The 473,561-nt window shown below is 39.7% G+C and overlaps 5 protein-coding genes and 1 long non-coding RNA gene across 9 annotated transcripts; 3 read left to right on the forward strand and 3 right to left on the reverse strand.

Annotated features, from left to right (window-relative positions):
• The first annotated feature begins 78,355 nt into the window (after positions 1–78,355).
• Positions 78,356–274,303, forward strand: KCNB2 (potassium voltage-gated channel subfamily B member 2). Its single transcript, XM_048077005.2, has 3 exons — positions 78,356–78,817; positions 94,056–94,740; positions 271,278–274,303. Exons 2-3 carry the CDS (start codon positions 94,162–94,164, stop codon positions 273,438–273,440), a joined length of 2,742 nt encoding a protein of 913 aa, XP_047932962.2. The 5' UTR covers positions 78,356–78,817; positions 94,056–94,161; the 3' UTR covers positions 273,441–274,303.
• A 17,337-nt stretch (positions 274,304–291,640) lies between these two features.
• Positions 291,641–318,514, forward strand: TERF1 (telomeric repeat binding factor 1). 3 transcript variants are annotated; one of them, XM_048077009.2, is made up of 11 exons: positions 291,642–291,878; positions 295,015–295,110; positions 296,633–296,763; positions 297,998–298,084; positions 299,748–299,897; positions 302,633–302,739; positions 304,396–304,461; positions 304,553–304,596; positions 305,715–305,779; positions 312,751–312,949; positions 315,546–318,514. In XM_048077009.2, the coding sequence occupies exons 1-10, from the start codon at positions 291,695–291,697 to the stop codon at positions 312,901–312,903; spliced, it is 1,083 nt and encodes a 360-aa protein (XP_047932966.1). In that variant the 5' UTR covers positions 291,642–291,694; the 3' UTR covers positions 312,904–312,949; positions 315,546–318,514. The 3 variants fall into 3 exon arrangements, 2 of the variants coding, with proteins under 2 accessions (XP_047932966.1, XP_047932965.1); XR_007168408.2 differs by lacking the exon at positions 315,546–318,514 and having other exon boundaries at positions 291,641–291,878; positions 304,536–304,596; positions 312,751–312,902; XM_048077008.2 differs by having other exon boundaries at positions 312,751–318,514.
• Positions 303,478–310,671, reverse strand: LOC136790194 (uncharacterized). The gene is made up of 3 exons (XR_010829716.1): positions 310,069–310,671; positions 308,994–309,124; positions 303,478–303,684 (listed from the first exon to the last, which is right to left on the reverse strand). It is a non-coding gene; the product is annotated as an uncharacterized lncRNA (long non-coding RNA).
• SBSPON (somatomedin B and thrombospondin type 1 domain containing) lies at positions 315,306–325,074 on the reverse strand. The gene is made up of 5 exons (XM_048077010.2): positions 324,288–325,074; positions 318,088–318,282; positions 317,461–317,551; positions 316,457–316,633; positions 315,306–315,676 (listed from the first exon to the last, which is right to left on the reverse strand). The coding sequence occupies exons 1-5, from the start codon at positions 325,057–325,059 to the stop codon at positions 315,559–315,561; spliced, it is 1,353 nt and encodes a 450-aa protein (XP_047932967.2). The 5' UTR covers positions 325,060–325,074; the 3' UTR covers positions 315,306–315,558.
• A 74,383-nt stretch (positions 325,075–399,457) lies between these two features.
• Positions 399,458–406,435, reverse strand: RPL7 (ribosomal protein L7). The gene is made up of 7 exons (XM_048077041.2): positions 406,284–406,435; positions 405,567–405,669; positions 404,814–404,980; positions 404,041–404,178; positions 403,586–403,695; positions 402,330–402,540; positions 399,458–399,522 (listed from the first exon to the last, which is right to left on the reverse strand). Exons 1-6 carry the CDS (start codon positions 406,295–406,297, stop codon positions 402,332–402,334), a joined length of 741 nt encoding a protein of 246 aa, XP_047932998.1. The 5' UTR covers positions 406,298–406,435; the 3' UTR covers positions 399,458–399,522; positions 402,330–402,331.
• A 1,326-nt stretch (positions 406,436–407,761) lies between these two features.
• RDH10 (retinol dehydrogenase 10) lies at positions 407,762–433,650 on the forward strand. Of its 2 annotated transcripts, none has more exons than XM_048077024.2 (6): positions 407,762–408,269; positions 408,594–408,823; positions 428,301–428,399; positions 429,697–429,842; positions 430,183–430,314; positions 432,251–433,650. In XM_048077024.2, the coding sequence occupies exons 1-6, from the start codon at positions 407,984–407,986 to the stop codon at positions 432,372–432,374; spliced, it is 1,017 nt and encodes a 338-aa protein (XP_047932981.1). In that variant the 5' UTR covers positions 407,762–407,983; the 3' UTR covers positions 432,375–433,650. The 2 variants fall into 2 exon arrangements, with proteins under 2 accessions (XP_047932981.1, XP_013027917.2); XM_013172463.3 differs by having other exon boundaries at positions 407,763–408,269; positions 408,591–408,823.
• Positions 433,651–473,561: the final 39,911 nt, after the last annotated feature.

A 473,561-nucleotide genomic window follows, 5' to 3' on the forward strand; every position in this document is an offset into this window, starting at 1 on the left:
AAACAGCAGTTTTTCAATTTCTTTGTGAATGCACAATATTACAACAAATTAAAAGGAGATGGTTTCTGAATGTTTTCCCTGTGATCACAGTTTGATTCCTGGAATTGCCAGTTGCTCAAAACTGTCAACCACAGTTTACATGAAACATCCTGTTTCGGTAAGCAGTGGATAATCACCAAAAAGAGTCCTCACTCTCCCTTTAAACAAAAACACTCTAACTTTAATCTGGGGCACACAGGCTTTAGAAAAAAAAATGGAGAGAACTGGTAAAAGAACAAGAAAGAAGTACAATACTGCTTGACAGCTTGGGTAGATCACTGGAGATGTATCATTACTGTAGTGGCTTGTGTAATAATATGTTATTTATTCTCCTCCAACCCTAGTTACCTATAATAAATAAATAAAGACATAATTAAAATTATATATTAATATAGCAATGCATTTGTATCTTTCTTCTCCTTAGCAGTGGAGTCTTACTTAGGAGTGTAGTCTTACTTGAACTATCAGTTACCTTTCCTTCTACCAAAGCAATGGGAACTTTCTTGGATGTGTCCAAGAAACACATCATGCTGAGTCAGCAGTAGGACTTGATGATCCTTGTGGGTCCCTTCCAACTCAAGATATTCTATGGTTCTACGATCCATAGGTTTGTCATACCTGCAAACTCACTGACAAGACCATGTAGTTTGGTACAAGGCATCTCCTGCCTGCCTTCCCATCCAGCTGAGGGAAGAGAAAGGGGAAGCTGTGATGAGTGGAGTTAGAGAATGCTGGCATTTTCTGCAGAAAGGAACCCCCACCCAAATTGTTTTAAAATTGCTAACTTCAACATATATTTAAACTAAAATATAACCTAGAAGCTCCACCTCCTGGTGGAGCTTGTTTTTTTTTTTTTTTTTTTTTTTTTAAGTGTCCTTGTGGTCTCAGGGTGCCATGGGCATCACACATGGTGCAGGGTGGCACTGAAATGGGGCAGCCCATGGGGCAGACTTTGGGGCAGCTCCCGAGTCCCCACCGCCAGTGCAGTAGTCACAGCAAAGCTACCCAGAGCCAGCAGTTAAGCAGCTTCCTAGAAAGCTGTCACAAAGCAGTACATTTTCTTGAAACATTTCCCTGTCAATCAGTTGATGTTTTCTGACTAATCTCATTTCAGTGGAAATTTTAAGCTAATTTTATTTCCAGACTGACAGTATTTGCTTACAGCAAATCTGTGGTGTTTGGATGTTCAGCTTCTTAGCTACCATATCATGGGTAAATGAATGAGCTACTGGGAAAATAAAGCCTTCTGTTTCTTAGGCAGATCTTCTCTTACACATCTGAAAAATCTTTGTTTTTATCATCAGGGTGCCTTGAGGCACATTCATCTTCCTAAGATGCAAAGGCATCTAGGGTTAGTAGTGCTGCATTGATATGGTACCAAGAGATTCAGGATCTGATCCAACAAGCAAACAGTCCTATCTCTAAATCACAAACGCAGGAGCATAGCTTTGACTCTATTTAGTTCTGAGTGTCAGCTATAGATACAGCTCAAATATTTTTGCTTAGATCCCTTAAAATGAGTTTTTGTACTGTGGGTTTCTGTCAAATGTAGAAATGCCATTAAAGAAAAGCAAAACAAAACAAAACAGCAACAACAAAAAACAATGAAAACAAACAAACTAACAGTAAAAGAAGTCAAGGATTGTTTGCCTGTACTCAGAGTCATATTTGCTCCCTATCTGATTCAATTTTAATGGAAAATAAAATGTTGGAAATAAAAGCTGGTTACTTTATTTTAGTATAAAGTATTTTGTATTGTAGAGAAAGCATACTACTGAATGAGCTACATCAAAAGACATTGAAGCCTGAGGTCATCCAATTAAATTTAGGCTTTTAATTGAGATATATTTATTGGAAGTTTAGCAATCCTAAGCACTGCCAGTGGAGGAAGACGAGAAATTCAGCCCACATCAGATTTGAATGATAAAAAAGTTGAGGTTGAATATCATGATAACATAGTCATTTTCTTTCTGAAAAAATAATAAATTGGAATGGCAGACACCTTGAACTGGAGGGAATACCACTGTTTTTTATCAGTGATCCCTTTAAAAAAATGTGCCTTTTAATTGAAACATCAATTCAACTGATTTGGACTCAACAGTCCTTGTGGGTTCCTCCCACCCAGGATATTCTATGATTCCATTACAATTCAGTTGCCTGGCCCCCTTTTGAAGACCATTTCTTTCTCCATAGAGAAACATTTGTGCTCTGAGCTTGCTGCAGGGATGTGGCAGCAGTGCCCTTCCTCCCCACCTGGAGGCAGTGGAGGTGCCCGGGGTGCAGCACACCCCTGCCAGCTGTGCAGTTTGCTTTTGAAGGCAGGTGAAGGCAACCAGTCTTGCTGCGGTGCCTGGCAAAGCCAGGTCTGCCTGGCCTCTCCCTCTTCTTCCTAGTCTGGGTTCCTGAATGCAACAGGCAGCAACAGACAGGCAGGGAAAAAAAGTGGAGGCAGTGCAGATCCTTAAAGTACCCCCGAGCAATGACAAATTCAGTTCTTGAAGCATGAAACAGCAATTTATCATTCAAAGTGAAAATATTTATCGCATCTATCAAAAAAGCAATCCTCCATGGATATATGAGTACAAACCCGTTGTTTACAGTTTTTAAAAGAAAGAAAGGGTTTGTTTGTTCTGTTTCAAACCACTGCCAGACCTTGCCTTCACTGCTTTCAATGTCATGTAGTGGCTACTCCCACACATTTTTTGCAACATCCCTAGCACAGTGTTTCACTTGACCTGACATAGCCTTGTTCTTGAGAAAGACTTCATCGTTTTCAAATTCTTTTGCAAAGCCAAGCCTATGTTTTGCATACTGCTTTCTAAAATTCACTTTTAAAGTTTATCCCCTACTTCTGACTTTTGTCAATAATATATCTATGAAAACCACTACGTGCAGTTTCCAACAGTTGCTTTCTGAGCTTTGCAAACTTTGGTGGTGGTTGATCAGCTGGCTCTGGGACAAGAAAGTTGATATCATTTGCAGTGGTTATCTTATCTGGGCTTACACAAGTTTATATAGGCATTATCTGTATCATCTTTGTCCTAAATGATATGCCATGTTTACCACCTCCATTGCACTATCACCTTTTAGAAAAAATACATTGATTTGTATTTACTACCTTCTAGCTACTGGTTACCTACTAACTGCTCTAGATATGCAGAAGAGTTAGGTATTTCAGACTGCTTAATTTATATACATTTGAAAGATTTGATAAAATAGTGTGCAATAACAAATGATTGTCTTCCTACATACAAAGATCCATGATTTTGATCACTTTCTTAGGTTTCATCCTGCAGAAAACATATACTCTTTAAAATTAAGCTGCTCTAAGAATCCCTGTATGACAGAACAGTTAAGGTTGGCAGGGACATCTGGAGGTCATCTGGTCCAATCCTCCTGCTCAAGCAGAGAGACATCTGGAGCAGGCTGCCCAGGACCACGTCCAGGCAGCTTCAGAGATCTACAGGAAGAGAGACTCCTCAGTCTCTCTGGGCACCAGTGCTCTGTCACCCACACAGTAAAAAGTGCATTCTGGTGTTTAAAGAGAACTTCTTGTGCCCATTGCCTCTTGTGTGGACCCTGGGCACCACTGGACAGAGCCAGGCTCCGTCCTCTTTGCACCCTCTCTTCAGGTATTTATATACATTGATGATACACCCCCACCCCCCATTAGCCTTCTCTTCTCTGGGCTGGGCAGTCCCAGCTCTCTCAGCCTTTCCTCATAGGAGAGATGCTCCAGTCCCTTCACTATTTTAGTGGCCCTTCACTGGACTCTCTCCACTATGTCCACTAGGTTTACCCAGACCTGGACACAGCACTCCAGGTGGGGCCTCCCCAGTGCTGAATAGAGGGCAAGGATCACCTTCCTTGGCCTGCTGGCAAAACTTTGTCTAACACAGCCCAGCATACCATTAGTTTTCATAGCAGCAAGGGCACTTTGCTGACTCGTTCAACTTGGTGTCCACTGGGACTCCCAGGGCCTTTTATGCCAGGCTGCTTTCCAGCTGGGTGGCCCCCAGCCAGTCCTAGTGCCTGGGCTTGTTCCTCCCCAGCTGCAGGACTTTACCCTCTCCCTTCCTGAGCTTCACGAGGTTCCTGTCAGACCATTTCTCCAGCCTGTCCAGGTTCCTCTGGATGGCGCCATGATCCTCTGACATATCAGCGACTTCACCCCTTTGTGTGTCATCTGCAGACTTGCTGACAGTGCCCTCTACGCCACTGTCCAGTTCACTCATTAAGATGTTACACAGGACCGGACCCACTATTGACCCCTGTGCACTGCACTCATTACTGGCCTCTAACTAGCCTTTACACCACTGACCACTACCCTCTGGGCTCAGACGCTCACACAGTTTTTGATCCACCCCACTATCTGGGGCACACTGCCAATGGCCTTCCTGAAGCCATCCACTGCTTTACCCTCATCCATCAGGATGGTCATTTCATTATGGAAGCTAATCAGGTTGGTCAAGCATTCTCCTCAAGAAACTGTCTGCTCTTGGCTTGGACTGGCTTACGCTTTGTTGGGTTAAAAACTGGCTGGGTAGCCGGGCCCAAAGCATCGTGGTGAATGGAGTTAAATCCAGTTGGAGGCCAGTCACTAGTGGAGTCCCCCAGGGCTCAGTACTGGGGCCAGTTCTCTTTAATATCTTTATTGATGATCTGGATGAGGGGATCGAGTGCACCCTCAGTAAGTCTGCAGACGACACCAAGTTAGGTGTGTGTGTCGATCTGCTCGAGGGTAGAAAGGCTCTGCAGGAGGATCTGGATAGGTTGGACCGATGGGCTGAGGCCAATTGTATGAGGTTCAACAAGGCCAAGTGCTGGGTCCTGCACCTGGGGCACAACAACCCCAAGCAGTGCTACAGGCTGGGAGATGAGTGGTTGGAAAGCTGCCTGGCCGAGAAGGACCTGGGAGTATTGGTTGATAGTCGGCTGAATACGAGCCAGCAGTGTGCTCAGGTGGCCAAGAAGGCCAGCAGCATCCTGGCTTGCATAAGAAGCAGTGTGGCCAGCAGGTCTAGGGAAGTGATTGTCCCCCTGTACTTAGCTCTGGTGAGGCCGCACCTCGAGTACTGTGTTCAGTTTTGGGCTCCTAGCTACAAGAAGGACATGGAGGTGCTCAAGCAAGTCCAGAGAAGGGCAACGAAGCTGGTGAGGGGTCTGGAGAACAAGTCTTATGACGAGCGGCTGAGGGAGCTGGGATTGTTCAGCCTGGAGAAGAGGAGGCTCAGGGGCGACCTTATCGCGCTCTACAGGTACCATAAAGGAGGCTGTAGCAAGATGGGGGTTGGTCTATTCTCCCACGTGCCTGGTGACAGGACAAGGGGGAATGGGCTAAAGTTGCACCACGGGAGGTTTAGGTTGGATGTTAGGAAGAACTTCTTTACTGACAGGGTTGTTAGGCATTGGAATGGGCTGCCCAGGGAAGTGGTTGAGTCACCATCCCCGGATGTCTTTAAAAGACGTTTAGATGTAAAGCTTAGTGATGTGGTTTAGTGGAGGACTTGTTAGTGTTAGGTCAGAGGTTGGACTCGGTGATCTTGAAGGTCTCTTCCAACCTAGATGATTCTGTGAATCTGTGATTCTGAAGCATGACTTCCCCATAACTAGTGATGATCTTTTTCTCGTTCATGTGCCTGGAAATGGTTTCCAGGATTAGCTGCTCCATCACCTTCCCAGGAATCAAGGTGAGGCTGACTGGCCTATAGTTCCCTTTTTCTTTCTTGCCTTTTTTGAAGATAAGGGTGACAATTGCTTTGCTCCAGTCTTCAGGTACTTAAGTATTCCCTGACTTGATCCTTTTCCATTAGAGGTACATTTCCCTTGCCCATGGTCTCTGGGACCTAGGATTCCTGCAGGCCAGTCTTGCTGGAAAAGACAGAGGCAAAGAAGGCATTCAATGCCTTGTCCTTTTCACAGGCCTTTGAAACCAGGCCTCCTGTTTCATTCAGCAGAGGGCCCACATTTTCCCTAGTTAAAGATGTACTTGTAGAAGCCATTCTTGTTGTCCATAATATCCCTGGCCAGATTCATTTCCATTTGAGCTTTAGCTTTCCTAACTTCACCCCCAGATGCTCAGACAATATCTCTGTATTTCTTCCAGGTTACCCATCCTTGCTCTGTACACATCCTTTTTGTGTTTTGGTTTGGCCAGTAACTCCTTGTTCATCCACACAAGCCTCCTGGCATTTTTACCCGACTACCTGTTTGTTAGGATGCACGGCCCTTGAGCTTGAAGGAGATGATCCTTGAATATTAACCAGCTTTTTTTGGGCCCCTCATCTGTCCAGGTTCTTATCCCACTGAACTCTATCTGGCAGATCCTTGAAGAGGCTGAAGTCTGCTTTCTTTTTCTTGCTCTCTCCCATTTCCATTCCTATAATGTTTCTCTATGTAGTATACAGTATAAAAGTACACTGTAGAAGTACACTCAAGTACAGGTATAAGAAGTGAAATTTAGTTTACTACCCTGAGTTTCAGAAAGGCCTCAGAAATCTGGTCTTTTGCAGATTGCTGACAGTCTCAAGGTGACATGGTAATCTAGTCACTGTAAGGATTTGCTCTGAAACTACGTAGTTTGTCTCTCCAGTATTCCTGCAACATTTTCACAATCCTTCTTGGAGAAACATGTATTTGATTATTAAGACTGAATATAAAATATGGACTTCCTGGTTTTAACTATCTTTTGAGTATGCTATTTCGATTGACTTCAAAGGTTAAGGAATTAATAAGTCTGTTTATTTTTTAATGCAGTAAGGTTGTGCTTTCCTCTAATGGACAAAAAAATAAAGTAGATTTCCAGTCTCCAAGTCTTTTATGTCCTTGTTAATTTAAAAAGTCAATGAAGGTTCAGTTCATTTAACAAACTTGCTCATACATGCATGCATGAAAGGATCATTCATATTTTAAAACTAAATTAAGCCACTGCTTCTTACTGGATACAGAAATAATAAACAGAAACAATTACACAATACTTAAAAATATTTGGAAAAACATTTTTTTTTTATAAATCTTTGCCACAAAGTTGGTATGAGATCTGAGTCTGTGATAACAGTTAAGTACTAGTAACTTTTAATTCATATATGCCTACAAATTTGGCTGTTCTTGGAAGAATGAAATGGAGGAAGAAAGGGAGAGTGAAAGAAATAGCATGTAAAAGTTTAATCATAAGTGCAAAACATACATGACTCCAAAGAATGTTTTCATTTAGAGGAAAACTATGAACTTGATTGTATTTATTATGAATTTCTGTCAAAAATAGACAAGTGCTGTTGTCTTATAAAAAAATTGCTTTTATAAAAATATATATATAAATTATATATATCTATTAGGACATACAAACACTTTTTCAGTTCCTTGAAATTTCTCTCCCCCTAGACACACATATGCACACACACTCACTCACACACCAACCGTATCAACTGGTATATAAACCTGGCTAAACTGCAGCCTTTGACTATCACAGGTACTACATTTTTCTATTCCTGAAACTATTTGTTTATTCATTGTTGTGATTTGGCACAATTCTAACTTAAGCAGAATTTTGCTCTATTGCTTTCTCAAATATTTTTGCCAAAAAGTAGAATGAAAATCAGGATTATATTTTAAATCATCCAGATGATGGCAGTATTTTCACAATTTAGTTATGCAGTGGGAGAATATTAAAAAAAAAAAAAAGTGCTTCCCACTTAATTACATATTATAAAAGGCTCAGGGGCTTTGTCTTTCTTTTTCTCTAACCTTCAGTTATTCTTATATTATATCTTTCTTTCCCTGTACTACTTTACTTAACAGAAAGAGCTTTACTTAAGTTCCTAGTAATATTCCCCAAGTTATTCTGAAGTGCTTACTGCAGGGTTTTGCAGCTAGTATCATGTCGCTGATGTCACTTTGCAAAACAAATATATAAGAGCAAATAATGCCTGGTCAGGCACTGATGCACGGAAAACAGAAGGTCATAGGGGACTCGTCCTGCCAGCCTCCAGCCTGCACCCTGCTTCTTTACAAGCTCAGCAACTGCAAAGGATGGAGGACATTTGTGGCATGGGCTTCCTGCTCTGCAGCATGGAAAGCAATGAACCAGATCCCAAATAAGAATACCAAGGTACCTGAAATATTCTCTTTTCCTAGTTTTGGCTGCCTGTGCTCAGGGTCAGCCCTGCTACAGCACAGCATCAGGAAGAGGGATCAGCTGTGGGAGAAGGCACTTTGAGAGCCTCTGCTGGGGAGCTGCATTTAGGAGTGGGCTCATGCGTTCCCTCTTGGTCCTCATGCCATGCACCCATGCCGCACGTGGCTGATGCTCCATCATGGTCCCACTCACCCTGCCCCATCACTAGTGACCTGGCTGCCATCCCTGCTCTGGGGCTGATCCCTGACATCTGCTGCTATGAAAAGTCAAGTTGCTAAGAAAAGTTAACGCCCTGTGGGTGAATCCCTCTCTTGGCAGGAGGAAGAAGCTCGGGCTTAGCTGATGTCCAAGTCCAAGTGAGCTCTGGAGAGTGGGTTGGCTCTCCTCCACCCCATCTCCCTGCAGGCTCAAGCCAGGGCTCCTCCCCAGAGATGATGTACCCGTGAGAGAAGCAGGAGGGGGCCGGTCCTCTGCTTTATCAATCACTGGAGGAGGCAGAGCAGCTCTCAGAGGAGGGACAGGGAGCCAGCTCCCTCTCACCATCACTGCTAGACAAGTGCCCTGGTTTCAGAGCTTGGTGAGCTTTGAACTCCTTGCTTGGCTGTGGTTAAGAAGGAGCCAGGAGGATGGACAATGGCTCTCTCTTTCTCTACCTCTTGTCAAATCCACCACCAGAAAATTGGAAATGGCTACTAGCCATGAGTTGAGAAGGGAAATCCTTTAAACACCTTTGCAGGTATTGGGAAAGAGAAGGGAAAGAAGGAAATGGAAGTTTGAAAATCTCATTAGTATCCATACTACATATTCACTTGATATGAAGGCACATTCATTTAAAGCTAATGGAGCCACAAAACTTGTGGCCTACACAACCACTGTGATAACATTACATATGTTCCTCTTTTTGAGATCAGCTCTCTTTACGTGAGCTGACAACACCTGGATATTCCTATGCATGTGAGAGAACAGGTCTCATACATGACATTTAAAACTAAATTCATCTGTATATGGGGCTTATAGTCTACTGTTATGTTACTCCATTAATAAATTATAAATGTTAATTGGAAAAAATTTGAATACTCTGCATCATGAGACAAATATGTATACTAGCACAGTACAGTTTTACTATTGCATGATGACAACTCATCCTTCACTAAAGGAGAGCAGCTTTCTTTGCAGCATAGCGATCACCTGTTACAGGATTCTCTTCCCTGAAGCAAATAGTATTAGCTGTTGCCAGACAGAATATATGACTAATAAATAGTGGCATGGCATTTCCCCTATTCTTACGCCTGAGCTGAGGACCTCCTAGGGGCTAAAGCAGCTCATGTCACTTTTTCCACCCACCTGCCATTGTTACACACATCTCTGCCTTGTTTAATGAGTTTATGGATCCACTCCTATGTGGAGTGGCTCATTCGGCACCAGTATATCAGGGCTAAAACTGCCTTTGTCCCGGTACTGTGACTGCAGGCTTGAAATTAGTACAGTACCCTTAGTCCTTGACTTGACCACACTTTTCATGCGTGTTTCTGAATCTAATCATCATCCATAGGTCCTGGATACATGCAGAAAAACTCTGCATTAGTATCAACCCCATTCCCCGAATAAAAACAATGGGTTACAACTAGTTTAGATTAATTTTAAACAACATTTAATTACAACGAACATCACCAAAGTTACAACTACTGCTATTTAAACAAGGAAAAAAATGTTATTTACTCTAATTAAACAAAAAAACTTCTTTAAATTAACTTGTCACGGAGTGGGTGGCTGAGTTTGGGGGTTTTCTTTTTTGTTTTTGTTGTTGTTTTGTTTTTCCTCAGTGAAAAGCTATCATGAAGGATGTATCTTGCTTTTGCTCATTATTGTGTCCCATTATTGTGGTGTGGTTGCATCTTGTACTCTTCTACACATTTATCCATATGAACAGTAAGAGCTGCTGCCTTCATTTCAGTGTGGTGGAGGTAAGGATTGCTGGCAGCAAGCAGTGTCATGCAAGGTGGAACAGGATCTCTGCCAGGGCCTGCAAAGTCTTTTACAGATACCCTAAACACTCTTCTTCTCTCCAGTGAATTTGAGGCTGTTTTCTTTTAGCACAGACTTTCAATCAAAAAGAAATATCTCTTTGCTCAGCTAGAGCAAACTCCAGTTAGAGCTAACTCCAGTTAGATAATATAATATAATATAATTATATGTATAGATAATATAATATACATATACATATACATATACATACACATACACATACACATACACATACACATATTATATATTATCTATATACATACACATAGACAATATAATATACATATCCAGATAATATACAAAATAAAATGATTTCTCAGGTGAAGATACAATATTTGTAGCAAATTTATCACATAAGCAATGATGTGTTACAAAGTAATGGCACAGCCCGTCACTGAATCACTGCTTGGGTACTTTTGGAGGAATCCCAGCCATGCCATGAGAGGATTGTAGAAACGCATGTCAGATTTCTCAAAGGAAAAAAAAAATAATAGGAAGAAAGAAATAGAGGAGGGGATGGAAGCAAGAGAAAAAGAAGAGATGAACAGAAGCCCTAGCCCCAGGCATTTTTCAGCCCAACTCTTCCTCTTCCCCATTGCTTTCTTACAAGGTCTCCACCTCCAGCAGCATCCCCCTGGTGGAGAGTGGAGCACAGCAGGGCCAGTGAGCAACACTACTGTGTGGTGGTGGTAGTGATGATGACGGTGGTGATGGTGGTGAGAGATATATTCTAGTTGCACACATCGCCCATGAGGTGCCACTGGGACGGTGCTGGGCTCGCTCCTCCCTGCGCTCTGAGGCTGCTCCAAACTGGATCTGTGACTGGGTGTGTGGAAAGATAGAAATCCCAAGCCTGACAAAACAGGCTGGAGTTTTTCTTTTGATGAGGCAGATACTGAAAAAGTAAGAAATCATCTTGTTTGTCAGCATCCACTTCTTTCTCTTCACTTTCCAAGGACAAAATCAAAAGAAAAGAAAACAAAAACTTTAAGATAACCCTTCTACATTCACAGACACTTCATTAGATTGAATATTCTGTTTTAAGAAGATGCTCAAAGGCACACATGCTTCCACAAATATCTGTGACTGAAGTAAAGCCTCTAATGGCAAGAATCACTCTGTTTCATGTTCTAGACAGGACCTTGCTATCTACAAAGGTAACAGTGAACCAGCAGGAGATGAAGATTTGGGGGTCCATAGTTGACCTCTACCAGGAGATAATCAGGAAAAACACTGTGTTTTTTCTAGTTAAAAAGAAGAGGAGACACCCCCAGGAAAGAAGGACAGGCTAAGCAGCTGTGATATATGACATAGACTTAGTTTTAATGAGTGTTTACAGCCGACCTTACACAATGAAGTACATGGAATTTTAATCACTTGCACACCCAAAGAGCCGCTTGTAGGTTTTTCCATATGCGGTATTTACAATGCTCATAACTATGTTGCTGAGTAACGTTAGGTTTCTGTGCCAGAATCAACAGCAGACTTCTTTGTCATCTGCTGCCAACTAAGTGCTTAGCAACTGATAGAACAGTTTATCATCCATAAATAATGATGTGATGTATATAAGAATTTGTTAACTATCAGTCAGTATTTCTTTCATTTATGCACGGCGGGCATGTTCTTTATCTCCTGGGTGATCTTTAGTTAATACTTCTGTTTTTTGTTTCATCTTTTTCAAAAAAAAAAAAAAGGACTACTACAAATAAATTTATGGTATTTCTACAAGGTATATGGCCATGAATATTAGTGTTGCAACATCATCTTCTTGTCTTTTTCCTGAATTCACAGTTCTAAGTTATTTCAAATCATAAAAATGTCATAGTAGTTATATATACTTTTCCAGAAGAATTGAAACTTCTGAGATTTCCCAGTTTATGAATATCCACCAAAACAGATGTGCTTATTACAAATAGCTTTAATAGAAATCATCAGTGAAGAAATGAATGGGAATGGAAACAGAAATACACACATTGTACTTTCCAGTTTTGAAATCTATTGGAGGGTATTGCGGAGAAGTGCACAACAGCATCACTGATCATTTTTTTTTAATTCTGATTCTTATCCCTACCCAAGTTACTTGTATTCCTTAATTACAAGTATATTCTATCATAAATATGTCAGACAAAAAATGAAGTTTGCATACAAAAAGCACATAATGACTGTGAGACTTAGATGGGTATTTTATTTGGAAGGAAAAATAACACATGAGATCTGAACGAATACATTTTCCATTGCTTGGCTTCATGTTTTCACAGCTGTGTGTGCCCCTTTTTCACAATTGAAATAGGAACTAACTCCTTGCTGAGTGTGGAGTTTCTCCATGCTGAGTCTGTAGTTTTTACCAAATATATAATAAACATTGTGAGATTGCAAGCACAAGCATGTGACTTAGTCTTATTTTATTTCCTTGTTCATGTAGCAAAGGAAAAAAGATGAAAGTCCGTTTGAACCCAGGATCTGCAACAACTTCACGGAACAAGCAATGCTGATAGTTGAAATCTTGAATGCTATTTGCTGCTTCTACATGAAGGTGTGCAAACACAAATACTTCATGTCTTTGAGTGCTGCTTTCAGAAGGCATTGAGCCTGAAACATGCTCATGAGGTCCTCATGGATCTCTTGTGGTTATAGGTTGCCTACAATCAGTTGCATAGGGACAGCTAACCCTTGTCATGAAGTTCATCATGCTGGTTTTGTTAGGTATTGTGAGAAAAGTTGCTTTTCCTTAAATACAAAAATATGTTCTTCAACTACAAGGATAAACTGACACAAATGCCTGTCAGATGGTTTCTATGGATGTCTGACTTCTCAGCAGTTCTGAATTCATTCAATATTCTCTCATTTATTATACAATTGTCCAGCTGAGCCAACAAAACAAACCCAGTAATTACTTGCTATGAAATCAAAAGTAGTCAAATACTCCTCTAAAGCAGACAGAGGAAGATAAATTAAGTTGCTCTGAGAGTAGTAAATTATTACATCTTTTACTGACAGTTGCTAACCAAATGGTCCTCTCTCTTTCTTCCTTTCCTAATAGAAACTCATTCCTTTAAAAACAGCAGGAAAAAGGAAGAATGGATCATATTCATATCTGTAATTTAAACTAATTTCTAAATCAAAACAGATGGCAAAAGAGACTGTAGAACAGCTGACTCATCAGCTGAGCTGTATTTAAAAGAGGAAAGCCAGAGCAGGGATCATCAGATTATCTCTCAAGAAAGTCTGCATCTGTCTGGAAGAATATTTGCAATATGATAAAGCCTGCTTTCCAAAAAAAAAAAAAAAAAGACATTTGAAGACATTTGTTTTCCTGATGGAGGAAATCCATCATTGCAATCTGACATTTTATTCTATATACCCTATGTATTAGGTCTTTAATCCAAAAACAGAGATTTCCTGAAATTAAGAAATGTGTGAAATAGAAAATAAGACCTCACATACCTTCAAGAGCTACAGCCTTAGAAACTGCCTTTCTCAAGAGCTCAGTGACAAGAATGCCCCATTGCTTTCACTGAGTTTGTCCAGCCTCAGCACTTCAAAGATGAGCCAAATGTTACTACATTTGGTAATAATATTTATGTTTAATAGCAAATTTTTATGTAGGTATAAATCATTTCTAGGGCATATTTTCTTGTAAAATACATCTAAAATATTTATTTACAATAAAGCAATCTTGACTAGTCCTGTGGACTCATTTTGAATTATTCAGCATTATTTTTTTTTTTATGGAAACTCTTCTCTTTTGAGTAATTCTGTATCTGCTGTTTTTTTTTTTTTTTTTTTTTGTGTGTGTGTGTGTGTTTTGTGTTTTTTTTGTTTTTTTATTTTTTTACTTTTTGGCTATACAGATGGAAATATGCAGAACTATGCAACAGTCCAGCTGTTAGGAGAATTAATGCAGAAATACTACTGAGTGATTGTAACACCAGGCTCTAGGCTTAACTGTTCATTGGCCTCCATGTCCTAGAGCCATTACTGTCATGAAAGATATAAGGTAGCTATTTTGACCTAGTATGAATGAGTACGAACACTCCTGATGAATAAAAAATTAGCCTATGTCTGGGTAATATGCTATTACCTCTTTATCATTTGAATATTTTGTAAATATTATATGACAGTCCCACACTGGCAAGTCTCCAGTGATCTATGAGGTTGCAAGGTAAGATTTTCTTTGATGAAAAGAGAAAATTATGCTTGGCTAATTTGATGGAAGTCATGCTAGACCAAATTGATAAACTTCTCTGATGAAATGACAAGCCTGGTAGATAAGGGGAGAGCAGTGGATATTGTCTACCTGGACTTCAAGAAGGCCTTTGACATTGTCCTATAAGATCCTTATAAAGAAGCTTCTGAAGGATGGGCTGGATGAGCAGACAGAGAGGTGGATCAAAATCTGGCTGAACATCTGAGCCCAGAGGCTAGTGATCAGTGGTGTAAAGTCTAGTTGGAGGCCAGTATTGAGTGCAGTGCACAGGGGTCAATAGTGGGTGCAGTCCTGTGTAACGTCTTCATTAGTGAACTGGACAATAGCATAGAGGGCACTGTCAGCAAGTCTGCAGGTGACACACAACTGGGGGAAGTGGCTGACATGTCAGAGGGTCGTGGTGACAACCAGAGGGACCTGGACAGGCTGGAGAAATGGTCTGACAGGAACCTCGTGAAGCTCAGGAAGGGAAAGGGTAAAGTCCTGCAGCTGGGGAGGAACAAGCCCAGGCACTAGGACTGGCTGGGGGCCGCCCAGCTGGAAAGCAGCCTGGCATAAAAGGCCCTGGGAGTCCCAGTGGACACCAAGTTGAACATGAGTCAGCAAAGTGCCCTTGCTGCTATGAAAACTAATGGTATGCTGGGCTGTGTTAGGCAAAGTTTTGCCAGCAGGCCAAGGAAGGTGATCCTTGCCCTCTATTCAGCACTGGGGAGGCCCCACCTGGAGTGCTGTGTCCAGGTCTGGGTAAACCTAGTGGACATAGTGGAGAGAGTCCAGTGAAGGGCCACTAAAATAGTGAAGGGACTGGAGCATCTCTCTTATGAGGAAAGGCTGAGAGAGCTGGGACTGCTCAGCCTGGAGAAGAGAAGGCTCTTGGAAGGCTCTTGGGTGTGTCATCAATGTGTATAGATACCTGAAGACAGGGTGCAAAGAGGACGGAGCCTGGCTCTGTCCAGTGGTGCCCAGGGTCCAGACAAGAGGCAATGGGCACAAACTAGAACACAGGAGGTTCCATTTTAACACCAGGAAGCATTTCTTCACTGTGCAGGGGACAGAGCACTGGCACAGGTTGTCCAGAGAGGCTGTGGCATCTTCCCCATTGGAGATCTTCAAAAGCTGCCTGGAATCATTCCTGGGCAACTGACTCTGTGTGCCCCTGCTTGAGCAGGAGGATTAGACCAGATGGCCTACAGAAGTCCCTTCCAACCTCAACGATTTTGTAATTTTATGATTTTGTGTTTCTGTTGTTCTGTGATTCAAATCCCCCTTCATTTTTTCAGAGCCTTTTATAGAGAGACATTAGAAATGCTGATGCGGTAAAATGATGTTAAAAAAAACTTTAAAAACTCTAAATAAATTGTTCCATATTGCATTAGTCTTTCTACCTCTATTACCTTCTGTATCAAAGTTTTTTGTTATGCTTATCATAGAAAGCAGTATATTGTATATTTCTAATTATATGTAGTAAAAATGTTTCAGTGTTTAAATATCTACATAAATAAAATCAAGCTGTTTTGTGTAATTTTTATTCTGTTTCTCACATATGCAAAGTCTGTGTACCATATCTGACCATCGGAGGACAGAGAACAATATAGACTGATTGTTATAATAGATCCAGCCATGCTACATTGATTCAGTGTATCCAGCTGTAATTTACAGACCTCACAAAACTATTCTGTCTTGCATAATCCTTTATAAAGCACTGCACTGAGATCCTTGCATGGAAGATTCTGTATTATTTGGACCTTCTCATATGCATTTAATTTCTGAGGGCACATGCAGTGGTGGTTTTATTCGGGTGGACAGCTGAGTTCCACCACAGCCACTCTCTCACTCCCCCTCCTCAAAGGAAAAGGGGGAGAAAATACGATGCAAAGGGCTCAAGGGTTGAGATAAGGACGGGAAGATTGCCCAACAATTACCTTGATGGGCAAAACAGACTCAGAGTAGGGAGATAGCAAAATTTATTGCCTATTACAAGCTACAGAAGTGAGAAACAAAGGAAAGAAACCAAAAACACCTTCTGCCGATCCACCCTCCTCCACATCCTCCCCCCATGCAGCGCAGGAGAACGGAGAATGGGGGCTGCAGTCAGTCCCTGACACTGTCTCCACCACTCCTTCACGGTCCCTCTCTGCCCCTGCTCCCCGTGGGGTCCCTCCCACGGGATGCCGTCCTTCCCGAACTGAGCCTGCGGGGGCTGCCCACAGGCAGCAGCTCCTCAAGAACTGCTCCCACACGGCTCCGTCCCACGGGGTCCATCCCCCAGGAGCAAACTGCTCCAGCACGGGTCCCCCACGGGCGGCAGCTCCCCCCAGACCCCCTGCTCCTGCGTGGGCTCCTCTCCACGGGCTGCAGCTCCGGCCCGGGGCCTGCTCCTGCGGGGGCTCTCCATGGGCCGCAGCCTCCTCCAGGCCACATCCACCTGCTCCACCGGGGGCTCCTCCACGGGCTGCAGCGTGGAGATCTGCTCCGTGTGGGACCCATGGGCTGCAGGGGGACAGCCTGCTCCACCAGGGGCCTCTCCACAGGCCGCAGGGGAACTGCTGCTGCGTGCCTGGAGCACCTCCTGCCCTCTTGCTGCACTGACCTTGGGGTCTGCAGAGCTGCTTCTCACTCCTCACTCTCCCAACTGCTGTTGTTCAGTGATTTATTTATTTTTTTTCCCCTGTCTTGAATATGCTCTCAAAGAGGCACAAACAACATCACCTACTGGCTGAGCTCTGGCCAGCGGCGTGGCCCTTATCTAACATGGGGCAGATTCTGGATTCTTCTCGCAGAAGCCACCCCTATGGCTCCCCCGCTACCAAAACCTTGCCATGTAAACCCACTGCACATGGAAACGCAAGCAAAGTCATATCACATCCTAAAATCTAAGGGACTATTTAATTATAGTAGTAGTAGTATGCATTCCAGTTTTAGCCTTTTGCCCCCCACTGCAGCCCAGTCTGATGATTCAGTATAACTAGATTGTAGCCAAAACATTTTTTTTTCCTCCCAAGCAGTTCATAACTATACTTCTCTTTATCACTGTTCCTAGTGTACCCTGTTCAGCTTCTATTGAACATCCCATGCTGTGACCTCCAGAGAGCCTATGCTGCTTCTCTACAGTCAATCACAACGTGCTACATGGGCCATGGATGTGATCATACCACTCCACAGACCTGCCATGTGTTTGTCAGTGTAGGTAAGAAGCTATGTCCTTACAGACATATGCCTGGTCTTTCTGAAGGTGATGACATTCCTCACAAGTCTGCACTTAGCAGTGTGACAAAGTACACCTCGTTCATTGAAGGTCTTATTATGTGCACTGATGTTCCCTGATGACAGGGAGAAGTAGTCCGTTCTTTCGATGTGGTAGGTATTTTTAACTCAGTGAAAAATTCTTACTAGTCTTTGCAGATTATTATTTTCTTATTAAAATAATCTGCTTATTTATCAGATGAACCGAATAATTTATCTTTTTTATTAATCTCACCTTTCAGTTTCTCCCTTTTGTTTGCCAGTTTCATTGCTTTAGAAATTAAAATGAAAAATAAATGGAAATAGGTATTTACTAATGTAGGGTTCAACACAAGACTGCCTATTGGTCTTCTGAAATACAAATATAAATTGGATTTTAATATATATGTATTTTTAATCCAGATAAATGTCTCTTTCAGCCAAATTCATTACCTCAGTTCTGTCTTGCCGAAAGCTGTTACTTCTTTGGGAATGGAGTTAGGGTCTTTTAAGGTCTTTGACTTTCTATAGTTTTGTATTCTCTGGCAAAGAATCATTTGGGCTTGATTATGCACTTGGTTCACTTGCTTATTTTGATTTTAAACATGCTGTCTTTTGACATGGAAAATCCCTCCATTTTTATTGAGTAGCAGATTAATCAGAAGTAGGTGGTCTGCCCTCACCATTACAATGTCTTTTCAATGTATAAAAATCATCCCCTTGTTTCCTGTGTGTAAGCCTAACCTCTAAGTGTATATTTAATGTCTGTGTTTCCTATTACACTCATTAGCTGCCAAGAACAACAACTGTGTTTTTAAGTCACATTTTATAATACAAGTCAGGAAGGAAAGATTAATGAAACTTTGTAAGACACTATATATAAAGTCAGAATATGTGTAAAGGACTAGGCTAGAAAAAAGCTTTCCCCCTTTTAAAGTCATGTGACAAAATGTCTATTTCTTCATGTGCGGATGCAAGACTCTTACCAACCCAGGTCTGACAATGCTTGCTGGAGCCTATAGCCAACCTATGCAACAGATTCAGAAGGTATTCAGAAGGTACACCTTATTGTATCTCAAAGATGGACATAGCCCTGGTATGAAATGAGTTCTGTGGTAAGGTGACATGAATGGAAATGGCCACAGAGCTCAAAATTGCTTAAATTTAGGTTTGTTTCTTCTCCAGTGCATATGTATTTTTATGCATAACGTGTATATATATTCACACAGATATATGGACTAATAGATGCATAGATACATTATAAGCTGTAATCAGTCCTGATGAATTTGAATTATACTATAAAAATGTCCAAAATGGTTATAACCCTCAAGAAGTGAGGAGCAATTTTAATGCTCTAGGTATTAGAGGTTATATACATGCTTCACTAGCTGGAATAAAATTTCTGTAAAAAAAAAAAAAAAAGAGTTTGCCTCTCCAAGCTTTGGAATTTTAAGCATACACTTCACTCTTCTGTTATTTACTTCACCTCATGCACTGCTGAGAAAATAATGGGCTTTTCTGAATCAGAATAAATAGTATTCTTGTGCATTTTGCTGTTTCTCTTGAATCAATACTCAGAGGGCAGCATTTGTACAATGTCAGGACATGACAGTCCATCTTGTCCACCCAGTCCACTCATGACTGCTTGAGGTAATTCTCATGCTAACAGCAGGCAGAGTAAACCTGAGTTTACGGAAGCAAGATATTTTTTCCTAAAATTTGCTTAGATACAAACTAAATGAGCTTCCTCTCTGTCTGGACCACTTCATTTAATTTGCCAGCAAACAGAGCAGGATGACTTTGGGAGCTGTCTACAGAGAAAAAACAAAACAAACAAACAAACAAACAAAAACCACAACATTTTAGGCAGTTATTAGTACCTATTCTTGGGAAGTCATTAGCCTTGTAAATTGGCTTGCTCATGCTGAAAACCTGATTCTAGGAATCAAACTTATTTGATATGCCAGATATCAGAAACTACAACTACAAACTTGCTTTACTTTTTCAAACTAAAAGATACACTTCAGGTATCAAATACTCACAAATAGACATTTTCAAGCACTCTATAGATCAATGTATTTAACTGCCAGATGATATATTTATACTTTTTTATGGAATCTATTAGTACCGAATTTATGAACACAAAAATGTCTAAGTATTAAATGAAATATTACTGTATGAATTAGTTCTCCAACCTCCAGCCAATGAAAGCGTTCAGCTTCTTGAAATCACCATCTGCTCTTTTATTATATCAGTAGAAAAATCATTCCATTAGAACTAGAGGCACATAATTTAACTCTTGTGTCATTCTTTGTGTCATTCTCTGTCAAGCTACATATAAATAGGAAATTTTAAGTTAGGTCTGTGTGGTACTTACATAAAGTCTAAAGCTGGATTATACTAAGAACTTTATTTTTTTTTCCTTTAAGTCACATCTCTTGTAACTTTGACTGTTCCCAGTTCCGTCTGTAGCCAAATCCTGGCAGTCTTGTGCTGTATTTGGGCAAAAGGTGGAGATAATGAAAGAAATGCTTTACCATTGAACAGTGTTAATGTACTCCAGCAGAAATTTCACTGATGAGCTGGAAAACAAACAACAAAATTGACTAGTAGGCAGTCCTTTCTGTTGCTTTTCAAAGGGGCTTTATATCTGAAAGTATGAATCTCTTCACCTCTGTAGTGAGCAAAGCTCTTCTGTACCTAAAATTATGTAAGGCAATACAAAGAAATGATGAGGATATGGTGCTTTGAGAAGCATGACTTGTAGACATAATGAGAAAGACAGAAGGCTGGAAATAAGGGTAAGATGAATTCTAAGGAATAGGTATCACTAGAAAAGCACATACTCCTTAAAAACATAAATGGCATCAGCATTGCCTTAACATAATTCAGATGCTGTACAAAACACTGTGGTATTTGAGAAAAATCGTTCACTTAGTTACAGTGCTGGATAACAACATTTATCTGTAACATCCACTTGCAAATAAATTGTGCTTGGCCAAGAAAGTGAAAGCTAGAATAAATAAATGACATTTTCTCCAACAGCATCTGTTTCATAGCAGTAATTTGTAATTACTGTGGCTGGAGTACAGAAATTTCACTTTATTCAAACCATTCAGTATAATTCCAAACAAAAGCTACCACACAAGTTTTGTTTGCATTTTAAATCCACCTTTCTTAATTTTGGTTGTTAGAGTAACTTCAGTTGTTTTGGTTTATCAACCTGTGATGCAGTGAAATGCTTCTTTAGACCACTTGATGGCAACAAAGTAATTCAGATACTAAAGGAGTTTTGAATACTTTTATGTATGTCAAGGTCTACCTGTTCAAACAATTTAAAAAAGTCTGAGCTAACATGCAAGTAATTTAAAAAGCCTGAATCACAGCCTTTGTCTTGTAGTTGTGTCATTAAACTACTTAAATTGTTATTTCAACTGGGAAACAAAGACTGGCAAAAAAAGAATATCAGAAAAACTGCTTCAAAGCCACTTACTACAAGGCTCTGAGCTAGACATGCACCGCGATACACCTCTTGAGTAGTGGGGTTTCCATCTGAATGGGAGAAGTGCACTAGAAGGTGAATTCACTCCATTTTCTAGTGATGGCAGCTGTGACAGCAGGAAAATGGGAATGGTTCAGTAGCCAGCAGGTCACCACAAGGAGAATTACAGATGAATGCATCCACCTTTGGTCCACTCTGCACATCACTCTCTGGATACTAAATCATCTGCTGTTTCCTGGATTAGCTAGGACTGTCAAGGGAAGAGGCTGTGGCACGGGTGTCTGATGGTAGCACTTAGCATAGAGAAATGGAGAGGAAACTAGAGGAGAGAGTCCATTCATCTAATTTATGACCGCTCTGGGCATGAGAAACCAAACAGAAAAGTGCAGTGTTCCCTGAAACAAAACTTCCACTTGTCTCCTGTTTCAAATCTATACTCAAACTGCATTACAGCAATCTCCAAATTGGTGAACTGACACATACATCATGAGGGAAGAAAACGCATCTCTTCTTGAGCCTTTTATAGATACGATCCATAACAAATACAGATTTAGCTATGTTTATAGATTAATCTATTATGTGACTAATGACAACCAAGGTCAGCTAAAATAATAAGACTCAAGTGAAAGATAGATGTCTAGCTGAATTTGAAATATGTTTCTTTCTCACCAAAATATAAATTATATATACATATATATGTCTCCTTTTAAACTGCTGTTCTGTTATGTTACTTTGCAGGACTACATGCTTCATACACTCATTTAACCCCCTGCCATGGAGATGTACTTGAACAATCTTCTCCATAGGGCAGCAGTGCTCACTACATTTCAAATGTTTTTAAAATCAATATGGCATATTTTAGCCCATTTTTTACTCTGCTATATGTTTTTATAAACTGTGCTTCAGGGATACAAAAGGACTCAAGAACATCCTAAGGTTAATATGCTGGAAATCTTACTGGGGTAGAACATTCGCTTGGTTGATCAGGTGCATATTAAAAATATTCAGGAGGCCTGGAAGGTATAGGTCCTGTATCCCCCTGTTCTTCTTTCAGTGTGGCTGCTGTACTTTCTCCCCATTGTGCAAATCAACCTTGAAGACAGAGTCTCTTCAATTTTTGTATTTCTATAAAAGCCTCTTTAGCTAACCCTTTAAATTAGCTTTAGTATTACAGTAAATAATCTAAAGTCACTGATCATCACCAACCAAAATGGGGAAAAATAATAGAGATTTAGCAGTGGTTATTGCTGATGTAATGAGATATCTACAAGTTATATGTGCTGAATTAAAAATGCTTATTCTAAGTACTGTATTGTTCTGGAAATACAAGAAGAGTAAACTTTTCAGGTATAAGCACATAAGGCAAAGATAATCTGTTTCAATAACTATGCCATTGAGCCTGTCATTACTTTTAAAGAGGACCCTGGAATCAGCTGACTGCAGAGCTGGAGAGCCAGCATTGGTGCAGCTAATGGGCTGCCTCTGATGTTCCTGGAGGCAGCTGGGACCAGTTCAGCTCCTCGTTGTTCAACGTGCCATTTTCTAGAGAGTAGCCACTCGTAGTACCTGCCTGTCAGGTAAGCATCAGTGCATATCAATAGGCAGAGAGTGTTAACATTTTGAGTGACAGCACTTTTATAGTTGATATTTATCCTGTGACTTTGGTACACACCAAACTATCTAAGAGGGACACGAGCATTTACAAAGGCTCCAGTCTGTGAACCTAGATAAGTGCACATTAAAAGAAAAAGCAATGTAGAATGAAACACGATACAGCAAACAGATCTTCCTTAGGGAGCAGCTGGGAAGAGAGGAACCACATGTGCCTGGCAATGGCTGTACTGAATGATGCACTTCTGCTGCTCAAATGTGGTGCTGATGAGGGCAGCAAAAGGAGTAGAATAGAATAGAATAGAATAGAATAGAATAGAATAGAATAGAATAGAATAGAATAGAATAGAATAGAAAATAGGAGTTTGTTTACCATCACAAACAACGTTTTTTTTCCTCACAAAATTGAGAGCAGAAATAATTAAGGCAGGAGGAATGAAACCCTATTATTCTTCCTTCTCTAAGCTACAAAGTAATTTCCTTCCATCTTGCTTGCATGAATTTCCCATTCCTAGATGCAAGATTAAAAAACAATTTCATAAACATACTGTTTTTGCCTCCACACTAGAGCTAAAAACTGAAGTTTCTCATGTGATGAACTCCCTGATGAGTACTCCAATAGCCAAAAGTCTGACATCATGCAAGAGGCTGCCACCACTGATGTCTGACAGAGCCTAGCACACGTGCTTAAACACCAGAATACCTGATTCCTACATTACCCAGAGCTTTAGCACATGGCACATTTATGGGACTTGAATAAGTTTGACAGGAATTTCCAGGAATGCTCTTGGGAACACAAATTTTGAAAAATTTACTATATATGGTCTTTTAAATGTTCATGTTAGGACTTTTCCATTCAGCACTGAGTATCTCTGTCTCCCACAGATGTTTAAGCCTGAACTTCTGGTCTTAAGTTTACTGGAAGTTACTGCCTTAGATGCAATCAGTTACAAGAGTCTAACTGACACATGATAGTTCTCAAAACTAAATTAAGTTGATCGTGAGTTTGAGCCTGGAAGACTGTCCTACGTAAAGATATTGTTTCTCTGTTGTGAGGTTTATCATTGGGCAATGTGAGGACAAGTAGATGTCAGTAGACTGAAGGCATTGAGATTCTCAATGGTTAGCCCATATAATAGGTAGATAGAAAGATAAGGAAAACGAACAAGGTAGTGAAGAAGGAAGAATATTTCTGTTAAATTAATTAGGCCAGTTTAGGTATACTTGAGTCTATGCTTTTCTTCTCTCCGATTTCATTCTAAGTCACATATTTTCAAACCTCTCTAACAACAGAAGAACATGCATGTTACAAGTATCTCCATGCTTCAAGAAATTTATTAAACAGTCAGGTATTATAGTGAGTTTTTTTTATATTATTTACAAAACCAGCTTGTATAATTTGTCTTATGTTTCTTCACTTAAAAAAAAAAAAAGGAAAAAAAAAGTTCTGCATGTCGCTAGTTCTCAAATTAGCAAGGCACTTCAACCCATTTCAGTAAAGTAGACAGAACATTCTAGGTATATAACATAGTAGTCACGCTGCTGTGGGTATGCACTACACACTAGGTTTTGAATGTCTTTATTTTGGCTGTTACTATCTTTTAACTAAGATGCCACCCACTAAGTCATAGTTTGACTTTCTCAGAGTTGCTGTGTTGATGTCAAATATAGCACTCAGACACAGCGAACAAACCTTATATTCGTTGCTGTTGTTCCTTCATTTAATTTGGATGTATGCATACTAGTGAGGAAGATGGTACCAAAATGAAATACTAGGCATGTAATTGCACTCTATGCTCAAAGAATTCCTAAGGTAAAAATATTAGTAACAGATCAATAATTTCCATTTTCTTTCCTAATGTAATGCCCTACCTAAATTAATGATGCTTCTGTCCCTCATTTTTTTGTGTTGCAAAAATAAGAATGTTTTACTCTTTCTGCAGCTCTGCTCTATATTCGAACTGGATAAATTAAAATTTTAAACCCCTAATTCCCAATCTCCCTCTCTCAGAAATTCATCTCATTCTTCTCACATGCTTGTAAAACAGCAGGCATTAGAACTGAAGCTAACACAAGTATAACAGGGTTGTATAGTGAGGGGCAACTAGAGGCTGCTTTGGTTTCAGAATGTTAACACAGACTAATTATAAAGAAAAGTGCATCATATAGGATATTTATCTAGTTTCAGCTATCCACATTTTCATACTGTAGGTAGAATACGACCACTAAACAAATATCTAAAAAAAAAGAACAACAAAAACAAATGAACAAACAAACAAAAACCCTCAGCAGAACGATAACATAATTTGCTATCATGACACTTGTTTATATTTATAATAAGACCCCTTGCTAGGAATACTGCTAGGCTGAAATTCCTATGGTCCTGTGCTTTTCTTGCACAGTCCTCACTCTGTTTTCACAATTTAGTCATTTGGTTACACTGACCAAAACATATTTCAATGAAATACAAAACAGAGGCAGAGAGGCAAAGTCAAGCTCAATTAGCAGATTTCAAAAAAAAAAACAACACCAAACCACCTGCAATCATGCTGTCACCCTCATTAGCAGCAGAGGTGAAGAGGGTAAAACAAAGTGCAATTTGTTGCCAATTTTCAAGGGAAAGAAATCCTGTCACTGAATAAAGTCTTGTTAGAGTGGTGCCCTGAAGAAAGCAAATGAAATATGTAGTTTGGTATGGATTTGCAACTACAGAAATAATCTTTAAAAGTGAATTGGAAACTGAGGATGGTACAGTCACCAAAACGCTGCAATAGCAACTGGCACAGAAACTGAAATTGATCTTAAGACATCCTGTTCAGAGCTCTGGAAGTCTTTGTGAGAGCCATTAAGAGTTAGGATATCTGTGCATTTTTAAGGCGTGTTTTTAAAATTTTGCCACATATTTATTTCCTAGTTAAAAAAAAAAAAAAGTATTATTTCAATGTCTCTGTTTTTAAGCAGAGATGGAAGGTGAAAGCTACATAATATAACAGCAAACACAGCTAACTGGTTAGAGGTGGCCTGCCACACTGGGCAAGCCATGTATAGTGGCATATGGCAAACTCACAGAAAGTAAGTCTGTACTCCAATAAACCTTTCCTAGTGTAAATCCTTCATTGGGTGGGGATATTTCTTAATCTGATAAAAGCACCCAGACCTCTGAAGGTCAAAAATTGCTAAGAGAAGCTTTAGGGTCACACAGAGAAGGCAGTTGCTGTGATTTGTATAAATCAGTACATTTATAATTTTGCCTTACTTAATTGGAATGAGGCTTTCTGTGTTTATGAACACAAAAATAACTGTGTTTCCATGTTCCTCAGGCTCCTCTCTGTTTTTGTAGTGGTACAGGAAGAGAGAGAGGAGGCACCTTTTCAGTGTTGAATGATACTTAAGGTCGTAGAGGAAGCAGAAGGAAGAAACCTCACATGAAGAACCAGCATTTGTTTTGAGGAACTTCTGAGGTCCCAGTGTATGAAACCCAGTCATACCTGCTTGTGTCCATATCTGAAAAAATAGTTGTGTCCACTCTTGTGGGAGGTCATCTCTGTTGACTTTTCTCATTCTAGTTTTCTTAAAAGAAAAGCAGGTTGCAGTTGTTCTCAGGTTCCCAGCACCATGGTGCTCCTTCATCCTGTGGGACATGGCTGTGCACTTATATCAGACACTACAAAGGCCCTTAGCCACACCATCTTGCACCCCTTTTCTCGTCATTTTCAACTTATTGATGTGCTGAAGAAATCCTCATTTTTATAAGGGTTGAAGGAAAGAACATGTTGGTTCTCCTAACTTGTGCGTTCTGATTTCATAAAGGGTTACTTAAAGTAGCAGATTCAACAATAATTCATGTTCACCAGTTTCATGTGTTTTTATTGAGAGCAGCAACATGAGACTGTAAATACATGGCCCAAGCATGGGGTGGGAATCATTAAGAGAAGAAGTGCAATAGCATCCAAGAGACCCAGTAGATAACTCTACAGAGCTGATTGAAGGACAGGTTGGCTGCATATGTGGAGAAAAATAGGAGGTAAGGAACCACATAGCCTTCCTTTTAATGGGTTCTTCACTGTTCAGAGACTCAAAAAGATTTTACAAATATAAAGTAAAAATAGAGTCTCACAACCTCTTCTGGAAACAGGAACATCGCCTATTTTTTTCCAGAAGGCTTTTTGGTTCTGGCCAAACTAAGATGGCAAACATTGAACCTATCACTTGAGAATACAAAACCTGCAATAAAAACAGGAGCTTGTCCCAGGTTTGTAATAGAGCAGTCCAACTGTCCTGGCTTGGTCCAAAGCGATCTGTTTACGTCTGCTGACCAGTGATTCACTTTTGCTTCCTAACCTCATGCGGTTGCACCTCCCAAAGGCATCTTAGACATCTGACCTCAGGCTTTTGTTTCACTGGCTACATACTTACGGCGTTTCCAGTGCTAAGTAATTTCAGAGTCCTGCCAGGGATCTATCTCGGAACATATTTCTTTTGCAGTTATATGCTTTCATCCGGAAGTATTATGCATGCAGTGGTGTCTGGTATCATCCAGAGATACCTGCTGGTGATTTCAGACCTCATGAGCTGTTATTTGTATGCTTGCATATGCCAGAAACTATTCCCTAATGGCCTTACCCGTGTCTCTCTCTTGCCTTCCTTTCTGGGGTAAAGCTCACTTTGAGTTTGGGCTTTTGTTCCTTCTTCAGCCCGATCAGTTGGTTAACACACCACAGGTGTTGCATTTTCATTCCTTTGTTGGCTGTATGTTTCCTTTTACAGTGAGAAGTTTTCCTGGAAAAAAAAAAAAAAAAAAAAAAGAGCAAGCAAATGTCAACAGTGGTGTTTGTGGACAGTCCAAGTACACTGACCCACTTGAAAATCAACTCAGAAAACAGCAGAAATAGCACGCCTCTGCCTCTGGATCATGCACACTGCTTTGTCTGTGATTTTCTTACATGCCTACTGCACTGGGTGTCCTGTGCTATCACATGTCTATGAAAATGTCTGAGGTGTTAATAGAAGGAAATTCAGTCCTTAACAAATTTTGTTGCTTAGTCATTACCCCCAAAAGCCAGCTGAAGCTGGAGAAATAATATGGGGAGGAGCACGCTGAGTAAGAGTGAATAAAATCCAGGTGAACTCAAGCAAAGCTCTACAAGCCTTGTATTGCGCTCCCTCAGCCCCAGGGGCAGATCCAAGCCCTGCAGGTGCCACCAAGGGAACATTCAGGAAGGCTTGCTGGGCCCTTGCTGGAGCAGAGCTATGCATATCTGAGCTCTCTCAGTATTCCTCATCAGCTAGTGGTGCTGCTAGCAGTACTAGTATATTCTTCATGGGGTTGTTGCAAGTGTCCTTTTAATGTAGCTCTTTCAGATATTTCTCAGATCTTGCAGAAGAGAAGTTTTCTGTTTTTGTCTCTCCTGCTCCATTACTGCAGCTGGTCACGTTACTCACTATGACCAATTAATCGACAGGTTTAAACTTTTTTTCTGTTCACAAATTGTCCCTGATTCTGCTTTATACCAATATATTCATTACACAGACTGCTCAGACCAGTCATAATCATGATTCTTTTTGATCCCTGGATTATTCATAAATTGATCACAGTGACTATTCAAGTACTTAATCAAAGCTGAATTTAATCAAAGCTCTTCTGTTTTGTGGTTAGTCACTGAAAGAGTGACTTGATGTTGCCTTAGCATTGGAGGTATGACTGAAAGTATTTCAGCCTCGAAAGTTGCTTCCCTTTTCTCACTGGATCTCATGCATCAGAACTGAAAGAAAAGATAACACTTCTGACATGGGTAGTGTGCTTCAGCACCTGAAGCTGTAGATACTGTTACAAAAACCTGTTGTTAAAAAACAGCTTACTTCTGCTTCAACAAAAGATGAATGACAGAATAATTCCTTGATGTTAGTAGTCAGGAATAAAAGCCTGAAATCTGCTTTCTTAAAATATTTATATGCACCACATTTTCAGTTGTTGGAGCATATACAAGCAATGAATAATAAGAGGGCAGATACAGGCTAATCAGATTCTTCTTCAGTGACAATCTCCAAAGCTATTTTTTCATTATTTGGTCAGTTCTGCTTAGCATGGTCTGTGCGACTCCTCGTATATTGAAATCCCTGCCAGAGTGAAGACTGAATAAATGAGAGCTAAAAGGAGGTCAGTAGCTGATGTCAAAACATGCGAAGAAATACCACCAGGCTTGAAGACCTGCCAAATCTCACATGTTGATGATTGAGTCACTTTCTTCAGCCTCCTTCGCACAGTGCCAGCCCAAAACACACTGCCTTGCTACCCGCCATCCTACTTCCACCATGGGGGCACAGGGACCTGGCAGAGCTTTGTGCATGGGGACGCAGACTGGGAGGCAGGGGCTGCACCATGGCTGGTGGACGTGGCTGCTGCAATGGCCCTTCCCAGCGTCTGGCACCTGTCCTGCACGTGGCTGCTTCATACAGACACATGTTCTCCTGTGGACATGTGTGTACCCAGAAGAGGCGAGATCTGATTTCCCGAATTCCTGCCAAGGCTTGGATGTCTTCCACAAGAATGCTGTCACTTCATGCTTTACGCTTACCATCACAACGTTAGGTTATGGGATTAGAGGTCCACCTCTGAAGACATAGAGGAGCCTGTGAACACCATGGCAAGTGGGAAAGTCCCAAAAATACATCAGGGAAAGGCCTCCCTGCCTTCCTCCATCAGGGCTGTATGAGGGAGCCTCACCTCCGTGGGCTGGGGGGACACCCAGCACCAGCTGTCAACTGAAGGCTCTGCAGGGCACCTTATGGCTGCAAGGGACTGTGAGATGCTTAGGTGTTGTGGGACACATTATGAGATGCTGGTAAAAGCATTTTGGGATTGCACAAGGTTTATTACGGAATGGTTAGGGAAGGAACCGGAGGTGGGGAAAGGGAAGGACGAAGGTGGTTTAGGGGGCAACAAGCAGAAAAACAGAGTCATAAAAGAATAAATGGGGCCAGTTCTATGTAAACAGGCTGCTAGTGTGGTGGTGCCCTATCTGTCATATCTGCAGTCTTCCCTGGTTTCTCGTTAAAATCCATTTCTAACTATTTTCCTGGGTGAGTGTCTCCCATTCTGTGTTCATGTGTGTGTAGAGGGTACAAGGGCCAGCAACAGGAGTCAGAATGTGGGGCAGGGGATCCATGTGTATGGCTGCCAACAGCTGGACCAGCAGAGAGTTCCCAAGTTGGTATGTGATCACGGGTGAAGATCCAGCCAGACAGACCAGTGCTTGCCTCTGTTGGTGAGACAACAGGAGGAGCTGGCTACAAGAGGGACCAGGAGGTCCAAGCCAACAGCTAGAAAGACCTGGGGGTCTGGGGGCAGCTGAGAGACCTGCTTGTGTGCATGCCTCTCTGCAGGAGGCCACGGGGGAGAGGAAGGCTCCAGGGACTCAGGACCAGCTAGTGGATGGGCTCTGTGTTTAAGGCCAGTTACTGGATGGATCCATTGAGTGTCCAAGCTATCTGCTGGAGGAACCACCTTGTCCTAGTTTCAGTTAGGATAGAGTTAATTTTCCTCCTAGTAGCTGGTAGGATGCTATGTTTTGGATTAGGATGAGAAGAGTGCTGATAACATGCTGAAGTTTCAATTGTTGCAGAGCAGTGTTTACACCAAGCCAAGGACTTTTCGGCTTCTTGCTCTGTCCTGCCAGCGAGCAGGCTGGGGGTGCAGCAGGAGCTGGGAGGGGACAGACCCAGGACAGCTGACCCAAACTGGCCAAAGGGGTATTCCATACCATCTGACGTCATGCTAAACAATATATAGGGGTGGCTGGCCGGGGTGGGGGGCCAGCTGCTCGGGGATAGGCTGGGCATCGGTCAGCGGGTGGTGAGCAATTGCATTGTGCATCACTTGTTTCGTACACATTATTAGTAGTAGTACTATTATTATTATTATTGTTATTGTTATTATTATTTTCCTGTCTTAATAAACTGTTTTTATCTCAAGTCACAGGCTTCACTTTCCTGTTTCTCTCTCCCATCCCAGAGAGGGAGGAGGAAGGGTGAGCGAATGGCTGTGTGGTGTTTAGCTGCCGCCCAGGTTAAACTACAACACACCTTCTAAACATTCATGCGTGTTTCCTACTAAAGGACCTACCTCTGTCCTGCACAACCTGAGAGGAGAACAAGATGAGGCTGTTGGAGCTGTTTGGATTTGGGTGAGTGCTCAGAATATTTGTCTGTGATCTGTGTGTCTGGCCATGTATATATTTATATACGTAATGTTTATGCGTACTCTGTGTGTGTGTGTGCCTACCAGGAATATGTGCTCAGCCCCATTACCAGTTGGACCTGGGGGTATGGGGATGCAGCAGTCTTGGGTCTGCTGGGCTGCTGGATGCGGTGACTCCCTAAAGTGTGCAATGTGAAAAGCACACAGCAAGCTGTGTCATGTGCCAGAGAAACCCCCATTAGTACCTTCCTATTAATCAATTAAGCACAGAACTTTAGGCAAAATACCTATCATATACAGTAACATACTGAAGTATAAAAACAATGTACAGAGAAACTAATGTAGTTTTGGTCTTCTCTTAGAGCTGCAGTAGAATCACTGAGGAAAGCAGATATCTGGCATAACTTCATTTAAATGCGTTACAGTTTGCACCCCATTCTTCTCATTACTCTGCTGAAGTACCTCAGATGATCGTTTCCAGATGTCCTGGTTTCAGCTGGGATAGAGTTAGTCTTCTTCCCGGTAGCTAGTATGGTGCTATGATCTGGATTTAGGAGGAAAATAATGCTCATAACACATTGATGTTTTAGTTATTGCAGAGCAGTGCTTACACAGAGCCAAGGACTTTTCAGCTCCTCATGCTGCCCTGCCAGCGAGGAGGCTGGGGGTGCACCAGGAGCTGGAGGGGACACAGCTAGGACAGGTGATCCAGTGACCAAAGGGATGTCCTGTACTGTGTGGCATTGTTCTCAGCAATAACACTGGGGGGAGTTGGCATCAGTCAGCTGGTGGTGAGCAATAGCATTGTGCATCACTTGCTTGTTTGTTTGTTTGTTTGTTTGTTATCTACTTTGTTTTTCCTCTTTTTTATTAAACTGTCCTTATCTCAACTGATGAGTTCTCACACTTTTAACTCTTTTGATTCTCTCCCCCATCCCAGTGGTGGGTAGAGTGAGGCAACATCTCTGTGGTGCTCAGCTGCCTGCCAGGTTAAACCATAACACCAGTCAAGTCAGAAAAAGGACAGCATGAAAGGACTTTTCAAGGGAAGAGAAAGCTATTTGAAATGCAGGGGTAGAAATTTGAGTCTTTTTCTGCCATCTAGAAATCAACAGTTGAAATTCTCAGGTGTCAGCCACTGAAAATATACTAAAAATTTCAGAAAGCCCAGCAGAATGATTTCACTAACATTCCCACTCACAACAGCGTCTCAGTTTTTATGATCAGGTTGGCCTCCAAATTCTTGAAGTAACACCTCTCGAAAGACCATTTCATATTGGAGGATGACAAGGGACACTATTTAACCCAGATTAAGCCTCCTTGCCTGTTTTCTTGCCTGGTGCGTATTGCTGTGTTGCACTCTGTAGCTATATTTCTACACCTCCAAATCCCCTAGGTCTACACGGGAAGAGGGAGACAGAATCGCAAGAAGGGTTCACATACTTAGGCTGTCATTCGCATAAGTCTCTCAAGTGACAACAGCAACAGAGTTTTGCAGCCGCACAGGTGACAGCCGTCGTTCAGGTTTATTCTGCTAACTTCAGACACTTCTTAGGGGTACCTAAATTACTGGCAGTGAAGAGGCTGGCAGTGGAGAGAGACAAGTTTTTCTGCAGGGCATTCAGATGCGAAGACCAGAGCAGCCTCCTGGAGATGATTGTTCCTCTCCACTGACCATACATGAAGCACAAAGCTATATTGCTGCTGACCTTAATGCTTCAAGGACGTATCTAACTTGAGATAGGATATGTCACATTTTATTTGTGTGGATTATACGTAAGAGTTTGTGTTCACCTAATGCACAGATGTGCAGATACATTTTCTCTGTTACCAGTGTATGAGCTAGTATCACAGATGGACTAACCTAAGAGCAGAGGACAGCTTTTGGCCAAAGTGGATGTTGGTGGGACTTAATGAAAGGAGGTGAGCACAGGTCTGTCTTTCAGACTTGGGGTGTGTGAAGTGTAATATTGCTCTAAGTCATGGTCCCATATAGTCATCCTGGCCTGACACCAAGACTCAAATGAGATCCAGGTATTTTATAATCACAACCACACAAATTTGGAGTAGACCTGGTGCAAGAAAATCTCTCTCCCCTCTCCTCCCCATCTTTTCCTAATTCCTCATAAGCATACGTCCACATTTAACAGCAACACACTAAGCTAAATAGTATCCTGTGCTCTAAGAAGGTCCCTTAAAAAATGGGGCTCTAAAAAATGGGTTTGCACTGGCCAGTGGTTAAGTACCTTGCCCAAATACCCCAGAGACATTTGCAAAGCAGCTAGCTGCAGTACATCTGTGCTTAAATTTAAAATAAAATAATAATAATAATAGTAATACACCTAAGCCACTGAATATATTTCTCAAATATTTTTAGAATTTGCACATCTGAAATGCTAAATGATAGCTTCTTGATCAAGGTGACCTTTCACATTTACTTCATTTCATAAAATGGCCCCAAACCAAGATAGAAACAATTCATGATACCTGCAAGTTAACGCTGGAAGCCAAAAACCCTGAATATCGGAATCCTAACAAAAACAGGGCTTTTTCATGCAGATTATTTCACAAAAAATTTGCTGTCTTCAGAAGGGAAAAAACCCTTAGCATATGTTTTGTCCATGAAACGTGGAATAAGCAGAACTGAGAAGCACCCAAGCAATGAGGGAGGAGTAATATAAAAAAAAAAAAAAAAAAAAAAAGCGCCTTTTATTTATTAATTGTACCAAGAGTTTTCTTTCAAAATTTCACCCAAGTTAAGCAGTTATGAGTCATGTGCAGATGGTTCAGCGGTGACACATTTACAGCTGCATCCATCTCTCACACAAAGGTGTCTCCACTTGTATTTCCTACCTAGCCACTACCAGCAGCCAAGACTGTGTGGGAGGGTATCCCACACAGATGCCTGAGACAGAAATAGAGACAAAAAACAGACTAGTCCAATTTATGACAATTCAGTGCTAGAGCCTGAACAATTACTGCCATATCCCTCCTGCCATGATACTGAATCACTGACTAATTTCTAAGGCACAGGTTTTACAACGCCTTGTGAATACCAGCAGTAAATTTCTTTAACTGGAACCATTTCTGCTTCCCATCTCTTTGGGCAGAAGCTTTACACATGTGCTCAGACCAGCCAGCGTCATGAAGCCCCTGCTGTCATTCGGGTGGTGTTGCTCTGACAGACGGTTCTCAAGTGGAAGTCAAGAAAGTGATAATATTAGAAACATAATTCACACCCCTTTAAGTGTGGTATGGCTGGAGGTGCAGAGCCTGCTCTAGTGGGATCTGCAGGCATCTAATATGCTTTTTTGTCAAAGCAGTTACCTGGCTTGCAGAAGCACAGACTTTCAGATACATAACAGTGGGAGGAAGCTACTTAAACAAAAGGTGCAGAAAATGAAAGCAGTAGGAAAGGCTTCCCCAGAAGAGTGCAGAGATTTTGTATTATTTAAATCGCTTCTGAATAATGGCCACAGGTATATGTCAGATGTAAAAAGAGAAAAGCTAGTGCTGTTTTAAAATTTGTTACGTAACATCTAAACATTTCTGTTAGTACCTGTCTCCTGGTTGGTAAAGTGATTCTGATTATTTGCATGCAAAAATACAAAATGTCATGTGTCTTTTCACTTGCCACCTTCTAGATAAAGCTGCTTGTTCCTCCTGGGTTCACACAGAGACCTTTGGTCACACTGAGAGAATTCCTACTGAACCTCATGGGATGCTCAGAATAAGGAACTACCGACCCAGGATAGAGGGGAGCAAAATCAGAACTATGAAGTGATCATTCAATTTAATTAGAAGCACTAAATTTACTCCTACATTTATTTTTATTTTTATTTTTATTTTTTTGCTACATTCATCTGTACACTTTCACTTTCCCTAAATATAGTTTGGAGACAAGCTGTCCATCACTCTCATTGATTTCCTTCTCCTGAAAGGCTTCCTGTAGTCTCAGCTTCCTCCTTAAGCAGTTTTCCTCAAGATAATAAGTACTAGCTGCTAGGTGGTTATCTTCCTCTTCTTTCTCTTGCTGTTCCCTTTGCAGAAGTCCTTCCCTTTCTCATGTCTTCAGTCACATCATGCAGAGCATCAGGGCTTGCTTCTTGGTGAGGGGCAGTTTCCCAAGGGAAGCATAGCTCTCGTAGTTCACTGGGAACAGAGTACTCACTGGTACAGACAAGTGCTTTTCTCAGAAAATGAGAGCACATAAGAGCTTGAAGAAAGAATTTCAAAAACATAATTCACAGTGTCAAACTGGATACTCATCAATTATTTAAGTCAATTAAAATAATGGGAATCAAACACTAACAACAGAAAAGAAAGGATGTCTTAAAATACTTCCAAACTGATTTCCTTCATCCTATTTTTGTCCCATTGAACTATATTTATCAGTAATACAGGAGGTTCATTCTTTCCTTTGGTTATTTAAGAAGGACAAACAGACTTCTACCTTGATAATGTATCAACTAAAGCAGAGCAATACATCATTGTTCATGGAAGGGCAAATAAAATACTTGAAAATTTACCAAATAAATATTGAAGATCAAAATACTGCTTTCAGGCAATAGAATAGAAAGCCCTTTCACGGTATGAAGAGACATATACTGTATTTTACCCTTAATTTTTGAGGAAACTTCACCGGCTTTGTTGAGAACAGTTCTTGGCCTACAAGTGGAGCATATATAGAGAAAGGTTAAATGGTAGTGTGATAGTGATAAACTGTGTGAGTAAGGCCACTCTCATGTACTAGACTTCTATTGCAAGAATGCATCTAAACTGTCTAACCATCATGCAACATCACGTATGTACTAAATACTATGATTACATCAATTTAAATTTAGTACATTTGGAAATAGATATGTAGTTAGCTAAACCATCAGCCCAGTTGTCATCTTGAATAGGATGTTATGAATCATTTTCCCATTTAGCTTTAAGAAATACAATCCGTTTTGCACAGACACTCTGTGAGAGTCAAGTATATTTCAGAGAACTGTTTGAAAAATAGAGAAGGATGGACCAAATTTCTTTTTGTTTCAGATAGAAAAGAATATTAATTGTCTTTGTACTTTCTTTTTTTTTTCTCTCTTTTTTAAAAAAGCCCAAGTAAAACCCCTAATTTGTTTTCAAAACCCATAAAAAGCTTATGGTTTGGAAGCTGAAATGTGCCTCCAAGCAGTGAGGAAGTACAGAGTGAGCCTTTGTAATATAAATGATCTCTTAAGAATCTGAGTTCTGTGCCAGAGCTCAAAATAGTTATTACCCAAAGCAGGAACATTTTCTTCCCCAAACAGGAGCATTGAAAGAAAGAAAAGGACTCACACCCAACCTATGCATGTTATCATACACCAGTTGAATTGATAAAGTGAAAAGCCTGTTTCTACAATCTTCAATTTTTACTTCTACCAAGTTCACAACTAAAGGAATTAAGAAGACAAACGTAGCAACTGAAGATGGAAAAAAGAGAACTCAGCATACTCAAAAGGACCGCTTCTTATTGAAAAGAAACTGCTCCAATTATTATGTGATGTAGATTTCCCAGAAAACACAAGAGGTGAGAACAAACAGAATGATGAGAATAACACAAGTTGAAATTTCTCTCCTTAATGTGCAATCACATTAACAATTGAAGTTTTCTAGAGAAGAGAAGAAATAAAACCTTGAAATACTGAAAGCCTGAGCGAGTGTTTTTAACTAATGGAATATAATTCATTTTAAACATTGTCACTACTTCAAGAGCTCTGCTGTTTGTTATGTAAGTCTGTGAGATTTGCTATTGAGCAGTACAAAGTACTGTATTAGAAAGGGAGGAATGAGAATCTGGTAGCTATTAGCCATATTCTCTTTGCTGAAATCTTGTATTCAGGCAACTGCTATTTTTTCCACATTTGCCTAAGACATTTATGTGTTCCCTGTATCAAACTCTCAGACTGCAAAGTCATTTTAATAAAGATTCGAGTATTAACCTCATGGAAATCTAGGGCTTCAAAGACTCCAACATTCTACTCAAGGAGAATACTTCCTTGGAGACATACCAGCAAGATTGCTTCAAGAAACAAAGTACTGATTTTGTATGTGTGCAAAACTTTCTGCCATTAAAATTGCATTAAAAGGCTAAGAGATTTTGGGTGGCAACATCTGGAAAATTGAGTTCTTTAAATTATGCTATACTACAATACAACATGCTATCCTATACCATAAAATTTCTCTTTTGCAAAAGATAATTAAAAAGGGGAAAAATTAGTACCTGGAAGGGGAAGAAAAAAATAAAAATAGAAATTAAAATAAAAAAAAAAATCAAAAGCACAGCATACATAGTAAAATGAGATGAGTATATTTAATAACAAAGCTGTACTAGCTCTCTTTAGTTACAGTGAAAATGTTCCAATGGTCAACTCCTATTACTCTCTCCAGCGTTTTTGATCACTAACAGAAAATAGGCCAGGTAGTATCACATGGTGATCCTGCGAGCCAGCTGTCAGTGGAGAATAGCCTGACCCTACAGTGACCCAGGTTTTCTAAAACAGAAGGATTAAAAAGAGAAATAGTAGATTTCTGTGATTGCCCGTCAGTGAGGTAAAAGGAAATAACAACCTTTGGCAGACAAATCCCTGCTCTTCTCCTCCATAAAGGAGACTACATTTTGAGCGGTTCCAGTACTGTGTCTGGGAAAAAGCAAACAAACAAACAACAACAACAACAAAAAAACAATACCCTGTTGGTGATTGTAGTAGTGTAAAATTGTGTGAAAATTGTGTGAAAATTGTAACTCACCAGGAGTATTATTCTCCTTACCCAGGGTCTGCAGCTAACTTTCACAACACTTTAGGGCATGTGGTACCCCAACGCATGCTATGTCTGGACTGGAGATGGCCCAGGGCTGGAGGAGGCCCTGATGATGGATGCTGATGAGGGATTAGCAAGAGCTATAGACTGACTGTCCTTACAGCAGATTAGTGCCTCGTGCTCATTCCAGAAAATACATTAGGATTGTGTGTAAACTGTAGTGCGAAAAAAGGCTGCAGTGGGAGAGCTGCCCTGTACTGACAGCAGTGTCTCCATTACTCATGAGCTGACAGCAGCTGCAGCCCCAAGTAGTAGCCATGATTCTAGATGGATTTTGCAACCCACAAAACCCTCTTGGACCAGTGTTATTATCTTGTTTAGAAGCATCTGGGCTAAGTGATTTACATTTTTAGCCTTGTTCACCATGTGTCTTTCAAGTTTGGTAACAATAAAACAACTGAAAACATTTATACTAGGAAACATCTGGGGCTAGCACAGACGTCAGAGTCAGGATTCTAATCTGGCATTTGACAATTTGTCTGCTAGCAAAATGTCATATCACTCAGAACGGTAGCCCTTGAGCTTTAGGCAAATGTAAGACATTCAAGCCTCAACAGAAACACCCATCAATAGCTACAAGCCTAAAGCTGCTATGCACAGTGAGCGGTCTTGCATGGAGACAGTACTAACTGCCCATGTGAATTGAGGTGGATAAATCTGAAGGAACATTAGCAAGATCAAACAGGTAGATATTTTTCTGCTTCAGTCCCAGTCGATCCATCAGCCCATCATTCTGTTCTGAGAGCAGATGTAAAACTGTGAGGAACTGCAGTTTCCAGTCACAAGCTTTGAACAGCCCTTTTCTAAACATACCTAACATTTATCAAATTGACCAACTGTAACACGTTTATAAACCTTTGCTTTGTCCAATGTCATTTTCATATTATTATCTTGTGTCCCTCCTCAGCACTAGGCTCCCAAGTGCTGGCGATGGAAAGAGCTGACCCAGGCAGCTCTCAAGGAAGCCAGAAAGTTATCCATACTCATCAGGTGCAGGGTTAGGGTCCGGCATGTGTCTGCTCCAGTTTTAGGCAGATGAAGTTCAGAAGCTACAGACAAAAATAAAAAAATTCCACTCCTTATACTTTCTCTTTAGAATCAGACCTCCTTAGATCCCTGTCCCTTTTTCTCTTCTTCAAATCATTTGGTTCATTCCTCTCACTGATAGAGATCACGATGCATATATGTGTGTTTTTGTGCATGCACAGAAGTGGAGCAAGAAGAGAAGGCAGGGGCTTAGCCAGAGACTTCTAGCCTTGTTCTTCAAAATTTTTCTTCACTCACTAATGGCAGCCAAGAGGCTCTCTGATAATCATATCCCAGATAGATAATTAAGCAGATGTGTGAATGACATTTTATTTTAAAGTAACAGCAATTGACATTTTTCCCACTTTGGAATCTGACAGACAAGTATGGACTTCATTAACCTTTTGCAGGTTTTTTTAGTGGTTTTGTGATTAAGGAGAGATGATAAAAAAATGCAAGAACCTCCTTTTTCCTACGTAAGTTCTGTGAGGCAAAATGAGTTGAACAATAAATCCAAATATCTTTGTGTGGTCAGGTATAGGTGAAGAGAGATTCTCATTAAGCTTCATTAAGGTGATCCTGAAACAAGTGGATTTTTAACTGAGTACCAAAATATTTCTGTAAGGTGACCTTTGCCAAATGTGAAGTATGAAGAGTAAAAGTTTTGAGAAAAATTGATTCCCTATGTGAATTAATAATCAAACAAAAAAAAATCTACTTTGATCAAAATAGATTTCTTCTAGAAAAATGATCTCTAAATATATTATTTATGTGAAAATCATTGACTTACTTTCTGGGGGAAGGACCTTGCAAGATGCAGGGCATTTCTGAGGGCAGATCAGGGCTGAGTGCCCACTGGAGTCACAGGACATGTCATTCAAGAGAAGAGCTGGGCAGACCTTCCCTTGGGGTTTGCTCGCATCATTCCACAGTAAGCAGTTGACACAGTAAGCAGTAAGACTGTTGAACATCAACCGCTTTTGTTGGCTCACCAAAGAAGGCTGATAGGCTCTGCAACTTTCCATCACTTTCTAGCGACCATAATTACTTTTTACCTTTGTTTTCATGTTAAGCTATCCCTCCAGCTAAGATGTCTCATAGGGTGAGATGAATGAGAAAACTGCCTTTGGTATCCAGAGGAGATTTTTGAATGCACGTCTCCTGTTTGGGACCCATTGACAATGTTTCATGCATGCACTGAGCTTCCTCCCTCCTTCAGGAGACTCCCGATACCTAAATAATTCTCTTTTGGTACCCACGGTTCAGATAAAGCTAAGATATTGCATAACAATGTCTATTTCACAGAAAAGCTGAAAAAAAATCCCAGTTTGCAGACAGATCTGTAAAAAAGAATGTGTCCACATCTTTTGTGTGTGGATGCTGATGGTGTAATCATCTATAAAGCAACAAGAACTAGTTTAACCAAGTTTAACTCTGCTGCTCTGTTGTTTAACGTACTCCATTTATTGAGGTTGCCAAAGTTCTGAACTGTCTGTCAAACAGATGGAAACATATTGATATATAACATTTCTCTATTGTTTACTTGTCGCCTTTACAGGTTTGGGCAGTTTTTACCATTCTTAGTTTTAGTTACATCATTGACCTTATTTAAGTTATTAAATTTTTCAGGCTGAGAACATAGTACATTCATTTTTAATATCAAACAAGAGAAATGATTGACCAGAGCTCTTTCCCTGTTCTCTCCTAACTCCAAATCAAGCCTTGTGAATTAAGTACATTCTTTCTTGTAAGGTATTTATTACACCCTTTCAGGCCAAACACAAACCAATTAAAAACTGTCAATGGAAGAACTCTACCTGCAGTTTCTATTTGTGTAATACTAGTGCTTTTCCTTCCATCAGCTATGAAAACAAGCTTGAAAGCAGATACTGTAACACTATCAGACCAGGGCTGTGCAACCAGAACCCAGCAGGGGAAAAAAATAATAAAATAAAATAAAATAAAATAAAATAAAATAAAATAAAATAAAATAAAATAAAATAAAATAAAATAAAATTAAAATAAAATAAAATAAAATAAAATAAAATAAAATAAAATAAAATAAAATAAAATAAAATAAAATAAAATTTGAAGGTGTTTTGTTAAATAAAGCTGCATTAGCTGTTAGGATTTGCATTGTCAAAAGGCCCTAAAGGAGTTACTTTCAGTGGGAGTGGGGCACCTGGCTTTGAAATTACCCGTGTAAAGGATGAACACAATCAGCTCCGTGCAAGGAGAAGCTTTGTACAGGTTGGACTGCAGTGTTTTTTACACTGCAGTAGTATTTCTCATTTCCTTCTAAATTCATCAGTGTTGTGTGGGGTAGATCTGGTGGCCTTGTCTGAAATCCGATATGTTGTAATTTATATAAATTCCCTATCTATATGACTGCTACTGGTACCCACTAGTAGCAGGTGCCCATTTTGCTCCAGGTAATTCTTTTCTTCCTGCCTGATTCTGTTCACATAGACCATTCATTACAGGCTAATAAACTTGGTTTGATTTACTTCACAGTTTTAGCTGAACTTTTTCCTACCCTGAAGAGATGACCATCTGAGAGAGAAGTTTACTACCCGGCATTTGGGGGGTTTATTTAAAACCAATGTAGAAATGATCCCTAGGGGCATACCCCAACCCCAGATCAGTTACTGGTGGTGCCTCAGATGCATCTCCTAACAGAGATTCCAGTCCTTTTTCGGAATGAGAGAGAGAGTTCTAGTTCTTAGACACTTCCAGATCATGTGCAAATTATTTCTACTATCACCTAAGTCACAGTTTGTAATGAGAAACCCAAAGTACCTTTTGTTTGGAACAGGTTGCACATAAAAAATCATGTTTCTCTTCCCTATTAGCAAGTTGTTGATGGATGGTTGCTGTCTCCAGTGTACCTATAGCCATAGCTCCTGATAGGAAGTATCCTCATACTTGTCTTTTTCCATGACTTCTTCAGCTCCTTGCTTTATAGTTATTGATTACTTCTAAATGGTTATCTTCTTGTTTGCTTTGTGCTGTCACAGCTGCAGCTTTCCTTGTTTCAGTATAGTTACCGTTTAAGTTAGACCTACTCATGCCATTCCTACTTTGCTTCTTTTCCATCCAGATGATTCTTTAATTCTTTCCTACAATTTTATATTAATTATTTTTACAGACAGATATAGATGAAGAGGGGACATACAAGCTCACAGGATGAAGTACCCAGAGAAAGCTCCAGGATGGTAGAAGTACTCCTTCCCTAAAGTAAAAGGGGAGGAGACTATGGACATTGGCATTGAAAATTGGTTTTCCCTTTTATTTGGAAACAAATGTACAACATTTTCATCACCTGGGCAGAAGCCTATTTTAAAACCTTTATCATGGACTATGTGCTGGGTCAGTGCTTCCAGCAGAATGGGTAGGGTTGTATGCATTATTGTGAAGCACCTATTCTTCCCCATTAGATTGTTATCAGTCTTAGAATGTGGCTATTATACTGTAAAGAATTATACATAAAAATCTGGGACCTGTATGACTTGTTTAGGGCTCTTACACTGACCAGACTTCTAGCACCCTAACAGTAGATGCATTAATTCATCCTGAAAGGTTGATGCATTTCTTTCCTGAATATGTGACTTGCAGCCTGACTAACAAGGAGTTCCTGTATTTTATGCTGTAACTAGAAGATTACGCAGCACCCTTTAAAGAATACAAATGCTTAAAGCGTTTGCCATGCTAAGTGTGAAGAGGGCAAAATATTTTGCACATGTTTGTATTCTAAGAGGAAACAGAAATTTCATGTCCCAGCACACAGAAAAACACATAAAATGTGTTTTTTCCAGAACAACATCCTTGGATATAACATCCATTTTCAGGATGTGCCTCTAGTAAAGACAGGGAAAGTAGCCCAACTCTTTTGTATCTGTACTTACTTCCTCTGGCATATTTCAAGCAATTCCACTTAGTCTTCTGTTCAATCAACATGAAGTATTGAAAGCGTATTATTTTCTACAAATTTCAGCCAACTGAAATTTATTTTCTCAGCTACAGTTACCACAAATTAAATGGTAGAGTGGCTGTGATCTTCTAAGTAGCTTATTAGTGACTTTCTTACAACATGAACAACTTTAGCAACTTGTTCATGAGTGTGATATGTTTCGCTATTTGCAATGACAATATTTTTGATGTGTAAAGGCAATCAGGTAGGTAGCTGTCTGTGTTTCTCTGGCTGTTTTCTTGGGGATTCATTTATAAAACAGTCCATTGGCTTTTGGACCAGGAAGCTTTAATGCCATGCACACTTATTCACTGTTATCACTAGAAATTTCAAACAGCTCTCTCATTTACAGCATCATATTCACAAGATGATATATCTCACCAGTCTGAATCTTTTCTTCTTCCTCACAGCATATTTTTCTTAATTCCACAAACTCTGAGGAGAAATCCCAGATAGAATTTCAGGCAAGATATCCTAAGAGCTAAAGCAGCCTTGTTAGTGTATTTATACAGAAGTGGGTCCAAATCAAAACCCGTGGTCTGTGATTCTTCTTCTGGAATTCCAGGAACATCATACTCATGGTTTCTCATTGTCTACAGTCATCTAAATCTGTGCAAACTGGAAGTGAAACACCACCACCTGGTTTTGATTGCATGCAATGTTATTTCACTTTTATTTTGTTCAATTACATATCAGTCTGCAAAAAAAATCATTGCTCCATCTCAGATTTGTCAGGAAAGTTAATCCTTTTTGCCCAGATGAAGACTTAATCATAGCAATCCATGTGCTTGCCACCTTCAGATAAACAGCTGTGATACATTACACCCAAATTTGCTCATGATGGCTACCCACAGAAGCTGGACAAAGCTGGAGAAGGGGCTGTACTGATAGGAGCCCATTGTGACCTTTCTACAATGTCGTATTGTATATCAATAAGGTCTGGTGCATAGAATGATTGATTCTCCCATCTCCAGAAAGGTGTAATAGCAGCAGCTGCAGATTATGAAGAAAAGCAGAAAGGATTGTCACAGGGAAAGAACATTTCCCATGGAGAAATGACTAAATAAACAAGGTCTTTTCGGTTTCAGTAGGATATGGCAGAGGTCTGTAAAATGGCAGCAAAAAGAAGAGGAATCAGTTCTTCATTGTCTGCTCCAGGACAAAAGCCTGTGGACCTCAAGGGGTACTAAGAGGAGACAGGTCCCTGGCAAACAGTAGGAGATCACTCTTTACACAAGGGAACACAGGTAACCTGTGGATCTCCTGGTTCCAGAAAACTGAAAAGGTTTAGATTTTACATGGATTTATGGGCTACTTTGTGATAGAGGATTCCACTGAGGGCTCAAAATATATTAAAAGAAGGCCTTCTATAGTCTGGGACAGTACTTATACTGTCCTGTTTTCTCCAGGTACCCACTTTAGTCCACTGTTAAAAGTGGTGCTGGTCTTCACAATTCATAGAAACATTTAATATGTTGGGGATTTTTTTCCCCTGCTAATCCCCTTATGATGGTGTATGCCTATAACCACTTCACAGAGAGGTAAAGATGTTCTTGTTTACAAATCACAGATTAAATAAATAGCTAGATAGATAGATAGATAGATAAATAGAAGAGGTTAAGAATGTTTGTTTTCACATCCAACAGTGTCTTTCTTTCTTAGTCCAGCTGAGGAAGTGTCCAACCCCATCTGGATTCACATCTGATTCCTACACATGAAATCCTTTTGACATTATTAGGGAAGGCTCCATATTTTGGTGCTCTTAATAGTCTTTGTGCCTTTGCCATAAAGAAAGAGGGTAAAATATTGCAACCTGGATTGATATGTCCTGTTGCATCACAGAAAGGTACTAACCAAATATATGCAGCTCAGTATTTGAAAATATCACCCTGACCTAGTGGAAGATTTACTTTTCTTGTCTTTTGCTAATGTCTGCCCTTTCAGGATGGAGAAACAAGACCATACCAAGCCAAAGTAATCTGCAAGTGAAAAACTGGTTTGGAAATTCTCCTTGTTCTACCCACAGCTTGGAAATGGTTAAAAACAGAATATTAATTATAACAATAACAACCAAATCTTCAGTGGGTAAATTTATGGATGCACTAATTATATTTCATCGTAGAAAATCTGTGTTACATCCACTATCATTTTGTTTCAAAGAAAAGAATATTTTGATATTTTCTGGCTAGATTTTGTCAGGTTGAAGTAGAGGTTTTGTGATAGCCACATATAGAGCTTCTGAAGGCTTTTATATTTCTTCATTTTAAGTGCTTTCCTGTGTTTTTGAATTATTGGCTGGATAACAAAATAGATAACGGGGAAGAGGGGAGATGTTTAAGGGTCCATTAGGTGTTGATGGCATTAAACCTTAAAAATACATGTAGCTGCAGCTACAGGCTTTTCCTAAAATAGCGTAATTGTTATCTCCCTTCTTCACAAAAGCATTGTGAGAATTCAGATGCTTTTTCTTTGTACAGCACATGAAAGGTAAAGAATGCCAAACAATTATACATACTCATTTTGTAATGTATGGAAGGAGTTTTTATTGGCATATCCCTGTTAAAAATGATAGGTAATATCATTAACTGTCTGGTCCTACACAAATAATCTATTTTATCGATCACCCCATAGAAATAAAATGCTGTAGCAATTATCTAGTTGAATGGACCAGTAAAGGCTAATTTCCTTTGAATGCTTTAGAATTCATTTCAAACCTTGTAACTGGTCATAATGTCATTTCGGCATGGAGACAACTGCCAATGAAGGCATCATATTATGGTGTTCCTGTTTATAAATAGAACTGAATCCTAGTTGATTTTGCCCTTTAGACTCTATTTCTTCCCCAACCCCCACCCCCCAAACCCTGCCCCACCCTTTTGCTTTCAGCCAAGTGCCTGGGATCAGTATAAATCAGATTATGAAAAAACCTTCTTCTGAGAACTGTAAAGCTGTTTTAAAGTTGAAATGCATTGAAACAGGAACAAGTAAAACTGTTGCTATTTCTGATATTGTCAGGGAAATCTCAGCTACAGTCTCTGCTGTAATGAAAAAAAACACTGTCATTAGGAATATGTTTTCAAAATTCAGCTCTACATCAAAAAAAAAAAAAGTACTATATTTAAGGTTAAACTGATCCTTAAGTTAAGCCACTAAACTAAGAGTAATTATAGTAGGGATAAATATGGCCCATTAGGTCAAATTCTGTTTTGGTTTACACTGATGGAAATTGGAACAATCTGAGTGACAAAAAAAAATAAAAAGTTATGAAAAAAGGCAGAGTATGCCTCTCTATAGAAATATGATGTTTTATATACTGTAACAACATGTTGACAACATAATCTTATGGTAGCAAAACATCCAAACCTTATTAAAAAAAAATAGAAAATCTGCAATACTTAGTAGAACCGCATGTTTTCCACATATGGAGAAAGGTTTTTCACAGTTTATCAAGGTGAAATTCATATTGGGAAAACCTCTGAAAACTCAGAAAATCAGTTGAATCAAAGCTAGAAGAAGGAAAACATACGGAATTTTTGTTGTTTTTGCAGAGATGATAATTTGGATATAATTGTTTATTTACTTGTTTACTTGGTTTTGACTCATATTTCAGTGAAAAACATGAATTATCTATTCATATACAATTGTATCAACTGGTAGTGCTTTGACATCAAAAAGAACTATGAAGTTATGGATTTTGTCATGATTCAGAAATCTTAAAAAAGTATTAGAAAGGATAATTTGATAAAACGTCTTACTACTTTTCTCCAGGGTAAGGCTATTATGTCAGTTACGAAGAAAAGAGGCACAATCTGCAGTGCATTGCTCTCCTCACATTATATAGCAATTAAGGGAAATCATATCTCAGAGGTTATTGAATATGTTGTGTACTGTTGCAGGCTAGAGTTCTCTCTTCCATCTCTCTTGTATACCCTGTTTTCACTCCACTATATCACCAAGAACACAAGTAGCTCTTTATAACTCAAGGACAGTAACCCATCCTCCTGGGGGTGCCAGCTATGCTTGCCACTGTCAGATGTTCTGCCCCTCCATCAGACCCAGTGTCTTGTCCACTCCCATGTCAGCAGCAGCCATCTTTTTCTTCAAGTCCCACTGAGTTGTCCCAGGCACTATTATCTGCTTCTGTTTATTATCTCTAGCTAGTCTCAGCCACAAATTCAAAATCAACTGCAATCTCTGTGATAGCAACTCAGAAAATAGTGTTGTTTTTGTTGTTGTTGTTGTTTGTTTGTTTTTGTTTTTGCAACAAGCATTTAGGTTTAAAAAGTATTATCTCTTCAAATAGTTCTGTCAGTCAGTCTGGAATGAAAAAATAAATTGTAATCTAAAAATCCCTGAAAATAGTTGACCAGTGCCAACTCAGTGTTTTCTTTAACCTACCTAGAATACAAGCTGGTATCCTCGGGACTTAAAAATGTAGAACATCCAGTTCTTTAGCTTGGGGTTTTCTGCAGCCTGTTTCATCCCCTCCTATTTGCCTAGAATGATAGGTAGTCTTCAGTGGGGACCGCAAATAATTCAGTAAAATCTGATGTCTCTTACAGCAGTTTACGACAACACCCCTTTGTTGTTTTTTGACTACTCAAAAGCTATAAAAAACTGCAAAGAACATTGGCGTGTACCGGCACAATAACCTTTTACTAAATGCATGTTTTGCTAACTTTCAATTAAAATGTCGTGTGCTTTTGTGCATTTCCTCTTCCATTACTTGTGATGTTCACCTCAAAGATATATTAAGCTTCCTTTTGTTTAATCAGCTCATTCATCTTCATCAGCTATTTTAGGTATTCAAGAACCTAAAATTGTTCAAGATATTGTTATAAAAATATGACACATTAGAAATCTGTAATATTTCCTTGCCAAAATCTGAAAGGATCTTTGTAAACATTAACGAGTTTCAGATCCTACTAACATCCCAATGATCTGGGAGAGCGTACTCCAATTTAATACATGGATTTAAAAGGTTAAAGTCTTGTCCTAAAGTCAAATATTCACTTTCAGTGCCAGCAGTCAACACCAGCCTTCCTGATTTACAGCCATCTGGACTGTTTTAAGAATTTTCCAATGTAATGTTACAACTCATTGTGTATCCAGTTGAGATCAATTATGGGAGAATCTCCACATGTTCAGAAGCTCGAGGCTCCATTAAAAAGATCCATAAGGGGTCTTTTTATATCTACAGAACAATTTATACCAAGTCAGGACCTGACTCCAGTTCCTTACCCAAACTGCTGTGAACGTTCCAAATTTCAGACTGAGTTGGACTCTCTTATCCACTCCTCTCGGAGGAAAGTTGGCAAAAATGTCAGAAAAATAATCAGAAATATGTTTTTGCAGAGTGGCAGAAGCTTTGGACCTTTGGCAATTAAACTGTATGCAGAGTTTATGAAGCAACAGAAATGAACAAGTGATTATAATGTCATATCTAGGGAGCCAACCCTCAAAAGAAAAAAAGGCTGCAATATTTGTACACTGTGCATGACCCTTATTTGCAGGGTCATCTGAAGGCTTCCTGGAACATGAGGGGGAATATTTTCCTAAAAAGTCATCATGAGTTTTTAGCTGATATGGAGACATTGAAGTTGTTTAAAAATGCCATCATGGCCACATCGAAGCCAAAGACAGAGCTGACTTTTCTTGAAGGAGTAACCTCTACATGAAGCTCAGTTATTTATCTATACTGATGCAGACCTACTGGTGTCAAATAGTCCAAAGATGGTATTCTCACACAGAATTGTATGTCTGAATGGGTAGTCCCTTACAGTCTGGATGTATGAGAACTACAGCTTCTCTGGGCATGCAGGACAGAGTTGTTCTGCATGGGCACTGCCGCCTTTGCCTGGGACTTCCAGACGCCCAATGGGGCACTGCCCCATGCAGCATAGAGTGCATGTACCACTGGAAGCAGTGGTTTGGTTCAGTGACTTAATAATCTTTATAGAGATATAACAGTGTGTCAAAAAATGTCTTCTGTTTCATGGTATTCTGTAACTGGAGATTTAACTATCATTAGTCCAAATTCTAGATTTTCACACCTTCCAAAAAAAACAATGACATATTATTTTCTGTCTATCTCTTCCACTCCATCCTGCAACTTAGACTAACCACACAACTATGTGACCATTTAACAACGTTCTTGTCAAAATATTAATTTGCAAACAGAAGCACATGCACACACTTCTGTTTATTCAGAAATGTTTGACAGTGTAATGTGCTGAGTCAAATCAAGTACTCAGCTCTGCCTTCTGTGTTAGATATATAGCAGACAAATCCAGCAATTTGTAGAGGACTTAATTGTATGTAAGAAGTTATTTTTCTTATTGGAAAAGCAATAAGAAATATCAAACAGCAAAATAGGCAGTCAGGGTCTACAGAGTGCCAAAATCCCATCCAGATCTCCAGAATCAAAGTCTTTGAAATTTCTTTTGGAAAATTGTATGGAATTTAATTGATCTGACTTAGAAAGATAAAAGACCTGTGCTCACTTTTCCAGCACTTGATTCTATAGTTTTAGGGAGTTCAAAGCTGTCAACACTCTACCTTACATTCCAGCATTTTACTTTCACATAAAGTTATCTTTCATATAGCAACAAATAGATTTTTACTTCAACACAGCTTGAAAACAAAATATTTCTCCATCCCAAATTATCCCATATAGCCGTTCTGAACTATTAAAATGACCTTTTAAAATGTATTATTTATTCATTCAGTTCCTTGTCTTATTTGTTCACATTTAATTTCAGTATTAATAGTGCAGTCCACTGCACAATTTCATTTTAATGGAGATTTTTTTTTTCATAAGTCATATTTAATACATAGTTTTAGCCTTAGGAGACAGCTCCCATTTTCCTTTATGGCATATGTAAAGGTCTGTTTCTGTTCAATATTGTCTAGACTTGCCTTTTTAATATCATGCTTAAAATAGATATTCATGTAAAATATTCAGTTTCTGGATGTCAGAAAAGGCTGGTTTATTTTCTACAAGCTGAAAGGTAACCCAAGATGGCAACCGAAGGGATCACAGCCTGATTTAAATCCTCTTGTTATGAATTTCAGCGTGCTGCAGATCATAACCTAGAGAATTAGAATATGAATGTCTGATGCTATGTTTACAATTGCTGTTTTTTCTGTAATGGGACTGGAATCTGGTCAGGCTGAATCAAGTGAAATCAGTTCAAAAGGAAGTCAAACTACAAGCTGGTTATAGGATACTTACCAAAAGCAACCCCCATACTTGTGTGTACTGGCTTGTTTAGATTTTCCCATGTCTGACCATGAAGATAACATCAACAAAATAGTATCCTGGATATCAGCATTCCTTAAAGCCCTTCAGTGGCCTGAGATGTCCTGACAGCTTCATGAAGATCCCACCTACCCCCTGGCTGCAATGAGGATCACGGATATACCCAGTTGCCCTGGCACACCAGTAGCTATCCTCAGCAACAAGCTGGTGCTGCTCACCAGCTGGCATGTGTTTGCAGGCTTTGGGTTTTGAACAGTGAAAAACAAATTTTTGAAAACAATGTTTTCATTATACTGTAGGGGAAATTCTGAGCTTATTTAGCACCACATTATGAATGCTAACCCTGCCCAAAAAGCAGCTTTGCAGCAAAAACAGAATAGGCTTAGGTTCAAATGATTAGTTCTAACATTTCAGGGCTACAAATGCAAAAACATTCCTCAGTGAGTGGCTATGAGATCACTCCTACCATTTTAAAGCACTGAATGTATAGTATTTATATCTATCGTCTACAGCACTGAATTTTACAATATTGAATTTGAACATAAGGCGACTGTTCTTGGACAAGGATTTAGTCTGGATTCTGATAATACCAAACTTTCAAGTCATATTTTTCCAGGCTTGCTATCATAGGAAAACAGCCTTTGAATTGCTTTGCAATGTACAACAGCAACAATAACAATAACAAAACTGTTGCCAGAACTAGTGAGTTAACTCTATGGCTTTTGAGCATAACCTGGTTTTGATGATTCTTCATAATTCCTGTCTTTGTACATACATAGCCCAATTAAATTTAAATTAAAAATAAAACATAATATTTTTTTTGAAAACACATATAACTCAGACAAACAAATGACCTTATCATAAAAATAATGATAAATAGTGAGAATTGTGAAGGAATTTCAACCACATATTTCTAACATTTCTAAAATTTCCAGTATCATTTTTCTGAGAATGAAAGAAAAATAATGAATGACTATCTCAGGAACAGAAATCTGTTTGAAAATTATTTCTGCCAGATTACACTGAAATAAACTGACTAGTTCATTAAGAAATCAGATATTCATCATGAAACAATACTGAATATATGACAATGCTGCTTCATAAGTGGTAGAGCTAAAATTCATGAAATTGGATGAATACTATTGTCAGCGTCAATCCATCAGATCAGACAGGGAAAAAAAGAACACACAGTATTGTTTAAAAATAAGTCATTTAGAAAGCTCCTTAAAAAATTATTTAAATACATTTATCACATTGAACAACTCTCATCATAATACACCTAATTGTATAGCAGATATAATTATACAAAATTTAATCTCTCCAATCCCAGCAGTATACCTAACAAAGCAAAAATTAAAGGTAATTGCCTCAGTAGGTGATACTGGATCTAATCTGAAAATTGTAGTGACCAGCAGAAGTATTTAATGTGTCATGGATGGCAGACAGGATGTAATTAACTCTCTCATAGTTTCCTCTGATCATTGTTTCCAGCTGTGACAATCCAGGGGTATAAATACACTTGGGACAGCAAAAAGATTAACTCACAATCAAGAGAAATGCTTTAACAATGTATGTTGAAGCATTTAAGACTCCTTTGAAAGACTTTAGAAGATTTGTTGTTTCTCTTTAATAAATAAATAAATAAATAGATAAATAAATCACATTGCTAAACTAGCCTTTCCATAATTATACACTGATATCAGTATGTGTATTTATCATACTCACATGTCATTCCTGACCCTTATATAAGAAATGCAATCACAGACATGCACTGACATTCAAAGGAGAAGTATTTTCAGAGGATGTGCATATGCAGTAGTTTATTCAGGATGTAAAGCTCTGCTGCCCTGACCCAGCCCCAAAAGCTCTGGGTTTCCATTAATAGGCTGGGTTCACCTGACAGCCTGGGCTTCATGGCCCAAGGGGTACACTGCCACAAACTGAAAACAAGTTAGGAACAGTAGAATTAAATATGTGTATAAGTAAAAAAGGGTATAATTGCTCTAGGCAATCCCAGGTGGAGGTTCAAAACTTAGTATTGCTAAGAACAGAGTGGGAAAACACTCATGCTATGCTGTGCTATTCGACGGCCATTGAAGTGGGTTACCCTGGTGTCAAAGAGAGAGTTACGCAGCACTGGTACCACTGATGTATTTTAAATTATATGTCTCATGTTCTGCCACATTACCAAAGCATTTATGGCTACGTTAACTATGTAGGTGAAGAGTAAATCAGATTTACTTTGGAAAAATACATGTAGCAGTCAGTGCCTGACCTTGCCAGAACTGTATTTGCATGTTTTCACTTAATTATTTTCATGCTTAGAATCAGGGACCCTGAGTCTCCCTCCATAAAAGTCTGCACTTGAAGTCATCTCAGTATCCAAGACTCTAAGAGAAGTAAATATATCATTAAGAGTGAGTGATACAGAGACAGTAGAAAATGCTGAAGTCTGCTCATGGACACCCCACAGTCAAAATTTACTCCAAGACAATCTATCAAATCATTTGATAAATACTATTACAACTTAGCTATAAAAACTAAGGTTTTTATCCACCAAAAAAAAAAAAACACTTTATTTTTCTTAGTATTTGCTTTTATAACTGGCTATTCTTGCTGCCTGTGTAGCTATCTACTAACTTTTAAGCTTGCCAAGTCTTTGGTTTCAGTACTGCTTCAGTTGTTGTTTAAAAATGTGGGCTTTGGAAAAGATAAAATAAACTGATGTATGTGTGCAAGTCTTATGTACCGGGGGCATGAAATGAAGTACTCAACTAACAAATTTCCGTAAACTGATTGTATATGTTAACATTCTCTTGTCTTGCATCTTAAGATGCCCTGCCTTCAAAATCGCTATGCCTGAGAAGCTATAATTACAGAGAGAACCCAAAGAAAATCTTACATTTATTTTTCAGTGCTCTTAACAGCCTTCCAGAAACTATGATTAGCAGGGGACAGAAGCACTGACCTAGGATAATTATTTCTCCTGTATGTCTCATTTATCCAAAAGGCAATACAAAGATGGAAGAAAGTTTTTCTTTTGTCAGACAAATGTCCATGATTTTTTTCTGTTGTACAGTGAGATCACAGCTGAAGTGACAATAGTCAGAGGAGTACTCAGAAATGAACCACAACAGAAACTGCCTGAGAAGTTAGTAAATAATTCCTTTGCTAATACCTTCTGCTGTCTCCTCAACTGCTGCAAGCTCAATGCCATAAACATCCAGCAAGCCTCTCATTAATGCTCACTACTGGCTAGGATTTCTCATGACCTCAGCTGAAATACAGCTCAGAGAGAAATCAGCAAGGCTTCAGCTCTCTCTGCAGCCCATAATGAAATGACTCCTTTAGTTTTTGACTTCAAAAGACTATCAGTAATTTTTGGTAGTAGTAACCTGATACTAAGCAAAAATTAGACAAGTATCTCCTTTGGCCAGATCGTTCAGATTCTTTGATTCCTACTTTTCTTCCTCATATATATGCACATACACACATACCCTTACACATGCATGTAGGCATGCACCCAACTCTGCTAATGCTTAAAATTTGTCAGATTCTTTTCCCTTTATAGTTGGACATTAAAAATTACCTCTTGTAAACTTCTCACAGAAGATACTCAACCCTTCAGAAGACAGGACTGTACATATATGATAATAATGGCAAGCACAGACTTATTTAATTGGTAGGTATTTTAAAAATCACATTTTTATATCTTCATTTCTGCTGTTTATGGGCTCGTTGTTCTTCCTTATTTTTTTCTCTCTCTCTTTTTCCCCCCCCCCCGCCTTGGTCCCTTACTTTCTCTTCACTTTAGATCATTAAAATTAAGAAAATTATTTTAACTCTCTGTAGTCATTTTAGGTTTTCTTCTGGCATCTCCATAATGCTTGGTTGCAATGACTGCAGAAAAGTGTTTTTTCTTCAAAGCCACATTATTCCGTAGGAATGTAGAAATACCTTTTTGTTTCTTTAAGTATATATGTATATACATAAGATACATATGTATACAGAAAATATATATACACATGCATGTTCATATATATAAATACAAAACATTTAAATATACATATATATGAATGCGTGTGTCTGTCTGTACGTGATTGCATGTTTTCATGTACAGAATCTCAGTGCTGAGCCTGTTTTGAATGGAGAGTGTCCACTGGTTAAAGGAATGAGCTATTTTTCCAATGGATAAGCAAACTTAATAGAGTCCTCTGGCTGTAAGTGGTAGATCCATTTCAAGCTTTAGAGTATTCCACTGTGTCTATAACATGAGTTGTAGTGAGAGACAGACTGAGATGAGAAAGTGAGGTAATTCACGTGCCATTTTGCAACATCATACCATATTTTCCTTTTTTGGCTTGTTTTTAAGGACATGCAGGCATTCCCTGTCAATCTCATGCAAATAACTCCAATGCATACATACATGAGCAATAATCTTGCTATTTTTGTCACTCGAGTAATGCCATCAATGTAACTGAGAACTGAAGTGGAGATGACACATTGCTAGAAACAACTCCCTTTGGCCAAATGGTCCAATGGAAGTTCTGTGTTTGGTATCTTCATTAATAAAAATATTAAGCAACTCCATTCATTTCACGTGCAATGACAAAACACCTCCCTGTGTTAAGATCTATATAGGGAATCTATATAGGGATTAAATAAACCATGGTGAAGCAGGAATATAGTTTCCTTAAATAACATTGGGCACATGTTTAGAAACTGCTGTGCTGCATGAGCATAAATCTTCCCTGTACAGTTACCAGGTCAAGATCTCTGCCTAAAGATTCCAGACAAAAGTGATTTCACACATATTTTCTGCTAGTTACTGAAAGCATTTGTAGGACTGCAATCACAATATTAGCTGAACATACCCAGCATAAAAAAAAAAAAAAAAGTGATAATCTTCAAAACGCTGAACTAAAAGCAACACCTATCTTTCCGTTTTGATTGCTTTTTATATATTTTTCCCACAGCAGACTCCCACTTTTGGTAGGTCCATGAGTCACACCTACCTTCTAAAATCCAAGTACAGAGTTTCACTTGTAACTTCCTGGTAATGCCACTCACAAAGCAGAAGCTGTTGTTCGATGTACAAACAGCATTGATTTCAAGTGCTTAAGTATTATCAAGTGCATACTTGGAAAGACATTTAGTCGATTATTTGGAAAGACATTTAGTCGATTATTTAGCTGCCTGAAGTGCCAGCCAGCCCTAAATACAAGAAAAACCTGTTTACATGGTGGTGGAACCACTAACTCATGCAGGGTGGTTTGGACAGAGTTCCTCCTACAGATTCAGAAGGCTGGAAGGGAGGCCCAGAAAAAGAGGCCAGGGGAAGGAAGTAGCAGAAGTATCCAAGGCCCTCCTGACCGGATTTTTTTTTCTGAGCTTTATCCAGCAATCATCTCCAGTGGAATACATGAACAGGCTACAGAAGGAGATAACCATAATCATGAGAGCTAAATCGAGGACACAAGCCCCCACTTCATCCTTAAGGCACATGCTTAACCTCATGCCAGAGACTGTTTCAGGCTTATGTCTTTCTTTGTTTTTAACTTTATGCTGTTGTATGTAGCACAACATCCAATGGCTCCTGAAAATGGAAGCTTTGCCACTTTCCTACACAATCTATATGGAAATCAGCAGTTTAGCAGTATAAAAACCATTGTCGGGGTAGGTCCATAACTGGGTATGTATGGCAGAGCTGGATGGCACATGCCTTGTGTTTTTTTGGAAAGTGCCTGCTGTCTCGCTGGGGAAGGATGTAAGCATGTAGTGAAGTACTTTCCAGAAATTTGTGTATGATTAGATTTCAGATACTGAATAATTTATTCCTCATCTTTGCATGTAAACATTCTTAAAAGCTTTTTGATTAGTTATTTGGGATATATTTAATAAATGGGCTAGACTGACAAATCTGGAAAATAACTGAATAACAGATAGATATAGATATAGATCTTAACAAAGTAGGCTGCTCCAACTGTGGTTTGAACAAGCACAAACTGTGCTCTCATGGTCTTCAGAGACATCCAGAAAGCATCCATTGTGAAGAAGAATCTCCTTGGGGAATGGGGTACTGTTCCTTCTACCAGGCTTTGGCCTTTTTCTAATTATCACTAATTGTGCTGGTGATCTGAGTGCCTTCTCTGCTAGCAGCTGGACTCCATTCTTCCTTCTGAAGCCTGAAGTTTCATAGATGAAATCAAAATATTGCTAAGCTGGCAATATTTGCAGCGCATTCCCCAGTAAGCAAGATAATGTGAAATCTACCACAGAAATTGGAAAGTACTAGACTCCTCAGCTCATATGAAAGCGCGAACTATGACACTTGGTACAGTCTTAAAAACTGAACTATGTGAGTCCAGAACTGCATGTCTCTTTTGTAAAGGTATGGCAGACTGTCTGGCACTCATCAGCTTTCCTTCACCTAGGCCTTTGACACTTCTACTCCCAGCATTAGTCTAAAATGATGCAACATAAGGCAGCAGCCAAGAATAGCTTCAGAAAAACAGCCATTTTTGGAAGTTATTTTAAGATTGCTTTGCAAACCCAAACACTTCAAAGGCAGCATAAACTGTGGTTGTCCTGTATATCACTGGGAAATAAAAAACATACACCGATGTTTCCCTAAATAGAAATATTTTCATGATGCTCCAATATTTTAGTTCCTGTCTTCATCCTTTTGATTTCTACTTATTTTGTAGGTTATTTTGATAATATTTTTAAAACATTTTATAGCAAAAGTTTCTTTTTAAAAGTGCATGATTTTCTTGTTTTCAGGTGAAAAAAATATATATACTTTTGATACTATGATCACTACTTTAAACTTTTATTTTAGCTTTAGAACTTGTGTGACAGAGCTCTCAGGTTGCCTTTCCCAAGCAAAAGAAATGCCTTGTTTCTTTGACATGTTGAATTTCCAGCAAGTCGGGGTTGCCTATTATTTGTTAAGGAAAGGCCAGGGGAAAAACAAAAACAAAAACAAAAACCACTGATTTCTTCAAGAAATAGTTCTCTGTTTTGGCCAATCAAGCAGAATGACCATTGCCAATCGCTCAGGAACCTTGTACTGTGACCAGCTTTTGCTGCAATGCTACAGCTTGCTTTTTCAAGCTTGTTTCATTGCAGAAATGTTGTACACTTTATTTTCTATGTGTGAGAACTTTTCTCCTTTATAGACAGACTACAGTGACAATTCTAGTAACTTCTGATACCAGAGAATATGAATGTTCTCTGCTTTTATAGAAGTGTATAAAAGGAAAATCCTGTTTTCCTCTCCCATGAGATGGTATCAGGTCATTCTGATCTTTTCTTTCAATGTGGCAAAATCCATGGTGACCATCTCTGTATCTGCTAGAAGCTGATCTGGCATATGTTCACTTGCTATTGTCACTTCCCTCTCCAACACACCATCCATTTGGTTACCAGGTAACACATTGCTAGGCATTTGCATTAAGCATCGATGCTTGTCATGTTTTTTAAACTGGGTTTTTAAAAATAACCAAGGTTAAAATAGGATTGTGTTATGGCTGGGAATCTTCAGATTCATTCTGGTAACTTGTCAGGATATCAGCAGTATAAAATCCATCTGTTGACAAAAATACTTCTGTTTAATAAGCATAGGGCCAAATCCCTGTGGATGCAGCTGATTTCAGTGTTGATAGCTAGAAACAATTTGATCTAATGCCATATCACAACATAATGCATTATTTTCCTCTTTACTTGAAAAGAATAATGGGCCAAGTCCAAGTTTCAGCAAGTGAAAATTTGGAGTTATTGGAATGGAGCTTGTCTATTTTATAGATGTGCTATGTTCATTAACTCATGATATTAATTGCCTACCACAGTAGAAGTAGCACACTTTGAGTTCTCTCATAGAACATGGTCCATGATTATGTGAATATTAGAGTTAACCAGAAATTTTCATTTACAGTTTTAGGGAAAATTTTCTTTACTGAACATCATCCTCCACAGTTTCAAGTGGAAAATTATGACTTTGGGACATCACTAAAAAATTTCAGAAATTAACAAAGCAATGAAGAACTGTATTTCTGGGATCACATATGCTTGTTTTGTTGGAAAGTAAGGCAACCGAGTTCCCATGCTGCACTGTGAAAACTAATTCGTTTAAATTCAGTGAAATAGGTTGGAGAGATTTTGTGGTAAGTGGAGTCCATCTAGAGAGGCTTGTCACAATGTCTGAGACTATAGGCATGAGCTGCAACTTCCATATGGTTCTATAGAAAAAATAAAATAAAATCAAAATTAAGCATTTTGTGACCATATCAATGGACTTTGAAATGCCAAAATGTTGACGTTGTCTCAAAAAAAAAAAAAAAGGATATATTTGAGTTCATATTTATTCAACTTGAGTTCATACTTATTCAGTATGCAGAAAATATCTAGTAATTTATGTATCATTTCTGATATTAAAATCTTATTGATTTTGAAGGGAGATAGTGATAAACTGGTTTTTGTCTTAAGTTTAGAAGGGCCACAGATAAGCCTGTTTCCAGTAACACAACAGAACATGTCTGAGTTCTGTTCAATAATCAAGAGACCAAGATTTTTGTTACACAATCAGTGCAGAACTGCACCTCCTAAAACCTCTGGTTTTTTTTAGCCTTAAATTTTGAGAGTTGGCATTAAACAAAACACACTCAGGAGTATAATTCTACATAAAAGAATTCTGTGTCTTACATACATATCATAGGTCATAACTTCAGTTTGCTATTCAAGCATGTTAGTTCCCAATTTCTTTCCATTTTTACTTCTGCAATTTTATTGTATATCACAAAGAATTAGAAGTCTTCCAAACATGTTAATTTATCATTTCTTCTTCCAGTTCCAGCTGGAGGAATTTTTACATAACCAAGATGTGAGTTTTTTCCTTCCAAAGTAATATTTGCATCTCCCAGATGATAATTTGGAGTGTCAGTTTACTCACTCAGTGTTAATAGATATATTTGCAACAACTTCAACACAAGCCAGATAAGGCCTAGAGAAATATAAACTACAGTGAGTGGCTGATGATGTTTTTTTCCACCGCCATGATATCTGGTGATGATGAAATTACTCGGTGAGGGTTCGCTTTTGTATTTGGTCCCTGGCTGTGCCTTCAAAACACTTCAGTACATTAAAGCATCTGTGTGTTAAAATAAGAAAGCTATTTGTGGAAGTGACAATCTTGAAAAGAAGAAGCAGGTGTAAATAAGTTATTACTATATCATGGTCTGCTTGAGTAACAATAGGATGGAGTCATTTGTTACTAACCACAATGTGTGCATGTAGGGTGGTGGTTGGGAGAGTGAAGAAAACATAGTTAAAATGACATAGTTAAAATGCAGAAAGGCATTCATCTTGAGACATACTCTACCATAGCTGTCAGTGTCCTTCCATTGCATTTATATAACCTGCAGGGTCCTGTACTGAGAAATTACTCTGAATGGGTGGTGTAATGACATTTTCATTCTGTGATTTCATTGATGGCCTTTCTTTAGCTGCATGTGGAAAATGGAGTGGTTATTCCAGTTCACAAACAGCTCAAGGGAACAACAGAATTTCCAGGTTCTTAATTACTGTGCTGCTTCCCTACAGATTTCTCTTGTTATTGGTTCATTTAGATTGTAGTATTTCCCTTGGTACTTCTTGTACTTCACTATTACCAAGGACCAAAGAAGTTGTATCAAAGGCATGTGCTAGGAAACTGTATTTGTTTCCAGACAAATATTTCTGTGCAAACATTTGCATTTCCAGCTTGCAAGAGGAAATCCAGTATTTTGAAGAGCTCCAACATCTATCTTCCTTAAGAAGCTGCTCTTCAGACGATACTAATAAATAGCAACACTTACTGTTGGTGAGTTTTTCAAATGAGTTGATGATAAAGTATGACAAGCTTGCAAAAAAAAAAAAAAAAGACAAAACTTGATCAACATCCTAGATATGGAGTATCCCTAGAAATCACTGGTATTGTGAACCTGTTATTTATGATACCATCAGACAAGCTTGGGAAATATCTTGGGGTACCTCTATGAAAGTATAAGGGACAGTTCTGTTTCCATACACCTTTAGCAATATATAAACAAGGGAATCATGTATTTCTCCCCCTGAATTTAAGGCTTATTAAATCTATCACACATTTTAATTATTGAAAGGTTTGGACCCTCTATAACATTTTGGCAGGTAAAAAAAAAAAAAAAAAAAAAAGTTCCTACTTAGAACAACTTTGAATTCAGTGACAATAAGGAAGTAATTTAATGCCTTTCATGTACAAAGACTTATTATTTCCTTTGTTTTGTAATATGCTTTTCCCCAAAGGATTACAAATTCCAGAAAGAAGAAGCAGAGTTACATTTAATGGTAGTGCTTTTCCCTGAGGGAAATAAGCTTCTGAAGGCTATGAATAAAGCTTCAAAATAGTGTTTATTTATGAAATGAAAGAACAGTTATCAAAAGGTATGTATGTACTGGTCATTTTAGGTGTACTAAATTTGCATAAAAGACTTGCAAAAACAGATATAAAAGCATTGTGAACTGAATTCAGCATTCAAATTCAGCATTTCAGCCAGAAATATGTATTAGAAACACATTAAATAATACAGAAAACTTCAGTATGATGACCACAGGAGCCACGGCAAAGTTGTGCCAGCTGTAAAACCTGGCTGGGGAGAGAGGCCTTTGAACTGGTTTGGAAGATTGTGAGAGCATTCTTAGAGGGTGGTTATGAGTGGAATATCTGCTGTGGGTTTGCCAGTTTGCCAAAATGTTCCTAAGATATAAGCACAGCCAGTAGATGGGTGTTGATGGCCAGATGGGGAGAAAGGCAGGGCACCTATGTAAAGTCTTCAAAACCCAAGTGGAATTTAAAGCTAACTTTTATTGACAAAAATGACAAGAGAGTAAAGGTGGTGATAGTACAACCTGTCAGCCATCAGAAAAATCCCCCAAGGAACACAGCAGGGGGACTTGGGCACAGCTGGCACTTGGTTGGTATCTGCATGAGCTGAGTCTGACCCTGAATTTTTGTCTTCTAAATGACCCAGACAAGAAGATTTACTACAAGAAGAAACTTTGTGTAAAGGAGTGCTTAAACAAGGCCTGCAGGATCAGGGCCTGGACCACCATATGAATTTAAAAATGTATTTTCATAAATGTAGGTTCAAAAAAACTCTTACGTTATGAAAGGTACTAAGTAGAAGTGTATTCATTTGGTTTTTTGTTTTGTTTTGTTTTGGTTTTTTTGGTATAATGGTTGAATGACAAAATAGTCTGATGGTTCTTGTGTTTACAGTCATCACTGGCTAGGTCTCTGTGAAGCTTTTACAGGCAATAACAGAGCCCTCAGATCACAGTTTCTCTAGATATAGTAAAGTAAATACCCAGCTAATTTCAAATCTGGTGCATTTTCTTTGATAAGAAATGGAGACAAACCACCAAGAATATTAACCTTCTGTGCCTATGTCTTCCTGGAAGGCTTTGATCACTGAGTGATATCATGAACCACTAATGTCATTATGGCATGATTTAAAGACAGTGTTTACCTTGAGCTCAGTTGCTATTACAAGCAAGTTTCACAATTTCAACAGTGATTCCTAGCACAGTGTCACAAGGGCATCTGATGTCTTGACCTAATGGGTAGCTTCAACCAATATTGTGCCATGTTTGACTAAACAGTAAGCCACTCACGTGATGTACTGAATTTTATTACAGGGACAGTAGTCCAACATTCTCTTAGAATCTGAAACCATGATTTCACTGTACGTTACCTCTTTGTTTTGGAAAGGAACTGTAACTTGGAAAAAGTATAGCTTATGATACATCTGAAGATCACCTTCCTGTTGTCAATGGAAAAAGGGGAAATGTCCCTGTCAAAGATACCTCCTTTTCCACAGCCTCCCTTCTAGCAATTACCTGATTTTCAATGTTGTTGTTGTTGTTGCTGTTTTTATTATTTTTATCCACAGAACCTAATTTCCATCCATGCATCAATTATTGCCCCCCATTTGTGATGTGATGGGAGTAAACATATTTTGCACTTTTATCTCCTTGTGTCTTATACTGAGATATCATCTTGACTGCTAGAAAGTGAACCTAAAAGGGACTTCTCCTAAAGTGATAAGAAAATAAGCCATGAGCACAGATGTACCCAACACTAGTCTTTGCAAATTTAGCTGTCTGCATTTTGACTTGAGGGTTTTAAAATGAGAAAGAGAGAGAGTGAGAGAGTGCAAATATGCATAATTGTTCCCCCAAAAATATGCAGTAAAATGGTTAGCTGAATAAATAAATAAATAGATAAATAAACACTCACAAAACCAGGTAGGAAAGTCTAAGCTTTAGGTCTGCAACAATGGCCAAGACATTAAGACAAGCCACAGAAATAACAAGAACAGCATCAAGAAGGGCACATGTGCAACAGGTTCAGCTTTAGTTAAAGCAGCAATACATTCCCGCCCCTCCAGTCATCGGTCATAGCTAACACAGGTTCATGAGGGGAAAGTCCTGTTTAACCAACTTAATTTCCTTGTATGACAAGATTACCCATCTATTTGACCAAGAGAAGCCAGTAGATGTGATTTGGATTTCAGAAAAGCTTTCAATACTGTTTCTCACACTATCCATCTGGACAAAATATTCACCATAAAGCAAGACAAACACATAATATGATGGATGAACAATTGGCTGACAGGTCAGGCTCAAAGGGTTACAGTAAATGGAGTTACATCAGGTTGTTAGCCAGTCACTAGAGGGGTTCCCCAAGGCTCCATTTTAGGGCTAGGTCTCTTCGGTGTTTTTTACAAATGATCTGGATGCAGGACTTGGATGCATACTAAATGAGTTTGCAGACAACACTAAATTAGGAGGAGCTGTTGACTTGCTCAAAGGTAGATAGGCCTTGCAGAGAGATCATGGAATTACAGAATCATACAATGGCTTGGGTTGGAAGGGACCTTAAAGATCATGTAATTCCAACCACCCTGCTATGGGTAGGGATGCCGCTGACTAGAACAGGTTGCCCAAGTCCTGATCCAACCTGCCCTTGAACACCTCCAGGGATGGAGCATCCACAGCTTCTCTGGGCAAATTGTACCAGGGCTTCACCACCCTCTGAGTGAAGAATTTCCCCCTAACAGCTCATCTAAATCTACCTTCTTTTAGTTTAAAATCATTCCTCTTTTTCCTGACATTATCAGCCCCAGTAAAAAGTTGTTCTCCTTTTTTCTTTTTTTTTTTTTAATAAATCCTCTTTAAGTATTGAAAAGCTGCAATGAAGTCTCCCCAAAGCCTTCTCTTCTGCAGGCTGAACATCCCCAGCTCTCTCAGCCTTTCCCCATAGGAGAGCTGCTCCAGCCCTCTGATCAACTTTGTGGCCCTCCTCTGAACCCACTCCCCACAACCTTCTTGTGTAGGGGGCCCCAGACCTGGATGCAGCACTCCAAGTGGGGTCTCACAAGGGCAGAGCAGAGGGGCAAAATCCCCTCACTTGACCTGCTGGCCAAGCCTCTGTTGATGCAGCCCAGGACGCAGTTGGTGTTCTGGGCTGCAAGCGTGCACTGCTGGTTCATGTTGAGCTTTTCATCCAGCAGAACCCCCAAGTCCTTCTCTGTAGGGCTGCTCTCAGTGAGTTCTTCTCCCAGTCTGTACTCATGTCTGGGATTGCCCTGACCCAGCTGCAGCACCTTGCAGTTAGACTTGTTGAACCTCATTAGGTTCACATGGGCCCACTTATCTAGCTTGTCCAGATCCCTTTGAATAGTATCCCTTCCTTCTGTTGTATCAACTGCACCACTCAACTTAGAGTCATCTGAAAACTGTTGAGGGTGCTCTCAATCCCTTTATCTATGTCATTGATAAAGATATTAAACAGTACTGGTCCCAAGACAAACCCCTGAGAGACAACACTTGTCACCAGCCTCCACCCGGACATAGAGCCGGTGATCACAACTCTCTGGGAGTGGCCTTCAAGCCAATTCCTTATCCACTGAATGGTCCACCCATCAAATCCATCAAATTTGGAGACCAGGATGTCATGTGGGACCATGTCAAAGGCCTTACAGAAGTCCAGGTAAATGACATCCATTGGTCTTCCCTTGTCAACTGACAAATTAGAGGGCTGGGCATTCATGAACTGTATAAAGTTTAATAAGAGCAAGTGTCAGATTCTGCACCTCTGGGACAGGGTAATCCTTAAGAATTGGGGATGAGAGGTTGGAGAACAGCCCTGCGGAAAAGGATCTGGGAGTTATAGTTAACAGCAAGTTGAATTAACAGTGTGCCCTGGAATCCAAAAGGGACAGCTGTATCCTGGGCTGTATCAGGCATGACATTGCTAGTCAGTCAAGGGAAGGGATTGTCCTGCTCTGTTCTGTGCTAGTGCAGCATCACTTCAAGTACTGAGTGCAGTTTGGGGTACCAAAATATACGGACATCAAACTATTGGAGAGTGTCCAAAGGACGGCAACAAAGGTGGCGAAGGGTCTAGAGACGTAAGAGGAGCAGCAGAGGTCCCTTGGTTTGTTCATCCCAGAGCAGAAGAGGCTGAGGGGAGGCCTCATGGCGGCCTGCAGCTTCCTCACGAGGGGAGCAGAGGGGCAGGCGCTGAGCTCTGCTCTCTGGGGACAGCAACAGGACCTGAGGGAATGGCATGGAGCTGGGACAGGGGAGGTTCGGGCTGGGTGTTAGGGAAAAAGTTCTTCACCAAGACAGTGGTTGGGCACTGGAATAGGCTCCCCAGGGCAGTGGTCACAGCAACGAGCCTGTCAGAGTTCAAGAAGTGTTTGGAAAATGCTCTCAGACCTATGGTCTGGTTTTTGGGTGGTCCTGTGAGGAGGTAGGAGCTGGACTTGATGATCCCTGTGGATCCAATCCAACTCAGGATATTCTATGATATTATGATTCTACACCAAATCAGCCAAAATAAGCAACAAAAGAAACTCCCTATCAACACACAAATGCCTGATTCCTCTTAATATATATGTGATTGGGATGAGGAGATACTTCTTCTATGCATAAGTGGGAAAAGGAATCATTTGGTGATGCTGGAGGATTATTTCTGTGACTTTTTTTTTTTTTTAGTGTCATATACAAGCTAATTTCCTGCTAAACTTGAAGAGGTAGATGAGAATGTTGATGGAAATGATTCATTACTAGACTTGAACTCTTAGATTAATTGACTAATGAAGTTGATATTTTTATCAGTACCTTCCAATTTGACAGTCTGAACCTATAGGTGCATTGTACATGTAAGGGCACAGTATTGATAGTGGAATTAGTTAAATTATTCTGCTTTCAGGCTAGAAAGATTAATTCCCCAAATTAAATGCCCTGTAATTAAGCCTTTTTTTCCTTGTCATGATATTCGCCATCCATTCTTCAGCTACTTGAATGAGATACTAGGGACCAAGATTCTGATCCCAAGGAGGTCCAAAAATCAAAAGTGGTGACAATGTATCTCTTTCCTGAACCAAAAATAAAAATAAAAAAATAGGAGAGAGAGAGAGAGAATTCTAAAGCCCCTATAATGCTTTAGGAGATACAAATCACTTAGAATGATCACAGGCCTTATTCATTTCCTAATTGTAATCTCAACATTTCAAATATCATAAACCATTTCATATATCTTACATTCATATTCATATATATCAACCGTTTCACATATCATAAAAAATTTCCAGATAACCAGTGTTCATGTGGGCACTTTCTTCTAAATTATTGTTCAAAAAACAGTTTAATGTTTGTCCAGATGCCCAGCTAAACATGTCAATCTCAATCCTCAGTTATGTCCAAGGAGTATACTATATGACTCTAGTAAAGGCATACGTGAGCATGCCAACATGACTTTAACAGCTGAAGCCTCCATGCTTCCAGTGTCTGCTAAGTTAGAGTTGCTAAGAGATGCATACATTTACGTAGCTCATCAAGAACTTCAAGGCACCTGTGACTCATCATGCTACGCACATGTTCTGTGTCCTTCGATAGTGTCTCTAATGCCTGTCACTGTGTCCTAAGAGCCAGCATGACAGCTTTCCTTTGCTGGAAGCTGTCCCTGTGCTGTGCCTACCTCTTTCATTCACACAGTGGCATGACATGATGCAAATCAAGCTGAGCGCAGCCAACAGCTCAGGCCCCAGCTAACAAATTTTTGCACTGATTTTATGTCACTGAATCAATATACTGGAACAGTTCATTAGACTGATAATGTAATAAGAAAGCTCAAAAGAGTCATAATGTATGTAATTTAGGAGGAGAGCCAGATTATGCAGAATTGCCTATCTAAATATAGTAAGCATAACATGTTTTTGTACGTTAAAGTCTGGCAAGGAGATTGGGCCAGCTCAAGAAGCAAAAAAAATTAAGCATACCAAAAGCATATTTACTACTGTAGTACAAGGTGCTTTTTTTGAGGATGGGAGTGTCTTTTTTTTTTTTTTTCCTGTAAGAAGGCTGATGCATATGTGTAACCATTAATCTGTAAAGAACTCAAAATATAGTAAAGAACTCAAGGAAATACATACACCTGTAATAATGGTACATTTAATGAACATCTGCCAATAAAGCATATTCAAAAAGCATTCATGATTTAATATATGGTCTTTGGGGCACTCTTGAGAGCTTAGAAAACCATTAATCATGATGGTGAACTTTTAAGTACATTTAATCAAGGCGTTCTTTTGTTTCAGTTTATATGCCCTGTCCAGCTCGTATAGTTCTTACTTACAGGCACATTTCTTTCTAAACATAAAACAACTTGGTCAATAAACCATTTGCGAAACAGACATGTTTTCATCATGTTTAAAACATTTAATTTGCAAAACCTGTGGTAAAAAGAAGCAAGGCAAGTAATACTTCTTATTTAGGAGTTCAACCACGGTCTGATAAATGCCTTGATACCTCCAATTTGACAAGCACTGGTGGCAGCCTCAGTTACAGTGTGATAGTATCAACAGTGGAGAAGCAGTAGAGTATTATGCCAAGAACACTCTCGTTCACTGAAAATCAGTTTAAAAATCAAAAGATAAATACACTATCATTTAAACTATATTTTTATCTTTGAGTCCTATACTTATCCTGAAGCAGGGACATACTCTAGAACCAGCCTGGAATATAGATGTATGGTATATAAAACACAAGGATTATGCCCCTACTGAAGGCTGTTCAGCTGTGCTAATGCATCTCAGCACTGTGGCTACAGTGACCCTTGCACTTTTCCTGCACTATGTAGATATACTCTAAGTGGAAATGATCTGTGCAGTAAGAGAAGGAAAAACAATGCAGCCCCATCTCAGGAGAAGGCAGGTGCTGTGAGGTGTTGAGGGTTGTGAGGGTTTCCTCATGCTGGACCCAGTCCTTCCAACAGCCCAGTCCCAGATGTCTTGTAGCTCTCAATGCCAGCTCCCTGCACACCGGCCAAATTAGATATGTAACTGCTCTTCTGCAGACAGCTGGATGCATTTCTGCTTTCTGTCGGAAAGAAAAGCATGAGTGGTGTTCGACACATTTTTACTTAGAGATAATTTAGCAAACAGCAATTCTTCAAACATCAGAACCAATGAAGGCCAATTTCCTGAAGATCTGTGTCTGATAGTTAGTACTGAATCTAAATTGTAATGTTCATGAGAAGTCTTTTCTGTGACTGGGATATTTATAAGGGCTTCTCTGGAGTGAATTCTCTGGTGCCTAATAGCTCACAGTGCAGCTTTTTCCATAGTTACAGATTTTTTTTCCCAGTACCTGATGAAAACCACAAGATTATAAAATTGGAACCAGCTGCTGCCTTAGGGCTTTTCACTCACTACAGGATTATTCTGCTAAAAGGAGCTAAAGAGAATAATGCAGATCGGCATTACTCTGAGTGAACCTTCTTAAAATATTCAGAAGGTGAGAACCATTAGGCATTTTCAATAATAATAACTGAAAGAAATAAGGTATTTTATGGGAAGCATTCTCCTTATAAAGAGTTTCAAATGTTGCTCCTAGTTGTAAGTCGTACTAAATAACCAGGAACTTAGAGGAAAAAGGGACCGTGTATTTATTCAGGAACTGAAACAGAAGTCCAGTTCTGTAGATTTTGACTTTATCTACTCCACCTCTGTTTTCAACAAGTATGGACTTTAAAATTACCTCTAGTTTACAGAATTAGATACAGATCTTATTACTCTGCTTCTTGGTCTGCCTGAATTTATTCTTTAGCTCAGGGAAAGTTAGCCTTGTGTGTGTGAAAAGAAAAAGACTGAAAGAACTTTCTTACCAGAGAACTGGTGAAAATTGTCAATTCATCTTCAGTTTACAGAATGGATAATTATGACTTTAAAAGATGGTGGGAATTCCTTTGAATAATAGTCAGATTCTCTAAATAAATGGTTCTTTGATAGGTAGAAATGGTCATTTGGGAGTTCACATGGAGGGCTCACCCTGGATGCCCTCATTTGATTGCACAATGACCTAATGGTTTCTTGTTTGGAGGGTCACAAGTATTCATCATTCCAAAGATGATGTATATACAGTTTGTCACATCCATAGCAAATCCTTTTTATTGACAGAATTATTGTGTTTGCCTACAAAATAACAGATTCAAGTTGAACAACTTGTTCTGATAGATTAGCTACACTTTAAGTGAGACATCTGACATTAACATCTGTCTTAGAGAGTAAAAGAGAGTGTGTATTCACTGTAACAGCCAGGAAAGCACGATGACAGAAAAGCAGAGAAAGAACTATATTCCTCTATGGCTTATTTCTGCCCTTCTGCAACACATCCTGTGAGCAGCTCAAGATAGAACTGTCTTGCCATACCTCTCCTCCACACCTATGCAAATAGCAAATTAGAATAACGAACATTTCAAGCAAGAACTGCGCACCAGGCAAACAATTCATAAATTGGAATATTTGTCTAAGCCATTTGCAAGTAAATTAAAATAATAATCCCTGAAGTCTGTTTTGAGTGTCACTAGCAAAGTATGAAATCTGATTTCCTGCTACTTGTACGTTGAGCCGTTATCTCAAATCATGTAAAATGAGTATATTTTTCAAATTTGATTTTGTACGATTTCCCACCTTCTTCAAAGTGACTTTGCAGTGATATAAATGAGTATTCAGATAGCAGTGAGCGAGAGGGTCCTCTGAACTCTTCTGCCTGCTCAGCTCTGCATATGACAGCTCAGCCTGGCTACCTAAGGAAAAATCTATGCCTTTGCCTTTCAGGTCCATTTTCCTCCCCACAATCTCTTTCCCATCACTTCAAAATCCATTAGCCTATTTCAAACATCTTATCAAGTTTCTTGAAAAATAGTGACAGGGGAGGAGAGGGACCCACATTAGTGTTTCTGCTGAGGCTGCAATACACCTTTAATGTTATTTGCTTGTGTTAGTGGAAACACTGTCTTTTCAGTACATACAGTCCAGAGTCACCCACCGTGTGTTACCAGCAGCTAGGGAATAGGAAACAATGAATGGAGCATACTGAGTATACTTGTGCAAGAGAAGGAGTGTTTCAGGAGAGTGGAGAATGGGAACTCTGGGACTTTGGGAATACATTTCAAGTACAATTGAAGGTGGTAAGAGATAAAGGACACTAGAGCATAAAGAGCAACCCTGAAAATGACCTGCTTAATTGTAAGAACATGAAGTTCCATGACTCTGCTTCCAGTCCTAATCAGCCTCCACATTTAAGTCACCATATAAGTTCATAGTCCTCAAAAAACTTTGTTTCACTGTGGTACCTATGCAGTATTTTTGCATTCTTCCACTGATTTGCAAATAACTTACATAAGTAATTTACGAATAAATGTTGAGTGGTTTTGTTGTTGGTGGTGTTTTTTTTTTTTTGTTTGTGGTTTTTGTTGGTTTTTTTTGGTGGTGTTTTTTGAGTAAGAAATATGTTCTAGCCAATTTAGGAAAATGTGAATATGTAAATTTACACCTCCAAGGTGGGGTTTCTTAACCATAATGCCATTTAACCTACTCTACAGATTTTTTTTTTTAATAAATAAAATAAAAAAAACAGCCATGAGAAGTACAATAATGTCTAATGAAATATTTGATATACTGCAGAGAAACCTGAGGACTTGGCATGTAATTTTTAAAAAGTTAGACTTCATTGACTTAAATAGCACGCTATGGTATTAATCAAATCCCACAGAGCCACCACCTTCAGGTTCACAGAATGTAAAGCAGATCCACAACACATATTTTCACCATAAGATTCTCTAAAAATTTTCTCTTAGGAAAATATTTCAGCATGTTAGTCCCTTACTGTTTATTATTTCTGAAGATAGTTATATATATATAGGGCTTCTTGAAATGTTCCAGCAAAGCCAGTATGTTAGTATCAAAATGTTCATCTGAAATTATTTTGGTCTGGTGAATTTTTATCATCCCAAAGCCCTGCTTCACACAAACTCCTTTTCCTGGCTGAAAGCCTTGGAACCGGGAGCCATGTTGCTCTTCAAGGACCACTTCATCCAAAAATCATCTAATCTGCTCAAGAGCCTGCCTTGCCTGGCCACAAGCAATCTGCATGGCTTGTTTCTGGAGTCCCTCACACTAGGGCTGACCCCCTTTATCCTGGTCTATGTTCAGATGTCCCTGCGGAATCCCTGGAAAACTGGGAACCATCCACATAATTAGGGCTCTCCTCCAGTTTTGCAGCAGTGAGGTGGAAGCCAGATAAAGTCATCACTCCACAAGCTTTCAAGGTCACACAGCAAGGGCTAGAAGCTTGAAAACGCTCATTTGGGCTCACCATGTCTGTGTCCAGGTAGGGCTCTTCCCACATCACCATTTCTGGGATTCCTCTGCAGCTTCTAAGGAAAGCTGGCGGTTTTGTTAGTTGAGCTTCTGCCACTCCAGTTGGAAAGAGTTCTCATGAACAGCAAACTCTGCTTTTCAGACAGCTTTAAGAAAAAGTATGGCTCTTTCCCCCCAAAAAAAAGACTTTACAAATTGAAAACATTGTCTGGTAGCAATTTCATTATTGTCTGTCTTCAGTGAGGTTCCACTTGGGCTAAGTGTCCCATTTACACATCACTCAGTACTCTGTTACAGGCATCACAAAGGATAAAAAGGCTGTAGGGAACCATTGGGGTGAAGGCCACAGAAAAAAAGCAATTAAGTTATCTTATTACTCTATCTGATTAGTATACAATCCCACTGGGAAAATATATATATATATATATATATATATCTGCACAAACCCTGAAAAATATCTGAAAGTAATGTGGGGAGCTTTTATCTTGTTAGTTGTGTATGGCAGACTGGGAGCAGAACGATGTTCCAGGGAATGTGTCAGTCACAACTAAAGAAACAAGGGCTTAATTCTGGGTCTGCATTTGCCAGAGATATCAAGACATTTCATTAAGAAAGATAATGTCCTCAGGTTTTTGGCATCTCAGACCTGAGATCTGATCCACGGGGAACAAGTTGAAGACAAAAATAATGATGTGAACAAGAGTACAAAGTTCTAACACTTCACTTGCAAATATGGGAAGCTTTAAACAAACTATCCACCTTTAGTTTATCACATTTCTCAGCAGCATAAATTTATCAGATTTGTCAACCGCAGCTTCAGCCTAATCTCGGGGAAGCTCACTCACCTTGCCACTGTTTCTTCAGCTCCCATTACAGTGTCAGAGCAGGGCTGTGCTGTTAGTACATAGCCCAGTGCCCAGAAACCTACAGAACAGCCCAGGGAAAGGGTCAACCTGTGTTTGGGGAAAACTAATCTCCCTATAGTTCCCCCAAAGAGCCTGTTAGAGTGAGAGATATGGAGGGAGTTCTCCTCCCAGATGTGGGGCCCTGTCCCTCAGCTCTGTGTCTCTATCCTCTCCTGCCAGGCTGCAGGGGAGGAGCATGGGGATTGCCCGTATAATTAGAAGCTGCATACCTCTCACAACTAATCACAGTCTGATCCTCCTCTCTCTGCAATTGGCTTCTTCACATTGCAAAATCCTCAGCTCCTGGGTGTTTCATTCTCCCCTGCTAATAAAAAGAGATATTTAGCTAGTAATTCTGTGTGGCTGATGAACATGCCTCAGTCTAGCTCCTGTCCTCAGCTTCTGTTTCCTTCACCTTTGACCTCATCAGAAAGACTTCCGCTTATGCCTAAACTATTGTGACAGATTACTTTTAATTAATCCATCATTAAATCACACTTGAGTTGGAGCAGAAACAATCTGAAGTGAAAAGTCTAAAAATTCCTACGCTCATTTCCTCAGACTGGGGAAAGGCAGACAAAGGGCTGGCTGTCCCGTAAACCCAGGGCAGGAACCACAAGCATCCAAAGGAGCTCAAGAAGGACAGAGAGGAGCTCCTCCATGGTGGGCCACCTGGGAAGGTAGACCCCCGCTCTTGTGGCTCTTCCTCTGATGGGATGGAAGAACTAATCAAGGCTACCTCTGTATAATATAATCAGGAAAGACCAGGTTTTTAGAACGGCAGTATCGGGTTTTATTCAGCTGCTCTTTTGTCATAAACTTGGACCAAGCCACTGCAACTTCCAGAGAGCATAGAGTAAGTTTGAACCTGAGATATACCCTACCTGGGACTCATGATCAAAACTGAACCATTTCCCAGGTTGTGGCCTGGCATGGGGCCAAAGTAAGGGATCTCTGTTTAAAGGTCTATGAATAACACTGGATAACATTTTAATTGACAGAGAGGATTAACATTCAGCTCATGTTAAAAACAAAAAAAAAAAAGAAAAAAAAAAGAAGATTACATTATAAAATATGTGTTGTTTTTTAAATCAAAACCTTAGCTGGAGGAACTCACTACAGAAGGTTAGAAAAGCACTTCTGAGTTTGTGGAAATCATCAACATCTTACGTTACACAAAGGACAGCACTATATCCAAATGTTGCAGGCTGGAGCTCCAGCAGCTATTCAGCAGGCTTTCTGTCTGTTTGACAAAAAACGCCAGCCAGTAAATCCTATCTACTAGACTTCTACATATGAGAAGATGCCCAAATTTGAAGTAAATCAGTTTGTACAACTCTGATTCAGCTATAACCTTATTGATATGCCTTTGTTTAGTTCAAATTTGTTTTCTGTTTCTGTTACGTTGTGTCTAAAATTGATTTTATCCCTGACAGCAATTTCTATTTTCTTGTCCAGAATAAAAAAAAAATAAATTAAATTTCCACCCAGAGAAGAAAGGAACAATGAATCAATTTTTACAAACAGACAAAAGAAAAACAAAACAAAACAACAACAACAAAAATCACCACCACCCTAAAAAACCATTCAAGTTGTGGCTAATTTGACAGTGGCATCTTGCCCGTGATCTGTCTTTCCTGGCTATGCTCTTGCTCAGCTCCACTGCTGTCTTTGTGATACGCAGTCCTGTAAGTTTCCACTTAACGTGCTGGGGAAGAAGAAGCTGCCACTATTGCCCCTGTGTTCAGCAGCATACCATACCTAGATGTGTCTACAAAATAACCTTTCAACACAGTGAAACTGCTGTCCCACTGCATCCTATGGAAGAGCTGAAGCCCCCTCCAGGAGCCCCTCTAGAACCTGAGATTTGGAGAAAGCATGTTGGAGTCTGATCCAAGGGAAGAGGAACAGAGAACATATTCTTCTGAGTTGGAGAAATCTGATAAAATGAAACCAAAACCTGAAAAGAAAAAAACAAAAGAGAGAGAGAGAGAGAGAGAGAGAGAAACAAAACAAAGCAAAGCAAAACAAAACAAAACAACATTCATTAGGAAGCAAGGAAAGCTATCCCATGATTCAGGAAGTCCCTAATCCAGACCAGACATGGTTTGAACTGTGGTGGGCTGTGCTATTGCCAGATGCTATTTCCAATGTGATTTATTTTAAGAGAATATTAGACTTGGCCAAGAATCTTTCTTTGTTTTACTTGTTTTTATCTGGAGGTCTTGGGTGATAGAAAGTACAATGGGACGGAGTTTGCTCTACTCCTAGAACAGAACCTTTTCCTTTTTGACATTTGTTGGACTCGCCACTGTGAAATCAGGAGACATTTCCAGACCACCTGCCATTACATTTTGGCCTTGCAAGAATTATGGTGATTGCATTCAAGAAAATGATCAGCCATTTGTATGGATAGGCCAATCTTCATGCTGATGACAGCAGCCCTTCTATTGTTGGTGCTTTTTGTAATTCCTGCTCCTCCAAGTGGGTAACAGCCATGAAGCCAGGCCATAAGAGGACCATTCCCTTCTCCACGGGGGAGGACGCCTTTGCTAGTTTTCCACAGCAAAGATACAGATTTTGTTTCTGAAAGCTTCTGTGTACAGGAAAGGTCTTTGCAACTGTTCAGAAATTTCTGCTGTTAGGGGAAGGGCAACATCCGGCTGCTCCTGAAGGACAGGTGAGCTGGGAGCTTAAGCACCCAAGCACAGGCAGTGCCCTCACCCATGGAGCCCCATCCCACAGGCCAGCAGAACCGGGTCCATCGACAGGCCAAGACAAGGCAAACAATGAAACAGCTCCAGGGTCCAACCATGGGATCCAGGCAGGAGCAGAAGAAATGGGGCCAGAAATGAATCTGGAGAAAAAGCTGCCACAGGAGTCCAAAGTCATAGAATCACAGAATCATAGAATATCCCAAGTTGGAAGGGACCCATAAGGAACATCGAGTCCAACTCCTGGCACCACACAGGTCTACCCAAAAATTCAGACCATGTGACTAAGTGCAGAGTCCAAATGCTTCTTAAACTCCGACAGGCTTGGTGCAGTGACTACATCCCTGGGGAGCCTGTTCCAGTGCACAACAACCCTCTCAGTGAAGAACCTCTTCCTGATACCCAGCCTGAACTTCCCCTGTTGCAGCTTGACACCGTTCCTGCGGGTCCTATCACTGATCACTAAAGAGAATAGATCGGTGCCTGCCCCTCCACTCTCCTGCATGAGGAAGCTGTAGGCTGCGATGAGGTCTCCCCTCAGCCTCCTCTTTTCCAAGCTGAACAGGCCAAGTGACCTCAGCTGCTACACTCCTCATACATCTTCCTCTCTGGGCCCTTCACCAGGACAGAGACAGAGACAGAACCGGAGACAAGCTATGGCATGCTCACGTGGGGCCTGTCCAGGAAGCTGCCTACAGTGCAGGTTTGAGGCCCAAGCAAGAGGCAGGACTGGAAGGCGGGCTGGAGATTGGTACTCCTGCCTCTGGGGCATGGACTGACAGTGCCAGGCAGAGCTGAAATGGGGACCTGGGTTACGGGCAGGAGCTGGGGGAGACCCCAAGGGAGGCTGGGCAGGGCCAGCAGGCCTGGTAGTGCCTTCAGGGCCCTGGCAATGCCAACTGATTCTTCTTTCTTCAAAATGAAGCACGTGTGGGTCACATGAGTTCACTAGTGTGGTCAGGACGGTCAACAGTGGAGAAGATGACTTTCTTGTAGCAGTTAGATTGTAATTTTGAATGATCCTTCTGCTGCAATTCAACATTTGGCTATATTTTTCCAAGCCCATTTCTCCATTCACACCTTCCTCTTCCTCTACGGAGGCTTGAATGGAGGAAAAGTGCCAGGGAGGCATTTGGGAAGCCCTGCCTCACCGAGAGCTTGTAGGCTCATCTGTGCAAACCAGATGTGAAGTGAGAAGGCAGAGGTCCAGCATGTTTATGAGCCTAGTCTTTGATGAAAGATGCTCTGAAGACCATAGATGTAACGAGGGATAAAAATCCTGCAACAGAAAGCTCAGTAGGAAAGAGATTTCTCTTTCATTCAAGCTGTGTCTTTCTTCCCCTTAACTGACCAATTGAAACAAAACTCCTCTGAAGTAAATCTTTCACTCCTGGAAGTCACTGGTCATCAGCATGGGCATACATTTTGCTCTGTTTCTTTTTTTTTTTTTTTTTCTTTTTTTTACCCTTCTAGTAAATAGGGGCATCTCTAAAGCTTCTCTTCAACTTCCAAACACACTGCTGTAAGAACAGAAGATAAGCCTTTGTGTACTGAAAAGCCCCAACACTAGAAAAGGAACGAGCCAAGACCGTTTAACATATGTTTATGAAGGAAAATAGAATAATGCAGATATGGTGAAATAAACATATATTGTAGTGTGGTAACACATTTCTGTACGCAAAAATCTTTCACCAAGAAAAGATATTTTTACTGTGGACTCACTAGCTCGATAAATATTTTTTTGTTAGAGAATAATTCTTCCATTTTGAAAGCAGATAAGCTGCTTGTCTGGGAGCAGTGTCTACTCAGCATGAGCACCAGCGTAGCTGCAGAGCTGTGGGAACTCTCCTATCAACTGCTCTTTCTGACAGCTTTCCCCACAACCGAGTCCTATTAGTGTCTGGGTATGTGTGTATGAGAGAGAAATAACAGAATCTCCCTTTATAAAACTACCAAAACCTCAACTATTAAAATCTTATGAAAACATTGTCTGCTTCTATAAAACACGCCCGGCCTTCAAAGCCACTCACTGCATCATGAAAAGCAGTAGCGGAGCACTGGAGCTCCTGAGAGGCTGGTATTTCATGAGCATCCAAATGAATGAACTTTTCCTACAGCTCTGTACCGTGTGCTTTACTGATGGCAGTGACTAAGAAGACAGAAGCTCCAGCTGAACCTTTCTCATCGATGTGACATATACATGCAGACTTTCAGGTATGCAACACCACCTGAGCTCCGGATGACACCTTCACCACGCTCTGGGCACAAAAAGATGTGTAAAGAGCCTCTTCCCCTGACTGCCTTCTTTTTCTCGAACTTGTAGGAATTTAATTGTCTTTGAGAGTTTTACCCACCTCTCGTATTCAGCTGAAAATGATCTGTGGGTTCAAATATTAGTAAAGTGATACACAGACGGGGGGGCACAGAGGAGTGGCGGAACATATGGAATACGCAGACACCTACATTTTAATTGGTGATTGACCTCATTGGTAGGCACAGGCAGGAATGGACACTCGCAGAGCTTTGCTTGCCACCTACCAGATCAGGAAGAGAACTTCCCCTACGGTAGACTAGGGTGACCATCATAGGCACAGATGTCTGCCTCACCAATGTCCAGATTTCAGACAAAGTGCATTCTGCTGGAGGTTTCAACACAAATCATTATCTCCATAGAAAATTAAACCTGAAATCAGCACCACTTAGGACTACCGTAAATAGCCTGCCTCAGGCTGCGGTACCCCTTCAGAAAATGTCAGAATCTCAGCTGGCAAAAGGTGGTTGACCTTTTTTAAAAATCACATATCTCTGTTTCTAAGCTGTTGGTCAAGGAAGCCAATAAAATGAGGGGAAATTAAGACAATAAATGAACATTCAAAGTTTAACCCAATTTCTAGTTGGTTTTAATTGAAATTATGGTGGCAATACTGCCCAATCTGTTTCTTGGAGGGTTTTCAAAAGATTTAGGAGGTCTTTGACTTAAAAAAATATATAAATAAATAAAAGAAAACGGAACCTGAGAAGCTCTGTAAAAGCCTTCATCCCAGCAGAGAAATGTGCAACACCGAGGGCAGGACCTCAGAGCTATAGGAAGGGATGAAGCCTGAGCAACACAGTGCAGAGGGCAAAGTGACATAGGAACTGTTATGAAACCCAGGGAAGAGAGGAGAGCTTGAAAAGGAGAGCAGCTTTCTAATCCCATCCTTAAAATATAGAGGGGTAGCAATGAATGAGGGAGACAGACTTCCTCACATTATCGGGAATGATAAAGGACTTCCCATTAAAAAGCAATAAAGAAGAACTATTAAACCCTATGGGAAGGCAGGCGAGGCGGTGGGAGAACAGGAGCCTTGATGGCAGGCAGCTGCCCCATCAAAGACGCGGTGCTGAAAGCGACCCCCGGCTCTGCGAGGGGTCCTGACCGAGGATATGCAGGCTGCACCCGGGGGGCTCAGCCCCTGGCAGGACCCCCTCACCCCAACAGCGAGGCCGGGCGGCTGGTGGCCAGCCGGGGGGGGGGGGGCGTCAGTGCCCCCCGTGGGGCATCCCCCGTGGGTGGGATGGCGGCGTGGGTGTGCGTGCAGGGAGAGGGGGCTCAGTGCTGGGTGGGGGGGTGTTTCTGCTGCGGGGGGAATAGCGTGAACCTGTGTGCGTGTGCATCCCCTGCCGGGGGGTCGTGCAATGTGTGCGCACAACCCGCCTGGGGGTTAAAAGGGGGGAGTTGGGGCGGGGGGGGGGGGGGGGGGGGGGGGGGGGCGTGTGCGCGCTCCCCCTTCCCCACCCTGGGCCGGGCACGGGAGCGCGGCGCGGCGGTGTGCGCATCCTGCGCGGGTGGGGGCAGGCGGGGAGGGGGGGTCCGGGGGTCTCCCCGCCTGCCCCGGCCGGGATCGGCCGTGCCCCCCCGGCCCCCCCAGCCCTCCCCGGCGCCGCCGCCGCGCACAGCCGCAGACCCGGGCGGCCGCGGCGGCAGCTCGCATGCAGCCGGGGATTACAGCGGGGCGAGGGCAGCGCGGGCTCGGCTTTTATCCCCCCCCCCTCCGCCTCCCCTCCGCCCCCCCGGCTCCACCAGCGCTTCCCTGCCGGCCCCCCCATCCCCGCCCGCCAGCCCAGCCGCTCGCCGCGCCGCTCGGTCGGTGGCTTGTCAGCTCCGGAGGAGGGGGGGGGGGGGGGGGGGAAGCAGGGAGATGCCTTTGCCGCGGTTTTTCCACCCCCAGCCCTCTCCGTGCCGGGGGGGGCGGTGATGTGGAGCCGGGAATGTAGAGCAAAGCCCTCCCCGGGAAGCAGCGACCGGCACAAACCTCTCGCCGGGGCTTTGGTGGCCGCGCACTGCCCGGGGAAGCCCGAGCAGCCCCTGCCAGCGCCGGGGAATCCCTCCTCCAGCCCCCGGCGGTGCCCCGGGCGCCAGCGGAGCAAGGTAAGCGGCGGGGCATCTCTCCTTCCTCCCGCCGAGGGATGCGGGTTGGGTTTATTTTGATTTTATTTTTCATCATTATTATCATTATAATTTTTTTATTTTTTTTTTTTGGAGACACCGAGTCATCCACGCCTCCCGCACTGATGCGAGTTGCGAGGGAGGCGAGAGCTGCCGGCTGGCCCCCGGAGGGATGCGGTGCCCGGCCCGCCGGGGAGCCCCGGGGAGCCCCCGGAGCGATGGGGTGGTCCCAGCCCCGGCCCCGACCCCGACCCCGGCCCCGGGGTCTTCAGTGGGCAGCAGGCAGGCTCAGGAACGCGTTTTTCTCCCCGGCTGCTTGGATCAGTGTGAGGGAGAACCGTGTAGCCCTCACGCCGGAGAGCTTCGGAAACCGTGGCTTGTGGTTTTGTTCCCTCGGAGCTGCTAAATGGGGGTGGGGGGGGTGGGGGGGGTGACATTTCGTAGTATTCTACCTTCTGCCGTGGGTGAGCTTTAAAGATAAAGGCTCATCATTTGTTTCCGATGCTCTAATAGCGCTGGGGGAACCTGATGATATAAACCCTGAGCGGCTCGGTAGATAACTGTCATTTGAATTACCCCGTGCACCCAGCGACTGAAAAAATCCCCACTACCAAAGCTGAAAGAACTGTAGCATTGTGCTAGCCTGAAATATACTGGCATAAATTCTCTCTGTAGCTATGTAGCATGCTGTCATTCCCCTGGCTTTAAAAACTCAAGCGTCTGTAGAAATGGGCATGTTCACTGCATGGTTTGTACAAACCATTCAGTACATCCTATCTGTATTTCAGTGCCTGTGTGAAGGTAGACCGTTGTTTATACCCTATGTACGGACCATATTTATAGTCGGTCTTGGACTTCATTCAAGTTACATAATGATTAAGATATAAATAAGTGGTATGTTTTGCAGTTTCTTGGACATTTTAGTTCATCGCAGGGAGGACCATCTCTAGACTCCCTGCCAAAAGTGTCACTTTTCAAATGTTTGTATAAAAAGGGAAGTGTCAGTAGCATCAGGTGGAAGCAACATTCCTTAGCAAATCCATAGGCAGGCAGACCTGGCTACTAAAAGGACACTTAAAAGAAAGACTTCAGCGACTCCATCCTGTAGCCCTGAAGAGCTGCCAGGGCTGGTCTAGAAGAGGAAGAGTAGCAGCGAGGCTGGACAGGCTCAGGAGTAGGAAAAGCCATGTCTGGTGAGGTTTAGCTTTAAAAACAATAAGCCTTCAAGTTTGCTCTGCTAGCAAGTTGTATCCAAGTTAGTGCAGAGCTAGCACTGAGCCTTAGAGGCTGGGCAAAGTCTGAAACCTCAATGTCCTACCAAGCTTGGGGTGTGAACCTCCTGCCAGACAGTTTGACTAGAAGCTTTCAGGGTAGCAGGGTCAGTCAGCACACGCTGCTCATGAGATCTGTTTTGCTCTGTGATCACCTAAGATGTACTGTAAAAGCTCTGGAAATCTTTGCCAGGGGGATGAGTTTCAGTGCACACACACACACAAAAAAAAAGTTTGTTGCAGGTTCTTAATGCCGCTGTCTTTTTCATTCAAACAAGAACTGATAAACAGTCTCCTAGCCCAGCCTTACGGGAACTTGCAGCTGCCTTTTATTTCTTATGATGCTTCCACATGCAGCTCCCGCAACAGTGTTCAAATTGCTGTAGCCTCCTTCTCTCTCAGCTGGATGCTGTCACTGGGGCTCAGCAGGTTGGCCTCATTCAAACATATGCAGAGAGTGAAAATGAAAACATCCTCAGTTGAAGATGAGGGAGAAGTGATATTTGGAGTAGCATGCTTCATTCTTAGCATTTCCACTGGCTTCAGCATTATGAAATGTACTGTTGCCGTAACAATGCCACATCATATGTATTTATTTATTCATGCTCAGCCTTTTTTTCTAAGTGCAAGTTAATTGGCAAATTCTGGCTTGCCATTCAAGGCAAGGCGAGGAGTAGAGATTCGCAATAGCTTTCTTGCCAGCATTTGGGATTTTGCCAATCAGCTTGCTACTGTGACTTTTAGAGGAAAATCTTGATCTTATGTGACTTCCCTGAGCTTCACGTCAGTACATGTGCAGGTACTTTCCAAGGCACCGCTATATTTAAAGCTACCTGCTGGAGGACATTGCAGTCGGTGTTTTACTCCGCGTGTTGTTCTTACATAAACAGCACACTGGGGAGGGGCTGTCTGGTCGCCAGTCTGCATGGTTTAGGGGAAAGGGGTCTTGGTGAACGAGACATGAGGGGTCTGGTAAAGCGGACAGTGGCTGGGACCCCTCTGCAGACCCCTCTGGAGGTGTTTGCTGCTCAGAACGTGGACCTGCTGCTCTTCACAGGCAGAACCCAGGAGGGAAAGCTGGGAGCCAGAAAGGGAAACGCTTAAAGTTGTGAGCCACTCCAATTTGGCTTCAGCTGGGTAGACACACACACATTCTAAAAATGATGTTTTGTTTTAATGCATTTTCTGGGGTCATTTCTATTAACTCATCGTGCTATTGCATAATTCCTTCTGACCCAGCAACAGTATGCTCGCAGCCCTTGGAGTTAAATAATGACCTCCTCTACAAGGACTTTTCCTTTTTCTATATTATTACAAAGGGGGATTTTTTTCATTTTTGGGAATAAGGTTTTTAACCTAATAGCTGTCTGGGTAAGATGAAGTTGGATGCACAATAAAAATAGTCTGTTTTTCACTTTGGGGGGATTGTGCTGTTTCTATTCTTATCGGGATGTGAGCAACTTATGAGAAAATATTTTTGATTTCTCAGAAGTAACTAACATCTTCCTCTTGTGATTATTGTTGAGGTAGTAACACTGAGTATTTAATTTCTTTGATTTTATAATAAATCTTTGGGACATATGGTTTTAACTCAATTTTAGCAGGTAGAAATGAGTGTCTACTTCCTAACCATAATTTTAACTGTTAATGAAAATAAATTTTATAATTTTTAATTACAGAGATCTCTAAGACATACAACAGTGCTCTGTGGGATACTGTGAAAATAAATTCCGTGGGACATTATAGGCTGGATTTTTTCCTATCATAAATGTAGATTTTTGTGCAGCCTCATAGCATTCTATGTTTCTTTACCTATTAATTCTCCATCTACATAGAAGGGATTTGGAAAGAATTTCATTATTTTTAGTTTTCTTCCGGGGAATACATTTTTGGATATTATCAAAAGCTCTAATAAATAGACTGCTTAGTGATGCTCAAATTAAATCTAAGTAAAATGTAAATATATTAAATCATATGATTAAATATAAAAAGGTGAACAGAGAAGCTGAGGAAATTTTTTTTTTATTATTATTAAACAGAGTTTGGAAGTTTCTTATCTTTGGTAGCTGTAGGTATAAAGACCATCCCAGTTAGCTTTACAAGTCAGTAAATTAAAGATTTAACTATAATACGTATCAGTCAAGATATTTAAAATATATTAAGCTTAAAGCTGTCTGTATTCTCCATTAAAGGTGGAAAGACAGCAAAGACTGTTCTGTTTTTAAGCCTTCGTGATGTATGTTACAGTACATACAAAAACTTCAGTGCAACTCACACACCGACATTTTCACGAAGTTAGAGTTCACTTGTTTATTGTACAATACATCATTTCTTCCCAGGCTTGAGGGCTGCAGTAAGCTGAGCAATTGCATTGCTACTTTTTCACTAGCACTGAAATTATGAGGACGTTAGCTGCACGATCAGTAAATAATGAATACTGTTTTGAATGCTCTTGTTCATGAATTATGGTGACCACATGAGCAGTAAGAAAGCAGTAATGGAAAAGTCTTAGGCCACTAAAATCTGTGAGGTTTTTAATTTATTTGTTTTTAATGCAGGAAATCTATATTTAGCTATAATGGCAGATCAGCTCTGACTTAAATATCTAGCTTCTATACGGCCCTATTCCTCCTCCGGATGACTATAAAGAGTAGTTAGTAGCATCACTGCTGGCAGCAGCAAGAGAGTCAGAACCAACAATCTATTAGATAATAAATAATATATGTAATGCTGGCATAATGCATAATGCTCCAAGTATCTAGGAGTAGTCTGTGATAAGCAGCAACTGCCATCTTTACAAGGAACAATGGCAATCTACCAATTTACCTCTCATAGTACCTCAACAGTAGGACCACGGTATATTGAGAAATTTCACAAGGGCAGATGTGGTCTGAGTCCAGACAGAGGGGCCAAACATCCCTGTTGTCACAGCACTGGCGTGTGATGCAGGAGAATCCTCTCCGCCGGCCTGGGAGGTCACGCTTGCTATGGCAGGATATTCTTGCTGCCATCATATTCGGGTTTTACCTAGTTAGGAAATGAACATCAGCTCTTTAGGTATAACAATGTAACGAGGAAGTGAAGGCAAAGCTGTGCTGATAATTAACTGAACAAAGCTCTCAAACATAATCTTCTTTGACACTGGAGATGAGCTTCTCTCCCTGATTGCCTAACAAGTTAAGAAAGAGAAATCAATTATGGCAGTACAGTCCAAATACAGAATACATTTACCTCAGAACATTAATAAGACGTCTTGAGGCAGCTCATAAAACAGTTTTTCACAGTATCTCATCAATTGTTAACTTTTAGAAAAGTAGCTGTATTTTAAGTAAATGAAGATAAAAATAATAACCAAGCTCAACAACTCAAAATGAGGCCACAATGCTGCTTTTCACAGAGGTTTCAGTTGTGTCTTCTGCTCTATTAAAGTGCAATTTTTTGGTTTACCTGCAAGGCTGATGATCTCATTTCAACTGGATGTATTCTCAGGTGACTGAATAATCCTACCAAAATTTACAGCCATACGTTCAGTGTGAATTTGAATATATCAGAAAGATCCTGGGACAGTTTGAGCAGAAAGTGTTGGCAGGCCGCAGCAGCTGGAAAAATCCCACTAATGTATTTAAGCAGACTCAAAACAGTGAACTGGACTAATTAGCCTTGAAATAACGAAGCTATGAATGATACTGTTGTACGTGCTCATCCAGCGGTTACTGAGATTAATAGCATACAAAGTTGATCTGCCTTGACAGTAGTGCCATCTAGAAGGTCTTGCCTTCTAGAATGTTTCCATCTCATGCTTTTTCCACTCTCATTATTGCTGACTAGAGCAAGCACCTTCATTGTGGGTAGGCCTTCTGCTTGAATTTTTATTTAGGACAAGTCTAGCTACATACAGTTAGTCACTTCAGTCCCTATTTTTTCATTTCATTAAAGTAGCTCTAGCAGAACTCAGAATCTTCTGCTCCCCTTGAAGAAAAGAAGGGGTGGGAATGTTTGGCTGCTCTGATCACCTAGCAGAAGCAAAGATGGTCAGTGAGTAGGTTACTCACTCAGAAGTGGGAAGATGAGCTTTTAGGCCTTTCTTAGGTTAACATGATGCAAACAAATGTTTCGCCTCTGATAATCTGAGATTTCCTTGAGCCAGAGAATTGCACATAGCCCACAGCTACAGATTGATGGTTGATCCCCTTCTAACCTGCTCTGCTTCATTCTTACACAGTAGGAACAGGGGAGTGGTCTCCATCCATGCAGCCATTTTGGGTCTTTGTGGTAGCAGCAGTAGGCTATAAAGTATGAACCACAGGGCTGACTCCCCAGGGACTAACATAGTCCCTGAGTAAATATTTAACAATCAGGCAATTACATGAATGGGTTGTTGCCACCATCTCCAGGAGCATTTTATAGACTGGACCTTGTTCTGGTCTTCTGAAGAGCTGGGATTGTAAGAGGAGGCTTCCAGGCACAGAACGTCAAGACGAGTTGTCTCCCTTTTGATCCTGACTGTGCACTGAGGGTGGATGGGCGTTAAGAGTTTTTCCTTCTGTCTGTGTTAATCCTGCGCTAGAGGTTCCCACACTCTTCTTTGAATTTGGGTCCTGCATGTCTAATATTAGAAACCTGAACTAATGGCTCTGGTCAAGCACATTCTTTAGGAGGATGCTGTGGCTTTTTTAAAAAAAATACATTTTGGATTGAGAAAGGTAAATAAAATATTTTTGTGGCAATTTTGTAAAAAAAAAATTCTTCTTGTCTCTTAATTTCATGATTACAGCAATTAGCATTGTTGCATGGGGTCATGAATGATAGTGAGTGCTCACTTTTTTCCATTCTTAGGTCAATTATTGGGTCAAAATATCTATACTTCTGGTATCTGCTGCCCTTAGGCTTGACATTATGCTTTACAAAACTTATGTTGTTTCCACTCACGATAAGACTAAAAATCATTATGAAAATGCAGTGTAATGTCTCTACAGTGTTAAACAGAAGTTCCTAAGAATGGCACTCCCTTACTTGATCTCTAATGCAACTCTACCTTTGTGCAGTAAGTGGAACCAAACCCCCTCAGATAAGGTCAGGAATCAAAGTTTTCTGCTTTCCAGATGAGCACATGGCAAAATAAGGTGACAGGTTGTCACAGGCCTCTTGTGACAACTTTGGTTGACTAGCTTGGGTTTGTTTTGAGACATTCCATAAGTTAAGACATCAAAATGTTGAAGGGTTGGACTCTCCCAAATCAAGCCTATGCTGACATATATCTTAATTTTTAATGATAAAAGCTTTTTGTGAAGACTTGCTGATGCTATGACCTTGGGGACATTTCCAGCTGTGTACAAAGGCACTTGTCAGAATTGAGTCACCCAAAAATCCAAGCCTTGAATCATTTTTTTCCAGCTTCAGTGCTTCTGTGAAGCACCAGAAGTAAGACTGTAGGCTGTACTCCTGTTGGGTCTGGATTGAGACAAGCATCTCTTGAGTAAATATGCCCACCTCTAAGTGAAAATTTGGATGTATCTCTCCCTATCTGTTGTCTAAGTAAGTCTAGGCCTACCATTTTGCTTGATTGAATTAGGGAACTGTCCACTTATAAATGACTCAACGTGAAATTTTTCCAGAGGCAGAAATTGAACCCAAATGTTTTCACTTCCAAAGAAGCCACATATGACCATGCTTTCCTTAATTGTAGATGGGATGGTGGGGTTGCATGTTTATTAGAAAATGTAAACATTGTAGTAGAATTCTGAATAAAATGCCATGGCTATAGTTTTGGAAGCAGTTTCATTCAAAAAGGGTTAAAATCTGATGCTTCTCAGTTTACCACATTTATCTCAAACATCATTCTCCGTATATATAGTGTAATATTGTCTACAGTATAATATTTTCCTGCCTAGAAACCCAGAATCATAGTTCAGTACCGCATTGTGAAAGCTTTTGGTCAGGAGAACAAAAAGACATCTGTGAAGTTCTTCAGTGCTTTCAGCACTATTATTGGTAGGGAGTAATGGAAGACTGAAGGGTGGTATAAGATAACTTGCTTAGAGTAGCCCTAAAACCAGTTGTTTTAGGTCAACTGGTTGCAACAGTGCCTCCCGAAAGAACAATGGACATGTTAAAAATCTCCTCCATCATTGTAGTGCACTGCAATATAATGAAAAAAAAAAATCAACTATTAGATAAGTTGCAATTCAAAGTTCTGGTTTATTAATATTAATGTATTTAATATTGTTACTATATCCTGCATATAGTATTTGTACATCCTTAAAGAACTGTATGGAAGCAGTGATCAAAACTACGGATCCAGAGTGCTAGCCAGGATATAAATATACAGTCTGATTTAGCCCTGAAATGAGGATCTTACATAATCACATTTCTGTAATATCTGGTTGTTTAAAATTAAAGAAAATGATCTGCCATTCGGCCTTGTACTTCGCTGTGACAGCTCATCTGCTCTAAAATTTCCAGGGAAGGCTAAATATGTAGTGAAAGACGGTACCTTTGGCAAAAGCAGCAACTCAGTACTTAGCAACCAGCTGTAAACACCAATAGTGAAGTGCAGGCACCACAGACAACCACATCCTAAACAAGATGCTTCAACCTGGGCTGTGATGAAAATGCAGCCGTTTTTGTAAACTGAGCAGGAACGCACCAGCATTGTTTTCGAGGATCATATAGCCACACTTGTCAGGAGCACAAACGGCAGAGTGTTACTGATACAGAAAGACAAAGAAGCAGAGTTAGCCTGGAATAAAGGCTGGTGATGATCTTAATTCAGCACTTGGACAGACTGAGAAGACGTTATAGAGTATATCAGGTGCCCCAAAACACAAGGAGGGCACTGGAATTCCTGTGCACTACCTTCATGAGCATTTTTAATGCAGTAGAAATATAAGCCCAAAGCCAAAAATCAATGAAAAGATGAGGTCTGTTAGTGCTGAATGCATGTATACGCATTTGGTCCATGTGGTATATTGTAGTTGAGATAACATCCTTTCATCACTGATAGGGTGTCTAAAAGCTCAGGGGATTTGAATAGCAGCCTAAGGGGTTAGGGACATACTGAGATTGCCTGCTTTGCTCATCATAACTTCTTGTCTGTGTTGGCTGTACAGGCATCCGAAGTGGGATGATAGGTTGCCAAGTCATTCACCACCCTCTTGAGAATGGTGCTTCAAATCCAGCTCTCAGCTTCAGCTCTTCTTTGAGGTACTACTCAAAAAGGGACACTCGAGGCCCAAATCCTGTAAGAATCTTGAGGTAAATTTACACTGAGTGCTGTCGAGGGTGTTCAGCCTTTTGGTTTAAACTTGTCCACATCACCCTTAGCGGAGGCTAGGGCCCACCTACAACGCTTTACTGGAGGACAACGCTTTACTGGAGGACAATTACAGTAAGTAATTAATAGTGATATTATGGTATTTAAAAAATCAGAAAAACCAAAACTACCAAGCTTCTGTGACTGCAAGATTTTACAAACATACTCTACCTCCTTTTCTCCTTTTCCTGTCTTCTGTCTCCTTACCTATTTCTGTCTGGCTTTTCTTATACAAGGTTCTTAAGGAATATATAAAGCCCCTGAGCATTATGCTCCTTGGTTAAGTTCAGCTCATCCATCTAAAAGACACTTCTGTGCTCAAGATGGTGAGAACAGGGAGCTAGCAGACAGACTGATTTCATTGGTTTGAAAAGTTCATCTATAAAAGGCCTCATCTTTTTTGAATGTTTCCTGTAGATCTCTCAGACTTCATACAGCCATTATTTAATTTTTTAGATGCCAAAAGTAGATCGTCTGTGAGGTCTGTTATGAAATAGAAATAATCATCATCTTAGTCCAGTTAGCCATAGTAACAACACAGAGCTGGTTTTGCAGGATTTATTCTCAAAGTAAAATCTTACCTTCCACAGTCCGATCTGTCCATAACAAAGCCCATAAGGCTACAGCTCCAATTTTGACTTAGCTCAGGAAACAGCCCTGCTCTTTTACAGCCTCTGCCATGGCCCTGGCCATGGTCATGGTCTGGCATGAGCCAGACATTGCTTGCAGAGAAGCTCAGTCATGAGGGAGATGGGCTGAGGCTGTCTTTCCCCCTTCATTTCCTTGTCTCTGAGGACTTGAATCTAAGTGTAGACACAGCTGTCAGTGGTAGTTTGAACAATCAAAGCTCAACTTCCCTGCTGTGCATGCATGCATCCATTCATGCATGTGGATGTGTGTCTTCAGAGAAATACATACGATGCTTAGGATTACTGTCTCTTTGACATGTTTCATAGAATCACAGAATGGTTTGGGTTGGAAGGGACCTTAAAGATCATTTACTTCCAACCCCCTTGCCATGGGCAGGGACACCTCCCACTAGACCAGGTGGACTTCTATGCTTTCAGCTTACCAATTCTTAACTGTTTGAGATGTGACTCCTATCAGGGTGGGAAATTAAAATAATGAGCACCTCATTTGAGTGTTTTTTTTGTTTGTTTTTTTCTTCAGAGTTTTAGCTATGATCTCACCCATTTTTTTGGAGACTGAAGTTAAGATAAAACTATTAATAAAGATCCTTCAGCTCACCATTGAGAAATTGCAGCTCTTCATATTTTGAAACAAAGAACAGAAATGTGATAGCTGTGATGTGGGAAGCTTATGGCTAAGGAACTGGACACCAGCTTTACCTGACATCTCAATTATACAAAACTTTTCAGAAGTATTAACAATTTTTTAATTTCCTTGTGCTGGGGGCCAGGCTATGTTTCCAGAGACACTGCACTCCGCTGCCTGGATGTGAATCTCTTTGGAGCAAGTTCTTGCTCATGTGGGGTGCAGCTTGGCTAGTTGGTAGATGGGTCCCAGTGCTGCTCAGGCCAGCTGGCATCGTGACCTGTGTCCGTGCGGTTAAACTCATGTAGGCTCCAAAGCAGACGGCTGCATGCAAATCACTTACTGGGAGCAGACCTTGAAGCACGCTGACTCTCCAGCCATCCTTGCAAATTATTTGGGAGAGTCCTGACTGTGTTGTGCCAGGCAGTGTCCTAGCAATGTAACAGCACAGGCAACTGAGTTCCTCTGCTGGAGGGTTTTATCTGCTCATGTGGATGCACCCATCAAATGTGATAAAAATATTAAAGACTCTGAAAAAAAGCAACTGGCACATTTGAGCAGCCAAATTATTGGATACTTCATGCATCCTGCATTTCTCCCTCATAAAGTAAGGGTAATAATAACCTGATAGTGATATTAAGATGGTAAACTCTCAAGTACCCTGGAAGCACTCAGGTAGGACAGTGAGAACTCCCTAGGGGAAATTCATCATTTTGCATATAGTGTTGGGTTTCCATGCTAAATAACATCAAAGGCCAAATTCTGAATGAGAAAGATGAAATGGTAAATAATTACCCATTCATATAATGCAGAACGAATTGGTGGTGGGGAAATCACACCATTAAAATCTGCATGCATATGGTGTGGAGGAAGAAACTTAACCTTCATTCTGGCTTTCTATAGGTTTTTGAGTAGTAGTCCTTGCACTTTTCACTTTTATTTAATGCAAATAATTGACTTTGAATTGGAAGAGTTTTATTCAGTGTTATTGGTATTTTCCTGCAAAGTCATTTCATTTTGGCAAGGAAGGAAACTCCTTTTTATTGTGCTTTGTTCTTAGTATATATTTGTGGTTATAATTCATGTCCTCTACTGATGGCTGTGCAGCACTGGTAAGCAGCAGGCTGGCATCATCTGCGGAGGACTAGTAGTGTTTTTCACTTTCCTAGGGTGGAAAAAGTGTATGGTGGATCTGCACACAACCAGAAGGTTGAGGCAATAAACTTAACCCCAAAATATTTTAAACCTTCTCAGGAGAAAAATTGCAGTGTCTGAAAAGTTAGTAACAGCAGCTAAAAGCCAGAATAGCTATTTAATGAATTGTAAAGATAACCTTGATTGCATAATTTTGTTATAATGAAAGATCTGGTGTTTTTATGTGAAATTCATAAAGTAGATTATAAAGTTAAATGTGTCATGTAGTTGAAGTAGAGGCTTTTGATTATATTTTTGTTAAAGACACAGTTAGAGACACTCTGTAGTCCAGGTTTGGGGAAAAAAGCTGCACAGGAAGACATTTTAAAAAATTATCTGCAGTAAATAAAATATGTGAAGAAAGAGACTTAGGAAGCAGACTAAAAGGATTTTCTTAAAAGTTATGTAGTCCAAGGCTTGTATATATTTCAATGAAAGGAGCTCTGTAGAAAGGCAAAAAGAGCTTTTACTTTTCAAGATTTTTAATTTGAGAATTTATTATTATTATTATTATTATTGATTTTTTTCAAAGTGCTGCATGTTGTGATTGCTGGTATATACCTTGGTACATACATAGCACCTTGGATCCAGTCTTCTAACCAGTAACTGAATGGTGTTTCACAGCTGACTTCGGTATGACCACAGTTAACCAGGAGTGTTAAAGCTTTTTAGAAAAGCCACAGTTCCTCAAGTAGGGAGATGCAGCCAATAATTATACTGTCAAATCAGAAAATGTTTTATCAGCTGTAGACCAGTATCGGTGACACTATAATTTTGCATTGTTTAACAAATCTGTGTGGTAACTACACTGCATAAAAGCTAAAACAATGCTTAGTCTTGCATATCTTTAGTTTTTGCAATCAGAAAAGCAAATGAGGGTATGGTTAACGTAAGACTAATCAGATCAACCACTTGATTTCTACTGTTTTACTCTGTATTGTTAATACTGAAAAACATATATTAATAAGAAAAGAGAATAAATCCCAGAGATTCAATAGTGAATAAATGAGTGATGCTGTGCAGAAATTGCCTGAAGACTTGACTGATTTCATGGAGAGTGACAGAACTTCTCTATGAATTTCTTAAATTCTTTTGTTTTGTTATGTAAGACATCTTTTAAAGGAGAAACATCATCATGCATTAAAGTCTGAAAAGATTTTTCATTAAAAAAATGTAAGTATTTCCTTTGTGGAGAAATATCCTCTTACAATTGCTTAGTAACGTGACGGTCTGTATGTCAGAAGACATATAAACCATCACAGACCACTAGGAGATGCTCAAGTGAAGAGACCTTGCAAAGACCTGAGTCTCCCCATCTACTGGGGTGCAGAAGAGCAGTTGTTGTGTTTTGATTCTGAGTGGGCTTGGGTTATGGTGCTAATTCATGCTGTACTCTTTTGGTACAGTGACAGCAGGCCCCATGGTACTTGGTTCTTGGAGCTACCTTTGCTGCAGCTCAGAAGTACCCTCCACCTCCTGCATCTTCCCCTTTCATCTAAGGCAAAGCAGAGAAGGGTAATAGAGGAAAAATGAGCCTCAGGGGAAGACAATAAAAACAAAACAAAACAGAACAACATACAAAGCACCACACAACAGAAAGGAATATATGTTATGTAAACCTACCGATGTCAGCGCTTTGGTTTTGATATGACATTTATCTTTGCAAGTGAAGTTATCAGATTATCTTTTTAATGAATGAAGGTAAATGTTACAGGCTTAAACCCTTATGTAAATAGGCAGAGAGGTGCATTGGGTGATCTGGAGAGAGATTTACAGTGCATGGATAGAGGCAGAATGTGAAGAGGCAGAATCTTTTGGCCCTTGTCTGAAGTAGGTTCACCTTGACATTGAAACTGAGAACAGGGAGGTGTTTTGGGCTGTCCCCAGTATGGGGGTTAACAAGGCAGTGTGTTATGTACTCAAAAGAAATAGAAAATCTATGAATGTAAATATTACATCTGATGGGTAATTTTATAGGGAACTTTCCTTTTCCCTGATGGTTTTGGACATGGAAGTCTGTTAATACCTATATCATATGGGGCTGAGCCTTACTATTAGTTTATCTGCTGGTGGAGAAAACCTTTTAAAGTTTAGATGTAATAAGGTCTAGTGTTTTTAATTTTATACTAGGAACATAGTCAACCTCATCATAAGTATACAACAAATCTGACAATGTCAGATACGATATTGAAATAATTCTTTGATTTTTGCTCGGTACTTTTGGTAGAGGATTATTCTAGATTCTCATTTCTCTAGTGAGGATCCGATCTTTGTGACCTTCTAATTCCCTTTCAGATTTCCATCTTCCTTTCATGGTAAGTTTTTATCCATTTGTTCTTGTGCCATCATGGTCCTTTAGTAAAAATAGTCTTCTCCCTCTCTGGTGTTTACCCCTGGTATATTTATAGGTAACAATCCCTCTCATCACAACCTTCTTGCTTACTCTGCAAGGAGGATCAAATTCTTGTTCACATCAAATGCTTTTTTAACACTGCAGTTATTTCTCTTCAAAAGAAGGAGCAGACTGTTGAATTGTTGATTTGCTGAGAAGGGGAGGAGGAGACATCAACTCATGGAAATTACTGAGGACTTTCCTACTTTGTAAAAGAAGCCTATCAAAGCATTCTTAATATTCTTTTGGGGGCATGATACTATTGATAGGTTAGTATTTAAGCACTGTGTAAGATAACAAACCATAGTAGAGGTGGTGGGTGGGTTTTCTTCCTGTTTCATACAGATATTCAAAGCTTGGTGGTGAACAGATGCACTTGAGTTCGTTGCAACATTGTGCACAATGAATGGGGATGAACTTAAACTTTACTAAAACTGAGATTGCTGACTGCTGTCATGAAGTCATGTCCCTGCAGTGGCTTAATAGGTGGGACAAAGAGCCTTTCTGATGAGTTGGGGGATGGCATACAGTCATAGAATCATAGAGTCACAGAATGGCTTGGGTTGGAAGGGACCTGAAAGACCATCTACTTCCAACCCCCGTGCCATGGGCAGGGACACCTCCCACTAGAGCAGGTTGCTCAAAGCCCCATCCAGCCTGGCCTTGAACACCTCCAGGGATGGGGCATCCACAGATTCTGTGGGTAACCTGTTCCAGTGCTTGTTTCCCCCTTGTCCTATCACTACAGCACCTGACACAGAGTCCCTCCCCCGCTTTCCTGTAGGCCGCCTTTAGATACTGGAAGGCTGCTGTAAGGTCTCCCCAGAGACTTCTCTTCTCGAGGCTGAACAACACCAACTCCCTCAGCCTGTCTTCCTAGGAGAGGTGCTCCAGCCCTCTGATCATCCTCATGGCCCTTCTCCGGACTTTCTCTAATAGGTGCATGTCCTTCTTGTGGTGGGGGCCCCAGAGCTGAACGCAGCACTCCCGGTGGGGTCTCATGAGAGAAGTGCAAAGGGGGAGAATCACCTCCCTCGGTCTGCTGGCCACAATTTTTGTGATGCAGCCCAGGATACAGTTGAACTTCCTTGCCTATATAACCTCTATTACTGTTCAGTGGGTTCAGAAGAGTTACGATTCTCTTGATTAATTGGTCTAGAAATCAGCAGTGTCTGATAGCAGAAAATTTGACTTGTTAGGATGACAATTGTATGGTTTGGTGTGTAATATTTTGTCATGAAATAATACAGTAAGTTGATATTTGGAATGGTAGGGTGAGGGTTGCAGTTTGGTTTCACAGGAGATTTTTATATGTGCTAATTGTTTCATTCAGTTGCAGAATGTATCTGCCAATTTTGACATTTTCAGTAAAAGGGAAGGTAGCCCCCATTTCACTTTTTCCTTGTACATATTCCTACAATCTTTCTATTAGCTTGCCTCACAAATTAATAGTTAAATAATCAGATTTAGGTGACATGGCTGTATCAGAAACTGATAAAACAAAACAAGTTCTCCTTATAAACTTTCACATTTGATTTTCATGAATGTAGAAATTCTAGTGTTGTTTTTTTTTTTTTGCTTTTGCTTAAACATAGTTCTCTTACCCATACCAGTTGTTCCAGTGGTCCTTATACTACCACAAAAGAGTCTTACTGCAGAAAGAGCAAATTACCATCATTATATTTTCATCTGCATAAGAAAGTGTGGAATAAGAGAGAGTGAGCATTTGGGGATTATATTCTGCATTGCAATATTCTAATTTTTTGTCTTTTTCAGCTTCAGGAATGGGTTGGTCTATCTGAAAAGTACTCTACCCAAATATTTGTAGTCTTCAAGCTCATCCTCCTAAAGACTCTGGCATTACAACTGCACCTTTTTTAAAATGGCTGAGAAGGCTCCACCAGGGATCAACAAAAAGTCTTCAAGGTCTACACTTTCTCTCCCGCCAGAACCAGTGGAGATCATTAGGAGCAAAGCCTGCTCGCGGAGAGTTAAAATAAATGTTGGTGGGCTCAACCATGAAGTGCTGTGGAGGACTTTGGACAGACTTCCAAGGACACGATTAGGAAAGCTCAGAGACTGTAATACTCATGAATCTCTGCTCGAAGTATGTGATGACTATAACTTAAATGAAAATGAATACTTTTTTGATCGACACCCAGGGGCTTTCACTTCCATTTTGAATTTCTACAGGACAGGGAAACTACATATGATGGAAGAAATGTGTGCTCTTTCTTTTGGACAGGAGCTTGATTATTGGGGGATTGATGAGATATATTTAGAATCTTGCTGCCAGGCAAGATACCACCAAAAGAAAGAGCAGATGAATGAAGAGCTGAGGAGAGAGGCAGAGACAATGCGAGAAAGAGAAGGGGAAGAGTTTGATAATACATGCTGCCCAGAGAAGAGGAAGAAACTCTGGGACTTGCTGGAGAAACCCAACTCATCTGTGGCAGCAAAGGTAAGATAAACACTGTGTTTAATTCACAAGCAGGAGAAAATGTCCTGACCCATGTACCTGACATGCATGAATCAATATTTTTCACTAAAATATTTAGAGAAAAGAAGAATCTAAACATCTACATATCATGAAACAAATATACATAATCTGTTCTAAAACCACTGAAATCAGAAGAAAGGAATCCCATTGATTTCAGTAGATTTTAGATAAGTGCTACGCTTTACATTTGTTGTATATAAACAGAAACATATGTGTGATTGTTAATGGACTTCACCTTAAACTCTTTGATAAAAATGCATCTAGAGAACACTACTTACTTTTTTGTTAGAAATGCATTTGGTTATGAGAAACATGTTCTAATAAGCCCTTATTTATTTGTTACAGTGTTGATACCTGTTCTATTACAGGCATTGCACAGATGTGATATCACGGACTCATAAAGAGTGATAAGTGATAGTCAAAGAATAGTGTCAACAGCCGCTGTCTGTCATGGTTTTATATTGGGCAAGGGTTGCAGTATGTTCTCTCTTATACTGTGCTTTGTGGTCAAGAATTAGTGTTCTGTATGAAAGTATTAAAGCATTGAAGCATGTATATACACATATATATGTATGTATGCACATCTATGTGTATATACAAATATATGTATATGCATATCATATGCATATTATATATAATATAGATATTCAGATAGAGGTAAGGAAGCATTCACATGAAAGAAATCCTGTTCTGCTGTCTTTAAACAGGTGAACTGATGAAAGTCTCAGTGATATCGTGGAAAATTTCCCTTTACATGAGTGCACACACTTAGGGTGAGATTTTGGTGCTACAGTTTAAGAGAAAAATTGTCTTGCTTCTTGAGGAACTTCATTGTTATTTTTGTGACATTAGGTACTATTTAATATGAGGAAAACTGTCTCCAGTTTGGATCAGTCAGAGTGAAAATGTTCAGTATGTATATGTCCATGTTAAGCTTAACTGTGGTTTTATTTTCTTCTGTCATTAATTTGTTATTCGATGCAACCCCATTGTACTAAGGTAAATATTAAAATATGATGGTGGAATGGACAAAAACCCACATCCTGTCAAGGACTTTCTCTTGTAATAGCAATTTCTTGCTACTTAAAAAAAAAAAAAGAAAAAAGAAAAAAAAGTGTTAGAATATTTTACGAAATGATAAGAATACATTTTCTGCTTTGGAGATTCATATTCTGGGCCATATGTTCCTCTCCAGGAGAAGGAGCAGAGGGGAAGCAGATGGGCATTAGGTGTGCCAGAAAAGGTTCAGGGAGGCCATGTTGCACTCTGTGATCCCCTGGTACAAGTTAGCCTCCATCAGCCCCCCCTCCCCAGCATTTTTGTGACACAGCTGCTACACGGCTTGCAGGAGTCAGGGACCAGCTTCTCAGTCCCTCACTGTTTAAAACACTCCCAATGTGACCTGTAACAGACCTTATCTCCTCCCGGATGTCTGCAAGCATGAAAAATGAGGCAGCAGCAGCTGGATCTGGCTTCCTGGCACACGATGGTGAGCAGGAGACAGGCTCCTGGTGGAGCTACAAGGGCAGGACACATCGTGCCTGAACTGGGACGTGGCCTGCCGTGGGCACTGCCTCAGCTACGTCTCACACCATGCCTAACAGGCAGGCTCAGGGGAAGGGGAAATGGATTGTGTGCTTGTAGAACCTTTTCTTGTTTTCTTTTTAACGTAGAGAAGAAGGCTATTGCTTACAGGGCTTGAGATGCTTGTTTAGTTAGTGTTTTCCTAAGAATACTTTAAGTTAGGAGTCAGCACAGCAAGACGGAACAGATGAATGGGGCAAAACTAAAATCCTGATTCTACGGTTCTTTGCCTATGGCTGATTAGCATTTAATCACTCTTTGGCTTGGTAGATAAATGAGGAAACATAGGACAGTTAAACTGCTAGATTTCTCTGCAGGTTTTGCAAATGAAGGTTGTTGTTTCTTTCATTTCCCAAGATGTTTAAACGTGTATTGTTTACTTTTTCATTTCCCTTTCCCCTCATCTCCTGGTTTGATTGAATGTTAACATTCTACATTTCCTTGCTACCGGGAGTTTCACATTGTACTTGTGTACATGTAGCAATGGATAGCTGGTTTGCATTATTTCAATCGCCTTCTGTCTTAGTTAATGCCATTTCATGTGATTCCTGTGATTCTAGCAGCTGGAAGTCACCATATTATATGCATTCAGTTTCTCTTTTTAGCGATACTCAGTCTGTAAATATATATATGAGCCAAAATTATAGTCAGTTACACCCATGGCATCCTAAGGAAGGCTGTAGAAACTTGGCTGAATGACACGGTTGCATAGCATAAAGGAGAGGAAAAACTGTCGCAGCACATTCAGACTTCTGGAACATAAGCAAACAAGCAGAGCTGCATGTAAAACAAGATATGCTGGAGTCAGTCAGATGTACTCTCAGTCTGGAGCCATCACAGGCTGTGTGAGGCTCCGTGGCAAGATTCTTATCTGAAGTGTTTGGATAACATCGTTTTCAGATTTCTCATCTTTTGTTTCATTATGTGGTAAATTGCTAATTCGTCCCAAAACAGGAGGCAGAACCATCTTCTTTCCTCTGCGGGAGTAAAGACAACCAGCCACTGTCCTGGGAATTGCGTGTCAGGCTGTGAGCCCAGGACCACAGCCCCAGGCAGGAGGAAGCTGGGCATGTCGCTGAGGTGCCAGCCTTGTTCCCAGGGATGAGGGGCTTATCTCCACCACTCCTGGCAGCTGAGCTGAACAGCTGTGAGATCTGGTTGGCATGGAGCAGCTCATCTGGAGATGATTCCTTGGAAGGGAAGTGGAGGAAAGTTGGGAACCAAACTAGAAAATATTACCATGAAGCCTTGAATTCAAATACTCCATCCTTTTCTAACTTCTGAAGAAACAAATGAAAACATGTTAACGTACATAGCTATCCTACAGATACTGTTCAAGTAGTCATTCAAGTACTGTGTAGCACCTAAGCAGTTGAAAGGAACAGATTGCTTTTTAATCTCTTTCACGTAAAAGATTAGGAAAGTGAGGTAAACACTCAGGTGTGGTTTTGATATGTGGGTGTGCCTTGCGGCTTCTTGATTCTGCTAAGATCCCTTCTAGGTCTGATCCAAAGCTTATTGAATTAAGGGGGAGTCCCACTTTGGATTACGTATCCCAGCACAAATCCTGCTTCTCTGGAGGTCAGTGAAGGCTTGCACTGACTTCACTTAGAGCAAGGTGAGACACAGCAAGGTCAGAGCGCATGAACAGCTGGTATTTTACAGTATCTGTGACAATAAATAGGAAAGGATGATAGGTATGCACGGCAAGGAATGGAAGATATGGTTAGATAGTAAGAAAGTAGTATTATAGATCAAATTCTGTTGTGCGACACATGCTCTTTACTATGTGGGTTTTTTTTTTGGCAAACGTAGCCATGCACCTCATCTTAGTCACCATTTTCTCCTAGGTATGTTAATTCTTGCTTAGCTCTCACTCCTGCAAAGCTCTCCATGATTTCAGTTGAGGTTTTGACTAAGGAATGCAGGATTTGGTTCCATTTGCCTGCATTCTCATTCATAAACTTTTCAAGTAGGGTTAAGACAAAAAATTTCCAGAGGTTTGGCTATTTCAGACATGCAGAGTAATATGAAATGAGAAGCAGTGCTGGGAATTAGGAAGAGCAGGAATTTTGGGTAATCTATATCCCAGGGAATTTCTAACCCTGGCCCTCAAACCAAAGAGTTTTGTGACATTCTGTCATTCTTTAATTCCAGAGTAGCACCTGAGTTTTTAGACCAGCCATTTGATTATGTTTTATGTGTAACCAGTATTTTGTGAAAACTGCTTGAAGAAGTTATTTTACCAATTTATAGTGAAGAAAAACTAAAACAAAAGTGTATTTTGAGTCATTATGGCACATAAATTTGAAGTGGAATCAACCTTCTGCAGAGTAGGGTCACAGTACATCCATTTTTCTCCAGAAATGTCCTGTTCACCTAAGAGATTTTGTTTGGGAAATAAAATATACCATAATTTGGCCTTTTAGTTACAGTTTCTAGACCTAAAACAGCTTCCTTAGAGAAGCAGTATCTCTGAACAAGCTATCAGAAGTCTGAAAGTCCTCAAGAGACACCAGAATGAGTATTGATTTCCGTGGACGTGAATAGACTTCAGGTGGATTGCATAGGGATATTAAGGATGAACCTAGCTGAGTTGAGGCCTTTTTAATGACATATATGTCGTACTGTTCTGTGTAGCACACTTAAAATCAGAGGAGCTTTACTTTGGAACAACTGTGAATCAAGTAAATCCCTATATTTAATGTTTTTTTTCAGAGTATTAGTGCATGAGCTCTTTGTGCCATTCTTGTTTACAGAATTCAAGAGCCTGATTCTTTTCTCACACTTGTTTTACATCAATGAGACTCACTTGAACTAAATCCTAAACAAATATGGAATGTTTTGAGTGCAGATGAGCTACTATAAATATAGTTAATGAGGTCAGAAATTAGTGGAATATCTAGGAGAGATACAGAGGCTATTTCTGCTTAGAGATATCTGAAACTGCCTCAATCATCTTTCACTATCAGTGGTATATACAATATTATGTTAAGTACCTTACAGTAATGTTGTCAATAAATGTCAATATAATTGTCCTTTTTCCATATTTCAGTATCTTGTATCACAGGTTGGCCCTTTGAATGTAACTAGAGAGTAATTGCTTGGGATTGACTCTACACGTCTTTCTTGTACAAGTAATTCTTTCTCACATGAATATTTTCTTAAAGCTCAGTGTGAATATTAACTGATCAAATATAAAAGGTAATATAAATAAGTTAAGCCATTAAAAAAATTACTAGTCACTCACACTCTATCCGTGATTTTCGCATAACCCCTGTTGATGTACATACACAGAAGGGTAAAATATTGGCTTTTGTGTCTCTGCAGCATGTGGTTTACCTTCTTTAAAGTTATGTGAAACCTGATGGGTTTGAAAGTTAATTCTGTTTGTCTCACTGCATGGCTCATTTGTCCTTACCTTATTTTGTTGTTTGTTTTTTTATTTTAATTTTATTTTTATTATTTTTTACTTTACATTACTGGCTGTAACAAGTATTCTTCCTTTGTGAAAAGCTTAATAATTTATCAGCTAACTAGCAGATTGTGGATTGCAGAAAGTATAATTATCCGAAGCCTGACTGGAAATCATGAGGAGTTTGTGTCTTGCATTCAGTAACTAACCCCCTATGAAAAGAAAAAATAATAATAATTTTAATTATTATTAAAAATAAAAGGAAGCATGATGGGGGGATTCAGGCCACTGACACTTATTTAGCTACTGTGTGCATTATGGCTCAGCTTGTCACACTGACATGGTGAGAAAGGGCACTCCTATTACATGTTTGGGACTTGATTCTTATTTTCCATGAATGTGTTTTACTTATAATGCACACTGACTCTTATTCCTGTTCAGACTTTCTAGAGCAGCTTAAGAGTGATCATGGGATAAATGCGAATTAGCAGAGTTATTATGTGCAACTTCAGAAGAGAGCTGAGTGTCATATAAAACATTCCTGCATTCCTTTGCAACTTCTCATAAATTAAATCCTAGATTGTAATGCAGAGTTCATTCAGGAGCAAACCATAACTGACGGTATGCTGGTGGTCCTTTTGGGTTGACAAACACATCATAAATGCCTAGAGAACCTCAGGAAAAATTTCATTTGGTTGGATGCATTGCAAAGACTTACCACAGAAAAGAAAGGAGTCTGTCAAAAGCTGAATGTTTGCACTAAGTATATAAGATAAAGTGTTCAAGTGAAAGAAATAGATTTTCTTCTGTTTGCATCCTTTGTCACGTTATATGAACAAAACACTTTTCCTGCATGTCCTTTTTTTTTTTTTTTTTTTTTGCTTTAGGTTTAAATGTTTTGTGTCATCCTGATTTTGTTACATTTCTCCCAACAAAAGCTTATATTTTGTGTGCTTTCTAATCTAATTGTAGACCGAGTTTGAAGATGACAGAGAATTAAGTTTGTCTCTTTTTTAAAGCATGAGGAATGACTTTTGTATTACTTTAATTCCCACAAGTATTTGTATTCTACTTAGTATACTTCAGGGCATGATGGCTTTTGTTTAAGATGAGTGGTATTTTCTAGCTGATACGTAGATTGAACTTCTATTTGACCTCTGGTTTCAATTTATTTTACGGAGAGCCTGTTATGAGCCTTTATCTGAATGTACTACCAGGAATGTTATAGTTTGCTTTGTCACTCCCAATACTTTAAAGACAAACAGTTGCTGAAACTAAGGTGTGGTAAAGAACAGAGGTTGGTCACTGGTAATAAACACATATCTCCGTCTCACCATCATTTCTGGCCAGGATACTTCTTACCTCTCTTTGCTTTTAAGGTGAAGTAATTTTTTTATGCCAAACCATAAAGTCAGTCAATGTGACTGTGAGGCAAAGATTATATTTGATCCTAGTCATTAATATTTAATAACTAAAGTGTTTTAATATCTTGAAAGATAAGTGAATATATTGTTTTTTCAATAGATATCATATCAAGGAACACAGTAGACTGGCAGTAGTTAATTGATTTTGTTTTAAGACCTTGTGTATGCTCACTGCTGAATTGGTCATTAAAAGATTATTTACTTTCTTTACTTCTTTTGTGCAGTATCATGTAACCCATGATTCAGCATTTTTGGTCAACCTAAGTGTCATGGAAATTGAGCTACCATCTGATCTATCTTGCTGCAGAGGTGTTTAATGCCTCAGTTATATCAGGGTTCCCTCTGGCTGCATGATCTTCTCTCTGCTTTGCTGAAAGGTCTTGCTGCAAAGTAGAACTTATTAAAAACTGCTATTAGAGGAAAATGAGTAAAATGTCTTTTGAACTGACCTGTTTATTATTGACACTTAATTCTCAGTAAATCAGCTGCTTAAATTATGGAAGCAGTGCCTGGGGCAAAGATGCAGTGAGTCATATTCAGACAGTCTACCACTGACTTCAAACACTGGCACCAGGGAGTATCCTTGTTCATTGCATGAGCAGAAGAGCACCTTTCCTACCTGGATCTATGAGAAAGGGCTTCAGTGACTCTGGTTTGATGGTTACATCAAGGAAAATTAAAGAAGGTTCATGATAAGTCTTGTTAAAGGGAGAAAAAGTCAAGAATAGTTATATTAAAACTTTGGAAAATCTATTCTCTATATTAAGATCTAATTAGTAATGTTTTGCAAAATGATGTTTTAAAGTAATGACTAGAACGTGTCTGGATTTGTGTCACCATTCACAGAATTGCACACTGGCTCTTGCACAGAAACATGTGCCAGGATTTCAAATATACAAGGTCGCAGTGAATTACTGGGAGGTAAAGTCTCCATGAGAACAGCCTATTCTATAAAGTATGCCCTTTCCTGTAATGGGTAGAAAGCATTATTCCAATTTACCCCAGCCCTATGTGTGCTTCTCAAGTTAATAAAGCAGTTTAATTCTACAATAATTGTTTATTTTAACCACTCCTCATATACTGTTTCTGTTAGTTGTTACCCTACATTGAGTCTAGTCCAGCATCAGTATCTTTTAGATGTATTGCAATATTTCTGGTTAGGAAGGTCATATTTTGTGCATTATGCCATGCCCCTCTGTAAAGTCAGAAGCATCTCATGAGCTGGCTTTTCAGCTGTGACATGCCACTTAAGCTGTGTCATGCCTGAGTGAACAGACCAGAGTGTTGTGTCTTTCACTTCACTGAGAGGCAGATCATATGTCCTAAAAATGTTGTATTTCCGTTCCATTTTCATAAGCCTCTGGCAGTGCATTGTCTTCTGTCACGTAAGATATTTGGAAACAAACAGACAACAGGGAGATACGTATGCATAAATTAAATGACACAAAGGTGATGTTATTTGGAGGATTATCCAGACCAAATCTGTTGGAAGCAAAGGGCTAAACCTACTGACTGGATGAACAGGAAAGCTGAGAGCATAACCAATATATAAGCTATCCTGCAAACTGCCCTGTCTGTGTGAATCTCTGATTTGTTCCATGAGGTAGAAGAGCAAAAAACAGCTCCCAGGTGACCTGAAAGCCGGAGATTACTGCATGTTACTTATTTCTGAAAAGAAAAAAACACACATGGTGTTTATCATGACATATGGCAGAATCAGAAGTCTTCTGTTTGATGAAGATACGTGAGTCTTTGACGCATAGCGCTGAAGCCCAAGTCCTTTGAGGGAATATTGAAAACAAGCATGTATCACTGGCACAGCTGTTTCAAAGTGACTTTGAGATCAAAAAAGTATCCCAGTAGAGTCTTTTTAGGAAGACATCACAATCTGCTCTTTATATGCATGGGTAACTCTCTCTTTGGGGAGGCATACAATAAGGGCAGGTTTTCAGGTGGAATAAGAAAGTGTATTTCTATTTAAGTTTATTTGATTTGCACTGATTGGAACCCAGACAACAGCCCTACATTTGAAGTTGTTCCGTTAAGTGTACAGTGCCTTCTCCATGTGAATGTTATGACAGTATGAGTGCGTGAATGCATGTACTCCATTCACTGAGACAGGTCTTCTACTGTTTTTGAGCAGCAGTGGAAAAGAAAGTTGTCTTTGAAAAACACATTTAGACACTGAAATGTTAGTCTACATATTAACATACTAGCCCTTATTTCCAAAAAGTGTGTTGGGTGTTGCTGGAGCCTTTAGTCATGCAATTCTTATGTGTAACTGTACAACAACGACATCTATTTTTTGTTACCTCACAATATTGCACAGTGAGAAAATGTGTGAGATGGTGGAGGCAAACAGGGCACTGGTTTTCTACCTACAAACTGTCTGAATCATACTTGCTGAATTTTCAAGTCATCTTGTAGCTACTTGCTATAAAAAGTTATACAAGATTTCTTTTAAAACATAGAGAAAGGCAGGAGCCAGAACATGAGATGCAAACCTGAAGCCTGAGGAAATTTGAAAAGGTGAACTCTTGAAGTTGGACAAGTCTTGCCTGATCTTTGGGGCTCAGATTCATTCCTCACTGAGAATATTTTATGTCTGGTGCTTGTGGGAAATGGTATTGTATTTCACTAAGCTCCTGCCTAAAAACTGGCACTTCACTGGACTAATAAAAAAACCCTTCTAGGATTATCTCAGCTTTTCTGTTCTAGCCTCTAAAAGGCAAGTTAAATAAAAGCCCAACAGGACTGAAGTTCGTCACAAAACAGCTTCTGAAGGAAGATTTTTATTTTTTTTTTTCTTCAAGGAGTAATGAGCTTCACTGCAGAACACTGGAGCACACATGTTACCCAGGAGTCACTGTTTTCACTCATCTTTCACTGGGTCCCTCCTGATGCAACCTTAAGGGCTAGATACTGCTTTAAATAGCTCAGGTATGGCACACACCAGAGCTGTCCCAAGGGCAGCCAAATTGCAGTGACAGTTTCGGGTGTCACCGGCCACTTTCAGAATGCCCCATAGGAAGTGTTAGCTGCTGGCATACTTTGTGACAGTCAGCCCAGCTTGCCTTGAATTATGGTACTGCTAAAAGTATTTCAGTGAACTCCTGAGATGGTCCTACTTTATGTAATTCTTCAGTCAGTCACGTTTCTGTGACAGACAACAATGGCATCAAGTTTTGTTCTCCAGCTCACATTCACGTAGCTTATTTCCCGAGCACTGTAATCTGCTTTTGAATTGCTTACTGAAGGGTCCTCCAGTGAAATGTCTGTTCTGCTTTACTGAAGCATGTGTTTGGCTTTTGGGGAAGTTTTTCTAGAGAGCAGTGGATATTGCTAAATTAAAGTGCTTAAGGTAGTTCTTTTGCAGACTGCAAGAGATCATCTAAAAAGTGTTACAGATTTGTTCTGAGAACTTTGAACTCATTTCCATTTCTATTATTTTCATGAAGCCTTTATATTGTCATATGCTATCTTTTAAAATTTTTTGTATAAATTCTCCTGTGAACTTAATGCCATTTGAAAACACTGTTTCAGAAGTACCTTGGTCTATGTATGTATGCCAATACATTTTGTCACATTATAGCTCATGAAAACTTGTCCAATGCTTCTGAACTCTGTCAGAACACTGGCATTGACTTCAAAGACCTTTAAATCATTCCTACCTGCATTTAGCTGGCAAAATGAAGAGTACCAAGGTATATGGCCAGTCCTGTATGACTGGCCTACAGCCTTTCTTAGAATTCAAGCAGGAGGAACAAATGATTTAGACATAATTTAATACTGAGGCTATTTAGTAGTTTGGGATGTGGGTATGCAGAAATATATTCTGTACTTAGGAGCCTTTGGGCCACCGTGGTCTCTCTACTGGCAACATATAAGGTAACTTCAAGAATGGCAAGTACTTGCAATACTATGGCTAGAATTATAACTATCCACTTCTGGATCTCCAACTAAAAGGTTTTTTTTTCTTTTTTTTTCCTTTTTTTTATGTTATAATTCAAGATTTTCTGTGTCGTTTTACAGCCTGTTATATAACTGCAGTTCTTTGCAATGCAGTTTGCTATGTCTGACTGAGCTGAGGTCAGGAGAGTGACACCAAGTCCAAGAGAGAGATGGTTCTTCTGAAGATAAACTGTAAGGTTGAAGGTCTTGTGGATGAACTCAACAAGTACCTTGGGTGTTGGGAAGAATTCAAATGCTTCTCCAGATAGGATTAGAAATCTAGATTGGCGATATTTTATTTTAATAAATGATACATGAAGGCTTAAAGACAGAAGAAAGGATGATGTATGTTTTTATGCTAGAGCAAAGTTTGGTATGAAACATATTATAATGTGAGAAAAATCCCAGTTGTTTTTGACAAGAAATAGAATGAGAAATCCCTACTTTTCTACTGTTTATTCTTTCAAAGGTCAATAAATGGTATGGGAAACAAATCTGAACAGAGTTGACCAATAATTTTAGAAGGTATGCAAGCTAAATCTGTGAGCTGAATGCTAAGTAATAGATTTTCTTTGGGTCTTTGAGATGTTTTCTTTCTTTCATTTTTTTTTTTTAAGTTGACTTAAAAGAAAAAAAGTGGATTTCTCAAAATAGTAAAACAAAGGAAAAAGATCTAAATTGATTTATAAGGCCACCACAGTGATCTGGTAGAAAATTGCAGAGATCAGTGTAATTGCTTTCAATTTCTCTGTATGTGTTAGTTAATAGGTGTAGTGGTTAGGGGATGGATTAGATGCAGTTATTGGTAAAAAGTCCTCTCTCCTCTTTAACTGAATGTTTGGACATCTTAGTGAGTATTCAGAATTGAAATACTTCCACCAGAAATATTTCCATTCCACCCAATCTGGTAGTGGATGTGTGTCCTACTCCCAAATAGTCTTTTGCACCAAGTTGACTGGTTCTATTCACAATTGTGTTTTCATAAGAGGGAGTGGGTGCACCATGAAAAGTGAACAGAGGAATCTCACCCAGACAGAAAAACGAAGACGTGAAGTTTTGATAAAGCAGTAAATGGGGACTTGTGGGGGGTGTAGAGGGATTAAGATACTTTGCATGGAACATGACTTCTTTAGCTAAAAAAAATAGAATAGCAAATTTCAACCAGACCAAAGTCTGCTCCGGTGTGGTCTTGGTCAAGTCACTTACATTTGTTATGGTTCAGATGGCCATTTTTAAGTGGGAAAATTCAGCTTCATACCACAGACATACAGATAGGATTAATTTCATAATTGCTAGTTGCATGTCATTTCTGATGGTAAATATTATATTTTATCAGTGTTTTAGCCAGCGTTTAACCCTCAGGTCAATACTTACACATGCTTCAGTGAGCCTGATGCCAGTTTATTGTAATCAGAATTTTACGCAGTTATATTCTGCTGCCCAGCGATGAAGTTGGTGTGCATGGATTTCATTCTAAGCTACATATAGGAAATTAACCCGACATTCTGTAGTTGCTACAATGATAGTTGGGGGGTGAATAATTCCTCTTAATTTTTCAGAACCTTTTTCAGTCTTTTGATTCAGGAAGAAACAATGTAGTTTTTTACATACTTGCATGTGTACTTTTGGATGAAATAAGTATGTTAAAAGTTTAAGTAGTGTAGCTAATTGGAGATGAGAAGTCTTGGACGGAGAAGGATTTTCTGTGTGATGACTGTGCTATACAGAAAATAGATGAGGCATAGATGTACTCTTTAGGAAGCCCTCTCAGTATTTGTTAACACCAGCAGGGACAGAATAGTGTGACAACTTTTACTACAATATTATGTCACTGATGTTAGTAACATCTGTGTGGAGGATAAGCTCTCTGAAATGTTTCTCTGTTATTTCTGAAAGCAAATGAGCCTCCTTTGAAGAGAGTTGGCATGTCTGACTCACAGGTCTCCTTTCCTCTTGGACTGATTTCTGTCAGTATTTGAAAATAAAAATTTTAGTTTATGGGGTATGAAATTGAAAACATAAGCCTAATGCTGGAAGTATCCATTATTGCACTGAATCCCTACTAACGCGTCTGATACTTTCCAAAAATATCTCATTCACATTAATTTAACTTCAGCGTTTATAACTCCAGCATCATCTCTTTCCTTCCTGCTTTGTTTTAGAAACAAAAAACTAGCCTTACCTAAGGCTGGCTTCCAGAAGAGGAGGCTGTGTGTGACAGAGGAGCGCTTGGCAGAGCACAGTTGCTCACGGAGTCGTTTTGCTGCCTGTCTTTCATGGAGGTGTTGTCCCTCTGGGCTGCTCCAGAGAGGGACCATGCAGCTGCCCTGGGCACTGTGCGGGCACAGATGCTTTCTGCCTGTGAAGTCAAGCTGAAAGCACATGTGCAAGCTGCAGGAGAGCCCACCTTCCTCAGCGCAAGCAGGAGGCAGAACTGTAATTCTCTTTCATTCCTTCTCCCTTCTCTTTTTAAAGGGGAAGATGGGAAGAAAACCTACAAAATCTCTGAATCTTTGCTCATATTCCAGTTATGCAAAGAGGGACATTGTCTGTCGAGAGATGGGCTGAGCTGAAGAGCATTCTTTTTGGGAGGAGAAACCCTTCAAAGGCTTACAGTAATGGGGGAATCCCTGTGCAGGTCAGTGCATACACGCCATCACACAGGAATCAGTGCTTGGTCTAGCTGAGGCACTGCCGATGAAAGCAGCGGTTGTCTCCTCCACTGCCCTGTCACAGGCAAATAACACTTATGGTCACAGAAATGACACTGAACCTGCATGGAGGTGCCTGAATAAAACTCAAAGGAAGAATGATGATTTTTATCTGAATTTCCCCTTTTTATTCCCCATGCCTGAATAAGTACAATTTTTTCCCTATTATACATGTCAATTAGAAAGGAGTCAAGCAAAACCCTACAGTGCTGTATTTCTGTTTTATTAAGGTCTAAGTAGAAGACTCTCAAAATACTTTTACCATTTGCTAAAATATACATTTTTAATATTACTTTAACTGCTGTTTCAAAACTTACCTAAGGTGAAACCTCCCCTCCAGAGGGATGTTCACCTAAGTCTGCTGAAGTGCTTATACTGGCTCTGGTAAGAACTGCTGTAACAGGATACAGTACTTAAGAAAAAAAGAAAATACATTTTTAAGTGGATGGAGAAGCCTGATAAATTTATACAATGATGTTAAATACTTCATTGTTTGGTGAGTTGTCACTGATAAGGTAGATTTCCTAGGCTTAAGGGTGTTATTTTGAAACACAGTTGTTGTTATAGGAGATTTACAGTACTCTGAAAAAATGGAGTGAGATAATAGATCAAAAAAGAAGTAAAGCACAGAGCCAGGTTGTGTCTGAACAGTAAAGACAGTTTTTTCTTCCCTTTCCACATAAAATCTGTGGTAGCAGTTGTGCCAGTGAATACTGTTTTGTTTGCACAACAGTATATAATCTCCACTCTAGTCCTATGACCATAAAAAAAAATCCCCAGGCTAGTGCCCTGAGTGATGCTGAGAGCCTCAGCTCAGCTGCTGTGCAGGAGAAAGGCACTGCACAAGCTAAGGGCTGAGCATCAGGTCTTCCTTTGGAGGCAGCCTAACTGCAGCCCATTTCAGAGATGAGCTGCCCTGGGGATGGAGCAAGGGATCAGTGCAGTGACCGGATTGTCCTGTGTCAGAGAGGAGACCTGTATCTGCAGCAAGATGCATATTAGTTAGAATAACTCATGTAATTTGGATAGCTATGGTTGCGTCCTTTTTGGTAGCTTTATTTTTGAGCTATAGGGCTGACATTATTTCATATGGTAAGGGTTCAAGAAAAATGCAATAAGTAGTCAAAGTCATTGGATAATTTCCACAAGGCTAGAACAGATCAGCAGAAAAGAAGACCAAGTATAAGGTAGGGAGTAAATGAAAAATAGTGACTAATATCTAAGTATGCTGAAGTACTAATACATACTATTATTTATTTATTTACTTATTTGTTTATTGCCTAAAAACACTGGCGATATTATTTATTACCAAAATCCCTAGCTAGATATCTTACATAACTTTTTGGTTCTGTTGTCAGGCCTTTTGGTCAGAAAACAAAGCTAATGTCCGTATGATTTAACGCAAAGTTTCTTCAGTTTGCCATGTCTTAATTCCTAGCACAAAATTCCAGCACAGAATCACTGAATGGTTTGGGTTGGAAGGTACCTTAAAGATCATCCAGTTCCAACCTCCCTGCCCTGGGCAGGGACACCTCCGACCAGACCAGGCTGCCCAAAGCCCCATCCAACCTGGTCTTGAACACCTCCAGGGATGGGGCACCCACAGCTTCTCTGGGCAGCCTGTGCCAGTGCCTCACCACCCTCACAGTGAAGAATTTCCTTCTTATGTCTAACTTAAACCTACCCTCTTTCAGTTTAAAGGCATTCCCCCTTGTCCTATCTCTACACTCCTTGACAAAGAGTCCCCCTTCAGCTTTCCTGTAGGCCACCTTAAGACCACAGAGCATAGTGACAGCTATCTAGAGTTATTTAGAGTGTAGTTAAACCTATATAATGAGAGATGGTTTGACAACTAACCTGCTTGTGAGTAAGCTTATTCATTCTGTGAAAGCAAAGCAGTTTTCTCCAACTGTGTAGCACAGAATTTTAAACTAAGCAAGGGACAAGTGTTCCCTTATGTTTACTGACAGCTCATGTATTTGTGTTAGGTATGGGCTTATAAAAAATACTGTTCAAAGTCAGGTGCTTTGCAGCTGTGTGAGGTTACCTAAGCATGTCACTGTTCCAGCCCAAAGGTACCCCAGTGAGGCACATACACTGTGCTTGAGAAAAATTTAATATGATCTTGTGAGCTCTTTTGTGGTGTAAATCACTCCTTGTAAAGATTTAGTGTCACAAGCTCACCTCTATGGCAAAAAGGCATCTATTAAAGAAAGCATCAACATTTTAGAGTATTTGGGAGTAAAATTAATGAGCCTTGCTTAAAAATTTAATATGGACATGTGGATGCATGCTCTCATCTGTCCCTGATGTCATTGTTTTAGTACGAAGTGCTTTGTAATATTGAGTGTATCAAGATTTACAGTAGTTTGGCAGAGCAGAGAAGTACAAAATGTACAAATGTGGAAGTGACGTACAGTAGCACTACTTTAAGGTCATACAGCAAGCCCAGGACAAAGCAGGGAGCTGGACTCAAATCTTTAATGTCCTACACAGCCCCCAACACCTGGACAGTCTTTTTTTTTTTTTTTTTCCTGTGGAAATGGAAATCTGGTTGTACATATATTAGCCTTTAGACAGGCAGAGTTCATCCTCCTGTACCATTACTAATTAAATAACATCCTTGTTTGATAATGTTGGCAGAGATTTTCAGGCATACAGGCCTAAGGGACTCAGATGTGTTGTTTCTATTTATTTTAATGGGAAATAAGATAATTTAGCCATTATGTTAGGAGTCTGTCTGTGTAATGACATACATGCTGATTGATCCTAGAGTCTTTTGACATGCTTAGCCCACTGCTATTGTTTAAAAGAAAATTTATATATTACATTATACTTATGGAATTTAACTGCCGCTTATCATAGCATTTGCCTTTGATCAGATTTCTACAGTGTAGCATGAAAAGTGGATTAATATTTAATTTAAAGTCAATATAAAAAGTCAATAAAAAGACTTCGTAGGTGGGAAAAGAAAAAGGAATGTTAAGAGAAAAGATAAAAGGGCAAGAAAGATGCATCCAGATTTTGCTTTAGATCCTTATCAATAACTACCATAATTCTGTTCTGGTCTGTTAAATTGAAAATTCTTTATGTCCAGCAAGCAGAAGTGAAGCACCTTCTTTGAAAGGCTACAACCTGCATACTCTTCCAGTGTACTTTGAATGAGCTGAACTTATAACGAGTGCTGTCAGGTTCTTTTGGATTCAGAAGAGCAGCAAGTCCCATCCTTCAAACAGTCTCAGGCCAGTTATATTATTAAGCTCTTGCAGCTCATCAGATGGGATCAGACGTTTGTTAAACTGAAACTTGAAATTTGCACACCCTTACTTAGTTATCTTTTGCATTAAAGTCAATACTTTGTTTTTAGCTAAAGTACTCTTTCATATATCATAGAATATCCCAAGTTGGAAGAGACCCACAAGGACCATCAAGTCCAACTCCTGGATCCACATAGGACCACCCAAAAACTGGGTGTCTGAGAGCATTGTCCAAATGCTTCATGAACTCCAGCAGGGTCGGTGCCGTGACCACTGCCATGAGGAGCCTGTCCCAGTGCCCGACCACCCTCTGGGTGAAAATCCTTTCCCCAACACCCAGCCTGACCCTCCCCTGTCCCAGCTCCATGCCGTTCCCTCGGGTCCTGTCGCTGTCCCCAGAGAGCAGAGCTCAGCGCCTGCCCCTCCGCTCCCCTCGTGAGCTCCTCCCTCCTTCTTTGCAAAACGACATCAGCCTTTAGGAATGGCTGGTGTTGGTCTGACCTCCATTCATGACAATATGAGCTGCTTCCATGCAGAGACAGTGATTTTAATGGGCCCGGTCTGGGTTGTGAGTGTGTGTGGGGAATTTGGATGCTCCTTTCCTGAAGGGGAGTTAGAGACCATCATAATGTCTCTCCAGCGTGTCATGAACTGTGTATTTTAAGTGTGAAACTGGACAGAGATGTAAGAATATCTAGCAGGATGGTCTCCTATTGCTTTCTAGCCTCTGAACCGTAATGTAACACTAATGGACCCGTAATGTAGCCATAGTATTAAGGTTTGACTGCCAGACACTGCCTGTTTTTTAAGAATAAAGGCATATTTGTGTAGCAAAGCTGAAGCTGTGGAACTCTGTGAGGAGGGAGAGAAAATAGTGAGATTATATCAGACTTTTCTTTCTTCCCTTGCTTACCAGATGTTTCCAGCAATGCTTCCCCTCAATTGTGGTTTCAAGTGGAAAATTAAGGTATAGTTATTGTCACAACGACACATCAGAAAGGCCCAGACCTTCCAGATTTTCCTTTCTCAGAGAGACAGATAGTGATAATAAAACATAAGCCATACAGGATGGTCTCTTGCCTTCTGGTTTTGCAAGTGAAAATATGACCTGCTGTTAAGAGAGGAAGCTTCCGGGGTTTAGACAAGATCCATGATGCATTTGCTGCATTGCTGTGAATGTTTTTAGTAACCGAAAGACAGCTGTGAATTGAGAAAATGTTGAAGCAATTTAACATTCACTGTAGAGGATGATGTAGCTTCACTACACACAGAAAGCGAGTCCTATGTAATGTCAGGTCAAGATGTGGGGCGATAAAATAGCAATAAAAAATTTGTCAAGCAGTGAACTTGTGAGGGGTTTTTGCTGTTTTGTTTTTTTTTTTCAAAACTTGAAATTTTGAAGAGGAATGGGTAAAAATTACTAAGCTAATGGATGACCACCCAGTAGACGGAAAGTAAAAAAAGCTCTCTCCTTAATTCAATATAGGACAAAGGTCAATTAAATTTAAGGAAAAGCAAAAAGACAGAATTGACAAAGTTGTTATTAAGCCAGATATGTAAAAACAGATAAACCAACATACGTTAGGGTAATATGCAAACTTATTATCTATATATATATGAAGTGTGTAAAGTGAAATGCCTAACTGTATTCAAGGATGTTACCCAAATTAGTTTCAGATACTTAGCTAAAGGAAACTCATCAACCTGTAATATCAGGCTACAAAGTATATATGAATGACAGATTAAGTCCCAGCATTGGAGGGAAGCTTGCGTACACTAGGAGTGAAGAGCTCACTATATGAGGACTAACCCAGAATCCCAGATACAAACAGAATGAAAAACTACAGCTGTACAATGCATTGCTTCATCTGGTTGTGAAAACTGAAGGAAACCAAGGAAGCTGCTCCATTGGGTTTATGTGACAAAGTTTTGGTAGCAGAGGGACTATAGGGGTGGCCTCTGAGCAGAACCCAGCAGCTGCTCCATGTCAGATCAGAGCCAGCTCCAGCCGGCTCCAAAAGGGACCTGCTGCCGGCCAGAGCCAAGCGAGGGAGTGAGGCTGGTTGGGCCTCTGGGAGAGCAGATTGAAGGAAGAGGGAAAAACAAAACAAAACAAAAAACAAAACAAACTGCTGCACAACAGCAGCTGGGAGAAAGAGGAGTGAGAAATGTGAGAGAACCAGCTCTGCAGCCCCCAGGTGAGTGCAGCAGGAGGGCAGGAGGTGCTCCAGGCACGCAGCAGCAGTTCCCCTGCGGCCTGTGGAGAGGCCCCTGGTGGAGCAGGCTGTCCCCCTGCAGCCCACGGGTCCCACACGGAGCAGATCTCCACGCTGCAGCCCGTGGAGGAGCCCCCGGTGGAGCAGGTGGATGTGGCCTGGAGGAGGCTGCGGCCCACGGAGAGCCCCCGCAGGAGCAGGCCCCGGGCCGGAGCTGCAGCCCGTGGAGAGGAGCCCACGCAGGAGCAGGGGGTCTGGGAGGAGCTGCCGCCCGTGGGGGACCCGTGCTGGAGCAGTTTGCTCCTGGGGGATGGACCCCGTGGGACGGAGCCGTGTGGGAGCAGTTCTTGAGGAGCTGCTGCCTGTGGGCAGCCCCCGCAGGCTCAGTTCGGGAAGGACGGCATCCCGTGGGAGGGACCCCACGGGGAGCAGGGGCAGAGAGGGACCGTGAAGGGGCTGCGAAGATGAAGCGTCAGGGACTGACCGCAGCCCCCATTCCCCTTTCCCCTGCGCCACTTGGGGGGAGAAGGTGTGTGTGGTGGGGGGGGGGGGGGGGGGGGGATAGTTTGCTTTTAGTTTCTCCCTGCTCTAGTCCACTAGTCAAAGGAAATAAATTATATTAATCTCCCTATGCTGAGTCTGTTTTGTCTGTGAGGATAATTGTTGAGTGATCTCTCCATCCTTATCTCAACCCTTGAGCCATTTCCATTGTATTTCCCCCCTTTCCCTTTTTAATAACACTTATAAAAAATATTATTACAAGCTAGAATGGTAAAACAGCTAATTAAGAGTTCTTTTTTTATTGAAAATAAGTAAGCCTTCAAAAAGTGAAACTCATGTCCAAGCGAAGAAAATAGAGACGAACATAAACAAAAGGATGGATCCCTTTAATGCCGTTATGTGCAGTGAGATGAATTTAACCTCCAGTTCTGTAAGTCCCTAGTCCCGGGTTTCTGGGATTGGGAGTAAGTGCTGGGGGAAATCACAGAATCACAGAACCACAGAATGGCTGAAGTTGGAAGGGACCTCAGAAGGCCATCTGGTCCAACCACCCTGCTCAAGCAAGGCCACCTAGAGCTGCTTGCCAAGGAGAACCATGTCCAGGCAGCTTTCAAAGATCTCCAAGGAGGGAGACTCCACAGCCTCTCTGGGCAACCTGTGTTCTGTCACCTGCATGATGAAGAAGTGCTTTCTGACGTGTGATAAGAAGCTCTGTGAGCGTTTCCTCTACCCCAGCATGGACATTTTCGTGCATGTTATTATGGGAATGCTCATTCACCTTTTTCGTGTCCTGCTGTCTTGGTCTGCTAGGAATTTTTTGACTGAGAGGGCATTGCTGAGCATGTTTGAGACATTTCAAGGTCAAATGGCATCTGAGATGAGTTTTGTGTGTGTTTGCTTGTTTCCTGTTAACAGTGCTATTTCATCTGCTCAAGTTTATTTATTGAATCCGTGTCCTTGTGCTGTTCATACCCAAACAGTTGATCAAAGTGCAACTGTAGGGGCTTTTTTTCAATCCCTGGTCAGAAGGGGAAGCAGTTACTCTCCACAGCTCAGAGATGAAGTTAATTAGCAGAAACGTAGTTATAAAAAGACACCCAAGGGAAATGTCAAGAAAAATGTGCCACCCCCCCAAATCACAGTAGCTGGATTTGTTAGGAGGCCGGTGATAAGGCACAGCTGGGGCCCATTTCTAACAATGCAGAAGACAATGCTGCTTTCCTCCCTGACAGCTGGTTAGCATCTTTGCTACATCATTGGATCTACACAAGATAACATTGTTTTTCTTTGCTAAAGCTAGGTTTTGATCTTATGAGACTGTTGTGGTTTTGATTTTTTTGTGTCTTGAAAGCATTTAGCTACTAGGCTTTCTCAGGGTAATAAAATATTTGCAGAGAAATAGAGGAGAATGTTTTTCTTTTGAATGCTAGTGTGAATCATTGACAAATAGCAAAGAAATGAGCCCTCATTAATCATAACAGTCCTTGTGGAAAGCAAATATTGAGCAGGCGCATGTTAGGGAGTGTCTTACGTCGGATCTGCTTTCAGGAGAAGCTGATGTGGAAGTCTTCCCCCTCATATCATGCAGCAGTGCTCCTTCTGTCCACGAATGCTGATTTCATTAGAAGTTAGCTAAAAACCAAGGTTCATTTGGAAGGCAATTACTCCTTCCCTGCAGTTCCTCAGACAGATGTGTGACTGGATAAAAGTTGACAGCCACAAAGAATAAGTTCAGACTACAGAACATGTTACAGTCCAGTGATTTCCTCCCTCACTCTGTGTTCCAAGAGTCAAAATCCACACTTTTCAAAATTCTCTTATCAATGAAACTTTTATTGTTTGTATTGGATTTAGAATAGATTAAATTCTGTAAGTACAAATATGGCAATGCTTGAAATACCGTGAGTGTAGCTTGTGGTTTCTGTATATTGACTCTTGCATTTAAAATTTTCTTTCTTGCCACCGATTTCATAAAAAATTCCATTCCAGCAGTGAAGAGCTACTGAAATATGACAGGTTTTGTAGGACTTCATTATATACTCAGGTAGTGAAGCACAGGCTGTATGTGATTGGAAAATCTGCTGAAGAAAAATAATCTCTCAATTGTTTGTCCTTCACAATCAAATGTCTTTGGAACAAATTTTAGTCTACATGTAGAGATTTTTCGAAGGGTTAGTAGGGAATATTTATTACCCAGTAGACTTAAGTATTTCAGTGCAATGAAATCCAACAGAAATTGAGGTATCAATCTAAAACAGAAAAGAACAGGCTTTTTTGTATATCTTATGGCATTTAAGAAATGTCACTTGACATAATACGCAGTGGTTTGGTTTCTCTAACAATAGGAAATAAGGTGATCTCTGTGAGGGAAAATGACATGGTGTCTGGCTCTTTAGGCTAACAACTTGTGCAAATAAAAGGGGAATCAAAAGAACATTTCAAGTGTTAGCAGGTCATGTGATAGGAAGTAATCCCATTCACCAGCATTTTATAATGTCACAATGCCTAGAGACATTGTACAAAGCCAGAAGGTCTGATATATAATTTTGGTTGACAAAAGAGCTGTAGAAGGCATGAAAGGTTCCCTACACAGAGCCCAGAAGCAGGGTGGCAGCACAGCCTCCGCTCTGCAGTGGTGCTGCTGGGGCAGGTGACTTGACCAGCAGCCTCAGCAGCATCTCACAGGCAGCCCCCAGGGCCCCAGCCCTGCACCAACACGAGCTGTGTGTTCCCCTCAGGTCTGGCTCTGAACACATCTACCCAGAAAGCACGGGCACAGGAGGCGTCTATGCATCACGCCACCCTACATTCACATCAACTTTTACAGCACTGGACTGCCCTAGAGAGGTCTGAGCACCAAAGACAGCAGGGCCTTTAGATGACCTTTTTTTTTTTTTTTTTCCTGTGAACTTCTAAATGAATCCTGAGCGCTCAGATCACAGAGTTAGGGCTTTTTGCATTTTATAATTGATTCCCATTCTTGACTTTGCCGTGACCTCTCCTTTTTTTTTTTTTTTTAATGTTTTAAGAGCCTTATCCTATATCCCATTGCTAGGAAAATATTCTAGAAAATTGTGTCTTAGTAAGACCTTGTGAGCTTCTTCAATTATAGTTATAGTATCTCTATTCTTTTTGGAAAGATTTGGAATACTGTATTTTTATACATATGTGTATAAAAGTTTGTTCATGTGTTCATAAATATGTATATATTCAGCTACAATCCTTGTCAGCAGTTTCTAGCACTTATGGAGAAGAGAAGAAAACATAAGCAGTTCCTTAAGAAATGTTTTTGACATAAATCCCAGGGTGTCCAGTTTTGTAATATTTTTCCTTAAGTACTCGGTAGCTAGAAGTTATTCTAAACTGAACTACTGTTACTGCAGCTTCTTCTGTTGTTGCTGAAATAACAGCCTGTGGAAGGAGTGTTTCCTCCAAGGTTTGTTTTCAGACTTGTAAAAAATTGTAGAGTGGAAGGGGTAAAGGTGAACCATTTAAACTGGCCCCAAACTGTTTTATGTTAATTGAATTTTACTTAGGTGTCTGAATCTTGTTCTCAGCTTTAATTTTGAGATGTTCCATTTATTTCTGAAAACAGTGGCTCAGCTGGATTATTTTGCAACATTGCTGATGAAAAAATCTGCAGCAGACAGAACTCAGCCCTCCTTTATATCAGCAGGAGTCCTGTTGCTGGGAGCTGAACTGGCTCTCCAGTTCCAGCCCCGCAAAGGGAACTGCAGCAGGAGAGCTAAGGATTCATCTCATCTTCAGCACCCAAGCCAAGATGCCTGACTCAGGAGACAAGTTTTTTCCGAGGCTATTCCACAGCCAGGCAAAAAGGAGCACAGCCTTGGGTAACATGCCCCTCTCCATAGACCACAGAAGGAGCTCAAGGTACGTGTCTTGGTTCAGCAGCATGGACCTCGAGCAGAGCACTTGCCTGGCGCAGGTAAGGATTTAGGGATTTGCTAAGTTCCAGTGCCACATCACCAAATGCAGCTCCCAAAAGCTTAATAGCATCAGGTCTGGCCTTAACAGACATACGAGAAATGGAGGACAAAGCAGGTTTTGGTGTCCTGCTCCACATTCAGCGTTCAGGAGACCACTCAGTTTTCTTGTCCTTAGGCAACAGGGTCAGTCGTCTGCATAGCTTCTCCTATCCTCTTCTGTCTGGATGAAAGCTGCAGCTTTTCTGAAATACTGATAGGAAAGAACTGGATTTGGCACAAAGCTTTGAGGATCCTTTGGAAAGAGCATCTTCGATTTGTGCTGAAATAAATGAGAGTTACATTTGTCTCAGTGAATATCCATCATCTAATGGGCTACGATGTCTTGCTTAAGTGCACAGCAGTAAACAAAGTGCATTCCAAAGAAACTTAGCCAGATATTGGGAGACAGCAAGAGTAATACTTATGCCTTTTTTGTTTTGTTTTGTTTTCTTTTCTTTTTAAACTGTCCTTAGCTTCTGAAGAACATGGTTACAACTAGTCACACAAAGGCATGCTCCTTCCCAAGAGATGCTCCACTGCAGTATATCAACAAAACAGTACATTTGGTGACATGCATACAACATACCACTTCTTAGAAATTGTCATAGCTGGTCTCTGAAACTGTGAGTTAACATAAAAAAAAAGTTAAGATATTGTCTACAGAAGGAAGAGGGAATATCTTTTCGTCATGTTCCTTGTGGATTTTTGTATGTATTTTTGTACATATTATTTGGTGTGAACTTTAGCATGTACCTAACTGCAATTCCTCTATTAAAATTCATCATCTAAGTACAAGTGATTGGTTTAGTGAGACAGAGATGTGCTGAGATAAAAGTGCTGAGATACAGCACATTTTTGGTCTCATGATCCACCTGTGAAATGAGCAAACAGTGCTCATCAAAACCTTTCTATTTTCTAAATCCTTGAAACATCACTCAGGTAAGACTCAGTTCAGTTGACAGTTTCATGGAGAAGTGATTGATTTTGTAATTCATCTGGCATCAAGTTTCAAATTCAGTCAACTAATTTCAAAACATGCTGAATTATTTTAAACTATTCACTGTTAAATGGAATTCCATATAGTCACAGGTACAGAAATGCAAAATACATCAAAAAGTTTTACTACACTTTTGGGAAAATTAGAGTGGATTCAAAGACATTGTGACAATGTGATAATGCAAGGAAAAAACAAAACAAAAGAAAACAAAACAAAACACTGTGATGCATCCTCATTTATATGAATGATCTGGATCCTCTGTATGACTGGTTATATTATCCTCTGGTCATTTTCCAGGTTCTTGATTTCTATCAGGAGTATAATATCCAAGCTTTATGTTGTGGGATATGCCGTTAAGAAATGAATCAGTTGTACCCAGAAGAAACTAGTAGGATATTTATATAGATCAAAGCATGGCCTGGCAATGGAAGTAACAAAATACTATTTTCTTTGCCTCTTTTATTACTCAAAAGTTACTTCTCACATACAGCATGCAAGCATCACACCTGCACAGTGTTATTTTTGATTATGACCGTTCTCAAAGCTACTTGTCACAGTTGATGCAGCACTTTAAATACTCCAAGACTACAGCCAGGTCCTCCATCCCCTCAAATGTTTGGCTTTGATTCAGTGACGCAGAATCTGAAATTAAACTTCTCTTTTTTTTTTTTTCTGGTCAGTTTTGTGTTGCTTGAGTATCTCACTAGCTGTTGCCACAGAGTTGAGAAAGGAGCAGAAGCTTTTGGCATTGATCGTCTGAGAGTTTGCTGACAGGAATAATAAGGTAGCTCAGAGCCTGTTGAAATGCTGGTGGGATAGTCAGCAAATCACTTTGACTGCTTCGAGCTCGAGCCAAGTGTTTCATATTTACATCATATTCATCTGTGGAGAATTAATCTGGTACTCCAGAAGGGTGGAAACTGCTTAAGAATCTGTTACACTGGGTCCCAAACTGCCAATACTGTGGATGTCACGCTTCCAGGAATAAAAGCATATGTGCTCATTTTTAATTCAGAGTCTCTAAATATGTCTTCTGCTGTGAGAATAATTTGCTATTCTGCATAAACTTTTCTATTACTGTTTCTGTTGAGCAACATAGGAACAGACAGTGTTCTATATTTTTCACAAATGAATCACATTGCAGTAACTTTATTTTATTAGCCATGGGATAGTTCAGATCAGATGTATTCTCAGCACTTAAAACATGCCATATATTGAACTAGCAGCATAAGGCGTATGGAAGAAACAGTTCTACTCCAAATAGAAAGCCTTGGTCTGCTTCTCATGTTGAGACCTAACCTGAGAAGAAGTATTATTTTAAAGGAAACAGCAAAACATGAGCAAGATCAAAGGGCATCTGACAAAAGGAAAGAATGGAAAATGGTTTAACATCAGAAAAAGCCCAGAAATTATGTATTTTTCTACTTACTTATTAATAAGTAGAATATATTAATATATTATTTAATTAATATATTTGTTAATCTAGTAATAAAATATATTTTTTTATGTATATTTTTTCTACTTTACTACTGGATAAAACATAGAAATCACTGCATATTACAAGTTCTCTTCTTCACAGCTGTTCTGACAAGATAAAGGCCACTGAACTCAAGTCCTTTGTTCTAATCTTGCACCAAGTCCACAGTCAAAGATGGGTCTGAATAAGAAAAACACTCTTCATTGTGGACTAACATTCCTATTATGGCTGAAAACAATTAAGCTAGATTTTGACTTGTGCAGAAATGGACCACATTCGAGTCCAAGCTGTTAAATGGGAGGAAATTAGAACTTTTTGCCAAGGCTTTGTGCAGTAAAAATTAATTAGGCCTGCAGGGCTTGCCTTGTTAATTTTACTGAAAAGCCATTGTCATGAGCATACACACACATACTCACCCATGCACAAACATGTTCACGCAAGATTGTAGATATGTACAGAGAGATGCACAATTGTTAACTATTTAGTTAATAATTTCATGGAGAAATAGAGGTACATCTGTACCTGTTCTACATATACCTGCTCTTGACTTTAAGATAATGGAGAAATAACATAGACTTAGGAGAAACTAGGGCTTTCCTAATACAAAATTGGTCTCATAATGGAGCCTTGCTGTATTCTGGCTTTTAGATGAATGGTTTCTGTTTATATGCTCTCTGGGTGACAGTTGCTTTTCCTTTTGTAAGATGTGATCCAGTCTGTCAGGAATTTCTGAAAAACTTTCTCACATCCCTTAAATCCATTTCCCCCCTGTACTCTCCTCTGGTGAGGCCGCACCTCGAGTACTGTGTTGAGGTTTGGGCCCCTCACAACAGAAAAAGACTTCGAGGCCCTGAAGCATGTCCAGAGAAGGGCTACGAAGCTGGTGAAGGGCCTGGAACACAAGTCCTGTGAGGAGCGGCTGAGGGAACTGGGGTTGTTTAGTCTGGGGAAGAGGATGCTTGGGGGAGACCTCATTGCTCTCTGCAACTACCTGAAAGGAAGTTGTGGGGAGGTGGGGATCAGCTTCTTCTCGCAGATAACTAGTGATAGGACAAGAGGGAATGTCCTCAAGTTGCACCAAGGGAGGTTCAGGTTGGATATTAGGAAAAAAATTCTTCTCAGAAAGAATGGTTAGATGTTGGAACAGGTTGCCCATGGAAATCACCATCCCTGGAGGTGTTTAAGGAAAGGGTTGATGTGGTACTCAGGGACATGGTTTAGTGGGTGATATTGGTGGTATGTGGGCAGTTGGACTAGATGATCCTGAAGGTCTTTTTCAACCTTAATGATTCTATGATTCTGTTCTATGATAAATACTCTCTTATGAGTTTAGTACAGAATTTGGAGCAAATCAAAAGAGCAGATAACTTTCAGTAGGCTCATAAGAGTCATTATGACTCTTACAGCCATTCAAGGGATATCACCATCATGGATTTGTGTCATCATTAAAACCTGCATGCCTATGATAGACCTGGAACATAGAATATCAAGTTTACAGACAGACAGACATGTCAGGTAGGTGAGGAAGTACCTTAATTTTTCAGGTTGATGGGAAACAGGCATCTGAAGGAAACTGAGATATTTTTCATTACATTTTAATATTGCCTTGCACCCATTTTTATAACATGCGCTCATGGTAAGAGCTCGCTTCTGGAAAGACACAGGGCAGCTGGCTGCAGTGAGGTGAGATCCAAACAAAATGACATTGACACTGGTTTGGATTAGGTACTTACTTCCTGCCTCTCTGAGTTTACTGTCTATCATAGGAAGGAGAGACAGCATGCAATATTCTGCAACATGTAAAGCTACCATGGAAATACTGGTCTGAGGGCTAGGAACTGAAATTGTCACTTACAGGTCCACACAAACCTACTGAGAAGTGGTGTTATTTACTGAGAGCTGCTGTTTCCTCCCCCAATTAAGTTTGCCAGTGGCAAACTACAAAGGCTCTGGGCTCTGAGCTCACTTTAAAGAATATTGAAGGAACACAGCGAAGCATTCAGAAGTTCAGGAAAATCAGAAAATCTATCAAAACACCTAGCAGTGTTTCGTTATCTATTAAATAGCTGGCCATGTGAAAGTATGACTAGCAAGAGCTAAGTCAGCTCTCACTCAGCAGTGGTGTGCGATGAAAACTGGAGTGCTGGGGCTTACCAGCACAGTGTGTCTCTTAGCCCATCAGTGACGTCTGATAACCATGTGCACGCATCTGTTTCAGCTAATAGTATTACAAGACTCCAGAGTGGTTAAACAGCAGGTTGGCAGATACATTAAATACCCATATGGTACATACACTTGGTTACTTTTCCTTCCTCTACCCCCAAGGCTTTTACTTTCCAGCACCTATGTTTTGAGTTCACAAAAAAAATGAGTCAAATGCTAAGACCTGAATTTCTGAGGCTGTCACATTTATTACGAATAGTCTTCATCCTTTCTCTATGTATGCAGAGATTATAGGTTTAAACTCCCACACCCTTCCCAAGATAATGACATAAAGCAGAAATGTGGCCTAATTTTAGTCAGGTGGCAGTAAATTTTCCTGCAAAAATGCAGCATGTCATCTCTCTTTGAGGAGAAAACAAAACAACTAAATATATTACTTACGTTAACCTCCTTGCTAATGCAAAACACTAACTGCCGCTTAAAAAAAAAAAAAAAAGTTTTCTTTCTCTTTAGCTCAGCATTTTTTCACAAGGTTTGATTGGTGGTTACAGACAATACATCCAGAGCAAAGATATGTCGGAGCAAAAGGGTCGAACAAAATTATTTACTGTATTTTTCTGCCTGTGCTGTTCAGCACTAGTCACATATTCTGAAACAATACTTGGGCAATGGTAGAGCATTGACTTTGCTACAACAGTAACGTATGTATTTATTCCTATTATTTTTTCTTCACCTGAGAAGAGGGGCAAAAACAGAGGATGGGGATGCAGCAGCTCTCAGCAAATCTGTAATCACCCTCTCAATGGAGAAGAAAAAAAAAAAAAGTGACTGTCTAAAGCAAGACAAACACAACTGTATTAATCACAGCAAATGTCATGCATATAAACATGCAAAACCATGAAGAATTATGTCTATCAGAGAAATATGAATACCAGTATTGCCTGGGTTTGTTTTCTGTACATTAATAATGTCATATTGCTTTGGAGTAACTTTACAAATGTGTGGCCTTGAAATATATAGCCAAAAGTGCTATTCTGCCACCTGTGTTCATATCTGACTGTATTGACATTGGTGAATGACAGAATAGAATGAAAAAGTAAAATGTGTCCCATTATGTAAAAACAAAAAAAAATGTTTAAAAAAGTTTGTGTAATTATCTTTGAAAGTGGATCCTTTCTTAGACCAACTGAAGGATTATGATGTATTTTAGAGAGATTTTGGGGTACAGTGAATATCTGACAGATAAGGTGATTTCCTTGCTGAATTAAGCAGAGCGGAGGACTCAGAAGACATGCACACTATAAGTGGCTGTAATCTGCTTTGATGGGTTTAGAAAGTCAACAGCCAAAAATAATACAAGAGGTCATTAAACAGCAGTGTGCGAGGTTTGGTGTCATCAAGATGTCTGAAGCCATGTGCTGGATGTCCTGAAGTATTCACTGTACCTAGGTCATGAAACCCAAGGGAGGGTATTGACAACCAAGTAAAGCTTGTAAGATCTAGGTGGAGAGGCTTAGACACACTATGAGATTATGTTTGTCAGTTGAAAGAGCAATGTCAAAGCCCTCAAAAGCATAATTAAACATTTTTGAAGCAATATAGTGATTTCACAGACTTTCAAAAAGTAAGATTGAATACTGGGTTTGCTTCTTATTCTACAGAGTAGTTTTAAAACTGTTCCAGAATACCTTGAAACTGGGTACTTGAAATCAATCTGGCAACTTTCTTGGTGTTCCTGCAGATCTTTATCCTATCTATACTTTCAAATGCAGGACACAAACACAAAGAGTATCACAAAGAACATCAAATTTTGGTGATGATGATTACATTTTCTCCTGTGGATAAATATCTCAAGAGAAACAGTGGCTGATTCCATTCCGAATTTGCCTAAGATTTCTAGGCAGGTGTCTTTGACATGCATTTTGAAGCATGCTGTATGTACGAAAAGCATAGCCTTCCTTCACATTGGATGAGGGATGTTTAGGAAGAGACCTCCCATGAGCCAGCATCTGCCTGTGGCACAGGGCAAATGACCATCCACCTGAGGGGCTTAAGAAAGTTGCCAGCTCAAGAGAAGTTTCACATTAATACTGCAAGGTTTTATATGATATATTTGTAAAATGGGACATGCTTATTTATAAAACTGGACATGCTGAGATCACAAGAAAATGCAGTTCTTAAATTTCTTGTGATACAGAAGAGTGTAAATAATGGAAAGACAAAGGAGTGTTATGACGTGAAGGTCCAGGACTAAAATCAGCCCTGCCATAGATTGTCTCTCCATGTCAAGGTCAGATCCAGATGGATGGTTACAAACTGTCCCATGGACAGCAAAAGGTTTCATTTTTATTTATTTTCACAGCCACTCATCAAGTAGAAATTGAAATATTTTCCTATTCTATAAAAACTTTTCTGTAAAAGCTACTCAGCATTTATAAGGAGCTCAGAGTCGGGTGATAGAAGCCATGTCAGTAGATAATAAGTAGATAAACCAGACCATGTTACAAGGAGAAGAAGACAACTGAATTGTTGTGTTTTACTTCCTTGGCTTTCAATCAGAGTTAACATTGTTTTGTGAACAAGAAGATGTACAAAAGCTGAACGTTTGATGAATTTAGGATCTGTATGTGATCTATTAAATTTGTTCACATATCGAGTACATTTTGATAGGACTGAGGCACTGCTTTTCTCTAGCAGGTGTAAACTGCTCCAGAAAAATATTTGCCTGTATATTTTCATCTCTAAGAAATACGGAAACTGCAAATGAAAAATAGCTCCCTTCTGTGTTCCTAACTGTATGATCCAAATTTGCCATCAGGAAATAGAAGTCTGAGTACCTAAATTTTATTCTTGACATTAATACATTTCAGGTATAAATTCTGCCTGCAAAGAGATATCCGTCTTCTTTAAATTAAGCATTATTTCAGGCTTCTAGAGCACTCGCTCACAAGTACCACAGATTTTATGCGTGTTAGTTTTTGTTTACCCGCTGTAAATGACAGATTAGCATTTAAATGCTTTTGTCGCAGTTATATCTGTTTTGGATGTCAAACCAAACAAGCCATTATGTCTCCCTCAAAATAACACTTGCTGTTGTTCACAATGATTTCCTGCCATTTTCCCCATTCTACAGGAGCGACTGAGCAGGGAACATTTCACAGTACGTACTGAAAACTGAAGTTCTCCAATCTATCATTCATGGCAAATTAAGTCTATCATGCACTGAAAAAGCAGTTGTATTCACTGAGGAGTCATGGAGGTATACTCTGAGTAGCAGGGATTTGTCTTCCCCCTTTCTCTTCTTATTTCCCATCTTAGCCTGCCTCCTGATGCTTCCTTCCTTCTCTTTCTTCAGCTTGTATTGTCCTTCACCAGCCTAGTCTCTTGTCTTTTCTCCAGCATTGCAAATCCTCTTCTATTTTCCTGTCTCCAAGAGTTTCCATGATTTTTTTTTTCCTAACCATTTGCTCAGCTGGGTTTATTCTTTCCATGGTTTCCTTGGTGTTTATATCTTGTACCCTGTCTCTGTCTAATTTCCTTTCCTCCTGTCTGCACATCATCTCTATTGCATCAGTAGATAAAGTCAGACTATCCAGTGTTTCTGTGTTCGGATTGCCCTGGTGAAGGGGAAGTAATTGTGTTGGATGTTTGAGGATGACAGGAGTCCTTAGCAGGATCCCTCTGTGACCTCTTCCCACCATGCAGATACATGAGCAGCCTGACTTTGCTGGCTGTCTTTATATGCAGGGCATGATCTCTCAAATTTCAGGGAGTACTGAAATTATCCAGTGATTCTGGATAATTTTTACTTTTATATGAAGGTAGTTACTGCCTTATCATGCAGCCATTCCTCTGGCAACGTCATACAATTCTGAAACAACTCCATGACATTTTTAATCAGTTGACAGCACTCCAGCAGGAATTTGAAAAATACTTGCCTAGAAAGAGTGCATGGAGGAGAGGTGTATTTAAAATTAGGAACAGCAGCACTGCAGTGAAGCCTGCAGTACCTCCTCACAAGGACCTGTGGAAGATCTGTATGTGGTTCTGATCTTTGAGAGTGTGTCAGCCCTCCAACATCTTCTGGGTTTGAAGGAACCATAAAAATATCAAGGAGATGTCAAAGTTGAAGCCACTTCATTTGACACCAAAAAAGGGAGTGCTGTGCATTTCTCATAGTGTTTAATTGTCTTCAGAAAGAGCTTTCAGAATCAGAAAGAGACAGAAAAAGACTTTATAAATGGGCTTATTATTATTAGATATTATATATTATTAGATATAAATATCAGATTTTCTTTCGACAGATTAAAGATTCAAATACCATCCCAAACCCATTTTTTAAATGCAGTTGTCCTCACTCATTAGTGTGGTTTTTTTTTTTCAGTCTATTTTATTTCAAGTCTTTCCCAAACCTGGCCCAAGTCTGATGTTATAAATGGACTTGTACAGCACGGAAGTGCACAATGGGTGGTCTCTGCATCATGTCTCATCATTGCATCCTCCAAGTGAAGGCTTTGCCCGTGCTATAGGTTCAACCTCAGTGCTCTGACCACCTCCCCCTGATCCCAGTGCTGTTGGTCGCATACGAGTGAGCAGCTTTTGCAGTGCCCCTGTACAGGCACACAGCTGACAAGAATGCGCAGGGAGGAAGGAAGATGCCACATAAAAGAATAATGACAACACCAACCCAGTTGTGGCACAACGCATTAGATCCTCCAACCTGACAGCCTAAAAGTGCTTCTGATGACTGTGCCATCCGTCTGAAAGAACAGCATGCACACGTGTCCCTCTGTCGTGGGATTTCCCCTCTCTGGCTTCCCCTTGTCTCACAGGCTAAAAGTGTATTCTTGTTGAAACCTGTGATTTTTTTTCAGTGAAATGTTTCTAATTGGGCGGGGTGGAGATGGAGGGTCAACACATCCATTTTAAGCATGACTCTGACCCCACCTCTTAGTACCAGGCTACCCAGGAGCTGTGAACATGCAGTAGTCCCACAAACTCCCCAGAAGGAGCCCTGCTTTTGAAAAATGAAGCAACAAGACACTGAGACCTAGTTCTGTTAAACCGTATATGTGTCTGTGGAACCAACAAAAAGTGGTGTGTTTGGGATTCTGGTCATAACCACAAAAGATACTTATCTAAATTCAAGCCTGCAAACTGAAATGCCAACTTCTGCCTCTGTAATACTCACAATCATTATCACACCAATGTACTGTCTGTTACTAGTTCAAGGATTATATACTCACGACACCTCAAACTTTTCCTGACCCTTTCTTTGACTCATTGTTTGGCCTTAGCAAATTGTTCACTCTCCCGTGACTCAGTTTTCTGGTTTGTAAGTGTTTGCTGCAAAACGGCCCATTTCAGTTCCAGATGCTTGGTATCTGCAATTTCCTCCCAGGCTCGCACTCACAATTTAGTAACAGGCTGCTCACAGTAAATGCAGAGAAGAGGTATCAGCTGTGGTTTTATTCCCAGGTGCCAAGTGGTTGATAATAATAGGAGTGCTGTAAGTGCCTGAGTCTGAGAACCTGAGATAAAAGATGCTGAAAAGGTGCAGAATATCATTTTGCTTGTTTCAGGGCCAGACAGCGTAACCTTGTTGCCACACATGAGCCCTTGCTCACACCAGTAATTCTACTGAAGTCACCGCACTATTTATACGGGTAGATGCTTGCCAGCATCAGCTGTGAGCAATCTGACCCTTACTGCTTTCTAATGTTTCCCAGCCACTTCTGGGATGGAGGGGGGAGATTTCCTGCTGATGAACTCTTACCTGACCTGCTCTGCCCTGGGTTTCCAAGCACCTCACATTCCTAAACATGCTTAAGTTGTGTCCATTGGTGAAGGCAGTTGAGTTTCTGCTTTGGTTTCAGCAGTCATAGGGTACTCAGTTGTCTCTGTGCTTTACAAAAGGTTTTTGCCCTGTTTCAAAGCAGTTCAGTCTGTTTAAGTCCCATAGCATGATCAAAATTATGTAAAAGCATGTTCTGAACATGACAGCTTTTGAGCTGTGACCCATGTAAAGAATTCAGGAAGAAATCTATGTTGCTTTTTGGCATTTAAGGAACAGTGATGGGTTCTTGCTCTTAAGCAGATGCATTACTGTCTGTTTTATATGTAAATAAATGCTTGATATGACAGGTCACAATCTGAAGTAATTAGACTTGAAAATATTGTAAATTAGAAGCTTTCAGGAAAAAAAAAATGCTGTGGAGAAATCTTAGTCAAAATAAGAAAAAGAATAGCATCATTCCTTGCATGCAGCCAGCTCTTACCCAACCTCATAATCCTTGCATTTGTGTGATGCCTAAAGCACTTCAGAGTCTTCAAAGGTTGTAGTTCAGTTAGAATACGGCAGTTCTGCCAGGAATTTATTAGAGATTAGAAAAATCCTGGCAAAATATTCAATACCTTTTCTCTTGAGAGGAAATCAGTATGAAAAAAATATCTATATATCCATACAAATGTGTATATATAGATGTATGTATTTAATTTATAAATCCGTATATTAGACATTTAAAAATTTATAAATTTTAAATGTATAAATTTAAATATTTAATATAAAAATATATTTTTGGCTTTACTCAGGAAACTACATATCCGACATGCAGACATACAGAAATGCTCATCATTTCTGCTCTGGGACTCATGAAGCAATCCCTTAGGGCAGACACGGCGCTCTCCTTGCTAGCCTGGCTATTGGTGCATTTGCCCTTGGAGCCAGAGGCAGGTTGCACATGGCTCATGGCATGGGTTTTTCATCTTTCCAGACTGTTTCATGGCTGGGAGGGAGAGGACCTCAGTCCAGGATATCCTTATTTCTTTGCTGTATGTAGGGCATGCTCTTCAGGGAGCAGAGTTGAGGGTTTGCATCTCCTTGAGCTTGGTAGGGAGCTGAAACCCATTTTTGTCAGAAAGATGGATACCAGTACTGCTCCTGGGAGTTTTGCTTAGTTCGGCAGTTCCCTTCATAAGATGACTTACATTGTGCTATAAACCTAACAGAATAATTAATTGCCCACTGCCTGCAGCACCGGTGCAGATAAACATGAATGCTGTTGGCCGTCTGTGGGTGCCTTCTCCTCCACCTGCCTTTTGGGGAGTGCCCATCTCACCAGGACAGGGACCTGAACCTCCGCACTGTCAGTCCCCCTCCTGGGGCAAGAAAACCGGATTTCAGGCACTTCAGTACCCAGCTGGAGGCACTTCAGTGCACACCAAAGCCTTCCAGCTCCAAAGGGCATTAAGAGAGACCTTCCAAATGGGGATGTAGCTCCATCTGCATCACTAGTAAAGCGACTTACAAATTAAGTTTGTAAGTTTTAAATCCAATCGACATGAAAAGATGTTTCAGAATTTACAACCAGCCTAGTAAACAATGCAGTAAAAGTGAAAGATGTGTTTTAGGACAGTAATTACATAATGCCCATATAAAAATGGCAATTTACAGCATTTCTAAGTGCCACATACTTCTCCAGTCATAACTAAAATGTCTCTTCAGTAACTATCAACTAAACTCTCTTGCTAAACTAAAGCTATATCGAATCATTATCAGTCTTCTCTATCTCCCTTAGTCTTCCTCCAACCTGCTTTAAATGTGTGCTCATTTTCTCTTTATATGCAACAGAGTACTGGAATCCAATTTGGAAGGATATTTTCTATTAGGGAAAAATAATCAAATATACATTTTAAAAGGTCTGCAACCTGAGCAGGTTTTTTAAAACCTCATTAAACCGAATATACAAATGCATTTGTAATTTTCCAACTTCCGCTCAAAGTATATGTGACCTCTTTAAAACACCATGTAAAACTGGTTTTGCTGCAGATTCAAAAAAAAAAAATTTAGAAGCCAAGCTAAAACAGAAGATATAAAGAAATGGACTGTACCACACTACTGTTTCAAAATGTATTTGCAATAAAAGTCTGAATTACAACATGCAGCTATTATTTGTCATTTTGTCATTATTCTAGGTTCGTGACATCAGAATCCAGAGGCACTGAGACATTAGGACATCAAATTTAAATTTATTTGGGCTCTATTTAGGCATATTTTAAGGCAGGCATGGAAGCTATTAGAGTTGCAAAAGAAGTGAGCTATCAGGAACCAGTATTTTAACCAGCCAGCAAGCAGGTGGTGGTATTGAGGCTGATAATAGACAGCCTGGATCAGAGGAGCAGAGAGCATTTCTTCCCCCACTGCAGCCCATAATGGGGATATGAGAGACAGTCTTGCCCCAAAGATTCGAGTGATGGTCCAGCACGTGTTTCCCAGTGCCTTGAAGTGGTGTGATATAGCTGACATCAGCCAGAAGGACAGGTGGGCCCCTTCCCAAGTGGGTTTCCCAGCACAAGGAGAAGAGCAGCACTACATGCACCCATGCCACCACATGCTGACCTTGCTGCATTGCCAAAGCAAAGGTTTGTGGCGGTGAGCATTGAACGCCTGCTCCCACTCAGACCAGGACACTAAAGACTGGTGCATGCATGCAGTAATATCTAATCCAAAGCTTCCTCAAGCCCTGATGCAAAGTTTCCTTCAACTTTGGTGGAAGTTGAATCAAATCTATGGCCTCCTATGAGCTTATGCTAACGTTATATTTCAGTCTCTAATAACCTAGCACTAATATGACTCAATCTGCATTGAAGTTCTATTCTTGGTGACTACTGTGTTTCCCCAAATATATGTTAAAGGCATTCCTTCAAGTATACACAAAGAGCTTAATTATCTTCTAAATATACACTTTCAGTTTTTTTTCTTGCAATTCATTGTGGCAGGCAAGAATATTTCAAGTCATTTTGCCTTGTCTTAGTGTAAACAGTAGCACCAGGTGTTGTAAAAGGACTCACACACACAGCCAGAAGCTCCTGCATATGGTATGCTCAAGGAATAACCAAAGCATCTATAGAGTCCTCAAGGCCAGCTCAAGGCAGTCCAGAAGTTGTGCTGCATACAGAGGTGCCACATCTTCACAGTTTGTTGCAGACCCTTTGATACTCAATGTGAAAAGCTCAGAAACAAGTGATTGTTAGAATTTCTGCTGTAATTTTTAAGTTTTTTTCTGCCTGTTTGTGGGAAGAAACTTAAATGCATTGGTTCAAATGCTCAGAAGTCAGAAGGCTAATCCATTTTATTTAAACAATGTTATTTACATTTTAAACCCATCTTACATTTTCTGAGAGGGTTTGAAGCTGACTTCCATGTTGATTTAATTATCTGGCAAAGAGAGTGTCTCTTCTAATCCCAGATCTGAGCAGGAAAATGCGATACCGATGATGCCAGATGTGTTCAAGTCATGGTGTGTGTCCTGCTTCCCTGTATTATGAGCGGAGGATATCTGTCCCTTTAAGTAGGTTTCCTTTTCTACCAAAATAAGCTTGGACCTGAAATTATAACCACGAGTCTGTACAGTTCTTACTGTACAGTGGTTTCCAGGTTTCTTCTGAGCTACACTCAACAAATGGAAAGTCTCAGGGAAAAGAGGTGGAGCTGTTTACAGCTTCCCAAACAGGACCTGAGGGACATCAGTTAAAGTTTCTTGTGGGAATAATGTGAACACAAATAAATAAACCAAATGTGATTTAAAATTCACTTAATTTCTTTGAATCATTCTTCTCCAGTTAGTCATTTTAGAAGAAGCTTGAGGGGTTTGTCTGGCAGTTGGTTTCCTCTCCAATATTAGCCTCACTTTTCACTTTCTACAGGTTGAAGCTGCCTTTGGTGAGCTAAGATAATTTCTTTGCTTCTTGTTTCCTATTTGAGGAGTGATGACAATACTTGGGCTTGAAGGTCCTAGCTCATTTATTTATTGTAAACCTTTCGGCCTATGATCCAGTGGTAGCACATTGGCTTATGTTTAGTGGCATACAGCAAGACTGATACAAGCTTGAGGAAGAGAAAAGTTTCAGAGAAAAGCAGGTGTCCTTCCCTGGTCTTGGCTCTTGCTGCGTTGCCTACCATTCTGGATTGGAGAGCTACTGCCTCCTTCAGCTGTTTGGCTGGGGGACACTCCTTGGTGTAGTTTGAAACTCCTTCTGAGTTTCTCATCTTTTCTTTATGTACTATCTTAGGTTTCAGACACTTGATTTGGGTTACGTATTTTGTGTTCATATAAACCTTTATCTTTTGTGTTCATATAAACCTTTATCAGTGCTAGGCATCAAATGCGAGTCCTGTGAGATATTTTTACCAATTGATACTGTAAACTGACTTTTCTCAAGCAGCATTCCCTCCTCCCACCATCCAAGCCTGACGTATGCTGTGTCTACCAATTTTACCTCCATTTTCTTCTTTGGAACAGAAATTTTCATAAACACCATACTGGGACATCCATTTTCTTCTTTCCTTGTCACTAAGTGGATCTTACCAAGAATTTGCAAACATGAGGAAGAGATTTGCATTTACATTCAGGCTGTTTTACCTGGCATCTGTGTGGAAAGGCTGCCTCACAGTGCCTGGGAATGCAGTTTGTAGTAATGCTAAGGAATTCATAACACTAGCATAGTGGCAAAAAGTGACGAGAATTAGACACATTTTGTGCAGATTGTGATCTTGTTGAACTGAACTTTTTCTAAGCATTGTTTCTCCTTTCAGTGGTTACCAAGCTTGGAAAATCCATTTCTGATATAAACCACTTAAAGCTTATTATTGTTTTGAAAAGTACTTGCAGTCTTTCATGAATACATTTGTATATTTGTTCAGAGTGATTTGCATGGCAAAAAATACTTTTACCTAATAATTTCTTTGTAGAAAATCCACAGTGAAAAAAGCTGATTGGTGCCCTTAAATTAAATAGCAGTAACCTACTCTTCCTTCCCTGTTTCTCTCCAATAATAAGCTCCAGCTTATTGGCATATTTATTAATTAAAATGTAAATATTCTCTCGCTGCTCCTATTAAGGGTATTTTGGATATAAGCTACAGCAAGCATAAAACTGCTAACATAATGGGAAACAAAATCATGGATTCAGTATAATACTAACATTTTAGTTTTTAAAACTATTAGTCTTATGATCAAGGATATACATATAGTTGAAAGAACCACTGCTTCACAGATATGCAATATGAATATATATGATTCTTCTCACATATAATATTATCTAAGACTTTTTGCCTGTGCCTGGCTAATAGCAAAACATCTCCAGCTGAAAGGTAACTTTGGGGGAGACTGTTATCTACAATACTGCACTGAAGTACCATAAATATCAGAAAAAGATTTTTTTTTTGATCTTGCTAGCTGCATAAGGGTAAAAGGTAGATTCCATAAAAGGTAGATTACCTTATGGAGCTTAAACCAGCGTAGTATTAAAATGTGTTAACTGCAAGCCTTGACTAACTTTGAATTAACTAGTTCAGGAACTGGAAGGAGTGAAGATGCAGTAAGTCAGTGGTCATATTCCTAGTACCCAAGTTTTATCCACATTCTTGAATAGGTTTTGCCCATTTTGTGCCCAGTGCCAGGAGAAGAGGCAATGGGCACAACCTGGAACAGAGGAAGCTCCCTCTGAATATCAGGAAACACTTCTTCACTGTGCGGGTGATGGAGCATTGGCACAGGTTGCCCAGAGAGGTCATGGAGTCTCCCTCCTTGGAGATCTTCAAAAGCTGCCTGGACATGGTCCTGGGCAACTGGCTTTAGGTGGTTCTGCCTGATCCAGAGCAGACCAGATGGCCTCCAGAGGTCCCTTCCAGCTTCAGCCACTCTGTGATCCTGTGATTTGAAGGACTAAAGTGGACTACGTGTTTGTTCACTGTCACATAGAAGAAGGAAAGACGTTGGTGGTGTCTTTGGCTTTGGTCCTTCTTTCCTGGTAGTTTATGAAATCAGAAAGGATTTTTCCTGAAAAGAAAAAAAAAAAAAAAAGAAAAAAAAAAAGGATCATCAGGGTCTAGAGACTGTTGAATGTTTTTGAAATGGCTATGGATCCAGCTCATAGAGCAGGAAAGGCAAATGCATCTCTGAGGTTGAGACAGCGTTTTCAACACTCAGGATGGAGAAAGGGGCAGAAGAGATGGAATTATCATCTTCTTTTAGTGTTGTTTTTCCCTTTTAATGAACAATCTCTCTCCATTTCTTTCTTCCTGTATTTCTTTTATATGTATCCTTTTGCAGTTCCCCACCCACCAGCCAACCTGTTAGAGCCTTCCGACCAGGCTTTCCCCCACACAGCCCACATTTCAAAGGACTCTTTCTTTTCTCATTTTTGTCATAGGTTCAGAGAAAAGAAAGATTCTGAGGCTTCTTGCAGTTATCATCATTCACTTTTGCTGAGTGGGTTTTTATTTTATTTTTCTCTCTCAGTAAAGCTGTGAGTAGTCTCACAGTCAGAGACAAGCCGGAATGGTTACCAATAGTGTAAGAGAAACTCCTCCAGAGATAATGAGGCACCAGAAATATGAAAGGCTTGTAGTGAAAGTTCCCAAACACCAGCCAGATGGGAATTCTGAATTATCTGACCTAGGATTTAGTGGAATATAACGATTAATAATACATTATTTTGTTGTTGTTGTTAATGATGAGTTACATATGCTCTGAAGGAAGAAAAGACACTTTGACCCATCTTGCATATTTTGATCCCTGTACAACAGGGAGAATTTGTGGGTCAATTCGGTTTGGCTCCATACCTGTGCCAAATGATTTTTACTCCCCTCATTTTGTCCAGACGGGCAGTTGTTCAGGACATAATCATACATGACAGAAGTAGAGCTTCATGTAGGAACCTGTTGCAGTACAAAGTCTGCTGGTACTACATTTGTTGCTCTAGCCAGCTGTGTTGCTGCCAGTCATTTTGCACCAAAACCTGCTGTGTTCAAAGCCAAGTGGTTTTTCAATGGTTTTCCTTGCATAAAGACTGGCACTATAGTTAGGGATGATCAACTTAGCATTTTTTGATGTTTCTCCATGCTTGAGTATGCAGACAGTTAAAATAAGTAACAGCTCCAGCAACTTGGGAAGATATGTGAATTATATGCTATTATTTCAGGAGTTTGCACTTAAAATCATTCATTTGACTGTTAAACATATTCCCTTTTTGGTTAATTTTGTCAGATTCTGGGTGCTGTACTTGCATTTGTCAGGGACTACTTCTTGGGACCAGCCTCCCTCGATTGCTTTTTGAAACATGTAGCAATCGGTAGCTGGAGCTCAGCAAAAGCAAGTTCCATTCTTGCAGTAAAACTAAAAATAAAACCTTGGAGTTATTTATCATTTTCTTTCAGACATATCTCATGTAATCTGTCTGTTTTGTTTCTTAAAGAGTGAATTCTGTTTTGCCTGAGATTCTTTAAATACAAACTGGCAGAATCTTACATCAAATACTATTTTCTATTATTATTCAAATCAGTGTTCACAAAGTAGAAAACCCCACTTTAAAGTAAATGGCATTTCTGAAGCGTGATAGAGCCTTTATTTCCATTTTCAGTCCAGCTATTTAAATCACTTTTTGTCTGACTGGTGATAAATATGTCTGGCTTGATTCTGTAGAAAGGCAGAGGTGTTCTGCAATGGTGCTGCTTGGGGAGCATAGAAATCAGCCACACTTCACAGGAGTCTCAGTGTAAACCATTTTAACACCCCACCCTTTCAGGGCTTTTTCTACAACACCCACGCATTTTGCACAGATGGAGGGATGTGACAGAGCATGGAATTAAGAAACCCAAAGCTTTTTTGTTAAATTTTTAATCCACTCCTCCCACACTTCCATAGTTCCTTGATTTACAGTTTAATTCAACATGAATGAACTACCAGTCTTTACTAGCAAGCATCTGTGCATAGCATGTGTTAGCTTCCAGCCACATGTTGGACCCTCTAATATTTCTTTTGTTATTCCTAAAACAAACAGGTCTACAGCAAACAGCATTTATCACCAGACCATCACATCTTCTTGGCATTACTGCAGAAACAGGCTTTGGCCAATGATACTCATGTTTCTTTAAATCACTAATAGCACCATTTTTACTTGTAATAATTACTGTTTCCTAATAAACAAGGAATGCTTCCTGTGAGAATGCCTTTGCTCATTTTGTGAAATGCCTGGAATAATAAACACGACAATAATAAATAGGATAAAGCAGATAATAAATAGAAAAATATGCTCAGCCATTTATAAGTGGTAGATAATTATGAACAGTATGGAATTCTCACAGTCTTCATACCTCACATCTCCTCTTTACCTATATCTGCCTTTCCCTACACAGAAAAGATGTAGAAACCTCCCTAGCTACTTATCTCACACTAAAACAAGTTTAATATGATCACTTCTGACAGAAAGTAGCATTCTGACTACACAGAAAATTTCCATCAAATGAAGTAGGGGAACAAGAGGGATTCAGAGGAACAATAAGTAAAAAAGTTCATGTAGTGCTTTTAACAAAAAGAAAATGAAAAAAAAAAAAAACTTGCTTTCCTGCCAGTTTTGTCACCTCTCCTTAAGGTTTTGCAGAATTCTCGTTGGGCTTTTAGTTTTTCCTGCTGTGGAGGAGCTGTGGAGCTGGGGCAGGATAAGCCTAACCATGCTGCTTTGCTGGTCTCTCAAAAGTATCATTAGCTGTGGGGTTTTGTTTTTCTTTTTTCATGGTGGTTTTGTTTTCTTTTGTTTTGTTTTCAGGGAAGAACCTTTATAGTTGATTTCTGGACATTGAATTCTAACCAATGTAACTTGCATATTAATGCATTTTTCTGTATAGATACTTGATTTCTAGAATTTGCCAACTGATCTTTTAAAAGCATACAAGATGCATTCGTTTTGCAAAACAAACCAGAATTATCTTCTTGTTTGGGTTTTCTTTTCTTGTTTATATTTCTCAGTGGTAGGGGTTTGAAACACATACTTGAACTATTGAGATAATACTTCTGTTTTGGGGGTACTATTTTCTGAAATACAAAATGCAGTTTAATGCTTACTGAGTCTCTCTGTCTCATACACCTTTCATTTCCCTTAAAACTGTTTACTACTTGGTTCTGAGCCCAGTTTCAGCTGTGTAGATTCAGAATAACAGCTTTGAAGTAAAAATATTACTACTTCACATTTACATGGGTATATTGTGAGATTATAAACTAGTAAGGAAATATTTCAGTTTTGCAGGGTTTAAACCTAAAGGCAAGATGATTCTTCCTTGTAGAAGTGCCTGTAAAGATATTCTGTGAGAATTTCAAAAGATGCACCTTTCTGATCTCTGCCCCAAAAGTAGGGACTTCAGTCATGCAAGAATACAGATCTACTGAAAGGGTCATATAAAGCTTTAGTTCTCTGCTTTTTCCCTTTTTTTTTTTTTTCTGGGAATTTTCCTGGTGGTTCCCATCGCTTAACTTCTGGTAACACTTCAGCTAGTTCCTTTGGAAGGTTGGTCTAGGCTTTCCCTTTCTTCACAGTGACACAAATCCTGATCTTTCACAGTATTTTCCTCCTTTTTCTTAGGGGGGAAGTGAGCTCAGCCATGATGTGGCACAGGAACTTAACAAACACGAGATGAATGCTGACAGGCAGGGCATGATGTGGCTGTGAGAGCTAGAGAATAAGGATTTGGAGGTGCCAGCCTGGAAGAGCAGTACTAATGTGTGTCTAATCCAAGCAGGCTGCTCCTTTATTGGTAATTCCCTGAATTTCTACAGGACAGCTGGTATCTCCTCATCCAACTCATTGTAGTGAATGTGACGGCACAGCTAAGAGGTATTAGATAAATTATCAGCAAGTAAAGTAGCTTGGTTGCATTTAATCTCTCCAGAAATTAGAAACCTATTTTGAGAACAGTTTCCGTGCTGCGGTGTGGAATATTAGCCAGACAAATTGAGCGAAGTGCCACTTTATCATCCAGGTGGGTGTAATCCCCTAGTTTTGCGTCTGTCATAGCCAAGGGCTGCCCTCCCCAACCCGCGTGTGTCTGTCATATGTTAAGGCTGAGGAGGAGCAGAAGGATTTTGTGCTCACGGTTTATCTCGTGGCAGTGGTAATGCTGTCTCAAGGGTCAGCAGGGCTTTTCAGTTAAGAAATAGCAGCTAGTGCCAAAACTTTGATACTTTTCAATTGAAGCATTATAGAATTGCTCTAGGTATTAAACATTAAATAATGTAAGGCATTCATATGATGCTTGTGTGATGGTGCCTTCTCCCAGGATGGTGGCCTCAGGGCTCCCTGTGCTAGGTGACTGCCAGATAAGTATGGCCCTTCTGGGGAAGCAATTCTTCAGGCTATGTCTGAATTGCCCTCTGAAGCTAAAGGGAAAGGATTAAAACCTTAGCTTTCCTTTTTGCTTTCTGTGGCTACATAACCAATTATGTAAATATTTTCCTCTAATTTGGGCACTTCCTAGTTTTGCCGTTTTTTGATCCCTCTCTTCTGTTGTCTTTTTCTGCTCCATTTTCTGTTGAGAACCGTTTTCTGGCTCACCTTCATGACCTCTTCACAGTAAGAGTAAAATATTATGTGCTTCTGCTTTCCACTTGGTGTGACTCCTGCTGTGAATTCACCTTTCCTTCAAGTCAGGAAAATCAGATTACATGGTCTCCCACATATTAAGTGAGTTTTCATCCCTTCCTCTTCCCTTTGGGGTTGCCAAGGCTAATGTTGTTCCTTGTCAGGAAGTTTTATCTGGCTCTTACTCTAAATGTTTCCTTTCTTAGCTATGTGCTATGATTTCTAGTGTCACTCCAAGAAAATTCATCTCCAGAGTCATGTATTTATAAAGTACTACAGGGTTCCCCACTCAGCCTGCTTTTAGCCAGCTCCATGTTTAACTCTTCAGGCCTCTCCTCGTGAGTCAGCTATTTCTGCTGCTTCTTTTCATGTGTCCCTCTGGTGCACTGAGTGTTTCTGACAGCAAGCAAAGCTCAGTGCCTCCTTCCTGGGACAGCCACATAATGGGGCTGCATAAAAGGACCACTGTGGGGAGCACCAGGCCACCTCCCTTGCACCCATCCTGATTCCCCTGTACCCCCAACACAATTTTGCATTGGAAAATCATGTCTGAGCTACCACCGAGGGAGTCTGCAGACCCCTCAGCATTCCTGGCTTTCTTTCTGGCTGGGTTTTAGGGGCTTTCCAAACAGAGGAGCTCTGCCATGGCAGAGCTGCTATTTCACCTGCTCACCAGCTCCAGCGCACGTGTGTCCAGTTACTCTGGCATAATTTCCCTTGGGAACATGCTTTTTTGGAATAAAAGTGGAACGGCTGCACAAGGGATATACCCTGGTAGTCTTACTAATGTGATTATTCTGTACAGCTGCATGGGCAACTTTTTGCATGTAGACAAGCCTTAAAATACATTCCTTTTCTTGTATTGCTCTGCATTTTATCAGAGCAAATCATTCTTCACCATTACTTTGTTAGTGTTTCTAATTTGAAGACCCCTTTTTTTTACTTTATCATCAACACTTGAATATTCCTCACTATTCTGCATTGTGTACAAATTTCATTTCTATAACTATTTCCTTCCTCTAATGGAGTTACTTGGCAATAACCATGTCTTGCTCTGACTTCTGTGATCCTCAGTAGGCACATTCTCACGGCTTGAAGCGTTGTCATTCATCATCACCTTTTGTTTATGTTTTCAGCCAGTTTTCAATCCTCCTGATAATGTTTATTTCCAGGGTAATTTGTATCAATTAGGAAAGTAAAACTTGTTTTGAGAGACTCCAGAATGCATCACTAAAATTGAAATGGCATCTGCCATGCCTTATTCATTACTTTTATTAATCTATCTGACGAAGTAATAAAGTCTGTAAAAGACTTTTTCTTCATAATCACATACTACATCTTTCTTAAGGTTCCATCAGCCTCTAAATAAAGACTTTTTTTTTCTTCTTCTTCTCCTAATGTACAATCAGTTGATCTAGACTTAAGTAGCATAAGGAGTCATTTCTCAGGTAACGCTTGCTTCAACCAGCGTAATCCAGTATAATCCCAGATGACAGCCAACATGCCTTAAAGGAGTCTGCTGAAGCATAAAGAGTCTAAATTCCATTTCAGTCTCAGATGCAGGTGCTTTTAGTGTTTAAGATTGAAAGGAGTGTCTTAAATCCACACCTCCTCCAAGCAGGGCTGCCTTTACCATCATGTTTCCTATGGACTTTCAGTTGCATGCCCCCATTAAGGGGAATGAATGCTGTGAGTATGAATTGAGTTCCTATCTGTGTGAAGAAAATTAGGAATGCAAGTCATTTAAGAGAGATTGTTAATGGAATTTGTGTATCTAATTAATTCTTCGGGGTGCACGCTATGCAAAATTGACTAAATTGTGTCATGGATTGCCATGTCGGTCAGGTGTTTGACACTGTGGGTAATGCTATTTTTTAACGTATCAGTCTGTCATCAGAGCTGGTGACTGAACAGAAATTTACAGGGGCAAAAATTACCTTTGCAGAGGATCCTACTTGGAAAGAGGCATTTTGCAGCCACAGGCACTATAAAACAGCGCATCCACAATCAAGAAGTCTGGCTCCAGGTGCCTGCTGACTCCATCGTACCCTGCAGGAGTGAGGACGTTTGTCTGGGAGCACAGAAAGAAGCAATTCATTGTATTGTAGTTAATGTTGTATCTCCTCTCATTTTTACGTTGAGTGCTTGATATAAGCTGCTGAACATCACTCTGTTAATGAAAACAGAGCAGCAGAGTATGAATAGGTTATTTTCTTTATTGAACTTGTCTCCCCGCTCTCATTTCACTTTCCAAAATGCCAGTAGTTTACCACAGTATGAAATTATTGATAGATGCATGATAAGCAAAGTCTCATGGCAAATGTCATTAACACTCTCCAGGACAAGAAGTAGCTTCCACACACTCTGGTGTGTGGGATATCTTACTGCCCTCCTGCTAGTGATGACCACTCTCTTAAGTTCAGAAGGCACTAGTCCATGGCCAGTTATGTCATTGGGTGCCTTTTAGTTGTGCTGGGTAGCAGTTGCCAAAGTGTCCCAGAGAGCATCTCCTGACATCCATTTCCAGGCCACAGGTAATGACTACATGCTCCATAATATTATTTTGTTTGTTTGTTTGTTTGCTTGTTTCTGTTTTTTTTTGTGTGTGTGGTTTTTTGTTAGTTTTGTTTTGTTTTGTTTTTCCAAAAGTCCTTACTTTATACTCATACTATTCCCATACTAGTCAGAGTGGGGCCAGCTCTCAGGAGTTCTCGAAGCAGCTCAGGTCTGTTTTGTAGGTGGGTTCCTCATAGCCCTGGCTGCATGAGTACATCTGATCTATGTACGAGCAGATTTGAGAGATGTTCTGTCAGATTTAAACTGATGATTTCATCCTGATATGTGTTTAATATTGATAGTGTATTTCCTTTATTTCAAGTTGGCCACATGATTCCTCCAAGAGTAGTCTTCTTAATACTCTCTAATACAGAGAAAGTTTCTACCTGTCTCTAGTTGCATGAGGGGCAGAGTGGTAACAAAGATCAGCCTTTTATTGCCCCCAAAAGAATAGCAACACATAGATCTTTTTGTCTGGTTTGTGTGTGAAGTTAAAATTTTAGAGTCAAATATTCCACCACCTCTGATTTAGACATGCATCCCCAGCTATCTTACGGTGCCTGGAAATCACAGCAAAGGGGATTCAGTGTAAGTAAGTCCTACCTTGACATCAGCACTGACGAAGAAATAAAGGGTTTTCCCATTTTTGCAATTCCTAGAAATTCACCAAATCTTATACCCACCTCATTGTATACACTGTGGTTTACACAGGTTATTAGCAGAAGGATTCCCCTCACCCTTTCCAGAGGTTACGAGAGGCTTCCCAAAAACTGGTAGCAAACAAGATTTATATTGGAATACATACACACACACACACACATGCACACCAACAAGAAATCCAAACCAAAGCAGCATGAGAGATCCAGGTTTTCTGCATGCTGTTTCACAAGGGTGTTTATTTACCCACCAGATAATCCCATGAGAAAAGATTTTCAGTATGTAACAGTGGATGCACGGGCCAGGGACCGTTACATCCAGCTGTTGTCACTGCTGTTATCACTGCAGATCACAGGCAGTGGTTCTGGTGGGCTCAAGTGTAGTCAGCACGTGCTTCTGGCATCATTGTCAGAAGGATACCCCAGCCTCGGTAGCAATGGGAAGCATAGTTGTTGATGGATTGTGCAGGCTACGGAGGTGGGTACCAGGCAAAAGAATGAACTGAATAGTGAACATAAGCCTGCTCATCTTTGTTGGGAAGACTTTCTGATTGTGCTAATGACTTACTCAGACAAACAAAAGCACTTTTTTTTTTTTGTGAATCTTGTTAACCTCATTACATAATTAAATACATTCAAAAAATGCATTCATTTTCCCTTTCTCTGAAGGAAAAAAAAATGTGTCAGTACTTTCAACTGTGAGAATCTTCGTTAAAGAGTTACTCTGCATGTGCACATCTTAGTTTAATTGCATCCAATAGAATTCTAACTCAGATGCTGAAACAGATAAGTGCTTCACAGAGGGAAGATGAAATGGTACAAGTAACTGAATCATCTGGAGTGCAAGAGATCACATTTCTGAGTATACATAGACAGGTTTTTTGCTGTGGCACTGACAAAAATTGAATTTTGAAAACATTCTAATTCCCATAACATCTTCCTCAAAGATTTATGGGCATTGTACATGCTCTTGTAGGTTATTTTCTGACTGTTTCCATTATATGTGCACAAGAAAGCAGTGAAAAATCAGAGAGATCAAATGCAATGTTTAAAGTTAATTTGATTCTTTAAACAGTTCCGCTGTGGGAAGGAAATGATTTCAAATTAATCAAAGAATACAAAAACTATCGTGAAATCTCCTTGTTTTTCATTTTCTTTCTCTTCTTTGTCCTTGTTGTTTTGTTGTTAGTTTTGTTTTTTTTTGTTTTGGTTGGTTGGGTGTGTTTGTGGTTGGTTTTTTGTTTGTTAACAAACCCCCCATTCCAATCCAACATGAAGTTTTCAATACCTGGATTAGAATGGATGTAGGCTTTTTCCTAGCTGTAAGACAAGAGCCAGTGGCCACCTTGCCCAGTAGGGTGTGCCTGCGTCAGCAAGGGCATCACATGCTGGGGCTGTTTCACAAATGACTTAGGCACAGAAATAGCAGGCAGGTCACCGAAGGACTTCACCAACAGCGGATCACTTAATCAGACTTTATGAGTCGGCTGTCGAACCAATCCCTTCTTCCTCTGCAGTCCCAGCAGTGCCTCTGCAGGCGGCAGCCCTGGGCTCGCTCTTGGGGCTGGCTGATCCAAGGATTGAGCAACTCAGCCAGCACATAACAAAGATTACTGACAGGGAGGAGAACCCATCTAGATTATGAGGCTTTGGGGTTTGCACAGCTGTGATGTGTATGTCTTCCTGTCATTCCTGTCTCCTCTTAGTGTTCTTTTTTTTTTTTTCCTATGCAATCGAGAAATGCTCCAAGATACTCCTCCGAAATGTCTATGCAGAAAGAAATGTGTTTCTTGTTTACTTCATAGGGGAACTTATTACAGCAGGAAAATGGACTGGGTGCTTGAATAATTCCTCAAGGTTAACCATAGTTTGATTGTGACCTTTTGTATTGATCCCACCAGAGCCTTAAGGAGTCTTGTTCTCGTAAAATACAGTTGAGAATCAGACAGACTGAGTCTGTTTACTGAGATTTTACACTTCAAAATGCAACGTGGCAATGTAAAGTTGTAGGAGCTGGTGGTGTGATGTTTTATTCAGTTAGGTGGACACATGGATTTCTGCAGTGGTGTGTTGGAAAGCATTCACATGGATTTGAAGATGCTCTGCATATAATAAAACCAAGAAAATTGGCGGTGCTCTTATCTCAGTCAGGCCAATAAAACGTAGTAAGTACAGGAGAAGGAACAATTGGATTCACATGGATTCACATGTTTATTTGCAGTGAATTATTATTTTATGCAATAATGTTCTATTATCTGCATTACCTTTCACATACATAATTCATATTTTTGCACAGTGAATGCATTTCATTCCTGGATGAGCTCCCACTTTCCTGACGTCTGCTATCCTTGCTAACAGTGGGACTCAAGACTCCAGAGCTATTAGTCTTAGTCTTTACAGCTGCCCACAAAAGAGACAGCCTTTGTGTCTGAGGCTCAATATGTGCATTTCCAGGGCTACAGCAAACTCAAATCCACAGTGTGTCAGAGCACAGAAGGATTGTGTGCTCCTGGTGGTGGCCGGTGATGAATGTGCCACATCTAGAACTCCTGCTGCATCTGGCTGCATGTTCTGCAGCCAGACATTTTTCATCAAGTCTCTTTTAAAAGTCCAAGCTTGGTTCTGCACTTGGTAAATCGGAAATAATTCCACTGCCCATGCAGCCAGATGAGACAATCAAACAAACCAAGTGTAATTTCTCAAGTTGTGAACCAGAATGAAAGGCACAACAAAGATATTTTCTTTCTGAACAAAAATTTAAAACAAGGAAATGTATGAAAACAGCAATATAAAATGACTTTATGATAGTCCCAAAGCAGAATAATACCGATGATTTTTCATTACCAAAATGTATTCAGTACTAAATTTCTATAATTTTATATGTTATAATTTATCCATCATTTATCATTGATACATCGTTTGTTTATATTTTGGTAGAATCAGAAAGTCCTCATAAAATAATTGGAATTTCCTGTATTTGGAATGAAATAGTTTTACCACATCCATATTTTTTGAATCCTCTTAAGGATAAAAAATAGGAATGAGGCACAATGGCCAACATTTTATTTGCAGTGAAGTAAACATGCAAATTCATTAGTAAAGCTGAATTTTATTATAAGAACTGTGTCTATTTGGATATGTCCTTGTATTCCCTATCAGTCAATAAATAATGTTACCATTTATTTTGCAAATTATGATGACTAAGCACGTAGAATACTGGAAAACACACTTTCAAAATTCATTCAGAAAAAATAAAAATAAAAGCAGACAACCACCTTCTGTTTTCTTCAGTAGAATTAACAGTCTCTGTATTTACTTTCTTAATAGAAATGTTTATTTGTCAAAGAATGCTCATGGAATAATAATTAAAAAAAAAATGTATATATCTGTCTCATGACAGATGACTGACTACATCTTAGCCCCTGCCAAGAGTCCCTATGATGTTCAAGGGTGTTTGTCCTTGAACATTGTGGACACACAAGTAAAAAACACCTAGCAGATAATGGACAAACTACTAAAAAAAAAACAGCTAGCAGATAAGGAGCTAAAGTCTCCAAAAACATCCTTCCACCAGTGAAAATTGACTCTATATTATAAATGCAACTAAAGTTATGATACTGAAGCACTTCTGTGGATAGGAGCAGTCATACTGGCTGAACAGCTAACTTCAGCTACAAAATATTTGTACCACATACTTTGCAAGCTATCCCTCATCCAGCTCCATAATATTAATCTGAGCAGTTTGCTGGGGGAATCTCAAGAGTCTTTAGCTTAGCAGCCATTTTCAAATGCCAGCTTCTTCCAAAATACCAAAGGGAGGCATATCACGGTAGGAATGGTACACTAAATTCTCACTAATAAGGGCATCCGTCAGCCATTTGTTGTCCCTCATTAAGCTGTCCTGATTTGAAGCAGCCATAAAAGAAGAAGTCTGAAGGATGCTAAGTCATATAAATATTATGTTAGCTAGCGTGAAAAGCTCCATTACGGTTTCCTTGAGATCCCGGTTTATGAGGCAGGGCGTTGGATCAGTACCCCATGCCGCAGCACTCACTGTTTTTTTCCAACTTTCTCCGCATGCTGTGGATGGCCTAGCTTAGAGGCATGCTCAGGAACTGGCCTTATATCAGGGCAATGATACCCGGCACCCAGGCATGATGAGAATTGAAGGAGCCACAAGTCCTTGTTCTGCAGGGCATGCAGGGAGGGTGGAAGGCATGCACTAGATCTGCTCTCCTTGCTATTGAGCCTAACCATTACCTTGGTCATGAGCTAGCAATGACCCCTCAGCTATCAGAAGCAGTTTTGTGTGAAATGCCACTGAACTGTAAAATACAACGCCTCTTGCCTGCCACTGCAGCTTTGCTTATTTCTTGTCATGAAAATTTTTGGCAAATGGATTTGCTGAAGAACATTCACTGAACTTTAAATTTTAACCCAATCTTGGAGAGCATCATCAGACAATGAATTCTAAATTCAGATCCTGGCTTTTCTCGTTGTGAACCGCAGCCTACATTATGTCCATCTTAAGACCAGCAACTTATCACATGGTCTCTTTATCTAGGTAAAACAGTTCATATGGGGAAGAGATAACCCTGCAACAAACTGCCTCAGGTTAACCTCAGCTAAAATGTTATTTTGAAAAATTTTTTATCAGTTTCTTCCAATAATGAGAGCAGCTGGAAAATAGCAGTCTGTTCAGGAAGAAAAAAAAAGTTGTTTTTCTGAAGTGCATTTTTTGTGGACATAGCACTCTAGTGCTGTCTGTAAACAGAAGGCTACAAATTTTATTCATTACAGTTCATTTATTTTTTTTTCTTTTAATTATTGTGCATCAATTTCTTTATTAAGGGACATGGTCTTGGAATTTTACACTTAGTTAAACACCACTTAACCCCTCTGACACAATTTGCATGTATCCCATTAAGTGAAATTTTAGCTAATACTGTCCTGGTAAAGCAGTTATCATTACCGTGCACTATCATTAAGCTAAACAGGTTCTCGGGGATGTATCCTAATAAGGCACCATCCTGATTACACACATCCTGATTAAGAGAAGCATGTTCTATTACACTTATTTGTCTCTCCTGGGAGGAAAGGACCTTACATTTCAGAGTATGTTTATACTTAATGCTACATTTGAGGCATTCGTAGATCTGGTGAAACTTTGCTGTGTGGCAGCCCTTATTTTGTGTTTCATTATGTGAACTTGTTGCTGGATTTATCTTTCCCTAAAAAATACATAGTTTGCTTCTTTTTGAGTTTGGACCCCAGCTGTACTACTGGAATTATCCTCTTGGTGGAAATCATGCTTTAAAATGTCATCCTTAACCAATTAATTTTGATCTAAATATTGTTACTCTGTTGTAGTTTATTGCAGTGATTAATCCCTTCATTGTTAATGGACAAATCAATAGGAATTACCCTGTTCAATGGATGTTGTATCATGCCTCTGTTAGATCTTTCCAGTCCAAAATATGTGTCCGTATTTATGCCTAATAGTGTTTGCGATATGTAGCAAAGTAGTTACTTCTTGATTGCACCTTCCAAATTAAACTGTGAAATGAAAAGCAGTGGAGTTATCTTTTCAAGTTGGATATCTGTTCTTTTCCTAATATGAGATGATAAAATGGATCCCTTTGTAATCTAAGGATTATATTCAATTAATCTCAGTGCAGATTTTATTTGACAAAATGTCAGTTATGAGCACTCCATCCTGAACACCTCACAGTGCACACAAATGGATGTATCTGGCATCCTGATAAAAAGTGCAAGGGTCCTGAGAAATAATGAAAGTCAATGGCATTTTTTTCACTACCTGAAGGCAGGTAGATGACACAGGTTATTCCTCTAAATGGCAGGTTCTTCCAAAGCTCTGTTTTTTCATCCATCTCTGGCATAAACCTCTGACACAGCTCATACAGTTTCCCTGGCCCCATAAAGCAAATGAATGAATCAGTTGTGCTTCAAGTCATTTTTACAATGCTTTATCACTGTGTGCATGGCTTGGCTGTGAATTGCTTATTTCAAACAAGTCATGAAATAAAAAGTGGCTGTACTGACAGAGCTGAGTGCCAGAGCTTACTTTGCCTCTTTGCCTCAGAGACATATGTGTTTGAGTGAGCAATATACAGCACATTTCCCAAACCTGAACCTCTTTTGGTGCATATGTGCTGGTTGATATTCAAGGATCACCTCCTCCAAGCTCAGGAATGATGTATCCCAGCAAAGAGAAAGTCAGGAAAAATGCCAGGATGACAGCATGGATGAACAAGGAGCTCCTAGCTAAACACAAACAGGAAAAGAAGGTCTGCAGAGGGTGGAAGCAATGACAGGTAGCCTGGGAGCAATAAAGAGAAATTGTCAGAGCAGCCAGAGATCAGGTTAGGAAAGGCAAAGCCCTGATAGAACTGCATTTGGCCAGGGACGTCAAGGGCAACCTTGAAAAAAGAAAAGGTTCTATAAGTACATTAGTGATGAAAGGAAGACCAGAGAAATTGTGGGCCCTCCCTGGAAGGAAACAGGAGACGTGGTTACCCACGTATGAAGAAGGCTGAAGTATTCAGTGACTTTTTTGCCTCAGGCTTCACTCATAAGAGCTCCAGACACATAGCCCGGGCCCCAGAAGGCAAAGGTGGGGACTGGAAGAATGAAGAACTGCACACTGTAGAGAAGGTCAGGTTCAAGACCATCAAAGGAACCTGAAGGTGCATAAGTCCATGGGACCTGATGTAATGCATCCACAGGTCCTGAGGGAATTCATAGATAAAGCTTCTAAGTCACTGTCCCTTATATCTGAGAAGTTGTGGCAGTCCAGTGAAGTTCCCACTGACTGGAACTATTTGTTTGAAACAAGCAATTCACAGCCAAGCCATGCCCCATCCCTGGGAGTTGTTCAAGGCCAGGTTGGATGGGGCTTTGGAAAGCCTGGTCTGGTGGGAGGTGTCCCTGCCCATGGCAGGGGGCTTGGAAATATATGGTCTTTCAGGTCCCTTCCAACCCAAACCAATCTATGATTCTATGTGTAACCACCTGAGACAGCAATGTTTCAAACCCCACCAGAATGGGGCAGTGAAAGCCACCTGCAACTACTGTCTCAAATATTTGTATGCAGTCCCATGTCCTGGAATTACTGGCACTTGAACTAATGCCAGCAATTAGAGGTAGTTAGCAGTCCCCTGTCCAGTGTGAATACTTGAAGCCAGTAATTGCTGCAGGTTTTTAATGCTGCTGCACTGCAGGAACAGAGCTGTTGGCTGCAGAGAAGCTGAGTGTGTAGCTAGATGCCTGTTTGTGCCTGATCTGCTGGCTCACTGCTGCTGAAAGGGGCAATCCCATTTCTCTGACCATCGTCCCCTGCTTTCCCTATCCTTACTCTCAGCCACACTGTCCTGCTCTTTCCATTCTAGCCCTCATCAGTTCTTACAGAGAGCTGTTTCAAATACCCAGCCTGGGGGAAAACTATTCATTTGCTTTTGCCCCGTTACTGTAGTTTCCTCTTAAAATAATGAATGAAATCAGCCTGCAGTGAAGTCCGGTATAAGAACAGTAGTAAGAGCTTGCAATCAGGAGCAGAAGAGGTGGGAAAAGAGTGCACTGGGACTCCACTTTGGTGACAGCAAGCTGTTAGATCAGCTTACCTGGCACATCTCAGCCTGGAGAAAAAATACAAAATTACAAATATATATATATATATATATATACACAGATTGACACTATCTATCTCCTTGTCTTGGTTAGTGGTATACTCAGAAATGAAGCTGGAGAATATTTTGCTATCCCCTGCTGCAAGGATAGGTTGAATATAATGCTTGCAAGAATAATCGGTTGTTTTGGAAAAGAGTGAGTAGAAACAATATTTCACCTTTTTGTCCTTGATGAACTGTTTACTCCTGCTTTGCAGAAACTTGTGAAACTTGCAGAAACAACTGGGTCATCTTTGGTCACTCTCCCCCAAAATGGCATATTGCCTGGTTATAAGCTTGCTTGTGGTGGCTAATTTTCTTCAGCTTCTAATTGGAACAGTCACTTAATTGGTGGGATTTTGTCCTCATCAACACACACTGATTGAAATGGGTCTGTTCCTGTACAGTAGTCAGCTGGATTTGTGTTAATTAAACTCCCGTAATGATATGGTTTACTAAGTATTTCATGAGACTGGTTACTGTGCTTTCTAATTCGTGTACAGTTCAGTGAGAAATATTTAGCTCTGCAACTTACTGTCAGTGGATTTTCTTCTGAAAATTTGGCTTTACCTGCAGGAAGAATCCATATATGCATAGTATGTAAAGAGTGAAAATGGTGAAATGAATATTTCAAGGAGGCTGGATACTCTACATGTGCTTTCAGATACCTATCAGAGGGGGGTAAACCTGCATGAGTTCCCTTGGAAGAGATGAATGAAGAGGAGACATAGAGGTGGAGATGCCCATGCATCTGTAACAGATGCTGTGACTCTATTTTTAGGAGGTAGGACTTCCCGACGTCCCAGTGTCATGCATCAGGGAAGAAGTCAGAGAAGCTGGTGCTGCTGAACATGGAGCCCCTGTACAATGGGCAGGTGTCCTGGTGGTGGTGCAAGCATCTCCTCCCCCAGACCAGTACTTCGGTTGGGCCGGTCAGTTCTGCTTGCCTGAAAATGTCTCCAGGAGAAGGGAGATGTTGATGCTCCGCTGCAAACTTAGGAGTTGCAGATGTTGCAGTGTTGCTTAAGCTGGGGCCAAATGAGTGTTTCTCACTCATGCAACTTTACCAGTGTGTTAAAAGTCCTCCTGTGGGTATTACATACAGCCTCCTTTCCTGGAGTACCAATTTCATTTCATCCTACCCTCAGGCTGCAACAGCATCCCAAATTTTCAAGTGCTCTGCATCCTAATGCTGTGTGGCAAACTGATACATTTCCATTCCTGAACTTAATAAAAACAGCAGTTGTCATGGTTTACTAGAAAAACTTTAGTGCTAACTCAGAATCATGGCAAAGCGCCCAAATAGCCTACGCTCTGCATTCTGTACAGTCTCGGAGTAGTTATCAGTAATTGCATTTCCACCCCCTCCCTATTACATATACTCCATGTACCATCCAATTCTTCACATTTATTATTCAGGACACTTTTTGTTGGAGCTTATTGCAGCTAACTTACCAAGAAAAAGAGACAGTCAATGGTTTTAAAATACAGCATTCTCTCTTGGTTATGTTATCTTTATGCAAGCATACTTTGCATTTCCTGAAATTCATTGCAACTTCCACTTTCTATGGAGGCCTACAAAAGGTGAGCTGGTGTCATATGGTTATATTAATAGTCTGATCCCATTCCCAAATATGTCTTGGACAGAGAACATTCAACTTCGTATGTACCTGAGCTCTTGTTATGTGACAGGAAAACACTGCAAAAAATGCAATTCTGTTTATATAAAAATCAGATTGTTTTGTCTTGCAGTCAGGAACTATATGGGAAACTATACATGACCTCTAATGCTCTCTGTGCAAGCAGGAACATCTGCTTCTGTCAGCTTGGAACATTTATGACATGAAACTAACAGAAGCAGTCGGGGAGCAGGATGTCATGGTTCGCAGTGGTCATTCTGAAGTTCAAAGCAAAAATTATAGACCAGTGTTTACCTCAGAGTCAAGATATTTCTCTCTCTGCTTTAAAATGTTTCTTTTAATTCTCCTATAATTCATGTCTGAAATAGTTTAGGACTAGATCTTTTGTTTAATTCTCATTCAGTCTCTGATTGAGAGGATCGTAACGGTAATAACTAGAAAACATTCCTACTTAGGTGCAACGTAATGAAAGAAGGCGAAAGTATTTTCCTTTTGGGAAGTCCTCCAAAATTTACATTTAACTTCCTGGGAAGTCAAAACACTAAATCTGTAATGTGATGGGGAATTATGGATTGAGGTATTTGCCATCTGATGCTAACATTTCTCATTAATCCCCCACTGTTACAGATTACTTAACATTACAATCCATAGCACCTTTGTGCTGCTGAATTTGATGAAGACAGCACTGAGCCACACAAGCCAGTGGTATAAAAACTGCAGCTGCCTAGTGATTTGGCAGCTGTATTAAAACTGTAACTGTATAGTGATTTGGCAGAAGGCCTTAATCTTATAAACATATAAGTTTGATGGGATACTCTCATCTTCAGCTTGAAATGCCTGTTAAGAGTGCATCCAGTCAACCAAAGTTCTGCATCTCTGCATAACTGATCTGTTGATCTAATCCAATGTACTAAATTAATAAAGTGACCCTATAGAAAGTAATTTTGAGTATCATCTGCTCCTGCTAGACTATCAAGGGCTAGTCACATACATAGACAGGGCATAAACAGAGTGTCTGGGGTAACAAACACAAAAGGTTTGTTAGTGTTTTGACCAGAGGAATTGAACTTAACAAAATCAGGTGTTTATTTTGTTAAATACCATTGAAACACATAAGAACAGACTCTCACTCAGTTCAGAGAGCTGGTAGACTGTAAGTAACCTTGTATCACATTGATGAGGAGTTTGATAGGGAGTTTCTGTACAGTCAGTGGTAATTAAAGTACCACAATTCACTCCTCTGGACAAAAGTCTCACAGTGTGGCACAAAATTGATGAAACAGACAACAAGAAGGAGAAAAATAATTCCGACCTCTTTCCAAAGGTGAGAAAATGAGACACAGAACAATTGCACAATTTCTGACAGTGACCCACAAACTCCAAAGCCTCTTGAATCCTCCAAGGGGATGGCCTCCGTAGCAAATACTGTGACTCCGCATTTTTAGGAGGTCCAATCTTTAGCTTAGTCCAATAAGTAGACTCTAGATCTTTGTTTCATCCCAAAACTCCTAAATTCCAAAAGAATTAGATCCCCGATGTCCATACAAAGCTGGTGGAGGGAGTGAGATATCTGAACCCAAAATTTGGAGCACAGCATTAGGAAATCTTGGACCCTGGCATCATTGTGGTCCTCTCCAGAGCTTCAGTGTCAGAGACAGGGATGCTTCTCTAGGTTCTCCAGGTTCTCTAGGCTGCTCCAAGGTTATCGCCTGAGGAGAGGCATCTGTGACTGCTCTTCAAAAAAAAAATTGTTTCCTTTAAAAAAAATAAAAATAAAAAGCACCTTAAGAGATGGATCTTTGAACTGTAGCCCAGCCTAGTCAACAGTCATGTAGTCAGAGACTTATGTCTCATGTTCTCTTTTGAAAGAGCAAAGAGCAATACATCCTCATCAGCCCTTCAGCAAGATGTCCATCCTGGAGGTGGGTTGCTCTGTGGTGTGGGACACACAGATCTGAGCACTTTTCACATGAGAAAGGTGTCTCAGTTCTTCCCCTTCCTGGGCAAGTGCTCTACCTGTGATTCACCAGTACAGGGGGGAGAGCAACCTACCCTTCTGCCTGTACTTCAGCACAAGCCAGCCACACCTCGGCTAAGAAAAGCCAGGTGCTATCAGTGATGGGTGGTCTGCTTCCTTCAGGGGAGCCTAGGGGTGCTGGTCTGTTGTTTCTGTGTCACCTTGTGTCTGCACCACTGCAGCCGCTGCTCAGAGTGAGGGAGTACTGGGCATGTGCGAGAAGGAAAGGTGCCCAGCAAGTGCCATTACTTGTAACATCCATGAAATGGAAGTTTTTGCATTGCAGTTTTGGATTTTGATAACTGAAACCTGTCCAAATCCTATTTAAGGCACTTGCATTCTTCTCAAGACCTGGCTCCTGAGTTTCTATGGCTATGACAGCTATACAGGATGTAAGTTGGCACTAAATTGAATCCCTCCTCTGACTAACGCCAATATGAACTTCCACAAAAAATGGGCCAATGATCCACCTTTTAAATTTTCCTTTATTTTAATTTTCCATGTAACATTGGAAAAAATAATATGAATATTAATTTTATTCTGTGCTATATTTCTGTGGGAAGAATAAGTGACTGGCAAGATGCAAACAATATGTCTCTGGATTTCCTTTCCTTTCATTGCATTTGCTATTAGCTTTATAACCATGTCTTTACTGTGATGACATTTTATATTAAAGGAAGCTTTTGGATTATAAATTAGATTTAGCTGGTAAAAGCCATGTCATGTCTTTTATTGCATTTTTCTTTTGTTGTTATTATTTTATGAGAACTCAGTCTGTGTACAAGCTTCCAGCAACTGTAGATCTCTCCCTCACACTCACACACCCAGTGTTGTTAGGAGAAAAAGTAAGAATAGAAATGAATTATCATCTGTAGAATCTACAGATGAGTTCATCAGGTCTTAGATCTTATAACTGAATTAAAAATCCTGGACAAAAAATCAGCCTGGGGCTGCTTTTTATGCTAATTCCAAAACAAAATTGCAGTCACGGGAAGTGGGATTATCCCACTTTTTGCAAGTTAGCTCATATACTTTCTGTTAAAAGCAACCACTGAACTGAGTAAACACAGAACAGTTGCAGCCTCTTTTGTGGTGGCTCTTCACCTCTCAGACAGACAGCCCCAAACCTAAACCTCTGTTGGAAGCAATCCCCTAATCTGAGAGGATCCAGAATCTAAGTTCATCATCACTTCTTCCTGCAACCCATCTGTTTCAGATAGGCAGGTACTTAATAACACACAGTGACAGTAGATACTGAAATCATTAATTTGTAATTCTAATTTTCTGGGTGCAGAGTAAACCCTATTAAAAACAAATGCAAAATAGTAGAGAAAAACATTTCTGTAACAGCCCCTCCAAGTGTTAGGGTCCAAAAAGCAGGGCTTTTATCGTAAAGGACTTCATGCCATTGCCAAACTGCCATACCTGTTGCATAAAGGAGCAGACTCTCAGACACTGTCACACTCATACTAAGCTCCTGCATAAACAACTCTGGAAGGGTTTCTAACTGAGAGGGAGAGGGAAAAAAACAAAACAAAACAAAAAAAAAACCTTACAACAGCAAGATGTGTAGAGAACTTCAGCCAAGCAACTACTGAGAAATCCAGAATTAAATGATACATTCAGTGCACAATTGTAGAGCAAAGTTGCACATATGTATTGTGTATGAATTTCTAACATATATTTATTTGTTCCAGTCTGGTACTGATACTTCTTAGGACAAATAGCATGAGTTTATCATATATCTCTATAGCATATAGAGAACCAGGATAAGTGCTCTACTGTGATCTCTAGAATAAATGTGCTCTGTGCAATATAACAGCTTGAAGAAGGTCCGTCTATGGGAGAAAATTGGCAGAATTATTCTTTTGAGTCTTCCTCCACCCAATAAAGCTACACACTGAGAACAGGGAGGTGATGCCAAGGCAGAACTCATGTGGCTGTATACGTTAGCTTTGATCATACCTAAATGGCAGCTGTGAGTGTGAAAGAAGACAAATGAGACTTCTCTAATTTCTACTTGAGTGAGCAAATACGGCAGAGTGACCTATACAGCAGAAATGTCCAAAGCTAGCGTAAGCACAGACATCAATACCTGAGGTATTTTAAAATAGAATTTTCCTTTTATTCTATTTCCTGTAGATGCAATCCAGAGCAGCACTTACTTTTAACGGACGACTCCAAATATCTTTCTCTTTTTAATTTGATTTTCTTGCTTAAATGGCTTGAGGCCAGATTATTTATTTTTGTGAACTATTTCTGATCAACAGCAATTAAATAAAAAACAAGACACTATTGCATGTACTGCCAGAGCTTGATAGATCATGGCTATATTGCCAATATATTAAGACTGTGTCCGCTGCGCCGTTTTGTTGGCCAGAAGTCCATAGGCCTTACACAGTTTAATCTTGAAAGTTTTTTCATGCCTAAAAATGTAGCAAGGGGTAGCAAAAGAGCAAGCACCAAATGTCACTGTCATCACCTTCCTGAGGTCTATCTTTGTCATTTCTAGACTTGGTTCTTTCTGTATATGTTAGAAATAAATAGCTCTGAAGCTCAAAGTGCACAGGGAAAGATAAAAGACACAAGTTTACAGTTGAGATTGTAGTGGAGATTCTTTGTCTCTTTCAGGAAATTATAAATGGCAGATGTCATCTTGGCGTAAAATATAAGGCTTCCAAGCTACCAAGGAGAACCTGATTGTTAATGCTGCAATAATTCAAGCTGACAGTTTTCCTTAATAATGCTCACAGTAACCCTTTGGAGAGTAAGTACATAGCATAGATGTCAACATGTATTTTCCAAAGCAGTGATTTTGCTGGCAGCCTGAGAGTTCCTGTGCTCAAAGGGTTAAATAACCTTTTAATTAGCTTTTATTTTCCTTGTGATAACCATTTCATAAATTAATGATTGTTTTTAAGCTCTTCGGAATCAAAAATTTCAAAGGCCACATCAGTTTCTCTCAGACAGTACAAGTGCACCAGCCTACCACTGTCCATAACAGAACAGTCATAGTATTATTGTTTATGTTCCTGTAAGAAGAAAGCTTTTGCAAGGCTATTTTTAGGACTTAATGAAGTCAACGCTGATGCAGGAATAGGCTTTATGAATAAAGCTTTATGTATGTATGTAGGTGCTATTTACATATATACAGACTATTTCTGTACATGCATTAGAAACTCTCAGTTTAGCCTGCTCGGTCGGTATATTCTGCCTCCGTTGGGATCATAATTTTCTGCAGTCAAAAATAGGAGGTCAAACAAAAGGCATTATGTAGGCTTCAAAACTTCCATATATATTGTTCTGGCATGAACAGAATTTAGCTTTTGTTCTTTCTGTTTTTCCACTTTAGGCAAAAGTATTACCATTTATTATTAAGCAGACGTTAGAAGAAGAGTAACAAAAGCTTATTGCCTAAAAACCGCCTTCTTTTCAAAAAGAGTTTGTTCATGGCAGAATTCTGGTATTTCAATCTCTAAACATAGAGGTTCACATAGCATCAGTCAAATGTCATAGATGCTCATATTTTTTTTCAACATAAATATTTTAAGCAGTTCCTTAGTATTAACCCTCAGTTCTACAATCTAAAATAAATTCTCATTCATTTTCATAAAGTTGTGCTTGTTTGAACTTCATGTAATTTGTAAAAACTGTCATCTGTATTCTTATATTGCTATTAAAATTCCAGTCTTACTTACTGACATAGCACTGAGTTGTTACATTGCTTTTAAAGGCACAAACAGCAGAAGAAAATCTCATGGCTGTTGGTACAATTGATGTGCTATATAATTTAGAATCATGTAAGGGAAATGAGCGCACTGCTCCCCTTAATTTTGGTGAAACTTCATCCCAACTTACATGTTTGTTTGTTCTATTGCACAGCAAATATGATTCACAGTCTGTAGTCATGAGCTCTTAAAATCCTCTTCCACACTGTTGTTCACAAAGCCATCAGTATTTGTTTGCTGTTATCATTTTTCCCCCTAAGGAATACATGTGTGAGGACTCACGACTCACGTACCAGGAAGTAGTCCTACTTATTATATTGTGAATACTTGTTTAAAAATTTGAAGGATCAGATCCTGACATCCAGACTTGCAAGCATATGAGCACATACATCAAAAAATCATGAAAGCAGATCCATTAAATATTTTTCTCCTATGAAAGTGGTTGCAAGTGGAAATAACTGAGTCTGTATAAGGCCAAGTGAGTCCTATTTACTCTTTTAAAATTTCTCTTTATAAACAATACCTACAGTTCTTTGAATTGTTTTGTACTTTAAATTCACAATAATTTTGTGAAGGCCTTCAGAGGGGACTATACTGACAGATGGTTTTGCTTTATAGCTGTGGTTAGATTTATTCTCTAATTTAACAAGAATCAAAGGAGTTGTTCAAGTAATATTTGTGGTAAAGTGGTGCAGAAAATACTTGTTCAGAGGTAGAAACCAGTGTAACAATATGTGAAGAACTCTTTAGATTCGCTAGTTCCCAAATCGATAGAATCCAAATAAAAGATGTCCAAGGACTTCAGGGACTTTTTCGTCAGATCAATACATGTGTTTTAATGTCAGTGCAGTCACTAGATGTGATTTCTCTCTCTTTCTCTCTCTTATATATATATATATATATACACACACATATATATATATACACACACATATATATATGAATATATATATATATATATGAAATGAAGTTGTTTGTGGGCCTTCTGTACCCAGCTGAAATATTTCTTCCTAAATAACAGATGAATAAGACTACCTGGCACCTAAATAGAGACAGTAAAAGTTAACTTCACCCTTGAATATTTTGATTCATTGAGAAATTTGATCCAAATATCCATTTGAAATCTTCTCTTTAACGTAGAAATGTTATGTCTAAACTGTAAAGTATATGGTGATATACTCAAGTCTATGATTAAATAAGAGGAATTTAAGAAGACGACGACTCCTTAGGGTAGTTTGGGGGATGGATTGTAGAGCTCTGCAAGTTAAGCATGCAACAGTAAAAGTGCTTATATAACAACTCAGTCTACCAAGCCCATATTTCAAAATCACGAGAATGCATCTGTTTGTCATGCCACTAGCTCCATTGCTGAAACACTCAGAGATCTCAGGATCAGAATCTCAGCCACCCAGTCTTCTCTGGACTTCCCCTGACAAAATCTAGCTCTCAGGGAGCTGATACATGGCTGTAGCTAGACATAAAATAAGGAAATTAAACAAAAAAAAAATCAAACAAAACAAACAACAAAAAGTCACCAGAAAGCTAAAGAACTATAGGTAGGAAGGCTAAAAATAACAGTTGCAAAAGAGTTGTTATAGACCAGAGATATTCAAAACCCAAGTGGACATGATCCAGGCTACCTGCTGTAGCTGACCCTGCTTTGAGCAGGACAAAAAAATCTCAGGAAGTCCCTTCTAACCTCAGTGGTTTTGTGATTCTGTGAAAAGAAATAAAATACGTGTTCAACCCATCTAAACTTTGGATATATTTCTAAGGCAAACATAAAAGGCTGCAGTCTAATTCTAGAAACCTCTTTGTAGATTGGCAGTGTTTTTGAAACTCATAAGAGTATATTAATTGTAAGAAAAAAGTGAGGGGGCTTAAAATGAGAATCATGGAAGGATTAGTCAAGAAGACCTAGATTTGTTTTCTTCACCTAGTATATTCAATCCTTTCTGCTTAAAAGTATTACTTCTTAGGAGACGCAATGATATATTTGAATTTCCCTAATTTTGTAAGAAAACTAGACCATACTTCATTTCTAGCAAGACTTAGTTAACTCTGGTATCTGGTAGTTTCTGGGCATGTCACTGTAGCCTGATTTATGTTTACCTTTGTGCTGCTCTTGCTAGCATTGGCTGTATAAAATAAACAGTGTGGAATATTGAATGATACAAAATTGAACCTGGAATTCAAATTCCAGTTGAACTTAACTGATTCTGACACTACACAAGCATTTGTTTGGAATAAATAAATAAATAAAACATAGAAAATATAACGGATCTCAATATCTCACACCTACTGTAAGCTGGAAAAAGTAAGCTACAACTTTTCTCAGCCTTCCCTTAAGTTTGGTGTTCAGTTGTTTTTAATTATGAAGCTTTTTTAATGTTGCAGCTGTTGGTTTTGTACATCTTGATTTGCTTATTAGCTCTTTTGTTCCATGTGGTCATGCATCCAAAGTAGCACAACTCATCAACCTTACCATTGCCCTCCACTCTTCATTCCTATTCTGCTTTCTGTTTTTTGATTTTCACCTTCTCAGCACTTGATCTGAAACACCTTTTAACAGTTTTTCTATGGATAACATTAATCCAATCTGTGTATTTTCTAGGCTGGACATAATGACAGCAAGCTCAAAGCCATTATCTTCCAGTTTGTACCCCTGCCTCAGACCTAAATATTCAACATTTTAATGAAGTAGTCCATAGATGAGGTTATTCCATGCAGCTAGGTCTTCTGATGTTGTTGTTTTACAATGACATCTTCATCTTCCACAGGAACTCATGTGGGTCTGCTGATGTGGGGAAGAGTTAACCACAGGGAGCAGATCAGTGCCCTGCAGCCAGCCTGGCTGGGTCCCCTCTGGCCAGCTGGAGCTCAGGCATGGAAGCCAAGTGCGTAATTGTGCCCAGATGTGCTGCATTTCAGGACCAAAATTACCTCTTTATTGTGGCCTTCTTTCAAGTGACCAGCTCCCTTTTTTAATGCCAAAGTAACCCACTGTAACAACATACTTAAACACCAGCTTTTAAGTAAAATGAGTGGTGAAAAAACTTCAGTTAAGCACAAGTATGCAAAATATGTTCATAAGCCATAACAAATGAATTAACATCAAGATAGTATTAACAGTGTTTGCAGAAATTTATTTCATGTAACCCAACTGTATCAGATGCATTAGTGCCAAACCAGCTGTCTTCTTGTTCTGTCTAGTTTTCACAAAGATAAATCTGAACTGCTTATTTTCTCTATTCTGTAAAATTGTCACTTTAACACTTCCAGTTTTCACTCATCCAAGGTGCTGTGTCAGAGATGAAGGACAGACAGAAAAAGAAACCAAGGATATCAGAAGGAAAGCTCTCCCCCATAAATATGTATTGGCTATTATGAAGATGAGATGAACCACTTTTCATCCCAGTTTGCACTGGTGGTTGGCAGACTGAGCCACCCTTCTTTTTCACCCATCTTTTCTTATAATTACAAAAGAGGGCTGGGGCAGAAGAAATAATAATGACACCAGAAGGCTGGCTATTATCTGTAGAAGAAGATTAGATGAGACAGGGAGACGTGGCTCAGCCACAAGAGGAGGAAGAGCAAGACACGCTCCATACCAGGCCTGCGATCAGAGAACTTCTGGTGAGAGGGGCAATGCCAGAGGGTCCTGGCCACCTCCCTGCCACCAGCGAGCATCTCAGTGACTGCAGGAGCCTACTGCATTGCTAAAGGAATGTGGCATCCTCTGGCATGCACACAGAAAAGGCAACTGAGGGATGATTTATTTCCCTGTATCCCACCTGGCAGCCTTCACTGGAGCTTTGTCAAGCAAAAAAAGCCTTGGTTGTTCCCGAAACCCAGCGTAGGAGTCCTGGAGCTTTTAGTGTTTTAAGAAATGTCATTAAAGATCATTACTTGTCAGTGGTTCAGTTTGTTTTGTCTGTATCAATATGAAAAATGGCCTAAAATGCCTGTGTCCAGCATATTCTCAGTGGTAAAACACTTTCAGTGAATTACAATGTTTTTTCCCCTTGACTCCATTTTTGGTGCAGTATTTTGGTCACATGCTTGAAAAATAAAATACATTTTTTTTTAGAAACAGGCAGAAATTCTAGGGAGACATAACATCTTGCATCAGACCAGATGATGGTAGTTGGAAAAACTGGACATGCTTGAGGGTACAGAAGTCCTTCACTGCTCCAGCACTATTACTACTGTGTTTTCAAGGGGAAAAAAAAAATAATATTAATAATTACTCTTTCCTGAACTTCCCCCAAATGGCTCATAGAAAAAAAAATAGCCCAGCAACAGAATTTGAACACAGACCTCATGTTAAGACTGTTTTTTTTTTTCTCTAATGCATCGTTACAAGACTACAAAAAATGTCTTTCCTGCCATGATCCATGCCTGCCTGCAGGACAGCAAGCATTCTGAGAGCATTTGAAGAGTGGTTTGGAACTGATTTGCTGCTTCCACACACACTGTAAATTCTAACTTTGACTGGCTTCAAGGTGAATTACCATCCCATTCATGGATGTCTTTCTTGAATACTCTTTGTACTGTAGGGTGTAGGCCTGGGAATATATGCTTATCAATGTGGTCAGTACAGTCAGTGAACTGATAAGAGAAAGAGGATCCTAATGCTATGGGTTAATATGCCTGAATAGATAAGTGAGCATAACTTATCTGGGATAATTTTATTCAATGGAATAAGCACTAGGACTTTTTTTTTTCCTGGATTATGATGAATGAGGTTTGTATAGAGAGATTTCAAGAAGCACAATGAAGTTACTTAGCAGGTGTTTATCTTTGAGCCATATTGTAATAAAGCAGAAGAGACATGAAGAGAGTGCTTAGCACATCCCCTGGGCACAGAATCAAATACACCTGCTTTGCTTCTGACAAACTTCTGATCTTTTCTTAAACACCTTCAGTGATGGCACCTTCACAGACCTCCCGGACAATCTGTTCTGATTTTCCTCTGAGCTTCTTGCTGAAATTGAAGGCTGCTAAATCTTGTCGTCTCAACAGTAGATGTGGAGAGCTGATGGCAGCAGTCCTTTTTCATTTATCTGACATAAATTGTATCATGTCAGCTTTATCTCAAACCAAGCAACTAATACTTATTTCCTCACAGATCATGTTTTTGGATCATTTGCTTTGCTCCCTTCTGGGTTCTCTCAATTTGTTTGTGGTGGAATCCAGAACTGGATGCCGTAAGAGCACTGACCACGGGTGCAGGAAATAGTAGCCTCTGCAGAACTGAGTGTAATAGAAAGATTTTGAAGAGTTCACAACAAAGATGCAGCATGAAGGTGCCTCTTTGAAAACAGACTAAATGTGTTAGGTGTCATTGGCTCTTCATGCATTAACTTTTGTATCATTATAGAAAAAGATCAGTAGTGGATGGGGAAGGGCCACAAAACTGAGCAGGTTATGTTTCATGCATTGGAGAATGCAGAGTGAGGAAATGGTTGTTAAAATCAGATTAGTCATACTCCAAGTGTTAAGAAAACCATTTTTTTTTCCAGTAGAGTTTGTGATGTCTACCAGAAGAGGAAAGATTTGCAAGGTCAAAAAAGCCAAAAAAATATATATGCACTACAGATAATGTGAGATGATGAAAACCTAAAGGAGAGATTTGTGTGAATGGATGAAGAAGTATCAAATGCAGAGCTAAAGGAAAGAGTAGCCTGGAAAATTTAAGTCATATACTTTTTGTATGTGTTGTCTAAAAAGGGCTCAGGTAGCCTATTTGTCTTTCTCTACACCTTTCTCTCTGTCAGTCCAATTATCCTCCCTCTCACGGTAAAGAAATTCTGAACAAATGTGCCAGGGAAATGGGAGATCATAGAACTTAATGAGTATCAATGTCTAGATAAAGGGGACCAAGATACTGGCACGGGGGGATGTCCCTCAGTATCAGACTGTTGTTTATAGCCGCTGGGTTGCTGTGGAACAGGAAGGTGGTAGAACCGTAACTGCTGCGGGTGGGATTTGCCTTCAGTGTGAGAGTTTGAATAGATCCATCTCTTAGGATGGACTGTCCCATGCTCTGGAAATGCCTGTTTCCCACATTGCTTGCAGAGAATGTGTGAAGGACTTGTTTGGGTCAGACACCTATCTCTCAGCAGAGGCCAGGTGAGGTGAAGCAGCTGAGGCTCCCACAAAGATGAGAGAGCAGAGCAGGAGCAGGGGGAGCAGACGGTGGTAAGGCAGACAGGTAGCCTTGTGGTGGAAAAAGGGATCAAAAAGGCTGGAACTGCAGGAAAGGAGGGAATAAAAGCAGAGAGAGAAAGAGAAGAGAGAATGAAGGACAGCTGGAAGAAAACCTGTTAGTTCTGGCAAACTGGAAATCATCAGAGGGTTGGTGCGAGAGCAAGAGGAGTTGCAGGTTGAAAGGGAAAGCCCATTCGCAGAGTACAAGCCCTCAGAAAGTTGGGATTTTATCTCCCCAGGCCTTCTCACCGGTGACCAATTTCCCAGAGCAATCTCCTCAGGCTTACTGGAGCAGTCAGTCCAGTGGCACACACCCAGTCCAAACTTTCTACCTGTTGAGGCTTGTTTACAAACAACTTGGCACAGTATTTACAGTGCCTCTGAATTACATTTAACTGATATTTCTTCCATACCACTGCATGTTAGTAGCAGTGCTGCCAAGTTCTTTAAAAGACTTGCTAGTTAGCACAATCGAGCTGCCACCCACACTGGAAAGCCTCCAAGCATTTCAGTAAACATGGGAAGGTGTTGGCAGTCCTCTTTTAAAAGAAGTCTCAGAATGATCTCCTGCTTCTCTAAGGAGACCGTGAACCCAGTATGTACACAAGTATATATTTTATATGAAGGAAGTCCAAGCAGGGTGACCATTTCTGACTGTTGGACTTAGAACGGCATTTCTGATTTCAGAAAAAGGATCTTTTCATTCTTTAATTAAACTCTTGGGAGCTCTGAGCAGAAAGGCTTCATACTAGGATTTGGAAGACGAGTGTGGAAGAAGTAAGGGTTAGACTGGATGCAAGCCAATTCTTGAACTCTGCTCTGTATTTATAAGGGCCTGCTTCCCATTTCCTGACTACTTATTAATGTTTTGCCTGTATTGACATCCATCAAATGACAATGTGTTGGACCACTTTTGGAACTAACACAAGCTCCAAGGCATGCAAGCTGGAGTATATCTGAGCTAAAGGATCTAGGGCAAGTCTTTCACACAGACCTCATGGTACAGAACTTTCTAGGGATGAAGGTCTAAGGAAAGTTTGAAGCCCCATTAGACACTGTTAGGGGTCAAAAGGAGAAACAGAAATCCACAGCATCAAAGAATCAGCAGTTGGAGCCTTGTTGTAAATTAGCACTTTGAAAATAACAAATTAATTATTTTATGTTTCAAATGTACAGACCTACAGCTTCAGTAGGCCAAAACCACCTCATAGATATGTTGGAAGGCAAAATATGAGACGGTCCAATGGAGACAGGGAGTGCTGGATGCTGTCACAGATTTTCTGAGCACTGCGGTCCAGGTCCTGATCTAACATCCACTTTGCCATGTTAGGTACTTTCATGTCAATGGAATCCCTCCTAAACAGTAAAAAGATCAGAATCTGGCCCTGCATATTTTGTTCCTGTACTTCTAATCCCCCATCTTCAATAATTTTTAAATAAATTACATTTAAAAAAAAAAAAAGAGAGAGAGAGAGAGAGACTTCAGAGATTTCCTGATTTTATATTTATTTATTTTTTAACTGGGATAAGGACAAGTCAGAACCGCCAGGAAATTATTAAGTAATGTTAAGTCACTATAGAACCCTGGTGGAATAATTGTGGCATTAAGCTCTGAGAGACTTAGAATATATATTCTTTGAAAACAGCAGGGTCTTTGCATTTTAAAAAAGAAAATGTGTGCATTTATAAAATTCAGTTGATGTTTAGAGAAGGAAATTGTTCTCGAAAAGCAGCCACCCTGGAATTGTTAGCATAATGTGTTATTACTTGTAACATCTTTTAATGTTTTTCTAGGAGAGGATGACAAATCTCTCAAAGTACTAGGTTAATAACTCATAAACAGAAGGAATGTTGCAGAATGCAGTATGCACAAATAATCGGTCTATCCCTCAAACATCTAGCTAGCTCCTCATAGAAGAACTTAGTATGTTATTGTGATAATTTATTTGCATAGCCAATAGAAGTTGTTTACCAAAAAAAAAAAAAAAACCTACCTCCAAACTGCAAACCCACCTCAGATTCAGATTCTGCTTATTTAACAAGCTCCCCATCTGGATTTCTCTTGATTTGTGGAAGTTGAGCTTATTTCAGAATTCTCAGCTTCGTGTGGGAGGTTAGCTGAAACCCTCTGTAAAAGCCCTTTAATTTTACTTGAAGTGCATGAGGAACATTCCTGTGCCTGACAGCATCAGTCACACACGAGGCAGTAAAAGGCACGCGGAGGAAGCTGCCCTGCTGCATTGCTCATCAGGGCAAATGAGTACTGTTCAGCTGAGTTGGAAGAGTCGTGGCTATTTCAGCTGCCTAAAGATCATGTGGGCTATCAAAACATTATGATGAAGTGGCTAAAAATAGGTTTGAAAGGCTTTATATCCCTTGGTGGAAATTAATTATCAATGTCTGTTTCAAATTGGATGACTGCAAGGATGCAGATCTGAGTGTCTCTGGTGACAATTCAGAACAGTGTAGGAAGGTTCAACCATGAAGGCTGGTTGAAAGGAAACCTTCCCTTACACATCCCTTAGCATTTTGGTGACAGGTTGTCATGACAGTACCAGAGCCACAGAGTGCGGGAGGGTTTCTTCCGAGGTAGATCATTGGGGACCACTTGGAGATCTAATGCTGGTACTAACCCTGCAAAAAATGTAATAGAAAGCAGACCATCCCAACATACATTTTTATTCCCCCTCACTTTTTTGTCTTTTTCTGTACTGTTATATTGAGAACAGTTTAAAGCATGACCTGCTATTTCCTCTAAGGAAGCATTGAAAAAGCTGTCTGAAGAGAATTGTTGTTTGTCACTGTGAAATAAAGCCCATCTGCACCTTTGGGATACAGGTGGCATATCTGCTTGTATCACCTGTTACAGGACAGCAGCCCAGCAGTGGTCACTTGGGTTTTACTCTGGTCAGACCATGCAGTTGGTTTTTAAAGTATTGACAGTTCACTGAAATTTAACCTTACAAAATGTACAGTTAAGTGATTCCGCACTCTGTTTTTCAGTTGCACATCAACATTTCAGGACTGGTCTGCATCAAACTTTTGTACCTGATTTTGCTAAATCATGTCCTCTGATGTCGACAAAGTTATTACTTATGTTTTGTGTCACTAGCAGTCTGGTCATTCTGTTGGATCTACATCTTAAATTTTGATCTTTATGGACAACATGAAATTACTGCAGTATATGTCATTACCTGAAACCCATGCTTATTTTGTGGGTAATCTCCAAAACTAGTGTACAGTTTTAGAAACTATGCAACTTTATAGGTACTCCTTTACCTCTCCCTTTCCTTCCTACATCGATTTTCTCTACTGCTCTGATGGGATGTACCCATTTTGATTTCTTTAGTATAAACTTACACAAATAATGTAAACATGATGTCTGAAACCTCTGTAAGCTCCCCCTAAGCTCCCCACTGTGTTCCATTTTCTTTCTTTTTGTTGAAAAAGCTCTCTGTATGCAGGGAACAAATTTGTTCTGTGCAAGTACATTGTCTCTACTTGTCAGCAAACAATGGCCCTGCACCAACATATCCCGACTCAGACAATTTGTAATTCAGCTCAAAACTCCCAAAGCTCAGACTTCCCCAATTGTGTTATTTTAAGTCCTTTTTCTTTCTGTTCATTTCTAAGCATTTTACTGTGCACTTGCATGGGAAGGTGCCTGATAGTCTTACACTGTGGAGTCCTGTATGCATGGCATATTTTCATCAGGGCTATCAGCCCTAGTAATAGCCTCAACACCAAGCAGTGTGGTTTGGGGGTAAGAAACAGTGGTCTTCAGAGGTCATTTTGTCTGTGGAAGCTGACCGAATTGGGGTGGATTTGGGGAAGGAAACACCCATCCAGGGAGAAACAGGTTCCTCTTTCTTGATGCTCATCTTATATTGGATGTTCTCCAGGTGAGCCGTGCAGTGCTGAGAGAGGTCTGAGGTGGAAGCCTGACTTTTGTTGGCAGTCCTGCTGACTGTCCCATATGTGCCATTCAGCTATTAATGTTAGTGATAAAGAAGCACCCTGGGTGAAATCTAAGCTCCTCACACAAAGCATGCAGGATAGCTTTTTACAAAACAAAATTGAATGGGAGGGTTTTGTCTCGAAACACTTGGCATTTGCCTTGGCAAACACTCATGCAGCTGCATCTGACTTCTGACCATCACCATCTAAGTCCAAAGCAGCACCTCACATTTGGGGTTTGTATGCAAAACTCAACAGCACCTCAGTGCTTGATGCACAGCAAGTTTTGCCTGTGCCGCCCCTGAACAGCACCACTGCCAGCTGGAGTAGTCATAGACTTGGCAGGGCTTCCCTGTCCTGATACAACAGTAGGTACGCCTCCAAATCCCATGATTAAATATGGTGGTTATTCAGAAATAACTCCAGTTATTGTCCCTAGCTGATAACCTGACACTTGTTTTGCAAAGCAGCAGGCAGTGCTGTATAGAGAAGCAACGTGAACTCCTTAGGCACACTCTAGGGTATAAGAAATGAATTCTTGGCTGTGAAACCTTCTCCTGGCATTGTTAGAAATAAAAGCTTAGATTACTCTTAATGTATCTTTTCTAGAGCTTGGGAAAAAAAGCTGTCTTGCTGGAAAACGTCACATTAATCCTCTTTTCAGCTCCTAGCTTGCGCTGTGGCCAGTAATCTTTTTTGTTATTTACTCACAGCCAGACGGAAGTTGCCCATCCCCTACTTTATTTGTGGCTGAATAACAAGGCCTTTCTTGCAGCTGCCCACATTATTAACTAGTCTCTGACTGCTGTGAATCTGCCTTAGCATGAAAAAGGCTCGCTTTCAAGTCTGTTTAAAAGAACGTCTATTTCTTCTGGAAAGAGAGAAGTGTGTTTAATTCCATATAACTTGTAGTCATGCTTTTCTGCGTGTTGACAAAAGTGAACCTACAGCACAGCTAAACTCACATAAGCCTATGTTTTTTCTGAATCAGGTCACTACATGTACTGCATCACTGGGGAAAATGGGCTTTTCAACATGAAATAGGTGCCTCTCATACTTTTCATTGGGATGCTGGCCCATATCATCCCATCATGATCCCATGTTTTCTCTTCTCACTCAAAAAACAAACTCTGGTCTTGAAGTCAAACCAAGGAGTTCTGACTCAGGCAAAATTTCTTGTTGTTGCTATAATTAATTAATGATAATAAAATAATAATGCATCATTATATATTGGCAGATTTGTATTTAGAGCAAGAAAAGGTGTGGATTCTGCTAAGTTTTGTAATGTGAATTAAATGTGTCTAGTTCCTTCCAAAATAATATAGGATTCAATTTTATCTTAGTAATGAAAGTCCCTAAAGCATGCTAATTTGGAGAAATGTTAAAAAATAATCCAACTAAAAGTTTTTCCTTTATTTCATACATGGTAGACATTAAAAAAAAAAAAAAAAAAAAAAAGGAGACAGAGAGAGGGGAATAAAAGAATAACAACTTGGTTTTGTTATAATATTAATTTGAGGAAAAGGTTGCTTTGTCTTATACCTCTGTCAGTAATTTATGCAAGGTTAGAAGGCAAGAAGGCTAATTAACAGTACCAGGTTTAGGGTCACCTGGATCATCTTACTGACATTTGTCTAGGATTTCTGTGTTTACATTGGGATGTTCCATATCTGCCATCCTCAGAGGATATAGATAATCGTGATAGTGTATAATTTATTTGGTCTCCTCTGTTGAATGTTTTTCATACATTTTTCATTTAGAGAAAGTTGCATTCTTTGATCCACACCTCTCCATATTTTTCCTGTTTACTGCCATCAGTGACAGCCTGGTCTAAACCCTTGGTTTCAAGCGAGCTCCAAAAAGATTGTAGCCCTCTTTCTGAACCTTTGTTTGCAGATAAAAATTGAACTTCAGTCTCTCTCTCGGTTGACACCCCAGTAAAGGGGGCCTTTTAAAATTTCATCTGATTCACTGCTTTTCACAGTGCGTCTTGCAATAGCTATTCATGAGTCTTCAGAAAGAAGACGAAACCTTTAGTTGCTGTATTTCCCTATTTGATTTTTTTCCATCATCATGCACTGTTATTAGCTCAACTTTTATTAGCTCTTTTTTCTGAACCTGCAGAATCTCTTATCTTAATGTTTTTAAGAAAGCATTAACTTTCAGTAAATAGCTTTCTCATATTAAAGCATTTGAGCTATCAGCTGCATGATGTGTTACACAAATCTCATATGAACTTTGCCTAGACCTCACTGACCTGAAAAGTAACTGTCCCAGTGAAGACTGAGACTGAACATGAGTTTCTGTCTCTTCGATATTGTTTATCTTCCATTCTCTGGACAGCTCAGTATTTCTGGTTGCTTCTTTCTAGCAACCATGTACCAGATGTCCTCTTTCTGCCATGACATTAAGCAGATGATGTGATCTTCTTCATACCTGTGCAGTAGATCCCATCAATACCAAGTACACAATGACAGCAAGAGAACAGGTTTCTTAACCTTGATGCTCTACTTTTCTGGATTATTAAAATAAAAGCATGTTTTTGAAAAAATAACATGGTCAAATGTAAAAAACTAGTCTCATTCTGGATATTCACCCAATGGGATTAGTAGAATTATACTAGCCAAAAATTTATTGCAATGAGTCATGTATGTTTTCCTAAAGTCAACATTCAAATCTGCTACCAGCAAGTGACAACCTAGAAAACTATCTTCAGTGCTGGACTTAATGCCAAAGATGCTCTTCTTTGGGAGGAGCCAGGTTATGCTTTTCATGATCTCCTCAGTCAAGAAGGTTAAGGGCAAGGCTGAGTAGAGTCCCTTCGGCAAAATCCTGGGTACCATTGTTCGTTTATCTCATTGAGGAGAGGAACCTCAGAGCTCTGCACTGCCACCCACGTGTGTCATCCCTTTGAGAGGAAAATAATTACGCTGAGAAATTAGACCAAAATAAGATTCCTTTAAGTATAATTTAACCCCAAGTTTTTGCCAGAAATGTGACAAGGAAATGGTACATACTTTTAATTCTGCTTAGGATTTCTTCTAATCTCGTGAAGAAAATGACTATTCACTGTTTGTTCCTGCTTTCTGATGCTCAGGGATTATTCTTTAATCATAGCACCCTTTCATTTGCAGTAGCAGCACTGGCTAATCAAGGTGCAGTTGCCAGGACTGCTACATCTACATGTAGTCTCCCTGTCTCACCTCTCTAGCTCGTGGTGAACTCCAGCTCCCAAAAGCATCAATGCACATGCACAAGCCCAGTCTTTGTTAGCATGTGGCCTTATTGTGGATTTATTATCTTTAAGCATGGGTTTAAACTCCTCTGAAACCAACAAGACACAAACACATGCTGAAATGCTTTGCTAAATCAGAACAGCCTGCTGAACTGGGTCCTGTTTACAGGCTGTTGGAACAGACTGTGCCTGGCTATTGAGCATCACAGAAAAGGATACGCACAGACGTAAATCCATCTGCAAAATTTGGAGGATGATTAAACATTGTCTCCCCATAATGAGCCAGCTTTGTACTTAATGATGATGATAGTGAAAACAAACCTAACGGACCATTTCATCTGTTAATTTCATACGGCTCATTGGAATTGATTTTATGACCCTGTCATGTCTCACAAGAAATGATGTCCAAAATGCAAATTTACAACTAGAAATGTGTGATTATGACTGATGCAAAGCAGTCATGGGTGCAAAAAAGCTTTGAGAGGATATGGGTTCTACAATGGGATTCAAAGAAGAAAGATAACAATGGCACCTGAAATATATTTTATATTACAGGTTGCTCAAAGGCACATATGTTTACTCTTTGTGGAGAGGAAGCTGGCTGGTGTCTCTTCTGAAATTCAAGGCTTTTATTATTATTCTTAATTATGCTATTTTTCTGATGACCTAATCAAAGAGAAAAAGTAAATCATACCTCTGACTTTTAGCAAAGTCATAAAATGCCTTACTGTGTCCTTGAATGTAATTTTTCCTAATTGCTAGTTGTTCCCCCAAATAATTATACTGTAGATTTATTTTTATAGCCTGAAGTTCTGTTCTAGGTCGATTTCACCTCTTTAATTTCTTGTAGGTGCTTTAGGGAAATTTTTAAGAAGGATGGTAACCATTGAATTAGAAAAGATTTCATTGGTTACAGTGGACCATTTCATTCTCTGATGCAGCACCAAGAGGTTAGTGAAATTACAGAACAGACTAATTTTATTTAGAATATTTGAATACTAACATACTGGAATTTCTAGGTTTACTTTATTTCTGTGAATACTGACTAAAAAATAAAAATTGTTAAAAATAACATTAGTAACATGTAATGAATAACTGTACTTCTCCAGGTGTCACTATCTCTAGGCTTTTAAAATAGCCTTTAGTAAAAAAGATTTTGTAAGTCTCTGTTGTTTTCACAGATCACATATGTTAAATGCAACACTGATTTAAAGATTTTATAAATGTACTCATTTATTATTAAACAGTTTGGGTGGGTTTTTAAAGCTCCCAACAGTACTCTTACTTGTTTTGATGAGTTGTTTCCCCATATCCAGTAACTTTTATTGTTGGTGGTGGTTTTTGTTGTTGTTGTTGTTTGCTTTTTTGTTGTTTTTGTTGTTTTTCTTTGTTTGTTCTGTTTTGTTATATGAGACCTGTTGATCTGTCTTCAGATAGTAAAATGTTTTCTCTGCTCAACTCAGAAGAAACAGTTGCCTCCTTTTCCCAGGCCTGATAATAATTAATAACTCATAAAATTATATGACCTAAAAACTTTAATCAAGTATGTAGGTTAGATTTGTGTAGTGAAGCACCACCTCATACAGCAGACCATCACAAGCATTGGCTGGAGAGGACTAATCATGCTGAGTATGAATAGCCTTTTCCTTGAGTTTGCCAGTCCTCTTAATGTGGCCTGTGTAGTTTTGCGTGGGACAGAGTTTTATCCAAAAGATGTGCCAAAAGCAACACAGCAAAAGTTGCATGGTCTCATGTGTCAGCAAGGCACCATCCCAAAAATAACAACAGCACAGCAGAAGGCAGTTAGGGTACTCATGTGGCTATCACCTTCCAAGAGCATATAACACATTTTGGGAAAATTTTCATGAAAAATTAACTTTTTTACTCATTTTAGCAGTAAGTGCACCAAACCCAAAAATCTATGCACTTACTTGTGATGCTTCAAAAAAGTCTCAGCTGGCAATTCTACCTCCAAAAGAGTCTGAGAAAGTGACTGTCCCCCCAGTTTAATCCACCTCCATGCAATGATTAAGCAGACCAGTATATGTTGCTCTCACTCAGAAGAGAGCAAGGTGACATTACCTCAGGGTATCTACTTGTATGGAAGGAAACTGGATTTATTTGTCTGATAGTCCTTTGGGACACACCAGGGCAATTTCTAAGGGAAATTGCTGAGACTAGCTTTGATCGCTGTGGCCCGTAACATTATATAATATTAAAATAAAACAACAACAAAACAAACACAAACAAAAAAGGCAAACAAAAGCCCTCTGCAATTGAGAAAGTGAAATGGTCACTGCTGAATTATTTAAAATGGTGCATTTACTACTACACTACATGAGAAATAAGCAACTGTAGGAGATACCCAGATCTTGACTGGAAAAACTTTAAGCCCAAGATAATACAATATAACAGGGTACTCCTTTAAAGCAATAGCAAGTACCATGTACTGCTGATATATCAAGTCTTCATAATATTTATACCATTAATCTTAAATGACCTCTGCCAATTTGCTTAGGTTTATAGTCATCTAGACTGCAGCTGCTTCATGTTTAATTACATGAAAGAATAATGGTAGCTTTCAGACTGTGGAAAAATATTGAATACACTGCTTAATTTCAGGTATTTCTGTATTCTTACAAAGTCCATCTGCATCTTTCCTTCTATCTACCTAAGCAAGTATTGCTTAGTGATCACGCTGATTTCTTTTTAGCCGATAATGTTGGAAAGAGTTTATGGGTTATCTATAACAAAGACAGTACTAATCTGAGGCACAGAATCTGGAACAAAACTGTATGCCCCTAGCATCACTAGCATACATAGTCGGATCCAGGTCCCTAATTAGTAGTACTCTACAAGCAAATATAAATGTGAACCCAAGAGGTGGGGGGAAAAAAAAAAAAGTGCTATGTGCAGGATTGCTATATATAATTGTTTAATTGTATAATTCAAAAAAGCGCAGACACAAAAGCACATATAATATGAATAAGAGTAAGAATAAAATTGTATAACTCTTATGTTCAGATTTGACTTGGAATTTTTCAGAAGTGCAGTTCAAAGTGCCATGTTTCTTAGTTCTGGCTAATTACTACTCTTGAAGGCTCCTTTTAATTTCAAAGTGGAAAACAAAAGGATTTAGGATTCAAGTTTGAACAAAAGATCTGTGATACATATGTTTCTGCAAAGATCTGGGTAGCTTAGGCTGGGATTGTTCAGGTATATTAAGACTTTAAGACTTCGCCCAAAATTACCTATTATTTCTTGGTTTTCTTCCAGATATTTTTGTTCCCTAATTTCTGTTCCAATGTTTGAGAAAATGCGGACAGTCTTCATCTTGCAGCTGATAACAGTGATACCCTTGATTAGCTCCTGCAACCATAGCTGTTCTGGGAATTCTGACATATCCCTATTCAGAAATAAATGTGAGCAACTGGTAATCTGCTAGAACAGTCTGCGACAGACATTCATTTCATTCTTACACAGAAGTACCTGCTACTCAACCCTGTGTCCAGGTGATCCCAAGCATTTCATTAATTTTTCAGCACATATATCCCTGCACATTAAATTACAGGATGACAAGAACAGCAGCATGCAGCAGGAAGTAATGGCAGTCACTATTAACATAATGTCACAAGTCGAGGAGACACAGTAAAGCCCTGGCATGAGGTCTAGACTCCCACGTGGATTGGATCAGGCTTTTCAGTATGCCATTCTATATCTTTATCATCTCAATATTTTTCAATTAGTGGTACAAAAACAAAGCAGTGCTACTGTTCCTCGTTGTCCTTACGAATAGCTGGTGTATGGATGTAGGCTGACTATGAAGCTAAAAGAAAAACCAGGGATATTACGGGTGTATTCAGCAGTAACTTAGATTGTGAAAGACTTCTATTCAACAGCCCTGTTTTCTGATGATACAGTCATACCTGATGTCTCAAGATGTAATTTGGTATTGCACTTTGCTGCATAGTAAAAGCCTATGGTGAACTGAGACAAAAATGATACACTGGGACTTACCTGATGGTAGAGGTTCATCCCACGACAAAACTGTGGCTGAAATTTGACTCTTATTTCTATCTTAATAATTGCATCTTGGACTGAGACTGAGGTCTCAGTCCATTGAAGTTCTGATTTTGTCATGGCCCACCTGAAGTGACTTTCAGCAAATCTTTTCATTTTCTGGTCCCACATATGCTCCTTGAAACATGAGCCGTGATGCTGACATGCTTTGTAAAACAGTTGAAAATCCACTGGCAAGTGTTCTCTAAATTGTAGAATAGCATTTCTACAATTGAAGCATTTCTACAGTATATAGCTGCTTCTCGAATGCAGAAGACAGGGAGGTTACACCTGTCTTTCCTGTGATTGAAGGTGGGGTCTTTGCTTGCTTCTGCTAAAACCAGATTTTAAAATCAAGTATCTTATTAGGGTCTCTCATCAGTGCATGTTCACATTCATAAAGTATTTTCATTCAAATCCTCATCCTTAATGTTATATAAAAATAAAACATCGTTCCTTCCATGTTAGTTCCAACCATCTATTTTCCGTTCCCTGTCTTCCTGAATTTCAAGATTCAGATTTTGTTTTTCATGGAATTCATTTTAGAGCCCCAGATACTCACTTGGTCCCTTCCAGACACACTAAATACATGAGAGTAGCGTTGGTAACAACTGGGAGAGTTCATTTCCTCAGTGTGGTCTCATCAGAAATCTCTTTCTTAAGTTTATAGCTCAGAGCTCTAAAATGTCAGAATGATGGCAGGAGAAAGGAAAGGCCCGTGAAGTTGGGATCTGAACAGACAAAGGCTCATTTAGGGGTGAATTGGGCTGGAGACTGTTTCCAATAGGATTTCAAAATTTGGGTTCCTCCTTGCTGAAGAATATACAATGTGGGATTCTAAGGTCCCTCCCTCATTTAATTTTAATTGAAACATATCTAGAGGTAGATGCTGAAATAACAGCTTAGCTAAGACACCCAGAAAGCAGTGAAGGGACCTGGTCAGTAAAGCCTGACCAGCTTACTCTCCACCTGATCACGCTCCCAGGATAAACAGAGTTTGCCATAATGTCCTCCTTTATTAGAGGCTAACATGGGCCCAACCACGCGCAGGCAGAGAAGAGTGGGCATAAGAATGCATGACTGTACCAGGACCACTTGAGTCCATCTGATTTTATTATATATGCAGACAGAACATTAAAGTCAAATCTTCCGCATGGAAATAATCCAAGGGTTTGAGTATCGTATTCTTTTAGTCTCTGCAATCTGAAAGAACAAATAAAAAAGCAACTAAAGGGATTACAAATAAATCACACTGGCCTCTTTACTCTAAAGCCGGTTTGGCTGGCTACATATTAGTATTCAAAATTGCAGTAACAATTCCTGTATTTATCTGGCAAACTATTTCACTTGACTAGAACAGTGAATGAAGTTGATTAATTGCCAGAACTGCTAAGTTTAGCACAAGTCACATCTTACTTCCTCTTTTTTTTGAGTATATCTTATGGCTAAAAGCGGATTTTGTAAATCCTACATAGAGATTAATCATGTGCTGTGTTCAAGACAAAACAGAACCCCAAAATTACAGATTTGGGAAAAAAAAATGTATCCTGGTATCTTATGGTACCATGTATGAGAAATAGTCCACAACTAAACAAGGCCTACTTTCATCAAAATAAGGCTTGCTTTTATCACACATATCTGAAAAGTTTACATACAGTATTTATATCTCCAGGAAGATATGCCTGAATCAAAAACAAGATCCATCTAATAAACCATGTTGACTGAGCTTTCAGGAATCCGAACAGAAAAGTGTACCAAGCCTAGGGATGAAATCCCTCGTGAAAACTCAAATAATCTTGGACAAATAGTACACATATGATATTTACACATGGAACTGTTTAGGGGGGCTATTTTGGAGGGACGGCTTTTTTTTTTTTTTTCTGCCAAGGCCTTTTTCATCTTATTTTCTTTTCTCTCTGTTCTCCAGGAGCTATCTCTGATTTCGGTGAGCTCTTCCTCTTACAGAGAAACACAAAAGATCCTAAGAGAGATTTTTTTCTGTTTATGTTATCTTCCCCTCAGTCTTCCGTTTCATATTCTAACTGTTCTATCCATATGGTCCTTCTCTCAGTCCTCCCATGCCTCTACAGCAGTATTAGATACTTTTTCAGATTAAAGTAACTGTAAAGTAAACGCAATTTTTCCACCCAGTGCCATGATCATTCTTCACTGCTCAATATGCTGTTATAAAACACAATGGAAATGATCAGTGAAAGGCAAGATTTGGTGCAAGTACTGGCTTTTTGAAATAGTTCTATCTTTCATTTCCATTTGTGAACACATTATATATTGTATATATACAATATATATATATACATATATATATATTTGTAATATACAAATATAAATATGTTCAATTGTATGCATAGTTGCACATATACCTTTTTATCTCTTTATATAGAATGATTCGAGATCACTTCTATATATAAACCTACATGCATACAGAGAGCTACAAATATATATATGCAAAATCAATTTCAATCTTCATAAGGCTGTAAATAGTACAAGCAGAATGATTTTCCAATACAGTGCCAGATATGTTCAAGCAAACAATATTACCAGTGTTAATGTGTAGTTTTGGAACGCAGTACAACACAGCAACAACAACATTCATGTCATCGAATGCAGTATAAAGCGACTTGGCCTGGTTTCGATGTGTGCCCCTCAGAGGACACAAGGTTAGCACCTTCAGGAATACCCAGCTTTCTGTACCCCAGACTACACTGTAACACAGCTGCCCCTCCTCAGGACATGCCAGCCACACCAGCAGCCCGGAGCAGCTGGTAGACAAGAGTCTAAATCCTCTTCTTCCTTCAGCATGTCCTTAGAGCGATGCTACCCTGGTGTTCTCCCAGACACAGGTTGTCTTGGTTATTGAGAACCTTCTCAGGGGTAAACAAAGGAAGAGGGGATTAGAGCAGGGAGCTGAGGCTCTCCTTGTTATTCTCTCTTACCTCCACCAAGAACATGTTATATGAAAAATCCACCCAATAATTTCTGTCCCATCCTCCCCATTTGATACTAATGTTCTAGTTAGTGATATGTTCTAATTAGTGATATGTTCTAATTAGTGATATGGTTTAGTGAAGGACTTGTTAGTGTTAGGACAGAGGTTGGACTAGATGATCTTGGAGGTCTCTTCCAACCTAGACGATTCTGTGATTCTGTAATTAAACACAACTGTTGGTATAGCAGCTGCAGACAGCCTGTCAGTCTGAAGCTAACACATAGAAGGAGAAACATATTTCTGTCCTAAACATTTGCAAAATCTAAAAAGGTGGTAAATAAGTGGTAAAAATAAAAGGATTAAAAGCAATGAGATTAATGGCATTTGGTGTGCCTATTTCTGGTACCTGTCATTTACTGATGGAGAAAACCATACATGATAAGTTAACTAAGTTAATTGTCTTATTTGTTTATAGTCTTAGAACCACAAAAGGGAGCAAAGCAAAACTAAAATAAAATATTTCTCAAACAAGAAACAAGAACTATTTGCATTTAAAAGCTATTAGCCAAAACAGTCCTGGTAGGAAATTGTTATATCTCAAAACTAGAAATATTCTTGTCTTTTTCTGAGCAGAAATAAAAACAACAAGAATAACTCATTTTGTCTGTAGTAGCTCTCCTTAGTGCATAAATTCCTGAAAAGCTATGTTGCTTTTCCTCGCATCCTTTCTCTAGGTATAATGATCCTTCAAGAGCATGCTGGACTTGTTTATTTTCCCTTTTCCTCCTTTTGCTTCAGCTTTATATTACAGACCTATCTTGGCATGATGGTAAGATTTCAAACATTCAGGTGAAGATCTTTGCAAGTTTTGTTTTCATTTCATATAAGTAATTACATTAAAGGGGGGGGGGGGCAAGAAAAAGGGATAAAACTCAGTCTCCAAGTATATTAATGATTCTGTAGGAGTTATACAAAGCTTGTACTGAAGCCTACATAAGATTTGTCTCAGAAAAGACTTTAAGATTGAATATTTGTTTAATATATGGTAGCTCATGTCTGAAGATGAATAACAGAAAAGATAGCCTTTGTTTCAAATGCTTGAAGGTGCCTGGACACCTTTCCCTAATAGCTCCTGACATCCCTGGGGCCCATGGGGGCCTGTGGAGACCCCAGGTGCCCGCCCCTGGGATGAGCCATGTGTCCCTGGGGACTGGCAGCAGGCAGCCCCATGGGACAACAGAGGAGCCAAGCTGGGACGCTTGCGCCTCTTGTTGTTGGAGCCATGTGGCTTGCTTCATTAGCCTTGCAGTGGTTAGCATCTCCTGCTTGATGACACTGCAGACCTGCTCACGTTTTTAATTGTTCGAGGCAGATTTTCCTTGGGGTGGGGAGGTGTCAGGTGAGAATTCCTGCCTCTTGCCCCACCGTGTGGCACTCCTCAGCATCCCACCCAAAGGTGGGGAGTTCAAGTCACCCAGCAGAGGAACCATCCCGTGGCACAACGCTGCCATTTGAGCCCACCAGAGATGTAAGGCCGTGTGTGGGAAGCCTGCCTGGGCTGGGTGTTATATGCATCCTGCAGCACGCTTTTGTGCTAACTGGCAGCAGCTTTGACAACAGCAAAATGGAAATGCTCTCCACAGAACATATTCAGTATTTGTGCAAAATTGACCCTGGCCTTTTGTTCTGGGTTTCTTTCATGGAATTCAAAACAATAGAATAAAAGCGAAAGAGCAAGTGCTGTACACCAGAAGCCAATGCACATATAAGTGAGTTCAGTATGAAATATGCTGATAGAAATTTGGAGGTGTTATATGTCACAATGACACATCGCTATAAAACCACTCTTTGGTGCAGGGAGATGGTTCATATCATTAACATTTGCAGATTTATTAAGGAAGATCCTTATTCCTGTGCTACTCTGCATCATAGACATTGGTATAGGAGATGTTAGCTTGCTTCATAATTAAAGCAGACAACAAGTTTTGCATTCATAGCCTGTTGCATAATCTTTTTATGTATATGTCTTTGTAAGTGTAGATAGATGTATGCCTACTGATATATAATATCTTATATAACATAGGTAATACTTTGTAAAGTAGATGAAATATTTACATTCTAATACTGTTATATACATTTATAGGCATGTTGTTTATATATTAGCAATTCTTCCCAATTACATCAAAGTAAAACACTGCAATGCTAAAAACATTTATAAAATATAATCAGGTTGGTTGCACAGCCCAGTGACCAGGTGTTATTTGTACAGCAGAGCCATTTCGAGGAACAAGAGTAGCAAATGCAGTTCCGAAAGGTGAACAAGAACTGTCGTTATAAGAGCAACTGGCAGTCAGCGGTGAGAAGAAAGCTTTATACTCGCAGGGCCAGGCACCCTCGTGCTGTCTGAGGCATGAAGCTGACCAAGAGCAGTGGTTTTGCTGGGTCCCTGTGGACACCAGGCTGCAAGCCTACAGCTGGCGCTGGCCACCAGCTGCTAAGCTGAGAGCTGTACTTCGGCTGCAGCAGGAGCTGACCACCACCAGGGTCCTGCATCTCCCATCTTTGATCTAATTTGGAGGCAGATTTATCAGCTGGAGGGAACATTCGCACCCCCTGCATTTAACACTGCAGGGCACTGTGCAGCTACACCCTGCAGCTCTGCTGAGCATCCTCTTCCATGTTCCTCTGTGCTGCAGCTCATCCCAAGGGCTGTGCAGCAAATCGTCTGTGGAGATGGAAAAAACATAAGCCATGGGGCTAGATTCTTTCCCCATGTAGTGACACTTAAACACGAGGAGAGAATTTCTGTATTAAATGTTCATCTTTGACACAGTGCCACGGGAGTCAGGGGGAAGATATCTTTAAACTCATCTATGCCTGCTGGAGCTAGCTGAAATTGCCCCCCTTTTGGAGAGGCCAAGAATTACCATGGAAACTCTTGTAGCAAACTCTTGTGTCAAAGCAAATACCTCCATGTTAGTTAACAGAGATTTAATAAGATGCTGATTGAAAGAGCAGCACACTTTGTTCCCTTTCTGAGGTCACTTAGCTAATCTGCCCACTAAATCTGCATGCTGCACGTGTTGCTCTCTGCTGACCTTAAAAGTTCTTGAAAAAGATGGATTAGAGAGGAATTTAGAAATTACACAAAATAGTCTCAGTCGTGTCCCCTGCCTGCGTGATAGGTATGAAGAACAGGTGACCCCGGCAATGCTTTTGCTCTTGAAGTTAATGAAAATGCACGTCTGAGAGCAGTTCCTGAGCAGGAAGCTCCTGACTATATCGTGCCATCTACAAGAGTCTGTTTGCTCTGTAATAGCAGTGTGAGCACCAGAAAAGGCTCTTCTGAACAGGGTCTGTCTCTGTGCATTCGTCTAGATCATGCCCAGAAGCATTGGGCTCCATTTACAACACAAAAAAAAAAGCCAGGGTACTTCAGACCAAGGTGTTACAACCAACGGATAATTTAGGTTGTGTTGCTTATCACACACAAAACCACGGAAACTTTGTGTTTTGCTGAGGGGTGGGAGGAAGTCACTCCCTACAGAGATTGCTTCGTGGCTGCCTGGCTCACTGCCTACAGTACAGCCCATACCCACAAGCTCCTTCTGAGACAAATCCAGAGAGGAATTAAGCACTGTGGATTGAGTAAGTAGCTGTCATTTGGCTTTAAGACCAGATTCGTGTACCTGCTCCTTTTTTTATTTGGCAGTACAAACAACCAGTATACATAACCCTCATCTTTACCATTTTGCTCGGTCCCTGTTTTTTAACAATATTCGTTTCTTTCTTCCTGTGCGATGTTTTGGTCCTTACCCAGTGGACATCGCCTCCTATTTTGGTGCAATCATCAGCTTTCATTAGCACGCTACTATGTCTTGTGCAGAATTTATTAATGATAATTTTACAAGCTGTCTTTTTTTTTTTTTTTAATTTGGGTATCATCCTTCTCTCATCTCTTGTTATTTTTCTTTCCAGACATATTGCTTATAAACACTTTGGCAGTGTTAGTGCAACATATGTTTTTGCATGAATAATTTAGTAGTTGTACTAAATCACTATCATCCTGTATGTGTCAGCCTGAATACGCTGAATATAGTGGGTACTGATTAGTATGGAGAAACTTGGGTAGAAAACACTGCAAGAATGTTTAACACAGGAAATATTTCACATGCAAAATGTGCTCAGTTTTTGCATTCAAAAGTATGAATAAATATACTGCTTATTTTTGAATGACTCCGTGTTAGTTATTGCACAACAGTAGAGCAGAAGAGGATTTAAATTTACAAGTAGTACAGATAGGAAATTTGCCAAAACATAGTTTCAATGCAGCTCAAAATATACATGGACTTGAATCAAATTTGCCAAGTAGTTTCAGCTGCAAACATGTTTAGGCTGTCGAGGAGCAAACATATCTTGACAGAGGGACAGATAATGTCCCTTCTGCTGTTTAAGAGTCCCGTGATTAATGTAGTCAAGGAAGATGTGGGAAAGCTGCATTCAGATTCTTTTGCTGCCTGTGCTGATTTAAACTATAATTCTCTCACCTCAGCAGACTGCCTTAACCATCAGGGTAAAATAAAAATCCCAGTGTGTGCTTCCCTCAATATTTACAGCTCTGAAACTGGTTTTTATAAATACTGAAACACCAGCTGTCAAGTGAGAGAATGGCATTGTGCAGTGGCTAGCTCATTTTGAAGGAGATGCAAATTCAAAGCCCTTCAGGCAGAGCTGGGACCTGAGCTTGGAGTTTGGCTCCCAGGAGTGTCCTGGTCACTGGCTCTTCTGGAAAAAGGATGCAGAGATAGAGGTGCAGCTATTTCTTCATTCCCTCTTGTTTCTTGTAAGCCTGACACAAAACAAAATGTTTTGTGGCAGATTAAAGAGATGTTCTGACACAAAAATAGTCTGATAAGCAAATCTTTTTGTTTTACTTTGGCAGAACAAAGTGGGGAAAAAAAGAAAAAAAAAAAAGATATCGTTCAGTTTGTTCTAACTGGAAGAAAACAAAAACATACTTTTTCTCAGCACTCACATCATTGCTTTTAATAGGACCACTGAGCCTGCCTCTGTGCTGCTGCTGCTTAGCATGGAGCAGAGAGTATCCCTTCTTTCAGACACTGAATATCCTGAGAAGGAAAACAGTAGAAAGACTGCCACCACCACCAAGCTGGTGCTGTCTCCAGCACAGGAGTCAGAGAAAGGCCAAACCATGCATATAAGAGGTAGAGAGCAGACTGAGCACGCGGAGGAACAGCTCGTGCGAGGACGGGGCTGACTGAAGCCACTTGTTCCCATGCGAAGCGGGGCTGGGACCCTGTGCCCCTGCGTGGGATGCCGTGCCCATGCTGCTCACAGCCACTTTCCCTGGCTCCAGCACTGCACGGTGTGACACGAGTTATGGCTTTTGACTCCGCATGGCTTCCTAAAGGCTGGTTTACCAGAAAGATCAACAGGCAGGACTTGAGCTGTTCACCCGACTGTCACTGTGTGGCATTTATTAAGAGGCCAAGTTGACAAGAGGTTTACTTGTGTGATCAATCTCTTCAGCTCCGGTGGAACTACTTATCCAGCACGTACACTTTCCTAAGAGTACGAGTAGATCGACCTTGCCCCTAGAGACTATGCAAAGAAAAATATGCTAATTAAAGGTATCCAGGAGGCCACATTTTATGTAAATGATGAAGGGAATGTATTTATTATGAGGGTACTGTTTTGATTGCCTTGTTATAAAATGCCAACAGTCTAGCATTGTTTGGCCTAGAAAAATTATCTTTTCTTTTTCTTTGCTGTCTGTCTGGAGTTAAAATTATGCCTACTTCTGTTTAATAATAGTGGTTCACTGCGAAGAAATCGAAAGAGATATTGTGCCTTTCATGAAAACTGAAACAAGTAAAATGAGAAAAACTGCACAGACTCATCAAAAGTGAATTGCTAGAGTGATGGAAGAGGATATTTTTGTCCCACCTGATATTTTTAATTGCAGTTCTTATGAATGGTCTGAATCTCTCATACCTGATTTGCAGCACAGAGCAAGTTATTTTTATCATCTGTAGCCCAAAGCTACTGTTGCTACTCTACAGTGGCATATCCACAGATACAATTTCTGTCCTGTGGTTTCAGGCTCAGTAGGTAAATTAAATGCATTACCTGATACAGCATCTTCAGCAGCAATTAACAAATATTAGACAAATATTAACTGAAAAGAGCCAGAAGGAAGATTAATGTGGCGAAAGAAATTGCAGTCTTTGAACTCCTGTTCAAAGTCTCTGTAGATACATAAAAGCCCAAAAGAAGAGATTCCTTTTAAAGATGGTGTAGAGGAAAGCTCTTAAAGATTTATCTTTCTGCTAAATAAGCACAAAATGAACACCATTATTATTTAATTATTATTAAAGAAAAAGGAGTTTGTGCCATTTGCAAATGAAAATTAAATTTTGTTTAGAGAAAAATATGTTGCCACTTGCTTTGGAGATTTTTATGGTTTTCAGTACAAAACAGTTGGGTGAAAAAAAATAGTCTCTGCTGTAATGAATTAGACAGCTTCTCTGTTACAGAGTGCATTTTCATTAGGGTGAACAATGGAGGCTGCTGGGTGGATTGTGATGAGGAGCTTTGTGTCGAAGGACAAGCTGCATTTATCTGAAGGCAATTCAAGGGTTTATAATGGACAGCAGGGCCTTTGTCTTTGGTGAGAGCCTTCCTGTGAATAGCTCTGTGATTCACAGCCAAATTATAGTTGCTTCTTACTATCATGGCTATTTTAATAGCAATGTTCACGAAAGGCTCTCTTCAAATGTTAAATAGCGTTAGTGGGCTTTCACCCATTTTGCTAGAATCGGATTAAATAAATAAGAAAAGACCACATTTTTGATCCTTGTAAGAATTCCTTGTGAAAGATTAAGTTCAAAGCACAAGGATAATGTCCAGAATCTTTTTTTTTTCATTTAAGACTGATAGATACACTAGAAAATCCATCAAATCAAGGATAAAGATCTTACAGATGTGCAGTTGCAGAAAAGCAGTTAAAAACATTTAAAGTTTTATGATGAATATATTTTAAGTATTTTCAGATCCTTTGATGCAAACTACCATCTACTCTCTACATGATAACATCACAATGGTGCTAATAGTTCATTATCCAAACTCCAGCCTACATAAAAATATCTTGGAGATGAGTCAAAGTAAATAAGTATAAGAAGATATTAATAGTAGTAGTAAATGTTTATCTCTTAGTAGCATGAAAGGCCACAACAGGATTGAGATTCTTTTGTGTTATGTATCCACAGCCATAGAAAAAAAATGTTCTGTGCATGAGGTTCTATAGCTTCTGTTTAATTAATGCACTGTTTTTCGGGTTACTTTGAGTAGTTTCTGGGGTTTCTGGGGGCAGCCTAACACTTGACGAATAACTGGCTCAGTCAGATATTTGTCCAAATTGTGCTTTAATTAAAAGTGCGCTCTATTTGCTTTGGAATATACAGAGGGCACGTATGATGCTAAAGCCTGGTTGCTCAGTAGATTGGCAGAAGCTTTAGTCTTCCAGTTTGCTTAGAGGTAAATGGGATTACTACTATTATATGCCATTAAATATATATATATATTGTAGGACTGTATGAGTTTAAAGTCCAGAGATTTAAGCCTATTCTAACTCAGCTTAAGCTTCAATAAAGTAAGATAAAATTTTTCAAACCTGTTTTTTTTTTTTATTTTTTTTTTTTTTTCCTGTGAGCTATCCTGAAGAACATGGACTCCAAGCTCTTTATTCTTTGCGTGGACATGGACACCACTGGGGTTTTAGAGATGAGAAGAATAGCATTTAATTCTGATTTCAGTCAAATGAATGCTGTGAGAAGTCATTTGCTCCTTTCTAAACTGCTTGGTGATAACCAAGGGCATTCCTATAGTGCAAGGACAAGATGAGAAAACCCAACACCCCTAGAGGGCTGCTGAATTGCTTCTTATGGAGAATTTATTTCAGGCACTGATACAGCCTGGCACTTGAGCACGTAGTTTTGCAGCAGCTTCAGACAGAAGTGTAATCTGATGCTCTGGTCCAAACAGTCTCCTGCAGAATATTCACATGGTAGTTTCCACCTTGCTTTTGTCCCCTGCACTGGGATGGAGCGTCCTTCTGAGCTGCTTCAGTGGGTGACCACAGAGGGACAGAAAAGTCCACAGTGGTCTACAAATCTCACACTGCCTGAAGGAGGCACACCTGTCATGGAAGTCAGTTACTAGTAGAATACCTGCTCTAGAGGGTATGCCAGACAGAAAACATTGAGCTCCTATAGAAGAGGGAGGAAAAAAAGTCTTGGTGTCTTCTGGTAGAGCAATATTAAATTTTCACATTAAATTTTTACATTTTGTGGAAAAAACATGGGGCAGCTTAGGAGGATCTCAAACAAAGTTCAGATATTTTACAAATTATGTTCTGGTCTCTGTTAAACAGCATTTTCCCTCTTCTGACCCTTTCATGGAGACATTTGGGTTTGTTATTGATTCTGTCCATATTCTGAAAACTATTGAAGTGATGGTGACTTCTGCTGTTCAAAGGGTTATAGTTCTGCATGATGATAAACAATGGGTGAATATCACTGGTGATAAACAGCTAAAAGGTAAAGAGAAAAAAAAAAAAAAGAAAGAAAAAGAAAAGGAAAAAAAAGCTCATAATGTGATGAAGTTGGCAAAAATTCAGAATTAATAGGGACATAAGATTACATTTTCTTGGCAAGTAGGCTTTTTAACTAGATTTGTTTACTAAGATGCAGATGTAGAAAAGACAAGTTCTACTTTGTTTAAAGTTTAACTTTTTTTGTTTGCTCTTTGTGACTATCTTGGTAACATTAGACTATAGCCTTGTCATGGAAAGCAAAAATAAATGTTTTTTTCCACAGTGTTGTGCTTGGGAGGAAAATAATTAAGATATTTCTGAAGACTTCCAGCACAAATAGATGAAGAAGATATAGGGTCAGAAAGAAAATGCATGCAGTTTTTCACAAGAATATGTGGTGAATATAGAAAGACTCATAAGCAAGAAACGCTGAATGAGAGATGAGCAAGAAAGCAAACACAGGTGGTGAGGGTAAAGTAGGGTCACAGGTTATTGTGGGAATATCTGTCTGGCAGGTTGTACCTGACAAGTCAAGATTAGAAAGTAGGAGCTCACTTTTACCCTTAGAGCCCCAGACATAGGAGTGTGGGAACACTCACAATGCCAGAAAAAAAAAGGAACCTAACGTAGATAGATTCCCAGCTAGATTTGATACCCAAAGCTCACTGTTCATCAGTGGGAAGAAGTACAGTCCCAGTCTTCGAGGCCCTCTTGACAGTCCTGCCTTTGTCCCTTGTCTATGCAAGATGAATAATCAACACAAGCCGGTCTGAAAGTGGTAAGTGCTATGTGCTGTGTATTTGAACCCACTTTGATACATCCAAGACACTCTAGTCTTATTGCGGTTGATTCATACATCTGCATCAGCAATCTGTCTGCCATGTCCAACAGCCAGTATCACCAAAAGCAGTGACCTCCCCTTTGTAGAGGAAGGATTGGCAGCCATGATGTCGGACCAGATCCAGGTTCCTGTTGCTAGGCATCATGAATATTCCCCAACACACAGTATCAAGGCATCACCATTAAACTGAAGTGGTCTTGATGTTGAAATGACACAAGCGTTCTCTTTGTTCATTGTAGATGAGATAATTGCAAATGGTCCCTTCTTACCTTTAAACACATTCCTCCATCAGAAGTGACAGCATTCACAGGCAAGCTGGGAATTGCTGGGGCTAGATCTGGAGCCAGCATGCATCAGCAGCAATTAATGCCATTTGAAGCTGTTTAGGATTAAGCCCCCTTTCATTACTAAGGCTCATTCTGTGGCATTTGTGGAAGTGCAACTCAAACTGCATATCATCTGCATGCCACCAACTGTATGCTTGGTCTAAAGTATTAAGGCATCTCTTTGAGAAGTAGTGAAAGCTGTCATCCCTGTAAAATGACTCCATGGACAGATTTCATACAGAACTATGCCCTTAATAATGCACACTAGACTACGCTGCAGCCACAGGAGGTTGGACATAATTTCATCTTTCCAGTTATACAGGGTCCTATTCAAAAGCCAGAAATTAGAGGTTACTAGCCATTGACTTTGGTGAGCTTTGGAGACTATCCATCATAAATTCTGTGCTCTGGGGGGAGTCTTGGGATCACAATGACTATGCACGGATTCTAATACCACCTACCGGGAGCCCAGACATCAGAATATGACCTCCTGCTTCAGTCATTTTTATGTAGAGGAAAATCACCCCATCTTTTAAAATGTCCTATCGAAAGGTACTTGTAATGAAATACATGGAAACTGAAATAGGGTTGAAATAAGCAATTTTGTCAACAAAATTTAGAATGTAACTTTTTGCATTCTTAGTACAATTCCCATACCACTCTGGAAATGCCTTGCTTGACTGAAATGATTATTCTTCAGAGATAATGGAATCTTTGGTTTCAGGCACCATATGAATTACACAGCAGGTTATATATATTATTTTAATCTGGTCAAAAAAAAAAAAAAAAGTGACTTTATCTTTTTTTCTTTTTAGCAACAATCTGGTACTATCTTCAAAGCTGTTATTTACATATCAACAGCTTTGTTCAGTTCCTCTGTTCTTCGGCCAACTGTGAGATTACAATGAATACCAGAGACAGGGGTGGCAACTCAATTGAGTCTGACCAAAAGAGGCAGGAAGGGAGTAAACAGGACTATTAGGAGGAATAAACAATGGTGGTATAAAGAACACAGTTATGTATTTTTTATTATTTTGTTTAATTTAACTTCACATTTCTCTGTTAAATGAAAAAGCTTCTCAGAAGTTTGGAAATAATTTTTTCCCTGCTAACCAACTTGGTTCATTTCCATTTGGCAAGTACACCATTGGGTTTATTTTTCCCTCCCATATGTTGACTGGTAATAAAATAAATATATCTGTTAATGCTTTTTGTGTAGGAAAAACTTCTCCCGTATACTATCTTCATAAAAAGCCTTTGTTGCTCCATGATGCTGTCATGGTTAATGATAGCTCGCCTAATAAACTCCTAATGAAACAAAAATTGAGTATGTCATGATTTACTAGCAGCCAGTTACATATTGGAATAGCATTTGGCTCTGTATTGGTATCATTTCAAAGATGTTGTACCACATTCAGATATGAATTAAGATGATAGAAAAAAAAAAAAAAGAAAGAAAGGAAACTGAAAATTGGGAGACACTGATTTAAAGAAGAGGAAGGAAAGAGGCAGGATTGTCTTAGATAGCACTGCATTGGATGCCAGATTTCCATGCTGCTACTTCCATAGGGAAACAAAGAGTCCTTTTCCATGCCTTATAGATAAACATTTTAAGACATGAAATGGATTTAGAAGCAAACCTCCCTTGGTAGTGAAACCTAATTAAGAAATGATAGCACTGAGACAGAAAGCCCTAGCTGAGGAAAGAAAAAGGAGAGGACGACTGGCAAATCAAAGAGGAAGATTAAAAAAAAAAAAAAAAAAGAGAATAGTGATGAATGGTAAGGTCCTTTGTTTACCATACACTTGTCTTGTCCTTTGACTTTCCTTAGGTACATGTACTGCATGTACTCACACATTAGTTAGTACTTGGTCCTGACATAGTTTGCCTAATGCAGGGGTAGGCTGAGTCATAAGGATGCTCCCTAGCACTTACTTGAGGTGGGATACCGGACTTGAAAAAAGACAGAAGGAAATTTGCTTCCTTTGGGAAAAATAATATATTTGAATGTTCTGTGCAGATGTGAGCTATCCTCTACTTTTTAAGGCGAGCTTACAAAGGGATATATTCTGTGTCTGTGAACACAGAAGTTGCCATTATGATCTTGAGCTCTTTTCCTCCCCACTTCTGTTTTCTCACTCCTTACACAGTCCTGGCAGGACTGGCTATCATCCAGGTGACTCACTTCTGTGCCTCTCAAAGCTCTTTGCAAAAGAGGGTAAGCACCTTTACACAAGACATGCAATATCGAAGTCTGTTCTGTGAAACAGGGCAGAGTCTGAAAGAGAATACAAACTATGAGTACAAGGATTGTTTCAGCTATCACTGAAGTGCAGCTGTCTCTGAGGCTGGGCACAGCTTTGAAATAAGCACCACCACTGTACAGTGTGTCAGGATGAAGAGGGAATACATTGCCCCTCTGAAAAGAGAACTTCATATGAGCTAAATGTAATTACTCAAATGGATGTCAGCCAGTACACCTGGGCTTGCTCACTGCTAGCAAAACATAAATCCTAAATAAGAATTCAGGAGAAATGTTCCATGGCACTATATAAATCCTCAGAACTACTTACATAGTTTGTATTTTCATCTTTTAAAATGATATTTGCTCTTATCTCTATTGCTTAATGATCATAGAAAAGTTTCTCTATAACTTTGTCAGAACTCTGCAGCAAATTACTGAAACACCAAGATATTAAACACTGTAATTATTTTACTTCAGACATTCCAACGATGCAAAATACAATGGATTGGCTAGTGTAATTTGTACAAAAAATATCATCTGGCTAATGTTGATTTTTGCCAGCTGGGGATCGAGTTCAGTAATCTGAAACATGTCACATTACTGATAAAATCCTGGTTCCTTCTTCTCACAGCTTGGACAGAGGATCCAGGAGTTGGACTTGATGATCCGTGTAGGTCCCTTCCAACTCAGAATATTCTATGATTCTATGATCTTTGTTCCTGCTGAGACTGAGCTGGCTACTCACATTGGAGCAGATGGACCAAAACATTACAGGTCATCCTTCATGCCATCTAGAAAGAGGTCAGCAGTAGACCTGAAGTCAGTTTAGAACAATGTTGTGCCTGAGAGTACTTTGCTGGGAAGCTAATAAACTTCCCTGGGAAGGGTCTGACTGGCATCTCCCCTGTCAGACATATTCTATGACAAAAATGCTGAGTCTTCACCTTCTGGACAAACAATGGCACCTAATTCTTTACTCTTGGCTACTCGCCTTCAGTGCTAGAAGGACCTTCCAAATGGACAGGGTCTTCTCAGCTGCAAAAAGGAAGAGTGTTCTTGACTGATAGCTGATTCTGGAGGTGTGTGAAAGCACTGTGCCAGCTGAGGAATAAAGTCAGGACGCGGCTGTGAACCAGTCCTTCTGTCACATAAAGTTACACTACACATGTACTGAAAGCCATTCATCTGAGGCCTAATTTTCAGAGCCAGTTATCATCATCCATTACCAATAACTCTAGTTAGATGGCTAAGGCTTTAAAATCCAGGGGTTTAAAATCAAGCAGAAGAAATAGCTTGCTCCAGATATGGCCTTAAATGTGACTGCAGTTCAGGCTGCTACATGCCAAAGGAAGATTGAAAAGTAGACAAATTTGTGAAATTCTACTGTGATAGTCATGAAACTTAAGGCAGCTGCTTATTAGAGGAAGTAGAAGTTCTCATCCAATACAATGATTTGTGAGGTAAAGCACAGGACATCAACTAATGTAAAAAATCTCACAGCCCTGAAAGTCAATTGAATGCCTTTTTGAGGAAGAAGGGGCTGTATTAGCCAGGGCAGCATTATCTCTAATGCACTCATTTCCTCCATAATTGAAGTCATTAAAGTACAGATATTTGGACGTGTACTGGAGCGTCAGATTGGATTTTTAGCCTTTTAAAGTTTTCCCTTTATGTTCTTTTTTAGGATCAATCTGCAGCAATTGGCTTAGAGTAAAATACCCTGCTGTGGCTTGCCCCCTGCACAGCCCCCGTAAGCAGTGTTCCAGCAGTATTTTAGTTCCATTGTATTTGCAATTGCTGGCCTGAGACTGGATATCTAAATGGGAAGAAAATTAAAACAATCTGAGAGGAAGATCTATCCCATTTAGACAGGGCTCCAATAACTTCGTCAAAAAGAACTCAAACTTCTGACTACGTCTAATGAAATTTATCTTTACTCTCCTTAATCAGCAGGTATCTAGGACAACACTTTGTAGTTAAATGATATTAAATTCCTGATATTGATATGTGTAAAAGCAGTTGTATGTATGCTCACTGTATTAAAAGTAGGTGTTTCATTTGTAGTAGGATAACAATATTAGATTACACTAGTCTTTGTATAGCTATGTGATATTTGGATTTAATTTTCTGGCATATTATAATGAAGTGAGACTACAACCTAGCCCAGAAAACTAAGGAAGATCAATGAATCTGATTCAAACTAATTCATTAAATTGGATGAGTTAATGTGTTTCTTGTGGATGATGACAGTAAATCAATTCCCATATAGCTTGTCATGTTTTCAGTTCAGTGGTGTTTTGCACACAGGTGGACTCCCATAGCACCAAACTGAATGTGATGGCCAGAATATGATGTCAGTCACACCAGCCTCAAACTGCCAAATTGCATTCATGATTTCTAGAGTTATTCCACCTTTAAACCTGTGTATATGAAATACAATGGTCTTTGGTCTTCAAATTAGTTCTTCTTTATCCATCTTTGGACCACTTCTGACCTCACAGCAGTTATTCATTATATTTTACACTGCTTATATATAGATTAACTTCATTTGCAGGAAAGGAAAAGGGAAAATATAAGATATATATTTGTGGAAATTGCTTGAGGTCCATAGAGGTCTATATCTGTAATTTTACTGAAGCTGGTCGGTATATTTCCTATTTTTTTTAATTATTTTTTTTTTAGTGAAAAGTATGTACTCTTCTTTTAATACATAAGGTTTTCTATTTGGGAACAATAAAACCTGATCTCAGTATATTTATCTTAACCAGTGTTACAGGACATAACCTTATGTTTTTGTTAAGGTATTAATGAAGATTTAACAATTCAGGTTAGTGATGTAACATTATGGACCCTGCACTGCTTTCCATCTTAAACACAGCATCTCTGAGTGCTATTGATTTTTTGTGTTTTAAAGAAGCTTTCAACTTGCTTGTTTCAAGGGCAGAGCAAAGTTCAAGTGTGAGACTGTTTAAGGAAGTGCAGATGAGAATGTGCTTTCAACAAGTTCTTGTGGAAAATCATATCTAATATTCAAATTAAACATCTTTTTCATGTTCTTATCTAAGCATTTCTTCATTATCTCTGCTGAGATATCCAGCATGATCTAGGCAACCATCTCAACACCTTCAGTCTATTCAAATTCAGAATTGTGCTACAAAGCATCAGATGAAGTATTCATATTCATAATGCCTCATATTTATCATTCATAGTCATGATGAAAATAAGGAAAATCTGTTATTTGCATTGTTCTCATGTCACATTTTGTACATACTAACTATTACAACAGTAAAGTCACTAACATTGTGTTGTTCTCCTGTGTCTTCAGCTGCCTTGAGGACCAATCAGTCATATCAGCGGGGTTTTTTATGTCTCATGGGGACATTTCCTTTAGCTTATCCTGACTGAACTCAGTATCAGTCTAAACACATGTGAGATCTTTTTTCTGTAATGGACTGAACAAAATCAAAGCCATCACACAACTCTGATTTGGGGAAAAACTTAGGCTTCAGATCTGAATTTTAAGCCCTTAGTTCACCTCTGATAATATTCTGTGAAAGAAATATGGGATTCAGCCCACCTCACTTCAGCAAGGTAAAAATAATGTCTAAGCCAGATGTCTACGGTCTCTTGATAGTCAGCAGCAAGAGATGGGAGGCTCCAGAGGGTCACTGACCCCAACCAAACATGTCTAAAAGAGATATCCTTCTCCTCTGACTGTAAGCATAGCCTTGAGGACTAGCTGGTACCATCTGCCTAACTTCAGACAGCTGACATTTGGTGGGATGAATCTCTCCCTTCTTGACTAAGATGTCTCTTACATAGCTTGATAAAAGATGGGCAAATTAGATCTGGTAAAGAGAGCTGCCTGGTGGCAGCTGGTACAATAATTTGTGAGTCCCAGACCTATATGCAGAGGACAAGACTGTGCTCCCTGTCATTGCATTAGGAAGCTTTATTTTTCTAATGGATTTACTTCCTGAAGAAAATCACTATACACTGGAAAGACTCTTTTGCATTTCTTATCTATGAAAATTAAGTTACATGGGACTTTTCAAGACTTGCCATATAGAGTTTATGCCTCTTAATATGCTCATCTCAATAAAATATATGGCAGTCAAAGACAACTCATGTAAGGTACAGGGTAATTAGTCATTTATATAATTCATCATTGTACAAATCAAATCAGCTTCTATATAAATGTCTAGACAGCACATTAGTGCTATGCCCAGCCAGCCCAAGGATGTATAAATGAGAAAGATAAAAGGATTCTGGCTTCCTAAACTCCTTGTTAGCACTTGCCATTCTTCTCACTGTCACTTGTATTTTGGCAGATAAACCTCAACTGTTCAGATCCCAAATATTCCAGCCCATTAGAAGGGGTCATATGAGGTTATATTTCCGTAATTCACATTGAAATCATTATTTGTTTGTGTAGCGCATTGACTTTGGAGAGATTTCAGCTGTCCCTCAGCCTGTGTAAAATTAAAGCCTACTTTATTTTCAGCATCATTATTTCAAATATATTACCAACTAGCTCATGATATACTTCATAGAAGACTGGTCAATGGCTAAGATAATAGACTGAACATAGCATTTTATTATATAAATGGACAGAGTCATATATATTGTGCCAAAAGTCTTTGTTCCAAACAACAAATTCTTGCTTTAAGCAGCCATCTCATGAAAGGCTGGCATGCACAGGCTTGGCACACATTGGGGAGTAACTTCTGAAGTTTCTTATAGAGAAATCAAGGTAGCTAAGAAAGCCCACCTGAAGGGTATGTGCACATGAGTGTCAGAATCCAGCTTGCAGAGCTTGTCTGTGCGGAGACAGCACAAAGAGCTTCACTCAGGGCCTGGGATCAGGCACCTGTACTAACATGGCTCTTTTCCCCTGCCTCTTAACATTATTAATTTGCATGAAAATACTGACTGGTCAGGGTTAGCGTTTGTCAGGTTTCTTACCCTAATTCATCAACACCACCATGGATACTGTTACATTAAATGACCTAAAAATTTCCTGTTAGGTCTAATTCTTTTTCACTATAGCAATGTAACAACAGATTTTTTTTTCTTGTTGTTCAGAGTCCACTTCAAAACCAAATACTAGTCAGATCAATATGGCAGATAGACATTTCAGATTTTCTTACTCAGATGGAATTCTTAATTCCATTCACTCCCAGCTCAAGAAAGTAATTATTTCAACAGAAAACAGAGTATGCGCTTTCTTGTGCTTGTCATAAAAGCCTATGGGAAACAAGCTGGAGTCACAGGAGTCTAGAGACAAAAGTACTGATTTTACCCAAGAGCTCAGTAATTATGTTCCTTGCAAAGGATGTAGGAGACTACAGTTCTGTCCCCTGCTCTGCCTCAAGCCCCAATTTATGTCACTTTTGATTGTCCATCTAATAAGCAGCATTTACCCTAATTTATTCTCCTCAAGAACATGTCTTCAAGATTAATAAACAGTTTCACTGCACACATTTTTTTTTTTTTCTGCAGCAAAACAAAGTGAACAAAACCCAGGAAAGCAATCTGGTAAATGATAAATATTAACATAATGTGATTATAACTCAGAGAAGACTTAGCTGCACATCTGGAATTTTCTTTTACAAACTCCACACAGGCCTGTCCTTTGCAGAATAGGAATCTATCTTCATGTGTCTTGCTGTGAATAATTAAAATTCATATCAAATACTTTTTAAAATGCTTCTAAAACTCAGAGGAAATAGTGGTAGCTTTCTCTTAGTATCTATATGTAATGTGTATGTCTGTCTTTTTGGGGTACACAGGTCAGAAATAAATTTTATATCGGAATACCATCATTTTGCTGGTAGTTTAAAACATGAATATGGATCCAAATTCTGTTCTTCAGTCCTATCTCGATTCCTGCTCTGCAGATAATTGGGGGAAAAAAAAAGTTGGCTATTTATTGCACTCTCGCTACCCACACATCCTATTCCTATTTTGGAAGCCTTTCTAAATTCATTACACAGGCGAAACTCCCACTTAAATTCTTTATTTGCCTGTGCACAGACTAAAAAACACATCGGAGAGCAGAACTGTCCATTGCTGTAAATATGTCAGCTATTGCTTTGCTGAAACTATGTTCTTTTGCTCACTCATTCAGGAGAGTCCGGAGAGACCTGAAAATCTGGGGAGAAGTTACAACTCAAAGCCCTCTTGCATATTTAGTTAGTACAGAAAAATAGCCAGTACTGCCAAGGACTGTTGGTTTTCTACATTTGATGAATCTTCAAGGGAAAAAATAAAGTGTTTATGGTGAAAGGAAAATGGATTAATCAGAACTTTACCCTTCAGCTGTCAGCACCAGAATACAATATCAGCTGAAACATGAGTTACCTTCAACAAGCCTCACCTGACGAGAGGTCCTTTCATCAGCCCTCTCTGGAGTGACTTAAGCACAGATCTTTGCAGCAACAGAGCAGTGCTCACCTGCACAGCACATTAGCTAGGAAAGCTGTTGCACTGATTTCAGAATAAAATGCTCTTTCTCTGCTTTTCCTGTAGCAGAAAAAGAGCGATCATCTAATGTCTTTGCTGTTGACTATACAAGGCTCTGTATTGATTTACTTCCACAGCAATATTGATGTCATAGGGTAATAGAACCTCATTTACCTTATAGGTCTAATAAGCTACCAGTGTATTTAGGAAAACACAATGTTCTCAGAAAGATATCGCAGAAAAGTAGCTAGGCTGCAGTACCGAGACTGGGATTGTGATTCCTGAGTTTATAATTTGATTTATGCTGTTAAGACTAGGGAAGGGTGAGGCTCATGTAATAATTCTATCAATGCTTTCTGAGACTCAGAGAACCAGGTTGGCAGCAGTCCCCAACTGCTCTAAGTTATTTAAAAATGAAAGAAATAACTATTGTTATAATGAGTTTATATTAGAAAGTTAAAAATATTTTCCTTTTGAAATAATGAAATTTCTGGGAGTAAGTGGCAAAATGCAACTGGTTCCTGTCATCATAAATGTGGGGCTGGACATGGCAGTTCAAATTCTCTGAACTAATGAATCCAGCGAATCCACCTGGATGAGGCTTGCTTCTGCATATATTGGAGATCATATTGGGAAGTCACAGATACATGTCAAAATAGATAAATAAACAACACATCCCTTGCTTATTCCTGATGACTGTCATTTTATTCCCCTTCTCTATGGACTGTGAACTAAATAATACAATAAGATCCTGTATTAATTGTATTTATTACAAGAATTAGAATATTTTGTTCAAATTATTTTTATTTTACATTTTTAATGAAAAACATTTCTGTAATTTTTGTCAAGCTATTCCTGATAATTTCATTATCTTTGGAAGGAGATCGTCTTACATTCTCATAGGGGAGTTCTACTTTATGTTGCCAGTTACTCAGTTGGAGTATTAAGTATCATTAAGAAGAGTGCTGTTTTGTCACTGCGAAAGCTGAGGTGTGCAGTGCATGAGACAGGGGACTACCAGAGGAGATTGTATACTTTCATATTTAAGGCTATTCTGGTCTACAGAAATAAGATTTTTTCCTTAGTTCCTGCTGCTTCCTTTGCCTTAGTGGGCAAATCACATAAACCAGACTTTGCACAGTCACTCGGTATATTTCTTGGTATATTAGTGCCTTGTTTCTTGGTATATTTGTGCCTAGCCAGAGAGCAATATGGTTCTAATTTGGTGAGGCATGGGCAATGCCAGCCACAGGTGAACTTGCAAGCTCTTCTCAGATATGTTAACCACTGTACAAGCTGTGCCAAAAAGTCCATCCTAGGGCATCTCGAAATGAGAACTTAAATCTAGTAGGTACTTTTAATTTTAATCTCTGTTTGCCTCAGTTCTATGTCTGTAAACTAGTGCTGAAACCTATCCCCTCACTTTACAGGTCAAGAAAATAAATAAATTTAATTTGCAAAATACATGGTGGTTCTGTGCACACCACAGAACAGCCCAGGAGGATATCTATTATATTCAGGAGATAACTTCTCTACTGAAGTGTACACAATGTGTTGAGCAAGGAGAAAACAGAACATGATGCACTATTTAATGCAGGCACTGAATGAGATAGGAGACATATGGAAAAAATCATATGTGCTCAACACATTAAAAACTATTATAATAGTTGAGGGGGAAGGGTAAATTAAGGACAAATGTTGAGTAGAAACCATTATTTCTCGTATTTCCTAAGCTCCCTGTGTTTGGTATCTTTACATTTATTAAATTCTTTCAATGAAACAGGGTCTTTGAATGTGCGGACATCCCCAGCTTCCACATTTCATATTTTCTATCATGCCCCATATTCCTTTCTGTTGCTTCATACTGAGATCCTACTAGTTCTCTCACTTTAAGGTAGTTGTACTGCAGCTTGGATAGAGGTTACCAGTAATTAACCACAGACAGTATTTCTGCTCATTCACTAGACCATGTTCTCCCCGCCTGCACCTAATTAACCTTCTCCAATGAGTCCAGAAAACACAATGGAAGCTGTATTATAATTCTTGAGTCATTAAAAAATCCCATGACATTTTTTATAAGACTAGGTTTGTTAGTCCCCTTGTCCTGGACAAATCCCAATTTTGGTTAATTGTTTGAATTATATGAGAAATGGGCAAATGTATTCATTGTACATTTTTCTTTAAATGTCACGGAACACATCAAAGAACGTATTCAAAAATGTATTTGTGAGTGATTCAGCTAGGTCTCTAAACTGGGTATATAACAGTATTTTTTTTTCAAAAATATTGTAGAATTTGTCAAAAACATTATCTGATATTAATTAACTGTCTTTCAAGCATTCTATCTGAGAAATTCCCTCTGGAGTTTTATCTGAAAGATAAAATATTTTTCTTTCCTCCTCTCTAAGCAGTTCTGCAATAGTGGTCATTTTGTTCAAACTACGTGTGCTTATCTACATTAGACCTGGAAATATTTCAGTTCCAGGGAAAGTGATGCTCATATGAGAGTCTTATCAAATTATATATGTATATGTATATATATATATATTTATGACTCTTGCCTTCATCCTCCTTTATTCTATAAGCAACCTTAAAAATAATATTTACACATTAATTCTTTCCTATTGGCGAAACTCCCTGCATCTCAATAGCTCAACAAGCTGTAAAGATTTCCTGCCTTTAAGTCATGAATCAATTAGAAATTGAGCTAATAACTTTTTAAGACGCCGTAGAAGGCATTTATTTTCTAAGTGATCGTGGGTGAGTTGGACAAGCCTTTCATTTCTATACAGAGCATGAGATAAGTTACAGACTGAGGACTACAAAGAAGAACCCATTTGCAGTATGCAGTCAAGAGTTTTATTGAGTTTACAAAATCCAAAAAATCCACTTTTATTCTTACTGTTTTCTGTTGTCATTAGTTAACCACCTGGAGATACATATATACTTATAGATTCTTTTTATAATGCAGCATTTGCCAATGTTGGGTAGTCAATGCACAGCGTTGTGCCCTTTTTATGTTTTTACAGATGACAAGCAGACCCATTTTATAAATGAGGAAATTAAAATATATTAAATTAAATTTAAAATAAAATAAAATAATAAAATAAAAAATAAAAAATAAAATAAATAAAATAAAATAAAATAAAATAAAATAAAATAAAATAAAATAAAATAAAATAAAATAAAATAAAATAAAATAAAATAAAATAAAATAAAATAAAATATTGATCCAGGCCATTACTTCTTATACTCTTGTATCTTCTTTCAGCTAGCAATAAAAAAAAAAAATGAGTTCTTCATCTCATTTGCTTATAGTGATGTTAGGCATAAATTACTAGAATTGACCAGTCTAAAATGAGTTTTGTGGAAGTCACTGTTCTGTGTGATTGCAGTGTTCCATGTAATGACGTATTTACTAGTGGTGCTTGACTGAGACTTAGAGTAATAGCATGTTTCTTCAAGTGTCTATGTAGCAGCATAGTAAAAAATAGAGGCATTTTTTCATCCCCTTTTTTTTTTTTGACAATAATTGTTTTTATCCTAAACAATACTGTTACTTTAGATGAATGTGTTATCCTTACGAATATTTTACCTCTATGTCCTCCTCACTGCATTGTTATGTTCTTGGTTTTGTTTGTTTTTTTCAAAGGACTCAATTATCTGAGGTGTAGGCATCCTGCTATCATTTCCAGTGATAATGCAAAATCATTTGCAGTTTGATAAGGATTGTTATGTGGAAATTGAAACATACAATATCTTTCATGAAGTCTTTGTCATTGTTCTTTCTCATGATTGGAACCAAAAATAAAATAAAATACAAATTAAATGCTGTTCTCTCTAAGGATAAATTATTTTTATTAGGTGCTCTTTCTTCAAACCAGGATTAAATTTTATTTCTTTTTACTTAGAAAAAAAAAAAAAGACACTTTAGTTTGGTTGGATGTGTGTAAAATACAGGCATGAGTTTAAATAGAAACTACTACTGTCATAAAAGTACATCAACGGGGTAAGTTGTTCAGGAGAGTTCCCCCAAATTCCTATGAATTCTTTCCTTTGTATCTGAGCATTAGAACTCAACAGAAGTTATATTTGACCAGAAACATGACTTAGACATAAAAATTTCTACACGGATTCTGTGGAAAGTGAGGCATGGAAGGGTATGGACCACAATTTCTTTATGACTGTAAAGCAGCTGTTTCACAAGGAATGTGTGTACAGGGGTACTGGATGTACCCTCAATTGCCATGCAGTTTGTAAAGAAATTTATCATCTCTGTGAGTATGATTTTTTTTAAGGTTTTCCTTTCTGTCAGTATTTAAATGCCTCTGGATTTAATCCAATCCAGGGTGCCTACCAGCCTCATTTGTTGTTGTTTCTCAACATTATTTCATACAGCCTGTTCAGTGGGGAACTCTTCTGACAAGCTGGCATAGATTATTCAGCCTTAGAATTCATCTGGCTTCAGAGACTAATCTGAAACTGAGCAAAAAGGCCTAGGCCACAATGAGGGGTCACAGAGTAAGAAAGTTGGTGGCTAAGGTCTGATTCTCTTATCTCCACTTTTGCCTTTGACCTTTCCCTTATCTACATGACAGAAATCCAGCCACCTTTATAACCCAGTGTTCTATAGCATGCTGTCCTGGTGATAGCTGCCCTAGTGGTGACATACAGGAGCTGATTTTTATATCACTTTGGGAATGTAGTCACTGAGTCAGTGACATTAGTGGTTTCACAAAAGGCGTAGAAAAACAGGTTTCCAGTTACTGAAATGAAACCTTCCTCTTCAAGCCAAAAATGAGACTCTGGAAACCTTAATTCAAAGTGCTTCAAACTCAAATTGCATTTTCCTGACAAACTGCCAAGACACATTTGACCTGTGTAAGAGCCTTTTCCAAGAGCTAAATGAAAAATGCATTCTTGTAAATATCATTGAAATTGTTCTCAGGTTCTCCTCATGCTCTCAGCCATTAGTCCCTTCCAGAAAATGGTTTTCAGATTCTCTTTCCTTCCCTCCTACTGACATAACGGGTTTTCAGCCTCTGAAGATGTTATGAGCTGTCTTTATAAATCTCTTTAAAATAACTTGGCAAGAGTCATAACATGAAGTTTCATATAGCTGAATAAAAATATGCCAGACCATTCTGTATAAAAAGAATATGAAACTAAGTGTGAAATATGAAGGCTAGGTTGCACCTGAGGTGGTTGTTCTTTCACATATAGTATACACAAGGTCAAATATCTAAAATTAAAAAAAAAAAAAAAACAACAAAAAAAAAAAACTTAGGACTTGCTACTTAAAAAGAACAAATTCTCAGTCTCTAAAATGGAAGGTGTTAGCAAATCAAGCCATTAATGTGACATTTAAAAGAAGTCGAGAAATCTTCATTGCTGATGCAAAGAATTTCCTTCACACTACAGAACAGACCTTTGGAAGACTTCTTTGTAGAAGAGTATTTTGCCCACAGACTGGCAAGTTGTCCCTTATATTGTGATTGTCACGTGCAAAAGAGAAATGAGAGCTACTGAGGTGGAAGGGCATATGGGTGTCTCCCACTGGGGAACAAATAATGTAGCTGTGAAATGTCATTTGAATTTTGGGACTACTTAAGATATGCAGAAGGCTAGGTTTAGAATCGAGAAGTTTCAAAAGTATATGAAAGATAGTTTTTCTTTGGTTTCCTGCTCACATCTCTGAGGTTTTGAATCCTGAACTATTTTTGAACATCTGCTACGCTTATCATTTCTGGAAATCCATATATCCTGTTATTCACCTGAAAAGAGGTAAGTCAGGTAGAAGTTTAGGAGGATGAGTATTCCTTCAAAACCAGGATTCAAAGAAACACTATGCTTGGATGTAGGCAAGACAGAGAATTACATATGCTTCTTTATTCTGGTTTTATTAACATAACTCTGAGTAATGAGACAAGATTGGCATATTCACATTGTTTGAACTAAGACTGTGATGTGTGTGTATGTCTATTTATATGTGCACACATACATTGACACTCAAATGCCCATTTCTATATAAATTACTGCAGCTCGGAATAGTTAAACAAAAGTCTTGTATTTAAAAAAATATATATATAATAATAATAAATAAAAAAAAAAGCCTAACCATCTTTACCAAATGTTCAATTTGCAATCTATTCTACTTTGCACACATCTGATGCCTGTACTCACAGAACGGTATTGATCCTGACTTTTTACTGCTGCAAATGAAGAAGTCAGCATCCATGTCACCATGGACTAGACTGAAGATGTTGCAGAAAGTATGAACTTTTTCTAGAAAAAAAAAATATTTCTTTCTAGTCACTGGAAGCATATTTTCTTTAAAAGCTGACAGGAAAATGAATTAAAACTTTCTAGTTTTAATTTGAAAAGTAGTGACCCCTCCTTATTAGCACACTAGCTACAGGCTCAGCATCATTCTCTCTCTCTCCATAACTGAGACTCTAACTTCATTTGCAGTAGTTCAGCCAAAATGAGGAACTGAAGGAGACTCCTCACTGTCTACACCATACATACAGTCTGATGGCTAGAGTCCTGTGCTTAGAGTAGAGAGGTAAGTTTGTATTGGGTTTATGTAGCAAGGTTTTGGTAGTGGGGGGCTGCAGGGGTGGCCTCTGTGAGCAGAGCCCAGCAGCTGCCCCATGTCAGATCAGAGCCAGCTCCAGCCGGCTCCAAAAGGGACCTGCTGCTGGCCAGAGCTGAGCCAGGGAGTGAGGCTGCTTGGGCCTCTGGGAGAGCAGATTGAAGCAAGGAAAAAAAAAAAAACTGCTGCACCACAGCAGCTGGGAAATAGAGGAGTGAGAAACGTGAGAGAACCAGCCCTGCAGCCCCCAAGGTCAGTGCAGCAGGAGGGCAGGAGGTGCTCCAGGCAGGCAGCAGCAGTTCCCCTGCGGCCTGTGGAGAGGCCCCTGGTGGAGCAGGCTGTCCCCCTGCAGCCCATGGGTCCCACACGGAGCAGATCTCCACGCTGCAGCCCGTGGAGGAGCCCCCGGTGGAGCAGGTGGATGTGGCCTGGAGGAGGCTGCGGCCCATGGAGAGCCCCCGCAGGAGCAGGCCCCGGGCCGGAGCTGCAGCCCCTGGAGAGGAGCCCACGCAGGAGCAGGGGGTCTGGGGGGAGCTGCCGCCCGTGAGGGACCCGTGCTGGAGCAGTTTGCTCCTGGGGGATGGACCCCGTGGTACGGAGCCGTGTGGGAGCAGTTCTTGAAGAGCTGCTGCCTGTGGGCAGCCCCCGCAGGCTCAGTTCGGGAAGGACGGCATCCCGTGGGAGGGACCCCACGGGGAGCAGGGGCAGAGAGGGACCGTGAAGGGGCTGCGGAGACCAAGCGTCAGGGACTGACCGCAGCCCCCATTCCCCGTTCCCCTGTGCCCCTTTCATGGAGGAGGTAGAAGAGGGTTGATGGGGGGAAGGTGTTTGCTTTTTGTTTCTTACTCTTCTAGTCTGCTAGTGATAGGCAATAAATTATTTTCATCTCCCTTATGCTGAGTCTGTTTTGCCCATAATGGTAGTTAGTGAGTGATTCTCCTGTCCTTATCCCAACACACAAGCTTTTTTCCATCATATTTTCACCCCCTGTTCTTCTGAGGAGGGGGAGATAGCGAGCAACATGGTGATGCTTAGCTCTCACACTGGTGTTAAACCACCGCAAAGTTCCAGTTACTGCACTGAATCAGTCAGACTATTTGAGCAGGAGGTTCTCGTGCCAGGGAAATGCCTTGCTCACTGTTGGCGAACTTGAGTTACAGAATATAATAGTACCTGCACGGGTTGCGTAGCTACATCTTCCTTGGTGTTTGAAAGGTAATTGAATCTTGTTATGCAAGGAGATCACAATTTCCTTACTTTCCTTAGTTTCATTGTAAATGGTCTCAAATTATTACAGTTTTCAAATATTCTTTTCTATTTACTGAAGAAAACACATTGAAAAATGATTGTCTGCATCAACTCAAATGAAAATTTTCAGTTGTGTTTATTTTTATTCAGCTGTGTGCTTTTGACTCACACAAGGCCTAGTTTCCATGGGTACCTAAGGATACTTGATGCCAAGTGCTCCTAAATATGAGATACCATTTTAGCCCTGAAGAAGTTGTGTAAGTTTCTGCTTTTCGTTCTTTCATGCCCTGCTGTTTTTGTTTGTTTGTTTGTTTTTTGTTTTTTTTCCCCTCAGGCAGTAAAACTTTCCAGCAGTGGTCATAATTCCGGTGCTGTAGGTCTTTGCCTTACAAACTGATTCATGGCTTTTGCTCTCCCCTTCACCTAGCTTACCTGAGGAAGACGACATGCCACACGACACCTGCACAACTGCTTATTCAGCCTACCAGCTGACAGGGTGCTAACTAGAACAGTCAAACTGCCAAAATGAGAGTTAATCCTCTGGAGAACTTTATAGGAGACACACAGTGATGTAATTTGATTCTTTTTTCATGCAACACTTTGGTTGTATTATGAATTATCCCTCTTAAACACAGGGAAGATTTTAGGCAGAATCAGTCGGATGAGATATGGAGGGTAGCACAGTAAGGAAATCTTTGCCCTTATTCTGTTACTTTAGATGAATGCTTAGCAGGGCTTTGTTGGTTTGCAGCAAATTCCCTTATCATCTCTGTATAGTATGTTCTGGTTTAGTTAGCAAAACAATTTTGAATTTTAAATTTATTTTGGAAGAAGCTAAGTTGGACGATCCCTACCAGGTGCTCATTAATGCATGACAGCTCTGAGAGCAGAGTCCAAAACAACCGGCCTTTGAGCAGCTTTGAGCTGGAGCAAGGTGGGGATCTTCAGTCTCAGGAACCAGGCAAACCCTACTTCAAAGTAAAATCCTTTAACTATATCTGAAAGGATGTAGAAGCCTCAGCACTGAGTCTTTTGATCCACTGGTCATATCCTGTCATGCCAAATTATTTGCTAATGAGTTATAAACACCATGTTTGTTTGGAGTTGAGGTATTGACAAGCTGTAGAATTAGCATTTTAAGCAAACTATAGGTCACTAAGTATTAACTGAATACAGGTTTTAATCAAAGGTACATGAGCTCTCTGCTGTTCAAAAGCCTTAGTGAGTTCCAGAGAAATAAGGATCTATTGCAAACGCGTCCTCAGGAAAGTGTTTCATAACTTGGTTGCACTGTTCAGTGATGCCTAATACAAAGATTCAAATAATTTCATTATCCTTGTGATTGTTCTGCTCTCCTGCAGCTGAACGATGTATTTTCTATCTCCTATATTTGAAGCAAATTAACTCTTTCTGCACTGAAAAAGAACTATTTCTTACACCATTTCATCTACTAGTTGCTACTTACTATAACAATGTGCTTCAGTGTTCATCCAGTCATGTGCTCGATTTGTCTGGTACACAGCCGTAATGACTAACCGGAATTATACCCTATCTTTTAATTCCACGACAGTTGATGTCCATATTATTTTTTCCAACAACCTGTGGTGTTGTTCAGAAGATCCACTGCCATTTTAGAATGAATACCAGCATAACATTTAGTCTTTTCCAGTCTTCAGCTATCTTTAAAATTGCAACAATTAGGCTTATATCTCTTGGACATTTCTACAAGGACTACTGGGTGCAAGTATTTCAGAGCTGCATCTTGAAAATTATTTATTCCCTTTACATGCGGTTTGAAAGTGCAATACATCCTTTGTAAAAGTGATCTGAAGTACTTATCTTTCTCTTACAATACTTCATTCTGCTGTTTTGTGAAAACTTGTCTTTGCCACATCATTATATATTATCTATGTCCAACTGAGTCTATTCCAGTCCTAAATTTGTTCTGTTCTTTTTTTATTATTATTTTTTATCACTTACATATAGATTTATTTTTATATATTATAACAAACTCTTCCATCAAGTCCCTGCTATTTGTGGTGTACTGATTGTTTTTGTTTTCCTTTCTGCCCTGTTTATTTTTTTTTAAAGTTCTATTCCAAGTGTCACCTGCAGTTTCACACTGAATTTGTGCATCCTTTCAGCCAAAATTATCCTTTTCTAAACCTTAAGATTTCAGTTAAGCCACATCCTAGTGCTCTACATTAGAATGACAAAGTTCTTATTACCCTCAAGTGCATCAGCAAAGTATTTTACTGAAAGCATAAGGATTAATATTGTGCACTTTATATTGTGATATCCTGCTAAACACCATGCTGTCTGTACTTGATGAAAGTTAATTTCTGAAAAATCAGAACTGAGGAGTGATACATTTCTTTTGATTTCTTACTGAACTCCTGTGTTTACCAATCAGCAGATAGAAAAAGTGGATGTGTCATGTAAATCTCTTTTTTCTGTTTGTAGGGTTGTTTTTTTCTCTGTTGAAAAATCAGTTGAAAAGAAGGTGTTTGAATAAACCACATCTTGGCCTTTTATAAAAATGTCCATTTTCAGATAGTCCCTCCCTATTGTTGGAAAAGGTAGTGAAAAAAAATGAAAATCTACCAAAAGCTCATCAAATCAAAATTTTCTTCTACTAAAGAAAGTCACTGTCCTGAAATGAATATTCTCAATACCACTTAATGCTGCAAAACTGGTCCTACTTGCACAGACACAAGTAGTACTTGGCCTTGTCCCTGTACATCTGATTCATCAGTCAGCGTAGAAGGCAACCAAAATTATCACCAATAAAACACGCATGAACTTTGAAGTAGAGGATGCAATTGGCAAGGACAGGCTGGCAGAGACTGCTGCACTGATGTGATTACTGGTAGCTGGCTGAGTAGTGTCCCCTATCGCATCACAAGACAATTCACCCAAGTTTTCCCTGAGCTTCTCTAGTAGCTATCTGTAGCTGCCTTCAGCATGTAGAAAGTGGTCAATGAAAGCTGCCTTTGCATTAGCCTTCACAGTTTTACAGCGAGCTCAATGAATCGAATGAGAACAGATGTGCAAGGTCATTAATATCTGTTAGCCAAAGCAGATGTCATGCACTTCATGCAAGGGCAACATATTTTCTTGCAGTCTAGCATATGCAATAGAAGATATGCAAAGAACATCAGTATTTTTTTAGAAGCCATGTATCATGCTTCATTTTCAGTACCTCTGCCATATGTATCGGTGGTCAAAGGTACGAACTTAGCTAGTGTTTCTTAAGTTGGTTGTGTGTTGACAAAACAGAGAAGTAAACATATTCATTTGAATATTCACTTGAATAATAAGAACATAATCACTGAAATTCACAGCTGTATAATAGAGAAGCTCAAATGAGAGGCAGGAAAAGACAAAATATCTATTATAGTTGATAATCTTCAGATATATATCCTCAGTAATCATCTAATCATTCACAATACAGCAACTGGCTTCCTAAATCAAAGTTAGATGCAATTAAGGTAAAGAATCACCAAATATCTTAACTGATCAAAAGCTAGATCCCTCACTTAATACCTGAGAAAACTTAAATGTAGCTTTGAAAAGCCTTGACTATCCCAGTTCAGGGGCTGTTCTTGACCAAGTTTATTTCTCCCAGTTAGCTCCAGTTGTGCCAGAGAATGACATAGCTATGTATTTAGATCATTAAAAATGTCAAACTGACAAAACTAAGCCCAAAGATAGTACTTAAGCTTTGGAACTAGAAAACTGAATAGCATTAAGTCTAAAGGAGTAAGTATAATAAATGCATATATTTTTTAATGTTCACCTGCCACTTACTGATTTTTGCATTTTTTTAGCCTAGCATAAAGAAAGTTATTGAAATGATAAATAAGATGAAATGGAGCAGGAAATGCAGACTTTAACACAATTTCTTCTAATTGAAGTAGGTTTTCCCTGAGGGAGGACAGCACCATTTAATCAGATTTTTCCTGACATTACATTTTACAAGACTGGGGTTTTATGGAGATTCATGTCATGAATAACAAATGTGCTGTTTTGTACTTGTGTTTCCATGAAATGTGAAAAATTTTATACTAGAGCTTATATAATTCAGCCATTTTCAGCTACATTAATATCTTACCTAACGACCATTTCAAGCGTACTGTTTTATGCAGGATTTCTGTAATGAACTTTAGAAGGAACCTTTTATTTCCTGTGCTCCTCCTGCGAGAGAATATTATTTATGAGACCATGAGCGAGGGCTTAAAGGAGTCTGGAAACTTTGTTAAATATCAAGAGGCAAAAAATGTGGGTGAGTCTGCTCTGCACACCAGTACATTTTTCTGGAAGCTTGTTGCAGTATGGCCTCCTTTAAGACCCTGTAGCCATGTTTAGGACTGGTGGAGCTAACCACACTGCGGAGCAAGGAGGGCCAGAGCAGGAGGCCGTGGTGGCATGGGCTGTCTTGCTCCGGCCACCTCCAGCCAGCCCCGCTTGTTTACAGAACACTGCAGCCATTTGTGCTTCTCCTTCAGCCTCCTTCCAGGTTTTTCATCGTGTTCCTAAAATCCCAAGGCAATTACTCTTTGTAAAAACATGCTTTAACATTCAAAAATAAATAAATAAATATATAAACCTAATCCATTTTCTGCCAAAACTTTGCTTGTTCCAGCTATCCACAAGCACGGGTAGGTTTAGCAAGGAGAAATAAGTTATTCAAACTACCTTCCTCCTCCATCAGCACCTCATCAGCCCTCTGCTAATGCAGCATGTGCTCCGGGTTGGGCTTTTTCAGGCTCTGCTCAAGCTAGTAGCCTGGCAGCCCATCTCTTCAGGTAAAACGATCTGCTAAAATGAGCTAAAATGTGTGCCCTGCTAATTAGGTAGATGAGAACCCCTTGACTAGAACTGCCTGTTTGCCATCTCTCTCAGCTGTAGTTGTGCACCCCTCTTGTTACTGAGCCCTTGTTCCTCATCCTCCCGCTAGCACAACCATTTCTGCTCCTTGATCCTTGCCCTGGCTCCTCCTGGGGACAGGAGCACTGAGCCTTGCCTCCTTCTTCCCACCTCTTTGGGCTCTGGACCGGTGCATCCCTCACCACCTTAGGTTCATGTCTCTGGCTCACACTGAGTTTGCCACCTGCTTCCCATTTCTCTGCCAGGTGGCCCACGGGCTAGGAGAGACCCACTGGCCAGTGGCATGGCTCAACGAGCAAACCTCACTCGTGGTGCCAGTGGGCTCTGCTGGCAGGCAGGACTTGGCTGGTGCTGCTGCACCCCTGGGGTTGGGAACACCGATCCTCACCCTGCCTCCCCACCAGCACACAGCACAGGATGGATTCAGAGGACTGCCATTTTACAACGTATTTCTTTGGCAAATGTCTGGCCTGTTCCTCTGATGCTCACCGAAGCACTTTGGTTCATTCTGGCGGAGTCAGTGGTTGAAACAGTGAGGCAGTGGGGCCATCCAAGCAGGGTAGGTTACAGGCACACGTGCAGCAGCAGAACAGGGGCAGCCGCTAACTTATAAAACACCAACAGAGAGCTGGCAGCATTACAGCAAGGGACGACTTCAGTTCTTTACTATATGTTCCTAGTGCATACTTTTCAAATGATACTCACTGTTCATGCTGGATTTTGTTGTAAAAATGCAAGAGAACTGCAATAAACACCAGTTAGAAGCTTGCTCTTTTTCCCCTCAATCTGATATAGAGTGCTTCTGGCAGAAACAAATACCAGCACATGTGCTGCAGTGTTACTCTAACCCTCAGTGTCAAGAGATGAGACCTGAAGGTTGCACTTTATCACTAATTAAAGCCAGCTCAATAGGCTGTGGCAGCTCCTAACCTCACAGAGCATTCTCCATTGCAAGCAGAACCAAAGAGAAGCAGCACCTGAGAAGCAGCACCCCCCTGCAGATTTTGGGGAGGGGGAGGAGGTGGGGTATGCTCCGATGGGGCCTTTTTGAGGGTATTGCTGAGCAGCTGCAGCACCTGCTGCCTCCTGTGGCTCTGCCTGCCTCCCAGCCCACTCCTCTGAGTCCACGTGCTTCTGTAGACTGGATGTGCTCCAAAATCTGGGGATTAAGTCGGTTTCCACACATGACAGGTTATCCAGAGGACACCAGCTTATATGCATCTTGATTTGTTTGATTTCCGTATGTCTTAGAACTGAAGTCTTACTTTGGAGATTTGCTTAGGGAAGAAGTGAGGGAAATCCATGGCTGCAAAAATAATCCCAGGAAAGATAAATTAGTGGGGAAAGGGAGGGAGGGATTTATTTTCCAAAGTATAGAAGTCATATAATTTGCCTCTTGTCAAAATCTTTTTCCATTTTTCTTGCGACACCCCAACACAGTGATATTTTGGAGAGCCGTAAGGAGACCACCAAGTGCTTTCCTGAACATCGTTGGCAGCAGCAGCAGTGACTGAGAAGCTGCTGCAAGGTGGCCTTTAGGAGCTGGCTGCACTCCTGCTCTGCCTGGAAGCAACTGGCAAGGGGAAGGCATCCCACCTTGTCAGACACACTTATGCTGCCTTTGAGCGTCACATTTAGTTCTTCGTATGTAACTCTGGCAGCAGGTGCTGAGAGCATCACGAAACTCAGGCTTGTTCACTAAATTGATATTGTGGTATGTTTCTTTTTTCCTTAAAGGTCTCACTTCTAACCTCCTCTTTCTCAGTACTGGGAACTCCATCTGTAGGTCTCATGCACAAAGTTTCATCGCAATCATGTTAATGGTAAGAGGAAAGGAATAGGCATATAGAGGTGAATTGTGTTTTTAAACCATGTGGATTATGTTGCTGTATACAAAGATACAGTAACTGAATCTACTGAAAAGAGGAGGATATTCATTATAGATGAATCAGAAAAGAAAAGGCAGTGATGAAAGGTAAATATGTTTTGGGAGTGCCTGAGTTGGCCGGTCTCGACTGTCACCTACACTGTTTTTGTTTGCTTTTAAGAAATCAGGCAGGCTGCCAGGGACGCATCAGAAAAGTGTGTTAAATTTTGTCTGTTTTATGAGAGACGCCAGTGGGCACAGACGTAAAATTGATATACGGTGCAAATATGTAATTCACAGTCTTTATATAAATTATTGCAGGATATCATTTTGAACAAAGACATTATCGTAACAGGAGTCAGAGAATTATTCATAACATAAAATCATTGAGTTACAGAAACAAGACATCAAGACCGTTTGTTAAGAATCATTGCTTTTCTTACAGGCTAATCCAATGCTTTCCACCCCCCATGTGGATTTCAGAGACCCCAGACATGGTGAAGCCTGGTTGTGCCAGTGCAGGCAGGTGCTGCACCAATGGATGGCAGCTCCTGAATGCTGCATAGGACCCTTTGCCCTTTGCTTTAATACCATATCATTTCAAGAAAACTTCTGTACTTCCACAAAATAGCTTTTTTAAATACCCCATAGTTACCAGAGTGTCTGTAACACTGCCAATTAGACCTTTGCACTATGGAATTGAGAGGTTTTCCGTTGCTTCTAAGGATGCAGTCACACAAGATGCAACAGCTCACTTCTGCCACAATTCAACAGATGAATTATTTTCCCAATAACACAAGACAGAGTTCATTCCATGCTAGGAGGGGATATAGCCCCGAACAAGCATTTGAACTTACGTTCCCCAATATATCCTGACCCAGTGATATTGCTGTTCTCCTAGCATAAATTTAATTCTTTGTATGAAGATTTTAAAATTCTGTGGTATAAGGACTTGACCCTTGATTTCCAGTGTCCCAGATGAATGCTTTGACGGCTCTGTTATGAAGTATGTTTCTTGCAATAGCATCTGCAATAGCATCTGTTGGAGCTATTCCATGTTTAAATTATTGAGTAGTTACCAGGGCACAGCAAGAGATATTGAGTCTGTAACCTAGTAGTCAGGAATCCCAACTGAGCTGCTAAAATAGAAATGTCTGGCAGAAATTGGGAGCTGAAGGAAATTCAGCTGGGATTATCTTCCACTGTAGAGGAGAATCCTAACTTCTTATGTTACCCTGAGATCTGGACTTTCACTGGAGAGGTCTTATTTTCAACCCAGATGAGATGGGGAAAATGTAAAATCAGAACCATTTGAAGGACTGAAAAATTATTTTCCACTTCCATGCTTTTGGAATAATCATAATGAAATTACAAGGAAAGAGAGAATTCATATGTCAATGCTGCATGTGTTTGTTCAAAAGAGATAATTGCTCACTGCTCCAGTGTTTCACAAAGTCCTTTGTTAATTGTTAACAAAGATTATGTATCACACACTCTTTTGACCTAACTTGGCTGATGGAGTATTGCCAGTGGCAGGATCAGGCCAAAAGTTTGTGAATTTCTGCCAGTTTTCTGTTTCAAACCGGCCGGTTTGAAACCAGTAATGCTCCCGTAATCTGCTTTACGTGGAGACTTTGGCACTCAGCTCTCATTCAGGCCCCCTCCTAGAAGATGCACAACAGAATGAGGCCCAGGGATTGTCAGCTCAATGATGGAGTCTTCTTTGATAGAGCCAGTTCAATAACTGAATCAAAATATCATTCCTTTTCTTAATTTAGTGCTGTCTCCTAATTATTTTCCCATTAACTAGGAATCCAGAGTAATAGACAATGTGCTGCTCTGCATGTTAATAAGATTTCCAACTTTACAAGCTGTTTTCCACTACTGCTTCAAAGTGTAGCAGCCAAGTTTTCTTGCAGTACATACCATTATACAAGGTTGTTCCCCTCTTAAAAGTTGTGAGAGACACCCTTGAACACACCCTGGTTGGGAACTGGCAAGATCTACTCCCAGAAGCAACCTTGATAGACAACATTAAAATCAGTAGTTACGCAAGATTAATAAAATTTCAGATTGTCTTTGGAGCAGAAACAATCACCAGCACCTGTGAAGGAGACAACTTCTTCAAACAATATAGAAAAAGCACTTTTCTGGCCAGGATCCATCCTGCTACACACATAAAGCATAGTCGTTTGAGGCTAAATTGGTAGTGCGGTGGCTATGGGGTATAAGAGCTGAGAGAAGAAATGCTTGGAAGAAATCAACAGCAAAACATGAATTCAGATGCAATTCACAGCCTGAAAGTACAATGTCAAACAAGTCAAAGGTTTTGATGCCGGGAGGTTTAGCTTTTGCTTTTACTAGATAAAATCCCAGAAGCAGTGGTGGGGATTAGAGGCTTCTGATATTGACTTCATGTTTTTAAGAACTTGCCCTCACCCTGACTTATGTTTAAAATAATTATTTCTCTAGAAAACCTTAGATTTTAAATTAAATAAAATGTAGTCGTTTTTTTTCTTTTCCTGTTTTCAAAAAAAAAAAAATCAAATTCCCATCTGTGGGGAGCTTGCCATTTTCAGTTGAAAAAGAAGAAAACAAAACTTTTTAGAAAGTTGAAAAAAAATACAAGTTATTTGAGCAGCTATAGTATTTCAAGTGCTGTTGGAAAAAAAGTAGTAAAAAAAATCTCTGTGTCAGTGTCTTCCATATGACCTCTGGCACATCAGTATGATCCAGTTGTGATTGCTCCTGCAGCCAGAAGCAAGCATGAGGAATAGCCAGAGCCTGGGCTCCCTGCTCCACAGAGGACATGTGAAGTGAGATGCTGACATAGCTCTGGGCACGAACACACACCAGCTGGGTGGTCAGTGCTGTGAGGGTGTACTTCACAGCTTTTCGGAGCTACAGCTGAAGTTACAAGTACATTGCTACCAGCATTCTGGGCACACGGCCTTCATCCAGACAAGCCGGTGCTCCTACAGGTCCTTCTTACCCACAGCTCCCTGGTTAGCCAGACCTTAAAACTGTCTATTACAATTGTCAGAAGCAGGGATAGTGGAAGTTGTATGTCTCGTTCAATCATGTAAGCTAGATAGGATTTGACAACTTTGGGAAAGATTAAATTTAGATATATCAAGTTAAAATAGAAGAACAAAAAAGACAATAAAATCAAGTAATTTTCAAACATTTTGCTTCTTCAGGTCCTCTGAAGAAAACCCTGTGGAGAGGGGTTATTCATCTGGTCTCGGTTATTTTAGATATTTGCTGATCTTTTTTAAAAAAAATTGCATGCCGTGCTATTTAAACAGCAACCTTTAAGCTGTTTAAAGGAGGAGAGTGCAAAGCACTGGATTAATCTGCTTACAGCCCATATGGCCAGATGTTCCAAGGACTGTAGAGGAGCACAGGTCACAGTTAACCCGTGCTCAAATGGCTTTCTCAGCAAGAGGTCTTTATTCCACTTGATGAATCAAACTGGATGGCATTTTTATCTTTGGAATTGATTTCAATATTCTACTCTGTCAGGAAGAAAAATCAAGATGCAGTGTGCTACGCATGAGTACATTCTTGGATGACCCACCAAGAGACCTGTGGAGTTGTCCAGTAAATTATTATACCAGTAAAAGTCATGAGGATCTTGGCAAGAATGCATGTTGTAGTCAAAAGTTGAGCAGGAAAGCAAATTTCTGCTCCTCTGTGGAAGAAGAGGGTATGCAATACTGAATTTTCTAATCTAATGAAAAGAGGCAGAAGGGTGATGACTGAGGAGGAGTGTTATTATAAATTAAAATGAGAGCCTTTGCAAGCTGATAAATAGAGCATAATAAGTAATATTTTAAGCATCAGCTAATTTATGAATGCTGCTAAGCATTCACCCCAGCCAATTCTTGATACTTCTTTTTCTTCCTAACAGGTTTGACCCATTGTGTATTGTTTTACAAAACCACCTTTTTAATAAGTGGCATCTTTGTTTTTAGTATAACCTTATTTGTGCTATTCTTCACAGGCCCAGTCAAAATATTGACTACAGTCTCTTCTGTAATGTAGAACAAATGGTCTTGCTGTTTCTATGGTCTTGTTCTCTATGGTGGTGATGGAAACAAGCTATAAAAACTAGTATGTCATTAACTTAAAGATGGTATAATCCTAATACTTTTGGCACAGTCTTTTAAAAGGAATAGCAAATCAATACAAAGTTATTATTTCTCAACCTACTAGGCTTTATAGCATCCAGTATAAAATAGACCAACATTTCAATCTGCTGTTACGGGAATGTGGTGATTTCCAAGTCGGCCAGAGGTGCAGAGATGACATTCATGCCACAGCTGTGTTTCTCCACACAAGTGAGGTGATACAGACATTTTGTGTGCAAAATTGCTTTTATGGCTCAGATTGTCTGCAGCCAAATAACAGCATCTCAATTGTAGGGTAAAACTGCTGTCTATATTTCTCATCATTGCGAAGTCCATAATTAATGGCAGTAGTGTATTTTTACAAAGACTAGTGGGGTTTATGAACACTGCTGATAATTACTGTGGTGGCTGATGGGTGGCTGTGGGTTCAAAGGGTTGATGAGTAAGCAATCAGCTGTGGCCAAGGGGATGGAGAGGAGGTGAAAGGACAGCTAGCAAACATTTAATCAACAAATTAGAGATCAATAAAGAGTTAATTCTCAGTTTCTTTTGTGTAGCCAGAGTAGGCACCGTAGTGATCATTTTAAGCTACCTGAGAAAAATTCATTCAAAATTTTAGAATCTCTGGTTTTCTTTTTAGTGCTTGAATGGGCATTTGCAGATTTCTGACAAAGTGGCAATGAACACTGGTGAAGTGTTGTCAAAGAGTAAGCATGTTTGACAAGGAAGTGGAGAAAAATCACAGCTAAGGCAACCTGTGATCACTGGATAACAAGGTTATGTGAAAATAAGCTAACAGCAAATTTTGGAAACCAGGATCAGAAAAGCCAAGACATTGGAAACAATTTTAACTATTTATACAAGATGGAGGTTGTGATAATGAACCAAAACAAAGAAATTTGTAAATTCTCAGGTAATTTACTGGGGGAAATGGAAATATGAGTAAATGTTTGATCTGCTTTATTTCTACATACTAGGAACTGCAATGTAGCCATGCCATGCAGAATTTCCTCAGATAAAGAGTACTAATTGCCATGCAGTTTTTATGTCCTGCATCTACCACTGAAGCTAATTAGGAAATTTGAGACAGAATATTTTTCCATTGAAAAATATAGATTTAACAAAAACAACAGAACCCAAATGAACTGTTTTTAACCTTTTGCAACATTTTCTATTCATAGTGAATGTGTTCAATTTTTAAATTTTACACAATAAATTGTAAAGCTAAGTAGAAATGAAAACAAAATGGTTTAATTCTATCCAAATCAAACATTTCCAATGATACTGCTATATTTATCAACATGCAATTATAAAGCCGCTGTACAATAGTCAAGGGTATAATTAGAACTTTGACCCTGCTGTTGCTGAAATTACTAGATTTTTACATTCAAATTAATTCCTCAGCAGCTACTCTGGAAACAACATATTCAAGTTATACAAAGCACAGCATATTCAGGATGCACATAGCATTTTCAGGGTGGAAGATATCATGAATACACTTGAAGTCATATTAAAATGCTCCTGATTTCCAAAGGAAGCAGGTTTGGACTCTGTGCAGCCAGGGTGTCATAACTTGTATAATTGTATAAACCATTACTAGCTAAAAGGTACTGTAATAGTGAGGAGACTCAAAATTTGACTTTTATTCACCATTTTTCTCTCTTAACAAAATGCATGTGTCTGTATATATGTTCCTTTCTTCCTAGTGAAAAGCTACAGTGTTCATGAGTAGCTCTATAATAGCAAATCGAAGGTCAAGTGAAATGGAAGATTTTGGTTTTTGTATAGCTACAATTCTAGATTTAACCTGGAATTAAATTGTAGACTATTATATTCAAGTGTAGGACAAAATTCTTAAGAAATTCTAGGCCCCTTTGTGGTACTTTAACTTTATATTGTTACTAAAATATCCCTTTTCACTGGCTGTTGATATAAATCTTCTCTTTCATGTAAAGCAATTGCAGCAGGATTTGAATCTCTTCACATTTCTTTTCTAATGGTGCTCCAGTAAGTGCAGTGAGTACAGAGTGGTAAACTGTACTGTACTTAATGTGCTCTTTTCATGATGTAAACAACATTTACTGGAACATTTCTAAGACTGCACCAAGTGAACTTGGCCATTAAAAACTCGTTATCTACACAATCTACAGTATTTTGAACTCACTGGAACAATATTTATTATTTGTATTATGTTGCTAAGTAAGATATACATGACATCATTTGTTGCGACAGCTGACCCAAATAATTGACTCCTTTTCCCAAAAGAAAAAAGAAAAAGATAATCTTCCCACTTTTGTTCTTTTATTCTCTTCATGATCCTTCAATCATGAGCCACAGTCTGAGATAAAATAATGAAATATTGAAAAAATCCTTTGGAAGTAGTAAGAAAAGTAGAAAACTGGATCAGGCTTTGGAAATACCAGGGTAAATGGCAAAATTCCCTTTGATATTTAATGTTTCATCAAAAGGTTGTTCTTATCATTGTCACTATAACATGATGTATTGCTAAATGAACTGTAGAAATAACTATCATATGACCACAGGACAGGATAATCAAATATCAAGAGATGGTGATCATCTTTAGTCAAATACTTGCCAATTATAGCAGCTCTTAGATGCTGAAGAGAAGAAGAAAGGATTTTTGCACTCAGTAGCTTATCTTTTTTTTCACACTGTGCTGGTTAATCTAGTAAAATATATCAATCTCCCCACAAACCTTATGCCATGTGTCTTTAAACCATCACAGCTAAAGTAGTACCACTGCTCCATCATGTAATACATTAATGATTTCATACCTGTAATACCCCAGGATAAACTGTCCCAAGACCAAGTGATTTAGCAGTGTGGAATTGGAGACAGGAGATCCTTTTTTGCTGGGAATCTAATAGCAATGATATTCAAGTCACAAATAATTTACTGGGTAGAGGACCACCTGGGTTTAATGGATGGAGGAACTTACTGCTCCCTGAATTTGCTCTGCTCAGCAGGCAGCACTGCTCCTTCCACAGCTCATTAGCTGAAACTTCCATTTTGTTTGCCTAAAATAAAATGTGAGAAAGTTACTGTTGTTAGAACCAAAGGTGTCGGTGGGTTGGGGTGTTTTGGCTTTTGATCTTTGGAGGAAGCAGGTGTTGAGTTTCTGATAGAAGCCTAAAACCCCCCTTCAAAAGCTGTGAGTGCTGGGATGCATGCAAAATGCACTGCCACCCTGCCCAAAGATGCCCTGTCTTTCCAAGCTCGCCTTTTGCTTTGCAGGGCTGTGATTTGTTAGCTCATTACTTGTGGTGGCAGCACTCAAGGAGATTCTGTAGGAATAATCTGTCTTTTCTAAAAACATCGCAGACATTTTGACCTAGCCAAAACTCATTTAGCCAAGATTCCTTTGCGTTTCAGCTCATGCATTGGTACCAGAGTGCTTTCTTCCAAAAAAAAAAAAAAAAAGAATTTATTTTTGAGCAGTTGTATTAACAAATGTATGAATTGCATTCCCATATTAGATGCTCCCCAAAATATTTTCAGAGAATGTAGCTTTCATAGCAACTATGTGGACTGAACTTCGCTTGTGCTCCTACGGGTCTTTATGAGGCAAACCAAAAAAAAGTACCTGCAATTTTCTGATTTTTCATTGGACCTAAGATGGTCAGAGCCCATTCTTAATCACACATGTGACTTAAAATAGAGGAGACTGATCAGTGTTCCATACTGGCATTGGCTAATGGCACCCACTGAGCAGTCAGATGGCTTTGATATAGAGACATGTTGAAAAATCAGTTACAATAATAAAACACACTGTAAGAACTATTATTTTTTTACTGTGCAAGAAATAAAAGCCTATATGCTCAAAACAAGTGATTACTGTGATTGAAATAGCATAGATGTATAGATACTTTGTAGTCAGGATTGTTTACTCTTTTCACTGTTTAGTCACTGTTTACTCATTGTTTACTCTTCGCACTGAATTAAGTTATAACTTAACACCAGCATTGGAAAAGTCAAGGGTGACATATTCAAAAATGTGTTATGTCACAGTGTAGACATGTGTACTCTTAATGCAATACAGAGTTCTTTTTTCATACAGTTGGGCTCCAATTGATCATTTTAGATCCCCACAGCTGCTCGGAAGATTTTGTTAGGGATTCTCATAAACCAGAGCAATTAATATAATAAAGTTTAATCCATTCAGAAAGCGGCATTTGGACACTGACTTCAAGCTGAACATTTGTACTTCGAGGTTCATTCCTGAATTAGGTAGTCACCTGTTTTGTTGTCCCAAACCTCCTACCTTCTGCACCTTGCTTTATTTCTCCAGAATACATTCTCGGGCACTTGCTTCCCACACGTTTTGTGCCTACAGACAAAGACTCTCTGTTTCTGAAAGTGTGCTACTTCTTCCTCATCTATGGGCAGATTTTAATACAAAGCTGGAAATCTGCTGGATTTATAGACTCTTCACTAGATCTTGACTTTATTCCACAGCTATATCCATCAAAACCCATCACAGAAGTACTTCAGAGACTGCTTTCTATTCCATTTATCAAGTACTTCAGCCCATCATTGACAAAAGAAGAGAATAAAAGGGTTTGTTATTGAATCATAAAGAACATATATTCCTGGTGTAGCTCACATGCCACTGGCTATGCTACTAGAGCAGAAAATTTAGACCAAACTGAGTTCCTATATTTGTGTTGAGATTGTGACTGATGTAGCACTATTACATCCTGCAAACATCCCATAACATTACTTAGAAGGATACAAAGTACTATATTTTATGGGGAGAATAATGATTGTGATACAAAAGGTTTAGTATGCTAATATAGTTCCACCTAAAATGTTTCTGTAACTTCTGGTAAATATGTGGGAAACAAAGAATAAAAGTACTTCATGACAATTCTCCTTTCTCTCCCTCTCTCAATAAAATAACTTTTTAAAAGAAGGGGAAATTTGTAATTTACTTATGGTGGTAAGAAATAGAAAATTATAGAAATTGGCTCATAACTAAAAACTCAGTTCTAGACAAGGATTTTTGATAGTTCATACTTCTTCTGGTTTGATCATTTTCAAAAATACAGCTCTAGATTTAGTTTTTGATCACACTAAAATAATGTTTCAACTTTTTAGTTGTCCCACCCCTATTCAGAATTAAAAATGATTTTGAATTTCATTGCTAAGGTCATCTTACTTTCAGACAACTAAAGGAACAGGTACACATGTGCAGTGTACACACTTATCCAGGAAAGCTAAAATATGGGTGAGAGAGAACTATATCAGATGGTTATAAAAATAGTTAAAGATTTCCTGACAATGAAAATACCCTAATATATGATTTGAAGTACTAAATGAGTTAAAATACTGAAAACTAGTAGATTAAGTAGTGTAGTAGGTAAATATGGAAAAAAGTAATAGTAGCAAACAAAGTTCTTGATATTGATTTTTTATCCTACTCTTTGTACCTGTAAATTGGTGGTATAAGATAAAAATATTTTGTATAATTTCACATATAGTATATATAACACAAAGAAATATTAATCTACCTATGCAACAGAATAATTTACAGGACCTGTAGTTAAGGTCACTCTGCTGTGGGTGCTGTAATCCCCCACCGACCCTGGGAGTCTTGGAGAGTAGCTGGTACACTGGGATGCAGTCACGTATACACATATAGTAATAAAGATATTCTTCGTATCAATTGCCCATCCTTTCCCAGCAAATAAGGGACCATTGTCTGGATTTTATCCATATGTTCAGTGGAACAACACATGCTCCCCTCTCTTCTGTCCTAATGCCTCATGCAGGGTGTACCAATATACCACTAGTTGACCAGGCTGTGGGGGCCGCAATTTGAAAGAATCTCAGCTAGCATTTGCACTGCTAGCAGGAGAGTTGTGCCTTTGCTCTCTCTAGACTTCTGCGAACAAAATTCCCTTGGGTAAGATGAAAAAGCCTGCCAGCAGGAGTCCCATACTTTGTTTCTTATTCAGAGAGAATCCAGGCAAAGCTGCCAGGACCTGTTGCTACTACTACCATAAATACTCTGTGAAGATGGGTCAGATTATTGAAAAAAAGGATATAGAAGGATGGAAAATTTCTCCTCTACTTGGAAGAAAGGAGAAAAAGACCATGAAGTTCAAGAGCTGATGGCCATAAGTTTGTTTTCAGTGGGACCCTGAAACCAGTCAATGGTCACTGCACACTATGGATCTCAGAGGTGCCTCTGAGTGGTTTCGGTGGTAGCGGTGCAGAGACTGCACCCTGATGGCACCTACACCTGTCCCCAAGACCACAGGGTGAGAAGCTCCCTGCTACCCTCAGTTAGTTAGTCTGCTACCTCAGAACAGCATTTTCACCAGGAGATGAGATTGTTGGATTCATTTCCATGTTATAGAAGCCAGCAGCCAAGTGTGAATGTTGCCTGTGTAGAAGGCATTTGAGGTCAGACAGTGGTCACAAACTCATTGCTTGAACGGTCCATGTTCTTTCATAAAACTGCTGCCTCACCACTCAGCTGCTGGAGTGCATGGAAGGAGACCTAAACTTGTCCAAAATTCATTAAATTCCTTAGTCAGGTTAAATTTACGTCTGCCTTCTTAGCTCTAGACTTTTTCCCTAAGACTAAGTAGTAAAAGGGATTATTGTTGTCCACAGACATGCTATATGTTCTGCAAATGTGTTCCCATCACCTCCTTGGGAAGAGCATATTGTAGCTGTAACAAAAACAGTCTGTACTTTCTTTGGATAGGCAATAGGCTTTACATAAGGCAGAGCGTTGGACATTTTCTTTTTCTCAGTTCTCACTGTGGCAGAAACAGCATGTATGTCTTCTCTAAATATGTCTTCTTTGCAAAGTGAGAGTTTCTTGGGAATGGAATTTTTAAGCAAATAAGTGAAGTAATTCTGTTTATTTAAATTATTATTTAAATGATTTCTAATTTTAAGACCTGCTGATCACTGCTGTCTAATCACTTAAAATGCATCAGCAAGATTTCTTTGTTATGCTTTGCCTATTAAAAGATGTTTATTGCTTATTGTACTAGAAAGCTAATGACTCAGAAATTTAAAATACTAGTGCTGTAGAGATTGCATTTGTTTTTCATTCTCATTAATATTGTACTACAAGGAGGAATATGTAACTTCTGCCTTTCCACTGTAAAATGTAACTACTCTTTTCCTTTATGGTATGCCACCATAAAAAAATATTGCATAACTCCTTCTTATGGTGGCATCAAATGTGGACTATGAGTCTAAGCAGCCAGGTTGTAAACCATGGAAAGATTTTACACTAAAGAGTTTACATACATTAAATCCGTGATTCATACTGCTCCCAGCAGAGAGTCCCATTCAGTACACCAGTCAAGAAAGACTAATACCTCACACTGTCAGAGCCTCAGGAAATTGCTATATTTAGATCCCTAAATTATAGAATGCTGCTATTAGCATGAACTTTATTATCATTAACATTATGATTAATACTAAAAGTTAAACTGCTAAAGAATTTGACTTACTCATCAAGAAGAGTTTTCCCAGTTTCAGCAACTGGATATATGAGAGAGCTTGCCTACATAACATCCTGTGTCATGACATGGCATTTATAATATAATACTAGAGCCTCCACCAAAGTGAGGTAAGTTATTCCCCTCTCACCTTACCTGAGGCATTTTATAGGCCTAACTCCAAGACGTGGAAGAACAATTATATTGTGCTTTGTGCTGCAAACTCCTTTTCTAACTGCAAAATCTTCAAGCTTCTGCAATGATACTACTACATGCTCATTGCACCTAGCACCATATGACATGGTTCCTTCAGAGGCCCTCAGGCATTATCAGAAAAAAAAATGTCTCATATGTCATGCCATTTATAAGGGTTTACATACATATATTTTGTATTTCAGCTCATGGATTCATGTGTGTATCTGGTACCTTTTTCAAAATCAAATAGATTTTTTTTCAGGGTCGTGGAGGAGTTATGAGGAAATTAGCTTTATCCTTGTGGGATAGGATTCTGGGCCAAAAATTAGTGATTTGTTCTATTGTTATCTTGCCATTTGAAAAAAAAAAATAGAAAAAAATTGAAAATCTGCAGGGTCTGGCAGAGATTTGTCCACATCATTATTTAATAGCCAGGAGCACAACAAAAATGTCTTTTCATTTAAGCAACATTTATCAGCTGGTGCTTGGTGACTGCCCTAGGCTCAAAAAAACTTTGAGCAATTCATGTTTAATCAAGAACATTATGCAGTATGAAAACAGATTGTATTTTTGCAGTTAACTTTATCCTGCTCTGAGGAGAGGTCAAGTTTCATAGTTTTCGCCAAAGTTTTCATGTCGTCCTGACACATGCAGGCGATTTTTTGAGAAGGTGAACTTTATTTCCTGATCTCTGTTAACTGGCATGGAGCCATGGCACAAGAGCTTGGTATTCCAGTAATATGACTGCAGTGGTTATCTACTGGGTCCATTAAGTGTTAAACCACTTCCTGGGTAAGGACTTCCCAAATAACTACCAAAGGCGTTGATCCACTCTGGTATGGTTTTATAGAATCATAAAATCATAAAGTCATAGAACCATAGTATAATAGAATGGGCTGGGTTGGAAGGGACCTTAAAGATTATTGTTCCAACCCTCCACCCATCTAGTGGATGCCACCCACTAGATCAGGCTGCCCAGGGCCTCATCCAACCTGGCCTTGAACACCTCCAGGGACGGGGCATCCACAGCTTCTCAGGGCAACCTGTGCCAGTGCCTCACCACCCTCTGAGTGAAGGATTTCCTCCTAACATCTCATCTAAATCTCCCCTCTTTTAGTCTAAAACCATTCCCCCTTGTCCTATCACTATCGGCCCATATAATAGCCATGTTTATTAATAATAGTTGAGTTATTGATAACTATTGAGAGGTTTTTATCAAGACACAGTGAGGGACAGGGGCTCCTAGAGTACCCCCAGGCAACAGGGCTGGGCAGCCCATCTCGTCCCACTGCCCCAAACCAGGAACCAGGCGGCTGGGGGGCACCAGGGCAGCCCCAGCTTGGGGCTGGCTTGAGGCTGGTCCAGGACATGGCCCACAGACAGGCCCAGCTTGGTGGGGCCCATGGCAGGACAGGAACGGGCTGTGAGGAGCTGGAGACCAGCCTTGCTGGGGCCTTGCTGGCAGGGCCCTGGGCAGGGTGGGGGAGCCCATGGATGGGCAGGGATGGGCAGGTTTGGGGTACCTTTGGGTCCCTGACAGACTTATTCAACTTCTATGAAAAGAAAGAATGAATGAAAACAGCAGAATCTGAAGTAAGCAGAAAAGTTTTGCTGTGAAACTTCTGAAGTGAGTAGCCAAAAGCAATGCATTTCTTTAGGAATCCTAAATGGCTTTTGTTTTTTTATCAAAATATGCTTCCTGCAGCCATTAATCTTGAGCAGATATACCTTCCTGATTTGCCTAAAGCCTAACTGTGTACTGCTGGTTCAGTAGCAGGTGGTTTGGATTTTTCCGTAAATAAGATGCCCAGTGAAATTACAAGAAGCAAGAATAGACATTTGGGGAACACACTGAAAATGATGACGTGAGCCTCAGCTGGCTTGAACACTGTGATGGCATTTATACCTGAGGATGAGGGATGTAAGCTAGTGTTTTTACAACTAGAGTTTCAGAGACAAATTGTACTCTCTGCCAAGGTAGACTAGAGATACGGGGCAGTTATACTTTCAGGCCATATTTGTTTTGGCTAATATGAAATTAGACACCTCTGCTGTAACCCAGTCTTAAAGCAAAGAGCTGGAGAGCAAGAGCTTTCGTTTCCTATACAAGTGCACCTTAATGCATGGGCTTGTTGAGAAGAAACAAGTGATAACAGTTTTTGGAGAATTCCGAGCAGAAAATTGCACAGAGGGCAACTGTTGAAATCAATTTCATGGGAATGGACTGGGCTTGTCAAAATATTTGAAGGGGAATGTATCTCAGTGTTTTGGTTCAGTTTTATTTTTATCTTTTTTTACTATTATTATTATTCAAATCACACCTGCTTCTTTTCATTTATCATACCTGTCTCTTAAGCAACCCATAGTGTTAGTAACATCTAAGTGCTTTGCAGAGGAAACCATTGTCATCATCATTTTATGTATGAGGTACTCAGAAAGGGAAAACACGGCTTTCTGAGTTTAAAGTTTTGAAACAAAACCCTTGAATGTTTCATTTCAAAAGTCAGATCAGTCACTTTGATTCAGATTCTCGGCAATATGAAGTGCCAGCATCTAAAAAAAAAAAAAAAAAAAAAAAGGATGCAAATCAACCCTCTCACAATATCTGTCTTCAAGAGGAGGCCAGAAAAGCATAATCCAGCCATTTCTTGTCTCCTTATAGTTGTTAACTCTCACTGTGTCAGTGAAAGGCTTGCAGTGATAAATATCTCACGCTAAAAAAAGTCCTGAACCTGGGTCTCTTTGTCTCTATCAAATAGTAGAGCTGCCAAGCTTCCAGCCTGGGTTTATTTTATCAACATTTCCAATTTCCCTTTCAGTCAAAATAAGACTGTGGGACCATCTGAGCAGATAATTATGTAACTGTGAAAGTTCAGAGCATGCTGAACAAAACAAAATATGTTTTCCCTCATTTATGCAGACTAAACATATTGTCAAGGTTTTGAAGCAGTCAGTCCAAATTTTTCACAAAACACTGCAGTTTCACAAGCAGCCTGTTAGTGGAAGAATTGCACCAAAATACTATCCTCTCTGTAAATGCTCATCAGAGGGAAGACTTTGCTGAATACTTCCAGTGCCTAATTAATTGCAGACATCTGAAAAAATTACTTTGCATACTCCAGTATTGCCAGCTGAAACATTCTGAAATCACTGGTGAGCTTCCCATAATTATAATAATTTTAAAATAATTATGTATCTGAGGAATCTCTTTTGGATCCTACTGCTTGCATTCTTTTCACACAGAGGACTACATTCAATTGCCTAAATATAGACATCTATTTTGAGATGCCCTGGGCCTTATACTGGGCATCTGCATGACTCTTACAGATGTGACACTGGAACAGCAGAAGACCTGTGCCCTTCTGGAGCAGTAGCTGGAGGCTAGTCAGGGTCCTGTAGGGCGTCCAAAATGACACCAGATGCCTATGTTTAGGTAACTGAATCATACTCTGACTGTCACATTTCCAAGCTGTTCTTCACAGTTGTGAAGGTTAAAAGCCAGTGAAAGCTGAGCTGCAGCTTTACATCAAATATTTTGAGATGTTTGATAGTCCCTGCTGTTCAAAGTAACAGTTTTAAGACTGCAATGACCAAAAGCTGACCTCTCTGAAAAGCTTTCTGTATTTATTCCCATGATATACACATCATACAGTTGCTTCTAAATCCTTGTTTTTAATGAGAGAACAGTTTTACAGACGTGTTTCTGAATTAGGTTTTAAAATGGGTGGATTTCAAATCCAGACTTGCTAAGATCTTTTTCTGAACCTGCATTTTAAATGTTCACTTCTTGTATATTTCAACCTCTGAATGCCCAGGACAAAATCCCCTCTTCTGTGTTTCAGAGCTGCTTGGGTCTCTTAAGATCAAGGGCAAGATGGAAGTGTTTTGTACCTCTGAAAATCAGAGGTTTATATGGAGGACTGTGAACATGCTTTCATACTTTCAGGTTCTAAAATACTATAATGTATAGATACACCTGCCTTCAAAATGCCAGCCTCTCAGATTATAGAATCATTAAGGTTGGAAAAGATCTCCAAGATCATCTGGTCCAATTTCAACCTTTATAAAAGACAGAAGAAAATCTGCAGTGGGTTTACCAACTCATTCATTTCCATGCTCCATTACCCTCCGGCATTCTGATGAAATGAGTATTCCAGGGGTGGAGATTTTTCCATTATATTTTGATGATCATTCACATGGGAAAAAAAAATAGAGTTCTTGTTTTGTGACTTTTACTTATGGCTGACCCCCAGTTCCAGAAAATTTTGAGGAATGCAGGTGGTTAAGGGGGGGGTTGAGATCTTTTTCTTTTTTTTTTTTTCATTTCTGTTTGTTTATTCTGACAGTTATATTATAATCATTCTTATGCTTAAAACAAAATTGAAATGAACACTTTGTTAGTGATTTGGTGCTCTACGTCTTTTCCTTGCTGACTTCTGCAATATTCTTGATGTTAAGCCCTGCTACACAACAAAATTCAGGTCATGCTTACTAGCTAAGAGGCCACCGAACAACCTTAAACTTCACAGTTGAAGTGCACCTTTCGGTTGAGTCTGTTACACAGTTCCTGCTGGCTTCAGTGTGTGGTGGTTTATGACACATACATCACGCTAAAAATTTTTCTTCCAAATTCCAGTCACTCAGCCAGCCCCTGGCTCATAAGATTAAAAAAATTGGAATTTTAAATCAAATTATATTGACATAATTAGAAGGAAGAAGAGGAAGCTTAGTTAATTCTATTATTCCTTCTCAAGTAGCTAATATAAGGCAGCATAGTCCTGTCCTCAATATAGCTGATAATCGTTATTCTTCATGTAGCAAAATTGGCCTCATTTTAAACACTCATGGGCTTTGATTTCAATAAAGAGATAAGATAATAGTGATAGAAGGAATATTCCTTAAAGGATGTTTAGAAAATTCTATTAATATGGGGGGAATCTTTTCAAGAGTAAAATATGCCATGTATTCAGCTTACAGCCCTCAATCACAAGACTCTAATGAACTAATATTAGCACTTCTCTAATATTCTCTTTTATCTCTGGAGAACTTAAAGGGGGTATAGATTTTCCACTAAGCCAAGCAACATAGAAACCAAAATATCAGTACAGTCTCTGGGACTTTGTAAATATAGATAAACAGACAGACAGACAGACAGACAGATAGATAGATAGATATAAATTTAGTAGCTGTAGATTTTTCAGTTTCGTGTTTGAAAATATCACAGCAAAGTGAAAAAAAAAAACCTCATCTTGAATTAGTGATATTTTGTTTGGCCTAAAAAGATTCTCTTCTTTGTGTATTTGTTATTATTTTAAAATGTAACTTCAAAATTAAAGCATTTCCTTTAAAAATGTCAGAAATGAAAGTTTTCAAGAACTTTTTTTACAAAAATTTTAACAAAATCAGTACTACTTATCTGAATATTTAAAGAATCATGTTGCTGCATTTTCTGGCAAATAAGAAAACAGACAAAGGTATTTAGGCACAGAAGGGTGTGAATAAGTGTCTTGTGGCATTTACAAAAATGTGTGAACAAATTACAGTTCCAAATCACAATTGCACTTGTAATAGATGCTTTTGAAATTTTCCTTTGTGATTCTTCTGCAATTTTCTACTTCTTTCTACATTTATGCTAGGATCACTTTGTCTACCCCAACCATAAGATTAAGAAGCTTAAATATATATGTATATATTTCTTTTCACTATGCGTTGGAGAAAATCTGAGTGTGAATCCCACGAGCTCTGAAGAGATCAAATGAAGCATGTCTTTCTTTCTTTTATTTATTTATTTTTTATTTATTATTATTATGTTGACTAGTGCATTATTCTCTTGTGGAGTAATTACTGAAATACAGAAATAAACATTTACCTTGAAATTTTAGCAAATAGTATTAGCACAGAAAAATATACTTGAGATCTATCTTTGAGAACTCGGGGCAAGTCTTTCATCTTTCTCTTGGCCTTCATGAGATGAGTCACACTGGGTGTTTTTTGTATGTGGTGTGTGTTTTGTTTTGTGTTTTTTTGTTTGTTTGTTTTGTTTTTGTTTTGGCATTTGATTAGTGCAGTCCTCTTAATCTCACGGTATTTTATAAGAGAAAGCAGATTTAAAGCTTAAGGGTTTCAGTAGTTACCAAATGTAAGAAATGCTGGACATAAAACAGTATGCAGACCTCCATCTGCCTGCCCTTTCTATTGATCTGTTTTCCAAAAGGAACTTACAGATTTATTATAATAAACATTGTGAATTATACCTCAGAACTAATGCCAAGCCATGATAATTCCCTTTAAATAAAAAGTGACAAAAATGCTTAGAGTGAATCACTTATTAGTTTTTCTCTAGAAATAGTCTTGGTAGCTGAAAAACATCAGACAAAAATGTTTTTTTCTCCTAGTGTTCCCTCTCCAGAAGAATTTTACTTTAATTACTCACCATGAGTACTAATTGCCTTTCACCCTTGTGCTTTTAAATGAATCATATCTCTGGTAATAAAGCAGATTGCCTGAACATGTTCAGTTCCCCAGCTGCTGGTGCTAGCGAGAACACTTGGGGAATTTCTTGGGGAGACTCCAGCGTTGGTGAGGAGGCTCGGAGTGAGCAGAGATGGAACCAGCACAACCTGCAGAGCAGAAGTGTGCCCAGGCAATGTGGCTGAGGGCATCTGCACTGCAGCTGCTCCCTGGTGTTCCTGTGGCTTGTTGGCCCTTCTGGTTCTTTGCAAATAAATAAATAAATAAATAAATAAATAAATAAATAAAATAGAATAAAATAATACAATAAATAAAATAAATAATAATAATAATAATAATAATAAAGCCAAAGAGCAGAATATGCCCAGATGAATACCACTCTGAAATGATAAGTTCAGCTATCTGAGGACAAGTCCTTGGCTGCTTTTGCTGACATTAATCAAAGCAAAGAACTGGCTAATCTAATAGAAGGCACGTATGTGCTAAAATTGCAGGGGGCAATATAAGACATTTGGTTGTCAGAAAGAATGATTTTCCAGAAACACTACAGTTCATTCTTTCACATGCCAGAAATAGCTTCCATGTATCTCCAGCATCTCATGCAAGAAAAAAAATAATACTCAAAAGCGATGCTAGTGAGGTATTTCTCCTGCCTGTTTACCCTCAGTTGTGCTGCTACTTTCTGGAAAGCCTTGGATGGAAATATTTGGGAAACCTGACTAAAGTTAGCGAGCATGGATTTAAATCTGCCACAGCAACAGCTGACACAACTAGACCCTTATCTTGTGCAATGTGAAAGTATAATATAAGCTTATCAAAGTCTGGGAAAAAAGCATTTTTCTGTCATGTATAATGTTGAACTTGAATTTAAAATGTGAGATCATCAGATGAGAGGCTTTTTTATTAAAGCCATTCTGGAAAGCTTTTACCTATCATATTTTTATCACAATTTGGTGAGAATAAGCACTTGGAATATAGATATTACAGGATCTGTCATTTGACTGATTTAAACCTTTGAAGAACCACAAGTTCCTCCAAATAAGTTGCTTCATGATTCAGTAGAGTGTCCTCTCTTTCCTCATTCATACTTCAGTAACTATTGCTCTAACATGATAAATTCTTGTTGGGGAATATTCATCACTTTAGATTTCATCTGCCCAGTCTTCAGAGATGCAGTCTAATGCCATAGATCTCCTCAGCTGGTGAGATACTGGTCTTTTCCTAGAAAACATTGAGTACCTTTCTACATAGTCATATATAAGCGAATTAGTGACATGTAATAAATCTTACATGCATTTGCTATCATTTCTCTATTGATAATAATAGAATCAGTTTCTAAGTCTGCAGTGGCTAAAGCCTGAAATCACCTCACTTGCCCTCATTGCAAAAGGTGCCAAAGCACGAGATTATGATCTGCTAAAAGCTCCGTTCCACAAAAGGTCTCAACCCCCAGGGCATGCTGTTGGGTGGCTATGCAGAAGATGGGGTTTAGGAAGGAATTTGTCTGTCCCTGTCAAAATTCTGCCAGTAGCCCTATGGGGGAATCGTTGCCATCTCTTTAATTATCAGCGCTGATTCCCTTGCAAGTACCATGGAAAAGAGGTTGTACAGTCATTGTGACTTCTTTTGTCAAACAAAGATGTGTTTGCCTGTAATGCTAGACTAGCAATCTGCCTCTCTCTAGTAACAAAATACTGACAAGAACAAGATGAAATTGCTCACTGTTCAGAGCCATCTGTGGACTATACATTAGGACTATACATGTGGACTATACATGTTCAGAGCCAAAGTGGACTATACATTAGGAAAGGAATAAGACCTTTTTAATAGGAGAAATTGTAAAAATAAAAAATAAAAAAAATACCTGCTTGTTCTTGGAAATTGATACTGAAAAGTAGAAGACAAACATGATTTCTGCAGCTATGTTTCAAGGACACTTCCCTTTATTACTCCCATTCCAAAAGTCAAATGCTTCTTGCATCAATTAAAAGAAAGGCTAATGAATGGAGAAAGCATAAAGTCAGAGCAGGACAGGGAAGCTATTTAAAAGTGCTTGTCTTAATCCCTTCCTTCACTCTTTTCCTCCCTCCCTGCCCTCTTCCTCCCACACTCTAATAACTTTGTATACTATTTTCTTCCAAGAGTTTTACATCTTAACCTCCTCTCTGTTGGCTCTCTGTAGGTTTTCAGATTGTGTGAAATACCTTTGAAATTGTATTGAGATACCTTACTATCTTGCATTAAGCGCTGTATGAAATACCTGACAAGCAGTGTTTGTTCTCCTATCCTTTTACCAGAGATAGAAATGAGTACTTGAGAGTTTTGTTTTGAAAACTCACATACACATTAACCAAGATATGTTGTTAATACCCATGCAAGAAGACAAGTTGAAAGAAATGTGCTTTCTGTTTGCGCCTGAAGGTTTCTGATGCTCTTTTATCTCAACGTTCAAATGTGACAGCCCCATTCTCTGTAGAGATAAGCTTTAGCCTCATCATCCCTTTCCACCAGATGAGAAGAGCTGTCATTTGTCTACATCTTTGTGTTTCAGTCAATATTACAAATATCCATTTCAGCCACGAGGTGCCTTGAAAATGAAGACTGTGACCTTCACTTGGGTCTGTGTTGTACAGAGAACGGTGTAAAGCACAGTGGCCAGGCTTGACAAGTTTGCAGTGCTGAGGAAAACGTCTCCTCTCTCTGCTCAGGCTGGCATCCTTCAGTACTAAAGCTTGTTGTGGAGGTATCAGGTGTTAGGCCTGTTCTGTTCAAATACTTGCATTGATTCAACTTAACTGCTGGCTGGATTGAGTCTGAAACACATCAAAGTATGATTTTGCTCACATACTTTCACTGTTTAAGTAAACCAATTATAAAAAAACACTCTTACATTTAAACAGTGAAAGTTTGTTTCTACACAGGTCTGCATCTGTCGTTCTCCTAACATATTCATCGTTTTTTAAATTGCCTCTGCTTTTGCCTCAAGCCTTTGATTTCCACATCACATTTAGTATTTCCTTTCCTTGCCATATTCCTATGCTGCATCATTACCAGACTGAATCTCAAGTATTCATTAGTTCCCAGAAAACTATTACCTAGCCAAAGACATACATGTTTCCTCATCTAATGGATTGCAAAGCAATTAGTTTGTTCTGTTTTTCTTTATTTTTACTGTTTTTCAGTTAAATAAAGGGGATCAGATCGTAAAAGAGAAAACTAAATGAAAGTCTCATCCATCTCAGTTCAATGTAATTGCCATACTAAAAACATAATGCAGCATTCCAATGTTATGAAAAGGCTATAGCCTCTCAAAAAACTGCTGTTTCTTTTCTTTATCGTGGGTGGTTATGTCAAATTACCCATATAGATCCATAAGGACAATTTGTTGGAGGAACAAAGGAGCACTAAAGTAATTTCCCCAGTATTTTCATTATTTTATTGTGTCCATCATACCCTTTGGTTATATTTGTTCAAAATTAAGTATTTTTTGTTCTTATTACCCTAGGCATAAGGCTTAGCCTTATTCATAGCTTATTAACTATATGTCCTCTCATTTTCATGTTCTTTAATTGTATATGAAGATTTTGGATTAGTTCTATCAATCCTCTTTATAATGTTAAGTACTTAAATTAGGTACTATAAAATATTCACTTCCATTGAATACAAACCATCCTCTTCAATCTGTTGGTTGAAACTTAAATATTTGAAGCCAGTTACTATTCTGATCATACTGTAACTTACCCAGTTAAAATATATTATGGCTCTTTTCATGGGTATTGAATACAGTACAGTGTTACTTTATATGGCTCTCCTTTTCCATGGGAATGTGTTCTTTAACAAGCTAAAAATGCATCTTGCTCACTCCCTTCTTCTTATCTGCAGGGTGGGTTAGTGGGCGTTTCTCTCAAGAAATTTCTTAAGCTTAGCTTAAGATAAGCTAGTGCTTTAATATACAAAATATATATATATATATCTGTGACTGTCAAACTTCATTCCAAATTGGTGGTTTTCTTCAAAACATAAAACAGAGAAACAAAAGAAATGGGAATTAGAAAGTGGAAAGGTTCCCAAATGGTGCTAGAACTGAGTGTGACAATTCTCTGTCCCTGCTCGCGTGTATTGGCCAATCCATCTAGGTACATGGGGATGAACTGCATTTATCTTCCCAGCAGTAGGGCAAGAGGAGGGAGGAATTAGAGGTGCTGCATGCCACATGGACTTTGCTCTTTCCCTCAATTTCCACCTGTGTTGCTGCTAGTCTCAGAAAGTGGTGAGGAGGAGGAAGAATGTGTCACAAGTACCCCAGATTTCAAAGTTGCAGACAAGAGTTATTTTGCTTATTTTTAAATGCTGTCTACTCATATTTTACAACATAAGCTGATCAGACAACAAAAACCCAAGTCTAGTTTTGAGGGTGAATAAGGGTCCCTTGTTCTCTTCACCTTAAAAATATTTGATTGGTAAACAGTTTTATTAACTAGCCTTTTCATCATCTCTGTAGTATAGGTAAAGGAATGTATTTTTGTGCTTTGCAGACTGGGAAACAGAGAGGCTATGTGGCTTACCAAAATCCAGAGAGCTAATGCCAGGGGGGATCAGAAGAACACTTAAGCACTTTGCTTGGTGACAGCGCCTGTAAAAGATGAGCATACTTTGTCTCTCATGCTGAGGCCACACCACAAGAAAACATTTTTCTTTCTTTCTGTAGTAATGGGTAGCTTCACTCCACAGTTTGACAGGCATCTCTTCTACGAATATGGTCGTGGTGATGAGAGGTGTATAACTGATCTCAGGGTTGGGAAGAGGCTGCTGAGCTGTTTCTCAGCATGCAGCCCAAGGGTACTCAGGCTCTTTACATAATATAGCATGTTGTCCAGTCACCTGAGTGCCTGGGCTAGAGCATATGAGCTGAAAGAGGGAGGATATCTTTAAAAATAAAATCAATTATATCTTATTTTAACATTGAACAGTAAAGCAAGCTGGGATGAAAAACCTTCATCTTCAGTTTCTCTAGACTTTGGTTTGTCAGTGTCTTCTATATGACCCCAGACAAGTCTCTTCTGCTGCAGCATCCTGCATTTTAACAACATTAGGAAAGCAGCAGTCTTACAGCTTTGCCCAGTCTTGTGTAGTATGTCTCTAAACCAAGGACTTTGAACAAAAGTGCCAGAGTCCCATTTATATCTCTCGACTTCTGGGATACTTTGAGCTCTCAGTAAGCATCTCCTTTACTGCTAGGCAATAGGCTATAATGCAGCAATGTACTTTGGATCATTTTTATTTTATTAATTTGTATTACTGCATTAAGGTTATATGAAGAACTTCTCTTCAGTCCAGCACCTGTTGCGGTTTTAGCACATTTGACTTTATCTTTTTTAATCCCTTTTATAAGTCATATTAAAGCATTTATTAAGGTGCTTTAAAGATAATGAGTAACTAACTTTAGACGGGAAATCAGAGGCAATGTCTTCTGAAAAATCTGAAAGGGATTAAAATGGTCATTGTAATGAATAACTAAATAGAAAGAGGACAAGAACCTTAAAAAAATCAGAACCTTGGGGGGAGGAGGGTATAGGGTGGGGAGCTGGGGTGGAATGAGCTTTTCCAGTATTTGAAAGGTTAACAATTCTGGAGCAAATATTTTTCCCCATGGGAAATGTTTTCCCTATGTTTTTCCCTGTGGGAAAATCACTGTCAGATTTACTTCAGCTCAGTTATTGCTGCAGGAATTAAGTTATTTGTAATGCAGAAAGTGCTCTTGCTGCAATAATTAGCTTTTCAGAGAACATAGCTTACACCTTTTTGGAGCCTATGTAATTAGAACTGAGGAAATAGGTTCATCACTGCTGCTGCTATTTCATTACTGAGTAATCATTTCTCTCTAAACACACCACTCTTAGAAGAATGACTGTTTGTGGTCAGATGTGCTAATTTGTCCTCTCTTTGCATTGCAGTGTGTTTAATAGCATGCTTTTTCAGATGGGCAAATAAATGCAGCTGAATTTTGCTTTCCTTGGGTTACTAAGAGGTTGGTTGAGTTTAGAAAATCAGAGCTATGAAAAGCCACCCCAGCACATTTCACCAACTTGTAAATGGGAGACCATTAAAAGAGAGATCTCAACAGGGGACACACATTTGCTGCTTTATATGGCTTGTGTTTCAGAGGAGATGCCTCTTGTTAGACAAAGGAAAAGCTGCCTGGCAGTTCTGGTCCTCAGACCGCAACTCAGCTGTGGGGTTCAAAAGTACTGTCCTGCTCTCAGGCTTGGCTGTGTGTCCCAGCTACATCCTGACTACTTATCAAGATGGGACTGGGGTGCCCACAGCCTTCCCACCCCGTGTCACAGGTCCCCTGTACCTTGGCTTCCACCAGAAGAAAAATTACAGTTGGTGTCTCAGTCTTTACTGGCAGAGACACAGGACTGCAGGGCACATTGCAACACTCTTATCCCGAAGTTCAAACCTGGCTTTGCTGTTCATAAGCTTTGGTCTGCCTAGTTTCTTTAGAGACAGCTTAGTGTCGCAGTTCACATGGGGTCATTCTGCCCACGTGCAACCTCTCCAAGGAGACTTTCAAGTGGAAAGACACCAAGAGAGTTTATAGACCTCTAAGTAGTTCTTTAAGCAGTGTATTTTTAAAATTATTTTACACTTTCATGACTAATATCTGTCTAAATCCAGTTGCTGATGATTTCTTTTGGCTCTGGCCATGTGCTCTAAAGCACCATTAATATCCACTGTTACACACAGTACAACTGAGTAAAATTCTTGAATGCATTTCACTTCAGAAATATGCTTTCAACCCATCGATTCCAGAGAAGCTTATGTACCTCCATGCTCAAATGTATTACTGCATTGGTACCTCATTAGCTGTGAAGCACAATAGCAAAGGTTAGCTTAGCTATCAGAGACATCAGGAATAGCTTCAAGAGATAGCTACAAACCTGAGGCTTATGGTCCTTGCTACAACTTTGTAGGGTTTAAGTAGCTTAAAAAGGCTGAGAGGGGAATTTGCACTATGTCTGGAACTTTTATTCATACATTGAGGTCTATTTACCTAAAGGATCCTCCCTTCTTTGCTTGTAATATTGAAAGTCTACCGTGACACCAGTATTATACAAAATAGAAATTAGTATTCCTTATCCTTAGAACCCTTCAACTTGTGCAAAATAGTCACTTTCACAGAACAGAAAAGTTTTAACTTTGCTGTGTACTGAAAAATATAGTAGGGACATGGCAGCATACAGTGAGTAGGAAACTCATTTCCATTACAAGATACTTAATTCTGGAGAGGTTTGCTTTGTGCAGTTCTTCCATACAGGGTAAAGACTTCAGATACCTTCTTCACACAATTGTCAATTCTCTCTTGGGAAGTCAGAGGCTAATCACACTATTTTTAATAACTGCCTGCTCAGCTATCTGTCCTATGGCAACTCTGGGGGCAACTTTCACCAGAACTTCTGCTGTATGTGACTCTGGGTCTGTCACCCAACTGCAAGTTTCTCATTTCTCCAGTGCTCCTCATACAGTGCTTTGTCACCCTGAAGAATACCTGCCTGCCATGGAGCAAAAGGCCACTTGATAATGGGGGTCAAAAATAGAAGGGAAAAAAAAAAAAAAACAGTTACAAATGCTTCTTTCAAAGAAAATGGCACATAGTTGTTTCCCTATCCTGAAAAGAAAATGTCAAGCATGTAACATTTTCTAGCAGATGAGGAAAAGGCAGAAAACTGCTGGGGTTAAAAGCAAGGTTTCACATACTTTTTAAAGCTAAGATGATACCATGATTTAGCTAAAGAAGCAAATCTGATTACACAAAGTAGCTGAGAATCTGTTATACCCACTAAGCAAATGAAAGCTGTGCTTTCTTATAATAACACATTTCTGACCACCTTCACTGAATAATATTCAGGAATAAAAACGTGTGCAAAACCAACCCTGAGCATTGAATTTCCCTTTGGATTTGAAGAGGAAACTCACTAATGAACCAGCTCACATAATCTTGCATTATTTGTCTTTTCTTTCTTTCAGGCAGTTAGGTCTGTTCTTTCTTCACTCTGTTGCATAGTAGTACCTGCCAATAGAAAACTGTGGAGGTGGATAATAAGGCTGTTAAGGACCTTATTAAACAAGCAGATTAAAACTGAATTTCTTTTTAGGCTCCAGATACATGAACGGCAAAAAGCTTCCAGATGAAAATGTTGTACACTGAAGTTCTGACTCCTTGCTCAAGCAAGGATAATTGAAGCAAGGGCAGGGAAGGTTCACTATTATAATCAGAGCAGTAGAGAGCCTGTTCTATTGCAAGAGACTTAAGGACTTGTCTAGCTTCAAAAAGGCTTGCTTAGCCTTCCAAACTGAAGACTTTCTGTAGGTAAATAAGAGAAGTAAAAACCAGGGAGGAAGACAGCTACCTTAACTATATTGGCACAAGAACAAATCAGTACGCATTAGTTATCAATGAATGTAAACTGAAAAATAGAAGAATGTTTCTATCAGAGCTGTGATGACCAGGAATATCCTCCCAGTAGGAGCAGTGGGGGCAAAGAATGTGACCTGGTGCAGTGGAGCCTGATTGTCTCATGAAGCATAGCACCATTTGAGTAGTAGGTGATCACAATCCATAACTTAAAGATGTTTTAATAATGTAATAGAGGTTCCTTCATCCTTGTGAAAGCCTACTCAAATAATTCAGACTCTTCTCAATGACTTAAATGCTGTCTGGATCAGGCTTTGAAGTTGTTCTCCTCCTTCCTTTGTTTTTGCCTCACTAGCTATTTTAAGAGAGAAATAAAATGATTAGTGTGACAGTCCTTTACAGAAACATATGAATGCCTACTCCTTTACCCATTAACATAACAAGCTGTATGTATTCCACACACATTCTTCACAGTATTCACAGTATTCTACTTCTGACAGGAAAAGTTGTGTTCAAAACCTTTTTTGAGGCTTCAGGTCAAACAAGTCTACAGAGATTCATCAGTAAGCATATATCTACTTATACAGGAGGAGAATATGGTTCTGCTAGCATGGTCTTCCTCAGCAGTGACTGGGTCTTCTCATCTTGCCTCTTGGTAGGTTATGCAAAACAGCATTAACAAAGTCCCTGAGACAGCATGGGGTTTGATTGCAGAGAGCTGGAGGAGGGCCCTTCAGCCATCCTGCAGTGGCTGATTAGGTGACAGGCAATGTGAGCATTCATGAAGCACATGGGAGAGTAGAGAAAAGAGGGCAGTGAGGAGACCAAAGGCAAGAATTAAGAAGGACGGAGATAGAAACTCTTTGTTATGCGTCAGGTGGTAACAGGAATAGAATTCCCCAAGTTCCAGCAGGAAAAGACAGCAGGATCCCAGAAGAGGGAAAAAGAGCAATAGATTCCCAGCAGAGAGAGAGCAAATAACAGGGCTTGCCTGGCATGATGGGAAGAGCAGAGCATCTCAGATGGCTGGAAAAGGGAGGAGGCAACAAGGGAAGCCACACAGTTCAGCAGGAGCAGTTTAACAGTGTGCTGTGCCAGCTCACCAACACTTTCAGGGGCTGGTTTCTAGTGTGAGCCAAGGACAAGTTGTGCTTCTGAACCCGTGACCTTCACCTGCAGCGACTGCCCGCACTCAGTCGTGGAAGCACTGGCCAGGACAAAGAGATGTGGGAGGGTGTAGGTCCCACACCACCCAGGTCCATCAACCCCGTAAAAGAACCCAGAGCCTTACAGCTTTCAGAGCTAGCCACAAAACTGTACTCTGCCACATGAAATCTCATTTATTTTCACAAACATGCCTACAGATTAAATGGTTGATTACTGTCACATCCTGTAAAGACATAATAAGAGCTTTCTACTGCTAATGATTGGGAGGTACTTGAGCACTACTAGGATGGAAGACAAAAGGCTAAATAGAAAGGGCTTTCTCTGATGCAGTTTTCGCCCTTTGAGCAGCAGTGTTTAGTTTCATGAAATTGTTCTGACATAGGTCTAGCACACTAGGAAATGGTAGCAGTTCTTTTTCTGGACTCAAAACCCAGTCCCAGGTCCTGATCCCTGTTAATGGCCAAATGATGTCTGTCAATTTTGTCAGCTCTGTCTTGAGATAAAGAATAACAGAGACCAGATCTGGGAAGAGAGATAAGAGGGGATATTTTATTCAAGGGATGATGTATTTAAGCCAAAACTTTTAAAATATATATGCATTCTGGGGAATTTGCTGTTGGCTAATCCTCTTCTGAGAAAAGTAATGATTCACTTGAAGTTCAGAGGTTATCACTTAGTACAGAACTTGGCCCACTGTCAGTTGGAAAACCAATGTAATTTGCTGATTTACAGATAATGTCTTAGAAGTAAGCTTGGCCAGGCATGTATTTCAGCAACATATCTTGATTTTTGAAAAATTTATTAAACACCCCCAAATACCTAAATAGAATAACTGGATTCAGAATGAAGATTTAAAAAAAAAAATGCAATTTATTAGCAAAGATCATGTGGCATTTTCTTAGCCATTAGAATAGAATGAGAACAGACTGGATGCCTGCCAGTCCTAGAAGTGTAGAAAATTAGATGCCATTTTGCACACAAATCAATACAGTAAGTGGGAAATCTCAGTTCTCCCAAACTGTCTGTAAATCTAGCTGCTAATTGACTGAATTAATCTCTGATCCTGTTTCCAACAAATTATATGCTTAGAATAAGGAGAGACTGGCAATGCTGTGGATGATTAGAGAATATTGCTTTAATGAGCATTGCTCAGCCATGAACAGTTTACTGACCATTAATCTTTGGAAAGAAAAGGACAGGCTATGCACTTACAACGGGGGGAAGAAAAAAATCTGGCAGCAAAAAAGGCTTGTAAAGAACTGCTAAAAATGTGATTAGATACACTGATGATCATTACAACTGATATCCATCTGTAGCATGTGCTAATATTCCCTCACTAAAATCCACTTTCCTTTCTTATACAGACCATGAATTCTTCACAGATTTGCTTTCTGATGGTATTAATGGTACCTGACTCTTTTCTGAATCCTTTGTACTCCAAATAAGAGATCTGTCAACGGAAATTACTCTGAGGAATACTTCAGTTGACAAAATGTAGAACTAGATATGGCATAAAGAACAGTTACTGTGAAAAAAAGGTGAGGATAACGATGAGGATAGTTCATGTTTGCTTGGAAATTATCTATACACTAAAAATGGATTGGGATTTCCTCTGCTTTCTATACACACAGGTGAACCTTGTCATCTTACAGTATTTACCTATGCAGCTACAGAGGACACAGAGGAAACTACTACAGGAAGGCAAAGGACAGTTAAGGGTAATTGTAATAGGATTTCTATATATAGTAAGGATGTGAAGCCACTTTTAGCACTTACTCATTCTTTCTTAATACAGGGTGACAAACTGTCTGATATTTCTTCAAGAGCATTTCAGAAGAGAACCATTTTTAGGCATTATTAGATTATTAATTAATTGAATGCCATGCATGAGATACTAGGCCATTAAAACAAACACGGACCACAGATAGGAGGATAAATTAAAGAAGTTCAAGAAATGAAGTCTAAAAGAATAGAGGCAGAACTAGAGCTAGAGCTAGAGCTAGAGCTAGAGCTGTAAAGCAAGATTTCTGTATGTATTATTTTTTCTATTAACCAAACTTGGAAACTGAGTTATTTACGTATTTCCTCTCAACTGCTTAAAATACATCATTCTAAAAAGCTTTTCTAGGCTATGGCCTAATCATTGGCTGTTAACAATAATGAACACCTAGGGGCAGATTGTGATTTTGGAAAATTTAACATGGAGGGTTTCTGCTGTGCAAAAGCTAGGGACGAGGTGTTTTTAATTTAACATTTGTGTAGCTCCAGAAATATGCATGGAGTTTTATACAACAAATGAAAAGGTCAACTGCTGATCTGAAAAGGCTAAAATTGTAATGAAATGTAGTACCTGAAAGCCATCAAGCACATGAGAGTAAAGGAGAGGACAAGAGTTTCACTGATGTCAGTGCACAGGATATATAGCTTCCTTACTGGCTGCTTTTTTTACACAAACAAATGCGAAATTGAATCAACTAACATATAATACTCAGAATTGGAGGGAACCATCAAAAAGAGCATTCAAAAACGTTAGGGGTGGGATTTTGTCATTATATTGTATTATACAGGATGATGCTTCCAGAACAACTGAAACACCTTCCTTGAATTACTATCTACTAAATCACAAACACCCAATGTGTTATCCCAGTATTTGCAGAATACAGTCCACAGTACACATGGAGTCCTCTCTCTGTTTTAGGCAGTTATTCCTTTGGCATCTAAGAAACTGGCCCAGATCCTGCTGAAATGAGATTCCCAGCTGAAGAGATTGTGGCCAAAAATCAATGAGAATTTTGTCAGTGACCTGTGTTTCATCCACTGACTCCCAAGGGAATTGACCATGACTTATTCTGTAAGTTAAAAACATAGTTTATCAATTCATCGACTAATTTCTTGCTGCAGTTGTGCTTGATGCAAGCCTGGAGGAAACGAAGTCTGATCTCCACAAATGTACTTTCCATTTAGGGGCAAAATATTCTGTGAAACTAAGAGTCTTATATTGACTGTACATGTCTATCCTTTCTGTAACACTACTTCGGTATTGTTAATATTTCATTATTCACATGTGCTTTTGAATCACAAACTATATGACATAAGAAGATACACTTGATTTGCCTGGGCTGTCATAATAGAATATGCTTCTATCGGTTACATGCAAATCACACAAAATGCCTCTGTTGGTGTCTGTAGCAATATGCCATTCCAGTTTCTCTGTCATGTGTTGTTATATGTTTGTGACCAGTTAAGCTTTAGTTCCAGACTTTCACAGGAATGTGGGGTGGCATTATGTGCCACCTGCAGCTCTGCACGTCTCCTTGCAGAACAGCTAGCTGCCATTGCAGGGATGCAAGCTATGCATGCACAGTGCTGATGCACAGAGACTCAATCATCAGGCAAAAGCTTAAGGATAAATTCTCAATCAGGACTGTTCATTTTGGCTTGTAATCACAACTGGAAACAGAATTTCAAAAGAAAAGAAAAGTTTTAAAAAGCAATTAACTTTAGTTTGTTAACCTTCCAACATAAATAAAATGTCAAGTATTTGTGGCCTCCAGCTTTTGCTCACTAATCTTACCAAGTCACCCAAACAGACACACACACACACACACACACGATTTGTCACTTGCACCCTGTTCATAATAGACTGCCCATCACTTTTGGGTACTTTCCTCTTTCCCATATCCTGCGCGCCTCCCCCCCTCCCCCCCCCTCCCCCCAGCCTTCTCCTATCTGCATTCATTTGTGACAGCCTGATGGACTTGTTATGGACATATATTTTCAGAGGTATTGAGCTGTGTACAGTTCTCATTTAACCAAAGCTACAAATTATTGTACATATTATTATAAGAGACCAAGTTTTGCTTCTGGTAATACCAACAAATTCTGTGCTGCAGCCTCCAGTGTAACTGAGAGCGAAACCTTTGCGTGTTTGTCGTTAACAGCCTTGTGCAGCTGTATTCAAACTTTTAATGCTAGCAAGAAGGTTTTTCTAAAAATCTCTTTTTCCAAATGTTAACAGTGTGGTTCAAGTAGCAGTCCAAATGGCCATGAAGCCTACAAGGAAGCTTTCTGATTCATTAGTGCTTGCTGTTCAGCTTAGGGGGAGAAGAAAAATCTCATAGGATTCATGAGGCCCTTTCCTCAGCTTAGACTTGTCTTTCTTGAGGACAATCCCTTGGGAAAAAAAAATAATTAAAAAAAATAATAAATAAAACTTTATATATATATATAAAACAGTATTATATATATATATGTTTTTATATATATATAAAGTTTATATGTATATCATTTCTACTTTTTTTTGTTACTCCGTTCCCATGGGAACTGAACTCTGCAGTGTATTATCTCATGGCATATCTGCCTTTCATGTCTAAGATTTATTTACTATAGAGAATGAAGGTATGATATATCTCCTGTTTGTGGAAGACACAACCAAAAGGGGAAGGGTGAGGGTGTTTTCTCTGGGGTATGTAAGAACCAGGCAGGATGAATGACAGCTGTAACAAACCTATCTTCAGAAGTTCTGATTGATTCAATGAGTTTTCTCTACCACACTCCCTAAAGAAGTCTGGAAGTGGATTTGAGCATAATGACAGAATTCAAAGTGAAGTACAGCATTATATTTTGTAAAGATTTTTTTTTAATGTTTTTAACTACCAAATTGTATCGCTAAAAATTTGCTCTTAAATCATCAACTCAAACATATGTGTACAATGATGACAGAATAAATCTGAAATTGAAGGTGTAAGGTTTTCCTTTTGAAAATGAATTTATTGTTTTGGGAAGGCATCAGATTGATGGATCTTGAAGTGCTCTATTTATCTATGGAAAAAGTGGCAAGCTTCCCTTCACTGCAACTTTCTTCATATTCGCAAAAATAGCAGTCCCACAAATCTACTTACGGCAATGATAAATATTTAAGATACAAGGTCAGAAATATACTGTAATTTGTCTGGTGACAATGTTCTATTCAAGCAACTTTATATCTTTCATATTAGATGATTAATGATCTTGGGACTTTAGGTATGTGCTGTAGAATGACAGTCCTACAATGTAAATATATTAAATATATTCTAAGGTTCAGAAAATGAAGTGCATGCTCCAGCCAGTGGCAAGAAAGCTCATGTATACGTCCACGGGGAAATACAATAATCCACCAATGACAGTTCAGAAATGTCATTTAATTATTTTTCAAGCCAGAAGTTGCAAAAAGGAGCTGTTTTGTGACTACAGCGATAAGCAAGTAGCTTTTAGTTCCGCTTCAAACCCAGGGTACTTTAATTGAGCCCCAAATTACTCTAATAGGTTATCTATGCCTGAATCTCAAAGAAAAATGGCATATTTTTTGAGATACCCCATGCCTCTACCCCAGCGTCTGATACTCATCTACACCCTTCAGCAGATACAGTTAATCCTCCTGTGCATCCCAGGCTATGCTAAAGGCTGTTATCTGCTGGCATTAACCACTGTTGCTGGACAGCAGGACTAAAAGTGTGACTGTGAACCCAATTCCTTCCGTTCATGCCTACCCACTCAGACAACCCACTGCACAGGCACTTTGAGCACTGTCCCCAAGATCCCTGCCACATGTCTTATCTCCATGTACCGGAGAACTTTGCATTCAGTTGATCTCCTTGTAGCTGGTGACCTTCTAAGTGTCCTTTTGACTATGGCCTCTACATCTTTTTGAAGTTTGCCTATTACTGACTTATTTCCACCATATCAATAAAACTAATGAAAAAATGAGCATGCAAAAGTTTATTTTATTATCATAGGCCTTTTTTTTTTTTTTCTCTTGTTTGAACTTAGAAAGAATCAGAAATATTTGGAAAATATTTCTTTGGTAAAGATACTTTTCATTACCTGGTATAATATATCCTTCTTATCACTTTTCAGAGGTGAGACCAAGGTATCAATAAGACAAAGAAAAAACTTGTTAGAAATCAGTCTATTACAGCATAAGAGAAGCTGGAAGAGAGTCTCAGGAAATTCCAAACAATAGATATTTCATGAGCAGTCATCTTTATTATAATTATGTTTCATTCTTATTTTCACTTTGGCCTTTCTCAGTTCCAGGAAATCCTTTCCATAGTTATTCATCTTATCTGTTAAATTCTTTCATTCAAAAGTGCATTTGAATTTATAATCTGTGTTATATATAATCACCTGACAAAAAATAAATAAATAAAAAATGGTGGTCTTCAGCTATAATTTATAGTTATGATCATTTTGCTGTGGCTTTGTACTTTCTGTGCTAAAACCAATTTCTGCTGTATCTAACAAGTCATAAGATGTGACTTTCAGTACTTCATAGTAACAAAATGTTCTTCTACATGGAACATAAAACTGCTCTTCAGAGTGGAAATTTTTCAGCACTATAATATAAACAAAAATTATGGTAACTGCTTTCCATGTGTTACATTACTTATTTATGACCTACTCTTCTCCTTTTATCTGCTTATTGGGGGAGCTTTGAAAAGTAGAAGATATTTGGAGTTAAATCTGGCAAAGGGTGTCAAGGACAACAAGAAGGGCTTTTTCAAATATATCAATAGCAGAAGGAAAACTAAGGAAAATGTGAGCCCGCTACTTAATGAGGTGGGTGCCCTGGTGACAAAGGATACAGAGAAGGCAGAATTAGTGAGTGTTTTATTTGCTTCATTCTTCACTGGTAAGAGAAACCCTCAGGAATCTCTGACCCTAGAGACAAGGGAAGAAGTCCCAAACAAACAATCCAGGAAATTTCTTGAGCACGTTGATGACAACTTCCTGACATAGGTGATTAAGATGTTGACCAGGTCCATGTGCTCTCATGGACCTCAAACTCACAAACAAGGAATAAGTGGTCAGGAATGTGAAGATCAGGTGCAGCCTTGGCACGGTGACGTGGAGATAGTAGAGTTCAGGCTCCTGAGAAGAAGGAACAATGTAAATAGCGGGACCACAACAATGGATGTTATGCCTGGCATTTTATAAATATATAAACAGATCTGGCCCCGTTCATATATCTGCTAGGACAAATACAGCCCTGTTCATATATCTGCTAGGATAAATACCGTGGGAGACAGTCCTGAAGAGAAAAGTGGTCCAGGAGAACTGGTTGATTATTTAAGTTAATAAAAATAAATAAATCAACGAGAATTTCCATTTTATCTAAATATCCATTTAGATAAAAGAATTTTTTTTATTTTTTTTTACTATGAGAATGATCAAGCAGTAGAGATGTTGTGGAGTCCCTGTCCCTGAAGATAGGCAAAATCTGACTAAAAATCTGACTGTACACAGCCCAGAGGAATTTGCTCTAGTTGACAATGGCCAGCTTTGAGTGAACAGTTGGACTAGGTGATATCCAGAGGTCCCTTCTAGCCTTAGTGATTCTGTAAAATCCTGTTTATGACATTGCTTGGTGAACTTTATTTTCTGCTTTGTTTTGTGGAGGATATGATGGAAGTGATTGAACATACCCATCATGAGGATACCCCACTAAATAATATCAAAACCCCTTGCAATTAGAAAGATGAATTTTACTCTTCCCATATAGATCATCTACAAGCTAAGAGAAGGTTAATATACTGTAATTATTTAATCATACCTTTAGAGAGAGAGAGATTATATGCAAAGTAATGATTATATGAAGTATCAGGAAATGTCATGGATATCAGAATTCAGATTCATTCCACTTAACACCCTTAATTTTTATGGACTCATTTAAAAGAGTTGTCACAATGGCATCCTCCTAAATTCAGTATAGAGGGAAGACGGATACTCTTCCTTTGTGCCTGTGGTGGTACCTCCACAGCTACGCATGTACAAGTGACAGGAACATGATCTGCTGGACATAGTGAGCTAGCTTTGCTTTCAAGGATTTGGGCATTACTTTGCTGTGCATTGAAACACATCGCCTTGTGATGGATGTGTTAAACATTTGTGCTGAGATTCATCCACCTGAATATAGGCAAAGTGGTAGTTAAACTGGGAAAATAGAATTTGACCATTCCAACTGGTGATGCAGATTGCCAGAATCAATGAAGTAATGCAGCAACCCCAAGAGTATATTATTGTTTTGTGCATGTACTCAGAGCTCAGTTCTCAGTTTCCAGTTGAGAGAGTTAGAAATTTACTGTTTGAGATTTGTTTTAAAAAGCTTTTCTCTCTAAATAAAAATCTTAACATTTGCAATGGCTGAGATGGTTTCTAAAAATATTTTTCTTTTACCATTAAAGCAGAAGAAAATGTATGGAGAAAATATTTCTTTCATTTCATCCAAAGTTTTCCTCAATAAATGCTTACCCATGTGTTCTAGTGATCAATATTTATGATACATATGAATAGTAAAGCACTAATGAAGTACCTCCAGGCTTCATTCAATATTCTGTAGATGCTCCTAATTTTGACTTATCAATATTACTTGGATAACTATTGTAGTGGGCAGCAGCCAGTCCTGAGACCCCTTTATTTTGCTTTTCCTGTAAAAGAATGTGATGAGACCTAGTAATAATTTTCATTCTTTTTTTTTTTTCTCTCTTGATTTGATTACTCCTTGTCCTTGCTAAATGGGCATAAATCGAAGTATGATATTACATTAAAAACATTTCTGTATAACTGAATTTAGAGTTGAACTGACTGTCAGAAGATCTCTATTCCATCTTCCTCACAAAGAGAACTGCTGAAATGAGATCAGGTTGGTGAACCAAATCAGGAAATATTGTGAGTTTGTTTTTTTTTTTTTTTGGAAAAACACAACAGAACTCCAGGAAGAGGTATTCTAGGTATTTTATCATACTGAATGAACAAAAAATCACATTGTATGCATTTATTATGTGTCTATCTGAAATCTTTAGAGTCCGTGGATGTTTGACATAGAACATATGCATTTTCATTGTTATTTTTGAGCTATTCTTTCTTGCCGTTCTCCCATAGGTGAGATTCTTGCAGAAATCAGTGGGGGCTGAGAACATTGACGTAACTGGAAGTGCAAGTCTGAGCAGTACTAGCAGATGTACTTTGGCAAAGCAGTATACAGTAAAAAAGAAAGGAAACCAACATAACACAATGAAGAAAAAAAACGTAGCAAAACTGTATTTTCCAACTGTATTTCCAGCCTAGTTTGAATGTCTGCTAACTTTCTGCTCTTAATTACTTTAAAAAGCACTAACAAACTGAATTAAGCTCCAGGAATATGTTTGAATCAGGCTTTTAGAGCTGACATAAATTCACTAAATCTTCCAAACCAATCCGCTTTGTTACTTTTGGCACATCTGCAATTTTTTGTATAATAAAGCATTGCATAAAGGGCTTAGTAAATTGCATTTAGCACCATGCCAGCAATGTAGCCCAAAACTCTAAATGTTCCTAAATTAAGCCTTTGTCTTTTAGATTTGAAAATCTTTAACAAGGCTTTCTCTCAGTAGAAGTGTACATACACAGGTATATATGTGGGTGCATGTGTATGTGTGTTTATATGTATATTTATAATATGTACAAGAATGCTGACAGGTGCTGCACTTGAAATATAGGTGAAGATAAGCCTTACTTGTTCTCTGCTTCAAAAATAAAACAAAATGAAATGGAGGAGAAAAAAAAAAACTTATAACCAGTTTTGGCTTTTGAAGATAAGTTAGAATTATACTGGAAGGATACTTATGAGGAGGGCAAAAAGAATTCATCCCACTGCGTAGAAGAGAAATGTATTTTCACCATCTGCTGCTCTCATGAAATCTAGGGATTTGTAAATGGCAGTTTTGTGTAAATCTGAGATTTGGTGACTGCTGCAGAATCTGTAATCTTGAGACAATGTTCTGATGTTTTAGATGTACATTTTGTACATTTTAGATTACTCTAAGTATCTAAAAGACAGCAAGAGGTAAGTAGTCTGAGTGGATATCTTTGTCCCCCTCATCTGTACAATACATGAATATATGAACAGCTGTGGAGATCTGGAATGTAATCTTTGTAAGACAGAGTTGAAATGGTAATTCATATAGTCTCAACCTCTTGCTTGTGATTCAAATGCTCCCTACCACTGCAAAATATTAACACACTTGTAAGAAGATGTCTTAAATTTAAGCTCACTCTGAGGGAATGTATTTGACTGTTACTAGAGGCTACCACAAAATATGGCATGAGAAGTGGCTCATTATATGTAAAGTTCCTGCTCTTACAGTGCTTAGCCTTTTTCATGTATCCTGAAAAGATGCTGCCCTTTGTTCTGAACTGCATTGTTTTGTGTGTTAAAAAATACAAAGGTTTTTAGAAGTCCCCAACTTTATTTTTTTTCATGTATCATTTCTGTGGTGATGCTAGGAGCAACAGTAGCAGTTCCTAGTCATATATCTGTTCAAAAGAAAGTTGTGGGCTTCCCAGGCACTCAGAATTCATCATAACATTCATGGCAATCAAGCATTCTAAGTTTTAAGAAGCCCTAGACCATTTTAAGCAAAAGTTATATTACATACTTCTAATCATAAACTACGCATAACATTTTTATTGTTGTTTTATTCATAACCTTGCAGCATGTCCTTGCATCCAAGAAACCATTGTTAAAGTAGGATAATCATCCCTAAAAATATGTAAAGAGAAACCAGCCCCAATAATGCATGAACTCAAACTTTTGATCTAGCTGGTACCTCTAATGGTCTGGAGCAGGTTTTATGTTGAACATGAAGTCTTGATTCTTACAACCAGTACTCCCTGTTCCACAGCTATTTGGGAGTCTTCCGGCTCCAGGTGATAGGTTCACTTCCACAGCTGTGGAGATTTAGAAAGAAGAAGGTTCTTCGTGTAAGGGCCTGAGCCATGACCTTGAAGCAGTATAGGCATATTTCATGAACCACAGTGCAACCCAGATCACTTGGGATTTGATAAATGTTCCACAGAAAAAATAGCAGAGGAAATCCTCTTAAGTGGCCATTAATATTTAATAAAGTTTATTCAAATGGCATCTGTCAACCAGACAAGCTTCATGAACATCTGTTTGGCATTCAGTTCGCTTTATATATCTGAGATATGGATCAGAAACCAATACCCTCGGTTCACTGTTCAACACTATAAATAATCATGCATGCAAGCAATTGCTTAAGCTTTCAGCAGTAACATATGTGCCCCTATAGATATTTGACTTCTTGTCTATCAGCATAAGATCAGCTATTCTCACGTTTCAATTCAGATTTCTGCAAATCAACTGCAGAAGTCATTAATAAGGCATTTGTATTGAAAGGATTCAGAAGTTCCTTTCCTGATTCCATTAAGGTCATTAAGGTTTCTGCTTTTGTAGATGCTGTAGTTAAGATAGATACCCCCACACAAATGCATGTTATAAAAATTATCTTTTCATACAGATTTCTGAAGGGGAAACTTATACATTTGTAAATTGGAATTTTAAAGATCTAAAAAAATGTAGTGAAAAGATGGTCCAGTGAGAATAACTGTTACTGTCAGTCTTCCAGCTTGGCAGGCTACTGGGGAGCAGAGGAAAATGATAATTTCCAGCTTGTTAATAGGCTTCTCTTCTGAATGCAAAGTTCTCCAGTACATGGGATACTTACAGCTTCTTTCTCCCATGGAAGATGCCTAAAATAAATACATTATTCATGTTTTCATGTTTTCAGCAGAACTTCTGCAAACAAGTGCCTTTCACAAGGGAAGGAATGAACAGTCAAACAGTTGTTGGAAATGTTATCTGTTGTTTGTCAGAGGTGTGGGAGAAAGTGAACAGAATTAACATAATGCATCCTTACTAGCCGATCTTAGGAAACTCTGGACCAGTGTTTACCCATCTAAAGCCTTTTCCTTGTATTTGGGGACTCTAATTCACTGTGATGAAGTGAAAATTCTTATTAATGTAATAACCTCATTTAATCTAAGAGCACTTTTACCTTTCTTATGATTACAAAGAGGCCTGGCGTATATAAATCATATGTAAATATAATGATCACAGAAAATAATTGTATTTTTTAACCATGAGCACTTAACGTTACATAGTGCTCAGAACTCATAAAGGAACTCATTCCATCTAAAGGCACTCATATGAAAACCATACAAAGTATATAATATGTGTTATTAAGCTTTGACCAGTAAGGGTAGTGTTCCCATCTTTCTATCTTTCTTTCTTTCTTTTTTTTTTTTTTTTAATTGTGTTCATTCTGTATCAGGCTTAATTTAGACCCAGACAAGAGTAGAGTCTGCCAATTGTCTGTAAAGAGTCCAATTTAAAGTGAATTACATTCTCCCTGCAATGTAATGTGAATAGTAGTAAATAATAAGTTATAAAGAAAAGAGATTATCCAATGCTACAAAATCATGTCATGTGAACCACTGCTTTAGAGAGATGGTGGAGTTGTGGCTAATGCTAATAGTTGGTCCAGTGTGGTATCATTTCCCAAACCGTTCAAAAACTGATAGCAACAATGCAGAGACTTAGACTGTGGCCAACACACCCTTCAGTGCTTGCATGGCAGGACATTAACAGTAACACCCCATCTTTTATTATTGTGTAAGAAAGAGAGTGGATAAGGTTCTAGAAGGTGTGTAGGTTCTCTGATTTAAATGGGAATTGATCTCTGAAAGTTTACTGAATGCCAAACAGAATTAATCAATCCTCATAAGACCAATACAAAGTTGGGAGCTATTACACAGGACATTTTAAGTAGAAGTTTTATATTTGGAAATTTATAGCTAGGAAAAATGAGACAGTAGACATATTCCATGGCCCTCCACCAGGAGCACTTTGCATTTGATTCTCTCAAAAATTAAACAGCTTGTACCTAGAAAGGCTACCTCTTGACATCTAGTTTTCAATTTCAGGACCTAACTCTAAGTTCTGGTAACTCATGGGCCATCAAAGCTTAAGGTAATAATTATGCAGAACAACAAATTATTTTCACAAATTTATTCCCATGATACTCCTGACATGTTACATAAAATAAAATAAAATAAAATAAAATAAAATAAAATAAAACAAAATAAAATAAAATAAAATAAAATAAAGTCAATATTTTCTATAAGCTGTCTCTGCCTATGTATTTGCTGCTTCTTTTCTAGCTTGCAATGTCTAGATACTACTTCAATTAAAAATAAATAAATAAAAATATAGCTATTTAAACCAGACAGAAGCTGTTTCAGTCACTGAATTTAAAAATGGACTACTGGCCACCATAACTCTACCAAGCCATTTTTTAAACCTTTTTTAGAAGATTTTAGCTTAAAGCAATGAGACTGTTACAGCTGGGGTTACTGTGGTCATCAGATTTCAAAGCATATCTTGGTGAATAAATTATTGATCAAAAAATAAACATATTAAAGTGATAATGTTACAGCTACAAAAATATATTGTTGTTTTAGATATATTGTCAATTCCGGCATTGTCAGACAGCAAAAGGCAAATTAATTTCTGTGATGTTATCAGAGCATTGGTCTCTGTGCCTTCATAGGTCTTACCTATCTCTAATTTCTATGCTTCAATGAATCAAAAGAACTTAAAATTTACCATCTCATACAAAAAAAAAAAAAAAGTAAATATTGTAGCGAGTGCACAAAGAGAAAACTTAAGAAACAGCTGAAGGTTCAGTCTTTTGAGCTGGTTTAAGATACAGAAAACTGAAGTAGCATTTTGGATCCCTGATACCTGGTTTACTCGGGCCTTTGGCTCATGATGTTAGCAAGCATATTCCAGCTCTGTTCTGTGGATCTGGATAAGGATTTGTGCACTACTTAAAATATAAAGGACCAGGTGCAGTAGATTCATTCACAGCTGGAACAGCATTCTACAGGTTAATCTCTTGTCACCAATGGACCACGTTGCTTAAGTAATAATATGTTAATCCCAACTTCTGGTACAAGGAGGTTAATATGATGCTGCTGCTTTAGTAATTATTACCAAGACTGACTTACACATTAATGGAAAATTGATGAAACTCTTTATCAAAAGTAACACCCTATGGAAAAAAATATACAATTCATTCTTAAACTAAATCTGATAAGCAAATAATTTAACTCATTTGTCAAGTTCAAAAGCAATTGGAAATTCCAAAATAAATATTGCTTTTCTTTTCAGCCTCAGAGTTAGAAACTATATTAATTTTAATAAAAGAACAGTGCTTTCTGTTGGGGAGGGAACTGTGTCTTTTTCTGGCTGATAGGATATTTTAGAGGAGACATGCTTTCTTTTGATGTGAAGGAAAATACCTAATCCCTTTCAACCCAGCTTTCAGATTCAGTGTGCTGCTAGTGACCCTACTGATGTTGTTTATGCTTAACACTTTTACTGTGATTTAGTTTGCGTGTTTCCATGTTAACATTGATGTTCACCATATTGCAAGACTAACTGTAAGTGGAAGGATGAGGAAATGGAAGTGCATCTGTTACTCGCTTTCTCTGCTTGGCACCATTTTACTGTTTGGATCTCTGATTTCCATGGAGAGAGATTTGGAAACTGCATTCCTGTTTTACGATTTCTCATGCCTTTAGGGGAATTTCTTACCCAAATCATGCTGCTCTGAAACAAGCCTCCTGCTGATAAAAATCCACAGAAATTGCTTTTTATCTTGTTGAGTTACATATAGTATGCTTCCCCCAACAGATGCATTAAATATGCACAGTAACATCACACAGTTACTATATGAGTACTTTCTCTTATAAATCAGATACAGTGCCAGATTCTAGCTATAACATGTACATTTGAAAACGTGTTATTGACAGTGATGAAAATGTCTGTCCTGGCTTAGCATGAGCATATAGACAACCTCATCCCCTGAAAGAGTACCTCCATTTTAGAGGTGCCAGTAGGGGCATCTACAGCAAAAGAGCTCTGTGCAGGGATGGATGTCATGAGCAAATTTAGTCTAAAGGTCCTTGTTCCTGCTTTTAGACTTCAATGTTTTGTTCATACTGCTCTTTTTGGGTATATTATTCAGAAAATTGGCTTCATTTCAGAGGGAAGTGATTACCTGCCTCCAGAAAGAGCCTGGAAGTGACCTAAGACCTCAAAACGAAACAGGGAGGTAGTTATTTGAACGTATAGTATCCTCAGGCTGTGATGCTAGGGCTAATGGAGGATGGTATATTTCCCCAAGTCACTGTAAATTAATAAAAACCCATATTCCCATGTTGCTTTTGAAAAGAGATTGCTTTTGAAATATTACCATTAAGACAGAAGTTGAGATATTGTGGGATCTGTTAGAGGTGAGATAAGCAAGAGCTCAAAGATGAGGAATGTTTTCTTAGATGCTGAAAAATTCATTTCACAATCAAGATCCCAAATTTTGAAGAGCATCTCATTATTCCTATGCTTTGACTTTGTAATCGCCCCATCACATGAATTTCTGCATCTTGTATGACAGCAAAGGCAGTATTGGCACTTATTTGCTTTCAGACTAACATCAACTTTTCTGTCATAATGTCAAACATTGTACTGAAGGCAACAAATCACCTCCTTCCCAATTCTAAACCTTCAGAGGAGCACGGGACAATTATAGGTGTATGTACTTCCATGACTACAAGATAAATCATTTTGCAAAATGCAAACCACAGCCATGGTGCCGTTGCCACATTTCTATTAATAGCAATGAAATATATCAATGTCTATTTGCTTACAGGTATAGTAAAAAACGTATTTTCCTGTTAAAAAATATGTTTCTCATTACATTTTTTATAAAAAAATAGTTGGACAGGAAGGACCCACAGTAAAGCAGAAGCAATTTCAATCCACAAGATCAATAGTAAATAATCCTTTTGAAAGAACGTAGGTGTATGTTTGCATCTAAGAGATATCATACATAACATCACGTACAATATGTTACATTTTTTTTTTATACACAGTGGATCCTGTTTATTCCAGGTGTAATTTACTGCTACCTGAATTATACTGTCCTTTTCAAGTACTGACATGAGTCTCTATAAACTACTAGAAGTCACAAGGTTTTGTTATATATACTCCACAGTAAAAATAAGTAAGTAAGTAAATAAATAAATAAGAAAAAATTACTTTGTTTTAATTAGAACTTCTGATGAAATAATAGCGCAATTTTTTGTCTTTATAACTTCCTCATGCAATGCTACCCCGTATCATAAAGACAGTGCAAAATGTAGAGTATTATTGCCCTTACAGTAAATTCTTGATTTTTTGTTGGTGGTAGTCTTTGTTACATGGCTTTCAGGAAGTGGAAATAGGCCTCTGCATAATTTCTGTGTAGATACAAGCAGTTGTAAATACCCCAAAGCCTCCATTCCAAGTCTTTATCATAAATTGCCAGGTGCTGGCAGTAAAAAGAAAAAAATATATATGTATTATGAAATTGTCACCTAGGAAAGTTATTTCCTAGGGAACAGCTAGAGTATTATGTATTTGTGACCTGCTCAAGGGTTCTTTGACGGTGACTTTTATTGTCCATAGCCATGCTGCAAATAGTTGTATTGTAACAGTTAATACCTGACAAATTTATTTTCAGGTTTATTTCTTAAGTTTGAGTGAACTGTAGAAACTCTGCTGTATACATGCAGCCATGGAAACCTCTGGGGTTTCTGTGGCCTGGAAGTCAGTTTGACAATCAGGAAGATTCAGCAGACATTTGGGTCCTTCTTTTCCTGCTATTCATCACTTATTTCCCCTTCTGCAATCAGCTCCGTATTGTCCCTACATTTGGGGAACACTGGTTTCTAACAGTAACTCATTTCAGGTTAAGACCTCATATTTCTTTCTACCACTTCATGTTCTGCTTGACTCCCTGAAATGGCCACACTGTGAGGAGGCGGAACCAGTGGCACAGGACTAATGACATTTAGAGACTGGCCTTCCACAGCTTTCATCCCAGTGCATTCAGAGTATAAATGTGGACTGAAAACTAGCTCACCCGTGGCTCCACTTAACAGGTGAAGAAACAGCCACAGTGTGTGAAAGTGTGAACATGCGGGAGAACTCTGTAACGCATGTATTTCCTTGATGCAGCACTCCCCCAGCTGCAGAGAAGGTCTTGGTTTGTGTGGGAACATCTACCACCTAAACTAAGCAACATTTTTTTCTCCTCCAGGGTAATATACGTATGCAAGATAATTAGTATGAGGCATAATCACAAATCCCAACAGCTTCTAGGGGAATTTCAGTCAAGGGAACACCTGACCAGGATGGAGCAACCTGCAAACAAAAACCTCTGATGCAGTTCAGAGCTCAGTGCAGACCCCGTCTTGAGATTTTTTTCTCTCTGCTGAGTTAATCCAGGACATCAAATGTAAAAATACCCTGGAAAATAAAACCAAGAAACTGATATTGAATTTATGAACTATTGCCATAGGACAATAAGGTTAAAGCTAAAAATAAAAATAAAAATAAAAATTAAAAATAGTAAAATTAAAATTAAAAGAAACCTATCACATTCTCAGAAAATTGCTGAAATTCAAGAAGCAATACTTTCTGAAATTATATCTAATTAAAATATCTATATCTATTAAAATTAAATAAATATATTTTTAAAGCTGGTGATCTATTCTGTAAAGACTTTAAAATAACTATATATGTATATCTTAAACGTTACTCAGATGATGAGGAAAGCACAAATATCTGAATAGAATTGCATCCCTGATATTCAGTTTGTGTGTGAATGTTTCAAATCATCTACATTATTATTCTTGATAGTTACAGATACTGAAATAATATTATCTTACACATTCATGAAGCAGAGGAGATAATTCATCTTGGAATTTTCCTGAGGCATTGAGTAGAAATGGAGTACTCCATACTGTTCTGTAAGCTGCTTCAGAGAGCCTTCCCATTTGATAACGAATGCTGTAATAAAGTTATTAATTTTTTAGATGAATGTCCATATAATCCCATCAATTCCTCTTTTGTCCTTTTAAAATCCTATGGGACATTTCCATAAGGATGATTTTCGAAGTTGCTTAGCAGCCAGAGCTCTTGCCTAAGCTTCCAGGGGCTTTGGTTGGTCAGAAAATCAGCAAGCTATGCCAAAAGCATTAAATAAATATTTTTACATTCATCTATATTCATTCCATGGGGAAAAGATGGTTTTTACTAAATATATGTTGTGACAACAGGAATACTGTGTCCTTGTCAATAGCTGCATGATAAAACAGAGACATCTACTGGCTAAAACACAAAATAGGAAAAACACCAAAATACCTTTTGTGAAATACTAGATTAAGGCTTGTCAGACTTCCTTTGCTTCCTCACTCCACTACTGATGTCCAAAATATGTTTTCCTTTAAATAGGCAGCCTTCTTCCCTTGGGGATCAGCACATTCCAAATAACTCTTACCAAGGTATTCAAATTCCACTTGTGTAAAAATTCTGGTTGAAGGAAATGGCAAAATTTCCTTTGATTTCCTGAGAACTCAACCAGGCTCTATGGCACAGGTAGAATATGAGTGTTCGAAGCCTAATAGAGGTTTGTAAGAAACCAGACAAAACTTGCCTTCTCTGCAGAACAATGAATATTCAGCCAGCTTCTGGCTTACTTCTTAGGAGAAAATGGACATTCCGAGAACACCCTATTCAGCACCTGCCCAGATTATGCCTACTAAAATCTGTGTCTAAATTATGGCCCTAAACATGTTCATGTAACTTGTAGGCATTTTTCTAGCTAGTATGTAGTTAGTCTGAGTTCACAGCAGCATGAGCAGTACCTTATAATAATACTTTAATAATAGATAATATATTCTGTGAATCAGATCTTGATAACATTACCACTTCACCTTTCAAAACATGATGTGAGGACTTCTATATATTTGTTTAAAGAGCATTGGTACTCTGCGAATGTGTTACAGGATACATCAGGATACATCTTAATAAAGGCTTGAAAATGGTTAGTCCTAGAACCAACCTTTGCATTTTATCCCTCCTCTAGGTCATTTTACCTGGGGAATGTTTATTATACATTTGCAAAATACCATGTTCCAAATGGCTTAAATAAATTTTCTAATTTAAAACATAATCATACAATGAGCAAAATCAGAATGTTGGTTCATGTAGGAATAGAGCATGATTATCCAATAAAGACTGTACATACCCTACAAAAGAATCACAAATGCATAATTATGACTTCATACTAACTTTCTGCAGCTTCAGTTAAATTCAGACTATATAGAGGAAGAATCTGAACAGTTTAGGGCATAATTCAGTCCCTCTTGTGCTATCATATGTCACCTGGGGTGTCAGGCTCTACCATCCCTATCTGTCGTCCTGTTTGCTGTAATGGCTATCTTGGCATGGCTTTGTAAATCTTTCCTGAGGCTGGAATACTTAGCCCTTTGCTTAATGTCTAACTCAGACAAAGAACTGTTCTTAATCTACGCCTATCTTTGCACATCTTGTCTGTGTAGCCACAGTGGGAGATGAAACTCTTGGCAGCACAGCTTTAAATGTTCTTAACCACATCAATGACAAACTTGAAAAAGAGGGCAAGGAATTCTACTCAAAATACGTAAGCCCTGTTCCCAGATTCATCCCATCAGTCTTCTCATGATAGCTCTACCAGGACTGTGTCTCCATGGTTAAAAAGAAGACCAAAGCAGCACAGCGATGTCAAGCTCCTCATTTGAAATAAAGGTTGGCTAAACTCTGCATGAACTTGTAAAGATTCTGACTGCATCTTTTCCTAAATGTTTGGAATTCCAGTAGCTGCTGAAGTTGAATGATTAGAAGACAATAAACACTAAATTCACTACCAATTATCAGCAATTAGATCTGATTATAACTCATTTACATTATTTGATAGGGTCATCAAATATTTACTGCGCCTTCAGAGGCTCTCTGAATCTGTGGCTGGCTTAGGCCTTATTTTAAGTATCCTATTTCCACCAAGGTGCTTAAAGCTTCAGAGTGCCATTTTACTTAACAGTGGTAAAACCCATGCTTCCTGAGTTACATCCTTTCAAAGAGCAACAAGAATAATGCAAAAAAGTTACAAAAGATCCACCATCCAGGTTCCTTAAATGATTTGTGGTAGGGAAAATCAGAGATTGAGTTCCATGAATGTATTCAGCAGACTGCTTTGTGTTGTAATGTTACTCCAACAGCACTCACTCAAGTTTGCCATCTGATTTCTGATGATGCTGATACTTAAGCTGCTTAATATTTTATGCAAGAAACACAAATTCTGTTCTGTGACAACTTCACTGTTTTTGCTGTTCTTGATGGTTTGTTTAGAACTAGTCTAAACAGGACTATGTTCCACCTCAGTCTGAAGTGCAGAATGCTCTGAATGCTACCTTTTACTTTAAGTTTACATAACACTTTGGCTTTACTAACTGCTTGGTTTATTCTCCAGTTTTCCAAGTGGTCAGTTTTGCTTCCCAGTAATGTGTTTTTCTGGTGCTGAATGTGGTGGGAAATTTTTACAGTGCATCTACATCTGACCAAATCAATTTTTTTTCTTTAATGGTTGGATTAAGACTAGAATCTCATTTAAGCTGATGCATAGTTTCTCATCTCTTTCTAATTTTCCTTAATAATGTATTTAACTTTTAGGGTTTTATTTAAGAAAATAGATTCTAGACTTTAAAACTTAATGAAGATCATAATGCAGTGAACCAGAGACAGGAGAAAAAAAAAAAAAAAACTTTCAAATGTCAGTGAGATTGAACAGTTAAGAAGTTCCTTCTTTCATAGGGAAGTTAGGAAGGAATTATCAAGTAATCACATTATTTGATGACTGTGATATCAGTATGCTTTGGTAAGATTGTTGTATACTTAGAAACATACTGTAAAACAAATTAAAGCATATTAAATATATCTTAATAAAACGTACTGAAAGGATATCAATTATCTGCAGTAGAATATTCTTTGAAGATTTATAAAAAGATAAAATAAAAATATTATATATCAGGACCTGACTCTTAAGTTAAAACAGTGTTCTTTTTAGATATATTTATAGCAAACTGTATTAATTCAGAGAGCTGAAAATCCCACAGTGAATTAAGTCCTTTGGGTTGTGAATGGAAAACATATATATGGCAATTTCTCCCAATAAGATAGAATTTATTCTGTCCAGGAAATGCAAATATGAAAGGCTGATAAACAGGTCTGTCTATTGTCTTCCACTTTATTTATTTATTTGTTTGTTTGTTTGTTTGTTTAATTAATATAAGTCCATAGTCCCCATTGTTATGGGCAAAGTCTTAGAGGCATGAAATATATGTAACTAATAAAGCAACGTGTGCTAGAATGTGATAGCATCCTCAAAGATTGATATGATATGATATGATATGATATGATATGATATGATATGATATGATATGATATGATATGATATGATATGATATGATATGATATGATATGATATGATATGATATGATATGATATGATATGATGTGATGTGATATGATATGATGTGATATGATGATATGAAAGATTTCTATATTTCTGTTGAAGCTATAGATAATATTTTTAATGTCATAAACATGAGCTTAGCCCTGAAGAGGTCAGGCAGTTGGACTAGATGATCTTTGCAGGTCCTTCCAACTGGACTCTTCTATTCTATACTGTTCTGCTCTGCTCTGCTCTGTTCTATTCTATTCTATTCTATTCTATTCTATTCTATTCTATTCTATTCTATTCTATTCTATTCTATTCTATTCTATTCTATTCTATTCTATTCTAATGAGAAGATGTATCATATAGGGTATATTTCCTGTAGAAGTCTAAAATGTTTATGTAGAAAAGAAAGAAAGGAGAAGCACCTTACAGTTAGGAAAAAAAAAAAAGTAGAAGATAGGTAAGATTTGCAGGCCTTTAACTACACATGACTATATAGCAAAAAAGGAAGCAACACACTGGATTCATTTCCCTAACAATTTCTCTGATTCCACACGTGTGGGGAAATATTGGCATACTCTTTATATAAAACTATAGATTGATGTAGACGTTTTGTATAGAGCTGCAGTTCTGACATATATATAGAAGTTGACATGAAGCCAAGATAGAAAAACTATTTTAAAAGTGTGAGTAAAGATTATGTCTGGCTTCTGTGCCTGTCATAATTTCAAATAAGGCTGACTACCAAATCTCTTTGATGGATAACAGCAGTCTTCAGGTGGGAGGTCATCCTTGCTCACTGTATTAAATTGCTAAAAGACAGTTTCAGACAATGGTAGAAAGATGATAGAAGGAGAATAGTTTAGCAATAATCATAACATGGTTGTCAGCAAATTAGACTTGAGTGTACACTTCAGGTTAATAATTTGAGGTCTCAACTGCAGAAAATTTCATTCAAACTAAATGGTAAATACAAACAGTGACAAGCAAGAAAATGAGTTTTCGGTTTTCATAGTATCTCTTTCTGAAAACAGTTATATGCAACTTTCTGTTTTAAGATGTATGTTAATATCAAGGTGAGTAATATCAAAATAAATCTGTACACCAGATCTGAGGATTCCACCCATTATAGAGATTGAACAGCTTATACCAAAAGTTCTTAGAGCTAAGCTATTCTTTTTGTTTGATTTTTCATTGCCCCTGTTTGTTTAGCTCCACCATGTTTGAAGCAAAACAATTACAGTTTTGCCAGCTGTTATTAATAGCCTGTTTATTAACATGTAGTAAAAAGACATTTCTTACTTCTGGAGACATTTCACAGCCTACTTCAATCGTATTTTGTCTGAGAAATGTTGTGCCAGCATTATTTGTATTTTTTTTTCCAGTATCAGCTTTGTACATGTTTTATTTTCCATATTTTCCTCTATTTGAGGTGATAGCATAAAATGGTTCTGCAGTGCATGTGGGTGCATCACGATAGCTCACCCTTGCTCACCCTTGAAATTCTTCACTCAGAGGGTGGTGGGGCACTGGAACAGGTTGCCCAGAGAGGCTGTGGATGCCCCATCCCCTGGGGTGTTCAAGGCCTGGTTGGATGGGGCTTTGGGCAACTTGATCTAGTGGTTGGGGTCCCTGACCATGGCAGGGGGTTGGAACTGGGTGGTCTTTAAGGTCCCTCTTAAACCCAAACCTTTCTTGCCGGCTGCCCGCGTTCAGCACCACAGCGGGGGACAGCTCCCGGCCCTGCCCGCGTCGCGCGGCTCCTCTGCCAACCTCGCCGTGCTGGATGGAGAGCGGAGTCACACAGCATCCTGCCTCTTTGGTTTGTTAGTGTGGGGGGTTGGTTTGCTTTGTTTTGCTTTGCTTTGCTTTGCTTTTGAAAATGAAACCCTAAAGGAAATTTAGGAAGGTCAAATGAAACCAGCAAAAAGCTCTGCAGAAGTTATTTCATAAAGCCTTTAATATGACTCCTGAAGTTATTTTTGTGTGCTTATCTGTAATGCAGAGTAAATCCCTTCCACTATTCCACAGTAAATAAAACTTTAGTTAGATATTCTTTCCATTTTCACCTATATTAAATGACTGAATTGATTAAAATAGTTGCATCATAATTAAGAGCTAGTACAAAATCCACTGCTGTCAATAATGACTGACAAATTCATGGACTTATGCAAATCCTACTGAAATAAATAAATAGTTACATAAAGAAGCAGCAGCAGCAATTCCTATTAACTTCCACTGACTCTGGGTCTGCTATTCCTTCTGCATTAAAAAGTGGTGGGCAATTTGCTATTTATCATGATATAATTGATTGCAAGCATCCAGCTCAGATGGCCTTTTGCTATTCTACAAAAACAATATTAGAACTGACTCAATATGGCTTTTAATCTAGGTTAGCAAGTCCATGAAATGCTGAGTGGCACTGTGCTAAATAAACAGTATACAGGGTTGTCTCCATTCATAACTGAATAAATATGCATCTTCCCAGGCTGTGTAGAGAGCCTTCATCTGTGACTACTTAAGGCCTATGATATTTGCCAAACAGGTTCCCCAAGTATCATCCTCATGTCATGCTCATGATTATTTACAGAAGGTTCCTTTGGGCCTGTGTTGCCACTGAAGATCCAGCTAACAGTCATGCTCACAATACATTGGCTTGTACCTTTGTCTAGTACAATCTCTGATCTCCAAGATCTCTGTCACCACTCTTTTGTCACAATATTTAGTAACTTGTATTGGGTTTACCTGGCAAGGTTTTGGTAGCAGGGGACTGCAGGGGTGGCCTCTGTGAGAAGGGTCTAGCAGCTGCCCCATGTTAGATAAGGGCCAGTTTCAGTCAGATACGAAGGAACCCACTGCTGGCCAGAGCCGAGATAATAAGAGATGCTGTTTACACCTCTGTTAGAGAATATTTAAAAGGGGAAAAAATAATAAAAATAAATAAATAAACTGCTGCACAACAGCAGCTGGGAGAGTGAGGAGTGAGACTCCAAGGTCAGTGCAGAAGGAGGGCAGGAGGTGCTCCAGACCCCATTCCCCGTTCCCCTGTGCCACTCAAGGGGAGGAGGTGGAAAAGGGTAGATAGGGGGAACGTAGTTTTAGTTTGATTTTGTTTGTTTGTTTGTTTGTTTTCTCACTGCTCTAGCTTGCTAGTAATAGGTAATACATTTCATTAATCTCCCTATGCTGAGTCTGTTTTGGTCATGATAACAATTGCTGAGTGATCTCCCTGTCCTTATCTCAACCCCTGAGCCCTTTTCATTGTATTTTCTCCCCTTTGAGGAAAGGGAGTGAGAGAGTGGTTGTGGTGGAGCTCGGCTGTCCAGCTGAGTAAAACCACCACGTAAATATATCCTGTAAATTTTAGGGGTATTGTACTCGATTTTCTACTATGTACCTAATATGCCACTAGTGTTCTAGTGAACTTTAATGGTCCCCATGTTCAGATACATACAGACTCACTCTATACTCCCTGGGCCCTCATTTTGCCATGTTATCCATGGGAAGATTGCCTTATACCAAACGACCTCTGTATTCAGCCACAATCAAGTGGACAAAGCCACATTTTACTAAATCTTGATGCTGAAATTCTAGGTGGTGCAAACCCTAAAGTCTTTCTTCCTTAAAAGAATAATTAAGTCTTTAAGTAAATGCAGTTTGGCCACCACAGAGTGCAGGAGAGACATATTCTGTTACTGTTATCTTAATAGCATTAATACAAAAAGCAGTAATTTACATGTGACAGAATGCAGGAGAAATGTATTTTTGTTACTGTTAATTTAAACCAGAAGTACACCAGGCTGCCTAGCATGAGAACATTTCCTAAGCAGATTTATCCTCTCTGAGGATCTAGGTCTTCTAAGGCAAATACTAGTCTATGGAATGGAAAGTTCAGCACAAAGTGGAAGACCAGCGGACATGGTAAGACCGTGGAAAGAAAAATGAGTTTATGCAGGGCTTTCAAGCAGGAAAGGATATCAGTTACACAGAAAGGCTTCATGACTGAAATTCTGAAGGAGAAGTTACGCCAGGGCAGTAGTATTCTTTCAGCTCAGGTAGACCTGAGCTAGTAGTATAAGCTAGTTTTAAAATACCTACCTCAAATATAGCTGTGCTAAGAGGTTTCAATGACCTAACGGTAAAATCTCACCTAAAACTACTGGTTACTCTTCCTTCTGCTAGACTTATTATCGTCATTGCGATCATGATGGTGCTATCACCATTAGTCTCCCATACATACTGAAATTGGTATGCAGCAAACAGCTACTCCTGAGACCTGAAGGACCTGAAGAACCCCACTTTGCAGAAGTGGCTGTCCCTCTGACTACCTGCCCTCAGCTTCATTACAACACATGTTGGTTCCTAGTCTGGGCGGTCTTTGTAGGACAGCACGTCCCTGAACACACGCTACTTAAGAAGTGACTACTTAAGTGGAGCCACCACTGAACTTCATGGAACCATGAATAAGCATCTAGAAGTACTTGAATTCACTGGCTTATTGGGAACTTGTTTCTGTCAGGCTGAGCTACAGACAGATGAGTGGCTACTCATCTACTGGTGAAATAGTAGCCACTTCTCATACCTGAAGGTGTGATAGGGAGTATGTATGGAGCTAGTCAAGAAATCTTCAGTGAAAACCTCCCAGATGAGCATTTCTACCCTAAGCTTTTAAGGTGACATTCATCCCAATGCAAAGAGACAAAAGGAAAGACTGTGCATCACTTAGTCCCCAGAAAAGTACAACACGAAAAGCTTAAGTCTTCGCACATAGAGGCTAATGTCAGGCTTAATGAATATCCCTGAAAGATCAATGTAGAACATTCAGATGGAGTTCTTAAAAAATACTAATAATAATGGTCCAGGGAAAAGTGGAGATGAAAGGTCAGAATTCTAAATAATGTCATCAAGGAAAGAGATCATGGGTAGCAGAGAGAAGCTGTTCAGTGATTACACATGTTGTCAGAGCCATTATCTTGAAAGGGCAATTGTGATAGAACTGTAAGATGAATTAAATTCATGTTGTTCTGTTAAATTATACTCATCTCCTCCATCTTATTTTTCAAAAATTAAACACTGTAGTCTATGTGGACTGTTAGACCTGTTCCTGGCATCTGCAACTTATGCTAGAGAGGTAGAAAGTTATGCTAGAGAGGTAGAAAGAGATGAAAGGGGTACTCTGAAAGGGTAGATATGCATAAATAGTGGAAATTTTCATTTGTAGTAATGTTTTGCATAACTACAAACATAACTGTAATATAACTGTAATACAACTACAAAGGATACCTGTTTTGAGACTTTATAACAGAATGATATAAACTTCTTTCTTGAATAGTATATTCATGTACCATGAAATTCTGTCTACACTATTGCAAGTACTAACTCAGCTCTGATAATGATAAAGCAGGGGCTGAGGTCATGGTACTTGACCTAAATGAAAGTTAATGTCTTATTTATTTACTTTTAAGATAAGCTTAAATTTGCATATAGGTCTAATATTAGTAATTAGCAATGATTTTTTCCATTACTTAAGGAGTATTTGCAAACATAGACATTTATTCTTACAAAATTTTCAGTGCTGCAGATCTATTAAGATTGGTTGGAATTTGCATGCTTAAAGTTTGCCTTATCTCCATAGCATTCCAATTTAGACCAGATGCAAACAGGCCTTTCCCTGCTGTTATCTTTTTTTTTTTTTAATGTCTCCTGGCCAAGGATCCTTTATCAATTAAGAGCAGTAGCCAGTAGCGGCCATATCCTGTTATTGGTAGCAAAATGTCTTGCCTTTTTGTTGAACGTTTTCAGTGGGTCCTGTTGAAACCTCAGATTCAAATTAACAGACTAAGTCTGCCAGATTGGTCACAATGTGAGTTGTGTCACACCTGTCTGTATTTTGAGCGCAAAATTCACAAGTACTAGCAAGCAGGTATAAGCTAACCCTATCCCCTCTGCAGAACAGCATAATGTAGAATCACGGGCCAGAAGCAAGATGCTTTTAACTGGGAAGTCCCAGGGACACAGTGAAGGGAGGCAGTGATGAGACCAGGGACAAAGATGCTGTCTCGTGACATTGTTTTGCAGTGTCTAGCCAGAAAGAGCAAGGACAGCTACTGAAGGCAGCTCCATGGTGCTGTACTGACAAGTGCTGCTGTTAGGTGGTAAAAGATCCTTGTACTAACCCATTTTATACAAACATATAAATGCATTTGTGCTTTGCACTGCTGGAAGAAAGTATAAAAACCCCTTCCCCTAAATATCTACAGACCGATGTCCGCACACCTTGAAATTTCTCATATGATAACGCTTATATCTGGAAGGCAGCTCATTGTGTAGCGCTGTCTTTGCTGCTCCAGTCAGCATCTTGGTTGGATAATCTCAGGTGCCAAGAACAGGACACACTCAGATGTGGGCAGATGTACAAGATAAGTGATAGTGTTTCTATTGAGCAAAACTTTTCATTCAGCTACAAACTTAACACCACAGTCTTGAGACAATTTTAAAAGAGAGAGGGGGAAAGATGGAAGGAGTGTGAGAGTGTGTGAGAGAGTGAACTTCACTTTCTAGAATTAGATATGTCCTTAAGTTTCGTGGAGAGTAGAGTCAAGCTGAAGGCAAGCTGGAAGCTCTGTGACTGGCTAAGGACACTTTTGTACAAGATGCAGCATGGTTTACTGGCTACAGATTTATCTGAAGAACCTAAACCAGCTTCATATATCTATCTGCCCAAATTGAGATCTAAACACACTTATCCCAAGAGCAAATACTTCTGAGAATATATAGGCAATTATAGCTAAGTGCCCAGGAAACTTGATTAGTTCTCCAGAAATAACTGTTTGCTTATCAGAAGTCTTTAAGGAGCTGACCAATGACTATTTGTCTGTTTTGCTTTTCTAAAGCCAGAGCTAAAGATACTGCCAGAATACTTTGTAAGAAGATAATGTCATAAATTTAGAGGCAGAAGGAGAAGAATATGTAATGGCCTGATAAACTTCAGTGCCTATGCAAACTGAATTCTGAAAAGTAATGAAACTTTATTGTCATCTGTTACTTAAATGGACTAGATCCTACCTGGGAACAAAAATTTAGGAAACATTACTAATACTGTTTTAACTTAATTACAGTTAGAAATCTATATTCATCAGATATACTGCATTGGCTGTTAGATATGGCTGAAGTTAATTTTCCCCAAGTGTGAACTTAATGTATACTTTTTCTTTGCTTTATATAACAATTGCACTGGTGTCTTGATTATGTCAGAAGCCTTTTCAGAGTGTTAGTTGTTGCGGAACCACAAGGAGCAATTTGAAGCCTGTTCCATTACTATCTTTATCTTCTGCCTCAGTTTGTATGCTCATTCTATGCAGAAATCCTCACAGTGCTTGCAATACTGAGTGATGAGACGAGAAAGTATATTGCATGGATGCACACAAAAAAAGCTGAGTTTTAGTCGCAATTTAATACTGGAAAATCACTAAATTTTCAGGAGACTGCTACCGCTCCATGATACCCAAAAATGAGAAACAACATTATCTGGAGCAGCCTGTTAAGTGATGTTTTACTCATTTCATCAGCAGTAGATTCAAATGCCTTATATTCGGCTCATAATGAAGGATTTTCAACATGTCCTTTCTTCTGGAAATTTTTGCAATTTATAAGGAAATATTTTTAAAGTTTAATAAGAGTTGAATTTTTGATGTGTTTTTGTAGAGCCATAGCTAAATGACATAAGCCACCAGAACAACTTACTTAAGCAGAATACTGTTTATTTTCTGAAGTGCAAATTAAAAATAACGTGTCAAGAATTATATTGCTAAGCTGTGATCATGGATTGATTACCTGAAGTGCAAAGAATTTTCAAGGCATTTCAGTCCAGAACACAGTTCCAGAAACATGTCCCAGCAGACAGGAAGTTTTGCTAGTAAAGATCCAGTCAGAGGATTATTTTTTTTTTTACTCTTCTGTATCAGCATAGCTAGCCTAGCAGATTGCTGCAGACCTTTCTTATAAACTCAGTGCTTCTGTTGGTATAAACTACATCTGTTCAATGGGGATTTACCGGCAAAATGTGATCTGCAGTGTAGATCTTTATGTAGACTCAGAAAAGAGAATCACTTCCTCTTCTTCTCATAGTTGCTATTATTCTTTCTACTGATCCTCTGTCACTCTTTGTCTAATGACTTGGAAAATGTAATCAATTGCAATAATTAAAACATGCTGTGTGTGAATCATGCAGAACTTTAATTACAGAACAAAGTCTCAGACAAATGAAAGTTTGAGATTCTAGAAGTAGAATAAACCAAAACACTTTTCTTTGCTGTATTTTTTCCCCAATGGTACACTCATACAGATGATATCAAGGGAATGATTCTCCCCCTCTACTCCAGTCTTGTAAGACTTCACACGGAGTATTGCATTCAGGTTTGGGGCTCCAAGTATAAGAAGGACTTCAACCTCTTTTGAGCAAGTCCAGAGGAGGGCCACAAGGATGATCAGAGGGCTGGAGCACCTCTCCTATGAAGACAGGCTGAGGGAGTTGGGGTTGTGCAGCCTGGAGAAGAGAAGGCTCTGGGGAGACCTTACACTGACCTTCAGTACCTAAAGGGGGCCTACAGGAAAGCTGAAGGGGGACTCTTTGTCAAGGAGTATAGAGATAGGACAAGGGGGAAAGGCTTTAAACTGAAAGAGGGTAGGTTTAGGTTAGCTATAAGAAGGAAATTCTTTACTGTGAGGCCCTGGCACAGGTTGCCCAGAGAAGCTGTGGATGCCCCATCCCTGGAGGTGTTCAAGACCAGGTTGGATGGGGCTTGGAGCAACCTGGTCTGGTGGGAGGTGTCCCTGCCCATGGCAGGGGGTTTGGAACTATATGATCTTTAAGGTCCCTTCCAACCCAAACCATTCTGGGATTCTATATATATAAAACACTAAAAATCTCAGTCTTGTTATTGTGTATATTTTATTAAAAGAGCTGGCAGAGTACAGATTCGCATGGTGCCGCCATCTGAACGTGTGGCTTGAACAAACAGCTAGTTATTGTGAATGAAATACTCTGGGTGGCAACTCTGGACATGCAGATTATATATTCAAACCTATGAAATGACCTGTCTTGTATGCAATTTTAACACTGTCACACAGTGAAAGAAGGGGTGCTATAAAGTGACTCACCTCTTTCCTAGGATCTTTTGTATGCTGGTGAATATCTAGGCATAAAATAAATTCCATATGAGAGACTTTGAAAGACCAGTGTTTCCTAATGAAAATTGATGTGATGACAATCGGACAGCCATGTTCTCATGATTTTATTTTCTAAGAACAATGCATGTCAAATAATTGTGTCCTTGTATTCTACAACATTTTTTTCCATGCTATTATTAGCATGTTGATGAAGGCCAAAATGAGGAAGCCATCAGTTTGACTGACAGAAACTGCAAGCTCAACAATTCAGATCTGTGCCATGTTTAGTATGTGTTTATTTGTTCTTTGAATTTTGAAAGCATAATTATATTATTGAGTAGGTTAGAGAACCCAAGCATGCACTATTTATTTCACAGTAATTTCAGTGAAGTGGAGAACCTACTATATTTAAGCTTCAAACCTTTTCACAGTGAAATCTGATACAGCCAGCTTTCACAGTCTGGATGGCAGTTGTTGCTCCACAATAGTGTTTCCTTTTGTCTGCCTCTGCCCTGGCTACAGGCCATCACAAATTCCATCATTCAGCCCTGCCTAAGTGTGCAGTGTTATTGCCTTCATTTTATTTATCATGTTAACAAATTCTTTACTAAGATTGGCCTCTTTTTCTGTTGTGGGTAGCAGAAGCTTTAAAGGGATGTATGACCCCCTAAACAGCACAGATGAACCAGAGTATGTCTTCTGGATGGGCTGTTTGAAGAATGAAGACAGTTGATTCACAACTCACCTGACAGGAGGAATAAATGAATCTTATTCCCCTAATAAATACAACTCAAAAGAAAAATGGCAGAAGCAGCACTGGAAGGGAGGAATGCAAATCTTTCTGAAACACTTCAAAATATGAAAGGTGCTACCTGTTCTGTACTATTTTTAGCCGAAAAGGGACAAATACAGCACATAAGTACATGATGCCAAATATGAACCCTCATGAGTAATTTTGGTTTGTGCTTAGAGAGCTGACTTCATGTTTATTAAGCCACATCTGAAACAGGCTTACTGCTATTTTTCTCACAGATACGAGATGGCATTTCCATCTCTAGAACTGTTATCACTGCTGCAGCCAATCGCTTCCCTTATACTAATCACACCTGTATTCTGCCCAGCTGCATCTCACTCTGGTTGGGTATCACAGCAATTTTATCAGACCTAGTGTGTCCTTGGAAGTACACCAAACATCACCAAATGGATTTAACAGCATCATTTCTGAGAAATGAAAGCAAACGCTTTTAAGAATGAGCTTAAACTGAGCCTTAAAACATAAAATAATGTCAGTATTTTTAATGAAAGCTTGGATTTACTTAGGACTCCTAACCAAAGCAATAATGTATTTTTACCCAAGTAAACTGTTATAATAGCTTTCTCATCACTTTAACACTTTGCACACCATCTCAAAGTTGTCTGTATTACCTTGAATATGAATAAGCAAACTTTGTAAAAGAAACATTATGTTCTCTGATAAATCTATTTCTGGTTTCATAATATTGGTTCTGTAAATGAGAATGACCAGCAATTCTGAGCAACATGGCAGGGCATCAGGCATGAGGTGCCTGAACCTCATTAAAATGAATGATAACATATTTCATAGAACCCAACTCCTGAAACAGAAATCAAAGCATTATTAGAAAGTATTCATCTACTTCCATATTTTAATGATTATGAGAAACTGGGTTCACTTTCATCCTAGTGTGTACTTTTTAATGTATTAAACCTCTCTACCTAATTCAGAGTCAATGTCTTCAACTCTTGTAGCACCTAAAATTTGCTCAGGCATTGCAATTAGACAGGCCTAGTCCCCTGAACAATACCTCTTGTTTTCTTAGCTTTGGCTTTTGACTCATAAATTAAGGCATGACTAGGAAGGTATGCACGTACTAAACTGACAGCTCACACATTGTATTACCCAATCGTTTCTCTGCACTGGGTACAGTTTTACATAATTGCACTTCATGCAGAAAACTAATAGATTAATGTTCTGCACGTTGATAGGAACTTTATATTCTTCACTTGATAACTTGCAACACTACGTATTACCTCCATTTGTAATTTGAAAAATAGTAAGATGAGATGTGGCTTGCCTTTCTGAAATGAATTGGCTTACCAAAGACAGTAAAACAATCAGATTTTGACCATGTCTAGATGATTCTAATGTTTTCTCTCTGTGCAAAAATCAAAACATTAAAACCAAATAATGAATGCAGGAGTCAAAACAGCTTCCATCATTCTGAGTTTATTTGACACAAACAGATCCTGACAAATACACTTGCATCAGTCTAACCAAAACATTGTTTATTTTGTTTTACAGATTTTGGCCATTGTGTCCATTCTGTTCATCGTACTGTCCACTATTGCTTTGTCTCTTAACACACTGCCAGAGCTTCAAGAAATAGATGAATTTGGGCAGCCAAATGACAACCCTCAGCTAGCACACGTTGAAGCTGTGTGTATTGCTTGGTTTACCATGGAGTACCTTTTACGTTTTCTGTCCTCACCAAATAAGTGGAAATTCTTCAAAGGCCCATTAAATGTCATTGACTTACTGGCTATCTTGCCATACTATGTCACCATTTTCCTCACAGAGTCCAATAAAAGTGTACTGCAGTTCCAAAACGTCAGACGTGTGGTTCAGATATTTCGTATTATGAGGATCTTAAGGATTCTTAAACTTGCCAGACATTCAACAGGCCTTCAATCTTTAGGTTTTACTCTCAGGCGGAGTTACAATGAATTGGGCTTGTTGATATTATTTTTAGCCATGGGAATAATGATATTTTCAAGTCTTGTATTCTTTGCTGAAAAGGATGAGGATGCTACAAAATTTACCAGTATTCCTGCATCATTCTGGTGGGCAACAATTACTATGACTACTGTAGGATACGGCGACATTTATCCTAAGACTTTATTAGGTAAAATAGTTGGAGGACTTTGCTGTATTGCTGGAGTGCTGGTCATAGCCCTGCCCATACCAATTATTGTGAACAATTTCTCAGAGTTTTACAAGGAGCAGAAAAGACAGGAGAAGGCAATTAAGAGGAGAGAAGCACTTGAGAGAGCTAAAAGAAATGGCAGCATTGTCTCCATGAACCTGAAAGATGCCTTTGCTCGCAGTATGGAAATGATAGATGTAGCAGTAGATCCAAGTAAGCCTGGAGAAGCAGCTAACCCGAAGGAGACAGTCGATGACAACCACCTTTCCCCAAGCCGGTGGAAATGGGCCAGAAGGACAATGTCTGAAACAAGCTCAAACAAGTCTTATGAGAACAAATACCAAGAAGTTAGTCAACAAGACTCCCATGAGCAATTAAACAATGCTGCAACATCCTCCAGCCCACAGCACCTCAGTGCCCAGAAATTGGAAATGTTATATAACGAAATTACTAAAACCCAGTCTCAGCCTAATCTGAACGCTGGTTACCAAGACCAGTCAGCAAAGCCACCCATGTATGAAGAAGAAATAGAGATGGAAGAAGTTACAGGCCAGAGAGATCCGTTGCCACCTGGACCTACAGACATCATAACAGACATGAGAAGCACATCCAGTATTGACAGCTTTGCCAGCTGTGCCACTGACTTCACGGAAACAGAGCGGTCTCCTCTTTCTTTGTTTCCTAGCTCTCACTTGCAAATGAGATTCCCAACTGATTCTGTTAACCCAGAAGACAACCAAAGAGTAAGGAGTTCTCAGTTTATACCATTCACAAAAGACAGAATGTTTTCTCCAACAGATATCACCTTTGACTATAATCCAATCGACAGAGCTGTTATCAGTGATGGCAGTGGATCCCAAGCTGTTTTGCATGGTCATTTACATATTGACACTGCCATGGAAAGCCCAAAAAGTTCTCTGAAAGGTAGCAATCCATTAAAATCCAGATCCCTTAAGGTTAATTTTAAAGACAATAGAGGTGGTGCTCCACAAACGCCACCTAGCACTGCAAGGCCACTGCCAGTGATGGCAGGAGCAGACTTTACCCAGGCTACCCCTCAGCACATCAGCACCATTCTCCTGGAAGAAAATTCACCCCAAGGTGAACGACCTTTACTTGGTGCTGACACATCAGGACTTTGTCAAGGACCTTCCAAAAAATCATCCCCTCTGTTTCCCAAACAAAAAATTTTCACTTTCCCTTCAAAAGAAAGGAGAAGCTTCACCGAAATAGACACTGGAGAAGAAGAAGAGTTTATGGAGTTACACAGTATAAAACATGAGAAACAACAGGATATCAAGACAAATTGCTGTGGGGATAAACACAGTGATGGCAACCATTTAACAGAGGAGCCACAGGTCAGCTCTTCACCCAAAAGCATGAGTCACAACTGTACTCAAGACATTTACCATGCTGTGGGTGAGGTAAAAAAAGACAGTAACCAAGAAGGTCACAAAATGGAAAACCATTTATTTGCCCCAGAAATTCATTCAAGTCCAGGAGAAACTGGTTACTGTCCCACACGTGAAACTAGCATGTGACTAGTTACAAGAGCAATAAAAATACTTTTTCTTAAGCCACAGTTAGTAATGCCTATGAACTAAAACATGGAAAGCCTCAAAAAGTGCATAAAATGTTATTTTTGCATGGCATGAAGAATTGTTTAGTTTAAATACTGTTTAATTAAAAAATAAGACTGCTTTTTGTAACAAATTGAAAACAAAAAAAAAAAAAGGAAAAAAATTGATTCAAGAACAGTGAATAAAATAAAGAGAGCTCTGTTAGGAGCCAGTGTTCTGCAACATCTGACATTTTTGATCCTTTCACTTATGATTGTAGACAGGTTTTGAACTCTTTTAACTTTTTTGTTTTCTTGATTACAACGAATTTTAGAATTTGCACATGAAAGGATGAAATGTCAATGCATGCATTCATAATGATGTGAAACAAGGTGCTTCGAGCTTGCAAAATGCATATATGTGTAAATAGTTTGGGGTTGGGGGGAAAGCTACTGTTAACAAGGATTTATGGAAAAAGAATTTCCTGGGACACAGGTACTTCCTTCACAGCGTGCTGCCTGGAGGTTTTGTACAGACTTATGTTGCAAAATTGCAACTTCTACTTAAAGCATCTCACATATCTTGCTTTCTGTTAAAAAGCTCATGATATATCTGTTAATTAAGGGACTACAGTATTTTAGTTTATCTGTGCTGTAAATTGTAGTGGTTTTTTTGTGTTTTTTTTTTTTTTTAATTTGCATAATTTTTGTTATTGCATTTGTCAGTTTAGTTAATGATCCAATGAGGAAAAGCAAAGATTTAATGACCAGAACTTGAAGCATTTGATACTTTTATAGAATACTGCCAACATTTCATAACTAAGAAAAAAAAAAGTTCCATTTTAAATTTAAAAAAAAAAAAGAAAAAACAAACAATATAGAATTATTTCTGTGGCAATAAATTGTGCCAAAGGCTATATAGACATATTCAAAAGTTCTCATCTTAGTATATTTGGTCTTAACAGAAATATAACCCACGTTCTTTTTTCCTTTGATTTAAAAATATTTGCTTCTATGTGATCTTTGAGAACTCTTGACAGCTCTCCTTCCCTTCTAGCTCCAAATCAGTGCCCACACTTCAGTAATGGCAGTGCTATTAAAGCCATCATGGGGTAAGGTCGTAAGAGACAAGCTTAAACTGACAGAAAGTATCACCTGAGTCACCAGCTTTGCCTCAACCCATATTCCAATGACTGTTCCAAAAGCTGAGCATAGGCTTTTCCTTATAAAGGGAAATGTCAATAGTTCCAGTGACACTTGCCAAAGCATCTTTGGTTTCCCTGACATTCTCCAGCTATGTATCCTTTCTGTAAAATATGTTGAACCAAAGCCTTCATGACAAAGTACAAACTTAACCGCTGTCTGAAAAAGCTATTAATTTTTAGCCAGCACCAGTAGCTTCCTGTGCTATAATAATAATAATAAAATAACTATACATTGCTTGTATTTCCTAAATCCTAAAATCCTAATCATAAGCAAAAGTATGCAGCTACACATACATGCCCTATGAAACTGATTTCTGCTGAATTTGGATGCTCCCTCAACCAATTTCTTACAAAGCTGTAAGTTTTGTAAGAGCAGTAAGTCCAGCCTCACAGCCAGAGGGTCCAGCAGTTAAGTCTGATGAGCATCAATTCCCTCCGTGGGCCTGTTGCCTGAGATTGAGCCTCTCACTTCCCTAAGCACAAAAGGGAGATAATGCTTCTTCCGGGTCAGGAGTCTAACAATAAACATGCAAAGACTGAGACAAGAATGGGAACCTTAAAAGCACTTTAGACTAACCAAGATGTGGTTGAAAACTACAGGCTTCTACTTCCCGTAGTGGAACTTGGCTACTTTTTACTCATGTGTCATTTTCTGTCATTTAAATGAGTAAAAATCAGCACCTAGTGCATTTAATGTAAAAGAACAAGCATTTTATTGCAACATTGCCCTCTGCTTGAGACAGCTGGGCTGATGCCACAGACCTCACTCAAGCCTGCCACATGGAAAAGAGGCAAGTTTGAAAAGCTTTGAAACACAGACTCTGGTGGCTGGACCAAATAATAAGCACAGAACAGTCCCTTTGTTTAAATATATATCTATATATATTTGTAAGGTTAGATTTCCACAACACGGTAACATCGAGGTATGTATTCAGTCATTCGAAACACTGGGAATATAATGTTATTTCTTCAGAACAATGTCTGGTCATTAATTCTCAAAATAAATAAATAAAAAAAAAAAAGAGTTGTTTTTTGTCCTTAGTTGCAGTTCATTGCAACTTGTTGCTGCATTCAATTTTACCTATTTATATGGCATCCTGCTTAACATTTCAATCATATTGTGTCTCACTGTTCCAAAACTTAGCTCTGAAATACTTTATAGTCATTAATCTTATTTTTTTTTTCTTGCTAGATATTTTCAGTGACAAAAACTAAATGCCAGTCAATTTTTATATGCCTAAAGCGTTGGTTTGTATTTTCTATGTGCAGTTTTAATGAAATCACATGGGCCTGTTCTGTCTGCCTTTACATCCTAGTGGACTAATGAAGACCAAATGAAGTCCAAACGGGACTTGATCCCATGCTCTGGATCCACAGAAAAATCCCACTCAAGATAATGGTGTTGTTCTAGCAAGACTGAGGTCTGTGCCCTGTTCCTACTGTGTGCTTTTTCCCTCAGCTGACCCTTACACTTTCAGAAAGGCCCCTCAGATCTGTGCCACTTTTTGGAAACGGAGGAGTCCAGCCACAGGGAACTTTTTTGCAGGAGCAGAAATTTGAGCTCTAAGCTCTCCTGAGCTAAACCAGTACTTTATGCAAACCTGATTCTGCCCTATGAAAATCACTAAAAATTCAATAGTGGTAAAATTAAAACCTCAATCCTTGTGCAGATGAATTGCTCCTGAAACCAATGTAAGTCTGCCAGAAAAAGGGAATAACTGAAAGTAAACTGAATAACTGAAAGTAAATGAGAGTAAATGACTCTTGAGTAAAATCAACAGGAGCTTTAACTGTGTAAGCCAGATGAGAAGACCAGGCCTTTATTCACTGTCGTATTTTAAATGTTTTCAGAGAAGCACAGTTATTTTGAAATTGTACAAGCAAAAGAAACATAATTCTCTTTATTAACAGATGTTGTGGGTTTTTCTTAAATTTTGAAAGAAAAAGGGTCAAGCTTTAGAAGTGCTTTTGTTAAAATTTCATTGATTCATTATATGCTTTTGACTACGCTGAATATTATTTCCAGAATCACAGGTTTAGACATTTGGTATTTCCAGTCTTGGCCGCATACATGTGATCCACTCCTGAATACCTAGCTCATGGCTAAATCCTGATCAAAGTACTTGAGTAGTTGCAGGACTGGACCTAACTTTTATTTTAGCACAGCATGTATAAGAAATGCAGTCCAGGATCTCTTCATTCATCATGGATTTGAATTGCTATGTAGCGAATTATGCAAAACTACCTGAGTATATTTTCTGCCGTTCTAAAATTTCAAAGCCATTTCAGACCTATTGCCCATTCACCACAGTAAGGGGAGTGCTGGAGTCAGTCTCCAAAAGATGTGGAATTTCAAAACAGCTTAAGGAGTCTTGAGATGAAGTTCCTCCCCTGTGCACCTGAAAGGAGTCTGATTCTTCGTATCGCTGGAAAATGAAGATTGTTCAGGGAGATAGCTTTGCAATCAATCTATTTTTTATATTTTGTACTAACTACAAAATCCTTATTCAAAGTTTTAATTAATTTTCAATGATGAAACCAAATGTACACATTTAAAGGATGCTCATAGAGTAATCAGAACAATTTTTGAGTAAATAGTCATGTTAATCCAAATCCAGGGTGGGGGGAATAACATATCGCACAAACTGCAAAGTAAGTTCATGCAGGAAAGCTGTTTACAGGGGAAGCATATAAGAATGTAACATGGTGTAGGAAGTTATTGCACTAGAGAATTTCTATAAAATACACTTTTTTAAACAAAAACACAAAAGGCCTTTTAATGCTTCATTGTATAGAATACAGGAGCTTCTGTGCTAATGCAGAAATCTAATGCACTGTGTCCTCACACAAATGCACTTCAAAATTGGTCTCAAAATTCAAACAGTGATGTAAAAGAGGTGATATCTGATCCAACACTAGAGCAACTGACTTAAAGAGCTGTTTCTTTTTAGCACAAGATTATGTAACCAAAAGTGAGTGCAGAAAACTGTATTTTTGCCTATAACAAATACATAAATCACAATGGCAATTGACTTCTTGAGTTTCTTCATACCAGGTAACACCTGGCAACATTTTTATATTCTTTATACACTTCTCTAAGTGAAAAAGAACTTGTTCATTTAAAACTAGATCTCTTTCCCTACACGTACCCTGAGCTTGTTTCTGTTTCCTTTGATCTGTTTGAAACAAGTTTTAGCTTCAAACTGTTTAATTAACTCCTTCAACCTCATCTCTAAGGCACAGTTCAGTACAAATACCACTTGTCTTTTTCAAGTCCCATTGTAAATACAGCCTGCCTGCTAAAAATGTCCAGGGCCTTCCTAACTGTCTTCTTTTCATTCATTTAATTTTGGGGTCATTTGGACAGAAAAAAAAGTTCTATATTTTGTTCATGTAAAAACAAAATTAAAAGAAAAAAAAAGAAAAAAGCAAAGAATATGTTTTTTGAAAGTAGTCAGCACAGATCAAGCAGGAAATGCAAATACAACAAAGGGGGAAGAAAGGCAGAAAAAAGTAAGTAGACACGACATGTTTTAATATACTATACAAACTAGAGATATAATAAAACATATATTACATAATCCTTGGTCACACTTAATGAGGCAAAAATGCCAGTAGCAAAAGATTAATTCCCGTCCTACCCCATCTTAATTTTTATCCTAGAACCAACAGGTCTCTACTGAGATTTTCAGTGATGTTGTTACCAACTTACCTAACATGAACATCTGATCTGTAACTGTTTTCCAAAAGACTTTCCTGACAAAGACGATAGTCTGCGTTCTTATCATTGTTGATCTTTGGATCTCTTCCCCTTTCCCTCCAAACACCAACCTTCTCCTCTACTTGGGATCAGTCAGAAAACAACCCAACAAATAAGATGTGTCTTGTTAATCAGTAAAATATTTTTATAGTCAGGTGCAAATGGACAGATAGATATTAACTCTGGGGCTCTATTGCATTTGAACTGAGGAACAAGAAGAACTGAGTGTCCTTTCTTTCTGTTACTGTTGCAGCCATATATCATCTCACAACTTCACAAGTTTTCTAGCTTTAAAATGCTCTGTCTCCTCTGGTATCCTCCTCCTCCTGCAAGATGTTTCAGTGCATTTGTTCAGTGCTTTTGCAAGAGCTTTGCAGTTTCTAACTGACTGTTACATGCTAATAAGATAGCCATCAGTACCAGTATGAATATTTGTCTGTTGTCCAACACATTCTTATTAATAATGGTACTCAGTTTAAACTCTGTCTGAAATATTCTTACATTGTAAAGCAGATCAACTGTTCTGGGAGGAAAATCCTTTGCAGCCACCATATCAGTTCCACCAGTGAAAAAAGGTTAGATGACTGGCAGGCATATGCAAAATTGTTTGAATCATGCAATGGTTTCTTGTTCGGTAATCATACACCATGTGACATTACAGGTGGAGTAACATACTTGTCCTTGTATTTCTTCCATTGCAGGGTTAAATATTTTGGAACCATTGTGTTATAATATTTAAGAAGTATTACCTTTTAGCTGTAATGGAGATTTCTTCCAAAACAGTAGTGGTAACATAGTCCTATATAGCTAATTAATTGCCACTTAATTTTGTTTTATGACACCTAACACAAGTCCATATGGATCCCATCGTAGAAGAAGGAAGTAGCACACAAATATTATTGGTCCCTCTAATGAGGAGTAGGTAAAGAACATTCTATTAGGTAATATTTAATTCAAAAGATATTATTATCCTATATGATTATCCTAATTATACCCATGAACCAAACAGAATAGTGACATGTCATTACATATATGTAGTGACATGTCATTACATTAGACATTGATTGTAGTCCTGTGTTTAATGCAAATCCTGAATCTAAGAGCAGTCTGGGTAATTAATTTCATTTTCTTATTTTCATTAGTAATTTTTTACCTCAAATAAATATATAAATCCATTAACTTCAGAAGGTACAGTTACCAAAAGTTTGTACAGTTACCAAAAGAAAAATTTTGGTACATAAGAAAGACCTAAAGGCTGTGTCTTGCATTACATTATCTTTGAAATTTATTGTACCAAAATGAAGTTGAGGTACTGTTTTTTACGTATTTTCTATTGAGGAACTATGACTTATGACGCAAAAGTAATTCATTAATGAAGGGGCTGGATTCTTCAGCCATATGTATCTGCATGTTTCTAAATCTAGAAGTCTGTGGTTATGTTTACACTGGCATCTTTGCAGAAATCAGGCTAAATCTCTTACTCAAGCAAATTTTGCTCTTGTCATCCACGGTGATGTATGAAAAGAGGCTGTATACATGGCTGTACACAGCCAAAGATTAAATTGTCCCAAGTTTATTCTCCTACTTATCCCAGGTGGAATCATTCAAACAACCAGTCTGATATTCTTCAGAACATTGGAATAGTTGTGGTTTGCAATTTGGGCCGCACTCTTGAATATTGCATATTTCTACAGTCAATTTACTCTAAAGTTGGTGTTATGTTTGACTAAAGCAGTACTGACAGCCCTAGTTTGACTCTCACTCCAAAATCGTTAAATCAGCAGAATGATAAAACTGACTGCAAGTAACTCTATTTAGCTTAACAGTAACTCTTTATACTGGTATGAATAAAAGTGAATGTCTGTGCAAATGGCTAAGCAGTGATGGAAGATCAGCACTATTTTGTGCCCAACTACCATGCCTAGGTATCTTTCCATGTGGGTCATCAGTTGGAATTGATTTAAGTTGCATGGTTAGGGGGGTTTGATGGTGTGCTTAGTTGCTCTGATCTCAAGGGCATATCTTGTAAAAGGGAATGCAAGAAACAAAAAGCCTATTCTTTTTTTATTATTATTTTTATTTTTTTAATGATTGCAAGGTTAAGGACTTATGTTCTATATTGAAGTTTTGGCTCTAAGTTTTGCTCAGATAGAATCTCTCAGTGGAGATACAAATACAAAACATTTATGCCTGTTCTTGGAGTCCTTAAGCAGAAAGCCGATGGGAATTCTGCCTATATAAAACTGAAGGATGGAGCAATATATTATAGCTTTAGGCAAAAGAAACTGTTTCTAACACATATTGCAAAATGAAAAGAAAAAAAGAAAAAAAAAAGAAAAAACACAGTTGGGGACAATCATGGGTACTTCTGCTAGGATGCAGAGTTCTGGATTTATACCTCTACATTTTCAAAGAGTTATGCAGAGTTTTACCTATGTAACTCTCAAAATTCAAAGGAGCCATGCTGATAAGCTGAAACACAGAGGGATTAGAGTACAAAGAACCTGAGAGTTGAATACATATCCTATTGCTTTAAGATCACTGTAAATATCAACTAAGAATATGTACTGATTCATGTTTATAAGTTATTACTGTGTTAGTTTCATAGGTACAGTAGCATGACTACTATTAGTTCTATTGATTTAATGAACTTTACTTTGTATTCCTCTGTGAATGCTCTGAATGCTGCAAACAAAAAAGCACAACAGTATTTTTCAAGTTCTCTTGGCGCGATAGCAGTGTCTTCACTATTGGTCAATTTTACAGAATTAGCAACATTTCATCATAAACTGCTCTATTAACAACATATCTTTCTTTCAAAGAACTGTCACTAGGAGATAAAAGCGTATGTGATAAGTCTTGTCTAATCTCATTCATCTGCCTTTACAAAATGCCCCAGACATTTTGTGGGAGAATATGCTGCTTTCGCTTCACGCACTGTTTGCATTTAGGGGTGGGGCAGGGAAATAATAGGGCATTTTGCAATGGTAATTGCATCAAACATGCTTTTTTCATTATTGTTGTATTTGTTAGAAACATTTTGATTTAATTTCTTTTTGTAGCTAAGACTGTTTGACAATAGCGTTATTTTTCCAGCTAACCATCTGATTCCATTAGAATAATAACTTTTCACATTTAGTGGTATTTGTATCAATGTCTTCATATCAGCTGCATTTTAACTTCATAAAAAAGGAAATGTGGTTATTATTTTTGTCATACTAGGTTTTGCTGATCAATTAAATATTTCTGCACCAATCTACATATTAATATGCATGTTGTAGTCTGTACAATTGTTCAACATCAAAATATCTGTTTAATTTATGTCAAATGTCTGTAAAATAAATGCATTGTTCTCCATTTCAGTCTGATAGAATAAGCAGGATAGTAAATAAATGTGTAAATGAATCATCTGTGTCTCATTTCAGTTCTCTGCATGAAACCACTTTACATTGAGCATTGCATATATACCAAAACAATAATCCATAGTGTCCTTAGATTTCATTACTTGACTTTATTATACAGGGATCTCTGGCAGACAATGTGTACAGAAATAAATCATTTGGCTATGCAAATAAAGTCAGAATCCATTGTTTATTAAAAAAAATATTACAGTGCTTCTAAGCCTTTTTTTCCTCTCTCTTCAGCGTTACTGCTAATTACTACTTGCACTGTCAGAGATATAACACCTCAAATTGCTTTACAAGGGTGAGTAAACATTATTGCAGAAGTGTGGAAATATCTAGTAGCTGGTTTTGGATATTCAAACCAAGGTACCTCAGCCTAACATTCAGAAGTGGTGGATAAACCACTATCTTGTTCACCTTGCTAGTAACCAACAACCTAACTTGGACCTAACACTTCTTGCCTGAAGTGAACCACCTTTTTTATAGCCCAAAAACTGTGAGAAAGTATAATTTGTATTGGGAATAAAGTATTTTGTTTTTTGTTTTGCTTTGTTTTTGTTTTGTTTTGTTTTTCCTTCAAAATGAGTCATGGAAATAACTAATCTTTTTTACAGGCAAAGTTTTGCTGCAAATGCAACTTTTACAGAGTATCTGTATGGTTCAAAAAGTAAGGAGTATAACTTTTTTTTACAAGTATTCTTTCTCTGAGTTCTCTGGTTCTTTCTCCGAATATGTAGTACTGCCCATAAATGTAAATTTGTTCCATCTTCCTGTTCTACCTTAAACAAATTCCTAGCTTCCTTCCTCTTTCCTTTAAAAACAAAACCCACATCCTTCTAATCGCTTCTCCCCATCTCTTCTTCTTACCATTGATCTGAATAATTGCATTTTAAAGAGAGGACTTTGAGTTTTATATATTATTCAATATACAAGCTGTCTGCAGCCCACAGATCTATCCATAGTACCTGAAGTTATCACCAAAAAAAACTGATAAAAGTTCACTTTCCAGCTCCGCTATAATTCCACACCACAGCACATCTTCAGGCTTGTGCAAGTCTTCTGCCTCTCCAAATTTTGACTGCATCAAAAGGAAACTAAGTCATACAGGAGAAATGGAGTGGGAGCATTTTCCAATAGTCACTGAGTCTGGGCAGTCAAGGGAGCAGGATACACCATGGTAGTTTAGACAGCTAAAAATCTCTTAGGTCATGCTGTGAGGTTAGGTGATCTTTTCTTATTCTAGGTTGTTTACCTTTTTCTGTTTCCTCCTCTTTTTCATTTCTTGTTTATGGAGCTCATGTGAATATATATATAATATATATATTTATATCTAGCATCCTAACATCTCATCCCAACTTCATAGCAAGAAAAAGACAAGTACAGAAAATGCACTGTTTTACTGGTGCAGTCTGACCTGTGGCTGAACACAAGCACAGAGAGAAAGCAGGCAAACCATTTTATGCTAAGATGCAAAGGAGGCATGCAGTAGGACTTAGGTCCTAAAGGAAGTATTAGCAGACTTGGAATTGAGCAGGTGGTAGAGATCTCACTGGCAATGTACTGAGATGCCAGCAAGCTAGGGTAAAAGTACACTACTCTGATGTATTCAGGAGACAAATTTCAAGCTATTCTAATATAAAAATTAGTAAAGAAATCAACCTAGTCAGGATATCATTACATTAAACCTTAATTTACTGTAGAGGCTTATACCGTGTTTCTGCTGACTCCATTAATGAAAATTTTCATTGAATGTAAAAAAAAAAAAAAAAAGAATCAAAAACTGAGTAATGTCTGTTCAAGCCTTCTTTTTTTAGTCTCTACGAACCCATATCCATTCTTCTGTCTTTATGAATGATAGAAATAGAAAAACAAAACAACAAAAAAAGGCTATATTGTATTAGGTAGTAGGCTGGACGTTTTTAAAGGTTTCACAGCACCTCATGAATCACAAGCCTCAATTGCCTCCATAAGCAAATGGGGAAAGTGTCTACAACAATCTTCATTACCTGTCTGCGGTGACAGCAAGCCAGTTTCCAGGCCACACACACACACACACAAAAACGATGTTTTTCTGAAAAGAGTTAGCATTCTTAACTGGCTAAACTGTAGCTTTCTCCAAATGAAAAATCCACTTCTAATGGATGTATCCAAGACTGGTTGTTAACTGAGCTGACTCATTTTTAGACTGTCAGACAATAAATTCTCCCCCAGTAAAATAACTCAAATTACTTCTCAAATAGCATTTTTCACTATTTACAGATCTTCATCCAAGAACTGAAATACAAGCAGACATCTATGGGCACCACAGATTCCATGACTGAAGTTATTACATTCATATACAGCTATTAAATTTCTAAATCAATTTAACATAAGTAAGCAGCTAGCTTTCAATATTTCAGCATTATTTTCTCCTCGGTCACACAGTGTAATGATACCAGGATTACAAAACATAAAGTTACTTTTTTTCATTAGTTCATAATGAAAACACAAATTAGAATCATAATCGCATCTTGCAAGAAACACAGAGGTTTTGACTCAAATTTTTGTTCTCCACTAGAATGAAAATGGGAACTTAGACATTGCATTAATTTAGCTGCCCATAGATCAGGAATCAAAGGCTTTCCTCAATTAATGCCCCTCATTCCAGGGCTAAACTGATGGTCAGCTGGGGTTGGAAGAGACTGAGCTTATTCCATGTCCTCAGCAGCAAGGAGTACACAGGGGACATGAGACTCTGGGTCCTATTAACTAAATGTCTGCAGAATGGGGCCTCAGCCAGAGGGAAGCAAAGCCTGACCTCCATCATATACAGCACAGACATTTGTGCAGCTTCCAATGTTTGGTTTTAAAACCAGACTGAATTCTACTCACTTCTCCCAAATTCGTCATCTATAGATACGCAGCATTGTACTGGACTGACCTGAAATCCAACCAAAACAAGTCAACGTCTATGAAAACTATCGCTGCCTTACCATACTAGGATTCTTCATATTTTGTCGTTTTGTGTTAACAAAATCCTACCGCTGAACAAGGGCCCTGCTGAACACTACGAGCCAATGAAGCCTGAGAACCTGCTTCAATGGAAGATTTTTATAAGAGTACCTAAACGATTCAATGTCGAATCATTTACAAAATTCTTTCTTTTTAGCTTTGTTTGAAAAAGTACTGCTCAAACAAGAAGATTACATACTCCCCACCATAAGTAAATAAATAAATGCATTATTGACTCATAGTGACTAACTCTTCAGAGGACTTTCACTGTTCAGACACCCAAAGTTACTGATGCTTGACAGTGTGAAATTAAGCAGATGAAGAGGAAAATCATCTGTGGTTTTATTAAGGCAACATAACAGGGCCCCGAGCGAAAAGAGTTTACTGAGAGCTGTTAACATAGTTTTTTAAAACTGCTGACTGACTTTGTCTTAATGAGGATTTTAGCAGGTATTAGTTGCCACTGGTGAACCACGATGTAGTTAAACACATATATTTTTTCTCCTTAATGAAGACAAGACCACCAGGAGCAGGGTCAGAGAGACAAAAATATTTGTTAATCACCGATGTGCCTTCAAATGCATTAATCTGTATCCTAAAAAGTATTTAATCATTTAGAACTACTACAACTATAAAATGCATCTTACTTGCAGAAAGTAAAGATAAGCCAAACATGAACACTGCCAAAAGGAACAATTTTTAAAATTGATTTGTTTTATTATTTCTCACTCTTCAGCCTCATGTTTTCTACAGATTTTCATCCTTCCCATGCTGGAAATCAGCACAGCAACAATTCATTGCTAATCATTATTAAACTACCACTTAAGTATTCCTACTGGAAAAAAAAACAAAACAAAACAGGTTGGATAATGTTAATATTTGCTGTTATTTAAACTAGCAATGAAACTGTCGGTTTCGTTCACAGAAGAAATCTACTTATTTTTATGATTTGCTCTCTTACGTTATGTTTTTCAGATGGCATAAAATTTGCAGTTATTCTTCATATTCTCTTCTCATGTCCATTTGTTTCTACTCAGTGGCAGGATGTGAGCTGTAGACTGTGAAGTATCAGTACAGCATCTATGTCCCCGCTATTAAAGTTAAAAAGCCTCTTAAGAGATTATTCCAACTTAGTGCATTCATTAAGTAAAAGGGCTCAAAGTGAACTTCACTCCAATTAGACTCCAGAAGATCCACAATGAATTGAGCCATCCTGAGTGCCCCAACTGCAGGAAATGTTTCAGAGTTTACACCTTATTAAACACGAAGGAATCCAAGCACAAACCACAGACCCATAAAGAAGTAGGATTCATTAGCTCAGCCACTCAAGGAACTACTTGCATTTACCACCTTTTCCTTTTTAATGTTTTAATGTTGTCAGTTTAATGATTTATTAAAGTAAAGTGAAAAGCAAGCATAATCGTACCATTCTTAGGAAGGAACATTGTCTTCAGTTCTCCGGTCCCTCAGTAGGAAGCTACATAATAGAAACATCTTACATTTGTGACTCATCTTCCAGCAGCAAGTCTGATGACAACTGGAGCAAGTGCCTCCATATCCATCCATGTACGTACCCCCGTACCCACACAGGGCACGTACACAGCCCACAGCCTGGCACAGTCTCACCACAGCGGTCTGCAAGCCAGAGCTGTGCAGTACCTCTCTCCTGTGCTACACTGTGGCCGCTACAGGCATTTTGCATGCCCCAAGGCACAGTGGATAGGAGGATCTCACACTTCTTACAGCTCTAATTCATAGATGAACCGAAAGAAGCTGTATGACAGGAGCTCCGAGGCTTATATACAGGGCACTAAATGAAAGCACACAGGGAATCTTTTCATTTGGGCATGAAATGTTACGCCTCCAAAGTCAAAAGTTTCTTCTTGCAGCAGCAGTAGAGCTACTGCCTTAATCCTTCCCTGCTCTTGCTTGCCTGAACCCTCTTCTCATCAGGACCACGTGAGCAAGCCCTGTGTGATCACTTCAGACATGTTCCACCAGTATGTTTACCTCAGCAAGGAATGGCGAAAGTGTTCTAAATAAGATATTAAATTATCAAAAGAAATAAAGAACTTAGTAAATACAAAAAATAATTCTATAGAGCTAAAAAATACCAGAAGAGAGTAGCTATATACGGACTTTTTTCATATCTCTGAACCTTCACTCTCACACAGGAGGAAACAAGGAAAGAAAAAAAAGAAAAAGAGGCACCATCACATGCACATGCATCTACCTCTGCCTCATTTCACTTCAGTAATTACCCACAGTTAACATTGAACTTTGGATAATCAGCATGTCTTGTTCTCCTTAGAGTTTCTAATCATGACTTCTGAAGAACTGAATCACAGGAATTGTCAGGAATGTATCCAGAGCCCTTAAATGAATAAAATTGTCATTTCAGGAGTGTATTGTTACAAATTATTTTGCTATTTCCTTGGGATAAATCAGATCAGGGCAAACTACTTTGTGATCATGTACATGTTCAGAAGTATTGCCCATCACAATAGCTATTTAGCTACAGAGTGTTAAAAATCAGAACAACTCTACCAACCTCCCACTTTTATATTATAAACAACAGTGAATGTTGTTTACTTTGATTTGGAAATGTAAATGTTCCCTTTGATTTGGAAGCTTAGGTTGATGACAGCACCAGATTCAGTTTCACTCAGTTGAATCTCAGATTTTCTGGTATTATCTACAACTCATCTCTGTCAGTTTTACAGATACGTAGGTATGTCTCTTTTTAACATTTTCACAGTATCATGTTGTTGTAAACCCATTCTCTGTTCTCCAAGTCTACTAAAAACTTAACAGTGTTCAGCTAATAAGCAGAGCCAGAGAATCACATTTCCAAGACCTTTTTTCACAGTGGGAACAGTTTCAAAGCTATTAGTTCCTACTGGCTGGCACACTAAGCAAAATAAACAAACACATAAACAAATTATTACTTCTAAATAAGCAAAGTTTCCAAAAGGCTCCTACCAATCATTCCATAGAAATGTAGTTTCCTAAGCTGAAATTGTGTAGCCCAGAGATAATGTTTTCTGTGGAGTAAGCAGTGCAAAATGTCAGCCAGTACTCAGTACATCACAGGGATCAGTACTTGACCAGTGACACAGGGCCTCATTCTGCATATCCTTACCAGGCAGTCTTCATTTAGAGAAAATGTAATCTATAAAGATCACTTAAATTCATTAAAGCATTTAAGCACCATGAATTTGTTTAATTGATTTAAATTCCTAGCCCTGAATCTCAGCCAGGGAGAATTCCATACAACTTTATCGGGAGTTTGGCATATGGGCTGTGAGAACATGCCCCTGCTCAAGACAAATGACAGCTAGCAAAGCCAAAATGTAGCAAGTATTTGCTTCTGATAGCAAGACAGACTAGTCAGTGCCTTGCAGTATGAAAAGGTTGTGGGTTTTGTTGTTGTGATTGTTTTGTTTTGATACTCGGTGAGGCAAACGTGCTAGTGGACATGGTTGGTGGTGGCAGTGTAGTCAGTTACCTTGCCTTTAACCCATTTGCCCATCTAACATCGACCTTCAGCTGGGGCAGAATAAACACCGACAGATGCCTTAGACTCATAGAATATCCCGAATTGGAAGGGACCCATAAGGATCATCAAGTCCAACTCCTGGCACTGCACAGGTCTGCCCAAAAGTTTAGACCATGTGACTAAGTGCACAGTCCAATCGCTTCTTAAATTCAGACAGGCTTCTCTGCTTTTGAATTAATCCCAGCAAAGGGGAGGAGACCCTGCTGAGTTCATTATATTGAATAGTTTAATACATTTGTCTCTAAAATTGCATCATATTAACTGAGGAGAACACATTAACTGAGAAAAATGCAACCTTTATTATTTCATACGTACATTAGCTTAATGAGCCATTAAGATGTCCAGTATTTAAAGCATACAGTGAGATCTATAGTTTAAGCTTCAGAAATCAAATGTGTTAGCATGTGTTAGTAGTACTCACAACACAGGAAATCTAGTCGTTCATTTACTTCTATTTCCCCTTTCATTCTATCCATAGAATGCATCTATTTACAAATAAAGCAGGAGAAATCTGTAATTCGGAATCAAGTCATCTAAGTTAGGAAAGGCAAAATGTGAACCTATATACTGGATAATACCCTAGTCCTGATCAGGTCCCAGGAGATTCCACTCGTTTTCTCTCACACCTCCTGTTTCATTAACCAGAAAGCTCTTCCCTTCCCTCTGATTAGAGTCCCACAAGGAATCTGTTCCCCTGGAAGCAACAATATCGAGCCACAAAGCTGCTCTGTAGCGATTTCCAGATCTTCCAAGCAGGAGCTCATACAGAAATCTTGCTTTTAGATGCCACCCCAGGAATTTCCCAGTACTTAGCCTGTGACTCTAGACAAGGCAGTCATTGGTTCAGCCTTGCCACTTTTGTCTGCAAAGCCCAAAGCATTTGCAGCCACTGTGGACACGTATCCAGAGGACCAAGGAAAGACAGAATACATTTGCAGAGCTATAACTATTTTCTATTGCAGACCTCACCCATCGTATTTTTCTCCTCTGAGAAATTCACTGCGTCTCCTTCCTTCTGTACGATTGCCTAAACAATACCAATTCATCTGTGAAATTTCTGTGACCTTATCCTTTCATAACCTTAGCATAATCATAAATAAAGTCCTTCACTGAATGGAAAGTTACTGCTGGTAATTTCTAGACAGAGGTGATTTTCCAGGCTCTGGTATTTTTGACAGCATTACATCAGAATTCTGTTCTGATCTTTTATTTCTATATATAGTGAATAACTTCAGTAATATTCTAAGTTAACTTTTGAGGCTCTATTACTTTATTTTTCCATCATTCTATATTGAATAACTACTGCCATTGAACTAATTCAATGAGGTATATTACAGTAGAGAGCATTTGGGCTGATTAAATGTGTATCAAGTATAAAAACCTTCTCTTTCACCTTTGTTCCAACATAACAGCATATAATACTATATAACCACTATTATAACTAAAGGTATGGTACATGGTCGTGAGGATTTATATATGCGTTATTCTAAAGTCTACTGGCTCAATTCTTCTCGTGGCTCAGCACAACTGGTAAGATAAAACAAGAAACTGAGAGGTAACATTCAGGAGAAATTACAGTGTGTGAACCAAGAAGCAGCTTTGTCATACCATCAAACGTTGTAGTACAACACCCCCGAAAAATCTCAGCCCCTTTGAAAGTGCGCCTTTTAAGAAGAAAAGACAGCTAAGGGGATAAACTGGATTATCACTACAAAGACTTCTGTAGGCAAAATGGACCTTGGAGTTTTCAGTGCGCAACTTATTTTTTGTTCACTTCCCTAGCTTCCCTGCTAATTTTGATTAGGACTCAAGTCTGCTTGAGGTAAGGTAAAATATACATAAGACCAACTTACACAGAGATCTACAAAAGGAAGGCCTTCAGGCATGGAAACCACTACTTTTTTTTTTTTTGGGGGGGGGTGAGAAACAAAGAATATTTTTCTGGGACTCTAAAATGTCAGAAGTGCGAGAATGTATTAGTGATTACTGATGCAAACAATAGTTTGTCACTGGATCTCAAGGTATTTTCCAAGAAACCAAAAGAAAAAAAGAAAAAAGAAAAAAAAAAACCACCACAAAAAATAATAATAATAAAAAAAAATTAATCTAATGTTGCAACTTATAAACTTTATAAACTTGGACCAACTGGTGACATTTGCATTCTGTCAGGGAAGTCTGTCAGGCCCACTTTAAAAAAAAAAAAAAAAAAGTCAAGTTCAGGCTATCTATGTCCTATATCCTTTGTGCATATTTATTTCCTTATAAGATCCAGGAAACAATGGCAAAAATGCCTTAAAACCAGAAAAGAGCTCTTAAAGACACAAATGCACTCTCACCCCCAGATCTGTCCCTTACAGCCCCACTCCCTGCCTTCCTCCCAGGCCACTTCACCTGCTCACCAGCATGTCTCGGCTGCTTTTTGCCTGTGATCACACCCTCACTTAGAATCATAGAATCATTGAGGTCGGAAAAGACCTTCAAGGTCATCTGGTCCAACCATCACCCTGCTACCAATGTCACCCACTAAACCATGTCCCTAAGCACGACCTCCAACCTTCCCTTCAACACCCCCAGGGACAGTGACACGACCACCTCCCTGGGCAACACCTGCACTCACTCCAGCTGTGGACATGCACGCCCGCTGCCCCACAGCCTGGCTGCAGCTGCAGCACTCAGCCTCATTCACAGACATGCACACAGAACTGAGCCCCTTGCAGGACAGGTAGAAACACAGTAAGACAGGACTTGCTGCACTGATCAGTCACAGACCAGCGTACCAGCCAGTCAAGTATTTTCACATAACCATTTTATCCCTTCATCCAATTTTTTTCGCATTTTTCCCTTCCTCCATATTACCTAACCCCTTTTGTCGTTGCTGCTTTGCGTGCCTTTTGTTCCTGCCCTACCAAGTCCCACACCAAGCCCCGCGCACCCCACAACGCACCCCACAGCCCGGCAGCACCCCCGCTAGGTCTGACAGGCGATGGGCAGAGCTGCTCCCAGCGACACTGCGCTGGGCTTCGCTCCTGGACGCTGGGGCTGACACCTCTTGGAGCCGGCCGACAGGGGCCGGGACCAACGGCCCCCAACGGCCCCCAACGGCCCCCAACGGCCCCCAACGGCCCTCAACAGTTCCCAACGGTCCCTAACGGCCCCCAACGGCCCCCAACGGTCGCCCACGCGCCGCGTGACGTCACCCCCCCGTCGCCCGCCGACCGCCCAGCAACGGGGAGGGGCTGGCGGCGGAGGCGGGCGCGCTGATAGGCTGCCGGGCGCGGAGGGGCGGGGCGAGGGGCGCGTTGGCGGGCGAGCTCCAAGATGGCGGCGGAAGGCGCCCAGGCGGCCGGGAGCGGCCGCGCCTCGGGGGACCCAGCGGCGCTGGTGGCGGCGGCGGAGTCGGTGGCGGCGGGCTGGGTGCTGGAGCTGAGCTGCTGCTGCCTGTGCCGGCACTTCGCGGAGGGCCGCGCCGCCGAGTTCAGGCGGTGGAGGGCCGTGGCGGAGGGTGAGGGGGCTCCTTCCGTCCCTTCCCCGTCAGGACGGGGCTGTCGGTCCCCTCAGTGGGGGCGGGTGGCGGCTCAGGAGACTTGGGGAGCCTCCGAGCTGCTGGGTACTGAGGGCGGGCTCTGCTCGGCCTGACTCCATCACCTTGGTGCTGTGAAGCGTGCGGGTGTAGTGTGGTTAATGTGCCATCCTCAGTTACAGAACCTGAGGCCTCCGGTGCTGGTGGCGCACGGCGACTGAAAGGTTGAAGAGGGTTTAGTTTGGAGATGCAAAAGTTAGCGTAACTTAAATACACCGGGTTCCTGAGTTTATGTCCTGGCTTCTGGTAGAATGCTAGAAGGTTTTGAAGTACTTACAGTCCGTCAGATGCAGGTGGAACAAAGCCTAATGGCTAGATTGTGAATGGAAAGACATATTTGAAATGAGGAACATTTAAGAGTGAGGATTGTTAACAGTTAGAACAAATTGTCTTGATCTCAGATTTGATGGATTTACAGTGATTTTATCTGTTGGGGAAAAAAAAATATGAAGATACCAGGTTAGATCTTCGGGGGATTTTTTTTTTTCTTGACCAAAGTAAATGGTCAAGAAAATAGTCAATAAGTATGACTTATTTAAAAATTCACAATGAACTGAATACCATGGTATGCAGAATGAATAGTAAAGAGATTAATATGAGAAATAGCAAGAGGTAAGAAATCTGAAGATAATGAAATACATCAAATGGGGGGGCTGCTAGATTTCATTATTAATGGTGCTTCTCAGCCTTGGGACTGCGGCTCAGTAGGAGAATTGTATGAAATTTCATGAAGACAGATAGGAAGCAGAGAAAAGGAATATTGTAGACTGGAATATCTCAGGGAGAATGGGAAGACTTTAGGAGATTGTATTAGTAGAAACAATTTTTGCAATTAATATTTGTGCAGAATACAAAGTTACATAGAACTGGGAAGTAATAGAAAATCTGGAATGTGAGAGTTCATTAACAGAAAGAGTTGAGCATGCTGGTGCTGTAAGGTTATTAAGTCAAGAGTAAAATAATCTATGGAAGAAGCTAAGTGCACCGGTAAGACTGCATTAGAAAACTATTTTTGTTGTTGGGAATAGAGAACTATTAATGTTGCATCCAACAGAAAGAGACCCTACTGAAATACTGGTTGGCTGTCAGCAGGGAGGTTGGTTCAAACTGAAGCAAGTGCAAAAATGTAGGATGGCTAAAGCAATAAAAGGATCTATTTTGTTACGAGATAAATATTTTTTTATGTACAGCTCAGTACACTACCAAGTAGAAATAACTTACCTGTCTAGGTCGTCTGTGGTTCAAAGACAGCATGGCAAGGTTATGTGCCTTGCCTACCTTATCCTGCATTGACGTGTCTTATTACCTAGCTTGTTTAAGTATCTACATGGCAAGGAACGGGATTTCTAGAATTTCTAATGAAAAGCTAATGAAATGAAGTATATTTGAGAGGCCATTGTGAGGGGAGCAATTTATATTCAAATTTATATTCAGGGGCACTTCTAACAAATGAATTAACAGAGAAACAGAATCTAGAAAAGTTTACTAAGTCTGTTTCGATTTCTGTTTGTCTGCATTACTTGTGAATAGTTGGTGCTAAGGACCTGTTGTCCACTCTGTAAACACATCGAGGTTTCTTCTCCCGTGGAATAGCTCTAAAGGAATTTAGTGCATGTAATCAAGACTGCTTTGTGATACGAACCAAAGCACAGGACGTTTTATTGAAAAACGCAGCCCTGCCCTGAATTAACGCTCTAGTGGAGGTGCACCCTAAAAGCACATGGAGGAGTGGAGAAAGCTGAATGATCTCAAGCCACTTGCCAAATTGACCTCCTTTTTCTGTTGCATTGCTCAGCTGCAGCCTTCTTCCTGCTTCAGAAACTTCCAAGCTCTGGCTCCATCTTCAGGGCATGGGGATAGTAACTATCTCTAGCAACGAACTCATTATCCAAGCTTTCTGAAGCTGAACTGCGTTGTCTGCTATGGGAGATGCATAAATTTGTGACTGTGATTAGTGGCACTTAACTACTATTCTACGCAATGTTCTTTTTTTTTTTTTCACTTCCTATTTTAGCTAGAGCTCTTGCACCCCCTGTCCTCACAGAAACAGAATTGAAAATGTGTTCTTCGAAGCCCAAATGACAATATCCTGCTTGATATTAGATTAGGTAGTCGTTCAGGGCTTTTTTAATTAGTTTGTAATTGGATACTTATCCATTGTTCCCTAGGGGATGCTCATACACTACAAAGCAAGGAAGCCAAGTACGTGCGAGGAAACCAATGCGTGATGTGTCCCGGTTGTGTCAGTGCAAAACTGGGGGGTGGTGTGGGGGGCCCCCTGCTGCACAATTCTGGCTTTCTCTAGGCTGCCTCTGAAATGTCCTGAAGCAGGGTGCTCAGTGTGCAGCTGTCTTAGGTGAGCAGCTTGACAGGTTCTTTGCTTTTCATTTTGAATGCTTCCATGTAATGGTGTGAGGACAAATTCATACAGCATGTTAAAATGTGAAGTTCACAGTAATCAGTGTGATGAAAATTATCTCACCACAGCTCCCTGTCTAAAATATACAGTAATCCTTGTGACCTTCCAACCCCGTGAGGAAGATTTCCCTTGTGGGTTTAGTTTTCTGCCTAAGCTCTGGTAGCTTTTACTGTGTTTGGTCTGCCAGTTGCCACAGCAACATTGTAAGCGTTAGCAGTCTGCTTGGGGCTCGGCGGGGTGGGCACTCCACGGAAATGTTCTCTGGAGCAGATAGTTGTCGGTCTTTCCTGGTAAGCCAGTGAGCAAAACAAACTTTTATTTGTTTATGTAAAATACTGTGGTGTTCTTTTAAGGTTTAAAAAAAAAAAACAAAAAAAACATAAGCCTCTGGATGCATCTTGCCACTTCTAAGCTACTGTTGTGAACTGCAAGAGGAATACCTTTTTCTGGTCAAGTGCTTAAATATGACTTATGTTCTTAGAACAGGGAAGAACATTAACTGATAATCTGCTAAATTTCTAATCCATTAGGGGTTTTATGAAGCATTTTTAGTCTGATAATGCAGTGTCTAGTATATTTCTAGCCACACTGTGGCACTGCTGGAGCAAGACTGACTTAACTTTTCCTCTTCTTTTCCAGCTGTTATTAATGGCTTCTCCAAAATAGCTACACATCAGAAAAAAACAGTGTACCTCTGTCAGCTTTTGATAAGAATTGCAGATGGAAAAAGACTTGGTAAATACTCTGATTTATTTTTTTTTTGCCACTTGCTGTTTAAGTAGATCTGAATGAACTTGCATAGATGCGTATTAGATATGCTTTCGCATTGCTTCTAATGTGTGTATAAAATGGCAGAAATCTCTACACTTGGACTGCTAGTGTTCCACATGCACCTGAGCTATATGCAGGACCAGCATTATCCTGTGATGATTTTATTGCACAGAGTTTGAATGCTTATATGCTGCTCAAATTGTGGGTCTTCCTGTCACAGCAGCATTGACAAAAGAAATATACTTGAGAAGACTGACTGGTCCTTAGTGAGCAATATCTGCAAGTGTAAAGTGCAGAGGGGGCATTCCTTTCTACAAATGTAAATCTAGAAATTGAAGTGAGACAGACAGTAGGAGCAAGAATATGGATGAAAAGGTTGATGGCCTTTCTTTTTACGGAAGGTCATAAGGCTTTCAGCTGGCAGCAGGTCTTTGGGATTTTTATTCATTGTTGTGTCTTCTGTTTGGCTGTAAGTTAGCCACAACTCACTGATTTGGCTGAGCTGCTTCTGTGCCCATGCACAAGTTTTTGTAAGACTTAACTTCTGTGCTGCTTGATAAAACTTGATGAGATTTAAGAACTTTAAAAGCAGTCTTGCCAGCATAAGCATTGAAGGACAAAACCGTATTCTAGCCTAGCAGTGCCACAAAGGCTTGCTTTTATAAAATTAAAAGCAGTTACTCTGCTTTAATTTAATGCCGCATCCTTGGAAGTGTTTAAGGCCAGTTTGGATGGGGCTTGGAGCAACCTGCTCTGGTGGGAAGTGTCCCTGACCATGGCAGGGTGGTTGGAACTGTATGATCTTTAACGCCCCTTCCAACCCAAGCCATGTATTGATCAGACAGGGAAACTGTAGAGTGTTGAGGGGGTGGTTATTTGGCTAGGCTGTGTTTTGGCCGGAACTGGTCACTGAACCTGCTTGCTGGGAATTTTCCCAAACCTTGATATTAGCTCAATGACATGGCTGCTTCTGCTTTTTCAGTGAACAGTCCTGTGTTACGCTGTTTGAATTTCCCTCTCACTTTAACCTGTTCAAATAAAACAAAAAGTTAAGACGTGGTAGTACAGAGAGATCAGGATTGTGTTGTGTTACAAAATCCAAAGCAGCAATACTAAATGTTTTGATAACTGATGCCAAGCTTATTGTAAAAGCATTATTAATACCATCCCCAATTCATAATGCTAAACGTAGCACTATTGCAAGTAGCATTTTAATTGAACGATAAGTAGAAAATGCATAATCTCTCTTAAAAATGCAACAGTATGGTTATTAGAAACATCAGGAAGAAAGAGGCTCTAAAGAGGAGAAGATTCCTTCAAGTCTCTTAAACACACCTGAAAAGGGAGACTAAAAATTATTTGAGGAGAAAGGATTTGTAATGATTTATAGTACATAGGACTTCATTGTGTATACATAATGAAATATACTTAGCTTCCTCCTTTAAGTTTTGTTTTAAATACCAATTTCTATTTTTTTTTCCCTAAGAATGCAATTTTGAAAAGGATCCAAGAATTTCACCTTTGGAATCTGCTCTGTCTTTTTGGACTTTACTTGAGAGGGAAGAAAGTAAACTTGATAAGCTTCATGAAGATATTCGTCGCTTGATTCAAATTCAGGTCTGTGTTATTTATTCAGAACACTTCAGGATGCTAGCTATCCATTCTGCTAAAACAGAGCTTGGGCTATGAACAATCTGAACTGAATTTTCCGAGTTTGTTCTGTTTTCAGTTACAGTATAAACAAAGCTGTACGTGGGACCTTTCCCTATCTAGATTGGTTCCTGTTTGGCAGGTTTTGAAAGAATTTCAAACTGGGACAATTTAAAAAATATATATCAATTGATATATCAATTTCAAAACATTTATATCTTGAGCTTTAAAATATAGCTTGAATAGCTTTCATTTCAGATGAGGTTTTTTGGCTTACAAATAAATCTCAGTATTAGAATACTTGATTTCAGTGAGAAACATGTAAAAACTAACCTGTTCCTGGTAATGATGGTGGTGGTGGGTTTTTTTTCTTTTATGAAAAATGCATTTTAAGATTAAAAACATTTGAAAAAAAAAAATCTTGACCTGCTCTGAATTTCCTTAAAACTCTCCCCTGTTTTAACTTTCCTTAAAACTTTCTCGTGATGAAACTGTTATATGATCAGAAACTCTTTAACAGCTCCATTTTGCTGTTCTTTCCTAACGTGATAGAAGTAAGTGTAGAGGTGCTGTTGAACTGGAGTTAAGACAGAACAGTTTGTATTCGGTCTTCTAAGTGTTTTTTTATTTGGAGATAGCTACAAAATGTCTGTGCTTAACAAGAAATAATTACCAGTTGTTTTGGGTTTGTTTTTTTGAATCATTGTCTGAAATATTACATGCATTATCACAAATGTGCTTCAGTGCAATACTGAATTGGATGTGTCCTCGTTTTAACTGCATTTAATGTGATCACTTGACATTTTTATTACTGTTGCAAAGGAGAGCACTCTATTTAGTTGCACATGAGGGAAATTTCACAACTGTTGGGACTGAAAATGTCCTTCAGGGGAAGATGGAAGCAATGGTAAGGGAGAGGAAAAAGGTAAGTAAGGGAAAATTTGCATCAGATTTGCCTTTAAATCCCTGGTCTTTATACAAGATGTTTAATGTTATTTCAGAACTAACTGTAATAACTCACTAATTGTTGGTTCCGCTTCTAAATGTATAGACCTCAAGATTTTGAAAGTCTCACAAAATTACAGAAGTGTGACTTCCATTGTTGTTGTTGTTTTTCTTTGGTGGTGGTGGGTTTTTGTTTTTCTTTTTCAGGTGAAATGTATTTCAGTATGTCTTTTAAGTGTAACTATATTGATTGCAGGCTGTAGCAGTCCATATGGAAAAAGGATATTTTAAGGAGGCTGCTGAAGTTCTCGAAAGGCTGTTTGCAGACTCGGAATCAGATAAGGTAGTAATGTGCTCTTTTTTTTCTTGTTTTAGAGGAGAAAAAGGGAACAGTTTCCCAAAGGTGCCAAATGCTACTTCCATAGCTTTATCCTAATTACACTAGGTGAAATCACTTTCACACTTGTGGTAGCTCTCAGTGCAAAAGTATATTTGGAGAAAGGGAAATGATAGAAATAATGCATGATTTGGGGTAGTAAAATGATTGCTTTCCACAGCATTCGTTCTTCACTGTGGGCAGCAGCGGTCTAAACTTAATCTTCTTTCCCACTTTGAATGAGAGATGAGGGATTCTGAGAAGGTGATGCTGCAGTTTTCACAGTATAAACACACTGGTAAAGAAATGGTGGGTCCACTGCTCTAATTGGGCTGTTGACTTTTTCTGAGTCTTTGGAGTGTGCTCTATTTGTCTTCTCCATTGGTTAGTGTTCTACAGGTTGAAACATCAGAAGGAAGGAAGGGTGATTAACATCCATAACATAGAGTGGATGTTGTTCTCTGGACCAGATAACATCTGGGTCGGGCCCTTCCTGGTTTTATGGTCGTTGCTTCATGAAGATGCAAGTCTAAGTGCCTGTCTGTTCAAAATAATAGCTAATGCACATGCTTGAATTTGCTGAAAACCGTAAGTCCGCTTATAGTAATGACTTTAGCAACCTATAGACCATTGCAATAATGGGGACTGCTTATAGGAGGCTGAAAAATAGGGAGAAAAAAGAAGCAGATTGTATATAGGCTTTTGACCTCTCTTTTGAATGTGTGCAGTGCTTGCGTAGGTCCTTCTTTACTTGTACTTCATTTGTCAGCTAAAAGATAGAAGTACTGACTATCCCCTGATTTTCCCCACCCCCATAATAGCTGTGTATGATAAACTAGAGGAACCTTTGCATTTTGTGGAGGCAAAACGTGATGCCTTGTAGTGTGCTACACCATTGAGGAAAACAGGATGAAGAAAAGAACAAAGGAAGGCAAGGACTGCAGGCGAAAAGAAGACAGACAAAAATGCTGCCTGTTTGTTCCTCTGGTATATTAGAACATGTGTTCTACATAAATAGTAGCGTGTGTATAACATATTATTCAGATAAATTTTTAAGAAGATTCAGCTATTCAGAAAATGTAGGCTGAGGTAATAGTAGTATTCAAGTTGGTAAACAAGAGTGCAGCCTGTACACAAGTTAGATACTGGCTGTATTGCGCTCTGCATGATTCAGAGTGGTTGGTAGACAAACATAATGTTGTGATTAATTATTTCTGTGCCTGTAATGCTACTGTACTTAGTAGTCCTTTTCCTGAACACTGTAGACCCCTTTCAGTGTCAGTCTGCAGAGGCAGTAAATGAGAAAAGAAACCTAGTAATGAGTGGCCCTTTCTGGGTGTACGTTTTGCTCCATTGACCACACTGCTTTCAACGTTATTCATAAATGGAAAGAAAGTGTGCATCTCTGGGAGGTTACACCTATTATTTGTTGAGCATGTAAACAAAGCGAACTCCTGGCGTTGTGCCTAGTTCACAGTAGAACCCTTTCAAACTGTAGCGTGAATTTATTCAGAAGACTACGTAACAATCTTTTTTAGCTTTGTATGTGTCCTATTTATCATAGGTGCTAAGATTACTGCAAGATACATATATATATATATATGACATATGAAAGTGTGCTTTTTTTTAGCCTTTAAGGGTGAAGCTGGCAACCGTAATCAAAAGCAAGGATCCGTATATTCCCCTTCTCCAAAGCTTCAATTACGATCTTTTGATAAGTAAAGTCAAGTCTTACATCGAACGTTTCATGAAAGAAAATGAAAAAAACTTCTTACTACAGGTATGTCAAACTATTTTCGAAAACTTATTTCAAAAGAGATACATACTTTCAAGGAAACTGTTTACACTAGGCAGTGTACACTAGGTTACACTGCCTTAGATGAAAGGGAAGCTTTGTCTTTCTGCGGCTGATCTTATTAATTGGAAAAAAAAAAAAAAAAAAGGTTGAATATATGATTAGGAGAAAGTTAGTAGGAATAAGATTCCAGAGGAAGAGGGCCAGTTCTGATCTTAGAACTCCTTGAAAGATAACGTAACTATATTTCATGTTTATTTTGCCTTGCTTAAGTCTATAAGATTTCTCATATTAACAGTGAAAGATCAAGACCTGTTAATTTGTTTAAAAGCTTTAGGAATGTCAGAGGAGTTAGAGATTGAAAACTCTTACTGCTTCTTCCTGTAAATAAAAAAAGCTCCTTACAAACCATCTTGCTCAAAAGTGATTTAAAATTGGCAAGAACAACATTCCTCCTGCAGTTCATCTTCAGGAGGATTGTGAAGAATTTCCCATATGTTTACTCACTATAAAAGAACATTGAGTCACTCAATTACAAAAACACAGACATCTAAAGGTAATAAGAGGTAAATTCTAAATAAACAAACTTGAAGTTCCTCTGGGGTTTTCATTTTATTACCAGAGAGACTAGAGAACCTCTCAAATGGATTCAGAGTATAATATGAGGAATACTTTTTAATGGTCTTACTCAGCTGCCAGTTCTCGAGTTTATTTTTCAAAGCAATTTATTTGAGTCTAAGAAGAGAGGGAGGTTTGGAGATGTCAAGAGAAGGCCCAAAACTCCCTACTAGCTTTCCTGGGCCCTGTGTTGCATCTCTACTGCCTGTATGCACATCCTTCCTACAGTCTGCACCAAAGTTGCAATATTACTACTTCTGAAATCTTTTCATTTTAGCCTGAATTACTCCTGGATGTAGAGGATAGCATGGTGTAAAGAGTTCACTCTTTACTGTATAATGCAAATAACTGTTTTCCAGCAGTGTATGCTGTGTTCTCTGCAGAAAACCACTTTAGCTTTAACTGTTTGTCTCTCTTTCTTCTTGTGCTGTATGTGGAAATATAAAAAGGTCTGCATTGCTAGACTGTTTTCTAGGCTGCCTTTTCTAGCTTACTATCAAGTTTGGAATCTACAAGGTTGCAGCTCCTGCTGTCAATGAAATTCTTGCACTTCAAGAAACTTCGAGGTAAACTACCCTAAGAACGATCTGCAGATACTTCAATGCCAAAGAAAGACCAGCCAAATAGATTCACTCAGGGAATACTTTTAAATTTTTCTGTGTAATAACTTAGTATTCTTTCAAAAGAATTAGTTTTAGGGAGAAGTACAATCTGAAAGTTGCTGTTACATTTTAAAATGCATTATTATTAGTCAGTTCTTTTTTTATTAAATCATTTCTACTGATTATTTATATGGAAACATTCCCACTTCCACTCATGTTTTGGTACCATCAACAACTGTAAAGACAGAATTTTGAAAATTAACAGCTGAAAGGTGTGGTAAGTTGGGTAGTTACGGAATTTCTGACAGTGAAATATATTCTTCTGGGAGTGGAAGTATTCTGTAACCAGAAAAAAACTTTCAGTATTTTCATGTTTGAATTAATGAAATAGAGACTGCTTTTACGTTATCCGGTTCTTACAAATGTTGAGAGATTCTGCAAGTTACTGTGAAGGACAAGTTAAGATTTCAAGAAGACTGAAAATTGGACAGATGACAAAAAACTAACAGGATGCAAAAGCAAGCCCTGAAAGAAGAAATGGATGAAAAATGGGAGCAACTGGCTAAGCAGAAAAAGAATTAATGTTGGGCCTGCAGTGAACTTGTCAACTCTGAATTGCTATGATTTTTAGTCATCTTTGAGCACTGCTAAACAGATCTTCTTCTGGGTTGTATAGACAGTGTTAGATGGAAAGTGGTTGGCTCTGCTTAGTAATGATGGTGCACAGCTAGTTTTTATATCACTTGAGTGGTAAGTAGGCATTAAGATAGTAGAGAAGAACGTTAGTGGCAAAGTGGCATGAATGACATCATATAGACTAAGTTGGTTTTTTTTTAAGGTGTTATTATATCAAGTAGATAAAAGGAACTTTGGGGAAAAGTACTAACCTCATAATACTCTAGAAATTTTATAGAGTAATGAACTATCCCTCTCTCCTTGGGAAAGGAGGAGGAATCATCTTGGTTTGTGGCTACAATAATTTAGGCAGGATAGGATGTTAAACTATTTTTTGTGAATACAGGAAAAGTTGTTTTGCAAGCTTAAAGTTTGATTGGACATACCTTAGAAAGTGTTGTAAGTATTCTTGATCTTGCCACGCTCTAAAGTCAGTGTAACTAGATGAGCTTGTGAGGGCTGTCCGTTTCCAATTTGTACTCTAGTCTTAAAAAAGACTTTAGAGTACTTCAGTAGTATTTGCAGTCTTGATCTCTGTAATGTATTTCACACATCATCTGTATGTTCAGTTCATATAAATATTACTTGTGACTTTGACTAAAATTTCTCTGAATTACTGGCTGGTAAAGATTTTGATGGATTTCAACCTACCTCATTACAATTGTTCTGAAACAAATTATTTTAATGATAATACCCTTTGACGGGTCTGTGGAATAAGTACCATTAGTAGAGCTGATACAGAGTACACTTACATAAATAGCAGCTTATACTAAGATTAATGTACTGGATGCTATAATTTTGAAGCATCAATTTCATTTCTCACAGGCAGCCATGGAGCAGGTAGAGTCTAAAGGACTAGAAGCAGTAGTGCTGCAGAACATAACTGTGAATGCCAATGAAGAGGAAGAAAATAATTTGGAAACAACACAAAGGTATGTATTTAACATTTTATTGCTGAGGGACTGTTGAGATATAACCCTGTCAGGCAGCTCATTGCCACTCAGCTGCTCGCTTACTCTCCCCGGGTGGGATGGGGGCGAGAATCGGAAAGGTGAAAGTGCAAGAACTCATGGATGGAGATAAGGACAGTTCACTAAGCAAAGATAAAGCTGCACACACAAGGAAAGCAAACCAAGGAATCCATTTGCTGCTTCCCATTGGCAGGCAGGTAGGTGTTCAGCCACTTCCAGGAGAGCTGGGCTCAACGCACATAACAGCTTTGTGGGAAGACAAACGCCATCACTCCCAATGCTCCCCCTCCCCCCTTCTTTACCCCAGTTTTTGTTGCTGAGCACAATGCCACACGGTGTGGGACATCCCTTTGGTCAGTCTGGGTCAACTGTCCCGGCTGTGTCCCCTCCCAGCATCTTGTGTACCTCCAGCTGGCAGGACAGCGTAAGAAACAAGAAAAAGTCCTTGTCTCTAAATGCTGCTCTGCAACAACTAAAAACATCTGTGCGTCAGCACCACTGTTTGCATCAAAAATACAAAGCACAACATTGTCTGAGCCTCTGCAAAGAAAATTAACTCTGTCCCAGCCAAAACCATGGCATGAACATGTTTGGATAGTAACTTGAAACCTGTAGAATTAAGAGTAGGTAGAAGGAAGGACATTGTATTCCAAATCACTCTCTAACAGAAAGTGAACTACTAATTTATTCTCTATTTTTAAGTATTAGCCTTTCTGTAGTTGTTATTCTTGGCATTTACATCAAATAGCTTGGCATTAAGTTTAAATACTTGCTGAAGATGCACGATTTTCAGTTTAAACAGCTGTCAGTCTTGTATAACAATAAAAACATTGAAATGCTTCTTAGAAGTTTTCCTTTACACTTGATTGAGCTCGTTTTAGTCTTTAATTTCAGGCTATAGGTCATCTGAAGAAGAGAGAGAACAAGGAAAGGGAATCAGTATGTTACTTTTTTCCTTACAGCTAAACGCAGGATCTACTTGCTCAGTGATACTGCTTTTATGATAAATAAATATGTAGCTTCATAGACAGAACATAGGGTATGACTCTGGCTATGTAAAACCTCAAAATAAATACATACTTTTATAAGAAATGCTGGGGGAACTTGAAACGTGGTTCCCTTTTTGCCCCTTTGACTTTATTTTAAATAATGCTAATATTCTAGGTTTATCGCCATTTGCTTTTCCACTTGTTTTTTTGGTCTTTGGTCAGGATAGAGTTTGTTTTTCTGCAGTTTTATACCTACAATACTTAGCATGATTTAGTTAAGAAAACTGACTGATGTAGTGTGCAAACAAATAAAAAGTAAGGTAAGTAAAATAAATGCATCATGTCTTCAAATAAATGTGTGTAATGTTGTGGAAAAGTTTAAGGAATTCTGTAGTTCCCATAATTTTGTAAATTTGTGGAAGCAATTACTTCACATGAACAAGTTCCATGTTCTTCAAGGCTTTCAGTACTGGTTAATGGTAGCAGTATGAGTAAGTGGATTGATGCAGTTAGTGTTTGTATGCCTCTGTTTCTGTAGAGAAATCTTGGGATTTTATTTAATGTAAATACTGTTGATTCACATCAATGGCAAGTTGCTGTCTAGGAAATAATTTTTATTTATTTTAAGATTTACAGAAGAGCAACCAAGTACTACAAATGAGTTACCTGAAGATGCAACAAAATCCATTAGAAGGTAAAAATGATTTTTTGGGGTGGCTTTTGGTCATACATGCTTCATGATATTTTTTTTTTGTATTTTTACTTCAGTTCTGTATTCTTTGCAGGCTTCGTTCAAAGAGGAAATGCAGAGCAAGTAATGTTCTTCAGAGTGAGTGTTAGCTTATTTTTTACACTTTCAAAATAAAGTCATGTTAGACATTGTTTTTCCAAATGGGTTGGTGGTTTGATAACTGCTCTCCAATATGATTGGATTCCTATAAACATGATTATGGTGAGAAGAAAACTCCTAATTTCTGTCTGCGAGTTTCTACATGTGTGGAGTAGTGTTGCTGCATTTACAAAATGTTTTAAAGTTCCCTGGCAATTGATCTTGCAAAATCATTCACCGTTTTCTGTTACGCTGTGTTTTTTGTTTGTTTGTTTTACTAGAGTTATGGTATTCTGTACAGAAGAAAGTTGACAGAGTAGTAATAAGATTTGTCTCTTTTGGGCATCCAACCTAGATAACGTTGGGGTGAAGGAAGGAAAGAGACTGTCTGACTGAAAAAAACAAGTTGTAGTGTAAAATGCAGGGGGTTAGGCTGTTCATGCATCATCCTAGTACTATTTTCTTAAAAGTGTGATTTTGTCACACTTATAAGTAGGTTCTGAAAATCATTAGCACCCTGTTACCACAAAGAGATGATGTTATAGCCACACGTGGCTAGCTGCTGTCTGACATACCTACGTATCTACCCACAGTTATTTGTTGCTTCTGTTGTGCTTGGACGGGTGAACACTTAGGATAGCATGGTTACTTGCCTCAGTTAGAACCTCACACATGTTCTATGGAAAAGATAGAACCTATATAAAAAGTATAATATTTCTGATCACTGGTTAATTTCCATTCTCTCTACCTAAACTGAGAGAGATGCATATAGTAAGAATATTTTTTCAAGTGTAAAATAAAAATTTTTCATTGGTACCTAGCAATTTTTATTTAATTGCTTAAAATAACTCTTCTGTGAGCTCTGTCTCATACAAAATAGTTGCTTTCTTGCATAGAGTACTTAGTCCTTGGTCTAAGGTGAGATTTTGTGTATACATATATAAAAGTGTATTCATATATGAACACTGAAATTTTCCCACTCTGTCCAAGCATATCAAAACAGTACATTGTAGTCTCACATAATTGTTAGCGTGTAAAATAGAACTGTAGAATGGCTAGAATGTACTGCTTTAATGTTGACTCCTTATAGATCTGGATGTATGTTAATTGTTTTCTAGGTCTGAACAGCTTGCAAAATGTGGAAGAACTTGGAGATACTCAGACTTGTGGCCGAAGAAGACAGGTTTGTATTTGATTTCTATTCTAAGTAGAGATAAAATGAATCTGACCTGCAGTAGATTTTTTTTTTCCAGCTGTATTAGACTCAGCATTCAAAATTCTTGGGTTTAAGATTCTTTACGTTATTCAAGCTGTGCTATATAGCTCTTGGGACTGTTTAAGTTCTAATTTCTGTCTTAGGAAAAAATAGTATTTCTGATACTATCTCAAGTATTGTTGCTAATGCTCGTGAGATTTGAATTTGTTCAAATATTACTATTGCTAAAGCTTAGCCTGAGTCTTTTTAGATGTTTTTGTGAAGTTGTAAATGTGCAAGTTTTTATTTAAAAATAAAAAATAAAAATAGTAAAACTTTGGGTTAAAGAATTCAGTATGTCATTTGCCCATGAGACATCAAAGCCTTCTTTCTCCAACTTAGAAGCTGAATAGAGATTTAATAACTTAATAATTCAAAACTTTATCTGAGGTAAAAACATATTTACTCGAGAAGCTGTTTTGATTTTTATAAACAAAAAATAGTAGCTTTTTATAACACTACATTTCAAATAGTCATTTGAACTCTCTTCATGATTAAACCTACTCCATTATATTCAGCAATGCTATAATTCCTACAGTTGAAAAGTGCAGCCGTGTATTCCTTGATAAAAGTGAGTTTGAAGCTGATCTGATGTTAGAGACTAACTGTTACAAACTGATCTTGAATATGGCTCATTTTCTTCATTTATGAGAAAATGATAAAGCACTTCTGAACAAAATTAATGTTAAATAAATTTATTCCTCTTAAGAGAATCTCTTTAGAAGTAATATAGAGTCTTTCTGTTGACAGTTTCTGTCATTAACTAAATGTGTTCATTTTGGTGCAGGCTGTTTCATTCTTCTGGTGTTCATTTTGATACTTAATTTTTCATATAATACAGAAGGATGAACTGGCTTATGTGTTTTTTTTTTTCCAGACACTCCTCGAGGAGAGTTGTAATTATTCCTATCTTTTTAAGAATTTTTAGTGAAGTTGAAGAATTGGTTAAATCTTCATTTGTATTCTTTCCTCAAATTGATTGAGGTCCTAATGAGAGTCCTAATGTTGTTAAGATATGGTGATATATTGGAGGTTGAGCCCCTAGCTACATATAAACACACAGTTCTTTACTTTCTCACAAATCTTAGGAATAGTTACATCACTGAGAGCCTCTTTCAGCAGTTGCAAATACAGTCAGTGGCCTAAAAAAAAAAAAATCAGTGCTCACAGGATTTGCCTGTTGCATTCACAAGCATAGTAAATGTTTACTTCATACTTGGACAGATGTCTTGTCAGCCAGTTGCTGACAGGCTTGCATACTTCAGTCAGTCTTGCTTACAACATGAAGTTTGAAACTAATTGGACCACAATTGATACAGAATTAATGACAGCTTTATATTCACCTATCTATTTATTCAGGAAGTATGGATGGAGACAGCTACAAACACTGAGTTGAGACCTAGGGCTTGTGCACATATCTCACTAGAAAAAGAAATGCTCTATGCTTAATTCTGTTACTATAAATTCAACCTTATTTGAAATGTAAATTTATGGAATGTACAGAAAGCTATAGAAAAGGGCATCCGGTAATAGAGAAAACTCTGAAAAAATTATAAAAGCTTGAAAGAAATTAAAACTTAATCTGAACATTTAGAAAACTATGCATTTGCTCTGTCTGATATTTATGCCATACTAGCAAGACCTCATAAATATTGCATAGAAAGCCATGATAATTGGCCTTTTAGACAATAAATCCGCACCTCTACTTAATTATCTGGGTTATATAAGATAGTCCACATGCATGAAGGAATGCTGCGAATGTCAGAGCTGTTGACTTCTAGAACTTCCTTTTCCACCCAGTCCCTCTTTCAATGTTGGCATTGTTTGCTCTTGTTTTGTAAATGGCATTTCACTGCAGTGGTTCAGTGCCCGTTTACAGCCTTTCATTGCTGTGTTTTCAGTTAACTGCGTACAGCAGTCTGGAGTGCTATTGAAAGGAAATGTACTTGATTTTCTCATTCCTAAATTAAACTCTTATGGGATGCAGGCATCACAGAGACGTCAGGGAGCTGTTTGTACTCAACCTGTTCTCTGTATGTGTATGGTCAGTCCTTTGAGTTGTCTAAAATCAGTCTGACAATTTTCTTAAATGTCTGAAAAAATCTGAGTTTTCAGAATTTAGTCAGACTTGTATAGAAAAAATCCACATATTTGACCTTGAAGAAAATTTCAGAGCAAAGGAAAGTCCCAGCATGCACAAGGGAAAGCAGATTGTTAGAACAAAATTGACTCTAAGGCATAACAAGATCTTTTGATAAGGGATGGTGCATTTACGCAGGCTGTCTGGCAAACTGAAGTTTGCTCTGCCAGCGTTCTGAGCTAGCCAGAGGTCAGATTGCTCTGGGCCAGGCACTGTGATTATGTTAGCTCAAGCACAGTGCTGCTTTATGTCTGGGCTCTCAACCAGTCTGGGTAGCTTGTAACAGAGCAGTGCTGGAGTCCACACAACTGCCATCCCAGAGCACAGGCAGTTTGTTGGCTTGTGTGGGGAGACAACTTACTAATCAATTTAGTTCCTTGGTGAAGAGGAAAAATGGGTCAGTCTCTGATTTACCTGTACAGCAGACTGCTCATTTGTGTGTTAAAGTGAAGAAACTTATCTGTAAAGAAAGCCTGCTGTAACCAATTTTAAAAGCAGAAAACCAAAAAAAAAGACTAACAGCAAATGTAATTAATCACTACAACAAGTAACAACAGTTGTGATTGTCTCTGTGCTGGAAGTGTTTGAATTAACTGGTGCAGTAGGTCAAGCGTAACGGTGGTACTTTTATAAAGATTTTACTTAGGAAAGTTTTCTGGCATGCTGTGAAATGAGATGATCTAGATGATTCCAATGGGATCTCTGGCCTTTTAATAATAGTTTTGGTTTGTTTGTTTAACACAACATTGTTCACTGCTGATGTTGCAAAAGATGTGTGGAACAGGAAGTGTTGGGTAAAGGAAGTATTTTTGATAAAGGGTAGACAATTTTAGGGAAGTGCTAGGTTTCTGTTTACAAAGACAGCTGAACTACTACTACTCAATTCTTTCACTGGCTAGTCAGTGAGGCCTGTATCAGTGATCGTAGCTTCTTGAAAAGGCACTGTTAATTACAGTAAGTTAGAACAACTTTGAGACATGAAGCTTGTTGGTATTCATGTACCTCAGCTTGAACTCTGTGTGGATTCCAAATTTTCACTTGTTGCAGAATAACCAGAATATGACTTTGATCAGGCTGAATGTTATGTCATCCCCTTCCCCTGCAGTGACTCCCTTCACCACTGCTGCTGCCACCTGCATCAGGACAAATTCAGTGGAGTGGGGGTGCAGCTAAGAAAAAAAAATCTTTTTTTAAAGAAAAAGCTATACAGGACAGCACTGAAACTGTCACCTGGTCATCCCTTGTGCACAAATTGTGGTTGTTCTTAGGGCAGAATCTTTTAAGGATCTGTAGATGGGTTCTTGGTCCTTAGGGAAGGAGACAATTTAAAATTAAAAAAAAAAAAAGTATTTCCTTGGATCAAGGACTTACCAGAGCATCCTTAGACACATGGACCTCTTGTGGCACTGACAATCATACTGACTTACGCTGGGCTGCCCTGTCTAGCCACCTCTTGTTTACAAACAGGACAGGGATGCATTTTTCAGATGACAGGAGTCACAAGAGATTTACATTTCCACTAGGTAACGTTATTTGCTGAGTGAAGTGATTTGTTCCCTCATAATTCACTGATTTCCGCTATAGTAGTTCTAAGATTTGGCTTTATCAAGCTCAAATCTCTGTAAGTTGAGGCTATTCATTTACAGCTGTGCATTTCTGTTACTACCTGATTCTTCATAGATGGGAAAGCTCAAATTGCAGAGAGCTCAGCCTGAATATCTTGGGTCTTCCTGCCTGATAGGCTGTACCACTTATCCATTTGATAGCTAGAAATGATATATTATTTATGAGGAGGTCTTGTACATATGTTAGTATACTTTTCTCTTCATACCCCAAATGACACATTGTAGTCACTAGACCTTCAGATTTAGCCATCTATACCTCTTATTGTTCTTAGGTCGTGTAAACATCTTTTTTCTTCATTTTTTTCCAATTAGCCCAGGGATTTTACTAGCACATCCTCCCTCACCTAGTGCTTTAGAAGTTTGGTTGCAAACTTACTGCTGTAAGCACATTAGCAAAGGATCAGTCCCCTATCATATAAGGAGTATGTGTGTGTGGTATTGGGAATACTCACAACTTGGCCAGATCCTGCTTATTTCCAATTTGTTAAAGGATGTTTGGAGCAGCTGCTTCCTCCAGTAGCTCCTGCCCACCTACAGGAGCCCAGCTCAGTGTACCTAGGGCCGTGGAGTGTCTGTACCGCGTGGCTGAGGGACATGACTGTGGCTTTCCCATTTGAAGGTTCAAGCAGTAGAAGATCAAAAATACATTCCACTGAAAATGGGGTGCCTTAGGTCCTCAGGACTGCACACAAGCAAAGCAAAATCAGGAATTCACTCACTCCTTCCTGTCAGCAGGCAGATGTTTAACTGTTTCTAGGAAAGCAGGGCTCCATCATGTCTACCAGTTACTTAGGAAGAAAACATCCCCATCCCTCTTCCTCCTTCTTTCCCCCAGCCCTTATTCCTGAGCATGATGTCATAAGGTGTGGAATATCCCTCTGGTCACTGAGTCGCCTCTCCTGGCTGGGTCCCCTCCCATCTTAGTGTGCATTCCCCCAGTCTGCTCACTGGAGGGCAGCATGAGAAGCGGAAAAGCCCTTGACAGTGCAAGCGCTACTCAGCAACTACTAAAACGTTGGCGTGTTATTAATACTGTTTTTGTCACAAATCCAAAACATAGCACCATACCAGCAACTATGAAGAAAATTAACTCTATCCCAGTCAAAATCAGTACAGTTATACAACCCATTCTTCACCAAAATTGTCAGAAAAACAAGATACATTAAATAGGAACAGCAGTTTTAATTTTTCAAATAATGAGGCTCTAGAAAGGACACGCTTTTAGAAATAATTCACTCCTTTGCTAATTAAATTGTGCTTACTGGTGAGATAATTAGTTGCAAATGCTTCTTCACTAGTGAGACCTGCAAAGGCCTATGATACGTTAGCTATTTTGCTTCTATATGACTGAACATGACTAAATAATTGCAGTGCTTTTGGTCACTTGCATGTATAAATTTGCTGCTATGAAAAAAAACACTGACTTTTTTGCTATCACAGTCCAATTCCAAAATAAGTAAAGCACAGGCACTGGTGAAATGCAAAAGAGAGCTTCTTGGCTATAGTTTTAGCAGTAACGTTCTCATGACATACACAAATACACATGCACATCATGTATTTGTAGAAGTCCAGCAACTAGAATTAGATTTAGATTTTTAGTGTTGAAGGTGCTGGTACTCAATGCCAGCAAGAGCCCAGTGAAAACTGACCGTTTATATCTGTCATGACTTACTGTGGTCCGTGAGACCATCAGGAGCAGCAGGATTCCTCCAGCGCAAGATGCAGAAATGAACACAGATAAGTTAAATGGAACACCTACAGAGCACGATTGTCTGTACTTCTCAGCTCAAGCTCATTAAAATTTTGAGCTAACATTTTTTCTGTAAGTGGAGTCTTTGCATTTCAGATTTTGGGTAATAAATCTGGACAGAACACGTTATCAAACTCCAATTTGAAATAGAAATTGATCCTTACTTTTTAGGTACATTTTTCCTAAACAGTTGCTCCAAATAGGGATTCTGTTCTTTATTTGTATAGATGTGCAGTCAGTTTGTCTGAGGAGGTGTACTTACAGTGCATCGGTATGATTGCTTGTGTATTAAACAAAGAAGGATTTGAAGACATAAAAGATTATATTCTGGCACAATAAGTTGTTCTAAAATAGTTTCTTTAAAGTCGTGAATTGCTATTCCAGAGTGAAATAATGACTACATATGACTATATTAAAAATGCACTGGTTAAAAATATTGTAAGATATACAGGATCTTTAATTTTTTGTTACCTATGTACGTTTTCCTACAAAGCTGCAATATTAAAAAAAAAAAAGGTGTTTTTTCAATCAAGTATTAGACTCCAGCTTTCTTTTTTTCTGTGTGTACTTATAAAATTGTATTGAGATGCTTGTATTGAGAAACAGCTAAGGAAGAACTAATACACTGGAGAACTTAAACGTAAGGAAGTGCTTGCAGATGTATAACTGCAGGTAATTTTCTCTCCTTTTATGAGAGAAATGGCATCCCTTAGAGAATAAAAATGCTGTGAGTCATGACAGTGAGACTTAAGTAGTAGGCTCCATAAATGAGCAAAAATAAGTATATAGGTATAGATACCCTATTGTCTGAGAGCATGGCTGATCTCACTTGCAAATCTGTGTGTATGATTTTGCTTCTATCAGCATTTTAACTGTTGGGATTTGTTTTTTCTCAGCACACTACAATTCCATTGTTGTTGGTGAATGGTGTCAAGATTCATAGTTCCCAAGTTAATGTGTCACAAAATGGTTCCTCTTTTGTGACACATGCTAGGATCAATCAAAGTCTGTCTTGGCTCAGTTAGCTTATAAAGTAAAATTTTGGAAAGCATGTTTGGGTTGAAGCCAGACTTTGCATGCTGCCTTTCTGGTTTTCGGGTTTTTTTCCTCATGTAACTTGTGAAATTTGAAGCATGAGTTTTAGTTCTAAGTGATGCCTGCTACTGCGTTTTAACACTTGAGTCATAACCTTTCTTGTTCTATTTAGTGTCAAGTTATGGAGCTCAAAAAATGAAAATGAGCCTACTGACAGTTAAAACATCGGTGTTGTGTAGTAACTGGACAGCTATATAAATACTTGCTTTTATATTTGCTACAAGCTTTGTTCTTACATGAATATCTTTCGCTGTTCAAATATCCTATATTTTCTCTGTTCTTGCCCTAGCCATGGACTCTTGAAGAAGACAAGAAATTGAAATCAGGAGTAAGGGAGTTTGGAGTGGGCAATTGGGCTAAAATTCTGGTCCACGGTGACTTCAACAACCGAACTAGCGTCATGTTAAAAGACCGGTGGAGAACACTGTCCAAGATCAAATAATACTCATTTGGGTAACAGGAATCAACTCTTCTTGAGTTTTCCCTACGTAAGGATCTAGTTCAGCTTTTCAGAATAACTTATTTTAGTCTCAAAGTCTCCAGCAATGTTGCTGCCCTAAAACATGAAACAGATGTAATGATGACTTAAATATAAAGCCTGGTCTTCTATCTACATGCGAGAGGTGGATTAATTTCTGAAATGTGAAATGCTTACAGTGATTATGAAAGGTTAATTATGTACATAGGGGTCTTAAGTAACTGGCAACGTATTAGCTTGATAGAGGCTTTTAATAAAGAGTCAAGTGTTCTGTAGTTTTTAAAGGGTTGTATCTGTAATCAGATGGAGCTCTTTATCATTTTAGTTTCTACTATAGTCATTCCAATCTGATTTCACCTCACTTTGAAATTTTGGTCAGACTTGTCATCTCTGTCAGTAAGTCATACCAAAAAATACGTATGTATTGTTATTGCTAATTTTTCTGGTTAAAAATATAGTACCCCATGTAAGTTCATAAATATTAAAGGTACTCTGTATGAATCAGAGGGAAAACACACTGGGGTATTTTTTTTTTTTTTAAGAATTAAGCTTAAGTTCTAGGAGGAAGATTATTTTGAAATCATTTATGTTGGCATAATAGCAGTTACTATCTTGCAGAAGAGAATGGAAAAGATAGGGAAGTAACAGCACGATACTAGCTCTTAACTTCTCTTGACTGTCTTGTGCTACCTACCCTGTCTTGAGAAGTGGCATTTTTCTGGACCAGCAGAAAAGGGGAAGCTCCTTTCCTGGAAAGCCAAAGCGGGACTCTGTTCTGGCACTGATAGCACAGCCCATGAAACAGGTTTCATCTACACTCTCTGCAGTGCTAGCAAGCACAGATACCTTCTGATGGGTAGCTGCCTGCATCAGGGTGTCAGTTGGTTACTGTAATTGTCCTGCTCATAAGAGACTGTAAGAGATGGGTGGTGGTGCTACGCTGCCTCTTTTGCTTCGGATTGTATGGAAAAGAATTCCAGGAACTCAGAAAACACACAAACACACACTTTCCACTGTCATACTAGTGTGAATCTATAACTTACATATCACAGCATTCTTTTAAAACTGGAATCTCTTAAATTCAGGTGTTCTCTGGGATGTTGTCCTTGGAGAAGTTTCTTATTTTTATTTTACAAGAACCTTTCAAGGAAAAGCATCCATCTAAACTGGTCATAATGAAATAAAATTCTCAGAGGTATTCTTCCTGGTTACAAAAGAAGAAATATATTCTTCAGGGCAGAAATGTTCATGAAGTATTCAGATCATCTCTGCACTTTCTGTCTTGGAGGCCTGTTTGCATTAAGATTAAATGGTTAAGAATAATTAGAAAGGTTTGTGTCCTACTCTTGAATGTGGACAGGACCTCAGACAGATCACCTTCCTAATTCTTGCCAACAGATGCTCAGGTTTCTCTTTGCAGCTGTGGCACGCAATTGCCTTTAGGTTCCACAGAGATACTGCGTGCCTTAACAGTAAATTTCTCAACCTTAAGGCATCGTTTCTTTTTAGGACACACGGTGAATTTCAGAAGCTTGATAAAATACAGATTATGCACCTCAGCAAGGAATGCTAGAGCAGCTGTAAGCCAACAATTCAAAACAAAAACAAACATAGCAGGTGTGTGACAAGTGAGACCTGCAGTATGCAGTCTCTTCAATGGCTCTAACAATAATTCAACACAAATAATAGGTATCAAAACAAGGATTTGAGCTATGTGCATAGCATCGTTGCCTATGTTCTAATATTGTAGGTTTCTGTGTTAATCATTGTACATGAGCAAGATTAACTACTAATAAGTGATTTTTTGGCTTTTAGCCAAGGCTTTAGTCATGACTGCTTATTCCTTGATGCAAGATTAATTTTTTTTTTTTTAGTTGCAGCAAGCTAATTACTGTAGCAAAATCCTAGTCAAGGCAGCTTAAATAAATTACCATTCATTAAGGAAATGGGTCTTTTCAAGACTGTTTGTTTCTTTGCAGAAGTCTTGTTTACACTTGTCTGCCATAAAATTCACTTTGTATATTAGTGATATGAAGTTCTTAGCGAGGCTACTTCCTTAATGACACTGACTACTCTCACATTTTTATGAGGGTGGCTGAACATGGAAACTGCAATGTAGACAAAAAATACTTACCCACTTGTAGTATAAACAGCTGTCTAGATGATATTGGGAAGGAACAAAGGATCTAAACTGAAGTCTGGTTTTAGCTCTCAAACTTTCATTTTTATTCACCCTTACAATTTAATGATGATAGTAACCATTCCCAGAGTTGAGAACATTTGGCTGGCTCACTACTGAGTAGGATCAGTGCCCATGAACAGAACTATAGCCTGTAAAGAACGAGAGCCTTAGAAAAAGAAGCTACTATGGTTAGAAACATTAGCTCTTTAATTACAAACAGAAACATAGGAACTTGCTTATAGCATTCTAGTACAAAGATCAGTCTTAGCATTTTGTATTCAGGCAAAGAGATTTGCCCAAAATACTTCTTCCAAAAGTTTGACTCCTTTAAAGTTCATTTAGGCTCCACAAAGTACAGCAGAAAGATGCAGGTTTCCTGGCATTGGTGTTAATTTTCTTATTTTTTGTTGTTGCTGTTTTAAAGGTCTTCTAAACTTTTACGTAAAAATAAAGCTATGCACAAGGGGACATGAACACTGTTCCAGTTGCCGAATCTTCTTCCAGGTTCCTTGGCACCGAGAGTTGCCAACTGCTTCCCAGCGTAAGATTTTACCTCTGAAATGTGATGTGAGAAATTAAAAATTAATGTGTTTACAAACACAAAAAAAATGTATATTTCATGTTAGTAGGTTGTGTTCTATAATGTAATTTGAGAGAAGATTAGATTTGCTTAACAATGTAATACTTTAATTAGCTCGTCTTAGTCTTAAAATGCTTTTGTTTATTATACTTGCAGGCATTCTAGAGCAAGCGCTATGTTCCTACATAGAGTATACCGGATAATGGGTTGAGGAAACGGTCGCATAGGTATTACATAGCATGCATCTTAATAAGTGTATAGATATATGGAGATATGTATTAAATACATAGACTAAGTAAAAATGTTACAAATATTAAATGTCTTCTTTCAATACTAGCGTTCTAGAAACAAGATGTATAGTTCAAACCTGAAATCAGATTTGTATTATGGCAGAAAGCAGACTTTTTAAGTACCAGTGTCCATAGCTGTAAAAAGACTTCTTGCACTACAGAAGTTTCATTGTCCCTTTACAATAGTAAATAAAGCATTCACACTGAACTTTATATTGCAGTTATTTACCAATTTTATCTGGATGTAGTACTAGTGGTTAAAACATTAGTATTTAAAAATTTTGTGAAGTTTTACACAGCAATTTTTGTGAAAACTGGAATCTTCTGTGCTCTGCAAGTGATATGAGCTGTTTCAATTTTTTAGGTATAACAAACACAGCTTTTAATGAGATCTTAAGATATCTCAAGTTCTGTACTGGGTTTTGGTACAGAAGAGACAGGAAAAAAATAAAAGGTTCTCTTTACCCATCTGCATTATGGCCATCTCCAGAACAACGATGAGTGTCAGTGTTCATAGCTGGAGGCTGGCAAGCTACGCATACAGTATGACCTTCTCGCAGGTACTGCATCCATCGAGCATACGGCCGATTCTCCAAAGCACAGTAGTGTGAAAGTGATTCAGTTTTAAATTCCACGCAGTAACTGCTCAGAAAGAAAGGGATTAAATTAGCTGTGATAGCTAAAGCACAAGCTAGATAGAAACTTTAAATGTACTTATGTATCATACAGGTGGTAGTTGTGAAGTGCAGGTTAGACATCCTCATTGCTAAAAAAGTCTGTTTCTGACCCTAACCTAAGTAATGGAATCTTTAAAACATTAAGTAAATTGTTTCTCACATTCCATGCCACAGTCCAGTGCTTTATGTATTATCTCACTTTCTGGTTGTGTTCTGTATTCTTAAATTATGTTGAAAAACAGATTTCAATAACCCGTGTTTTTTTCTCCTATGAATGCTAAAAGAGAAAATGGGAGAGAAGTTTTAAGAATACCTATAAGCTTTATTGTTCTGGGGAGAGCAGCATGGGGCAAAGCATTATGAGCATTACAGAACCAGTGATAACCATCTCTACTGGTAACCAAAAGAGATTTTTATTGCTTTTCATGTCAATGTTAAAAACAAGCTATTGAGATCGATTGCATCCAGTCTGTTTTGTTTGTTCAGAGATTTAAGTCTTAATTTCTCAGGCTTACACGTATGGATATAGTGAGTTTGGATTTAGCCTTATTTACCATTTCCTTTCAAAAGCATCCATCCTCAAATTTGCCATGACCCCAATACCTAATTCAGGACAATTAACGAGTAACAAAAAACATCCAGGAAATGCAAATGAACTGCAGGAGAGAAAAACAGTACAAGCTGTAGCTTGTTGAATTATGGCAAATTTAATTATATTTTTCTTTGTAGCCAGCTATTTTTCTTTGTCTATGGAACAAGATGACCCACATGCATATATGATAAATAGATTACCCAGCTTCTTCTTTGTCTGAGGACCAGGCAGAAGATGCTGCTCGTCGTTTTCTTTCTTTACCATATTCAGAGGTAGTTATGAAAGCAGGGACTGAGGAAGAAAACAGTAAGGCAGCAAGACACAGCTGAGTCATATTTCAACTACTGTAACAGTGAGTAAATGAATCAGAGCTTGTGGATGGTGATGCTGTCTGGCTTTATTGAAAAAGTGATAAAGTGTTGGCAACATCAGGCTTCGACCTCCTTCCCTACTGCTAAATTCTCTCCATATTAAGAAGAAATATATCTAGTAATGACTACCATCTAGTCCATGAGGAAACAGGATGGGCTGGAATGCTACAATGACTGTTTCCTGTTTTGTACCAAATTTATGTTCTAACTTTGCACATAGATAAATTCATACTTACTGCGGGGCTTAAGAAACTGAAGGAATGATTGCAGCTTAGTTGTTTACTTAACAGAAATGAATCAAGAATGAGCAGCAAATGACAGTAGAAAATACGGTTTTCAATTTTATTTTTAACCAAATAGCTGCAGATTGTTGTTTTTTTTCTGTACATTTACTTCAGTGAAAACCACGAAGGCTCTGAGGGGGACAGGTGTCCAGATAAAGCAAAGGGAGAATACCGTGTTCGTGTCCGCAGTCCTGTCCCTGGTGAGTCAGGTATTCCAGGCAGCCAGCCTTCTCCTCCAGAGCAGGACAAGGTTCCCCACCGTTTTTAGGTTCCTGTTGTATGTAGCGCCTACGTAGGCGTAGGTTGGGTTTGCACTGCTCTGCACAGCCACTCCAGTGACTCCACTCCCCAACAACGCATGGAAGAGCTGAAAAGCAGTATTGAAACATTACGAGTAAAAAGACTTCTGTTTTATCCTAAGTGCTCTCAAAAGCTTAAGTAATAAGACCGTGCCTGTTTTTTTTTTCCTTTTTACTTGCAATTTTGATTTTGTTTAGTCTCAAAGCAATGTGGGGCTGTTTGTAGGGTTGCATTTGTGTGTTTGTATAAATACAGTTGTAGATACTTAAATGTACTAAATAAAGCGTTTAAAAGTGTCATCTCAAGGCCTTTTTTGCTCATTCCCAAATACAGAATAGTCCAGTGGATATTTGAATTTTAGTTCTCGTGGATCGCAAACTTTCTCTGAACTTGACCCGAATGTGTTCCAAAACATTATGGGGAAACTGCCATTATTTTGAAAGTGAACTTTGAATCTTAAGAAACTGCAGTTCCCTTGTGCAGAGCATCAAGAGCACAGGTGCCGTACGCTTGTATCCTTGGTCCCTCCTAAATCTGCTTAATGATCAGAGGTATGGACAACTTCTTTCTTTATATGTCAAACTGGCATATATTAGGTGAGCTCACTGAAGCTTTCAAGACGAAAAAGAAAGAAAAATGCTTTCTTTTGTATTCAGTGGTATTTCCCCTGCAACTGTTGAAACCTTTAGCCCACTTACAGATTTTGGCACCTTTTTTGATTAATGAACATTCAAGTTCTTAAGAAAAAGAAATAATAATCATCACACCATGTAGAGAATGAGCCCTTTTTTCATGTTTGTCACTTTTCATTGCCTTTCCAGGAGAGGTATAAATGTCAGACTAAGCATCTGCTAGCTTTGATACTGTCTTGACTCTCAAAAATGCTCAGATCTACCCTGTTACCCACTAGCCAATTCCTTCCTTATTTTATTCTCTGTAGTGCATCTACTAATAATGGCATGCTCTCTGTAGCTCTAATTTACATTAAGCATGATAAGTATTTCTCCAGTCTAGACTTATCCCTTCCCTTGAATTTTCCATTTATATTCTGACAAAATGGGAGCTCTGTCTTAGCCTAGCCAATGCAAGCATGGACAGCATGTCAGCTATCTTCCAGGCAGATACAAATCTTCTCTTGAAGAAAAGGTTTTGCAGCCTGATTCCCAGAAAAGAGGTGATGGACACATTATTCCTGAGTAAGAAGCTATGTAACACTCAAGTCTTCGCTTTATTTGTCCACTGACCTCACAGTACAGAACACCAAGCCCCAGGTTTTGAAAGCTCTGTGGCCTAACAATTTCATTTGTAGTAGGCAAAAAGAAGCTCTTCAAAACCTGGGTGAGGACAATCTCTGGGTGCTTACTAAAGGCACAAATACAATCCCTCCAAGAAGGAACTTCAAGTCTGTGCAGCCTGGGCAGGCAGAGCAGTGAAAGGACAGGTAAGAAAAATGGCTTGCGCAGGGGCATCCATCAAGAATCCTCCGAGGCCAAGCAGCTGTTTCTCTACATGACGAGTTCTTAACCTGCGGCCTCCCGGGACATTCAATCTGAGCAGCAGCCCATTCCCAGTAGCCACTTTTGCTGGAGGCCACCTGGTGTGGGGGTCCAGGCTGAGCAGCTGCGTTCCTCTGGGCCGTGTCTCTACCTGTCCAGGGCCTGCAGACTACGGTACTTGGTGAGCAGGTAAGGTTGTGTCTCCTGCTTACCTCAACCATGGAGTAAAACAAGCCCTCTAAACATAACAGCACTGCGTACTAGTCCATGCCACTTTCCCTAGTATTAGCTGCCTTTTTGGTAGGTTTCTTTTCAATAAAATTCTAATTATTGGCAATGTAAATTAAATACTGTCACAGATGGTCTTAAAAAAAAAAAAAAACTAAATGTGCCTGTGCTAATACTACAGTTTCTTATTGATGTGGGAATTCCCTAGTTCTTCAAATATTTGTTTTCATTGCACATTGCAAATAGGCTTAAAATTATTCTCTGTGCAGCATGAATCGTATTTTACTGTGCTCTCCCACTCCTTTAAAGGCAGGCTTTCAACATGGTACTTAGGGAATGGTACGAAATATCTGTTATAATCAATGGCTGGGGTATCCAATTGTTTCTGAATTGTTTTGAATCGTACCTCTCATTATCTAGTTAAATGAAGCTTTTGCATTTCCCATGCACGCTGTTTCCCATCAGCTTGCAATTGGAACATATCACATGTTTTGGATTGTATTTTTTTTCTATATTTCCTGATTACAATTTAAATCCTCAGGAAGCTTTACAGCTTAACCGCTAGTTACGTTCTTTTATCAGTGTGGCAGGAAACTGATGGGACCAAGCTAGTCATTCAGAAAAATACTGCATGCCCTCTGGGACTCTGCCAGTACGAGAAGTGGGGAAGAAGGAATAAAATCTGATAACCTCGTTGGTGTTCGTGACTGTTTTCATAAGACACAGTAAGTCCCGGGTTTGCCCTGTCACTAAATCTCTAATTTCCTAGAACTCTACAGACAACATAAAGCAGATGAAACCCCTGCAGAGGCTACCTGGCAGATGTCCATACCACACTATTGCTACTTCCCTCTCACTTTGCACCTGTTCTGACCAAACTGCCCACTTTCTGGGTGGCTCAACAGCAACAGGCATACAAGCAGTCAAGGACACTTTGAACTAAAAGAAAAAAAAAAAAAAAAAGTGATAGTAAAAATGCCTTAGACCTCCCCATGGGATACCCAGGACAAGTGCTATATATATTACAGACATAAACTTTTGCCACCTGGCCATAGGGCTAGAAAACAGTCCATGGCCGCACTTTATTTAATTTTACAAGCATTAATGTCAATGTCTCACCACACAGCTTAATTCCACCCAGAGGACTGTCATCTAGCTGGCTTCCTTATCTGTTGACTCTGTTCCACGCTGGCTGTATGAATGCTCTGCAGAAGCAAGAACTTCCATGTAATTTTAATCCCATGGTAGCAGCTTGATACGTTGGTAACATCAGGTCTACATCACATTTTCTACACAGGAAACTCCCAAAGGGATTGAGCAGCTGCATAACAGATATAGGGATGACTTCACATTTTACTGGAAATGAACCAAGCTGACAGTGAACTACTGGTCATCTGCAGCAAAATATGGCAATTTTATGATCATAAAGATTGAGAAGAAGACGTATGAATTGCCTTAGTCATGTGGAATAATAAGAATATTGGGTTGCTAGAATGGAATTCAGCCAGAGGGACGGCGATGTCGCTCATGAACTCAGTACCCAGCAATTATTAAGGGACAGTACATCGTTTTGTGCCTCGTTGGAAAGATGTCAAATTCTCCAGCATGACAGAGAATGACTCCCAGAGCTGACGTAAAAGTAATGGTGCCGTCTCAAACACACACACGCAAAAAGTGTCAGGGCCCCCTACCCTCATCTCTATGGTCTCTGTCTAGGTTTCCATCGGTCCGACTTAAATCCGTCCACTAAAATAACGAGCATTGATTTGGAAGAGAAGAATACATGTCAAAAGAAGCTGAAGGATGGGATTTGTGCTCAGGGACCTACCAAAATGTAGAAGCTTATGAGACACTTGCAATTTCAAAAGTACACAGAAAAATTGCATTGCTTCCCTACGAAATACACCTCGAGTGGTCAGGACTTTTTTTATTTTATTTAAAGCACTGCGAATCATAGATTTTTTTCTGAGTCACACCGTATTTATTTTTTTCCCATCTCCGGAACAAAAAGGATTACAGTATCTTCACTGAATCACTGCACAACATATGCTGTAATGTGTAAAGGTCTGCGGATTTTCTCGGAATAACCATTTCCACTCAAATGACGAGGTCATTCTTTCACCAGGCTTTCTCATTGTACAGTACTTTCTGTTTAAAATGCTCTCAATGCACAAAAATACCCATTCTTTATTGCTAGAGCTATAAGGAAGTTATTTTTAAAGAACTGTAAGGAAATTTACTTAAAAACCCTTGGACACAGGTTCAGCAGCCCACAGACTTCTGCCGAGCCATCTATTTATAAAGTACCAGGCATCCCATGACTTTTAGGAATGACAGAATTTAACCATAGTGTTGGCAGGTTTAGAATACCTAAATACTCACGTAGGTTTCTATTATTTTGGTGCATTGTTTTTGTATGATTCCGAGAACACTTCTTGATCATATATGTATTTGAAGATGTAGACACTTTCCCCAAATACTTTGTTCTGTACAAGTATTTGCAAAAGGATGTCATGTCATTTCTGCTTGTGCTGAAATCGTGAGTGGGGAACAGGATGACAAAAAAAGCTGTAGCACAAGAGCAATCAGTTGCCTTTCTACACATTCCTGTTTTATTTATTTTTTAACCTCTGCATTTGAAACAGCAAACTATGCCATGAACACCCTTGGTTTCATTCCACACACGGACGTAACACTTAGGAACACATCATGGTGAAACTTCAGAACCCAAAAGGAACAAAAACTACTTTAAAACTGGACACCATCTTTGTCTACGTTGATGAAGAATCCCACTGCACTTTAGAATTTTTGGTTATATGAGGGAGAACTTACTGGCTGTTTGCAATAAAAAGTACCTGATCATGTGCCTTCCTGTGGTCAGTTTTGTGGTTTAGAGATGTATGAGTTAGAGGACCACCTGTCTGGGCTGCCAAAATCCTGTCCTGCTGTGCCACCCCCACACAAAACGTCCTGCTGTCCTTGCTTGCACTAACGCAGGTGCTCACGGGGCTGGGCAGGGAGGGGTTCAAACCAGCCAGACATGGACAAAGCAGAAAACAGCAACAGCTTCCTGCTGGTTTAGCTCCCCAGAGGGGCCAGCCAGCGATTCCAGCTCCGGTGTCAAGAGGGACAGACAGCCAGCCTCTCTCACCATGACTGCAGCTCCCTGCCTGGACCCGGAGCACCTGTCACCCCCACAGGGCACAGCAGAAGGACAGTGCAAACACATCGCACATTTCAAGGCCACCACCATTGAGCCCAAGACAACAAATACGGCTTCAGTAACAACAAAGCACCTGTTTGAAGTCATGGAAAGAAAACTGTCTGAACTAGCACTTTTCACCCACAAGTTTGAGCTTCTTTTCGAAGAGCATGGAATTTTTAATCAGATTACAGCTCCATCTTAATGCTAGCACTGCGCATCTTTATTAGCTTTCTCCTGTCACATTTGAATTTCAATTAATATCACTTGGTTTACTGAAAAGACACAGTATGCTATGACTAGGACGAGAAAGCACCTTGTCAGTTCTCCCCCTATTGATTTTCCTGACCAAGAGATCAGTAAGTAAAAAACTGCCAGTTTTACAAGATGCCACCAGGCACCTTCTCTCTGACGTGGTGCTCTCCTTCCCCTCCTGTTATTCTGGCACACAGATGGCACAGGGGTCGGCGAGGGGACCGTGCTCCCTCTGGGCACCCAGGCTCAGAGCTCTGCCCTGCTGCGTCTTGCAGGGGGACACAGAACTTGGGTCCCACCGCTCCACAGCTCTGCCAGCACGGCGCCGAGGCCGCTAAGACACCCTAATTAGCAGGACTGCGCAGCCCAGGCTGATGACTTTTGGGATGCGGGCTGGCGTGCGCCCAGCCAGCAGGGAAGAGCTGCTGGGCTGCCCGACTCCTCACCCTACACCGGTAAAGCACAGGGAGGGTGGACAAACCGTGTAGGGCTGAGACATCATGGGGTGAGGGGTGTAAACCATACAGGGCTGCTCGGTGCGGGGCTGGAAGCCGACCACCTTGCTACTCACTGTAATAGATGTATATTTGGGATGAGCATGAGCAAAAAGTAAGGAGCGCTGAGTTTTAGAGGGAAAACAACTTCCAACCTGCAAACCCCAGGCACAGCGGACCCCGAAAGCTGTCAGACCCCGCCACAAGCCCCTCTCCTCGCCCCTCTGCCTGCTGCTGGTGCCAGCCCTTAGGTGCACGCCTCATGACGAGACCCCTGACAGCCCAGCCCGCCGCCACACGCCGCCGGCAGCCCTCCAGCCCTCGCAGCCTGCTCCCCGCGGCCACCCCGCAGCCACCTCGGTCCTGCCCCGAGCCTGCTCCTGGGGACGGCACCTACCGGGGCACGCCTGGCCGTGGTCGTGGCAGCAGTCCCCGGCGCGCCGGCAGCCTCCGTCGCAGTAGCAGCTGCCGTAGCCGCCGTCCTCCCTCCAACCGCTGCTGACACAGGCGGCGTCCCGGCCCTCGCAGCACCGCTCCGAGCAGCCCCCCCCGGCCCCGGTCCCGGCCCCGGCCCAGAGCAGGCCCAGCCACAGCGCCCCGCTCAGCGCCGCGCCCCCCATCGCCGCGCCGCCCCGACGGCCGCCACCGGCACCCCCGCGCCGGCTCCCGGCTCCCGGCGGCGCGGGGCGGGTTCGGCGGGCAGGCAGCGGGGGCGGGGGGCGGTGGTACGGCCCTGCCCGGCCCGGCCCGGCCCTGCCCTGCCCTGCCTTGCCCTGCCTGGAGCTTCCCCACCCGGCCCGGCCCTGCCCGGCCCTCCTCTCCTGGCCCTCCGCCCCCGCTGCCTGCCCCGACGGGGAAGGCGCGCAGAGGACCGGGGGTGTCCTCACAGGTGCCACACACGGAGGTGGCCCCCACGGAGATGTCCCCACGCGGGAGCTGCGCGGTGGTGATCCACGCACCGGTGTCCCGTGCTGAGGTAGCCCAGACAGTGGTGCCCTGCACAGCACTAACCCCACACAGTCAGAGAATCGCAGAATGGTTTGGGTTGGAAGGGACCTGAACGACCACCCGGTTCCAGCCCCCTGCCATGGGCAGGGACACCTCCCACCAGACCAGGTTGCCCAAAGCCCCACCCAGCCTGGCCTTGAACACCTCCAGGGATGGGGCATCCACAGCTTCTCTGGGCAACCTGTGCCAGTGCCTCACTACCCTCACAGTAAAGAATTTCTTCCTAATACTTAACCTAAATCTACCCTCTTTTAGTTTAAAGCCATTCCCCCTTTGTCCTATTACTACACCCCCTGACACAGAGTCCCTCCCCAGCTTTCATGTAGGCCCCCTTTAGGTACTGGAAGGCTGCTGTAAGGTCTCCCTGGAGCCTTCTCCAGGCTGAACAACCCCAACTCCGTCAGCCTGTCTTCATAAGAGAGGTGCTCCAGCCCTCTGATCATCCCCATGTCCCTCCTCTGGACTCGCTCTAACAGTTCCATGGCCTTCTTGTGCTGGGAGCCCCAGGGCTGAACACAGTGCTCCAGGTGGAGTTTCACAAGAGCAGAGCAGAGAGAGGGGGAGAGTCACCTCATTTGATCTGCTGGTCATGTTTCTTTTCATAGAATCACAGAATCATAGAACCATTAAAGTTGGAAAAGACCTTCAAGATGATCTGGTCCAACCATCTCCCTACCACTAACATGACCCACTAAACCATGTCCCTAAGCATCATGTCCAACCTTTCCTTAAATTCCCCTCCAGGGACAGTGACTCCACCACCTCCCTGGGCAACTCGTTCCAGTGCCTGACTACTCTTCCTGAGAAGAAATGTCTCCTAATTTCCAACCTAAACCTACCCTGGCATAACTTGAGGCCATTCCCTCTAGTCCTATCAGTGGTTATCTGAGAGAAGAAGCCGACTTCCAGCTCCCCACAGCTTCCTTTCAGGTATTTGTAGAGAGCAATGAGGTCTCCCCTGAGCCTCCTCTTCCCCAGACTAAACACCCCCAGTTCCCTCAGCCACTCCTCACAGGACTTGTGTTCCAGGCCCTTCACCAGCTTCGTAGCCCTTCTCTGGGCTCGATGTCCTTCGTGTAGTGAGGGGCCCAAAACTGAACACAGTACTCGAGGTGCTGCCTCACCAAAGCTGGAATAGGGGAACAATCACTTTCCTGGTCCTGCTGGCTACACTATTCCTGATAGGTGGTCCTGATGCCGTTGGCCTTCTTGGCCACCTGGGCACACTGCCAGCTCATGTTCAGGCGAGCATTGACCGACACCCCCAGATCCTTTTCCTCTGCACAGCTTTCCAGCCACTCTCCCCCAAGCCTGTACTGCTACATGGGATTGTTGTGACCAAAGTGCAGGACCCAGCACTTGGCCGTGTTGAACCTCATCCCATTGGCCTCTGCCCATCGACCCATCCTGTCCAGGTCCCTCTGCAGGGCCTTCCCCCAAAACTTGGTGTCGTCTGCAAACCTACTGAGGGTGCACTCAATTCCCTCATCCAAATCATCAATAAAGATATTAAAGAGGATGGGCCCCAACACCAACCCCTGGGGAACACCACTGGTGACTGGTCACCAGCTGGATTTCACTCCATTCACCACCACTCTCAGGGCCCGGCCGTCCAGACAGTTTCTAACCGAGCAAAGTGTGTACCTGTCCAAGCCATGGGCTGCCAGCTTCTCCAGGAGAATACTGTGGGAGACTGTGTCAAAGGCCTTGCTGAAGTCTGGTAGACTATGTCAACAGCCTTTCCCTCATCCACCAGGCGGGTTACCTGATCATAGAAGGAGATGAAGTTGGTCCGTCAGGATTTGCCTTTCGTGAACCCATGCTGACTGGGCCTGATCTCCTGGTTGTCTTGTACATATTGTGTAACTACACTCAAGATGATCTGTTCCATAAATTTTAATGAAGCCCCAGATACAGTTGACTTTCTGGGTTGCAAGCACACGTTGATAGCTCATGTCGATCTTTTCATCCACCAGTACCCCCAAGTCCTTCTCCACAGAGTCACTATCATTCAGCCTCTATTCATGTTTGAGATTGCCCTGGCCCAGATGCAGGACATTGCACTTGCCCTTGTTGTACTGCATGTTGATTGCATGGACCCACCTCAAGCTTGTCAAGGTCCCCCTGCCTTCCCTCCAGCATGTCAAGATCACGGAACGGCTGAGGCTGGAATGGACCTCTGGAGGTCATTTGTTCCAACCCCCCTGCTCGAGCAGGGTGACCTAGAGCAAGTTGCCCAACAAAATTATGTCATCTCTGCCAAGTGATGTCCCTCACACCAATGTCCTGCATGGTGATGACACACACAACAATGTCCTACACAGTGATGACCTTGACAGGACTGATAGGTACTGCAATGTCCCACACAGATATGTCTCGTGCAACAATGTCCTACACAGCTGTCTCATTCACAGCCATATCCACACTGCAGTGACACACACAACGGGGACCCCCCACAGTGACGTCCCTCATAGCAATGTCCCACGTGGTGCTGACTCCCACTGCAATGTCCCATACCAAGATGCCTCTCAGAGCAACATCCCACATAGCGATGTCCCACACAGTGATGTCCCATAAAGCTGTGTCCTGTGCATCAGTGTCCCACACAGTGGTGTGCCACAGAACCATGTCCAGTGCAACAGTTGCACAGCTATGTCTCATACAGTGATGTCCTGTCCTCTGGACATGCTTTATTGGTACAGGTGCTTACTCATGTCAGGGGACATCCCACACAGCCAGGAGAACAAGGAGCATTTGGTTCTGTTATTTCTTCCTTCTTTTCCTTCTCCTTCTCCTTCTCCTTCTCCTTCTCCTTCTCCTTCTCCTTCTCCTTCTCCTTCTCCTTCTCCTTCTCCTTCTCCTTCTCCTTCTCCTTCTCCTTCTCCTTCTCCTTCTCCTTCTCCTTCTCCTTCTCCTTCTCCTTCTCCTTCTCCTTCTCCTTCTCCTTCTCCTTCTCCTTCTCCTTCTCTTCTTCTTCTTCTGAGCCAGCAGTGTGCCCTGGCACACAGGAGGGCCAACCGTATCCTGGGGTGCATCGAGTACGGCATTGCTAGTCGGCCGAGGGAAGTGATTGTCCCGCTCTACTCTGCGCTGGTGTGGCCTCACCTTGAGTACTGTGTGCAGTTCTGGGCACCAGACAGTACAAAAAGGACGTTAAACTGTTGGAGAGTGTCCAGAGGAGGGCAACGAAGATGGTGAAGGGCCTAGAGGGGAAGATATATGAGGAGCGGCTGAGGTCACTGGGCCTGTTCAGCCTGGAGAGGAGGAGGCTGAGGGGGGAATCTCATCGCAGTCTACAACTTCTTCGCAAGAGGGAGTGGAGAGGCAGATGACCTATTCTCTGTTATCACCAGTGACAGGACCTATGGGAACGGTGTGAAGCTGAGGCAGGGGAAGTCTAGGCTGGACATCAGGAAGAGGTTCTTCACCAAGAGGGTGGTCGCACACTGGAACAGGCTCCCCAGTGAAGTAGTCACTGCACCAAGCCTGTCTGAATTAAGAAGAGATCGGACTGTGCACTTAGTCACATGGTCTAAACTTTTGGGTAGACCTGTGCGGTGCCAGGAGTTGGACTTGATGATCCTTATGGGTCCCTTCCAACTCGGGATATTCTGTGAGTCTATGATTCTATGATTCTATGATTCTATGATTCTTCTTCTTCTTCTCCTTCTTCTCCTTCTCTTGTTTCTTCTCTTTCTTCTTCTCTTTCTTCTTTCTTTTTTTTAAGCTCTGTTTCTAGAACAAACAAAACAAGCTGTACTGGCAGGTGCACAAGACTGCGGGGTGGGTCCCAAACAATCTCTTAAAACATGAAGATTTTTATTCTGGCTTTCAGTTATATCCAGCCCTAAGAGCTTTTCAGGATTAACAGGACCTGATAGTTTTAGTTAAAAATCAAATCCGAAAAGCAAGTGGTGAGGTGACTGCAAAATTATGTTAGCTTTGCACACTTCCATTTGCAGATACTCAGCTACTAAAGCTAAAGACATCTGGTCTGCCAAAGCTGCATAAAGACAGGAGGTAACAGTCTATTGTATTATCTGCTACATGTGGTGGGTACTTGGACACCCTGAGACAGCTCGGGACAGCCAGAATTTACTTTCTTCTACCCATCACAACAGTGATGTTAAAATGTTATTTAAAGCCAAGAGGACTGGGTCTGTGCTGTTATCCAGTGTGCCACTAATGAAGTCACTGGAATCTTGCCAGCCCAAAGTTGACCCAACGAACAGAGTAAGTCAAGGGGAGTTCCTGCGGTGGGTGAGAGGAGAACAAGACTTGCAGCCTGCCTTCATAAAAGGCAGTGTGTGATCAGGAAGGCCTCTATTTTTTTCCCTTCTATTACTGGATTCCTGTGGTTCACCTAAAAGGCAGAATATTAACAAATTGATGTGGAAACTGACTTTATGAGCAGATAAATTGTGTGCAGATGACTTATGCTAAAGGGATGATTCATTAAAATTTGGATGAGATTGGAACAAAATAAAGAACAACTTTCTCTTAGTGGATATGTTTACAGAAGAAAAAAAAAAAACACTAAGAAACTACATCTGCAATGGCCTAGCTGAACAAGACAGAATATAAGTGAAAAGTGTTAAAATTTCTACTAGGTGCAATAAAGCAATTTTTTTCAAAGTAACCGGAAAGAAGAATCTTAATTAAAGGAGAGAACAAGCTCACTCCTTGTTCCAGCAAATACCTTGCTTTTTCCCTTTTCCAGTTTAGTTCCTCACTATTAGGAGTAGTGCTGGCTCATTTGTGAGTATGAGGGACAAAGAAACTCAGCAATACTTTCTTGGGCATTGAAGGAGCACTGAAACCCTTACAGGCAATTTGGGCAAAACTGGCAGAGATTTCTTTCCAGTTTGACATGAGATGGTCCACAAAAAGTAGGTGTTGCCCATGCTCTGCTATTTACCTGTTTGCCTTGGAGATATCTTTAATTATGAGGAAAAGCAGTTTCTGGCAAGGCTGGTGTGAAAAGGGATGTAAGCTAAGTGATGCATGAAATTGCTCTGTCCTCCTCATAAACCACGAAGGAGCATTGTAAGAAGTGGAGGCAGTCAGTCATCTGTTCCACACATGCCCTTGGTGCCAAAATAATTCTTTTTAATCCCAGAGGTGAGGAGGAATCTCAGGACTGTACTGTAATTCTCTCAAAACTAGGTGTTGCTGCTCACTATGAGATTTTTAAAACCACAGTCTAGCTCCCGTTGCCAGCCATTTTTGTAGTTTTCTATGACTTCTGTCCTATTTTAGCATTTGCTGCTCAAAAGCAAAGTTCCCAAACTACAGCATAACAGCAGCATTTTATGGTTAAGAAAGGAAAAGAAAGCAAGGCTGTGAAATATGTTTTTCAGCTAATTTCTCCAACATGTAGATGGTTCCAGTGAGTCTCTTTCCATTGTTTTTTTTAATTTCCAACCAAAGTGTCCTCATTGCCTTAAATGGAGTTTGCCTTGGTTTTCATACCACAAAGACAAAACTGAGCCAAATGTGTTCCAACAGTAAATTAGAAAGACAACTAGTCTCTATTATTTACCATGCTTACCAGCTGTCTTATTTACCATGGTTATTTATGCTCTCTGTAAAGAACATAAAGCAGAGCCAAACTCCCTCACTCTCTGTCCATTCCCTTGGAGCACCTCTACCCATGACATCCGGCAGAAGACTGAAAACACCTGCAACCGGGAGAAGTTTGAGTCTGGGAACAAAATATATGTTTGATAGTAAAATACCTTTCTTTTATTTTTCAAGTTTAACTTACAGCCGCAGTGCCTTTGAAGGCCTGATATAAGGACTATTCAGCTCAACTTCAAAGTCCTTTTCAGATATATTATCTGTCAGTCCGTAGCATTCCACATGCCCACACCTCTTCAGCAGCAAACTCTCCGGAAGGTCCTAACTTGCACAAATGGAGTTCATTTTTGTTTGCTGCTGGGAGGTTAATCTGATGGCAACAAAATGAGAAGACTTCAAAGATCCTGCAGGGCATTTCTTTTCCTTTTAGACTTGTGTTTGCGCACAGCTCTTTATTTATTTTACAGAAATGCCCTTCCAAAAGCAACTTGCTTAAATTTTAAATTGAAACGACGCAGTAAATGATGTGACTACAGAGGCTGCGGGCTGTCTCCATTCTGCTACAGGCTTGTGCTTCCTAGGAATACCACAGACAGCCACAACCTGTGTTGGTCTTCAGAAGCTTTTGTTCCCATTGTTCTCAAAAAGCAGACTTTCTCCTGATAAGGATTAATCCCCACGAAGGTGAGTAATCAAACCATGGTGTTTGCTAGTGTGGCTTAAAGCAATAGCAACACTTCATATGTGAGAAAAATGAGGAGCAATTTGTCTTCACTAACAATCAGTCACTGTAAGAACACTGTAGATGATGCATAAAAGAGGGCTTTTCATAGTTTTATAGGCCATACTGTTACACACTGAATTGCTCATAAGAGAGCATGCTAAGTACCTGGCTGTATCAGAGAAAAGTAATTTGCTGTAAAAACAGCCTTTACCTTGCATCCACTTTGTCCTGGAAGCCCTGACAGATGGAGCCCTGCCACGGGAGCTACATTTGCTCGCTACATCTCAATTACAACCATTGATTTTGGTCGGGGTTGGTAACAATGCATGAAATTGCTTGAATTCTAGAGGATAGTGGGAACAGAGCAGAGCTATCTGTCAGGATATTTTTAGCTGATTTCTAAAGGCCTTCCACCCTCCTTGCAAGTTACTGAAGAAATGTCTAAATATTGGGATGAACACAGAGCTGCTGTTGAGCAGAAAATGTCAGGCAACTCTGTATGCCCAGCCTAAGTAGATCAGGGCTGAAAAACATTCCTTTTCTGGCTTTTATTGGAGTTTGTTTTTTACAGGTTCGGGGAGCGGAACTGAACTGAAGTACCTGAGCCAGCACGAGGAAGGCGAGGTAGCCCAGGGCAGTGAGGCAGCAGGAAGAAGGACTGCCTCCACCAGCAGCAGTTAACGGTTAGACTGGCTTGGCCAGCACCCTTTGACGAACTTCCCCCTTAGTTTACCAGACTACAACTACATCTTTTGTCTGAATAAACAGCTTATGGCTTATGAAATATTAGTATTACAATCGTAAGCACACTTCCACATGTTAGTTCTTATTTTATCTTAATTCTAGGTGCAACTGTAATCTAGAAATGCCATCATGATGTCATTCCAGGTTTTGTTTGTCCCAGTTATGTTGAGAACAATATTCCCCAGGGACCACTCTCAAAGAGAGCACAGTAAGTACCTGGCTGTGTTTGACAAAGAGTGTTTGCAGCAAAAGCAGTGATGCATAAAATGATGATTTTGCTAACTCCTGCTCCTGTAAAGTCAGGCTGCTATTCAGACAGCCTGTCCTGGTTCTTCAGGCCAAATAGGACACTTGTGCTTTCAGAGGCTTTGCTCAGGTGTGAAGGCATCTATTCATGATGTGCAAGGAACAGATACACTTTGCTCCCGTTTCTTAACTGCAGATTTCAGTAGGTAGTTTTCTTTTTCAAATGCACATGATCAGCTAGAGCAAAAGAAGGTAGCAGTTTAACTTAATCACTCTCCAAAACAGAACTGCTTCTTAGAAAAATTGGTATTGCAGGATATTATTCCACATACTTCCCTGTTTCTCCTGCTATTTTGTTATTTTGGGTAGTCATAGACCCCTTCTTTTCTGTAACTGTGACTAAATCAATTGCTTCCTGCCTTGATGGAGGTATCATTATTACCATTTTAAAGATAGGAGACGATAGTGAGAGATTAGGGCCTGTATCCAGCAAAACACTTAAGCACTTGCATAACCCGAGGCACATAATACCCCTCTGTAGGACTGTACACTCCTTCCAAGTTGCGCAATTTACTGAACCTGGGCCTCCTGCTTTGCCTGAGGACTCCCAGCACTGCAGCTTCCCACACTCCCAGCCTCTCCTTCCCTCGCAGCCTGGGACCGTGCACTCTGCTCTGTCACACCTACAGCAAATAGGAGCCTTGATGTAGGAGCCCTTTCGGCTCCTTTTCCAGTTAGAAAGCTGAAGAGATGCATAACTTCTCCTGGAATTCATTATTTAAAATCATGCAAAATTTCTCAGTAACTCCAGATCACATTTTCACCGCTCACTGGTTTAAATTCTAACCACACTTAGCATAGCCCAAAGCTCAATCTGTTTATTTCTTTCTCCATCATCACCTCCAGTAGCAAAGATTCAGCATCTTGGAGATGGTGGATGATTTTGATGACGGTGCATTTTGCAGGGAAGAATGCAGCTGCCTGTCCTGCTACTGATGAGTGTGCTGTGCTAGCAGGGATAAACACCCTTTTCTGTCAACAAGGAAAGCAAGAATAACAATGAGTTTATAAAATTAGGGCGCTGAACTGTTGAGGAAGAGAGTCATTTTTCTGATCATAATCCTACTTTTAGAAACCTCTGCCAATCTTTCTACTGGTCTAATGCAAAGGTGGATTTTGCTGACTTGAATAATTTGAAAGTAAATGATGATTCCGGTGTACAGGGGCTGGCAGAGGAAGTTGTTTATGTAATTCTGGGCTTGCTAATAACCCTCTTCATAGCTAGAAGTGGTGCCAGGGAAGCTGCTGGCTATGTTAAAATGCTTTCACATTTCCTTGCCTTTATTGTTTTCTGTCACAGTTCTTCTTTTCTTTCCTTCTTTTTTAATTAGTACATGAACTATTTTTAGTGTCTCTAGACAAAAAATGTATTGTTCGAGCTAAAATGGGGCCAGGTACCATGAAAATGTACTCAGGGAAAAACATTTGGAGCCAGAGTTATTCTTTGGCTATGTGCAGTGAAAGTCTGCATGCTCAGCCCAATTAGTTACAGCTATGTCACTTCACCTAAGTCAGGGGAACCGTTGTTGCTGTAGAAGGGACAGTTTGGGCTCTCAAGCTGCAGAGAATTATTCTGACCCACACACACCTTCCCTGTGCAGCATTTAGAATATTCTGAATTATTTAATCCATCCAAATACCTCTTGTTGAAGAGATGAATGATGAACAAAGCTTTTGAGTCTTGGTCAGATTTGATGTTTGATAAGGCACCTCTCGGAGCTTAAACAAGCTCACAGTCTTCATGCTTTTCTTCATGTTTGTCCAAAGGCCAGTCCCACACTACGCCTCTGCTCTAGTCAACCATTCAACTCCTCTGAGGTGATGAAAGCTCTGTTACAAGGGGAGAGCTTCTCTGTGTGGAAGTTATATTGAAAATGGGAGGAATCCACCAGAAATGAAGGGCTCTCCCAAAGAACCAAGTGCCTTCTATACTCTAGCTACTGCCTCATTCTTTGATCTTGCCTAAATAAAAACAAGCATATAGGTTTACCAAAAGAGACCCCAAAAACTTATGAAAAAAATATCCTTCCAATATGCACGCTTCCCTGTTAAAAAAAGACAAATATTATCCATGTTGTTAAACACAGCTGTGGAAGTTCATCTAATACTGTGGTGACAAGTACAGCAGAAGCAGCTGTTCAGAAAAGCAAGACATGTCAAGTGCAGGATCAGTTCTAGCTGCATATACAAAATGGCTCCTGATACTCTTTTCAGTAGAAGAACCCAAGTGTTTCAGAAAGAGGTTTAAAAAAAGGTTACTTCCAGTCATCTGTCATCTGTGCAATGCAGGCTTTTAACACTTCACAAAATAATTCCCATGCAGAGGCAGATGACTTACATTTAAAGTAGCAAGCATTTTCAACCTTTCTCAAGTTATAGGTCCCTAAAATATTCCCATAGATGCACAGGCCTCTGCAGAAATCCCACTATATCTAGCATACAAAAACATAATTTTCTTAATCATCTTATAAGTAGTCCATAGAAAAACAACAGAGGTCACAAGCTGATAACCACTGAAGCAGAGAAGCCTTTTTAAGTAGAAATCAAGTATTGGCTTAGAGGCTTGAAATAATGGCGAAGTCACCTGATTCTACGGCAATCCAAATAGACGTGTTGTGGTACACGTAGCTTCAGCCTCTCACCCCTGGATCCTGCCAGCAGCACAACTACAAACCCGATGCAATGCACCAGTGACCACCAGCTGGAAAGGGATGGGGCTGAGTTGCAAAGAGAAGAGATGCAGTGGGGATGAGCCCTGGTGCTTGGCTTGATTAGAGGTTCTGCTTCAGTCTTTGCACCGTGGCCCACTCATGGCCTTTCAACACCACAGGATCTTAGTGGAGTCAGAGTCTGAGTGGCCTCAGAGTCAGGACCTGGAGATCCACAAGGGATGTGTGGGTACTTCTGTAGGCAAGGGAAGCTCTTACGTATGGGGTTAACCCAGTCACTACTACTTTCTTCTTGTGTTCAAAGCTGTCCTGATAGCAATATATGCTAAGACACCACAGAACTACAATACATACATGTGGCATAAACTTGTCTTATAAAGCAGGAAAACCAGTTTGATAGCTACTGATTTACTCCAGTGAAAGATCCAGTTCAATGGATTTACTGTCCATGGAAGACCTACCCTAGGATGACCCATCCGTTCCCACCATAACCCTCAAGGCCTCTCTCAGGAGCCTCCTCAGCTCCCTGTGCCCCTGGCGTGGCCAGGCGCTGCCCGACCACCCCGTGCGCTCCTTGTACCAGGTTTGTGGTACGTGGGTGGAGGCAGCCAGCTGGATTTGAGGAAGGTTTCAGCAGAGACCTTGAATGACTTATTGCCTGGCAAGCTACCTCAATCTCCAGTTTTGAATGCTTTCCTTAGGGAGTTAAGAGGCCCCTCACAGACTGGCAGAGGAGTGCACGTGAGGGACCTGAGAGAGAGTTTATGTTTTCCTAGCACTCACCCCACCGTCAGGACTATTTTGTGCTTCCTTTTTTGGGCTACTTGTAACAGATACTTCCTTATTTGAAGCACTGACTGAAAGTGCGGGCAGAAGTGGTGATCACGGAGTCAAAAAGGCCCCCTTGCTGAAGTATAAATATTTTTGAGTGCTTTGCAGTTCCACTTACACAACCTGAGTATTGTTTAAAGATAAATAATATGATCTTTAAAGAAGAGGTCAATCCCCTGCCTCAGTTGGCATGACTCCATGTGACTTCCATGGAAATATGCTATTTTGCACTGAGATCTGCCACCCGATGTTTTGACTGGTTCATATACTAAGAAATTCTCTGGATGCTTTGTGCTTCATAAAATGGCCCTGAATTAATTTAAGTTTCTTCCTGGTGTCCTTCTTGGTGTGTAATACCAGTATTTCCTGTCTCTTTTTCAAAAGTTATTTTCAAATATTATGAAAGAGGGTTAGAGGTGCCATCTTCCACCTTCTGTGTGTACCTGTTGTCAGATTGGTCACATCAAAACAGAATTTCAGTTTTTAAACAAAGCCTTTGCTCAGCTTGTGTGTAAATGTGAACTACCCCATTGACCTTAATCATATGCTTCAAATTCAGTGTATGTTTATGTGTTCTGCTGAATTAAGACTTACTTACTGCTCCTTCCACCTTTGGCGGAACCAACTGATAAAAGGTGGACTTGAAAGAAGGTAAGTATCCTACAAACACTGAATTTCTGTTGAAACCACACACTTCGGAAAAAAGAAAGAAGCTACACTTTAAAAACATGATAACGCAATAGCAGAGGTTATTAAGATGCTTTGAAAAAGCTAAATCTTTATATGTATGACCCTTAAAAATTATTTTATAATTTACTATCACTGCATGGTTGGAAGAAGAAAGAGGCAGTGTTATACACAAGTAATAATGCGGCTAGGATTTATACCCTGCTGGGGGGGGGGTGGGGGGGTGGATCTCAAAGGCAGACACAGCCCCACACTGGACAGGAGGCAGTTCAGCTTTGCCTGCAGCAGATGAAGCAGCACAGACATCGCAGTCAGTGCCAATACGAGTGCAGGCTTTTCCCACCCAGAAAACCCACTTATCCATGGGCATGAATTTATTTCAATATCTCTATTTAAATGTATGTATTATATATATATAGCTGCATAATATTAAAGAGAAAAATTATTTTAGGCCTACATTGTGTCTTGATTTGTTTCTCTCTTTCTCTTAAATGCCTTGTTTTGTTATCTACCTTGAAGATGTCAGTACTTTGGCTGTATATCTTTCTCTCTGGTTTAGGAGCAAAGAAGAGGTCTCCAGGGTAGAGGATACTCTCAGTTTTGTCTCTATGTCTGAAACATGTTTATCATGTTTATTCCACATGCAGTTATCTGCACATGAACATGATTTTGTTTACACCAGTACAACATTTCTTCAAGTTTGATGTTGAAATTCTTTACATTGGTTTTGTGTTCAGCTAGAGATACAAGATATCCACTGAAAGCAAAACTAGATGTACCACACTTAGTGCACATAGATGTTTATATTTCAGAGAGGACAGCAAGAACTTTTCTCATGGGTTCATATTCCGTGTTTGTCCACAATTCATGAAACTCACAGAACTGTCCTCCTGATGCACTAAATGTATAAACACACAGAATGGGCATTCTTTTTCTTTTCTTTCCTTTTTTTTTTTTTTTTAATCTAGCAATCTAGCTTTCTATCAGTATGAAGAATATTTTTAAAAATCTTTTAATACACTTTAACTGCATTATCTCCAAGAATAACATATTGCAGAGACTCTTTGTTGTGACATTCAGAGATCCTGAACACCTACACTAACCATGCCACCCATTCATAACTCTGTTTTCTTTCAGACAACATCAATCTTAGAGAGATCTTTCTGTTCACCCAAGGCAGTCAAAAATACTGCAATCACTCATATAGAAGAAAAATATATATACACCCATCTTGAAGGAATGACTTCAGATTTACAACATTAGGAAAAGTTTTGACAGCACCAAGTGTTTAATCTGCAAAGGGATTATAGTTATCTTCACAGTATGCACACATCATTAATGCTAATGGGAACTGCACCTCCAAGACTCGCCTTAAAATGCTGGCTGTAAATAGCATCCCAGTAGGATAATTAAAAGTCTGGTAGAAATACAGCAAGTTCCAGCAAACATTTTCTCCCAGGGTAAGTGATGATAGAATTTGGAAAAAAATAATCAGTAGTTTGCCTGAGATGGGTAGTGCATCAGTTTTACAAACAAGCTCATGCACAAAAGATTTTTCCAACTTTGGTATAATTTTAGTTAATGTATTTTGTTCTATTTCTTAGCCTACTTGTTTTTTCTTCATCTCTGTAATCCTACTTGACCTGAAGTTCAGTGCTGGGATATGTTTGCAGTCATTATTACGTCAGGATTGTCCATTCCCATTTCTATTTCTCCCATGCTCCAAACTACTGGGTGAGAAAAAAAAAAAAAAAAAGATTTTTTTTTCTCATTTATTTCTGCTCTGGAGTACAATTGCTGGAAGACAGTATCTATTCTGCCAAGAATAACTCTATCTTCTAGAATTACAGGGGCATCAACAGATAAGAATAACAAAACTGATTCATCACATTTTCTTATTTTGAAAAGACTGGTGATGAGGGCGAATCTAGGGGTGAAGTCAAAATAATCATCTGATATCCCACAGGGACCAAACTGCACCGTGAGAAAGAAACAGCCAACAGCCTCTAGACTTGCAATGTCCCATAAGTTATCCCATTTTGAGGTGACAACGTTTGCCCAAGGGGCAAAGTCATGAGAATGATTTTCCTAATGCATAGAGATATTGAAGCTTCTATGTAATATTATAGACCTTGACATATCCTCAGTTGATATACGATGTTCACACAAAGGCTCAGAGCTTTCCCAAGTAATATTTGAATCTTGCTCACTGACAGCAGGAGACTTCAGACTTGGCCTCCACCATTTCCTTGTCTTGGCCTCAGAGAAAAAGTTCTCCCAGAGTGCTCCCACGTGTACACGCTTAAATGTGTGCATGAAACAAGTGCCCATAGCACAGGATGTAAAATAATTCAAACAAAGTGAACTTCATTATCTATGAGGAAAAGAAAACAGGTTTGGAAGTGATACCACAGGCACTAGCAGATCTACAGATCAGCATGCTACAAAACATTAATTAAGCAGGTTTTTCTACAGTTTATGCCAAAAAAAAAATAAAAATGAGTTTCTTGAAATGGAAGTTTCCAGCCTGCCATGCTTAAAAGAGCCTCCATCTTCTTTACTGCAAACATTTACAAGAAAAAAAAATAGTTTCCTTTCTGTGTTATTAGGTTTCTTGACCTCCTTACGAATCAGCTCCCATCCCCTCTGGAATTTTCTTGGTAAGGAAATGGGTAGGGAAATGGACCCTTCACTTTAAAAGGTTTTCATTGTCTGCAGAACAGGACTTGCTGCTCACAAAAAGCAGAACAATCACTTGTACAACTCCAGCAAAAACAATGGGCCCTCTTGGGTAGGAATTGGATCAATAAATAAATAAATAAATAAATAAGATAAAAATGGGGTCCTACTGCTTTATACATCACCAAATTTAAAAGTAGAAGATGAGTACTTCCCAGCAGAGCTCATTTAAAGCAGTGGCACTAAAACTGATCCCTGAACAAGTAGCATATGGATTCGTGACATACACAGAGACAACGCAGCACAAGGCATTCCCAGTTTCTGGTAGCATCCTAAGACAAAAGGTGGCGTGTTTGTAAACAGACTGAATTATTGGTGGTGAAAACCAAACCACCCGCAAGCTAACAGACACATCCCTGTAACACTGCTGCAACACAGTCTCAGAAATGGACATCTGTATTGACTAGTGCTGTGTTGGAGAACTTGAAGTCTGACCATAAGCAAATGATACAGCTCCCCAGAGCAATCTGGCAAGCCACATCACACTTTGGGTGGCACTGCAGGTTCACTAATTCCCAGTAATCTCTCCCAGCGTAGGGATGACAATACAAATGGCCTTTTTCTGTCAGACAGTCCAGGTTAACAAGGTGTTTTTTAAATGGTTGCACATGGCTACGCAAGCCTTTTGCACAGCCCTCATCACTGTGCTACAGCCTGAGCTGCAGAGGTGTTTGAGTACCATCTTAACCTCAAGATGAGGTGAACTGAAATAGAAAGAGACCTTCAGTTTCAAAAGGACAGAAGCAAAAACTACAAGCACTGCATTACCCTAGTGCTCATGGTCTCATCTGAAAGACCACTGTCATCTTTTGAGATACTCATAATTAGACTGGACAAGACCTCAAGCAACTGGATGTAAACTGGAACTTGGCTGTGCCTTGGGCTAGATAATGATCAGAAAGGTCCCCTTAGACCAGTATTACTTTACAATTTTAAATGCAGCTCTCCTTGTATTCAAATTAATGCAATATGTCTGCAGTGATAGGAAGTGAGAAATATTCTTTTCACAGCCTGTCAAACATCTAGTGACCTTGATGGTATTCTCTGTTTTAGAGCCACCAGCACTCTGTGAAAGCATCAGTGTTTATATGTTACTTGGACTACGCTCTGCACAGTGTATTTACAGTGAGTAAATGGAGATGATGAACCTCACTCTGTCCATATCGTTTCTTTAGACTGTGTACTGTATGAAGAAATACAGGCAAGAAAGCTGACAGGAGCCTGCTATACAATGAAAAAGGATAGAGACTGCAGATGTCCAGTGCACGTGGGAAGGAAATATTGTAAGTTTGAGCTTAGCAAAGGGTTTGTCTTAGAATGCATTTTAATTGTTCATTATTTATCAAGTATATAACTAGAGCCAATGAGAAAAAAAAAAGGTGTTTTCTTGGCAACATCGTGTCAAAGTGTTCTAACTAATGTGTATTCAATTGTGCATATTAAAAGGCTGTTGTTGTATCTGGACTTACATATCACTTACATGCAATAAACACAGTTAACTTTGACTCCACTGCCCCCACTTACAGCAGCAAAGTAAAAGACACAGCAGTATTCATCAGGTATTTGCCAAAATTAATTGATCAATGCCACACAAATAGATCCATCTTCTGTTCCACAGAAGAGTTTCAGGATATATTATAGAAAACCTTCTTTCTTAATTTTTCAAGCACTAATTTTTACTTCCTGTCAAGGAAGGTAGTGAGGAATTTGCTTTGTGATACAGAAATTTTTAAACCAATGGCTTAAAATTTCCATTAAAGTACATAAAACTCTCTGCTACTGTAAGTTACAAACCTTGTATTGGTAGCTATCTCAGCTTGCTCATTTGAATGTTAATGGAAACCCTGTCTTTAATATTAAACTAAATTTTATTTTAGGCAGGGGAAAATAAAATACAGTAAAGATCAAACAAACACCCTAAACATGTTTGAACATAAATGTAAATTTAAAGTTTTTCACTATGATAGAATGAAGAAGCTAATGCTGAGCTAGATGCTGTCATGACTTCTAAACTGTTCTTTACTGTGATCACATTCACTTTTACTACTGTAGTACAAAGCAGACTTAAGGAAGGAAGATGATTCCAGCACCTGGTAGAGTAATTTGTGCCTGCAGGAAGTAAAACACCACCAGATGAGAACTGTCAGGTCATCTGCTCTGTTTCTTAAGGCCAGTTTGCACAGGTTGGAAGGGTTTCCCAAAGGTCAAAGCAGCGGAAAGGCAGTACAGTTTGAACCACCCAGGCCTTCCTATCCTGGATAAATTTATAGTGTCAGGGTCCAGTTGCTTAAATTTCAGGATTAGTTTAAGTTTCTACTGAGAGGGTAGTCCTTCCTTTCCACAATCACTGCATGCACATTTCTGCTACCAACTGTGTCTAATGTTTGAGACAGAGAATGAGGTCAGCTTAATTAGTCAACTAAATGCTAATATTTTATGTATGTATTTATTTTTTGAGGGCTGATTTGATTGGCAGGCAGCTGTACAAGAAGATCCATTAGCTCTGAGACTGCATAATTGCCAGTGCTTATGAGAAAGACATAGTGGGCATGTACAAGCTAGAGCAGATGACAGCACTGGCATTTTTGATGGCAGCATGACCTTACATTGGCTTAAGACCCCTTGCCCAACAAACTCACTTTCTTGAACAATTTTCAAAAAAATAATTTAGTTTGCTAAATTCAACTTCTCTGAAACGTTTGTCTTGCTAAACAATTGCTAATCATTTAACTTGCTAAAATCAGTTTCTCTTAAACATAAATGGAAGCACAATATTCAGTGAAACTTTTGAATATTCTACAACAAAGCCAATAGAAGAAGTTCATCTTGATAAGGAAGCAGTAAGAAAAATATTTATCTACGTCAGCATGCTTCTAAAGAGATACAGGCTTCTCAAGCCCAAGAATATCCAAAATTAAATCTGGTACTAGAGTACCCTCTCTTCCCTTGAACAACCCCTTAAGTGAGCACACTATTTTAATGCCGGAGTCAGTGAGAGCTGATCTTGCAGTTTAACTTCATTGGAACTGTGAGCAGATCTTTTACAAGCTACTTGTCTTTCATTTCTGGAAAACAGCTGACTGGACAAGACTGTTTCCTGCTGGTTTATCACTTTTTGCACCAGAAGCATAGTTTTGGCATTTTTCATTTTAGCTTCAATAGAAATGTACAACAAACCTGCCTGAGGTGTTGCCAGTTCTCACAATTTCATCACAGGCCTTACTACTTCTAATGTTTTTTTCTTAAAGCCTCACAATTCTGTCTGGAAGCTAAAACTATTTCACAAGAATGTCTCTTTGCATTAAAAGCAAAGCTTTGTATTTTTACTTGTGGACAAAGAAGGAAAAGAGGGAGACAAGTACAATCTCAGAGCTGAAAAGTCCCAAGTCATATAAGAATAACCCACTTTTTCTTTTTCTTCTTCTTCTTCATGATTTTTACACCATTTCAAGGCTATGAGGTTTATATTCCTGTTTTCTCCGTGTTTGTGGTTGGCAACACTGCAAATGTAGCAGGAAAAACCTAGCATCTATTATCTGTTTTCAGTGTGATCTATGAAATTGAAAAAAAAAAAAAAAAAAAGCAAGGCTGGGATTTGCAAAGCTGCCTCCAAGATTTGGACAGCTAATACAAATGAAGGGAAATGCTGAAATTCTGCATGTGAATGAAATTGATTTAGTGTCAATGGAAGCATGATGTTTAAGTAATACTCAAGTTGCTGATATTTTTAGTTTATTTCGATGTAATATTTTTTTAACTCTAGGTCATCACGGTTGGCAGTCTGTGAGGACAAAGGACTGTTTTGAAACTGTCAGTTTTTCAGAAGTTTATCTGTCAAAGATACTTCACCTGATAGAAAAAATTCAATATTGGGTGAATAATCTGGGAATATCAAGTGTGCCAATGTAGATAAAAATAAATAAATAAAATTAAAAAATATAAAAATAAAACCTTACCTTACTTATGTAAAATATAGCAATAGAATTGTTAATATAGGAGAAAAAATCTCAAAAGTGATTTTATCATACTCTGATGATAGTAGACACAATGTACAGTTCACATTGTCTTTAGCATCGAGATTTTAAAAACTGGATCATGCAAAAAACAGGTATGAACACAAGCCAGAAGGGAAAAACTGGTATTTCAAACATTCTTCACTGTTATTTCCCCCCTCAGTGTGACCTGTTTATAGATAGACACACTGCCTGGCAAAGAACAAAAGTTTATTTCCTGTCTTTAGGTATTCTGCCTAAGTTAGATAGCACAAAAATCCAAAGAGCAATTTGGTTATCCAGCTCCGTTATTGGAACAATTTATATGGCTGTCATGTTTCATAATTTTTCTCTGTTGTTTATTCCATACTAAATGAACACCAAGAAAAGCTAATGGCACAGTCATGTAACCAAGCTAAAACTAATCAAATGCAAATATTTATTTATGTAAAAACTACTACAAAAGTGAAACATGGTCATGGTTCAGTATTATTTAATTCAGGGTCTGTAACTCAGTCATAAATATGAGACCTGACACACATTGCATCAGCCCCAAAGAAAACTTGTTTATGAAACTGAAGATGTTAATTTAAATTAGAGACTGACAAATGTTACTTTGTTGAGATTTCAGATTTTTAGCTTTTAAAAACCGTGAATTGAACATGTGGATCACTAGGGTATGATTTTAACTGCTTGGTCATGTCATGGCTTGAATCCTTAAAAAAATGATTGTAGGGTGAATCAAATGGCCTAATTCTCTCAGACAGAAAATGGCACCAACTGGGCCTGAACGAGGCAGCTCTGCCCTCCCTCTGGCCCCAGCATCTGCTTCTCTCTCTGCATTGTCCCCACCTCTATGCCAGCTCAAAATGTCTTGCGATTACAGTATCAAGGCCTGATCCCACTCCCCAAGAGCACAGAGAACAACCTATGGTGCACACTGGTGACCTGCCATGTTAGATGGATCACTTGAAACTCAAGGGTTATGGAAACTTTGACCCAGAACCTGAGAGGAACATGTTCATTTGTAAATAAAACACAATGGGACTTTCAGTCGGGTGTAAATGAGGTCTGGAGAAGCAGGGGGTGGAGAGGAAAGCTGCCTTGAGCCAGACTTTGTGTTCATCCCACTGGGGCCTTCTCGTGGCCAGGAGCTGAAGTCCTGCAGGGAGGCCTCAAGCGGCGAGGCTGGCGGTGGCTGTCTGTTCCCTGAGGCCCTGTCACCCCAGCCCCTGGCCAACCCACCCCAGGCTGGCAACAGGCCTCCCCCCTGCCTCTCCTTCTTCCAGCTGGTTTTGCACTGCAGTCCACCACGGAAAAACGTCCGTGGACACTGCCCTTTTCCTTCCTGCTTCCTCATCTGTTGGCCACACATGCTGCACAAACGTGGAGATGCAGGAGGGCATTTTCTGTGAGGGAAAGAGTTCTTGGGAAGATCGGAGACCTTGTACCTGTAGTTACTCAAAAAAATTTCAATTTGCTGCATCTGAACCTTCTTCTTGTCTATCCCAACCTAAATATTTGCTAGGTCCACCAGCACAAGAAACACCACGGACCCGCTTCCGTGTCCCAGCTCCTTTGCATGAGCTCACTAAAGCTCCTCTACTCTTACTTCCAAGCCAGACTATGGCAAACATAAGGTCTGCAGAGCACAGAGCAGTGTCCTGCTGAGCCATGAGCAGAGGAACCCTCTCCCTGCTGACCAGCGGGTATTTTTAGCCTTCAGTGTGAACACAGCATTTCAGAACAGGTTCACTTCCCTTTTGCTTTTTATAGTTTTTATAAAGGGAATATATTAAATTGGATTCCCTCCTACAGGAGGTTCAATTGAACCTGCATTTTTAAGCACTCTGGAAGCTGCAAAACTGGAGCATACATAAAACAAAATTTTGCTTGCCTTCCTAGGAAGGTAATACCTTCAGTTTCCAGGCTGGGCATATCTCTGAAATGAACAGGATTTGTCCCCTCTCCTGCTCAGTGTGCAATACCATCCTGTCCAACACAGCCTGTACTTTATTTTTATTGAAGATCGAAATGGGATTCATGTAAATAAACTATATCTCATTTAGCCTTCTTGGAACAGGTTCTCGTGAAAGGAGTAGAGGTTTTCATAACATTTACTTGGAGTATTTATTTAAACTTTGGAGGCCTTCAGCACATACAGTTTTACTGTTAACATTTCCCAGACATTATCTGCAGATCACCTACACTAATTTTATCAGTTCACACCATATGTGGTATGATATTGAGGCTTTTACAGGCTGTTGCCCATTTTTATGTATTTTCCTCACTGGTAAAGTAAAGTAATTTTAGTTGTATGGTTGCCTCCACTGCAAGGTTTGTTTTTTTTTTTTTTTTGTTAATTGTTTTGTCCGTACAAGGAAATGTTGAAGGCTTTAACTCTGAGACCAAAAATAGAGGGAAGAAAAAAGGGTTGCCAAAGTTGTGACCCACTTTTTCCTTTGCTTCATTTATATTACAATCCTCTTAAATACATGAGAAGAGCTATGCAGCTCTTTTGATTAAGCTCTATAAACTAGATTCAGAAAACTGTGGAGTTAACTCTAGACTTCCATTACTACATAGGAGTTTGGAGCAGAGAGTTCATGTTGTATTTAACATATGCCCTTCATAAGAAGAAAAACATCCAACATGATACCTGATCATAAAAAAAAAGAAATGGCATTCAAATGACTGCAAAGGAAATGCCAGACCACCTCTTGGAGTATGCTTTCCCATGCCAATAATGTTTCTTTTTCTCTGTGGGATAGCAATTAACAACCTTTCTTCAACATTATTCTGGCATATATTTTGTGCCAAAGTGTCCTGGACACAGCTGATATGCATGAAAGCTCTTAGCCCAGAGGCAAATACCTTCCAGAAACTGTGAATAGTTCCAGCAAGGATTAGAAATGGGCAAAACATCCCTATTGCATTTGATTCAAGCAGCACAGCAGACCTTTGGAAAGTGCTCAGTCCAGCTCTGTGAGGATGTAGCATTAGCCCGCTTTCTTACCAGGTGCCTGTCAGGTTTTCCACAGGTCTGCTGATTCCCAGAGCAACATAGGGGGCAGATATCTTCTTTCTCCTCAAAATATGTCCATTTCTATTTTGTGCTACCAGCAGCAGCAGGTTTGCCCTAATATCTGGAAAATCAGTTTTCCAAGTTTGCTAGAAAACTGTCGGAAGAAACTTCTTAATTTAATGTTTGAAAATGACAGGGAATCACTTAGGGTTTTCCAGCTGCAGCTCTGGAGTTCTGGACAAGGGGCAGCCCTACAGGACTTTGGCCAGGTGGAGCTGGCATAATTACAAGACTATGGCCAAAGATGTTAGCAAATATTTTTATTGTCATAAATTCTTGAATATCTTTCATTGACACTGATTTTTTTTTTTTTACATTGAACAGTAGTCATATATTTATGCCAGTTTTGGTTTGGAAATAAGAAGTGGGCTTAAATCTCCCGAATGTTTCAAATAGGGGTGTTAAATGTTGCAGTGCGTTTGACCAGCATTATACAGTTAGCCCAAGTAACAGGACAACATTTCTGACACCTCCAATTATATTTTGGTAAGGCAGTTTTAAAATGTAGCATGCAAACTTAGGAGATTTATTCATGAAGTCTGCTGAGAGAGTGGATGTTTTAAGCAGGTTTTGCAAGGAAGCAAGATTTACACACCCTGCCTGCCTGCCTCTCTATTTCTTTAATTCATTTGACAAAGGCATGGAGATTTTACATCTATTTGAGGGAAAAATAAAAAAGAGAGAAATTAAGTATGTTTGACACAGAAAGAGAAACCTTGAATGCGTTTAGTTCCTGTAAGCTTTAGGAAAACTATAAAGTGTCTAGAAAATCTGAAGTAGTTCCCCTATGAAGAAAAGGTAGTATTAACACAGCTGTGTTTCTGCTCTGTGATGCAGCATCCATTTGACCAGTGCACCCTTCTACTTGTTCATTCAAACATAAAGCAGATATCGAAGAAACTGATTATACTGCATGCAAGAAGGAATGTAGCACACAAGTACATAGGAAACTAGATTTCATTTGCTTAGCTATTCATGAAATAATTATTTCTTGCAATATTTTAGGGTGTTTAATTGCACAGATGCGTTTAAGGTCTTCTTTTTAATTTTCTTGTTGAAGTGTGTTAAAGGATTCATTCAGTGCTAGTAAAATACCACAATCCATCATTAAGTGCCAAAATGCTTATGTGAAAAGGACCACACAGTTGTTTTCAGGTGGAGGATGGGTCAGCAAAGACCAAGGTTTAGCTATAATCCAGTATAGCTTTGCTTGAAAGTTATCCTGAAATACAACATTTAGTGTTCAAAAAGAGTAGCTAACTAATAGTACTGATACTGAAACAGAATTATTGAGAGGTGGTTGAGACAAAGCAGTTTGAATTGGGGACTGAATTGGAAAATAAACAAACAAACAAACAAAAACAACCAACTGTTAGATACAGAAGGTATTGAAATGTGTTTGGATTTTTACTTATGTTATTGCTCACATAAACCTTTTTGAATGCATTAAAACAAATATATATTTGGAACATATAAAGGATGAAAAGAAAACATATGACTTGACTAAGTCACATAAGATGAGCAACCTGTAAGTTTAGCATGCTTTGTAAACAAATGTTGCCCTTAAAAAGGATTGGGCTGAAAGCTGAAGATACCAGGAAGGATGAAATTAGCCCCTAAGATCTCAGAGATTGCTTATGTGGTAATTAGTGATAATTTTTTCAGTCTTACAGAAATGCAACAGACAGCATGTCTGCACAATCATATGAGGACAAGAATGAGCTCACACTGCCTACTGACTGAGAACTACGTGGCTATGCTAAACACATCCCTAAGCCAGCGCTAAAATACCATCTGTTAGCTGGGGTTCAGAACCACAATAACATAGCAATGAGATTCACACCCAGTGAGAGTCCAGGGAGAAAAAGTTCATGTGTATTTGAAAAGAAAAAAAAAAAAAAACTCTATAGGCATTGGCACAAAACCATCAGTTTTGGTATGCTTTCCCCAGACCACACTTCCATTATTATAGCCTAATATCTGTTTATTATTATTGTTGTTGTTGTTGTTATTATTATTTTTATTTTGGGCACTGGAAAATGTGCCAAATGTTGCACATTATCTTTTGACGAAATTGTAGTTACCATTTAGCAAACATAAAACAGGTTGTAAATGTTGCAGTTCCATTGGCAAAAAGTCTTACAGTAGCTGTAATGAAAGGAGTTTGGCCAAGAAGAAAAGAGATGTATGCACAATGTTAAGTTACTCAGTTACCTTTGAATACAATAACGAGTGCCAACAGTTATTAACATTAGAGTCATCGTATCTTAAATAAGCAATATCATTACAAGGAGAAGAGCCTCTTACATTCTTATTAGATAAAACTGCTTGCAGGAACAAACATATGCTCACTTAGTCTCTGCAGTTCACTGGTCTCAGTTGCACACCTTTCTATCCGATGTCTAACCGAGTCACTGGGGAGTGGAGCCAGATTTCTGCCCAGAGCACTTGGGTGTTCCTTAGATGTTCATCTGGGGAACAACCACAAGTGTCCTTTATCTTTCAGGTTACAGTCTGTGGTCTTTGAAGACCATCTTGACCCATCTTTTAATTCAGTGGCATTACTCTTAATGCCATCACTTTTTCTTAATCCTATTAACAACATCAATCCTGTGTGAGCCCAGCTGTCTCCTGAAGCTCTTCCTCTTATCTTTTGCTGACACTTGGGCCAGCTGGACCTTCACAAGACCATTGTTCTTCAGCCCTACCCCACAGATTGTAGCTCTTTAATACCATACACAAATATCCCCCACACCTTCAGCAAGCACAGCACACATACATTCTTATTAGCCATACAGTGGTCCTAACAGGCCAAACAATTTATAGAGACTTGCAGTATCACATGGGCAAGAAATAAGGATTGAGTAGTCAGGGAAGTTCCTTTGATAGCATGCTATTGCTCCAACAAGAATCTGTCTGGAGTTTTTCCTTAATAAACAAGGGTAGTCACAGCTTCATTAAATCATGTTATATGAAGTGTTCAGATGTATGTTATATACACTGCAGAGAGGGAATAGCTTATTTAAAAGCCAAAAATATAAGAACCCAATCCTGATATCTTTGTATGAGTTTTGCTACATTCACCAAAGGATCTGGGCTGGGCTGTAAGCCAGTACTAGGGGCATCTGCAGTTTTGAACATTTCTCTGCAGACAGTTGGTTCGAAGTCAATTCCCTTCACAATTTCACCAGTTCTTTTTCTTCAATTTCATCATCTGCAGGTTTGGTAGATACTGGCAGTGGTTCCCCAGTTCCTGAAAAGCTTAGGAAAATAAGCCTTCTTCCTCCAAAGCATTTGCAGTAAGCAGTCTCTATTGCCAGGAAATGTAAATCAACATGGTGCCACAGCAGTCTGTGAGGTAGTATACCAGCTGAGGACCTTTCTTTCAGTTTTCAAGTGCAGTTCATCGGCATAAATTTGGAATATAAAAAATCTTCTTGTACCCTAATGTATCTCTGCCAGTTAGTAACCAATGCAGAAGAAGCAGTAAACATAAAAGTTCAGATATCATGAGATCATCGCAGCTCTTGAGCACTGGGAGACATGAACTTCAGCCAACAAGCTCTGGTCTCTGAGAGAGTGATTACTTTATGATAATGCAGGTCCTTTGGCCTTTCTTTTGCAGGGGAGCATTTGCTCTTTGACAGTGAAAAATAAATGATGACATTGGCATTTTAGGGTGGTTAGTCCTTCGTTGCTCATCATTTTATGCAGTGACCTTAATATCCATGCAGGATATGCAGCAGTCCATCAGAGCACTCCCTCAGTTCAGACATGCTGTCTGCACTTAAGAAAGAAAAAGAGAAAGAGAGAAAGAAAGAGAGAAAGAAAGAGAGAAAGAATTTTTAAAAAATTATTCAAGAGCCTTTCATCTCCTCCTTTTGAATATAGTTCTAGTGCAAAAATTGAAGTCTTCCTTTTCTTGTCATGTGGACATAAGCCAAATACTAGGACTTCAAGTCTTTAAGTGACTGGTGTGTGGTGGAATAAAGAGCCTTTGGGAAAATTGTTCAACCTAGAAAGAAAATCTGAGTGACCCCATCACATATTTTCCTTTCATTTTCCTTTGAAAAATAGTAAGCTTCTAATAATATGTCCTGAAATATTTTTGTTGCTTCCTAACACTTACATGCACAAGAAGTTTCCAAGTTTTCAGCCTGAGCTCCAAGCACTATTTTGAAGTTCTCTTCTGTTGAGGAATAAACTTCCCCAACCCTGACATCAGTGACAGAAATAGGTCAATGTTATTTGCAAGAATAACTGCTCTACAGTAGCATCATACACAATTTGATCATCTCCTCTTCCTCTTCCGTCATATGCTTGAGTCATATTTAAGTGAATGCTGCCTATTTGTATTTCACATCATTCAACTATGTCAAAAATGACATCACCTATCATCATACATATTTCATATTCTTATTTGTAAGCATCACTATTGCTCTGGATTTCAGAATCAGGTTCAATAACATTCAGAGATGTTCTTGATTCAAAGTGCTTACTTATTCTTTTCCCTGCTATGATAAAACATACTTGATAAAGGTGTTTAGAGAGAACTGAAACATTATTCAGTAAAGATTTTGTGATTTCTTCATGACATTCAGAATCCAGTTCTCTCCTCTTCAGCAACACTGTTGAAGTAATTCTTTCCAGAAAATAAATCAAAGATAAGTTTTACATTCAGGATAGCTGAATTTTCTACTCAGAGATCTAAATGGAATGAAACTTTCTGAAGGCTGGGGCTAAAGAGATTGTTTTGAGGGAAATAATTTATTCCACAGATTTATACTCTTTCTAAATGTGAAGCTTGCATAAGCAGCTAGCTAATTTTCTCATTCTGTGAATTATACAGGGACTTTTATAGGTATCATTTGCTGTAGAAATGATGACATTTGAATTGTGTCCTTTAAATGTCACTAGCCAGATAAATGTCCAGGTACTACTGAGACTTCTCAGTTTGTCAGTGTAGTTTTTAAGACTGCTTCTGCAGTCAATGTTCATGGAAAACGAGGTTAATTCTTGGGAGGTATAAATCAGCAGGAAAATGCAACTGCTGCTGGAAAGGCCAGGCTGTCCTGTAATGGCTTCTGCTTGCCCTGTGGTTCTTCCAAAGGAGGCAGGTAAGTTTGTATTTGAATAAATCATCAAAGAAAAGATGGAAAACAAAAATTTCTCTTATCCAATGCTTCCAGAATGAACTCCTCTTTAAGAGGGAGCTGTGCATTGATAGATGGTTACTACCTGGATGCTTGCCTTCAAAATTCTTAGGAAAAAAAGATCCCAAATAAACATAATTCAACATTTCTCCATTCTAAAGTAGCTATTAAGGAAAGCTGTACCCAGAAGGAAAAATAAAAATAGAAATAAAAATAAATAAAAATAAAAATAAAAATAAAAATAAAAATAAAAATAAAAATAAAAATAAAAATAAAAATAAAAATAAAAATAAAAATAAAAATAAATAAAAATAAAAATAAAAATAAAAATAAAAATAAAAATAAAAATAAAAATAAAAATAAAAATAAAAATAAAAATAAAAATAAAAATAAAAATAAAAATAAAAATAAAAATAAAAATAAAAATAAAAATGAGAGAGAGAAAAAAAGCTTGTCTTCTCTTTCACTAAATCCCACTAAAAATTGAAAAGTTCAAGTAATTGGTAGAAAATGTGCATCATGGGAGGTGTTTGGGTGTCTTTAACTTCCTGGAGCGCCACGAAGAGGTACAGACCCTGTGGGGAGCCATCCTGCACAAGGATCTAGCTTAAGCAACCTCAATCCCTGTAAGCCTTGTCTTTGTTCGCTGGGTGAAGAAGCAGTGTAATTTGCTGCCTAAGGTTGGTAGGCGCATGCTGTCTAGGCTGCTCATTTATTTAAGAGTGATGGTCATTTATCAGAGCTGGACCTTGCCCCATGAAAGCCTGTTTTAGGATAACACTAGCTTTCCATAGCTAGTCTAACCCTCACTACAGTTTAGTTGTGTTGCTGTTCCATTCCTGAGGTATTTGTTCTGGTGGGGTGGACAAATATGATCCTTGGCAGATTTGGCAGGCTACACCTCTGGTTTCTGCATCCTGTGATACAGAAACATAATATTATTACTACTAATGCTGCTGCTATTACATCTGCTATAACTATACCATAATCCAGAATAAAAGAGCACCCACAGCAGGACAAACACTACACAAATTGTATAAAATAATGAGCATAATCTGTACAGGAATTCCTCTTTCTTTATACAAAGGTTTATGCAGTAGAACCTTACAAATTCTAAGAATTTTGAGAAATAAAATGATGTGTGATGAGCTTATAATGCTTAAATTTAATCACAGGCAATGAGTGGATTCCATTTACTTCCCTCTCCTGCAGTAACAAGCATATTGTACTCCAGCGTCCCTCTGATTAAAGAAAACATTGTTAAGCAAAGGAGGTATAATGAACTGCAGTCCTTGTTTGTCGTATGGGTGAAAAACACAAATGTAAAACACACCAGGCAAATAATACAATGTATAAGACTCATTTTGAAGAGACAGGCTCTATCAATGATACTTTTAATGGTGTTCTGGTTCAGTGGGAAAGCTCTGAAGACACATACCTTTGGATTACCTCCTTTGGTGACACAACAGCACATGCTCCATTGTACTGTGTCATATTTGGATCAGTTACGGGTCCAAATAGCACCCAAAAGCCAAATGCCTGGATGAGAGGTTTGATTCACACCTAGGGATCTGGACTTCAAACTGTTGAGCCTGGGCCAAGCACAGACTAGAAAAGCTGAATTTGCCATTTCTTTTTTCAGGATCCAACTCGAGTTGTGCAAACTGCACAAGAACTGAAGAACCAGCAGGATATTCACCATTTGGGGGCAGAAATTTCATCTATCAATTAATCCGAGATTTGCATGAATTTGAACTTTGAAATACAACTGAATGTGATTGAATACTTGCCTTTTAATGCCTTCCACATTTCAACATTCACTGAACTCTGTTATGATCTGCAAAAAATTGAGACAATTGCTCTTCTTTCTCCCTGGCTGGTTGTCTTTGAATTTTGCATCTAAATACTAAAAAGCAAAACAAAACTTAGCCACCAATCTACCTGGGTTGCCGTAAAAGCCCGCAAAATCACATCTGGTTTCTCTCAGTCAGAACTCACTTTATCTCTGCTGGGATTCAGGTGAAGCTTCACTAAGCTATGGCTCAGGCTGGAAGGGGCTCGGATGTGAAATTTTCATCTGATGGTGATTTATTTCTTTGCACCATCTGGTGGTTTTATGGACAAAGTGCAACAGCAGTTCCCAAAGTTGCCTCTCTTGATGTTGCAATTGAAGAACGGTGGTCAAGGCGCACCATGGAAATGGTCATGGGATAATGCAGAAGATAGCACCTGTCACCAGAGTAGTTAATAATCTAAAGTGACACAAATCCCTTTGGTATGACAGAAATCCTGCCTTTTGCTTCAGGTTGCTACTCCATCATCCTGATCACAGGCCTCTTCACAAAGGCGTGTGGAGAGTAAAAAATGAAATCTGACAAAACTGTATTTATAAGAGGAAAAAGAATTCAGTCAAGGCTTAACAAGTGCTTTAATCAGGACATTCTATAAAGCCTGCCAGAGGTATGTGCCAACTAATAGCAACTTTTGACCCTGATTTTTGGCTTCATTGATTCTTGGCACTCAAACAACGTGCTGGCTCAGCACTCTAATGAAGCCGACCAATTGGATCTGATTGTATTTAAGTGTTTTTGGAGGAGGACAGCCATCATCATTAGATGATTAAAAAATTTAGGCTCAGAAGTAGTGTAACAAATGCATGTTGAACTACCCGACTGTAGAGCACAGGTCAAGGAATAGCTTAAGAAATATTGTGCAAGGGGGGGAGGGGGAACACACATACACACACAGAAAGACATATATTTTCCCATGGGAATACATGACATTATAGAACGAGTCATGTCTTCACTCTCTGCTTATGAATCCTGGAGCTGGTGACTGCGGTGAAATGGTTTAATGTCTCAGCTGCTGAAAACAGCAAATCAAAATGGATCTAATTAGACAAGTTCTGCAAACTCTGCCAGATGCTGAATGTTGCTCAGTAAAAAACTGGACTACCTCCACCAAAGCCAGTGGAGAAATTAGGAGCTAACAGAGTTCCTACAGCCCAGAGTCATGTCCCTCCTGTGCTTTATGTTATATTAACATAGCAAGATACCATGTCTTGATGTTTTGGAAAACTTTCTTTTAATGACTATAGAGTCATTTGTGCACTCCCTGATAGTCTCTGGAGATGTGGAAATGGGCCACAAACCTAGTGGGACCTAACCCTAGAAAATATTCCCCATGTAAAAGGCAGAGCTTTCAGAAGGGTGGCCAATGGCTGGTGTCACAGAATCATCATAGAATCATAGAATCATAGAATCATAGAATCATAGAGTGTCTTGGGTTGGAAGGGACTTTAAAGATCACCTAGTTCCAACCTCCCGGCCATGTGCAGGGATGCCACCCACTAGATCAGGTTGCCTAAGACTTCATCCAACCTTGAACACCCCCAGGCATGGGGCATCCACAGTTACTCTGGGCAACCTGTTCCAGTGCCTCACCACCCTCTGAGTGAAGAATTTCCTCCTAACATCTCATCTAAATCTCTTCTTTTAGTTTAAAACCATTCCCCCTTGTCCTATCATTATCTGCTCTCCCTCTTTCTCATAAATGGTTAAAAGCTGCAATGAGTCACCCCAGAGCCTTCTCTTTTTCAGGTTGGACATCCCCAGCTCTTTCAGCCTTTTTTTGTAGAAGAGCTGCTCCAGCCCTCTGATCGTGGCCCTGCTCTGGACCCACTCTAAGAGCTTCACATCCTTCTTATGCAAGGGGCCCCAGACCTGGATGCAGCACTCCAGGTGGGGCCTCACAAGGGCAGAGCAGAGGGGGGACAATCACCTCTCTCGCCCTGCTGGTCATTCCTCTGTTGATGCAGCCCGGTACGCAGTTGGCCTTCTGGGCTGCAAACTTGCACCGCTGGCTCATGTTGAGCTTTTTTTCAGCATTCAGTACAGGCTGAAAGTCCTCTATTTCTCATTGTCCTCTGCCCTCTTCTGCACACCCACATCCACCTTCCCACAGTGAGTCAAGGCTTGCCCTCATTCACTCCCAGATCCATTATATTTTTGACAAGAGGCAAAACAATATTTAAACTTTCCAGTGTGGAAGGAAAATCTCTATCTCCTGGCTTTCGCTGGGTCATATCATTCCGGTATTAGCTGCCAAGCCTTTTCCCCACCTGGACATCTGTGAGAAGGACCTCACACAATCAGGTTGCTCTCTCACATGAAAGATTTTCCAGTACGACACACCCTTTTGGAACTATGTGGGTTACAATAGAGTTTTTTTCAGAAAGTATTTCCCTTTTCTCTGCTTCTGACTTGGAAAGTTGTAATTTCTTTGCCTTGCCAGCCACTGAGCCCTGGTCTATGGAAAATGCTGTATGGAAAACAGCCTGCTGGAAGAAACATTTAAGCTGGTGAAAAAGTTGATACATACACTGGAAAACAGGTTTGATTTTAAATTAAGATCTTAGCGGTATTTTTATCTGATATACCCAATATCTCTCTACTTAGTACTGAAACTCTTACCTAAGAAAAACTCTCCCTGAACTCACTTTCATGAAAAATGCAGAAAGGACCACTATTCCTAAAATAGCAACAACTGTTTTTCCAGTTTGATTTTTTTTTCTTTTCTTTTCGTGAACCTTATAAAGACCCATGTCTTTTTAGCCTTATTTTTAAGTTGATCCAGCACACAGATGCAGGGCATTATATGCCATGAATCCATCTTTAAAACACCTTTGCTCACATTTAGGTTTGTGAGTGGACAACTTTAAAAACAGATTCATTTATCAAGCTTGCATCTACATCTGAATTCAGGATAAGGGTTTGGCTCTGATAAGAGCACAATTTCGGCTGTAACAGTCTTGCCTAAGCTGGGAAGGACTTTCTTTGATCTGTTATAAACTGATCAAGGCTTAATAGTCATCTGAGAAGGTCTTGGTTCATAACTCATTTTTACAGCTATCTGATTTCTTTTCATTTGTTTTGGGTTTATCTTGGGTATGAGGCCCCTGAAACAATTTTAAACTTTTCCACAAAACTATGAATGTAAAATCTTCCATGAAGCAATCCAATTTCTCTGTTATCATGATTAATCAGACTGTGGCTCTCCAGCAAGGCCATCCCAAGGCCAGAGCAATTAAGAAGCTTGCATCCTTTCGTGGTTCCTGGTTCGTATTTATTTTTATATATTCCCAGTAACTACCAAGTCATTTCAGTTTAATCGCTGCAGTTCTTTAGTACCCTTCCCTCTACCTCCAAAAATGAATTCTTCATGAACTTTTTGTCCCCATGCACTAATCTGTTTTCGTGACCTGAATAGCGTTTATCCCCTGGTCATAAATGAAATCTGTATTTCATCACATTCATCACTCTGTTCTGTGCTACAGCCAAATAGCTGCACTCCTACAGCTTCAAATGATGGCACAGAAGAGAATTGTTAGATATGCACATTCCAACTATCCCACATCTGCCAGGTCTGTTGTGGGCAAAAATGAGGAAACTGGAGCCAAAAAAACAACCCTGCTTTGTGTGTATGTTTTATTTTAAACCATTTTTAAGCCAAGAATGTGAAGATCAACCAAATGCTGACATGCTAGTAATATTTTGTTTTACACAGATCTATAAATATACTTATCACTGTTTAAACTAAGACTGAATATACTGTGGTCATAAGAAACACACATGTTCTAGAGGACAGATAGAAATCATTATATGAAACAAAGACTGGAAACACTTTCTTTTTCTGGGTGGGGTTAGATTTCCTACAAAACTTGATGGGGGATAATCTTCCATTCCTTGTGCAGGTGAGTTTAATGGAAATTTTCTCCAAGATTGGGCCCAAAACCAAATATACTCTTTGTGCTTTTTGTTTTCAACTTTCATGCAAACTTTCTCAATTCTGGAGCTTCTTCTAAGCTGTCTACAGCTATGAATAGCAAAGCTATTTTCAGTAAATCCAAATTCACTATATAGGAGCACCTCCACTAGGGGAGAAAAAAAAAAAAAAAAGAAAAAAAGAAAAAAAAAGTAGGCTCCCATAAATTAAAAAAAAAAAAATGTTCAAAAGGAAGGTGGAATTGCTTCAGCCAGGGATCAGACGTGATTAATCTAGTCTGCTTGGCTGTCTCTGACAAATACCAGCACCAGACACAAGGCTAGGATACCAGTATGGAAGGATGGAGAAGAAAAGGATAAAAAAGGTAGTAAGTTATCTGTTATATGGACAGAATGCACATACTAAATTTCAGAACTTTCCATACACTTATGTTCAAGGAGAAGGAAGAGGCAGATTTGACCGACTGTCTTTGCTGAGGGGCAAGAGAAAGAAAAAAAAAAAAAACAGCAGTACTAATAAAGGGTTGTGAGCAAGATGGGAAAAAGCCTTTGGCTTTCTGTCTTTGAACAGACAGAGCAGGCAGCAGTGGCGTTCAGCTCACCCAGTGAGAAGTGTGGGATCCTCACTTCAGGTTCACTGGATCTAGTCCTACCCAGGAAAGGAAATGCATTTGGGGAAGGAAATAGAGTATGTCACAGGCAGACTGACAGGTGAGAACACCCTTTTTGGTAAAGTGGAAGATGTTAGATGGGGACCAGATATTGAGTAAGTGACAGAATTAAAGATGGAAGGTCAACTGCTGAAAATGGTCACAAACAGTGAAATTCATTAAGGACCTTGGACTTCAAAAGGTAGCATTTAGTCAAGTTAGGAGACTGGCAGGAAGGATCTCCTGGAAGGAAATTAGGAAGGGGAAAAGAAACAATAATTAGTAAAATAGACTAAAGAGGAAATTGTCCCCGAGGAAAGAAGGTTGGGATTGTGTTTAATAAGTAAAATCACATTCAAAAATTTATACCCTGTTTATTTATTTATTAGGAAATATGAAGAAATAAAAGCATAAATAACATATTAAATTTGGGAAATTATGAACCTATCAACGTCCAAATTGTGAAATAGGCTGAGTAAAAATGGAATTGAAAAGAAAAACAAAAAACTGGGGGGGGGGGGGGGGGGGGGGGCGGCGGGAACAAAAAAAAAAACATGAAAACTTTAAAATCTATGACTGGATAAAAGATGTATTTTGATAAAATAAGGTTTAAAATATCTGGCTCTTTAGGTATTACCTAGATATTGATCAGTAGAAACTTGACATGATCAGTAGAAGTTAAGCCATCTCTGTTGTGAGGTAGATACAATTCATAACTGTTAAAAGTACAATTGATAGAAAATAACTGATTGATTGATTGATTTACTGAAATGGAGACTAAAGGTTATGAAATTCTCCTTTGTCAGAGAACTGCCATTATAACAGCAAGTATCAGCTCAGATTTGTCAAATTTTAGGGGCTTGTTTGTCTCTGTATCAGTGACTGGAGAGCATTTGTTTCGGAGAAAGAAAAGAAAATTTCCTGAATCAGTGCCTGAAGTGGCAGAGCATTTCTAGGCTTAAGAGCTCTGAACTCAGAGCAGTGTTGCTGTAAAGTAGGGAACATCCTGGGACAAGGTCACTTTTGTGAGCCCCTCTGGTGCAATGTTGGTAGCTCCTGGCTCTGAAACCAGAACTGTCTCCACATGCAGAAGTACAGCAGGAGGAGCATTTAGGAGCCGATCCCCTTCTTCACTCATGCAGCACAAGTGGCTGGGCTGCTCACAAGGCTGCTCACAAGCATGGCAAGAAGCATCTTGTTAGTGTCAGAGAACCAAAAACCCTTCTCTGTGTGCTCTGAGGAAGAGGCAGTGCACCAAAGGGAAGGATCCAGCTACCCAGACCTGACTTGTGCACTGGCAGTTGGACCACACTGGTTTTACATATGGTGTGTAAAATGAGCAAACCTTAAAATGGGTATTGATGAAGTGCGATTTCACCCTTAAAATGCAGCTGAATTCACTGCATCAGTCCAGGCAAGTGCCAAAAACATGAGGGAGCCGCAGCAGTATCACATCATCTGTGCAGTGAATAAACTGAGAGTTAAATAGACCTCACAGCATGAACATAGAGACTATGCCTATCCAGTGTGAGAAAGGCTCAGAGTATAAATAAGACACAGAGATAATTCCTGCAGGAACCAGAGCAAGTGGGATACCTAAAGAAATTTCAGGCCACATAATGGCAGTAGCAGGGGCTATTGACTTCATCATGGGGAAGCCAACAACCAACCTATGTACTTTCTGCACTGTTAAATGGAAATTTGGCATCTTTGTACCATTCTATTTATACTTTCTTGGCCCTTATAAAAAAAAAAAAGAGCTGATTGGGAGGGAATAAGTAGCTTTTTTTTTTTTTTCCCTTGCCTCTATTCCCCAAGAGAGAAGTAGAATTACTGTTTTTTTCTCATTGTTTTCTGCTAGCATGTTGAAAGATGGGCACGTTTTCAGACTGATAAGTTTTCTGAAGAATTCTAGAGGGTTGATCCGAACCAAATGTAAATACTAAGCAAGGAATCTCTCATCTTTTTTGTGTTCAATGTGGTTACAGGAATCATTAAAGCAACTAGGGCTTGGACTGAGATCTGTAACATTTTTTTCAGTGTTCATCAGAGATCACTAAGTAACTTGAGATATGTCTTTTGTATCATAGTAAACAAAAACAAAATTAAGACCAAGTTTTTCTCTATGTCATTCCAAAGTGACACATTTTAGTTTCCTTCAAGGTTTGTCCTTCCCTTGAAAGATATATCAGAGTTTGAAAACTACCATTAGATTGACAGACTGGTGTGTTGAAACTGGTGGGGTTATTACTGATGCTTTATGCTCGCTGGAGCATGACTGCTACACTTATTTCATTCTCAGTTAAATGTTCATGTGGATAATTCCACTGCAGTCTTCCAAGGAGAAGTTCAAGTACATCAGGATTTATGCTCCTTCTGATTCCTGAACTCTGATCTGTGGACATTGTTTGTAAAACACCTGAAGTTTATTAAGTGCTTGCTGCTCATGGGCATCTTATCTTTTTCATGTGACAGCATCTATCTACTGTTTATCAAGATCTATGTAGATCTAAACAAATTAAGCCTGGGAATATATCATCATGACAGACAACTATAGAGGAGTTAACAAAAAAGTGCTAGCTCAGTCTTTATTTGCAATTAATAATTAACGTACATAACACTGCAAACGCTTTACTCCCACTGGCAGGCTGCTACATATCAAAGCATTTTCATTGCAGTCAATGAAAGGTGTGTAACTGCTGACAAACATGAAAATGAGTCTGTGATTCTTCAATACTTTGTGTACACTACAGATTCTTACGTCAAATCTTGCTGCCATTTATTCAAGACACTACTTTTTTAGTTTTTAAGGTGGTTTTTTTTTGGAAGAATATGCAACTTTTTCCTCAGGTGTTGCGTAGCTCAGGCATGTCTACAGCATATGTGACTAACAATTGGGTAGCACATGTCAATAACTCAGGCCAGTGTGGAACTGGCAAGAGAAACTGCCCTGCTTTCTGTGGAAATAAATCTACTGCAATTCCCTTTGATGTCTGAAACCACCCATGCATAAAAATTGTGCCAGAAATCTGACCTAATGTGTTACAACCTACATATCCTGACACTGAATAATGCTGGCTACATCCTTAGTTAGCATAAGAAGTTGAATTTCTTCCACAGTCAGCTTGTTTCATTTCATATATCTGGCTCTTTAGTTGATAATTTGCATTAACTGAACTACTGAAAACTAAAAGAAAACTGAAAAGGAACACGTGAGTATCTCCTTCTGTAAGCAACAGCAGCGGAGACACTGTGGTTGCCCTCCCTCTTGCTAGATGTAGAATCACAGAATCACAGAATGGTTTGCGTTGGAAGGGACCTTAAAGATAACCCAGTTCCAACCCCCTGCCATGGGCAGGGACACGTCCCACCAGACCAGGTTGCCCAAAGCCCCATCCAGCCTGGCCTTGAGCACCTCCAGGGATGGGGCATCCACAGCTTCTCTAGGCAACAAGGCAATGAGAAGCAGAAGAGAGGCTGGCCTATTCCATTGCTCTGTTTTCACCCTTTTCTTACATATTTCCTATACTACACTGACTTTGGTAGCACCTTGTATTGTCCATAGGTGTGAATGGCTTCCACCCATAACTGACTCCCCACAACCATGCCAGCTCCCAGTGTTGTTCTGGAAACCCATACCACTGTAAGAAAACTCTGGCATTGGCTCTGACTTAGTTGAGCCTTGAATGTGACACTTGCCTTTGGAAAAAATAAAAAAGAAAAGAAAAGAAAAGAAAATGTACAGTGGAACAGAATAACCAGGGTAGCCATGTGGTCAAATTTTCAACACGCTTCAGCCTGCAAAATTCTTGTGATGTCTAGAACTTAGTGTTTGATTTTCTCATGCATGTAACAATCCTTGTTTATATCATCAGTGTCCTGTTTCTGCCCACTGATTTCAGTAATAAGCAGATACTGAAATCTTAATTTTAGCTGCTGCGTGTTAATAGATTAACATGAACAAGTTGTAAACCCAGACACATATGTCTTATTAGCATTTAAACGGATGATGGACTATCACAGAACATAAAATAGGAATTATATTCTTCATGTGACATTGACATTAGAACCTTGATCACATTGAAGGCTGCCACGTTCACCAGAAATTTCAAACTTTTCAAGCATCTAGAAATTCTGCCAAGTACCGAACATTTGTCTTCTGTGGAAAGCTGTTTAACACTTTTCTAAAAGTTGAGAAAAAGCATACTACCTCCTCCTTTAAGTCGTTGAGAGAGATAGCAGGTTGTCAGTATATTTCAGATGAACGTAGGTTTAACTATGTTTTTTTTACAGTTTTGGTAACAAAGACATCTTTCTTTACTAATGGAAATGTTGTTCTTTGCCTCCACATGCTATTGCTGCTGTTTCTTACAAATACAAACTATTGGACTTGCTTTAAAAATATATTAAGCAACTAAGGCTCATGCTGACTTCATTGGGAACTCTGAGTTCTCAGTACATCAGGCCCTTGCTCATTAGTCCCGTTTGATTCTCTGGTAACATAGACCTGTGTTTTCTTTCCATGAGGTTTCTATACCCTTTAATGTCTTACACTGAAGACTCTTTTTTCCTTCAGCTGGATGCTAATAGCATACAGCTTTTGAGTACATTCTTTATTCCAGCAGTCAGCTCCTACTTATTAGCTATTCACCTGAAAGGTAGATGATAGGTATTATTATCCCCAGTTTTAATAAAAGAAATCTTGTGACCCGTGGGCAAATGGGAAAAGGTTCCTCCTTCTTATAAACCTTTCCATGTAATCTCCTGCTTCCTACTGATGACTGTATAAGGTTCAGTTCTTTCTAACTGAAATTAGTTGCTAGATGAAGAGCTGTAGGGAGAAGATTGCAGTGATGTTGGTGGAAAGACTACTGGACTGACGAGAGAACCTAGCAATTAGAGAAAACTAATCTTGACAATTACAGTGGTAGAACTAAATCTAAAAAGCTTGCAGGGTTAAGGCACATTGCAAACTATAAACTAACATTAAAATCTTCTAAGCCTGTTATTTCCTTGACTTTAAATACATTTACTAAGTAATACATATATATATTTAGAATACCTTTGGAAATAAATTATTTTCTTGCAATTCTTGTGCAACAGGCTCAAAAAGCCTGACTGACAAAACTATGGGCGTCCATCCACATTTTTAAAGCGTATAATGTAACTGATACTGCATATATATGGCTGTTTGTACAGTGAGACTGCAATTACTAGGAAGAGTGGCATCAATGCCACTGAAAGCACTTATTTGCTGAACAAAACTCTCAGAACACTTCTCTTAATGAGAATGAAAATGTCTTTATTTCAGGCTTTCATACAACACCTATTTCTGCCATGCATTCAGCATTTATCTTCTACACTCCTATTCTGGATAACCGTCCTGCTTGAATGCATAGGCCTCCCAGGGATAACCTTGGATGGCTGAATCTGAATATCTGGGCAGTATCTCTAACAATTTTGTTTCCCTGTTTCATGAGAGAGAATCCAGCTTTATTAGATCTTTTTTCCCTATTTAATATGCTGGATATGTGCATGGTTTGATGTGCAGCGTAATATTTGTTTGGTTTTATTTCCCCTCTGTGACATATAAAATCTAATAAGCAAGCTTTTTTCTTTTGTTGCTATGGCAGAAAGATTCTTGAAACACTTAATGATAGAAAATAATTTAAGAAAAAAAAATGGAGTGGCATCTCACTTCTATTTTTGGCAAGTTTGTTCACATATGTTTACAAAGCCAGAACTCTGAAATGCTCTAAGCTAAGAGTTCCACAGTGAAACAAAGCCAACCTCATAAAGTTCAGTAACTCCAGAGTCTAAATTCTTATGCTAAATGTATTATTGTTCAAAAGAAGCTTGTAAGGATCATTTACTGGGAAGGCATGCCTTCCTAATAATTTCCAAATAAAGCATTACCTGCTTGCCACAGTGAGGCAACGCATAGGGACCATGCTTTACAGGCCATAATTTCAACCCTGCAGTTGTTCAGTACTCCAGAACCCCTTTTACATACTTTTCAAGAAATTTGCTTGTCCAGCTCCATCTGAATTTCAGACATTTTTCAGGTGTCACTCTTATGGAAATTTCTAGCAACATTTATACTTCTTACTGGATTTAGGTCTTGGGGGGTGCACCACAGGCCTGTGGTATCATCCCAATAAAGCAAAAAATCACAAGGAAATGTTTCTGTAAAAATCTGGTAGGGAATGGTACCACTTCAGTTGGATTTCCTGCTTATGCAGCATTTTAACTGAGATGATTAATTTTGGTTGTAAACCCATCTGATAAGTAGGTGGTGGAGGAGGGAAAGGCTTAATAACTTATTATGGATTTAATGCATTTATCTCATCCCCTATATATACTATCTTTGTCTTCCATTTTCCTGCTTCCTGATCTCATTTCCCATCTTGTTCTCTACATCCAGAAACTCTTCTACAGAGTCACTTTTACCATGACCATGCTTTAGTCAGGCCAAACTGTCAGTGCTGTGCATCCATCGCCTCGCACTGCCCCCAGAACACACTCACCTGCCACCTGAGAACCCTTGGGGCTTGAAAATACCAAGAGAGTAGACATGCCAGGGAACATGTGCAGGGGATGCAGAGAAAACCTGTAGAAAAAGTAAGTCCTCCTGTTCCAGGAGGGTTTTCTTCTCTGTCTGTGCTTTCTGGTACTCCGGCTTCCTGCAGGACTCTTCTAGAACTCTCCAATTAAAGAAAAGAAAAAAAGAAAAAAAGTGATAACCAAGGTGGAGCACATCAAAACAATTAAAATTTACCAAGTGATAATAAAAATAACAATGATGAGATTAGAATCTTAATTCCCATAAAAGAAAATGCATGAATGCTCCTTCTCAGACGACGTATAGTGCATGTTAGCTCCCCCCTGTCATGCAGAGCCAAAGTTTTTGCTGTCATGGAGGAAATGAAAGTTTGGGGTAAGTTGAGCATTTTATAGTCAAGAGCCTTTTTGCTAAGCAAACACAAACAGTGGTAGTCCACTGTGACAACCACAGTGGAGTTAGGAGATGTTTGGTCCTTTGTGTCTTTTCCTGCCATGTTGAGTAACGACCAGTTGTTCTGTCATAAATGCTTTTATTACAGATGTCTGACCTGTGCAGAATACTAGATCGCAGATATTATACTCCTGTCTAATTTTCGCCTGATGTATGGGGACTGCTCCCATAATATTGAACTGAAAATATGCATTAAGGAAACAGAACAATGAAAAGTTCTTACAGGTTCACTAGCATATAAGGTTCACTAGCAACCCTTCCGAAAGGATTCACTAGCATATAGGCATGGGCCAAAAATGTAAGGGTGCTAAACTGATCAGAAAAGCACAATAAAGCATTGTGGGACCCTATCACAGCTGCATTATTTACTTAGGCATGGAGAAAAACTGCTCACCCCATTTAAATAAGGGTACAAAATTTCTGCTCCCCTGCAGGCTCAGTGACTTCCATGATTCAGACAACTAAATTAGACACATAAATTTCAATGTTGGAAGCAGCACCAAGGTAATTTCCACTTCTTTCCACACTCATATTTTTGTAATGTTTACTTTGTTGTTGTTGTTGTTGTTTTCACACTTTCAGGAGATTGCCGAAGCAGTAGCTAAGCATTTGAAAAACTCATCCTTGACGAATGTGCTGTCAGCAGACCTGACAGCTTCTCAGGCAAAGCCAAAATACTGTGGCAGAAATTCCTCAACAAGCATCCACCTCAAGTCAGTAAAGTGTGTCTGCCTGGGGTAACATGAAAGCATATCAGAGAGCTAAGGGCTTGTTTGTTGACTCAATTTTGAAGAAATAAGCTGAGCTCACGGTATGGCTAAAAGTAATTTATAACTAACTTTCTTTTTTTCATAGTGTTGCTAGAAGTCACTAAATACAGTGGTATACCATATAGGTATGTATTTGTTGTTTTCTTGCAATCTTAGTTGCTAATGGAGTCATGTAAGAGTTTTTTTACATGCACAAGACTTTGCAGCAGATGACTTCTGAGGATAGGACCCAAGAAGAAGACAAGCAGAACTTGGTATCTCTTCCAAAGGGGCCTAGAAATTGCTGATGCCAGGGAAAACTAATGTCCTTCTTAATGTAAACTTAATTTTATGGGTCAGAGGTACAACACTGATATCATACAAATATTTTTATGGGAAAATAAGGAATTTACAGTATTTTGCTGAAATATTATCTGAGGAAATGATGTAATTGCATGTTATAATGAGAACCTGTTTTCTATTATTTCTCTCAAACTTTCCTCTGTGTCCCAAGTGCAAGTAATGCTGCTGCTAGAGCATGCACAGCAAAGCAGAACAGCAAGTTAAAAACTAGGACAAGAACAGGTAATCATACATGCATACAAAAAAAATGGGTTTCACTAGCTCGTGAATTTGGAGATAGCAGTTGGAATTTCATATATCATTGTGGAGAGATCATTTTGTGACAGAGGGCATATCATTTCATCTATATGTAAGATGCTATGAATCTCTTTGATATCCAAAAAAAGGTGAAAACAATGAAGAACTAACAAACAAGCAAACAAAATAACCCAAAACAAACAAAACCAACCAACCAGCCAACCAACCAAAAAAAAAAAAAGATTACTGGGACAGTTAAAAATGTATAAAGTGTCCTCTAATAAGACTTCCCAGACCAACAGAACATATCACCCTAATGGTACCTTTGTCAACACCCACCCTTCACTCAAACACCATTATCCCAGACCCAATTTCATCCCAGCATCCCACAGCAGTTCTTGATCTTGGCTTGCAGCTTCTGTAAATGAGAGTACGAAAGCCCCATCAGGATCAAACCCTACATTTACTGCCTGCAACACCAACCCAACCACAGTGTGGGAATTCATGAGGATGACCAGGTTAGGGTTATGGTTAATAGAAGACCAAGTTTTGGGGTGATGTGGGGGAAGGCCACTCAAAGCTCTCTCTGGTCACTCAGTGTTGTGAAGTGCTTGAGATAAGGTGGAAAGGGGAACAAGTGTCCCCTCCCTCACCTTGCTCCTTGCCAGAGCCCAGTGGGCACCCTGCCAGCCACATGTCCGCCAGCCAGGGCAGGAGGGTCCCACAGAGCAGGCTCCCTCCTGAAGCTGGTGAGGAGTTCACTTATAAAATTAACTAACATTTATTTAAATATATATATATTATTAAGGCTAATATTTTATTTTTATATTTAAAAGTGGTTTCTGGATTTTTTCTTTATCCACTTTTGCATGTCAGAATCATATGCAAAAAATATATATATACTTATATATATATAAGTACTCAGGTTCTTCCTTTTTTCATGAAAGGTAAGCATTTTATTGTGTAAATTTTAATTTACAATCTTTTTTAACTAGAGTTTGAGACTAGCCGCATTTGTAGCAGAGCTGTTTAAAGTGCATTTGGAGATACAAGTTTTGTGGTGCTAAAGCCAGATACTGTGGTTTGCTGAGTTTATCAAGCTACTCACTCTGCTACAGACCACTTCAGTGAGAGAGGCGGTTTTGTATTTCAGATCAGAAGACTGGATTAGTGTTGTTGGTGGTTGGTATTATGATTTAGTGTTATTACAGTGTCCCACTTTGATGTGTGGAAAGGAGAAATGTGTAGGCCTAATGCTGTCCCAGGTTTTCAGTTCAGGGAAATACTACAATACTTTATTTGCTTCTTGCTCTTTCCAGGTCCACTCCTCTTACTGCAATCTGCTATCCAAAAAGTGGTGATATAATTTGAGAAATTTAGAAAGACATTTATTACAGATGCTTGTAATTTTTTGCACTCTGTCCTTCAGGCTGAGGTTGTGGTTTCATCTTACAGTTAGACAACGTGACGGTGAGCTGCTGCCAAAAGGAGCAGTATCACTATTTGTCCTCCATCTACAGTTCCTGCTCTGGCCCTAGCAGCCAGCTTCCCATGTTTCACTTGCATCCCATCTAGTGGCTGCGTGGTTTCAGAAGTGGGCTGTTTGGGCAACCTGTGCCACAAGGAACTAAATCAGCTTCTTCCTCCCAGGGTTTGTCTTGGATCAGTTCATCCATGTGTGCACATTCACTAGATCCAAAACACAGTAGGGTTAGATTCAGTGGGTTTTGGTTGGTTGCATGGTTTTTGCTTGTTTCTTTTTATTTTCTTTTGTTTGTTCATTTGCTTTCATTTTGTTTTGTTCTGTTTTGTTTTGCTTTGTTTTGTTTCCTTTTTAATACTATGATAAAGCTGAATTTATCAGGAGGTAGAATCTTTATTTCTCCCACTTCTGTCTGTCTGTGCGCATGTCTGCATTTCCAGGAACATTCCCATGTCAAAGTTAATCACAGATGGCATTTGGTCTGTTAAGGCATTTCTGAAAATTAAACAAGAAGGGAACACAATGCATATTTAAAATTGAAGGAAAATGCTGCATGAGTCACTGTCATCACTTTTGTCTCTCTGAAACTTTTTAGACTATGATGAAATACATGTCTAATTAAAAGATTTGAGAACTCTCACTGACTTTGGTATACCTCAGAAATCTGCACTCTTTGCTGCTTTGCTTTGCTTTGCTTTGTTTTGCTTTGCGGATCCTCGGTGTTGCAATTGGTTTGGGCAGACTTGGAATTTAAAAAGACAGAAGGTCAGGCTGAAGCGATCTGACTCGTCTCTGGCTGCAAGAACTCTGTGTTACTGCGTATGTGGGTCAGAGGCAAACGTTTTTGCATTTTAGGCAACGTGATTAAAAATGCAAGACTTGTTTCTATCCAAAGTAGCACGTATAAAGCGGAGATATGGCTGATCCAGATGGTACCTGCAGTTCAGGCAGGCACATGCTGTTGACAATCACACCTGACTTCTTCAAAAGTCCACCTCACAAATACAAGATGTCATGACAGCCTTGCTAATGGAGACCAGATCTCTTTATAGCTGACAGAAACATTTGTTTGCATTCCACTGGATGATTCTGTTTCCCATCACAAAGAGCTTAAAGAATTTCTTGACATTATGAGTTTTTTAATAGCCTTTCTTTTTATTAACTTAAACAATTTTCCATTAACATGCCAGTGTTCTAACTATTTGTTTAATGTCTGAGGGTGATGTAAAATCACCTTAATGGCTGTTCTATCACCAATGTCTATGCTGGCCTAGTCTTTCCCCAAGATGTATCTGAGGTAATCCTATCTGTCAGCATCCTCTGCTCTTGCCAGAATACTATGCTGGCATTACAGTAAAAACAATACAAAGCACAGTCAGCCTCACACGAGTTCTTACAGATAAAGAATACAAAAGTGATATCCAGAAGATTTCAGGATTTCATCTGTTTTCAAGGAACAATGAGTTTTATAACTTATTTTGGCTAGTTTTGAAAGTTTTTTTATCATTCTCTGCTTAAATCGCAAAGATCTTTCTTTGCAAATTTACATTTAATTTTTCATTGTGGCACCAGTGTCCCACCATCATGATTTTTTTCTTCAGTATTTTTAATGATAATCCATACTGATAGGAGAGAACATTTCATCATTACAGAAAGTTTTTTACAGGAAAGGTTGTTGTGGTTCTGAATCAACACAGATCATTCATAGCCATGGCAGTCATATACTTGATCATACTTCATTTGAATTTATGGACTATAAATGACTTACTCAGAGAGTACAGAAGTATACATAGAAGTAGTGAGTTGTAGAAGGAAAACTTTATTAGCAAGTTCAAATTTGTTTATTTTTGTCATTTAAAATATGTCAAATTCCCCTCTTGCTTGAGCAGTAAATAGATATTATCATAAAACATGAAATCAAGTTACCCATCAGTGCTGTCAGTCTTGTTTAATTATGATCCACAAATATTTTGACTTCTTGAGAAAATTTATAAATTTAGCCATTCAAAAATAAATTAAAAAATAAAAATATAAAAAAATATATATAGAGAGAGAGAGCTGTATGGATAGCAAAGCAAATAAACATATAGGGCTTCAAGAATTAATTTGGGTGCCTGCTTGCAATTGACGTTCTTATTACTGTGTGTTGTGACAGAGTTTCTGCCTGTCTACTGCTTTTATTGGTACTATAATGTATCATATTTGGAGTAGATATGCATATGTGTGCTTTTATTTCAAGAGGTTAGGGGGCAAGTAAACAAGGATTTGCTGGGGGTGGATTCAGGGAAAGAACAATTGGCTCTTCACAAAACTCCCATGCCTTTTCTTTCCCTTTACATTTTACTGACATACACTGCTTTGGAAAGAAAAAACAACACACTTAGAAGTAATCCAAGAAGGGCTGAGTTTTGAGAAGCCCTAGCCCAACATATCTACACATGTAGGCAATATGACATGTCTTAAAAACAAACAAACAAAAAAAACCCATACTTTTAATGTTTTATGCATATCCACTCTATTAATTTTAATTTCATATTTGAAACAGCAGGTCATTTTCATCTTGGGCATCTAAAGAACAAAACACTCTCAGGTCCTATTTCCAATCATCTGGTATCTGACTGAGAAGAATACATCAGGGAGATCACGTGTGTGTTTTCCCGTTGAGAGCAACTGGGTGAGTGCATTGTCAAAGACACAAAGGATAAAACAAAAAAAGTAAATGGTTACACTGTCATTTTGTGAACAGGAGTGTGGCTGACTTTTAAAGAAACTTACCTCTCATCCTGAGAATTTGGTGAAGAGAACTGAGTGCTGTGTTTTTCCGAGTGTATTTCTGGGCATTAAGGAGACTTTTAATACGAATTTTGCTTTTCCCTTGCCAGAGCCCGCTCTGTCTCCCCACAAAGCAGTGAGGCTCTGTGTGTGCTGGCTGTCACCTGCCCTGAGCTAGTGTCACCGTCCCCCGCTGCAGGCTGCCCCACGCTGCCACCTCCCTGCTCCTTCCAGCACTCCCTGAGCGCTCCCTGGGTGACCAGAAGGAGCCGGTTTAGCAGAAAGCTACCGCTTCCTATTAACTTTGCTCATGTTTTGATTGAAATAAGGGAGAAAGTGACCACACAGCAGCTCTGGGAATAGGAGGAATGTGTTTGGCATGAAATTAGTGGCAAAAAGGTGAAGTTGTCTCCTGCATGTTCTAGGGCTTCAGCAGTTGAATTCACAGGAGTGTGATTTTTAAGATTCTCATAACTATCTTAATGTTGTAAGATCATCACATGAATGTTGTTTTCTTCTCAAAATGACAAGTCTCTCATCTTAAATTTGTAAAAGGAGTTTAATAGGAGTTAGTTGAATAATGCGCTTAAATATAAACAATGGATTAATTATGATCTGATGCTAATGCTCTCTAAATATCTCTGCAAATAATCATTTTAAGCAGAATGTACTTCAGCTTTTTTGCCTGAGGCAGAAAGAAGCGAGTGTTGCAATACCTAGTCTTACTCAGAGACTCCAGAGCTGTCAAGCTATCACATCTCCTTTTTTTTTATTTTTTCATACAAAAAAATAAATAAAATATGATGTTCTGCAATGATTTCCTACATATACTAAGAATATATATATACACACACAAGTTTTTTACAGATTAAATGCAGCATGAATGATTCTACTTTGCTATTTGTCATAACTCCCTGTAGGTGCTTAATCCTACATTCTCAGTTATTTTTATGTCCAGAGGACAGCAAGCTAAATATATATCTATATTATCATTTTACTCCTGAGTGATGTTTATAGAAGGATAGCATTTACAGTGTATACATAATTCTGAAAATATGTTTCTATTGAGCCAGTGAAGAGATGAAAAAAAAATTACCTTTCAGTTCCAAAACAGAACAAATCCCACAGTGCGCTCTAATGTCTAATTTCCAGTGTAAATTAATAGTCAGTGTCACACAGTTCAATCTGCTGCCATGAGCTTGGCTTTTCACGTCACTAAATGTGATTGCATCAAGAGAAGCCACTGGGAAACCTGCAGACAAAATGCCCAGATTGCACCACTTGTTGTGTGTGTAGTTTTGCTAGTACAGTAGGATTTTTTTTGTTGTGTTTTGTTGTTGTTGTTGTCATTACAGGCATTTTACATAAGAAATGTTTTGTTTTGTTTTGTTTTGTTTTCTGGAATAAAACATTCTTTATAGGATACCCTTGTACAGCCATCCTGACAAAAGAGTATAAGAGAGACTTGGCCTTGGAATAAGTGATGGAGCATGCTTGGTACTTCTTTCATTCTTTCTTCAGAAACTTACAGAACAAAGGTCTTCTCTAATAAGCTGTAGCAATATTTTTGCATTGTGCTGAATGAATGACTGGGTGGGGGGGGGGGGGGGGGGGAGTTTCTGCCTTGACAAGGACAGAACAACGTCTGTGGACGTGTAGATCTACCTGTTTGTAGGACAGCTATTTCTCCTGATGCATTTCAGCCTTTTGGTGTTACAATCTTCTCATTTGCTTTCCAGATCAGCTCCCTGACTGAATTCACGGTGCTCATTGCTGGCCTGGTGGATCAGCATGGAGGAAAGGGGGCAAGCAATAGGGGTGAGGGCTGGAGAGCAGAAGTTCTTTTAACCAGCTTCCCTGCTTTCCTTATTTTAACTTTACTATACTTTAAATTATTTCTGCAAGCATCACTCAATTCATTAAAATGTTGGTTAGTTTCATGTGAGGTACACAAGTAGCTCTCCTTCTTGTACTAAAACTTTTCCATAGCCTTAATGTCCGTCCAAAACTGAGTCTGGGCTTTAAATTCAGTGCACTACCTACCAGATTACTGCTTCCCCTATTTTTTTTGCTGTTTTCTAGAATGGGGCTCCTGTGGTTAGCTTGGATCCTATTACAAAGGAGAGTTGTTAGGTTTTTGTTTGTTTGTTTGTTTAACTTGTTGTCCTTTCTGGCACTTGGCAGAAATATTCCCCACAATTTTTGTTTTAAAAAAAAGGTCAGATGTATTTGTGTGACCCCAAGTGTTCTGTGTAGCAGTGAAATAACTTCTCCAGTACCATCTACATGAGTTTCATTGTCCAAAAAGATTCAATTCCTTCTTTTTCACGCTCACACGGACAAGAAGACGCTGTTGTACTTATAAAATTTACCGAAGAAAATCCAAATATCTGGTCTCAGTCCTTCTATCCCTTTGTACTGCTCCTAGGAGGAGTGTTCAAGGTTTAGATAACTTAAAAGCAAACAACTGTTCAGCTGTTTATCTGTATTTCTTTAAGACAAGAGTTCAGTATTACCCACTCTGGAAGAGGACACAGCAGCTTACTGCCCCTTTACACATTCCTTCCCCTACGCATGCTCCAGGCCCAGGGCCTATGCTAACCTTTCTTACACTCTTCGTGAAACCTCTCCTCTTTACTTGCTTGTTTGAAGCATTAGGTAATCTAATGTTGACTTCCTTTTTGGTGCTCCCACAGAACAATAGAAATAGTTTGCACTTCAAAGCTGTTCTCTGTAACAAACAGGGAGAAAGAACTGACAAGTGTGTGCCCTTACAAGTCATCTGTTCTGTCTTTTGTGGAAAGGCCACAAAACAGAATGGCCACATGTTTTCTTCACAATCATAGTGGAAACAAAAATCTGGTCCTCTCACGTCTTTTTTTTTTTTTTTTTGAAAGACTACTTCTTCCTGCAGGGGAGGTATATCTGTGATAGACAATGGGGGGAAAAGCATCCTGGTGCTTTGGCAGTAAAGACTGCAGGCATGCAGAATGGAGGGGAGAGATGGAGAACTGGAGGTAAATAATTTGTAGTAGGGCATATAATAACATTATGTTGTATTATATATGAAAGGAATATTAGGTATCAGAATACTGCAGGAAACTGGGGACAGCTACCAGAGAGAAACAGCAAATAGTTTTTTGTGTGTTTAATTCTCTAGACAGGCTCACTGTGGACAGAGGAGTGCCAACCAGTCTCCCATTTTGCTGTACTCTATATCTGCATCCTAAGAGCTGGAAAACTTTGGAAAAGGTAAGGTGAGAAAAGAGTCTGTAGGAAATATGTTAGAATTGTTGTGAGGAAAGAAGAGTTCTTACAAAAATAGCTGTGTCTGTGTGCTGTTATTGCTGCGGTAATGCATTTTTTGCTGATACAAGACATACCATAGAAAAATCTGTCATCTTTGGTTTGGCTTTAAGACTTTGTTTAGCAACACAGAAGTCCCTGGAGTTTGCTGAAATATAATTTCCTGGTCTGCAATTTGACAAGGAAGTTGGTTGCAATTTTACATGGGTAAGAAGCCATACTGAACATCATGAAATATCCATCATCTTCTGAGTACCCCACTAGAAAAATAAAGGAAATCAAGCCTATCCTAACTGAGAAAGTTGATGCATCTGTTTCTGATTTATGGCATGGACACACATTGATGAAGCAATAGTCCAAAACTGATGGGGACGTTTTCTAAACCAAGATAATTTAATTAACACCAGGCTTAATTAACACTGGCCTAGAGATTCAGCACATACCCCAGAGACATAGCACAGGAGTACTGTGCAGGAGTGAAATCCCTTAACTAGAAAGAAAGTTCCTTACAGGAACTTCTAATGTTGCCATAGGAACTGGAGGAAATACTGGAGCTACACCCAAGGACTCCAGGGATCCCTCTTTGTATTTTATATTAACTATGATGTTAACACATTAAATTAATTTTAAGACTTCTTGTTTTAACACAACCATGGGTCCAAGAAAATAACAAAATTTCTAGATTGTACTCACTTCTAGAAGAACTCTGCCTTGATAAGAAAAGAATGTATAATACTTGTGTTTTTAAAAATCTCTCTTATTTTAATCAGATCCTTATTTATAACAATAAATCTGTAATAACTGCCATAGCCATTAATTTGTGATATGTTGGGGTTTTTTGGACATTATTTCCTCCCTTATTCTAACATTATTTTCCTGATTCTAATAATTAAATATATTCATTTAAATGATATCATTTTTAATAAGGTCTGAAAATACACTTTTTGAGTGAATAAAATAAAGCTAAAGAGTCAATACTTTGAAGTTCACTTTAAATATAATTTTATGCACTGCCCTGGTTTTGGCTGGGACAGAGTTAATTTTCTTCAAAGTGGCTGGTATGTGCCGTGTTTTGGATTTAGGAGAAAAATAGTGCTGATAACACACCGATGTTTTAGATGTTGCAGAGCAGTGCTCACACTGAGCCAAGGACTTTTCAGCTTCTTGTGCTGCCCTGCCAGTGAGGAGGCTGGGGGTGCACAGGGAGCTGGGAGGGGAGAGAATCAGGACAGGTGACAACCTGACCAAATGGATTTCCCTTACCACGGGGTGTCGTGTTGAACACTAAAACTGGGGCAGGGCTGGCTGGAGGGGCAGCCGCTGCTCAGGAATGGGACGGGCATCAGCTGGCAAGTGGTGAGCAATCACATTGCGCATCACTTGTTTTGTATATTATTATTATTATTCATTATTTTCAGTCAGTGGGTGGTAAGCAATTGCTAACCTATTAAACCGTCTTTTGCTCAATCCACAAGTTTTATGTTTTCTTTTCTTTTTCTTTTTTCTTTTTTTTTTTTTTTTCAATTCTCTCCTCCACCCCACTATGGGGGTGGGAGGAGTGAGCAAATGGCTGTGTGGTGCTTACATGCCTGCTGGTTAAACCACAGTGTTTAAGAGAAAGAGAAGGCTGAAATGCATAAATAGAATATTTTTTTAAAGAGTTTTTGTATTATTTTTGAGCTTTTCCAATTGTCTCTTCATGAGATTGTCTATATGAATAATCAAAGTGGTAGTCTATAAAAATGGTACAGGAAATTATAGTGCTTATTTGTAGCTGGAGTGGAAAGATACTGAATACAAGATATGATAACTGTAACGTAGGATGTTTAGCACTCAGAATGCCATCTGGTTCTGTACATGACTTAATCTTCCACATTTTGCAGATGAGCTAGGCAAAATTTGGAAGAGTATGTAGGTAGTTGTATTAAAATACAAAAGTTATCGGTTACTCACTGCAATGCTTTAATAAGTATATCACTATACCATGTATTTTATGACAGGATTGGAGGAATACATATATTTCAGAATATGAAGGAGAAAATAAATACTAGCAAGAACCTCAAGAACCTAGAATGGTTGCTTTATCTATTCTTTATTAGAACTTTCTCTTTTTATCTATTCTTTATTAGAACTTTCTCTTAAAGATCTTATTCCTTAAATGACTAGACCAAATAAGCTCACTAAAATTTGTTAAATTCTAGCTTATGCAATAAATGTTTTTTGACGATGCACGTTGTCCAAATAGCAGTTGTGTTAACTGTATGGGTGACAAGTGGCACTGACAATAGTGTCTTAAATGCTAGTAGTGAATGTGACACGTAAATGAAAACATAATATGTAAAGTGTTGTGTTTGTGTGTTTTTTTTTTAAATGCAAACTAAGCTTTCTATATGTGATCATAGGTGATTGCAAATGAACAGAGATAAGAAAAAAATTAAATAGGCTTCAAACTTAGTTCTGTTTTGTCAGTAGAAAATATTTTAACTGCATTTTCATAAAAGTGTATTTTTCAAAACATTTGCTTGTCCTCTGTGTGTACCTCAATGTTCTGGAGAGTTACTCTGTTGAGATGAGAACTTAGGTAGGCTGCCTCATTTATGAAATAGTTCCTTTCAGTTTTTCTGTCTCTTTGTTTTCCAGCATTAAGATTTAGTTTGGAACAATAATACCACAGTTCAGTGTTAGATTAGTCACTCATTAAAAGAACAAAATAAATTTCCAGGTAATACTAATATGAAATAATTATTTTGCAAAAGACTTGATTTTGTATGATGTAATAAGAAGCCTTTGTTTGGGGGCTTTCCCTTTTACATAACTACCATTTCACAGATCCTTTAATTGGAGCACACCTGAATACCTGTGGAGGCTTTCCAAAATGGCTTAATTAGAATGAGACCTGTGTACAAGGAAATAAACAATGACAACAAAAATACAAAAGAAAAAAAAAGAGAAATGTGGACAAGATGATAGGAAAGAAACAAGTTTATAGAAATTTTACTTTGTGATCTTAGAGTTCATTGCCATTGAAATCCTAAAATTACCTTCATATGTAGTATGATACTCAGCATTTTTTCCTTAGAACTCTATCAGTGTAAGTAAATCACAAATATCACAATTTGGTGTTACATATTTTATAGCTATCTATCTATATATAGCTGTACCATATCAATTCAGTCTGCTCTTGGCTAACAAAACTTCAAGCAAAGTTCCATTTATATGTCATTAGGAAGTCAATTAACATGAAGATTTATTAATTTACTTAGTTATTTTGCCTAGTATAAATTCGACTCCTTATCTTTAAGTAATAAAGTGTATGGATTGCATTACCTCTGTCTAAGAAAAACAGCTGTGACTATCAAAATAGTCTCATATCATTTTATACTTTGCTGGTAAATTTACTCTGTAATAGCTTTATAATTATTTAGATAATTAGTTTTTTTCATGAGTTTCATTTCTGACTTAGAAATATCAGGGAAATCATTTTCCATCTCTTCACCCCTACCACTTTTTCTTCTTTAATTTAAACTTCCACTGGGTGGCATAGTTTCTCCCGTATAAAATACAGTAAATTTAATTCTCCAGTAAACTTGGAGCTTTGACTTACCAATGTTTTGCACAATTATGGTTATCACGCTGGTGGCATAGATCGTAAGAGAATGCTCCCTCTGGAGTATGTTTCTTCTGTCTGTCTATCTGTGTAAATCTGCAGAAAATCTTTGACTTGAGGTTTTCAAGACTGTACTGAGAAGAATTGCTAGGTGGGTTTTTTTTGGTTTCTTCTTTTCTATCTCAGATATCTGCAGAAAACAACATAACTTGACATAAATTTATCTCTGCAATAGAGGCTGTATTTTACAAAGCTTTATCTTGAGATAACAGTATTAGTGAAAAGAGAAACAAAGAAATATTAGGGAAAAAATAAAAGAAGAAGAAAATCTAAGAACTGTACTGTACAAAGAGCAGTCAATAGACATTTAACTTTCTTTCTAATAGCTCCAGATCACGGGCACCCAAAACTGTTACAGAACTCAATAAATGAAGCGTGCATCGATGCTAGAAGAAATCTCAAACAGGGAATAAAGGCTTTAATCATCACACAAAACAAAACAAAAGAAAACAAACAAAGAAACAAACAAACTTAAATTGAACTAAGGGGATATGAAGAAGCTCCTGCACTGAAGATCCTCCCCATCTGCTCGGCCCCGGTGAGGCAGCACCTGTAGTGCTGTGTCCAGTTCTGGGCTCCCCAGTACAAGAGAGACCTGGAGCTACTGGAGAGAGGCCAAAATTATCAAGGGATTGGAGCACCTCTCCTGTGAGGAGAGGCTGAGAAAGCTGGGACTATTTCTCTTAGAGAAGACTGAGAGGGCATCTTATCAATGTGTATAAGTATCTGAAGGGAGAGTGTCAAGAAGATGGGGCCAGACTCTTTTCAGTGGTGCCTAGCAACAGGACAAGAGGCAACAGGCACAAAGTGAAATACAGCAAGTTCCAGCTGAATATGAGAAAACATTTCTTTACTATGAGGTTGACAGACCATGGAAGACGTTGCCCAGAGAGGCTATGGAGTCTCCTCTGGAGTTGTTCAAAACCCACTTGGACAGCCTGCTTTAGGTAGCCCTGCTTGAGCAGGGTGTTGGACCAGATGACCTCCAGAGGTCACTGCCAACCTCAGCCATTCTGTGATTCTGCAACTCTGTGAATTGTCCGTAGAACTTGAAAGTGAACTCTGCTAACGTATCTGTCTCTTCAACAGTGACTTCTGTGCCTAAACCCAGCTTCTGTGAATATTCCCGAACCGGTTGTTAACCATTGATCCTAACTACATCCCTAACTTTCTACAGAATAACTAGTCAGTCTTCTTGATATAAAGTACCTACTCCGGCACAAAAATGTTGGTGAGAGGGAACAGAAATTTGTAAGTCTTCGGTTAGCATCTGCCAGTGTAGCATGTTGTCTATCATGGGACACATTGTCCGAGACCTCTTCAACAGCCACCAATCATCTAAATGTTGTTCAAGTGTCAAATGTTCCACTAAATTCATCATTGAAAACTACTAAAGTGACACTTGTGCACAGCCAGGAATATGATATTTCCTGGATTTCTTCCAGATCTTTGGACGTATGTCTCACCTAACTTTTAACATACAAAAAACAGTTCCTGGCATGTAGTGTTTGAGTGGCATCTATCATCTCATTTCTAATTATTAATTATACTTATTTTCTCTATACTTTCTGGTTATTAGTAGCAAGTTCCTCCCAGAATATGATTCCACTGCCTTATCCAGATCTAATATAAGGGCAACTGTCTAGTTCTCCAGACCAAAACAGAGGCTAACATTCAGACAATGGAAAAAATAACCACTTCATTATGTACTGTATGATTCAGCTTAGTAATTGGGTGGAACTCAATTTTTAATTTGAATTTACTAAAGTTTTAATTTGAATATACTACCCAATTGATGCACTCTTTTGATTTACAGTTCATCAGACAAATGGGTAGAAAAGCAATGAACCAATACGTCTGTTAAAAGTTCCATGCCATGACCTGCAAACCGACTCTGAACCTTACCTAGCGTGATGATTGCCTTGAAAGCCATTTAGACCTTATAAGCACTGTCAAATGTTTCACTCTAAATTTAGCTCTTTTAGGAAGATAACACTCATCTTTTTTTTTTAATACACAGTGCCAAAATGTGAGGACATAATGATGCCAATTTTCACTGTGTGGATGGCAGTCTTTGGGGGAAGAAAAAAGAAGCTTGTTTCTGATTTCTGTAACATTCTGTAGGAGCTGCAGGTGCTTGCCACTTTTAAAATTAAGACAAGACTATGCAACAAATCAGAGGAAGACAGAAATGTTTGCTAAGCATTTTTAGTGAATGAGTGATTTAGAAATTTGGTGATATTTCTGAGGACAGTAAACACTGTTTATATTTTAGAACCCAGGAATGACCATTGAGGTGACACATAAAGAATATGAAAAGCACAGTAAATTACTCTATTTTTCATTTGTATATAATATTATAGTGGCACAAGGTTAGAAGAAGGGATCTCGACAGAAAATAGCTAGATGATTTTTAACACATTGGTACAAAATGAAATATTTATTTAGTGGAATGTGTATCTGAAGGACATCCCAAAGCTGGGATGTTTACAGACTGAATTTTTAAAGTGACTTAATAATGTGCTGATTAAAAAGGCCTGCAGTTTGTTAATTTAGTTTTGGGGAGATAAATCTTTGATTCTCCCTTAAGTACTGGAAGCCAACTACTATCAAAAGAAGCAAGTCTGGTGAACAAATCATTAGGTCTTGCCAAGCACAGAAGTTAGGTTTTGCTTGCTAAGTAGTGTTCTGCTGGGAAGTTAGAAAGTATACACTTATTCCATTTCAGGCCATCATCTATGGGTCGTGGAAGAGAGCAGAGCAGGTAAAAGTCTGTAAGTCACACTGTGATGTCTTGCCAACTATTATATAAATTTATATATGATCTATTCTTTGTATCTCAGTATTACAAGAAAACATATTCATGTAACCATAACATAACCAGTCGTGGGTTTTATAATTTGAAAACACTATTTTTTGTTTGTTTGTTTTATTTTTTTAACAACTGCTTCATGCATCTCAAGATTTTCACATACTTTCAGTTGGATTTGTTTCAAAGAGTGTGAATCTTCCAAATGGATATAGTCATTCTCTAACATGTTAAATTTTTACTTGCATCAGCCTTTGACAAAAAATGTTTCTACTTGCTGTAAGTTTTCCTGACGTTTTAATTTTCATATCTTGCCAATGTGTAGTATGCATAATGATCTCTGTTCTGTTTTCACAGAGTATTTCCTCAATAACTAATTCTTATGTTTAGTTAATTTAAAATGAGGAAAACACTCATTTTGTGACTGTTCATCACAACTTCATCTGGTCAGGTCTGTGTTTTCAGAGGCCTTACCAAAAATTTTGTTAGCTTGTACAATTGTAGTTGAAGTGTATGTCTGTCTGGATCCAAGGGCTTGAGAAGAGCTGCTGAACTGGTGCTCCACAGGCCTTAAAATTGAAAGACATATTCTTCTCTCTCTTTCCTTTCTTCTTTTCACAGAGAACTCTTTCTTACATTTAACAGCATTGGATGTTGACATTTCTGTTGGCTAAAATCCAAACCACCAATTGAAATACAGATAGTTGCATTAGGTTATGCTCCAGTTCAAGTCAAATATATTCTCTGTTTAATGTTTTCCAATAATGTTTCTTTGGACTCTGAGTGTATGACTTCGAAGACCTGGTTCAGAAAACTTCTGAATATGTAGTCAATCTCTGAACATATGGCCTGTGATATCATTTAATTGCAGCAATAAAAGGATGCTCCTCATATATTTCATGCCAAGAGGAAGAACTATTCTTTCCTGTAGTTGAATTATTTATCATTTTGCTCTGGTTCTTTTGAATTTCAGATATTTATCTAGTCGTCCTCATCCTCATCAAGCTGTCCAACAGCAATATCCCTCATTCTTCTCAAAAATATGATCCATGAGCTGGTCATTTTATAGATGAATACTCAGGACAATCTCCTTCCTGAAAAACTTTCTTGCTAGTTGACATGACCATCTTTACTAAATGGAAGTGCAGAAATCATTTATTCTAAAAGCTACTCCTGATGTCCAGTGTATAAGTCTAAATCTGAATTATTACAATCAGCCAAGATGTCAGTGCTCCCCAGCTTCTGCACTCTCTTCCACCCATTAGACTGATTTCCACACTTGTGTGTCTTGCTTTGACGATATCAGTCCGGCAATTCTTGTGTCTGTGTCAGAGCTCTTTGAACCAGAAAATGCCACAGTTTTGCACTTAATGTTCTGGCCTGAGCTGGACCCTTCAGCTGTTTCCCCATGACACAGAACAACTTTTTTCTAGGAATCCGTCCTAAAATTTCTAGGACACAAATAAGTAGGTACTATTGTACAACTAACCTTAAACTATCTATGTTTAAGGATTTGACTTAGCCAAATAATTGTAGAGTGTAGTTTTGATTTATAGGCTGCATTTGATTCTTAAAAAGGTGTTTTTAGTGCTACATGTTAGCTGTGTTGGCATAATTAAAAGCTGATGGCTTTTAAAATAGTTGCTATGCTGTAATCCATACAGACTATGGGGAAATAAATAAGTAAATAAATAAAATATTTTCCTACCTTTCTTGCTGGAATCCAGAAAACTGTACAGTTCTGAACAGCTGGTTTTCAATATGTCAAGCTTTAGTTGATTAAATTGCTGTTCCAGAATATTGAAATAAATGGCTTATCTCAAGAAACTAAGCAATCTGCTGCCTTATTTGGTAAACAGTCATGAGTATGTAAAAGCTGGAATTAGGTTCAGCCTTAAAATAAATATGTAAGACTCCAAAAAATTTTTAATGATTTTAGTTTTATAATATGCTCACAGCTCTCATGCTGATTCTTTTGTTTAAAGAGCATTCACTCTAGCTTCATGCATAAGTGCTGTGGCATGTCTCCTTTTTTTTTTTCTTTTTTTTTTCTTTCTTTTTTTTTTTTTTAACTAAACAAGGACAATCTAGAATTGATAGACAACATCCCAAAATAACTTTTCCTTGTCATTACATGAACTTTTGCATTGACCTATATTAGGCAAATTGTTTTTAAAAAATGCTTTAAAGTGCTTAATACATTTTAACTGGTGAAAATCTGGTCAAGTTCAGCCTATCAGTTTCCCTGAATCTGTGCCAGATGTATGAACTGAATGTTTCTATTTTGAGCCATTCCCAAATAAATAACTGGCAACAACATTTAGATTTAGTTGGGTAAGACAGCAAAGTATTTTAGAAAGTCACCAATACTTCAATTTTCAAAGCTCTGTTTAAGTCTTGTGACTTACTAAAGAGAGAATGATGTGTGTGAAAGGAGGAAAGGTAGGAAGAAGAGGTGCCAAAAAAAAAAAAAAAGAAAAAGAAATTTGGAATTTTTCACTCTCAAGTTTAGAATGTGAGGGAGAGAATACCTGAGATGGAGGATCGTCAGGGAATGTGTATTTAGAAGACGATCTCATGACAAACTATCCTGAACTGCTTTTGTTTGTCCTTCATGGGGGTAGAGAGGAACATCGGGTTGTGTCTCCCTAGTCAGGGTCTTCTGCCAAAGATTAGAGTTCAGTTTGCTTGAAATAAAAATCATCTTGTTGTCTCATTACCTCAGATATTAAAAAATAATAAATAAATAAAAGTAAACAAATATTGGCCTCCCATTTTGACATTTGAATCAAATTTTATATGAAATATTTTTGAATTCTATATGGAAAAAAAAATAAAAACTGTGAAGTTCCTTTCTACTTGTTTCACAAATTTTCTCTCCCTGCATTTTTTTTTTAATCAACAAAATAACACACCTCGACCTGGTTATCCTTTGTTGCCTGTCTTTCACTTTCTTACATCACAACTTTTCTGTCAAGATTGTTTTGTTTTTTTCCTCACCATGTATTGACATGTATTCTTGATACACAATAGCTAGACAAATTTTGTATTTATAAACTCTTCTTCCAAAGAATAGTATGGAGCAATAGCAGGATATTGTAGGTGGGTTTCTGGAGCACCAGAGATCAACCTGTTGATAACCTGCCCTAACAGAAGCATATTCATACCAACACAGTTCTGTCCTTAGTTAATAGAACCTGGTAGTTTCAGCCAGCTGTGCATTTGTCTATGGTACAGTTAATCTGCAAACCAAAGAGACTACTCAAAGATAATTAAGAGGTTACTCCACATCTATGTTCATTCTTTCTTGCCAAATCTATAAAAAGCTGACTTTGCTGTGTCTTGCTTTTGCAGATGTTACATGCTGGTCTAGCTAATGCAAGTCTTGAGTTTATTGGGATTTGTAGCTTTTTCACACAGAGATTTCAGTGAAACATCAGTAATATTTTAAAGCTGGTAACAGAAATAGGCAATATTCATCACTCAGCCTTCCGTTTTTGAGTTTATTTATGGTGTGCATTTTAACCATGCCCCAGATGCAGAAATGGCTTCACTAAAAGCTAACCTGTTTCTGGCTGTGCCAACTGCTGCAGCACTCACATGAACTAATAGAGGTGTCCGTCTTTCATCACTTTTGTGGTTACAGATTTAGCACAGCTTTTCCTTGAGCTGGTTTCATGCACAGCTGGAGAAAGATACTGCAAAGGCAAGTTTTATTAGTGCAAAAGGGTTCTGTATGAGTCCAGTTTGGTGCACTGCATTTTACTAGGTCAGTCTCAGCATCAACTTGCTGGACACCCAGGTGGGAGTTAACCAGATGCCTCTGGGCTCTTCTCCTCTGGCCTTCAGGTTCCCAGAAGGATTATTTAATTCTTCCTGACACTGCAAATTACTGAGCGAACCCTAGTCTGAGATTCTGCATAGACTAATGAATCTTCCCCAGAGAACCAGGGAGCACGAGGAAGAGCCATTAGAGTCACTGTACAACACCTACTTCCAAGTACCAACTTTAAGCCAAAATTAATACTAAAAAGTTCAGGTCACCTCGAACCACTTCCTTGCACTGCTACTCAGAGGCTCCTGCATCACAGTCTCTCTTAGATTCCATGTTTTCAAGGTTTTTATCTCCATAACTGGAGATAGTGTGGACCCTATTACTATGTATACTCAGAGGTCATTGTATATCTCAGTACAAAAATTTGAAAATTTGCAATTTTGGAGGAGTATTTAACTATGTTGTAAACATTTAACATTTCCTGTGTAAAGCAATGCAGTTTTTAAAAGAAAACACTGAACAAGCAAAAGGCGTAAACCTGATTCCACTGAGGGACAATCTGCCTGTGAGAAATCTCTACAGCAGACTGAAATCTAGCTGCTGGTAGTTTATTTGCTGGAAGAAAACCAGACCATCATTTGCCCACTTCCCAGAAAAGAGCATCTGTGGGTGTTCTCACTTCTTTCTCACCAGTACTACAGATGAAATCTTGCAATAAGACCTGATTGTTAAAACAGCTACCTCAAGCAAACTGTTATGGAAAACACTGACATCAGCCCAACTTCACTGTTGTTGTGCTTGTACCCCTCTTGTGGTGCGACAGCATTACAAACTGGGCTGCTTCTTTCTTGGAACTAGAAATGCAGCAAGAACTGCTAAAGCTAGCTCTAATTCTTTGCTGCATTATTTTGTTTGCTTAAAGCCTTCTTTATCCTAACCTCTAATTACATTTATCCTGAGTAAATACAGATAGGAGAAAAAAAATCTTTAAAAACCACTGAGTTATCCAGGAACATGTGGTATGAAGATGATGGGAAGTGGCTTCTCCTACTTGTATTTGTGTGTCCCAAAAATAAAGTATTCCTCTGTTGTCAAAAGAGACATGTACAGTTGGTATTCTTCCTCCATCACATAGCAGAGGGAACCATCAGAGACCCTGCAGCACTGTGATCTTGTGTGCTAAAGGAAACCTGGATTCATGAGTCTTTGTAATACTCATTATAGTAGTTGGGTACCCTACATCAGCAGGTAAATGCTTTCATTTCCTGCCTTTGGAATGTTATGAATCCATTATGGGGAGAAAAAAAAAAAAAAAAGGAGGGAAAAGCAACAAAATAAACTAGGTTTGTATTCCCTCTATACTGTGTTCTGCTTCCTACTGTTAGAAAAGGCCAACTTTAAGCTATCATTGCTATAAATCCTTAGGAAAGTGTCCACTTTCAACTCTAGCTATACTCTATTTAGCTGGTTATCACTGCCCACCATTTGGAGGTCACCACCTCTACAGGTTCTGCAAAAGCATAAGTGAGAGTGCTCTCTACAGCCTCACCAAAGTCAAAGAGGTTAGTTGAAACTACCTTCACTATGAATTAAACTGAGCTGGTCCACTTTGCCTGAGATGATAAAGGATCACCTACTTTTTTGTATCAGCAGGCTTCAGAGAATGGTGACAAATACTATTGTAACAAAATTTTCATCTATCCCAACCTCACACAGCAGCTATCCCTGTGGGTAATTTGATACAGACTTTCCCCTCCACCCATGAAGACTGTGTTCCTAAAAATTACACTTATTAGTAAGTCAACAGATAGCAAAGCAAGTTTTTTTATCCCATAAGAATGACTGCAATAGAAGGGAGATGCATACAGGAACTTGAGTATAATTTAAATACATGAGGACAGTGTATATGGAGTGGGAGTTGGAAGAGGCAGAAGAAAGATCAACTGGAGATGTTGGTTTTGGGAAAGCTGAGATGTTTCAGAATGATCTGTCACATAGCTTGTATTAAGCAATAAATATTATAATATTATTGTACCCCTGTACATCATCACCCTGTTTTTTCATCCTTCATCCTTGATAGAAAATTCACTCAAGTTGGAGGAAGATGATGACTATGATGAAAACATAACCATTCAGAAATAGGCAGCAAGAAGGCAGAAATAATTTAGGTCAGGCTTTTGGCCTCATCAAGTGGCAATGTTTGACAGATGTTTATGTTCCAAAAGAGCGCAGACACAAACACCAGCCTCCTGAAAGCCAGCATCTCCTCCAGATGACAAGCCTGATGATCTTACCGCCTCCTTTTGAATAGTTATGCCTTCATCACTGTCCTCTTCCTCAGATGAATTAAGGTCAATAAAGTGTGAAGGATGGAAATGGGTAATGGAGGTTAGCAGGGAAGGCTGTTAAACTATTAGCAGTGAAGCTCGGAAACAACAGCTAAGAAAGCAACAGTGCCGGGTGTTGCTGTGCTGCATACTGAGGAAGTGGTATGAGACATGCTGGGGTTGGTCTGCCTTTAGCAAAAAGGCAAAAGTTTTCCTTACGATACTTGTGGTAGGAAGATTCTGTCTAGTTTAATGTCTCCATAACATATTTCCACTAGAGTTTATATCATGGAAGTCAGGTTCTTCCTTCACTGACCCTTCGAATAAGCTATTAAGCTGTCATATCATTATGCATTCCCAAGCTTTTTGTTCAGCAGCACTCTTGCCTCATTTGGAGCAGTAGATGAACAATGCTCACTTAATAAACAACAATTCAGTACTGTTTTCCCTTGGTTACTCAGTGTGTGGCCCTCAAACTGATTTATTGCATATTGTTTTGAGGACAGAGCTATGAATTCTCTTAGGAATTTTCCATGCAAGGGTGCACGCATGTGTCTCACAAAGCAAGTTATTTTACTGTTGTTATAGATGAGGGGCTACACCACAGAGAGATTACATTCAAAATTATTTGCTGGTTTTGGTTGCCTAATCTGAAGCGTTCTGGATTTGGTTTCTTCAAAGTATTTCCAATGAATAGCCCTTCATATGCTAAAATATAAATCCCATTGCTCTTACTGTGAGTTCTCAAGGCTTTTACAAATTATAGGCTGAGATCTCTAGCCAGGCATATAGAAAATCAGAAAGCATGTGGTTGCAACCATATAAATGCAGTGGAACTAAATTCTTTAAGGTGGAATGAACTGTGACTTCTTTTCTCTCCCAGCACCCCCATATCTGATTTACTGTCATTAACCTTCAGCAGTAAAACAGATAGTCATTCTAAAGACAAAAATGAACTTCCCAACACCAACTTGGTTCATTCTTAGAGGCAAGGGGTACAAACAGATTAGAGGAGTTAGGAGAAAATTCACAGGGAAATGGGGAGGAGGCCACAGAACAGAAATCTCAGATCCCTTCGACACACAATGTCAATCACCTGCATGTGATCATGTAATTACGACAAACAGAATTAAAAAGGCTTTGAAGTCAAGTTATATTTGTGAGGTGACCATCTAGGGTGAAGTGATGTGATCTGTCTCCCTAGTATGGGAAGTTGAAGCTAGGACGTGCAGTTGTGAGCGGCCCACCCCAGGGCAGAACGTGGGAGGATGCAGCCATACAGGTCCCAGCTGGCAGCCAGTGCTGGGTGCTCCATGCCAAGACCAGGGCTGAGGCGACAGCACTGTCATCTGCTACAAATGTGCCCTGGTCAAGTCACTGAGGAAGCCATCAGGTGAAGAAGCAAGGGAGGAGCTGAGCAGACTGTATCCTCAGAGAGGATAAAAAAAGACAGGACCTTAGCAGAGCCAAGAGCTCAAGCCCCACGTTGTACAGAGGGAGGAAGAGACAGAAGCTCTGCTTCTAGCAGAAGACAAGGTGGATACTGGGATCTTGTGACTCCTGGAGCAAGGCAGAGTTCTTTATCCAGCTGCAGTGGTTTGGTTGGAGACCAGTTACAGGACCCCAAGACAAGAGGAGGCCGAGCTCTGCCAGGGGAGACAACTGGGCTGGCCGTGCCTGACAGATGGAAAACAGTGCAAATAGAAAATAAATAAATAAAATAAAATAAAATAAAATAAAATAAAATAAAATAAAATAAAATAAAATAAAATAAAATAAAATAAAATAAAATAAAATAAAATAAAATAAAATAAAATAAAATAAAATAAGGAAGTAATGGGTGATAGTGCCTGGGGGATTGCCTTCTGTGGGAGACAGAAGTACTTACCTGTTGCACCAAGCTGCTGTCTCCAGAAGGTTGCTGCTTGCCTGAGGCCTGCATTTGGGGCACTGTGGAGACCTGGCTGAATAATGTTGGTTTTGGTCTACTGTGCTTTGCTTCTCATCCATATCTACATGGGCAGTAATGATACCATACTGCTAGTGAAGATTTTGAGCAGTTCTCTGGGGGCAAGGTTGAAAGGTGTGGAGCTTCAGGTGCTCTCCTCAGCCCTGCTGGTCAGGAGGAACAGTTCGAGCACAAGTGGAAACACAGCTTCATATCTGTCTGGTGTCACAAGAGCTTTGGCATCTATGACCTTGGGGCTGTGAAGAATGAGAACTGCCAAGGAAAGATAAGATCCTTCCCCGAGAAAAAGAGGGACAAGGGCATATTTGCCAACAGACCTGCTAACCTAGTGATGAGGGCTTTAAACTAGGTTTAAGAAGCATTTCTTCAGAAAAACATGTGAGGGTCCTGGGGGACTTGAGCCCATAAGTGTGCCACTGCAGTGGTGAAAGTTAACTGCATATTCACCTGTGTTAGCAAGTGCACATCCAGTAGAACGAAGAAAGGGTTATTCCCTTCTACTGGTGAGGCTACACTAGGAGTTCTGTATTGTTTTGGGCCTCCCAGAGGGTATGTCAACAAACTGGAGAAAATCTAGAGAAGATCCAGAGATATTTAAGAAGATGGCATACATGATGAGAGACTGGAGGAACTGAGTTTGTTTTGAGGAGATGCTAAAGGAAAAGGGAGAGGCGAATCCCTTTGGGGGTTGGACCCAATGATTTCTTGAGGTCCCTTCCAATCCCTACTATTCTGTGATTCTGTGACTAACTGTCTCTAGCTAGAACCTATCTAAATGGGTGGACATTAGAGAGAACACAGAACCATATTCTATCTTCACAGAGGCACACAGCAAAAGCAAAAGAAACTGCCATAATGTGCAAGAGGGAAAATTCTTTACATGAGAGTAACTGGGTAACATGGAGAGAGGCTGTAGCACCATCCCTGGAGAATTTCATAACCCTATGGACAAGGCTCTGAGCAGCCTGAGCTAATTTTGTGATTATCATACTTTGAGCAGGTGATTGACTTCAAGAGCTCTTGTCCAGACTATTTTTTCATCTCTATTATCTATCCAAATTCTCATTTACTTTAAAATTAACTCCTTGTCACTACAGAGCACACTCTTTTCTGCTCTCATAAATCATGTTTCACTGTTGCTTTCAAGCCAGAGATAATGTCCTACTATTTGACATTGCACTGTGAATGTTTATCTGCCTCGGTGCTTTGCCAGGGATCATAGAGGAATGCTGTGGTAGAACTAAAGCTGCCATAACACCTAGTGCAGTTATTCACATTGAACAGCAGGTAATGGCAAAGATGCTGTCTGTATACATTTACCACATCTACCTCATTCTCTCTTCTCAGCTCTCTATGATGGCAATAAATCACTGAAACAGAACGTGGCTTTACTAGCTTGACAAAGTTCCTATAATTTCTTTCACATTTTATGCTGAATGGACACCTTTCATCAGCAACAGCCTGAGCAAAGATATTTCTGCCCTGCAACTGAGTGTGCAGAGTGTACATGCTTGCAGTTTTCCTTGTGTCACACGCTAAGAGTAAGAATCATCTGCTAAGCTGAGCAAAAAGTTTCTGGGATAATCTGAATGTGAACGCTGTTGTCTGAAAAGAGTTATCTGATGCAATAAAGGCATAAATAACATGAGAACTTCTGGCTGAGCAACTAAGGGTTACTTGCTGTCTCTGCCAGAGCTGTTGCTGAGGATTGGTTGCAACATCACAGGGGCACTTAACAGGAATTAGTGGCAGCTTGGTTCCATGCAAGACAACACTCATGGTGCTCAGCTTGCTTCACTGGATTCTGCAGTATCTGTGAGTACAGTCACTGCTGGGATCTTATCTTTTTTGTCAAGGTAGGAAGCAATAGCAAGACCAGGAGCATCCACTGGAAACCATGCAGTCTAGGCAGTCAGTCAGTCAAGGTCAGTGCAGAAAGCTATGGAAGCTATAGCTTTTTCTTAGTCTTACACAACATGGCACAAGGTCTCTGTGTTTTGATACAGAATTGGCTCAAAAGACCCTGGTCAATAGTGCAGCCACCTTCAGCTCCAGTGGAACAGGAGGACAGAAGAGGTTCTTTGCCAAAAAGATGACAGCTAAGAAAATTATTATTTTATTTTTTTTTTAATTCGGTAAGTTTTAATATAGATGCTTCTCTCCTTTTCCAGATGCAGCACTTACCATTGTGAATCTGTAAAGCCACACATTTCTATAAGGTTGTATGAGGAAAAAATGAAAAGGAAAGCAATTTCAAACAGTCTCTTTATTACAGTATGGTCTATATTATGGAAATAACTAACAAGAGCATATACAAATAATCAAGGGTTATTTTACAGAGTGTTATATTTGTGCTCAACAATTTCTCTTCTCAAGGACAAGATGGGTTTCAAGCATTGCTCTATCATAAACTACCAATAACACCTGTGGCAAAAGCAGTGTTGGGGTTCTTAAACCTGTACGTATAACATAGCTGGTAAGTGCTTTCCTAAAACAGTGTGCAGGTAAATGTCTGGAAAACCAGACATGACACCATAAACACAGGACCAAAATGCGGCATGTATGACTGGCACTTGTCAATGCTGAAAATTCAGAAAATCATTAATGTGCAAGGTCTTTGAGGAGCACTATGAGATTATCATCTTGGTTTTTTATATGCAATGGATGCAAAGGTGCAGACTTAGTCTGAGACGAGGGATTCTAACATTCCACTAGCAGTTAATGTGTAGTAAAGTGCTGTGATATGCAATTGTTCAGACTATGAGCACTACAACCCTCTTGGGTTTAAAGGCTTAAAAATCCGAAAGAAACCTAAGTAGCTTTCAGGTGCATACAAAGATCATTGTGAAACTAGATGTTTTTTCATAGCTGTAGGCCTTTCAGCAAAAAATCTTAAGGTCATTTTTTTTTTTGTCTGCAAAACTCACACATTAGATCTGTTTTGGCTCCATCTAGAGATTCGTTTACAAATTGACAGTGGTACAGTCATCTGGCATATCCATGTAGGCTTTGTGTAAGACACCAAAAAAGTACATGAAGTTGAGTACACACACACAACTATTTTTAATGCTTAGATTACGGCTGGTTCAACAACACATGCCCTTCAGACTCAACAAAGCACACAATCTTAAAAGGGACATTTTTGTCCAGGTGAACTTTTAGAAAGCGACTAAAACTTTCTGCAGAGTTTATAGCTTGATGTGCTTTGGAACATCCTACTTCATATGTACTCAGCAGCAGCCTGCACTGTAGATTACCTGAACCCTACTTCACTATTGAAGGCTCGGATGGATAATGGGTAGTTTTTAGACTGGGGTTATTTTCTCTTCCCATCCAAAGTCTTCTCTGGATGCAGTTCTACTGTACATCCACAAAACTAGTAGTATTGCTGGGTCTTGGTCAAGACACAATTGTTTGAAACAAAACAGTTTCAACATACTACAGCAGTTGCCTCTTTGTAGCCTTCAGCAATCTGTAGCTTTGTACGGGGCTGTTACTGGGAGGAACATTCCCACAGCATGTTAGTGCAGAAGGAGGAAATCAGCCAGAACTATCAGTACCGTGATCTTTGCCATCCTGATAGGATCCTGAAGGTCTTAAAGACCAAGAAGCGACTCACATAGTACAGCAGTACTATAAGTACACGTGGAAATTCAGCACTTCAAGAGAAGACATTGCAGATATTTAAGCAACAGGAGTCCCTGACTGTCCAAGCTGAACTCCAACTTGAAAAATAATCCGTGGAGGTATAAGTTCATTATCCTGGTTCCCAAATGGAGAAAAGTCCCGCTTTTCCTCAGGGATATACAGACTTTTATTACAGATCTCCCTTCATTTCCCATGTATAGCAACTGTTACCTGCACATATCTATCTATACTGTTGAAAGCCACTTCATTTAAACAATCAGAAAAATAAATCAAAAAAAAAGTATCTCTCTATTTTTTTCCCAGAGGTGACAGCTTACCATTGGGAAAAAAATAAAAAAAATAAAAAAATAAAATCTATATTCACCTCAAAAGCTTAACAGCAGTTTAGAGAAAAGTATTCCCATTGCAAAATTTTAGTTCAGAAACACAGATCAAAAACATGATAAGAAACTAAATAGTAGATCAAGGTTTACATTCTGAAAAGCATAACTCTGGCAGAAATAGCCCGTTTTGCTCAAGCATGCATGTTTTGTGGGATCTAATTTCTAAGAGAAAGAGACCAGGGAATGAATGAAATCAATAGTCTAGGCATTTAACAAAAACTGCATTTAAATGTAATGACACATAAAGGTTTTTAAAGTAATGTGGTTCACTAAGATTGTATTTTAAAGATCAGATGTATGTACGATCACTCGATTTACAAACCCCATTCATTTTAGTCTATCGTTTCCTCAGTACAACACTCTTCCAAGAAAGTGTTAGTACAGCATTCAGAGCAAAAACTGCAAATTTGTCTGAGGTCCTGTCTTGCTACTCCCACAAAGCTGATTGCTAATCTAGATTACTTGTATAGTGGGGAATCAATGGGCTTGGTGGGAAAAGAAAAAAAAAAAAAAGCAAGCATATTAATGGGAGGAATAGAAATTATTGCATTGTCTTTCCCTGTTTTTTCACAACTCCAGTTTCATGGAACAGAGGAAAAACCTGCAAGAAAATAAGCCAATTTAAATAAAAACAATCAACTAGCAACTTTCAAGAGAGGGTCTTGCTCATTTTGAATATATGTAAAAAGAGCAGAACTAAGAGGGAGTGCTCCAAGGATAGTGCTCCTCTGCCATTCCAGCCCAACCCTCACTCCAGCTGAAAACTTTGCTGACTCAGACCTAGTTCTGGATCCAGTTCTTTTTTGAAGGTAGGTGCCTGAGCTGGTATTTAATGGGACTCACGTACCTACAAGCTTAGTCCTGTAGAATGGTAGCCAAAAACATCTCCTAAAATTCTCCTACTGTGCTTGTCCTGAATAATGAACATTTTGGCAGGACAAAGAAACTCAATATTTATATAAAGTTTGAATTTACTTAATGTCCACAATAGATGTCTATACACCAAAAGATATTCAAGCCAGTAAGTTAACTCAAACCATGTGTAACACTGAGTTCAAAAGAAAGCATAACCATTACTCAGAAATACTCACTTTTCTAAGAAGTCAGCAAACTGCAAACTGATAAATGTGAAATTGAACCTATCTCTATCACAGAAGATTGCATACATACATACAGGCAAGCTCTTTCCAGGTAAGTACACTAGACTAATCTGTTTAAAAAAACACAATCCTTTCCAGATTCCTTTGAAAACCTAAGTCAGGCTTTCATGTTCAAGAAAACTAAATCTGGGACAGAGTTTTGGATGATGAGTCCCAACCCTGCCTGCAAAAACAGTTCAGCTGGGAAGCTGTGGGGAGGAAGAAAGCAATCACAGGTTTATATTTTATAGGTTTTCAGGTATACCTCCCCTCATTTGAGATCGTAGTAACCTGGCTTCATATCCCTCCCTGATCACTACACTAGCTGACATGAATCCCTTTCGTAGCCACAGCCACCTGCTCCCTGGCATCACACAGAGGCTTTTAATTTCTTAATTCCAGGCTGTAGATTCTCCTCCTGCTCCTTTGGGTTGAGTCCCGGCTCAGCTATTAGTCTGCCAGGTAAAACTTGGCAAGTTGTGCTTTCTATGTATGTCTTTTAGTGGAAAGATGTTAGTATGGTTGTCAGTGGTGAAGTCTGCTAAGAAACATACTGTCACACAAAGGCTTTAGCAATGGAATCTGTGAACCATAGTTAGAAACACCTACCATTCATTTTGGAAAGCCAGTGACTGTAATCCAAGAGCAGAAATGAACACCAAGACAGTAGAAAGCCGGACGTTAGGGCAGACAGGTTAGAAGACAGTGCAGTCAGTCCTTCCAGGTAGCCTGGAAGCACTATTCAAAATACATTTCTCTGGAGTCATTCACTGAGCCAGATATTTTTTACTATATACAGTAAATAAAAATAAATAGAAGGATTGAAGGTTTGGTTTTGGTTTTGTTTTAGAACTTTTCTCTACCAAAACACTTGCTTGAGATCAGTAGTTTCGGAGAGGGTCATAAAAATAAAACAGCAAAGATCATGCAGAAGTCCCCAAAACCACGAGGCTCCAACCTACCAAAGTGATCATTAAAACTAAAACAGAATGATAAAAAAAGTAATGTCATCTACCGGTCAATGCTGTACCCAAGTCAGAGCTAAGACCCCCTCACCTTCAACACTTTGGGTTACAAATAAATTCAGTGTTTACATCCTGACTCATCTAGTCTTCTAGAGTAAAGAATGTTATAGAGCTAGGCACTATCAAATAATTTGGTTAATTTCTTCTTAATAGCTAATTAACACTTCCTATGCCTAACTAAAACCAACCAAACTGTCACTCACTACTTACGCTGGTTTCAAACCTGCTGCCTTCTCCTGCAAAGGGGATATATATTGGTAAACTATCTATACAAAGGAAAGCCTCACCCAATTTTCCTTTCTCCTTTCACTAAAGTATATTCCGGTAGCAGAAGACAATAGCAAAATAGTAATAAAGTTAAGATTATAATAGATTGAATAGATTGGCACCCGCACACACAAATATAGTGCCAGTATCACAGTTTAGCAAGTTAGACTTGTTCTGCAGTTCAGTTGTGTTAAATAATACCTGGCAAAAGAAGCAAAAAAAAAAAAAAAAAGGAGTCCACCTGTTTTTCAAACTAAAATTAGAGATGATTGGAGCCTTGCTTGAATCCTATTTTGCTGCTTTTCTTGTCTCACTACAATGTATTCGTTTCTATCTTGGAGGCCTTATTATAATGGCATGTGATATACAATATTCGTATCAAAATTTTAAACTTGCATTGTGCTGGAGTTATTAGATACTATTGTGGTATTCTATATATTAGATGTTCAGGGTGATCAAGACTTGAAAACTTCAGTTGAATTTTATTGTGAAGTCAAGAAAGAGCATAGTATTTTCGATAACAGATGCCCTCAGACATGGCAGTGTGGTAATCCCCACATAGCTCCTAACAAAGCGCAGTAGGAGTGGACACACGTGCCACAGGTAGAGCTCAGAGCACTGCTGCAGTGGTGTCGGGCACACGTTTGCCATGAGATGGTGAGTGCTCCAGACAGACTCCGAGGCTGGTTGAGTTGTACCAACAACCACCTCTGCTTGGTACCTCCAGAGCAGCCCAGGATGGGCAGCATGTAAAGCACGTGGTGTGCTGGTTTGTTAAACGGGATTTACAGCCTCTCTGCACTGCAAAGCAGTGCTAAGCAAGTAAAGGGTAATACTGCTGCTTATACCTTCCTCCATATGCTCCCTTTTCCTCCTGTACCCTAGCTTCTACTTTGCATGTAGCTTCTTCCCCATATCCACCACGTGGCCCCATGACAGGCAGCACACTCCCTTATTTCTCACTGTTTTCCTCTAAGCAAGTTGTTATTTCATAGTGAAGGACATTTGGTGCAATGAGCAGTTTATATGAAGAAACACCAGATAAAAAACTGCTTTTGTGGAGTTTGTTATCTTTAGAAAAATAATTCTGGGAAAATTGCTTACAACTGCGAACTATGAAAATGTGCTTGCTTGTAATATGACCCAAGGTCACAAGTACTTCTAGTTTTCAGGAATATATGAGACTAGAAATGGCTGGTGTCATCGTCGAGGGACAGAGTAAAAAATGATGGAAGCTTTGTGTGGAAAATTGTTTCTGAACATCCTCATTCTTAGCACCTGCAGTTCATGAGTTTAGCACCTGATTTTTCAGGCTCTTCCGTCATGAAAAACTCCACCATAAAAGAGCCTGCTAACATCAAAACCTGTATTTAGGCAGGGCAGATACTTCGGGGATCCTAGGTGCCTGTGGTAGTCTGGTATGGTACAGAAGCTTTTAGAAGAAACAAGTATGCCAAGAAGAATGGGAACTGCACAAAAGACAACTGGAATGATCAATTTAAACACCCCTGAAGAGAAATTCCCACTGCAATTTACACCTAATGAAACGAGTTGAGCAGAACATTTTTCCCAGGATTTGTGAGACTACAATTTTTTTCCCTTCTAAGCTTGACTGTTTTTAGATTCATCTCTGTCCACTCTGTGGTTTCCAAATCTAAGCTAAAATCACGATCACCTCCCTGCCATAACTTTTCAATAAGGAGAAATGTGCAGATTTTCTCACTTGCAATTCTGTAGAAAGGAGTCTTCTGGAAACGAGGAGCAGGCAGCAGGAACAGAAATGAGCAGAGGAAGCAAAGCCTGTAAGAGGTACATGAAAGGCTACCCTCCCTCTCCTGAGCGCTATCTACTGCTAAAATGTAGATAAGTGACTTCCCAGTGTGTGTGCTGCGTTACTCCAAATCCCCTTGCGAAGAATGGAGCATCCACCACTGCAGTTCTGAGTCCCACTGTGGGTGGCCAGACATCTGAAAGCAGGGCTCTAGTATCCTTTGAGTACCTAAAGAGCCTGCACTTAGTAACTTCTGCTGAGTAAGGGAGGCTCTGTGACTGCTGTCTACAAATCTCCTGGAAGTACAGCATACGTTTTAAGGGAAGGAAAAAAATAAACCTCAATTTAGAAATGACCACTGACTAAGAACCTGGCACACGACTGGTTAAGCGTTCCAGCGGCTAATTATCTTCCATTAAAATTGCCTACTTGAAGCCAAAAGTTATCTGGCTTCAATTGCAAGACATTTCATCCTATTATAACTTTGCTAGATCAAAGAATTCTTTTATCAATCTACTTTTCTCCATAAAGGTAATTATAGGTAGATAATCATTCCGTAACGATGTCTGTCTTTAAACTGAATAAATTAAGGTCTCTTAGTATTATAGGGCATGTTCTTGATTCTTGGCACAAGAACTGGATACTAGATTTGGCACTAGTGTAAGCACTACTGGAACAAAAGTAATATTATCTCCCCCATACCATTTGATATTCCCTTTTTAATGCATCCAAGAATTGCATTTGGCCAAGTGGGAGCTTACATTCAGCTGACCATCCATCACATCTCCCAACTTTCTCTCAAAACACTGATTCCCGGGACGGACTCCCATTCTGTTTCCAGATGTATGACTTTACACTTGGTGATAGTGAAACAGGCTGCCCGAGCTGGACACCAGCAAAGGAATACCAATTAACTGTAAAGCCTATAAACCCTAGCATGCCTGAAAACTTTATAAGCGAGTTGTTAGCATTTCAAAACTGTCTCCTTTTGCTTCTCCAATAGCTATTAGGTAAAGCTTCTGGCTTCAGTTCTGAGAAAAAAAAGGAAGATGATTGCCATTCTGAAGGAGGATAAGAGTTCACAGAAGTTTTATTCCAGAACATGTCAGTCTCTGGCAGTTATGAAGAATGAAAAAATAACAGCATGTTTGCAAGAACTTGAACTTTATCATAAAATGTTGATAAAAGATTTGCATTATTTATTGCTTAGGGACCAAGTGATTTTCTTCAACAGCTACATTTTTAACTCATATTACTTTGTAAATGTTCCAATATGTATTATTCATGCATTGTGTAAGTGGATCATGCCTCATTTCCAGTGCAAATTCTGACCTCAACTATCCAATCATGTGCTGCTTCTATAATTGAATGCCATTGGACATGCCTGAAGAGCAAATCTGAAATCCTCAAAGTTGCGCTAGTATAAAAGGTGACTAACTCCTCTAATTACGCAGGGTTATTGGACTTCTAACATAGCTAGGCTTTTAACACTGGTTTCCACACCACGTATTAACATTTTGAAGTTATCTGAAAGTGGGTTTCAGAGGTAGGTTAAGAAAAAGAAGTTGCTCAAGTACCATGAAAACCAAGTCAACTTCCTCCTCACTAATGCACGTATTCTTTAAACAAAATTTGGGACTTAAGGTGTAACATTATCAGACAAGTGATAGGTCTGACAGGACTTCACAACTTCATAAGCAAATCTTTTATTCTCTGCTTATACCTTTTATACACAGTTTGCTATCCATTTGTTTTGCTTCATGATGTGTGCAATGGTCTTCTGCTAAGAAGTTAGTATAGTAGAATGCGTGTAAGGGGAAAAAAACTGAAGACATAGTAGCAAAGTAACAGCACTCTGTCAATTAAACCAACCCAGGTACTGTGTTCTTAAGTTACCAAATTTTTTTCCAGGTATGTCGCCCTGGTACCTGCATCTTATTGCCTCTCCATGCAACTCTAAGCTAATAGAATTAAGATAGTACTCTTATAAACTCAACATAAGAACTGGTATCTCAGGAAGATAAAGATGTAGTGTGTAATTTTCAGTATGATTTTTTTTCCCCTTAATCCATCAACTTCATGAAAATGTTTTTTTTTCCCTTTAAAGACCACATTAAAAAGATACCTAACAAATGAAATACTTCAACAGTTTCCAACTAACTTATAAACTCATTCATCCATAACATCTACTTACTTGCACTGAACATCTGTAAAGAACTGCTAATTTCTTCTGATTTAGTACAGTGATTAGCTCAAATGGGCACAGGTGTCATTACTCTTTTTTTTTTAAACATTTAGTCACAAGCTGTGTTAGATTTTAGAGCTGCACAGTCACAGAGGACTGTCACCTATCTTTGGGCTTCCTAATCTAGTTACTCACATTTGGAAACACTCTTACCTAATTGACACTCAGTTGTTTTACCAGTGTCCTTACAGTAACAAATGAAAGCACTCAATGATTTTCAATGAAGCCACTACCTTCAAAAGAAAAACTAGCCTTTGACTTTTGGTTAAAAGAAATCTGAAATTGTTCAGAGCTTGCAGTAATTACTATGATGTTAAAATCAGAATCTTAACATCTTAAGAACTGATTTAACCTTGACTCTTCTTTACACAGACAAATCTCACAGATTTCTAGTGCACTAGAAGTACGAATCCTGTCCCCCACAGCATACAGCTCAAATAGCTGAGTTCATAATTCACTCTGCTTTTAAAATAATTACTTGTTGCCATTCAAAAATAAATCCCTTGCCTGCCTGGGATCTTCACCCTCCAAATGAAACTGAAACAGTATTACCCGTATAACATGAATTCAAAGGCATTTAGAGTTTGAAAGAGGTTACCCCAAAGTAAACTTAGCAACTAAAGCCACTGTGAGAAAGGATCACAAAAAGAACTACTGAGATGAGACTGTTTTGTGCAAGGTGATTTTATTAACAGACCAGATTTTGAAAGACTGCAGCTGGGCATCTGAATCTGAAAGGAAAAAAATATATACATCATTAGACACATGAATATCTGAAACTACTTTGGCCACCCAAAGAGTTCATACACTTCTACAGTTTATAAATGTGGGCTGAAAATATCAACTATTTCACAGTATTTAAAACTTCACTAGTCTTGCACACGGTAACTTCTATACTGACTTTCTTTACTCAAAACACGGATCTCCAGTGCCAGAACTAACAGAATAAAACACTTCTACTGATAATTGTTGGTACCTATTTTCTTATTTGTATAAAAGCTTAGCAGGAAGGAACTCGGTATCTAAAGACACCTGAGGCACTACACATATTGTAACTTCTGCAGTAACCCTATTTTCAGCAAGTTTCATGGACTGTTTATATACAAGAACTAAAAAAGCAAAACAAAAACAAAAAAGCAAACTTGTCTCTAATTCCTTTTAAAGTTTTCTTGAGGGCTAATGAAATTCTGTATCTTGCCAATTATGAGTTGTCCAAAAAATAAATAAAAATCAAGCACTATGCCCTATTTTTTTCCCAAGCTAGACGAAGGAATCAGTTTATTTGAAATTACTGCTAACAAAAAGACAAATAGCAGAAAGCCATTTGCATATTAAGAAAAATACCTCTCCTTCAGATACATGGCCCTTCAGAAAGACAGTGCTAAGAGTATTGTTGTTATCTCATCTGAGCCTACTGCTTTAGTTTTCATAACCTCAGCAGAAGCTATAACATTATTCTCTGCATACAGGTTATGTTTTAAGCACACTCAATTCTGAACAGCAGGAAAATAACAAGACTGGAAGTGCAGGAGACAAGAACAATCAGTATCCTAGCTTTACACCAGAAGTATGTTTGTTTGCAGTCCAAGCTGAACAAGTGCTCGTAAGCCAGAAACAGGAAACTGCAAGCTCACTTCATAAAAATTGACAGATGTAGGTAGGCTCTGCTATCTGCTACTTACATGGGGTTCTGAGCTAGAAGTGCAATGAAAAATACAAACAGCCATGAGCATTCTGAACTTTTCTGCCAATATACTACTTGTCACAGGAGTTTATAGCCACTATAGTAGTAAACTAGAAACTGACCTCCTACAGCAAGGCTCACGAAAACTCAAGACCACTAGAAAACTTCAGATTCTTATCAATGAAGATGGAGGGAAAAGGATCGATGCTGTCAGAAAAGTTGCCAGGTTTCAATTAAATACAGTAGCTTTCATCTTGTGCTCAAGAACCACATAGGAACATGGAGTGAAAGTAGCTGTGCTCAATCTTTCTTATCAAGACTCTTGAATTAACTTAAGGGAAGCATCTGCCAGTACTGAACGTGTAGCAGTTCGTGCCACCAGCAGCAAAATTTCTACAGAATGCTAGCACGAGTAACATAACGGCACCCTGGGCAAACATTCAGGCAACTTTGCTTCTCAGAATTACCCACTTCTTCCCACAGTGGAGTTAAATAGCTTTATGGGAACACTGCTGCCAGTAAGCAACTATTTTCCTCAAGCACCAAGCTTCCAGGTGCCATGCAACCAGTGCTCTTAAAACTCCACTGCTTCACCCACAGAGACAGAAAGGAATAGGCAAGAAGCTCAGGGGAGTGAGAACAGGGCCTGCACATGTATCTGCTGCAACAAAACAGCTCAGTCAGCCAAATGGAAGGCTATTTCATAGGTGGTCTTCAGCTCCTTGGGCAGGGAGCAGACATGACTGAGCTCAACAAAACCACTAAGAAAAGGCTTAAGGAGAAAAAGCAGAGGCTTCCTTCCCTACAGAAAAGTAAGTTTCTGAGAACACTCATCCAAACAGCTTCCATTCATATTTTAAGCTCTAAAGTCTCATCACTACCTGCTGTTTCATTAACCGAACCCTCTGGAAGTTACTAATTTTTAAGTAAACTGAACATGTCTGATTTCTGCAGAAAAGCTTCTTCTTTGGAGGAGTTAGTTTGAGAAGAATTGCTTTTGCCCACTTTTTTTTTCCCCAAGCATTCTAAAACAAAGCTTTCTTAAAGTCCAGCGTATTTGTCATAACAAAAAGACATTTCTCCTTAATGGAGAATTGATATGGGCAACACTGAAGCTAGTTTAGTGTGTGAGAATATCAGAAAAAACAATGCGAAGTCTGAGAACTGAGGTTAAAAAAAGTTTTAGTTTTCTCACTGCATGGCACAGAATTCTCAAAACAGGAACAGCAGCGACAAGAGAAGACATGACATTGTTTGAAGCAGATACTAACTTCAGGACTCAGTTGTCACTCTAAAAATGCTTTAGATCAGGTGTCCACTTTCCCATTTCTCAAGGATAGTTTAGTCAAATGGGCAAATTTGTCTTTCAAAATGACAGTATTACTTAACATAAAAGCTTCAACTGAAACCTTCTGAATGAAGATTGAACAAGCTGAAACTTCAGACCATTAAAATGCCTTAAGTTTTTACTTTATCCCAAGCCTATTTTTTTCAGAAATCAGACAATCTGGAGAAATATTGTCCTTACAAAGGCAAAGACTTCAATTATATGAAGAATTCATAAGTGACTGAAAATTGTAGCCAAAAATCTCAAGGCTTATCATCATAAAACCCAAATAATGTTTTGAAACAAGTTATTGGTAAATGGAAAGTAAACTAAGAGGAATGCTTACAAGTCATGAAAGCATCAACTATAAACAAGATTTAACTCCTTCACAAGTATTTAGGCTACTGTAGGTACCATTCAAGCATGAGTGAATATATACGAAATGTGAATCATCAACCACTAACAGCTTCGGCTTATATACCAGAGATAGAAGACAGAATGCTATTAACTAGGAAGTAAAATCTTACCTTTAGTTCATTCTCCTTATGAGTCTGTTTATCTGATCTTCTCTGTTACCAGCATCTCCACCCTCCACAAAGTGGATCGTTTTCTTCTTCATTCCACCCCGAGGAGAGGATAACTTGAAGGGCCAAAGGAAGTTGTTCACAACTTTGAAGTTCTTGCCAACAGTGTAAATCTCATGGATCACATCTTCCATGCAGATGATGCCAAGTTTTCCTAAAATTCAGGAAAGTTGTTTTCAGAAGAGCTACGCAGTCGCTATCAATAACAAGCTAACAATGTTACACCTATTTAGCTTCATAAACTTCAGCAAGTCAGAAAGCATCCACTTTATCGAGACATCCCATGACCAACTTTTCCAATTAAAACTCATCAGCTGCAGCTAACTCAACACTATTTTATAGTTTGTACCTGAGGCAGCAAGAAGAACAAGCAAATAACCGTCTAGTGGACCTCAGGAAAATAGAACTTTTCTTCAAAGAACACAACAGGATTAGGATACTTAAACACTAACTACACGTAGCTCAGGGAAATTCACACTCAACTATTCATGCTGCTCAGTAATGTAGTACCACGTTTTCTTAATGCCTTTCCAGATTCTTCATTGACATGTTACAAGTGAACTGTTTGTAAAATACAATACTGAAAAGGTACATCCTTATAGCATACTACTTGTACCTCTATGATCTGAAAAAAAGCCAAACATGACAGTCTGATTTGAGATCTAAACAAGAAAGATCCGTGTTTGCTTCTATTCCAGGCATGACTGGACAAGGAGGAGCCTCCTAGATCAGTCTGTTTCCTAACAAATGACCGCTGTGTTTTGCTTTTATAAAGTACATTAATGGCTTTTACTAGCTAGATCTTCTCACAGCAAGTTAAAAAAGGCTGTTTAGGAAGTATGAAGGTTTACAATACAAGCAAAGTCCAATATTAAATTTGAAACTTCACAGCCACAGGTGATAGGCTTCTTTCCTGCTGCAGCACCTTCTCCTCACTGAAACAACTACTGTCCTATTAAAGGTCGAGTTTACAATAAGCATTTGTAAATGTAAAATCCTAAAATTTGATTCTTGACATTTGAGTTTTAATAATTTTTAAATGAAAGTTACTTCCAGTGTGCTTTGTATTAAGACAGAAATAGATTTAATTAACTAATCACTACTATTCTCCAGAGATAGGTAAGGACGGTTGTACAGCTTAGCACTACTCATACAAATGCAACAAGTTGGGTTTGGTTTTTAAGCGAAGTTCTACTTACCAAGGCATTTCCGAATCAGGGAATTATCAGTCAGAGCAATGCGCTTCTTGTTGATCTTGCCATAACCACGCTTGTAGATCAGCTCATGCACAGACTTCAGGTTTGGATAACTGAAACAACAGTCAAGTAAAAATTAGAATCCTTAAACTTCACAACCTGCACCCCAAGTGAAATTTTGGTAACAAATAATTTAAGATCATTTCAGCATGTCCCAAACACAAATACAAAAGCAACACAGAAGCAAACTTCACTCATACTGAGCTCCCAGAAGCCTACTGTGAGAATGTAACCATACATAGCAAGCACTGCCTTAACCATGTTTGTGTGTTCTTGTACTTTCCCTGCTTTGAACCAAGAACACTTTGAACACAGGAAAACCTGCACATCTGGTGTAGCAAAATGCAAAAGACACAACATTTGTATCCCAACTTGATAAAACTGACAGTTTCACTCACCCCCATGCAATATAGGGTTCAACAATCCGCAACATGTTGATAGAAGCTTTGTTGAGCTTGACGAATGTGCCATTAAAAATCTGACGCAGGCGAAGAAGCTGCAACACCTTACGGACCTTGGGGCTGACACCATTGATGCTAGAGAACACAGAAAGAGACTCAATTATCTGCACCCCAGAAAAGAGAGGTATCACCAAAGCAGTAACAGGTAAAAAAGAAAACAACCAGTATTACTGTCCCATCTGAAAGGTATTGCTTTTTCACCAATTCTGCAGAGCAAGATTATTATGTTATTTATTATCTCAATGTATTTCAGTATTAAGGCAGATCTAACACCATGAAACACACTGAATCAAAAAATACACATCTTAAAGCTAAATATCCTTATGATCTCCTGCATATAACTTAGTTTTCTCTAACACTTTCACCAAAACAAAGTTAAATAAGCGCTTCTGACAACATTCAGTACAGAATAGCTGCATATAATTTCATTAAAGTTAAATGAAACAGAACAGTCTGCATATTTCTGCAATCTTGTCTTAAAAAAAATCCAGATTCCTAAAGGCAGCAGACATGCCCAGAATTAATGATTTTACACTTAAGCCTACAGTGCATCCAAAATATTACTACCAGTAACTTTCCAAGCAACCAGATGAAGACTTGGATTTAGTTACAAAAATTTAAGCCCTCAAAACATACAAGTGACAAAAGAAGGCTTTTTCAGTGCTTTTGAAAATAAAAACGCATTCTTTTACATCTGTATTAATTCTTACCCTCTTATCCTGATCACAAAGGCAAGCTTGGGTTCAGCTGGAACGTAGTAATTGCCGGCTTTTCGGGCCATCCTGGCCATGCGGATCTCCTGCCTATACATGTGCCTGTACTCCTTGTGGTAAGCTTTGGCTCTTTCATAGATGATTTTTCTTTGTGCCTTACGAAACTGCAATTAATCAAGCATTAATTAAGATTATATAATGCCTTTTAATACATGAAAAACAGATTCAGATAACACAGCCTGTTCTCAAACTCCCCACAGTTACCACATATTACAGCAACATGGATTTTAAAATGACCATCAGTTCTGTCATATCTTAATAGTGCTAGTGCTTTACTTCGAACAATACTTACAAATATTATCACACATCATACTTATCTTTACAAAAATCCTTTTAAGTTCAAGGAGCATTTGGACAATGCTCTGAAACAGAGTTTGATTTTTGGGTGGTCCTGTGCAGAGCCAGTGGTTGAACTCAATGATCCTGTGGGTCCCTTCCAACTCTGCACATCCTATGGTTCCAACTGTTGACTAACCTTAGTCTTATGGAGAATCTCACACTTTATTTACCTTTGCTTTGCCCAGATCTGGTTTATTATACACTATCTTGACTTTTTTTTGGTATTGCAGACCTATATATTATAGTACTAAAGCTAAACACTATGAAGTTATTCATTCTTTTAATATAATCAGCGTAGCATTCTGCTGACCTGACGAGAGCAACTCAAGCAAGCAATCATGACATATTCACCTTTTTTTGAGCTAACAGCCTCTTCAGACGTTTGGCTTTTGCAGCTGCATAAGCCTGCCGCCTCTTCAGGAGGCTTTCCGGTACAGAAGGCAGCTTCTTTGCTCTAAACAACAAGGAAAAACACTTTTAAAAACCAAGTTCCTCCAAACCAGCAAGAAGCAGCACGTTACAAACACCGATGCAAAGGGGCAGGAGGGACATGCCGGCCCCACTACCTCTAAGCAGTTTGCATTTAACTTGGTCCAGTTATTATCAAGCTGCAATACAGCCTAAAAGGACCACTTTTTGCATTAAAACAAAGAAGCCTGACATTTCCACGTGCTCTCCAAACGCCGATTACGGCTGATTAACATTTCAACAAGTGCTTTAAGAGGAAAAAAGCAAAAAGTACGACTGTAATTAAGAGTTATATCTCGTGGCTTTGTAACTTACTGGAATTTAAACCTATTAAACGCTTAGAAAGCCACAAGACCGGCGTTTATAACGCAATAACGACACCCTCCCTCCCCACCTCACCACGGGCCGCCGGGACCGCCACCGCCGCCTACAGAAGGGAAGGGGCTGGCTGCGGCCGCATCCCCGCCACTCCCCATCCTCCCGCTCCTCCCGCGGGGGGCCGACAGAGGCCCCGCGGCCGGGCAGCGTCCCCCCATCAGCCCGAAGGGCGCCGCGGCCGCGGATGGCGGCGGATGGCAGCGAGGCGCCGCGGGTACTCACTCCTTGTCCGCCATCTTCAGCGCCGGAAGAGAGAGGGCGGGCGCATGCGCAGGGCCGCCTTAAGCCGCCCGCCTGCGCGGCAGGGCTTTAGGCGCTGGAAGGACCCCGGCTTTGGGGTGGCCGCGGCGCTGCCTGATCGCGGCGCGGAGGGCGGGGTGGCTGTGGAGTGCCTGAGTGGCCCGGCGGGGCACGTCGCTTTTTTTTTTTTTTTTTAATTTAGAAAGTTGCTTAGTGCTTCTTCCTGTATTGCCTGGGCCTTGATACTGCGAATGCCTACGTACGTTGTTAAAATCGTCCTTGGAGAAACTAGTCCTGACATTATGTATGCAGGAGAAGGAGAGAAAGTGGCAGAACTTGGAGTAGCAAAGGATTATGCGGTGTGGAAAAAGAGTAGGCAGCCGGGCTGAGGGCGTTCGGCATTTGTTGGGGTTATTTGCTGCCTGCACACAGAGGTGCTATGCTAGGTAGCAGCTGCATCAATGGTGTTTTTGTTTGTTTTTGTTTGTCTTTTTTTGTAAAATAGCATTGTTTTATTCTAATACAGCAGCTTATGTCACTTGATCTCATTAAAACTGCAATGAATGGGGCAATTAAAACCTATCAGCTCACAAATACGTAACAAAAGACTTAAAATATCTCGAGTAGAAGGAATTATAGTTTCATAGAATGGCTTGGGTTAGAAGGGACGTTAAAGACCACCCAGTTCCAGCCCACCTGCCGTGGGCAGGGACACCTCCCACCAGACCAGGTTGCCCAAAGCCCCATCCAGCCTGGCCTTGAGCACCTCCAGGGATGGGGCATCCACAGCTTCTCTGGGCAGCCTGTGCCAGTGCCTCACCACCCTCTGAGTGAAAAACGTCCTCCTAACACATAATCTAAATCTCCCCTCTTTTAGTTTACAGCCATTCCCCCTTGTCCTGTGGTAATCTGAGCAGAGTTGCCCTTTGTCATTTTTGTAAGTCTCCTTTAAGTACTGAAAAGATTTTGCACTTTTTTTTTTCTTTCTGAAGAGATTTCACTTTCTCCAGCGGGAAGAAAAACTGATCAAAACACGGGCACCCAGGATCTCTTTAGAAACCAAATTCACGCCATCACACCTCCAGCCTTCCCATTTCCCCGTCAGCTCCCCAGAACTCCGCAGCCCGAACTTCTGCCGACGCCCAGAGGCGACACGAACGCACCCCCCACACTTCGCCCCTGGCGGTGGGAGCCGCCTCAAGATGGCGCTGCGGCGGGCGGCGCAGGGCACGCCGGGACATGTAGTCCGCAGGGGACACGGGCTCCGCTCCGCCTCGCAGCCGCCGGCCCCCGAGCGGCGGGGCTCGGCTCGGCTCGGCTCGGCTCGGCGGGGGTGTGGGGGTCCCGGGAAGGCGGAGCGGCCCGGGGGAGGGCCGGGGAGCCGGGGAGGAGGAGCCCGCCCGCCCGCCCGGCCCGCCCTATATAGGGCGCCGAGCGAGCAAGATGCTCACTGCCAGCAGCGGGGCCGCGGGCGGTCAGGGCGGGCGGCCGGAGCCGTGCTGGGGCTCGTTCCCCGGGCTGGCGTGCGGGGCTGGGGCGGCGGGGCTGGGCTGCGTGCGGGGCGGCTCGTCCCGGCTGCGGGGGCTGATCGCGGCGGGCTCCGGCCGCCCGCCTGCCGCCGGGGGGCAGCGGGGGCGGCCCCGGGTGTCGGAGCCGCGCGGCGGGGGCTCGGGGCCGGCAGCATGAACATCCTGCTGGAGCTCTTCGTGGTGACTTTCCGGGTGCTCTGGGCTTTCGTGCTGGCCGCCGCCAAGTGGCTGGTGCGGCCCAAGGAGAAGAGCGTGGCCGGGCAGGTGTGCCTCATCACCGGGGCGGGCAGCGGCCTGGGCCGCCTCTTCGCCCTCGAGTTCGCCCGGCGCCGGGCGCTGCTGGTGCTGTGGGACATCAACACGCAGAGCAACGAGGAGACGGCGGGCATGGTGCGCCACATCTACCGCGAGCTCGCCGAGGCCGCCAGCGCACCCAAAGGTAAGCGGCGGGTCCCCCGCGATGCCCCCCGGAGCTCACCTGTGCCCCTTTCCTTCCCCTTCTCTTCCCCTTCCCGGAGCTGCCGTGCCCGAGGGTCCCCCCCCGGGCATGGGGCAGCTCTCCCCGGCCGGGCAGGAGGGCACGGAGCGTCCTTCAAACCTGGCAGCGACAGCAAAGCGATGAGTTCTTCCCCGTGGCACGGCTGAGCGCAAGTTTAGCGCGATGGAAAACAGCTTGCGCTTTCCACTCAACTCTTGATTTGCGTGTTGGAACCCAAGTAAGGCTCGTGTTGTTCTCTTCTCTCTTGTCTGTGTTCCTTAGTAGATGGAGAAAAAGATGCGCTGCCCCATTGCAACTTGCAGGTTTACACGTACACCTGCGATGTGGGCAAAAGAGAAAATGTCTACTCAACAGCAGAGAGGGTCCGCAAAGAGGTTGGCGAGGTGTCTGTCCTGGTTAACAATGCCGGCGTGGTCTCCGGGCACCATCTCCTGGAGTGTCCCGATGAGCTTATCGAGAGGACCATGATGGTCAACTGTCATGCACATTTCTGGGTAACTATAAACTTGTTTATGCTGCCCTTTTTGTCACTTCATTTTAAGAAAATAACTGCTGTTGCCTAACTCCTGTCTTCTTGGGTTTTGCACTTGTTCCCTTTAATCTGCAAGCTGGCTACTTTGTAGGGTTCTTATTCTTTAATTTAACTTTCTGTTTAACAGGAATGGTGGGTATTAAAACCATTAATAAATAGCTTTAAATCAACTATGTCTTCCTAGAATCCGGAGTTAAAAATCTCGTGCCCTCTTATGTAGTTCTGGGCATGAAGTCTTTTGCAACCGTAACCTCTGAATCTGCTTAAAGGTTGTTACTGTTAATGAATGACTTCACTCCCCTCCTCCTGTAGCTTTATACTAGTATGCTAGCAGCTTTAAAATGCTGTTTTAATAATGGCTACAGTAGTGAACTTACACATTTATAGAATAAAAATACTTATTGAAAAATCTGTTGGAAATCTTGCTTAAATTGCCTTGGAGGCAAACCCTTCCTTTTGAAGGCTGGGAGGAAAGGCAAAAGATATCTCAAGAAATCAAGCCAAGAACACGCTTTCAGGAATCCTGCATATTTGTCCTCATAGCTTTCTCCTGGGGCTGCCAGTAGAAGTAAGAAAAACCTTTAAAGTGGATTCTGAGGTGATACTGTCTTTGTAAGTAGCAGTTACTAATTAAGGAGAAGTTATCTGATCTTATTCTTCTTTTCTACTTAAGTTCTGTTTCCCTGCGTGTTATATTTTTAAGCTCACTGTAGTGTGGAGTTATATAAATTGGTATGTTGGAGGGCACAATGCACACTTGGGTTAGCATTAGCTGTCAGATCGAGCCCATTGTTAGTATTAGAACTGTTCTTTGGTCCTTCAAATAAGGTTATGAAATACACTTGCATAACAAAGGATTAAGCAATCTGAAATACAATTCAGCTTGAGCTTTCTTTGTCTGTTCTTACCTTTTTGATAATAAAACTCCGTAAAATTCCTCATCTTCAAAACTTAGAAGGACCTATCAAACCTGGGTTTCTAATGTGGAGGCTACATGCTGTTTCATAACCCTAAAGGAGCCCCCTTCAAATCTGTTCTGTGAAACACTTAATGGCAGAGCAGTCTTCTTCCAATGTATTGTAAAACTTGCTCAGAGAGTGCTTAAACTTCAATGCACATGAGATTGTGTTTAGAAACTCTTTAAACCTTAAAGTATGTTTTAAGGCAATTTGGAAAGTGATGAAAATGCTCGTAGAACTTCCTACAACAGCTAAAAGTTCTGCATGTTCCCCTTTATAAAAGTTAAACTGATGCTTAAGCAAACAGAGATGTACACTAGATTTAATGACTGTTATTGATGTGGTTTAAAAGCAGAATTGACAAAGTTTCCAAGAACTCTAAATTATGACATCACCATGAATTAAAATATGGGAGGATCCTAAATTTTCCAGCTGTTCTTCCTTCAGGCCTAAGTCATACACTTATTTATAACATTGTTTCAGAGACCTTTATAAAGCACCCTGTGTGTTCTGTCTCTTTACAGGAATATAAAACTAAACTTAGTCTAGGATCACTGTGATTGTTTTTCCATAAGTTTCATTCATCTCTAAATGTTAGTGTGAAGTGAGTTTAATTTTTTTTTTACTCCAGAAAGGTATAGTAGATCTGAACTGTGAAAATTGAGGTCTTGGCATAAGCTTCTAAGGAGCAGTCAACACCCTTTATATTTACTTGAGGATCTGTTCATACGTATGCTTCCTGCAGATCCTGTGTCCTGCTTTGGTTTCTCCTTTTTTTTTTTTTCTTGCTGCTCGCAGAGCTTTTTTTCCTAGTCTTCCCCTTCCTGATCCCAGAAAAGGTTGGCTTGACCAACAGTGGGTGGACTTCTATTAAAAAAAAAAAATACTTAATTCATAAGGTATCTGAATCAGCTGATTTGAAGCCAATTTTTTTTGATGCAAGTCAATGCTGACTTAAATAAAACAATGTGTCTAGATGTGTGAAGTCTTATGCAGCTAGACTTTTCTGTGTCAGCTAAACTGGTGGTCCAAAAGCAAAGTGAATGCTCTAGAGTATTATGTAGACTTTTAACTATTCTTGGACGGCATTTCATCCAAAAAGCTGTAAATGGATTTCATAAAGACAAGGATCTTCCATGTAACATTGCTCTGTATTTCAGTGTCTTTGCTTCCTGGGTCTTGTTTTTCTTCTCCTGTATAATACAGGATTTTTTTTTCATCATACCTTGATCACTAATCAAGCTTCCATGTGCTTCTATATTAAAAATGGCAAATGGGACTATGGCATTGTCCTCCCTGAACTCTCTGAAATGAGGCTGGTTGTCTGCTCTCTGTGCAGAATGCAGGTGAACCAAACTTGCTCTGTGTTAACAGCTATGATCCAAGGGCTGCCCAACCTCTGCAGCAGGCAGCAAGACAAAAGTCTCACTGACTTGCTCTTGGGACTCTGACTGGGCTGCGTACCATATCACAAACTGGCAGTAAGGAGAGCTTTAGCAGCGTGCCACAGCCTAAACAGATGCTTTCCATTTTGCTGACATCCATGATTTGTATAAGCCTTCCTATGTGTGTTCTGTATAAACATGTCGCCACTGCATCATGTAGCAATTTCCACAGCATAAAATCCATTGCAGTATTAAAAACCTGTTATTTCATGCTGTGATAACTCAAATGCTTCTGATATTGAAAACACAGGGACAAAATCCGTTCTCAGTTTGAAACAAGCCAGCTCTGGTTTACTATAATTTGCAGATGCATAAAACTGTAGCTGTAATGTAACAGTATCTTTCCTGCCAGTCTGTTGTGAGAATAATAACTTACTTGGCTGCACTTGTCAATTACTGGAACTGAACTTCTGCAGACCAGGGAGTTCTCTTCCTATATGTCGGAATCTAGATCTAAAAAATTGTTAATGTTAAGTTAATGCAAGATTAAATTGTTGCTTAATGAATTTTAAGCAAAAAAAAAAGGAATACTTTTGTTTTTTCTTACAGTTTTACACTAAAGCTTTAAGTGAAGTACCAACTTACCGTGTTTTACATCACAGAACAGAAAAACTACTGTACAAATTTCAGAACAGATTGAGATTTTGTACCTATTATTCTTCCTGAACATAAGGTTATAAAGCTACTGCTGAATAAGTAGATATTAATATTATGTATCAGCATAGTTCTTGGGAATTCTTCTAGAGTCAAAAGCTGAATAGGACTCATGCTGGGGAATTAGGGGCAAGGCAATGCAAGTCAGGCACCGCTGAGTTCTGTGATATGAAGGTCCTTCTGTACAGCAGATCTTTAGTATCCAGCTCTGAGAGAACAGTGGTATCACTTCAGTGTTTCTCTGTCATGTGAAGCTCTCTTCCTAGATGAGTTCTCTTCAACTTACCAAAAGGGGGAAGCAAAAGCATTTAGCTCCAGCTCTGTCATATTAAAAAAAAAAAAAGCATAGTGAAAGACTATGGCCCAGACTTGTGTACTGCTGCCTTACTCAGAGTGTTCATTCACTTACAAACTATTTTTGAAGTTATGCCTATACATTTATCTTTTCAGGGATGTAACAAGTCTCTTTGGCAGTCTAACACTGATAACGGGGAGAGAAAAATACTGAGTAAAAAGGGGAATATTGCTAGAGTAACTTAAATATTTTGGACTATGTAATCCCCTGAACTTAAATGTACCTTGGAAAGAAAAAGTTAATGGAAGTTGAAGGATTAACTAAATCAAATACATATTCATACAACTACTGTAGTTGTCAAATTAGACTGAAAGACTTGATAAAAACTTGGAAAAATAAGTGGCTTATTCTGTAGGTAGTGATGTTCTAATCTCTCCAAGTTCCCTGGTCTTCAATAAAGCTCACTTATATGAGTAGTTTTTCTTCAGCTTAAATGTGGAAGTGTTGCATGTTAAGTGTGCACACTGTCTCTTCTACAGAAGAGACAATTAAATCAAGTTATTATCTGAAACTATACCAGGGCAAATCATTTGTAGACCATGGGCATAGCAGTTTGGTTTGTCTTCGTTTCTAGAATTCTAGTGTTTATGATCAAAGGTACACACAGTACTCTACTAACACGCCAGCTAGCTGTACTTAGCATTTTCGTTGAGCTGAATTAGCTGCTTTAATTTGTTTTAATTTCATTGTAACATATCCAAAGAAGCATAAGTTTACTTACAGAGTTTGAGTTCTTGACTTTTTTTCTTTGAAAAATGAGTTGGATCAAGTTCAAGCCAAAGCATGTGTATGTGATCCAAAAAGTGTCATCAAAACTAACTCTTCCCTTGCAAAATGATTCCAATTACATGCCACCAGTAAATTACCCTAGATAGCACATGTGTTTCATATGATGTGGTAGCATGCTGGGTAACAAATATGAACCAAAAGCAGTCAGTCTTAGCTATGGAAACAGGGGTATTGACCATATTTACATCTTGCAGCTTCAGTATGGTTTTGTAATTCATATGTTCTTGAGTTTATTTCTCAAGGAAGTAGAGGAAATTTTTTGTCAGTTGAGGAAAATACTGTTTTCCAGATTCATGCTCTAGAAAACTACATTTTCCATTCTTACACAGCAATGTACTTAAGTTTTAGAAAATAAATGGGTGGAAATAATATTTCTGAAGTTTCAGTGGGCATGAGACTGTCTTGGAGCTTTCCTTATAGATTTTTATTATGGACACACTCCTGGTAGACAAGCACAGTTGTTACCAACTTGAAATCTTCTGATTTGTAATAATTGATTACCTGTATATCACATCTGTAATCTAGCCTTGTAGTCACATTTAAATTATAGTGATCATTTTCAAAAAATGAGCCTGTTTTACTGAAGGTTTTGTGTTTTTCTGATCCTTTTGGGGAAAACAACAAAAAAGCACATCTGATTAAGGCACCTAGATATGTAAGATTTGGAAAGGATTTTGCATCACTTCCAGAGTAGACACAAGTAAGGATAAAAATGAGTCTCCAGACAGAGTAGTCATCTGCAGAATCAGCAAGCATAATTAAGCACGTTGGGAGGGATAGGTAGGTGGGTCATGCAGTGAAAAAACAACCCTTAGTTTGCCATCTGTGGGAATCGCGTGAACTCAAGCACAGACAATTGAAAATCCAGAGTGCTGCCAGCTGAACTGTAGCTGTTCCACAAATTACTGAAGTGTACTCCCTGAAGTCTACAGAGCCTATTCAGTCATAGTTTTCCATTGTCTACAGCATCTTGATGGTAAATGAATAGACACATGTCAAGGAGTCTGAACGAAATAGCTTATAGAGCTCTTGGCTTTTGTTTAATTACCAACACTTCCATCAGTGTTGTGGAAAAAGCGTATCAACGATTCTTTGAATGTATCACAACATCAGCTTTCCTGCACACACATTCTGTGCTAGGCAGTCTTACTTGCATGGTAGAGAACACGGACCTCTGTTGTTCAAACAGCAGTCGAATTCATCCATTTCTCTTCTGTGCAATGGTGTAAAGTGTCTGATGTTTGTCCCAGTCGGTTCACAAATCTGAAATGACCGTTCATCAGGTTTTCTTTAAACTGCTTCAGTTGCACCCGAGCTCTTGTGGTGGCTGCGCTCGGGCATACTTTGTAAATGAATTTGTTGCATCATTTGAAAGGTGCATGGAACTTGGACTCAAACAACAGGAAATAAAGATTCTCACATTGCAACCTTTGGATTGTTTGTTGCCTGTAGGTGAGTGCCTCTGACGGTAGAATACAATGCGGTCAGCCAGTTACTTCCAGGTGATTAACTGGCTGAAGGTTGTAGAGTTTAGATGAAAGCAGTAATATATTTCACAGAAAAGCAACGTGAAAGTCCAATTAAGTAAGGGTAGACTTGTTCTTGAGAGAACGTGCCAAGACTTCTTAAACTATTTGAGACATACTCGAAGTATTAGTCAATTATTAGTGGCTTGCAATTCTACAGTCTTCTAAAATAAAGATGGAAGTGCAGTATAGCTTGCCAGAGGTCAGGCACTTGCGATAATCTCACAACTTGTCTCCTGTGACTGTTTCTGAGGGTTAGAGACTTGTCAGCAAAGCATATCGGTGTTTTCAGGATTGCTAATCTGCTCTGAAGAAACAGTCCTGGATGAGCGATCAGCATGGTGATTAAATTCCTGCTTCTTATGGAATGAGTTAAGTCAGCTGAATAAGCAAAAACCTCTGCACTGACTTTGGTCTGATATTAGTGTGTTACATGTGAAAAGATTGGGGAGGTGGGAAACCTTGAACGGAGCAGTAGTGTTTGCCACGATGGTGCCTAACCTAGCTAGAAGTGGAGAGGTGCCTCTTCACTGTTCCAAAGAAATACTCAGTATAAAAGATTGTCTTCCTTGTCCTGTGGAGATTAGGACAGCAATGGGGTGATCAGGTACAAAAGAGTTTAAAGTTCCAGAGCCCTCTATCTACAAAGAACATCTTTAATTTTACAAAAAGCAGCTAATGTTAATGAGATCTTAGCACGTTATTACCTTTCTGTAATAACCAAGTGACTATAGCACACTTCTAGAAGACAGATGTGTTCATGTGCTCAAATATAGAGAAAAGCGATCTTAATTATGATGCGGCTAAGTGTTGCTAGCCCAGTCTTTTCATCACTGCCTAAGCCCTGTCTTAAATGAACTGTGTGGGTTAGCAATCCTTTTTGGTAGTTCCGAGTGTCATCAGTTACCCTGACTAGACAGGTCGAGGAAAGATTAATGTTGTGTTTTCTAGCGCCATCCCTGCCATTTTTAGCACTGCACTTTTAAAATCTTCTCTACTTTTATCTTTATCAGCTGGAAAGTGTTGTTTCCCAATGCTTCTCTTGCTTTGATTTCACTTCTGTGTTTTTTGTTTTGTTTTGGTGGGTTTTTGTTTCTTTGTTTGGGGGTGAGCCTTTGTTATGCATCCGTAATGCTAAATCTTTCTACAGTGCTCATTTATTTGATAAACTATGCTCCCCAGCCTTCAGGGTTTTCTGGCTGTTCACACTAATGGTAAAATTGAGTTATTGAGACCTGTCTGTCTTTTGTGAAAAATGGTACAAGTCTTTCTGCATAGGGAAGCTGGTGAATTACATACGATGTTGTGTGCTCATACCTGTGGTCGTCTTAGCCTGCTCATTGAAGGAAAGAAAAAAGTGTCTTTCAAAATATAGTTACAGTGTCAATGAGTGGGCATAGACTGGTAGAATCTCTGTTCCTGAGGGTTTAGTTTGAAAGAAGATATGCCACAAATGGGGAAGAGATTTACATCGGTGCTTAAAACTTCTGAACGAGCACTTTGTTCTTGTAAATAATTGTATTAGGATAATGATTTATATGCCGGTCAAATTAACACTTGACACAAGTGAGTTATCACGATTGGGAGGGGAGGGCGTTATAAGCCAAGGAATGCAGGAACAGCTGTGGAGCAGAGGTGACTGCCGTGGTGTGAGCCTTTTGAAATTCAAGTTTGTTTGGCTGTTGAATTCTGCACCTAAAAGTGCCCTGGTCACTTCTGCCATCTGTTTGAACTTGTGTGACAGCTTCTCAAGCACTCCCCTCACAGCATTAGTTTGTAAAAGCACTTGAGCATATGCTTGTAACTTGTCCAAAATTTGTGTTGATTTATGATGAAACTTCAAGGCAGCTTAGTGGTGGCAAGCTGACACATGGGACCATCCCTTAAATCTTCATCTTACCTTGCACTGGTTTTGGTATTCATCTGATCCTTGGGTGAGCCAGTTCAGCTCACCAACCTGTCTAGAGGGTGCAGGGCAAAGCTATTTGCTTTCTTGGCCAAATTTCTATTTAGAGACTAGAATCACCTCATCAGAATTTCAGAGTTACAGGAGCTGGTTTATGTTTAGGTGTTGGGGAACGTGTGGGGAGGAACAGAATAAAATTGTGTGGCAGTGGACAGGATCTCTACAGCTGTCTAGTGAAACCTCATTCTTAAAGAGATTTTCTAGAATAGGATTTACAGGCTTAAAATATTTAAATAGGCATAATTGTTTCCAAGCTATAGTAAATCTGTCACTGTCACATTAGTCTGAATGTTACAACTTTGTTTCTAGAGAGAGAGCAGTATTTTAACTCCTATTTAAAACCTTTAGATAAAGGTAGGTTAGTTTTCTGTTGTGCTAACAGCTCTAGCTTTTTGCCTTGCACTGATACTGTCATTGCTGTTGTGTGCCATAGAAAGCAATGATCTCTATGCCTACTGCACCGTTTGTCTTCTCTGGAAATCATTCGTGCTAGTACTGTTTCAATGAGGGAAAAACAGGCCATACCTGTGTTTCAGCTTGTGGGAAATGAACTTAGTTTCCAGGGAAAGGCGAAAAAAGGAAGTAAATCTCTGCTTAGAAAGTGACTATCTACTCCCTTGGAAAGTGAGTAGTTTGCTGGTGTTTCGTTATAATGCCTATGTGAGTAGAATCTTTGAAAACTGCATTAGCCGCTGTTTCAATCACTGCATTAACTGCAGTTTATCTTTTTAGCATTTGTTGGCTTTTGAAGCAAAAATTTACCTGCCAAGACTTTTTTTTTCCCCCAACCCCTTTTTTTTGGGGGGGGGGGGGGGGGGGGGGATAGTAGGGAGAAGTATTTCCACACTCTGTATTTTGAAAACCTCCTAGCTCCATATGTTTTAAAAATGTTACTCCTCATTCACTGAGTTACTTCACAGTAAGGTGGAGCCTTCTAGTAGGTCTTCCTGGTTCCTAAACAAACTTTAAAGCTAAATTTTCATTCCATTGTAAATGCTTCTTTATTTTTCTGTTGCCGATAAGTAAGACTATTAAATGAAAAGGGAAGCTCTCCTTCTAATCTTGTTCCTCTTACGAGATGTTGTTATGGCATAATCACTTTCCTTTTCATAAAGTAATTGATTTGAAACAATGACTTCGTTACCGCGTTGGGAAGGATGAGTGAAGTGACTCAGCTTTCATCTGCACGTAGATACTGCTTAGAGATAGCAGAACTGTGGAGGTACTGCCTTAAGGTGTCTGTAAAATTTGAGACAATCTTTTTCTGAAACTTCTTGAAACGCCTGTTACATAAATTGTAAAACATGAGTGATGACTTCATATTTTCCATAAGTAGTTCTGACAGTACTGTTCTCTAGTAATTCCTTGGAAACATGCAGACTAAAATACTAAGCTTTACTAAATATTCCAGAAGATGACTAAGCTTATGGCAAGCTGGAGAAAAATGTGTATTTGGAAGTTGGATTGTGTTCTTGTTCACTGAACGGAATATTCTGAGCTCTTATCTAATAGTTGTTCTAAAATGAATTTATGTGGATTTTTCACTGACTCATAGAGGCATGTTTTCATTTTTTTGTCAAGATTATCAAATAGCTGGCAATAAATAACTTCTCTCCAAATGGTTGGACATTTGCTACAAACTTGTGCTAATGAAGGTGAGGGACTAACGTGTTTGTTACACTGATGTCAACATCGCTCTGAGACACCACAAATCCTTTGACTCGGCCATTTGTCGGTATATAAACAAAGTAGAATTTCTAGTCACTTCACTTCAGCAGGACTTAAAACCAACTTCTGCAGGAAGGATTGGCCAACTGTTAACTTTTTATATCACTCGACGAACAAACTCTAAAGTAATTTCAAATTTGACATTTGGATAAATGCAAGTTAGGTCTTTACTGACAGATCTGCCTGTGGAAGAATACGAGGTTGGAAGTGCTGCCTATTGGGATTGTAACTTAAGTCCCTTAACTTCCAGGAGTGTACTTGGTCTGTCACAGTGGTGTTGGAGGTCTGCATTAATCTTGAGTATATGGAAAGCTCAAATGCTGACATGGTAGATCCAAGCAGAAGGATTTGCTTTCTTTAAACTGCATGTTACTTTGCAGTGGCTGCTGCCAACTGTATAGTACTTGGTTTAAATTGAATGGTAATTGCAGTTTGGTAGCTGTGATAGTCTGAGGGTGTAATGAGATAATGTTTGTAGAGAATAAACATCAGCTCGCCTAATAAGGTATTTTTGGGCAGGAGGGGGGAGTTCAGCTTTAGAGCGTGATTACTTTGTCTGAAAGCTTCTGTTCTCATGCTTGGTTATGCCTTAAATTTGTGCTGGCTAGAGAAGTCTGCTTGTATGCATTTGCTCCCAAGTCCCACTTCAGTCTAGGCTTTTTGCAACACGAGGCAGACTAAACACATAGCTGAGTCTCCAACAGCCCACTTAGCATGGTATCTAACCTACTACTAATCCTTCCCTGCCTTTAAATTCTAGTTTGACATTTGAAGTACACAACAAACGCCATTGGCAACTTCTGTTGTGCACTTCTGCACTGCTTAAGCAAATACACTGTCTTTCCCCCTGTTCATTGCTAGCTTTTGAGAATCTAATATGACTGTACTGTCTGAGCTCTGCACTGCCTCGTTGGACCTTCTCTTTCCATCTGAAAGGCCTTAAGAGCTAATGAGAAAGAGTAGAAGTAGAACAGGCACTATTTCAGACAGAGCAGGATAATTTATTACAGTCAAAAGCCTGTGTTGGGTAGACAGAGGAGAGAAGTGACACAGGAATCAGCATCCTTTCCAAGCATCCTAGCTGAGATTTTTTTGTTTATAAACTTCCACTTAACATAGAGATGAAGAATGCAAAGTCTCAGATGGCTTATGAACTTTTTCATCTGCAAGAGGCAGAGAAATGGTCTGTTGAACAGGGAGCTGGCTTAAGCGGAGAAGGTGCTCCATTTTTCATAGCCACATGAAATCAAAGACTTAAAAAAAGTGGAGGGAAGAGCCCTAAATATACAATCAGTGATTTAAACAATGGTATATACTGATGCATGTATGTGAAGTTATACAAGCTGTTATCTGCAAAGTGCAGATGTAAGTAGGTAAGTTTACGTGCATGTATGGTAGTATGTATAAAAGCATGTCCGTTAAAGGTAGCTAGATGCTCCCGCAAGAATTATTGGTGACATACACTCATTAGAAGGATCAGACACTTTTCAGGACGGATCTGACATCTGCGGTTGGAAATAATCTTAAAAGCTTGAAAATCTAAATCTACAATCTGTTTCTTAGCAGGAGGAGACAACACAAGAAAGATCTCAGGAGCAGAAAGGTGGACGCTGCATACCAGTACTATAAATGCTCTTAATTTCCATTTGCTGGTATAGAATTAACAAGGGCAGTTCAGTCTGAATGCCTGAACTTCTTCATGCCCAGAAAGCGTATAAAGCAGTGGCCTGTCTAAACAAAAATGAAATATTCTTAAGGAGAAATCAGGATTACCTTTAGCTGTGGTACATGTACCTACATCCCCGCCCTAGGTAAAGGTGCACTCAAAATCTAGAGTGTTGCTATGATGGTGAATGAAAAAAAGGTTTTACATGAGGCAACTGGGAGTTTGATTAGCACTAGATCGCTGTAAGCCTTAGGTAATTATATCTTTTTCATCTTGACTCTCAAGCAGAAAGTTTCTGCAGCAGGAATTGTATAATTTAGGTAGCATGCTTGACTACTTACCTGCACTTCAGAGGAGGGGAAGAACAAAGCTGTTTGCTGCTCTAGTCCTAGTTGCACAATTTGGGGTAGGATCACAGGAAATGACAAGCAAGGCCTTAAACGAAAGGGGGGCGGGAGACAATGTAGTGACGTGATAAGGCAATAGTACCAAAAGTTTCAGTTGCAATGTTCTTTCCTAACCACTTTTCATATTCCACTCTCTGTAGACACAACCCTTTTTCAGGTAAGCCCTGTTAACAAACTATACAAAAGACAATTTAGCCAGGCTAGGTTCAGTTGCCGTAGGCATGGCATAATTAGTTCTGGTAGTAAAGAGTGGAAAACAATGATTAATGTTTGGGAGATAACTAGTGGTATTAGTTTCCTGTGCCTTTTTTTTTTTTTTGAATAGCATTACTTATCTTATCTTTACTGTCTACGCATTGTAAACAGCTTTGTGGCACTAAGTTCTGATTAAGGAAACTACTTAATTCAGTTTCAGCTTTCTTCTGATACACTCAACATGAGTTTACTCGGTGTAAGAGGAACCACTACAGTAACCGAAACGTTCTCAGGAAGCAATGGTAGCTATTATTACTGAAAATTCAAGAAATGTTATAATTGGACCGTAAATACTACAAATGCTAAGCAATGTAGAAATGGAAATTTTGTCTGTAACATACTTTTTCTTTAGCAAATGGCATGACAGATGTAACCTACCTATAAACTTCAATAAATAAAGTTTAACCTACTTTTGTACAACTTCAATGCTTCTCAGCTGGCTAAGTACATCTCTTGAGAAGCACAGGATTTTATGTGTATGGATCAGTCACGAAGGAGGAGAGAACAGGAACATTAATTACTGACATGATTTAATAATGAATTAAAAACCAAACAAGTGATTCAAGTAATAGCTTATGTTTTTACTAAGTGAAGACTCCATGTACTTCAAAGCAGTATTTCACGCAGAGTTGGAGAGAGGAAAAAAGATGCTTATTTCTCTGTAAATCAAATACAGTTTTAAATTAACTGGTGTTGCCTTTCATTGTGACTTAGTTCTTCGGGGTATTTACTTTATTTTGTTACCTTCACCTCTTAACCTGGATAGATCTTATCTGTAGTTTCAGTCTATCTGCAAATGTAGGGCATACGAAGTATTGGTGTGTGCGCGTGTGTGGCTTTGCTTCCTTGTTACTCGTCATCGTTATAGACTTCTGTTTAAGTCTATCTTGTTCTTTCATGAGCTTCTGGTTGCAAGGCAACTGGAACATTATTACTGTGCATGTATGTTAAGCATTAACTGCTGTAGCAGTTCAATATTAAAGGAATCCCCATGGCCCCAAAACAGTGGGTTTTTATGTGAAGGACAAGCAAAGCTTTAGTGAGAAATTGAAGGCTGTATTGCCTGCCAGGAGCTATATAACTAAGGGACTCCTTTCAAAATGAAATATTGGAAGCTCTAGCTTTTTGTTTTGAACGCAAGACCTGTTCAAAGCACACTTGAGGGCAATCCTTGAGTAGTTTGCTTTCATGCCTTTAATACAGCTGTCTATGGAAGCTTGGCTTGGAGAAGTCATATGTACCTCTTGATCCTTTTTACTACAGAAGGATCTGGGTAGACCCACGAACAATCCAGAGAAATGCATAGCTTTCTTTTTTTAAATTAATTACTTTATGAAAACTGCAAAATTCTGGCCTATTTTTCATTTTGGCTTCTTGAGAACAGAAACTGAAGATCAAAAATAGTAATGATTTCCACAGCTATTTAAATATTTACCTAGACAGTGACTAATTATCCAGAGGGGACCCAGCCCTTCTTGAAAACAGCCAGCCGAGACATTTTTACATCAAGGCACAGTTTTGGTCCCTTACCTTAGCAAGGTCAACAGTAGTTGTAGACTTCTGTCTACCTTCTGTTTTCAGCATGTTATTGACAGAGCCCTGTCCAGTGTGCTGTGCAGTCTCTTTAGTGTCCAACACAATACTTGGTATTTGAATGTAGTCTTTGCACAGTTACTAATCTCACCTTAAACAGAGATTTCGGAGATGCTTATAATAATGGAATTTAAGAAGGTTCTGGGGATAATATGGAAAAAGTAACTGAGATGATAGTGCAAATGTCCAATTATTATGCTCAGTTCTCATTGGAACCAAATAAAAAACTGAAAGGAAAATAAACAGTTAAATCCAGGCTTGTAATGGCATGCTTTGGTGTGTGAGAAGGCAGTTTGGATATTATAACCTCTAGCGTGATTAAATTCTCCTTTGAGAGCTGCACAGTTCTAGGGAATACTTTCAAGACCTCTTCTAAAAGTATTTGGCAGTGACTTTTGCTGTAATCCTGTAAATGAAGTTTTACCCAGTGTTTTTAAAGTGTATTTAAAGTGGTTATCCTCTGAAATAAGATGGGCTGTGTGACTGTAGCTGAAAATAACTTTAGTATATTTACCGATAAGCTTGCCACGTGTTTGTTTTTTTTTTCTGCCTTTCGGGCACCTCTCTCTTGTTTTTTAACGTGCAGGAGTGCATTAGTGCTATTCTACCCAGTTAGGAGAAACCACCTTTAAGGCTTAGGCTGCACAGCCAGTATGCGGAAGAGTTAGAAGTGTTCTTTTGTCAGACTTCTGTGCCTAACTTCCCAGTTAGAGGCACGGAAAGGGAAGTCGAGGTGTGTGTAATCTCTGAATTTCAGTACGTGATGGAGCGAGTGGCCATGCACTGTCCAACGTGGAAGCAGGAGAACTTGCAGTGTCCTTCTGTGATCCATGAGGAATGGGAAGAAAGGGAAAGTGAATGTCCATGTGGGGTAGAGAGAGCACGTAACATGCATTTTAGACAAAAACTGGAACTACATTTTCTTGTCACTGGCTCCATTGTTTCATGATATAATATAGCATATAATATAATTGTTATTAGCCAACACGCATGGCAGCAGGCTGTTATGATTTCTGGTACCTTAGTTCCAGGTTTAACCAGAGCTGTCTGGATGAGTCCTTGACTACTCACACCAATTTTGCCTCATGGGTCTGGGTGAAGGGTCTTAACATGAAGATAAAACAATGCAGTTACCCAAATGTTGCACCCTTTTATATGTTTATGCATCTGGCTGTTCTGGCAGTCAGGAATAGCTTTGGCTTGGGGGGAAATGTCGTATCTGTTATACCAGCATGCCACTCTTGTGGAATAACAGTGATGTAAAATCTCAGCTCTGTTGATCAGCCCCTGAAAAACAACTGTGCTCCATCCACCCTACGTGAAGGGGCCATATGGAAAATGAGCTATTCCTTTGGCATAAAGGAATTTCTGCTTTAGAGTAAAGCAGCTTGTTTATGCCATCAAAATAGTTTTAAATGGCTGTTGGGCATTGACAGAAGGCAGAAAGTGTGAAAAAAAAATACTATATTGAAAAATAGAAACTTAAAGGACCTTACATGTTCGTACCTGCTTTGTTTGTGTCTTTGATATAAAGACAAGTCTATAAACATAAGGCAGCACGTACTTTTCCACTTTGGTGTGCTTTCTGCATTCAGAATTCATTGTCTTGAGCTGCATTACATCTAACATTGTTTTCTGTGGATGCTTGGTTTCTACTTGAAGAATAATTACTCCAAAATTTAATTAAAAAAATCACTTTCCCAAACACAGTATTTCTTCATATTCTCATTTGCTGTGTTTAGACTAATTTGTCTTGACATTGCAGCTGTGCTGTTCTTTGTGTTGCACAATCTTTTGAGTTTTGTTTCATTAAGAATGGAACTGAAGAATTTGGGGAAGGGGAGGGAAGAAGTGCTAGACTGTTAGAAGTTAATTTGCCGTAAACCAAAATGTTGAGAACAGATTATGAAAGCTATGAAGTGACATGTAAACGCTTGTTCAGTTTCACACTTATGAGAAATAAGTCATTAAAGCTGGGTGCATATGAAATACATGTTTGGTTACAGCTACTGGGAACTGATTGTTCTTACTAGTATATTCAGAGGCATGGAGGAAATTGCTTAGAAGGTTTGGAATTGGTCTTTAGGCTTCATAAAACTTAAAGATTATACCTCAAAAAAATAGCTCTGCTCTCTGTTCAGAGCAGCTTCATATGTCCTGTCTATCCCACCTATCTGCTTTATCTAATCTGAAACACGGGTTAGAAATGACATATTTGTACCGCACTTTTTTCTTTTTTCTTTTATTTTGGGGGGGGGGGGGAGGGAATAAAGAGCTAATTCTTAATAAAGAGGATGCTTAACTTCAATTTCTTGATGTTAAACACTCATATCATTCATGAATCTTCACAACACAGTTCCTTTCATTTACTATACTCACTAGTTTCTCCCCAGTGTTAAAAAGGGTGCAATGTTCGTCATTAATAAGAGACCTAAGTACTGACTTTAAGTACTTAAATGTTTTAGTTAAATGTCTTCCTCTGCAGCTGTGAGAGGTAAAACCGAAATTAAGGGATCAAACCAGAAGGCAGATAGCTTGATTAAATCAGTTGAGTCGATTTGAATTATTCCGGGGCCTGGTTCATGACCTCTAATGCCATGGACAATACCACATTTCTTGCTTGGCATCTTATAATACTTTTCCTTTTTTTTTTTGTGGTGGATTAGCACGTCCATGCATCACCTCGGAAGACTAATGTGGGCCGTGCTACCTGTTCAGACAAACGCCAGATGGGAAGGCCACCCAGGAGGCATCTTGCCCCTGAACCAGTCGAACTCTTAACTAGTTTCTGAGCAGCACAGCAAGCACGCAGAAGACTCCAGGTCTGGTAGGCAGATGTAGCTGAAGCTGAAAGAAACTAGAAACAAGAAACTAGGTTGGTCTGGTTTATGTAACAGGCAGAAAAAATGGGGACCAGAGTATGGAGGAAGCTGCTTTGATCAAGGAAGTGGGCTGTGCCAGGAGCTCAGTAAGAACACTGATTTATTTGGGGATTGCTTATACCACGAAAGAGAATAACTTCACTTTGGGATTGTTTTTCCCAGCCAGAGGAGGCTGGGAGGAGCAGTGGGCAAGCCTTTACTCTGAGACTGGAAATGTGTCCCCCGATAGGGTGTGTCTGCCTCTTACAGCGCTTGTTTTTTAAGTACTGGCTCCCAGCTGTAGCAGATGGCTGGAGGGTGGCAGCAACCGAGATGACTTTCTCTGTCATCCATTTAGCTGAGATGTTGATAGCTGGCTGCTAAGTTTTGTCCATAAGATAGTTGCACTATCTTTATAGACCCCCCTTAGCTTCAGGTTTTAACTGGATTAGCAGGATAATGTCCCATGACAAAGTACAGGGCCCTGCTCTGAATGGGCTGTTTCAGAACACGGAGGTCTCATGTGAAGATTTCCATGAATTGCTAATTGTCCTCAGAGCAGAGCGGCTGCGTTTTTTCCTTTGCAGCTGTAAAGGGCCTCTGAAGAGATGACTTGCATGAAGTGACCATAGTTCTGCTGCTGGAAGTTATTCAGTGCTGAAGACATCACCCCAAAGGTCCTTAACAGAGTTCATTCGTCATGTGCCAGTTTGCTCTTGACCGAAAATGGGTTACTTTAGTCACAACCTCTGAGAACTCAGGCTTTGTAATCAGTATGCTCCTCTGAAGAAGCATCAGACAGTTAAGAGTATGCTTTTTGAGATTTACTGCTCTGCAGTTGTTCTGATTATTTCCCATGTCTATGTGCATGCCTGGGAAAGTTCTGGTCATCTTTACCATAGGTAAGTACAGCCATTTATGGACAGTTATAGAACAACATATTTCCCTCCCTCCCTCCAAAAAAAATAGAGGGGAGAAGGAATAAAGTCGGTGTTATAGTGAAGATAATAGAAAAAACAGCCCAAAGAAGCTTCATGCGCTTTCCTGTTGTTTATCTTATGGAAGAAAACAATGATCCATGCTTTGGAAGTGGTAGGAGAAAAACCTGTTACTGTTTCTTTTCCTTCTTTCTCCCCCGCACCTTCTAAAGAGACGAACTCCGAGGCAAGTGGCCCTTCCTTTCTGTACTTACTGTGCTTTGCAGGCAGAGCTTCAGCCTGCATTATCAAGCTTTCTGGCAGTGTGGGGTGGCAATCAGTCATTCCAATGCGATGTGGACAGATAACTGAGACGTAAGTGGAAACTGCTGAGGGAGCTGACTAATGCTCTGGAGGGGAGTAAATTGTTAGCAGGACTGAGCTGGGAGCACGGTCCTCTAATGAGGATGGTGCAGAAGATCTGGGCCAACGTACGTTGGTCAATGTCGGGGGGGTGTAACGCAGGCTGCAGAGGAAGGACGTGCTGTAAAAGTTGAGCAAAGAAAAGTTTTGCTTCTTTGCTCTTACCTTTTCAGACTGTGCTGCTCCGGGATGGCTAAGCTGCGTTGCCACGCAACCTGGGAAGAGAGGCTGAAACTTCGTGTGCCTGGCACAGATTAGTTTAACAAGTGAACTAAATTCTTTTCCAAGGCTCTGTATAAGAGGTTTAATGATCCCTGCCACGAGGAAAGAAACAAATGCAAGGCGGTTTGCTCTCAGATTATTTTTTATAATTAGCTTCATTATGCGGTTATGACAGAATCTAGGAGTTATATGAATCAACAGTAGAAAAGGCAAGGAGTCAGGAGGTCTGCTAATCTTCTATCATCTGCCAGCTGTCCAGTGAAAACAGTCTTTTGTGTGGTGTTAGGAGGTCTGGATTAGTCATTTAACACCTGCAGGCAAAAACGTTGTACAAGAACATGTGAAAATCATTAGAGCAAAACTGTCCTGACGTCTGTGATTGGAAAATGCAGACAGCATAAGAATGGAATTAGATGGATTCAGCTGTAGCTTGCACGTCTTTTTAACAATGCAGCTGACACGATTCAGACCAACAATTAAGCAAGCAGCAAATACTTCAGGGGCATTTGCATGCTTTGGGTTTGGATCCAAATTAGATGGGAAGACCTGGTTTCTGGAAGGACGAAGCATTTGTGGTTCTGAGCAAGTTAGAATAATAGCTCTGCCACGAGAAGATTTATGTATTAACTAGACACATTTATGATTAACAAGCATTGTTTGAAGTTGTTTGGCAGTTTAAAAGTGATCTAGTGTAGTATGCTGATAATCTAAAAGCCAAAGTAAATCATAACTAAACAAATCATTTTACTACTTAAGTGATTTCTAGCATCTATGTTGCTCTGATATTTTAAAGAAAAAAAAAAGAAGTATTGAGTCAGCTTCAGAAAACAGATGACAGCTAGGTATTCTAAGAAAGGTGATCTTCTAGCAACTGCCTTCAATTTATCACTTAAAACTTAATTTTTTAAAGGTGTTAGCTCTGATTTGGTTGTTTAAACAAAAACAAACTTTGAGATAATCAAAGCATAAAGATTGGTGGTTAAAATCATTCATAATTTCATCCTGACGCTTGATTTTTGTTTTATCTTTGAAATCCTTTTAAAATATGGAATTAATAACAGAAGTATACATCTAGTTTTAGTTAGAGCAATGCTTATGGATACTAATAAAGATGGAAGGCAGTTTAAACTAGTAGATGTTTAGTGTATTTTATATGGAAAAGGTAACATCAGCAAAACCTCTGTCTCCAGTACTTCTTTATTGTAAAATGCCCAAGTTGGTAAGTGGATAAAACCAACCATATCTAACTGACAAAACATGCTGTCAATAATTAGAATCGGTAATTGGCACTGATCTTAACATAGATGTACTGGATGGCATAATTAAACAGTTTGCATACCTTTTTCTGTCTTAAAAAAAAAAAAAGACTTCCATTTTAGGGGCAAATTATCTCTTTCTGATAACTAGTCTCTTGCAGAAAAATAAACATGTCTGAGCCCAATTGATCCTTTAACCTTAGGATTTCTGGAGATACAATCCTTGCTGCCTTGCTGCTGTCTGAATTCACAAACATGCTGTAGATACTCTGCTGGCATTTTTGAAAAACTTAGAAGGCCAAAACCTGTATAGTGATCTTCTAAATTCGTGATAACAAACTGAGATAAAGGTTTTGAACACCTGTAGCTAATGTAGTATGTTCATGGTGTTTCTTTGTTTTGTTTTTTACTTTGTAGACAACTAAAGCATTCCTTCCCAAGATGCTGGAAATGAATCATGGGCACATTGTGACAGTTGCAAGTTCCTTGGGACTGTTCAGTACTGCTGGAGTGGAGGTTTGTTAGACTATTTATTTATTTATTTATTTGGTATTAGCAGCAGAAAATAAAGTCAGATCTTCCAGAGATATTTGGGAGTTATGGTGCTCACTACCATATCACCAAACAGCACAGGGCTCAGTGGAAGCCTAGGACAGCTAAGGACTTCAGAACGCTGAATGGTCTATGAATAACCTGGTGATTTTTAGTAACCTGAAAGGTGTCCACCTACCTATTCCTGCCAAGAACTTAAGTGCTAAGCCTGAAGCCAAAGGCAAGGATTTTCAAAAGTAATGTTTCTTGTTTCCTGTTTCTGTGAGGAAATTGCTGCCTGCCTTCCTTCCAGACTATATGGCTCACTTGCTTCACTAGGCTCCAAGTTATATGTTAGGTCATCTAGTCGCTAGCAGCCATTTGAGGACAACAGTTTTTGTGATTTGTTTGGTACATAAAACTAGGTAAGGATTAGAGCATATTAGCTTGCATTTGGGGTCATTAGCACAAATGCAAATGGGAACAAAAAGTATTCACTTAGTGAAAACAAGTTAATGAGTTTAATGGAATGACGGTCATACTACCCCACAAGATGTAGGCTTCTTTGCACATGGCTTAGGCTCAATCCAGGACCTTACCCTGCAGTGTTTCTTAATAGAAATGAATTAAGCTGGTGTAAGTAAAGCTTTTTTAGAGTATTTGTTGTCTTGAGAATTCTTGAAAGAATTTCCTAGACTGTGGGTGTGACGACCAGCAGAGGTAGACACATCCAACTGAAAATTAAATGTTACTGCTGTCTCTGCAGTTATTTTTTAGTTTTTATTATTTTTATGAGATAAGCAAGCTATATAATTGTCTGAAAATTAAGCATATGATACACTCAAATCTCCATTATACCTCCTGTTGAAACTAACATAAAAAATAAAGCATTTTAGATTTCTACACCTATGCCCTGCCAAATATCCAAGCTTCTTCAAATCTGACCCTAGGTAGTATTAAGTTTCTTAGTCCTTTGTTCCAGCATTTAATATTAAGCAAACTGGTAATCAGAGCAACTTGCCATATGAGCCTGCCTGATTCAAAGACTTGAATCCCAGGTAATCTCCTCCTACATTCAGCTTTCCTGCTTTCATAGTTCTGTGCTAATTGCCTTAAAAGTGAAGTGATAAATGAGTTTATGTTATGCTATATTCAGTGGGTGTCTTTTGTTGTTGCTTTGTAAATCTGTGCAAAATCACATCAAATATGTTTTGGCTTTAAACACGATTCATATCTGACCTTTTTAAGTTGCCTTTTTTTGCCTCAATCATTGCCAACACAGGATTATTGTGCCAGCAAATTTGGAGCTGTAGGTTTTCACGAGTCTTTGAGCCATGAATTGAAGGCTGCCGAAAAGGATGGAATCAAAACAACTTTAGTCTGCCCTTATCTTGTTGATACAGGAATGTTCAGGGGGTGCAGAATCAGGTGAGTGTAAAATTTTTTTTCCCTGTGTATGTAGTGTTGCAAAATATACTTGAAGGTAATTTAACTTTGTTACCATAAAAAGTATTAAAATAAATATTGTCTGCTTTAATCTGTAATCCTGAGTCCAGAAAAGGACTTCTGAATTCAGTGATTTTCTTTTGTCCTGTTGTTCTTAGCACAAGTTTTGCCTTTTGGCAAGTTGTTGTAACTGAATAGTGAACACAAAAATTGAAGCCTTTGACATTGTTGAGGCATTCCAAAAGAAAGTGGGTTAATGGACTTCTCTGAGGTTGGCAGTCCTTTACATATCTTCTTAATCAATCTTAATCAAATATTTCAGAAAAGAAATTGAGCCTTTCCTTCCACCCTTGAAGCCAGAATACTGTGTGAAGCAGGCTATGAGAGCTATCCTTACAGACCAGCCAATGATTTGCACGCCTCGCCTAATGTATATGGTCACCTTCATGAAAAGGTAATATCTGAAATGCCAGTTTGTTGGTAATACAAGCAACAGAATGCTAGTGGAATATGTGAGCATGTCCACTTTCTAGATATAAACGCCCTCCTACCCACACAGGGGCCATAGGTGCTGTTCTGTCGTAATTCCTGTCTCTTCCTTGGCTTGCACAAGTGTAGGTTTCTTTAATGGAAAGCTCCATAAAACTGAGATCCTATGTATTATTATGCATCCTGGCTTTGCCTTTCTGCTATCTTCCATCCTCCTTAGATTCCTTTTCTCCTCAACAGACTTTTCTTCCATTTTGTGGACTTCTCTTTAGGAATGGGGAATGAGGAAGCTTACAGTAAAGGATCCTGTAGCTGTCTCTAGGACCAGTATGTAGGAGGCCCTGCCTGCAGATCCCCTAGGACTTGCATTGATATGGTAGACAAGCTGCAAATCTGCACATTCAGAACCAATTTGCAGAGCTGTAGGAAAGGATAATTAACGGAATTATCTCCTTTGTCCTAACACAGTACAGGTTTTGGATGGGAACTCTGTTTAATCTCTAACTAGACTTCCATTTCAATGATTCAGGGTAATACAGGAGTTGGCTCAATTCCACTGATTCAACATAACTTACTAGTTCATAGAGAACAGCTTCACAACTGCACAGGTTTTTCTTTTGTTTTTTTTTTTTCTTTTGTTTTTGTGTTGTTGGTTTTTGTTTGTTTGTTTTAATCTGTAGTGTGTAGAAGGAACCTTTAAAATATAGTGTTGTCTTACTGTCCTTCTGCAAGGGATGGTTGAAACTGAGAGTCTTGGTCATTTTTATTCTACTTACAAAGCAGTTGTTCTCTGCTTTAAGTCCCTCCTGATGGACAGGATCACCAAAGACTAGAGACCTTGACTGCTCACCTCTTTCCTGAAAGAGAGTATGTGTGTGTCTCTTCTGTCAGTGAATTGAGATCACTATTACTGTCTTTAAGAACTAGCTTCTTCAGCCAGATGCTCAGAGGGTGCTTCAGTGCTACAAGCAGTGCCTCCTGCAGCAGCAGTGACATCAAAGACCCTTTGGGTTGTCTTGCATTCAACACTTTAGCTTCCAACAGGAAGATCAAAGTTCCACCATAATCCATGCCCCAGGCAGCAGCACTTAGATCAAAGGCCCTCCAGTGGCTACTGCACAAGCAGTACTACTGTTGGCAAAGACACCTGTACCAGTGACATCTACTTCAGTGCTTCAGTGATTCTTTTTCCTAATGCCTAGATTCTATGTATTGCTTTCCACTGAATGAGTGTCTGTCACACTGTTTTCAGGGGCTGAGGAAAGCCCATCGTAGTCCTTCACTAGAGCTCCTGAGTACCACCCTTGAAATAAAAAGAGTATTTTGTGGATGTGGGAAAGAGGGGAGGGTCCATAGCCAGGTATTCATCATGTACTCTTTGAATTTTATCTGATGGGGGCAAAAAGGAAATTGCTTTCTTTGCTTCAGACCTCTTTTTGAGGACAGATAATTGAGTTTAGAACATGTGTAAAACTTGTTAGACATCTGATGACCAAAGAATTGCATTAACTAATACTAATCCCAAAGTAAAGAGTTTCCTAAATGTCTGGTGACTTCTGTTGATGCTGTTTTGAGCAAAAACTTTGGTTTTAGTAGGCTTTCTGCGGTGCAGTTGCCCCCACCTCTTTAAAACAAGCTTGTAAAGAAGCAGCAGAACATCCAGTCTAAGCTGGAGGCATGCGAATAAATAGCTTCTTTCTCCTTTCTGCCTGCCTCTATGGCTCGGACTCTTTAAAATTTCAGTTTTCTCAGTAAGTATTCCTGGCAAATAAAAATCCTTTAAGTCTCTTAGGAAGCCCCCACAATAGCTATTATGTTGCTTTTAAGACGACCAAGTACATAATACGTGGAGGTTTTGTTTTATACTGTTTTCTAATAACTTTATAACTTCTCTTTTGCAGTATTCTGCCCTTTGAAGCAGTTGTATGCATGTATCGGTTTTTGGGAGCGGACAAGTGTATGTACCCTTTCATTGCTCAAAGGAAACAGGCTACAAACAACAATGAAGCAAAAAATGGAATTTAACACTGGTTTGGATGGACTAAGATTTATAGGTGAATATGATAATGTTACATAAGTAAATTGTGAAGCACACTTGCATCTATGAGATGCAAATGTCAACATCTTACTGTGGCATTCTCTTGGGTCCTAAACCTGTGTATTGAACTCTAAAAATCTTTTTTTTTTTTTTAATATACTGTAAATAAAACTGACTAGAGTACTTGGAAAATGTGATAGGTAAAGTGAATTTACAATGTAGCTGCCACCATTGTCCTTTAGAATATCACTGTATGTACAGTAAACTAGTCATACTACTACTTGTAGGGATGCACTGTGTGATATCTCTTCCTCAGCCTGCCAAGGTTTATAAGAGCTGTCTACAACTAGAAGATGCAATGTTTCAGAAGCTGTTCATTTTTCCCTATGGTATTTGAGAAGGGAGGGAAATCTTGAGATTTGAGCGATTACTTATGACCTTTTAGCAAATTCAAGGACAGTTTCTGAATGCATCTCTTCCTATATTATCCCAAGCTCTCTAAAGGACACATGGCCAAATTGTGGTGTAATTCTCTTTTGTAGCAATTGTGTGTGTTCTATTTAAACAAAGATAAAAAATAAATTTGTAAATCTCTGCCGATTCAAAGGCAAGTGAATGTCTCAGAAATACTCTGAGCAAACCTGTACTGGGCATCTGGTTTTCTAGGAGTTCAGTCAGTGATTTAAACTGACTTTTTTCAAGTTGCTTGATTTGAAATATGCTCTGTTCTGTTTCCCTCTGCATATGTCAGAATCCAACCTGTTGTTACGGACTATACGTTTCTTTTCTCCCTACTTATTCATACTTCCGACGGAGTTTTCCCACCCCCTGAGGAAGCTGTTGTATTAAGTTTCTGTAACTGGACTTGTGCCTAAAAGACAAAGCAACTCAGCTGAGATACAAACTGTTTATGTAACTGCTGGTCATATGCCAACTATTAGCAAACGAAGAATAGAATAACGCCTGATGCAACTTTACATGTGGAGTATAGAAGGGTGTAAAGATTTTTTTGAGTTGTACTCACATCGTAGAACAGCAAATGACATTTTTACAGTATTTTTTGTAAAGCGAACAATTTTGTGCCTTGAATTTGGTAATCTGTATTAGTGAAGCATTGTAAAAGTGAACTTCTACCTCTGTATCTTAATGTATACCATCCACTTGTAAACTACTATTGGACAATTTGTGATTACTTTTTTAGAATGTCTTGTTAAATAGTGACCAATGCCTGTGGTTATTAAAGTGAGCCACCTTTTCCTTAAAGCAGTGATTGGAATGCTTCCTTGAAAGACTACTTCAAACTACTTTTTCCTGCTCCTGCTATATAGTATCAACACAGTTCACATATTTATTGCTCAATTCCTGTATCCGCTTTGTCAACTACATAGTTTACAGTCTAATCTCATAAGCTGATCAATAAGCACTGTGAAATAAGGCTTTAGGAGCTGGCAGTTTTCTATCATTTCTAAACTCATCAACAAAGTAGCTGGTCAAAGAGCTTCTGAAGAGTACCCATTTTGGTTTTCTATAGCGTTTCACTTAGATCTACATAAAAATAGTCTGGTGTGGATGCAGTTTTAATGCCTCAAAAAGTAAATGTAGTTTCAGTACAACTGCAGTTATTACTGCATATATATATAACATGCAAAATAAAAAAAAAAATCCAATATCTGTATGGAGAATAGTGTTGTTAACTAAGCCTGTTTAGAGAATAGTCCAAAGTAGAAGAAACTGTTTACATTAGCCCTTATTCCAAATTCCATGCTCTTTTGAAAAAGACTCTTAATTTGACCCTGGGGAAGTCATTAACTTCATGTTCTTACAGCAAAGTCACTAAGAGCAAGTACAGCAAATTTCATTCCATTACACAGCATCATTTTAATGCACTTTTTTTCCCTCTAAGATGTCTTAATCTATACTGCTGTCTCAGACTAAGAAGCAGCTTTTCTAGTTGACATATTGATACCCAAGACACTTACTAGCCTGATGGAAATGGAGAAATGAAAAGCTGACCAATAATATCAAGTTTCTGTAAAGCAACATGACATTTTATGATGGTAATAGACTGACTTAAAAAACAAATTTTAGGGCTTGTAAGGTTCTATTTTAATTAGCAAATATGTTTTTGTGAATTCAATACCATTCCTGAACATATGGTTCATCTCTGTTCTTGGAACTGTTTGACTGGAGCCCTCTGTGACCATGTTTCCAAAAGGGTTCAGACCCTTAACTTTGAATTTCCTATTCAAAAGTCAATTAGACACATACAGAGAAAGGAGGTAACAGATGCCTTGTAGATATAGTAAGAACTAAGTGCTTTTCAGGAGGTTCTCTGAGACTAATATCTTGGAGACAGCCATGACTATGAACTTAACAAAATGGATGGTATGTCTTGCAGAATGGTAGGCTGAGCTTAAATTCAACTCAAGCCTCAAAAGAAACAAATTCAAAATGTTACTTCTTCCTGAAATGGAGAAGCTGATTTAGAAACAGTCCTGGAATTTCTGACAACTCTAGCCACGCCTTAAAAGAAATAGCAATAAGAATGATAGTCACCCATCCAAGATGTTCTTGTTGACTTGGTGGCTTTCCAGTTGCATGGGTGCCTTAGACAGAGCAGGAAGTGAAGACTTGTGACTGAGCATGGAGTAGGAACTGGGATTTCCCCCTTTTAGATTGCCCTAAATTGCTGCAAATACCACGTGATGCTGAGAGCTTCCTTTAAAGCTAGGATCAGAAATTACGAGAATTATTGTGTTTCTTCGGGGTTCTGCCTATGCACAAATCAACTGATAAAACTATTACTTCAGCACAAAGCCAATGTAGTTTAAATAACTCAGGTAAAAGTTTTAAGTTAATACAAGTAACAATAAATAACAAGTAATGACACAGGAACATTTTCCTTCATTCTGTAGTACAGTGCCACAAAAGTTTATTGTTAAGCCTAGATGAGCAAATATGGCACATCTCTTAGTATCTTTCTGTCTTTGTCTTGCTGTAACAACCAGGTAGAATAGGCAGCTCGTTGAAATTTTCACCAAAAGCACCTATCGTAACGATGCCAAGCTTATAGCCTTGTAAACCAGGTATTTGAAGGTCATTCTATAGCATTGTGTTTCCTAGTAAGCAGGACAAATCACACCGTTCACTTAGCAGCACAACTACAGTGGCACTCCAGGCTTAACAGTCAGTGGAAAGAAATAAGCGGAGATAAATAGGCACTACCTGAGTTAGGAACTTGGTGGGGAGAGGGGTTGGCCTGTTTGAGTTGTGTGCCTACCTGGGGATCAGGCACTTTCACTATGCAGGAGATGGCTACTTCTTTCTCTCTATAGAAGATGTCTTTATGACTAGTTCAGATATTATCATCTGGGCTTGGTCAGAGGAATGGTACCTTAAGGGTTTACACGTGTTCTGTTTAAACCAGACCTCAGAAGGTATGAGATAATCCTTTTCCCTCTCTAAGGAGTAAACTTCCTCATGTTTGCCCCATGGTAAGTATATGTGTACAGTTGCTGCAGTGTAACTGGTATGTCAAAAATGTGTTCATAACCAGGCTTATCTTGTGGTAGCTTACTCCTGGTCTTACACTTTGAGAATTTATCCGTGTAGTTCCTATGGAAGTGTCTACACAAATAGTTCCTTAGAGCCAGGATCTGTGCAGTGGTGCCCAGTGCGAGGACAAGAGGCAGTGGGCACAAACAGGAACACAGGAGGCTCCCTCTGAATACCAGGAAGTACTTCTTCACCATGTGGGCGATGGGGCTCTGGCACAGTTTGCCCAGAGAGGTTGTGGAGTCTCCTTCCTTGGAGATCTTCAAAAAACACTGGTGTTGGGCAACCAGCTGCAGGTGTCCCTGCCTGAGCAGGGGGGTTGGACCAGATGGCCTCCTGAGACCCCTTCCAGCCTCAGCCCTTCTATGATGCCGTGATTCTTTCAGACAAAAGGGAGCCTTGGTTCTGGTTAGTAGACATGCTATGAAAATGAACTAGCATCTCTTAAGGGCTTGGCCATGTAGGAAGAAAATTTACAGTAATCTGAATTCACATCTCAGTGCACCAGCCTCCTATATGGACAGTCCCAATGGGCAATAGAACCTGGATTAATCTCGTAACTTTATATAGCTAAATAAGAGCCTGTAAATGTCAACTTTCCCTCTATCCCTGTGACAGAGTTGTCTGGGGGAGCAAGCTTGTCTGTAAAATCTGAGCTGTTCTCAAAGCGAGTCTTCATTCTCTTCTATTCCCTAGGCTTTAAGGGAAACAGGGGGTCACCAGGCTTCTAAAACTGGGTGTATCCATTAAGTAATTGGAGTGAGATAAGACAAGTTTGGGTTTTAAATATCTACTTTCAGTGTTAGTAGTTTCTCGTACCAGGTACATATTGGTTATTTTATGTATTAATTTAGTTGCAGCTTGGAGCACCAAAGCTAGATGCAGGATAATGCAGAATAAATTGTTCTTTCCCCCACACCCTGTTAGGCCTGTTCAGGTGGTGAATTGTTAACACACGATAAGTGTGTACCTTAGCTTACATCGTATAACTTGTGCAGAGTTACCTCAGTGAGGTAAGCTAATCAGGAACAATATTCTTTCACTTCATAATGAATAAATAATTCAGGAGCAACCATTGTTCTCTGCTTTCAAACACTGCCACAGTCTGTCGTAGCCTACATGTGTAGACAAACTCTGAAAAGCCATGTCTTCACAAGGAACAGGGGAAAATTCAGAGGAACCACAGCTGTATAGCTAATGCACATAAATAAAAGGATTACGTTGTGGACCACTATGGTTCTGAAAGCATGCATCCGCACAAGAGTTTAATGCCTATAAAAGCGTTAACGTAACCTCTCAATATGATTCCTAATATTTCTCAGTGTCTCTGAGTAAACAAGTTCTAAGCATCTATTCAACCAAACCAGATGATCATAACATAAATGGTAATCCATTAAGTACTTAGCCTCAGAGTCTGTTTCTGTCCATTAGTGCTTTAAACCTAAGTTTTCCGAGTACAGAAACTTGGGGCTCTGCTCGCTTTTCCATTGCTGCCAAGTTCATACCCCACAAGCAGGAAATAAAATTGTCTATCACAGAGAGAAGATTTTCTCACAGCCCCCAAAACAGGCAAAAATGGTTGATGAGGGCAAATGATTTAAGGATGACTTTGTCAGGAAGCTCCAAACCCTAAATGCCAGGTGTTCAGTCACACAGCTGCTCCTCTTCCTTGCAGAAAAAGCTGGGAAGTCTAGGGACAGCTCCTGACAGAGTTAGAAATGTAGTTACAGGAAACCCCAAAACCTGATACCCTAATTAGCCTGCCATGCTCCAGCCTGGCCATTCAATGTTGATGTAGTAGCAGACAGTATGGCTTTATCGTGCCATCAAAGAAATGAAGAAATTAATACTTTATTTAAACATAGTTTAAGTGGACAAACCAAATATTTAAAATAACTTCAGAAATAACATTCCGGCTTGCATACTTATCTAGCTGCTTAATGCTGGCAATACACAAACAATTCATTCTGTCCACAAGAAAAAAAAAAAAAAAAAAAGCTTTTGAGCTAAATGATGAATGTGCAGAAGTCATGATCAAGTGTTTGTGTGTGTGTGCATATGTTAGATCAGCAGGATGTTTGTTACCCTCTCCCTAAACTGGGCGACTGTAGCTTTTAACCAAGGAGATGCAACATTTTTTCAGAAACAAACTTGTAAGCACAGCCCTGCCCATACAGCCTGACCAAACTGCCTTCAAAATGTTAGCCTGTTCTGACTGAGAAGTTCTCAGCAAGCAATACGCCTGTCCCAGTGTCTGTGGCACTTGGATAACTGGAGCCTTTCTTTCCTAATCCCATTACCGATAAAGCGGCTGTGGCACTGAGGCACGGGGAACAGCTCGAGCTGAGCTGTTAGCAAAGCCAGGCACTGTGTCCAGGGCTGGGTTTTTAGCAGGGAGGAGGAATGGGGTGCTGCTAAGGTGGCTCTAGGGATTTCTCCTCCGTACCCTGTGTTAGCAGCTCCTGTTGCATCGTGTGCGCATGCACAGCACCGCGGCCGTGCGCTGACACCCAGCCCTCTCTTCTGCTGGCAGCTGCGGCCAGCCATAGCCTTGAGCTCATTTACCAGGGCTCATCCACACGTATCCCAGCTCAGAAGTTATTCTGGAATGACTCCGCCTAAGTGTATGCTTGTGTGTGTGTGTGTGTGTATCCTTATATTTTGCAACCAGCATAAACTGTTCCAGCTTAATTTAAACAAGAACAAGGCCCTGGGGTAAGAAGGTCTGTGCGCTGGGAATTATTCAGGACCATCCAGCACATGTTGAATGCCTATCATGCTCTCCCCTACATTAACTGTCACATCTAAACAAGCCCTTAGAAGATAATTACAAACTTTCATTGGGACACGGCCACTTAAGCTGCGGATAAGCAGAGTTAGCTTGAACTTGCTCTATTCCCTACCAGGCAAGAGCATTTAGAGCCACTGTTTAGAAGAAACCGCTCTCTGTACAAGTTAGATCTTCACGTACGTCAGCAGCTAATGGCCAGGCGGACGCGTGCCAGGGTAATTAGGATGCTAGGTTTTCAGAGCGCGTCCCTGCCGCTCTGAGAGCCAGGAATATTGAGCTTTCCAGCTTTTTTTTGGAAAGGCACGCCTGGCTAGTTAAACCTCTGGCATGTAAGGTGAGGAGTGTCATGTCAACAGCAAGATCGGAGGCGAGGGTGGAATTAAGGTCTCAGAAGTATCTCAGACCAACCTAGTGCCAGTGCTCTTCCCTTTGTGGGTGTCTGCACAGAGGTTTCATCACCAGCTCTCGCCGTGTTGCTCCTCCTCATTCAACCTTGCTTCTGGTGGCAGCAGTGGGAGCCCTAGCGCGGCCACATCTCCCAGGGACCGGTGTTTCCTCAAGGCCTCAGTTTTCCCAGGGCTGGCCTGTGAACGGCAGTGCTTGAAATGCTGAGGATTGCCAGCTTCTTGTCTAACAAGTGCTCGCAGTTGTGGGAAATAAGCACGAGGCAGATGAGACGAGGCTTCCAGCGGAGGGATCACAAACTAGAATGGTCCAGAAAAAACACTGATACATGGGTTTTCTCATCTCTCACTTGTATCCACAATCCAAACAACCTGATAAGAAATGCCAGCTTTTCTCTGTTTGCAGTGACTCAAAATAAAAATCATTTAAACAATTGCTCTCTATATTTTATTTCTGAACTTACAGAAGTGACCATTTCTCTGGTTGTTTAACTAACAGTTCTGACATGTAAAAATAATGTGTGGCTCACATAATACATCATCTTCTAGCACGTGCAGAATAAAGCAGTTCGTTACTCCCAGGACTAAACTGGTAATTTCTGAGGAGTACTTGGATGATTATGAAAATTCAGATTGATCAAGTGATAGCTCAGCCTATCCGTTTGGGCACAGCATTCTTTCACATCCTTATTTTGTGTAGCAAAGTAAAACAAAGAGAACAATTACAAAATGTGCAAGTGTCTTTACTAAATGGGGAACAAACTAAGCTCTCTACAGTAATGCCAGGTGTATGAAAAGGTTATAAGCTTTGCAAGTATGTTTTAAAAATAATTTGAAATCTGTTTTAGTATGTAATCCTTATGTATAGGCAGAGAATTTACAAGCCACGGCTGTTGGTAAGATGGTCTTTTCTCAAGAAAATAACTCATTTCACATTCACAGAAAGACAAGTGGCTTTTGTCAAGCCACTGTCCATCTTGTGTTGGAGCTGGGTCTGGGACAGGGACTGGAGGAAAAGTTCTGCCCAAATTCTCCATTCCTGGAAATGGGGCAAGATTTTAGCTGAAATGAGCAAATACAATAGACCTGGAGGTACGTGTTCCCAGAGTCTCCAAGATGCAGCTTTTAACTTTCCCTGGCTTTTTGGTATTTTAAATATTTGCAGTCCCCTGTGAAGGTTCTTCTCCGAAGACCTAGAGCATCTATTATGAACAGTCAGGTCAGCCAAGGCAGCCCCTTTTTACTGAAGGGGCAGAACTGCACATGAAATTCCATGACCCTTGAGCTTGTGAGACCCAAGTTTCTTGTTTTCTCAAAAACGCATATTTTCATTTTTGTCTTCCTCCTGATGCTTGAATGATCAGATGTGGAGATGCTGTCAGTGTTCCTGGGATTCACCTTGGGAAGCCGAGCCTTTGTTACTAAATATTTGGAATTGGACCTAAAATTATTCCCTCACTGGGGACTCATAACACAATCTGCTGCCTTGAAAATTCTTACACAGAACAGCTTGTGGGACTGGGATGGCTGGGAAGCGGAGAAACTAATACGGCACTCTGGGCCAGAGGGAACGAGGCAGAGCAAAAGCTAAAGCCCCACAGGGAAATTCATTAACCGCAGCTCCTACAGCTGCTGTAACTTCCTGTTCTGTCACTGTCTGGAGTTTTTCCTCAAGTCCCTCTCCCTGAAGATAATCCCAGTGTCGTGGTCAGGACTCTGAGGTTTCTCACCTGCCGAGGTGCCGAAAACTTGCCCCCTCTGCCTGCTGGGGCACTGGGGTCTGACCCAGAGAGGCCAGGAGCTGACCCGCCTGGGCAACCACATCAGTCCTGAGAGGGGAAAAGGGAGCTATTTGTTACTGTCATCTTCGTGCTCTTGCTTCTCCCCCATCCTATACTGGGAACTTTCAAGCACCCACAAAAAAAATGGGGGGAAAGGAGGAGGGATCTAGGTGTGTGAACAGGAGTATACATAGATGATTATGCTACTAAGCAACCCAATTTCCGGTATTTAAACTAATTTTCCAGCAGCAGATATATCTATTGTCTTCTTCTGCCCTGAAAGACAAAGGACAGCCGCTTCCCACTTCATTACAAACCTGGAGTGGAGCTGAGACCTTTGGTAGGGCTGGCTGTGCTGCTGTGTGGGCTGAGTCTGCTTTGGCTCCTTCTTTCCTTGCAAGAGCCAAGAAAAATATTCCTGACACACCCAGCACACAATAAACACCCAGGCTGGCATTTTGCACTCGCACGGATGAGTCAGATAGCAGGGGCGGGGTGGGGGCAAGTGCCACGTGTCCTTAATGAGGGATGTGGCGAAAAGCTCCCGAAATCCTTGATGTCTCCCCAGGTGGGAGCAAACCTCACATGCAGCCTTTTCGAACTGAAAGCAGCCACAGGTGGGGGAACCTCACCTCCCACCTCTAAAGGGGACAAGCCTTTATCAGCTGGTGAAACACCAAGATGAGCCCTTGCCAGCCTCACAGGTACCCCGGTCTCTGCATGGCACGCTGTGCCCATCTCTGCTCTCAGCCATGCTTGCCCTCGAGGAATGGCTCCAGACCAAGTCCAGCTGTTCCAGATTGCCACCAAAGCTGAACCGATTGCTTTTCAAGGATCGAGGTTGTTAGGCAAGCTCTGTCACTCCAAGCTATCCTGGCAGGCTCCCATTGAAATCCATGGAACTCCTTGGGAGGGTGGAGGCTTTCTCTATTGAAACAGGCACTATCTGTGTGCCTCCTTTTTTTTATTTATTTACTCTATAAATAGCCACCTTCCTAGATGGCCTGGCAGCAGTCTGAACTAGACAAATTGTTGGCTTTCCACCTGGTGTCCTGCAGAAGGGTCCTACTGCTGTTCTGCCTTACAGCTTTGCGTGTCCTGTGCCAGCACTTAAATCACTGCCTCACCGCAACCCAGCCTGGAGCCCAGGCTGCAGCTGCAGCCTCCCTGGCCCAGCAGAAGAGCTGAGATACAGAGGGAAGGAAGGCATAAGGGCTTGCAAAAGAGTGTCCACAAACAGTGCTGTGAAGCATTACCGTGTCTCCAGTCATTAAATCACAGTACTGCATCTGAGTGCTTCACTGTATTGTTCAAGGCTACAAATTCCTAGTAAAAAACATTATTTAGATCTCACATGCCACTAAAAAAATGGCTTGCATGTCATTTTAACCACAGTATCATCTTGCTTCTTCACAAATCCTTGTTGCGTGAGTACCTCTGCCTTCTTCCTGAGATAGTCGTGTTGTGTTAGATCAAACCACAGGTTTTCATTGTGGTCTAGGTCTTTGAGTTTGCAGTTTACCTCACTTGGACACTTCATTTAACTACTAAATCAGGCTCACAGGTCATATTTGTGGATGTCTAAGCAGTGAGTGTGTTTACAAAGAGCAGTGATTATTAGCAAGCGCACACACAAGGCAGACTGGCATTTGAAAATTAAGTTCAAACACAAAGAAACAGAATTTTATAGCTGTCTACCATGCATAAAAAGCAGATCCAGCACACAAAAATAGCCCCCTCATTCTTAAATCTGTATTTTGAACTGACTTTCAACCAGGTGTTTCCACTTTAATTTGATCCCCGGCATTCCTAGAGGTGATGTAAGATCCAGATCCACAAGGTAATAATGAAGTCAAGAGTTGAAAAATTATCAAGGCCTAATCTGGCAATTTAGTCCCTTGTAAATCATTGTGGTTAGTTATTGCAGGGCCATTCTTACCAACCAAGTTCTCTTGAGACTTAGCATTAACTTCGCCACCTGTTAGACTGTCAAAGAGATAAATTTACTTGAAGGGAATCTTCCACTCCTGGCTTTATTTACGACTGGGGGGAAGAGGATGGATCGACTGGGAAACTTCAACTGCAAGGGTCTGCATATGCTGAATCAGGGAGTGATGCAATTCATTTAATCTGTTTGATATTACACATAAATTCCCAAATTTTAGCGTATAGGCTTAAGAAATTCTTCTGGCTCGTTTGCTGCACTGAAAGCTCTAATGAAATGTAGTCAATTCCTGCTTCTTCCTCTTTTTTTTTTTTTTTCTTTAACAATCAGCCCCAAAAGTCAAAAGATCACATCAGAGCTATTCTGTAACCTAACACTGCACACCTTTCAGAGCACCTGTGCTCTCAGTGTCCCAGTGGCTTATTCACAAAAAGTATATCAATGAGTTTGGCAAGCTCCTCCACTGGGAGATAAACAAAACAACAAAAAAAAAAGGCAGGATAATAAAAATAGTTCAGTGGGACGGATCCTTCAGCTAATTGCCAGGGTTATGGAGCCAACCACGTGACAGCCTGTAGGATCTGAGCTGTGTTAGTGAACTGAGACGCTTGTGTCTTGAATCAAAGATACAGGAAAATATTTTCCAAGCTCAGGCTTGAAACTTACACAAAGAGTATGCTCAAATTGCTGCTCAAGCTTTTTTATTTCTTTTTGTCGGGAAAGGCCTTTGCAACTGCTGAAGTTGGAAAGGACTAGAAGTAAAGAATGAAAAAAGAGATCTTAGGTTTTAAACCTGTTATTTCCTGCACATACCATTTGCTTCTGACAATATTTTACTGAGTTTCTTTGCTTTGAAATGATACAGCTAACAGCGTTTGGTATGTAGAGAGAGGGACTGGGTATGGACATGCACACCACAAAGCTCTCAGCTTCTCTTATTTGGTGCCCTGAATCCACATCCAAACCATGCAGCTCACTCTGTGTCAAATCTGTCCACATGGAAAGCAATTTTTTTACTGCTCACATCAGTTTTGCATGTATTTGCCATAAGTAGTACCATATTAAACCCAGCCAACTGATGCTGCCTCTGGCAAAAGGCAAGCAAACAGCTTCCCCAGCCTCACTACCCCATCAGCGTTCTGACCACACAAAGCAAATGGTGTAAAGAAGCCTCGTATCCAAATTTGCACAAAGTGTCTCATTTGCTAGGCTTTTTAGATGAACTTATGTTGTTATTCTGTAGTCTTGGAGACTGCTGGCTCTGGTGGAGGGAAGGCTGAGCCTCCATTGGCATGAGGGCAGAAAACTCCCTGTTCCTGTAGGCCGATTCACCTGCCAACACAGCAAGAATAACCAACAGGCTGTTCTTTAACATCAGTTTTTTTAAAGATTTATGAGAAGGTTTGGGGTTGAGGGAGGGGGGGACATCCTTTCAGCCAAGGAGAATATCTTTATTGAGAAATATAAACTAAGGAGCAGACTGGTGGGAAGGAATTGGCAGAGCTCTGGAGGAGGCCGTGAGCAAAGCTGGGAACGTAAGTCCATCCTAAGGAGCTGGACAAAGTAGGAAAGATGATACAGAGTTGGGGGAATAGTCAGGATATGATCAGGACATGTTTCTTTCAGGGTGTGAATCCTGCATGCTCTTCATATTCAGCTGTACAGTGGTCAATGTCCAGACTATGGCCTTCAGCACTGGTCCCATATTTCTCGGTGGGAAATGGGGGAGAGGGAGGCAACCAGAGCTGAAGCCCTAACGCACCTCTTTTGAGGGCATTAGAAAGGTCTCCACGTGGATGGAAGCTGTTGTAGGCACCTGGGAACAAAGGGTCAGTCATGCTGTCGGTGAGGATATGCTCAATATCCTTTCTAACGCCCGCTGGTATTTCTGGAAAAGACTGACAAGTGTTCAGGTTCAGGATCCCAGCAGTCCACAGCCCAGAAGACCTTGGGCTGTTTAGAAACCATTCACTCCGTTAAATTCATTACATTACTTTTGATTATATTAATGTTACCCTTTTTTTGACCCAAACTTTAGCCAAGCTTGTGGAGCTGCAGGTGTTGCACGGGAAACCAAAGATGGAGTCAGCTGTCTCTGTGAGGCAATCCTGTTTGCTTACAAAAAAAAAGTCAGAAACTATGCTTTCCCCGGAGGTCTCAGGCTGCAGGTGACAGTCCTGTTGCTCCCTGTTTCACAGCGTTGTCAGCCAGCGCTCTGCTCAGGATGCTGCCTCTCCCCAGGCTTTTCTCAGGATCACGTTTCTGAACAAGTTTAGCAATGCAGGAACTGCACAAAGAGCACAGGAAGGGGCATGACACTGCAGCCCATTTTGGGGGAGCCTTGGTCATGCATTTTTAAGCTGTCTTATCACTGATTTCAAAAGGAAAAGAGAGGAGAATTCATCTGTTTTCCAGACAAGTTCCACAACATTTGGCTGCAGAGCCATGGTCCTGTCCATGTCGCCTTGCTGGCCCAAGGAAGGCTCTGGGAAGCTGCATGTTGGGAAAGGCCCTTTCTTGTGCTGGGCAGGCATAGCTTTCAGCACTGCTTCCTCCTTCAGTTGAAATAGCACAGGTTGCCCAGAGAGGCTGTGGAGTCTCCCTCCTTGGAGATCTTCAAAAGCTGCCTGGACATGGTCCTGGGCAAGCAGCTCTGTAAGGCCTTGCTTGAGGTTGGATCAGATGGACTACAGAGATCCCTTCCCATCTCAGCCATTCTGTGATACTGTGATTCTGTGAAATGTTTTGGGTTTGTTTCCCAAAAGAAAGAACCAGCCTTTGTCCGGGACCCAGTTTTCTCTGCAGATGCATCTTCCACCACCTAATCAGCCCCCCCAGGCCATCACAACACCCCTTCCTCTGACCCATGGGTAGCAAAGGCTGCAGGCAAAGACTAATACATTGCTGCAGAGGCTTGGACTTTTACAGAGCATTTGGCCTAGGGGTCAAATGAACATTTAAAGCAAGCTGGGAGGAGCCAGGTGCATTTTGAGGCCTGTGGGACAAAGTGTCTTGGGAGAGTGGCTTGTAGCTCCGATTTCTTGTTTGTTTGTTTGATTTTTGCTTGTTTGTTTGTTTTTGTTTTTGGCCTAACTGAAGGCTCACTAGACCTTCACGTAGTGAGAGATCTTCCAATTTCTGAACATTGAGCAGCTCAGGCAACCAGATGTCCACAGCTCCCTGACAAATGGCTACAGCACATCAGCCCCACTGTCTGTACATCTGTGCATGTATAGGGTGTCTTATATGTCCAGGCTTAAGCAGAGTTAGAGGTGTGAGAGGCCATGATGAGTGCTTTGGGGGACTGAGCTTGGCTGGCCAGGGTGACAGGGACACAGGAGGACAGGGAGGGCAGAGGGAGCTGATAAGGGCAAGGGCCTGAGTGAACTGGGATCAACCCAAAGTAGGAGCCATCTCCCTGTACACAAACATAAGAGAAGGGAAAAATGCTGTTCAATCAATTTATTTTGGCATTTCTTAACTGTTGAGTCCTTGGATCAGTTAATTACAATATTTTTCACTATGTTCATACAAACATATAAAACATATGCATGCTTAAGATATATTAAAATGAAAAAAATGCCCCAGTGCTTCCAAAATAGCACTAGTCTTCTAGAAAACTAATTAAACCTTTCCCAGTCTCTTTTTCTAAGTGTTATCTTTTGAAAAATGAGCAAAGAAAGGCTGTAAAAGATAAAGCTGAGAAAGGAAGAGCCATTATAATCAGGGCTACACAGAATTTGGGGGTTAAGTCCCACTGGCTATTTTTAAAATATAGCCCTGTAGAGAGAAGAGTTTGTGTGTTCAAAGGTATGAATTAAGGCCATGTGAGACTGAACTCTGAATTTCCTGGCTTGTGTCAGTCTAAGCCTTTTTAAAAATGTGTGTATAGGGGTGTGGGTACTTATAATTCTTGCCTTTCAGCTATCTGGGATACACTTCTGTGCTGTTAGTGTAGGAAATTTAACAAAGCATTTAGAAGAACGAAGCCTGAAGAAATAAATCTTCAATTATAATTTGAATACACACTCTTAATTATAAGAAAAGAGCCAAATCAGCCATTAATTTTCCAAACGTGTGAGTTTAAGATGATTTACTGGCAACTGGGTGTGCGCACATGTACATGCACAGTTGCTTGAGTCCAGCTTTACAAGAAATCTCGGAAAATATCCCAGTCTGCTTTACAGGATTACAGTAAAAAGAATGTGACACCCTTTGCCATTATGTTTGCTGCCAGTGATTCAGGCGGGGGTGGTGGGGGAAGGGGAAAGCTTTTGGCAGAACAGCTCAAGGTCCCCCTACACTTGAACTTTGAATAAGCAGTGACTGTATCTTCAGGAGAACTGTGGGTGTTGGAGCAGGACAGTGAGATAGAGTGAGAGTAAAAATACCTCAGCAGGGGTTTTCCTTTTACTTTATGGAAAACGATGCAAAACTATTCATCAGTTCCTTGTAATGGCAGTATAAAGGAGCATGGGATTTATTTATTTTTTTTCAATTAATACAGACCACGGATTTTTGAGGTCATCAGTCTTAGTCACGGTTATCTCGAAGTGACTGAGCAGTTTTTCTGCCTCCATCTGGCCACATTGCTCATCCAGTGCCATGGCAGACTCCTCTCCTGAGCAGGTTCGAAAGAGGAGTTTGGCTGAGAGAATGTTTTAAGAACAAAGCACACTTCCTTGTGACTAATCCCTTTCTGATTTCTTTTGAGTGATGCAAAGCTATCTACTGCCGAAAGTGCGACTGATACTACATCTACCAGTCGCTCCAGGGACTTGCCCATTCATCTTTGCCCTGGAGGAACAGCTCAAGAAATGTCTGAGAGGGTTGTAGCCTTTCCCATCATCCTTGCACGTGTGGGACTACCGGAAAGTGAGGGTTAAAGGGCTGCGTGACCCTGGCGTGATTCCAGGATCCCGACCCTCGCAACATCTGCAGGGCTGGGAGACGCGAGCCCAGTGTTTTGCTGAGGGCAGAGCCCCATGCTCACTCAGCCCACCCATCCCCACAGCCGGGGGCTTGGCAGCAGCCAGGCTCCTTAAAGGCATTTCCCCCAGCCAGGGGGCTGCGAGCAGTTGAACAAAGTCCTGCGTTTGCATCGCTCTTGCCCCCACTCATGTCTAGGGCACAGAGAATGGTGGAAACCCAGAAGTCCCCCAGATATTTGAAATGAGGATCCCTGGTGTGAAAGAAGAAACATTCACATCTGAAGGCAACTGGCACTGTCACCTCTTGAATGTCGGGGGGAAGCTGAGCTGCAATCAGCAGAAGGGGCTGTTGCCTACTGAACACCCACCTACACACACAGACACACACACCATTTGCACAACCAGAACCTGATGGGCTCTCTCCCTTCCTGCCTGAACTTAGCTAAAAATATAAACTTATTTTACACATAGATTTTGATAAAGATGTGGGCAATTCCAGTGTATCTCATATATTATGATTAAAACCTATGTTAGACTGACCCATATAACGAAGTCTTTCCTCTTTAGTGGTCACCGGATCAGACCTGCAGCTAGTATCTAAGAGCTTTCTGACTGCCTGTAATTCAACTGTATCCCTGAAATTATCACTAAATCCTATCAAATTCTTCTCATATTTGCTTACAGAGCAACTCTACTCTTACGAGTTGAGAATTACGTACTGTGCCTTATGGCAGGTTTTTAAATAACATACCAGAGCTGTGTTTGCCACTTGCTAGCCCTAGTAAATTTGATATTTACACTGTCATCAGCTAAAGTGCATTGGGCTCCTGTTGTGTGACTTTGGGGATTTGCTGGGTTTTCTATAAAACACAGTCCAGCTGCAACAGTGAAGGCAGTTCAGTTTAATAAGCTAATAAATACTTTTAATGACCCTCATTATGTCTCACAGTGATATCTGGTATTAGAGTCCAAGTGTTAGTCCAAGTAGAATGTAAAATAGAAAGTCCCCTGCTGGAAATGTGCAGTCTGTGTATGTGTGTATACGTACATAAATACACATACACGCATGCATATAAACCCACTGGAAATTTCCTACAGAAGAATGCTGTGGCATTTACTTTTCATTAATTCTTGAGAGATTTCATCTGTCTTTACAGCTCAGAAAGAGTAAATCATTTTAAGTTTCAAAAAAGCTGGGTAGATAAGAGTCGTGAGATCGATCTGCCCAAATGCAAAGGTAAATGGTCACTTGCTGGCTAGCAGGCATACGGCTGTGCCACTGGTGGGTAACAAAAATAATTTCCCATGGGGTTCCCTGTTCTTTTGAGTGGATAGAATCATCTGAACCCCCCCAGCTTTGAGTTGTAGTAAAAGTGTTCACCAAGTCAATGCTGAGTGTATGTACCAAGAGGCTCCCCTCAGGGCTGATGAGAAAACAGATCAGTTATCTTCATTAGCACAACTTGGAGATAATGTAGGCAGCAGAGGCACCAAATCCCAGTACCCCTCTGGAGCTGCTGGCTTTCTGGGCACTATCCTCAAGGACACCATTGATAATCCCCCAGGCCAAGGTCCCCCAGGTGAGCCTCCAGCAGGTGTGAGACCCTTCTTCTTTGATGCAAGGCAAGGGGCCACGCTAAGGAATCCAGAGCTTCTGGATGTCAGTGTATCAGCTTGCTTAGCCAAACGTGTATCTGTAGCAGAAAAAGCCAAGCAGGAGCCATGGTCATGAGAAAAGGCAAGAGCCTGCATGTGCCTCCACATTGTACGGTGAAGGCCACGTAAGCCACCGCACACAGCTCAGAGTGGACACCATTATCCCCAAGGGATATCTCCAGCTTAGACTTCTTCGAGCTCTGGACTGGCTCACATACAGCCATACATATTAGGATACAGAGGTTTGACACTTCAGGCTAAGCTGAGACTGTAGAAAGCTTTTGAAAAATCTCCTACCTGATCAGGCTCATAAGATTGGAAGGATAAAATGAAAGGGAGATGCTGTATGGGAAACAAACGTGAAGTAACTAAATCAAAATAAAAAGACCAATTCTGAAGTAAAAAATAAATCTTATTGTTAACTCTACAGCATGTATTTGATGTATCACCAGATTGCCAATCACCAGATTGTCTGGACCCAAAAGTCAGCATGTACTCTAGATACAGACATATCTTTCTCATGTGCAGTCTAGATGGATTCATCAATTAACTGGCTAGTATGAATTTGAGCTCTACGGCAAGCATGGGAGAAGGGCTTGAGTGGCTGAGAAAAATGAGATTATCCTAGAATTCCAAGTATGTCAAATCTTTATTTTTAGTTATTGTGTTAATCTGCTTAGCAAAATCTCCCACTCTTGCAATACCCCTCTGCTTTCCTGCTTGTGGGGTATAAAATGAGCTTGATTATAAAAGAATTCTCTCGGGTTTTGCTTTTTGTAATTTTACCATAAACACAGAAACATTTCTAAACTTGCCAGGTCAGGCACGGTACTACTGCTGTGACTTTCCTAGCCAAGAAATATTTCTGCCACCTTTGTATGGTAAGCGTATCAGAGGGAGCACCGTCTGCACGCCTACGTGCTGTCTGTGCTTGGGGCTCCTCCCAAAGGCTGCAGAAGTGCTGGTGGCAGTTCTGTGGTCATTCCCTCTCCCCACAAACTTGGTCTCTCCCATTTGTAGGCACCCCAGCTAACTTGCTAGCCCCAGCTAAGCCCTGCTTTGGAGGCACTAGACACGATTCCAGTTAGTTCAGATGCCGTGAAGGTGAGCACTCATGTCAGATGTGCTGTGAGGTTCTCTGATAATAGGAAGAGTGGCAAGCTACATATCTGCTTTGAGCAGCTACTCTCATCAGGAGCAAACTGGAGAATGAGAACAAGAACGATTTTGCAGCAGGTCAGGGAGATGTAGGACAGCCCGTAGAGCTTCAGACCACAGGGTTTCAGGGACAAGGAACACGGTGGGCCTGGGTTCAGGCAACAGGCTGCAAGTGGGGACAGCCAAAGATGAGGCTGGGATCTGTAAAACAAGCTGGTCACCCAGGGTGAGAGAGGTTGCCTTCACTGGAGTTCAATAACACTGTTAGTCACCATGAAAATATTGGAAAATATAAACTGTGAGTGAACTTCTCATGGGCTAAAAAGTTAAGCTGACTCCCAGAGCATCCCCTCTGAACTAGAGATTGGAACAGTATGCAACCGCAGGCTCTGAAGTCAGCGACCCACTTCCAGTGACATGGCCCAAGATCTTGTGTCCCCACTCAGAGGCAGGGGCTAGAATTAACTATCTCTAACCAGTGTAGCAGTGTTTTCCTTCATCTCACAACAGAATTTAGTGTGGCAGAGTGCTGTGAGTCATGCTGGGGATCTGATACTATTTTTCCTAGAAAGACCTGCAGCAGAGAGAAGCTGTGAGAAGCACAGGCCTTGAAGTATCAGAACCTCAGAAGGACACAGAGATGAGCCCACTACAATAATAATTTAAATCTCATGTTGCTTTTTTTTTTGTTTGTTTGGTTGGTTGGTTGCTTGCTTGCTTTTTGTTGTTGTTGTTTCAATGTGTTTTTTGTGAGCCCTGTAGTAGTAGTAGGCACACTGGCCTCGTTGCTTGTTTCCCTGGCATGTCTTTCTATAGGTGGGCATGGATATTTGCAAACAATTTATCTGCTTCATTTCTAGATACCAGGTGCACGCCATCAGAGGATGATGATGGCATTTGCGGGGCTGATGCTGAGATGCTCTGAATGTTCTTTGGCAGAATGACAGATGGCTGGTTACATGCTAAGAAGCTTCTGGACAACCCTTGGAAGCAAGGGGAGCCAAGGATTGACAACCTCTTCATTAGATTTTTCCTTTCACCTTATCAAGTAATTCTGCTGACTGTATAATAACACTAACAATTCACAACCTTCACAACCAACCACTTTAGAGTTGTGTTGAGCTGTGTGTAAACTTGTCCCCAGTGTCACTATACCACATGATACCATTGTGATTCATGCCATAGTTTATGTGTTCCTTAAACACCCCACCTGCTGCAGCACATAATTCTGTTCCTGTTACTCTTTGGTTTTGTTGCCTTTTTTTTTTTTTGAGTGAGTTTTCCTTCCTAATGGACCATTACAAGATAGGGATGGGTGTGGAAGGTAGCTGAAATGTGACCTGGTGATGTTAGCATCAGCAGACCAGCCAGCTCATTGCCTTCTATTGTGGGTGTTTCAGATTATTTAAGTAATTCCCAAACCCACATTGCCACACGACTAGTCACAGGAGAACCTGTAATGGCTTTCGAGCCAAGTATGGCCCCAGGAGCCACGTGCTGGCAACAGCTAAAAGCTCATCATCTTTGGTGGATAAGTCAGGATCAATACAGACAAATTCACCATCCCTGGGGGTGTTCAAGGAAAGGTCAGACGTGGTGCTTAGGGACATGGTTTAGCGGGTGACAGTGGCGGTAGGGTGATGGTTGGACCAGATGATCTTGGAGGTCTTTTCCAACCTTAATGAGCTGAAGATTCTAAGAATTCCTTCATGTGCTACAAGGGGTTCGTTTTCCTGAGTGGAAATATGCTCCCAGAGAGTCCAGAGGGAATGCTACTTAGGGGAGGATACATTTAAAGGAAAAGGCTATGTTTAAAGAGAGCTGGAAGATGCTGCACCCCACAACAGCATGGCAAAGCCGATGTGCCTGTTACAGCCTGAGAAAAAAGCAAATACACATTGGAGAATTCACCCAGGCTGGCCGTGTGGCCTGGCAATGCTCTTTAGTAGGAAAGTCACAAAACATCTTTTTTTTTTTTTTTTTTTTTTTCCACAGAAACTTTGAGGGCCTTCTACAGAAAAAAGAGCAAAGAACTGCTCCACGGGTTCATACGAAAGTATAAAACCTTTAAAAAAAAATCTTGTCTCAGACCGTGATGATGACAGTCCAGAAGGATAGACCTCTTAAGAGGCTCCCACAGTCCCTGCAATCTTTACTTTTGTAATAGCTGCTCATTTGCTTTGAGAAAAACAAAACCATCTTGCTGTGGGACTTCCTCATGTTTTAAAAACTAAAGGTGCTTTTCTGAGCACTTTGCAAGATAGAAGTCCTGAGCCTGTCAAGGCAACTGGCTGGGCAGGCCACAGAAGCCCAGAAGCCATGAAACAGCCGCCCATGAAAGAGTCAGAACTGGTACATTTCCATTTAACATTTAAATTTCAGTATATCTATATTTTCAGGAGTAAGAAAAAGCATTTATCTAGAAAACACTTAACTAGCTCTGGTGGCAGGGAAGGTGCCACTCTCCAGGCCTCAGCCACAGCTTGGGGATGCCAGAAGAAATCCTTCCATTGTCCTCTGAAAGGAGCTCTGTAAATCTTCAGGAGGAGGACATGTGGTTCCTCACAGAGTCACTGAATTGCTGCTTGTGGACTTACCATGCATTCCGTCATTTGCAGTGGCTTGCCCTGAACAATTTGATCTTTAAAATTAGGTGTCTGGTATTCATGGTGACTAAGAAGCAAAGAAGAAATGAGGTTTTCATTATCACTGCTCACAATGCATTGCCCAGTTTTTATTCATCTTGATAACCTCAGTCATTCTCTGCTCCTGCGTGAAAAAAGAGTTGGGTGAGTCTAGTCAAAACGTAGCTCTTGTCACTCCAACAATAGGCTGCACCTCATTGTCACGATGACAAGAAGATATAGGCTTGGGACACATCAAGGGCTGGGAGTCCATTCTTTCACATGAAATGGATGAGAGGTATTTGATTTCTTTTTATTCCTTTGAAAATGTGATTGAGACTACACAGACACAAAGCAGACTCAGCCTACAAAACTCCGAATGACAAGACCGGTGTGAGACAGGTGGCAAAACTTTTCTGCTCAGCGAAACCCAGATTATTTCACAGAAGCATCTCCAGAAAGAAAATGGAACTTTGTGCCAAACAGGAAAATCAAGATGTGAGATATTTCGGTGTCTGGCCTGCCTCTCTGGTGCTCTTACCCCACCTTAATTCTTCCTTGTGTGCTTTCTGTCTTAGAACAGTATACCCAAGGTGTTGAGGGAGAAGAAGTCTAACTGAATATTCATTTCCTGAAAGGGTTTCCTGTATGATGTAAGAACGAGAGAGGGAGCCGCAAACAGCTCCTCAAACATTAACTGTATCAGGACGCTTGAGATTGTGCGAAGCAAACGGTACTCAGAGGCTCAAAGGAAAGGCTTTTTCTTTGGTGAGCTTAATCATTAGGGGATTTTTTTATTTTTATTTTTTAAAGTTTTCCTTTTCCCCAGCCCTGCTAGGAATCTGAAGTTTAAGAAGGGGCCCAACCAGCTAAAAGGAAATGTCCCCTCTCTTCAAGTTTATTATTGAAAGTGGCCAGATGTCATTTGTTTGTGACTAGAAAAGGGAAGTTATATTACAGAATGTGACACTTCAAACCCCATGGTAAAAACAAAAGCAAAAATGGAAAATCATTCAGCTGCACTCATTTACATTTGTGATCCGCAACCTGGGGCCCTTTGACATGGTGATAAGAAGGGAATTTTATCACGTTTAGGTGCATTCTGGTTGTTGCATGTGCTGTACATTCAATTGGGTGTTGATCAGACAAATTTGAAGTCAGCTGGGATGGTGGGTGGTGGAGAGCTAGTGGAGGAAATGCACTATATGAGCTGGTTGGAAGTAATCTAGTATTAATGTTCTTTTCTTTCCCAGTCCCAGCTGGAATGCCCTCTTATATTTGCATGCAGAACTGTGAACCGGTGCCTTGTATGGGATTTGAGATCTGCTAAGAAAAGCGATATGAAGTTCTTCAGCAATTAATGAATTATTCAGATACTTGATTCTGGGCAATAATTGGAGTGGGAGAGGTAGAAACACTGTAGTTTGTAGATATCCTACTAATTTTAATAAAGAAGAGGCACCAGGCAACACCTCCTCTAGTATTCATGGATTCCTTTTCAGAATCAAGAATTTTCTGCCACTGTCAAAGAATGAGATAGTTTGTACTACCCTGCAGTGCTTACACCAGCAAGACTTCAACATGCCCACTTGAAAACATTTAAGCTATTTTATTTTTTCAAGGCATGTGAGAGATACAAATTCACCAATAGACTCACAGATAACAGCAGAAATTATGTAGGCAGTATGACATCAGATTCAGATTCCCTAGACCCAAACAGCTTTTATGAACCTCTCTGGTGTAATAATATCCTGGAATAAAAGACACATTCATCTACAAGTATGATTCACCCTACCTTCTCCATAAGTCTGCCAACACCCAGTGACAATTTCTATGCCATGAATAGCCGAAGAGTATGAAAGGAGGCAAGACCAGCAATTCCTGTCCCATAGGCTTCCAAACATGAGCAGAATGCCATGACTTCCAGCCATATCACCAAGTGCTGGATGCGCCCTGAAAAACAAACAAAAATCTGCGTGCTGTCACTCAAATTCTCTGCAAATTCTTTCTTACATATGGTCGCTTTCTGTGCATATGCATGAGACCAAGTGCTGTTGACATAAATGCCCACAGAAGTGTTGTCCAGAAGTTTTTGTTTGTTTGTTTATTTTACCAACCAGGAATTATTGTCCTTGAGTGATTACATCTTGAATCTAGGAATTCTTAGATTGGGAAGGGGGTAAAAAGTGCTCAAGTTTCCTGAATAATATAATAGAAAGAATGAAACGAGATCTGTTCCAGATATGCTTGCTATTTCTATGTTAGTAAATTAAATAGTACCAAAGAACGTTCCCAGGCACTGAAACATGTTATGTCAAATTTTTGGAAGAGTCCCTGGCACAGTTCTGGCTAATGTCAGCTTTCATTCACCTACAATCTTCCCTGTATATGTCAGAAGATGGCACAGGCCAGGGGCCAGACTCGTTAGGTAGAGTGAATATGTCTATCCCTTGCTTTGATGGGAAAAAAAAAAAGCTCAGGAGTATGGATATACTAGATCATGCCTCCAGGTCTCAGGGTTGAACATTATTCCTTGTTCCTCGGCAGAGTTTGATTTACCAGTACTAATATAGCTACTGGTAATAGAAAAAGTGATATGATTTTAATGATTTTGGCTAATTCCTCTCCCACTTTATTAGTCATTCAGCCAGCATGTGTTGGAAGACTTACTGGAGACATACTGGAAAACTGCCGGACACAAACTCCAAACATTCTGGGGATTAAAAAAAAAAAAAAAAAAAAAGAGGAAAAAAAGAAAAAAAAAAAAAAAGAAAAAAGAAAACAAAACAGGGATGGGGGGCAAACAGCTCACCCAAGCTTTCAACAGAGAAAGTAGCCTGCCTGGGATGGGCAGACGAAGCCTGAGGGTTCCAGGTGTGCTTTCTCAGGTGCCACTGCAGAGAAGCTGCCAGCTGTGTGCCAAGTCACGTCGAGGCAGAAGCATTCAGCTGTTTAGACTGTATTTGCCCAATCCTTTGAAGAAGCTTGACTAGTGCTCGTGACACCTGTGCCACAGAATAGGTCTCCTGCTCCTGCTCTGAGGTAACTCTCCCTAAAGGGGAGCTACCAGAAAGAAAAAGAAAGAACTCACAAGTTCACCTAAGAGATAGCTTTCTGCTCATACTGTCATAAAGAAATGGGATCTTATCAGGATGTCTGTGAAATTTTCTTGGGTACCAAGAAGAAGAAGGGTTCATAAGCCGTAAGCAAGGGAATATACATCAGAATTCACAAACTGATTAATGGCATGTCCTTTGAAAATGAAAGACATTCATTTTCAAGGAGATCTGCCAAGTAGCAGTGAAGAGCTGGGTGCTTGCCTCAACGTCAGGGTGAACAAGGCTGCCTGGACTATAGCAATAAGGAGCACTGCTTACTATATATCCTTGTGTGATTGTCCAGAAACTGCAACAGGGATGAAGAGCCACTCAGAAATCTATATGGACTCTGTACCTGTGTGCCACATACAACAACCAAAGGTCTACAGACAGTCAGTGTGGACGCAAACTAAACTGTTTTTCATTACAATAAAACTAGGATGGGATCACTGGAAGCCTCTGTAACAACACAACACCTGTTAGTTACACTGCATCCTGTTAATGCCTCTGTGAGATACAACTATTGGCTCTGTCTCGTGTGTGTCAGCATTATCCATCCCAGCTGGTTGAAATATTCTGGATTGCTTCACAGATCTGGTACAGATAGGCTGTCTCTGAGTCAGTGAACTAATAGGTCACAGCAAAAACATGTTTTTCCTCTGTGCTATCTCTTTCTTCACTACCAACAGCCTAATTGCTTTGGAATTTGACTTACACAGGTTATGAGTGATTTTGTACATTTTAATCTGATCAATTGCTCACGCTAATTTATCATTTTCCAAAAGTGAAGAAATGAAGGTATTTCAAAATGGAAGTCCAATTCTTAAGACTCCCATTTAGGCTGTACAAAATATAGGAACTAAACACTTGCTTTAAATATATAAATGCAAATGGTGGACCTGCTCCAAATCAGAGCTTGATCTAAGTTGGTCATTTTCAGTCTTTTTTGTTGGGCATTTTCAGTCTTTTTTTTTTTTTTAATTTTTTTTTTTTTTTTGCAGCCTAAGGTCAGACTGTCCCAACTGTATGCAATACAAACCCCTGCAATATATGAGGGGTAAAATTTTGATAGGTTCATTTGGTTTAGTTTACTACAATGACAATACCAAATGGCCAACATAGGACTGAGAGTGCATCAGCTGGCAGCCAATCTGCAGGACCAGGTCTGACTGTGGTGCAGAGTTCAACCCCCTGCCCTCTCAAGCATGATTTATGCCTCGATGTAGGAAGTCTGACACACTCTGTGGAGCAGTCACCAGTCTTATCTGGCCAGGACAAAACCAAAAGGCAGAGAGAGTGAGAACCACTTCATTTGAAAAGAAGATCTCAAATATGTGTGTTCCTGGCATATTCCAATATTCATCAGGGCTTTCCAGCATAAATTAGCGATGGACCAATTTATATGTGCTTGGTGGATTTGAGCTTGCAGACCAAGATCAGTCAGAGGATTCCAAGAACATTCCTAGAGGAGCAGTATTTGCCCTGGAACTGGACCCTGTCCGTACAGAAATACACCAGATGAAGAAGCAGCTGCTAGAAAGGAGGCAGAAAGCTGGCTGCCATGAACCCTGTACATACTGCTCTGTGTCTAATATCCATGAAGAAAGGGGGATTCTGATCTGGCTCACGGTTTTACTAAACAGCTAGGACAGATGATGAGTTTATGCTGCAAAATAAGGGAGGCTGACAAAATACGGGTGAAACGTCAACCATGTGGAAAAACATCAATAATAAAACATCAGTAATACAAAGGAGTTGTATGAGTACAAGGCAGGATGGGGCAGAAAGGGCATCATCACTGTCCTCTAGTGCAGGACATGAAAGGAGACCAACCTGAAGGGACCAAGCCCCAAGAAAAAAAAAAAAAAAAAGGAAAAAAAAGGATAGGTCTATTGGTGAATAGCACTTGACAGAGGCTGAATGACAGAAGACGGGAAAGACACATAGCTACATTGATCCAGGTAAACAAAAGTAGTTATACCAACTATGTTAAGATTGAACAGAGGGTCCAAACCTGGAGCAGCTGATAGCACATCTAACAGAGAGCGATGGGGGAGTGTGGACTCATCCCCACAGTGGTTTCGAAAATGGAACAAAGTGAATATCTGAGTCAATGCAGTTAGTGCCTGACTATTTGTGTAACAGGGCTCTGGGAGAAGGAGCAGCATAAGATGGTTCAGAAGCACTCCTGCAAAGACACTCGGGTGAGTGCACAGAGCCAGCATGGCTCCCATCCATGGGTGTCAGCCCACATTGGAGACCCCTGAAGCCTCCATGTGGGAGTCTCCATGTTGTTGTCCCCTTCAGTCTGGGGACACAATGCAGTGACACTTTGCCTAGCCCTCAAGACGGCCATCTGTGGCTCAGCTGGATGTGTTGGTTCTGGCTACACAAAAATGATTACCCCATTTCCATGCCCAGGCTGATTGTGGCAACCACATTGGCCTGCCAACATCATTAATCTGCAATTGTCCACCAGTGATGGAGAAGACCTCAGTGAAGTGGATTTTATTACAGCTGGGTTTTGTTACAGCTGGGTAACTATAGCTAATGGCATCTGAATATATGTTTATGCCCAACAAAGTGATTATATGGGACTTAATCTGATTATTATTTGAAGACCACAACCAACGTGCCAGTTGAAAAGCCAGCTGGGATTTAGAGCATGTCTCACTCATATTTAATTTCTTAAGCAGCACAAAGCTATCAGGGTCAACATAGTGAAACATCAACCAAGAATGCATATATAACAGAGGAAAGTTGTGGTGTGCATGCAATAAGGATGTATTCTGACAAATTTAAACGTGGCTCATATAGCTGCTAATCACAACTGTGTCACAGAGGTGCTGACTGCAGGAAGTGGAGGTTCAGACTTGTCACGTTCCCTTTCTGAGATGTAATACAAGCTGCCTCACTGGGTGGTGGATTAGTCTTCCGTTATTGCTAAGTCAGGGTGTAGAGCTCCATGAGCCTTTATTGTCTTTAGCACGTCTATTAAGTTAAATATTTCGGATGGTCGTCTTTGTGAAAAGAGAATTGCTGCTAGTGTATGTTGTATATTGTTGTCACAGATTGTCATTGTAAAACTTGGAGGCAGGGACAATTAGGAAGAAAGTTTTATTTCACAGTGGTCAGAATTGTCTATGTATGAAAGGGTGCAAAAAGATTTTCCTTAGATGGTTTCTAAATAAACATCCAAATGAGACAAGACCTGGGAAATACAAGCCACGATAGTGATATTTCAGAATTATATGTACAAGATACAGTGGAAAATGTTTTGCTCTTCAGCTCAGAAAACTGAGTGGGAATTTAGAGTTTGGTTTGCTTCCTGCTGTATGGGGTGGTATTCCCAATTCCCTGAAGAACTTTGGAAATCCCTACCCCTTGTCTTCAAGATCCAAATATCGTGTGCATCTGTGGATTTGGACACTTTCTAATAAGACCTTTCTTGCACATAGATTAGCTGAGGAGATTCGACCATGCTGCTGAGCATGTGCTATCCAGGCTGGTTAAATAAGGTGAGACACTGTTAAATTCTGACACTGTCAAGCAACACGTTGAATTTTCTTTAGTGGTCTTGAATCTCTGCGATTACATCTTTAACACATCAATAACTTAGCCTCTGGTTAGCAAGGATCACTGAAGCATGACTAATCAGCAGATGAAAGTGTCTTTGTGGGGATTAGCTTTAATGAAAAGAAAAGGGATAGTTATTTTGGTAGTTTGAAATCTTCCATAAATCAAAGCGAATACTGACAAAGCAGGTTCATACGGTAAGAATGAAGCCATTGTGAATAAAATTAAGGGAACAGCTACTTTTATATAAATCACAGGCCGGGACAGCATTTGTAAGAGAGTTCATGGGAACAAGATCATTTAACTTCTTCAGGTGTAAATAAGTGATATTTCGCTAATGTTAAAGCATCCCTAAAGAAAAACAGATGGATGAGGGTCCTTATTAGGGAGTTTCTTTTTTGGTTTTCATTTTCTTTTCTGTTTTGCATGCAAAGAATACCCAGATAGTTTATCTTGGTCACTTTGTTCTGTGCAGGGACAAACAGCCAACATATGACTTGTTTTTTACCACTGCCAGATAGGAGGTCATAGCCAGAGAAACTTAAGTCTGGGTCACTGATAGCGGCTGCTTCTAGCTGGTGTAAATTAGAAAGTGTTTTGGGTTTCTATAGTGTGGTTTAGAGGAGCTCATGGGGGCCAACGGGATAGTGGCAAACAGAAATAAATGCAAACCCTACTCCTTCTGGGGAGTATTCATGTTCAGCTCCTGAACTTTAGACCTCCTATATACTCCTGTGCAGTGGATGTGCTGTATAAATAACCACCCTTTGAGCTCCTCCAGGCAGTGAATCAGAGCACCGATGCTCAAAGCTTAACCCTCTCTGATGACTGTATGGGAAGCCTGAAGTTAGGTTGTACATATCGATGTACATAACAGCTCTCTTCCCTTTATGTTCTCCATTTGGTTTGTGCTATGTCTACACCATGGCTTTATTGTAACTTTAAATTTAATCCTTGTGGATGTGAGAATGAAATCCAAACTCAGATTTATAATATTGGAGTGAGTGTCTCTGCCCCTGACTTAACTGAAAATCCTCTCAGGGAGCCTGAGGAAAATTGAAAAAACACCCAGATCCAGGTTTCCTTGTTTTCAACTACGCTTTTTTCAGGTACTGCTATCATACGTACATTTCGAAAAAAGCTACTTAAACGCTTAAAGTGTATGTTGCAGGGACCATTGCTAAATGGTGGACTGGAAATCACAAATACTTGATCATCACTCTAAAGATATGTGGCATTGAAGGTAAGGCTTTATTTACACATATTGATTTAAGGTGCTACTCAGTTACTGTACTGGAGGGTTTCCCACACTCTGGAAGCTTTCAGGTTTGGGTGTTTTTTTTCTTACCTGCCTTCATTTTACCGTGCTCCCACAGCACAAACGTCCATTCAACTCCTCAGTGAGTGCCAGAGCTCTACTGAAAAATTTGTGAATTAGGTTCTTATTCCTAGACCATAAGCTCTATATAATACAATTTTATTTTCACATTTTTAAGACGATTTCCATGTAACTAAGGCCAATGATCAAACAGAGCAATTTTTTCCTTCTTCCTATAAAAACATGCTTTCTATTCAAAGTTAGTAGGATTGCATACGTGTGTGTGTGGCTGGATTTTAAAATCGTAGTTTGGTTATTACAAATTTTCTAGGGAAATTGAAGCAAATGGCTGGGTGGTTGCATTATTCCATAGCAACAAGAATAGGATTAAAAAGTCATTATCATGGAAGAATTTATCATACTGCCTGGCATAATTACTCTTCCATTATAAAGCTTATAGGATCATTATGAAAAAATAAAAACCCCAAACCAACAAAAATCTGTTATTCATGATGTTTGCATGATTCATAATTTACAATGTGAAGGGAAAGGAACGTTATGTGAAAAAATGCTATGGACATTTTTGCACAGCATTCTATTGATACATGAATCACGCTTGTCTTTGGTTAACTCAAGGGAAATAATCCCAGTAATGTATGTAAGGCAGTCATGCCCACATGTCTGGGGTTTTTTATATCCAGATTTCAGTGGAAAGAGAGATACTTTTTAAACAGATGGCAAACAAGCCCCTTTCCCCCCAACTACTTATAAAATTTAATAACACAGCTAATTATAGGACTGTGTATATTAATCCATTCATATGCTAGCTCCATATATTTAATGTCACAAGTCAAAGAGATCTATGGAGCTGCTGGGCAATGGCAGCTAAATTACATCCAGACAGTATTCCCTGTTTAAATACCCTTCTGAGACTGCATCTTTTGGGATTTTTGTTGGCAGTTCAGTACAAAAGTTAATGAAAAATGGTGTCATCTGCAAACTTGCTGAGGGTGAACTCGATCTCACTTTCTATTTTGCTGATAAAATATTAAACAGTACTGGTCCCAGGACAGACCCCTGAGGGACACCACTGATCACCAGCCTCCACCAGGACATAGAGCCACTGACCACCACTCTCCAATTTGTCTCTGCAATTTGGAGACCAGGATGTCATGTGGAACCATGTCAAAGGCCTTACAGAAATCCAGGTAGATGACATTTGTTGGTCTTCCCTTGTCAACTGATGCAGTCACTCCATCACAGAAGGCCACCAGATTGGTCAGGCACAATTTGCCCTTGGTGAAGCCACGCTAGCTGTCTCAGATCACCTCCTGGTCTTGCACGTGCCTTGACATTGCTTCCAGGAGGATCTGGCCTGGCTGTGTGAAGGGGCCATGATACTGTCATGGCTGCGGTGTCACAGCCACGTGCAGAGACTGAATATCTTTCCCTGTCCTCACTCTGATCTACTGCATCTCTTTTAATCTTTCTGGGCCCTTCAATCCACCACAGAGGACCTGGTCACATTTGCTGAAATACTAGACTGGGTCAGCATTGATTTAAGCGTGTCAGGCACCTACACACTACTGAGAGCGGCCTGTTGGTTGTCAGTGAGGACTAGGAGACACCATTTAGGCCTGTGAAGCATCAGCCCTATCTTTGATGGTAAGCAGGAGAGAGCATGCGTGCTTCTTGGTAGTGCATCTAATATTATTTTGCATGCGTTACCACTAAAGTATGTGTGACGCCACTCATGCTGGAGGTCAGAAGCAGCTTTGAAAATGTGCCTGTACGAGGGGAGAGGCACTCTAATTACCTGTGAGGACAATGGCTCATTTCACTGTGACTGACAGTCTGATGTACCTTGTGCTAATAAAAGCCTCATATCAAATGACAGATGCACTAGGTAAATACAAACAGGGTTCTTACATGAAAAGCTGTCTGCGTGGTAAGGAAAACGAGCTCAGAACCACGCTATCTCTCGGTTAGTTTTGTGTTTGTCATATGTAAAAGATTTGCCAGGCAGGAAGGCCTGGTTGTTTACACCACGAGTTCTCTTTATGTAGAATTCAAAGCATATTACTAATAAAGTATAAAAATTCAGGTTAAAAAGTGTGAAACCTGTAAGAGAAAGCAGGAATATTGTCTAGAACAGGTTAAACACCAAAAAGGGAAGAGAAAATTTCGAGCATCCAAGTCCCATAATCTGTGGATCTGCCTTCATGTATCTGTTTGCTTCAAGTGCTCTTTGTGAGCTGTCTGAATTATTTAAAAACTTAAAAAAATGTATGGAAACAAATTTAGTCACGTATCACGGACTAGTTTAGGAGAGAGAGAAGTCCCACAAATCACAGAGGGATTAAGTTGAGGGGATTCAGAAAAGTGAGGGCTGGCGAGGTCTGTTTCCATACAAATGCCATCCTCACCCTCCAAGAGTACCAGTGAGGTGTCTCTCAGTTCCTTTAAACATTTTGGCACCCGTTCAATTTCCATAAAATGCTGAAGCTCAAAATATTCATGCTGCAGAAGTGGCCGGAAGTTCATCTTCCTGTTTGAATTTCACTGCTAATTTCTGTCATTTTGATACTTTCATAATTACAATTATTTTCTCCCAGATTTAACCCTTGGAACTGTGAGAAAAGCAAAACTGTAGTGAGTTTATGGGCTCCTACCTTACCCCAAAAGGTAGGGGTTTTCTCCAGCCACTTAGTCCATTCCTCCAGCCCTTGGAGAGGTGGAGGTGCTCCCAGACAAGCAGGAATGAAGAGATGCTCCTGTCTGCTGCTCGTACCCTTTCTGCTGCTGGGTTGTTACTTCAAAGCCACATTTCTGTGCAAAAATATTTGCCTGAAGATCCTCCAAGGGCAGATTTCCACTGATATCAGGCCAGCAACTCAAACATCTGCTCAATCACAAACATCTCAAATATCACAGAGTCACAAAATGGCTTAGGTTGGAAGAAGCCTTAAGGGTTCCCTATCTCCAACCCTCCTGCCATGGGCAGGGACACTTCCCACGAGTCCAGGTTGCTTAAAGCCCCGTCCAGCCTGGCTTTGAACACTTCTAAGAATGGGGCATTTCTCTGATGGATGGGGTATTTCTCTGAAGTGCTTTGAGATCCTGGAACAATCTCCCCCCCCGTCACACACAAATCCTATATTCTTGCTAAAGAGTGTAGGTCGCTTTTTAAAATAGAGCATGCCCTGGCTGCATTTCTGTCTGGGCAGAGGGCCTACTGTCTGTCACCCTTGATGTCTCTCTTACTACTTGTTTCAGCTGGTTGTTTTTTTCAGTATTTAAAGGCTCTGCTGTGTTCCACACTTTCAATTAAGGAGGAAAAATGCTCTCTGTGTCGTAAGAGTGAAACTGGCAGTTGTACACTTCGGTTTAAAGCATAAACAGTTGCACAAGGATTCATTGGCAACCTTCCCTTCACTAAGGAGGCTATCAGCTAAATGTCACAGATGTGTCTGGGTCTTGCCAAGAGCTGGAAATGTACTGGGAAACTTCTGAAAATGCCCTCAATTAAAAAAAAAAAAATTGCTCTCAAGGATCTAGTGGACACGTGCTAGCTGCAGCAGAGGATGGAGCCTCTCAGAGCATATGGTTAGCGTCTCTTCTTGCGCATTCCTCCTTACCTCTGGAGTCCACTTCCTCACATAACAGGCTGTGTCTCTCCCCCCACCCTTCGAAGCAAGTCTTCCTCCTCAAAATAGCACTTCTTCCGTGTGGCCTATAAAGCTGAGCTTTTCCTTCTTGGTAACAGGATCGCAAATAATATAAAACATTAAAAATGCCCTAACCCCTTGACACCTTCATTATAACCAAAGCAACAGCATGATCTTACTGCTGGAACACTTGCCCCCCCTGCTTCCCTCATCACCAATGATCACGTCATGTTTTAACTACAATCTAATCCTGCAAACACTTCCTACCCAGCAGAGCACTTACCGGCACGTAAGTAGCCCACTGACATCAGTGGATTATTCCAGGTAGTACGTCCTAGGAAAGCTAAAGAAGTGTTTGCACCCCTGGGCCATTCAGTTTGCAAGCTCTTGGGGGATATTATCTTTTGTCTATAAAGAATCATGCACACGCATGGTGCTGTATAAATAATTAATACTAACAGAACTCACATCAAACGAGCCCAGATGGGAATTCATACCACTGGCTTTCTTGGCTGCTAGAAGAAATATTACAGAATTATGGAGCTTGGAGTAAACCTATAGCATATCTGGGTTTGTGGATTTCACCCTGCTTTGGGAAAGAGTTTTCTTTTCCTCTGCACCAGAGGAAATATTGAAGGACCTTCATCAGGAAAGAAATGCACAGGAAGCATATTTTAAGTTAATCCAAAATCTGATGAATATTTCCCAAAGGTAAGTTAAAGCTCTTATCACCCTGTCTAACCTTTAATTGCATAACACAGGAGGTCTGGGTTTTATCAAACTATTGACTCTTTTTGTGTTAAGATTTCTTTGGCTTTCAGCAATGTTGCACAAATTGTTCCTTGGTGAAGGCCTTAAGCAATAAAATAAAACTGCTAATTTTATTTCCAATACACTCACCCCTTTTTGCTCTCAAATTTTGTTTTACCATTTTCTTCCTGAAATATGATAGAGTGAATCTGAATGAATCCAATCCGCCACACAAAATAAAAGGATAAAACAGGGAAAGCAATATGGAAACAAAAACAGAGCTGAGAATACATGGAAGCTTGAAGCATCTTTGTGATGTTATAATACAAATTCTGGATTAGAGAAAAAAGCAAAATACACAGTTTTGTATGTTTGTTGCTGTTGGTTTTTTTTCAATGTAATTAAGAAGGGACAAAACTAAGACACTTGTTAGAACTTAACGCCCTCTTGACTTCAGATGTTATAGGTGGTTTCTGAGTTCAAGAATCCTTGAGAATGAGCCTATCTCTGTAGATATTGATTATGTCAAGGTCATGCATTGCTCAGACTTACATCAGCTGTTGCTCAGAGGAAGTTCATCATTCAAGTGCAGGACCCATGAAGAAAGGTAGTTTCCTTCTCATCAACAAGGCTTCTGCTTCCTTATGGGGAGGGTGACATACGTACACCATTTTTGATTGCTGTACTTTCCAAGTTCTTCTGCAGTCCAGACCGAATTGTAAGATGCACAGGCTGAGATTACTGTGATTTTTTGTTGTGCCAATAATGTCTTTGATTAGCAGGTAGAAAATACATTTCTACCTTCAAAGAATGCTTTGACCACCAAATAACTGAAGTCACCAGGCTACTCTACTTCTCCTTGAATACCATTCCACTTTGTACAGAATAATTTAATATTCATCGGATGACAGTGCAAAAAAGTGAACAGGAATAACTGCCTCATGATTAGCTTATATTGATATTTCACTACTGTATGGAAAAAACTTGGAACATTGGCCTCCTCATCCCACCCTGCAAGTATCCTAGGCTCTAGGTAATAGGAATACCTTCCTTTTCTTGCTGATTTAGTGAATGCTGAATAGATCTACCCAAACTGAAGAGAACCGGATGGAGAGAGGGATGACACCCTGCTTCAGAGGAAACTACAGCCTGATGGTTCAAGGCATTCTCCAAAGAAAGTTGCTTAGGAAGAAGATAAACTCCACTCTTAGCTACTGAGTAAAAAGCAGGGTTTTTTTTGTTTGTTTGTGTTTTGTTGTTTGTTTTTGTTTTGTTTTTGTTTTGTTTTCCAGTAGAAAATGCCTGAAAAGGTATTTTGCCCTTGTGAGAATGTGAGAATCCAGTGTCAGAATCCCCAAAATGTCTGGAGGAGGAAATAGCTCACCTAGTTAAGATCGGAGTGTTTCTGAACGTGCCTAGATATGGAGACTTATGTGGGTGATCTTCTGCTTTGAACAGGTGACTGACTGCCTGTGGACTTCAAGGCCTTTTGTGTTAGAGCTCGGGTGCATAGAGATTTTTCCATACCTGGCTTGCCCCGAGGTAAGGTACCTAAACATTTGTTTGACTAGAATGTAGGTGAAACACACAGGTGTATATATATATGTGCATAATCTATACATTAGAATATACTATATACCGATATAGTATAGCAAATATATTTTTATACATATATAATGTTTAAGCCCATTCAAAAGAGCCCAGCACTGTCCCCTTTTCCAGATTTTGCAAAACTATTTTGTGTTTATTCTTTAACTGAAAGAGAATGTGAAGAATTGTTTGTAGAAGAAAAAGCAAACCACGATTTTTTGGGGAAGGATTTGTTAGGGACTTTTTGCTAAGTCAAAATTTAATAGAAAATAGAAAAAAAAAAAAAAAGAAATATTAGGTCCCTGTTTTCTCACAGACTTTTGCTTCATGAAAGTATTTGCATAATCTTTCTGAGATCTGTGTGGAAACCTTTGCATCAGCTCCTGCACAGTCCCAACATTTAAGGGTACAAACGATGCAGAGGGAAGGGCCAGAAGTCTTTTGCACTTATCTTTGGATGCCTGCAAAATCTGCAGCAAAATTTAAGGGTACCTAAGGGTGTCAAGGTCTTGCTAGCGTCCTTTCTTCTCACCAGGCCACGTGGATTCCTCTGGAACTTTTCAGCAGGCTGGTAGATCTGTCGGTATTTCAAAAGCAGTTTCAAAATGGCTCCAAAGGTGATATTGAAGATAATTATGCCCAGCTGGGATTAGATTTTCAGAAGACGTCTCAAAACCTTGCCTTTTCTGGTTCACTTTAACTAGGTCAGTGCCATTAACATTCTGGCCCTGGGTTATTTTGTCTATGAGTTAGAAGAAACATTGAAATAGTAGCAACATCTTTCTCTGTGCTGTGTTGATCATATGCAACAAATATTTCACAAAAATAAGAGGAGCATTGTTGCAAAAATCAACTGTATAGCCTTAGGCCTGGTGACTCTCCTTTTGTAAGGAACTATTTCTTTTCTGTGCTCATTTAATTGTTTACTCCTACCATCTATTGTACATGGGAAATAGAGTCTCTGCTTACCAGATACTTACCTGCGGTATTTCTAATGCATCTGCAAACAATTCCCAACTTTCTGAGTCATCCCTGGGGTTGAACTCGCAATTAATAGCCCTAGTGATATGACAGTTGGGGACTTAGTAAGATCGTGTGTAATAGCTGGTCTGAGTGTAGTTACCGTGCTGCACTCTTGCTTGGTACGTCTTCCATGACAAGGAAAAAATTCTGCATCACTTTTACTTTATATTTTGTTCCAATATAAGAGAAAGTCAAGTTTCATTTGTCATAAATTGTCATTTTATGATAATATAAGGCAAGACAGTTCAGTTTAAGTTCTTCTTGACTTACCAGTACCATATTTGATCTAGCTACATGGTTTATGGGGACAAAACTGGATTAAATTTAGGCTTTGCTGAAGTCAATAGACAAACTTCAGTAGATCCTGGAGTTCAGTCTTTCAGTTTCAAAGAATTCAGGCCTATCTTTAGGCATGAGTAACACAATTTTTGCACCACAGAGAGATATCACATTTTCATTTTGCCTACCGTATTTAAATGTGTGCTCTTTGCTTAGAACTACACATAATGACCTCCTATTTTTAAGCCTAAGTAAGTGCAACAAAAACAAATCTCCATCCCAATTCAACTGCAGTGAATTGAGGTGGAGAAGTTGTAGGGGGATGACTAGAAAGGGGCCATTTTAAGGCAGGGCACTGTACTATATTGACTACATTATTACTGCCCTTGAACATTTTTAATAGGTAACAGTGGCTTATAAAAAAGAAAATATGCTGCACTTTTAAACACAAGCAAAAGTAAATAAGCAGACTTAGGTGACCTGTTTTAATGCATGAAGAAAATTCTAATATATTGTAGTGAGAGGCATAACCTGTCTTATCTGGGCAAATTTTCCCCTCATGTATTGAGTGCTGTTGGATAAAACTTCACTGGCATTTAGGCTCCCCTAGATCCTGGTTATTGTAAATAACAGTAAAGTTTGGCCCTTGAGTAAATTATATTTTCAGATTAGCAACCATTCTGTTTTGCTTTCCCCCTTCTCATAAATCAATTATTGAGGGCTATTTAATTAAGAACAGATTAGAAACATTTTCATTGTTGTTCTTTAAATTTCCTTTGTACTGGAGTGCTATGGAGTTAAAACACCAAGCACAAAAGTGCACAGCCAACCATGACTAACAGCATAAAGCAAATAACAAGCTGTATGATCAAAAATGAAAGCCAGCGCCGGTCATGTGGAATAATAGAAATCATACCACCAAAACACTTCATACGCATCTGATCTACCAACATACACACTTGCTCAGCCCATATCATGCCTCAGGAATGCAGCTGCAAACAGAAAGAAACCTGCACAAGCAGTAAATACCCAGAGGGGAAGCTGTTTCCCGTACCTCATACGGATGGTACCTAACCTCTTCCGTGGGAGGTTCACCGGCTGTGGAGAGCAAAAGGCAGCAGTTACTCAGGACACACTTTTCTTTCAGCTCTTCTGGAGGTGTCCTCAGGGAGCTACACCAACTATACCTGCCAGTCACCATTGCTCCAGGTGTAGCTGGGAACAGATAACTTCCTGCATTCTAGCAAGGAAGCTGCTGAAGAACAGGCATGGGCCATTCCCATCTGTCACGGAACAAGGCCCCCCCAAAGAGCACAGAATTATGCAATACGGTATTCAGGGCTCTGACAAGTCATCGTCTTCACCACCATTAAAAATAACCTTCCACACTCTGCTGAGTTTTCTCTGGGGTTGCAAAGGACATTCTTAACTGAGCAAAGAAAGAAAATTTTATCTGATTATGGGGTGCAACTGAGAGTGGAGAAAGCCTGAGTGTTTCAGGGAGAGGATAAAGAGATTTTACCATGTGTATTTTTTACATAGGTATTGGAACAAACAAAAAAACCCACCACCAATTCTCTGCCTGTTAGCTGGATAACAAATCCAGCTTAAAATTTTTTCTCAACTCACTGCAGGAAGTGGGAAACTTTCTGCTGGTTTGTAGGGAATTGGAGCAAGCCAAAGAGAACAGAAGAAAAACAAGCAGCCACCTACCAACAAAATACGTGTAGTGAAGGACTGTCAGGGAGATCAAGGGCTTTGCTTACTCTTTAGGAAGGATTTGATTTCATTGTCATTTCAGGCTGAGCAGAAGGGGATTCCATATTCCGGCAGTCATCCATCTCAGCTACTCCCCTCGTGATTCTCAAACCCCGCTGTGGCTCAGCCCCTTTCCTCATGCTTGAGAGCGGAGAGATGGCAGAGGGAACAAGAACCTGCTATTCAAATACCCTTTAAAAATGCTGCTGATGAACACCAAATCTTTTAAATCCTGTAACTATAGCTTCAGTCAGGTGAGATTACATGCTGGTATAACTCTCTGGTGAATTCGGTGGGGACTATAGCTGAGGGATTAATTTTTCCCCACTGTAAGTGGCAGGTGAATGCTGGGATGATTGGGGAAGAGCCCCAGAAATCTGTAGTATCCTCTTCTCCAGCTCTGCGGGCCTGCTGCTGCTGTGTTTCACATTTGTTGGAGGCAGCACATCTGTCCTTTTGGAAGTCAGTGCCGCATGTGTCAAACCGAGAACAGAAACTTCCAGAGTGTGTCGATTTGTTGACAGGCCAGTGTGCAACTGGAGATGATAACTCAGATATAAAAATAACCATCTGAATTCTCGTCCTTCAAGTCGTATCAGATACACTCATTCTGCGATGAGGCTTTTCCTGTGCAAGTCCTTAAGTCACTGATCTCCAGAAGGTGTTGAAAAGATTTTCTGAGAGGATACCTAAGGGTCCTATTTTCTCTTAAGCGTAATTCCTCCCGATTAATGAGGGTTGTAGGTCCAGGACTGATGACAATTTGGGTTCTGAGTGCTTAAAGAAGAATCGAGCACAGCACTCACCACAGTGCCCTCTGTAGTCTGCTGGATAGGCATTGTTTCCAGCCTTGTTCCTGAGCACCAGTGTGCACCTCAGCTCCACATCTGTAAAATATGGCACTTGCTCATCTTTGAAAGTGCTCTGGGATCCAGGATGGGAGATGTGGGATGCACACTAAACAGGGAAGTAAACTGCTCTTGGTTCTTTGCAAACAGAAGATTGACCAAGTCTCTACCTCAAATAAAACAAAAATAAATAAATAGAAATGATTAACTGCTGTCAGAAAACCCAACTCAACCCGTTTAGAGCTAATAATAGCATTTGAAACATATTGATCCTTTTCCAGTGTTCATCGGTAGCTAATTATTAAACAAAGCTAAATAGAAACATTGTTTTGTTCTACGTGCCAACTCTTATCTGAATTTGGGAAGCAAAATCAGAAAAAAAAAAAGGGCTGCTGATTGAAAAAAAAAGAAACAACTGTTTTTAAAATCACTGGACGTAAGTTCTCCCTGGGAGCTTTCAGATGCTGCCAGCTCAGGAACTAAGAAGAACAGCTGTGAACCAACAGGATCGGAGATGAGCCATCGGCTGCAGCAGCACCTCTGGTACCAGAATCTTCCTTGGGCTCTCGGGAGGTTGCTAGCGATAATGCCAAACTACATCTAAATTGCAAATGTATGTACAAATGTATGTACAAGTGTGTGTGAACACTGCAGGGTTTTCACAAAGAAACTCCTTGTGCGTGATATGCAGGTAGATGAGATGAAGCCTCTGCCCCGAGACAGGAGCCTCGGAGCGCATTAAGCACTGAAATGCCATAATGGAGATCAGGTGCGGTGTCTGATGAGCTCCATACTACGGTCTCTGTGCTCCCCTCTGTATCTGCAGGGAGCAGGAACTCTTTCTTCAGATTTATGTCAGGAAAAGCTCTGTCTTAGCCTTCACCGGATCCTCTTTGGTGAGGCTTTTAACCTGTGGCTTGGGAGGTGCTTTAAAACTGCCATCTGTGTGTGCTTTTCTTCAGGCTGCACAAAACCGCCTGACTTGCGATTACGACAACCATTAGTCAGTCCCGCATTTGGAGAGCAGTTAGAAATCCTGCTACTATGTGGCCCCCCGATGTTTCTATAGTTTCAGAAAATGAACAAGCACCACCACCTCCCTCCCTACCCAGTCACTTGCTTTGTTTTTTGCCAGAGTGAGGATCAGACATGACTTTGGCCAGCAAGAGGACCCGAGATGATGACGGTTTCTTAGAGATGACCTTTCTTTAGTGTTGTCTCAAACGGAGGGGGCTGAACGAGCCACCTTGAGCCTAGACAGCCAGGTGCCTGCATTTGTTTGCAATCTGCTCTTTCAGAGCGAGGTGAGCTCTGCCACACCCGCTGGAGCGAGCCCCGCGCTCAGGGCAGAGGCCGTCTGCCATGAATACAACCAAGCAATAACCTGAAGATTACTGGACGCTTTTTTGCGGCTGTGCCTGGGGAATGGCACCAGGTCGGTGGGGTCAGAGGCAGGTGAGCACTGTGAAGCTATTGCTGACACCTGTGCTGGAAATGACACAGGCTTTGCCGTTCCTGCTGCTGTTGAACACGGGAAGCTTTCTTCTGCTGTGACTGAGGATCAGTGGGTGAGAAAGCACCAAGCTGTATCTTCAGCTTCCAACCAAACCAGTACAAAGTACGTTTGCCAAAGGGTTTCTCTGTGGTGACTGCACTGGGAACACACTACAGAGGTGCTGTTAGTGCCAAGGACACCACATTGCCAGTCTTCTTGCCACATTCTCCCCAGCAAGCTCACCCTCTTGCCCTGAGGACAGGGTCTTCACGGAACCTGTTTGTCCTTTCTTTTGCTCTTGTTCCCCATGGAAGGAGGCACAGACTGAGCCTGCTTCTGAACTTAGCTGGCTGCCAAAATGAAGGAACAGAAGAATTTCCCCTCTTGTTGCCATTTGGGCAGGTAATGTATCCCTGAGAAAGACAGTGTGCAAGAGCTAAGTATTTCTGTATTCTGCTACCTTAATAACTTGAGGCTGCCAGGTGCCAAATGCCTCTGGAAACCTTCCAGTTCCGTGGGAACTGACAGGCTCAGCTTGTTCCCGACTCCTTTGCATGCCGCGGAGTCAGACCCTAGAAAAACTGCAGACTCTTAGCACAAAGGCTCCTCATCTGTTGCGGGGAGAGTGAATCATACCCCTGAGAAACATGAAGTAGAAAGAACTCCACATTTTTAGTGACTACTGACTCTGTAAGAGCATGATACACATTACTCTGAATGCCTGTCCCAGAGGTGAATCAATGGCACTGTACCTTGCACCATTTCCTTACAGTCCTGCGTGAGTCACTTGGGTTTTGAGCCCTGGTTTACACACTTCTGAAATCTCGTGCAACATCGTCACGGCTGTTATGCAGTGATGCTTTATGTGTTTATTACAAGAGGTATCGATCTATTTTGGATAAATAGATGATTGAAATGCCATGTTG

Source organism: Anser cygnoides, chromosome 2, assembly GCF_040182565.1.
Source record: "Anser cygnoides isolate HZ-2024a breed goose chromosome 2, Taihu_goose_T2T_genome, whole genome shotgun sequence".
NCBI classification, from domain to species: Eukaryota; Metazoa; Chordata; class Aves; order Anseriformes; family Anatidae; genus Anser; species Anser cygnoides.

What these genes read in the sequence shown, in the direction of transcription:
- RPL7 (XM_048077041.2), bottom strand. An exon ending in TTTGTGATCAGGATAAGAGG is followed by an intron (nt 404,179 to 404,813) that starts GTAAGAATTAAT and finishes TGTGTTCTCTAG; the next exon opens with CATCAATGGTGTCAGCCCCA. An exon ending in CCTGATTCGGAAATGCCTTG is followed by an intron (nt 402,541 to 403,585) that starts GTAAGTAGAACT and finishes CCTGAATTTTAG; the next exon opens with GAAAACTTGGCATCATCTGC.
- SBSPON (XM_048077010.2), bottom strand. Translation starts at nt 325,059, where the DNA reads ATGCCCCATCCCTGGAGGTGTTCAAGGCCAGGCTGGGTGGGGCTTTGG. An exon ending in CCACGGCCAGGCGTGCCCCG is followed by an intron (nt 318,283 to 324,287) that starts GTAGGTGCCGTC and finishes ACTGCTTTTCAG; the next exon opens with CTCTTCCATGCGTTGTTGGG. An exon ending in GATGGCCATAATGCAGATGG is followed by an intron (nt 315,677 to 316,456) that starts GTAAAGAGAACC and finishes ATCACATTTCAG; the next exon opens with AGGTAAAATCTTACGCTGGG.
- KCNB2 (XM_048077005.2), top strand. Translation starts at nt 94,162, where the DNA reads ATGGCTGAGAAGGCTCCACCAGGGATCAACAAAAAGTCTTCAAGGTCT. An exon ending in ACTCATCTGTGGCAGCAAAG is followed by an intron (nt 94,741 to 271,277) that starts GTAAGATAAACA and finishes TTTGTTTTACAG; the next exon opens with ATTTTGGCCATTGTGTCCAT.
- RDH10 (XM_013172463.3), top strand. Translation starts at nt 407,984, where the DNA reads ATGAACATCCTGCTGGAGCTCTTCGTGGTGACTTTCCGGGTGCTCTGG. An exon ending in ACTGTCATGCACATTTCTGG is followed by an intron (nt 408,824 to 428,300) that starts GTAACTATAAAC and finishes TTTACTTTGTAG; the next exon opens with ACAACTAAAGCATTCCTTCC. An exon ending in TTCAGGGGGTGCAGAATCAG is followed by an intron (nt 429,843 to 430,182) that starts GTGAGTGTAAAA and finishes CAAATATTTCAG; the next exon opens with AAAAGAAATTGAGCCTTTCC.
- TERF1 (XM_048077008.2), top strand. Translation starts at nt 291,695, where the DNA reads ATGGCGGCGGAAGGCGCCCAGGCGGCCGGGAGCGGCCGCGCCTCGGGG. An exon ending in GTGGAGGGCCGTGGCGGAGG is followed by an intron (nt 291,879 to 295,014) that starts GTGAGGGGGCTC and finishes CTTCTTTTCCAG; the next exon opens with CTGTTATTAATGGCTTCTCC. An exon ending in AGCAAGTAATGTTCTTCAGA is followed by an intron (nt 304,597 to 305,714) that starts GTGAGTGTTAGC and finishes ATTGTTTTCTAG; the next exon opens with GTCTGAACAGCTTGCAAAAT.